General features: G+C 50.7%; 47 protein-coding genes, 6 long non-coding RNA genes, 5 other non-coding genes and 3 pseudogenes across 129 annotated transcripts; 32 read left to right on the top strand and 29 right to left on the bottom strand.

Annotated features, from left to right (window-relative positions):
* Positions 1–3474: 3474 nt before the first annotated feature.
* Positions 3475–6374, bottom strand: LOC144379102 (uncharacterized). The gene is made up of 2 exons (XR_013441335.1): positions 6241–6374; positions 3475–5758 (listed from the first exon to the last, which is right to left on the bottom strand). It is a non-coding gene; the product is annotated as an uncharacterized LOC144379102 (long non-coding RNA).
* LOC118543102 (DLA class I histocompatibility antigen, A9/A9 alpha chain) lies at positions 6289–9818 on the top strand. The gene is made up of 8 exons (XM_036103870.2): positions 6289–6467; positions 6752–7021; positions 7225–7500; positions 8105–8380; positions 8501–8608; positions 9041–9073; positions 9211–9258; positions 9392–9818. The coding sequence occupies exons 1-8, from the start codon at positions 6395–6397 to the stop codon at positions 9394–9396; spliced, it is 1089 nt and encodes a 362-aa protein (XP_035959763.2). The 5' UTR covers positions 6289–6394; the 3' UTR covers positions 9397–9818.
* Positions 9819–33058: 23240 nt separating this feature from the next.
* On the top strand, positions 33059–44331 carry LOC118543106 (MHC class I polypeptide-related sequence A-like). Its single transcript, XM_078054368.1, is given in 7 exon segments — positions 33059–33092; positions 35521–35716; positions 35718–35835; positions 37060–37238; positions 37292–37299; positions 37346–37488; positions 43693–44331. Coding segments are annotated over 7 exon segments (699 nt in total). The 3' UTR covers positions 43714–44331.
* Positions 44332–62304: 17973 nt separating this feature from the next.
* LOC144378933 (G/T mismatch-specific thymine DNA glycosylase pseudogene) lies at positions 62305–63343 on the bottom strand (annotated as a pseudogene).
* A 9465-nt stretch (positions 63344–72808) lies between these two features.
* On the top strand, positions 72809–76282 carry LOC144379099 (DLA class I histocompatibility antigen, A9/A9 alpha chain-like). Its single transcript, XM_078055584.1, has 8 exons — positions 72809–72962; positions 73246–73515; positions 73719–73994; positions 74599–74874; positions 74995–75102; positions 75535–75567; positions 75705–75752; positions 75856–76282. The coding sequence occupies exons 1-8, from the start codon at positions 72890–72892 to the stop codon at positions 75858–75860; spliced, it is 1089 nt and encodes a 362-aa protein (XP_077911710.1). The 5' UTR covers positions 72809–72889; the 3' UTR covers positions 75861–76282.
* A 7915-nt stretch (positions 76283–84197) lies between these two features.
* Positions 84198–85536, top strand: LOC144379103 (twinfilin-1-like; annotated as a pseudogene).
* A 13650-nt stretch (positions 85537–99186) lies between these two features.
* Positions 99187–105789, bottom strand: LOC118545738 (saoe class I histocompatibility antigen, A alpha chain pseudogene; annotated as a pseudogene).
* A 16880-nt stretch (positions 105790–122669) lies between these two features.
* Positions 122670–123549, top strand: MCCD1 (mitochondrial coiled-coil domain 1). The gene is made up of 2 exons (XM_036108169.2): positions 122670–122837; positions 123367–123549. Exons 1-2 carry the CDS (start codon positions 122670–122672, stop codon positions 123547–123549), a joined length of 351 nt encoding a protein of 116 aa, XP_035964062.2.
* A 281-nt stretch (positions 123550–123830) lies between these two features.
* On the bottom strand, positions 123831–136640 carry DDX39B (DExD-box helicase 39B). 3 transcript variants are annotated; one of them, XM_036108313.2, is made up of 11 exons: positions 136485–136640; positions 134909–135257; positions 133783–133910; positions 133394–133486; positions 129341–129524; positions 128135–128253; positions 125730–125861; positions 124896–125005; positions 124660–124804; positions 124373–124520; positions 123831–124047 (listed from the first exon to the last, which is right to left on the bottom strand). In XM_036108313.2, exons 2-11 carry the CDS (start codon positions 135117–135119, stop codon positions 124031–124033), a joined length of 1287 nt encoding a protein of 428 aa, XP_035964206.1. In that variant the 5' UTR covers positions 135120–135257; positions 136485–136640; the 3' UTR covers positions 123831–124030. The 3 variants fall into 3 exon arrangements, with proteins under 3 accessions (XP_035964206.1, XP_035964207.1, XP_077911708.1); XM_036108314.2 differs by having other exon boundaries at positions 134909–135153; positions 136485–136607; XM_078055582.1 differs by lacking the exon at positions 136485–136640 and adding an exon at positions 136197–136309.
* Positions 129213–129289, bottom strand: LOC118545812 (small nucleolar RNA SNORD83). Its single transcript, XR_004922230.2, has one exon. It is a non-coding gene; the product is annotated as a small nucleolar RNA SNORD83 (small nucleolar RNA).
* LOC118545811 (small nucleolar RNA SNORD83) lies at positions 135670–135747 on the bottom strand. Its single transcript, XR_004922229.1, has one exon. It is a non-coding gene; the product is annotated as a small nucleolar RNA SNORD83 (small nucleolar RNA).
* A 1543-nt stretch (positions 136641–138183) lies between the features above and the next one.
* Positions 138184–140498, bottom strand: ATP6V1G2 (ATPase H+ transporting V1 subunit G2). 2 transcript variants are annotated; one of them, XM_036108328.2, is made up of 3 exons: positions 140370–140498; positions 139821–139921; positions 138184–139310 (listed from the first exon to the last, which is right to left on the bottom strand). In XM_036108328.2, exons 2-3 carry the CDS (start codon positions 139878–139880, stop codon positions 139137–139139), a joined length of 234 nt encoding a protein of 77 aa, XP_035964221.1. In that variant the 5' UTR covers positions 139881–139921; positions 140370–140498; the 3' UTR covers positions 138184–139136. The 2 variants fall into 2 exon arrangements, with proteins under 2 accessions (XP_035964221.1, XP_035964220.2); XM_036108327.2 differs by lacking the exon at positions 140370–140498 and adding an exon at positions 140192–140326.
* NFKBIL1 (NFKB inhibitor like 1) lies at positions 140175–150281 on the top strand. Of its 7 annotated transcripts, none has more exons than XM_036108320.2 (4): positions 140175–140313; positions 141809–142085; positions 149068–149289; positions 149466–150281. In XM_036108320.2, exons 2-4 carry the CDS (start codon positions 141821–141823, stop codon positions 150056–150058), a joined length of 1080 nt encoding a protein of 359 aa, XP_035964213.2. In that variant the 5' UTR covers positions 140175–140313; positions 141809–141820; the 3' UTR covers positions 150059–150281. The 7 variants fall into 7 exon arrangements, with proteins under 7 accessions (XP_035964213.2, XP_077911706.1, XP_077911705.1 ...); XM_078055580.1 differs by lacking the exon at positions 140175–140313 and adding an exon at positions 140451–140586; XM_078055579.1 differs by lacking the exon at positions 140175–140313 and adding an exon at positions 140551–140681.
* Positions 150282–150424: 143 nt separating this feature from the next.
* LTA (lymphotoxin alpha) lies at positions 150425–164815 on the top strand. Of its 2 annotated transcripts, none has more exons than XM_036108324.2 (4): positions 150425–152773; positions 163233–163337; positions 163424–163529; positions 163773–164815. In XM_036108324.2, the coding sequence occupies exons 1-4, from the start codon at positions 152723–152725 to the stop codon at positions 164183–164185; spliced, it is 675 nt and encodes a 224-aa protein (XP_035964217.1). In that variant the 5' UTR covers positions 150425–152722; the 3' UTR covers positions 164186–164815. The 2 variants fall into 2 exon arrangements, with proteins under 2 accessions (XP_035964217.1, XP_035964218.1); XM_036108325.2 differs by lacking the exon at positions 150425–152773 and adding an exon at positions 162494–162832.
* A 1329-nt stretch (positions 164816–166144) lies between these two features.
* On the top strand, positions 166145–168806 carry TNF (tumor necrosis factor). The gene is made up of 4 exons (XM_036108323.2): positions 166145–166507; positions 167008–167053; positions 167241–167288; positions 167583–168806. The coding sequence occupies exons 1-4, from the start codon at positions 166322–166324 to the stop codon at positions 168002–168004; spliced, it is 702 nt and encodes a 233-aa protein (XP_035964216.1). The 5' UTR covers positions 166145–166321; the 3' UTR covers positions 168005–168806.
* A 2422-nt stretch (positions 168807–171228) lies between these two features.
* Positions 171229–174842, bottom strand: LTB (lymphotoxin beta). 4 transcript variants are annotated; one of them, XM_036108306.2, is made up of 5 exons: positions 174749–174842; positions 172971–173553; positions 172504–172555; positions 172267–172338; positions 171229–171843 (listed from the first exon to the last, which is right to left on the bottom strand). In XM_036108306.2, the coding sequence occupies exons 2-5, from the start codon at positions 173133–173135 to the stop codon at positions 171389–171391; spliced, it is 744 nt and encodes a 247-aa protein (XP_035964199.2). In that variant the 5' UTR covers positions 173136–173553; positions 174749–174842; the 3' UTR covers positions 171229–171388. The 4 variants fall into 4 exon arrangements, with proteins under 4 accessions (XP_035964199.2, XP_077911704.1, XP_035964200.1 ...); XM_078055578.1 differs by lacking the exon at positions 174749–174842 and having other exon boundaries at positions 172971–174019; XM_036108307.2 differs by lacking the exons at positions 172504–172555; positions 174749–174842 and having other exon boundaries at positions 171711–171843; positions 172971–174025.
* Positions 174843–176496: 1654 nt separating this feature from the next.
* On the top strand, positions 176497–178026 carry LST1 (leukocyte specific transcript 1). The gene is made up of 4 exons (XM_036108310.2): positions 176497–176581; positions 176959–177061; positions 177312–177334; positions 177814–178026. The coding sequence occupies exons 1-4, from the start codon at positions 176555–176557 to the stop codon at positions 177946–177948; spliced, it is 288 nt and encodes a 95-aa protein (XP_035964203.1). The 5' UTR covers positions 176497–176554; the 3' UTR covers positions 177949–178026.
* Positions 178027–178495: 469 nt separating this feature from the next.
* On the bottom strand, positions 178496–180099 carry NCR3 (natural cytotoxicity triggering receptor 3). The gene is made up of 2 exons (XM_036108168.2): positions 180093–180099; positions 178496–179351 (listed from the first exon to the last, which is right to left on the bottom strand). Exons 1-2 carry the CDS (start codon positions 180097–180099, stop codon positions 178708–178710), a joined length of 651 nt encoding a protein of 216 aa, XP_035964061.2. The 3' UTR covers positions 178496–178707.
* Positions 180100–198735: 18636 nt separating this feature from the next.
* Positions 198736–202334, top strand: AIF1 (allograft inflammatory factor 1). Of its 4 annotated transcripts, XR_004922222.2 has the most exons (7): positions 198736–198875; positions 199053–199114; positions 199204–199270; positions 199635–199676; positions 199862–200024; positions 200329–200497; positions 202025–202148. XR_004922222.2 is itself a non-coding variant. In XM_078055577.1 (6 exons), exons 1-6 carry the CDS (start codon positions 198851–198853, stop codon positions 202158–202160), a joined length of 492 nt encoding a protein of 163 aa, XP_077911703.1. In that variant the 5' UTR covers positions 198736–198850; the 3' UTR covers positions 202161–202334. The 4 variants fall into 4 exon arrangements, 3 of the variants coding, with proteins under 3 accessions (XP_077911703.1, XP_077911702.1, XP_035964197.1); XM_078055577.1 differs by lacking the exon at positions 200329–200497 and having other exon boundaries at positions 199207–199270; positions 202025–202334; XM_078055576.1 differs by lacking the exon at positions 200329–200497 and having other exon boundaries at positions 202025–202334.
* Positions 202335–205426: 3092 nt separating this feature from the next.
* PRRC2A (proline rich coiled-coil 2A) lies at positions 205427–220473 on the top strand. 2 transcript variants are annotated; one of them, XM_036108303.2, is made up of 31 exons: positions 205427–205605; positions 207419–207593; positions 208094–208271; positions 208641–208740; positions 208837–208909; positions 209256–209399; positions 209559–209710; positions 209893–209972; positions 210130–210272; positions 210592–210682; positions 210776–210992; positions 211412–211886; positions 212344–212534; positions 212767–213058; positions 213464–213674; positions 213881–215734; positions 216085–216359; positions 216561–216691; positions 216921–217050; positions 217153–217238; positions 217424–217657; positions 217792–217932; positions 218055–218123; positions 218232–218399; positions 218593–218675; positions 218871–219081; positions 219172–219270; positions 219405–219617; positions 219732–219826; positions 219930–220020; positions 220139–220473. In XM_036108303.2, exons 2-31 carry the CDS (start codon positions 207482–207484, stop codon positions 220277–220279), a joined length of 6480 nt encoding a protein of 2159 aa, XP_035964196.2. In that variant the 5' UTR covers positions 205427–205605; positions 207419–207481; the 3' UTR covers positions 220280–220473. The 2 variants fall into 2 exon arrangements, with proteins under 2 accessions (XP_035964196.2, XP_077911701.1); XM_078055575.1 differs by lacking the exons at positions 205427–205605; positions 207419–207593; positions 208094–208271; ... (2 more) ...; positions 209256–209399; positions 209893–209972 and having other exon boundaries at positions 209570–209710.
* On the top strand, positions 207777–207907 carry LOC118545810 (small nucleolar RNA SNORA38). Its single transcript, XR_004922228.2, has one exon. It is a non-coding gene; the product is annotated as a small nucleolar RNA SNORA38 (small nucleolar RNA).
* Positions 220474–221389: 916 nt separating the features above from the next.
* On the bottom strand, positions 221390–232506 carry BAG6 (BAG cochaperone 6). 18 transcript variants are annotated; one of them, XM_078055561.1, is made up of 26 exons: positions 232276–232506; positions 231467–231593; positions 230245–230362; positions 229949–230145; positions 229659–229712; positions 229415–229489; positions 228353–228591; positions 227705–227834; positions 227087–227284; positions 226634–226886; positions 226199–226276; positions 225980–226087; positions 225745–225857; positions 225548–225635; positions 225068–225351; positions 224418–224709; positions 224133–224302; positions 223894–223947; positions 223665–223767; positions 223449–223573; positions 223125–223271; positions 222964–223023; positions 222706–222852; positions 222519–222626; positions 221847–221993; positions 221390–221575 (listed from the first exon to the last, which is right to left on the bottom strand). In XM_078055561.1, exons 2-26 carry the CDS (start codon positions 231578–231580, stop codon positions 221480–221482), a joined length of 3498 nt encoding a protein of 1165 aa, XP_077911687.1. In that variant the 5' UTR covers positions 231581–231593; positions 232276–232506; the 3' UTR covers positions 221390–221479. The 18 variants fall into 18 exon arrangements, with proteins under 18 accessions (XP_077911687.1, XP_077911688.1, XP_077911689.1 ...); XM_078055562.1 differs by lacking the exon at positions 232276–232506 and adding an exon at positions 232074–232225; XM_078055563.1 differs by lacking the exon at positions 232276–232506 and adding an exon at positions 231687–231907.
* Positions 232507–232625: 119 nt separating this feature from the next.
* On the top strand, positions 232626–234150 carry LOC144379096 (uncharacterized). The gene is made up of 2 exons (XR_013441328.1): positions 232626–232929; positions 233042–234150. It is a non-coding gene; the product is annotated as an uncharacterized LOC144379096 (long non-coding RNA).
* Positions 234151–234636: 486 nt separating this feature from the next.
* Positions 234637–236849, top strand: APOM (apolipoprotein M). Its single transcript, XM_036108302.2, has 6 exons — positions 234637–234899; positions 235293–235447; positions 235733–235806; positions 235907–236005; positions 236188–236286; positions 236714–236849. Exons 1-6 carry the CDS (start codon positions 234786–234788, stop codon positions 236737–236739), a joined length of 567 nt encoding a protein of 188 aa, XP_035964195.1. The 5' UTR covers positions 234637–234785; the 3' UTR covers positions 236740–236849.
* Positions 236850–236965: 116 nt separating this feature from the next.
* C9H6orf47 (chromosome 9 C6orf47 homolog) lies at positions 236966–239041 on the bottom strand. Its single transcript, XM_036108298.2, has one exon. The coding sequence runs from the start codon at positions 238624–238626 to the stop codon at positions 237763–237765; it is 864 nt and encodes a 287-aa protein (XP_035964191.2). The 5' UTR covers positions 238627–239041; the 3' UTR covers positions 236966–237762.
* Positions 239042–240600: 1559 nt separating this feature from the next.
* On the bottom strand, positions 240601–243541 carry GPANK1 (G-patch domain and ankyrin repeats 1). 2 transcript variants are annotated; one of them, XM_036108289.2, is made up of 4 exons: positions 243233–243541; positions 243020–243083; positions 241776–242670; positions 240601–241217 (listed from the first exon to the last, which is right to left on the bottom strand). In XM_036108289.2, the coding sequence occupies exons 3-4, from the start codon at positions 242384–242386 to the stop codon at positions 240773–240775; spliced, it is 1056 nt and encodes a 351-aa protein (XP_035964182.1). In that variant the 5' UTR covers positions 242387–242670; positions 243020–243083; positions 243233–243541; the 3' UTR covers positions 240601–240772. The 2 variants fall into 2 exon arrangements, with proteins under 2 accessions (XP_035964182.1, XP_035964181.1); XM_036108288.2 differs by lacking the exon at positions 243020–243083.
* Positions 243542–243720: 179 nt separating this feature from the next.
* Positions 243721–248041, top strand: CSNK2B (casein kinase 2 beta). 3 transcript variants are annotated; one of them, XM_036108290.2, is made up of 7 exons: positions 243721–243869; positions 244477–244559; positions 245518–245620; positions 246197–246312; positions 246760–246835; positions 246984–247173; positions 247809–248041. In XM_036108290.2, the coding sequence occupies exons 2-7, from the start codon at positions 244488–244490 to the stop codon at positions 247897–247899; spliced, it is 648 nt and encodes a 215-aa protein (XP_035964183.1). In that variant the 5' UTR covers positions 243721–243869; positions 244477–244487; the 3' UTR covers positions 247900–248041. The 3 variants fall into 3 exon arrangements, with proteins under 3 accessions (XP_035964183.1, XP_035964186.1, XP_035964184.1); XM_036108291.2 differs by lacking the exon at positions 243721–243869 and adding an exon at positions 244016–244147; XM_036108293.2 differs by lacking the exon at positions 246984–247173.
* Positions 248042–248111: 70 nt separating this feature from the next.
* On the top strand, positions 248112–250789 carry LY6G5B (lymphocyte antigen 6 family member G5B). Of its 2 annotated transcripts, none has more exons than XM_036108295.2 (3): positions 248112–248172; positions 249304–249432; positions 249729–250789. In XM_036108295.2, exons 1-3 carry the CDS (start codon positions 248112–248114, stop codon positions 250127–250129), a joined length of 591 nt encoding a protein of 196 aa, XP_035964188.1. In that variant the 3' UTR covers positions 250130–250789. The 2 variants fall into 2 exon arrangements, with proteins under 2 accessions (XP_035964188.1, XP_035964187.1); XM_036108294.2 differs by lacking the exon at positions 248112–248172 and adding an exon at positions 248183–249158.
* Positions 250790–253265: 2476 nt separating this feature from the next.
* Positions 253266–256241, bottom strand: LY6G5C (lymphocyte antigen 6 family member G5C). The gene is made up of 3 exons (XM_036108296.2): positions 256121–256241; positions 254910–255068; positions 253266–253605 (listed from the first exon to the last, which is right to left on the bottom strand). The coding sequence occupies exons 1-3, from the start codon at positions 256239–256241 to the stop codon at positions 253442–253444; spliced, it is 444 nt and encodes a 147-aa protein (XP_035964189.1). The 3' UTR covers positions 253266–253441.
* A 4425-nt stretch (positions 256242–260666) lies between these two features.
* On the bottom strand, positions 260667–274399 carry ABHD16A (abhydrolase domain containing 16A, phospholipase). Of its 3 annotated transcripts, XM_036108284.2 has the most exons (20): positions 274195–274399; positions 273152–273208; positions 272401–272467; positions 272080–272166; positions 269517–269602; positions 267890–267963; positions 267582–267704; positions 265465–265579; positions 265272–265373; positions 264273–264336; positions 263795–263844; positions 263342–263465; positions 262563–262667; positions 262264–262327; positions 261954–262010; positions 261746–261808; positions 261520–261596; positions 261337–261435; positions 261191–261237; positions 260667–261001 (listed from the first exon to the last, which is right to left on the bottom strand). In XM_036108284.2, exons 1-20 carry the CDS (start codon positions 274324–274326, stop codon positions 260918–260920), a joined length of 1677 nt encoding a protein of 558 aa, XP_035964177.2. In that variant the 5' UTR covers positions 274327–274399; the 3' UTR covers positions 260667–260917. The 3 variants fall into 3 exon arrangements, with proteins under 3 accessions (XP_035964177.2, XP_035964179.2, XP_035964178.2); XM_036108286.2 differs by lacking the exon at positions 262563–262667; XM_036108285.2 differs by lacking the exon at positions 273152–273208.
* Positions 274400–276970: 2571 nt separating this feature from the next.
* Positions 276971–287279, top strand: LY6G6F (lymphocyte antigen 6 family member G6F). Of its 2 annotated transcripts, none has more exons than XM_036108280.2 (6): positions 276971–277495; positions 278328–278657; positions 278740–279003; positions 279994–280149; positions 285361–285513; positions 286958–287279. In XM_036108280.2, the coding sequence occupies exons 1-6, from the start codon at positions 277438–277440 to the stop codon at positions 287179–287181; spliced, it is 1185 nt and encodes a 394-aa protein (XP_035964173.2). In that variant the 5' UTR covers positions 276971–277437; the 3' UTR covers positions 287182–287279. The 2 variants fall into 2 exon arrangements, with proteins under 2 accessions (XP_035964173.2, XP_035964172.2); XM_036108279.2 differs by lacking the exons at positions 285361–285513; positions 286958–287279 and adding exons at positions 280325–280391; positions 280527–282320 and having other exon boundaries at positions 276984–277495.
* On the bottom strand, positions 282321–283767 carry LOC118545787 (lymphocyte antigen 6G6e-like). The gene is made up of 3 exons (XM_036108281.2): positions 283621–283767; positions 282888–283019; positions 282321–282762 (listed from the first exon to the last, which is right to left on the bottom strand). The coding sequence occupies exons 1-3, from the start codon at positions 283670–283672 to the stop codon at positions 282446–282448; spliced, it is 501 nt and encodes a 166-aa protein (XP_035964174.1). The 5' UTR covers positions 283673–283767; the 3' UTR covers positions 282321–282445.
* Positions 287280–288035: 756 nt separating the features above from the next.
* Positions 288036–290942, bottom strand: LY6G6C (lymphocyte antigen 6 family member G6C). Its single transcript, XM_036108283.2, has 3 exons — positions 290784–290942; positions 289135–289245; positions 288036–288732 (listed from the first exon to the last, which is right to left on the bottom strand). The coding sequence occupies exons 1-3, from the start codon at positions 290833–290835 to the stop codon at positions 288518–288520; spliced, it is 378 nt and encodes a 125-aa protein (XP_035964176.2). The 5' UTR covers positions 290836–290942; the 3' UTR covers positions 288036–288517.
* Positions 290943–292132: 1190 nt separating this feature from the next.
* MPIG6B (megakaryocyte and platelet inhibitory receptor G6b) lies at positions 292133–295374 on the top strand. 7 transcript variants are annotated; one of them, XM_078055555.1, is made up of 6 exons: positions 292133–292228; positions 292433–292720; positions 292936–293026; positions 293288–293412; positions 293553–293632; positions 293762–295374. In XM_078055555.1, exons 1-6 carry the CDS (start codon positions 292168–292170, stop codon positions 293864–293866), a joined length of 750 nt encoding a protein of 249 aa, XP_077911681.1. In that variant the 5' UTR covers positions 292133–292167; the 3' UTR covers positions 293867–295374. The 7 variants fall into 7 exon arrangements, with proteins under 7 accessions (XP_077911681.1, XP_035964164.1, XP_035964167.1 ...); XM_036108271.2 differs by having other exon boundaries at positions 292433–292780; positions 293372–293412; XM_036108274.2 differs by having other exon boundaries at positions 292433–292780; positions 293372–293412; positions 293534–293632.
* A 301-nt stretch (positions 295375–295675) lies between these two features.
* DDAH2 (DDAH family member 2, ADMA-independent) lies at positions 295676–298992 on the bottom strand. Of its 3 annotated transcripts, none has more exons than XM_036108277.2 (7): positions 298767–298992; positions 297566–297920; positions 297352–297451; positions 297151–297224; positions 296868–296987; positions 296187–296336; positions 295676–295997 (listed from the first exon to the last, which is right to left on the bottom strand). In XM_036108277.2, the coding sequence occupies exons 2-7, from the start codon at positions 297860–297862 to the stop codon at positions 295881–295883; spliced, it is 858 nt and encodes a 285-aa protein (XP_035964170.1). In that variant the 5' UTR covers positions 297863–297920; positions 298767–298992; the 3' UTR covers positions 295676–295880. The 3 variants fall into 3 exon arrangements, with proteins under 3 accessions (XP_035964170.1, XP_035964169.1, XP_077911680.1); XM_036108276.2 differs by having other exon boundaries at positions 297566–297924; positions 298767–298991; XM_078055554.1 differs by lacking the exon at positions 298767–298992 and adding an exon at positions 298169–298738 and having other exon boundaries at positions 297566–297924.
* Positions 298993–299306: 314 nt separating this feature from the next.
* On the bottom strand, positions 299307–304685 carry CLIC1 (chloride intracellular channel 1). Its single transcript, XM_036108278.2, has 6 exons — positions 304436–304685; positions 302308–302417; positions 301981–302106; positions 301715–301821; positions 300713–300894; positions 299307–299703 (listed from the first exon to the last, which is right to left on the bottom strand). The coding sequence occupies exons 1-6, from the start codon at positions 304472–304474 to the stop codon at positions 299542–299544; spliced, it is 726 nt and encodes a 241-aa protein (XP_035964171.1). The 5' UTR covers positions 304475–304685; the 3' UTR covers positions 299307–299541.
* A 3664-nt stretch (positions 304686–308349) lies between these two features.
* On the top strand, positions 308350–332147 carry MSH5 (mutS homolog 5). Of its 4 annotated transcripts, none has more exons than XM_078055550.1 (25): positions 308350–308405; positions 308825–308978; positions 309238–309361; positions 309862–309942; positions 310127–310189; positions 311224–311345; positions 311531–311640; positions 311883–311918; positions 312271–312353; positions 313313–313358; positions 318398–318536; positions 318662–318724; positions 323135–323263; positions 323555–323627; positions 323788–323897; positions 324139–324219; positions 329150–329237; positions 329389–329578; positions 329696–329822; positions 330234–330383; positions 330734–330808; positions 330992–331135; positions 331321–331458; positions 331624–331697; positions 331918–332147. In XM_078055550.1, exons 2-25 carry the CDS (start codon positions 308838–308840, stop codon positions 332027–332029), a joined length of 2499 nt encoding a protein of 832 aa, XP_077911676.1. In that variant the 5' UTR covers positions 308350–308405; positions 308825–308837; the 3' UTR covers positions 332030–332147. The 4 variants fall into 4 exon arrangements, with proteins under 4 accessions (XP_077911676.1, XP_077911675.1, XP_077911677.1 ...); XM_078055549.1 differs by having other exon boundaries at positions 308379–308466; XM_078055551.1 differs by lacking the exon at positions 318662–318724 and having other exon boundaries at positions 308379–308466.
* Positions 332148–332247: 100 nt separating this feature from the next.
* On the top strand, positions 332248–334369 carry SAPCD1 (suppressor APC domain containing 1). 2 transcript variants are annotated; one of them, XM_036108263.2, is made up of 5 exons: positions 332248–332769; positions 333013–333153; positions 333646–333738; positions 333842–333931; positions 334036–334369. In XM_036108263.2, exons 1-5 carry the CDS (start codon positions 332656–332658, stop codon positions 334129–334131), a joined length of 534 nt encoding a protein of 177 aa, XP_035964156.1. In that variant the 5' UTR covers positions 332248–332655; the 3' UTR covers positions 334132–334369. The 2 variants fall into 2 exon arrangements, with proteins under 2 accessions (XP_035964156.1, XP_077911679.1); XM_078055553.1 differs by having other exon boundaries at positions 332758–333153; positions 334036–334123; positions 334217–334369.
* A 437-nt stretch (positions 334370–334806) lies between these two features.
* Positions 334807–344421, bottom strand: VWA7 (von Willebrand factor A domain containing 7). The gene is given in 25 exon segments (XM_036108266.2): positions 334807–334882; positions 334884–334971; positions 335064–335251; positions 335480–335662; positions 335664–335922; positions 336475–336567; positions 338207–338359; positions 338464–338571; positions 338574–338595; positions 339094–339303; positions 339740–339774; positions 339777–339852; positions 340074–340120; positions 340123–340185; positions 341219–341388; positions 341507–341552; positions 341555–341701; positions 342137–342220; positions 342223–342246; positions 342845–342941; positions 343368–343607; positions 343827–343868; positions 344204–344230; positions 344232–344373; positions 344375–344421. Coding segments are annotated over 25 exon segments (2667 nt in total).
* A 754-nt stretch (positions 344422–345175) lies between these two features.
* Positions 345176–358689, bottom strand: VARS1 (valyl-tRNA synthetase 1). Of its 2 annotated transcripts, none has more exons than XM_078055548.1 (30): positions 358397–358689; positions 357697–358119; positions 356534–356668; positions 356300–356438; positions 355958–356082; positions 355789–355876; positions 355440–355540; positions 355176–355303; positions 352096–352260; positions 351791–351872; positions 351218–351337; positions 351022–351130; positions 350845–350939; positions 350302–350392; positions 349944–350068; positions 349755–349858; positions 349516–349674; positions 349318–349408; positions 349088–349193; positions 348928–348998; positions 348715–348840; positions 348283–348387; positions 348130–348198; positions 347964–348042; positions 347734–347861; positions 347211–347366; positions 346816–347022; positions 346633–346744; positions 346179–346504; positions 345176–345320 (listed from the first exon to the last, which is right to left on the bottom strand). In XM_078055548.1, exons 2-30 carry the CDS (start codon positions 358081–358083, stop codon positions 345252–345254), a joined length of 3798 nt encoding a protein of 1265 aa, XP_077911674.1. In that variant the 5' UTR covers positions 358084–358119; positions 358397–358689; the 3' UTR covers positions 345176–345251. The 2 variants fall into 2 exon arrangements, with proteins under 2 accessions (XP_077911674.1, XP_035964107.2); XM_036108214.2 differs by having other exon boundaries at positions 355789–355873; positions 358397–358688.
* Positions 358690–359436: 747 nt separating this feature from the next.
* On the bottom strand, positions 359437–366584 carry LSM2 (LSM2 homolog, U6 small nuclear RNA and mRNA degradation associated). Its single transcript, XM_036108167.2, has 5 exons — positions 366326–366584; positions 365591–365658; positions 360334–360364; positions 360158–360217; positions 359437–359915 (listed from the first exon to the last, which is right to left on the bottom strand). Exons 1-5 carry the CDS (start codon positions 366326–366328, stop codon positions 359790–359792), a joined length of 288 nt encoding a protein of 95 aa, XP_035964060.2. The 5' UTR covers positions 366329–366584; the 3' UTR covers positions 359437–359789.
* Positions 366585–368442: 1858 nt separating this feature from the next.
* On the bottom strand, positions 368443–382078 carry HSPA1L (heat shock protein family A (Hsp70) member 1 like). 4 transcript variants are annotated; one of them, XM_036108232.2, is made up of 2 exons: positions 381951–382078; positions 368443–370677 (listed from the first exon to the last, which is right to left on the bottom strand). In XM_036108232.2, the coding sequence occupies exon 2, from the start codon at positions 370662–370664 to the stop codon at positions 368739–368741; it is 1926 nt and encodes a 641-aa protein (XP_035964125.1). In that variant the 5' UTR covers positions 370665–370677; positions 381951–382078; the 3' UTR covers positions 368443–368738. The 4 variants fall into 4 exon arrangements, with proteins under 4 accessions (XP_035964125.1, XP_035964124.1, XP_035964123.1 ...); XM_036108231.2 differs by lacking the exon at positions 381951–382078 and adding an exon at positions 371962–372024; XM_036108230.2 differs by lacking the exon at positions 381951–382078 and adding an exon at positions 371790–371925.
* On the top strand, positions 372369–374740 carry LOC118545766 (heat shock 70 kDa protein 1). The gene has a single exon (XM_036108237.2). The coding sequence runs from the start codon at positions 372517–372519 to the stop codon at positions 374440–374442; it is 1926 nt and encodes a 641-aa protein (XP_035964130.1). The 5' UTR covers positions 372369–372516; the 3' UTR covers positions 374443–374740.
* Positions 382079–382357: 279 nt separating the features above from the next.
* LOC118545767 (heat shock 70 kDa protein 1) lies at positions 382358–384819 on the top strand. Its single transcript, XM_036108238.2, has one exon. It carries the CDS (start codon positions 382491–382493, stop codon positions 384414–384416), a length of 1926 nt encoding a protein of 641 aa, XP_035964131.2. The 5' UTR covers positions 382358–382490; the 3' UTR covers positions 384417–384819.
* Positions 384820–390683: 5864 nt separating this feature from the next.
* On the top strand, positions 390684–392536 carry LOC118545779 (uncharacterized). The gene is made up of 5 exons (XR_004922217.2): positions 390684–390838; positions 391024–391062; positions 391286–391325; positions 391920–392126; positions 392309–392536. It is a non-coding gene; the product is annotated as an uncharacterized LOC118545779 (long non-coding RNA).
* Positions 391118–391180, top strand: LOC118545814 (small nucleolar RNA SNORD48). Its single transcript, XR_004922232.1, has one exon. It is a non-coding gene; the product is annotated as a small nucleolar RNA SNORD48 (small nucleolar RNA).
* LOC118545813 (small nucleolar RNA SNORD52) lies at positions 391749–391816 on the top strand. The gene has a single exon (XR_004922231.1). It is a non-coding gene; the product is annotated as a small nucleolar RNA SNORD52 (small nucleolar RNA).
* A 12007-nt stretch (positions 392537–404543) lies between the features above and the next one.
* Positions 404544–415134, bottom strand: NEU1 (neuraminidase 1). 7 transcript variants are annotated; one of them, XM_078055546.1, is made up of 7 exons: positions 414864–415134; positions 414210–414402; positions 412810–413072; positions 412018–412200; positions 411636–411858; positions 405911–406043; positions 404544–404834 (listed from the first exon to the last, which is right to left on the bottom strand). In XM_078055546.1, exons 1-6 carry the CDS (start codon positions 415023–415025, stop codon positions 405919–405921), a joined length of 1149 nt encoding a protein of 382 aa, XP_077911672.1. In that variant the 5' UTR covers positions 415026–415134; the 3' UTR covers positions 404544–404834; positions 405911–405918. The 7 variants fall into 7 exon arrangements, with proteins under 7 accessions (XP_077911672.1, XP_035964142.2, XP_035964141.2 ...); XM_036108249.2 differs by having other exon boundaries at positions 404544–404831; XM_036108248.2 differs by lacking the exons at positions 404544–404834; positions 405911–406043 and adding an exon at positions 410784–411529 and having other exon boundaries at positions 412018–412197; positions 414864–415131.
* Positions 405984–410822, top strand: LOC118545782 (uncharacterized). The gene is made up of 3 exons (XR_004922221.2): positions 405984–406066; positions 407061–407213; positions 410452–410822. It is a non-coding gene; the product is annotated as an uncharacterized LOC118545782 (long non-coding RNA).
* Positions 415135–415449: 315 nt separating the features above from the next.
* On the bottom strand, positions 415450–426304 carry SLC44A4 (solute carrier family 44 member 4). Its single transcript, XM_078054365.1, has 19 exons — positions 426184–426304; positions 425978–426056; positions 424885–424984; positions 424680–424805; positions 424455–424515; positions 422844–422931; positions 422671–422754; positions 422176–422411; positions 421970–422069; positions 420779–420871; positions 420378–420480; positions 417978–418231; positions 417796–417890; positions 417620–417723; positions 417435–417508; positions 417146–417216; positions 416947–417041; positions 416790–416874; positions 415450–415700 (listed from the first exon to the last, which is right to left on the bottom strand). Exons 1-19 carry the CDS (start codon positions 426302–426304, stop codon positions 415576–415578), a joined length of 2094 nt encoding a protein of 697 aa, XP_077910491.1. The 3' UTR covers positions 415450–415575.
* A 3042-nt stretch (positions 426305–429346) lies between these two features.
* On the bottom strand, positions 429347–442486 carry EHMT2 (euchromatic histone lysine methyltransferase 2). Of its 4 annotated transcripts, XM_036108213.2 has the most exons (28): positions 442405–442486; positions 441692–441758; positions 441377–441595; positions 441023–441276; positions 440132–440216; positions 439992–440032; positions 439722–439877; positions 438084–438221; positions 437847–437961; positions 437575–437676; positions 437202–437350; positions 436964–437107; positions 436648–436883; positions 436387–436569; positions 436187–436269; positions 435701–435807; positions 435498–435620; positions 435311–435412; positions 434301–434405; positions 434038–434192; positions 433787–433954; positions 433208–433352; positions 432778–432855; positions 432478–432593; positions 432308–432394; positions 430502–430580; positions 430187–430362; positions 429347–429850 (listed from the first exon to the last, which is right to left on the bottom strand). In XM_036108213.2, exons 1-28 carry the CDS (start codon positions 442444–442446, stop codon positions 429670–429672), a joined length of 3636 nt encoding a protein of 1211 aa, XP_035964106.1. In that variant the 5' UTR covers positions 442447–442486; the 3' UTR covers positions 429347–429669. The 4 variants fall into 4 exon arrangements, with proteins under 4 accessions (XP_035964106.1, XP_077911665.1, XP_035964104.1 ...); XM_078055539.1 differs by lacking the exon at positions 437575–437676; XM_036108211.1 differs by lacking the exon at positions 442405–442486 and having other exon boundaries at positions 441692–441986.
* A 2148-nt stretch (positions 442487–444634) lies between these two features.
* Positions 444635–446077, bottom strand: ZBTB12 (zinc finger and BTB domain containing 12). The gene has a single exon (XM_036108246.2). The coding sequence runs from the start codon at positions 446075–446077 to the stop codon at positions 444698–444700; it is 1380 nt and encodes a 459-aa protein (XP_035964139.1). The 3' UTR covers positions 444635–444697.
* Positions 446078–446094: 17 nt separating this feature from the next.
* LOC118545780 (uncharacterized) lies at positions 446095–459396 on the top strand. The gene is made up of 4 exons (XR_013441325.1): positions 446095–446360; positions 451516–452823; positions 457498–457666; positions 458722–459396. It is a non-coding gene; the product is annotated as an uncharacterized LOC118545780 (long non-coding RNA).
* An 18461-nt stretch (positions 459397–477857) lies between these two features.
* Positions 477858–490137, top strand: C2 (complement C2). Its single transcript, XM_036108223.2, has 18 exons — positions 477858–477987; positions 478130–478336; positions 478909–479094; positions 481695–481868; positions 481952–482050; positions 482230–482363; positions 483630–483768; positions 484820–484960; positions 485768–485857; positions 487794–487934; positions 488059–488153; positions 488250–488361; positions 488479–488644; positions 488755–488831; positions 488973–489064; positions 489260–489386; positions 489530–489579; positions 489729–490137. The coding sequence occupies exons 1-18, from the start codon at positions 477888–477890 to the stop codon at positions 489897–489899; spliced, it is 2301 nt and encodes a 766-aa protein (XP_035964116.1). The 5' UTR covers positions 477858–477887; the 3' UTR covers positions 489900–490137.
* Positions 490138–490543: 406 nt separating this feature from the next.
* On the top strand, positions 490544–496583 carry CFB (complement factor B). 3 transcript variants are annotated; one of them, XM_036108222.2, is made up of 18 exons: positions 490544–490731; positions 490821–491054; positions 491462–491647; positions 491793–491966; positions 492216–492317; positions 492418–492554; positions 492847–492985; positions 493318–493449; positions 493744–493845; positions 493935–494072; positions 494570–494667; positions 494793–494910; positions 495068–495221; positions 495332–495408; positions 495608–495720; positions 495813–495945; positions 496026–496075; positions 496376–496583. In XM_036108222.2, the coding sequence occupies exons 1-18, from the start codon at positions 490668–490670 to the stop codon at positions 496529–496531; spliced, it is 2307 nt and encodes a 768-aa protein (XP_035964115.1). In that variant the 5' UTR covers positions 490544–490667; the 3' UTR covers positions 496532–496583. The 3 variants fall into 3 exon arrangements, with proteins under 3 accessions (XP_035964115.1, XP_077911666.1, XP_077911667.1); XM_078055540.1 differs by lacking the exon at positions 493744–493845; XM_078055541.1 differs by lacking the exons at positions 492418–492554; positions 492847–492985; positions 493318–493449 and having other exon boundaries at positions 490545–490731.
* A 4-nt stretch (positions 496584–496587) lies between these two features.
* On the bottom strand, positions 496588–502550 carry NELFE (negative elongation factor complex member E). The gene is made up of 11 exons (XM_036108257.2): positions 502396–502550; positions 501877–501959; positions 500422–500491; positions 500176–500321; positions 499622–499696; positions 499462–499499; positions 498929–499272; positions 498665–498809; positions 498455–498509; positions 498107–498209; positions 496588–496899 (listed from the first exon to the last, which is right to left on the bottom strand). Exons 2-11 carry the CDS (start codon positions 501949–501951, stop codon positions 496802–496804), a joined length of 1149 nt encoding a protein of 382 aa, XP_035964150.1. The 5' UTR covers positions 501952–501959; positions 502396–502550; the 3' UTR covers positions 496588–496801.
* A 25-nt stretch (positions 502551–502575) lies between these two features.
* SKIC2 (SKI2 subunit of superkiller complex) lies at positions 502576–514405 on the top strand. Its single transcript, XM_036108215.2, has 28 exons — positions 502576–502720; positions 502798–502901; positions 503808–503917; positions 504007–504124; positions 504205–504319; positions 504439–504513; positions 504801–504854; positions 504953–505143; positions 505323–505451; positions 505671–505816; positions 506193–506339; positions 506471–506555; positions 506733–506839; positions 507167–507313; positions 507389–507485; positions 507671–507883; positions 507967–508077; positions 510448–510678; positions 511423–511560; positions 511720–511857; positions 511992–512096; positions 512448–512595; positions 512690–512816; positions 512953–513163; positions 513336–513446; positions 513527–513745; positions 513930–514070; positions 514158–514405. Exons 1-28 carry the CDS (start codon positions 502699–502701, stop codon positions 514356–514358), a joined length of 3741 nt encoding a protein of 1246 aa, XP_035964108.1. The 5' UTR covers positions 502576–502698; the 3' UTR covers positions 514359–514405.
* Positions 514406–514460: 55 nt separating this feature from the next.
* On the bottom strand, positions 514461–516847 carry DXO (decapping exoribonuclease). Of its 4 annotated transcripts, none has more exons than XM_036108254.2 (7): positions 516526–516847; positions 515936–516304; positions 515544–515779; positions 515236–515455; positions 514983–515118; positions 514751–514845; positions 514461–514666 (listed from the first exon to the last, which is right to left on the bottom strand). In XM_036108254.2, exons 2-7 carry the CDS (start codon positions 516289–516291, stop codon positions 514516–514518), a joined length of 1194 nt encoding a protein of 397 aa, XP_035964147.1. In that variant the 5' UTR covers positions 516292–516304; positions 516526–516847; the 3' UTR covers positions 514461–514515. The 4 variants fall into 4 exon arrangements, with proteins under 4 accessions (XP_035964147.1, XP_035964145.1, XP_035964149.1 ...); XM_036108252.2 differs by having other exon boundaries at positions 515936–516340; positions 516526–516846; XM_036108256.2 differs by lacking the exon at positions 516526–516847 and having other exon boundaries at positions 515914–516127.
* A 28-nt stretch (positions 516848–516875) lies between these two features.
* Positions 516876–523010, top strand: WHR1 (winged helix repair factor 1). Its single transcript, XM_036108166.2, has 7 exons — positions 516876–517065; positions 517169–517305; positions 520709–520804; positions 521082–521221; positions 522070–522167; positions 522275–522422; positions 522569–523010. The coding sequence occupies exons 1-7, from the start codon at positions 516966–516968 to the stop codon at positions 522612–522614; spliced, it is 765 nt and encodes a 254-aa protein (XP_035964059.2). The 5' UTR covers positions 516876–516965; the 3' UTR covers positions 522615–523010.
* Positions 523011–523639: 629 nt separating this feature from the next.
* Positions 523640–537787, top strand: C4A (complement C4A (Chido/Rodgers blood group)). The gene is made up of 41 exons (XM_036108210.2): positions 523640–523781; positions 523919–524117; positions 524323–524524; positions 524734–524804; positions 524888–524973; positions 525148–525230; positions 525412–525508; positions 525665–525770; positions 525870–526002; positions 526478–526593; positions 526698–526874; positions 527017–527202; positions 527352–527537; positions 527707–527865; positions 528090–528216; positions 528393–528464; positions 528742–528939; positions 529040–529151; positions 529243–529313; positions 529583–529722; positions 529838–530047; positions 530307–530358; positions 530463–530552; positions 530683–530892; positions 531072–531147; positions 531313–531469; positions 531571–531687; positions 531794–531965; positions 532193–532425; positions 532500–532667; positions 533056–533115; positions 534068–534161; positions 534241–534427; positions 534551–534641; positions 534779–534853; positions 536231–536333; positions 536497–536586; positions 536695–536793; positions 536897–536980; positions 537261–537393; positions 537531–537787. Exons 1-41 carry the CDS (start codon positions 523717–523719, stop codon positions 537670–537672), a joined length of 5229 nt encoding a protein of 1742 aa, XP_035964103.2. The 5' UTR covers positions 523640–523716; the 3' UTR covers positions 537673–537787.
* Positions 535771–537007, bottom strand: LOC118545781 (uncharacterized). The gene is made up of 2 exons (XR_004922219.2): positions 536866–537007; positions 535771–535904 (listed from the first exon to the last, which is right to left on the bottom strand). It is a non-coding gene; the product is annotated as an uncharacterized LOC118545781 (long non-coding RNA).
* Positions 537788–539258: the final 1471 nt, after the last annotated feature.

Raw genomic sequence — 539258 nt, 5'->3', positions numbered from 1 at the left:
AACAGAAACTCTTACATCTGAGGAGCCCTTAGGCTGCCCTCGCCCCGAGTCACATAGTGACATGACAGAGACTCTGTGCTGGACAGAGTTGTCCTCGGGATTTGGGGGCCTTGCCTCACGTCTTCCAGTTGCCAGGCCTGTGTTGTTGCCTCTTGGAGTTTTCAGGGTGTCTGCCCTTCCACCGTCTTTCTGGGGCGACTGGGTGGCTCAGTCAGTTAAGCATCTGCCTTTGACTCGGGTCATGATCTCAGGGTCCCAGGATCAAGCCCTGGGTTGGGCTCCCTGCTCAACGGGGAGTCTGCTTCTCCCTCTCCCTCTGCTGCTCCCCCTGCTTGTGCTCTCTGTCTCAAATAAATAAATAAAATCTTAAAAAGAAAAGAAAAGAAACAAATAGATCTTCTCTCCTGCTGCCTCTACCCTCCCGACTGTACGACTTCAGGGAAGGACAACTGTAGTCCTCCAGTGTATCCACTCAATTATTCATTTCTATGGTCATATTGTTCATTTCCCAGAGCTCTTTCCTGTTCTGTGATTGCACAGCACTGTGTGTAGTTGTGTTTTTGTTTCATATCCATATGCCTGTTGCATCCTGTAGTTATGACTGATCCTAGTGGTAAGGGACCTGCTGGGTCTCCTGGTTTCTGCTTTCGTGATACCATGACCTTCCTCCACACAACACTCATCTCAGGAGCGACTTACATTTCCCTCTGTCATTTCTGCTCCATGCCCATCTCCCACATGACACTGCCAGTGTCTCATCACCAGGGTGTCACCCTTGCTCTGTGTTCTAGCTCTGGAGTCCAGCTGATCCTGAGCCCCTGGAGGCCTCCAGATGTCCACTGGATGAAGGACTTTAGTGTGATTTGAGCAGGTGACTCACATTGCTCCTTAATGTCCTCCTAGGCTCTGACCCTAGCAGCCTCCCATCACAGAGCATTCTGGAACATTGCAACAGCTCACTTACATAGAGTGCACAGTCCTACCCACCTCCTGATGGACAGGGAACAGTGAACGACAAGTCAACAAGGCCTCTGAAAGCAAACCTTCTGCGTTGAACCCTGTCTCCACCACCTGCTTCTCCTCTCCAAGTCTCCCTTTCCCTGTGTGTACAAAGGGATCCCCTATGGGGTGCCTCCTGGGTTTGCTTTCATGATGAATTTTGACCCTCTGTGTAAAGGACGTGGTGATAATCCCTGAGACATGCTAAGTGTTCCACTATTCACACTTACCCAAATCATATTGATTATAGTGCTTAGATAAGTTCCCTTCTTTGTTTTTGTAAACCACAAGTCAAGAAACATCCTTGAGAACTTGAAAAGAAAGAAAGAAATGAAAATGTCTGTGTCACAGTATAAGCACATTTCATTTGTGGAGACATTTTCAAAAACACTCATTAAAAATTGTATCTCAGTGTTCACTCCCATCAGCCTTTATGACAGTGTGTTTTCCCAACCCTCTGATGGACACTCTCATGCCTTACTCTCATCTTTGCCAAATTCATAGATTTATTTTATAGTTTTATTCCCTTTACTAATTCCACATTCTCATATTTGTTTATGTCTACTTATTACAAATACATTTGTTTGTCATTTCATTTCCTCCTTCCCAAATTGTTTTCTAATATTTTTAATTCTTTTTTCTTTCTTTTTCTTTTTTTATTATTTGAAATCATTTGACACACAATGTTACATTCCTTTCAGATATACAGCATAGTGAATCCCCATATAATCCAATAATTCCATTCTTGGGTATTTAACCAAAGAAAATGGAAACACCAATTCTATGATTGTGTTTTGAATGTGGTGCAGCTATTTTATTTTATTTTATTTTATTTTATTTATTTTTAAAGATTTTATTTATTTATTTGAGAGAGAGAGAGTGAGAGAGAGAGAACACATGAGAGGGCATAGGGTCAGAGGGCCAAGCAGACTCCCTGCCGAGCAGGGAGCCCAATGCGGGACTCGATCCAGGGACTCCACGATCATGACCTGAGCTGAAGGCAGTCGCTTAACCAACTGAGCCACCCAGGTGCCCAGTGCAGCTATTTTAAAATACGGAATTTAGGTCGCCTGAGTGGCTCAGTTGGTTAAGCGACTGCCTTCAGCTCAGGTCATGATCCTAGAGTCCTGGGATTGAGTCCCACATCGGGCTCCCAGCTCAGCGGGGAGTCTGCTTCTCCCTCTGACCCTCCCCCTTCTCATGCTCTCTCTATCTCATTCTCTCTCTCAAATAAATAAATAAAATCTTAAAAAAAAAATATGGAATTTAACAGAGAAGAGCCAGCAGCCCCCAACATCGGGAGCTGGTCTGACACTGACAGCTGGGCCCAGTGTGGTCAGAAGCTGGTTAATGTCCACCCCTTGGCCATATTCTTCTCCTGTGGGACATGAGCCAGTCACCTCACGGAACATCAGCATCAGACAAGGACACTCTGGAACCATGACATCACTTTGTGTCATTACAGACAAAAACAAGGCAGTGCACAACCCCCAGAATAACACACACCTCCCTGTGTCAGCCAATGTGAGCAATCGGGGCTCCTTTACCATGACTGCTCTATCCTCGCTCCGGTCTGGCCTGCCTAGAGAGGGGATTCACTGAGATGCTCAACCATGGAATCGCCCACACGTCCTGACAACACGCAGTCGGGAGTCGGCCCCAGCTTCCACAGATCCTCTCCAAAACACTCATCCATGTCCTTATAGGTTCCAACACCTTCATATTAGAATGCCCCATTGCCCCCAAAGGGGTGTTTTCTCTCTCACTGCAACAAGTAATAGATCCAACTTGAATGTCCACAAGTGCTCCTGATGGTCTTGGGCTGCAGTATAATGACTCATGTCACCCTTCTGTCTGTGAAAATTGTTTTTGTGTCTTTTAGTTTGATCATGGACATGAGTTTGTATCTTTGTGAGTGTGTGGTTGACATGCGGATATTTCATGTTTTTCTTGATGGGTTTTTATCATTGGGCCTTTGTGAGAGAATTCCTCATCCCACAATTGTAAACATTTCATGTATTTTTCCACCTCAGTAGAAATGAAGAGCAGAGAGTTTCAAGGGTGATGGGAAACAGAATTGTCGGAATTTGGGCAAAAGTATGTGGAGGAACAAGAGATGAAAGATTCTAAGGTGGTGGAATCTAAGATGTACATCTTCTCCTTTACGACGTTTACAAGTATGTACAGAGCCTACAAGGTACATGTTGTATTCAGTATATCCTCTCACCTGGGCTCGGTGAAGACTTATGAGCCTGCTTCTGTTTACCAGGTGAACAAAAATAAGACCCAAGACACCCAAGTAATAGAGACAACAATTGGTTCCAGGGATGGGCATTTTTGAACACTTATGAAGTAGATGTGATACTTCATGTTTTGGCTAATGTCTGTACACTTCCGCGGTTATAATGCATGTCAATTACACTTTCATGCTGTATTTTAAGGATATGTCTCAGACCCACATAGACAATCCATGACTTCCATTTGAAGATAAATTTAATATACTATACCTATGAGTCACACAGTATCTTCTTTGAGGAGGATCCAGAAAACTAAGAGCGTTCTGGATGTGTAATGTCTGAATAGTCTCTATGAACCACATATGGCTACTTAAATCCATATTCATTTAAAACAATTAAAAATGCCACTGCTCAGCACACCAGCCCCATTTCAAGTGCCACCTGCATCTCTAGAACCACATGCATCTCGTGGCCACCATACCGGACAGCGCAGATATAGAACAATTCCTTCCGCACAGAATGTCGTATCGGACGGTACTGCTCTGCGTGCTTTGTGGGCCGCGAGTCAGATGCATCAGACACATGGAAAGTGAAAAGACCAACATGATTTCTCTTACAGACAACATCAGATTCCGTCTGGGATGTGAATACATATGAAGCTGGTGGGTCACAAAATCCAAGTCGCATATGCCTGGGTCTGGTGTCTTCGGGTGCAAACTGTTCCCAATTACAAAAGGGAAACCCCTGTCCCCCCACCTCCCTTCCCAGACTGGGGACCCTCTCCGCCATCACATTTCCAGGAGGTGAGTTCTCTTCTAGCTGCACTCGGGGGCTAAAGCCAGAGCTGAGTTTTCAGAGGCAGGAAGTGTGGCTCAGGGAAAGGGATCCTGCTGAGTGAGGACAGGCCAGGGCAGGACCAGCCGGGAGACTCTCCCAGGGTTATCAGAACAGCCGTTCTCAAAGTGTGGTCTGGGGAACACCTGACGTCACTGAGACCCTTTCACAGAGTCCATGAGGTTAAATCTATTTTCCTAACATTACTTAGACATTATTGCCTTTTCACCATGTTGACGTTCACACTGAGGTAAAACTTAGCAAGAACGGAGGTGATGGGTGCAAACTGTAATAGTTGTCATTCTTCACCACTACTTACTCCCGTAAAAAACCAGAAACACTCTTTCCACCATCTTTCTGTGCCGCCATATGGTCACATGCTCTGGCAGATGGTCTCAAGAGCAGTAACAATGCCGAAAAGAGAGGCCAAAGACAGGTCTTTATTAGGCCATGCTCCAAAGTCATCGTCCCGTTTCTAACTGTGATGACAAATCTCAGTTACACTGGGGAATTTGAAATCATTGCTGATCACAGAGCTGGGAACATTGTTGTGAATCTAAGGTCAGGTTAAACACATGTGGAGTGAGCAGCCCCGGATTTGATGTACAACTCAAAGATCTAGAAAAATAGCAGAAGAATCTGCTCCCGTCCCTCCAGTTTGGTCTCATTGTCCTGACAACCTCACCTGGCATCATGGACCATGGAGAAGCAAGACGAAAACACACATGAGGGAAAATCCTGAGATTCTTTTTCTAGGGATGTAATATATACATGCAAATAAAATGCCTCAAAAACAAAACCAGAACAAAAGAAAACTAGTATCATTAAAATGTCCTGGTGAAAGCATTCAAAATTGTATCTTTATCAATCATTCCCAAACCCACATTGTAAACAAGTCATACATGATCACGTGGGATATCCAGCAGTTCCGTACAGCCGTAAGCCCCAAGGAAAATCATCTGTATGAAATTAACTGGTCTCTTGTTTCCTTTTTTTTTTTTTTTTTTTTACAAAATGTCATTTTGACCTGAAGACATGAATGACACAGAAACTTAGAATATTTAGACTAGGAGATTTGGCAGACAGTTTCTGGAAAATGAACAGAAACCTACCCTTTCATGAAAATCAACTCACATATGACAGCTGAGAGTACGTGTTGCTTTGATCACATGTAAGCTCTCGAGAGAAAATCAGAATTTTGGAAAAGTTGTGATCCACCAATAAACTTGACAGCTTCTCACTCTTAACAAGCTTTTCTGTTGGGATCTGTGGTAATATTAAAAAAAACTGACTTTTTGATAATTCAATTCCAGTCTCATCAACACTGGAACCCCTATATAACGTAGTGAAACACATTACTTTAAAAAAAATCATGCATTAGTACAAGATCCATTCAGTGTGCAAGCTGGGCCTGTGGATTTTAATGTAACAGAGAAGGATATAGTCAATGATACGGGTTCAGGTTCCACTTTGCAAATAACCTTAGAGAAAGTAAAACTTGTGTATTTTTAATACAGAACCTAAAATGAATACCCATAATTATCTGAGAAGATTATGAAACATTTTACTCTCCTATATTTGTGCAAGGTTGTAAATTTTTTCGTACACTTCAACCAAAACAACACAATAAATGCAGAAAAAACTCTGAACATCCAGGGGTCTTCTAAGGAGCCAAACAAGAAAGAGACCTGCAAAAATGTAAAATGCAACAACATCACTCTTCTCACTTACCTGTTTATTTGAAGAAATAGTTATTTTACATAAAAATAACATTTCTGTTTTCACGCTATGGGTTAATATGATTCTAAGTGAATTAATGAATTTTTAAATTTGCTTTATTCCTACTATGGTAAATACCGATAGATATAAGCCACAGACCCAAAATATCCTTGGGATCCTCAGTAATCTGTGAGACTGTATAGATATCCTGAGAACACGGTGCTTGAGAATCACTGACTCACACAGCTCCTGGGCCACGACTCAGGGAGACAGTGTGACAAAGAGCGCGCCGTGCAGGAGGTGAGGGGTCGGGGCAAAGTCCCGGGTCCCTGCGCCTGCCTCTCAGGGTCTCAGGCCCCAGGGCGGTGTCTGGGGTGGGGAAGCCCAGTGCCGGGGAGTCCCCATCTCCCCGGTTTCACTTCTCCCTCTCACAACCTGTGTCAGGTCCTACCGCCTGGATACTCGTGACGCGGCCCCACTTTGGACTCCCACTGGGTGTCGGGTTTCCGGAGAAGCCAAGCAGCGGCACCGCTCTTCCTAGGTCTAAAGTCTCCGCACCGGCCCGCGGGCCCCGCGACCACTGACAGTCTCCCCAGACCCCGGAGATGCAGGTCGTGCTGCCCCGACCCCTCGTCCTGCTGCTGTCGGCGGCCCTGGCCGTGACCGAGACCTGGGCGGGTGAGTGCGGCGGCGGGAGGAAAGGGCCTCTGCGGGGCGGGAGCGAGGGGACCGCGGGGCGGGGACGCGGGACCCCCGGGGAAGGCGCCTCTCCGCCGCCCCCGCCCCAGCCCCCCAGCCGCCCCCGGCCCCGCCACGGCCTGTGCTCCCCCTCCCCTCCCCCCCTCCGCCCTGCTCTCCCGCCCTCGGTGCCCCTCCCCTGCCCTCCCGGCCGCCTCCCCCTGGGCCCCGGCCCCGCGCCGGGACGAGGGTCGCGCGGGGTCTCAGCCCCTCCGCGCCCGCAGGCTCCCACTCCATGAGGTATTTCTACACCTCCGTGTCCCGGCCCGGCCGCGGGGAGCCCCGCTTCATCATCGTCGGCTACGTGGACGACACGCAGTTCGTGCGGTTCGACAGCGACGCGGCGAGTCCGAGGATGGAGCCGCGGGCGCCGTGGATGGAGCAGGAGGGGCCGGAGTACTGGGACCTGGAGACGCGGATCGCCAAGAACAACGCACAGAGTTTCCGAGGGAGCCTGAACGTCCTGCGCGGCTACTACAACCAGAGCGAGGCCGGTGAGCGACGCGGGCCCGGGTCCCGGTCACGACCCCCATCCCCACGGACGGGCCGGGGTCGCCCCGAGTGTCCGGGTCCGAGCGCCACCCCGAGTCTGAGGGAACCCCCGGCCCCGACCCCTGACCCGGACGAACCCGCGGGAAGTTTCGGGCGGTTTCAGTTTCTGTTTGGACTTAATCCCCTGCCTGTCGGGCGGGGCCAGGGTCTCACACCATCCAGAAAATGTACGGCTGTGACGTGGGGCCCGACGGGAACCTCCTCCGCGGGCACGAGCAGTGGGCCTACGACGGCGCGGATTACATCGCCCTGAACGAGGACCTGCGCTCCTGGGCCGCGGCGGACACGGCGGCGCAGATCACCCGGCGCAAGTGGGAGGCGGTCGGTGACGCAGAGCATGACAGGAACTACCTAAAGGACACGTGCGTGCAGTCCCTACGCAGGTACCTGGAGAACGGGAAGGAGACGCTGCAGCGCGCAGGTACCAGGGGCCGCGGGGCCTCCCCGATCTCCCCTCCGCTGGGGCTGGCTTCCCACCAGGAAGGGAAAATGGACTCGGTGTCAGAACACCGCCCCTCCCACGGGTGGGGAGACGGAGATCCGCCCGGGTGTTCCTGTTCCTACTAGAGAGGGCCTCACCCAGAGGGCCGCTTCTCGCTAAGGGGCAGTGGGGGAACCCAGTCTCTCCCGGGAGGCAGGTGGAGACCGTCCCTGAAATAAGCCATCAGCGGTTCCCTTTAACCCTGGCAGCCACCTTGGGAACCATGACTTTCCCTCTCAAGGCCTTGTTCTCCAATGATGACATCGCTGGAGTTCTGACTCCGGGTTTTCTGACTCATTCACCCTCCACCACAGTCAGGACCATTAGTGTGCTCTCTCACTTAGACCTGCAGCCTCCTTCCCTGGACTGTCTCCCTGAATCTAGAACTTTCCAGGATTAGGAGATCCCAAAGGCTAGGTTGGTAACTGGGCTTTGTGCTTCTTCCATCCAAACCAATGGCTGGGTCCACCTCAGGATGGTCACATGAATGCCGTTTCAGTGGCCCATAAAGGTCCCAAGTGTGGATTTTCTGATTCTTCCTCAGAACCCCCCAACGCACACGTGACGCACCACCCCATCTCTGACCAAAGGGTCACCCTGAGGTGCTGGGCCCTGGGCTTCTACCCTGCGGAGATCACCCTGACCTGGCACCACAATGGGGAGGACCTGACCCAGGACACAGAGCTTGTGGAGACCAGGCCTGCAGGGGATGGGACCTTCCAGAAGTGGGCGGCTGTGGTGGTGCCTTCTGGACAGGAGCAGAGATACACGTGCCATGTGCAGCATGAGGGGCTGCCCGAGCCCATCACCTTGAGATGGGGTAAGGAGGGTTTGGGGTGGAGCCTCTTCTCAGGGAAAGCAGAAGGCCTTCTGGAGAATTTCAGCAGGGTCAGGACTCTTGCCGGAGCTCTGAGCCCCTCACCTTCCCTTCCCTTCCCAGAGCCTCCTCAGCCCACCATCCCCATCACCTGGATCATTGCTGGTGTGGTTCTCCTTGCGGTCACTGTGGCCATGATTGGAGCTGTGATCTGGAGAAAGAAGCGCTCAGGTAGGGAATGGAGTGGGGAGATCTGAGTTTTCTTGTCCCTCTGGGGGGTTTCCTAGGTAGGAGACTGTCCTGCCTTGTCACTGGGAAGTACCATCCTCATGCATGGACTTGCCCACTCTGGAGCTGGTTACTAACGCTCACTGTGTAGCAAACACTTGTGAAAATGAAGGACACATTTTCGTCTTGGTAACTCTGGTGATAGGGACCTGATTCCCAGCAGTCATAGGACAGAGAAAGGGCCCTGCTGAGGACAGATCTCCAGCAAGTCAGGTGGTCCAGTGACCCCACACCTTGTCCTTCATGTTTCCTGATCCTGTCCTGTCCTCAGTCACAACTCTGCAAACTTCATTTAGGACCAGGACTGGGAGCTTCCTCTAGGATCTCATGGCCCAGCCCTGTTCTGGCCTCTGACATGATATTTTCTTCCCACAGGAGGAAAAGGACCAGGCTACTCTTATGCTGCACGTAAGTTTGGAGGGAGTGATCCCTGAGACCCTGAGATAGTGTAGACAGAACCCGACGGGGAGCTCACCTACCCCATAGCTCCTCCTCTAGTCTCCTCTCCTGTGGGCTCTGACCACGTCCTGTTTGTTCTCCCCTAGGTGATGACAGCGCCCAGGGCTCTGATGTGTCTCTCACGGCTCCTCAAGGTGAGACCCTAGAGACCCCGAGTGAGGAAGGGTTAGGGCACTAGGGACACTGTGAGCATGGGAGGGGTGTGGCTTTCGAGAATGTCCGCACTTAGGTGACTGACCTAAATTGGTGCATGATTTTTTTTCACAGTGTGAGACCAGCTGCCTGGTGGGGACCGAGTGATGGAAGATGTGTTCACACTCCCACTTGGTGACATCAACAACCCCTGACTTCTCTTTCTGCAAAACGTGCCAGATGTGTCTGTGTTCCTATGAGTACAATGTGAGGACATGAGGAGATTTGCCCACCCTGCCCACCACGACCCCTCCCTATGCTGATCTGCATTCTCCTCTCTGATGTGCTCTCCTGTTCCAGCAGAGGCAGGGCTGGACCATCTCCATCCCTGTCTTTATTTCATGTTGGGCTGAGTACCAATGACTTATTTCTCTATTGAAAATCGGAATCCAGATGTAAGTTTTGTTTCCTAATTCTTGGCATGTGGGGCTGATGAGGTAATAAAAGAGGAAATTTGTAAAGTTGAGACAGCAAATAAATGAAGCCTGAGAACCTTCCAGAATCCCTGTGTTTACTGTGCTGAATGTGTTGCAGGTCGGGGCAGGAGAAGGCTGTGAGGAGCCGAGTGGGGACAGGGCCCTTCCCCAGTGGTGCTCAGTGCATCATGGGTGTGACGTGCTCACCCCTCAGCTGGGTCATCTCTCTGCTCCGTGTCCTTGCCCCTTCTGTGGAACCTCGTCTCCCCAGGACCTGTGATCACAGGGACTTGAACGTCACCTGTCACCAGGACCTTGTGCAGCAAGAGCTTACTGTGACTGGGTCAGTCTACGCTCAGGCCTGGATCAGGTCACAGCCTCCATTTTGGGGTAGTTCTTTTTCAGTGTTCCTCCAGGGCATCAGGCCTGTTCTTGCTCTTGTGTCCGAGTTCTTATCCATTCTCCCTGGGTGACCCCGTCGGTTACAGCAGCGGGTGTCCTTTGGGCTGTGGTCCCCTCAGGCCTAGGTTGTCCCCTGCACACACGAGTTCTGGGGTATGGAGGGATGAACTTTCAGATTCATCCATGTCTTCCCCTCCCTCTAGAGCTGTTTTCTAGATAATTCTTTAGATTCTGGAGGTAGAGAGGAGGAATCAGTTTCTCATCCTTATTAAACTTCAGTTAGTTTCCGTCTTCCCTGCTGCTCTGTCCTCTCCCCCCGCCCTTATTTCATTGATCCTAGTGCTGGCTCCGATCCAAGTTCATGGATTTATAAAGCAGAGTCTAACGTAGATTTCTATGTGGTTGGAGAAAAGGCCCCCAAAAGCCTCAGTACAGTGTTTCTGAAGAGAAAACTCTGTGTGCTGTGTGTGCGGGAGACATGGTGTGGGGGAGGGGGTGCTGAGCAGAGAGAGGGAGGGGAGGGCAGCCCTGTGAGAAGAGAGAGGCAGCCCAGATGGCGAGGTGGGCGCACGGGGGGTTGGGGAGGGAGCTGCCACGGATCAGCTGAGCCTGAGGCGCATCTAGAAGAGGGAGGTCCTCTAGCTGCTCATTCATTCACCTGATAATTGTCGTGTGTCACATACAGGACACGCTATGTTTACATCTGGGACAGCTCAGTGAGACTAAGAAGAGGGAAAATGTGCTGCCCTTGTGGAGATTAGTTCTAGTGTAAGGGGCAGCCTGCACTTGACCCTCGGGCAATGCGGGGATTGGGGCAGTGACCCCCGCGTGCAGTCAGAAATCCAAGTACGGCTTTTGACTCCCTCAAAACATAAGAACTAACAGCCTCCTGGTGACTGGAAGCCTTACTGATAACATGAACTGTCGCTTCGCACATTGCATGTTACATGTACTATATACTGTGTTCTTACAATGCATGAAGGTAGAGAAAATAGTAGAAATCATAAGGAAGAGAAAGTGCGTGGACAGTACTTACTGTAGAAAAGTCCACATCCAGGTGCACACGCCCCGTGCAAACCAGCGTCATGCAGAGGTGAACTGGGTACTGTGTAAGTGCAGTAATAAGGGAAGTGTTTACATGGAAGTTGGCAGGAGCTTTGAGGAAGGTGACCCAGAGCACCGTGCTGGGATGGGGACCATGGCTCCGTTACTCCAGGGATCAGGGAGCCTCACTGAGAAGGTGACCTCTGAGAGGTTTGAAGGTCATGAAGGAATTGTGTCAGAGGAGGTCTGGGGGGGAGCTCTTTCCAGGCAGGGAACCCCCAGTGCACACGCACTAGGACAGGATCACGTCTTGTGTTCACGGAAGGGTGAGGAGGCCACTGGGGCTGGAGCAGAGAGCAGGTGACGTGAGGTCGGATGTCAGCCTCGTCACAGAGGCCTGAGGATATTAGAAGGGTTTTGAGTTTTCTCTGAGTGAGGCGTGGAGTTACAGGAATGAACAGATCGATGGGATTGAGTTTCTTGAGCAGCATCTGTTTGCTTCTGTGCAGAATCGGGAGGTGCAGGGAGAGCGACCAGTAAGGAACCTGTAGGAAACCCATGCCATGTCCCAGGAAGGGGATGTGGGCTGTACGTCTGGGATGTGAGGAGGGAAGCTACTAGGAAGTGATTGGGAGCTGGAGATATTCACAGATGGACTTTGCAACATTTCCTAATGGATTCATTCTGGGTGGTGAGAAGGAGGAATCAAGGAGGGCATCCAGTGTTTCAGACTGCAGGTAGAAATGTGGGGTGCTTTCTTGGAAACGGGGAAGACTCTGGAAGTAGGATATTTGGGGAAGCAGCATCACATGCATCCAGTTTAGGAATGTGGAATCTGGGATGTCTATTAGAAACCTAAGTGAAGTTGGCAGTTGGATACAGAGTGCAGGGTAGGAGAAATATCTAGGTTGGAGAAATAGATTTGCGAAGTGATGCCATTAAATGATGTTTGAAGCTTCAGCAGAGATGAGGTCACCAAGGAGGTGAGGGCCATAGAAGAGAAAGGAACAGGACCAAACCCTGCACTCCTCAGGGCTAAGCAAGCTGGTCAGAGTGCACACCCACAGTGGACTGCACAGTCTGGTTCTGCGTCTAGAAGGCACATAGACCAGGGAGGCCCACCCTTCAGTGTGCACAGGAATTTCCTGGACTATGAAGATCTAGACAGTGTGGAGTAGAGCATGAGATTCTGGGTTGATAACAAGGTTGGTGCTGATGCTGCTGGTCTTCAGATCTCACACTGAGTAGCAAGCACATGAAGCAGGATCCCCACATGGCCGTGCATCAGCCTCTCCTGTAGGGCTTATTAAGTAAGTGATTCCTGGGCCCACGCCCAACATTCTAAGATGTTAGTTCTGGGGAGAGAACTGAGTATTTTGTAATGAATCCACCAGCAATCCTGGGGCTCCCCCAGATATGGAAGCACTGAAGTCATTGATGAGAGTCCTCATCATGGGAAAGGGTCTTACAGACACATTTAAATGGTTTTTGGGGGGCACCTGAGTGACATCTGACACTTGGTTTCGGCTCAGGTCATGAGAACTAGCCCACGTCAGGCTCTGCACCCAGTGAACAGTCTTCTTGAAATGTTCTCCCTCTCCCTCTACCCCTCTCCTCTTTGTCATGCACACACACTCTTTCTCTCTCTTTCTCAAATAAATAAATAAATAAATAAAATCTTTAAATTTTTTTTTTGTAGGAAGAAAAATGTAAGACATGCTGTGAGAAACATGTTTTCTCTCTTGTGGGGCACAGCCAGGTGGCAGATTGAGTAAGTAGTTTTTAGCTCAACATAAAATCTCTGCGTTACTGAGAGTGTAGATCTTAAATGTCTGCACCACACAAAAGGAAATGGTAACCATGTGACATGATGCACATGTTAGCCATGCTATGGTTGTAATCGTTATCAGTACAGAAATGTATCAATCATCAGGTTGTACCCCTAAACTCACACAATGGTGAATGTCAATCATATTTCTATAAAGCTGGTAAAAATGTCTGAAATCTTGCTCTTGGAATCTCCTCCCTACGTGGGTTTCTGACTCCTTGGGATACGTACGTACAGTTACAGAGAGGCTTAGGGACGAGAGAGGGTGTCTTTGAGGCCTTGTTTTATTTCAAAGAAAGCCACTGAACGGGCTTGAGCCTACACAGCCGGGAGCAGAATCCACGCTGGACCCTCGATGGAGGCCCACATACAGCCAGCACCCTGCTACTGGGTATCGATGCCCCTGTCCACACCACCGACTCCCCTGAGGGAGGACACTGGGCCCTGAGGCTGGGACTGCTATCGCTGCTGCCCTGACCGCTGCATGACCCCCCTGTGACACTGCTCGGACCCCCTGCGCCCAATGCACGGACGCTGTCCCAGTGTGTCTGTCACGCGTCCTGAGTCAGAGTCTGGCAGGGGGTCACGTGACTGTTGACGCTTCATGTCATGTCCAACTGCAAGACTGGCAGAGTGGGTTCTCCTCTCTATGGATGGAGGTGGTCTCTGTCCCCAACAAGATTCCTTAAGTGTGGAATTCCTTCATGTGGGAAGAGAGATACGAGTTCTGGGAACGGACGTTGGGGACCAGGAATGGAAAAGAACGACAAATTTCAGCATTTGGAGCCGTGATCTGAGACTAGAACTTGATCTGGACACTGTAGGCTCTCAAGTCTGCTTGGATGAAGGAGTGACTCATAAATGGCCTCTTTCAACTTAGTCCCCTGATGGTTGTTGTGGGCCCAGCGTTGATCTACTCCAGTTCCTACTCACACGTAAGTGGACTAGCATTGTTGGGTGATGAAGTGATTGCTCAATATGTCTTCTCCCGGCCTTGGTCTCTTCCTGGGATTAAAAACCCAGATCTGTATCACTTCAGATGATCCGCACATATACACTGACATTTTATGTTTCTTCTTACATGCACATATTTCTGGGGAGAGTGTGCATAATTTTATTTGGTTTTATGTGGCCTCCACAAAAGTATGAAAACCCGTTCCAGTGTAGACACTATTCTACTTCATCTCTGGTCCACAAACAGCTAATTATCACAGTGTTTTAGCAGATCCAATGACATGATAGACATGCTCAACTTTGGGCAATGACCAGTCTCAGACAGAAGGTAGAGCTTTCTTGCTTACACTCACTTTCAATTTCTCTATGTATCTTTTTAAGGGCTGATTAACAGTTCACAGACCAGTGCTGGCTCACAGAAGACACAAATCACCATTGATTTATGTGACTTATACTCTAGCACCTATTCTGGTGCCTAATAAATAGCAGAAATGAAAAATAGTTAATGGGGTCTCCATTTCCAATAACATAGTAGACTAGGGTTTAAGGCTGCCTCTTCCCCTAAAAACAACTAAAAATGCTAGAAAAAAACATAAAATCATCCAAAAGTGCAGTAGAACAATCAAGAGAGTAATCATTTAAGTCAAAATTTAAATATGGGCAGTAAGCCAGAGAGAATAGTTGTTCTGATCCTTCGGGCATTTTTCAAATCTAGAAAATCTTAGCCTGGCTTCTCAGGCTCATAAGCTTCATAGAGAGGAAATAATGCCCAGAGCTTCTTCATGTGAGGAGCAGGAGAAACATCCCCTCCCTGAAAATCTGGAACCTAAGATTCATATCCTCAGAACAGGGTGACACAAAGCAAATCTGTTCTATTTTCAAGTACAAGAATATTCTAATGAAATTTGCCTTTGAGTCGGGAAAAGTGAGCAAACAACTATTTCAAAAAATTTGCAATCACAGACTAAGCCGTCTGTGATTTTTTTGTCCAAATTTGCTTTGTCATTGTCCATTAAATCAAAATAACTTCATGTCATTAGTTTAGTTAATAATTGTCCTGGATTGGTGAGGACCCAACAACTGTAAGAAAGAAACAAATTTCTCAAGGGAAATCTCTATTTAACCTACGTGTCAAAAAATTTACACAAATAATTGCACAAAGAACAAGAGCAACTAGTAGAAAGAAATGTAAATTTCAAATGAAAAAAGACTGATTGACTAACTTTAGAAAGAATCAGTAGTAAAATGCTCATGAAACTTCAATATTGAAATTGTAAGACATAAGATATAACATGACTAGGCTATGATATAAATATATGTTATTTGAATATATATTATGGATATGACATGAAGAAAAGAATCACAATATTGAAAATGTAGTAAAATGGCGAAAAAAGCACCTCTCAAAAATAACTATAAAATACAGTGATTGATTAATAAATAATGAAAATACTATATTCTCTGAATAAGAAGTTATCAGTAAAGAGGAATGAGTGGAGGCATGAAAAACAAAAAGCAGAAAGTAAAATGGCATCCTAAATCCAACAGTGTCAATATTAACATTAAATGTCAATGGCTTAATTAAGTCCATCAAAGTGCAAATTGTTAGACTGAACACAAAACAAGATCCAATTATGCTGTCTACAGTAGATTCACTTGAAACTCAATTACAAATAGATTAAAATCAAAGGGATGGGAAAAGTCATCTCAGGGAAACAATCATAAGAAAGCTGGAGGGGACACACTCTTTAGCCAAAACGGACTTTAAAAATGCTAGTGAAGATAGACAGGATCGGGTAGGCAGAGTTAAGATGGTGGAGTAGTAGGGAGACCCTGAACTTGACTTGTCCTTCGAATACAGCTAGATCAACATTCAACTATTTTGAACAACGAGGAAGATGATCTAGGATTAAGGAAACAATCTGCACAGGTGGGGTGAAAGAATTTGGCAGATCCGAGGTTCAGAGCTCTGAATTGGGGGAGAGGCAAGTGGTGTGGCCATGAACGGGAGGGAACCCAGTTTGCAGAGCAAAGTCAGGAAGAGGGAGAAAGTGGCCAGCAGGTAGGGACCTCACAGTAACCAGTGAAGAGATCCCCTGGGTCACTCAGGGAGACATTACTCCCCTTCCCAGAGGGCATTTGGAAGACGGTATTTAGCCTCTCCAAGGACAAAAGGCCAGCCGGGGGCCATTGGGGGGATCTCAGCAACAGGGTTAGAGGTGCCCAGGGAGGGCAGAAAACCTCTTCACTTTTTGCTGTGAGCTATAATGGATTCAAGCGTCTGTGTGGGAGCTGAGGGGCCACTTTTCTGGGGCTGAACTGAGCAGAGCGCAGAGACTGGAGCAGGTCACAGATAACCTGGCCAACACTTCTCGCTGTCTGCCACAATAGATTCAAGCCTCTGCAACTGCTTTTCTGGGAAAAAAAGGAGTAGGGGACTGAGTCCAGTGCCCAGGGCTGATAACCTGGTCCCAGCTTCTGGCTGAGCGTTACAATAAACTCTAGCCTCTGTGTGCGCACTGTGCGATGGCTTTTCGGGGACAGAACAGTGCTGGGCATGCCCTGAGCCTCTCCACAGGCGGACGGGAGTGGGTGTGTACCTTACCAGGCCCTTTAAAACTTGGAGTTTTGAGTCCCAGCCACCAACCAGAGAGAAAATACAAGAGATCTGTGACTCTGGGCATGCCCAAGACCCAGGCACAGACAGGTTAGGGCAGGGAACCAACGAGGGCCCAGGACACAGGAGATTGTTCGCTTTTCTAAGAGGACCTCCTGAACAGCTGTAGCGGAGGGTTCCACTCCCCAGGGACAAGAGGGTGGGAGACGCCACATTCTAGCCCCTACACCACCCGCCCCCCCCCCCCAGCACAGTCAGACTGCAGAGTGAAACAGCACCTCCAGTGGAGGCTGGAGTCCCGCACACTAAACCCCGCCCTCCTGTACCTGGCAGGGGCATTATTGCAAGGGCAAGAGAGCCTGTGAGCCAGCACAGCAGGTCTCTCCCTCAGAAAAGCAACACAAGTGCCCCGCACCGACTAAGTCTACTGATTAAAGAAAGCTCCAAAACATCAGTTTCTGATGGAAATGCGACCAGGCTTGTTGTTGTTGTTGTTGTTTTTTCTTTCCTCCCCTCTTCTTAATTTTTAAAATGTTTTGAAATTTCTTATTTTTTTATTCTTTATCCTTTATTTTATATATTTTTTTCTTTTTTTAATTTTCTCTTTATCTTATTTTTTGTATCAGGCTTATCATTTTTTATTCATTTGTTGGTTCGTTTGTTTCCTTCTCATATTTTTTTTTTTTAAAGATTTTATTTATTTATTTGACAGGGAGAGACACAGCGAGAGAGGAAACACAAGCAGGGGGAGCGGGAGAGAGAGAAGCAGGCTTCCTGCGGAGCAGGGAGCCTGATGCGGGGCTCGATCCCAGGACGCTGGGATCATGACCTGAGCCGAAGGCAGACGCTTAATGACTGAGCCACCCAGGTGCCCCTCCTTCTCATATTTTTCAGATCAGGCTTATTATTTTATTTCCTCTTTTCTTCTTTCCCTACTCTGTTTTTCCTTCTTTCTTTATTTTTTAGAATCAGACTTACAGCTTATTGTTTGTTCGTTTGCATTTTAATTCCTTTTCCTTTTGTCTTGGATCAGGCTTTTGTTGTTGTTGTTTTTTCTTTTTTCTTTTTCTTTTTCTTCTTTTCTTTTACGGGTTTATCTTGACAAACAAATCAAAGCAACCAACTTAATGGTGCAAACACTCCCCACTACAAGCACAGAGGAACTCTGTAGAGGGAGGACCAGTGGAAAAGAGCAGGCAAAACACAACAGTAGAGTCTACATAGCATATACCAGAATTACTTCCCGAGTTGTTGTTGCTGTTATTGCTGATTTTTACTGGGTTTTGTTTTTTCACCCTTTCTTTCCTCCTTTATTTTTATGGACAAAATGACTAGATGGAGAAACTCACTTCAAAAGACAGAAGAGGAGGTAATATCACTGTCAGGGATTTGATCAATATGGATATAAGTAAGACGTCTGAACTAGAATTTAAAACAGTGATTATAAAGATACTAGCTGGGCTTGAAAAAAGCATAGGAGGCACTAGACAATCCGTTGCTTCAGAAATAAAAGATCTAAAATCTAATCAGGCTGAAATTAAAAATGCTATTGCTGAGATGCAGTACAAATGGAGCTGCTAACAGTGAGGATAAACAAGGCAGAAGAGAGTGATATAGAAGACAAAATGATGGAAAATAAGGAAGATGAGAAGAAAAGAGAAAGACAACTACTAATTCACGAAGTGAGACTTGCAGGTCTCAGTGATTCCATAAAGCAAAATAATATCTGGATAAATGGGGTCCCAGAAAATGATGAGAGAAAGAGAGGGGCAGAAGGTTTATTTGAACAAATTATAGCTGAGAACTTCCCTAATCTGGGGAAGGAAAAGGGCATTCAAGTCCAGGAGGCACAGAGAACGGCCCCTCAAAATCAATAAAAATAGGTCAACACATTTAATAGTGAAGCTCACAAATTTCCGAGGTAAAGGGAAAATCCGGAAAGCATTTCAGGACAAGACGTCCTTAACCTATAAGGATAGACACATAAGGTTGGCAGCAGACCTGTCTACAGAGACCTGGAGGCCAGAAAGGACTGGCATGATATCTTTAAGGTGTTAAATGGGAAAAATAGGCAGCCATGAATACTTTATCCAGCAAGGCTGTCACTCAGAATAGAAGGAGAGATAAAGATTTTACAGCACAAACAAAAACTAAAGGAATTTGTGAACACTAAACCCGCCACCGCAAGAGATATTAAAGGGGATCCTTTGAGCAAAGCGAGGGCCCAAAACTAACAAAGACCAGAAATGAATGGAAATAATCTACAGATAAACAGCAACTTTACAGGTAATACAGTGGCACTAAATTCATATCTTTCACTAATTACTCTGAAAGTAAATGGACTAAATCCTCCATGAAAAGACATAGAGTATCAGATTGGATAACAAAACAAGAACCATTGATGTGCTGTCTACAAGAGACTCATTTTAGACCCAAAGACACCTCCAGATTGAAAGGGACAGGGTGGAGCACCATTTATCTTGTTAATGGACATCAAAAGAAAGCTGGAGTAGCAGTCCTTACATCAGACAAACTAGATTTTAAACCAAAGACTGTAACAGATGAAGAAAGACACTGTATCATATAATACGAGGGTCTATCCAACAAGAAGATCTAACAATTATAAATATTTATGCCCCTAACATGGGAGCAACAAATATATAAACCATTTAAAAACAAAATTAAAGAAACACATTGATAATAATACAATAACAGTAGGGGACTTCAACACCCCACTCACAGCAGTGGCCTGATCATCTAAACAGAAGATCAACAAAGAAACAAGGGCTTTGAATGACACCCTGGACCTGATGGACTTCACAGATATATTCAGAGCATTTCATCATAAAACAACAGAATACACATTTTTCTTGAGTGTGCATGTAACATTCTCCAGAATAGACTGGGTCACAAATCAGGTCTCAAGTGGTACCAAAAGATTGGGATCATTCCCTGCATATTTTCAGACCACAACACTTTAAAACTTGAACTCAATCACAAGAAAAAATTTAGAAGGAATACAAATACATGGAGGTTAAAGAGTATGCAACTATAGGATGAATGGGTCAACCAGGAAACTAAAGAAGAATTTAAGAAGTACATGAAAGCAAATGAAAATGAAAACACTACAGTTCAGAACCTTTGGGATGCAGCAAAGGCAGTCCTAAGAGGGAAAAATATAGCAATACAAACCTTTCTCAAGAAACCAGTAGAGTCCCAAATACACAACCTAACCTTACACCTAAAGGAGCTGGAAAAAGAGCAGCAAATAAGGCCTAAATCCCATAGGAGAAGAGAATTAATAAAGATTAGAGCAGAAATCAATGAAATAGACACCAAAAGAACAGTAGAACAGATCAACGAAACTAGGAGCTGGTTCTCTGAATGAATTAAAAAGATTGATAAACCCCTAGCCAGACTTATCAAAAAGAAAAGAGAAAGGACCCAAATAAATAAAATCATAAATGAGAGAGATCACAACCAACACCAAGGAAATACAAACAATTTTAAGAACATATTATGAGCAACTATATGCCAACAAATTAGGCAATCTGGAAGAAATGGATGCATTCCGAAAAACGTGTAAACTACCAAAACTGAAATAGAAAGAAATAGAAAACCTGAAAAGACCTATAACCAGCAAAACAACTGAATCAATAATTTAAAATCTCCCAACAAACAAGAGTCCAGGACCAGATGGCTTCCCAGTGGATTCTACCAAATGCCCATTCTTTTAATAGAAAAATTAATACCTATTTTTCTGAAACTATTGCAAAAAATAGAAGTGAGGGACACCTGGATAGCTCAATTGGTTAAGCATCTGCCTTCAGCTCAGGTCATGATCTCAGGGTCCTGGGATCGAGTTCCACATTGGGCTCTCTGCTCAGCGGGGAGTCTGTTTCTCTCTCACTCCACCTCTGTGTTCCCCCTCTCTCTCCTGCTCTCTCTTTTCAATAAATTAATAAAATCCTTTTAAAAATATTTGAAAAAATAGAACTGGAGGGAAAACTTCCAAACTCATTCTATGAAGCCACCATTATCCTGATCCCAAAATGAGCTAAAGACACCACCAAAAAGGAGAATTACAGACCAAGATCTGTAAGGAACATGGATGCAAAAATTCTCAACAAGATACTAGTTAATAGGATCCAACAGTACATCAAAACGATTATTCACCACGGGCTCCTGGGTGGCTGGCTCGCTTGGTTAAGCATCTGCCTTCAGCTCAAGTCATGATCTCAGAGTCCTGGGATCAAGCCCCACATCGGCGTCTCTGCTCAGCGGGGAGTCGGCTTCACCCCTCCCTCTACCTCTGTGCGCGCTCTCTCTCAAATAAATAGATAAAATCTTTTTTAAAAAAGGATTATAGGGGCGCCTGGGTGGCTCAGTCATTAAGCGTCTACCTTCGGCTCAGGTCGTGATCCCAGGGTCCTGGGATCGAGCCCCACATCGGGCTCCCTGCCCCTCGGGAAGCCTGCTTCTCCCTCTCCTACTCCCCCGCTTGTGTTCCCTCTCTCGCTATGTCTCTCTCTGTCAAATAAATAAATAAAATCTTTTTTAAAACTTAAAAATAAATAAAAATTTAAAAAGGATTAATCCTGGGATTTATTCCTGGGCTGCAAGGGGGGCTCAATATCCACAAATCAATCAATGTGATACACCACATTAATAAAAGAAAGGACAAGAACTATATAATCTCTCAATAGATGTAGAAAAAACATTTGACAAAATACAGCATCCTTTCTTGATAAAAACTCTCTGCAGGGTAGGGATAGAAAGAACATACCTCAATATCATAAAAGCCATATAAAAAAATCCACAGCAAATATCATCCTCAATGCGGAAAACTGACAGCTTTTCCCCGAAGGTTAGGAACACAACAGGGACATCCATTCTCACCACTGTTACTCAATATAGTACTGGAAGTCCTAACCTCAGCCATCAGACCTCAAAAAGAAATAAAATACATCCAAATCGGCAAAGAAGAAGTCAAATTCTCAGTCTTCACAGATGACACACTACTTTATGTAGAAAACCTAAAAGACTCCACCCAAAAATGGTTAGACTGTTCAGGAATTCAGCAAAGTTGCAGGATATAGAATCAAGGCACAGAAGTCCATTGCATTTCTATACACTAACAAAGAGGCAGAAGAAAGAGAAATGAAAGAATCGATCCCATTTACAATTGCACCAAAAACTAAATGATAACTAGGAATAAACCTAACCAAAGACGCAAAGGATCTGTACTCTGAAAAGTATAGAACACTTATGAAAGTAATTGAGGAAGACACAAAGAAATGGAAAGGCAATCCATACTCGTGGATTGGAAGAGCAAATATTGTTAAAATGTTTATGCTACCCTAAGCAATCTACACATTCAATGCAATCCCTATCAAAATGCCAGCAGCATTTTTCATAGAGCTGGAAGAAACAATTTTAAAATTTGTATGGAACCAGAAAAGACCCCAAATAGCTGAAGTAATGTTGAAAAAGAAAACCAAAGCTGGGGACACCACAATCCTGGACTTCAAGCTCTATGACAAAGCTGTAATCATCAAGACAGTATGGTACTGGCACAAAAACAGACACATAGATCACTGGAACAGAATAGAGAACCCAGAAGTGGACCCTCAACTATATGGTCAATTAATATTCAACGAAGCAGTAAAGAATATCCAATGGAAAAAGGACAGTCTCTTCAACAAATGCTGTTGGGAAAATTGGACAGCCACATGCAGAAGAAGGAAACTGGACCACTTTCTTACACCAGACACAAAGATAAACTCAAAATGGATGAAAGAACTACATGTGAGGGGCACCTGGGTGGCTCAGTCATTGAGCATCTATCTGCCTTCAGCTCGGGTCATGGTCCCGGGGTCCTGGGATTGAGCCCCGCGTCGGGCTCCCTGCTCCGCAGGAGGCCTGCTTCTCCCTCTCCCACTCCACCCGCCTGTGTCCCTGCTTTCGCTATCTCTCTCTGTCAAATAAATAAAAAAATAAAATCTTAAAAAAAAAAAAAAAGAACTAAGATGTGAGACAGGAATCCAAAAATCCCAGAAAAGGACACAGGCAGAAACCTCTTTGTCCTCAGCTACAGCAACTTCTTGTTAGACACGTCTCCAAAGGCAAGATAAACAAGGTAAAAAGCTTTTTCACAGAAAAGGAAACAGTCGACAAAACTAAAAGACAACCTACAGAATGGGAGAAGATATTTGCAAATGTCTTACCAGATAAAGGGCTAGCGGGATGCCTGGGTGGCTCAGTTAGTTAAACATCTGCCTTTGGCTCAGGTCATGATTCCAGGGTCCTGGGATCAAGTCCTGCATCGGGCTCCTTGCTCAGCGGGGAGCCTGCTTCTCCCTCTGTCTGCCACTCCCCCTGCTTGTGCGCTCTCTCTCTGTCTGACAAATAAATAAAATCTTCCAAAAAAAAGATAAAGGGCTAATATCCAAAATCTATAAAGAACTTATCAACCTCGACACCCAAAAAACAAAAACTTCAGACAAGAAATGGGCAGTAGACATAAAAAGACATTTCTCAAAGAAGACATACAAATGGCCAACAGACACATGAGAAAATGCTCAACATCACTCGGCATCAGGGAAATCCAAATCAAAACCACAATGAGATACCACACACTAGTCAGAATGGCTAAAATAAACAACTCAAGAAACAACAGATGTTGGCAAGGATGTGGAGAAAGAGGAACCCTCTTACACTATTGGTGGGAATACAAACTGGTGCAGCCGCTCTGGAAAACAGTATGGAGGTTCGTCAAAAAGTTAAAAATAGAACTCTACGACCCAGCAATTGCATTACTAGGTATTTATTCAAAGGATACCAAAATAGTGATTTGAAGTGGCACGTGCACCCCAATGTTTATAGCAGCACTCTCCACAATAGTCAAAACATGGAAAGGGCCCAGATGTCTATCAACAGATGAATGGATAAAGAAGATGTGTTGTATATATATACACTGGAATATTACTGAGCCATCAAATAGAATGAAGTCTTGCCATTTGCAACCAGTGGATGGACTAGAGATTATTATAATAAGTATAATAGGTCAATACAAATACCATATGATATCACTCATATGTGGAATTTAAGAACCAAAAAAGATTAACATAGGACAAGGGAAGGAAAAATAAAGTAAGATGAAAATTGACAGGGAGGAAAACCATAAGAGATGTTGAAGGAAACAACCTAAGGGTTGCTGGAGGAGAAGTGGGTGTGCGGAAGGGACAATTGGGTGATGGGCATTAAGGAGAGCACTTGATGTAATGAGTACTGAGTGATATATGCAACTGATAAATCTCCAAATTCTACCTCTGAAACTAATAAAAAAAAGATAAACAAGATCACTTTATAATGATAAAACCGTCAAATCATCAGAAAGATAAAATACTTCTAAACATATTTAACAATAACTCATCACCAAATATATGAAAGCAGAACTGACAGAAATTGAGACAGAAATAGACAATTCAACTATAATAGTCCAACTGCAATATATCACTTTCAATAATGGACAGGACAACTATGCAGAGAGCAATAAAGACAAAGAAGACTTGAACCATACTATAAGACAACAGTGTAAGTCTGACATGTCTAGAACATTCTAGCCATGAACAGAATACACATTCATTTCAAATGCACATGGAGCTTTCCTGAGAATAAACAATTTGCAAGGCCATAAAAAAAACTCAATGAATTTAAAGGGGTAAAAATAATACAAAATATGGTCTCTTATCACACTGCCAGATACTAGAAATCAATCAAGAACTGGAAGAAATCTGGGAAACTAAAAAATATGCAGAAGTAAACAACACACTTCTACATAATCAAAGCGTCAAAGAGACATAAAAACAGAAATCAGAAAATACTTTGAGATTAATAGAAAGAAGACAGAGCACACCAAATCTTAAAGGGTCCTACTAAAGCAGTGCTGAGAGGCAAATATGTAGCTGTAAATGACTACATGAAAAAGAAACATCTCAAATCAATTACCTAAACTTCCATGATAAGTCAAGAAAGAAGGATGAGCAAACTAAACCAAAAGCAAGCAAAAGGAAGGAAAAAGGAAAGAATAGAGTAGAAGTTAATGAAATAGAGAAAAGAGAATAAAATAACAATATAGAAAACTAACTAAATCAAATGTGATCCTTTGAAAGATCAACCAAACTGACAAATCTCCAACTAGAGTCACTAAAATAGTAAGAGAGAAAAGACCCAAATTACTGGGATCAGCAATGAAAGAGGGGATATCAGGACTGACCACACAGAAATAAAGAGAATTATATGAGATTATGATGAACAATTATATGCCAAAAAAAAACTTACTTGGATAAAATAGACAAAGTCATGCAAAAACACAAACAACTAAAGCTGACTCAAGAAGAGATAGACTATTTGAATATATACCTATAATGAAGTAGAAGATTCAGTCAACTGTCAAAAACTATTCTTGAAAAAAGTCCGGTTCCAAATGGCTTCACTTGTGAATTATACCAACTGTTGAAAGAATTAACAACAATTCTTTACAGACCCTTCCAAAAAGGAGAGGAGGGAACCCAACCCACTCTGCCAGGCTAGCTTATTCAGATACCAAAACCAGACAAAGATCACAAGACAATAAAACTACAGACCGATATCTCTTATGAATATAGATGCAAAAACATTCAACAAAGTGTTGCAAATCAAATCCAGCAACATATAAAGAGTTACATACATGCCTAATGAAATGTATTCCAGGAATGCAAGATTGGTTTAACATTTATATCAATTAATGTAAAACACCATATTACTATCTTAGAAAACAAAAGCCACATGCTTATCTCAACAGATGAACAAGAAGCATTTGACAAAATCAGACATCCCCTCATGATAAAAACTTAACAAGCTACTAACAGAGGGAATTTCCTCAATCTGATTAAAGGCACTTATGAAAATCCTTAAGCTAACACCTTACTCAATGGTGAAAGACTGGTTGTTTTCCTCCTAAGATCAACAACATGAAAATGATGTCCATTCTCACCACTTCTATTAAAATTTGTGCTGGAGCAATGTCCACAATAGCCAAACTGTGGAAAGAGCCAAGATGTCCATCAACAGATGAATGGATAAAGAAGATGTGGTATATATATACAATGGAATATTATGCAGCCATCAAAAGGAATGAGATCTTGCCATTTGCAACGACGTGGATGGAACTGGAGGGTATTATGCTGAGCGAAATAAGTCAAACAGAGAAAGACATGTATCATATGACCTCACTGATATGAGGAATTCTTAATCTCAGGAAGCAAACTGAGGGTTGCTGGAGTGGGGGGTGGGGTGGGAGGGATGGGGTGACTGGGTGATGGACACTGGGGAGGGTATGTGCTCTGGTAAGCGCTGTGAATTGTGCAAGACTGTTGAATCTCAGATCTGTACCTCTGAAACAAATAATGCAATATATGTTAAGAAAGAAAAAAAAGAAGAAGAATGTAGCAGGAGGGGAAGAATGAAGGGGGGGAAATCGGAGGGGGAGAAGAACCATGAGAGACGATGGACTCTGAAAAACAAACTGAGGGTTCTAGAGGGGAGGGGGGTGGGAGGATGGGTTAGCCTGGTGATGGGTATTAAAGAGGGCACGTTCTGCATGGAGCACTGGGTGTTATGCACAAACAATGAATCATGGAACACTATATCTAAAACTAATGATGTAATGTATGGGGATTAACATAACAATAAAAAAATTAAAAAACAAATCATAAATAAAATGTTAGCAAGTCAAAAAAAAAAATTTGTGCTGGAGATTCTAGAGCAAGAAAATAAGAATAAAGTGCATCCTGACTAGAAAGAAAAAGAAGTAAAATTATTTCTATTCACAGATGTCTTGTACATAGAAAATCCTAGGGAATTAACTAAAAAGCTATTAGAATGAGTAAGTAAGTTTGGCAAGGTTGCAGGATATGAGGTCAATATATAAAAATCAGTTATATTTCAATACCCTTTCAATAAGTAATCCAACAATGAAGTTAAGCAAACATCTCCATTTACAATAGCACCAAAATGAAAAAAATACTAAGAATACATTTCACAAAAGAAGTGCAAAACATATACTCCTGAAAACTACAAAACATTATTGAAAGAAATTTAAAAGCATCTAAATAAATGGAAAAATGTTCAAAGATCAGAAGATTTAAAGTTGTTAAGGTGGCGATGTTCCCCAAATTCATCTATAGGTTTAACACAATCCCTATCGGATACCTAACTAGCTCCTTTTTTAAAATCGACAAACATGGGCGCCTGGGTGGCTCAGTTGGTTAAGCAACTGCCTTGGGCTCAGGTCATGATCCTGGAGTCCCGGGATTGAGTCCCGCGTTGGGTTCCCTGCTCAGTGGGGAGTCTGCTTCTCCCTCTGACCCTCTTCCCTCTCGTGCTCTCTGTCTCTCATTCTCTCTTTCTCAAATAAATAAATAAATAAAATCTTTAAAATTGACAAACTGATTCTAAATTCACAAGAAAAATCAAGGGACTGAAAATAGCGGCTGTAGTAGGAGGACCCTCAATTCCCAATATCAAAACTTCTTGCAAAGTAACGGTAATCAAGATGGTGTCGGGGGATTGGTTCAAGAGGGCAGCTTATGTGCTCTCTCCTGAACCCATCTTCCTACGTGAACACAACAAATTTACATCTACGTATGGAATAATCGCCTCTGAAAAAGACCTGAGCCTCCACAACAAAGGATAAAAGGACAGCATCAAAACAGGTAAGAGAGGGAGAGACACTCTTGCCAAAAAGAATATCAAAACCAAAAAACCCACTCCAGGCACGAGACTCCAAAATATGGTGGGATCTCAAAAATACAAAATTTCGCTGAGAAGCAAGGCATCTGTGCTCCACATCAGGTATTAAACCCTAGGTCCTGCACAGGAGAGATGAGCTCCTAACATGCTTGGCTTTGAAAACCAAAGGGATTAAGGGGCGCCTGAGTGGCTCAGTCCTTAAGCGCCTGCCTTCGGCTCAGGTCATGATCTCAGGGTCCTGGGATCGAGCCCCGCATCGAGCCCCTCATCGAGCCCCGCATCGAGCCCCGCATCGGGCTCCCTGCTCTGCGGGAAGCCTGCTTCTCCCTCTCCCACTCCCCCTGCTTGTGTTCCCTCTCTCGCTGTGTCTCTCTCTGTCAAATAAATAAATAAAATCTTTAAAAAAAAAAAAAAAAGAAAGAAAACCAAAGGGATTATATTCAGGAAAACCAAAGAACTGTAGGGAATGAAGAACCCACTCTTAAAGTTTGTGTATGGTCTCACTCACCTCAGGACTCAGCCTAAACAGCAGCAGGAAAAGTGTCTAGGACATATGCGAAGGACACCCACTTACTAATCTTTGTTTTGTTTTGCTCTGTTTTTAACTCTAGGAGAGTTAACATACAGTGTTATATTAGTTTCAGGTGTACAATATAGTGATTCAACAATTCTGTACATTACTCTGTGCTGGTCAGGATAAGTATGCTCTTAATCCCCCTCACCAGCTTCACCCATCCCCCTACCCACCTGCCCTCTGGTAACCCCCAGTTTGCTCTCTGTAGTTCTGAGCCTGTTTTTTGGTTTATCTCTTTTTCTCCTGTCCATTTGTTTTGTTCCTTAAATTCCACATATAAGTGAAATCATATGCTATTTGTCTTTCCCTGACTGATATTTCACTTAACATTATACTCTCTTGATCCATCTGTGTTGTTGCAAATGGCAAGATTTCATTCTTTTATATGGCTGAGTAACATCCCGTTGTATAAATATACCACATCTGCTTAACCTATTCATCTATCGATGGACATGTGGTCTACTTTCATAATTTGACTACTGTAAATAACACTGCAATAAACACAGGGGTATATATATCTTTTTGAATTAGTGTTTTCATAATCTTTGGGTAAATACCAAGTAATGGAATCGCTGGATCATATGGTAGTTCTATTTTTAATTTTCTGAGGCAACTCCATACTGTTTTCCACAGTGGCTGCACTGGTTTGCATTCCCACTGCAGTGCTGGAGGGTTCCTTCTGCTCCACGTCCTCACCAACATCTGTTGTTTCTTGTGTTGTTGATGTTAGCCATTCTGACAGGTGGGAGGTGGTATCTCATTGTGGTTTTGATTTGCATTTCCCTGATGCCGAGCGATGTTGAGCACCTTTTCATGTGTCTGTTGGCCATCTGGATGTCTTCTTTGGAAACATATCTGTTCGTGTTTTCTGTCCATTTTTTAATGGGAATATTGGTTTTCAGGGCATTGAATTGTATAAGTTATTTGTATATTTTGGTTACCAACCCTTTATTGGATATATCATTTGCAAATATCTTCTCCCATTCCATAAGTTGCTTTTTAGTTTCGTTGTTTCCTTCCCTGTGCAGAAGCTTTTAAGTTTGAGGTAGCCCCAATAGTTTTTTTTTTACTTTTCTTTCCCTTGCCTCAAGAGACATACCTAGAAAAATGTTGCTGTGCCCAGTGTCAGAGAAATTACGGCCTGTGTTCTCTTCTAGGATTTTTATGGTTTCAGGCCTCACATTGAGGTCTTTAATTGATTTTGAATTCATTTTTGTGTATGGTGTTAGAAGATGGTCCAGTTTCATTCTTATTATACGTTGCCGTCCAGTTTTCCCAACACCATTTGTTGAAGAGAATGTCTCTTCCCCATTGCATTTTCTTTCCTGCTTTGTTAAAGATTAATTGACCATATAATTGTGGGTTTATTTCTGGATTTTCTACTCTGTTCTATTTAACTCTGTGCCAATTCCATACCATTTTGATGACTACAGCTTTGTAATATAACTTGAAGTCTGGAATGTGATGCCTCCAGCTTTGCTTTTGTTTTTCAAGATTGCTTTGGCTATTTAGGCTCTTGTGGTTCCATACAAATTATTAGGATTGATTGTTCTAGCTCTGTGAAAAATGCTGTTGGTACTTTGATAGGGATTGCATTAAATATGTAGATTGCTTTGGGTAGGTTAGACATTTTAGCAGTATTTATTTATTTTTATTATGTTATGTTAATCACTATACATTACATCATAAGTTTTTGATGTAGTGTTCCATGATTCATTGTGTGCATATAACACCCAGTGCGGCATGCAGAACGTGCCCTCTTTAATACCCATCACCGGGCTAACCCATCCTCCCACCCCCCTCCTCTCTAGAACCCTCAGTTTGTTTTTCAGAGTCCATCGTCTCTCATAGTTTGTCTCCCCCTCCGATTTCCTCCCCTTCATTTTTCCCCTCCTGCTATCTTCTTCTTCTTCTTTTTTTTTTTAAACATATAATGTATTATTTGCTTCAGGTTTAGCAGTGTTTTTGCTTCCAATCCATGAGCATAGATTGTCTTTCCATTTCTTTGTGCCATCTTCAATTTCTTTCATCAGTGTTTTATAGTTTTTGGAGTACAGGTCTTTCACCTCTTTGGTTAAGTACTTTATTATTTTGGGTGCAATTTTAAATGTGATTGTTTTTTAATTTCTTCTATTTGCTGCTTCAATATTGGAGTATAGAAATGCAAGAAATTTCTGCACATTGACTTTCTATCCTGTGACATTACTGAATTCATTCATCAGTTCTAGTGGTTTTTTGGTGGAGTCTTGTGTTTCCTCTATACAGTATCATGTCATCTGCAAATAGTGAAAGTTTTCGTTCTTCCTTACCTATTTGAATGCTTTTTATTCCTTTTTCTTATCTGACTGCTGTTGCTAGGAAGTCCAGTACTATCTGGAATAAAGGTGGTAAGAGTGAACATCCTTATCTTGTTCCTGATCTTAGGGGGAAAGCTCTCAGTTTTTCCCCATCAAGGATGATGTTAGCTGTGGGTTTTTCATATACAACCATAATAAATAATAATGTTGAGATATGATCCCTCTAAAACAACTTTGTTGAGGGTTTTTATCATGAATGTATGTTGTATTTTGTCAAATGCTTTTTCTGCATCCATTGTAATGATTATATGGTTCTTATCATTTTTCTGATTGATGTGATGTATCACATTGATTGATACGCAAATATTGAATCACCCTTGATACCCAGGAATAAATCCCAGTTATGGTAGTTAATCATTTTTTGGATGTACTGTTAAATTTCATTTCTACAGGAGTGCAAGAACGTCTGAGCTGCTCTGGGCCCTAGGGATCTGGAGCCTCTGAGGTTGGGGCCCTGACCCTCACCTGCCCAGAGCCTGTCCCTGCAGCATTTGGCCGCACTGCTCCCAGATCTAACCCTGCTGGGGATCTGGAATCTCTGGCTTCCAGCCTTCTGGCAGTTTTTGCTTCTGGTGCCGGGCCTGGTGGAGCAGGTTTTCTGGCGCTCCTGGTTTGTGTCCCTGGGCCCTGAACTTAGGGGACTTCAGTGGTCACCAGCTAAGCTCATGTCCTGCTCATGATGGGTTGTCTCTTCTCAGCATGAAGGGGCGTGGCCAACAGTTTCCTTCAGATTGTATTTTTGGCCTTGATTCTCAGCTGCGGTGCTGAGCCCTCCACTGTGAGGGCCACAGCGAGATGGGCAGAGTCACGGCCATGGGGACAGTGTGTCCAGCTGCTTCAGGCCAGGTTTGCCTTTCTGCTGGGGAGCTCTGCAGATGCATGGAGTTCAGTCTGGCTGACTGAAGCCCAGGGAAGGCCCAGAGGTCTGGGAGGGATTTGGTAAGTGTCGCAGGGCCCATGTCTTCTACCCAGTGGTACAGGGGCAGGGGGTGGGGGGACTGTTGGCACCACAGCTCAAGGCCCCTTCTCCCATCTCCTCATCTCCCCTCAGGAACTCCTATGCCCCCCCCCGCCATTCTCTTTCCTTTCTCTGATCCCCTTCTTGGTCCTCACCACCCCCCATCTCACCTCTTCCCCTCATGGACCGTTGCCCACAAGGAGCCCTCTGGCCAGGAGGACTCTTCGGGCCCCAACTTTTCCCAACTCTAACTTTCTGAGAGGGCCCTTTGCCCAGAGGGTCTCCCTCCCACTGCCCTCCTGCCCTCAGCAAGGGGAGCCCTGCAGCAGGGTGCTCAGCTCCTTGTGTATAGACTTGTCCTCTGTCTTGGCAGATCCTCCTCCTCCTTCCCCTCCAGTGCAGGCACCTGCCCTGGGCCCTCCTTCATCCTGGGCCATCACCCAGCACCGCCCTGCCCCACTCCTTCAGCCTACCTTCACCCTCTTGTGACCTCCACTCTCCCTGTGGGCTGGACTCCGGGTCTCCCTGGTCCCTCTGCACCCCTCCTCCAGGGCCCCTTGCCTGCCTGCACCCTTGCCCACCTGCCTGGCCCTCACCAAGCTCTCCTCTCTCAGGAGCTCCTCCCATGGGGCCCTTGCAGTCAGCACGCCTCCTCCAGGCTCTCAGCCCACACCCCCTCCTCTCCTGTCAGCCTGTAATTAAGTTTTTTCAGGGCACCCAGTCCCCCATTCCCAGGCCCTCAGCACTACTCTCCCCTGCTGCCTCTTGCCGTCCCCTCACCCCCACCAACCAGAAAACTGCTCCAGGTCCAACTGTCCAGATCCTTGGCCCTCATCCCTCCTTTGGTTCCTTGACCCCAGTGGGCCTCACTCCTGACATCTAGTCCCCACACTGGTTGCTCCTGCTACATGGTTAGCACCTGCCTTTCGCTCCAGCCAGCCTGCCCCCCAGCCTGCCCGACCTCTGCTGGATGACGCCCTTAACCCTTTGGGGGTCTGACCTGCCCCCACTCCCAGAACCACCCCCACCATGCAGGTCCTTCCCCAAGGTGTGCACCATGGCATTTTGGTTCTATTTTCTCTTCCATTCCCCCTCCTTTCTTTTTCTTCTTTTTTTAAAAGATTTTATTTATTTATTTGACAGAGATACAGCAAGAGAGGGAACACAAGCACGGGGAGTGGAAGAGGGAGAAGCAGACTTCCCGAGGAGCAGGGAGCCCGATGCAGGGCTCGATGATCCCAGGACCCCTCCCCCTCCTTTCTAATACAGACTACACTTGGGGTGCCTGGGTGGCTCAGATGGTTAAGCGTCTGCCTTCGGCTCAGGTCATGGTCCCAGGGTCCTGGGATTGAGCCCTGCATCGGGCTCCATGCTCAGCAGGGGGCCTGCTTCTCCCCCTCCCTCTGCTTCTCCCCCTGCTCATATTCTCTCTCTCTGTATCTCTGTGTCTCAAATGAATAAATTAAAAAAAAATTCTTAAAAAAAATACAGACTACACTTGGGCTCCTTGCCCTTCTGCTCTGAGACCCCTGCCTACTGCCTCTCCCCAGGGAACACTGGCAGGTCCAGCCCATCCCCACATGGGGCCTCACCCTGATCCTCTTCCACTTGGGGCTAGGCCCACACCTTCCCCTCCCCCAGGGGCACTGGCTTATCCTAAATCCCTTGTGGTCACAATCCCCCCCACAGCACTCTGCCTCACTGCCCCTCCCTCCCATGGCCCCACCATGTCCCTGATGAGCCTTCACTACAGGCAGCAGCCCCTGGCTCTCCACTCCACGCTAACCCCCTGTGCACCATGGCAGCTCTGGTCATGGATCCCTCACCCTTGGGTGCCCACTGTCCCTCCCTCCCTGCTGACAAGACCTCTGTTTCACCGTGGCCTTCTTGCCCCTCCCTTGCTCTCTGCAGGCCAGTCTCACCCCTTGACCTCCTCCCTTCACCTCTTTACAGGAGCCCGTGCCTCCCTCCCCTGGCTCCTGTCCTGCATGTCTGCCCATCTCCCCGACACCCCTCTGCCATTCCTTCTTCCCTCTCCTTCCTGCCCCCTCTCCTCTCTTCCTGCATTGGAAAGCCTCCGTCCTGTCCCTTGCACAGGGGCATTTTCTGCATGCTCAAGACTTCAAGCAGCTCAGGACAGCAGAGCTTTTCTTTTTTCTTTTTCTTTTTAATTTAAATTCCATTAGCCAACATATAGTACATCATTAGTTTCAGATGGAGTGTTCAATGATTCATTAATCCTGTATAACACCCAGTGCTCATCAGATCACATGTCCTCCGTAATGCCCATCACCCAGTTACCCCATCTCTGCACCCCCTTATTCCTTATATTCTTTCTCTGCTTGACTTATTTCATTTAGCATAATACTCTCCAGTTCCATCCATGTTGATGCAAATTGTGGGTATTCTGATGGCTGAATGATATTCCATTGTATATATGAACCACATCTTCTTTATCCATTCATCTGTTGAAGGACATCTTGGCTCCTTCCAGTTTGTCTATTGCGGACATTGCTGCTATGAACATTGGGGTTTCACTACATCTGTATCTTTGGGGTAAATACTCAGTAGTGCAAATGCTGGGTCGTAGGGTAGCTCCATTTTTAACTTCTTGAGGAACCTCCATACTGTTTTCCAGAGTGGTTATGCCAGCTTGCATTCCCACCAACAGTGTAGGAGGGTTCCCCTTTCTCTGCATCCTCACCAACATTTGTTGTTCCCTGTCTTGTTAATTTTAGCCATTCTAACTGGCGTAAGGTGGTATGCCATTGTGGTTTTGATTTGTATTTCCCTGATGACAAGTGATGTTGAGCATTTTTTCATGTGTCTGTTGGCCATCTGTAAATCTTCTTTGGAGAAATGTCTGTTCATGTCTTCTGCCATTTCTTGACTGGATTATTTGTTCTTTGGGTGTTGAGTTTGAGAAATTATTTATAGAACTTGGATACCAGCCCTTTTTCTGTTATATCATTTGCAAATATCTTCTCCCACTCCGTAGGTTGCTTTTTAGTTTTGTTGACTGTATCCTTTGTATCCTTTCTGTATCCAGAAGCTCTTTATCTTGATGAAGTCCCAATAGTTCATTTTTTTTTTAATTTTTTATTGTTATGTTAATCCCCATACATTACATCATTAGTTTTAGATATAGTGTTCCATGATTCATTGTTTGTGCACAACACCCAGTGCTCCATGCAGAACGTGCCCTCCTCAATACCCATCACCAGGCTAACCCATCCTCCCACCCCCCTCCCCTCTAGAACCCTCAGTTTGTTTTTCAGAGTCCATCGTCTCTCATGGTTCTTCCAATAGTTCATTTTTGCTTTTGTTTCCCTTACCTTTAGAGACATGTCTTGGAAGAAGTTGCTGTGGCTAAGGTCGAAGAGGTTACTGCCTGTGTTATCCTCTAGGATTTTGATGGATTCCTTTCTCACATTTAGGTCATTCGCCCCTTTTGAGTTTATCTTTGTGTATGGTGTAAGAGATGGTCCAGTTTCATTCTTCTGCATGTGGCTGTCCAATTTTCCCAACACCATTAACTGAAGAGACTCTTTTTTCCATTGGATGCTCTTTCCTGCTTTGTTGAAGATTAGTTGTCCATAGAGTTGAGGGTCCATTTCTGGGTTCTCTGTTCTGTTCCACTGATCTATGTGTCTGTTTTTGTGCCAGTACCATACTGTCTTGATGACTACAACTTTGTAATATAGCTTGAAGTCAGGCATTGTGATGCCCTCAGCTTTGGTTTTCTTTTTCAGCATTCCCCTGGCAATTCGGGGTCTTTTCTGGTTCCAAATTTTAAGATTATTTGTTCCGTTTCTGTGAAAAAAGTTGATGGTGTTTTGATAGGGATTGCATTGAATGTGTAGATTGTTTTGGGCAGCATAGACATTTTAACGATGTTTATTCTTCCAATCCATGAGCATGGAGTATTTTTCCATCTCTTTGTGTCTTCCTCAATTTCTTTCATAAGTGTTCTGTAGTTTCTAGAGTACTGATCCTTTACCTCTTTGGTTAGGTTTATTCCTTGGTATCTTATGGTTTTTGGTGCAATTGTGAATGGGATCTCTTCTTTAATTTCTATTTCTTCAGTCGCATTGTTAGTGTATAGAAATGCAGCTGATATCTGTGCACTGGTTTTGTATCCTGCCACTTTGCTGAATTGCTGTATGAGTTCTAGCAATTTGGGGGTGGAGTCTTTTAGGTTTACCACATAAAGTATCATGTCATCCAGCAGAGCTTTTCTGAGAAACATTTGACGTGCAGTTACTTCCAGAAAGCAGTTTCATCTGTGGTCTCCTCCCTGCCCCATAGGATCCCAAGGACTTTGTTATAACCTCACAGGGGTGTCCCCGCATGGATCTGTGCATCAGAGATTTTTCACTGAGGGATGCTTGGATGGTCAGGCCTTCCTGCACCATGACATTGAGAGAGATGTGGCAGAGCTTCAGGGACTGTGGGCAGGAGCAGTCCTGGGACACAGAGACCAGAGACTTGAGAGAGACCAGGAAGGGCCTCAGAATGACTCTGGCAAACATCCTGGCCCTGCAGGCACAGAAAGGAAGTGACAGTGGCATCAGAGCAAGAAGGATGGGAGACCGTTCCCAGTGAAGTTCAGGGCAGAGGGGAGGGACCTATCTCTTCTCACTGGAGTTGGCTGGGGGTGGGGGTGAGGACCGACGGTCTGTGCATTTCAGCTCAAGGTGGCCATTACTGAGCCAGCACAGGGAAGACCTGGAGGAGAGCAGGTTGGACCCCTTTGGCAGGAGTTTGTCACTGGGGCAGGGAAAGCAGAGGGACACAGGATGGGAGAAGTCACTGCTGACTGGAGGTAGACATGCATTCCCTCCAGGAGGTCTGGGGCTCGAGATCTGAGAAGACAAGAGCACCAGGGCTTTGAGCATTTCCACTAAGATGGGGAACTCTTTCTCTCCTATGACCTGAAGACCCATGGATGGACAGTTCCCTGGCCCTCCACTCATACCTTGGCTATGGAAATCAAGAAGTCCTGGGATGCAGATGGCTTTCAAAGCCAGGATTCCTCACCCATATGCACGGAGAGCTTTGGGGAAGCCTGCAGAAATATCTGGAACCCTGGATGGGCTTCTTGGGCAGACGAGGTATAACCCTGGAGCAGGGGCCTTCCTCTCCTCCAGATCCATTGAGCACCCCCCAACAACCCTGTCCAAGGAAGCCCTCCCTGTCCTAAAGGATGCACATAGATTCTGTTGGTGCACTGTATTATGATCTGCCTGTCCTGTTACAGCATCTGGATAAAGACACCAAGCAAGTGGGAATGGAAATGTGCTTTCCCAGTGTCAATAGTCCAGGAAGACAGTGGACTCTCCTACATAAAATTGAACCAGGGGAGGTGGGTGTCAGCCAGGAGAGGAACCCCAGCCTCCTTGTCACAAAGAGTTCCCTTATAGTCCCCTCAGCCCAAGAGCCCACTCTTCACACCCCCTCCTCAACATCAACACACAGATTCAAGAGAGTGAGCCCTGGATCCCAGACCCATCCTCCTGCCAGTCCAAAGGAATTTGGGTTCCAGGGCACAGAACAGACTTGGAGAAGGTCTGGGGTCAATGAGGGCTCCAGCCAGAGGTGGAAAGGTGGGAGAAGCAGCCCACTTCTGTCTTCTGTAGAGGGGAACAGGGCTCAGCCATGTGCCTCACTGGCTCTGTGCTTTCTCCTCAGTGTCCCCAACAGTGAATGTGACCTTTAGCCAGCCTTGGAGAGCATGGTCCCCCAACATGCTGGGCTTTCAGTTTCTCTCCCGGGAATATGGCCCTGACCTGGCTTCAGGATCAGGAACCCCTGAGCCAGGATGCCCAGCAGTTTAGGGGAGTCCTGCCTGGTGGGAATGGGACCTACTAGGCGTGGGGGGCCATAAGGATTCCCCAGGGAGAGGAGCAGAGGTTCACTGGCCACATGGAAGCCACAGGGAGCCACACTGCACACCCTGTACATTTGGGTAAACCTGGGTGATCATGGAGGGGTTCTGACTCTGGTCGGGTCAGGAGCCGGGGGGGGACAGGAGAGCAGGCCCGTGGTCCTGGGGAACCCAGGTTAATATAAGGCCTTTTTCCAGGAAAGGCCCTGGCGCACCAGCATGGACGGACAACCATCTGCCTGCTGTTGCTGCTTTTCTTACTTACTTTTCTTACTGTCATCATTGCGTGTGTCTTTTCTCCAAGAATAAGACGTCAGTCATCAGCAGCTGTGGGAGCCCAGGTGAGAAATCTGGCCAGTGGTGGGATCAGAGCCTGGGACATGGGGTCCCTCATGTCTTCCTCTGCACAGATTGGAGGGACGACAAGCTGCTGTAACAGGAGCTGAAAGTCATGGTGAGAGGGGCTGGGAGCCACGTCTGCATCTTCACCCTTAGCCCTGCTCCAAGCCAGGGTCCCCAGGGCCCGTGAGTGGTGAGCATGGTGTCTCCTTTCTCTGGGTGAGGATTGGGCAGTGTGGGCTGGGGCTCCCTGCTCTGAGCTTGTCCGTACTTCTCTCTAGTCTCAGGTTCAGCAGGACTCATCCCAGCGTGATGCATGGGGACCACGTGCTGACTGGAGAGGGCCCAGGTGATCATGGGATCAGAGGGACACAAGCAGGAAAGGGTCCAAGACTTAGTGGGGAAGGGTTCAACACTGGGGAGGAATCCAGACAAAAGATGATGACTCCATTTCATTCCAGTCTACACCTGCTCTAACTTCTCCAGCCATCATGAGGAATCCAAGAAAAAGACTCACAAGGCTCCACCTAGGGGTCAATGGAAGGTGCCAGAGCCCTGCTTGTGATGTCCCCTTGGGAGGTCCCACTTACAACACACAGATGTGTCCTGAGCACAGATGGTTACCTTTGGTCCACTTTGAAGCCCATCAAACTGCTCCTCCAGGACCTGTCTCCCAAGATGTTCCTCAGGGTCACTCCTACCTGTACTCTTTCCTGGGTCCCATCACATGTCCCATGCTTCCTGGAGTGTCCTTGTGGGTCATATGCAAGAGTACATGCATATGACCATTGGGGAGAGAGGGCCAGGCCATTCTCAGGATAGCTGTGGCCACTGATTGTATCCTGCCTCCCTGATTGGTCCTGTCCAGCCCATCAGGGCACAGACCAAGGGACCATTTAGGGCAGGGCATTCTGTCTGTGCCCTGTGGCCTCATGTTGCCCTCCTTGAGTCAACTCGCTTTCTTGTGGTTCTCACTGCCCTGTACATTTGGAGGAAGGGATGGTCAGAATGATTACCATGTAGGGCACTTGGGTGGCTCATTCGATTAAATTTCCGATTCTTGATCTCAGCGCAGGTCTTGATCTCAGGGTCGTGAGTTCAAGCCCTGTGTTGGTTTCCACTCTGGGCATGAAGCCTCCTTAAAAAAAAAAAAAAAAAAGATTCCTGTGTAATCAGCCTGCTTGAGGGGAGATGAAAAGGGAAAGACAGAGTTTTGTGTTTGGGCAAAGAACAAGGCAATGCATGAAACAGGGAAACAATGGGGTGTGTGGGGTGTGCAGGGCCTGGGGTCTTTCTGTTGATTTCACCACTTCTGTGTGACCATCATGGAGGGCAGCTGATTTCTCACTCTTGAACCTAATTTGTTTATAAGCCGGCCCTTGGTCTTGGGCAGACTGGGATGGTTAGTCACCCTACCCCACACTGAGGGCCTGAAACCAGGTCACAACTAGAGATAGGGTCCATGCAGTTCTGCCGATGTTCCTGATGTCCTCTGGGGTGGCCCTCCCAGAGTGAACATCAGTTATGATTCTATGGGGTAGAAATGGTTGCCTCATATGCCATTGGGACATTTACTGGAGAAAGAGTATGAACGTCGTGTGGCAATTTCTCAAATTCTGCTTTAAATTTTAATGTCCAAAAACAAATGATTTCCGCTCACTAGCCTTAATAGGATTTCCTCCACTACTGAGCTGGCCTAGCATATTAATGGAACAGGCATTCAAAGGGGAGGGGGCCGTCTGGGAGGGTTCCATGTGGGAGGTGGGGGAGAGATGGGGGCAGTGACAGTCTCAGGGTGCAGAGGGTGGACAGACAGTCTCAGGCTTGTGGTCCCAAGAACCCCCTGGACCTCATTTACAAGAAGATTGTTACAGGCTCTGCCTGTAGTGCCTGGTGGAATCCCTGCTAGGATCGGGGCAGGAAGGCCCTGGCAGCCATAGCCAAGCACACTTGGGGAAGACCTGTGATTCCAGGTCAAGTGGACCAAGAAGGAGCAGGGAAGGTCAAGTGTAGCCTGGGAGCCTGGGCTAGGGGTGAGGGTGGAGGGCAAGGTCAGGCCTCTGTGAGCCTGGGGCGCTCCTGAGTCAGGTCATGTACAGAGCCCGCTGCAGCCCTCTTTTTCTAGACTGTGCCTGCTGGTCCCCTGAGCTTTCTGATGTGCCTTCCGGTTAGGAGCTGCCGGCTCAGGGCTAGGGGAGGGAGGAGGCTGAGCTGCAGCTGGGCTCAGTGTCTGTAGTTGAGCGACACCGGCAAGCAGACAGCAGCCCTGGGGCGCAGGTGCTCATGCAGGTGGGGATCCAGACAGCTAGGGAGAGAAGGTGCTGTGTTTGTGACCACTGCCTGGCCTGGAGGAAGAGGTAATAGGACCTGTCTTTCAGGGGTGCCCTGTGCTCTGTGGGTGGATGGGTTGGGGCTTGAGGGGAGGGAAGGCTTTGAGTTTCTGCTCCAGGGTGTTGTTCTTGGTCCCAGGGTCCTTTCCTGCTCCTGTCTGGTGGTTGGTGGAAGCAGGTCCAGGTGACGATGCTGAGGGATCATGGGGGGAGACCAGCAAAGGCTGGGTAAAGGGGTGAGAGAGAGAAAACAGTGAGGGTGTTATCCTCTTTCAGAGAAAGGCAAAGCTGAGTTTGGACCACTGAAGGAGAAGTCCTGAGAGCATACAAAGCAATATTCAGCACCAGCTGGGCTTCTATTGGTTTCTCTTTTCTCCCTAAGCTTGTTAGTCTTCAAGACCTGGATTAACACCAGATGGCACCAACAGGCCATAATGGCAGCAAGCAGCATTTAACAGCCTCAGTGCACTCCCCACTGAGAGGCAACATATTCTGGAATATTCTCGGCCATTCAGATCTTCAGATGACTGTAACCCCAGGCCATGTCACACAGAGCAGAAGAGCTGCTGTTGGGCCCAGCTGACCCACACAATGAGAGGGAATAAAGGTGGTTGTATTATTTGGAGATTTTTTGTTATCTAGCAATAGGTAACAGCAATATATAATGTATTTCTATTATTATATTTTTATTTATCGTCTGTCTTTCCTGTCAGATGGTAAGCATTAGGACGATATAGGACATAGGACAATAGGACACAAGCATAGGACAATAGGACACAGCCATGTGCTGTGTCTCTGGCATTAAATGATTACCAGGCCTAACACAAAGATTGGCCCAGAGGCATTCATGGAATATAGTTAGAGGAATGAATGAATGAATGCATGCATGCATGCTATGACCAGAATTCCTTAAAGTTGGGCTTGGGGCTGGAAGGAAGAAAGAGTATGGGTGTTTGATATGGGGAGCTCTTTACGATGTGTGTGTACATGTGTGTATGCATCTGCATGAGTTCCTATGTGAGTTTAGTATGTACATATTGGTCTTCCTTGCCTGAACAAGGAACCAGGAATGTGCACAGTACCTCCTGCACTCAGATTTCAAACACGTGGGCACTATAGACAGGTAGCACCTAGCCCCCAGATGCCTCTGAGATGTCTTGGGCTCAGGAAGGGGCTTTAGTTATGTTCTAAGTCATTGACTCAGCTGCGGGACTTGAGGCCATTTGGAGCACATGGTGAGCCACCCTCAAATCCCTGTGTCAGCCATCAGGGTAGAAATGAGATTTGAGGTTGAGTAGCAGAGCTCCTGTCTAGGTGTTAAGGCTAGCAGACAGTGGGACCTGAGGTGGTGAGGACTGAAGATTCTGGCATTGACATCACTGAGGAAAGAGCCAGTATCCCAACCTCTAGCATCAGAGGTAGCAGTAGGAACAAGTGACAAGTGACAAGAACTCATGTCCAAAGTCATCTCCATGGAAAGTGGCAGTGTGTGTATTGGAGCTTCCAGCATCTGTGTGGGGCCAGCTGCAGATCTGGGGACCAACTGCTATGGCCTGGAGACCTTTCTCTTCCCGAAAGCCAGACTCACTGGGCACTCAATGGGGAGGAAACATCAATGTCAGTGTAGATTTTTGGGAAACACTTTACAAGCCAAACCTGACCAGACATGTGTATCCCCTTTATGTGGAGCCTTGTGCTAGTGTCATAGGTCAGAGACACACTGGGGAGGTAATGAGTGAGCAGGCAAAAGAAGAACTCAGGGCTTCTGTCCTCAGCTCTGTGACCACAAAGAGGCATTGCCACTCTGCTCTCAGGTTCTCCCTGAACAGCATTAAGGCGGGGGCTGGGGGGGAGGGGCGGGAAGGATTGGGGATGTAGGAAGCACACACATGTTCAGGGAATAGTGCAGGCTCAAAAGTGACGTGAGGAGAGCTGATGTATACATCTAAGGCTGATTTCTGGCACACAGCTTGGTCAGATGAGCTGTTTTTACATACGACTGGGATCACAGACTAATTGTAATATATTCTCGTACGAGTATTATGGGTATGGTGCCAGTTCTGGGAAACCAACAGAGAAGAACCTCTATGCAGATATAGGAGTTGCTTGGCTTGCTCTTAGGACAAGATATGGCATTCACCCTAAAAATGTGATCATACATGGCCAAAGTAGAGGTACAGCACCATTTGTAGATCTTCCTGCGCGGTTTGAGACTGCTGCTGTTTCTCTTTGTTCTCCTTTGACCTCCAGAATGCCCCTCACTTTTCCTGATTCCAGAAGACCTACTCTTTTGATGCATTCCTAAACACTGACAAAATCTCTAAGATAACTTCACCAGTATTAGTAACTCATGAGACTGAATAAAGGACAGGGAAGCCTAAGTAGGGAGACAGGTAGGGAGTGATGGGACTAGGCTTACACAGGGGGCTATATAACCAGGCTCACAGAAATCCCAGATGTGGAGAAATAGACATATATTTACAAGAACACCTTGTTTGTTCTCATGATAGTTACAATGCCATCATGTTTGTTCCAAATATAGACATGATATTCACAAATCCACCATGATATTAACAAGAAATTTACCAAGTTCCCTGGTTAGTTTCCCATAAATGGCAGACAATGAAAGCACTCAGTGGCGACCCATTTGGGACCCCTCTCACTCTGGAGAGCTCTTTTCTTTCCTTTCTGTTCTCACCTTCACTTAACAAACTTTCTTTTTAAAAATTTTTCATTTAAATTCAATTTATTAATATATAGTGTATTTTTAGTTTCAGAGGTAGAGTTCAGTGATTCATCAATCTTATATAATGCACAGTGCTTATTACATCACTGCCTCCTTAATGTCCATCACCCAGTTACCCCATCCCGCCACCCCTCTCCCCTCCAGCAACCCTCAGTTTGTTTCTTATGATTAAAAGTCTCTTATTTGGTTTCTCTCACTCTCTGATTTCCTCTTGTTTTATTTTTCCTCCCTTCCCCTATGATCCTCTGTTTTGTTTCTTAAATTCCACATATGAGTGAGATCATAGGATAATTGTCTTTCTCTGACTGAATTATTTCACTTAGCATAATACCGTCTAGTTCCATCCATGTCGTTGCAAATGGCAAGATTTCTTTTTTTTTTTTTGATGGCTAATAGTAGTCCATTGTGTGTGTGTATGTATATACATACATACATACCACATCTTCTTTATCCATTCATCTGCCGATGGACATCTGGGCTCTTTCCATAGTTTGGCTATTGTGGACATTGCTGCTATAAACATTGGGGTGCACGTGCCCTTTCAGATCACTACATTTATATCTTTAGGGTAAATACCTAGTAGTGCCATTGCCGCGTCATAGGGTAGCTCTGTTTTCAACGTTTTGAGGAACCTCTATACTGCTTTCCAGAGTGGCTGCACCAGCTTGCATTCCCACCAACAGTGTAAGAGGGTTCCTCTTTCTTCACATTCTCACCAACATCTGTGATTTCTAGACTTGTTCATTTTAGCCATTCTGACTGGTGTGGTATCTCATTGTGGTTTTGATTTGTATTTCCCTGATGCCAAGTGATGTTGAGCTTTTTTTCATGTGTTTGTTGGCTATTTGTATGTCTTCTTTGGAGAAATGTGTGCTCATGTTTTCTGCCCATTTTTGACTGGGCTTTTTGTTCTTTGGGTGTTGAGTTTGATAAGTTCTTTATAGTTGTTGGATACCAGCCCTTTATCTGTTATGTCATTTGCAAATATTTTCTCCCACTCTGTAGATTGTATTTTGGTTTTGTCAACTGTTTCTTTTGCTATGCAGAAGCTTTTTATCTTGATGAAGCCTCAATAGTTCATTTTCACACTTAATAAACTTTCAACTTCCCTTTACCCTTTTGTCCACAAGATTCATTCTTCAACTCCGTGAGACAAGAAAAGAAGCCTGAAACCCTGCAACAGGACTGAAGATGAAGTCAGTGACTTTTCACATGGCCTCACATTGCTTGAGCGTTGTTAAAGAACCTAGGAGCCTCCATGGGTCGAAGTGGCAGGGCACAATGATGTGGAACTTTATGGACAGTACCTTGAAAGGCTGAAACACTTTGGGTCACAGGAACTGGTCAACTTGTAAAACAGTCTATGCATTAGTAACTGGGTTTTCTTTTCTTGCTGCACTGCACTCTTTGGTAAATAACAAAACTTAAAGATTTTGTTTGCAAGTCATGTCCGTTGTTTTCATAAATGTAAAGTTAACGATTTATTAACATACTTAATGAAGGTTTTAATAACCAGAACTAGATACTGGAAATAACAGTATCATGCAGTTAGGCTGTGTAATTTATATTTTTTCCGTGATTTTTTTTAAACATTAAAATGACTAGTGTATGAAATTTTAATTCTATAAAATCAAATGCTATAAAAGTATTGCCAAATGTTTTGCATATCAGAAACAAATTTATAAATATTTTTAAACCATCTCGACTAAATCTTATCCATGTATACAAATGTAGTATTTTTGCAATTAAAAGCTTTACATCTAAAATAATTCAAGTACTCAGAATAAACTGTATGAAAACGTGCAAGTTCACTAGAGATGACCTAAACCCTGTTGTAGAGGGGTAGATGTTTAAATGAATATTTTATTGTAAATACATCAAATTTTCTGTATTCCCTGGTTACCACACATTCTCTCCTTTCAAAAAATGATGTAAGTCTTAATTTTTATGCCATCTATTAATTTAGCAACTAGTTACCTCGTAAATGAGAAGACCTGATACCAGTGAATTTTAACTAGTTCTTACTTATGAGGCTACTACTTAAAATACTCGTTTTTGTTGTTTAAATGGCATTTAGAGCTTCAGGAATGATTTTGTTTCCAACGTTTTTGCTGTTGTTGTTTTATTTAAATTCAATTAGCCAACATTCGTTTTGATATAATGTCCAATGACACATTAGTTGCATACAACATCCAGTGCTCATTACATCACCTACCCTCCTTAATGCTGATCACCCAGTTACCCCATCCCCCCCCACACCTCCCTATCTACAACCCTCAGTTTGTTTCCCAGAGTCAAGAGTCTCTCATGGTTTGTCCCCCTCCCTGATTTCTTCCCATTCTGTTTCCCCTCCCACCCCTATTGTCCTCTGCACTATCCCTTATATTCCACATATGAGTAAAGCCATATGATAGTTGTCCTTCTCTGATTGACTTATTTCACTTAACATAATACCCTCCAGTTCCATCCACGTTGATTCAAATGGTAAGTATTCATCCTTTCTGATGGCTGAGTAATATTCCATTGTGTATATGAACCACATCTTCTTTATTCATTCATTGTTGATGGATGTTTTGGCTCCTTCCACAGTTTAGTTATTGAGAACATTGCTGCTATGAACATTGGGGTGCATGTGCCCCTTCTTTTCACTCCATCTATGTCTTTGGGGTAAATGCCTAGTAGTGCAATTGTTAGCTCTATTTTTAACATCTTGAGAAACCTCCATGCTGTTTTCCAGAGTGACTGCCCTACCTTGCATTCCCACCAACAATGTAAGAGGGTTCCCCTTTCTCCACATCCTCGCCAACATTTGTTGTTCCCTGTCTTGTTAATTTTAGCCATTCTAACTGGCATAATGTGATATCTCATTGTGGTTTTGATTTGTATTTCCATGATGACAAGTGAAGTGGAGCATTTTTTCGTGGGTCTGTTGCCCATTTGTATGTCTTTTTTTTTTTTTTTTTTAAAGATTTTATTTATTTATTTATTTATTTGACACAGAGAGAGCAAGAGAGAGAGACAGAGAGCAAGCATAAGCAGGGGGCAGGGGGAACGGCAGGCAGGGGAGAAGCAGGCTCTCCGCTGAGCAAGGAGCCCGATGCGGGACTCGATCCCAGGACCCCGGGATCATGACCTGAGCCGAAGGCAGCCGTTTAACCGACTGAGCCACCCAGGTGCCCCCATTTGTATGTCTTCTTTGGAGAAATGTCTGTCATGTCTTCTGCCCATTTCTTGGCTGGATTATTTGTTTTTTGGGTGTTGAGTTTGAGAAGTTCTTTATAGATCTTGGATACCAGACCTTTATCTATAATGTCATTTGCAAATATCTTCTCCCATTCCGTGGGTTGCCTCTTTCTTTTGTTAACTCTTTCCTTTGCTGTGCAGAAGTTTTTTATCTTGATGAGGTCCCAATAGTTCATTTTTGCCCTTGCTTCCCTTGCCTTTGGCGACGTTTCTAGGAAGAAGTTGCTGCAGCTGAGGTCGAAGAGGTTGCTGCCTGTGTTCTCCTCTACGATTCTGATGGACTCCTGTCTCACATTTAGGTCTTTCAAACCAGTTTGAGTCTATTTTTGTGTGTGGTGTAAGGAAATGGTCGTTTCATTCTTCCGCATGTGGCTGTCCAATTTTCCCAACACCATTTGTTGAAGAGACTGTCTTTTTTCCATTGGACATTCTTTCCTGCTTTGTCAAAGATTAGTTGACCATAGAGTTGAGGGTCCATTTCTGGGCTCTCTATTCTGTTCCATTGATCTATGTATCTGTTTTTGTGCCAGTACCATGCTGTCTTCATGATGACAGCTTTGTAATAGAACTTGAAGTCCGCAATTGTGATGCCACCAGCTTTGCTTTTCTTTTTCAACATTCCTCTGGCTATTAGGGGTCTTTTCTGGTTCCATGCAAATTTTAGGATTATTTGTTCCATTTCTTTGAAAAAAGTGGATGGTATTTTCATAGGGATTGCATTAAATGTGTAGATTGCTCTAGGTAGCATGGACATCTTCACAATATTTGTTCTTCCAATCCATGAGCATGGAACGTTTTTCCATTTCTTTGTGTCTTCCTCAATTTCTTTCATGAGTATTTTATAGTTTTCTGAGTACAGATTCTTTGCCTCTTTGGTTAGATTTATTCCTAGGTATCTTATGGTTTTGGGTGCAATTGTAAATGGGATCGACTCCTTGATTTCTCTTTCTTCTGTCTTGTTGTTGGTGTATAGGAATGCCACTGATTTCTGTGCATTGACTTTATATCCTGACACTTTACTGAATTCCTGTGGAGTTCTAGCAGTTTTGGGGTGGAGTCTTTTGGGTTTTCCACATAAAGCGTCATATCATCTGCCAAGAGTGAGAGTTTGACTTCTTTGCTGATTCGGATGCCTTTTATTTCTTTTTGTTGTGTGATTGCTGTGGCTAGGACTTCTTCTTTTTTTAAATTTTTTATTGTTATGTTAATCACCATACATTACATCATTAGTTTTAGATGTAGTGTTTCCATGATTCATTGTTTGTGCATAACACCCAGTGCTCCATGCAGAACGTGCCCTCTTTAATACCCATCACCAGGCTAACCCATCCTCCCACCCCCCTCCCCTCTAGAACCCTCAGTTTGTTTTTCAGAGTCCATCGTCTCTCATGGTTCGTCTCCCCCTCCGATTTCCCCCCTTCATTCTTCCCCTCCTGCTATCTTCTTCTTTTTTTTTTCTTAACATATATTGCATTATTTGTTTCAGAGGTACAGATCTGAGATTCAACAGTCTTGCACAATTCACAGCGCTTACCCGAGCACATACCCTCCCCAGTGTCTATCACCCAGTCACTCCATCCCTCCCACCCCAACCCCCACTCCAGCAACCCTCAGTTTGTTTCCTGAGATTAAGAATTCCTCATATCAGTGAGGTCATATGATATGTCTTTCTCTTTTTGGCTTATTTCACTCAGCATAATACCCTCCAGTTCCATCCATGTTGTTGCAAATGGCAAGATCTCATTCCTTTTGATGGTTGCATAATATTCCATTGTGTATATATATGTGGCTAGGACTTCTAATACTATGTTGAATAGCAGTGGTGATAGTGGACATCCCTGCCGTGTTCCTGACCTTAGGGGGAAAGCTCTCAGTTTTTCCCCATTGAGAATGATATTCGCTGTGGGTTTTTCATAGATGGCTTTTATGATACTGAGGTATGTACCCTCTATCCCTGTACTCTGAAGAGTTTTCATCAAGAAAGGATGCTGTACTTTGTCAAATGCTTTTTCTGCATCTATTGAGAGGATCATATGGTTCTTGTTCTTTCTTTTGTTAATGTATTGTATCACGTTGATTGATTTGCAGATGTTGAACCAACCTTGCAGCCCAAGGATAAATCCCACTTGGTCGTGGTGAATAATCCTTTTAATGTACTGTTGGATCCTATTGGCTAGTATTTTGGTGAGAATTTTTGCATCCGTGTTCATCAAGGATATTGGTCTGTAATTCTCCTTTTTGATGGGGTCTTTGTCTGGTTTGGGGATCAAGGTAATGGTGGCCTCATAAAACGAGGTTGGAAGTTTTCCTTCCATTTCTATTTTTTGGAACAGTTTCAGAAGAATAGGTATTAATTCTTCTTGAAATGTTTGGTAGAATTCCCCTGGGAAGCCATCTGGCCCTGGGCTTTTGTTTGTTGGGAGATTTTTGATGATTGCTTCAATTTCCTTAGTGGTTATAGGCCTATTCAGGTTTTCTATTTCTTCCTGGTTCAGTTTTGGTAGTTGATACATCTCTAGGAATGCATCCATTTCTTCCAGATTATCTAATTTGCTGGCATATAGTTGCTCATAATATGTTCTTATAACTGTTCGTATTTCTTTGGTGTTGATTTTGATCTCTCCTCTTTCATTCATGATTTTATTTATTTGAGTCATTTCTCTCTTCTTTTTGTTAAGTCTGGCCAGGACTTTATCAATCTCGTTAATTCTTTCAAAGAACCAGCTCCTAGTTTTGTTGATCTGTTCTACTGTTCTTTTGGTGTCTATTTCATTGATTTCTGCTCTGATCTTTATAATTTCTCTTCTCCTGCTGGGTTTTGAACTGCTGTATTCTAAACATAAAAATAATACAAGAAGCTTCTCTTTCAATCGTGGGTTTTATTGTTAAAAATACTTGTGAATGCATACTAATTCACTTCTAGATGTCGGAGGCACCAAAAGGCATTACAATGTGTCTTCCTGTCGAATACAAAAACTTCAGTGTTGCACTAGGATTTTACACTCTCTCTAAAATCCCCTTGAGATTTCTGAGTGTGAAAGAAACCACATTGGACACAAAGTTGTATAACAAACAAGCTCTAGATAAATAGGGCTTTTATTTGAGTGGGCAATACTGTTTGGACAAATGAAAACATTATGGGATTTCTAGAGAAGAGACTCATTATACATTCCATAGATATGCTTTGGCTGAAAGTGGAAGAAACGCAACCCAGGCTGTGAGAATGGGGGGGGTTGTTGTCTTAGGGAACAAACAAAACTAGCAAGGATGCTACTGTCCTCGTGTGAGTGGAACCAGGGTGTGGAATGCAGCTAACACCTACCCATCTCTTACTTCTTCTTTTCTCTGTACTGGATCATTTTTCAGACCAATCACTGGTACAAGCTCTAGTTTTAGCCCTTTCTAGGTTCGTCCCTCTCAGCTTGCCAACAAAGAAACACAGAGGTCTTCTCTGGTCCACAAGAGGAGATTTCTAGGACAGGATTTTGAATCAATGACCTGAATCTTGGCTTTTCTTTGAGTGGGCTGTAGTATTTGGGCAAATAAAAGGACTATGTTGTTGCTAGAAAAAAGTGTAACCTTCATTACTCATCAGGTATTTCTTGGCTGAAAATAGCAAAATGTAACTCAAGCTTGTCAAAATGGAGGTTCTTTGTCTTAGTGAACAGTGGAGGGAAAGCAGGGAAACAGTGAGGCTCCCACACAGGCAGCTGGCCTCGGGCCCTCCCCGCTGGATGGGAAGCAGCAGTCTGTCCGGGAAGGGCTGTCCTGGGCCCGCGCTGCCACCATGGGGTGGGGGGTGACTGAGTCTGGGTTTCTGTGTGAAGAACCATGTGGCTTTCACACTAAGCTATGCCTTCAACTTCCAGGCTACCGGGGCTACAAAGGGTCACTGGACCTTCCGGCCACCTTATTCCGGTTTCTCCACTTGTCAGCAAGGAGAGAGGCCATTTATCCGAGGCCCCTCACAGACGACAACAGTGCCGCTGGTCTCTCTCCGAGAGAGGCCTGGGGCCCACGGGACCACTGTCCTGTCCTTCCCCCAGGTGGAAGTGGGTGCAGTTTCCAGCGCCCACAGCTGGGTCCCTAGCCCTTGAAAAGGGACTTCCTGAAATCACAGAGAAAGACAGATGTGCTGCCAAGAGTCTGAAGCAGGTCGGAGCTCAGAAGGGTATTTGATGTAGACGCTTGTTCTCCCTTCTACCTGATGAGAGTGCGGAGTTCATAATGAAGTGTGGGATGCTGGGTCGTTGCCATTTAGGGGAAGGAAAACAGCATGTTCTGTACTGGGAATCAAACTCACAGATATGTCATTTACGGTCAGGAAATCTGTGGGGAAATTATAAAGAAACTTATGGAGCACCTTTTCTACTCACATAGCTTATGATCCTTTCTTTTACTCATGATAAACTAAGCCTAGAGAAATTCTAGAATCCCTTCAAGGCGGTACAATTCAGAGGCAGAATCAGGATTCAACCCCAGTGGCCCTTCGCTTGAAAGGTCGTGCTCTCTGTGGCCGAGCACTCGACAGCTGTTCACAGTAACCCCACAGACACCACACGTCCGTCAACTCCATGAGCCTCTGAGGAAGGAGTGGCCTGAATGAGTTCACCTCCGGCGGGGTAGCTCAAGGCAAGGTTTTCTGCCCCTTCTCCCTCTTCTCACGGATCTCTGGCACCACAGTGAGCAGTCCTTCATTTCTTCTTCCAGAGCCCGTGTTGATTGACTTGGAGCAGCACCAGGGAAATCTGGGATCCATCAGAACAGCGGGAAGAAGCTTCCAGGGCAGCCCAAGATGAAGCCCGTTGAGGCACTAAAGAGACTGAGTTTGCACCTGGTATCGTGAATGAGGAGGTGATTTTCCTTCCCACTCTGTGTAGAGAGACTGGGCGGCGCTTCAGCACCTCCTCTTCCTCCCACTTTGTGGAAGTTTCTTGGCACTTGCGGCACAGGCCTGGGAGAGAGGAGCCTTCCTGAGGTCCTAAGGATTCCTGAGAATCAGGCTCAGGGTCCAGTGAGAGGGACTCATAGCTCTTGTACCAAAAGGCGTCTTCTTTACTTCTGTGGATTTGGATTCACTGGTTTTCTGAAAACCTTCGGAGAGATTAGAGAATTGAAAGGCTGTCAGATCACTGACACTCTGTCTGCACATAACACCTTCTCCAAGATTTTCCAACCACAAGATGAGGGAATCTAACCTGACATACTGACAACCACCTGGGACAATCAGATCCAGGGACATTTCAAAGTCTAATAGCGTGACCAAGGTCAAACTAGAAGGAGATTCAGTAAAAGAAGAACTGAAAGGAGAGAATGTAGAGCTTTGGGGGAGATCATCGCTCCTAAACCACAGTGGCCCCCTGAGGCCAACATAGGCATGTGAGCCCTCTGTGGCCGGAATTGTTTGTGTGCTGTGGCGCACGCAGGGTAAGGTCGGGAACGCCCAGGCCTGAGAGGGGGAAAAGTCTCCCTCGCCTTGTTGTGTGCCTATGCCTCAGGCATCCGGTCAGCTGAGAAATGGCTCATGATGTTTTGAGTAATCTTGGGCACATTGTTCCTTGTGACGCCCACCGAGGAGAGTGGCTTCGTGTGCGGGGATGTGATGATCAGATAACATCCTGCTTCAAATGTATATGCGGGGTGTTGTCTGATCTCAGCATTCCTGCATAGGGTTTGATTTTATGTAGTTTCGGGGAATGGGTCATAAGGTACCTTTGCATAAGAACTGATCAGAGAATGAGATTTACTTAAGATATGTAATTATTCCGGTGCAACCGAATTTGATTTTGTCCTCTCTTGCGTAAAGAAGTATCGGGATATCTTAATGCTTACATTGTTAATCAGTAACAATATATTTTGATTGTAAAGAGCATAAAAGATGTCAAGAAATAAACGGCAGTATGCAGTTGCAAGTGCTGCCTTTGCTCTGCATCCCCTGTGTCCCGGTGATTTCGCGACCCTTACCCAGGGACCCCAACGCACTAGACGTTGACAGCCCCCCTTCTTCCCCAGGAAATACGTTCCAAGACTCCCAGGGCCTGCTTGAAATGGCGGAGAGTACAGGACCCTAGATGTACTATGAGGTTTCCTCTACATACACACCTGAGATAAAGTTTAATTTATAAATCAGGCACAGCATTAATGACATTCACTACTAATAAAATAGAACAAATAGAACAAATACTGTAATAAAAGTTATGCATTCTCTCCCTCTCTCTTCTACTGTGTACTGTACTCATCCTCCTTCTTCTCGTGATGCTGTGAGATCATAAAAGGTCTATGTGAGGAGATGAGGGAGGGGAGTGAGGTCAGCCCCGGGATGTACCTTAGGCTACTATCGACCTTCGACCTCGCGCCGAAGAGCCCAGGAGACCACGGGGAACAGAAAGCACAGAGAGCCGCCGCAGGGACAGCGAAGGGCAGCTAGAGTGGCTCTTCCCTGGGGCCACGTGACAGTGACGGGAGTGGACCGGCCGCTTCTGGGCCCGGTCCCTCCGCGCACGATGCCACAGGCTCCTAACGATGACGCATTCAAGGCGGATTCTAGCACACAGACCTTGCGACAAGGAAACGGAAACTCAGGCAAAACAGGTCCCGCGCTGCGACCACCCCGCCCGGCGGCCGTTTAGCCAGAAGCCAGCGCGGCCCCCGCGGCCCTTCGCGAGGGGAGGCCGCTCTCCGCAGCCCGGCCCCCGCCCAGCGGCCTCTGGCAGCACCAGGCCCGGGGGGGGGGGGGGGGGGGGGGGACAGGCGCTGCTCTCCGTCCCCGAGGCCCGGCTGAGGGCACGTCCGAGAGAGCGGCTGCGGGGGACGCGAGGCTGAGGGGGAGGTGGGGAGAGCGACGGGCCCCACGGAATGGCCGCAAGGCGGTGCAGCCCAGACCGAGCGCACCGGAGGGCACCGGAGGCATATGCTGCCCAGCGGAGTCCCCGCACAGGGCTCGGCTGGCCCCCTCTGCGGGAGGCGGTGGGCACAGGTCATGTTATCGCAGCCCCACGACTACACGGTGGAAGTGGGGACCCCCCCGCTGAAGGGTGGGTGCCCCGCACCCCTGCCACCCTCCTGCCGTGCTCGGGGCTGAGAGATTCACGCTAAACAAGGCAGGTGACGCTACAGAAAGTCCAGACGGCCAGAAAATGGCAGCATCAGGAGCCCTAGAGACCGGAAAACTCATTCTAATCGTCCGCACGAGGGGAACGATTCTAAAGGCCACTGGGATGGTCAAGTGGCAGAATGTGGGTGCAAACCCAGGCCTCCCGGTTCCTAGTCCAGGGCAATTTCCATCAGGCCATGAGGGAGGCCCAAGGCTGAAGGTCCGGGAGAAGAGCTGCAGACTCATGAAAAGGTTCGAACAGAAACCTCTGGAAAAGTCCACCTGCCTCACGCAGGGAATGCAGGAAGCAGGAGAAATCAGGTCACCTCCAGTGGTCACGTTACACCCGCTCTTCTGTCTGAGATGGCGAAGCAACGGGACACAAACCACCTCATCTTTCTGAGACTCAGCTTCTCTCCCACGAGGGAGAAGTGACACTTTCTCTCATTGCCTCCCACAGTCGTCCTGAGCCTGAAATGGGTTCTTTCTGAATTGCCAGATACTGGTAAATTCAAGCTGCTTTTATAGTATCCGTTAACACTGATGATTTCCCCACCCTGCGGAGGAGGACAACGAGGAGCACATAGCTGAGGTGCTCCGCTCCGAGTAGAAACGGGGGTTGGGTGCGGGGCTCTGATGTGCATCCAGTGCAGCTCTGACCTTCAGTCTCTTTCTCTAGCAGTAGAAGTGGTCCTGCACCAGGAACGCTGCTCACCCCAAGCTCCTGGTCTCCGAGGATGGACACGTGGGACTCTGAGAGGCTCTCTGCTGGGCCATCTGCTCATCCCCAGAGACTCAACACCAGCCCCTGTGTGCTGGGTCAGGAGGGCTACTCCTCTGGGACCCACCGCTGGATGGTGGCACGGTTATACTGGGGACACTGCTTTCTGAGAGTGGCTTGAGAGTCGGTGAGGGACAGGGAAGGATTTCTCTGCCAGAAGGAGGGCATCTGGGCTGTGCGGGTCACCACGTGACAGTTTTGGGCGCTCACCATTGCAGACACCAAACTGTCCCACGTGAAAATCCCCAGATGGAAGGAGTGACCTTGAATAGCAACGAGGAGCAGGTGAGCTCTTTAAAAGATAAAGAGGCCAGGCGCCTGGGTGGCTCAGTCGTTAAGCGTCTGCCTTAGGCTCATGTCGTGGTCCCCGGGGATCAAACCCCACATCGGGCTCCCTGCTCCGCGGGAAGCTTGCTTCTCCCTCTCCCACTCCCCCTGCTTGTGTTATGTCTCTCTCTGTCAAATAAATAAAATCTTCAAAAAAAAAAAAGATAAAGAGGCCATCATTTACTTGTCAGGATTCTTTCACAGGGGAAAGAGTCTCGCTCGTTCTTTAGGTTCAGTGGAACATGGACCAGCTGAGCCTGCATCCTTGAACTGGACATGCTTCCCCAGGGCTCTCCTGACACCTGCTCAGACATGTGCTCATCCCACAGCCATGTTGGGCCCATACTGGGCATCCGTGAAGAGACCTGTGTGGCGGACCCCCTGCCGTCCCATCAGGGGATTCTCAAGGAGGGCAGAACATCTGTGGTCTCCGCATATCAAACGGCTCCGTCCCCTGGTTCCTGGTAGAAGACTTGGCACCTGTGTTCCAGGTGCTGTGTGTCATCATTCCATTCCCAGCCCACAGCCGCCCCCCTCCAACGCCCTGCCCTGCCCAGATCTCCCACCCCCTCCAGCAGCCATCCTAACACCGCAAAGGCACAAGAACCTATGTGCTTGTTGACAGTACGGATTCCTGGTCCGCCCACAGAGAACCCGCTGCATAGAACGCATTGCTGGAGATAAAGAGAGCCCCCTGGTGATCAATCAAATAGAATGAGGGATGTCCCAAGTACAGACAGAAAGGAGACCAGTGGTGGCCCAGGGCTGGGGCAGGGGGAGAGGACCAGATGCAAAGCGGCGTCAGGGAACTTTAGGATCAGGGACCTGTTCTGTATACTCGTTGTCGGACTAGTTCCATGAGTCTAAACAATGGTTGATATTCATCTAACTGCACCTCTGCAATTGGGGAATTTTATTTTTTTTAATTTAATTTAATTTAAATTCAATTAATTAACATATAGTGTATTATTAGTTTCAGAGTTACTTTATGGTTCATTAGTTGCAGATAACACCCAGTGCTCATTACATCATGTGCCCTCCTTTTTTTTTTTTATTTAAGATTTTTTATTTATTTGACAGAGAGAGTCACAGTGAGAGAGGGAACACAAGCAGGGGGAGTGGGAGAGGGAGAAGCAGGCTCTCTGCCGAGCAGGGAGCCCGATGCGGGGCTCGATCCCAGGACCCTGGGATCATGACCTGAGCTGAAGGCAGACGCTTAAGGACTGAGCCACCCAGGCGCCCCGTCATGTGCCCTCCTTAATGCCCATCACCCAGCCACCCCATCCTCCCACCCATCTCCCCTCCAGCCACACTCAGTTTGTTTCCTATAGTTAAGAGTCTCTTATGCTTTTACTCACTCTCTAATTTCATCTTATTTTCTTTTTCTCTCCCTTCCCCTATGATCCTGTTTTGTTTCTTAAATTCCACATATGAGTGAAATCATGTGGTATTTGTCTTTCTCTGGCTGACTTATTTCACTAAGTATAATACCCTCTAGTTCCATCCACATCATTGCAAAGGGTAAGATTTCATTTTTTGATGATTGAGTAATATTCCATTGTATAAAAATACACACTACATCTTCTTTATCCATTCATCTGTCAATGGATATCTGGGTGAATTTTATTTCATATGAGAATCTTAAGAAATAAGAGAAAAGTATAGAGTAAAATGGCAAAAGAAAGATAAATATAAACTAGGTAAATATAAACTAGGAGATAAACTTTAGATAAGTATAGCTAAATATAAACTGGGAGAATTCACTGCGAGCTCTCCTGCCCTGAACTAATTTTAGAGGAAGTCCTGCAGACAAAGGGAAGTGACACTGGATGGTATCATACAGAATGGAGTAATTAACAAGAGAAATGGTGCTATTCTCTTTATGTACATTTTCTTCATAATTCCTTTAAAAGACGTATGACTGTTCAAAGCACTAATTAGTTCATGATATTCTCTGGCTTATACTGTGTGTTGGTGATGTGTGTTCCAACAGCAGCACAGAGGGGCTTAACTGGAACTCTGTTGCTACAAGTTTCCTGTATTTACTGGATGGAGTTCAAAGTTACTTTAAGTAGACTGTGAAAAGCTGAAGATGCAGGTTTCAATTCCTACAACTTCAATTAAAAATTAATGGACATAAATATAGCCACGAGAAGAATCAAATCATAAACAAAAAATATTTGTTGGAAACCAAGGAAGGTACAAAAGGAGGCATGAGAATGGAAAAGAGAAGGGACAATTCAGAAACAAAAAGCAAAATCATAGACCCCAATCCCACCACATCAGGAATCATAGTAAATATAAGCCAACTAAAATTCTTTTTTGTTTTTTAAAGATTTTATTTATTTATTTGACAGAGAAGGAGAGAGTGAGAGCAGGAACACAAGCAGGGGGAGTGGGAGAGGGAGAAGCAGGCCTCCCGCCGAGCAGGGAGCCCGATGCATTTTTTTTTTTTTAACAGAAACAACAATGCAGTATTTATTTTATACAGTCGAACTGGGTACATAGTAAAGTAAGCTATAAAAATTCCAAATAGTTATCTCTAAAGGAAACCCTTTGTTTACATGGTTTTACATATTAATTGCTCTGGAAAGTTTCTGAACTCTGTTTAGTAGTAGATCTCCTTTCTTGATAGTTTCTTGGTACTGCCAGTTCTTGCTATCAGGCCGGTAAACCAACTAAAATTCTAAACAAAAGTTTGAGATTATCAGGCTGCATAAATATCAAGATAGACTATATGCTATGTAAAATAGAAAACCTTGGAATAAAGAACCAAAAATAGGTAAAAAGTTAAGGGATTAAGGAGTATCCTGAGGGAATAAAAAGCGTAAGAAATCTGGAATGTTGCTTTATTCTGAAGCAGAATAGACTTTCACACAAGGAGCATCACCAGCGACAAAGAGGACTTTCTAGGAGGATAACAGGTCAACATCACAGCAAGACAAAAGTAATGAATGGAGAAGAACCTAATTACAGAGCTCTAGAATAGGTGACACATAAAGGGGCAGAACTGTAAAGAAATAGACAAATTAACTATGATATTTAGCCATCAATACTCCTCTCTCATTAATAGAACAAGTAAGGATTACAGGACTTTAACCATACTGTCAGCCAAAACAGACCATGGACTGAAACTAAAATAAGTCTCAATAAATGGAAAGGCAGCCAAATTATAGACTATACTCTGTGACCACAGTGACATTAAATTAGAAATCCATCACATGAAGATCTCTGGAAAATCCCCAAATATTTGGAAATGAGAACACACATCAAACCCATGTGTCATCATGGCTTAGAGAGGCAATCACAAGGGATGTCAGAATTCCCTTCACCTGAATGACCATGTACAGATATGACAACGTGGGATCTGTAGATGCAACAAAAGCAGTTTGTCATTTCCCAGTCTGCAGGGGCAGGAAGCCAGGTCTGAAGGATGCAGATACCAGGTCCCTGGTCCTAAGGGGCACCAAGGGGTAGAAGAGGCAGCAGACCAGGGGCCTGGGCGCTCCAGGTAGGGGAGGGGGGCCACCCTCCAGGTTCCAAAAGGTGGGGTCTGACCCCTGCACAGGAGCTTCCCCCCTTGGTCATCTTGGGCATGGTGTTCAGATGCCCGGGTTCTGCAGGCCTGGGGATAGGGGAGAGGACTTATGTGGGTCCTGGAGGAAATGTGAGGCAGAAGCCTGGGCCCTGAGTCCTGGCTGATGTCCTTGTACCTCCGAGCTCCAGGATGGCATCTCCATGGCTCCAGCTGCTGGGCCCCTCGCTGTCAGAGGCCCTGGGGCTGCTCCTCATGGAGCAGGGGTTCCACCGACTTCACAAGTAGAGACGGTTTCCAGGTGGCAGAGGCTGTGAAACCGGGGTGGACGGCAGGGGGCTGAGAAACCCTAGCCCAGGGAGTGGGAATCTGGAAACTCCAGAATCAGAAACCAGGGCCGGCCCTTCAGGGTGCACGGGACTTGCTCCCCCTTCCTCTCAGTTCCTTGAGGCCCGGGCTTCCCCAGCATAAGGGGGTCTTGCTCTGGAGGAGGGGAAGCCCTTAACCACCTCCCCTCTCTCTGCTTTTCCCTTCTTTCCAGAATGTTTGAACTATTCATAGTGTCAGTGTGGAAAATGCCTGAACTTAATTACAGTTTCCTGACCAATGACAGAGCTCACCCCTGTGTGATGACCATCAGGTGACAGCCAGAGACGTCTACCAGGGCCCCAGCCAGGAGTCCCTGCGCCTCTTCCAGACAGAACCCATCCTCTCCCACAAGTGTCCCTAAGATGACCCCTTCCCCTGACTCTTGTCCCGGGTTCCTCCGCCTGCACTCTTGTTGTCCCCCACCCCCTAATGTCAGTACTTCCTCCCTCTGCTCACTCCTCCAGGAGCAGCCCCAGGTTCCAGGCCATCCCTCAGCGGAGCCCCTCCCCTCCTCCTCCCCTCCTTCTACCTGACCTTAGGAACTGAGAATCCAGAGCTGGTTCCCTGGAGGAGGACCCGTTCGCCCTGAAGCAGCAGCAAGAGCAAATGACAGGGATCCGGGGTCAAGGTCCCAGGAGGAACTGAGGGCACCCAGCATGTGTGTGGAGTCCACTGCGGACCTGGGAACCAGCCGTGATGGCCTGAAGATCGGTTCCTCCCTGAGGCCAGAGTCCATGGGCATTCAATGGGGAGAAACCACCTATGTCAGCATGTATTTTTGGAGACAATTCAGACTGAGGACTTGACACTGGATGGGGGCTTCCCCTGTGTGCACAGCCCCGTGCCCCTGCTGGGAACCCAGGGAGACCCTGGGGAGGTCCCTGGGGAGAAGCCCAAAGGACGCTCAGGTCTCCCGCCCTCAGCCCTGTGGCCACACGGGGGCGCTGCGGCTCCGGTCCTGCACCGCCAGGGGGGAGCACTGGGCTGAGCTGAGTCAGGCCCAGAGGGCTGACCTGCAGGCTGGGCATGGGGGAGCGGGGTCTTCTGAGCAGCCCTGGGGGCAGGTGCAGGGGTGAGGCTGGGATCCGAGGAGAGGAGCGCTCTGGAGCCCTGCCCCGTGTCTGAGTTTCCATCTGTCCTCCCCACAACCCCTCTCTCCAGCCCCTGGATGACAAGCCCAGGAAAACTGAAGAGTAGATCCTTGTTCCTTCTGGACTGATTCCCTCGCTGAGGGCTCTTTTACAAAAGACACTCCTTTATCTTAGAACAGTTGGAGATTTACAGAGAAGTGACAAAGGTAGTGCAGAGTCCCTGTGTGCCCCACACTCAGTTGTCCTGTCGTTAACACCAATCTCACCGTCATGCATTTGTCACAGCTAATGACCCAATACTCATACATTACTGCGGATCTCCACACGGGATTTGCTGTCATGGTTTTGTTTTCTCTCCCAAGACCCCACCCAAGTTACCACATTGAGTGCCATCATGTCTCCTTCAGGCTTCCCTGGCTGTGACCGTGTCTCAGAATGTCCTTATTTTTCATGGCCCTGACATGTTTGAGGAGATGGTTCGGGTACATTGTAGACTGTCTGTCATTGTGAATCAGGCTGACTGAGGCTGTGGGGTTTGGGAAGACCACACCTGGCTGGGCCCTTCTCCACGCAACATAGCAAGAACACGCAGTGATCCCTTGCTCGTCACGGATGAAGTTCACCTTCACCCCCTGGCTAAGGTCGTCTTACCCACATGCTCCCTGTGAAGTTCCTTCTCTTGCTTTGTCCCTTTCCATAAAGTAGTCTTTGGAAGGAAGTCAGGATGTGCAGCCCACAGGGGAGGGCTGTCCCGCGGTGACAGTTTGCATGCAGGTTGTTGTGCAAACGTGAGTTCTCAAATGAGGTGGGTAAATACCTTACAGGGGGATCAGCAGCTTGTGTGCTTAGTCCATGTGTGACTTTATAAGAAACTGCTGACCGTCTCCCACAGCGGCCGTGCTATTTTGTATTCCTGCCCTTAGTGACTGAGGCTTTCTGGGCTCCCTGTCCTGGGCAGCAGGTGACACTATCAGTGCTTGGATTCCCGCCATCTAACAGGTGTGTGATGGCAGATCACTGTTGTTGTCTTTTGCATTTCCCCGGTGACACTTTTTTTTTTTTAAAAGATTTTATTTATTTTTTTGACAGAGAGACACACAGAGAGAGGGAACACAAGCAGGGGGAGTGGGAGAGGGAGAAGCAGGCTTCTCGCTGAGCAGGGAGCCCGATGCGGGGCTCAATCCCAGGACCCTGGGATCATGACCTGAGCCGAAGGCAGACGCTTAACGACTGAGCCACCCAGGCGCCCCTCCCCAGTGACACTTTTTGTTGAACATCTTTTCATATGTTTGCTACCCATGAGTGTATCTTCTTCAGCTCTCCAGATTTTTGCACATTTTTCAATAATCATTCTTAATATTTTTATTGGGAAACCCATCAGTTTTTCAAATGAATTTAAAAACTTTTCCAATATTTTTAATGAAAAATTCTCGTATTGTCATATATCAACATTTACTACTCATCTTTCATATGTAATGAAAAACACCATTATTATATGCTTGGAAAATCCCCAAACCCATTCTCTAATGAGTGTCCATCATAATTTAAAGAGTATTTTCTCCACTCAAATAAAAAAAAAATCTATTGTTATAAGGCTACAATCATTATATAGCAAAGCAATTCCTACTTACATGCTTTACATAGTCCCATGAAAAAACAACATTGTTCCTAAACCCCGATGCAAGGTATGTCAAAGCACCCAAATCAAACATCAGTGTAAAGAGCAGTACAGTACATGAGTGAGATAACATGAGTTGAATAACTTTTACACAGCTTGACCTAGACTAAGGGAAGCATAAAATCCATCATAGCCACAGCTATAAAGTATGTTAAGATTCACAAGAATTTGTTTCTCTCATTATATAGAGAAGAACAGGCTGTATAATCTCTTAGAAAAAAAGAAAACCTCATAAATATTTTCATATTGAAAAACGGCATGCTCCCTGGGTATGTATGAAATCAGCATATTCAGAAGTGACCAGGAGTAATAGCAAATGGCATATCTGAACACCCAGCTTTACTATCCCCCAGGCCTACTAGTCTGGACTCTTTGTAGCACCATGGAAAAGGCATTAGAAAATCACAAAGGTACGTGACTGCAAACTCACCCCGACACGAGGCTCACTTAGCCCACAGTAACAGATAGCAATGATGCAGAGAAGATTTTGTCAATTATTGATTAGATATACCTAGCAAGAAAAAATCTGTTATGTTAATACATCTCAGGTACATCAAGCACCAGTTTCAAGAAGATTATCAAACACCTCCAGCATATTGTTGCTCAGCCCGAGAGTTCATTTCTCACCACTTTCCCCCTTATACCCTGAAAGCCAAGGAAGATAAAAATAGAATGGTGAGAGCTATTGTAAGAAAAATTCAGGGGCACCTGGGTGGCTCAGTCGTTAAGCGTCTGCCTTCGGCTCAGGTCATGATCCCGGGGTCCTGGGATCGAGCCCCGCATCAGGCTCTCTGCTCCACGGGAAGCCTGCTTCTCTCCCACTCCCCCTGCTTGTGTTCCCTCTCTTGCTATGTCTCTGTCTGTCAAATAAATAAATAAAATCTTTTAAAAAAAGAAAGAAAGAAAGAAAAAAATTCAATTCCTTCCCTATCAAATGTATGTCTCTCAAATAAAACACAGAGGAAGCAACAAACTTAAAAAGGTCTACTGCATTCTCTGGAGCTTCCCATCCCAGCAGAACAATTTTTGCCTCTACTAGAGGATTAATGCCTGGGGTGAGGAGGCCAAAGCCAGGCCTTGGTGCCCCATCAGAGAAGGCCAGGCTAGCCTTACTGCTGGAAGGTCACACTTTACATTTCTACTGCACCTCTCACAAATCTCCCCACTGGTGAGGCAAAGAGGTGTGAGTGTGAATATGACTCAGGGAGCCCATCAAACCCCGCTAAAAACTACCAAAATAGACTGCACTGTGGGTTAACTTCATATATAAAAACAAACACATTGGCCTCTTTTCCAGTGGTAATTATGATTAGCATGCCCTTCTTAGGCATAAAAGGAATAATGGTGTATCTGGGTTTATGCGCAGTTCATAATCAAGTATAAATATTCAGACCGTTTCATTTTAAAATTACAGATTAAAAGTGACTCCCAAAAGAAGATCAATTTCTTCATAAAGGAAATATAGTTTATAAAAAGCTGGAATGATGGTTAATTCAAATACAAAAATTCATACACAAAAAGTCCTCCTTTTCCCTTGCCAACTTGCTTAGGTTCATCCAGTTGATTCTACCACACAAATGTACTACCATTCTATCACAGAGTAAAATACTAACAAAATGCCTCAGTTAGCAAACTGAGGGCCACTTCTTGACAACTGCAGCATTTAGGTAGAGCTGAGAATCACCACTCTTAAGCATGGTTTCCTTCTTCCCGTTTTGTGTCCCACAATGATTATTAAAGGAAGGAATCTGGTCTGTAAAGGACTGGATCATCCACCGCCCATTTGGAATGTCCCCGAAAGTTGATTCTCCACTGTGAGTCAGCCCCGTGGAAGGGAAGCTGCAAGGGTCGCCGTTGCTCGGATTTTCTGCAAAAGCACCGCCAGACGCTGCTTCATAACCTGGGTCATATTTTTCTTCCTTAAGAGCCATCTTCTTTGCATCCTCTTGGGCTAGCTGTAGATCAAACATACATTCACTGCTTGAACATCTGTGTTTGGTTCAATGCCTTTCAACTGATCTCTCAAGTCTCTCAGCTTAACGTGCTTTGTGCTGGGCTCGAGGAAACTGAGCACATCTCGCACTGGATGATGGCATAGCAGGGCAGGGAGTTTCTGTGTCTGCGATCTAATGGGGCTGAAGTCCAAGTTCGAAGTTTTTAATCTTAACTCCAAAAACTTCTTTACTAAAAATTTCATAAACACATTTTCCATTAAACACTGCTATCCGTGGCTGATGTTGCTCTGGTTTCTGCACGAGAATACGTCCTCCTTCACAAAATTCTTTACTGGAAAGAGCTTTGCTGCCTGGTGTCCTTCCCACCACATTGGTAAATCCAATACCATACTTCCCTGGTAGAGCGTGATCATCCACCCCGTTCAGCTGCACCTCACTCAGGCCTGACATAAACAGACCCTTCCAAAAATGGCTTCCAGGTCCAGGGTAATGATGCCCTTTGGAAGCTGCCATTAGTCCTGGGTTTATGCCAAGAATCACAATGTTCAGATTGAAGGTCAAAATGTCCGGGAGGGTCTTAGAAGTTCAGCTTCTGAAACACCGTTAAGACGGCCTACCTTTCTTTTCACTTTAAATGTGTCTGTAATTTTTTTTCTTGCTTTTCTTTTGATTTTGTGGACTAGTCAGACTTTTTGGCCTCAGCAGGCTTTTGGGGTTCTACTGGGTGTTTTGGTTCTGTGGCCCTGGGTTTTCTTTTCCTTCCTTTTGGGGTCTCGTGTGCAGGTTCGCGAGCAGGAGCGGGGTCTGGAAATTGTGCCGTATTTGCTCTGCCCTCACCACTGCCCCATCAGGAGCTCCAGCCATCATTCGTGGGCATGGGGATGTAGGAAAAGCTCGAGCTCGCTGAAGGGAAGGGCTGCCCGCGGTCTCCGCTTCCATCCCCCGCTGCGGCTCCACGGCAAGCAAGCGCTGGTCTCCGGGCTGCGCCGGGAACCCCCCCGCTGTACCGCGATAACCAGAGCCCAGAGCCCCGACAGGAATGTTGGCAGAACCCGGCTAGGGGTTAGCGCTCAAGCTCCTCCCCCGAGTTTCTAGTCCCACCCCCCGCACACCTCCCAGCCCCGACCCCCATTTTTGCTCATTTTTTTAATGAGTTCTTTTATATGTAACTAATGAATCACTGAACACTACATCAAAAACTAATGACGTACTTACTATTACTATACAGCGGCTACCTGAACAAAATTTAAAAAAAGGAAAAATGAGTTCTTTTCTTATTGGTCCTTTTTTATGGGTTTTATGAGTATTCTACAGCAAGTCCTTTATTAGATATGGGATTTGCAAATATTTTCTCCCAGTCTGTGTCCTGAGCATGTTTCCTGATGTAACAGTAGACATTAGGGCACAGATGTATTTTTCTGATAAGACACATAACTGTGCTGGATTTGGGGTAGAGAACTTGGGGGGCTGGGGGATGAGGGGTTACCATGCGACTTCTTTATTTTTGTACATTTGTGAGTATCTATTGAATCTCTTGTATGTGCATGAATAGAGTTTTCAAAAAATACACTACTTTAAAATCCCTAACCCCTGACAGATCATCCTCAGACCATAAATGAAGACTCAGATTCTGAACTTCTACTTTAGGGCCAATTGTCTTTTCACTGAACTATTTGGCCTTTGAATTTCTATTTGTGAAACAGGTGGGCTGGATGGACAAATTCTCCCACTGAAATAGCTTGAAATGTAGAAAAACCATCAGCTTGAAAGCATTAAACCTGACATGATAGTACTAAATGAAACAATGAGCACCTCCCAAAAAAAAAAAACGAAGGAAAAGACCCTGCCTGGCCCCCCAGAAAGCAGGTTCCTGAGACATGGAGCAAAGGCTCTGAGTCCCCTGCCCAGAGTGCAACCGGGTGGCCCAGCCCTTCCAGCTCTGAGCCCTGAGCTGCTGACTTTCCCACCATCTCCTTCTTTTTTAAAGTGTAAATAAAGCATTTACATTCTGATTCTGATGTGTATGTATGATGTATAATATATGTGATGTACGTCTATTCACTGCAGAAAAATTATAAAATGGGAAAAGTGATAAATGACAAAGTAAAAAGGATGTAATTCTCACTCCTGAGCTGTTTTTTTGCATTTGCTTCTAGTCTCTTCTATATCCCCCTGCTGCTGGAAGTCTCTCTCTCTAAGGTGATGAGCACAGACTCAGGGGCCCCAGCCCTGCTCTCTCCAGATGCCATTTCCCCAGTCAGCTCCCTGTCACCCTCCTGAGGGCCTGCCTCTCACTTCCTCCTCCCTGCTCAGCCCCCTCACTCCCTCCCTGCTCCCCTCTCTGAGGCGACGAGCTCATTTGTTCCTCACTCAGAAAAGAAGGACTCAGGTGAGAACTGTGCACCCCCCATCCCCCACCCCAGGTCTGCACCTGTGTCCTCAGCTTCTAAGCAGTGTTGGCGGAGGGGCCCTCCTGTCTCAGGCTGCCCCTCCACATGGGCACACATGGCCCCTCACTCACCTGCATCATGCACTTGCCCCTGTCTCCTGGCTCAGCCATTCCTCCTACAAACATGCTGCCATGACTCCTGTTCAACAACATGAAGCAAAACTAAATAAACCAAAACAAAATCATCCTATAAAAACCCAGTGCTTGCTCCCAGGACTCCTCCAACTCCTGCCCCATCTCTGTGGCCTCCGTGCAGAACTCTTCCTGACCCATCTCACCCACCACGTTGTCCTTGTAGCCAATGGATAGAGGCACAGAGTTCTAGAAAGTCAAATATGTCTGTAGTTCTTGATATCAAGACAGATGTGCCCAAGCTTCCATGCCCCCATTTCCTGAATCTCTGAGACCACCTGCATTAGTTCTTCTAGTGATTCTCTGATTATTGCTTCTGTGCTTCTAAGTACCTGCTTCTCACACCCGTTCTCTGGTCTTCAGGTTTATGCATCAACTTTACTGAATTGGCTCTTCTTTCACACACTCCCATCTTCCCCATATAATTATTTGATAGTTTTGACAAGCTCAATGTGCAGTGTTTGCATTATTATGACCATGACATGCTAGTTGACGTGGGAAACAAAGGCAGAAGAAAAATTACGAAATGTCCTTACTACCTAGAGCCCACTGACAAGTCCTTGAGACAGGCAGAGGGACATTCCTCTAGGGACTCAGCTGCCTCGGTGTTAATACTTCGCTAAGGGCAGAACACAATCCTAGTCTGACCACCCCCCCAATCCTGTAGGTCTAAACTTCCTTTATCTCTAAACCCCCCACGATACATGTTGGTATGTATCATCCCCCAAGCATATGGCCCACCGATATACATCTGAAAGGTCTCCTGACTAAGGTTTTATTAGACTGTAATAAATGACCTTTTCCCAACAATAGCTAACCCCTTCAGGATCCTGGAAACCTCGCTTCCAAAATTCCTTAGAGACTTATGCTATCCCTAACTCCCTCCCAACTTGAAAGTATGTAACGAGCCACTCCTCCTGACCCCATTGCAGCTCCTTCTGCCCTCGGGTCCTGTCCCTGGGTTTAATAAAATCACCTTTTTGCACCAAAGATGTCTCAAGAATTCTTTCTTGATCGTCAGCTTCGAACCCTAATAACGTCTTTCCACAATCACTAGTCACAACTGAGCATTTCATAGGCTATGATTACATATCCTTTCCTGAATCAACTTTTTATTTTCCCTGGAGTAAATAACTATCTTATCCCTTCATTTGCTTAGTTTCTGTTGAGCTCCTATTAAATCCTTCACCCACTCCCCCTGGGTAAGTCTTCATGAACACATTCAAGCCCATCCACTCTTCTCCCATCTTCTTGTTTGTGCAGCCCCTGGCCTGCAGCCCTCAGTCCTGCCCCATGGGGACGGGATGCCTGCACCCCTGGGGCAGGGATGACACCCGGACCCCCTGCAGCTCCTCCTGGGGGCCCTTGGCCTCTCTCCTGCTGGCTCCCTGTGGCCGGGAACCCATGTGCTCCCCCTGTTTGGTTTTCTCCATCATTTGTCCCACTTTGCCTACTGGTGTCCTGGGGAAGGAAACATGGAAAATAGAACAGAAACTCTCACATCTGAGGAGCACTTAGGCTGCCCTCGCCCTCAGTCACACGATGACGTGGCAGAGACTCTGTGCTGGACAGAGTTGTCCTCAGGATTTGGGGGCCTTGTCTCATGTCTTCCGGCCCCCAGGCCTGTGTTGTTGCCTCTTGGAGTTTTCAGGGTGTCTGCCCTTCCACCCTCTTTCTGACATTTCATTGTGATGTGTCCTGGTGTGGGTCTCCTCTCATCTGCTCTAGGTAAGAATTTGGGTGGGTCTTTCAACATGTGTGTTTCTCCTTGTGAACTTGGAGAAATATTCTTGAAATTGTTTTCATCATTTCCTACTCGGCATTCTTTTTAAAACAATCATTATTAACTTGCTGGAATCACTTGACTGAGAAACAAACAGGTCTTCTCTCCTGCTGCCATCACCCTCCCGATTGTACGACTTCAGGAAGGACAACTGTAGTCATCCAGTGTATCCACTCAATTATTCATTTCTATGGTCATATTGTTCATTTCCCAGAGCTCTTTCCTGTTCTGTGATTGCACAGCACTGTGTGTAGTTGTGTTTTTGTTTCATATCCATATGCCTGTTGCATCCTGTGGATATGACTGATTAAGGGACCTGCTGGGTCTCCTGGTTTCTGCTTTCGTGATACCATGACCTTCCTCCACACAACACTCATCTCAGGAGCGAATTACGTTTCCCTCTGTCATTTTTGTTCCATGCCCATCTCCCACATGACACTGCCAGTGTCTTGTCACCAGGGTGTCACACTTGCTCTGTGTTGTAGCTCTGGAGTCCAGCTGATTCTGAGCTCCTGGAGACCTCAAGATGTCCACTGGATGATGGGCTTCAGTGTGATTTGAGCAGGTGAGTCACATTGCCCCTTAATGTCCTCCTAAGCTCTGAGCCCAGCAACCTCCTGTTACAGAAAATTCTGGAACATTGCAACAATTCACTTGCATGGAGTGCACATAATACCCACCCCCTAATGGACACGGAACAGTGAACGACAAGTCAACAAGGCCTCTGAGGGCAAACCCTCTGGTTTGAACCCTGGCTGCACCACCCCCTTCTCTCCAAGTCTCCCTTTCCTGTCCGTACAAAGGGATCCCCTATGGGGTGCCTCCTGGGTTTGCTTTCATGATTAACTGTGACTCTCTGTGTAAATCACATGGTGATAATCCCTGAGACATGTTAATGTTCCACTGTTGATACTATTATCATCTTAAGCCCTTCTTTGCCTTATAAACCCAAGTCAAGAAACATCCTTGACAATATACTTTTGAGAACATGTGTGATTATCTCCTTAGGATAAACTCCTAAAAAAATTGTCTGTGTCATAATATAAGCACATTTAAATTGTGGAGATAGTTTACAAAAACACCTGTTAAAAATTGTATCCCGGTGTTCACTCCCATCAACCTCTATGGTGTGTTTTCCTGACCCTCTGATGGACACTCTCATCCCTTACTTTCACCTTTGCCAAGGTCATTGATTCTAAGTTTTATTCCTGTTACTTATTCCACATTCTCATATTTGTTTATGCTTACTTATTACCATTACAATTTGTTTTTGTAAATTTGTTTATAAATTTGTACAAATTTGTTTGACATTTCATTTCCTCCTTTCCAAATTGTTTTCTAACATTTTTTAATTCTTTTTTTCTTCCTTTTCCTTTTTTAAATATTTGAGTGCATTTGATACACAATGTTCCATTCCTGGGGTGCCTGGTGGCTCAGTTGTTAAGCGTCTGCCTTCAGCTCATCATGATCCCACGGTCATGGGATCGAGACCCGTATCAGGCTCTCTGCTCTGCGGGAAGCCTGCTTCTGCCTCTCCCACTCCCCCTGCTTGTGTTCCCTCTCTCGCTGTGTGTCTCCTTCTGTCAAATAAATAAAATCTTTAAAAAAAAACAATGTTCCATTCCTTTCAGGTGTATAACATAGTGCTTCGCCATATAATCCAAACACTTCCACCCTTGGGTATTTACCCAAAGAAAATGGAAACACCAATTCTATAATTATGTTTTGAATGTGTTGCAGCTATTTTAAAATATGGAATTTAGCAGAGAAGAAACAGCAGCCCCCCAACATCGGGAGCTGGTCTGACACTGACAGCTGGGCCCAGTGTGGTCAGAAGCTGGTTAATGTCCACCTCTTGGCCACATTCTTCTCCTGTGGGACATAAGCCAGTCACCTCACAGAACATCAGCATCAGACAAGGACACTCTGGAACCATGACATCACTTTGTGTCATTACAGACAAAAACAAGGCACTGCACAACCCACAGAATAACACACACCTCCCTGTGTCAGCCAATGTGAGCAATCGGGGCTCCTTTACCATGACTGCTCTATCCTCGCTCCGGTCTGGCCTGCCTAGAGAGGGGATTCACTGAGATGCTCAACCATGGAATCGCCCACACGTCCTGACAACACGCAGTCGGGAGTGGGCCCCAGCTTCCACAGATCCTCTCCAAAAAACTCATCCAAAGGCCATGTCCTTATAGGTTCCAACACCTTCACATTAGGACGCCCCATTGCCCCCAAAGGGGTATCTTCTCTCTCACTGCAACAAGTAATAGATCCAACTTGAGTGCCCACAGGTGCTCCTGGTGGTCTTGGGCTGAAGAATAATGATGCATGTTACCTTTTTGTCTGTGAAAATTGTTTTTGTGTCTTTTAGTTTGATCATGACATGTGTTTGTGTCTTTGTGAGTGTGTGGTTGACATTCGAAAATTTCATGTCTTTCTTTATGGGCTTTCATCATTGGGCCATGCTTAGAGAATTCTTCATCCCACAATTGTAAGCATTTCATGTCTATTTTCTCCTGGGTAGAAACGAAGAGCAGAGGGTTTCAAGGGTGAAGGGATACACAGAGAATTGTCTGAATTTGGACAAAAGTATGGAGAGGAGCAAGAGGTAAAAGATAATAAGGTTGTAGGGAATCTAAGACGTACATCTTCTGCTTTATGATTTTTACAAGTATGTACAGAGCCTACAAGGTACATGTTGTATTCAGTATATCCTCTCACCTGGGCTCGGTGAAGACTTACGAGCCTCCTTATGTTTACCACGTGAACTCAACCAACACCAAGACACCCAAAGTAATAGAGACAATGCTCCAGGGATGGGCACTGTGAACACTTATGACCTAGATGTGATACATCATATTTTGGCTAATGTCTGTACACTTCAGCTGTTATAATGCATGATAATTAAACTTTCATGCTGTATTTTGAGGATATGTCTCAGACCCACATAGACAATCCATGACTTCCATTTGAAGATAAATTTAATGTACATATACCTATGAGTCACAGAGTATCTTTTCTGAGGAGGATCCAGAAAACTAAGAGCATTCTAGATTGGTAAGGTCTGAATAGTCTCTATAAACCACATATGGCTACTTAAATTCATATTCATTTAAAACAATTAAAAATGCCACTGCTCAGCACACCAGCCCCATCTCAAGTGCCACCTGCATCTCTAGAGCCACATGCATCTCGTGGCCACCATACCGGACAGCGCAGATATAGAACAATTCCTTCCGCACAGAATGTCGTATCGGACGGTACTGCTCTGCGTGCTTTGCGGGCCGCGAGTCAGATGCATCAGACACATGGAAAGTGAAAAGACCAACATGATTTCTCTTACAGACGACATCAGATTCTGTCTGGGATGTGAATACATATGAAGCGGGTGCGTCACAAAATCAAAGTCGCATATGCCTGGGTCTGGTGTGTTCGGGTGCAAACTGTTCCCAATTACAAAAGGGAAACCCCTGTCCCCCCACCTCCCTCCCCAGACTGGGGACCCTCTCCGCCATCACATTTCCAGGAGGTGAGTTCTCTTCTAGCTGCACTCGGGGGCTAAAGTCAGAATCGAGTTTTCAGAGGCAGGAAGCGCAGCTCAGGGAAAGGGATTCTGCTGAGTGAGGACAGGCCAGGGCAGGACCAGCCGGGAGACTCTCCCAGGGTTATCAGAACAGCCGTTCTCAAAGTGTGGTCTGGGGAACACCTGACGTCACTGAGGCCCTTTCACAGAGTCCATGAGGTTAAATCTATTTTCCTAACATTACTTAGACATTATTACTTTTTCACCACGTTGACGTTCACACTGAGGTAAAACTTAGCAAGAACGGAGGTGATGGGTGCAAACTGCAATAGTTGTTATTCTTCACCACTACTTACTTCCGTGAAAAAAAACAAAAACACTCTTGCCGCCATCTTTCCGTGCCGCCATAGTCGTTGCCTGAATATCTTGGCAGATGCTCTCGAGAGCAGTAACAATGCCTGAGAGAGAGGCCAAAGGCAGGTCATATTAGGCCATGCTCCAAAGTCATTGTCCCGTTTCTAACTGTGATGACGAAGCTCGGTTACATTGGGGAATTTGAAATCACTGCTGATCACAGAGCTGGGAACATTGTTGGGAACCTCAGGGGCAGGTTAAACACGTGTGAAGTGAGCAGCCCCGGATTTGATGTACAACTTTAAGATCTACAAAAATGGCGGAAGAATCCTTCCAGTTTGGTTTCATTGTCCTGACAACCTCACCTGGCATCATGGACCGTGAAGAAGCAAGACAAAAACACACAGGAAGGAAAATCCTGGCGTTCTTTGTCTAGGGATGTAATACATACCTGCAACTAGAATGCCTCAAAAACAAAAACAGAACAAAATAAGACTAGTGTCACTTTAAAATATCCTGATCGAAGCATTAAATATTACTCTCTTTATTAAGTATTCTCAAATCCACATTTAAACATGTCTTATATGATGATGTGGGATGTACAGCACTTCCACTACATGCATAAGCCCCCAAGGAAGATAATTTGTGTGAATTTAATTGGCTGCCTTTCTTTTTTTTTTTTTTTTTTTTTTACAGAATGCCATTTTTCCTGAAGGAATGAATGAAAGAGAAACTTGGAATATTTAGAGTAGGAGATTTGGCAGACAGTTTCTGGAAAATGAATAGGAATCTACCCTTTCATGAACATCAACTCACATATGACAGCTGAGAGTACTTGTTGCCTTGATCACATGTCAGCTCTCAAGAGAAAATCAGAACTTTGGGAAAACTGCGATCCACCAAGAAACGACAGCTTCTCACTCCTGACACACTTTTCTGTTGGGATCTGTGGTAATATTAAAACAAATCTGACTTTTTGATAATTCAATTCCAGTCTAATCAACACTGGAACACGTGTATAACTTCATGAAACAACACATTCCTTTAAAAAAAAAGTCATGCATTAGTACACGATCCATTCAGTGTGCAAGATGGGCCTGCGGATTTTAATGTAACAGAGGACATAGTCATGATACAATTTCACGTTCCACTTTGCAAATAAATTACAGAAAGTAGTTGTGTAGTTTCAATGTAGTATCTAAGATGAACATAGAGAAGTATCTGAAAAGGTTATGAAACATGCTATTCTGCCCTATTTGTGCAAGTGTGTAAATTTTTTCATACATTTCAACCAAAACAACACAATAAATGCAGAAGCAAATCTGAAGGTGCAGGGGTGTTCTAAGGAGACAGACAAGAAAGAGACCTGCAAGAATGTAAAACGCAACAAAACCACTCTTCTCACTATGCTGTTTATTTCGGAAATACTTATTTTTCATAAAAATAATATTTGTTTTCATGCCATGGGTTATTAATATGATTCTAAATGAATTAATGAATTTCTCAACCTGTTTTATTCCTACTACGGTAAATACCGATAGATATAACCCACAGACCCAAAATATCCTTGGGATCCTCAGTAATCTGTGAGACTGTATAGATATCCTGAGAACACGGCGTTTGAGAATCACTGACTCACACAGCTCCTGGGCCACGACTCAGGGACACAGTGTGACAAAGAGCGCGCCGTGCAGGAGGTGAGGGGTCGGGGCAAAGTCCCAGGTCCCTGCGCCTGCCTCTCAGGGTCTCAGGCCCCAGGGCGGTGCCTGGGGTGGGGAAGCCCAGTGCCGGGGAGTCCCCATCTCCCCGGTTTCACTTCCCCGTCTCACAACCTGTGTCGGGTCCTCCTGCCTGGAGACTCCTGACAAGCCGCCGGTTCGCACTCCCATTGGGTGTCGGGTTTCTGGAGAAGCCAATCAGCGGCACCGCGGTTCCCGGTTATAACGTCTCCGCACCCGCCCGGGAGCCCAGCGGCGACTCACAGTCTCCCCAGACCCCGAAGATGCAGGTCGTGCTGCCCCGACCCCTCGTCCTGCTGCTGTCGGCGGCCCTGGCCGTGACCGAGACCTGGGCGGGTGAGTGCGGCGGCGGGAGGAAAGGGCCTCTGCGGGGCGGGAGCGAGGGGACCGCGGGGCGGGGACGCGGGACCCCCGGGGAAGGCGCCTCTCCGCCGCCCCCGCCCAGCCCCCCAGCCGCCCCCGGCCCCGCCACGGCCTGTGCTCCCCCGCCCCTCCCCGCCTCCGCCCTGCTCTCCCGCCCTCGGTGCCCCTCCCCTGCCCTCCCGGCCGCCTCCCCCTGGGCTCCGGCCCCGCGCCGGGACGAGGGTCGCGCGGGGTCTCAGCTCCTCCGCGCCCGCAGGCTCCCACTCCATGAGGTATTTCTACACCTCCGTGTCCCGGCCCGGCCGCGGGGAGCCCCGCTTCATCGCCGTCGGCTACGTGGACGACACGCAGTTCGTGCGGTTCGACAGCGACTCTGTCAGTCAGAGGATGGAGCCGCGGGCGCCGTGGGTGGAGCAGGAGGGGCCGGAGTACTGGGACCGGGAGACGCGGATTCTCCGGGACACCGCACAGACTTTCCTAGTGGGCCTGCAGACCCTGCGCGGCTACTACAACCAGAGCGAGGCCGGTGAGCGACGCGGGCCCGGGTCCCGGTCACGACCCCCATCCCCACGGACGGGCCGGGGTCGCCCCGAGTGTCCGGGTCCGAGCGCCACCCCGAGTCTGAGGGAACCCCCGGCCCCGACCCCTGACCCGGACGAACCCGCGGGAAGTTCCAGGCGGTTTTACTTTCTGTTTGGACTTAATCCCCTGCCTGTTGGGCGGGGCCAGGGTCTCACACCTTCCAGTGGATGTACGGCTGTGACGTGAGGCCCGACGGGAAGCTCCTCCGCGGGTACGGGCAGTGGGCCTACGACGGCGCGGATTACATCGCCCTGAACGAGGACCTGCGCTCCTGGGCCGCGGCGGACACGGCGGCGCAGATCACCCGGCGCAAGTGGGAGGCGGCCGGTGCGGCAGAGCAGCTGAGGAACTACCTGGAGGGCACCTGCGTGGAGTGGCTCGGCAGGTACCTGGAGAACGGGAAGGAGACGCTGCAGCGCGCAGGTACCAGGGGCCGCGGGGCCTCCCCGATCTCCCCTCCGCTGGGGCTGGCTTCCCACCAGGAAGGGAAAAGGGACTCGGTGTCAGAACACCGCCCCTCCCACGGGTGGGGAGACGGAGATCCGCCCGGGGGTTCCTGTTCCTACTAGAGAGGGCCTCACCCAGAGGGCCGCTCCTCGCTAAGGGGCAGTGGGGGAACCCAGTCTCTCCCGGGAGGCAGGTGGAGACCGTCCCTGAAATAACCTATCAGCGGTTCCCTTTAACCCTGGCAGCCACCTTGGGAACCATGACTTTCCCTCTCAAGGCCTTGTTCTCCAATGACGACATCGCTGGAGTTCTGACTCCGGGTTTTCTGACTCATTCATCCTCCACCACAGTCAGGACCATTAGTGTGCTCTCTCACTTAGACCTGCAGCCTCCTTCCCTGGACTGTCTCCCTGAATCTAGAACTTTCCAGGATTAGGAGGTCCCAAAAGCTAGTTTGGTAACTGGGCTTTGTGCTTCTTCCATCCAAACCCATGGCTGGGTCCACCTTATGATGGTCACATGAATGCCGTTTCAGTGGCCCATAAAGGTCCCAAGTGTGGATTTTCTGATTCTTCCTCAGAACCCCCCAACGCACACGTGACACACCACCCCATCTCTGACCAAAGGGTCACCCTGAGGTGCTGGGCCCTGGGCTTCTACCCTGCGGAGATCACCCTGACCTGGCACCACAATGGGGAGGACCTGACCCAGGACACAGAGCTTGTGGAGACCAGGCCTGCAGGGGATGGGACCTTCCAGAAGTGGGCGGCTGTGGTGGTGCCTTCTGGACAGGAGCAGAGATACACGTGCCATGTGCAGCATGAAGGGCTGCCCGAGCCCATCACCTTGAGATGGGGTAAGGAGGGTTTGGGGTACAGCCTCTACTCAGGGAAAGCAGAAGGTCTTCTGGAGAATTTCAGCAGGGTCAGGACTCTTGTCGGAGCTCTGGGCCCCTCACCTTCCCTTCCCTTTCCAGAGCCGCCTCAGCCCACCATCCCCATCACCTGGATCATTGCTGGTGTGGTTCTCCTTGCGGTCACTGTGGCCATTTTTGGAGCTGTGATTTGGAGAAAGAAGCGCTCAGGTAGGGAATGGAGTCGGGAGATCTGAGTTTTCTTGTCCGTCTGGGGGGTTTCCTAGGTAGGAGACTGTCCTGCCTTGTTACTGGGAAGTACCATCCTCATGCATGGACTTGCCCACTCTGGAGCTGATTACTAACACTCACTGTGTAGCAAACACTTGTGAAAATGAAGGACACATTTTCATCTTGGTAATTCTGGTGATGGTCACCTGATTCCCAGCAGTCACAGGACAGAGAAAGGGCCCTGCTGAGGACAGATCTCCAGCAAGTCAGGTGGTCCAGTGACTCCACACCTTGTCCTTCATGTTTCCTGATCCTGTCCTGTCCTTAGTCACAACTCTGCAAACTTCATTTAGGACCAGGACTGGGAGCTTCCTCTAGGATCTCATGGCCCAGCCCTGTTCTGGCCTCTGACATGATATTTTCTTCCCACAGGAGGAAAAGGACCAGGCTACTCTCATGCTGCACGTAAGTTTGGAGGGAGTGATCCCTGAGACCCTGAGATAGTGGAGACAGAACCCGACGGGGAGCTCACCCACCCCATAGCTCCTCCTCTAGTCTCCTCTCCTGTGGGCTCTGACCACGTCCTGTTTGTTCTCCCCTAGGTGATGACAGCGCCCAGGGCTCTGATGTGTCTCTCACGGCTCCTCAAGGTGAGACCCTAGAGACCCCGAGTGGGGAAGGGTTAGGGCACTAGGGACAGTGTGTCTGCCCTTATGTGATGGACCTAAATTGGTGCATGATTTTTTTTCACAGTGTGAGACCAGCTGCCTGGTGGGGACCGAGTGATGCAAGATGTGTTCACACTCCCACTTGGTGACATCAACAACCCCTGACTTCTCTTTGTGCAAAAGGTGCCAGATGTGTCTGTGTTCCTATGAGTATAACGTGAGGACATAAGGAGATTTGCCCACCCTGCCCACCACGACCCCTCCCTATGCTGATCTGCATTCTCTTCTCTGATGTGCTCTCCTGTTCCAGCAGAGGCAGGGCTGGACCATCTCCATCCCTGTCTTTATTTCACGTTGGGCTGACTGCTAATGACGTATTTCTCTATTGAAAATTAGAATCCAGATGTAAGTTTTGTTTCCTAATTCTTGGCATGTGGGGCTGATGAGGTAATAAAAGAGGAAATTTGTAAAGTTGAGACAGCAAATAAATGAAGCCTGAGAACCTTCCAGAATCCCTGTGTTTACTGTGCTGAGTGTGTTGCAGGTCGGGGCAGGAGAAGGCTGTGAGGAGCCGAGTGGGGACAGGGCCTGTGCCCAGTGGTGCTCAGTGCATCATGGGTGTGACGTGCTCACCCCTCAGCTGGGTCGTCTCTCTGCTCCGTGTCCTTGCCCCTTCTGTGGAACCTCGTCTCCCCAGGACCTGTGATCACAGGGACTTGAACGTCACCTGTCCCCAGGACCTTGTGCAGCAAGAGCTTACTGTGACTGGGTCAGTCTACGCTCAGGCCTGGATCAGGTCACAGCCTCCATTTTGGGGTAGTTCTTTTTCAGTGTTCCTCCAGAGCATCAGGCCTGTTCTTGCTCTTGTGTACGAGTTCTTACCCATTCTCCCTGGGTGACCCCGTCGGTTACAGCAGCGGGTGTCCTTTGGGCTGTGGTCCCCTCAGGCCTAGGTTGTCCCCTGCACACACGAGATCTGTGGTATGGAGGGATGTACTTTCAGGTTCATCCATCTTCCCCTCCCTCTAAAGCTGTTTTCTAGATAATTCTTTAGATTCTGGAGGTAGAGAGGGGAGGAATCAAGAGTTTCTCATCCTTATTAAACTTAGATTAGTTTCGGTCTTCCCTGCTGCTCCGTCCTCTCCCCCCCGCCCTTACTTCATTGATCCTAGTGCTGGCTCCGATCCAAGTTCTTGGATTTATAAAGCAGAGTCTAACGTAGATTTCTATGTGGTTGGAGAAAAGGCCCCAAAAAGCCTCAGTACAGTGTTTCTGAAGAGAGAACTGTGTGTGCTGTGTGTGCGGGAGACATGGTGTGGGGGAGGGGGTGGCTGAGCAGAGAGAGGGAGGGGAGGGCAGCCCTGTGAGAAGAGAGAGGCAGCCCGGATGGCGAGGTGGGCGCACGCGGGGGAGGGGGGGGCGGGAGCTGCCACGGATCAGCTGAGCCTGAGGCGCATCTGGAAGAGGGAGGTCCTCTAGCTGCTCATTCATTCACCTGATAATTGTCGTGTGCCACATACAGGACACGCTATGTTTACATCTGGGACAGCTCAGTGAGACTAAGAAGAGGGAAAATGTGCTGCCCTTGTGGAGATTAGTTCTAGTGTAAGGGGCAGCCTGCACTTGACCCTCGGGCAATGCGGGGATTGGGGCAGTGACCCCCGTGTGCAGTCAGAAATCCAAGTACGGCTTTTGACTCCCTCAAAACATAAGAACTAACAGCCTCCTGGTGACTGGAAGCCTTACTGATAACATGAACTGTCGCTTCGTACATTTGCATGTTACATGTACTATATACTGTGTTCTTAAAATGAATGAAGGTAGAGAAAATAGTAGAAATCATAAGGAAGAGAAAGTGCGTGGACAGTACTTACTGTAGAAAAGTCCGCATCCAGGTGCACACGCCCCGTGCAAACCAGCGTCATGCAGAGGTGAACTGTGTACTGTGTAAGCGCAGTAGTAAGGGAAGTGTTTACATGGAAGTTGGCAGGAGCTTTGAGGAAGGTGACCCAGAGCACCGTGCTGGGACGGGGACCATGGCTCCGTTACTCCAGGGATCAGAGAGCCTCACTGAGAAGGTGACCTCTGAGAGGTTTGAAGGTCATGAAGGAATTGTGTCAGAGGAGGTTGGGGGGCGAGCTCTTTCCAGGCAGGGAACCCCCAGGGCTCACGCACTAGGACAGGATCGTGTCCTGTGTTCACGGAAGGGTGAGGAGGCCACTGGGGCTGGAGCAGAGAGCAGGTGACGTGAGGTCGGATGTCAGCCTCGTCACAGAGGCCTGAGGTTATTAGAAGGGTTTTGAGTTTTCTCTGAGTGAGGCGTGGAGTTACAGGAATGAACAGATCGATGGGATTGACTTTCTTGAGCAGCATCTGTTTGCTTCTGTGCAGAATCGGGAGGTGCAGGGCGAGCGACCAGTAGGGAACCTGTAGGAAACCAGTGCCGTGTCCCAGGAGGGGGATGTGGGCTGTACGTCTGGGATGTGAGGAGGGAAGCTACTAGGAAGTAATTGGGAGCTGGAGATATTCACAGATGGACTTTGCAGCATTTCGTAATGGATTCATCCTGGGTGGTGAGAAGGAGCAATCAAGGAGGGCATCCAGTGTTTCATACATAAAATCTCTGCGTTACTGAGAGTGTAGATCTTAAATGTCTGCACCACACAAAAGGAAATGGTAACCATGTGACATGATGCACATGTTAACCATGCTATGGTTGTAATCGTTATCAGTACAGAAATGTATCAATCATCAGGTTGTTCCCCTAAACTCACACAAGGGTGAATGTCAATCATATCTCTATAAAGCTGGTAAAAATGTCTGAAATCTTGCTCTTGGAATCTCCTCCCTACGTGGGCTTCTGACTCCTTGGGATACGTACGTACAGTTACAGAGAGACTTAGGGACGAGAGAGGGTGTCTGAGGCCTTGTTTTATTTCACAGAAAGCCACTGAACGGGCTTGAGGCTACACAGCTGGGAGCAGAATCCACGCTGGACCCTCGATGGAGGCCCACATACAGCCAGCACCCTGCTACTGGGTATCGATGCCCCTGTCCACACCACCGACTCCCCTGAGGGAGGACACTGGGCCCTGAGGCTGGGACTGCTATCGCTGCTGCCCTGACCGCTGCATGACCCCGCTGTGACACTGCTCGGACCCCCTGCGCCCAATGCATGGACGCTGTCCCAGTGTGTCTGTCACGTGTCCTGAGTCAGAGTCTGGCAGGGGGTCACGTGACTGTTGACGCTTCATGTCATGTCCAACTGCAAGACTGGCAAAGTGGGTTCTCCTCTCTATGGATGGAGGTGGTCTCTGTCCCCAACAAGATTCCTTAAGTGTGGAATTCCTTCATGTGGGAAGAGAGGTACGAGTTCTGGGAACGGACGTTGGGGACCAGGAATGGAAAAGAACGACAAATTTCAGCATTTGGAGCCATGATCGGAGACTAGAACTTGATCTGGACACTGTAGGCTCTCAAGTCTGCTTGGATGAAGGAGTGACTCATAAATGGCCTCTTTCAACTTAGTCCCCTGATGGTTGTTGTGGGCCCAGCGTTTATCTACTCCAGTTCCTACTCACACGTAAGTGGACTAGCATTGTTGGGTGATGAAGTGATTGCTCAACATGTCTTCTCCCGGCCTTGGTCTCTTCCTGGGATTAAAAACCCAGATCTGTATCACTTCAGATGATCCGCACATATACACTGACATTTTATGTTTCTTCTTACATGCACATATTTCTGGGGAGAGTGTGCATAATTTTATTTGGTTTTATGTGGCCTCCACAAAAGTATGAAAACCTGTTCCAGTGTAGACACTATTCTACTTCATCTCTTGTCCACAAACAGCTAATTATCACAGTGTTTTAGCAGATCCAATGACATGATAGACATGCTCAGGTTTCCTTGGCAATGACCAGTCTCAGACAGGAGAAGGTAGAGCTTTCTTGCTTACACTCACTTTCAATTTCTCTATGTATCTTTTCAAGGGCTGATTAACAGTTCACAGACCAGTGCTGGCTCACAGAAGACACAAATCATCATTGGTTTAGGTGACTTATACTCTAGCACCTACTCTGGTGCCTAATAAATAGCAGAAATGAAAAACAGTTAATGAGGATTCCATTTCCAGTAACACAGTAGACTAAGGTTTAAGGCTGCCTCCTGTCCACGTGAGGTGATGAGCACTGGGTGTTACATGCAACTGATGAATTACTGAAGTCTACATATGAAACTAATGATGTACTATATGTTGGATAATTGAATTTAAATTAAAAATTCTTTTAAAAAAACAAGTCTGCCTCTTCTCCTAAAACAACTAAAAATGATAGAAAAAAACCATAAAATCATCCAAAGTGCGGTAGAACAATGAAGAGAATAATCAATTAGCCAAAATATATACGGGCCATAAGCCAGAGAGAACAGTTCTGAGTCTTAGGGCATTTTTCAAATCCAGAAAATCTTAGCTTGGCTTCTCAGGCTCATGATTCATAAAGAGGAAATCATGCCAAGAGTTTCTTCATGTGAGGAGCAGGAGAAACATCCCCTCCCTAAAAATCAGGGAACCTAAGATTCATATCCTCAGAACGAGGTGACACAAATCAAATCTGTTCTATCTTCAAGTACAAGAACATTCTAAGGAAATTTGCCTTTGAGTCAGGAAAAAGTGAGCAAACAACTATTTCAAAGAATTTGCAGACACGGTCTAAGCCGTCTGTGATTTGTAGTCCAAATTTTCTTTACCATTGGCTATTGGGCCAAAATAACTTCATGCCAAGTAGTATAGTTTATAATTGTCCTGGATTGGTGATGACCCAAAAATTGTAAGAAAGAAATTTCTCTAGGGAAATGTCTATTTAACCTGTGTGTCAAAAAATTTACACAGAAAATTGCACAGAGAAAAGAAAACCCAGAGCAAGAAATGTAAAGTTCACATGGAAGAAAGACTGTGATTAAGTAACTTTAGGGAGAGTGAGTAGTAAAAAGCTCATGAAACTTCAATATTGGAATCATAAGACATAAAATATAACATGACCAGGATATGACATAAATATATAAAGTTATGTTATTTGAATATATATTATGGATATGATATAAAGGAAAAAAATCACAAAATTTAAAATATAGAAAAAATGCAAAAGCAAAAGCACCTCTTAAGAAAATAACTACAAAATAGGGGCACCTGGGTGGCTCAGTTGGTTAAGCGGCTGCTTTTGGCTCAGGTCATGATCCCAGCGTCCTGGGATCGAGCCCCGCGTCGGGCTCCCTGCTCGGTGGAGAGTCTGCTTCTCCCTCTCCCTCTGCCTGCCTCTCTGCCTACTTGTGCTCTCTATCTCTCTGTCAAATAAATAAATAAAATCTTTTTTTTAAAAAGAAAATAACTACAAAATAGAGTGATTAATGATTAAATAATGAAAATATTACAGTTTATTCACTGAATAAGAAGTTTTCGATAAAAGAGGAATGAGTTGAGGGGCACCTGGGTGGCTCAGCTGGTTAAGTGCCTGCCTTCTGCTCAGGTCATGATCCCAGAGTCCTGGGATCAAGCCCTGCATCTGGGTCCCTGTTCGGCGGGGAGCCTGCTTCTCTTTCCCCCATACCTCTGCTGCTCCCCCACTTCTGCGCGCTCTCTCTCTCTCCCTCTCTCTTAAATAAAATCTTAAAAAAGAGAGAGAAAGAAATGAGTGAGGCATGGAAAACAAAAAGCAAAAAGTAAAATGGCATCATAAATCCAACAATGTCAATATGAACATTACAAGTAAGTTGCTTAAATAAGTCAATCAAAGTGCAGAGTGTTAGACTGAACACAAAACAAGATCCACCTATGCTGTCTACAGTAGACGCACTTGATCTCAGTTACAAAATTAAAATCAAAGGGATGGAAAAAGGTATCTCAGGCAAATAACCATAAGAAAGCTGGAGTGGATACACTCATTAGCCAAAAGGGACTTTAAAAATGCTAGTAAGATAAACAGGATGACTTTATACTGATAAAATGGTCAAGTCATCAGAAGAATGAAACAATTCTAAATATATATTCACCTAATAATTCAACACCCAAATACATGTAAGCAAAACTGACAGAAACTGAGAGAGAAAGAGACAATATGGCAATAATCAATATATCACTTTCAATAATGGACAGAACAACTATGCAGAGATCAATAAGGATAAAGAAGACTTGAACCATACTATAAAACAACAGTGTAAGTCTGACATTTATAGAACATTCCAACCATGAACAGAATATACATTCATTTCAAATGCACATGGAGCTTTCTTGAGGATAAGCCATATCCTAGGCCATAAAAAAAAAAAAAAACAAACAACTCAGTGAATTTAAAGGGGTAAAAATAATACAAATATGTTCTCTTATCACAGTGGCATGACACCAGAAATCAATAACTGGAATAAATTTGGGAAACTCACAACTATGCAGAATTAAACAACACACTTCTACATAATCAAAGGGTCAAAGATATCAAAATGGAAATCAGAAAATACTTTGAGATTAATAGAAATGAAGACAGAGCCTACCAAAACCTAGAGGGTCCTACTAAAGCAGTGCTGAGAGGGAAATATATAGCTATAAATTATATGAAAAAGAAACATCTCCAATCAATTACATAAACTTCCACGATAAGTCAAAGAAGAAAGAGGAGCAAACTAAACCAAAAGCAAGCAAAAGGAAGGCAAAAATAAAGAGTAGAGTAGAAATTAATGAAATAGAGAAAAGAGGATAAAATAACAATGTAGGGAACTATCTAAATCAAATGTGATCCTTTGATAATCAACCAAACTGACAAATCTTTAACTAGACTCATTAAGAAAAAAAAGAAAAAGACAGAGAAATGACCCAAATTACTGGGATCAGCAATGAAAGAGGGGATATTAGGACTGACCACACAGAAATAGAGAGAATTATGAGATTATGATGAACAATTACATGCCAAAAAATTAACTTACTTGCATAAAATAGACAAAAATGCCAAAAGACACAAACAACTAAAGCTGACTCAAGAATCTGAAAATACCTATACCATATACCATCTGAATATGACTATAATAAGGTAGAAGATAGAGTCACTTGTCAAAAACTATTCCACATAAAAGCCCAGTTCCAAATGGCTTCACTTGTGAATTATACCAAATGCTGAAAGAATTAATAACAATTCTTTACAAACCCTTCCAAAAAGGAGACGAGGGACCCAACTCACTCTACCAGGCTAGGATTATTCAGATACCAAAACCAGACAAAGATATCATAAGACAAGAAAACTACAGACCGATATCTCTTATGAATGTAGATACACACACACACACACACACACAGATTTCAACAAAATGTAGCAAATCAAATCTAGCAACATATAAAGAGTTAAATACAAGTCTAATGAAATTTATTCCAGGAATGCAAGATAGGTTAAACATCCATATCAATCAATGTAAAACACCATATTACTATATTAGAAAACAAAAGCCACATCCTTATCTCAACAGATGAACAAGAAGCATTTGACAAAATCGGACACCCTCTCATGATAAAAACTCAACTAACTACTGACAGAGGGAATTTCCTCAATCTGAATAAAGGCACTTATGAAAACCCTTAAGCTAATATCTTACCTAATGGTGAAAGACGGGTTGTTTTCCTCCTGAGATCAGCACCACGAAAAGGATGTCCACTCTCACCACTTCTATTACACATTGTGCTGGAGGGGACCCCTGGGTGGCTCAATCATTAAGCGTCTGCTTTAGGCTCAGGTCATGATCCCAGGATCATGATCCCAGGTCCTGGGATGGAGCCTGCATCCAGCTCCCTGCTCCGCGGGGAGTCTGCTTCTCGTTCTCCCTCTGCCTGCCGCTCCCCCTGCTTGTGCTCTCTCTCTCAAATAAATAAAATATTAAGAGGAAAAAAAAAAAAGGAAACACCAAGTGAGGTTGTCAGGCTCGCCTCTTGGTGGGTTCAAGGCAAAAGACTCAATCAAGCTGAAGAAGAGGAAAAGGAAAGGTTTTACTGACAAGTAAAGGAGAACACCGCGGGCATTTCCCAAAGCAGTGTCTCCCTGAACAACAAACTGGGGAAGTTTTCAGCTGAGGGTGCAGATGTCACTGACCCCTCTGATGCAGGACACCTGACCCTTGGTCGGAACTGCTGTCTCTGCTGCTCCTGGCACCCGGATGACACTCAGGCCACTCGTGCCAAAATGTCTCTGCACAGACTTAGCGCCGGAGGCTGGAGCCCGGAGCCCGCGGCCGCTGCCACGTCCCATCACACCTGCCTCGAAGCAAGTGAAGATGTTAGAGGTACCTTTGCCAGAGCGAGAAATGGAAAATACCGACTTCTAAACATATCTATTGAAAATGAGAAACTCGTGATCGGATCATGTAGTCAGCCTTCAGATTCCCGGGGGAAGGACTATGACTTCTTTGTTTTACCCCTCCTGGGGGACAAACAACCGTGCTATATAGTATTCAGGTTAGACTCTCAGAATGCCAGGGATATGAATGGGATACTCAATGTCTGGTCTCCAGAACATCCTCGTGATCGTCAAAAACTGTTGTGTGTGGCAACGAGAGCAACTCTGAAAAAGGAGTTTGGAGGTGGCCACATTAAAGACGAAGTGTTTGGAACAGTAAAGGAAGATGCATCATTACATGGATATAAAAAACACGTGCAGGCACAATCTTCTCCTGCCCCATTGACTGCAGCTGAGGAAGAATTACGGCAGATTAAAATTAATGAGGTATAAACTGACATGGCTGTGGGCACAAAGATCAACACTACAAGGAGTAGCATTTCCTCTTTCTCGAGAAGCTTTTCAGGCTTTGGAAAAATTAAGTAACAGCTCAACCAGGTGCAGTTGGAAACAGACATAAAAACGAAATTATTATTTTGGCCAACACAACAAATACAGAACTAAAAGATTTGCCAAAGAGAATTCCCAAGGATTCAGCATGTTACCATTTCTTCCTGTGTGAACATTCCCATGACGGAGACTATTTGGAGTCCATAGTTTTTATTTATTCAATGCCTGGATAATGGATGCTATATTCTAGCTGCAAGAGCCCTCTGTTAGAAATTGTAGAAAGATAACTACAAATGGATGTCATTAGAAAGATCAAGATAGGGGTGTCTGGGTGGCTCAATTGGTTAAGCGTCTGCCTTCAGCTCCGGTCATGATCTCAGGGTCTTGGGATCGAGCCCCACTTCCGGCTACCTGCTTGGCAGGGAGCCTGCTTCTCCCTCTCTCCCTGCCCCTCCCCTCCGCTTGTGTGCTCTCTCTCTCAAATAAATAAAATCTTAAAAAAAAAAGAAGGAAAGATCGAGAGAGACAATGGGGATGAGTTGACAGCAGACTTCCTTTATGAAGAAGTACACGCAAAGCAGCATGCACATAAGCAAAGTTTTGCAAAACCAAAAGGTTCTGCAGGAAAAAGGAATTTGAAAATTTATTAGGGGTCCAGTTGAAAGTGAAGCCACTGCTGATTAAAATCATTATATTAAGCATTACAACACTAGTTTTTTAAAAGTCCAGCTTTTAGTACAGGAGAACTGTTATATCGCTGCATGTAGGTCAGCTCACCAAGCTTTTGACTTCTGTGTTTTTTAAAAATCAAGGTTACAGAAGATTATATACGATGTGCTATTATTAATTTTCTCATACTGTTTTTTAAGCAGTGTGTGAAAGTATTTTTGAATTGTTACCACTTTTTAATGGAATTCTTCTGGGCACTGTCCCCTCCATTAGAGTGTTTTTCCAACATTATCCAAGACTACAAGGCTATATCAGGCTCAGGATTATTTTGTCTTTCAGTCGTAGGGTAGTTTTAATGTTTATGTCGATACATAGTAGGGAAAAAATTGAACAATGAGAAAAGCTCCTGTGTTTTGAATTTACCACCTCATGGGCAGTGGCCAACAGCCAGGCCGCATGGTCGGGCAGCCGGGCAATGGAAACAAGGTCTATTAAAGGCATAACCACATGGGGGCCGGACCCTCGATCACTACCGGAATTTGAGGGGTGCATTAAAGGAGGACATGTTGATGCTCATCACAAGAACCACCTTCTGAGTTTGGAAGTTGATTGAAATGTGTGAGTGGGTATCCTGGTGTCGTCCTCTCTTGAGGTAGCCACGTAGGTCAGTGAAATAAGGGGACAGTGGGGGCTGTGGCAATGCAGAGAAGGGCTGAAACTCTATAGTCCACTTGCATCCTCTGTGGCCCAAAATACCAAAAAGAACTGTTCTGGCTGCCAACCAAACTGTAGGAAAGCCTTGACCGTAGCCGGCAAGTCAGAGCAATACCGGTAACCCCGAGGGGCTACAAATGGGCCTTGACAGGAACTCGTATTCTGGATTGGGCTTTGCTCACCCAGTGGTAGATGCAACTGGTCAGAGTGCTATTAAAAAAAAAAACCAAAAAAAAGAAAACACAACACAGCTAGACATCACTTAAAAATTAAAAAAAATAAAAAGCACAGAGAGGACTGGTCCTGTGGGGACAGCTCAGGGAAATTTTACACGTGCACACCTCCACGTGCCACCCCCCAGAGCAAGATGCCGAGCACGCTGAGCTTCGCACAGATTCCCAGTCAATACGTCACCACAAAAGGTAACCACTCTCTGACTTCTGACATTATAAATTAGTCCTGATCTTCAACTGCACATACAAAGAGTCATACTCTCACGTGTGTGGCTTCTTTCACTCGATGCCCTGTCCGTGAGATTCACCCACGCTGTAGGGCGTAGCCACAGGCCAGTCTTTTTCGGGGCTGCGTGGTATTCCGTTGTACGGACGTGCTACAATTTATGTATCGATTTTCCTGTCATATGCATTTATGTCGTTTTCCATTTGGGGCAATCATACATAGTGCTGCTGAGAACATTCTTATACATGCCTATTGGTGCACATGTGAAAAAAAAAGATACTGCACCAGTTTGGAATGCTCGGTGACATTTCCTCACACCAAGAAAACAGTGACAAACCATAATCTCCCACAAAGGGCATAGAGACATGCTGACAGAGTAACAGCTTCATGGAGAATGGGAACAGGCAACGGAGACATTGTGAAAACAGGGTGTTGGGGCCATGCAGGCATGAAGTGCTGGTTTCCACACCTTCCCAAGTGTGTGCTCCCACCCAGCGCGAGCGGGGCTACAGGATGGTCCCCACTACACACTTTTTCCCGGGGGATCGGAGGAGGAGGGTAGGGGACGGTTTCAGTGTGACTCTACAGTCCTTCCCAAGGGAGAGGACCTCGGTACGACTGTGCTTCACCTCCGCACTCGCTCATCCTGCCCGGTGCCGAGCCTCAGGGCAGGGATGCAAGTGCGTGTGCCAGAAACGGGACACGCTCCGAAGCAAGACACTGTAACTACTTCGTTAAACCTGATGTGGGAAATCCGAAGGGCCTGAGGGGAGGGCTGTGCCTTCACCCCATCCGGCAAAGTTGGGGCTGACGGCGAGCACAGCTACCTCACCTGGTGGCCCCTTACCTGCCAGTTCTGTCCGGGTGTGACCCTCCCCTCTACGACCGAGAGTGGACTGAGCAGCGGGGTGGGGGGGCTTGCCAGGCTAGTGTCGCTGGCCGCAGTGTAGACCAGCACAGCAGCCACACAAAGGCAGAGAGTTGGGTATAAATGCAGAGAAGTAGAAATAGTAGCTGAGGGTAAAGGAATGGATAAATTCGCTACGTAACGAGGGAAATCCCATATTACATTAACCCCTCCGAAGAAGTGTGAGCAGGAGATGACACTGTCTCTTAGCTCAATTATCCCAGATGCCTGAGAGAGAAAGCCGTACGCTGTGAGCACATTCCTGCTTCTGGAACCTGGCAACACTGAACGGACCCAGCAGACCGGAGCGACCCTGGGAGACCCTGTCCTCCAGCAGGATGGTGGGCAAACTGTCAGTGGGACGCGGGTACCGTGTCAGCATCTCTGCAGTTCCGGTCCTACTGCTACACGGGACCTGTGCTCAAAGACCAAGGCGTGGCCTGTGGGATAATACAAATATTTGGTCTCTGTGCCCGGTTCCTGGCCCCGAGCTCCCCAAGCCCTTGGGATCTCCTGAGAGATAAGAGCGTCTCTAGTATGCTAATGAGATGACTTGGCTGAGGGTCCTAGATAGCTTCAGGTTGGGGCTGGTGACCAGGAGGACCAAGCCATGGTTAGAGAGTTGGAGCCATCAGCCTCGCTCCCCGACCTCCGGGGAGACTGACCTCCATCCCCGACAGCCAGTGACTGAATCAAGCATGCCTACGTCATGAAGCTTCTATGACGTCTTCTCAACAATGGGGTTCACGGAGCTTCTGAAATGGCGAACACGTCCACGTGCTCTGAGGGTGGCACATTCCAAGTCCACAGTGACAGAGGCTCCTGCACGGGGACCTGCACGCTCCCACACTCCTGCGCCTCTTCATCCGGCTGCTCGTGTGGATCCTTATAATAAACCGTAACGGTAAGCATGGAATTCTCCTGAGATCTAGGAGTCGTGCTAGCAAATGACTGAACGTCCAGGGTACCCCCAACTTTGTAGCCAACTTGAACAACAGCGCAGGGGACATGGGAACCTGAGAGTGGAGACTTGCCCGTGAGCTGAGGGCAATCTTGCCGGATGAGTCCTTCCGCCTGTGCGTCGCATGCTCACTCCAGGTGGACCGCGTCAGACGTGAAATGAATGAATCGGAGGACACCCAGGTGGTGACAGGGAATCAGAGAGCTGGTCAGGTGGGGGAAGAAAGCCTCTCCGCTCCACAAAGAGAAACTCAGAGTAAAAGCAAGCAAGTTAACCCTGTACCTCATCTCGTCCAGGAGCAAAGGATAAGCAGAGCGGAAGCATGGCTATCACGTCCGTCCGTCTGCGACCAGCTGTTCACGGTCCCGTTACAAAAGGAGACAGCAGGCCCAGAATGGAGTCACTGATGCTACGCACCACGGAGAACGTCACACTTAACCTACTGCAGCTGCAGCTTCTCCCAGAAATGCGACCTGCAATGGGCCACCGGAACGTCCTGCTCAGCGCTGAATGGACGCCGCCGGGAGACCGCCTCCTTTCCCCTTAGCAGGGCCCCCTCGCTCACAACAAGGCCTCGTTTACTCATAGTTTCCTGTTTTCCCCTCCCCTCTGCCTTGACAATCCTTTCCTCTCTGCTACTGGAAGAGGCTCCTTGCTGTGTGCTAGCTGGGGGCTGCCCAAGCCATGAACTGCTGAAGAACCCGACCTTCCATGTGCCCAGTTGGCGTGAACAGTCCCGACTTTGCGGGACACTCTAGCTACCCTAGAAAGCCAGGTCGGTGCTCTGGGCTCCTTCACTGGTTGGTTTTTCGTGCTTGGCAGCGGTCACGTAAAAGCTGACAGATGCTGGAGACTCTCTCCCCAGAGTAGTGCCCTGCACAGCGAAACAGAAACATTCACGGACACGTGGGCGCACACAGACCCGCTCACGTCTTACAGGCGTTCTCGTCCTTGCCAGAGCAAAGGCAGGGCACATACGCCCTGAGTCATCGGGCCACCGGCCCACTTGGCCAAACTGCAGTGGACAACAGCTGGGTCTCACCACGTGCCATCCGGGGAACCACAGGAGAACTGTCATTTATTAGCCACGTGGTCCTTCGGCAGAGCCTGAGCGCCTACAAAGCAACTGATGGAGCTGCAGCCTCAGATCTGTGCTCCAGGACCGGCGATGAGTCGCTTTCTCCATCCCGCGCCCCCAGCCCCCCAGCGGCCTTCCCACAGGACAACTGCCCGGTCAGGGCCTCCCTCCTCCCTCCGCAGAAGAGGAGGACCTGTTCTCCCCACAGCCTTCCAGTGGGACCCGGCCCGAGGCTCCGCCAGACAGGGGGGCACACGCTGGACCCGACGCACGACCCGCTGACAGACAGAGGCTGCCACTGCGCACGAGGCGTGTGACAGGTGACGTGAGTGGCAGTGCGACCCCAGGCCCACGGGCGGCCGCGGCGGCCAGTGTCCCGCCTCAGCGGAGTCCGCCGTGCGCGCGGGGACATCTGTGCCCGCGGCAGAGGCCGGGCTTGCGGTGGCACACGCAGCCTGACGCGCCACGGCGGCTCGGGCCCCGGCCGCGCAGCTAAGCCTGTCCCTGCTGGTCCCCAGGCCACACGTCACATAGGCAGAAGACGCCCGGCCGACGCGTGTGTGTGCGCACTCCCTGTCGTCTCAGGTCGGGCGGCGCCGGACCGCAGCGTTTGCTCAGAGGAAGAGCTGCGGGGAGCAAGCGTCCGCAGATGCGCGCCGTCCCAATGCGACCCGCTCCCTGACGCTCCCCCGACGACACCCGCGATGAAGCAAGGGCGTGCATCTCCCACATCACACCGCACATGACAGCAAACGTCCTCCCTCCTCTTTACGGGGGGAGGGGGGGACAGACGTAAATGCGATTTTAATGCCCCGCGCACCCTGGCCTGCTCTCCCCCCGACCTCAGCGGCTCCCCATCCGGCTGAGCACCAGGCCCCAGACCCACAGGCTCCGAGGATTAGGCACAAGGTCAAGGAATCCCCTATTTAACAAGCCCCACGAGCAAGGCTGAGGCACAGCCACGGGGGAATCCTCATCTTCGTTCCCGCGGCTCAAAGTGTGCTGGGAAGACCAGCAGAAACTTCAAGGTCTTTCCCAGACGCGAGACGCGCGTGTCCCGTCTGTGGCGCACGACCTACGCCAGTCACGGAGTGACGAGGGTGGAGCACCTCCCCAGTCCACAGGCACTACCCTTACTCTGCGGCCGCTGCAGCCCGGACAGCCCTCCCGCTGCCCCTCCTCCCTCCGCAGCGCCCCGGACTCCCTCACCGCGCTGCCCCCCTCCCTCCCTCCCTGCTCTCACAGCACCTCCCCTGCACACCAAGGGCATTCCCGTTGCCAACAAACCGCCATCCCCGACTCCCAGGTGCTCCTTCCCAGCCGAACAGAAATCGAAGGAGACTCTGCTGCGTCCGTAGCTCCTTGACTGGGGACTGGAGCCCGCACGGCATCAGGAGGGCAGAGCGCGGGCAATCAGAGCTGGGGACAGAACAGCAACGAATTTAAAATGCCAGGTTCCCGCACGCCCCCCGTCTGCTAATCCAGAGTCTGTTCGTCTGAGAAGACTGGGGAAAAGATGGAAAGAACAACCGAGCCCCAGAAGGAGGGCAAGTCCTGACTGAGTGTGAAAATAACCTCTGGATACTACAGATTCCCGGCGCGGGGGCTGCCCTGGGCCTTGTGGAGACACGGCCGGGCCAACCACCTCCTGCCGCTGTCAGACAGGAGACACCCGAAGCTCAATGAGACCAGACTCCCACGAAACATGCAAAGAGGCCTAGTCCTCTACAGAAACAAAGGAACAACAAAGAAACACCCAAAGATGGGCCGAGGGCCCAACCCAGGCCTGAGCCGAGGCTGACCCGGCCACGCAACGTTGCTGCCCACGGTCAGTCCCGGAGGCAGGACAAGGTCTGGGTGATGTCCGAGTCTCTGTCATCCCAGGTCCTACTGGAGGGACAAGGACAAGAGAGCAGAGAGACTCCCCACCTGAGCAGTGACCATGTCACACCCCCGTTAAACTGAGCACCAAGTGGGCATGAGGCTCCTCCACACGAGGCTCCTCTCAGCCTTTTCCTGTCCCCACCTAGAGCAGACCCAGCACACCAAACTTGCAGATTCTGGAAGGTTCTCAGTGCTTCCATTTATTTCTTCTCTCAAACTTTAGGAAGCCTGTCCTTTCACTAACTCATCCACTCCTCATGACAAGAAATGGAAAAACCCAATTCACCTCCAGAGTCCTATTTTCAACAAGGAAGTAAGAAGCTGTAGCTCAGTGTAACATAAAGTAAAGACAGGGAAGGAGATGGCCCACTCGCCCTCGGCTGGAACACGAAAGCAGATGAGGAAAGAGGACACAGGTCGGTCGGGGCGGGGAGAGGGGGGCAGTCGTGTGCGGAGGGGGGCAGTCTCCCCATCTCCTCACATTACGTTAATAGGAACACGGACACATTCAGACGCCCTTTGCAGAAAGAGAAATCAGGGGTGTTGATGTCACAAGGTGGGAAAGTGAACACATCTTGTGTCGCTTGTCCCCCACAAGGCAGCTGGCTCACACAGTGAAAGAAAATCATCATGAACAGATTCAGGTCAGTCATATACATGTGGACTTTCTCAACAGCCCACCACATGCTCAAAGTATCCTCCTCAAAGAAATCCACTACCCAGTCATGGCCCCTTCCCCCCTCCCCTCCTCCCGTCAGGCCCTCCAGGGTCTCACCTTTAGGAGCAGAGAGAGCCCTGGGGACTGTCACTGCCTGGGGCAGGACAGACAGATTGTGGTCAGACTCACAGGAGATGAAACCAAAGGAGGAGCTGTGGCATGAGTGAGCTCCCCGAGGGGTCCCGTCTACACTGTCTCAGGGTTTCAGGGATCACCCCCTCCATACTCACGAGCAGCCTCAGCTTAACTCCTTCCTCTTCCACCTGGGAAAGAAAACATCCCATGGGATGCCATGGAGGAGGCAGGGCCGGAGATCGTAGATGATACGGATAGTCTGGACCACAGGGAAGTTTCCAGAACTGTCACTGCAGACCTAAGGCAGGATCAGGGACAGGAAAAAAAGAGATGGCAGGGCGAGACCAACCGTCCTCCTGGAGTCTGTCCTCAGCACGGACCTTGCTCTCTGACCTGTGACTGCTGGGAATCGGGTCTGTCACCACATTCATTGGGGTGATTAATCTGTCCTTCACTCTCACCTGTGCTTTACTACGGTGAATGGAGCCATGAGCCGCACGGTGCACGAGCACATGAGTGCGGGCGGCTCTGCCCACAAACAAGGCAGGACAGACTTCCACCTGGGCTTGAAACACTGCAGAAGGACAAGAAAACTCAGAGCACCCCCTTTCCCTACCTGAGCTCTCCCTCCTCCACATGACAGCTCCAACCACCAGAGCACCAGTGACCACAACGACAACCAGACCAGCCACGATGCCCACGACAGGAATGGGGGGCCGAGGAGGGGACGCTGGGAAGAGATAAGGAGAGGGCCTTGCCCCCCAGCTCTCAGCCCTGACCCTACTGAAGTTCTCCACAGGAGCTCCTCATGTCCCTGACAGGAGGCTCTGTGCCCAAGTTTCCCTCCTTACCCCTTCTCAGTGTGAGGGGCTCGGGCAGCCCCCCATGCTGCACATGGCACGTGCATCTCTGCTCCTGTCCAGGAGGCACCACCACAGCCGCCCACTTCTGGAAGCTCCCATCCCCTGCAGGCCTGGTCTCCACATGCTCTGTGTCCTGGGTCAGGTCCTCCCCATCGTGGTGCCAGGTCAGGGTGATCTTCCGCAGAGTAGAAGCCCAGGGCCCAGCACCTCGGGGTGACCTCATGGTCAGTGATGGGATGGCGGGAGACATGTGTCTTCAGGGGATCTGAAGAGAAGGGTCAGAACATTCAGGAACTTAGGGAGGAGTTAAGATGGCGGAGGAGTAGGAGACCCTAAGTTCATCTGGTTCCTGGAATCAGCTAGACGGTTATCAAATAATTCTGAACACCCAGTAAATCAACGGGAGATCTGACAAAAGAAAGCCTCCAAGTCTACAAGCAGAAAAGCGACCCCAGTCTGGGCGGTAGGAGGTGTGGAGACGTGAATCCGGGGTGAAATATCGGAGGCCAGGGCGGAGCGGAGACAGCTTGCTTAAGGAGGCCACCGCAGAGTGTTATAAGCAGCAGAGCGCAAAATCAGAACTTCTAGAAGTCGGCTCCAGTGAGGGACGTCCCTGGCTTAAAGGTGCTCCGGGGGCGGAGTGGGGGCGGAATCCAGGTGGGACAGTGTGGTCTCCGGATCCCGGGCTCGCAGGAGGAGCAGGGGTGCCTGAGTGCGGCGGAGCTCCCGGGCGGCGGAGCGGGGAGCCGGCTGCAATCAGCGGGTCTAGGCGCCGGCTTTCTGCTCGGTGTCGGTGTTGTCCTAACCCGGGAACCGCTGCGCAGCCGGCAAACCACTCTCCGAGCAGGGGCCCAGCAGGCGGGAGAAGCACAGGAGACCCCCCCCTTCCCCGCCCCCCAGGAGGAACTGCAGGGGGCCACGCTGCGGGAGTCCGTCCAGTTTGGAGTTTTGAAACTCGGTCACATGCCTGACATAAAATCGCGTGGTCACAGGCTGGGTGAACACAGAGTTCCGAGGGCAAGCAGGGAGACCACAGTGACTGACTGCTTCTCGGTGCGGGCTCACTGAAGGGGGGGCGGGGGGTGCATTTTCAGCTCCGGGCTAGAGAGCAGGGTGCAGCCATATTGATCTCGCGCATCGGAGCTGGAAACCTCCGGGGAGCAAAGCAGCGCCACCTGGTGGAGTCCAGAGCTGCTTACACTGCGCCCGGCCTCTGCCAGGGAGAAGCAATTCCACCAGGGCAAAGTCCCCCCGAGAATCCGCGCAACACACCCGCCCCCAGAAGACCGGCAGGGACAACTGATCACAGGGGCTGCGAAGCTTCAGCTCTTGGGGAAACCAGTATATAGCATCATGGGTTTTTTTATTCTCTAGTCCTTCAGTATTATTTTTTGTTATTTTCTTATTTTTTCATTTTTTTTTATTCTTTTTAAATTTTATATATACATTATATATTTTTTAAATTTTTGTTTCCTTCCATTGAATTTTATTTTATTTTTGTATATATATGTTTGTCTTTCTTATTTTGGGATGCAGTTTCTCTTAATAAGCTGACCAAAACACACCAAGGATCTAGTTTTTTGTTTTGTTTTGTTTTTTGTTTATTTCTTGTTTTGTTTTGTTTCTGGTTTTTTTTTCCTGTTGTCATTCTTATTGTTGTTTTTTCTCTCATTCTTCTATTCTTTTCTGGACAAAATGATGAGATGGAGAAACTCACCCCAAAAGAAGGAACAGGAGGCAGTACTTACTACCAGGCATTTAATCAATATGGATATAAGATGTTTGAACCAGAATTTAAAACGATTATAAAGATACTAGCTGGGCTTGAAAAAAGCATAGAAGACACTGAGAATCCCTTACTGTAGAAATAAAAGAACTAAAATCTAGTCAGGCATTAAAAATGCTATTACTGAGATGCAGTCCCAAATGGAAGCCCTAAAAATGAGAATGAACAAGACAGAAGAGTGAGTCAGTCATATAGAAGACAAAATGATAAGAGAGTAAGGAAGCTGAAAATAAGAGAGAAAAAAAAACAATTAGACCATGAAGGGAGACTTAGAGAACACAGCAATTCTATAAAGTGAAATAACATCCATAATATAATAGTCCCAGAAGGTGAGGAGGGGAAGAAAGGGGCAGAAGGCTTATTTGAACAAATTATAGTTGAGAACTTCCCTAATCTGGGGAAGTTCAAGTCCAGGAGGCACAGAGAACCCCCCTCAAAATCAATAAAAATAGGTCAACACCTTGACATACAATAGGGAAGCTTGCAAATTTCAAAGATAAAGAAAAAATCCTGAAAGCACCTCAGGACAAGAGGTCCTTAACCTATAAGGTTAGACACATAAGGCTGGCAGCGGACCTGTCCACAGAGACCTGGCAGGCCAGAAAGGACTTCGTGATATATTCAAGGTGCTAAATGGAGAAAAATACGCAGCCAAGAATACTTTATCCAGCAAGGCTGTCATGCAGAACAGAAGGAGAGATAAAGAGTGTCCAGGAAAAACAAAAACTAGAGGAATTTGTGAACACTAAACCAGCCATGCAAGAAATATTAAAGGGGATCCTTTGAGTGGAGGGAGAGCCCAAAAGTAACAAAGACCAGAGAGGAACAGAGACAATCTACAGGAACAGTGACTTTACAGGAAATACAATGGCACTAAATTCATATCTTTCACTAATTACTCTGAATGTAAATGGACTAAATGCTCCAATCAAAAGACATAGGGTATCAGAATGGATAAAATAACAAGACCTATGGATATACTGCTTACAAGAGACCCATTTTAGACCCAAAGACACCTCCAGATTGAAAGTGAGGGGCTGGAGAACCATTTATCATGCCAATGGACATCAAAAGAATGCTGGAGTAGCCATCCTTATATCAAACAAACCAGGTTTTAAACCAAAAATTAATGGAGAGATGAAGAAGGACACTATAGTATAATAGAAGTGTCTATCCAACAAGAAGATCTAACAATTGTAAATATTTATGCCCCTAACTTGGGAGCAGCCAAATGTATAAACCAATTAATAATAAAATTAAAGAAACTCATTGATAATAATACAATAATACTAGGGGACTTTAACACCCCACTCACAGCAATGGACAGCTCATCTAGGCAGAAAATCAACAAGGAAACAAGGGCTTTGGATGACACACTGCACCAGCTGGACGTCACAGATATATTCTATATATATCCTATATATATTCACAGATATATATAACCAGACAAAGACCCCATTTTAAAGGAGAATTATAGACCAATATCCCTGACGAACATGGATGCAATAATTCTCACCAAGATACTAGCTAACAGGATCCAACTGTACATTAAAAGGATTTATTCCTGGACTGCAGGGGTGGTTCAACATCCGCAAATCAATCAGTGTGAGACACATTAATAAAGGACAAGAACCATACGATCCTCTCAATAGATGCACAAAAAGCATTTGACAAAATACAGTGTCCTTTCTTGATAAAAACTCTCTGCCATGTAGGGATCAAAGGAACATACCTCAATATCATAAAAGTCATATATGAAAGACCCACAGTGAATATCATCCACAACAGGGAAAAACTGAGAAGGTTTCCCCAAGGTCAGGAACACGGCAGTTATGTCCACTTTCACCACTGTTGTTCGACATAGTACTGTAAGTCCTAGCCTCAGCAATCAGACAACAAAAAGAAATAAAAGGCATCCAAATCAGCAAAAAAGTCGAACTCTCACTCCTTGCAGATGATATGATACTCTATGTCGAAAACCCAAAAGACTCCACCAAAAAATTGCTAGATCTGATACAGGAATTCAGCAAAGTGGCAGGATATAAAATCAATGCACAGAAGTCCGTTACATTTCTTACACTAACAATGAGGCAGAAAAAAGAGAAATCAAGGAATTGATCCCATTTACAATTGCACCAAAACCCCTGCAATACCTAGGAATAAACCTAACCAAAGAGGTAAAGGATCTGTACTCTGAAAACTATGGAACGTTTATGAAAGAAATTGAGGAAGACACAAAGAAATGGAAAAACGTTCCATGCTCATGGATTGGAAAAACAAATGTTAAAATGTCTATGCTACCTAGAGCAATTTACATATTCAATGCAATCCCCATCAAAATACCATCCACTTTTTTCACAGAAATGGAACAAATACTCCTAAAATTTGTATGGAACCAGAAAAGACCCCAAATAGCCAGAGGAATGTTGAAAAAGAAAACCAAAACTGGTGGCATCACAATTCCAGACTTCAAGCTATATTACAAAGCTGTCATCATCAAGACAGTATGGTACTGGCACAAAAACAGACACATAGATCAATGGAACAGAACTGAGAACCCAGAAATGGACCCTCAACAATATGTTCAACTAATATTCAACAAAGCAGTAAAGAATATCCACCATGGAAAAAGGACAGTCTCTTCAACAAATGGTGTTGGGAAAACTGGACAGTCATATGCAGAAGAATGAAACTGAACTACTTTCTTACACCATACACAAAGATAAACTCAAAATGGATGAAAGACCTAAATGTGAGACAGGAATCCATCAAAATCCTAGAGGAGAACACAGGCAGCAACCTCTTCGACCTCAGCCGCAGCAACTTCTTGCACACGTCTCCAAAGGCAAGGGAAACAAAAGGAAGAATGAACTACTGGGACTTCATCAAGATAAAAAGCTTTTGCACAGCAAAGGAAACAATCGACAAATTAAAAGGCAACCTACAGAATGGGAGAAGATATTTGCAAATGTCTTATCAGATAAAGGGCTAGTATCCAAAATCTATAAAGAACTTATCAACCTCAACACCCAAAAAACAAAAACTCCAGTCAAGAAATGGGCAGAAGACATGAATAGACATTTTTCCAAAGATATCCAGATGGCTAAAAGACACATGAAAAAATGCTCAACATCACTTGGCATCAGGGAAAAACAAATCAAAACCGCAATGAGATACCACCTCACACCTGTCAGAATGGCCAAGATTAACTATTCAGGAAACAACAGATGTTGGCGAGGATGCGGAGAAAGGGGAACCCTCTTACACTGTTGGTGGGAATGCAAGCTGGTGCAGCCACTCTGGAAAACAGTACGGAGGTTCCTCAAAAAGGTAGAAATAGAGCTACCCTACAACCCAGCAATTGCACTATTAGGTATTTATCCAAAGGATACCAACATAGTGATTTGAAGGGGCACATGCACCCCAATATTTATAGCAGCAATGTCCACAACAGCCAAACTATCGAAACAGCCCAGATGTTCATCAACAGATGAAGAATGGATAAAGAAGAATATTCTACACAATGGAATATTACTCAGCCATCAAAAAGAATGAAATCTTTGCAACAACATGGATGGAACTAGAGGGTATTATGCTAAGTGAAATAAGTCAGCAAAAGACAAATACCATGTGATTTCACTCATATGTGGGATTTAAGAAACAAAACAGATAAACATAGGGGAAGGAAAGGAAAAATAAAATAAGATGAAATCAGAGAGGGAGACAAACCATAAGAGACTCTTAAGTCTAGGAAACAAACAGTGTTGCTGGAGGGGAAGTGGGTGGAGGGAAGGGATAATTGGGTGATGGCATTAAGGAGGGCAGGTGATGTAATGAGCACTGGGTGTTATATGCAATTGATGAATCATTAAATCTTATCTCTGAAACTAATAATACAGTATATGTTAAGTAAACTGAATTTAAATGTAAAAATTTAAAAAAAAGGAAAGAAAATTCAGGAACTTTACATCTGTCTTGGTCCACTGAAGCAGCTCTCATGTGGCCATCTTGAGAATGAACAGGACAACTGGGGTGGGAAAAGAGAGCAATAACCCAGACACCAGCCTGAACACATAATCTCTTCTTGTTTGGAAAGTTCTAGAATTAGAGTGAGATGGCCCAGTGTAGAAGGCACGTTTCTGTGAGGAAAAAAAAGGAATTTCTGGTCCTAGCCTGCCTGGAGGCCAAGTGACTCAGAATAGGTAAAGTCAGACCCCAAACACATGGGGTATGGGACAGAGAACAAAGCCTAAGAAAATCCCCCAAGGTTCCCAATGGCACTGTGAGTCAAAGGGAAACGCTCATCAGTTATTTCATAAATGGTCTCCTCCTCCATCCCTGGAGAGACTGTAACCCTCAATGGTCCCTAGGAGAAAGGCAGACTCTTGGGGCCACTCCGGTACCAGGTCTGAAAACCCAGGCGGAGTTAGTCTGCAGACCCGACCCACGGGAGGGCCATATACTGGTATGGATCCCATTTCTTCCTATCCTCTTAGGAGGTCTCAGCCTGAGGGGAAATTGTGGAAGCCTTGCGGCCCCTGGAACCTGCGCGCTGCAGCGTCTCCTTCCCGTTCTCCAGGTACCTGCCGAGCCACTCCACGCAGGTGCCCTCCAGGTAGTTCCTCAAGCGCTCTGCGTCACCGGCCGCCTCCCACTTGCGCCGGGTGATCTGCGCCGCCGTGTCCGCCGCGGTCCAGGAGCGCAGGTCCTTGTTCAGGGCGATGTAATCCGCGCCGTCGTAGGCGTCCTGCCTGTACCCGCGGAGGAGGTTCCCGTCGGACCCCACGTCGCAGGCAGACGTCCACTGGATGGTGTGAGACCCCGGCCCTGGCCCCGCCCCCGCGGTCAGCTCCGCCCCGAAGCCCGGGTCCCCGCCTCCGAACCCCAGGACTTAAAGCCAAAACTGAAAGGCGGGTAAAAGGCTCTTCCCGGGTGGGGAGACGGGGAGACGGGCGGGTCTCGCAGCCCCGTCCGTGAGGACCGGAGCCCGCGTCGCTCACCGGCCTCGCTCTGGTTGTAGTAGCCCCGCAGGGTGTGCAGGCTCACTCGGAAAGTCTGTGCGTGGTTCTTAGCCTTCCTGGTGTTTAGGTCCCAGTACTCCGGCCCCTCCTGCTCCATCCACGGCGCCCGCGGCTCCATCCTCGGACTCGCCGCGTCGCTGTCGAACCGCACGAACTGCGTGTCGTCCACGTAGCCGACGGCGATGAAGCGGGGCTCCCCGCGGCCGGGCCGGGACACGGCGGTGTGGAAATACTTCAGGGAGTGGGAGCCTGCGGGCGCGGAGGGGCTGAGACCCCGCGCGACTCTCCTCCCGGCGCGGGGCCGGGGCCCAGGGGGAGGTGGCCGGGAGGGCAGGGGGAGGGGCACCGAGGGCGGGAGAGCAGGGCGGAGGCGGGGCCGGGATCGGGGGCAGCGGAGAGGCTCCTCCCCGGGGGACCCGCTGGGCGGTCCCCTTGCTCCCGCCGTAGAAGCCCTTTCCTCTCGCCCCAGCACTCGCCCGGCCAGGTCTTGGTCACGGCCAGGGTCCCCGACAGCAGCAGGAGGGTTCGGGGCATCACGACTCGCATCCCTGGGGTCTGGAGGAGCTAAGTCCCGGCGGGTCTGCGGCACGGACAGGCCGGGAACCGCGGTGACGCTGGTTGGCTTTTCTAGAAACCGGACAATGGGAGTGCGAGCTGGGACTACGTCATGAGTATCCAGACGGGAGAACCTGACAGGTTGTGAGAGCGAGAAGAGAAACACGCAGAGTAAGGGACTGGGCTTCCCTGCCCCAGACGCTCCAGGCTCTCGGGCCCCGGGCTTTGCCCTGATTCCTCTCCACCTGCACAGAGCGCTCTTTGTCTCACTGTCTCCCTGAGGCCTGGCCCAGGGTCTTTCTGGAAGAGACACCAGGGAGAGACACCAGGCTGGGATCAGCCCGCTTTTGTCCCTTTCCGTTCCTGGAATCCCTCGACTTGAGCTGAACTCCTATTCCTTACTTCTCCTCCCGACTCTTCTAAAAGAAAACTCATCCCCAAGAAACTGGATGCCAGAGAGTGAGCTCACCCTGGGAATGGAGATGAAGGAACGGGAATTTTCTCTTTAAGCCTGGAGTTTCGATCGAAAACCCCAGCTAGAGATTCTCATAGAGATCAGTTTCCTTTTTGTTAATTCACTACAGTGGTAGCATAATCTTGATAATCCCTGAACATCAGAATCTGATCCCTAAAGTGGTTTTGCCCCTTCCTGTAGAAATGTCTAAACAACGTTGCAATGAAGACTCACAAAGCTACTAAGTTGTACTTTGTCAGACAGCATAACTGTGACCCTATTGTTTGGTTTGGTTTGGTTTGGTTTGGTGTTTGAAGTGAGAAGAAACTTCACATTTAATGACACAGGTAGGTTGAAAATAAATGGATGTTTTTATATAGTAACACAGGTTACGTGGAAACCAAAATTAAAAACACAATATTATTTACAGTTGTTATAAAGAAAATGAAATACAGTGTATATACTTAACAAAACACATAAAGGATCTGAATGCTGAAAATTACAAAATGCTAATAAAAGAAAGCCAATTAAATAGAGCCATAATATGTTCATGTATAAGAAGATTCAACCTAGTAAAGATGTCAGTTCCCTCCAAATTGATCTATAGATTTAATGCAATTCTTGCCAAAATCCCAGTAAGGTTTTTTGTAGACATAGACAAGCTTATTCTAAAATTTATATGGAAAGGCATAGTACCTAGAAGAACTAACACACTCGAAAAAGAGAGATAAAGTGAGAAGAATCACTCTATTTGATATTAAGGCTTATGATTTAGCTACAGTAATTAAAACATTGTAATGTTGGCAGAGAAATAGATATATAAATCAATGGAACAGAATAGAGAACCCAGGAATAGGCCCACACATATGCTCAGCTGATTTTTGACAAAGGCACAAAGGCAATTCAATGCAAAAGGATAGTCTTTTTAATAAATGGTGCTAGAGCAACTGGACATCCACAGACAAAAACACAAGCAAACAAAGAAACTTGAGGCTAAATCTCTCACTTTATAAAATTAATTTAAAATGTATAATAGAACTTATATTTATAACATTTAAAGTATAAAATTATTAGAAAAGGGGTGCCTGGGTGGCTCAGTTGGTTCAGCGTCTGCCTTCGGCTCAGGTCATGATCTCCGGATCCTGGGATCGAGCCCCACATCGGGCTCCCTACTCAGCAGGGAGCCTGCTTTTCTCTCTCTCTCCCTCTGCCCTCCCACCACTTGTTCTCTGTCTCTCTCAAATAAATAAATAAAATCTTTTTAAAAAATTATTAGAAAAAAGAAAATGTTTGGGCTATATCTTGACTGTGTTTATGGATATACAAACCTATATATATCATAAGATTCCATAGAATTAAACACATACCCAGATGAGTACAAGTAACACTGGGGAAACCTGAATAAGAGCAGTGGATTATATCAATGTTAATATCTTAGTTGTAATACTGACTACAGTTTTGCAAGGTATTACCATTGAGTAAAAGTTACTCAGGATCTTTATTATTTCTTATAATTGCATGTGAGTCAGGATGCCTGGGTGGCTCAGTTGGTTAAATGGCTGCCTTTGGCTCAGGTCATGATCCCGGGATCCTGGGATCGAGTCCCACGTCGGGCTCTCTGCTCAGTGGGGAGCCTGCTTCTCCCTCTTCCTCTCTCCCTGCCTGTATTCGCTCTCTCTCTCTGACAAATAAATAAAATCTTAAAAAAAAAAATAATTGCATGTGAGTCTTCAATTAGCTCAAAGTAAAAAACATTAATTTTAAAAAGCACTTACAACAAAAACAAAAACAACGCAACTCTCATGGCTCCAATTAAAGCTCAAACTTTTTAGTTTCATATTCCTAGCTCCCTACAAACAGACCCCAAATTCCCTTTCAAATCTTACCTTCCACCAGCTGTCTGCACACACTGGCTTAATAACTGGATATTCTTGGGAGTTCCGTATGTCTGCTTCTCCACTCAGCTCATCCTCCAACCCAGTCCCCTCATCCACACGCCCCAGTTCTACTCTTCTTCAAGGTTCACCTCCAAATGGTACTTCCAGCTGGAAGGAATCCCTCCGAGTTCTCAGGCACCTTCTTACCTTGTATTAAAGCTTTGTAGGTACTTGTTTTCTATTTTCCACAAAGCTCTGAGCTTTTGTCTCACAGAGTTGAGATAATTTAGCTCCGATTCCTCACAGGTGCTACTAAGCTCCAGCAGGTCGAGCTCTCGTGTTTTCTTTTCTTTTTTAATTATTGTTTTATTTAAATTCAATTAATTAACATATAGTATATTATTAGTTGCAGAGGTAGAGTTCAATGATTCCACAGTTGTATATAACACCCAGTGCTCATTACATCCTGTGCCCTCCTTAATGCCCATCACCCAGTTACCCCATCCCTCCACCCACCTCCCCTCCAGCAACCCTCAGTTTGTTTCCTATGAGAGTCTCTTATGGATTGTCTGCCTCTCTGATTCCATCTTATTTTATTTTTCCCTCCCCTCCCCTATGATCCTCTTCTTTGTTTCTAAAAACAATCTTCATTCCATAGCCCTAAGTTTGTCTGTGTGAGTTCCCCTCATATCCTCAATACATGGAAGCACATGGAAGCACAGTTTGATACTAAGTATTTCAACCAGGAGTATGTACAAACTTGAAGAACCTCAAAGTTGCAATGTTCCATGCAATCAAAATGCCCTTGACTGGTGCTCCTGCATCGCCTATTTGTATGCATTATTCACATCTAAGCAGTGTGTATATTTTATCTAAACACATATTTTACCCAGACACATTTTATATTTTATCTAGACACATGTTAAACTGATTAACATAAGGAGGCAATTGGTTTTCAGGCAGCGCCACAGAATATAGTAAATACTAGATGCAAAAAATATCTTGGTAAGACCTGTAGATATAGATTTAATGAAAAATCTATATAACAACATATTTAAATCTGGGAACTACACTGCTTTAGAATTCGTTCCCTCTGCTTCTCTTCCTCATCCTGCATCTCCAGTCCTTCTGTGTCTCTCTCATCCCTCGGGCCCACTCCCCTCCTTAGTCTCCACCACCTCTCACTCCTGAACTGGGGCCCCGGTGCCACCCGATCACCTGCCGCCCAGGGCCCTTCTCCTCACAGGCGGCAGCGATCCTGTTGATGTGAGTCAGGTCGGGTCATGTCTTCACTGAAAATGCTCCAACGGCTCCATCTCACTCTTGGGAAGCCTCTAGAATGTAAGGCACATGAGCACAGGGGCTTTGGGCTATTTTTGTCAGTTGTATTCCTAAAAATAAACCTGTTCCTGGTACATAGTAGGGCGTCCTCAAGCACAGTTAGCCATCGGAGCAGCCCCTTGTCTCGGAAGTCAGCCTGCCTTAGTGTCCCTCTGTGACCAGTCGTTGGCTGGGAATAGCCCATGAGACGCAAGGCCTCTGCACAAATGCTTTGGAGATTTTAGGGCACAGGAGTGGGTGTCCTTGTGGCTGACTTGGGGAATGTGACTTAAACTTACACCTAGGGAATCTGGGCCACTAGAAATCAAACCCTTCTTTCTTTGATTGCTCTGTGCATCCATTCACAGTTGCAGTGGAACAAGGGGGAACCAGGAGACACCCAAGTCTTTCAGGATTCCACACATATTCCTCCTGCCCCCATGGGCGCCTGGGGGGCTCAGTCATTAAGTGTCTGCCTTCGGCTCAGGTCATGATCCCAGTGTCCTGGGATCGAGCCCCGCATCGGGCTCCCTGCTCGGTGGGGAGCCTGCTTCTCCCTCTCCTGCTCCCTCTGTTTGTGCTCTCTCTCTCTATGTCAAATAAATAAATAAAATCTTAAAAAATACATATTCTTCCTGCCCCCATTATGGGACACCAGCCCCTCCAGTTCCATCCATGTCAATGCAAATGTTTGGTATTCATCCTTTCTGATGGCTGAGTAATATTCCATTGTATATATGGACCACATCTTCTTTATCCATTCATCGGTTGAAGGGCATCTCGGCTCCTTCCACAGTTTGGCTATTGTGGACATTGCTGCTATGAACACTGGGGTGCATATGGCCCTTCTTTTCACTACATCTGTGTCTTTGCGGTAAATACCCAGTAGTGCAATTGCTGGGTTGTAGGGTAGCTCTATTTTCAACTTTTTGGGGAACCTCTATACTGTTTTCCAGAGTGGCTGCACCAACTTCATTCCCACCAACAGTGTAAGAGGGTTCCCCTCTCTCCACATCCTTGCCAACATTTGTTGTTTCCCGCCTTGTTCAAATCAAAGCCACATTGAGAACATCAAATCTTGATGCAAGTCTGAATCTGAGGGAAGGAGACAGAGAGGGAAGGTTGGCTGGAAGCATCCTAGACCCAGTGCAGTCAGGCAAGTTCATCAGGGTTTCAGGGAGCCCTGGAGCCTCAGTGAGCCTGCAGAAGAGGAAGAGTCCTGCCTCAGTGTCCTTGCTGCTCTCAAGCACTCCCTGGAGGAATTCCACAGGAAGTGTCATCTCAGAGCAAACACGGCATCAGATTTGAGAGCACACAGTCAGGGCCGAGGATTAGTTACACTCCCTCAAGTTGAGGGTCGGGATGTGTCTTCTCACGGCCACCCTCATGATCTAGTTGAGAACAAAAATCAATGATGAAAAAGTGAACAGGGGAAGAATTGCCGGACCAGAACCTATAAGTAGACAAGAAGGGATGAGGTCTAGGGCAGCAGCAGAGACACCAGCTCTGGCTGGCACCAGCACGGGTGGGTCACCTGTGCTAAAGAACTGGGAGGCCCATCACTCGGAGACAGATGCTGGGACATGAGTAGATGGTGGGAGAAATCTGTACAGTTGTCCTCTAACGTGTTCAGTGTGCTCAGTGATGTAGGAAACAAGATCATTAGCAGAAAGAAGAATGGGGAAGGGGGGTTGGATGTCCTGAGGGCCCACCCACCTCCCAGCCCAGGAGTGCCAGGTCCGTGGGAGAGGAGACACCCTGTGGGAGAGGACTGAACAGGGAGCCGGGTCTTCAGGGGGACCTGGTTTCTGTCAGAGCTGCGAGGTGAAGGGACCATCCTGAGAGGACTCTGGACATTTACTGGTCATGGCGGAGCTTTCCACGGGGCGCAGTGGAAGGTTCAGGAGCTGGGGAGGGGGCGTGAGAGGAGGCAGGATAGGGGTGTGCAGAACCTCATGGAGTGAGAGTGCAGGATATCTGGGGGACCAGGGGTGACTGACACAAGCGAAGAAAGGACATAATGACATTAGTCCTGGTGGACTCCAGGCAGATGGTGGTGGTGAGTGTGTGAGAGATGATGGGAAGGAGCAGGAGTTTGGGGCTCTCACTTGGGCTCTGTTCAATGGAACGAGGAGGTTTGGGGTGGCTGGGTCTTAATTCTAGTGTGTGGACCTTTTCTTAACCCCTGGATTATGGGGGGCAATCCCTGGGGTCAAGAGGTGTTAAACAAAGTCCATGGGTTCACTCTTGACCCTTGTGGGGCAGGAGTGCTCTCACACCAGATTCAGCTCTGCCTGACACCTGCACTGGGAGAGAGACTTCTGGGGCACCAGGTGTGAGCCCAACACAGGGACCCCTTTTGTGCCTTCTCAGGGTGCAGGAGGTCTAGGGGAGCTAGGATCTTAGTCCTATAACCCCAGTCTGCATGTCCACGCTATGGAGTAGGACGTAGACAGTGAGGATCTGTTCCCAAAAAGAGATGATTTTGTTTTTTAAAAAACTGAGTTTCGGGGCGCCTGGGTGGCTCAGATGGTTAAGCGTCTGCCTTCGGCTCAGGTCATGATCCCAGGGTCCTGGGATCGAGTCCCGCATCGGGCTCCCTGCTAGGCGGGGAGCCTGCTTCTCCCTCTGCCTCTGCCTCTCTCTCTCTCTCTGACTTTCATGAATAAATAAATAAAACATTTAAAAAAAAAAAACTGAGTTTCAAAAAACTGAGAAGTAGGGAATAGAAGAAAATGCTTCTACTTTTCAGTTTTCCTGCTGTTACCATCAAGGGCCTAGAGGCAACGGAAACCTCAGGGTGGGACCGAGCGACCCTGAGCTCCCCTGTCTTCCAAATAGAAGACTTTTGGTGGATAATTAAGAGAATTTTATATTACTTTAACATTTTATATTAGGGAATTACACTTATTCCCTTCAGTATAACAATATTGTGTGAAGAAAAGTTTCTAAGAGATTAAAACTGAATTATTTAGGGATGAGGGTCATGATGTCAGCAAGTAATTTTCAAAAATTTCTGGAAAAATTATAGAAATATAATTTATTACGTATATAAGGAAAATATTAAATTGATTAAATCTAGGGTGCTAGGTACTATTCTTTCAAACTTTAGGTATCTTTGAAATTTTTCACAATAATTTGGAGAAACCTTTTAAAATAATGCATAATGACATGGGACATGTTCACAGCATAATGTTGAATGAAAATTAGGCTTCACGTGCATATGTGTAAGAATGTGCTGTCAGTATGTTTATGTGTGTGTGTGTTACCGAACCCAAGTTTAGCTGCTCTAGCCCGAAAGATCCTTACTCAAGAGATGAGTTCTGACTGGAAAGAAATTTGAGCTTTATTCAGGAGGCCAGCCACCTGGGGAGAAGGACTCTTGTCCAAAAGCCAACTCTGAGGTTTCTGCCTGGCCCAGGTGTTTTTAAAGGGGGTTAGGATGGTTAATCAGCAAAGGGAGTGCAGTGGCCTGCAGCATTTCTTGATCACGTGCAGACTCGACCATGCTGGCTTCAAAGGGTCTCAGTGCGGGGAGGTCAGTGAGGGGGGCTGGTTCTTGTCTCATGATGTACCGGGGACTCTGTTCTTTCTGTGAGGGAGGTCAATAAAATCATCTGTGTGACCTAAAGGAAAGAAAAACATTTTGCTAAAAGAATTGCTGAGCTAATCAGAAAGCCAACACACTTGCTGGCCTCTGAGGCCTGGGAAAGTTCTGGTCCTTCGCTCCTCAAGGCCAGTGGTCTGCAAATCTCAAAGAAACTAAATTAGTTCTGTTACAGATCAAGGGCCTTAGGTCAGGTTTACCTCCCGCCTAAAGGCAGGGCAGGGCAGGGCAAGAGGGAGGTGGGAGGTTCCACAAGCGGTGGGTGGTGCAGGGAGGGCCTCTCAAAGAGGACCATGGAAGAGAACGTCAGGGAAAGAAGCGCTGCCTGGGAGACACGTTTTCTGGCCTGGACCAGCACTGAAGGCTCTGAGGTGTGGACACGCTGGGCATGCTGGAGGAACCAGGCGGTGGGGGGCCTGGATCTGGGCCCATCCCACAGACACAGCTGTGTAAACTGGACGTTAACTGGCAAAGGTCATGCAGATGAAAGGGATTTTTTTAACGTAAAATACTTTAAAGAAATCATTCAAGACATTCCAAAGGGTTTGCAATAGGAAATTTTCCTCCCTCCCAAGACCCCAGGCACCCAGGTCCCCTGCCAGAGATGCACATTATCAACTCCTCATGTATCCTTCCTGAGAAAAATTTATACAAATGTTATTGTTGACATCAAGAAGGAGTACTGGAAGGGTGACTGGGGGTGGCTCAGTCAGTTAAGCGTCCAACTCTTGACCTTGGCTTAGGTCTTGATTTCAGGATCGTGAGTTCAAGCCCTGTGTTGGGCTCCACACTGGGCATGGAGCCTACTTAAAAAGAAGAAGAAGAAGAAGTACTGGAAAGAAATAGGAAAAAAAATGTTTCTTTTCGGTTTTCCTGGGTGCTGTCATCAAGGAGCTGGATAGAGAGGTCACAGTGGAGAGGCAGAAACCTCATAGGAAGTTTCCTAAGCTCTCCTCTCCTTCAATCCTTGCCCCATTCCTGACCTTAACACCTGTGGAGTCCAGGGCTGCTCAGAAGCTTCTTCATACCTCTATTGATGCCCAGCCTTCAGGTCAGCCTCCCCTGAGTGACTTACAGCCCAGGTCCTCCCAGGCTGCTCAGTCAGAATTCAGGCGCAGCGCAGCTGCGCCCCCGTGTGGTCACAGGGATGAGGTTGGAAGACCCAGCTCCCCTTTCTCTAGCTCAGTCAGGAGCTCCCAGGGTCTCCCTCTGCTCCCAGCCCCAGAGCAAGGCTTTAAACACAGAGGTTGCCCCTGTCCATGTCAGGTTGGGGTGCAAAATGTTTCCCAAAATCCAAAATAATATAAATGTTTCCACAGATATTTCCCTTGCGTGACCATTGATTCTGCTCTTAGGATATAGCAAGGTCTCCAGGCAATAACAGCTGGTTCCCAGGTCTGGGGTGGACCCCACAAAGAAACTGAGTGCCCTGTCTCCAAAGATAGGACCTAGGAATTCTAAATCCCTGTCACTTATTTCTGCTGTTGCCTCTGGGGTTTGACTCAGTTCAGTAAGTCTCAAGACATGGCATGAAGGACGAGGGGAAGAAGCCCGCAGTGCATTGAGTCTAGAAAGGGGAGGATGTTCCTGGGGAAGTGAGGCTGGGGTGTAAGTAAGAACATCGGAGGGGTAGAGAGTCCAGTGAGGGAAGAAGGAGTCAGGGAGAAGAGTGGCATGGGAAGGGCTAGCCTAAGAACACCTGTTTTTGTTTGGAGAGGGCTCTCTGGGTCCTGGACTAGGTACTAGAGAGTGAAGGGCTGATGCAGTGCCAGCCCTGGAGGGACCAACCCTGGGGTTTCAGGGTCCCACTCCCTGTGTTAGTACCTCATGACCATGGCTGAGCCCAGACCAGAGTCAGCCAGTTGTCATGGCCTTCAGTTGTCCCTTCCTCCTCTATGACAAGCTGAGGAGCCCCTGAGGACTGTGTGCTGAACATGCAGTGTGGGCTGGACACCAGTGTGCGCTACAAGGACCTCAGCAATAGGACCCGGGGTACTGACCACCCATTTCCCAGTAGCGGTCCCTACACCCTCCATAACTCACTGCCGAGGACTCTGGGGTCCTGCATCTTTCCTTGCCCCGAACACCCAGACCCTGAGACTGTACTCCTCAGGCCTTGCTCTCCGCTACTCCCAACCCCTGAACTTAGAAGCTCATGCTGCATTCCCAGTCCCAAATCTCATTTCTACCGACCACTGACCCAACACTATGGCGGTGCTACAGACGGAATGTGCACCCAACCCCCCAGATTCATATGTTGAAATCCAATCCCCAGTATGATGGTATTAGAAGTTGGGGCCTTTGGGAGATGATTAGATCGCAAGAGTAGAGCCCTCATAAATGGGATTAGAGTCCTTATAAAAGAGACTCCAAAGAGTATGTTGTTTAAGTCACCCAATCTGTGGTGTTTTGTGATGAACATCCAAACAGACTGAGACTACCTCCAAAACCAAACACTGCTAAGCTCTTCAGTCTCAGACCCACTTTAAGGAATCTGGTCACAGCATGTATTCACTTATTCACAAATATTTAATGAATGTCTCTGTGCCAAGCATGATTCTAGGCCTGGTAATCATTTAATCAAAACAGACAAAACACCTGCTCTCCTGATGCTTACAGTTTGAAAGGAAAGACAAACAACAAATAAAAACACAGTAATAGTATTACTATGGTATTATATAGTATGTGTTCCTGTTACCTATTGGTGGGTAACAAACAATCCCAAAATAAAACTACCTTTTTATTCGCTCTCACTGTATGCATTGACTGGGCTCAGCAGGCAGCTCTTCTGCTTCATGTGACACAGTCAGGGCTGTAGTCACCTGGAGTCCCAGCTGGTCCAGAACATTCAAGAGGTTTCTCTCATGGGGCACCTGGGTGGCTCAGTCAGTTAAGCATCTGCCTTTGGCTCAGGTCATGATCCTGGAGTCCTGGGATTGAGCCTCACATGGGCTCCCTGGTCAGTGGAGATCCTGCTTCTCCTGCTGCCCCTCACCCCCCTCATGCTCTCTTGCTCTCTCTCAAATAAATAAATGAAATCTTAAAAAAAAAAAATCACAAGGCATCTTATGTCAGGACCTCAGAAGTCAAGCAGTGTCACCTTCTCATGTTCTAGTCATCAAAACTAGTCACTGATTAAAGAAGAGGGGAATTAGCCCCCACCTCTAGGCAGACGGTGAGGTCACATTGCAAAAGAACATGAGGGGTGGAAAATATTGTTGAGGCCATCTTTGAAAAAGAACACTTCACAATGTGTTAGATAGTGACTGGAGATGTAGAGGAAAAAATAATGCAAAGTTGACAATCAATGCAAGATGATGGGAGAAGTGGCACTATTAAATAGGGTGGTAATACAGAAATCTGTCACATTTCTATACACTAGTAATGAAGCAACAGAAAGAGAAATAGAGGTGGCGCCTGGGTGGCTCAGTCGTTAAGCGTCTGCCTTCGGCTCAGGTCATGATCCCGGGGTCCTGGGATCGAGCCCCGCATCGGGCTCCCTGCTCTGCGGGAAGCCTGCTTCTCCCTCTCCCACTCCCCCTGCTTGTGTTCTCTCTCCCGCTGTGTCTCTCTCTCTGTCAAATAAATAAACAAAATCTTTAAAAAAAAAAAAAAAAAAAAAGAAAGAGAAATAGAGAAAACAATCCCATTTACAACTGCACCAAATATAATAAAATACGTAGGAATAAACTTAACCAAGGAGGTGAAAGACCTGTATTCTGAAAAATATAAAACACCGATAAAAGAAATTGAAGATGACACAAACAAATGGAAAGACACTCCCTGTTCATGGGTTGGAAGAAAAATATTGTTTAAAAATCCATTCTAGGGGCACCTGGGTCGCTCAGTTGTTAAGCATCTGCCTTCGGCTCAGGTCATGATCCCAGGGTCCTGGGATCGAGCCCCGCATCCAGTTCCCTGCTCAGTAGGAAGCCTGCTTCTCCCTCTCCCACTCCCCTTGCTTGTGTTCCCTCTCTCGCTGGGTCTCTCTCTGTCAAATAAATAAATTAAATCTTTAAAAAATAAAAAATAAAAAAATAAAAGTCCATTCTACCCAAAGCAATCTACAGATTTAATGCAATCCCTATCAAAATACCAACAGTATTTTTCACAGAACTAGAACAAACAATCTTAAAATTTGTATGGAACCACAAAAGACCCCAAATAGCCAAAGCAATCTTTAAAAAAGAAAAATAAAGCTGGAGGTATCACAATTCCAGATTTTAAGTTATATTACAAAGCTGTAATAATCAAAACAGTATAAAAAAAACAGTACGGTACTGGCACAAAAGTGGACACATAGGTCAACGGAACAAGATTGAGAGCCCAGAAAGAAACCCACAATTAATAGAGTCAATTAATCTTTGACAAAGAGGGTAAGAATATGCAGTGGGGAAAAAACAGTCTCTTCAACAACTGGCGTTGGGAAAACTGACCAGTTTTTTTTTTTTTCTTTTGCTACATGCAAAAGAATGAAACTGGACTTCTTCCATCATACACAAAAATAAACTCAAAATGGATTAAAGACCTAAATGTGAGACCTGAAACCATAAAACTCCTAGAAGAGAGCACACGCAATAAGTTCTCTGACATGGGCCATAACAAGTCCTTCTTGCTCCAACCTCCTTTACTTCTGCCATTTCTTCTGTCATAGCCTCAGCTCTGACCTCTCTCTCCTCTTCTGCCCTCCAGGGGTAGGAATGGCTCTTTCCCCAACAGGCTCTGGGCAAGGAGCTGGGCTCTAGCTGAGGCTGAAGGAAGGAAAGGCTCAGGGGCCAGGGGTCAGGGAGGGAGAATGGGAACAGCCAGAGCACAAGCTGGAAGGCTGGCGGAGGTCATGAAGGAAGGTGTTTCCATATCAGTTTTCTCTCATAGTCCAGGAAAGCCATCTTTCTCCCAGGCCCAGAGGCACGGAAAGAGCAGCAGGAACAGAGAACTATCCCACATGAAGGAAAAATATAAGTGATTCCCTCTCTGCTTTCTTTTTCCTCTTGCCTATTCTGGTCAACTTCGTAAATGAAACTTGTTCATGAAACTTGAAATTTTTTTCTTTTAGTAAAGTCTCCAAATATTAGGGAATTAAATTGTTAATGTCTAAGCCCTACAGCCTGAAAACATAGAAGCTTTGGCAAATGACACATATGGAGAACTGGCCATCGTACATTGGGTACTAAAGGCTGCACTGAACAAAGTCTAATGTGGTGCTGAAATGGGATCCACTGACTTGCCTGTGGGAGCTTGAGCAGCTCTTGGAACCTCTGTGTCCTCTTTACAAAAGTGAAATGAGCACCCAGTACCCAGATTTTTGTCTCTACATGTCATTCTCCAATAAAAGGAACCAGCGTTCCTTAGAAAAAAAAGCTAATTCTATGACCAAGACAGAAAAAAAACACAGGATGAGCCTGGAATATCTTGCAATGCCAGAAAGGAAGTATACCTCCCCAAAAGAGGGGCATGTCAAAGGGACACAGGAGCTAACGTGAAAGAGCTCCCTGTGAACAGGGCTGCAACAATATGAGCAACAAAATGACCATAGTATTGGATTATAACCCAAAATATTTTTTAATATATTGAGTTCATACAGAAATACATAAATGATCGATAAATTGGAAAATGGGGAGAGAAGGAACAAACAAATCTTCATTACAGAATAATTCCAAGTAATATGAAGATAATTCCCTTTCCAGAAGGTAGAGCTTGATTGCCCTCCCCTTGAATGTGGGCTGGACTTGGTGACTCACATCCAAAGAATAGAATATGGAAAAGAAAAAATTACTACTAATTGCAAAGTTACTACTTTACAGTAGAGAAACGTGGCAGAAATAACCTTAATTGAGTGTTAAAGTTTATGTTGATATCATGCACCCTCTGATACGATGTGATGAGAAGGGCACTCTACCTCTATGGTATTATTCCTTAAAATCTATTACCCCAGGGGCGCCTGGGTGGCTCAGTCGTTAAGCGGCTGCCTTCGGCTCAGGTCATGATCCCAGGGCCCTGGGATCGAGCCCCGCATCGGGCTCCCCACTCCGCGGGAAGCCTGCTTCTCCCTTTCCCACTCCCACTGCTTGTGTTCCCTCTCTCGTGTCTCTCTGTCAAATAAATAAATAAAATCTTAAAAAAAAAAAAAATCTATTACCCCAGTCTAGTCATGAGGAAACATTAGACAAATCCACACTGAGTGACATTCTACAAATTATCTGTCCAGTAGTCTTCAAAACTCTCAAGGTCATGAAAATAGGTAAAAACTAAGAAACTTGGGCACCTGGGTGGCTCCGTTGGTTAAGCGACTGCCTTCGGCTCAGGTCATGATCCTGGAGTCCTGGGATCGAGTCCCACATCGGGCTCCTTGCTCAGTTGGGGGGGTCTGCTTCTCCCTCTGACCCTCTTCCCTCTCATGCTCTCTGTCTCTCATTCTCTCTCAAATAAATAAATAAAATCTTTAAAAAAAAAAACTAAGAAACTCAACAGATTAGAGGAGACTAAGGAGACATAACTTAATGCACTAAGGTGCCCTGGGCTATTAGATAACTCCCACTATAATGTTCCATTGCAAAACAGAAAGCGCTAGGCCTAGGTAGGTTCATTGGTGCATTCTACCAAACATTTAGGTAAGAAGTTATAGCAATTCTCTACAATCTCTTCCAGAAGATAGGTGCAGAAGAATACTCTAACTCATTTTATGAGTCCAGTATTACCCTAACACCAAAACTAAACAATAATATTACAAGAAAGAAAACTACAGATCATTATCTATCATGAACATACATGTAAAAATCCTCAACAAAATATTAGCAAATCAAATCCACAATGTATAAAAAGAACAATATACCACCGCAACTAAGTGGGATTTATCCCAGGTACACAAGGCTAATCCAACATTTTAAAATCAATTAACATAACCCATCAATATCAACAGGCTAAAAAGGAAAAATCACATGATCATATCGATAGATGCAGAGAAAGTATTTGACAAAATCCACCACCCATTCATAATTTAAAAAAAAAAAACCCTCTTAGTAAACGAGGAATAGAGAACTTCAACTTGATAAAGAACACCTACAAAAAACCCCACATCTAACATCATACTTTATAGTGAGAAACTACAAGTTTTCTTGCTAAGATCAGGATCAAGGCAAGGATGTCCCCTCTCACCACTTTTCAACATCCTACTAGAAGTCTGAGCTAATGCACTAAGACAGAAAAAAAGGAAATAAATGGTATACAGATTAGGAAGGGAGAAATAAAACTGGGTTTGTTGACAGATGGCATGATCGTCTATGCAGAAAATCCAAAGAATCAACAACAAAAAAATTCCTGAAACTAACAACAGACGATTATAGCAAGGTTGTAGGATATAAGGTTAATATATAAGTCAATCACTTTCCTCTATAGATCTTCCTCAGCTTACAATAGGGTTATGTCTCAGTAAGCCCACCACAATTTGAAAATACTGTTAAGTCAAAAATGCATTTTTTTGCTCTTTTTTTTTAAGTCTTTTTTTTTTAAATGTCCATCCCCCAGTTACCCCATCCCCTCACTTCTCTCCCCTCCAGCAACCCTCAAGTTGTTTCCTATGATTAAGAGTCTCTTATGGTTTTTCTCCCTCTCTGATTTCATCATTTTACTTATTCCTCTCTTCCTCTATGAGCCTCTGTTTTGTTTCTTAAATTCCACATGTGAGTGAAATCATATGATAATTGTCTTTCTCTGATTGACTTATTTCACCTAGCACAATACCCTCTAGTTCCATCCACGTCGTTGCAAATGGCAAGATTTCTTTTTTTTTATGGCTGCATAATATTCCATTGTATGCAGGGCTCGATCCCAGGACTCTGGGATCATGACCTGAGCCGAAGGCAGACGCTTAACGACTGAGCCACCCAGGTGCCCCAAATAAAATCTTTTAAAAAAGTGAATTTTTGATCAAAATCACGAGAGGACATCTGAATGTCCAGAATGTCTCTGATGGCAGAGATGTCCATCTTCTTTATCCATTCATCTGTCGATGGACATCTCTGCCCTTTCCACGGTTTGGCTATTGTGGACATTGCTGCTATGAAATTTGGGGTGCACATCCCCTTCGGATCACTGTTTGTATCTCCAGGGCAGATACCTAGTAGTATCCAGTAGCATCCAGGGCAGACCCAGCAATTGCTGGGTCATAGGGTAGCTCTATTTGCAACTTTTTGAGGAACCTCCATACTGTTTTCCAGAGTAGTTGTACCAGCTTGCATTCCCACCAACAGTGTAGGAGGGTTCCCCTTTCTCCACATCTTCACCAACAGTGGTTGTTGTTTCCTGACTTACTAATTTTAGCCATTCTGACCAGTATGAGGTGGTATCTCATTGTGGTTTTTTTTTTTTAAGATTTTATTTGTTTATTTGTCAGAGAAAGAGAGTGCACAGGAAGGGGGAGAGGCAGGCAGAGCAGGCAGAGGGAGAAGCAGGCTCCCTGCTGAGCAAGGAGCCCAATGTGGGGACTCCATCCCAGGATCATGACCTGAGCCAAAGGCAGACGCTTAACCGATTGAGCCATTCAGATGTCCTCTCGTGATTTCGATCAAAAATTCACTTTTTTAAAAGATTTTATTTGGGGCACCTGGGTGGCTCAGTCGTTAAGCGTCTGCCTTCGGCTCAGGTCATGATCCCAGGGTCCTGGGATCGAGCCCTGCATCTGGCTCCCTGCTCCGCAGGAAGCCTGCTTCTCCTTCTCCCACTCCCCCTGCTTGTGTTCCCTCTCTCTCTGTGTCTGTCTCTGTCAAATAAATAAATAAAATATTTTTTAAAAAAAAGATTTTATTGGGGCGCCTGGGTGGCTCAGTCGTTAAGCGTCTGCCTTCAGCTCAGGTCATGATCCCAGGGTCCTGGGATCGAGCCCCACATCGGGCTCCCTGCTCCGTGGGGGGCCTGCTTCTCCCTCTCCCACTCCCCGTGCTTGTGTTCCCTCTCTCGCTGTGTCTCTCTCTCTCAAACAAATAAATAAAATCTTTAAAAAAAAAAAAAAGATTTTATTTATTTGACAGAGAGAGAGACAGCCAGAGAGGGAACACAAAGTGGGGGGGAGGGGGAGCAGGAGAATCAGGCTTCCCACAGAGCAGGGAGCCCTATGCGGGGCTCGATCCCAGGACCCTGGGATCATGACCTGAGCCGAAGGCAGACGCTTAACGACTGAGCCACCCAGGCATCCCGATCAAAAATTCATTTAACTCACCTAACCTACCAAACACAACAGCTAAGTCTAGCCTACCTTAAGCATACCCAGAACACTTACATTAGCCTACACTTGGGCAAAATTATCTCACACAGGGACAATTTTATAATAAAGTGTTGAGAGACTCTTGGCTGGTTCAGTCAGAAGAGCATGTGACTCTTGATCTCGGGGTCATGAGTTTCAGCCCAATGCTGGGTGTAGAGATTACTTAAATAAAAACTTTTTTTTTTTTTTTTTTTTTTTTAAAGATTTTATTTATTTATTTGAGAGAGAGAGAATGAGAGAGAGAGCACATGAGAGGGGGGAGGGTCAGAGGGAGGAGCAGACTCCCTGCAGAGCAGGGAGCCCGATGCGGGACTCGATCCCGGGACTCCAGGATCATGACCTGAGCCGAAGGCAGTCGCTTAACCAACTGAGCCACCCAGGCGCCCAAATAAAAACTTTTTAAAAAGTGTTAAATAAAATATGTAACTTCTTGAATACTATACTGAAAATGAAAAACAGGATAGTTGTATGGGTACAGAATGGTTGTAAGTGTATTGGTTGTTTACCCTCACAATTACACATCTGACTGAGAGCTGGGGCTCACTGTTGCTGCCCAGAATCATAAGAGAGTATTATACTACATCACTACTAGCCTGGGAAAAGATCAAAATTCAAAATTTGAATTATGCTTTCTACTGAATGTGCTAAAGTCAAAAAATTGGAAGTCAAACCATCATAAGTAGGGACCATCTGCATACTAGCAATGAACAAGTGGAAGTTGACAAAACTCTGATGAAAGAAATCGAAGAACCGAAACAAAGAGGCAAAGGATCTGTACTCAGAAAACTATAGAACACTCATGAAAGAAATTGAGGAAGACACAAAGAAATAGAAAAAATGTTCCATGCTCATGGATTGGAAGAACAAGTATTGTGAAAATGTCTATGTTACTTAGAGCAATCCATACATTCAATGCAATCCCTATCAAAATACCATCCATCTTTTTCACAGAAATGGAACAAATACTCCTAAAATTTGTATGGAACCAGAAAAGACCCTGGAATAGCTAAAGGAACGTTGAAAAAGAAAACCAAAGCTGTTGGCATCACAAGTCCAGACTTCAAGCTCTATGACAAAGCTGTCATCATCAAGACAGTATGGTACTGGCACAAAAACACATAGATCAATGGAACAGAATTGAGAACCCAGAAATGGACCCTCAACTCTATGGTCAACTAGTCTTCAACAAAGCAGGAAAGAATATCCAATGGAAAAGAGACAGTCTCTTCAATGAATGGTGTTGGGAAAACTGGACAGCCACATGCAAGAATGAAACTGGACCATTCTCTTACACCATACACAAAAATAGACAACTCAAAATGGATGAAAGACCTAAATGTGAGACAGGAATCCATCAAAATCCTAGAGGAGAACACAGGCAGCAACCTCTGTGATTTCAGCCACAGCAACTTCTTGCTAGACACATCTCCAAAGGCAAGGGAAACAAAGGCAAAAATGAACTATTGGGACTTCTTCAGGATAAAAAGCTTTTGCACAGTATAGGAAACAGTCAACAAAACCAAAAGACAACCGACAAAATAGAAGATATTTGCAAATGACATATCAGATAAAGAGCTAGTATCCAAAGATCTATAAAGAACTTATCAGGGCGCCTGGGTGGCTCAGTTGGTTAAGCGACTGCCTTCGGCTCAGGTCATGATCCTGGAGTCCCGGGATCGAGTCCCGCATCAGGCTCCCTGCTCAGCAGGGAGTCTGCTTCTCCCTCTCCCGCTCCCCACTCTTGTGCTCTCTCTCTCAGATAAATAAATAAAATCTTTAAAAAAAAAAAAAAAAGAACTTATCAAACTCAACACCCAAAGAACAAAAAAAATCCAATTAAGAAATGGGCAGAAGATATGAACAAACATTTCTCCAAAGAAAATATAGAAATGGCCAAAAAACACATAAAAAAAAATGTTCAATATCACTCAGCATCAGGGAAATACAAATCAAAACCACAATGAGATACCATCTCACACCAGTCAGAATGGCTAAAATTAACAAGTCAGGAAACAACAGATGTTGGCGAGGATGTGGAGAAAGGGGAACCCTCTTACACTGTTGATGGGAATGCAAGCTGGTATAGCCACTCTGGAAGACAGTATGGAGGTTCCTCAAAAAAATTGAAAATAGAGCTACCCTATGACCCAGCAATTGCACTATTGGGTATTTACCCCAAAGATACAAATGTAGTGATCCAAAGGGGCACATGCACCCCAATGTTTATAGTAGCAATGTCCACAACAGCCAAACTATGGAAAGAGCCCAGATGTCCATCGACAGATGAATGGATAAAGAAGATGTGGTATAGATATACAATGGAATATTATGCAGCCATAAAAAAAAAAATGAAATCTTGCCATTTGCAATGACGTGGATGGAACTAGAGGGTATTGTGCTAAGTGAAATAGTCAATCAGAGAAAGACAATTATCATATGATTTCACTCATATGTGGAATTTAAGAAACAAAACAGAGGAGCATAGGGGAAGAGAGAAAAAATAAAACAAGATGAAATCAGAGAGGGAGACAAACTATAAGAGACTCAATCATAGGGAACAAACTGAGGGTTGCTGCAGGGGAGGGGGGTAGAGGGATGGGGTCACTGGGTGATGGACATTAAGGAGGGCACGTGATGTTATGAGCACTGGATATTATGTAAGACTGATGAATCACTGACCTCTACCTCTGAAACTAATAATATGTTATATGTTAATTGAATTTAAATAAAAAATTAAAAATTAAAAAAATAAATCAAAGAACTAAATAAATGAAAAGAGATTTCATACTCATGGATAGGAAGACTTGATATTGTCAAGACGTCAGTTCTTCCCAACTTGATCTTTAAATTCAACTCAATCCCAGGGCGCCTGGGGGGCTCAGTTGTTAAGCGTTTGCTTTCGGCTCAGGTCATGATCCCAGGGTCCTGGGATCGAGCCCTGCGTTGGGCTCCTTGCACAGCAGAGAGCCTGCTTCTCCCTCTCCCACCAGCTTGTGCTCGCTCATGCTCTATGTCACTCTCTTTGTCTCTCTCTCAAATAAATAAATAAGATGTAAAAAAAGAAAAAAGAAAAAAACAAAGACAGTGTATACAGTACTGGTGAAAAAACAAGTAGATCAATAGAACAGAATAGAGAACCCAGAAATAGACCCCACATAAATACAGTCAACTGATTTTTGTCATGGAAGCAAAGGCCTTATCATGGAGAAAAGGTAGTCTTTCAACAAACAGTGCTGGAACAAGTAGACATCCACATGGAAAAAAAAAAAAAAGTGAAATGAGAAAGCTCTCTTGAAAGGTTACCGTGAAGGTCACCTATGACAAGAACAAAAATTGCCCAGCAGGTTCAGTGGACTTCAATATTCCTAGGTACCCATCTCCACAAGAATGTCATATGAAGGGTACAGTAATTTATGTCAGTCACCTCAGTCCTGCCAATCCACTGGGTAGGATGTAGTGTCAGCACATTGGCCTCAGGAAGCTCTGCAGCCCTTTGACCTTGTGGATGATGTTTCCCATAATCCTCTGCTTGTCTCTGGCTGAAAACTAGGCTTGTCCTGCAGAAGCCAGGCCCAACTCTCATTTGATTAAGTGTCTATTAGACATAAAGCCTTTTCTTAAAAGGGGGGGAAAAAAGACTCTATTAAGACACTGTGAGAGGAATGCCTGGATGGCTCAGTCAGTTAAGCATCTGTCTTCAGCTCAGGTCATGATCTCAGGGTCCTGGGATGAGCCCCGCATCTGAGAGTTGGCTTCTCCCTCTCCCTTTGCCCCTCCCCCCACCTCGTGCTCTCTCACAAATGAATAAAAAAATCTTAAAAAAAAAAAAGAGACAAAAGATACCCAGGAGTAACAAAAACATATGTAACATGAAATTAAGCAAACTGGTTTACACGTGTTTATCTTCATTCCTTCATTTCCATGATTATGAGATCCAAAACACATTCAATAGATTTGAACTGACTCAAAGGTCAGCCTTTCCTTTATATCAATTCTCACAGATGAACAAAACCCCAATCCATAGACTCTATTTTAACTTAGGTTTAAGACTACCCACTATAAATTATTGGGAGAGTAGTCCATTTTGGAGTTCATAACCTAAAATAGAAACTCAGATGGTAGAAATGCCTAGTTTTCAGGAAGGATACTTTGTTATTTGTGCATCATTTAGATTGTCTTACAGAAGTTTCATTTGCTGTATTTTCTTAATGGCTACAAATCTTGCTTTTAATTTATCAATGTGGTGGGTTTAGCTTCAATATTAGTTGCTTGTCATCTGTTTAACCTTATACTGGATAGTTTCCCACAACCATAACATTAGCTTGGGCCTCTTATGTTCCAGTAATTAAGACTTTAAGCCATGCATATACTGCAAGTCAAATATGAATTGTGCAAAGACTATCGCTGAGAAACATGAAGAAGCTTCTCTTCCAAAACGTTAACAAAGTTTAGGTTCTTTTTCCACTGAAAAGTGAGAACATGTCAGCTAATGAGGAATGTGGGGTGTTTGGCCTCATCTAAAGGTGCTTCAGCAACACCTCCCCCCCAAGTCTGAGAGCCACTGACCTCCAGGAAGATCACCCTCCCTGGTTCCTGGATCCCCATGCTATGGCAGAGGCCATCTTCCCTCCAAATTCAGCATGATGTCACAAAGATAGTGAGCTGGTTAGCAACTGTCCACTCTCCAGCCATCTTGTTTTCTGAGATACTTTTTCTGAGGGTCTACCTTTTTCCCAGATGATCAAAACTGGGACCATCCACTCCGAGCCACCTCTGCCCACTGGGATGTAGCGGTGCTCTCCAGCCACAGGACATTTCAGGACATACTGCAGGAAGGCCACCTGTACACGAGGCTCACACCACACATTTAAAGTGAGGGCTCACGAGTTCAACAAAGCTTGAAACCTGTTACCAGTGTCACGTTCTTTTCAGGAGCCAAGGGTACAATGACACAACAGTGCCCTGAACTAACAGAGAATGCAAACCCCTACAAACATGCAATGCAGACAAGAAGGAATGTCGTTATGGGCCAGCGAGAAGGGAAAAAAACGGAAATAAAGGGGTAATCAATACTTGAGCCAGGTCAATGGCTGAGCTTTCAAGTCAGGTGGACCTGGACATGAATCCTCCAGGCTTTTCCACCAACCAGTTATGGACCTTGAGTCCTGAGTGAAACCCTTCTGAGCCAGTTTCCTGCACACCAGCAATGTAACTTGTACCTTGCAGAATTGAGAAATGAGAAAAGACATAGTGCTAAGAAAAACAGACACTAAGACGTAGGCTGGGCACCAGTGTTTTTTTTTTTTTAAGATTTTATTTATATGACAGAGAAAGACACAGTGAGAGAGGGAACAGAAGCAGGAGGAGTGGGAAAGGGAGAAGCAGGCTTCCTGCTGAGCAGGGAGCCCGATGCGGGGCTCAATCCCAGGACTCTGGGATCACGACCTGAGCCGAAGGCAGACACTTAACGACTGAGCCACCCAGGCGCCCCTGGGCACCAGTCTTCTAAAGCAAGTTCTGCCTGGGCACCTGGGTGCCTCTGTTGGTTAAGCATCTGCCTTCAGCTCAGGTCATGATCCCAGGATCCTGGGAAGGAGGCCCATGTCTGGCTTCCTGCTCAGTGGGGAACCTGCTTCTCCCTCTCCCCCCTGCTCTTGCTCTAAAAATAAATAAAATCTTTAAAAATAAAGGAAGTTCTGCCTCAACTGGCAGAACTTTTTCACATCAGGAAGACTCTGTCTGGGGCCAGGTTGGGAGGGAGGTAAAGGTAGGGGCAGGGCCCTGGGCAGGGCCAGTCACTGAAGCGAGGCCAAGGCCTGGAGGGAAGGAGCCAGTTCCTGGTGGCTGTTGGGCAGTTCAGACAGCTCGCTGCTACACCAGCCATGGTACTCCCTCTGCCCTGGCTCTCATGTTGCTGCCGTCGCCTCCTCCTGCCTTCCTGGCCCCCGGGCCCCCAGGGCTCCTGGAGGTGCTGCTCCCAGAGCCCCAAGACAAGCACAGAAGAGCCGACCAGCTCCACATGCAGTGGGAAGATAAGGTCATCCCCAAGGGTAAGTGGCACCGAGAGCGGGGGCAGAGGGTAGGGGGGAGGAGGGGGTAGTAATCCCTTTAATCTTGTGTCACAGGCCTGCTCCAAGTAGATACCCCCCCCACCCCCAGAGCTCTTGGCCTAGTTCCAACTCCTAGATCCCCAGCACCTTCCCCACCCCCACCCCTCTCTAGACCTTAGGGCTCCCTCTCCCCACAGCCCTCCCTCCCTGCAGAGTCCATGAAGTCCTTGGACAGGAATTTCCCCTCACCTAACAGTTAATTATTTCTTAGTGGGGGGAGGGACAGCCAGTCCTCTCCTCTCCATATCCTCCCTTGTACAAGGAGTCCAGTTATAACCCCTGAGCAGCAAACTGCCCCCCCCAAGGGTCTTATGCCTAAAACCAGAAGCTACCTTGGCTTCACAGTACAGATGACCTTAATACAACAGGGTTTAAAGGTTTAAACTTGAGAGGCAGAACGCCTGACTTCCAGCAAGCCTCAGCCCCCTGCCTGGGCTGATGCTCCCTCCCCTCTGCCCCCCTCACTCAGGGTCCCAGGCCCCGCCCCACAGCTGAGCTGGCCCAAGCTGAGGAGTTGCTGGAGCAGCAGCTGGAGCTGTACCAGGCCCTACTGGAAGGGCAAGAAGGGGCTTGGGAAGCCCAGGCCCTGGTGCTCAAGATCCAGAAGCTGAAGGAACAGATGAGACACCGAGAGAGCCTAGGAGACGCCTAAGCTTTCCACCAGTTCCCACTTTACCTTCTAACACTGGAAACACTACATACCACCCACACTGGGCCTCTGGGTCAGAAACATCCCAGCCCCTCCCAGGCCACTAAGAAAAATATAAGTAGCAAGGAGCCATGGCCTCTGCATTCTTAGTCACATCGCCCTCCCCTCTAACCTGGGCCCCACAGAAGGGCACACAGTCTTTACAGGAATATACACTGAATCATGGCCTAACCTCACCCTAAATCCAATAAAGGGATGGAGCACTTACAGACACCACAGACGCATACGTTTTTTAGTTTTGTTAAAAAAAATTCAGACAATTCAGGAAATATGGGTTTAGGAGTGGTGGTGATGCAAAAGGGGGGAAGCCATGGGGTGGGGGTCGTCAGGGCTAGGTGGCAGTAGTGTCTCCTTCACCCCATGCCTGCTGTCATCTCCTGAAGAGGGACAGACCGTCACGTTCCAAAATGGGTGGGTGAGTCCTCTACCGCGTCTGTTCAACTGGAGGGAAAACATGGCACAATTAGGACAAGACATGGAAAAGGCAGGGCTGACAGAAACACCACCCACCCCCATACATGCAGAGGTCTGTAGTTTGTGGGTGCAGAGGATAAGCTGGGGGTGGGGAAAGATAGTTTGTCAAGAGAAAGAGATCTACAGGTCAACTAAACATCCCAACAGGGGCATCAAGATCAGGGGCACACAAACTTGCTAAGTGCCTCTTACGCACCAGAGACTTTATGTACATGAGATTCAAGACAAACACACTAGGGAACAAGGAGACTCTGAAGAGTTGAGAAGACAGTTTCCTGAGATCCATACTCACTGTAGGAGGAAATGTCTATCTCATCAGGCAGCTCACTAATATTGACTTCAAAGCGATCCTGCACGTCATTGAGGATCTTGGCATCATTTTCATCCGACACAAACGTGATGGCCAAGCCCTTGGTGCCAAACCGACCTGCTCGGGCCACCTGGAAGGAGACAGAGGGTAGCACTGGGAAGACCCCAAAATAGGAAGACACCCAAAGGAGGGATGAAAAAGGTATGAAGACACAGAAAATCAGGCAGCAGCAGGGGACAGTGGGATGCCCGTGTAGGTGTGGAGCTTACCCGATGCAGGTAGGTGTCGGAATCCTCAGGCATGTCATAGTTGAAGGCAATGTTCACCCGCTCAATATCCATGCCTCGGCCAAATAGGTTGGTAGCCACAAGAATTCGTCGTTGAAAATCTTTAAATTGCTGATACCGAGAAAGCCTTTGTGAAATTAGAAAAATGTTGAGTCCCTTTGCTCAATGGTCTCTTTTCCTTCCCAAGGACAAAAAACATCTTTCCACTTCTGACTCACCTCTCCTCCTGGGGCATCCCTCGGTGGATGGCAATGGCTGGGAAGTTCTGCTCCACCAGGAGCTGGGCCAAGGCAATGCAACGCTGCACAGACTTCACAAAGATCACCACCTGGGTGTGTGACAGGCGATGTGGGTACATGTGGGATATGTGAGAGATTATGTGCGAGAAGAGTGTTCAGTAACTACACTCTTCCAAAGAAATTCCTCCTAATCCCCATCACATATTCCTCTTCTGTTCTAAATACAACTTAGCCTTTCTTACTCAGCTCTGATTTTTCCTGAGCAGACATGCTACAGAGAAGGTACAGAGAATAGTAACCAAAACTACCAGGTATGTTAGGAGACAAGAGGCTAATGGTAAAAATGAGCAAGTGCTAAAAAGTCAAACTAAAGTCTGGAAAGATCTTGACCAGTATTTCCTGCTCATCAGAAACACGCATAAGCAACCTACCTTTAAGTTTTTGGTGCAAATAAACCACCCTACAGGTTAGGTTATGGAACACTTCTTCTCGGTAAATAGCATGAGAAGAAACAAATTTAAGAACCTAGCAAACCCAAGATATTTTGGAACTTTTACCAGCTTATGAAATCCCCTCTTCTTTATTGAGCTTTTTCTTTACTAAACACCTGGCTGTGACAGCCATGGAACAGAAAAGCAGCTCTCACCCTGTTTAAATTCTCATTTAAAAGAATTTCACTTAAAAGGCAATTTCTCCACCGTTCTCGAGAAGCTCACATCACATATGTCATGTCCTCAATAAAAGGGTACTTAACCAGGTTTCTGCTACAGTTGGAGACGTGCTCATCCCCCTACTGGACCTTGAACAACTGACCTGATTGAACTCAAGGACATCGAGAAGGTCAAAGAGCTTCCGGTTCTTCTCGTTGTCCTTCAGTTTCACGTAGTACTGCTGCAACCCATGCAGCGTCAGCTTCGTCTCATCATCCACGAAGATCTCCATTGGCTGGGGGGGGGAGGGGGAGTAGGGGGTGGGGAACGGGAGGAGGGCAGAGTGGGGGGGTTAAACCTGGGGGGGTGGAGGAACTTATCTCCAATACACCCCATGGGGGGATGGGGAGAAGAGAAGACTGAAAACCCCACCACACCCCCAAAAATACCCCCATTTTAATGTGGTCTCTTCCACATTAGCTCTAATTTCCTTCCTATCAGATGAGTTTTAAGACTGCCCAACCTCAAACTGTCATGGGAAGGGAACTTTGCAGGGAGGAAAAGGAGGAGTGAGATCACCCAATGGCAAGAAGCCATTACCTCAAAGTGAGGTGGCAGAGGAAAGAAAACAATGGGAGATGATCCCCAAAGGGAGAATGTGATCCAAACGCCTGGGAATTGATGGGACAGGGTGACTCAAGGTCAGAGTAACTCCACCACAGCTGGTTGTAAAAATATAGGGGGAAGACAGGGATTGTTCCATTTGAGTATTCTCTCAACTAAGAGAATCAGGGGGCACCTGGGTGGCTCAGTGGGTTAAGCGTCTGCCTTCAGCTCAGGTCATGATCTCAGGGTCCTTGGATCAAGCCCCACGTCAGGCTCCCTCCTCAGTGGGGAGTCTGCTTCTCCCTCCCCCTCTGCCCCACCACCTACTTGTGCACGCACTCTCTAATAAATCTTTAAAAAAATTTAAAAAAACCCACTAAGAGAATCAGATCCACATCAGGAGGGTGGGTATCTGTTAAGATCAGAATGCTACAATGGATGGTCTCAAAACTGGCATGAAAGAGAAGCAAAAGTTACTCAAGGTGAGTAACAACTTGCCCTCAGACCACAAGGGAATTGTTTAGATGGCACCCACTGGACTCTGAACTAAGAGTCAAACCAACTAGTGTTACAGGGACGGTACCAATAAATGGTGTTAAAAAACAAAATTCAGAGCAGCAGATACACATTCATCTTAAAAAACACACACACACATACACACACACAAAACCCTTGAAGGGGAGGAAGTAGCATAAAAAAATATAAATTGACACAAGACTCAACTCCTGAGTCCAAGTTTCCTAGCACTCTTCACTAACCTGGGGACGTAATTAATATCAACACCCAGGGTCCAAGATTTCAGGAAAGGATGTGTGGCACGGGAGAAAACCAGAAGCCCAATCCCAGAAAGCAGGGTAGCAAAGGCAGGCTTTTCAAAAAGAAGTTCCATGGCCTCCTTCAAATCTAATCTTAGCCCCAAGTATAGCTAAAAATAGTTAACACCCCATGGGAAAGAGCAGTACAGGATGGGGAAAGAATACACTGCACTGTTTATACAACAGGCCCCATCTAGCCCCAAACCCTAACACCCACCTGGTTACATCCAAGTGGAGCTCCTCACTTTACCTTTCCCATATCCCTCTCCTTTGAGTATTAAAAAATTGTTTTTAAAAAGAAAAAAAAAATCTACCCCCCCTTTCAGGACACCCCTCCCCCCAACACATATGGGGGGAAACGGGGAGCACGGCACGCCTTGGATTCAGGAAAAAAACCGGGAACGGAAAAAGAGGCTGGTTTGGTCCTCAGCTTCCTGGTCAGGTTTCCCCGCGGCCTCCGCTGCCGCCATCCACCGCTGGGTGCCGTCCGCATTTCCCCCGCCGCTCCACGGTGCTTCTCCGCTGCCGGCTCACATCAACCGAGATTCCAGATGGGTGCGAGGAGGTATGGACGGGAAGGAGTAAGGGATCGGGGACTGAGGTGCCAAAGGCCCCCACCCCTGGAGGTGGGGAGGGAGCGGATTCATTTGTGCTGTTTGCTCTTCTTTTGGACATGCCCTGCCATCTGTCTGTCCCTCTCTTGCTCTCCTGCCACCGGAAAAGTTATGAGTTTTGGGGAGCAGAAGGCTCCAACTGTCTGCTCAATGCCACCTTGAGGGTGCGTGGCTGTAAAGAGGTGTGTAGGAGACGATGGGTGGGTGGTAGGGCAGAAAATTCTGCCCTCCCCCAAAAAGGAAGAAGAGGTTCAAAAATGCTGTGATGATGGGGGAAAAAAAAAAAAAAGGTCGAACACTACCCGCTCTCAAGTTAACCCGACCAAGTCTTCCGGAGTTTCCCTGGCGCCCGCGCAGACCCTAACACTAGCTGTCTCTGCCTCTGTGTGTCTCTTCAAGGAGTCATCACTCCCAGATGGGCACGTGCCCCCTTCTTGGCACTTGAAGGACAAGGGAGTCTGGAGGAAGAGGGTGCGGAAGGGGAGGAGGCAGTGGGCGGGGAGTGGAGGGAGAGAAGGTAGAAGGGTATTTACGTCTTGCATGAACTTGCGGCAGACGGGACGGATCTCTTTGCTCAAGGTAGCACTGAACATCATGACCTGCTTCTCATGGGGGGTCATGCGAAAAATTTCCTGGACATCCCGACGCATGTCTACAAGAAAAAGGAAAAAAATCATAGGAGAAAAGCAGCATGTATCAGACAAAAACCAGAGACTGCCTCCCCAACGAGGTGAAGACTACTGGAAATGGGTAAGCAAGATTCATTTCACAGCAAGATTGGTCTCAGGTACTCTATTCACTTGAACCACCATAAAATCACATCCATTGCAGTAACACCATGGAAATAACATACAACGGAATTTGAAATAAAGACTTGAGATCAGGTTAACCCGATTCCACTTTTGTGTTTTAACCAAGGAAGAAGATAACGAAATCCCAAATATCACAATTATGATATGGAGATGAAACCCACTGCAGAGGCTCACAAGCCTAAAACCCTTGAGAAATGCTTTACAAGGCCCTTCTCCCTACTTTCTCCCCATGCCCCAGCTATCTACAAATACTGCACACCTAATTACATTCTAGCTGTCAGAGTCCATTCCACGCTTCCTCTGGATCACACTTTTTATCCAGCCAGGCAAGTGAGATCTCTCTACCTCAAGCCCACCTTATAGCTCGCCATCTGTAATAGCCAAAAATCAGCTGAAATGACTTATCCCTGGGGCTATGTCCATCCCCCCTCTCTCATTTATTAAACGTGAGTTCTTACAGTTTTTCTTTCTTGTGGCATACCGGACTACAGAAAATCCCATAAACTCTCCACATTAATCCTGACGTCTAAAGATCTATTCAGCTATAAATTCGGATATACGCTGTGCAGGGGATGCCAAAGAGTAAACAATCTTCCTTCTTCAGTTTATTATCTCCCCAAACACCCAGCATAAAAACCCATGAAGGAAAGAATAGTGGTGTGACTGATGTCTAAGATCAGCAAAGCCACTCCTCTCAAACAAAAAGAAACCTCCATCACAGAAAGGAAGGACAAAACACCGTTCCCCTTGATCACCAAGGTTGCTTAAAAAGCCTAACAAAAACCAAGAGGGGAGCCAGAGCCATCAGTCCTGGGTGACAGATGAAGAGTCGTCCTGGCACTGAAGTGCTCCTATATCAAATAAACATCATCTGGCTCTGAAGGGCAACGCCCAGATCGCTAGCCCCATCCCAGCGCTGCCACTCACCGAGCTGTTCAAGCATCTTATCACATTCATCCAAGATAAAGTGTTTAATGTGTTTGAGATTGAGGCTCTTATTTCGAGCCAGGGCGAGGATGCGGCCAGGGGTCCCCACAACAATATGCGGGCAGTTCTTCTTCAGCACCTCTTCATCCTTCTTGATAGACAGACCACCAAAAAACACCGCGACCTGTATTAACCGAGGAGAAAACAGTGTCTCACAAGGAAGGAAAGAGTCCAATCTCCCCACAGCTCCCTTCCTTTCAATTTAAACAAATTCTTAGCACATTTCAAAGCTAGAAGGAACATCAAAGGTCACCCAACCTAAAATTCTTATTATGTTCCCCAGACACTGAAGAAACAAAAGTGACTTGCCCAAAGTCATGTGACTAATCAGGGCAGTGAGGACTAGCGTTTTCTTCTGACTTAATCTAATAATCTTCCTTCCCCTGGTGCTATGGCCAGACTTCACTCTAAGAATGAGGACAGCAAGGGGCGCCTGGCTGGCTCAGTCAGTAGACCACATGACTCCTGATTTCAGGGTTTGAGTTTGAGCCCCACACTGGGTGTAAATTATAAATAAATAAACCCTAAAAACAAAAGGATAACAAGAAATAGTAATCACCAGACTGCAGAGTGCCACACAGCGCTCACGGAATATCAAGTTTTCCTAACTAAACTCAGATCTTTTTTTTCTTTCTTTCTTCCTGCTTTCTCTCTCTTTTTTTTCAAGTAGGCTCCAAGCCCAGTGTGGAGCCCAATGCAGGGTGTGAACTCACGACCCAGAAATCAAGACCTGAACCAAGATCAAGAGTCGGACACTCAACTCAATGAGCCACCCAGGTGCCTCTGAAGATTTTTAAACACCTTTTTGAACAAACCCTATGAAATTACTGATTCAAGGTAAACATATTACTCCACATTAAAAACATTAGGGAAAGATTTGTTGTGGATGTAAGCCTTAATACAATATCAAATGACACCAGAAACTGCTTTCTAGTTTCAGAAAGATCAATCACAGGATCACACTGTCAGAATAAACCTAAAATCACTAATTATGGGACAACCAAATTTGCAACAGAACAGGAAATACACAGGTATCAACTCAAGAATTCTTTAAATTTTTTTTTTTTTTTAAGATTTTTTATTTATTTGCGAGAGAGACAATGAGAGACAGAGAGCATGAGAGGGAGGAGGGTCAGAGGGAGAAGCAGACTCCCTGCTGAGCAGGGAGCCTGATGTGGGACTCGATCCCGGGACTCCAGGATCATGACCTGAGCCGAAGGCAGTCGCTTAACCAACTGAGCCACCCAGGCGCCCTCAACTCAAGAATTCTTGCCAAAAATGTTTAACTTCAATTAGCTGAGCTTTCAAATATTATTTCTGTTAAAGGAAATACGGAAAGAAAACAACTCAAACAACACTGTAAGGGAGTAAATCCAGACGTAGGATATTCTGTAGAACTAGCCCAACCTCAAACAAGTCACTATAGCACAATTTTAAACAAAATAAAACGTCATGACGATTTATATTTGATCTTAACACCAAGAATATTCTGTTTTGAGGCACAGTTGAAAGAGCATGCAACTCTTGATCTCCGGGTTGTGAGCTTGAGCCCCACCCTGGGTGTGGAGATTACTAAAAAAAAAAAAAAATAAACTTAAAAAAAAATTCTCTCTTGGGGCGCCTGGGTGGCTCAGTCGTTCAGCATCTGCCTTCGGCTCAGGTCGTGATCCCAGGGTCCTGGGATCGAGCCCATCGGGCTCCCTGCTCTGTGAGAAGCCTGCTTCTCCCTCTCCCACTCCCCCTGCTTGTGTTCTTTCTCTTGCTCTCTAATAAATAAATAAAATCTTTTAAAAAAAAAATCCTCTTTTAAACCGCATAAACTGGTAAGTTGGACCTACAGAGGAGGAAATGCAACCCTCGCTCACTAATGAGCCAGCAATAAATGTTTCAACAGTCAGAACAACGGAAACTGTTTTCTGGTTTTCAACTTTTATAATCAACCACCAGCAAGACTACCTGGTGGAAGGACGACGACACTGACAACGTAAGAAGATAGATACGCGTAATACACACACACACACACACACACACACACACACAGGGCATTTAAATTATTTTTAAAGAATTAAAATTAATTTTCATGTAACAAAAGAATAATGTAAACCGTCTGATCTTTCATGAAAAGAAGTAAAAAACACCCGGAATTTGATAAAATGAGAGAACAGTGCCTAATACTTGGTGTCACAGAACCATTAGGGAAAAAAGGAAAAAAAGGTTAACGATTAACTTCTGGGAGGTGCGATCAGAGATAGGAGAACAAAAATCTTTTCATTATGAGACCTTTTAAATTACTCCAACATGTTTACCCCACTCAGATACTGCTATTACTACTTTGGTTTTTAAGACTACTTTTCTTTCTCTAATTAACATATAACATATTATTTGTTTCAAGAGTAGAGGTCTGTGATTCATCAGTGAAGACTACTTTTAGGGGGCGCCTGGGTGGCTCAGTTGGTTAGGCGTCTGCCTTCGGCTCAGGTCATGATCCCGGAGTCCTGGGATCGAGCCCCACATCGGGCTCCTTGCTCGGTGGGGAGCCTGCTTCTCCCTCTTGCACTCCCCCTGCTTGTACTTTCTCGCTTGCTCTAATAAATAAATAAAATCGCTAAAAAAAAAAAGACTACTTTTAGTTTAAGACTACTTTAGTTTAAGGGGCGCCTGGGTGGCTCAGTCGTTAAGTGTCTGCCTTCGGCTCAGGTCCTGGGCTCCCTGCTCAGCGGGAAGCCTGCTTCTCCCTCTCCTACTCCCCCTGTGTTCCCTCTCTTGCTGTGTCTGTCAAATAAATAAAATCTTTTTTTAAAAAAAAAGGACTACTTTAGTTTAGCTCAGTTAAGCATCTGACCTCCACTCAGGTTGGGACTGAGCCCCACATGGGGGCTCCCTCTGCCCACCCCCCACCCCCCGGCTCATGTGTGTTCCCTCTCTCAAATAAATACCATCTCTTGAAAAAAAAAAAAAAAAGTGACTATTTTTAGATTAGGGCTAGGACTCAACACGTGAAGTAATGAGTAACAGGAGAAAATAGCAACAATCCAAACAAAAGTACTGTTCTTCACCACATCCTAGCCAGGAGTAAAAAGTTATACACATCAGTGCTTCTCAAACTCCAATTACCTGGAGATCTTGTTAGAATGCATATTCATACTCAGTAGGTCTGGGGTGGTACCCACATAATCTGCATTTCCATCAAGCTTCCAAATGATGCTGTAACTATGGGTTTGGGAACCACACTATGAAAATCAAGATTATATATGGAAACAACCCAAGCCTATTCCGTTGTGGCCCCCAAACATCTTCCGATTTTCTGCCATTTTAAAGAATCCTCAAAAATTACACACCACACTAGAGGTATTTTGGAGCTCTTAGCCTTCTCTTGCCACAGACCCTCAAATTCTCAAACTGTCAACCACAGCACAGTGAAATAAAAGTCAATATGAATAAGTAGTTAACAAAAGTGTGGTATCGTGGTAAGCATCCTCCATAGACCATTCATGCAGTCTCCTGCTGCACAGCTATATTAACATAAGGTAACCTAATGCTTCTCCAAAATTAGAATGTAAGCAAACATCTCAGAAATTACAATGTATTCGGGCGCCTGGGTGGCTCAGTTGGTTAAGCGACTGCCTTTGGCTCAGGTCATGATCCTGGAGTCCCTGGATCGAGTCCCGCATCGGGCTCCCTGCTCGGCAGGGAGTCTGCTTCTCCCTCTGACCCTCCTGACCCTCCCCCCTCTCATGTGCTCTCTCTCTCTCAGTCTCTCTCTCTCAAATAAATAAATAAAATCTTTAAAAAAAAAAAAAAAAGAAAAAAAAATTACAATGTATTCAAGTGATCCCTATAACATAAATCTCTTGCACACCAAAGTTTGCAGAAACTTACTAGCTATTACATGTAATTTAACAACTGTGGACATGAAGACTGCTGGTCTACAAGTCTTCAATGCCTTCAACGCCCCACACCCTCACCCTCCCAGGTCTCTTTACCCTGGCTTACCTTGACATTGGGCATGTATTTAGAGAAGCGCTCATACTCCTTGCTGATCTGAAAAGCCAACTCCCGAGTGTGACACATCACCAGCACAGACACCTGGGGGGGGGCGGGGGGAGTAGATGGAGACAAACAGTTTATCCCTTTACTATGCCCTATGGGGAAGCAAACTGTCACAAAAGCACATCTCGCAGATCATAAATGACTTCAACTCTGAAATCTAAACCATTAACCCCATGCTTACTATGTAATATCCCCCATAACCATCAAAGGTGACAGAGGCCATCTTAGCAACAAACACTCATGGCTCCGGATGCATCACATGGCTAAGACAAAACACCCTTCTCGAATATTTCTAACCAAAATGTCTTCCACAGCACTTTCCCCCAGTGTACCTGTCCAGTAACTGGCTCCAGCTGTTGCAGTGTGGCCAGCACAAACACTGCAGTCTTCCCCATGCCTGACTTGGCCTGGCATAGGACATCCATTCCCAGAATGGCCTGAGGGATGCACTCATGCTGGACTAGAAGGCGGGGAAAAAAGAAAAATTAGACTTCAGTCTCCAGATAACTCCACCTTTTTTCCACCCTGCCAAACCCATTTCTCACCGTTCAATTCTTAAATGCTTATCAATTCCCAGACCCTTTCTACCTCTCTTCTCCCCCAAACTCATCCCAAAAGCAGACCTTCCTAGTTCTTTCACTTTAGCCTCCGACTCCAGTGCTCCCTCCTCCATCCTGCTAAAAACCCTCTTGCACCTACCAACAGCTCACCTTTAATGTTTCTGACTGTCCCTATTTTTCCTTAATCTGTAACAATCCATGACATGTGAGTGCCTGCCTCAGGCCATTTCTCCAACTTAGCTTGCCACGCTTTAGGCCACATAACCCTGCAACTCTGAAGGGCTTGGTAGCTGACCCAGAAGCCACCCACTTTAGATCAGCCATTAAGGTTTCCAGAGACCAGAGTTGGCCAACAGAGAGGGACTTAAGGTCCAACCAGCTCCTCTCTGGAAATTCAAAATTAGAAACCTAAATGACAAAATTAAAAACAAGCAGACAAAAAGAAAAACCAGTCAGAAGAACAAATGGCAGACCTCTAATTCATTTTTTTTTTTTTTAAAGATTTTATTTATTTATATGACACAAAGAGAGAGAGAGCTCAAGCAGGCAGAGCGGCAGGCAGAGGGACAGGGAGAAGCAAGTTCCCTGCTGAGCAGGGAGCCCGATGTGGGGCTCGATCCCAGGACCCTGGGATCATGACCTGAGTCAAAGGCAGACGCTTAACCAACTGAGCCACCCAGGCGCCCCTTTAAGTCACTTTTCATGTCACTAGCTTCTCATGTTATCATGTATGAAAAACCCATCTATATAAATCTTTCCTACTGCTAAAACAGTTTTTGATCCTTTATCTCCTGATCTAGCCTAAATAAGTATGTACGACCTGAGAGACTGTTTAACACACCTGTTTCTTGTATCCTTAGAGAGCTTAATGAATACTCTATGCCGGGCAGAAATTTACCTTCTGATGGATGCTCAAAGCCACAGTCAACAATGGCCCGGAGCAACTCTGGCTTCAGCAGGAAGTCACGAAAGCCAGAGCTGTGGATGGAGACATAGGAGCCCTTGACATCCTTCTTGGCAGGGGCCTCAGCCCCATCTCCCCCAGCTGCTGTCTCCACCTCATCTTCTTCATAGTCCAAGAGCTCATTGTCCACATCGTTCTCTGCCATAACTGGGCCGGCAGGGGGAGAAGGGGAGGGGTCTCTGGATGGTTTCACGCAGAATAAGTGAAAACAAGGAAGGAGAGTGGGGGCTTGAACAACAGTTTAAAAAAAAACACACACACACCCTAGTTTGTGATAGAAGAGCTAGGAAAAAAACAGATGGAAGACTTATTAGTCACGAGCAGAGCCTTCACCACCTCTCTTCCATCCTCACACACTTCCCACTTTCCCTAAACTGTGACACCTTTACCTGGGAAAAAAAAAACTAATAGGAACACAAAACATAAAAGCAAGAACAAACATAACACAGTGGTCCCAGGTGAAGTGGTTAAGACAAATTCCCAACAAGATTAGGATCAGAGTAGCATAAACCAGGAAGTAGGAAGGGGAGAACCAGCATATGAATTCCTGATCTGTAAGTAACAGTAATGAAGAAAACAAAAATGAAAAGCAAAATATGACAAGGGAGTGCAGAATGGAGATGACAAGATAAAGATGAATCCTGTAAAATTCTCAAAGGAACTCTGCGCTTTCCCTATAATCTCCCTAACAAAGCAGCCATCAGTCAAGGGTGATAGATTAAGGTCATCATTGCGCAAAGCGCTCACTTCTCAAAATAAAAACATCATGTGGCTGCCATCCACCTCCCACTCCTCAGTAACCTCCTTCTGGTGCTTAATCCCTGTGTAATTGATGGGGGGGGGGGGGAGTGTAAGAGGAATGGCTCGGTCAAAAGTATTCATATCTTCCCCATACAATGAAAAAGAAAATAACTGATACACTCGCTACAGCTTTAACAGAAACTTTAGCAAGGGGTCTCACAACACCCTTGCGTTACTCCTCACGTGAGACTCCCTTCCGATAATCACACAATGACACCATGCATAAACATTTGGGAAATGTCCCAAATAAAGGTTGGTAAGTCCAGCTGAGAAAAGTCCAACTAGGCCCAGAAGCCGGCCGGCCCCTCCTCCTATTCCCACCTTGGGCCATGAAGAGGACCCAGAGAGGAGAAGGAAGGTGAAAAGAGCCCCGCCCTCCGCAAATGCCCAGGACCAAAGGACACCTAGAGCCGCCTCTCACCATCGCTAGGGCCTCCGATAAACGAGGAGCGCAGCGAAGGAGCAGGGAGCAAAAGGAACACAATGGCGCTGGGCCCACCATCTTGGATTGGGCCCCCTTGCATCCCTACCTCTACCCCCCCCGAAACTCTAAGAGCGCTGAAAACGAATGCAAGCAATAGAAATAATGACCCAACTAGGCCCCAGGGACCCGACCACAGCCTGTGCAAGCGGTATCAGGAGTCCATGGGACAGGATGACCGCAAAGAAATGCAGATGGAGGCGGATGATACCAAGCCCAAAAGCTTACCTGAGCAAGGCGAGCGCATATGGCGGCGGCAACAGCGACGAAGGAGGGACTCTGCCTTCACTTCCGGTTCTCGGCTTCCCTCTTACCCGGGACTCCCGCCTTCTCGCCTGCCAGCGCGCAGGCTCAAGAGACCGGAAGAAGATCCTTCCAGATTCAATAGTTCCGTGCGCGCTGGGGTTGCCTTTAAAAAATGCCTGTGTGAAAAAAAAATTTATTTTAAGCCACTTTTAACTCCTCCGCTACTGCAAGTAACAAAAGGCATAAAAGAAACTAGCATCATCTCCCACTGTTACCTTTTTTCTATTGTCCTCGTCTACTTCACGTCCCTCACCTCTTCCTTTAGTTTCTTGCCGGGCAGGTCTTCTCTCTGGGCACCCCTCCGTAGGCGCCCCGCTCGGTGGAACAGGATGGAGGGGGCTGGGAGTTCCCACGGGGTCCTTGGCCGGGTAGTCAAGGTGACCCGGGGGCGTCAGGAGCTAGTCTGACCCCAGCTGAGGGGAAGGAATGATCCTGACCCGTGCTCACGGGTCCTCCCCTTACCCTTTCCCCAGTGGTGGAGACGGTGGGCGGCATTTGCCTAAAATAATGTGGGCCGATGTAGTTGATGCCCCAAGGACCCCGAGGCTGATGGGCAGGTAATTCGAGGCAGGAATGTGTTCTGAATCCACTGAGTGGGGGACGGGGCGGTCTAGATTCCGCCTCAAGTGTTAAAGATAAATGGTGGGGCTTGAGAGTTACACAACATCCCATAAGTATTGTTAATTCGAGCAGACTGTCCTTAGCCCCGCTTCCAGCAGCCCCATTGTTCAGCTTGAATTTTTTCCTGAATGAATCCTTTGACACCCCAGTCTTTGATAGGCCTCAGAATCAGACGTGATGTCAACAAAAATGATAGCAAACGTTTGGCTCTTTACCTGTTATCACAGTTAACCGTTTGACACTAAGGAATAGATATCATTATTCCCATTCTGTAACAAGCAAACAAATAAAGCAACATGTCCAAAGTAACAAAGCTAGTGCGGTGACAGAGCCAGGATACAAATACATTTTATTCTCTATTGTATCCGCCTCCCTGCTTAAAGAGTCTGGTTAATAATTACACTGTGGATTACCTCATTGGTTCAAGTCTTTGGCTTGGTGAAGCAGGGATTGTTTTCTGTGGCCAAGAGAAATAACAGTGATCCAAGGATGGTGTCATAGAAGGGCAGTTTTTCCGACTCTAAGTATCCCAAGTTTTGGGGCACTGGGGTGGCTCATTCTGTTAAGCGTCTGCTTTCGGCTCACGTCATGATCTCCAGGTCCTGGGATCAAGCCCCGCATCAGGCTCCCTGCTCAGCGAGGAGCCTGCTTCTCCCTCTCCCTTTGCCCCTCCCCCCATGTTCTCTTTCACTCTGCTCTCTCTCGAAAATAAATAAATATCTTGAAAAGAACAAGAAAGCAAGATAAGGAACAAAAAGTGCTTGTTCCTACACTGCAGCTTTTCTCTATAGTTGCCATCTATAGTTCTCAGGTTCCCAACGAGTAACCCCACCGTTGTTTCTCACTTTAGAGAAATAATAACACACTAGTTCCTTTTGTTTTTCCAACAAGTTTCAAAGAACAGCCCTTTGGGGTGTTTGGGGAATACATAAATAAAAAACAAGAGAGTGACTGAAAATGAGAAATGATGAAGCAAAAGGAAGCTGCTTCGACACACCAGTTGATTTGCCCATAGTTTTTTTATTGACACTTTTTCATTGTTACAAGGGAAAGGTGTTCAAGATGTAGAAAGGAAAGCCATGCATACAACGGAACATAGCATCACTTTAGATCTCAGGAAGCAGTGAGCATCTGATGGGTCTTCGGGGAAATCGGAAAAGGGGGAATCCAATAAAGGGAAAGACCAACTTAGAAACAAAAAGAAAGACTAAGAAATTCAACATCTTCCTGGAATCACAGTAGAGAGGCTAAACGAGGTCTTCATTACTTTTCAGGGATCATAAAGCTCTGGGGAAAGAGAGGTGGGAAGAACTAATTCTTCAGAGAATTACTAGGTTCACAGAATGAATGAGTAGAGTTAGAGAACCGTTGACGAATGTGAGGAAACAGCTGTGTTTAGGTTTTGGCAGGTGGGCAGGGAGTGGTAATAATACCATAAAGCTACCATTTATTGAATCACAGCTACTAGATGCCAGGAACCACACTAGGCTCTTTACAGAGTGATTCCTAATCATTGCAGCAACCCTATAAGGTAGGTATTATTATCATCATCATTTTAGTCCCGTAGAGGAGGACATTGGACTAGGGGTTAAGTAGCTTGTCCTGTTCCAGCAAGTGGCAGGGTTGGGAAAGGGACTTCAGCCTGCCAGGCTCTGAAGCCAAAGTGTTTTTCACATCCCTACTTCTCCATGCTACAAATTTCAAAGAGGGGTCAGGTGAGGGTGACTTGGGAGTTTACAAGGTCCCAGTGAAGGTTAAAGAACAATAAGGAGATTCAGATCTGAGCAGGAGAACTTCTAAATTTCACAGAATTATTGGATCTTGCCCCTAGAATTTCCAGGGAATGGAGAGCAAGTGGGAAAGAAGCAGCGGAGATGGTGGGAGGTAATTTTGATTGGGGGATTTCTTTGAGGAAGGGAACTGGAAGGGAACAGTTAGGCCCTACGGTGGATCCTAGACAGCAATCCGGTAGTTGGGGTGGACCTGGGGCCTGACGTCGCAGACCATGCCAAGAAGTTGGGCCAGGACGCGTTCTCGGTTTCTCTGCTGGGAGCTCTGCATGCCCTGCACTTGGCGTCTTGTAGCCTGTTCCACCTCAGCCGACAAGTTCCCCTGGGAGCCCATGGCCTGGGGGGATTGGGAAAGGGATGGAAGAGAAAAAGGCAAAAGCAGAAACAGAGAAAGAAGGGTCCAGGCAGGTGGAGAGAAAGATCCTGGAGCAAGGCCAGGAAGAAAAGCCCTTGCCAAAACCACCCCCATCCCATGGAAATATCCAGACACCAAAGAAAGCAACACAATTTCCTTTCCTTTGGGACTTGACATGCAACTTCATCCTAAAACAGACTGTAAAATCCCCACTACCTCACTACACCTGATCATAAAACTCTGCCTTCCACCCCAAATGACATCATACTCCACGTAGACGGTGGCAATTCCCCCCACAAGCTGTATAAGTCTTTCAAAATTCTCAGATTCTCTTCCTTATCACACATCTTTATCAATAATGTGGTCCCTCCTAAGGGTCCCCTTCAGCCCTTTACCACCTTATTTTCTTGTAGAGTCACACTGTCCACACCTTATCAGATACACCCACCACATTGCACCCTGGGGTCCCATCTCAACTCTCCCACTACTCACCGCCTGCTGCTTGCTCTGGAATTCCTGCTCTCGCTCTCTACGGTACTGCTCCACCTCCATCTGTGCCTCCTCCTTTGCCTGCTTCAGATGCCGGGCCTTCCCTGGAAGCAGAAGAAAGGACAGGGGGTAGGGGTAGACCCCCTCACAAAATGTGATAGTAGTGGTTATTCCTTTCCAGAAAGTTTTTCTGCCTTCTCTCAGCCAACCAGGTGCTAGATTCTAACACCCACCCATTTCTTCCCTCCTAATCAGCCATCCCAGCCCCAGCTTTCTCCCCACCAGCCTTGGATTTTCCCAGGGACTCGAATGTTTGCTTTCCCCCCACCCCAATTTTCTTTCCAGACTCCTAAGGGAGAGAAGAGGAGACTCACTCTTTCTGGCATCTGCCACCTTCTCAGCCGCCCGCTTCTCAGCTTGCAGGAGCTGCTGGATACCCTGGGACTGACTGGCCATTTCTGTCGTTATTGCTGATGCTCTTTCGGACGCTACCAAGGTACCAGATGGCTCCCCCCACCCCACCCCCAACACACACACACATACACCGCCTACTTCTCCTCTTCCACCAGCTCCTTGCTGCAATCCTCCACCAACCCTGGGTCTTAGTGCTCCCCTTTTCCGCTCAGCCTCCTGCACCAGGTGTCTCCCCCAAACTGATCCTCCCATTGATGGCTGGTCTCTTCTCCCACGTCTACACTGGCAGTACCCAGAAGAACCACATGGGAGCAGCAGAGACCAGACCCAAAGCTGCCGGCTACCGTCACAGCAGGTGCAGGGTTTTCCCGGTCGGAACGTCCAGGAGTGGGGGCAGGGGCAAGGAGGCGTGAGAAGGAGGCATAGAGGGGTTGAAAATGGGGTGAAAAGGTAAGGAAGTCAACATGTGTCGTGTATTGGGAGAAGAGGATGCTGGGTTTCCCTAACTTCTTCCTACTTCTCTTCCCCTCTTTTTTTTCTCTCCCTCCCGTTTCCATCTCCCTCTTTTTCTTTATCTTTCCCAAGTCTAAATTTCTGCATCCATTTCATTTGCCTTCTCCTATAGTTGTTTCTTTATGTCTTTCACACATGTCTTTTTTGATCTGGCCCTGTTCTTGACCTCGTTGTGGTTTTAGTTTTGGTTTTCCATTTTCATCATGATTTTTAGTCCTCTTTATCTCCCCTGTTTTCTCTCTCTTCTCATCTTCTATCTCTGAACCATCTCCTCTCTCTTCCCGTTTGGGGGAGGAGAGGATAAATCTCTAAATCGCCGTTTTTACCCTCCCATGCTCGGCTCCTTTTCCTCGTTTACCGTCCAGTCTTCCGCTTTCAGGCGGACCCTTTATCCTAAGTTCCCAAGTTCCCCACCGAGGCCAGACTGAGGAAACACACACACCCCGTCCCCTCGGAGAGAGACGACATCCGGTAACGCGCTCATTTCCGCCCTTTACCTGCGTCTCGGCTTGCGCCATTTCCGCCAGCCTAGAGTGTCTCCGCCCTTCCCGCCTCCCTTCCTCGAGCGTCTTAAACACAGGCCTTGGGCCTACAGCTCTGGGGGTACTTAGGGGGGCGGGGGGCAGGGCTGATGAGTAACCCCTCCCCCCAGGTCCCAGAGGGAGAAGCCTCCACATCTGTCTGCCGGGTACATCATATTCCGTTTCTAGATCATTATTTGAAATTATCTGTGACTTAAATTCAGATTTCTGTTGATAAAAATTTTCCCCATCATTCTTTGTCTTTTTCAAAGTCTCTTATTAACAATTATCTGGGCTAATGAGCCTCAAAGCAATTATTTATACTTTTCTCAAATTTTACATTAAGAAATCTGTGACCCAAGCCCTCTTCAAAAATTTTCTCAAACCTACCTAAGGGATGAGAGTTAGGAGAGGCCTCATCTCTTGCTGAAGATGTAAGAAGGGGGACCGAAGGGAGGAACAAGAGGGAATGTCAGGGACGGTGGGGCAGGGACCAGGCAAGGCTGGGGCCCTGACGGCTGCCTTTTTTTCCTTCTTCCTCAGCCCAAGACTTCCATGGCCTCCACTTCCCGCCGCCAACGCCGAGAGCGTCGCTTCCGTCGTTACTTGTCTGCAGGACGGCTGGTCCGGGCCCAGGCCCTCCTCCAGCGACACCCAGGCCTTGATGTAGACGCTGGGCAACCCCCACCACTGCACCGGGCCTGTGCCCGCCACGATGCCCCCGCCCTGTGCCTGCTGCTTCGGCTTGGGGCTGACCCTGCCCACCAGGACCGCCACGGGGACACGGCGCTGCACGCTGCTGCCCGCCAGGGCCCTGATGGTGAGTTTGCCTGGTGGGGAACAAGGTCATGAGCCACTGACTGACCGGGAATGAGATGAAGGCCAACAATTGAAAGATAAGCTAGTTATGCCTGGGAAGGTAATTAGTTGACCATGTTGGCATGTGGCAATCATTTGTGACTTCACTGAGTTACCATTGTCTGAAGAACCCAACATTCTCAAAACAGCAACTTCAGATTTCACATCTTTCTAGATTAGTAGCTATTTTGTCTCTTGACTGGTTGTTCGCCTGCCATGCAAAAAGTAAGATAGAGGGTAGGTTCTGCAATTCCATTGCCTGGGTTCGAATCCCAGCACCACACTTAACAGCTGTGTATTCTAGGGCAACTTACTAAACTTCCCTAAGGCTTAGTTTGCCCTCATGCAAAATTAAATAACAACAACCTTTTGCTGTGTCCCGGCACTTCTCACAAATCAGCATTTAATCCTCACAATAAGTACTAATATTATCCCCTATTTCTCAGATGAGGAAACAGGACAGAGAAGTTAAGTAACTTGTCAAAGTCACCCAGCTACAAAGTGGTAGAGCAGGGATTAGAACCCAGGCAGTCTAGCTAGACCATCTGTACTCTTTTTTTTTTTAAGATTTTATTTATTTATTCGACAGAGAGAGAGACAGCGAGAGAGGGAACACAAGCAGGGGGAGTGGGAGAGGGAGAAGCAGGCTTCCCGCGGAGCAGGGAGCCCAATGCGGGGCTCGATCCCAGGACCCTGTGATCATGACCTGAGCCGAAGGCAGATGCTTAACGACTGTGCCACCCAGGCGCCTCTAGACCATCTGTACTCTTAACGACTGTGTTATCCTATGTGGTACGTTATAGAATTATACAATGATGCGCCCATGTTCAAAGCACCCATGCTGTCACGTATATTTTGAGAATCAACTGACACAATATGTAATTAGAGCACCTGGCATGTGATTAGCACACAGTAGATGTTGGCCAGTAGTGTTTCTGTTATCAACAGATCCATACTTCCTTACCCTCAGCTCTGCAACTCAAAAATACTAAGAGTCAAACATTTTTCACCAGACTTGTTTGGTGAGAAAACCTAACCTGAACTAAAGCGAGACTATCTGTGAGTTGTTTTTATCCTACTGATGTCAACGTTCATACATTTCTTTGCAGAAACATTCATGTGTTTGGTCACTGGAGCTGCCCACGCCCTCCCCAGGCCACTTAATATACAGTGTATGTACTTTCAGATCAGCCCTACCAAATCCCAAAAACATCTGAGTTCTGAAAAACCTTTGACACTGAAGGTTTCAGATGGGGACCTATGGACAGTGGAAGCAGCTCTGTAGAGATAATAGCCCTTAGGAAAATAAAACCCTCTAGCGATTCTCCCCTGCTAGAGATTTTCCTTCTAGAGTAAGAACATTAGAGGAAAATCCCTGGGTTGGGTTGAACAACCTTAGCTCAGTTTGACTGCTGCTATCACCATCTTCCAGCTCCCCAACAGAAACCCCTCTCATCCCAAAAACTTCCCCCATATAGGAGAAAAAAATCCCCTTTTCTTTAATTCCTCTTAATATAGTGAGATAGGCTGGCATATTCAGATTAAAAAAAAAAAAAAATCTTAAAAAGAGGTTGGCAGAATGTAGGCATCCAGTTTGACAGCTGACATTACACATGGCTTCTCTTGCCATGAACAGAGAACCCTGTGGCAGATCTCAGACCTCCTCCAAGTTCAAATTCTACCACCTACAGGCTGTGTACCAGGGACATGCAACTTACTTCCATGAGCGTAATTTGCCTCTCTTTTTTTAATTACTATTTTTTATTTTTTAACTCGCCTCTAAAATGACAAGTGACAAGTAAATGAGGCAAGCACTTGGTATAGGTTTGGCACCCACCAGATGAAAAGTATTGTTATTTTTATTCTTATATTACCCAATTACGGCTTTTTGAGTCATAAAAATCTCTCGCATAGGACCTTCCTTTATTATATTGACATCTAAGAAGCATATGAGATCAATACTGTTATCCTATTACAGACGAGGAAATTAGGGTCCAGAAGGTTCAGGAACTTCCTGAAATCTCCTAGCCAACAGGTTGTTGTCTTCCTAAGAGGGACCTGCCCTCGGGTCCCTCCCAAGCCCTGGTATACATCCTCTCAGGCCTTACTTCCTCCTGTTCCCCTGACAGCCCTGCCACCAGGTGGCCGTCTGGCTCTTCTGTAGAATGGCCCATCTCATTCAGCTTCTAGCTGCTTTAGAGACCATTAGGTCTTAAAATGCAAATATGTTCTTTGAACAGATGAAGTGACCCAGGATCCCCTAAGGAAGGGGAGGTGTTCCCCTATTCCCAAGTTAGGTGCGAGGGGTGAGGCAGTTCATGCTGGATTGACTGGGCTATGTGGTCACAACCAATGAGATGCCAATAAATGGCTTTTGGTAACTTCCTTTTGGGACCCATCCCCTCATGGGGAAGTGGTCTTAGCTGTCAAAGGTGTGTCATGAACATACCTTAGTCAGACGATAACCATTCTCTACACACTACAAGAATTAGTGAACACCAAGAAACAGCAGGTCATTTTCTCACAGTCTTTACGAAAAGAAGAAAGTCCAAAGCCAGCCCGGTATTTTTTTTGTTTTCTTATGTAACATTCACTGCACTTCTGCTTATTGCCAGCACAGTGTCAGACATCTGCCATCCACCGCTCACTTAGACTGCACGGCAGGAGTAAGCTGTGGCCCTGTTTGGCACATAGCTGCGCTGTCTGATTTACGTTCCATTTGCCTTTCCAGCCTTTCCTACCGTGGCACAACCACAGACCTGCAGCTCCAGCTACGTAGCTCTGTCTTCAGTGAGCCCAAACATGTTTTTCACAAGACTGCCTCTACCTGTTGCCTTCCCATCCACCTGATTTTCACTTTGCTAAGTTATCCTCCCTTCCCAACCCAACATAAGCCCACCTCCTCCTTGAAGCCCTCTCTGACCCCCCTCCCACTTTACCTTTTCTTCCTCCGTGCCTCAGTTAATCATCACTCAATATAAGCTTCCAATATTGGTGTTTTTAAAAAATGTGTTGTGCCAGTTAGTGTGAACATCCCTTTAAGGTAGAAATCACGTCTCATTATGGAGAAGGGAAGAACAGTACTTCTGTCACTAAGACAAAGTACATGTTTACTTCAAGTTTTTTTTTTAATACAGATTTTTCCTAATATTATAAAAGCACAACATACTAATTAAAGAACACTGGGAAGTTGATCTGCACTGCTAAATTGATGATAAAGGTGGCATTTCAAATCACCGGAGGGCAGTGAGCTATTTTAATAAACAACATTGAAGCATTTGGTTCATCTGGGGAAGAGTCCTACCTCACACCTGACTCAAAAATAAATTACAGGGGCGCCTGGGTGGCTCAGTCATTAAGCGTCTGCCTTCCGCTCAAGTCATGATCCCAGGGTCCTGGGATCAAGCCCTGCATCAGGCTCCCCGCTCCGCGGGAAGCCTGCTTCTCCCTTTCCCACTTCCCCTGCTTGTGTTCCTTCTCTCGCTGTGTCTCTCTCTGTCAAATAAATAAATTAAATCTTAAAAAAAAAAAAAGTAAATTACAGCTGCTTAAAACCTAAATATGACAGGAAGGGTGCATACCAAATTCATGGGAGGAGTTTTCTCTGAGGAGGGGAATAAAATTTGGAAGGCAACATCAGAAAAAGCTTTAGCTTTATCTGTGATAGTTCATTTCTTTAAGACAAAATAACGTTGCAGAAATTACAGAACAGTAACATACCTTGTGGGAGGAATAGGGGTGTTTATTGTACTATACTTTTTACATTTTTTTTTTTTTTTAAGATTTTTTTTATTTATTTGACAGAGACACAGCGAGAGAGGGAACACAAGCAGGGGCAGTAGGAGAGGGAGAAGCAGGCTTCCCGCTGAGCAGGGAGCCCGATGTGGGGCTCGATCCCAGGACCCTGGGATCATGACCCGAGCCAAAGGCAGACGCCTAACGACTGAGCCACCCAGGCACCCCTATACTTTTTACATTTTTTTTAAGATTTTATTTATTTATCTGAGAGAGAGCACAAGCAGGGGAAGCGGCAGGCAGAGAGAGAAGCAGGCTTCCCACTGAGCAGGGAGCCCGATGTGGGGCTCAATCCCCGGACCCTGGGATCATGACCTGAGCCAAAGGCAGACGCTTAACCGACTGAGCTACCCAGGCACCCCTACATTTTTTTAGATAAACTAAAAAAATAGTAGAAAAAAACACAAGAGGATATTTTTATAATCTTAGAGTGGAGAAAGCCTTTCTAAGGATGAAATAAAGCCAAAAGCTGTAAAAGAAAATATTGATATGGATTTAACTACATAAAAACTTTTCAAAGATGGGAGAAAATATTTACAAATACTTGACACAAGAGGTTGATATCTATAATATATAAAGAGTTATCATGTCTACATATATAATTTCTAGGAGAACAGTAGACAGAGAATATGAACAGGTCATTCACAAAAGAAATAAAGAGCCAGGGGCACCTGGCTGGCTCAGTCAGCAGAGCTTGTGACTCTTGATCTCAGGGTCGTGAGTAGATTACTTAAAAAAAGAAAAAGAAAAAAGAAAAAGCCAAAAAACATATAAAACAAAGAAAATTTCGTTAATAAAATCATTTTTTCCTCATTAGATGAGCAAAATTAAAAGGGTTGGTTGGTGATAACCTTGGTAAAGGACGACACAGGCGCTCTTATAGTCTCCGTAGGAGTATATGTTGGCACAAATTTGAGAGCGGTTTGGTAAAACCGCACATGTTGTTTGACTCAGAAATTCCACTTCTGAGAGTCTACCCCACAGAAATACTGTAAGGAGTCTACAAAGACATATGTAGGAGGCCGAACATTTTTGGAAACAAAGTCTGCTGACTGGGCGTGGGGAGATGTTTGTTTCATACACATGGTGGAACACTACACAGTCATAAAAAAGAATGAGGTGGACTGTGTACGCTCCTGTGGGAAAGTACAAATGAGACGTTAGGTGAAAAAAGCAAGTTGCCAAACAAAACATAGAGCGTGACTACATATCTCGGAAGAAAGTCATCCTGTGTATGCATTTATACACCCAGACAGGACTGCAAGGTACCACAGCAAACTTAACAGTGATTAAATCTATTCTTCGCTCTTTAAAAAGAAAAAAAATGTTTCACATTAGTTATATCCCTTTCACATTAAAATATTAACCAGGGGTGCCTGGGTGGCTCAGTCGTTAAGCATCTGCCTTTGGCTCAGGTCGTGATCCCAGGGTCCTGGGATTGAGCCCCGCATCGGGCTCCCTGCTCTGTGAGAAGCCTGCTTCTCCCTCTCCCACTCCCCCTGCTTGTGTTCCCTCTCGCTGTCTCTCTCTCTTTGTTAAATAAATAAATAAAATCTTAAAAAAATAAAATATTAACCAAATAAGATTGGAGGACAGCCACCCATAGTCCTACCACCCAGAGACTAGGATTTTTACATATTTCCTTCTAGTCTGTTTTTTTCCAACTAGGATTTGGCTTCTTCTTTTACACGGTTGTGATTGGATCCTATGTATAGTTTCGTAGCCAGCTTTTCCACACACAAACATCATTTTAGTGGCTATTGAATCTTCTGTACCATATTTTACTTACCATGTTTAAAGCCCATGAATTTAAAAACCTCCTGTGCAAGCCTGAACACCCACCTACCCTCGTACCTGCTGTGAACCATGGTGGGGAATAAGCAGTTGAAAGAGAGGACTGGGTATTTGCTGGGTGGGACAGGTGGGGAGGGTTGGTGACAGGTCACGTCAGTGGTAAAGAGAAGTGTCCTCTCCTCCTCTCATCCTGATGTGGTTTGAGCTGGGCAGCACTCAAGTGTACCAAGAGATGATGGGTGGGGGGCGATGGGCCTTGGCCAGCCAAGGTGGGCCCATTGTGTCTTCCTACCTTCCTGGCAGTGACAGGACAACCCTTCCCTGTCCCATCCTTTTGCCAGGTGGCCAGTACTTGGCAGCACCACAAAGTAAAGATTTAACGACTGGCGGCCCATTTCTTCCTGCCCTAGGAAGAGAAAGTAGGTGCACAGGAAGGGAGGGTGCCTCACTCACCTTCCTCTGTCCCGGGAGTGGAAGAGGTGCTTGGTGGCCGTAGTGGGTGGGCTTGGCCAGGAGTAGAGTGCTGTGTTGGCAGTAAAGTGGTCAGCATGGCCTTCAGCTGATGCTAGAGTGGATGCAGTGAGGTCAGGGCTCAGGAGCAGGGGGGGTTCGGGAACATCAGTCCCTCTTCTGTTTACCCCCAGCCTCCTGTTAGCCAGTCCCTGGGTGGGACCCTCTATCTCAGCCCCTTTCTCCTGCCCTAGGTCAGTAGTCAGTTTGGAAAGAGCTTGCTTCGCTGCTGGGAACATTTCCATGGCTTAAAACTCATTGCTGGTCTGGACCCTGTACCTCCCCACCCCCTCCCAGTATACCCTGTATGAGGTTGGCTGAGAGAAAGTCCCCTCCCTGAAAATATTTTACTCAGTTTATTGAAAAGCAATGTGAAAAGGTTTCTGTTACTTATTTGCATATTTATAATGGTGCAGAGTAAAACGTTCAGATATTTTACCAGTCTGAAGTATAGCTTTGGGTCAGAAACACAGTAAGAGTTATAAAGCGACAATATTTTCAAACCAAAAATGAAATTCATGGTTAGAGGTTTTTGACATTGCCCAGGGTGGCTGGAGGCAGGCTGGGAAATGTCATTTAACATAGTAGAACTCCTAGGATACTAAAATAGTTTGTGGGGACACAGATCAGAATATTTTAAACTACCACGCCTCTCACGCATGTGGTAAACTATCAGTAAATATTTGTCAGTGACCGTGATTTCCTAATACCCAGGAGGCTTCCGTGTGGGCAACCCTTTCCGTTGCTCTAAGACCAAGGGAGTGAGTGACCAGCAGGATTCAGGATGGCGGCTGTGCCAAGGAGTGGGGGTCCCAGCTAATTTCTGCTCCCTGCTCTCCCAACAGCCTACACGGACTTCTTCCTGCCACTGCTGAGTCGCTGCCCTTCCGCTATGGGGATAAAGAATAAGGATGGGGAGACCCCTGGGCAGATTCTGGGCTGGGGACCCCCCTGGGATTCTGCTGAAGAGGAGGAAGAGGACGAGGCCTCTAAGGAGCGGGAATGGAGGCAGAAGCTGCAGGGAGAGCTGGAGGATGAGTGGCAGGAGGTCATCGGGAGGTTTGAAGGTGAGGAATCCATTCCCATGCATAGCTGCCCTTCTTCCCCTTGACCGCTTTTCCTGTACCTGCCGCATGAAACCTCCCGCCGGCCTCCTGTACCCCCGTCCTCTATACCGCCCTCCCCTCTTGCCTGTCCCCTCCTCCCAGCATTTCCCCGGCCACCCCCATCCTGCCCTCCCAAGCAGATGACGCTTCCCATGAGGCCCAGGAGCCCGAGTCCTTCTCAGCCTGGTCAGACCGCCTGGCCCGGGAGGGCGCCCCGAGGCGGCGGCGGCAGCAGCGCGGGGCAGAGGGAGCCTGCCAACCGGCACGGGCTGCGGGCCCCAGTCACAGCTGGCCGCGGCAGGAGGAGGAGCAGCGGCGCTTCCGAGAGCGGGCCCGGGCCAAGGAGGAGGAGCTGCGAGAGGGCCGGGCCAGGCGGGCACAGGAGGCTCGTGGGGACCGAGGGCCAGAGCCAGCCAGGGCTGGGCCCAGGGCAGAGCCCCCAAGAGGAGCAGGGAGGGGCAGCCTCTGGCGCTTTGGTGATGTGCCCTGGCCCTGCCCTGGGGGGGGGGACCCGGAGGCCATGGCCGCAGCCCTGGTGGCCAGGGGCCCCCCGTTGGAGGAACAGGGGGCCCTGAGGAGGTACTTGAGGGTCCAGCAGGTCCGCTGGCACCCTGACCGCTTCCTGCAGCGATTCCGAAGCCAGATTGAGACCTGGGAGCTGGGCCGTGTGATGGGGGCCGTCACGGCCCTTTCTCAAGCCCTGAATCGCCACGCGGAGGCCCTCAAGTGACCCCAGGGAAAGAGTGAGAAACTGCAGGGAACGCAGCCTTAGAGGCAGGGCAGTAGTAAGGGGAAGGTCAGGGATGGGGATGACGAGGAAGAGGCTGATGCTGCACGGCGGAGGATATGGGGTGGGAGCGAGACTTGTAACGAGTGGGAGTGGGGAGGATATGGGCCACCACCACTGCTCCTTGACTCCTCCAGTTCCTAATAAGACCTGGTTCCACATCTCACTCCCGGTGTCTCCTCTGCCTTTTTCCATTGCTGTGGTTTTCATCATACATGACCTCTCCTTTCTCACCCCGCCCGCCAAAATCCGCAGCTCCTACACACCTGCAGCACGCACACACCAAGCTGGGCTCTCAGCTGGGGCCAAGAAGGCCCTGCTTGCCCACCCGCAAAGGCAGCCCTAAGACCCAGTTTGCCCACCAGTCTCCACTCCCTGCACTGGGCTCCTCACTGTGCTGTCAGCGACTGGAGAAATAGACGTGAACAGAGACGAAAAAGGGAACAAAACCAGTTTCCCTCCTCTCCCCAGTTCCCCAGCTAGAACCACATCCTCCTCCCCACTTAACACTCCCTCCCCCAACACAGGGCTTTCCCTTTGCTGAGTCACTGAATGATCTGAGTTGGGGGCAGCTGGAGCTGGGGGCCATGAGGAGGTTGTGGGAGGATGGGATAGAAGCAGAATGGACAAAGGAAGAGCCCTGTGGGGGAGTGGAATTTCGGTTGCTAAAATTAGGAGCAGGGGAAGGAGGTGGAAAGAGCCAAATTATGTAACCTGGGTTGTCTGTTCTTGGGCAACCAGGGATCCACACCCAAGGCTATCTCCCCGCTAGCTCCTCAGTCCAATGTTTTCGCCTCCAGGGCCCCAGTCCTTGCCAGCTTCTGCCCCCATCCCACACCTGGGCTTCCTCTCTCAGCAGTCTAGCCTTCCAGAGAGGCATCTTTTCCTGAAGTTGAGGAAGAGGTACTGAGGGGCGGAGGGAGAGGGTCTGACGCCATCCCTTTCACTGTTCCATACTCAGCTCCACTCGAGCTCCCCAGAACCGGGAGAGGAAGTTGTAGACGGTACCAAACCCCGCTGCCATCCCCCAGGACACAACAGGGAACTCTGCAAAAAGCAAAGAGTTACAGGCGTGTGCTGGCGTGTGCGGTCTGCACGCGTCTACATCAGAGAATATTAAGAATCAGAAACGAATTTTTTAGGGTTGGAGCCCTGGTCTACTCAGGAGAATCCTGAGGGCAGTAGAGGAGAGGGAGGGAAGCCTACGGGAGCAGGGGAACATGGGCGGGCACGAGACCCTGGGAGAAGACAGCCAAGAGACCCGAGGCCTCCCAGGGAGCAGGCAGCTGTCAGGGTCCGGAGGAGGAAGGGCTGGTGAGAAAGATCTGTGAGAGGAAGCTGCTGTGATTCAGAGAAGAGCCTGCGAGCTGTGAGCAGCCCAGGCGTCCGGTTCCTCTCACAGGCCGGAGATTTCGGAAGTGGCATGCAAAGAGCCCAGCTGTGGAGTTGGGGGGAGCTGGGGTTAGGATCCCTAAGCTGGGGGTTGAGAGGTAAGCAATAGAAACCTTTGGCGTCCAGATTTGCTCCTCCATCCAGCAGAGTTTTCTTTGGTTTTGAAGCACATCATTTCCCCTCTGCAAGAGTTACATAAAACCAAAGCAAAATAAACCCTGATCCCTGGCCCCCAAACCTCCCTCTTTTCAACGTCCTTCCCTGGTGTCTGGCCCCCAGGCCTGTTGGGGGTTCCCCTGAGTGAGGGCTGTTCACTTTCTCTGACCACAGGGTTTCCGCTTCTGTGTCTCTTGTTTCCTAGGCTGATAAAAATACTGAGCCCTAGAGGCCCTGGCTTCCTCTGACCCCCCGGGGCCAGGCAGCAGGCATCCTGTCCACCGTGGTGGGGGCAGGGAGGGGGGCCCAGGGATCCCCAAGGGATGACTCAGTGCCTACCATGAAACACTGGGGAGGTGTGAATGTGTGTATCTGCTCTCGAGAGCTGGAACGAGGAATCAATTCTCGGGGAAGGATGATGCATTGGGGTTCAGTTAGGAAAACAGGATTAGGGAACAAGACTAGTGAGATCAAAGAGGGTCAGTTGGGGGATTGAGCTTGGGGCCGGTTTGAGTTAAGTTGGGAAGAGGATCTGGGGGGGACTCTATTCAGTGTAGTTAAACTGAGCAACAAGTAGCCCAAAGATAAATCCAAACTGCTGCAAGTTTGCAGTCTAACAGGGGAGGTAAGGCCCACAGCTAATTGTCATTCAGGGCATGATGCTGAGTAAATATTAGAGAGTAAGACACAGTGGGTACGGAAGGGGGAGGGGGCGCTGAGCCGGGAGAGGGCATTTGACTGGTGCTGATGAGTGAGCAGAATTTCTATGGGTGGAGGTGGCGGGAAAGGCTCCATAGAAAATGAAATGGCTTCAGCAGAGACCAGGAGTCAGAAAACAGTATATTGAGGAAAAGACGAGTGTCCTGAGGAAGACGAAGCACAGGTGTGAGTGAGCAGGTGTTGAAGAGAGGCCCGCAGGAGGCCAAGGTACAGGGCCCGGGACCTCAGCCTGTGTGCCGCGGTACTGGTGGCAGCCGTGCAGAAGAGGGGGAGAGAGCAGGAGAGTGCTGCGGGGGTTACAGACGAGGAGTGAAGAAGAAAACAGCGATCATTCCTGCCATGTCAAGCCCTTTCCTAACAGGAGTAATCCTGCCAACAACTGTTCAGAAGGTGGGTGGTGGATCTCCTTTATAAAGAGGAAACGGGGGTGGGGGGGGGCTCATAAACCTACTGAACTTGCTTAAGGCCACACAGGTAAAAAGTAGCAGATTAGCACTAAGTGCATCTTACTCCAAAACTTGTGTGCTTTCACTTAGGTCCGAATAACTCCAAATAGCGTTAAAGGAGGGAACAGATCTTAAAAACTTTGAGAGGATAAGTCATTAGCACAACTGATGGGACGGTGGGAGGAATCTTAGAAGAAGAGGAATCTTGGATGACCCTGAATTTTGTTCCTAGGGGATTAGAAAGATGATGCCCTAAACCTAGGAGACACCTAGCTGAGAGGAAAGATAAGGAATTCAGTTTCAGACACTGAAGCAATAAATTTTGATTAAGCACCTGATAGGAGCAGGGCACTCTGCTAGACAAAAGGTTTAAAAGAAATATAAAGTCACTGCCCTCATAGAACTTGCAGTCTAATGAGATAAACAATATATAAATAACAACTACAGGTGGTAATGGGAGGTGCACCTGCCTAGAGTAATAGTGTTCAAACAAGGCCTGCTGAGTTTGAGGTGCTAGCATAACAGTCAGGTGGAGATTTCTGGCAAGCAGGTCCAGAGCTCAAGAGAAAAGTGTGAGCTGGAGGGGTAGATTCGGGCATCATTCCCTTCCTAAGGGAGATTGAGCCTCGAAGTGCACCGGATCCCCTAGAGAGGGTGATCAGAAGAGCCCCTGAAGACGGTCGAAGCAAGAGGAATCAATAAAGGAGGGAGGTGGGGAAGTGGTCAGAGAAGTAGGGCAAGGGAGGGGTGTGCCAAGCAGAGACAGGGCAGCCACATCTAATGCTTCAAAGAGGCCTAGTAGGGGAAGGTTGAAAGATCCTTTGGGTTCAGGAACTAGACAATTACAAATTTTGAGAAAACAGTTTCCACTTACCAGAGGGGCAGAAATCACTTTACATAGGTTGAGGAATGAGTGGGAGGTGAGGAAAGGGAGGTGGTAGGTACAAAGTCATAGAATAGTGAATATGGAAGATAACTAAGAGTCATCTCTAATGCAACCCACGAATTTTACAGATGAGGAAAATGTTACCAGTTCCCAAAAAAGTGGGTAGTTAAGGGGGCTAGTCTTTTGAGACATCACACAGAAAAGGAAGGTGAGAGATGAAATGGCAGAGAGAAAAACAGAGTCCAGGGAAGGATTTTTTTTATTTTCAAGAAATAAAATTGAACGGGGCGCCTGGGTGGCTCAGTCGTTAAGCGTCGGCCTTTGGCTCAGGTCATGACTTCAGGGTCCTGGGATCGAGCTCCGCATCCCTGCTCGGCGGGGAGCCTGCTTCTCCCTCTCCCACTCCCCCTGCTTGTGTTCCCTCTCTCGCTGTGTCTCTCTCTGTCAAATAAATAAAATCTTTAAAAAAAAAAGAAAATTGAACATGTTTACAATGAAAGCACAGTGCACGAAGAGAGAAAGATACTGAAGATTTGAGGTGGGAAAGAATATGGTAAAGACACAGGAAGTGGAATACAGAGCACAGAGGATCTGCATTGGACAGGAGAAAAGAGTCCTCGGAGTCAAAAGAAAAGAAAGATGGGGCGCCCGGGTGGCTCAGTCGGTTAAGCGTCTGCCTTTGGATCAGGTCATGATCCCAGGGTCCTGGGATCGTGCCCCGAATCAGGCTCCCTGCTCAGCCCCAAGTCTGCCTCTCCTTCTGCCCCTCCCCCCGCTCATGCTCTCTCACTCACTCTCTCAAATAAATGAAAAAAATCTTTTAAAATAAATTAAAATTTAAATTATAAAAAAAGAGGGCGCCTGGGTGGCTCAGTCGTTAAGCGTCTGCCTTCGGCTCAGGTCATGATCCCAGGGTCCTGGGATCGAGCCCCGCATTGGGCTCCCTGCTTGGCAAAGCCTGCTTCTCCCTCTCCCACTCCCCCTGCCTGTGTTCCCTCTCTCACTGTGTCTCTCTCTGTCAAATAAATAAAATCTTAAAAAAAAAAAAAAAGATGAAATGTAAATAAAGTGAAGAAAAAGAAGGAAGTGAAGAGATCAGCTCAGATGGCCTTAAGCTCAATGAAATACAGGACAGCTTCACCAACTGAGAGTAAAGAGGTAAAGTTGAGGTGTAAGAGGCACAGAGATTTAGAACATCCCCTGCAGGAGTACAACAGGGAATCAAGAAAGAAAGATTGAGAAATACTGAGGGCTCTCTCAGGTTAAATGGCCAGGAGGAGCAGAAGGCCTCTTCTAGTGACATGACTCTCCTGCCAAGTGTGGCGACCTAGGAGAAAGCCCCAAGAATGAGACCATTGAGTTTACCCAAATCCAAGTTTTTTAAGGTTGTCTTGGTAGAACACCAAGTGATTCTAAAGTGCTAGTGAAGAGCTGTCTGGGTGGCTCAGTCGGTTAAGCACCTGACTATCGATTTTGGTTCTGGTCATGATTTCAGGGTCCTGAGGTCAAGCCCCACATTGGGCTCTGCCGTGGGCGTGGAGCTTGCTTAAGACTCTCTCTCGCCTTCTGCCCCTCCCCCCCTGCTCACTCGCTCTCTCTCCCCCCCCCCCAAAAAAAAACCAAAGTGCTAGTGAATGTAGTTGAAATTTTTGACCATGCAGTGCAAGTTAAACCAGATGGACAAGGAAAACAAGGAAAGAAGAGGGGTTGGAAGTCTTGGTGAGAATGGAGAACTAATTTGATGGGAGGGAAGAGTGGGGGGTGTGAAAAGTGAGTGGTGGTTGTGAGAGGGAAAATTCAGAGTTCAAGATCTCAAAGATTCAGCCCTTCCAAGTGATGCTGAGGTCTGAGATACGACTTTGCACAAGGGTGCCTAAACGGGAGCAGGGAAAGAGACTGGAAAGCTATTGTAACTGAGAAAGTTGAAGCACTGAGAGGACAGTGTGAGACCATTCTGTGTGGTTTTGAAGTCTCTAAAGATGTTGGTGGGGATGAGATATGAAGAAAAACTGAGATAGATATAAAGTTGTTAAGAGTGTGATAAAGATGTTGGTGGAGAAGACTGCTGTGCAGATAGGAAGAGCATGGCAAATGCAAAAGGCATGGGCTTCAAGAAAAGAAAAGGAGGTTACCAATGGTGCTGAACAGTGGTCTCTCCTCTGCCCCCTCCCCCTTGAGATTGGAGAGAAGGAAGAGCAGCCTTCACCAAAGAGAAAAGGAGCAACATTAGGGTAAATCCAGGTTTCACAGTGCCAGAGGAAGACTCTTTCAAAAATGAGACAGAGAATTTGAATATATGAGGAGCTCCACAGCATACTGTGAAATGGATTGGTAGAAGTGTCGTGTGGGGTAAGGAGTCTAATCCATGGAGGTTAGATCCCAGTGAGAGTTCAGGAGAAGAAGAAAAAGGCTGGAGGGTTTTGCTTCTGGAAACAAGAGGTTGCTGCTTCTGGAATTTAGAATGGAAGGTACATAGCATTTATTATGATGGAAAAAAACCATAAATACCCCGAAGGAGGTGTTAGGGGGATGCACAAGACAAAGCATGTCTTCTAGTTCCACGGCTTCAAATGCCCATCTTCATGCTGATGACTCCCAATGTTGTCTCTCTAGCTCTGACCTTGCCTCTGAAAGCCAGACTCCTATCCAATTGCCAAGTGTCATCTCCACTTGGATGTCTGCCCAATGGATTTAGACTTAACATATTCAAAATTGAACTTTTGGTTCTCCCACCTCATTGGAATCCATGTCCCTCCCAGTTTCCCTATCATACAACCCCCCCCAAAACCCATCCAATCTATCATTGAGTCCTGTCAATTCTACCCCTGAAATATATCCCGTATTTGTCTACTTCTCTCCAATTTCATGGCTGCCACCATCTTCTCTCCTATTGCTGCCGTTGCCTCCTAATTGATGTCCCTGCTTTCATTCTTTCCTCCTACAATCCAGTCTAGACAAAATCTTTTTTTTTTTAAAGATTTTATTATTTATTTGAGAGAGAGAGTGAGCGAGAGAAAGAGAGCACAAGCAGGGTGAGTGGGAGAGGGAGAAGCAGGCTACTTGCTGAGTGGAGAGCCCGATGCGGGGCTTGATCCCAGGACCCTGGAATCATGACCTGAGCCTAAGGCAGATGCTTAACGACTGAGCCACCCAGGCGCCCTAGACACAGGATCTTTTAAAAACATAAATCCGGGGCGCCTCGGTGGCTCAGAGGGTTAAGCGTCTGCTTTCGGCTCAGGTCATGATTCCAGGGTCCTGGGATCGAGTCCTGCATCGGGCTCCCTGCTCAGCGAGGAGCCTGCTTCTCCCTCTTCCTCTGCCTGCCGCTCTGTCTACTTGTGCTCTCTCTCTGTCAAATAAATAAATAAAATCTTAAAAAAATAATAAAAATAAAAACATAAATCCAATCACCTCTGCCTCACTCCTCTCTGTCCTCCTCCTCCCCCCTTCCCTCCTTATACACTCACACACACACACACACACACACACACACACACACACTGACACCCTCCAAAGTCTTCCCCATGATTGAATAAAAGCCAGATGCTTTCTTTCTCCTTGAACGGTCCTGCGTGATCTGGCTCCTGCCTCCTCTCTCTGACCTCATCCCCCACCCGCTCCTGCTCTCTCTGTTCCAGCTGCACCAGCTTCCTTTCTGTTCCTCAACACCCCCAGCTCATTTCTACCTTCCAGCCTTTGCAGTAGCTGTTCCTTTTGCCTGGAATGCTTCTCCCCTACACCTTCACCTGGTCACTCTTACTTGTCATTTGGGTCTCAGCTTAAATGCCACTTAGAGGGGACTTCCTGACCACTGTGTCTAAGGTAGTTCTCTGCCACTCCTCACGTGCCCTGTATTGTTTCCTCCTAGCACTACTTACTGACTTCTGTGTATTTCCTTTCTGCCTTGCCTTACGAGGATGTCTGATTTGTTTGCCTCTATATCCCTATTGCCTAGAACAGTGCCCAGCACATAGTAGGCACTCAATAAAAACTTAAACGGGGGCAAAAAAAAAAAAAACCTTCTTAAACGAAGACATGGATGAATAATGGGATAAAACAGGAGAAAGCTCATCTTTAGATTTGTGGCTTAGATTGGATTTACCTTTAGAGTCAGGTTTAACTATAGAGTCGGGGGTGGGGATGAGTTGATTTCAAAATTAGCTGTAGGAAACAAGATTGGTTTAGTTTAGAGGATAAGTTTATTTTCAGGTTTATTTATTGGAATGTGTTTAGATTTGAGGTTAGGGTTGGGTAGTTTGAGTTACGATTTGGGTTGAGGTTAAATTTGAGTTAGGTTCAAAGTTAGTATTAAATCCCAATATACGTTCTGAGGCTAAGTTCAAGTTTGAAGCTAATGTCATTTCAATCTCATTTAGAGGCCTCAGAAATTTCACTAGTTTCTCCACAGAGCCCACTGTAGAGACTGTATTTCCCTGAGTTTGGGGCTCAGGACTCTAGTCATCACTCCTCCCACCCAGGGAAAGCCCCAAACCAACTGCTGGCCTCTCCAAGAAAGAAACTGAATTTCACACAACCTCCGAAACTGAGATTGAAACCAAGATTGGCCCATCTCAAGGAGCGTCCTTCAGCACATCACAAACGCCTGTGACACTGAGCCTCAGCCCAGTTCTTGCCCTTCCGTCCTCTCTGTCTCTCATGTCTCCCTGTCACTCTTTCTCACCTTCCCCTTTTTGTTCCTCAATGCCCTGTCTTCCTCTGACCTAAGTTTCTCCCTTTCTTGGTTTCTCATCGTTAATTGCAACACTGTTTTATATTTTAATATAACTGAGGTCGCTTAGTCCATCAGCTCCTACCATTAGAGAGGCAGAAAGAGACAACAGGAAGGAAAAGGAACCCCAGAGAAAGAGAGACACAGAGAAAGAAAAGGAGCAGGGCCCAAGAGGGAAACCAACAGTGACATAAGAGACCATAGGTTAAAAGAATAAGAAGAAGCCAAGCTATAGACCAAGATATTTTTTTAAAGATTTATTTATTTAGGGGCACCTGGGTGGCTCAGTCAGTTAAGTAACTGCCTTCTGCTCAGGTCATGATCCCAGGGTCCTGGGATCAAGCCCTGCATCAGGCTCCCTGCTTGGCGGGGAGTCTGCTTCTCCCTCTACCCCTCCCCTGCTCATGATCTCTCTCTCTCTCTCAAATAAATAAAATGAAATCAAAAAAAGATTTATTCATTTATTAGAGAGAGCACATGCAAGAGCTTGTGGGAGGGACAGAGAGAGAAGGAGAGAGAGAATCTCAAGCAGAATCCCCACTGAGCGTAGAGCCCAACACGGGGCTTGGGGCTCAATATCATAACCCTGAGATCATGACCTGAGCCGAAAGAGTTGGATGCTTAATTGACTGAGCCACCCAGGCGCCACTAGACCAAGATATTTAAAGGAGGCATCGGTGGCTACTCTTCCTCCATCACATCTGCTCAGCCCCACCCCTAGATTTTGCCTAGAAACTCTCGTCCTTTCCATCCTCCTGCTGCTGCCTCAATGTAAATGTAAGCTCTTGTCATCTCCTTGCTGGTTATTGCACAACTTTCCTAACTGGTCTCCACCTTCTGCTTTTCCCTCCAGCCCCTCAAGTCCCATACCCCAAACCATTCTTCATGCAGCTTCCAGACTCATTTTTCTGATGTACCAATCTGCATGAGTCCCTCTCTCGCTTAAAAATTTTGGTGATTCCCCATCATAATTAGAATGAAATCCAAACTTCTTTTCTTGGTTTTAAACCCTTCAGAATGGGGGCGCTCAGGTCATGATCCCGGGGTCCTGGGATTGAGCCCCGCATCAGGCTCCCTGCTCAGTGGAGAGCCTGCTTCTCCCTCTCCCTCTGCCTGCCGCTCCCCCTGCTTGTGCTCTCTCTCTCTCTCTGTCAAATAAATAAATAAAAATCTTTAAAAAATAAATAAATCCTTCAGAATGTGTTCTCAGCTTAACTCCCAAGCCTCATCTCTGCTCCTTCTATTTGTACCCAAACTGTAAATAAAGTGAAGGAAAAAGAAGGAAGTGAAGAGATCAGTTCGGATGGCCTTAAGCTCAATGAAATACAGGACAGCTTCACCAACTGAGAGTAAAGAGGTGTAAGAGGCACAGAGATTTAGAACATCCCCTGCAGGAGTATAACAGGGAATCAAGAAAGAAAGATTGAGAAATACTGAGGGCTCTCTCAGGTTAAATGGCCAGGAGGAGCAGAAGGCCTCTTCTAGTGACATGACTCTCCTGCCATGTGTGGCGACCTAGGAGAAAGCCCCAAGAATGAGACCATTGAGTTTACCCAAATCCAAGTTTTTCAAGGTTGTCTTTTTTTTTTTAATATTTTATTTATTTATTTGACAGAGAGAGACTCAGAGAGAGAGGGGACACAAGCGGGGGGAGGGAGGGAGGAGAGAGAGAAGCAGGCTTCCCGCAGAGCAGGGACCCCAATGTGGGGCTCGATCCCAGGACCCTGGGATCATGACCTGAGCTGAAGCAGACACTTAACTGACTGAGCCACCCAGGTGCCCCACACATGGCCAAGTGATTCTAAAGTGCTAGTGAAGGACTGCCTGGGTGGCTCAGTCGGTTAAGCACCTGACTATCTATTTTGGTTCTGGTCATGATTTCAGGGTCCTGAGGTCAAGCCCCACATAGGGCTCTGCCCTGGGCATGGAGCTTGTTTAAGACTCTCTCCCTCACTGTCCCGCCCTGCTCAGGCTCTCTCTCAACACTTAATGCCTGACACCCCTCTCCCAGGCCAAGTTCAATGACTTTTCTATGGACTGCCATAAGGCCACCGTCACACTTTATTCTAATTATCTGCTAACTTTCCTGTCTTCCATGCTGGTTTTTGAGTTCCCAGAGGGCATGGGAACTGTCTTTCACATCTGTATCCTCAATGCCTTGTACAAGGTCCTCAATAAACGTTTGTGAAATAGAGAGAAAGCTAAAGAGGTGGAAGGAGAATGAAAAGAAACAGTAGTCTTATCAGCCTAGGAAGGCATGAAAGGCAAAGGGCCTCAAGAAAGGGGAGGAAAGCAGGAGAAATGGCTCATACACACCCTGAATGTTACTTATGTGCCACAGGACCCCAAGACCACTCAGAAACGCTTTTCCAGAGAACAGCCATATGCCCAATGCCACGGTGGCGGGGGGGGGGGGGGAGGGAAGGGCTTTAGCCTTTCAAAACCCTCAAAATGAAAGCATACCAACATCAATAAAAATAATCATGAGATTTGAGATGGCCAATTTTCTCAATCTTCTGAAACATGGATAAAATCATCTTTAGAAACCTTTTTTTTTAACTTACAAATTAAGTAAAAACTGGCTCAGGCGCCTGGGTGGCTCAGTTGGTTAAGCGACTGCCTTCGGCTCAGGTCATGATCCCAGGGTCCTGGGATTGAGCCCCGCATCGGGCTCCCTGCTCCGCGGGGAGCCTGCTTCTTCCTCTCCCACTCCCCCTGCTTGTGTTCCCTCTCTCGCTGTGTCTCTCTCTGTCAAATAAATAAATAAAATCTTTAAAAAAAAAAAAAAACTGCCTCATTTTTAAGAATGTTCATATCAACATCTTTCATAGTATCCAAAAACTAGAAACAAACCAAACGTCTATCAACAGAAAAATGGGTAAATAAGAGAGTATATTCACACAATAAACTTACATCATGATAAAAAAAAAAAAAATACTGATAAATGCAACCACATGGATGAATCTCAGAAAGATCATGTCGAGTGAAAGAAGCCAAACCCAAACAGTACATTCTGTGTGACTTCATTTATAAGACATTCAAAAGCAGGAAAAACTAATCTATGGTGATAGAGGTCAGAAAGTGGTTGGTTATCTTTGGAGGGTATCAACTGGGAGAGGGGCATGAGAGAACCCTCTGGGGACCTGAAAATATGTTGAACTGAGTGGTGGCTACATGGCTATAAACAGATGGAAAAGCTCACCAGGCTGTAAACTTAAGAGACGTGCGCCTTACTGTACCTAAGTTAAAAGGGGGAAATCTTAAACAGTATTCTGGCTCTGCAATCGCAGCTTCCAGATAAGTCCTTTGCTTGTCCCCACCCTACCCTAGCTCACCACCCTCAAGCTCCTCCTGTGTGAAATTCCAAAGCCTTCCCTGTAGAGAGCTTTGGAAATTGCTACATTCCTCGATCCCAGAGTTTGTGTTTGTTTGGGGTTATATAAATCTGACCTGGGGCACCTGGGTGGCTCAGTCAGTTAAGCGTCTGCCTTCGGCTCAGGTCATGATCCCGGGGTCCTGGGATCGAGTCCCACATCGGGCTCCCTGCTCAGGGGGGAGTCTGCTTGGAATTCTCCCTCTCCCTCTCCTGCCCCTCCCCCCCCAAATAAACAAATAAATAAACAAAATCTTTAAAAAAATAATAAATCTGATCTGTGGAGGCCACCTGAGGACATCCTTCAGGAGTGAGATGAGACCTCAGCATACTTAAGTGCATGGCAACATCTCTCAGTAGGGGAACCATGATATTTATCTTCCCATCCAGGACACTTGTGATAACAAAAGGGAGATCCATGAACATTTTCACCAGGACGACAAGCATAAACCAGAATGTCCAGGGCAAAAGGGTATATAATGCAACTTCTTGATAGAAAACCTGCCAGACGACCAGGAAAGTACACATACTGGGACGAGGGTGACTTGAACCATTTGGGACAAGGATGGGGGTAGAAGAGGAGGAAATGGGCACAGAGAGTAGCCTGTAATCAACCAAGGGTGCAGAGGTGTTATATATAATCGCTCTTCAGGGAACCGGGCCTCCAGCCCACGCCCCAGCTGCTCCCCCACCCCCTCCTCCCCGAATTGACTGTCCCTTCTCTGGAACTCCTAAGCCTGACCCTGCTCCCTGGCCCTCCCAGCCCACGGTTCCCCTGACCCCGCTCCCTTTCCCAGAACTCAGTCGTCTGAGCCCCCAGCCTGTGGTTCACTCCTGGGCCTCAGCCTTTCCTGCCTTCGACTGAAACGGCAGCATCTTCTCAGCCCTGGGGGCTTCCCCGGGGCCCAGCCCGGGGCCTAGAACCCGCCCGCCGCCTGCCACGCCGCCACGCTGCCACCGCCGCTTCCTCTATAAAGGGACCCAGGCGTCCAGGCCCAGGGGCCCCGCACAGCAGGTGAGACTCTCCCGGCCCGTCTCCTCCTCGGGCTGCCCGGCGCTGGACTCCCCTGGGCACTCCGCCCCTCCGCCCGCGCCGCGGCCCCTCCCGTGCCGCCTGCCTGGGCCCGGGCCTCGGTGGGTTCCGAGCGGTTTGTTCCCCTCTCTCGGAGTCTTCATCAGCCAGTCTTTGTTCTCTCTGTCTCTGTCACACGTTCTCTGTTTCTGCCACGATCCCTCTCTGTTCCCTTCTCGTGTCTGTTTCTCTTTCTGTGCCCCCCTGCTCACATTGGGGTTTTCCGGCCTGCACCTTGTCCCCTTCTCTCCTCTGTGGCCCTGGCTCTCCCGTGGCTGTCTCCGCGGGCAGGAGGCCCGTCACCGCCCCGGCCCCGCCCCGCTCACTGTCTCTCTCCCCGCAGGTTCTCCCCATGACACCACCTGGACGGCTCTACCTCCTGAGGGTGTGCAGCGCCCCCCTCCTCCTCCTTCTGGGGCTGCTGCTGGCCCTGCCGCCTGAGGCCCAGGTGAGGCAGCAGGAGAATGGGGGCTGCAGGGGTGGCCCCGCCAAACTTTGGGCCCTAGAGCCATGCTCCACCCTCTTGTCCCCTAGGGGCTTCCTGGTGTGGGCAGCTCACCCTCAGCTGCCCGGACTGCCTACCAGCACCCTCAGAAGCACTTCGCACCAGGCACCCTCAAACCTGCTGCTCATCTTATTGGTAAACCTCACCTGGCTGCCCGGACATGTCACCCCCAGCTCTCCTCCTACACCCCCTTCAAGGGACCAAGCATCTATTGCACCTCTCCCCCAGCTCCCCCCACCCCCCAGAACAGAGGTATCCCACTCCCATCTGTCCTCCCAGCCATCCCCCAGGAACTCGACCCAGCACCTACATCCTCAGGGATTAAGAGTGCTGACCCCCAGGTTCTCAACCTCTCCCATCCCTTCTGGCTCTTCCTAGGAGACCCCAGCACCCAGAACTCACTACGCTGGAGAGCAAACACGGATCGTGCCTTCCTCCGCCATGGCTTCTCTTTGAGCAACAATTCCCTCCTGGTCCCCACCAGTGGCCTCTACTTTGTCTACTCCCAGGTGGTCTTCTCTGGGGAAGGCTGCTTCCCCAAGGCCACCCCCACCCCTCTCTACCTGGCCCATGAGGTCCAGCTCTTCTCCTCCCAGTACCCCTTCCACGTGCCTCTCCTCAGCGCTCAGAAGTCCGTGTGCCCAGGGCCACAGGGACCTTGGGTGCGCTCCGTGTACCAGGGAGCTGTGTTCCTGCTCACCCAGGGAGATCAGCTCTCCACTCACACAGATGGCGTCTCCCACCTACTCCTCAGCCCCAGTAGTGTCTTCTTTGGAGCCTTTGCTCTGTAGAAAAATCCAGAAAGAAAAATAATTGGTTTCAAGACCTTCTCCCCATTTTGCCTCCATTCTGACCACTTCAAGGGTCACCGCACCTCTCTTTTGATCCTTCAATAGCCTCAAGTCTCCCCTGCTCGTGTTACCTGGCGCTTCCAAAGAAGGAATTCTAGGCACCCCAGGGGACCATACCTCCTTTCAGCAAAACCCAATGCTAGGCTGAGGATTTCAAGTCTGCCTAGAAATTCCTGCCCAGAGCTCTTCATCTGTCCTGCCATCAAAGGAGGACCTAGCCCTGGATATGGAGGGGTCAGACACCGGGAGGAGCTTGGGAGGATGACAGAGAGGCAGGGGAGGGGGAATTATTTATGCAGGGAAAAACTTAAATTATTTATTTATGGAGGATGGAGGGAAGGGAATAACAGAGGGCCACCAGAAGAGAGAGAAATATGCCCAAGAGATGAAGAGCAAGAGAACATCGGCATAAGGATAACACAGTGAATGAGAAGACAAGTGGGGCTGAGACACCGGGGAGCTCTAGAAGGAAGCAAAAGACTCTTCAGATCCAGCCACTGCTTGACTAAACACCCCATGAGGAGACATCTGCACCTTCGATGAAGCCCAATAAACCTCTTTTCTCTGAAATACTGTCTATGTCTGTCTGTCTGTCTGGGAGGGGAGAATTTCCCAGGTCTCTAAGAAACGGAAGGAGGACAGGGGCCTCAGAAGAGACAGGAACTGTGGACTACAAGGAGATGAAGGGGCCTTAGGAGCTCTGGGGAAATGTGGCGGAATCACAGGGGTGAGGCAGCCAGACCACAGCAGGGAAACCAAAGGATAAGCTGGGAAGAAAAAGGTAAAATGGGGGTCCAAGATCTGGAGGAGTGGAAGTCAGGGGACCACTGGCAAATATGGCCACGTGTAGAGAGGCTCTGAGGAATGGGGGTTACAGGAGTCCTCTGGGGAGAAGTGACCACACCAAAGGGTGTTCGGGACTATGGGGGTGGACATGGGGACCCTCTGGAAGAATGGAGTGGGAGACCCCCAAGGCTGGGGGGCTGGGGAATACAGGAGACGTTTCAGGAGACACGGTCACACAGAGGGGCTCTGAGGGCTAGGGCTATCTCCAGAAATCTGGAGGGCACTAGAGTTCTTTGGGATACATGGCTACACACAGGGGCTCTGACAGATGGGGCCTTCATGCAAAACTCAGGGCCTCAGATTCCCTTGGAAGCCAAGACTGAAACCAACACTGCTGAGTCCCTGGTCAGAATGAAAGGAGAAGGCCTGCCCTCATGGGGTTCGTGAATTCCCAAGGTTGCTTTCGCTCCCACTGGGGCTGTCCCAAGCGTGTCCCTGCCATTTACCGCCCCCTCCCCAGCCCTTTCAGAGACCCCATCCACATCCCCCGCCTCAAGCTCCCTTCTCTCAAGCTCCTTTTTCCCCCAGGGACCCAAACACATGTCTCAGGACCCAGCATAGTTTCCCCCCCACCTTTTCTCCCCATCAAGGCGATGGCTTTCTGAAGCCCCTCCCACGTCTAGCTCTACACCTACCTAAGTCCAGTCTGGAAATCAGAGGAAAACAGGCCACAGACCTGAGCCTCAAAAAGAAAAAAAGAAAAAAAGAGGGAATGGGAATTGGGGGCAGAGGGAAACTGGGGTCCAGCCTCCAGGGTCCTACATACACCACAGTAACTGGCCCAGCAAGCCCCCCTCAGAATCCGAGCGGGGAGGGTAGGAAGTATCCCTGATGCCTGGGTGTCCCCAACTTTCCAAACCCCCGCCCCCGCGATGGAGAAGAAACCGAGACAGAAGGTGTAGGGCCCACTACCGCTTCCTCCAGATGAGCTCATGGGTTTCTCCACCAAGGAAGTTTTCCGCTGGTTGAATGAGAGCCTTTCCCCGCCCTCTTCTCACCCCATGGGTATATAAATGCAGCTGTTTGCACACCCAGCCAGCAGAAGCTCCCTCAGCGAGGACACCAGGGCACCAGCCAGGAGAGAGAGAAGCAACTGCAGACCCCCTGGAAATAACCTCTCAGACGACACACCCCCAGACAAGCAGCCAGGCGATTCTCTCCCTCTAATACACACTGCCCCAGGGCTCTACCATCTCCCAGCTGGACCCGAGCCCCTCTGGGAAAAACGCCATGAGCACTGAAAGCATGATCCGGGACGTGGAGCTGGCCGAGGAGGCACTCCCTAAGAAGGCAGGGGGCCCCCAGGGCTCCAGAAGGTTCTTGTGCCTCAGCCTCGTCTCCTTCCTCCTCGTTGCAGGAGCCACCACGCTCTTCTGCCTGCTGCACTTCGGAGTGATCGGCCCCCAGAGGGAAGAGGTGAGTGCCCCACCAGACTCGGCTCATTCTCGGGGGTTCGGGGAAAGAGGTGTGCTGATGGGGACCGGTGAGAGAGAAAACGTGGAGAAAGATGGGGAGGCAGAAAGAGACATGGAGAGAGATGGGGGAAGAGAGAGGGAGGGAGCCCACAGAAGGTGCTCACTGAATGCTTCTTGAATGAACGAATGAGCCCGCAGACATATGGAAAGAGAGATGTGTGGAGAGATGTGGGGAGAGAGATGGGAACAGAACAAGTGATATGAATAAAGATGGTGAGACAGAAAGATGTGGATGATATGAGAGAGAGATAAGGAGAGATGTGAGGAAAGAGATAAGGAAAGATGAAGATGGGGTGTCCGGCTCGTGGAGGACACTCAGTGAGAGTGCTGGGGGATGACTGAATGGTGAGAGAAAACTAGAGCACGAGCTACCGAAGCAGCCTGGCTGTTTCTCGTTCAGGGGCGACTTGCTCTGATGCTAAACCTCCTTCTCTCCAACAGCTCCCAGATGGCCTCCAACTAATCAACCCTCTGGCCCAGACAGTCAGTAAGTGTCTCCAAAGCCTTTCTCCTGATTCTGGGCTTGGGTGGGGGTGGGGGTTGGTCCTGGGATAGCAGCAGTGCGGGAAATTCAGGGTTTTGGTTTGAGGGGAGAAGGCATGGAGGTCAAAGTAGCAGGATCTTTCCCAGGAAGCTTAAGGGTCTCACCTTTGTCTTTCTTCTTTCCTCCTCAGAATCATCTTCTCGAACTCCAAGTGACAAGCCTGTGGCTCATGTTGTAGGTAAGAGCTCTGAGGATTCAGCGGGGGGCAGTGAAGCTGATAGGGTGTGGGGGGATAGGATGTGGGGGCTGAACTCAGGCTGAGGGGAGACAGACCTTGGATGGTATGAGAAGGACTCGCTGGCCTTGAGGGGGATACTCAGAACCTCGTGGCCAGATGGGATGTGGGAAGACCGACAGAGGGGACAGGAACCGGATGTGGGGGGGTGGGCAGAACTTGAGGGCCAGGATGTGGAGAGTGGAACTGACAGGGTCACACTGACTCACGCCTCCCTCCTTCTCTCCTTCCCTCCAGCAAACCCCGAAGCTGAGGGGCAGCTCCAGTGGCTGAGCCGGCGTGCCAATGCCCTCCTGGCCAATGGTGTGGAGCTGACAGATAACCAGCTAATAGTGCCATCAGACGGGCTGTACCTCATCTACTCCCAGGTCCTCTTCAAGGGCCAAGGATGCCCTTCCACCCATGTGCTCCTCACCCACACCATCAGCCGCTTCGCCGTCTCCTACCAGACCAAGGTCAACCTCCTCTCTGCCATCAAGAGCCCTTGCCAAAGGGAGACCCCAGAGGGGACTGAGGCCAAGCCCTGGTACGAGCCCATCTACCTGGGAGGGGTCTTCCAACTGGAGAAGGGTGATCGACTCAGCGCTGAGATCAACCTGCCTGACTATCTCGACTTTGCCGAGTCCGGGCAGGTCTACTTTGGAATCATTGCCCTGTGAGGGGGCGGGACGTCCATCCTTGCCCACCTCAACCCCTTTATTATCTACTCCCTCTGACCCCCCTCATCCCCTTCTGGCTTAGAAAGAGAATTAGGGGCTCAGGGCTGGGCCCCAAGCTTAGAACTTTAAACAACAACACTTAGAAACCTAAGATCCAGGGATGTGTGACCCGGACACTGGAGCATTGGCCCCTACCAAGAATGCAAACTGGGGCTTCCAGCGCTCACTGGAGATCTCAGGTTTGGATCCCTGAACGCAACCTGGAACACTTGGAATGTGGGGGTCAGGGAACCTTTAGTTCTGGCTAGAACACTTCAGAACATCCCTTGAGAAGATCTCACCTAGAACCTGACATGAGTGGACCTCAGGGGTCCCTTTCTTTAAATGTTTCCAGACTCTTCCTGAGAAGGAAAGCCCAGCCCCTCCCACATGGGGCCAGCTCTCTCTATTTATGTTTGCACTTGTGATTATTTATTATTTATTTATTATTTATTTATTTACTGATGAATGTGTATTTATTTGGGAGGTTGGGGTGTCCTGGGAGACCAAATGTAGGGGCTGCCTTGGCTCAGACATGTTTTCTGTGAAAACGGAGCTGAACTCTAAGGCTGTTCCCACCTGGCCTCCTGGCCTCTGTGCCTCCTTTTGCTTACGTTTTTCAAAAATATTTATCTGATCCAGTTATCTAAATAATGCTGATTTGGTGACTGACTGTCGCTACATCGCTGAACCTCTGCTCCCCAGGGGAGTTATGTCTGTAACCGCCCTACTGGTCAGTGGCGAGAAATAAAATGTGCTTAAAAAAGAAACAGGGTCTCTTTCTTGGAATTAATTCTGCATCTTCCTCTCCTTGGGGGTGGGAGGCCACTCCCTAAAGTCCTCTCTCTACAAACCTGAACCTAGGGCACCTGGGTGGCTCAGTGGGCATCTGACTCTTGATTTTGGCTCAGGTCATGATCTCAGGCTGGTGGGATGGAGCCCCCAAGTCTCAGCTGGGAGTCTGCTTCTCTCCCTCTCTCTCTGCCCCTCCCTCGGCTCACTCGCACGTGCACGCTCTCTCTCTCAAATAGATGAATATATCTTAAAAATAAAAAAATCCCTGAACCCATAAAATAAATACAAATAAAAGTTAAAAAAAAAAAAAGATCCCTGAACACAGTTCCCACTCGGGGGACTACTGGGGCTCAGGAGACCCTGCATATAACAAAGCCCGGGCAAATAGGCCCTTCCCCCAGGAAACTGGAGCCTGAACCTAATTACCTCTCCCTCAGGGCATGGGAATTTCCGACTCTGGGAATTCCAATGGGGAAGTCCTGCACCTCAAGTGCTCAGGTGAGATTTCCTGCTGTTCCTGCTGTTGCAGCCTGCAAGAGAGAGTCTGGGAAGGGCCACATTCTCAGGCACCTGAATCACAGCCAAAGGACTTCCAGACCTTCGGGCGTCAGGGCTCCAAATTGCCGGATCCCAGGCCCCCCCAGCAGCCCTAACTGTACAGCCTGAGTCAGTTACTGAGCCTCGTCTCCCCATGAAGACACGCCCACCCCCCCGCATACGGGGCCACGAGAGAATAGAAGGCCGAAGCTACATCAGAGCACCCAGCATAGCACTTGGCAGAGTAAGCACTCAGTGAACTCTGACTTTCTTCCTTTGTCCAGCCACCAGCCGTTCTATCTGCTTCCGTCTCTCAGTGAGTGGAATTGAAGAGACGAAAGAAAATTTAAAACCAGGAATAGGATGCGAGTGAAGGACTCACAAGCCAGCTCTCATATACGTTCTTGGTGAATGATGAGGGGAGGGTCATGAGCTAGATGGGCTGGAAAGAGAAAAGCACCCTCTCTCCTCAGGAAAGTTCTTCTGGACACAGAGTCACACACAAATATGGAGTCAGAAATGAAGACCCAGGGATGCCTGAGTGGCTCAGTTGGTTAAGGTCTGCCTTTGGCTCAGGTCATGATCCCAGGGTCCTGGGATCGAGCCCCGCAACAGGCTCTCCGCTCAGCGGGAAGCCTGCTTCTCCCTCTGCCCCTGCTTGTGTTCCCTCTCTCACTGTCTCTCTCTGTCAAATAAATAAATAAATAAATAAAATCTTTAAAAAAAAAAAAAAGGGGGTGCCTGGGTGGCTCAGTTGGTTAAGCAACTGCGTTCAGCTCAGGTCATGATCCTGGAGTCCCGGGATCGAGTCCCGCCTCGGGCTCCCTGCTCAGCAGGGAGTCTGCTTCTCCCTCTGACCCTCCTCCCTCTCATGCTCTCTGTCTCTCATTCTCTCTCTCGCAAATAAATAAAATCTTAAAAAAATAAAAAAATAATAAAATAAATAATAAAATAAAATAAAAAAAGAAAAGAAAAGAAATGAAGACCCAGAGAGTGGGAGTCCCCCCCGGGTTCAGAAGTTGGGCTTTCCTTCCTGCCAGGCTGCTGGGCAGGGAAAAATTGTGTGGTATGCCGCAGGGGTGGGATGACCCACTGGGGTGACCTAGATAGGGCCTTGGGTCCTCTCTGCCTCCCTCAGCCTGGAGCTGAAAGTCGGTCATGGGGTGCTTGGGGTGAGGGGGCTGCTGTTACTCACCCTTGGGCCCCCACACTTGCCAACGTGCGGAAAGCGGACCCGAGGGGTGAACAAGGGGTGAAGACTTTCCATCTCACCCTGCATAGGGCCAAGGGCCCCAGACTTTCTCCCTCTCCTCCCCAGCTTCGCCCTGGTGTCCCAGGCCCTATCTTTTGGCCTCCTCCCTCACACCCAATGAGCTGTGTGTTCTTCCTTGGAGGACAGTGGACTGTGGGATAGTGGCTAAAGGGGCTTTCAGGCAGCCAGGCAGGCAGCAGGGAAGAAGTGCTAGGCCCTCAGGGCCTTATTCCTTCTCCCCAGCCTGGTTCCTCAGAACAGGGCTGGCCTTCCCCGTCAGGATTCCTGTCACTGATGGGAGGGACCCAAGAGAAAAGAATGCAGGTAGAGTCTGGTGAGGACTCGGAGGATCTGCGAAGAAGGAGGCTTGGAGATGCTTTGGGGTTTGAGGGGATCCCCTTCTTCCACCTTCCCACTGGGCTAATGCTGGGGCAAGTTCATTCAGAGATAGGAGGTGGGTGGGAAACCAGCAGATCTTCTCAGAGGGCAGAGGCCATAGGAAGTGGTGTGAATTGTTTCGAGCAACCAGAATTAGAGACTATGTAACAGCCCCTTGCGTACCCACCCTGAATCAAGACATGTGAGCACCTGGACGCCCGTGTTCGGCAGCACTAAAGCTTTACATTCTTTATTTTCTTCAGCCTCGCAATCAGTTTGCAGTCTCCTGCATTTTCCCCACTGCCACGGGGTCCCTGGAGTCTGGGTCCCCACTATCTGGGCTGAGTCACACGTCCCTACCAGGCAGTCGTTGATCCCCGCCCTCACCCCACCATCACCGCCCCGAAGAAGGTCTTCCCTCTCCTGTAGTCCACCATATCGGGGTGACTGATGTTGACGTACACCCTCTCGCCCCTCCGGAGCTGCACCAGGCCGCCGAAGCCCACACTCGTGTACCAGAGGGGCCCGTACTCGCGCGTCCGGGCCGGGTCCAAGACCGGGGTGACGGTCTCCGCGCCCTCGAGCAGCAGCTCGGGCGTCCCCGGCCCGTAGGCGCCCCCCGCCCGGTACAGCCGGCTGCGCAGCGTGACCGAGCGGTCCGACAGGGCCCCGCCGGCAGGGGGCGCCCGGCCCCGGTAGCCGACGTGACAGTAGAGGTAGTAGAGGCCGTCCTGCGGGAGCGCCAGCCCCTCGGCGCCCGAGAACTGCGTCCCGCTCCTCAGAAACGCCTCTTCTTTCTTCGCCTCCCAGCCTAGCCCCTGCCCCTTCGTCCAAGCGCCTGCGGAGAAACGGGGGCCCGTCGGCGCTCGGGAAGCCGATCCTGGAGGAAGGATCCAGGCCCGGGACTTCCGAGAGGGTGAGTAGGAGGGAGAGTGGGGGCTCTTAACCCCCTGCAGGAGCCGAGCCGGGGGCGGGGCGAGGGCGCGCGGCGCCCCCTCTGCAGTGATTTGGGGGACGGGACCAAGGGCACCCGAGTGTTGGGTGCGGAGCGCGGCGGTGGGGCGGTGGGGAGATCCAGGCGGGGTTTTGACAGCTCCAGGAGGGAAGCAAGAAGATGGATTGCGGGAGGAGCGGAAGGTGGGCCCTTTAGGGACCAGAGGTGGTGAAGCAGGTCGGAAACCGAGCCCTGCAATGACAGAGCAAAGGGACTCTAACTGTGGGCAGCAGCGCCGGTCCCTTGGACTACCTATGAGATCCTTACCTATGAGGTGGGCGGCTGGGAGCCTGGAGCTGAAATCTGTTTCTGCCTCCTCCTCTGGCAGCTCCTGTGACCCTGGAAGGGGGGAAGAGTCCACTATTGAGGGCCAGGGCGGCCTTCCATGCATGGTCCCCCTGAGAAGACAGGGCGCCATGGCGGGATTCCCGGGGATGCAGATGGATGGGAGCTGGGCATTCCTGAAGGGCTGGAGCAGGGGAGGGGGAGATGGTCTGCTCTTACCCAATCGTTGCTGGGCCTGGGCCTGTGCCCCCGGGTCAGTCGTCCCTGTTACCTGGGTGGGTGGGGTCACAGTGCCCAGAGTTCAGTGTTGGCTGATGCCCACCCCACCCCTCCCAACGCAGACCCAAGCTCCAGGCCTGGGGTCTTTCCTACCAGTCCCACCCCCAACACACATCTCCCTGGGAGGGAGAGCAAGCGAGGCACATGTACTCAGAGACGGGGGCTGAGTATGTCTTGGGAAGAGGCAAAGAGACAGCCAGACAACCAGGAAGGAGCTTGGAGCTTTCAGGACACAACAGCATCACGGGAAGAGTGGAAAGAGGACCAGCAAAGAGGCAGACAAGGCATCCCCACCAGGGACAGCCAAGCCAACTGAGCAGGATGAGACAAGAGAGCCGCAGGCGTAGCTAGAGGTAAGTGAGCATCAGCAGCACGCAACCCCGGCAGGGCTGGCTGCAGCTACTCACCAGTCCTTGTCCCTGCTCCTGGGGCACCAAGGCCAGCACAGCCAGGACAGTGATAGGTACAGCCAGCAGCAGGGTCACCAGGGAAGTGGCTCCCGCCACAGCCAGCAGGAGGCAGCCCTTCCCCTGGGGCCTCCTACCCCGGCCCTCTAGCCCCAGTGCCCCCATTGAGACTGAGCCAGGACCAGGGCAGGGGGGCTTTCATACCTCAGGGGTGGGGCCACCCCCTCCCCATAGACCCACACACCTGGCTGGGACTTTCCGCACACCCCTGCTCCCCTCACCCAGCTTCCTGTTTACCCAGAGCTGGGGTGGGGCAGCTGGATGCCCGGGTTCTCTGAACTGGGGAAGAAGTTGGGGTGAAGTGACAGGCTTGTAGGGTAGAGCTGGAGGGAGCCTTAGAGATCTGGTTCAGCAGGGAGGGAAACTGAGGCCCAGGGAGGGAAGGTAGCTTACAGAGAGTCAGGCAGCAGAACGGCGCGAGGAGAACACCGCACACCAGATTTCCAGGGCGGTCTGCATTCTTCTACACCCCAGTGGTGGGTGCTGGGAAGGAGGGCTGTGTCCACGTCCCTGAGGTCAAGGGCTGGAATAGGACAAGAACTGAGGTCTTGAGAGATGGATATCCAGGTCCTTGAGAAGAACTTATGCCAGCACTAGACCAAATCTCCTCCTTCCATTCCCTCATTCACCCCTAACCCCCAGAGCTTGGTGAGAAGCAGAGTTAAGCCAGTCCACAGAAATAGCAGCTGAAAGGGGCCTCAGCCTCCCCACTGACTGTTGACTCACTGAGGAGGGATGGAAATGAGCATTACCTCCCTTGCTCCACAGAGGGTAGATGGGAGAGCAATAGGGCACTGCCCCACCCTCAAAGAGCTTGCTGTCTAGAGTGAGCCCCATCCATTTAGCAGGTGCTGACTACATGTTTAGGAATAAATGAAGGAAGGACAAATGAATGAATGAGGAAGCAAAACAGAGCAGCAACAAATGGTATGGTAGACAGTGCAGTGGGAGGAAAGACCAGGTCCAAGGAAGTTGGAGGTGGTCTCAGATCATGTCCCCTTCTTGATGACATCTCTGTGATTAGGTATTAATAATAATAATATAGCTATTATACAAATAGCACTTAGCGAGTGCTTGCCACTGATCAACACACTTTATATATAATAATTCTTTTAATCCTGACAAAAACCCTAAGAAGAAACTGAGGCACAGAGAGGTTAAGGAACTTATAGAAGGCCACACAGGAGTGGCAGAGTCAGGATTTGAACCCAGGCGGTCTGGCTCCAGAGCCTTGACCACAAGACAGTTTAAAAAAAAAAAAAAAAAAACCCTGAGTACTGACTTCAGATTTGTGCATTTTAATGTATGTAAATCTTGCCTTCCTCAAAAAAGAAATGGGGAAACAAAAGCTGGACTCGAGTCACCGATAAGCATGGTAAGAGGTTTAGGGGTAAAATGTGTACTGATGTTTGCAACTTTGAAAGGTATCCAAAAAATGAGATAGATTGATAGGTATGTGATAAAGCAAATATAGAAAACTGTCCATTTTAGAATGTAGGTGGTAGGGATATATTCAATGTAAAATTATTTCAATTTTGTTTTGTTTGAACATTTTAATAATAAAATGTGTGAAAAAAACCAAAACCGTGAATATCGTCCTGCTGTCCAACACGGGGAACATTGTAGCTGGGGGGAGAGAGAAGAAATGCCAGAAAGTTTCTGAATTTGAAGAAGGAAATGCAAATGCATATGGACCCAGGCACAGATACCCTCCTTACCTCCTGCCCCCACATGAGCTCCCCAGTCTTCACTCTCTGTAAGGACTGGGTGTGCAATCTTCCAGCACCCATCTCCCTCTCTATCTCAGTGCCACTAAGAGGCCTTCATCCAGGTCTCTGTCCAGAAGGTCTCGGATCACTGCCCTTATTTGTGTGCCCAACATCAGAATGCTGCCTCCTACAGGCAGTCCACCGAGATTGCCCCCATTCTTTCCCAACACCAACTTGTCACCAGCTTTCTGTCCTAGACTATCAACAGTACTCATATACTCCTGTACATCTATCTAGCCTAGCTGCCTCTGATTCTTTTCATTAATCACTCAAGTGCCCTGCTAGATACAGCCCCAGAACGCCAGGCAAGTTTCCCCAAATCTACCAGAGCTCCTACTCTGATGTGGGAGCCTGGGTGTGTGTCTACACGTACACATTGGGATCATGAGCTCTCAGCGGATGCACTGTGAGGGGTAATTGGGGAAAAATTAATCAGGGAAGGTACCTAGAGGAGGTATACCCTCACTGACTACTTGCAGAATCAATAGGATGGCTGGAGCTGTGGGGGATTATAGGCTTAGTTACAGTCCCAGGAGTCTGAAAGAAAAGATGTTGTAACCCTAACCTTCAAAGCCTAACTTCCTCTCCTGATGAAGCTAGGGAGGCATCCAGACTAGGGGAGACGTTAAAGCCAGAGGAGGGGCTAGAATGTTTGAAGTGGCAACACCTCTCCACCCAGGCAGCTCCGGCCAGTCTGGAGTCTGTCTACCCACAGGCCACAGGCTCTGGATAAGCTGGGAGAGAGCAGGAGCCCTGGTGGGGAAAAACAGGGCAGGGAGAGGCAGTCACGCCCTGCAGTGAAGTGAAGCTAAGATGACGAAAGAGAGTATGGCTTTGGGGTTCCCTGAGCCCTGGAAGCATCTGCTGTCCAGCCTCTGTCTCTGCTCCCAAAGAATTAAATACAATCCACTTCTGCCTCCACTTCCCCTCATGGCGATCACAGGTCCTCCTCTCCACCTGTTTCTGCTCCCCAACCCACCCCCACACACACCCCAGCATTCCTCTTGAGCCCAGGAGGGTCCCAGTTTCCGGACCCTGGTCAGTGCAGCTGGCTCTGGCAGCATGAAGTCGGCAACCCCCCTCTTTGCCCTCAAACAGGAACCAGTGGTTGCAGAGCAGGAAGTGCCTGAGGGGAAGTTATGGGGCCCAGACACTCCTCCATGCCCCACTTCAGCCCCAGCAGTATCTGTCCGTGGGAAGTGGCTCCCCACACCAGCCACATAGGGCCCTGCTCCCCAGAGTGGCTCTGGGCCGAGGGAGCGGCCCCAGCTGCCGGGTAGCTCCCTGTGTTTCACTGGTCCACACACACACCACCAGAAACCCTGGTTTCTCCTCCTCCGTCAGCCCCTCACCAGAACCTAGAACTACCCAGTGCTGGAGAGGTCCCCATGAACCACCTAGTCAGCCTAAGGCAGAGGAAAAGGGGTGTGCTCTGGAGCTCTGGGGTTCCAGGCCAGCTCTGCCACTTCTAGGCTGAACCTTCTTGTAAGAGTCTCGACTCGAGTCTCAGATTCCTCACCAGGGAAAAGGGCACCATAATACCCTATGTTGTGAGGATTAGCAATGACAAAGGGAAAGTGCCCAGGTCAGGGTTGGCACATCAGTGGGGCTCCTCAGCCCTGGAACAGTTGTAACAGAGGGCCCCGCACTTTACAGATGAGGAACTTGAGGCACGTGACTTGGCCCAGGCCATTTAGCCTAGCAGAGCAGGGCTAGGTTTCCTGACCTCCAGGTCAGTCTTCAGTGCTTGACCTAATGGCAGCTTGTAAGGAATGGACAGAGGTAAGGTAACCCACTGCACAAGGAGGGTGGAGGGTATGCAGGGAACAGAGGATAGAAAGCAGTATATGTGCATTCTTGAGTAGATGGCTAGGGGACAACTAGTGCGGGTGGGCAAGGGACCTCATGGGGAGACCCAGAGACAGCACGGATGGCAGTGGGAAGCCTCTGAGGGGTGAGTGAGGTAACCGGTGAGAGATGGGCACCTCTGGTAGGAGGTGAGGTAACCCGATCTGGGGTGAAGAATCTGAGTATGTTTTTCTGCCTCTAAAACTGTTGGAGAGCAGGGCTGAGATACCCACGGAGGCTGAGATAACCAGGAGGATGGGGTGAGCCGAAGGGAGAAATGGGTCCCTGATACCTACCCCTTTTCCCTGCAGGGTCTATGCCCTTACCTATATGGCGGGAGCTTGGGGCTGGGGGGGCTCCTGCTCCTGGCTGTGGTCATTGTGTCCGCCTGTCTGTGTCGGCTCCATCGGAAAGGTGAGCCCCATCGCCCACAGCAGTGCCCCGGGTCGCCCCCACCCACACCCTTTCCTACTGCTTTCCCAGAAGTGCCCGTCAGTTCCCACCCGCCCTGGGAGAGGAGGGGGGGAGAGAGGAGCCGAGAGTATCCAAAGAGGGAGGCTGGGGTTTTGGCCATGGGAACCACAAAGATGTCAGCAAGTGAGGAAACACCCTCTGGGGTGGGGGGAGTGGGGGGGGGGCTGCTGAGCTTCTTCTTTTCTTCCAGTGAGGAGGCTGGAGAGGAGCTGGGTGAGTCTGGGGGCCGGGAAGCAGGTGATGGGGGCAAGAGGAGGCTGAGGGCTGAGGCAGGTGGAGGCAAGAGAAGCGAGGGAAAGCGGGGGGGGGGGGGGGCGGGGAGGGCATGAGAGAGCTGGAGAGGCAGAGATAAAAGAGGCAGAGAGAGAGAAGTAAGAATGAGAAGAGCAGAGAGAAATGGTGTAGAGAAAGGAAAAGGGAATAAGACAGAAAGGAGAGAGAGGAAGAAACTAGAGAGACAGAGAGAACGAGAGAGACGCAGGGCAAGAGAAAGAGAGGGAGAATAAGAACAACAGAGGCCCAGGGAGAAGAGGCAACGAGAGAAGAGAGCAGGGGCTCGGGCGGGCAGAGACAGAGGGCGGGGGCGCTGAGGAGGCAGTGAGGTACAGGGGGGTGGGCAGCAGCCTGTGGGAAGGACCGGGGGCGGGGGCTCCTCTGGCGACCTCCCAGCAGCACCTTCTCCCTGGCCCCAGGCCCAGCTCTCGGAGCAAGAGCTCCACTATGCATCTCTGCTGCCCATGCCCTGGAGGGAGAGGCCCGACCTCAGCCACGGGGAAGGTGCCAAGGAGGACCCCAGCACCGAATATGCCTGCATTGCCAAGAACTAAGCCCCCGGAGCTCCCCCAGACGCCTCCCGGAACCCAGGTGGACCCTGTGGCCCACCCAGTAAAAACCATGTCCTGCCAGCTTCTGTATCTCAGGCTTCTCAGTCCAACTCAGCTCCGTCCCATTCAGCAAGGCCACCATCAAAACTTAAGCGACTTATCTTCCCACCCGTTCTGGGGTCGAGTAGTGATTTCTCAGGGGAAGAAGGGTGTTGAGGGACCCAAGTTCCCCTGAAGGCCAGAAAGAGTACACGCGTGGGCCTGGCTGGAATGAGGAGTTGACATGTAGGACTCATCAGATCTGATACTCCCCATTTCTCAGGAGAATCCACCTCAGCCTCCTGTACCCCAGAAAGGTGGAGGTGCTGAGCCCTGGGATGATGATGGGAGGGGGCTCCAGGCACGGTTACCGGGAAGCTCGCTCCTTGGACCTTTCCAGGCCAGGCTTGGTAGAAGAGAGAGTTAAGAGTCGGGGGACCCCAGAGAGGGGCATATTGGGGTACCTGGATAATGGAAAAGGAAACACATGAGACTCATAAGAAGGCATTAGTGGCGGGGCAGAGGAGGATTTATTGGGGTCTCCTGAAGACAGTTGGATGCCTGGGGTCTGGAATCACTCATCAGCGGCATCTAAGAAGTGGCAGCATGTTCCCAGGTGACGGTGGCCTGCAGGAGAGACCACGGGAGCTGCTCGGCGGGCGCCGCAGCCCTCCTCCGGCGGCTCTCTGTCTCCCCCTCCTCCAGCTCTCTTCCACCACTGCCCTAGCCCCCTTCCTTACATTTGCCTTGGTAATAGATGGTGCTGCCCATGGCCACACAGATAAAGCTGAAGGCATAGAATCCAGCCCGAAGGAGGAGGACTGTGCTGGCCCCTAGCCGAGGAGGTCCTGCATGGGGGTGGTAGAAGGAAGAGGCGAAGGGGGGACCTAAGGAAGAAGCAGGCACAGGCCCAGGGAGGGACAGAGAGCAGGGGGCCTCAGGGAAAGACTCCCAACTTCCAGGAAGAGTGGGGTCTCCCATCTCACCTTTCTCTACCACCAGCAGAGTCCCATTCCCCGTCCCAACACCTAGGCCCAGCACCTCCACCCTGCACACGTAGACTCCAGCGTCACAGTGTTGGGTGTCCCAGATGTGCAGCTCGGCCTGATGGTCATAGAGGAAACGGGAAGAGGGAAGAGGGGCCAGGCGGCCCCTGAACTCTGGGGTCCCATTCCTCACTTCCTTCTCTGGGGCCACCTTGTCCCGGTACCACGTGACAGAGCCAATGGCCAATTTCCCTCGGCTGGCATTGAAGGAGCAGGGCAAGAAGGCAGCGGTGCCCTCCTGGGTACGAATCTCCGGGGGCTGGAACACCCAGAGAGCACAGGATCCTGGCAGGCAAAGAGAAGACCCAGAAAAACACCTCTCTGGTTACAATATAGAGAAAGGACAAGAGAGTTTGCAGTAGAATATCCCAGCTGTGTCCCCACCCACAGAGGACCCAGAGGATCAAGCACTTTGCTACCCCATGAAACCCCTTGCTCTCCACCAGCCTCATTTCTTAACATTGTTTATTAAATAGTTTTTCAGGGCACCTGGGTGGCTCAGTTGTTAAGCGTCTGCCTTCAGCTCAGGTCATGATCCCAGGGTCCTAGGATCAAGCCCCGCATCGGGCTCCCTGCTCCGCGGGAAGCCTGCTTCTCCATCTCCCTCTCCCCCTGCTTATGTTCCCTCTCCCGCTGTCTCTCTCTGTCAAATAAAGAAATAAAATCTTTAAAAAAATAAAAAATAAATAGTTTTTCAAATCCTTTCCTATACCAACACTCATCCTCACCCCATCCCATCACTGTCCAGCCACATTCACTAGTAATGTCTTGCTGAAACTTAACCTGTCCCATTGAAATTGGAGCTCATTAATGAATGTGGCTGCCTAGCTAACTAATAATTAACTATACTATTCCAGGTATTATTTTCATACCAATGGCATACCGTATACAGTACACCACCCTTGCTACTTTGTTTTTTGTTAAAGAGCATTATTAACTAATAAAGTCTTCAGGTGAAGACATAGCAATAATTGATTGAAATCCCTCTTTAACTCAACCAAATGGATGAATTAAAGCAATTCGTAAAATCTCCAATTAGATTCTCTAGTTCGTGAAATTTACCTGCCATTCTTCTATTTCAGTGGTTCTCAAGCTTGAGAGCACATCGGAATCACCTGGAGTGTCTGCTAAGACAGATTCCTGGGCCCGACCCTACTCGGGTTTAGAGTTGGGCCTGAGAATTTGCCCCAGGTTCCCAGCTGATGCTAAAGCTGTGGGTCTGGAGTCCACACTGCATTTAGTTCATGGATATGGCTGATAGTTAACGTCCCTCAGTTAATTAAAATCAGTTTCACTGAGAAACTTCCCTCAGAGTTAATTAGGTCTCCCAAACTCCTAATTACATCTAGACCCTAGATAATAAGCCTTGTTTAATAGGCTTATTAAGCTCATCAAATTAAAATTGACCCCTTCAAAAAAAAATTTCACCTCTTCCTCCCTTCAAGCTCTTTATACTGGTTCTTCAACTCTATCTTACTAGGATGGTGGCTGAGAAGAAAGGACCGCTGGGACGGAAGCTGGGGCGTGACCCTCCCAGTGGGCAACAAAAGAGGAGAAATGGAGGGAATTGTGAACTGGGGGTGTCCACATTGCTTCAGCTTCCAGAGGACCCCACCCGCTCCCACTCTCCTTTCTGGGCCACTCCCCTCAGGCCTCAATGTCAGCCTCCCCCATCCTCACTCCTCCCGGCCCCACACCCTCAGGGTTCTGGGAGAAAGCCCTCTCACCTGGATGGACCATGATAAAGATGAGCAATAGCATCCGGGTCATGTCAGAGGGTGTTCCAGTTGACAAAGGGGATCTGAGAAGTAAGGTCTGGGTGGAGAAAGAACAACCTAGTGCTCGTGGCCAGGCCTTTGGTCAGCACCAGCTGGAGGTGGGCAGCGTCCTATGACACACAGGACTCACACATCACTTATCAAGGACCTTAATTGCCTGGGACCTCGGGCATCACATGCATGCCTCCTTGAGGAGAGAGGATGCTGCTGATGGCAGTATCTGGGTCGCTAGGAGGCGGGGACAACACATGGTCCAGTGGCCTAAGTGTTTGAGGGGGAAGGGAGGGCTGAGATGGCAGCTCACACTAGGGTGGGTGGGTGAGACCAGGATGTGGTTCCCCTACCTCCTGAGTTTCGAGAAGACCAACACTTTACCCAGAATAAGCCTCTAGGAGCCCTCCTGGGCCCAGAGCTAACCTATTCCCCCGTCGTCTTGGCTCAGCAGTGCCCAGTCCCACCCCATCTGTTCCCTTCCCTCTAGGCTGGCTCACCCCTAGGACTGCTCTAGAAATTCTATAATAGAGGGGATTAGGAGAAGCAAGCTGATTGGTGGTGGCGGCGGGCGGTTGCTAGGGACTTTGGAAGCTTCATTTGCATAGCAATCAACCTGTTTTACTTAGATCGTGTAGACTTGGGTGGTTTGGCTGAGTGAAAGCAACGGATGGAGAGGTCTGGACTCATTCATATTTCAGATCTCCATTAAAGGAATATACCTCTCGCTGAGGTCCGCTTTACTCATTGTGTTCTGCAAGTACTTGTCACCCACTGGTAAACCCACTCTGTTATTTTGTTCACTGTTTAGCTAGCATTTCTTGAGAAACTATCAAATGCCCTTACATGAAAAATATTCTTAAAGACACAAAGGAAAGACTTTGAGTTCATAACTCCAAGGTTATACAGGGATTGGTACAAGAATATACCACACATTCTTGTATATGCATTACACACCTACATGAGACCGCACAGCCCGTAGAAGAGGAGGATTACATGAACAATGCCAGGGAAGGCATGGGCCCAGCCCTCAGCGCACAGTTCTCTCTGGCTCCTTTGATGTTAATGCATCTTTTTCCCTGAGGGTCCCTGTCTCTAGCTCTGTTTCACAATACATTGTGAAATTCCCATTTTTCCCTGCAGTGATCTAGAGTTTTGTTTTGGAGAAGCAGCAACATCATGGTTAAGAATGCTGGCTTGAGGGCGCCTGGGTGGCTCAGAGGGTTAAGTGTCTGCCTTCGGCTCAGGTCATGATCCCAGGGTCCTGGGATCGAGTCCCTCATCGGGCTCCCTGCTCAGTGGGGAGCCCGCTTCTCCCTCTGCCTCTTTCTGTCTCTCATGAATAAATAAATAAAATCTTAAAAAAAGAATGCTGGCTTGGAGTCAGCCTGGGTTCAAAGGCCAGCCCCTCCACAAACCAGTTATACGATCCTGAACAAATTATTTAACCTCTCCGAACCACCTACACAAGCACCCACGCCACATAATCTGGGGAGGACTGACTCAACCGTTCTCCAGTAGTAGCCGGGGCTTCCTCCTCTGGGCCTCTAACCTGAGGGTGTGGGACGCAGGTGCCCTTGGCAAGGCAAGGGCTGCCCCCTGCTGGCCACAGAGCATGGGGAGGCCTGAGATGCCCCTAGGTGGTTTTTCCCTAATGGGCCTTAATTCCAGCTTCGGCCCAGTCCCCTTACCTTGCCTCGTCCGATCAACAGCCCATGTCCACCCAGAGAGTCAATGTGGAGGAAATTGTCTCTTCTACTCAACGACGAGAAGTCCAGAGTTTGAGGAGGGAGTAGAGATCACCACCGGTGGAGTGAGGGTGTGAGGGTGGAATGGGCAACCGGCCCGAAGGGAAAACTCCATACTTTCACGGTACCCACACAGGGCACTGCTCCCTGTCCCAGGACAATGTGGCTTGGAAGTCAAGTCAGCCTAAGGTGGCGTCCTGGTTCCATTGCTCACACATCCGTGAGATGAGAACAGTATCTGTCAATTTCCAGACTTCATGGTATGGGATGCTCAGTAGGTTTGCCCCAGGTCCTCCCCAGTCCGGGGCTAGGATGACCACTGTTACAGCTGTGCCCGAACTCAAGGATACCTTGCTCTGTCCATCTCTTGTCTCTACCCAAGATTTCCAATATCCAAAAATGTTGTGGATTCCCGAGATTGTACTTGGATTTCTTTTAAGTCCATCTAGAATAAATCCTGGCATACGTGTAGATTCAGGGACCCTTTCAATAGCTCTGAGACTCTCTAGGGAACTTTAACCTGCAGGATGGGAACTGCTGCACTAATCAGCCCAAGGATGGACTTTTTCAAAAGAAACTTTTAAGAGGAAAGGCAACGAATGAAGAAGTTGTGGAGTGGATGTGCACCCATCTTGGGTCTAACTTCTTTACTTATTTATTTTGAAACCAACTTTTTTTTTTAAGATTTTATCTTTAATTAATCTTTACACCAACCATGGGGCTTGAACTCACAACCCCGAGATCAAGAGTCACATGCTCCACCACTGAGCCAGCCGGGTGCCCCTCTGGTCTAACTTTTTTTTTTTTTTAGATTTTATTTATTTATTTGAGAGAGAGAGACAGAGATAGTGAGAGAGAGCACAAGTGGGGAGGAGAGGGAGAAGCAGGCTCCCTGCAGAGCAAGGAGCCTGATGCAGGACTCGATCCCAGGACCCTGGGATCATGACCTGAGCCGAAGGCAGACGCTTAACCGACTGAGCCACCCAGGCGCCCTCTGGTCTAACTTCTTTAACACCCCGCCATGGGCTGCCTTGAAGGTGGTCAGAGCTCAGAGCAGGAAAAGAGGTGAAGGCACAGAAGGAACTCTGGAATCGCAGCACCGTGATCCCATTTTACCAGGGATTTCCTCCTGTGCTGGGAGTGGTGAGATGCAGGTGACTCCTCCTCTGGCCAAGTCCTTATAAACATTTTCAACGAATTAGCAGCCCCCACGTTCCACTTTCAGTCTGACCACAGCTTCTCCTCTGAGGCTCATGCATCGGACCCCGCCACCTTCCGCCCCCTTGCCGTCAAGGTCTATTCTCCTTCACATTCACCAAGAGCAGGCACCTAACTCTCCAGCTTCCTCTCTATTTCACCCCCACTCCACCGGTGGTGATCTCTACTCCCCTCATGTCCACGTAAATGATATTTTTAAACACTGAGATATAATTATATACAGCAAAAAGCAGGTCTTTTTTAAAAAAAATTTTTAAGTGCACAGATCTTAAGTGTACAGTTCAGTGTTCTCTGGCAAACCTATACACCCCTGTAAACAACACTGCAAGTAAGATACAGATCATTTCCATCACTCTAGAAAATTCTCCCATGCCTCTTTTTGGTCAGTCCCTTTCCCTTCCCAGAAGCAACTACTGATTTATACCCCTATAAATGTATATCCCTATATTATACCTCTATTCTTGAACTTCGTATAAGTGTGATCACATAGTATACACTCTTGTATCCGGCTTCATTCTGTATAAAGTCTGTGAGACTCATCTATTGTTGTGTGTATCAGTACCTTGTTCCTTTTTTTTTTTTTTTCTGAGTGGTACTCCATAATATGGATGTACCACAGTTTATTTATCCACTCATCTGATGATGTACAAGTGGGTGGTATGAACATTCTTGTACACATCTTGTAAATGATTTTTCTTTTCTTTCTTTTTTTTTAGAGAGTGTGTGTGAGGTGGGGGGAGGGGCAGGGGGACAGAATCTTAAGCAGACTCCATGCTGAGCGCTGAGCCCAACTCGGGGCTCGATACCACAACCCTGAGAGCATGGCCTGAGCCGAAATCAAGAGCCTCCCAGGTGCCCAACAAATGATTTTTCAATATACGGATCTCACAGTTGCTTTCCCTGGTCTACTCCAACCATCACCTTGATTCTACATGTCACCATGGAAGTTGTTCCACTTTGGAATCTTACCTCCCCTTTCCCAGGGAAATAAAAGCAATTAGGCCTCAGTCCCTCCAGACTCCTGTACCCTATACATGTGCTTTCACATGATTCAGCTGTTGGCTGACTTTTGGGTTCTTTCTCTCTCACTTTCTTTTTTTTTTTTTTAAGATTTTATTTATCTATTCAGTAGAGACAGAGAGACAGAGAGAGAGGCAGAGGGAGAAGCAGGCTCCCAAGGAGCAGGGAGCCCGATGCGGGATTCGATCGCAGGACCCTGAGCCGAAGGCAGACGCTTAACCATCTGAACCACCCAGGCGCCCTCTCTCTCACTTTCATTCAGCGAACTGCGAGCACCTACCGTGGGGCTTACCTAGGCAATCCTGTCTTAGCCAGTTTTAACTACTGCATATTCTCTGTCGAGACTCCAGTCTGTATCTCCATCTCAGTCTACACCTTCACCTGAGGCCTCTTTCTTGAGGTCCAAGTCCAGAATATCTAGCTGTCCTCGGGACATCTCCTCCAGAGTGTTCCACAGGCAATTCAAAATCATCAGTGTCCACCCAAACTGCGTCAGCCTCCTAGAGTCCCAATCTCAGTGCATGGAAGCAGAATTCACCCCATCACTTAAGGCAAAAGCCTGGGATTTATATTTTTCTGCCTTCCCTCAATTACCCCATCCAAACAATCTCTAAGTCCTGTCCATTCTGCCTCTAAAATATCTCAAGTATCTTCCTACCTCTTAATTGTCACTGCTAGTTAAGGGCCTCGTCATCTCAGGATAAAACGAGTACAATAGCTTCTCTGATGGACAGTGTGGTTTCTTCTCAATATCCATTCTACACCTCCGTCTCCAAGTGTTGGGGCTCATCCATCCATTCAACAGCGGTTGTACTGAGTTCCTTCCACATGCCGGACATTCTGCCTTCCTTTTCCCTTGTATCTTTCCTCACCTCTCCCCTTCTCTCTCATATCTCCCACATCTCTGTCCACAACTCTTTCCTCTCACCATCTTTATTCATATCATTTGTTTCTTCCCTGTGTCTCTACCCACACCCCACATCTCTCCACACACCTTTACTCACTCCCCCCACACCCATCTGCTTGTTCACTAATTCATTCATTCAACAAATATTTGGTGAGCACCTTCCATGTGCTAGGCACCTCTCTCTCCATCCTTCTGTCTCTTCCCCCATTTCTCTCCACATTTCTTTCTGCCTCCCCATCTTTCCCTACATTTTCCCAGCACATCTCTTTCCCCCAACCCATCTTTCATTCTCTTTCTCCTCCATTTCTCTCTGTGTGGGAGAATGAGTCAAGGCTGCAAGGCACTTGCGTTTTTCCTCTGGGAGCGATCGGTCTTTTCCTGAGAAGCCTTCCCAGGCTCCACCAAGGCTGGCTGGGGCCACTCCCAGATACCCTCAGATTCTCTGTGCCAGGTTCTTTATTTAAAAAAAAAAAAAAATTAATCTAAAATATTAAAGGAAAATTTTAACTCACATCCATCAGAAACTGGTAAATCAAACAGGCAAATAATTATGAAAGACAAAGAAGAGTGAAACCGGATAGTTAACAAGCTTGATCTAAGGTAAATACGTAGAAACTTTGAAAAACTAGGAAATACGCATTCTTTTCAGGTACGACAAAGACATTTAGAAAAAGGAATCAAAAACATATAGAATACAATTGCTGACCAAAAGCCACGACAATTTAAGAGCAGTAACAAAGAATATTTATTATATGCTTGGAAAAAATTTTTAAGTGTTTTCTAATGTATTTTGAAACTTTAGAAACCTACCTCTAAATAATTCAAATGTTAAAGAAAATATAATAATAGAATTTAAAATATTTTGAACTGAACGACAGTGAAAATCCTGCCTATCTAAACTGTTGAGGGGTCCCTTCTCCAAGGGGAGCCTGTTTCTCCCTCTCCCTCTGCCCCTCCCCCCTTCGTGCTCTCTCTCTCTCTCTCTCTCTCTCTCTCTCAAATAAATAAATAAATCTAAAAAAAAAAAAAAAAAAAGGAGGGGGGCACCTGGGTGGCTCAGATGGCTAAGCATCTGCTCAGGTCATGATCTCCAGGTCCTGGGATCAAGCCCCATGTCTGGCTCCCAGCTCAGCGGGGAGTCTGCTTCTCCCTCTCCCTCTTCCTTTCCCCCTGCTTGTGCTTTCTCTGCCTCTCTCTGTCTCTCTCAAATGAATAAATAAAATATTTTTTAAAAATAAATAAAAGAAAAAAGAAAGTTTGAAAGTCATTGAGTTGGACAGGTATTTCAAGAATTTAGAAAAAGAGGGGCGCCTGGGTGGCTCAGTCGGTTGAGTGTCTGCCTTGGTTCAGGTTACGATCCCAGAGTCCTGAGATGGAGTCCTGCATCAGGCTCCTTGCTCAGCAGGGAGCCTGCTTATCCCTCTGCCTGCTGCTCCCCCTGCTTGTGCTTTCATGCACACACTCTCTCTCTCTCTCTCTCTCTGATAAATAAATAAATAAAATCTTAAAAAAAAGAAATTAGAAAAAGAGCACAGAGTAATTATAAAAAATTAAGGAGAAAAATAATAAAGATACTTTTAGAAATTAATGAAATAAAAAAGAAACAATAGAGCAGGAAACGTTTTTAAATATTTACAAAATATGTAATATTTTACATACTTACAGAGATTACTAATATTAAAAATCTCTGACCAGAATGATTATGCAAAAAAGGAAAAGAGGAGAAATGGCATACACACACAAAAATAAATAATTAAGGGAATATAATGTCAGATACATTGCAAATTTTGATAAGATGAATAGTTTTCTTTTTTTTAAGATTTTATTTATTTATTTGAGAGAGAGAGAGAATGAGTGGGGAGAGGGGCAGAGGGAGTGGGAGAAGCAGGCGGGGTTCCATCGTAGGACCCAGGATCATGACTTGAGCCAAAGGCGGATGCTTACCAGACTGAGCCACCTAGGCACCCAAGATGAAGAATTTTCTAGAAAAATATATGACCACACTGACTTAAGAAAAAATGAAAAGCCTGATATACTTATAACCACTAAAGAAATTGAATCAATTGTTTAAAATTTAGCCATCGGGCGCCTGGGTGGCTCAGTTGGTTAAGCGACTGCCTTCGGCTCAGGTCATGATACTGGAGTCCCGGGATCGAGTCCCGCCTCGGGCTCCCTGCTCAACAGGGAGTCTGCTTCTCCCTCTCCCGCTCCCCACTCTTGTGCTCTCTCTCTCACTCTCTCTCTCAAATAAATAAATAAAATCTTTAAAAAAATAAAAATAAAAATAAAATTTAGCCATCAATGGGGTGCCTGGCTGGCTAAGTCGGAAGAGCACGTGATTCTTGATCTCTGGGTCATGAGTTCGAGCCCCAAGTTGGGTGTAGAGATTACTTAAATAAATAAATAAACTTAGAAAAAAAATTTATCCATCAAAAAAAAAAATCACCAAGCCCAGATAGTTATGAAACCTTCAAGACAGATCATTCCAATCATTTAAAGATTGTTCTAGTGATTGGGAAACAGGAAAAGTTTCTCAACTTATTTCATGAGATTAATGTAACCTCGATACAAAAGCCAGGCAAGGGCAATCTGAGAAAGTAAACCATGAAACAATTTCACTCATGAACATAGATGCAAGAAAAAAAAAGAACTTAATAAAAATATTAACAGGGGTGCCTGGGTCGGGTGGCTTAGACGCTTAGTCTTCTTTTCGGTTCAGGTCATGATCTCAGGGTCCTGGGATGGCTCCCTACTCAGTGGGGAGCCTGCTTCTCCCTCTGCTGCTCCCTCTGCTTGTGCTCTCTCTCTGTCAAATAAATAAATAAAATCTTTTTTTTTTTTTAAGATTTTATCCATTTATTTGAGAGAGAGAGAGAGCATGAGAGGGGAGAGGTCAGAGGGAGAAGCAGATTCCCCGCTGAGCAGGGAGCCCAATGCGGGGCTCGACCCCAGGACCCTGGGACCATGACCCGAGCCAAAGGCAGATGCTTAACCAACTGAGCCACCCAGGCGCTCAAATAAATAAAATCTTAAAAAAAAAATATTAGCAAACCTAAACCAGAATTGAATAAGTAATAAAAAACAACGTAACCAAGCAGTCTTTATCCTAGGAAAGTAATTCACGATTCATGCACTTCCTAATTCTGTCCATACAATTAGTTACATTAAAAGATTAAGGAGGAAAATCCATGTGACTATCTCAGTCAATACAGTAAAAGCATTTCACAGCTTTTGTTCATGATAACAACTACTCAAATTTAAAAAATAGAAAAAAAACATTTTGGGGCGCATGGGTGGCTCAGTCGGTTAAGCATCTGCTTTCGGCTCAGGTCATGATCCCAGGGTCTTGGGATCAAGCCCTGCATCGCAATGGACTCTCTGCTCAGTGGGGAGCCTGCTTCTCCCTCTCCCTCTGCCCCTCCGTCTTGCTGTACTCACTCACTCTCTCTCTCTCAAATAAATAAATAAAATATTTAACAAAGAGAGAAAAAAACATTTCACAACAGTCATTTCTGATTTTAAAAATTACGAATATGTATATTGTGTCTTTATTCTCCCAAGAAATTCAGTGTTCTTTTTTTTCAGTGTTCATTTTTGAAATAGTTTTGTATTTTTCTTCTGTATCTTTCCTCCTGTTCCCATCCCTACCCTCTTGTTATCCACCATCTGTTCACTGAATACTTGCATTTCTGATACGTGTCCTTCCTTCACTGCTAAATGGCTTTACCAAGTTTTGTTGTTTTTCAATTCATGATGGAATTTTGGGCTACAATTTCCACCAGCTTTTGGCAATGTATTTCTGGTGTGTTGTTATCTGTCAGTAAATTGTGTTGCTCTTTTTTTTTTTAATTTAAATTTAATTTAGTTAACATATAGTGTATTATTAGCTTCAGGGGTAGAATTTAGTGATTCATCAGTTGCATGTAAGACCCAGTCACATTTCATCACGTGTCCTCCTTAAAGCCCATCACCCAATTATCCCATCCCCCCACCCACCTCCCCTCCAGCAACCCTCAGTTTGTTTCCTGTAGTTAAGAGTCTCATATGGTTTGCTTCCCTCTCTGTTTTTATCTTTTTTTATTTTTCCTTCCCTTCCCATATGTTCATCTGTTTTGTTTCTTAAATTCCACGTATTAGTGAAATCGTATGGTATTTGTCTTTATCTGACTGACTTACTTCGCTTAGCATAATTCCCTCTAGTTCCATCCACGTCGTTGCAAACGGCAAGATTCTATGTTGCTCTTTTTTACCTTTTTTCTCATAGTTAATCAAACAGAATCTCTGTTCATTTCTTTTTTTCTTTTTCCTTTTTTAAGTAAACTCTATGCTCAACATGGGGCTCAAACTCAGGACACCAGATCAAGAGTTGCATGCTCTACCAACTGAGCCAGCCAGGCATCTTTTTTTTTTTAATGTTCTTTTTTTTTTAAGATTTTATTTATTTATTTGAGAGAGAGAGTGAGCAAGAGAGAGAACATGAGCAGGGGGTGTGGCAGACAGAGGGAGAGGGAGACGGAGAAGCAGACTCCCCACTGAGCAGGAAGCCCAATGTGGGGCTCGATCCCAGGACCCCGGGATCATGACCTGAGCCAAAGGCAGATGCTTAACCGACTGAGCCACCCACGCGTCCCTTGCTGGTACTTTCTGAGATGCACCACCTGTGGGTCCCTTTGGACACTTCAAAACATTCTCTCTCCACCTTTACCAGTACTTGAGTGCATTTGGTCCATCCTGCGTTCAGCTTCTCCTTCTCAAGGTGAGGCCTTTCCTCCCAGGAAGGAATATTTGATTTTTTCAGAGCTGTCACTCGGGCCCTTCCTCTCTTCCTGATTTTCCCTGAGGCACTGCTGGGGACTGCCTGTTGGATATGGAATCTGGGCACACAAACACAGAACTTGGAGTCTGTAGGCATGCTGTGTCTCCTAGCTGCAGTGAAAACGTAGCACGCATGCCTGTGTGTGTGACCAATCTCATTATTGCTGGATATGGTTTCCAGGAGACAAAAGGTGAAATTTAGGAGTAAATTGCTGCTACGCTCCCCTCAAAGCCCCGCAAGGAGACGTTTTATTTTTTTTTTTAAGATTTTATTTATTGGGACGCCTGGGTGGCTCAGTTGGTTGGGCGGCTGCCTTCGGCTCAGGTTATGATCCCAGAGTCCTGGGATCAAGTCCCGCATCGGGCTCCTTGCTCAGCAGGGAGTCCGCTTCTCCCTCTGCCTGCCACTCCCCTTGCTTGTACACACTGGTGCTCTCTCTCTCTCTTTGACAAATAAATAAAAGAGAATCTTAAAAAAAAAAGATTTTATTTACTTATTTTTAAAAATTCTATTTGTCAGAAGAGAGAGGGACCACGTACCAGTGCACAAGCAGGGGAAGCTTAAGCAGGCACCCCACTGAGCAGAGAGCCCGCTGACCTGAGCCAAAGGCAGACGCTTAACCAACTGAGCCACCCAGGCGCCCAAGGAAACTTTTCAGAAAAGCAAAGTCTTTCAATAAGGCCGATGCTTCCCGGCTTTGCTTCAGGGAGAGCACCTTGTTAACCAAGCTCCCGAGTCTGGTGCATACACAAGAAGCCCTTTTGCCCATTTACAGTGAGAAATAAAGCTGCAGAAATCCACTTCTTCCCAGCCCCCCATACTCGCTTACATACGTGCGTGTGCACACTGTATCAGTCAGAGTCCCAACAGGAAACAGCACCCTCAAATAAGGCTAATTTGAGGGCTCCTGGGTGGCTCAATCAGTTGGGCATCTGCCTTTGGCTCAGGTCATGATCCTGGAGTCCCAGGATTGAGCCCACATGGGGCTCCCTGCTCAGCAGGGGGTCTGCTTCTCCCTCTGCCCCCTCCCCCCGCTCATGCACTCTCTCTCTCTCAAATGAATAAATAAAATCTTTTTAAAAATTTTTTAAAAATTAGGCTAATTTGAGGTGCTAGTTTATTTACAAAGGTGAGTGGAATATAGGGGAATCCCAAGGGATATTGCCACCCCAGGTCCAAAGGGATGAGGGGAGAAAGAGATTACAGCAGCGATTCTTACTCATTTTGTATCACAGATGTCTTTGGCATTCTAGTAAAGCATAAAATAAAAATATATAGGGTGCCTGGGTGGCTCAGTTGTTAAGCGTCTGCCTTCGGCTCAGGTCATGATCCCAGAGTCCTGGGATCAAGCCCTACATCGGGCTCCCTGCTCAGCGGGAAGCCTGCTTCTCCCTCTCCCAGTCACCCTGCTTGTGTTCCCGCTCTTGCTGTCTCTCTCTCTCTCTCTCTGTCAACAAGAGGGAGAGAGAGCATGAGACTTTCAAGCAGACTCCCCACTGAGCGTGGAACCCTATAAAATAAAATCTTAAAAAATAAAAATATATATAACAAAGTAAACCAACTTATTGAGTTCCAGTTACCAAAATAGTAATAAAAAGCTGCAATAGAGGGGCATCTGGCTGGCTCAGTTGGAAGAGCATGCGACTCTTGATCTCAGGGTTGTGAGTTTGAGCCCCACGTTGGGTTAGAGATTACTATAAATAAATAAATAAATAACTTCCAAAAAAAAGTTGCGATAGAATAAATCATGTACTTTACTACCACATTATATAAAAGACAAGACATTTAAAATACAGGCAAGGGAATAAAATCTTTGAAAAAAAATGGGGCGCCTGGGTGGCTCAGGTGTTAAGCATTTGCCTTCTCCTCAGGTCATGATCCCAAGGACCTGGGATTGAGCCCCACATCGGGCTCGCTGCTCGCAGGAAACCTGCTTCTCTCTCTCCCACTCCCCCTGCTTGTGTTCCCCTCTTGCTGTGTATCTCTCTGTCAAATAAATAAAATCTATAAAATAATTAATTAATTAATTAATTAATTAAAATACAGGCAAGGGGTGCTTGGGTGACTCAGTTGGTTAAGCGTCTGCCTTCGGCTCAGGTCATGATTCCAGGGTTCTAGGATGGAGCCCCGCATCGGGCTCCTGGCTCGGCGGGGAACCTGCTGCTCCCTCTCCCTCTGCAGCTCCCCCCTGCTTGTGCGTGCTCGCTCTCTCATAAATAAATAAAAAATGTTTTAAAACATTAATATACAGGCAAGTTGAGCCCCACATTGGGGCTAGAGTTTACTTAAAAAAAAATTGTAGAAGTGGATAAAGCTTTCTGTACTTAAATGAACAGTATTATTTACAATAATGGAAAGATAACTTCATTAGTGATGTAGTTAGGGCACCTGGCTGGCTCAGTCAGTAGAGCATGTGACTCTTGATCTCGGGGCCATGAATTTGCGCCCCAGCACGTTGGGGGTAGAGTTCACTTAAAATACAGGCACACCAGGGCGCCTGGGTGGCTCAGTCGTTAAGCGTCTGCCTTCGGCTCAGGTCATGATCCCAGGGTCCTGGGATCGAGCCCCACATCGGGCTCCCTGCTCTGCAGGGAGCCTGCTTCTCCCTCTCCCACTCCCCCTGCTTGTGTTTCCTCTCTCGCTGTGTCTCTCTCTGTCAAATAAATAAATGCAATCTTAAAAAAAATAATAAAATAGGGGCACCTGGGTGGCTCAGTTGGGTGAGCGTCTGCCTTCGGCTCGGGTCGTGATCCTGGGATCCTGGGATCAAGCCCCGCATTGGGCTCCTTGCTCGGTGGGGAGCCTGCTTCTCCCTCTCCCTCCTCCTGCCACTCCCCCTGCTTGTGCTCTCTCTCTCTCTCTGACAAATAAAATCTTAAAAATAAATAAATAAATAAAAATAAAATACAGGCACGTTGAAGTTAGATTTTAATAAATAAAGACACATCCGTGCAAACTATATTATTGCTTGGCTTGAACAAGAACTTTAAACTGTGGGGCCCCCCGGCTCTCTCATTTGGAAGAGCATGCAACTTTTGGTCTCAGGGCCGGGGGTTCGAGCCCCACATTGGGTGTAGAGATCACTTAAATAAATAAACTTTAAAAAATAATAATAAAATAAAAAGAACTTTAAACTGTGATGTGGTTTTTGACAAGCAGCACATGTAATGTTGAATATGAGAAAAGGATGTCCATTTTTCCCTTTCCGAGTTCACGGACCCACTGATATCTATCTCCTGGGCATACAGAAACCAGGAGGAAGATAGAGCTTTGCAGTGCAGTTCGCCTGGAGAGAAGCATTGCCTGTAAGTGGAGGTTTCCGCCAGCCTGAGGTGACCCCGTGGGAAGGGGGCCAGGGGAACCAACACCCGTGGCTTAATGTCCTCCCTCCTGCTGTTCTCCTGCCAGGCTCTCCAACAGCCAAGACCGGCTGGAAGCCAGAGGTGCCCTTGACGTGCTCTGTACCCGTTAGCCTGCTGCGGAGGAGAGCAGAGTGGGAAACGGAAAACGGAGGGGCAAGCAGGACACACACACCACCAAGTTTTCTGGCCCGTGTATGCTTTTCCTATAAGCACACTCCATGGGACCTGATTCTAAGCAGCAGGTCCCCCGGGAAAGCATGGAATCATAACAAGGGCCCCTAGCAACACGTGCCAGTTCCATAGGGATTCTAATCTCATGGGGTTCTCCTGGTGGGTCATTTCCCTGACTGCTTGGCTGGACACTAACACGTCTGGCCCCTGTGACTCCTCCTTTTCTTCTTCCTCCAAGACTGACCAGCCGCACCCCCCACTAACCCGTGGTTAAGCTACGCTGATACCTTCAGCCTGGGTTCAGCAGGCCTCACAGGCTCGAGCACCTCTCCATTGCTTTAGGGCAATGACTCTCACACTTGACCCTGTATCAGAAGCACCTGAGGCACTTGTTAAAAACCTATTGTCAGGCCCCACCCCCAGAGTTTCTGATTCAGTAGGTCTGGGCTGAGGCTCAACCAGGCACATTTCTTTTTTTTTTTTTATAATTTTTTTAATTTATTTTTTTATTATTATGTTATGTTAATCGCCATACATTACATCATTAGTTTTTGATGTAGTGTTCCATGATTCATTGTTTGCGTATAACACCCAGTGCTCCGTGCAGTACGTGCCCTCTTTAATACCCATCACCGGGCTAACCCATCCTCCTACCCCCCTCCCCTCTAGAACCCTCAGTTTGTTTCTCAGAGTCCATAGTCTCTCATGGTTCGTCTCCCCCTCCGATTTCCCCACCTTCATTCTTCCCCTCCTGCTATCTTCTTCTTTTTTTTTTTTAACATAGAATGTACTATTTGTTTCAGAGGTACAGGTCTGTGATTCAACAGTCTTACACAATTCACAGCACTCACCATAGCACATACCCTCCCCAATGTCTATCACCCAGCCACCCCATCCCTCCCACCCCCCACCGCTCCAGCAACGCTCAGTTTGTTTCCTGAGATTAAGAATTCCTCATATCAGTGAGGTCATATGATACATGTCTTTCTCTGTTTGACTTATTTCACTCAACATAATACCCTCCAGTTCCATCCACGTTGTTGCAAATGGCAAGATTTCATTCCTTTTGATGGCTGCATAATATTCCATTGTATATATATACCACATCTTCTTTATCCATTCATCTGTCGATGAACATCTTGGCTCTTTCCACAGTTTGGCTATTGTGGACACTGCTGCTATAAGCATCGGGGTGCACGTACCCCTTTGGATCCCTACATTTGTATCTTTGGGGTAAATGCCCAGTAGTCCAACCAGGCACATTTCTAACAGCCTTCGCGTAATGCTGCAGGAAGCGCCACTCAGAGGGAGCCACTGTTTTAAGGAGCTTCTGCATTATCTCTGCTCAGATCTAGATTTTGCAGCCAGTCAGAGAGCTATCTACTTCCCCTATCTCCGTGTTCTCATGGATTCCTCGAAGCTGCCCCCTAATGCACCCCTGCATTTCCCACCCTTGCCCAGAAACCCCCCCTTCACCCCTACTACTAGGAGTCAGCCTTCTCTGTGACCCTGGGGGCTGGGCCCCTGAGTCTGGGTGGGTGATGTCTTCCTGTATGTTGGGTCTTCACAGGCTTTCCCTCCATCTGTGTTTTGTTCTCCACCCTTTGCCCTTGTAGATACTCTTACTCTTCACTTTTGTCCCATGTCAGAGCAGCTATCACTTTCTCCCGGGGGTTTCTCTGAGCATCTAAGCTCTGTCCCACTATGGTAGTCTGCCAAACCATTCTTTTTTTTTTTTTTTAAGATTTTATTTATTTATTTGACAGAGAGAGACACAGCGAGAGAGGGAACACAAGCAGGGGGAGTGGGAGAGGGACAAGCAGGCTCCCCGCAGAGCAGGGATGTGGGACTCGATCCCAGGACCCTGAGGTCATGACCTGAGCCGAAGGCAGACGCTTAACGACTGAGCCACCCAGGCGCCCCATGCCAAACCATTCTTGATGGAAAGAACAGTCTGGGAGGCAGTCTCACCCCGAATACAGGCCAGAGCCTTCCCAATGGCCTATAAGGCCCTACCCAATCTGGCCTCATCTCCTGCCTGTTTCCCCTCATCCATCTGGCTCCAGCTACACTGGTCATCCTGCTGCTTCACAAATACTCCAGATATCCAGACATGTTCTCACCTCAGGACCTTTGCACTTGCCTGAAATGCTCCTCTCTCATATAGCCACATGGCTTATTTCCATTCCTTCTTGAAATCTTTTTTTTTTTTTATTTAAGATTTTATTTTTAAGTAATTTCTACACCCAGCCTGGGGCTCGAACTTACAACCCCGAGATCAAGAGTCACATGCTGCACTGACTGGGCTAGCCAGATACCCCCCTACCTGAAATCTTTGCTCAAATATTTTCTCAGAGAAGCCTCTCTGATCACCCTCTTTAAAACTGCAGTCCAGGGTGCCTGGGTGGCTCAGTCAGTTAAGCATCTGACTTCAGCTCAGATCACCGTCTTGGGGTCCTGGGATCAAGTCTCCCCACAGGCTCCGTGCTCAGCAGGGAGTCTGCTTGTCCCTCTCCTGCTCCCTCTGCCCTGCCCCAGCTCATGCTCTCTCTCTCTGTCTCTCAAATAAATAAATATTTAAAAAATAATAAAAATAAAATAAAAATAAAACTGCAGTCTCCCACAGCACTTCCTATCCCCCTTCCCTACTTTGTTTTTCTGCATAGGTACTTGCCACCTTTAATATGTTTATTATTTTTAGAATTTTTTATTTTTAAGTAATCTCTACATCCAACATGGGGCTTGAACCCCAAGATCAATCATCACATGCTCCGCTGACTGAGCTAGCCAGGCACCCCAATATGTTTATTTTTATGGTCTGTGTTCCTCAGTTAGACTGTCCTTCAGGACAAGAATTGACACTTGTTTGGATCACTGAGGTGGCATAGAGTATGCATTTGATAATTATGTGTTGAATGAATGTATGAATAAAGAAATGAATTCCCCCCATTAGGCACTGAGACCTGAGTGTAGGGTTGCAGCTTTCTCTGAAAGGAGAGAGGCTGCTACAGTAAAGGGAAGTCCAGAATTCAGAGTTCACCCCAGCATCTCCCCCCACCTGCACAGGTCAGGGAGAGGGCAGTGAGAAGTGAATACTCCCAGCTGCAGAAGGGGAAGTAAGGTGAAGGGGAGGGGAGGAGGAAAGGTGTCTCCACTGATGCTGGGGCAGGGTGGGTGGAGCTCTGGGTGGGGAGTCTGTTTTTTATTTATTTATTTATTTATTTATTTAAGATTTATTTATTTATTAGAGAGTGAGGGGGGAGGGGCAGAGGGAGAGGGAGAGAGAGAATCTCAAGCACACTCCCCACTGTGCAGGGAGCCCCCCGCGGGGCTAGATCTCACAATCCTGAGAAACCAAGAGTCGGACAATCTGAACCACCCAGAGTTTGGGAGGTTTGAACAAAAATGGTGGGGAGTTTGAACAAAAACGTCTCAGTGAGGGGAACCTACTAGCCTCACCTCCCCTGGAAGCAACTACTCATACGACAAAAAAAAGGAAAAAGGATATGCGTGGGGAAGACATTTATTAGAGGCTACTTACCCACTCTATCGAACCCACGGTGACTGGCCCCGATTACACATACACACCCCCCTAATGTTGGCTTCACCCTCTGGCTCTTGTGTCCACAGATGCTGTCTCTCTCAGCACCACTTTCAGTTCCTCCAAAGAATCTACTTAAATTCACGAATTCCTGGGGCGCCTCGGTGGCTCAGATGGTTAAGCGTCTGCCTTCGGCTCGGGTCGTGGTCCCAGAGCCCCACGTCGGGCTCCTGGCTCAGCGGGGAGCCTGCTTCTCCCTCTCCCTCTGCCTCTCCCCCTGCTCATGCTCTTTCTCTCTCTCTGTATCTCTGTGTCTCAAATGAATAAACAAAAATCTTTAAAAAAAAATTCTCGAGTTCCTGAGCTCTGTAGATTTCACTAAATATTTCAAAGGAGATAAGATGAATGGGTTACATTGCACATCCTAAAGCGAATAAGTACAATTCATGTGTTAGGCATCGCCAGGTTTCCAAGTGCCTCTGTGGAGCTGCCAGACTGGGAGTGAAGCTTCTCTCCCTTTCCGACCCTAAACCATCTTGCCGTCCTTTTAGATCTGCCGGTGGACTTGAGATTTTTCTCCCATTCACAGCGTAGAAAAATCCAGTCAGCCCTTCCTCGGCTATGTGTCCAAACCTGCGTGCCCAGACTCATGACACCCGACCAAATGCAAGTCTTAAAATTTACCTGACCCTCTGCACCTTTTCAAAGACCATTTATTTGTTCCTGAGAGTAAATAGCCTTCCCCCATACCTCCAGTGGCTTCTTTCTTTCCTGCACAGACTGGGCTCTCTTTTTTTAAAAAAGATTTTATTTATTTGTTTATTTGACAGAGAGAGACACAGCGAGAGAGGGAACACAAGCAGGGGGTAGTGGGAGAGGGAGAAGCAGGTTTCCTACTGAGCAGAAAGCCTGATGTGGGGCTCGATCCCAGGACGCTGGGATCATGACCTGATCCGAAGGCAGACACTTAACGACTGAGCCACCCAGGCGCCCCTAGACTGGGCTCTCCTTAAGAGGAATTTGGGAGAATGTTATTTTCTCATCTCAATCCTAGAGCCACTGGCCCCTTCCTCTTGGGGTGCTCATGTCAGCAGAAGCTGAGGGGAAGTGAGGCCTGGGACTGGAGGAGGAGGGAATGAGGGGAAAGAGGAAGTTTAGGAGGGAGGCCTCCGAGGAGGCTGATGGGAGAGGAGAGCCGGCAGACAGAGAGCACCAGCTCCGTCTCTATCCACCTATTTACCGGTTTCTCCATCAACATCTGCTGAGCTATGAGCCAAACCAGGGATTTACAGGGTAAGGAAGGTAGAAGAGGCAGAGCCTAAAATGGGAGCAAGGAGATGGACAGACCTGGGCAGGGCTAGGAGGTGGTGAGCAGGTCTAGCAGGGCAGAACTGTGATGACCGTGGGCCGGTGTGGGGGAAAGAAGAGGAATGGGGGGGTGAGGAAACATTAACCTCTGTGCCCCCTCAGGAGGAAAAGCCTTCGGGCTGTTGAAGGCCCAGCAGGAAGAGAGACTCGATGAAATCAACAAGGTAAAAGGAAGATCTGAGGGGGCAGGGCCTGGGGGGAAGGGGCCCCTGGACCAGGTGGACCTATCCTGGCTCTTGCTTTCTCCCCACAGCAGTTCCTGGACGATCCCAAATATAGCAGTGATGAGGATCTGCCCTCCAAACTGGAGACCTTCAAGAGTGAGGGGAAAACTGTAGGGGCAGATGGGGAGTGAGGAGATTTCTTGATTTCCTCAAGAACAGAGAAAGGACCTCAAAGACACAGAGTCTACATGTGTGGTGGAAAAAAGGGAGGCTGCCTCTATTGTTCCCCCTGGTTGCAGTCTCTTTCCTTGGGCTGGCCCTCTCAGCACCCTCTCTGGTTCCCTACACCTTAACAGGGTGCCCCAACCCAACCCACACTTCCTCTGCTTGCCCCACCTCCCCCTTCCACATCTTCCCCACCTAGCGCTTGGTCAGCGGCCCTTTTCTCAAGCCCCTGCCCTGCCTCGGCCTGGGACCCTCCAGCCAGTGCTTACCCTATCTGCTTTCTCCCCTCACCCAGAGAAATACATGGAGTTTGACCTGAATGGAAACGGAGATATCGGTGAGAAAAGGGTGATGGGGGGGTGTGCAGACCCAGGAAGAGGGAGGTCTCTCCTACCATGCTCCATTCCCAGTGGTTTGGGAGAGGGCCCAGCCACCAGAGTAGGAGGGACTAGAATGGGAATGGGAAGGTGAGGACAGAGAGAGAGAGGCTCCCCTTTTCTTACCCCCCTCCTCTGCCTCTAGATATCATGTCCTTGAAGCGGATGCTGGAGAAACTGGGGGTCCCCAAGACCCACCTGGAGCTCAAGAAATTAATCAGGGAGGTGTCCGGCGGCTCTGGGGAGACTTTCAGCTACTCTGACTTCCTCAAGATGATGCTGGGCAAGAGATCTGCCATCCTAAAAATGTGAGGGTCCAGTGCCAACCTTTCCTATGCTTACCTGTTTTCTCCTCAACCCTACCCCCATCCCCAGGCTCACCTGCACATTACTCAGCATCCATTTCTTCCCTTCTTTGAGGGACCCTTCCAAGTTCCTATCGCTATCCATTGTTCTGGTCCCTACAGCCCCCGACACGGCCATCCCTGCTCTTCTTCCTCTTCCTCCCACCATAATAACCCCTGTCCTTTTCCAGACTTTCACAGCAGCCTAAGATTTATTCTCTCGAGAAGACTGTCCCCTGATCCCTCTGTCTCTTCCCATCTCAACCAGGATCCTGATGTACGAGGAGAAAGCGAGAGAACAGGAGAAGCCAGCAGGTCCCCCAGCGAAGAAAAATATCTCTGAGTTGCCCTAATTTGTAGTAGGGGAGATGTTGTGGGATTGATGGGGCTTCTAATGACCCCAACACGGAAAAAGGACACAGAATTGTGAGCCAGAGGTACACTAAATCAAATAAACTATCCTTCTCCAGATCAAGTCAGCTTGGTCTCTGTTTGGGGGGAGTTTTTTTCCTGGGTTTGGGAAGAAGTGAACATCTTTGAGGGAAGGGCAGCAAGGATTTGCCCATATGAGCAATCCATCCACAATTTTGTAATGTGTCAACTACAGCAGATGGTTTTGGATTTCAAGGCAGATTCCAGATATATGATAGCCTGATCTCAAGGAATTTAGATGGGACAAAAAGACATGTACAGACAAAAAAATACCACCCAGGCCCATGGGGAAGAGCAAGGATTATCTTTTTTTTTTTTTTTTTAAGATTTTACTTTTTTTAAGTAATCTCTACACCCAACGTGAAGCTCCAACTCACAACCCTGAGATCAAGAGTCACATGCTCTATTGACTGAGCCAGCCAGGGGCCCCAAGCAAGGATTATCTTGAACCAATATTCTCCATCACTAGTCTTTGTTACCTAACAAATAATTAAGACTCTCTGAGTCTTTCCTCAGAAAGTGGGGATAATATGATCTACCTCACAGCGCCTGGCATATCATAAGCCCTCAATAATGTTTAAAACTTGAATGGATGGATGGATAGATGGATGGATAAAAGAACTGATGTTACTGAATAGAGTAAAGGATTCACAAAACTATAAGTCCTGATAAGTTAAGCATTAAATGAGTCATTGAGGTCCTTTTAGGGGACAAGCTGCAGAAACTGAGTCTAATGAAGGGAAAGGGGGCTTCTATTTGGAGGATATTGAGAACAGATACTGGGGATACAGAATACTCGGATGGCAGAAAGGATTAAAAAGTCAATCCCGGGGGAGCCTGGGTGGCTCAGTTGTTGGGCGTCTGCCTTCGGCTCAGGTCATGGTCCCGGGGTCCTGGGATCAAGCCCCGCATTGGGCTCCCTGCTCGGCGGGAAGCCTGCTTCTCCCTCTCCCACTCCCCCTGTGTTCCCTCTCTCACTGTGTCTCTCTTTCTGTCAAATAAATAAAATCTTAAAAAAAAAAAAAAGCCAATCCCAGGGAAGGAATGAACCACAGAGTTCCCAAGTCTTCAGTGAGGCTATTCATGGACCTTTCCTCCAACAGGTCCAGATGAGTGTTAACTCTAGCAATCCCCAGACTCTGGCCACTATTTCAGATTTCCTGACTTTCTGGGGAGAGATAATCCAATTAGCCCAGCTTGTTTCAGGTACTGAGAACAGGAGTGTTGGCTCTTCCCAGTGGTGAAGCCAGGTTGACCTCTTAAAGAGTGCTACAGTAAATGTATGGGGCTTCAGATGAGGAGGAGATCACAGCAAGCTGGATAAAATATCTGAACGTAATAAAATCAATAGCTAAACTTATTGAGCACCCACTGTATACCATCTTAAACGCTTTCTGTGTACTAATTCTCTTAATCTTTGCAACAACTCCGGTGACACCGAGGAGGATACAAAGGAGCTGGAGCTTAAATAATTCGTTTGTTCAGGATAAATAAATTGGGTTCTATTCATACATCTGACTATTATTTTACAGCAACAAGAACGAACAAACCACAACTACATGCAACAATGTGGATGAACTTCTTCAACATAATGTTAAGCAAAAGAAGACAGACACAGGAGAACACTTACTGTACAATTCCATCTGTATAAAGTACAAGAAAGGGTAAAACTAATATATGTTGTTATAAGTCAGGGTAGTAGTAAGTCTTGGGGGAGGGCAATGACTGGAAGAGGCCCTCTAGCAGGTTCTGTGGCGCTAAAGTTTTATTTTTGGCTACATGTTCTGCTCAGTTTGTGAAAATTCATCAAAAATAAATAAATATAGTATGCTTTGATAAAAAGACTTAAAAAATCATTTGGGGGGTGCGCCTGGGTGGCTCAGTCAGTTAAGCGTCTGCCTTCGGCTTAGGTCATGATCCCAGAATCTTGGGATCAAGCCCTGCATCGGGCTCTCTGCTCAGCGGGGAGCCTGCTTCTCCCTCTGTCTGCCCCTCCCCCTGCTCCTGTGTGCGCTCTCTCTCTCTCTCTGTCAAATAAATAAATAAAATCTTTAAAAAAAATAAAAATAATTTATTGGCCATCAACCTTGTGCCATTCCCTATTCTAGGTGGTTGGGATATAAGAGTCAACAAAACAATGATCCTTGCCATTGTGAAGTTTACATTCTGTTGTGGAAAATGGTGTAGGAGGAGGACAGACAACAAACAAATATAATTTAAAATGTATATGATGTTAGAAGAAAAAGTAGAGCAAGTTAAAGGGGAACGGGGTAACAGGATGGTCAGGGAAGATTAAAATTTTGAATGTGTCATCAGGGTAGGCCTCATTGAGAAGAGGACCAGCACTGAACAAAGACCTCATGGAGGTAAAGGAATGAGCGATGTGGGTTTCTGGGGGAAGAGTCAACTTGGCGAGGAAAAGAGAAGCAAAAGGGCTCCAAGGTGAGACATGCCTGGTAGAAGTAGGGAAAGTGATAAAATCACGGGGCCAAGTCATTGAGGGTCTTGTAGGCCACTCTAAGGACTTTGAGAGAAACTGAGAGGCATTGTAGAACTTTGAGCAAGGGAGTCCTTTGAGGCCTCCTTTGAGAAAAGGCCCACTCTGGCTGCAGTGCAGAGAACAGGCAGTAGGGGCAGGGGTAGACGAAAGACAAGTTAGGAGGCTGTAGCTGTAACCCAGGTGAGAGATCAAGGTGGAAGCAGTGTGAGTGAATTGGCTGGATTCTGGATATTTTCTCAAGACAGGAGTTCCTGTCTGCTTGAAAGTGGGGAGTGAAATAAAGAAGGGAGTCCATGAGGATTCCAGGGTTTTTAGCTTAACTATAATTTTTAAATTGCCACCAACTGAGATGATGAAGGCTGTGGAGAGAGCAAATTTTGAGGGTCTGGAGATCAAATGTTCGGTGTTGGACATACTGAATTTGAAATGATCTGTTAGATAACCAAGAGGAGATGTCAAGTACATAGCTCTGTATCCAAGTCTGGAGTTTGGGAGAGAGGTCTGCATTTGGGAGTCATCAGCACATGAATGCTATTTCAAGACATGAGACTGATGTCCTTGATACACGCACGCTGGGTAAAAGATTGGGGTGAAGGCTTGACTGGAGTTGATTTAAGAATGAATGACAGGAGGGGGGCGCCTGGGTGGCTCAGTTGGTTAGCGGCTGCCTTCAGCTCAGGTCATGGTCCCAGGGTCCTGGGATCGAGCCCCGCGTCGGGCTCCCTGCTCTGCGGGAAGCCTGCTTCTCCCTCTCCCACTCCCCCTGCTTGTGTTCCTTCTCTCGCTCTCGCTCTCTCTCTGTCAAATAAATAAATAAAATCTTTAGGAAAAAAAAAAAAAAGAATGAATGACAGGAGGGAAATTGGTGACAGTGAATATGGATAACTCTTCCAAGAAATTTTGCTGTGGTAGGTGACCAGGGAGAGGGGGACAAGAGAATCATTTTGAATGCTTAAGAACTGAAGTCATCTCAATTATCCTTTTTTTTTTTTAAAGATTTTATTTATTTATTTGAGAGAGAGAGACTGAGAGAGAGAGCACATGAGAGAGGGGAGGGTCAGGAGGGTCAGAGGGAGAAGCAGACTCCCTGCCAAGCAGGGAGCCCGATGCGGGACTCGATCCAGGGACTCCAGGATCATGACCTGAGCCGAAGGCAGTCGCTTAACCAACTGAGCCACCCAGGCGCCCTCATCTCAACTATCTTAATGTGCCTCAGGATAAAACTGTTATCGGATTCTTGCTAATTTTTCTGATCTCATTTTCCATAATGGACAGGCAGTCTCTTTAGTCACGACAGCTGAGAGGCACGGGTCCCTAAAACCATGCCTCTGCTCATCAGTTCACTGGGCCTGAGCTGTGCACCGTCTCCTCAAACTTGGCTAAATCCTAACTAGTTCTTCACATTTAAAAAGATCCACGTTTTTCTAGAAGCATTTCTGAACTTCCCCAGGCAGGATCTGATTTTATTCCTCTACTTTCACAATATATTGTGGATATCTCTCACGCCTTCGAAGCAGTTGTCGAATGATTTGCTGAACGGGTAGCCGGTCTGACAGGAGCACAGTAATTAGAGACAAAGGAGGGAACTAGTACCACATTTCGTAGAATGAAACCCATGTGAAGAGAATACAAACCGCCAATAGTATCAGATATACAAATATATTCATGAAAATTATAGGTTATAAAAATAAATGTCTTAGTCATTGGTTGCCGATATGTTGATCGAAGAGGTCATTCCTACCCTATCTTTGTTCAAATGATTTGCATGTATTATGCAAATAAATAGAACTAGCAAAAGAATGCCTACACCGCACGGGGCCGACGATACACTCCCCTGAACCCCAGGATTGGCCTCTCTATCCACTTCATTTGCATGACGTGATTTAATAACTAGAAGGCCCCGCCTCTTTGGTGCTTTCACCTCTCGCGAATGGACGCGTGAGTCGGGACTCTTCCCTGGTTACGTAAGCCCCGCCCTCCGGCAGCTAACCCCTTCCGCCCCGTGCTCTCGCTCCATCTCCGCTGAAAGCACTGCCAGTCTTGCATCGTTTCCTTCCACTCTCCGCGTCCCTACGTCTCTCCGCTCCCATCTTTCCACGAACGCACGACGCACGCTCCGCCCCTTCCCCCCGCCCCCATTAGTCGTGCAAATTCTGCGCCCTAACCGCCCGGCCGATAGGCACTGCATTCCCGCCCCCTCTACGCGTCTTAACGGCCGACGCCGGGGGCGCGTCTCTTTAGCCAACCGGCGTCCTAGCGCCTGAAAGTCCCTCCTCTTTATGCAAAGAACCTATGCCTGCTCCGCACGCCCTGCTTTTTTTTTTTAAATAAGGACAGCCCTCGAAGCAAAGAGGGATAGGGTAGAAGGTGCCCCGCCCTTTATGCAAATCAGGGGGCGTGTCATGCGCTGAGGGAGGCGGGAGGTGGGGGGGGTGCTCCCGGGGGCGGCGGTTGCCCGGATGGGCCGTTAGTCGGAGCCCAGCCGCGGAGTGAGCGAGGGAGACGGGAGGAGCCGATCCCGGCGCCATCCGCCGCCATCCGCCCCCGCCCCACCGCCATCCCACCTCGGGGAGCCTCTAGGCCCCGGTCCCGGACCCCCGCGCACCCGGCCAGGTGAGTCTGGGGAGCCGAGTGCTAACGCCCTTTTCCGGCGCGGGAGCGGTCGTGGCGGCGGCGGCGGCGGCGGTGGCGGGCCGGGGGGAGGAGAAGCTGCCATTAGCCGCCGCCATTTTGTCCTCCTGCTGCCGGGGCTTGACTGCCCCTCCCCCTCTGGTACCCCAGCTTGGTACCCGCACCTCCAACCCCTCACACAGAGTCAGTGGGCTGCCCCTAACCACCCACATTCCTGGCTTTATGGGGCGACCCCCTCTCCTGGGCCCCTAACTCCCCAACCTCAGCTGCGCTCTTGGCCTCTTCACCCCAATCTGTGGGTCCCCTTGCCCGCCGCCAGTCTGGGGTGGGCCGCGCCCGCCGATCTTCGGAGAGTCTCCTTTCTTCCATATTGGGCCACCCTGCCATCACCCAGTGCTTGGGTTTCCCATTCTTGACGCCCCTCTTCGCGTCGAGTCACTCCCACCCTGGAACCCTGCTTTTATCCTACATCTTTGCTTTCTACGTTCCTCAGTCTTCCTCTGCTTTTTCATTTTTCCTATTTTTCCTCTGTCTCAACCCCCCCTTTTTTTCTTGGGTCTCTTGACATTGCCCTCTTACTTCGCTCTGTATCTTTTCTTTACCATTTCTGGTTAAGTGTATTATTTCCCAGCTGCTTTCGTGTTGATCCTCTTTTATTAGTGTTACTCCACATTCGTCTATCCCCTTTTTCTTCATGTATTTATTTTTCAAAGATTGGAGTCTTTAAACACCTACAGGGAAACCCCCACTCCTTCATCTTACCTGTTTTAAAGTTTTCCCTGTTTTTCATCCTGATTTTACCCAGTTTTTATCGTGGGCCTGCCTGGATTTCCCACCACCTCCCATCTCTTTCCTGTACGCCATTCCTTCCTATAAATGAATGCCTGGTCACTCAGGAACCAACTGACGGTGCAGAGTTTGGCCTGCTTGGGGAGGAAGGGATATTGGGGAAAGAAATGACTGCTGATGACTGTTCTTACTGGGAGTAGGAAAATGAAGTTGGTTCTGGCTTTGGCCCCGTGGTTACAGAGTGTGCTTGAGGTGGCTCCATAATGTTTTGTTTTTCTCATATCTGCATAGGGTAAGCCAGAGCCCACCAGTGTTTTCATCTGGAGACCAGATTTTTTTTTTCCAGGAGCTGGGATGGGGGCAAGTGTAGGAAAAAATGGGGTGAATATTCCAAATACTTGGGGTCTGTAGCCTGGGAGTATGTAGAGCCCCAATTCCACGAGGAATTATCTGGCACTAGCCCCTAGTCTGGCTGAGCAAGCTCATAAAATCGTTAAACTCCCGGCATACCTTCGTGCTGACCTCCCCAGATGGGAGCGAGGCTGCTGGGAAAGGAACCTGGGGCACAGTTAGGGAGCTGGTGTCTAATAAGTCAGGGATTTAAAGCTCTGTTTCTTGCAGGATGGAGCTGTCTGCCTCTCTGGTTTTCTCTGGGGCTGGGACTTGCCATGTTTTATCGTACATCTCTGGAATGCTTTTTGTGGAGGGGGAAGAGATTATTACTTGGAATAATGAAGAAGCGGCTATCCTTTATAGACTGGCACAAAAGGAAGTGTGTGTCTACTACTAGGAGCATACCAGATTTTTTATTTGGATTTCCTTGGCAAGAGGTGTCTGGGGGAAAGAGGGACCATGGCATTTGGACTCTGGGAGTTGCTTAAAGGAACGGGGAGTTTGAATAGGCTGGAGGAAAAGACATCAGAGGGCCAAGTATCTGGGCCCCTAACGAAAATGCAAAGGAGCATCTAGGGAGCAGAGACTGAAACACTTGGTGTCTGGCCCACAGGCTCCGGCACGTTTTGGGGGAGGTGCCTGCAGGACCCAACGTACTCAATGAGCTTCCAGCGCAATGTCCGATCGCTCGGGGCCGACTGCCAAGGGGAAGGATGGAAAGAAGTATTCCTCGCTCAACCTGTTTGATACGTATAAGGGCAAGTCCTTAGAGATCCAGAAACCCGCTGGTGAGGGTCCTGCCAAGATGTTCCTAATTTCTAGAGGCTGGGCATGAATGGGGCATACATTTTAAAGCTCTTTGAAGGGAAATGGTTATAGTACAAGTATCAAAAGACTAGAGGAACACTAGAGACTCCCAGCTTTATCTTGGGTCCCATAGGGAACGTTGGGCTTTGGATGAACACCAGTGACCCTCCTACAAAGGCGTGTCTGTAGTTTCCTGTCTTTGGACACGTAAGAATTGGAGGCAAAGAAATGTGGATTTGGAGAAGTCTGGGGCCAGCTTGCTCCCTGTAGGCTCAAGATGAACCATCCAACAAAGAAGCATCAAGTGTAATACATCTTAGTGTTTGCAGTGGAATTTCAGAGATTGCTGAGGGCAAAGGAAGGAGGGGTTTCTAAAAGAAGTTTGGTAATAAGACATTGAGGAGGTACAAATGGGGCCTAGGGTAGGAAGCTGTCCGATCACCCATGTGGGGTGTTCTTCACCCTCCCATCTTTTCTCCAGTTGCCCCTCGCCATGGCCTGCAGAGTCTCGGGAAAGTTGCCATTGCCCGGCGTATGCCACCCCCAGCCAACCTTCCAAGCCTGAAAGCCGAGAACAAAGGCAATGACCCCAACGTCTCATTAGTGCCGAAAGACGGAACAGGATGGGCAAGCAAACAGGAGCAGTCCGACCCCAAGAGGTAGACAGAGGTCTGGGGGACCTAGAGTGATGACCATTTTAACTTCGAACTTCAGGATGGATTGGAGCTTGGTCTAGCCCAGCCACATAAGATCCAGAGACCGAGGGAAGCCTTGGTCTTTCTTGGTTATTCCAGGGCTCCTGTTAGGGGACTAAGGAATTACACTTTTAGCTTTCTGTAGAAGGTAGAAGGAAGGGATCAACAAACAGGTGACAGCCTACACGGGGTGACTAAGTTATGGTATTTTGTCACAAGTACTTGTGAATAGTAACAAATGGGCTTGGGTTCACTTCCTGTCCTCCACCAATTGGACAAGTAGAGGAGGCATCTCAGGTCCTGGATAACCTTCGTGTCCTGCCATCCCCTTAGTTCCGATGCCTCAACCGCTCAGCCGCCGGAATCGCAGCCACTGCCGGCTTCACAGACGCCTGCCTCCAACCAACAGAAACGACCCCCAGCAGCCCCCGAGGTCGGTGAAGAACCGGATGGTACTGAAGGCTGGGAGCAAGAGTGGTTTGTAGTTCTACCACCCACAGTACCATTTATTATTTCTCTGCTTTCCCAGAACACTCCTTCGGTTCCAAGCGGGGTAAAGTCCTGGGCACAAGCCAGCGTCACCCATGGAGCACATGGAGATGGTGAGTGCAGGGCTGCTTGGGGAGCTTGCTCTGTGCGCTGTGGTAGGCAGGAGCCCTGCACTATACCTTCAGCAGAGTGTTCTTGGTTCTCAGTGGCTAAATTTTGGGCCCCATATTCGGTGTCATGGGCTCCGTGAGCAAGTTCGTTTCTGTCTTACGTGAGGCTGACGGGGGTGTCCCAGGACTGACCTTTTTTATTGGGAAATGAGTACACAGTGCATAGGGGGTGAGTTTGAAAGCAGGAATTTGATGGTCTGGTATTATCAGAGCCTTCGATTTTTGTGGTAAATTCTCAGTAAATACGGTTTTTTGGTATTTTTTGGTCTGCTACTCTGCACCCCAACAGGTGGAAGGGCATCAAGCCTACTGTCACGATTCTCTCGAGAGGAATTTCCGACCCTGCAGGCGGCTGGCGACCAGGACAAGGCTGCCAAGGAAAGGGAGTCTGCCGAACAGTCGTCTGGGCCCGGACCAAGCCTCCGCCCCCAAAGTGAGTGGTTGTCATTTGTGAGTTGAGTGGGTGGGTGAGTGGTTGGTTATGTTTTGGCCAGAACAGTACCTTACTCCATCTCAGAGCTAAGTGCTGGCTTACTCACCTTTTCCCCATCATTTTTAGTTATGTTCTCTCTTTGCTTTTTCCAAAATACAGATTCTACAACTTGGAGGGACGGAGGTGGGCGTGGCCCTGATGAGCTGGAGGGCTCAGACTCCAAACTTCATCACAGCCATGATCCCCGGGGGGCGCTACAGCCTTCGGGCCCACCCCAGTTCCCTCCCTACCGCGGAATGATGCCGCCCTTCGTGAGTTTGCGTATCTTGTTTTGGAGTGGTTGCACTTGAAGCTAGAGAGTTAGCAACTAGGACTTAGCTTTTGGAGGAGACGGAAAGAAAGCAGGGGCCTATGATAAAGGGAAGGACGAAAGGTTTAGGGAGCTGGTTGCATATTTGACCCTCTAAGCATCTGCTGTTGGGCCATTTTGCAGATGTATCCCCCATATCTCCCGTTCCCTCCGCCCTATGGACCCCAGGGGCCTTACCGATACCCTACTCCTGATGGGCCCAGGTGAGTAATCCAGGTCTGGGATTGGATTCTGGTTGGGGACAGGGGAAGCCTCTTAGAAAGGGAGATGGTCTTCTGGCCCAGAGGCTTGAGTCTTGTATGTGGTTCGACAACATGCCATCTTTGACACTCTCTCTCCCATTTGTCTTTTCACACGCAGCCGTTTCCCCCGTGTGGCGGGCCCTCGGGGTTCAGGGCCGCCAATGCGCCTTGTAGAGCCTGTAGGTCGGCCTTCAATTCTTAAAGAGGATAACCTCAAAGAGTTTGACCAGTTGGACCAGGAGAATGATGATGGTTGGGCAGGTTAGTGCATATGAAGGATGAAGCGTTTTGGTCTCAGAAGTCAAAATCTGATGAATAAATAGGGGATTGTGTGGGAGAAATTGTGTGGGAGAAAGGGAGACACTGAAGGGTAGGGCATACACATGGCGGAAAGCCAAGTTCTGGTAAAGAACTGAGAGGTGTGGGAATGCCAAGACTCACAGCGCGGCTTCGTGCAGAGGCGGGTTGGTGTTGGGAGTGCATCGCACTACATAATACCAGATCCTTTCCTGTGTTCCAGAAGTGATCTGAGGTTGGAGAGCAGAATGTTTGGCTTATCGCTTTTCATTTTTCCCCATAGGGGCTCACGAAGAGGTCGACTACACTGAAAAGCTCAAGTTCAGTGATGAGGAAGACGGGCGAGACTCCGATGAGGAGGGAGCTGAGGGCCAGTGAGTTAGGGGGCTCAGTTTCTCTTGCAGTAATACCCTCTTAAAGGAGCTGGTTTCCAGCTGATTTTAATTCCACTGTTGGTCTGCTCACAGCAAGGAGTCCCAATCAGCTGCTGGTGAGGAACGGCCCCCTGAAGCAGATGGCAAAAAGGGCAACTCCCCCGGCAGCGAACCGCCCCCTCCCAAGACGGCCTGGGCAGAGACCTCTCGGCCTCCAGAGACAGAGCCGGGGCCTCCTGCCCCAAAGCCTCCCCCACCCCCACCTCACCGGGGCCCCGCTGGGAACTGGGGCCCCCCTGGGGACTACCCAGTGAGTGTCTACAATGAGGGCTTGAGAAGGGTCAGTTGTGGGAGATGAGTGTTGGCTGAGAAGTTGAAGCACTAATAATAGAGGAAGCTGGGGGGAGGGTCAGGAATGGGCTACAGGAAGTGTAAAGCAGTGGAGCATCTCTGAAAAGCATCCAGAGCATCTCTGGAACGTCTTTGGTTACGGGAGTCTGGGTTAAAAGAAATCGGGATGCTAGGAAGAACGAGGAGGCCTGGGTGTTCGGGTCTCTGAAAGGAGAGAGGAAACGGGTAAGATTAGGATGAGTTTTTCCCTACCCAAAGAGGCTACCAACCCAAGGCCGGTGCCTGCCCCCACAGCTAGAGAGAGTTGGTCAGTCTGTGAAAAAGACGAGAAACCTGACGACTAACACCTCTGGCCCCGCCGGGTCTGCCCATTGACAGGATCGGGGGGTCCCTCCCTGCAAGCCCCCAGCACCCGAAGACGAGGATGAGGCCTGGCGGCAGCGGCGAAAACAGTCTTCATCTGAGATCTCCCTGGCTGTGGAGCGGGCCCGGCGCCGGCGAGAAGAGGAGGAGCGTCGCATGCAGGAGGAGCGCCGGGCAGCCTGCGCTGAAAAGCTCAAGCGACTTGATGAGAAGTTTGGGGCGCCTGACAAGCGGCTCAAAGCAGAGCCTGCTGGCCCACCTGCTGCCCCTCCCACCCCAGCTCCACCACCTGTAGTCCCCAAAGAACTCTCTGCACCTGCAGCTCCTCCGCCAGCACCAACCCCGACACCAGAAAAAGAACCGGAAGAGCAGACCCAGCCCCCTCCTACCCAGCCCACGCCCGCTGCAGGTGTGGTTCCGGCTCCCACACCAGCCAGCGGTGGCGGCGGCCCTGGTAGTACGGGCGGCGGCGGCTTCGAAGCCAGTGCAGGTATGGAGACGGCGACAGGGCACGCCCGGGCATCCTAGTTCTCTCTCGGGGCTGAGGGCATGGGTGGTAAGCATGGGAGGAGATGAAGCAGAAGGCAGTGGTTTCGGTGTATCGGATTGTCAGTGGTGGAGGACCAAAGGGGTCCCTTTGCTCGTACGGGTATTTAAGGTGAGGGAGGTTTTCCTCTCGGAGCTCATGTAGCAGTAACCTGAGAGCACTTTCCGAAAGCTCAGCACGGAGCAAGGCTGAAGACAGGGTCTGTTGCTTTGGTGGTTTCGTGGGCAGTTCGCACCTCCATCATTGGCTGTTGGAGTAAGTGCTTAGCTTCAGAGAGGGTGCTGGAGGTGAGGGCGGAGCTCGGAGAGGGTGCCGGAGGTGAGGGCGGAGCTCGTGGGGCTGTTCGTGGCAGGTCTTGGGGGATTGGGTCACTCCGAGGATTATCTTTTTGTCGATGCAGTGGAACCCCAACTGCCCTCAAAAGAGGCTTCTGAACAACCAGAAGAGGTTCCCTCTCCTGCCACGACCCCGGCCCCAAAGGTGGAACCCAAGGGTGATGGGGTCGGCCCCCCCCGGCAGCCCCCCAGTCAGGGCTTGGGCTACCCTAAATACCAGAAGTCGTTGCCACCGCGGTTCCAGCGCCAGCAGCAGGTGAGAGGCTGCTTTCCCCGGTGAGAACGGTCCCCTCCCTGGCTCCCCCGTGCACCCCGTTCGGGGGGTGCCTTCCGGGTCCCTCTACCGCTTCTGTCTCTGGTGTGTCACACAGGTGTCCATCCAGTGCTAGTGTCTGTCGCGTGCGCGTGTTAGCTTTGCTTCTGGCCTTGTTGCCTGCAGGGCAGGCCCAGGGCCCTGATGCCCCCGGCCCCCCGCTGTCCTCCCTCAGGAGCAGCTCTTGAAGCAGCAGCAGCAGTGGCAGCAGCACCAACAGGGTTCCGCCCCAGCCGCTCCGGTACCACCGTCCCCACCGCAGCCCGTGACCATGGGGGCGGTGCCGGCTCCACAGGCTCCGCCCCCGCCCCCCAAGGCCCTGTACCCAGGTGCGCTGGGCCGGCCCCCACCCATGCCCCCGATGAACTTTGATCCCCGCTGGATGATGATACCTCCTTATGTGGACCCCCGGCTCCTCCAGGGCCGGCCCCCTCTGGACTTCTACCCTCCTGGTGTGCACCCCTCTGGTAAGGGCCCTTGAGGGGCGGGTAGGGGACACTGCAGTCCTGGGAAGTGGCTCCACGCATCTCACTGTGTGGATGAAGGGTCATGGGTGAAGGAGGGGGAGGGTACGTGCTTAGTGTTGCAGAGAGCGCTCTTCGTTTCAGGAATGGCCTTGGGAAAGAAAGAGTGGGCTTTCATTGGCCAGGATTTACTTGGGGGGTTCATCGACTGATTCATAGAGAAGCTGAGTGGATATGGATAAGATAACTTTTTAAGGAGAGCGTGTCAGGCTCAGGGTTGCCAGGAATAAGAGATGGAGGAGTTGACGTCGACATGACTGACAGAAGTAGAATGGGGAGATGCTTTTTGAGCTGGAGGGCCTGTCATATAGGAGAGGGTTAGCTTTCTCATTCCTCTTGTTTTCTTAGGCTTAGTTCCCCGAGAGCGCTCAGACAGTGGGGGTTCAAGCTCAGAACCGTTTGAGCGCCATGCTCCTCCCCTGTTACGGGACCGGGGCACCCCACCAGTGGATCCAAAGTTGGCCTGGGTAGGAGATGTCTTCACCACCACACCCACCGATCCCCGCCCTCTTACTTCCCCACTGCGCCAGGCTGCCGATGAGGATGACAAGGGGATGCGGTGAGTCTGTGTAGCGGATGTGGGTGCATTTGCCAGTGAAAGGACTTGGGTTAGGAGAAAAGGTTCTTTGGATTATTGGTGAGGTGACAGGAATAAATGTAAGAGAAGTGTCGGGGTGGTAATAGAGTGTTTTTTTTCTCCACGTAGTTTTGGTTTTCCTCATTCTAAGATACTTAATTTTCACTTTTTTCTGTGTTTCTTTTTAGGAGCGAGACCCCTCCAGGACCCCCCCCGCCACCCTATCTGGCCAGTTACCCAGGCTTTCCTGAGAATGGAGCCACTGGGCCCCCGATCCCTCGCTTCCCTCTGGATGAACCAGCTCCCCCAGGGCCCCGTCCACTCCCCTGGCCCCCAGGCAATGATGAAGCCACCAAGGTACAAGCTCCGCCACCCAAGAAGGAAAGCCCCAAGGAGGAGACCCCGCAGCTGACGGGGCCAGAAGCTGGCCGAAAGCCCAGCCGCGCAGTTGGAGGCCAAGGCCCCCCTCCACCTCGCAGAGAGAGCCGCACTGAGACCCGCTGGGGCCCTCGCCCAGGCAGCAGTCGTCGTGGGATCCCTCCAGAGGAACCAGGGGCCCCTCCCCGCCGGGCTGGGCCTATAAAGAAGCCCCTACCACCTGCGAAAGCCGAAGAGCTGCCTCCCAAGCCACTGGAGCAGGGCGATGAAAGCCCCAGGGCTCCAAAGCCAGAGCTCCTCAAGACGGCGAAGGGGAAGATGGGGGTCCCCAGGGAGATCCCACCCAGTGGGAATCTTTCCCCTGCCCCAAGGCTCCGGAGGGATTACTCCTATGAAAGAGTGGGTCCTGCCTCTTGCCGGGGCCGGGGCCGGGGCGAGTATTTTGCCAGAGGGAGGGGTTTTCGGGGGACCTATGGGGGCCGGGGGCGGGGAGCCCGGAGCCGAGAGTTCCGTAGTTACCGAGAGTTCCGGGGAGATGATGGGCGTGCAGGCGGGGCAGGGGGACCAAACCAGCCCCCGGCACCTCGAGGCCGCACTGCCAGCGAGACGCGAAGCGAGGGTTCGGAGTACGAAGAAATCCCCAAGCGGCGCCGGCAGCGGGGCTCAGAAACGGGCAGTGAGACTCATGAGAGCGATCTGGCCCCCTCAGACAAGGAGGCTCCCCCGCCCAAGGAAGGAGTGCTCACTCAAGTCCCTCTTGCTCCTCCACCATCGGGAGCCCCTCCTTCGCCAGCCCCAGCCCGCTTTTCCACCGCCCGAGGTGGGCGCGTCTTCACTCCCAGAGGAGTGCCATCCCGCCGGGGCCGGGGGGGCGGGCGGCCCCCTCCACCTGTTTGTCCAGGCTGGAGCCCTCCCACCAAGTCCCTGGTTCCCAAGAAGCCTCTGTCAGCTCCTTTGCCACCCAGTAAGGAGCCTTTGAAAGAGAAGCTGATCCCAGGGCCTCTGTCCCCCGTGGCCCGGGGAGGCGGCAGTGGGGGCGGCAGCGTGGCCATGGGTGTGGAAGATGGGGAGCGGCCCCGACGGAGGCGGCATGGGAGGGCTCAGCAGCAGGACAAACCGCCTCGGTTCCGGAGGCTGAAACAGGAACGGGAGAATGCTGCCAGGGGGGCAGAGGGCAAGCCCTCTTCCCTAGCCCTTCCAGCCACTGCCTCTGGAGCAGAGGAGACCGTGTCTGGGCCCCCGCCCCCTCGCCGCGCAGCTGCCAAGTCTCCGGATCTGTCAAACCAGAACTCCGACCAAGCCAATGAGGAATGGGAGACCGCGTCCGAGAGCAGCGACTTCGCCAGTGAGCGCCGGGGGGACAAGGAGGCTCCCCCACCCGCGCTGCTGGCCCCCAAAGCTGTGGGAACTCCTGGGGGCGGTGGGGGTGGAGCCGGCCCAGGCATTTCAACCATGTCCCGCGGAGAGCTGAGCCAGAGGGCCAAGGATTTGAGCAAGCGGAGCTTCTCAAGTCAGCGGCCAGGCATGGAACGGCAGAACCGGCGCCCGGGCCCCGGCAGCAAGGCCGGCGGTGGCAGCAGCGGCGGAGGTGGCGGGGGACCTGGAGGGAGGACCGGCCCGGGGCGAGGGGACAAGAGGAGCTGGCCCTCTCCGAAGAACCGGAGGTGGGTAGGGTCCGGCTGTTGAGTCTGTTCCTGAGAAACAGTGGGGGAGGGGAGAGCGCCTGAAGCAAAGAGTACGTGGGTGCTGAGGAGTGGGAGGTCAGAGGGCACAGGGGCTGCTGGGCCTCGCACAGTCCCGTCTAGGGAAGGTAACCGGAAAGCAGTTACCGATGGAGCCGGGAGCGTGCACGTATTCTCTGTTCTTCGCTGTCCGCCTCAAAGACCCAGAATTCCTTAGATGTACTTGGAAATACCTGGAGTTTCACAGGGAAGAGGGAGAAGTTGGCGGATTGGACTGGTAGGGAAAGTGTTAATGATTCTGGGAATATTGGAGCTGGTGCTCTTTCCTTCAGCCGACCTCCTGAGGAGCGGCCCCCGGGGCTTCCTCTGCCGCCCCCACCGCCCAGCAGTTCTGCTGTCTTCCGCCTGGACCAGGTTATCCACAGCAACCCCGCTGGCATCCAGCAGGCTCTGGCCCAGCTCAGCAGCCGCCAGGGGGGTGCAGCTGCACCAGGGGGGCACCCGAGGCCCAAGCCTGGGCCTCCCCAAGCCCCTCAAGGCCCCTCCCCTCGTCCCCCAACCCGCTACGATGCTCAGAGGGCCGCCGCCACCAGCAGTGTCAGTTCAGGTAAGCTGGAGGGGCTAACGGTGGGAATGTCTCCATCCACAGAGCAGGTTAGGAGGCAGAGGGGGAGGAGTCTAGCCTGGGGGCCCTGATGCTGGGTGTCTGGATTGAGCAAGGGTGGAAGGACTGGGAAGTGGGCTAATGGGAAAAGCTAGGGTCAGTGATAGAGCAAAGCAGATGCTGATCGATTTCCCTTTTCCCCAGACCCTCACTTTGAGGAGCCAGGGCTGATGGTGAGGGGGGTGAGCGGGACTCCCCGGGACTCTGCTGGGGTTAATTCCTTCCCCCCAAAACGGCGGGAGCGGCCTCCCAGAAAACCGGAGCTGCTGCAGGAGGTGAGGGCTGGAGCTTGAGGTTGTGCTTCACTGCTGTTACTCCTGAAGGTTCTCGCTTACGTTTTCTCCATTTTTGTGTTCTCATCACTGTGTCCTGTCCCCAAATTCTCAGTATTAGTCACTGCTTGTCTCCTCTCTGTCACCTTTTTTGCCGCACTCTGGCCCAATCTCTTCTAGTCCCCAGTTCACACCTCATTCATGTTTTGCCTCTGGCCTTTTTCATCTTTAGGAGTCTTTGCCACCTGCTCATAGCTCTGGATTCTTGGGCCCAAAGCCTGAGGGCCCAGGCCCTCAGGGAGAGTGCAGAGACGCAGGGAAGGAGGCCCTGACCCCTCACATCTGGAACCGTTTACATACTGGTGAGTAAGCCTGGGGGGATGGGGGAGAGCTACGTCAGAGGGCGGAGAGGGCAGGGTGGTCTCGGGACAGTCTCAATCTCTGCTGTCTGGTGCTCTTCCCAGCCACTAGCCGGAAGAGTTACCGGTCTGGCTCCGTGGAGCCCTGGATGGAACCCCTGAGCCCTTTTGAGGACGTGGCTGGAACAGAGGTAAGTGATGATGGGAGGGAGTGTCTGGGCTGGGATTCTTCCCCACCTGTTCTGGGTTGTCTCTGGGGCTACTCACTTCCGTAGTTAGTTCTCTCCTTTCTTCAGTTTGTGTATTTGTGAGCATCAGTTAGGTGTTGGGGTGCTTTCTACCTTGACTTTGCTAACTGCTTCTCCACTCCTCTCAGATGAGTCAGTCTGACAGTGGGGTGGACCTGAGTGGGGACTCTCAGGTGTCGTCAGGTCCCTGCAGCCAGCGAAGTTCCCCTGATGGAGGACTCAAGGGGGCAGCAGAGGGGCCTCCCAAGCGGCCTGGAGGCCCCTCACCCCTGAATGCTGTTCCTGGTGAGGGTCCACCTGGCTCTGAACCCTCTGAACCTCCTAGGAGACGGCCACCTGCTCCCCATGATGGGGACAGAAAGGTAAAAGACCAAGAAAAGAGAAGAGGAACGTTTCTGGGACTCTGACTTTGGCCCCACGTTTGTTTCCTCTTTATCTGTGCCTGTGTGTTCTGGGCATTCCTTCATTTGGGCTTCCTTTTACTTCCCCACCCCAGGAGCTGCCCCGGGAGCAGCCTCTGCCCCCCGGCCCCATTGGCACAGAACGATTGCCGCGGACAGACCGAGGCCCAGAGCCTGGCTCCCTCCGGCCATCCCATCGACCAGGCCCCCCTGTCCAGTTTGGCACCAGTGACAAGGTGTGCATGGGCAGGATCTGAGTATCTCGCAGTGGGTGGAGAGGAAGGGAAGGACCAGAGGTGGGATGTGGGGGATGCACATCTTGAGTCACAGGTCGATCTCCGCTGCGTCACTACCACAGGACTCGGACCTGCGCCTCGTGGTCGGAGACAGTCTAAAAGCGGAGAAGGAGCTAGCAGCAGTCACTGAGGTGAGTGGGCGCGTTCGGTGGAAAGGCCTTCAGTTTCTAGGGGAAACAGCTGGGGGTGACCTGGACGTCCAGGAAGCCGACACTGCTCCTGACCAGGCTTCTTCACAGGCCATCCCCATATCCCGAGACTGGGAGCTGCTCCCCAGTGCTTCTGCCTCAGCTGAGCCACAATCCAAGAACCTGGGTTCTGGGCACTATGGCCCAGAGCCCAGCTCCTCAGGCCAGCGCTTGTACCCTGAGGTCTTCTACGGCAGCCCCGGGCCTCCCAGTTCGCAGGTAGGTCCTGCTTCCTGTCCCGTGACCCCTTTCTTCCTGCTGTCCCTCACAGTCCGGCCTTTCCAATTTGTGTAGTTGTAAACCGTCATTATTTGTGATTTTGTTTTTTTCCTGGCTTTTACTGTAGTAGGTGGGGTGGGCGATCTTTCCTTGACCAGAAAAACTGGAGCTATTCAGCCATGCCCTCCCACAGGTCTCGGGGGGAGCCATAGACTCTCAGTTACATCCCAACAATGGAGGTTTCCGCCCTGGGACACCCTCCCTTCACCCTTACAGGTAAGACTAGATGCCCGTTGATCTCAGAAGGAAAGGGGGAACGGTGTTTCCATGGGAGGGAAGGGGGAAGACCTGTTTCAAAGGTACCAAAAGCTGGTAGACTTAGAACAAAGGAATAAATGATGCTGGTTTTCTGGGTCCTCTCCCTGCACCTGAATTATTATTTATTTATTTTTTTTGGTCTTCCTTCTCCAGATCACAGCCCCTGTACCTCCCCCCGGGCCCAGCGCCCCCCTCGGCACTGCTTTCCGGGGTAGCTGTCAAGGGCCAGTTCTTGGATTTCTCCGCACTGCAAGCAACAGAGCTGGGGAAGTTGCCAGCTGGAGGAATCCTGTACCCTCCACCTTCCTTCCTTTACTCTCCAGCTTTCTGCCCCAGCCCTTTGCCCGACCCACCCTTGCTTCAGGTGAGAGGTGGGCAGGTGCTATGCTTCAGGAGTTGGAAGGGAGGGAATGCTTTTGGGGGAGTTGACATTGGTCCCCGTGGTCCCCAACAGGTGCGCCAGGATCTGCCATCCCCCTCAGATTTTTATTCTACTCCTCTGCAACCTGGTGGCCAAAGTGGCTTCCTCCCCTCAGGGGCCCCTGCTCAGCAGGTACTTTTTGTCATGCATTTTGCCCTTCATTCTATTTTTCTATCCAGCCTCTGGCTTTTTTATGTCTTACTGTATTTCTGGTTTTCTGACCTTCTTCCCGTGCCCCCCCCCCGCCCCCCCATTTCTTCCTGTAGATGCTTCTACCCATGGTGGACTCCCAGCTGCCTGTGGTGAACTTTGGCTCCCTGCCACCAGCACCACCTCCTGCCCCACCACCCCTCTCTCTGTTACCTGTGGGCCCTGCTCTGCAGCCCCCCAGCCTGGCTGTGCGGCCCGCACCTGCTCCTGCTACTCGGGTGCTGCCTTCACCTGCCAGACCTTTCCCCCCTAGCTTGGGGCGAGCAGAGGTAAGGTACAGGAACTGAAGGGCTGGGGATCTCCCATGAGCTCGGGGTAGGGATTCAGGATCTCAGGAGGAGTTGGGGTGAGAGGCAGGAGGCTCATGAATTTGTTTCCTTCAGCTGCACCCAGTGGAACTGAAGCCGTTCCAGGATTATCGGAAACTGAGCAGCAACCTTGGGGGACCCGGGTCGTCACGTACTCCCCCAACTGGAAGGCAAGAAGAGGGAGCGGGGATGCAGATTTCCCAGCCTTAATGGCATTCTCAGGGGCCCAGGGAGCAGGTGTCAGGCTTGCCTTCAACAGCCTTCCTCCCGTAGGTCTTTCTCGGGCCTGAATTCCCGTCTCAAGGCCCCGCCTTCTACCTACAGCGGAGTCTTCCGCACCCAGCGCATCGACCTCTACCAGCAGGTGAAGGGAGGGAGCCCTGTGGCCCCAAGTCTGAATCCAAGAGTTACCACCTGAGTTACTGTCTTTCCATCCCTGGCCTCCCAGTGTGACTGATCCTTGCCCGTGTACTGTCCCCCAGGCCTCCCCACCGGATGCCCTGCGCTGGATGCCGAAGCCCTGGGAGCGGACGGGGCCCCCTTCTCGAGAGGGGCCTTCCCGACGGGCAGAGGAGCCTGGGTCCCGAGGGGACAAGGAGCCTGGGTTGCCCCCACCCCGCTGAGGGAGTTCCCCTTGCCCCCCACCCCCCGGGGCTTGTATATAGATTATAAATATATAAGGGGGAAAGGGGTGGGTGGGGAGGGGTTGCGGGGCTGGGGCCTTGCTTCCCCTCCACCCCCTTCCCCTGGTCCCCTATCCCTGGGGCCGTTTGTTAAAAAAGAATAATAAAAGGATTAAAAAATTTTTCTGAAATGATTTTGGGGATGGGTTGGTTGTTTGCAATCCCTTGTAGCGGTACGGTGCCCAGGGATCTGTAGTGGGTTTTAGGGAAGTTTGCTGACCCCAGTGATCCGTTCTAACAAGCTACCTCAAAGTTTGACCGTTCGGTTGTATATTGAAGTCTTAGGGACTGGGAGCCAGAGCTGGCTCCGGTGAGTGAGGTCTGTTGGCCACCAGGCTGGAGCGGACACGGGGCTGGCCCGACGTTCTGAGGCTTTGGTGGTACATCTAGAAGGTAGCACCCGACCGGGTTGTCAAGCAGGGTCTCTGGCCTGTCCAGCAAGATAGCAGAGTCATCAGGCCTCTTAAATCCCTGAGTTAGTGTCCCAAGAGGTCCTGGTGGAAGCTGAAGTATATGGCCTGGCCTTGGCAGGTCTTCGGCGCCCGGGGAGGGGACTGCAACCACATCTCTCCGAGGGAGTATACTGCAAGGGATTTGCAGCCTCCTCTCACTTTGGTCCCGGCTACAAACTCTAGAGGAGGGCCCTGAAAGCGGTTTCGTGGACTCCACATTCAAGCCCGTGAACGGGAGGAGGCCCGTCCATCCCGGTAGATGAGTGCCACCGTCAGGCTTGGCTAGTCAGGCTGGGACTGCATTTAGGTCTGCAGCTGCTTGGAATCAAATGGTTTTTTACCGGATAGTTTGAGAGCCCTATGCTGGCCTAGAAATAGGTTTGGTCCATCTCTAAACTCCCGTTCTTTCACGTACACGTAAAATGCTTGCGCGTGATCGCTGTCGCCAGGCTTCGTCTCAGCGCTGCCCCCCGTGAACAGCAGAACAAGGCAGTGCGCGGCTGCTCGCCGGGGAGGATGAACACAGCTGGGCTCCTAGGGACTACTCCGAGAAGACTGAAGTACTTCGACGACTTAAAGACAACTTAGACACAACAGAGCCAGGAAAATCTGACTTTTATTTCTTAAATACTGTGAAGGAAGATGAGGGAAATGGTCCCCTGATGAGGGAGGGCCACAGAGCAAAGAGCTAGGGATCATCAGCAAAGGCCCGATGGGCATTAGGGAAGCGCTGGGGGCTGTAATTGGGGTCTTCCTGCAGTCGCTTTTGTATATCAGCCCGGAGCTAGAGAGAGAGAGAGCAAGCGGGTTGGAGGGGCACTGGCCGAGGCCCTGGGATCCCAGCGAGCACGCAAGGCCGTCCCTTAGGAGCTAGCACTTCCCACCAGCCACACTGTCAGGAGCCTTCCCAGATGCCACTAGGGAAAAAACTCCTTAAAAAACATCAAGTAGTAGCCCCAGGCTGACCAGTTTGTCTCTGAAGGGATCAGAAAAGAGGGGCCCTAGCCCGATCCCTCCCACTAGACCATCCCTATTCTGCTTCAAGGTGGGGGCACCTGCTGCCTGTAGCTCTCCTGAACCTCTGGTGCCTCCAGGTCCCGGCTCAGGCTCTCGGGGCTCGTCAGGGGCCGAGCTCCGGCTGCCTTAGCTGCCCGGCTCACGGCCTCTGAGAGAAGCAGCTGGGGGCCCTCACCCTGCATCGTCTGGGGGACAGGGGGTCGGGAGGGAAAAGGGGATCAACGTCAGATCCAGTGCCACCACCCAGCTCACCCTTTCCAGGAGCCAACCACTGAGTTTCTAGGCTAGTGGAGAGAAGGGAACCAGCCCGCGGGTGGTTCTGAGCGCAGAAATGCCTTCCTAGTTGGCTCTGGCTCTGGCGAGAGGGCGTGTGCGCGCGCTGGACTTGCCCTTCAAAACAAGGGCGGCAGGAGGAGTCGCGCCACCCGGCACTCAGAGCTAGCTAGTCCACGAGAGGAGGCCGCCCTCGAGGAAACGGGCCCTGGCCACACGGGCACCCGGGGGTCAGGCGGCTGAGGGAGGACAGCGGCGCTGGCGCGCGCTAGCCTCACATCTGCTGCCGCCACCGTGGGCGAGTCCCAGGAAGGCTTCCTCGTCCACTCAGCCACAGGACGGAAGTAGGAAGAACTCCTTCCGGCTCTAACTAGTTTGATTCTAAACACGGCAGGGGAAGGGGGATAAAGAGCTCCTCGGGGAAGAGGCACACCAACCTTACGTCTCTTGGCAGGCATACCACTGAGGTAGGCGTCGCTCAGGGGGGGCTGGGGCTTCACCTTCCGCTGGCTCTGAATGTCCTGCTGGATAATCGGGACCCACTCCTGGGGACGGAAAAGATGATGAGGAACTGGCACAACTTCCAGCTGCCCTTGGCCCCCCAGCTCACCTCCTGACACTCACTGGGGGAACTGCGGCTGCCCAAGGCTCGGTCTCAGCTGAAGCTCCGTCTTGTTCGTCCCGGGAGCCGCCGCCCTCAGGAGCAGGAGGTGGCCCTCGGGACATGGCCTCTTCTGCCGTCGTGCCCGGGGCCGGGGAAGCATTCTCCCGCTGGGAGTGAGACAGCGGGGAAGATGCAGGCTTCAGCATCCCCAGCCTCGAGCCCTTCTGCCCGCAGCCCTCCGCTCCCCATTGTCTGGCCCCTCGACCTCTCCCTGGTACCTGAGGCTCAGGGGAAGTCCTCTCTGAACCCTGAACTTCCATTGGCTCCTCAGGAAGTGGCTATGAAATTGGACAGAGAAGGAGAACACAAAAGGCCCTCTCAGGCCTCCCTGTCCAGTTCCCTCAAGTCCCCGGACCCCACAGCCCATCGGGGCCCTTACCTGGGGGGGGTCACCGACCCTGCGAACGTATCTGAGGATGGCATCAGGGCCCACGGGCATGTGCTCCAGAACCACCTGAAGCCTCAGTCCCATCATAGTGGTCAGCCAGCTCACCAAGGATGGGTTCACCCCACGAGACATGCGACGCTAAGGGCAGAAAGCAGCCTTGGAACACAACATCTTCAACCAGCTTTTGAAATATATCAAAGAGTAAAGGATGGCAGTTCGGAGCAAAAAAACAAAACGAGAACTGCAGGATAGCAGAGAGAATGGAACCCTAAGAAAACAAAAGGCTGGAGATTGGGGAGGCTGGGTGGTGCTTACAATTCGGCCGTTGATGACTGCGGCAAGCTCCATCTGCTGTCCCCCCAAGCAGTGCAGGTTGAGGGCCAGGCATTCAAACAGGCCCTGGTTACACAACTCCAGTAAACGGGCCCCAAATCCACTGTCTGTGGGCAAGACGCGAGGAGGGGACGCTGGCACCCGGCAGCCCTGCGCCTCTAACCCGCCCACACGTGCGCCCGCGGGCCCGCCCCTCACCTGTGCAGTGCAGCACGTGAGCGGCAATGCTGTTGAACTGCTCCTGGAGAAACTCCAGGTTTGTCCGGATGATGTCCACGCCGGGCTGAACCTGCACCAAAGACTGAGAAACGAGACACACAAAGACCCCCAACTCAGGGACCCTGCGGGACTAGGATCGAGGAGGCAGGAGGAGCAGCAGTTACCCTGACCACAGCCGGGACATAAGGAAGGGGGAAGGGTTACTCACAAAACTCTCCCGCACGTATTCTTCCAGCCCCGTGATCAATGTGTGGGTTGCCGTCTAGGGGGAAGCAGCACAAGTTCAGGCCCAGGCCCCAGCCCTCAAGACACTGCCCTCCCCTCCACCTCCGGTAAGTCCAGGGCTCGGGCTGGAGCCATCGTCGCTTTAGGTGACAGGTGAACAGAGTCAGGAAGGAGGAACGGAAGCTGAGCAGGAGCGCTCTGAGGCCCAGGGTCCTCACTTACCCGTATGTTGCCAGGTGTGGGCTCTTGGCCACCCAGGTAGTGCTGGTGGAAAAAGGACCGCAGCTGGGGCTGCAGCCGCTGCAGGGGCTGGAAATGGCCGTGAAGGAGCATCACCACGTCCACCATGGAAAAGTTCTGGCACAGAAGAGAGAGCAGGGCCCCAAAGAATCCTAGAACAGGGGCCGAAGTCAGCAGCGGCCTTCACCACCTGGCCTGCCCGCCCACCACCAGCCCATCGGCCTCACTCCGGCCTTCGGCACCCCCCCCCGCCGCCGACTCGCTCACCGAGGGCCCCATCAGCCCCAGGCTCGAAGATGTTGCTGGACCCGCTGAGGCGCTGGATGAAAGCGGCGATACTCTCGCTGCTGCCGGCCCGGGCCCCCAGGGAGCCGAGCAGGGAGTTCAGCACACCCTGCACCACGGAGGTAAAAAACTCCGGCGACAGGCTCTCAAGACCCAGGCCTCCAGGGCTCCCTGCACCAGCAGAAGGGGACCCCGGCGGGGGCACGGTCTGCTGCTCGGGGGCCGGGGCCGGGGGTGGGGGCGGCGGAGGGGGCGGAGGCGCCGTCTGTGTCGCCTGGCAGACAGAGAAGGAACACAGCACAGAAGACAAGCTGAGCACGGGGACGAGACACCAGGAAGGCACAAACCGGAAGAAGCCCGAAGATGGAGAGCGCCGGCCCCTCTCCCTCTGAACGGGGGAGGTCAGAAAGCAGCACCGCGGGCTACTCTGCCTTCACAGCCTCGTCTTCCTCTTCTCCAAAACCGTGGGGGGGGGGGGGGTGCTAGGGCGTCAGTGAAGTCCCGGGGCCCCCTCCCACCGCCAGGCCCCCGGAGGCTGGAACCCAGCAGCGAGATTGTAGCGACAAGACACCAGCGCCCGGCTGGGCCCGAGGAAAGGGGGGCTGAAGCCCAAGAGCCAGCCGGCCACCCACCTGCAGGAAGTCGGTCATGCCCTGCAGGAAGGCGGGGACGCCAGGCATCGCCACGGTGATGGTAGGAGAAGCCCCGCCGGGCCCCCCGGCCCCGGGCCCTGCTGGCCCCAGCAGGCTCCCCAGGAGCTGGGAGAACTGCAGGTCAGCGGCGGAGGGCTGCGGGGGCGGGGGCTGGGCAGGCCCCCCGGGGGCAGGGCCGGCCGTGGTCGCGGTGTTGGTGGTGCCCGCGCTGGCTGAGGCGGTGGCGGGGGCCGCAGGCGGAGCCATTCCTGGGGTCCCCTGAGCTGGACAGACCGAAAGAGACAAGGTGAACTGTAAGCAGAAACGAGATGCCCCGGCATTTCCGTCCCGCTCTCCCTGGCAGGAGAGCAAGGACAAAGGACCCATGCGGAGAGCCGGGAAGCAGCCGTGAGGAGCGGAGCGTCGGCCTCCAGGCTGCGGCCCCCCTGCAGCTGGACACGGGCGGGAGCGAGGACTCACCCACAAGAACTGGCTGCATCAGAAGCTGCCCCACAAGGCCGCTCACCATCTGGGCCAAAGATGCATTGGTACCCAGCCCGGTGCCCTGCTGAACCGAGAGAGGGGAGGCTTTCAGTCCTGCCCTGTCCACTCCCCAGCACAGTACCCTCTCCGCAGACTCTTCCCCCCCACCCCAGAACTCTTCCACCCTTACTCACTAGAGTACCCGAGACGGGGGGCCCCCCAGGATGGGAAGGCCGAGCCTGTGGAGGGGTGGGCCGGGCAATCACCACCCGGGTGGGAGCTGTTGGGAAGCCTGGCACCTGCTGTCCTGTGGGTGGCAGAGGGGAGAGACCGAGGAGGGCTGAGGGCTGGGCCCCGGCCCGCCAGCCAACAGCACCCACCGCCATGGACCGTGCCCCACCTCCCAAGCTTCCCCTCCCGGATCATTACCTGCGGCCGCGGAGGCAACAGCTGCCACCATGGCCTGGTGAGTGATCTGGTGGGCGACGGCGTGCATGAACTCAGGGGGCAGGGAGGGCAGCTGGATGAGGGTGGAGCCTGGGGGGCGGGTCTGATGTAACCTTGAACCTGGACCCCCTTCAACCCACCCACTCGGCCCTACCCCTTGTCTACCCAGAGCTCAGCCTGCTCTGATGCCCGCACTCTTACCCAGGGTCTGGCCATGACCAGGGGGTCCTAGGGGGCCAGTGGGAGCACTCGGAACTCCACCGGGCTGTGTGCCAGAATCTGGGCAGGGAGACAGAGAGAGTGGCCCTGAGACAGGCGGGGCGCCAAGGCCTAACTGTATCCTCCTGAGACCAGCATCCTTCAGGCCTCTACTCCCCCCTCCACCAGAAAGCCGGCTTTTCCCTCCATCTGGACAGGGAGGATGCACTCCCTTCGCCACGCACACCAATCTGCAGGGACAAGCAGTCCCTCCTGTCCCTCCCCACACGGGCCGACTAAAGCTTCTGCCCTGGTTCCTCTGCTCTGGCAGCCGGCCCTGGCTTCTCCCCTCCCCACCCTCTCTCTCACACCTCCGCGCCTCAACCCCGCCTCCTGCATCGTGCAGCTCTGCTCTACCGACGACTGGCCCTAACTCACCTTGGATGTTCATGTGCATCATGACCACGGGTTCCACGCTCTGGTGGGAAATCCGGATGACCCTCGGGTGGCTGGTGGTCGGGGGGGGAGCCGGCCCTGGCGGGGGAACCCCCTCGGTTGAGGAGTCGACAACGGTGGAAGTGGGAGCCAGGGATGAGGCCTGCCCAGGACCAGGGGGAGCTGCCTCCGCATTGGCAGCCGGGGGGGGCCGAGTCCCATTCCCCGTCATGGTCACGGTGGTTCCCACATTGATCTGGAAGAGACGGATAAGGCAGCAGTGAAAACAAGAGCCTAACCCAGGGTACCCCGAGATAAACTCCTTCAGCCTCCCCATCCTCCATCCCTTTGTATTCCCAAAGTCCCCACCCCTTCTCACTTCAATCCCGATAGCTACTCTGGGCCGTTCCACCAACAGCCCCACACTGTCCGTCCCTCCAGGCTCCCCCGACCCACCTGGATGGGGATGGCTGCCTGCTGAAGCACCATGGGGGTGGTGTAGTGCGACATGGGCCGAACCACGTGCAGGTGTCGTGGGGGCGCACAGGCCAGGTTGCAGCGCAGGTCAGACAGGGCCACGAAGGTGTTGCCCAGCAGCCGCAGGCTCTCCCCCACCAAGTTGATCAAGCGCTGGTCCTCTTCACGGCCCTCTTGCTGTCCCCACCGGGGCCGAGCACAGAAAGGCAAAAACCTATCAGGCTGGAACGAACCTCGGTAACAAGAGCAGCAACACCCCTGAAGAACACCGTGCTCTCTACACCTTTGGGCATAGCCTGGGAAGCTTCCGGGTAGGCCCGGTCTGGGCAAATAACTTCCACTTCACATACGTACAAAGTTCCCTACTACGACAGGCCCCAGAAAATCAGCACATCATCTACTCCTCTCCCACACTCTATGTAAGCTTCCTGAGCAACTCGCTCGAGGGATCGAGAGAGAAAAACAATAGACAAATCTACAGAGAACTCATTCTGTTGCAGACAATGTCGTTCTTGGGGGGGGGAAAGGGTTAGCTAGCTGCACTCCAGCCCGCTCCCTGTGGGATGCGCCGGGGGTGAGGGGGCGGGTGGCACTCACGTTGTTGTTGTAGTCCGTGGTGGCAGCGGCACCCAGAACCTCGTAGTAGCGCTGCAGGAAGGGCTGAAGGCGGCTCTCCAGCCGCTGGAGCTCCTGGAGCACTTCAACGTACTCCGCAGGCGAAGGGTGGCTGTGGGTGACCCCGAGAGACAGTGAGCGGAGGCTTTCCTCAGATCCCCAGCCTCCCAGCTGACCTAGACTACAATGCCCTGTCTCTCCGCAGTCCCCCAGACACCTGGCCCAATCCCTCCTGGGACCAGCAGAACATCCATCCTTCACCTGCACCCACAGGAAGACAAGGAGAAGAAAACAACTGCTTCCGCCTTCCCCGCCACACAATCCCATCCCTATGATGGCAGGGAACGGACGCTGACGGAAGAAACGCCGCCCGCCTGAACTTGGGGAAGAGAGTCTGGATTGGGCTCAGGAACCACCACCTGGATTTCCTTGCCCCAGGGACAGCAGTGCTTCCGGCTCAACTGCCAGCCCTAACCTCGTTCGGCTGGTCCAGAGCCTCTCTCTGCCCCACCAGACTAACCTACAGGTAAGAATGCCCAGCGGTCCCCTTCTCCCACCATCCCCTTCCCGGCTCTCATACTTCACTGAGGATCCCTCACCCCCCTCCCAAAGCGTCCCTCGGGTTCTCACTTGGGCGCATTTGTCTCTGGGGCAGGTGTTGGGCCCACAGGGGCTGGGCCAGAAGGGGTGAGTTCTGGGCTCTGGGCTGGGACACGCTCCTCCACTTCTTCCGCCTCCATGGGCTCCCGAGGAGGCACTTCGCTTTCGACTGGTTCTGATGTTTGAGAGCTCAAGGCGACAGGCTCCGGGGCCACAGTCGGCGTCTGTGCGGGTGGCTGACTGTGCTGTGCTTGGGGTGCCCCTCGACACTGAAGGGGAGAGATTCAGGATACCAAAGGCAGGATGAGACTGCCGCAGATTACTCAGGTCAATGGAGAACGAGTGGAGAAGGAGCTCTAACTAGGCTCCTGAAGGCAGGGCCTTGCACCTGTCTGACTCCCCAGCAAAAACCACCATGCTTAAACAAGACGCATAATAAATAACCTGTGATACTTAAGAGTTACTAACAAAATTAAAAAATGATAGTTCCCTAAACCCGCGCTAGAAGGATAAAAAACATCACACGCTACAGTCACAACACAAACCAATAGAACCGGGACATCTCGGCATCAGACAGTAATTAAAAAACTAAAAAAGCACAGACTGCTTCTGTAATTGAAAAAAGATACCACAAGAGTTATCTGCTAAGGGGCACCTGGGTGGCTCAGTTTGTTAAGTGATTGCCTTCGGCTCAGGTCAAGATCCCAGGGACCTGGAATCGAGCCCCACATCAGACTCCCTGCTTGGCGGGAAGCCTGCTTCTCCCTCTCCCACTCCCCCTGCTTGTGTTCCCTCTCTCGCCGTCTCTCTTTCTGTCAATTAAATACATAAATGAAATCTTTAAAAAAAAACTTATCTGGTAAGTCTGCAACAAACTTCCCAGATACCAGGCACCCAGAGGATTGGCAGGGACAAGAGAGCCCAACAAAGATATATTTTCTGCCCCAAAGAATGAAGATTGCAAAGAAGAGACCAGATTAGGCAGGAAGAAACCGGCTGATATGGCCAGTCATGCCTTCGCTGCCAGGCGGACATAGAACGGTAAGGGAGAATGAAAAGACAGACAGACCCTAGCCAGCCTTGCCCACTGACCTCCATCCGGGATAGTAAGGTCTGTATATCCCTGATCATGTGCTGAGCCATCACCAGCCGTACTCGGGGCTCACTCTATACGACAAGAGACATAAAATGAGGGTACGTCTGAGATGAAGCCATGAACTCTACCACCCACTGACTCAGGTCCCAGCCGGCTCCTCAGCCAGGACCCCCCCCACCCCCCACCTCATGGCCTCCTTCTCCCAGATCCCCTTCCCTGACCCTCCCAGGCCCGTGATACCTGAATCGGGGCCTGTTCCATGTTGATGTGAACATCCACAGCAGAGCCGTCACTCTGGGAAAAGGGTAAGGGAAGTTGCTCTGGGAGAAGCCAAATACTAAGGCCCCCACACCTCCAACTCATTTTCTGGAGCCCCACCCTTTTGCTCAAAGACTGAGGCCGTATCAGACCTCAGGGACCTGGAAACCCAATCTAAAGACCGAGACACCTATCTTTATGAGCTCTCTGCTATTGCCACAACCAAACCACCCTTCCCCACAAAAACTGGCCTATGTGGAACACAAGCTTACAGGAAGGTTGAAGGTTCCAACCATGACATAGCTGTTGGCATTCCGGTCATGAACAGAGGCCCCAGGCCCCCGAGTACCAGGTGGGGGTCCTCCACCATGGGTGCCTGAGGCAGACCCTATCCCAGAAGATGCCCCAGAAGGGAGCTGAGTCTGAGGAGGAGCCCGTTCCACCAGGTGAATAACCTTTCCCCCAACATCTGCAGGAAAAAAAGATACACGCCAAAGCATTATACAATCAAGTAAGCCCAAGGCCTCAGCTCATCCCTCAACCTCTGAACTGCCTCCCCCAAACTTACTGTATTCCTGGAGCTTCTTATCATCCTGCAGAACTCGTCCCTGATAAATGAGCCGTTGTTTCTCAGAGGGAATGCTGACAGAAGCAGCAATGTGCTCTTTAAACTCCTTTACATTCATCTACAAGCAAAGAGAGACCAAGAACTATCAGCGAATGTAGGAAAAGGGGAAGGACGGAAAGGGGACAACTGACTTTTGGAAATGAGGGGTAAAAACCACCCAATCATAACATCACTACCGATTTGTCTTGATTGTGAGGTAATTATTGTACAAAGTCCCAAACTAAGACATGTTTACACCTGTCAAGACAGACAATAAGTGTTAACAAACTTCAAGTTATGTGCCCAGAAAAAAATCATGTGGCTGAAAAACAGAAAAGCTAATTGACATTCTCTTCTCTCCCTGGCTCCCAAAGGAATGTGTGTCTACAGATACCACTGACCCCTCCTCAAACACAAAATGATACAACTCTACAATCTCAAAGATAAATGCAATGACAAGGAAGGGGGAGTGGAAAGTCAAGTTAAGGAAGGCTCAACGGCGAAGAGAGAAAATAAACACTTTCCTAACTGGACAAGTGAGTCTTGGGAAGTACCAGATTGTTTATGTACATCTAATCAGAAAAGCCTATATGGTTTTTTGTGTACATGTTAAAAGCCATGGACCAACCCCTCATGATTCTGTCTCCACGTATCACAGGAACTAATGGTACAGACAGCCGTGTCTCTGGCATTAAAATCAAAAGATTCAAATTATGCCACAGATACTAGTAATTCCACTCAACAGTCTGCTACGGATCTACCTGTGCTACAGGCTCTGATTTCTAGCCTTTAAAAACATAATACAGACCTAATTAATTTTTGTTTTTAAGACTCAAGTTTTGGATCTCTGTTCTGTTTCCCTTCCCAAAGGCACGAGCCATGTCTGTCCCTTTGGGCTGGGGTTCGCTCATGATGATGGCATACAGATTCGTCCTTCCTCCACATTTCCCTCTGCACTGAGTTCTATCAAGGTGGAAAAAGGCAGAACAAAATCTGCCTCATTCAACAGAAGCCATACCTTCTCACTCAACAAGAAAGACCAAAAAACTTCCTGTCTAAAATATGAACAAAGGAACCAATTAAAAAAGATTCGAGGACCAAAAAAATCAGGCTCTTCTCTCAGAATAAGGGGCCTATAAGAGGAAGAGTTAATGAGTGTCTTCCAGAAGTGCCGGGGTCTCACCTGGGCCCCCACAATAAAGGTCCGAGTCTGAGAGTCCAAGGTCTTCACCAGCACCTCCAGGCTGTCAGGCTCCTCCATACTGGTAGTGGTACTGGTACTATCACTGGGCTCCATGGCTGACAGCTCTCTAAGGAAGAAGAGAGGGAGGGAGGCCTGCTGTCGCCCAAAGCAGATTTTATATACCCGGAAGCCTCCCCGGCCTGAGTCTCCGCCCTAATACCTAAAGAGTTTCTCCCACACAAGCGCACACACTCACACCCGCCCCCATCCCCCTTCTGATTCCGGGGCACGGGGAGAGAAACACAAAGGGCAGGAGATCGACGGCACAGGGAGCTGGAGGACGGGGAGATGGGAGGGGCTCCACAATGCCAATCACAATAAGGGAGGGCCAGTCAGGCTAGGAAGCTGGGAAGGTAGGAAACAGGAGACCGGTGCCATCACCAGTCGCGATACGACAAAGGCCCCAAAGGTCGGCAAACCCTGGGGAGCACACGAGAGCGGGGGGTCGCGCCAGACTCTGCGGAGACAGTGGTTTCGCGCACGCGCGCCACGCCACGCCCATCGAACCCGCCTAAGTCACGACAGACCCGAGATGACGGACACTCACGGGGGGCCAGACTGGCTAGCTGACTGCCCCCCTCTTCCGCCTTCCCTCGATGCTCCAGCAGAGCGGCGCAACCAACACACACCAGACACACACCAGACACTAACAGAGACACACACACACACACACACACACACACACCCACCCCACCCCACCACTACCAATACCACCACCCCGGGCTCCGCCCCCGAGTTCCCCACGGTACCGTCACTTCCGGTCTCCCCCAACTTGCCACCGATGGCCACTTCCGTTTCCCCGATAGTATTTGGGGATCGCTAGGCGGTACTTCCGGCTCCCCCAGGCCCCCAAGCTTTACTCTTGTGGGGCACGACGAGGAAGTTCGCGGCCCCAAACAGTGAGTTCCTTGGGGCGAGACGGGCCGGGGCCGGCCTGGATGGGAGGGAGCCGAGCACCCCGAGGAGCCGCCACCGCCGTCGCCCGGGGGACCGTACTGCGCCTGCGTGCGTTGCACTACGCATGCGTACACTCTTAGGCACCTCCCCACCCCCGCTAACGCTGTTCACTTCTGTGCACGCGCTTGAGCCGTGGGAGGTTGAGGTGGCTACTATAAATGCCTGAAAATAATTACCAGAAGAGACTCTATACCTTGAGAGGCTTTGGACAATTGTGTGCCTCTTGGGAGTTTGGGGACTGGGGATTGTTCCTCATGAATCTATGTTAAAGTCTTGGCCGGCAGAGAACTTGAGGCGGCACTGTGCTGGCCTCCTAAAATTGTCTTCTCACTCTGGCCCTCGCGGCGCTACTCCTTCCGCGCCTCCGGAAGTCATCCTTCTTTAGGCGGTTGGAGGTGGTTCGCGAGCAACCTGGGTGTGCCGTAGCGTCGTTGGGGCTGATCTCGGTGCTGCCCGGTGGGCGTTTGGCGGGGTGTGGGCGCCATGTTCCTCGCCGGCGGTGTGCGGCCGGGAGGACACGCCATGTTCTGGAGCAACTAAGGATTTACTGCTTTTCAGGACTTTCGTCAGAAAGGGCGCCTCCAAGTTTGGGAATTGGGAGCGAATGGAGTCAGACTGGACCGAAGCACAAGAGTCCGATCCTGGGCTATTGAAGGGGCCACCGCAGGGCTTCCGCTGGCCGGGGTCGACGGTCAGACTGGGCAGTCGCGCCCCGCCCCCGCCCTCGGGCAAGGGCCCTGGCCCCGCGGCGCTGCAACTTCTACCAGCCTCGTGGCCGCCGGCCTGCCTGTCCCCGGTGTCCACAGCCTTTCTGGGATTCGTGGTTTCTACCCAGGTCCCAGTACTGTTTCAGTTAAGAGTTCTAATAAACACCTGTTTAGTGAGCACTTGGTTTGTGCCAGCCAAATTGCTCAGGGTTTTGCGTACTGCCCCATTTAAAAGCCTTTCAACACCTGAGATAGTTATTACATCCATTTTATAGGGGAGTACACTTAGGCGAAAGTAAGCGGCAGAACTGGCAAGTCCAGGCCTACCAGACCCCAGGTCAAGCACTTCTACTTTACTGCTCCTATAAATTGTTGTATTTTATATATATTTGCTGCTTCTTATAAAAAAATGGCAAACATTACCCCCAAATGTTATAAGGGGCCTTCATATACCCATCACCCGAACTTGGTTCTTTTAACTAAATCGCAAACCCATAGCAAGCCTCACCTCTCAGAAATTTTTTGGCAGTCTGTGGTTTATACATAATCTATTAAGGAAGCCCCATCTCTCATTGCATTAATTGCTCCACCCACTTGGCACTATCCAATGAGTGCCTCTTGACAATTCTTTCCGTACTATATTATTTGAGAACCTATAGCCCACTAGAAACTAATAAGTGCCTTTACAAACATTAATTATAGTGAATATTTACTTTGGACTTAACCACGTGCAGGCCTTTGCTAAGGGCTTTACATGCATTATCTCTTTCAATGCTATGAGATTGATGATTTGATCATTTTACAAGTGAAAAAAAACAGGCATAGAGATTGATAAAATTGTCCAAGATCTAACAAATAGTGGAGTTAAGGTTTGCACCCACTCTGCCTAACACCAATATCTATCCTCTAACCTTTACTGATGTAGCCTCTTCCTTCTGGTAATAAATGTTGAGTGAATGAGCTCGTGTCAGTGAACTTTTCTCAGGGGTGTTCATATTGTTTCCCTAATTACAAACTTCAGCGAGAAGGCCTCCCATTCACCAGGCCGCAGCACCTGGTTCATACCTGTCCTAAAGAACTTACCAGGCTGTGTACTGCAAGGATTTGTTTTGTTTACACAACTAGTTTTTTTTACTGCTCTCAAGGCCAGCGACTGTCATTCATTTTTATGTCTCTAGGGCTTAGCTGGGCAAACAGCTGGGACTCAGAACAGTTTGCTAGGTGAATGAATGAAAGAATCAGTTCACCTCTCTTCAGTGCTGTACAACAGAGCAGATATCCAGCACAAATACGGGTTGAAAGACCACAGGCTTCTACCTAGAGGGTTCAGCTCTCATAATTCCTGAGACCCTGGACATGCCAGGGTATATTATGGAGTGATGGCATCTAGAAGAGGGGGAGGAAGGCCCAAACACTGTAGGTAATCCAGGCTTCGATTGGAAAACAAGGTTGAAGTTACTCATTAGCAGGTGAAAGGGTCAAGGGTCGAGGCAAGGGGGCTGGAAGCAGAGTGGACTGAATAACTAGCAGGGGGAGAGAGAGCAGTTAAGGCACCAGCCACTTCACGAAGAGCACCAGCTCCCTCCTGCCTGAAGATGGTCCACCAAATATGGGCAGCTCTGCTCTACCTCTGTGGTATTCTCCTTAACTCCATCTACCAGTGCCCTGAGTACAGTCAACTGACAACTCAAGGAGTGGATGGGAAAGAGGTACGGACTGAGAATGGGGGAAGCTGATGGTGGGGGCTCTGAGGGACTTGGGTGGGTAGCCTTGGATGACCAGAAGCCACGTTGGGAAAGGAAGGGAGAAAGGGTGTATTATGATAATGAATGCAAGAACAAGTAAAAAAAAAAAAAATTTAGTACTATGGCCATCAATGTGGAGACACGGTAGAATTGCGAGGTGGGTGGTTACTCAGGTTGATTGAGGGGGCTACAAAGGAAAAGTCGCTTAATGACTTCCTGTCATAACCCAACCCTTCGTTGGAAAAAAGCAGCTGCCACTCCACTGCTAAGTCCTGCCATCTTAAGAGTGGTGATGAAGAGGTTGAATTGGCCCTGTAGTGGGGACCCACCCTCTTCTGATCCTCTCGTTCTCTGCAGTTCCCAGAGCCACACCTGGGCAGGTGGTACTTTATCGCAGGGGCAGCTCCCACCAAGGAGGAGTTGGTGACTTTTGACCCTGTGGACAACATTGTCTTCAACATGGCTACAGGCTCTGCCCCCATGAAGCTCCAGCTTCGCGCTACCATCCGCATGTGAGTGGTGAGGAGGCAGAGACACCAGGAGGTGCAGTCTCTGCCCAAAATATGAGCACCCACCCACAAAGAGCTAGGCTCTTTGGGATATCCACTATTTTTGGCCCACTGAGTTCAACGGTTCTATTAGTTAACCTCTGAAGAGAGATGGGCCTAACCACCTGTCCCTTAGTAGCTTGAAACCCAAGGGGGCCCAGGCTTCAAAGAGAAATAAGATGGAATAGAGGCTGGTACTGTGTGGCTGGGGTGTCACTCAGTCTTTTGTCCTTGCCACCACTTCTGTAGGAAAAATGGGCTCTGTGTGCCCCGGAAATGGATCTACCACCTGACTGAGGGGAGCACAGATCTCAGAACTGAAGGTTGGTTCTCTCCAGCCCTCACCCTCCCCAAGTCCCCTGGGCTTGCTTGGTTTTGCATCTCTGTCCTCACAGTCTCCCCCCCAAATCTCTGCCCCAACAGGCCGCCCTGACATGAAGACCAAGCTCTTCTCCAGCTCATGCCCAGGTGGAATCATGCTAAAAGAGTCAGGCCAGGGTTACCAGCGCTTCCTCCTCTACAGTGAGTGGGGATGCCAGGCAGGAAGGGTTGGAGAGAAACAACAGAAGGGCAGGAGAGCCTCTCACTCTGGGCCCTATGATATCATCCCAGGAAGGGCTGGGTGCTGCTTCTATGAGGTCCTCACCAGGGAGGTATTGAGAAACTGGGACTTTGATGGGCCTGGCCCTGCCCTGCTCTTTCAGATCGCTCACCACACCCTCCTGAGAAGTGCGTGGAGGAATTCCAGTCCCTGACCTCCTGCCTGGATTTCAAGGCCTTTTTACGGACTCCCAGGAATCAAGGTGAGGGGGTAAAGTCCCACAAAAGAGGACTAGGACTCACCAAGTCTTCTGCAGCTGCCGGCTGAAAGGGACTCAAGTGATGTCACTGGAGGACATGGTCAAAGGCTGACATCATTAGAGTGGCTGTGCTGACACCTCCATTTGTGTCATAGGCTGTGATGGCACCAGAAGGATGTGGCCAAGAGCTGTGGTGTCACCTGAGGGAGCCAGAATGGGCTCTGGGCTACTCAAAAGAGAGGTTTCTTGAGTTTGCGGTGGATAAAAGGGGCAGGGGGTTAGACACATAAGGAAAAGGGCCTCAGGGACCCCTTCTTTGATGTGAGGAAAAGCGGGAATGCATTCTCCTCCACCCCATTACCACCAACCTTGCTTTTCTCCCTGGAGTTCCTTCCTTTCCATCCTCTTCTTTTCTCCCTCCTCCCACCAGAGGTCTGCGAGCTGTCCAGTAACTGACCTGTAGCTTCATCTGTGCCCCAGATGGATATGGTGGGAGCTGCAATTGTGCTGGGGGGAGGAGAAGCTGGAGACTCCCAACTCCAAGAGTAATAAAGATGATTTTTCAATCCTCATCTCATTTTGGGTTTGTCTCCAGACATCAATCCCCCCACCTCCATTTCAATATTCCCCCTGGACCTACCACCTAAACCCCCAGCTGGACGGCATCAGGAAGGACACTGAGTGGTGGTAACTCTCTTTGTAGTGGTATATTTAGGATTTGGTGTGACACAGTTGTTTATTGCTGAGTGTGCAAACCCCTAACCCCAGAGTGGGGGCTCCAAGCTCCAGTGCTTCCCCATACTTCCTGTCTGAGCTGCCAACCCCTCTGAATTGGCCCTCCTGCCAATACTGCCTGCACCATCCCCACTCCCCCTGGCTCCTGGGAATACCCAGATCCTTCCTGCAGGCTCCCTGTCACCATCGGCTCCTATCCACACCCCTTAATCCACCCACCTCACAGTCCCATTCTTCCCTAGGTGGCTCAGATCCTAGGATCCAAGGGATTCCTTGGGTCTCCAACCACCCTCTTACCCTAGTCAGAGGCCTGTCTGCCTCTGGTGTCCTCCACCCCAGGGTAGTTTTGAAAGGTAAAGAGGATTCTTTAGTCTTTATTTTTCACCACCACGCTTTTTTTTTTTTTCTTTTAAAAAGTAAAGGTGGAGAGAAAAAACTGGAAGTGGGAGAAATGTAAAAGCAGAAAGTAAGAACAGCTGGTGAATTCAAGGGCGATATCCCCATAGTCCATAAACAGATACCTTAAACAGCTCTACTCTCTCCTGTGTATGAAGGGGGGCCATGCCCTCATACTCTGGGGTTTCTTCCCCATCCCTGAGGTCCCTGTGCTTACAATCTGGGTCATGGCCCCCACTCTCCTCCTACAGGCCACACTATCTTCACTCTTGCTCCCACCCCACTCAGGATGGGGGCACTAGGTCACACTCTATCCTGCAGTCACAGCCCCTCTCCTGGGTCTCCTCTCTATTCCTCACCCTCCCTCTCCAACTTCTCGTCCTCCAAGTCAGTGGTTTCCTCCTCCCCACTGGGCTCCCGGAGGCTGACAGCCAGCACCAGGGCCTGTAGGAGACCAAAGAGGCAGGCAAAGTGCAGGGGGTGAGCGGTAAGTAGGCTCAACACAGCATGGAGCCCATGCAGGGCAGCCAGGAAGGACAGTAGCCCATGCAGCCAGAGGCCCAGCGGTCCGCGCAGGCCCAATGCATCCAAAGCTGCCCTCAGAGGCCGTGAGCACAGCCCCAGCAGGGCTGAGGCCAGCAGCTCCAGCAGGTGCAGAGTCAGGTTGGTTGAGATCTGCAGACACTCCTCTGGGCCCCCCAGGTACTGCAAGGGAGCCCCTGCTCCCCCACCTGGATCCCCCCGCAGCCAGCCCAGCAGCTTCTGATGCCGCCCTGGCTTCTCCACTGGGGCTTCTGGCCCAGGGGGGCTCAGTTCCCCTTCAGGGGACACTCCAGGTCTGGTGCCACTTGAGCCCACAGGATCCCGGCCCCGTTTGGGAACGGTCCCTCCAGTCTCCAGTCTCCCAGACTCTTGAGTGTTAGAGACAGTCTTGTCCCACTTGAAGGAATCCATTCTGTTGCTCCCCAGTTGCTCATCTCGGGACTCCCTACTTGGTTCTGGAGCAGCCTCAGAGCTCCTCCGTGCCCCTGGGTCCTTGGTCTTGGGAGGCCCCACATCTCCCATGGTTTCTGGGGCACTATCCCAGTCACTCCCTGAATTCTCAGAGGAGCTGTCCACTCGTCTGAGTTCTGGGGTAGGCAGGTCAGGCTTCATTGGTTTCCGGCGGCCCCAAGGGCGAGGTAGCCAGCCACCAAGCCGTCGCAGGAACATGGTTGGGATGTGTCGTGAGCCCCCCAATTCTGGGGCTGCTTCCTGGAACTGCTTAGATTCTCGGGTTTGGAGGCTGAGTGTCTCCTCAGAAGCCAGAGTCCGTTCAAGCTCAGAAGAACTGTTACCTGTTTCGTGAGTCCTACTCTGAATTCAGAAGTGGCTCCCCACTTCCCTGGATGTCCTGCAGCCTCAAGTGTGGCAAGTGGCTTGTTTCCTTTTCAGTTTTGAGGTAAAGAAGGGAGGCACATCCAAATTCATTCACCACCACCACCACCACCACCACTACCGCCACCACCACCCCAAACACAAGATTCAGGACAAGAATCCCCAAGACCTGACAAGGCCTGGGTCACCTCCACAGTGTCCTCCCTAGGTTTCTGGGGTCTCCTTTTCTGCAGGCAGCACCCCAAGTTTCACTCACCAAGGCCACGCCCCAAGGTGCCCCAGAAACTGGAGAGGCGGTGCTCCATCCAAGAAGGAAGGAAGGAAGGTGGCCCTGGGTCTCAGGTGCTCCCAATCTGGAGAGTCCTGAACTGCTGACCTAAGGGAGCTCAAGAACAGGCAGTCTCTTACTGGGGGTTAGGAGAGAGGTGTTCAGCAAACTCCAGCCAGCAGCGTTCTTCTCTCGATTTAGGGAGCTATGAATCCTACAAAGCGGCCCGACCGGTCCCCGAGCACGCAGCTGAGACGCGGTCTCCGCAAGGTCAGGCCAGAGATGTCCTGGGAGATCCTCGTCGCGAGGCCAAGCGCGGGCCTGCCTGGGGACCCAGGCATCCGGGCGCTGTGCGTTGCGACCCCTCCCGGGCCCGGCGTCGGGGCCGCGGCCTCAGCAGGCCGCCTGGAGCCGCAAAGCCCGGAAGCTGCTGCACCGGGCCGGGAGGGACAGACGGGGGCGGAGCCCGCAGTTCGCGGGGCGGACCCTGCGGATCCACCGCCCCCCGCGCCCCCGCGCCATTAGTACGCGCCACTCAGCAGGGCGCCAGCCGAGATCTGGCAGGGCCAGGGCAGGAGTATAAACCTAGCCATCCGTCTTCGTTGCCCACAGGTCCCTGGGCGCTGGTGCTCCCCTAAACTCCTCCGCTCCCTTTAGCCTCCCGTCCTTTGGTTCTTCCCTGCACCCCACCCCCACCCCCAACTCCTCCTTTTCATGTCCATGACTTCATGAAAGGCTTTTCCGGAAAACCAAGCTGCTTCTCTGGGACTTGTGCTGATCTTCCCTGCCCCTCCATGCAGATTTTACTTCCTGGGTTTGACAACAGTGAGCTCTACTTAGGCTCAGCACCTGGTATGAGCGGCAGAAGGGAAGGGGAGACAAGTGTAGACAAATAGAATGTGCTTCCTGCCCTCAGGCGTTTTCAGGTAGTAAAATGAAGAACCTTGACTTAAAGGTTACATTTGGGAGGCCAAAATGTACACTGGGAGGTTCTGGCTCTAGTTCAGCCAACATCATGGTAGAGGCTGGATATTCTTAGGCCCTCCCAGCCCATTGGCCTCTTCTTGCAAGACCCTACCTACTCTCATCACCCCCATGAGCTTTCCCAGGCTTCCCCGATCACCATGCACTGTATATTTGATCACGGTCGTAGCCTGCCTCCTCTAGCCGTAAGCAATTAGAAGGTTAGGAATATGTTTTACTTCTCCTCTTAGCATATAGTGTATGATCTTGTTTAAAATCAGTAATTGAAAAAAATAAAATAAAAACAGTGATTGAATTGGCTGCAGTGGTCAGGGGACACTTCCTGGGGTAGGTGAGACTGGCACAGAGCTTGGGCAATTCCTGGCTCAGGGGACTGAAAGAATAGGTGGGGCATTCCAGGCAGGGGCTAGGACCTGGAAATGAACCAGACTGTCAGGGAGGTGACCCTATCATGCCACCAGGAAGGGCTACCCCTTCTGGCTCAGGTGGGACTTGCATGTGGCCCCCCGACTTGTTTGGCTTTCCCACAATAGTTTCCAGAAAAGTGAATAAACACAAAAGAGGAAGTTTGATTTATTTTTCAGCTCTCAGCTCCTCTCTCCCAAAGACAGAGCCCACTGACTAAAATCTGAGGGTCTGGGACCTGGACAGACCCCAGGAAGTAAAAGCCAAAGGGCCTAGGTCCAAGTTCAGACTTCAGCAATAGACCAGGATCAGACCTTACCAAGGTCAGAACTCAAGGTTCATGTATGTCCTCAGATCCCGTTCCCAGGCCCTGTCCTTCTCCTCCTGCCTTCTCTCCTCCCTCCGGCTCAATGTGGTCACCCGAGGGGCTCTCTCCCTCCCAGCCACGGCCCGAGTATCTCCAGCCAGGAAGTGTGTGACTCGGGGTTGGGGCACTGATCTGTAGCCTAATCCTTCCTGGTCCCTCTTGAGGACAGTGGGGATGGGGTTGGTGCGGCCTTCACCCCGAGGTCCCAGCCCCATTCCAGGCTCCCAGCCTCCCCTCAGCAGCAACTTGAAGCCTGGGCTGGAGGTGGGAACCCCAAGGGGCAGGTTGGGGGACCTGAGATCACGGGGCAGTGACAGCAGGTGAGCAGTGGATGTGTAATGGTTAGAGTCTTGAAAGTGGGCATTGCAGGTCTCACAGTACCGGAGGGACGGGGATTGGGACCTGCAGAGGAAAAAAAGAGAACAGAGTTCAGGGCAGGGAAGAGTTGAGGCCTCACAGGTAGGTGGCAAGGTGGGAAGTCCTTCCAGTCTTTCTGCTAAAAAACAAATTGCCTTCCAAACCACTTAGCAATGAGGGACCCAGCGGGGAACAGTTGGGAGGAGAAATGGCAACCAGGCCTCACAAGTTCTTGGGCAAAGCTTAACAACGACTACAATTAATATGTATACAGTGCTTATTATATGGTAAGCATCATTCTAGCACTTTACGTATATTGACCCATTAAATCCTAACAACCCTTTAACAAAGGTGCTCTTATACCCCCATTTCTCAGATAAGGAAAATGAAGCACATAAAAATTAGGTTCTTGCCCAAGTAAGTAGAATTAGGATTTAAACCCAGGGAGCTCATGTTTATTATCACTCTATTACACTGCCTTATCAACCTATACTGGGGGATCAGGGAGAGAAGCTTTAGCTCTGTTCTGGAGCCTCTGGTGTGGAGTGGCTAGGAAGGGCAGAACACACTGAAAGATGGGCATGGGCTAAGGCTTCCCCTCACCGGTTCTCTGGACTCCTCATCTCTCCATGGCTCTCTCTGACCATGCGCGCCACCTCAGAGAAACCTGCTTCTTCAGCCAGCTGAGCAGCATCCTTGCCACCCAGCTCACAGACGCCCACCCAGGCAGCTCCACGGCCCAGGAGATAACGCACAGCAGCCCCCTGGCCTGCTCGAGCAGCACACATCAGGGGGGTCCACCAGAAGGCATCCCGAGCGTTGATATTGCCCCCGGCTCCCCCTGCCTCACGGGGATCCAACAGCCTTCTTAGTTCTGCCAGGTCACCCTCCTGAGCCGCCCTCAGTATCCACTGGGTCATCTTGTCCTCTGCCTCAAGGGATCTCCTTTGTCCATGTCCTCCCCAGGCTCCTGAAGCAGCTTCCCTCATCATTCTTCTCTTCTTCCTCTTTCTCTTACTGGCAGGTTCAGGCTGAGATCTCTGGGATTCAGGGACACTGCTCTCATCTGAAATCAGGGCCTCATAGAAAGCCCGGGCTGCAGCCCCATCCAAGGTGGGCTCCAGCTCTTCAGGCTGTGACTGCTGCTGCCCATCTTTCCAGAGGTCGCTGGGGTTGGTGGCTGGGGTGAAGGTGATGAGGGAGGGCCTGGACATGGCTTTTGGGAGAACTGAAAAGATGAGACTAGATAAAGGGAGTATGAGACAAGCAAGCCAATCCCTTGGTGGCTCTGCACTGCCCTTTAAATCTTCCTTGATCCTATGTCGGGGTCTGGTCTTCCCAAAGAAAAACAGACTTTAACACTTCTACAGAAGTAAGCCGATTTGGGGGAGAAGCTCCAGTCTCCGTGACTTTGTGGTCTCCGAACGGCGAAACGGGGCTACTCTAAGCAAAGGAGATGACGATCAAATAGCCACACGACCGGAACACGCACGCGTGACTGGAAAAAACAACAAAACAACAACAACAACACAAAACAAAACTTGAGGGCTCAGTCATGTGCGAAGCGCCAGGTTCAGCTTCCCCGCCCCGGGACTTTTCCAATAGCACCCGCTCAAAATGCCACGTGCCTAGGTAGCGCGAGGACAGAGGATCTGTCGGTTGGGGTCCTACTTTTACATAACGCCCCCACAATGCCCTTCGCCTCCCCGAACGTGGTCCCCGCTCCGAGCTCATTTTTTAGAGCTGCGAAACCACTCTGTGAGTTAAGAAAGGCTCTGAGGAGGCGGAAGGAAACCTGTGGAATGCCCCGAAGCTGTGAAATGAAATAACGTCACGCTGCCCCTCACCATTATTCTGACCAGGGTTCGATGGTCACACTTAGTGCCCGCAGCAGAAGGCCCCATTCAAGCCCTAAGAGGAAATGGAGAAGTGCAAGGGGACGAGCAGCAGAATGGCTGGTGCCACCTCAGGTTAGCGCACGGGGCCGTCCCGGTTCTCACACCGCTCACCTCAGCCCATCCCACCCTTCCCACGTCCCTCAGCAAGGAGCCCGGCCTCACCTCCCGCCTGAGGAGACCACACCCCGGGGTGAAACACGGGCCCCGACGGGGCTTCCAGTGGCCGGCCTGACTCGGGTAAGAGGCTCGACAGGCAATGAGGACCCGGTGGGTTAGACGCGGATGAGGTCAGTATTCTGGGCATCAGGCGAGCGCCTGAAGCCGAGCCTCGCTGCGCGAGGGGAGCTATAAGAAACCAGCGGCCAGCCTCGTTCCTTTCCCCGCCCCTCTCGGCCCCTCAGTCGCGGAATTCTACGACTCTATTTCCCATACTCCCGGGCCCAGAAAGGGGTACTGCGCTTCCGCTTCCGGTGGCACCCCGCTGCGCCCCGCCCCCGAGCGTCTTGCTCATGGGCCTCGCGACGCCAGGGTCGTTCGTGAGTCGTCCTGGGATTCGTAGTTCGCCTTTCCCTCGCTTCGCCAGTTTCTCTTTACCGGGGACTCCATTTCCCGGCGTTCACTGCGGCGCTCGACCCTTGGCGTTTGCGCGTTGCCCTCTCCCCACCCTCCCCAATTTCCACTCCCCCCCCACCCGACTTCGCCTGCCGCGGTCGGGTCCGCGGCCTGCGCTGTAGCCGTCGCGGTTCTTTGGAAGCAGCAACTCCCCTCCCCCACCCTGTTCCCGGTCCCCGTCCAGCCGGTGAGTCTGAGGTCGTCGCCGCGCCGAGTCCCCTGTCCTTAGGCGCGGCACATGGGGTCTCCGCGCGTTGATGTGGGGGTGGGAAGGAAGTGACCCGGTCCGGCACTGGGGGAGGGAGGGATGGCCTGAGGGGCGGAGGCGGGATGTGGGGACTCCTGTGAAAGGGCCCTGACGGCCACCCGCAGGCCGTGAGAGAAAAAGGGGCCCAGCTTTTGCTTGGAAAGGATAAACTTCGGAACCTTTGGGAAAGGCGCTGGGGACATGCAGAGACCTGCGGGGTAGGGATCTCGAGCCCGAGGGCCCTGACGGAGTTGACATGAAGAGGAAGGGGGCAGGTCTTCGGGAGCGTTAGGGGTGTGGGTAAGACTGGTGGGTCAAGACCTGTCGGTTTCTCGAAAGTGTGGGACTCCAGAGAATCTCTAATCTCAGAAAAGGGGCCAAGGTGTGAATAACAGGAACTGGAGAGGGGTGCTCCAGAGTCTAGGATCTTTTAAGGAAAGGTGGCCCCAAACTCTTTCATGGTTGGAGAGCAAAGTGTGGGAGGAGGGAGGATACCAGAGGCTGGGTGGGAGAGCTTGGGCTTTACTTACACTCTATTTTTCTCCAGCTGACGTGAAGATGAGCAGCTCAGAGGAGGTGTCCTGGATTTCCTGGTTCTGTGGGCTCCGTGGCAATGAATTCTTCTGTGAAGTGAGTTCTCCTCAATCTCCCAGCCATCTCCTCACAAAGTTTGGCTATATATTTTCCCACATATTAGCTTCCAGACACTTCTCTTACAGGCTGCCATAGACACTTTTTCCTGTCAAGGAAGAGTCCCTTCAGTAACCCCCCTCACTAACTTGTGAAGTGGCAAGACTGCCCAAGTCCCAAGCCTGTTATTCTCCAGCAATATGACATTGGACAAGTCAACTTTAATATTATTATTATATAATATTGGACAAGTCAACTTTATTATTATTATTATTATTATTATTATCAGACTGGGAGTGGTAGTCCATAGTTTGGGAGCCTGTTAGAATTAAAATGCTGTTTGTGAAAATGTCTTGTAATGGGCAAAGTTGTGTGCTGGTAATACAAAGGCTTGTAATTGCCCACAGGACCCAAGCTGTTCAGTCTCCACTTTTTTTTTTTTTTTCTTTTAAGATTTTATTTATTTATTTGACAGAGAGAGGGAACACAAGCAGGGGGGAGTGGGAGAAGGAGAAGCAGGCTTCCAGCTGAGCAGGGAGCCCGATGTGGGGCTCAATCCCAGAACCCTGGGTTCATGACCGAAGGCAGCCAGTTAACGACTGAGCCACGCAGGCACCCGCAGTCTCCACTTTCCTTAGAGATCCAGCTGCCCCTAAGGAGAGGACAGAACTGATTTGTAGAGATGGGGTGCAGGAGTAGGAACAGGGATTTTTGAAAGGAATGTTTCTTTAAGGAGGAGATTGTTGTAGCTGTTTAAAAGAAAAGCCAAAGCTTTTTTGGGAAGGCAGTATCTGTGAACTGGGGAGAGAGACTCAAGTAGTTCTGCTGAGTTGGAATTGGGGAATGAGGGGAAACAGAAGCAGTTGTGTTGAGAATAAGGCATCAATTAGAGCAGTGTGCCTAGGTCAAAGCTGAGGATTCTGCTATGGGTTTCTTCTTGACTTCCACATCTTGACAGGTGGATGAAGACTACATCCAGGACAAATTCAATCTCACTGGACTCAATGAGCAGGTTCCTCACTATCGACAAGCTCTAGACATGATCTTGGACCTGGAGCCTGGTGAGGCACCCTCAGGGTTGTTCTGTGTGTGAATGGGTTTTTTGTTTTGTTTTGCTTTTTCTTTTCATATTCTTGTTTATCTGCTTCTTGAATTTCTAAATTTTCTTTTGGTTCTCTGACTCTTTTTATCCAAAGTCCTGTCCTTCATTTTGGTCCCCCATCTGACTTTTGCCTGGGTTTGTGACTTACACCACCTGTACCCGCACTCTGATCCTGTAATTTGGTTCTATCCCCTAATGCTAGTTTCCCCATGGGTCTCATTTCCTGTTTCTTTGTTTTGCCTTGCACCTTTTAGTCTAGAGTTTCATCTTTTGTATTGATATCTTTCATTTATTTGTTGAGAGAGTTGAGAGGGAGAGAAGAAAGTAAAGGCTAAAGAGGTGTAGAGAGAAGGCAGAGCTGCCTTGGGTTGGTGGAAGGGCCAGAGGCCCAGGTTTCTGGGTCAAATGCCCAGGTGATGGGTGGTTCAAAGATGGGTGCCAGGCAAACTGTGTAGCCAGCAGCCCCTGGAGGTGGGTGGGACATCTAAGAAAGCTGTAAGACAAATGGTTGCAATTGGCTGGGGCCATGTTTCAGATGAAGAGCTGGAAGACAACCCCAACCAGAGCGACCTGATTGAGCAGGCAGCCGAGATGCTTTATGGATTGATCCACGCCCGCTATATCCTCACCAACCGTGGCATCGCCCAGATGGTGAGGCCTCTCTGCTCCCCCTTGACTCCTCTGAGGCAGTAAGGGAAACAGAGGTTCCTGCAGTGAGGAGTCACATGTTTTCAACCTTGTCAAGGAATGTGGTTGAGAAGAGGGGAAGAACCCCAGATACGGGGCCTGGGAATTAAATCCTAATTGGGGTTGTGCTGACTGAGGTGTTTACAGGGAGGGAGACGTGACCTTGGACAGGAAGTTGTTGCAGTCTGCCTCTTCCTCAGGGAACAAACAGCGAATGGCTCTGATGGTCTGTAACCTGCCTAACTGGAGGAAAGGAAGCAGGGGAGTATGAGGGCCCATCTGGGCCAGCTTGAAGGGGTCTCTGGACAGAAAGGCAGGAGTGGAGGACAGAGCAATATGGGTTGGGCTGACGAAGGGATTGCCTCTTCTCTTATACCTACCCACCAATCCCTTTCATTTTATTCACCTCAGTTGGAAAAGTACCAGCAGGGAGACTTTGGCTACTGTCCCCGTGTGTACTGTGAGAACCAGCCAATGCTTCCCATCGGTGAGTATTGGAGAAGGGAAAGGAGGCCACATCAAATGGCCGGTCCTCCTGGGAAAGAGTTGGGGCTCAGCAAGTCTGGGCCTGAGTCTGGGAGGGAGGTGGGGCAGGCTTGGGGGTGCCCGGCCTGCTGAGTCTGGCTGTCTCCCAGGCCTTTCGGACATCCCAGGTGAGGCCATGGTGAAGCTCTACTGCCCCAAGTGCATGGACGTGTACACACCCAAGTCATCGAGGCACCATCACACGGACGGCGCCTACTTCGGCACCGGTTTCCCTCACATGCTCTTCATGGTGCACCCCGAGTACCGGCCCAAGCGGCCCGCCAACCAGTTTGTGCCCAGGTGGGGAGCAGGGATAGAGTCACCCAGGGTCAAAGGAAAGGTTTGGGATTCCCCAGAGAGAAGGGAGGACAGGGCATGGTCCTTTCTTGAGGTTTGCTTCTCCCAGAGCAAGTAACCTTGGGGAAGGTATTTGCCTCCCTGTGCCTCAGTTCCCTTATCCATGAAATGGGGATAATAGTACCTGACCGATAAGGTATATTTAAATAGTGAGTTGCTTTGAAAAACATTTGGCACCTGAAGTACCATTTAAATGGTAGCTGTCATCATCTTGGTTGTTCAACCGTTTGCCAGGAAAAAGTGTGGTTTATCTTCCTGGAACATCATGTTTACCAGGAAGAACAGTTTGATATTATATTGAAACAAGTGCTGATCCGCACACACATACACAAACATACAATCACATACGTGTGTGTGTATGTGTGTGTGTATGTTTACGTGTAGTCTAGAATTTGAGTTTTAATGGCTATTTAATGTATATTTCCCAATGTTCTGGAGGGAAGCCGTTTGGGAGCCACTGTCCTTAAGCACTGAGCAGACTCATGGAGAAGCTGGGGTGGGGAGGTGGAAACTCAGGCCACTGGCAGGGCCAGGGTGGGGCTCACCCTGCTGCCTCTCTGACCTTTGCCCCCGCCCAGGCTCTACGGTTTCAAGATCCATCCAATGGCCTACCAGCTGCAGCTCCAAGCCGCCAGCAACTTCAAGAGCCCAGTCAAGACGATCCGCTGATTGCCCATCCCACCTGGCCCTCAGTCTTCGACACCTCCGATCCTTTGCTGCCACCCTTTCAGGAACCCTCTATGGTTTTTAGTTTAAATTAAAGGAGTCATTATTGTGGTGGGAATATGAAATAAAGTGGAAGAAAAGGCCATGAGCTGGTCTGCTGGTGCTTGGGGTTGGGGGATGGGAGGGTGCTGCTCTGCTTGATTCCAGGGACCCTCATGGCCCAGCCCACCCTCCTCAAGTTGAAAACCAGCACAGATGGGTGCCCAGTGGATTTGGGTGAGGTTTTTTTTTTTTTTTTAAGATTTTATTTATTTGCGAGAGAAGAGAATGAGAGACAGAGAGCATGAGAGGGAGGAGGGTCAGAGGGAGAAGCAGACTCCCTGCCGAGCAGGGAGCTCGATGTGGGACTCGATCCCGGGACTCCAGGATCATGACCTGAGCCGAAGGCAGTCGCTCAACCAACTGAGCCACCCAGGCGCCCCTTGGGTGAGGTTTTTAGCAGTACAGCAGAACTTCTAGTATGTGCAAGGCCACAAGGAAAAGACCCAGGGGAAAATCAGATTTCAAAGTCTAGAGACATAGTTGTTCTTTTTTGGCCACCTAAGGCTGTATATTTATACCATAAGGAGTATAATCAACAACAACATCTTCCAGTTTTGATTTTACAGGGCAAGTGGTCCTGGAATAAACAGAACTGTTAAGGGGTGGAGAGAGGGACAAGGTCCAGAATTGCTGCCGGGTGGTGTCTGTGCGCCCCCTGCTGGGGGGCTAAGACATGGTCGTCTCAGAAGGCTGGGGCCCCAGGGTCCCTGGCCAAAGTTTTTGCCAGCACAATAGGGACAGTTCTCTTGTGTGGGGAGGACAGCATGTGGTACCAGAGACAGAAGCTGATCCATGGACCCTTGAGGTGGGGGAATAGATCTTTTCAGGGCACGAGGGACAAAGATAGGCAACTGGATAAAGGCCCAGGTGTTGTCTGGGCCATTGCTCCCACGTACAGGAACCCGACCTTGTGGGTGAGGACACGCTGTCCTCCAGCCAAGTTAATAACTTCCTCCCCCAGCCAAGGAATATAGCTCTGCGTCTACAGCTCCTGCTCAAACTGTCAAAACCACCCTGCAGCTCAGGATCAAGGAGCAGGGTCACAGGAAGGTGGGGTTTCGGGATACCCCCCAGGGACTGCCCTTCTCCCCGGAATTCCATCATGAAGGCCCATATGCTTGTAGGTGTGCTGGTCATGGTGGGCTTCGCAGTGGCAAAAGGTAAGTGGGGCCCAGGGGCAAGGAGCGAGAAGTGACTGAGTCCTGGAAGGGTGTGGGGCTATAGCCCTGGTTCACGGGCTCCCTGCAAGGCAGAGAACTTGGAATGAGCCAACACTCCCATCCCTCCTGTCTTCTGCTTCCCCAGCCCCTGTTCCTGAAGTCCGGACCTGCCACCTCTGCCTCTTAGAAGACCCTTCTACAGGGTGCATTTCAGGCTCAGAGAAGTGCACCATCAGCACCCCATCGCCATGTATGGTGATCACCATCTATTACGGTGAGTCAAGCCCCAGGAAGGGGCTGCTGCTGGGATAGCCCATGGCTTGGTCTCCTTTCCTCTCAGACGAGGGCTGCTTAGGGCCTGGGGTGCAAGAGGAAGACAGCAGGATCCTGGAAGGAGGAGTCGAGGGTTCTGGGGGATCCACTGAGCCAGTTTTTCTGGCCCCTTCTGAAGGAGTCTGGGATGGAAGTCAGGTCTGGGTGAGGGATGGGGAGAGTCTGAGGTAAGGATAACAGGGTTGGGGACTATGGGAGGCAGCGGGGGTTATGAGTTAGCTGTTCCCTCTTCTCCAGATACCAAGATTCGTTTCTTCATCCGAGGCTGTGGACAGTATAATTCTTACCGCTGCCAAGAAAAACGCAATACCTACTTCTCGGAGTACTGGTACCAGGCGCAATGCTGCCAGTACGATTACTGCAACTCCTGGTCCAGCCCCCAGCTCCACAGCTCCCCGCCTGATCCCCCGGCTGGGGCCTGGGCCTTGCCCCTGTCCGAGTCCCAGATCCACTGGTTCTACCAGGCCCTGAATCTCTCACTGCCCCTCCGCAGCTTCCATGCTGGGAAGGAGCCCAAAGGGTTGGACGCCCCGGCCATCCTGCCCCTGAACCTGAACTTGTCCATTGCTGACCTGCGTCGCGTATATTTGTTCCTCAATAGCTCGGGACTTTTGGTTCTTCCCTGGGTTGGGCCCTGATGCCTTAGCCTTCCTGGATTTCACTGCATTCCAGCATCTCTCCCCTAAGACCACAGCCCCCTGCGCTGCCCTCTTAAAACACCCACGTTCTCTGCTCTGTGATTTCTCTGGCCTCCCTTCCTCTGTACTTCCAGCGTGACTATGGCTTTGGTGTCTTTTCTTTCCCAGAAACTGGTGGTGCTCGACCTCGTAGAAAATAATGAGTTTAGAGTCTGCCTAGGCCGGCCTGGGGAAGGCCAGTGGCTTCCTCGTGTCCTTTCCTGTGACCGGAGTCCGTCATCCCCCTCATCTTTCCAATCCTCTGGCAATCTGGTCACTGCTGCCTCCATTCAGATCTGGTTGTAGATCACATCCTGTGCCCATCTTAAGACCCAGACTGAACTTGCCGCAAGAAGAATGACGGGGAGACTTCCGTGCACATTTTCTGACTAGCACTGTGCTGTCCCTGCCTCACTCCCTCCACCCCCATCCCTGCCCTGGTCACCTGCTTCTCTCCTCTCATTGCAGTCCCTGGCCTCCTCAGCCTCACTTCGCATCACTGAGTCCTGACATCCACTTCAGTAGATGCCAGGGGAGGGGAGAGGAGAGACGAGGGTCTGGCCTGCTCTGCTCCACATCTGCTTGCTCTCCACAACCTCCACAATAAATGGACTGGGCTGAGTCTGTGTCACACTGTTTATGGGGTCAGGCTCAGGTGGGGGCAAGTATAGACCAGGGAACGAAGGTTGGTTGGGCATGGGGATCAAACCGTCTACAGCCTGGCCCATTCCACTTGGCCTTTGTGGCTTCCTCATGGCTTGTCCCCTAAGAGCCTTTATCCATCCCACCTTCTGCTTGGCTAGAGATCTGTTCAGCTATGAGGATTATGACTTCTCTCAGCTTTTGACTTACCCCACAGGGGTGCCTGGCTGGTTCAGTCAGTAGAGTATGCGACTCTTGAGCTTGGGGTTGTAAGTTCGAGTCCCACGTTAGGTGTAGAGATTACTTAAAAATAAAATCTTGAACTAAAAAAAAAACTTGCCCTAGAAACAAAACCTAGAAAGTTAAAACCCAGGTTACATCAGGGTTTTCCATCTAACAGAGGTGGAAAACTCTCCTTTGAACCAGGAAAACTCGGGAGCAAACCAAAGGGCCCAGGTCTGTATCTCAGAGTTACCTGGTGCTGAGGGATCTGGGTTCTTGCCTGTTGTTGGTTCTTTTTAGGATCCTGGCACGCAGGACCCCTCAGTAGGGAGCTAGGTTGGGGCGTGGGGGATGTTCAGAGATACATGGTTGGAGCTGCAGTGGTTAGATCTTTCATTTTAATACTTCATTTGAAAAACTACAAGCATACAGAAAGCAATAATGAATATTCATAACTTTCCATACATGCAATAAACACACTGCTTTGGGCTTGGTGTTAATGAGTACAGCTAGGTGCCTGCCCTTCTGAGTCTTGTAAACCAGTGCTGGGGTTGTGAAACCTTTTTCTGAAAAGTAGTGCAGCTTTGTGGTTGGGGGACCCAATCCCGGCTCCTCTGCCACTTGGCTAAGTTGGTCTCTCTACCTTACCTTGGTCACCTGTCAAAGAGGAATAGTACTTCATAGGATTGAAAGAACGCATGTGAGTGTGTGCACAGGTGCAAATTAGAGCCTCCAAAATAGACACATGCCTTAGGGACAAAGATACAGATTGTGGTGTTTGTGTATGCATGTATTTATTATTACTACTATTTTTTAAAAATTTTAAAGATTTTATTTATTTGAGGGAGGAAGGGGAGAGGGAGAAGCAGACCCCCAGCTGAGCAGGGAGCTTGGGGCGGGGCTCGATCCCAGAACCCCGGGATCATGACCTGAGCCGAAGGCAGACACTTAACCAACTGAGCCACCAAGTGCCTCTGTTACTACTACTTTATTTAAAGTAATCTCTATCCCCAACATGGGGCTCAAACTCATGCCCCCAAGATCAAGAGCAATACGCTGTACCAACTGAGCCAACCAGGTGCCCCTTTGGCCTATTTTTAAACCTCTTTAGCAAAACATACAGAAGCTTGCATACACCATAGCTTGAGTTTTTGTAAACCACACACCTGTGTCACCAGTCCTCAAGTCCATATAAAGGCCTTTGTCAGCACCCAAAGCCGCCTTTGTGCGCCCTCCCAGGCATGTCTCCCAACTCAGCAGTAGCCACTGTCCTGAGTTGTAGCTGCTTAGAGGAATTCTGTCTGTGCTTGATAACAAATGGCATCATACAGCATATATTTTCACTTACACATTTTGCACATATGTTAACTGAGTTCCATGGCCCCTTTAATGGCCTGTGCTCTGGCAGGAAGCACCGATATTAAATTGTAGGTCAGGGAGCAGTTGGAGGTACAAAAATAGGTCCAAACCTTCAGGGTGCCCCCCCTCTGTCTGGGCCCACTTTTCTCCATCACCTCTGACTTCAGTGTAAAAGTCTAGGTTTATACAGCTCTAGCAAGTCAAAGTGGAGGACGGTCTCAGAGGCTGAGGAACGCAAGGCCCAAAATTCTGCAGTAACTTTCCACACCATCCTTGAAAAGGGAAGCTGAGCCTGGGGTCAGGCCAGGGCTCCACGAGACCTAGCGGCTCTTCCACAGAGCGTCCCCCCCCCCCCCGCCCCGGGCCTGGGCCTGGGCCTCTCACAGCTCCGCTCCCACCAGCACCTCTCCCCCACTGTGGACCTCCCCTCCAGTTCTCACACAGTCCTGGATTTGACCCCACTGCCAAGGATGCCCCTTGTCCTTCCAGCCTTCCCTGCAGGAGCGCTTCGGTTCCTCTTCATTTTTTTTGTGCCTAGAGCTGAATCCAAGACATGGAGTTGGGGCAGAAGCAGAGCTCAGCAGAGCTGGGAGCCCCTTACCCGCCCCCACAGCAGGGCAGTCAGGCAGGATCTCGGCCTCCACCACCACCAGAAGACACAGACAAGCCATATAGTTTGCACACCAATGTATTCGGGAGTAACACCTGGGGACTTGAGGGGAGAGGTCCATGGTGGGAGAAGGGGCAAAGCTGGGCTAAGGAGCAGCCAAGAGGTGGGAGAAGAGAGGAGAAAAGCTGTCAGACTGTGAGGACTTGAAGGCAAAACTCAGAGACTTCTGGAGAGGGAGGCTGGGGAGGGATAGAGTGGGAAAAGGGGTGTCGAGGGGTGTCAAACAAAAGGCAGATAGGGTTGGGGTCCAGTAACTTGAGGGAGGCTGGGAGGGCTGGTAGGAAGAACTGGAAGTTGTCCTGGCTGTGCCAGCCAGCTGGAAATCAGGAAGATGAAAGGCGACTGGCAGGATTTTATTCTTAAAAGTCTCTGCAGAAATTCTAAGGAATATAGAAGACTCTGTTCTGGGGGTTATTGCAGAACTCCCGGAAGCAGCATCGAGAAAATATCCAGAAGCCAAACACTGGAGAAGAGCGGGTATATGAACAATCACTCATCTGTTCCTTGCGGCGGCAGTCACTCACCATGATGTCAGAACCACTGTCTGGGGAAGGATGGCAGCAACCAGTGATACAGAGATCCCAGGTCCCAGGCACAGCCCCAAGCCCCTCCATCTCGTCACTCCATATGGACTTAGCATCACTGCCCCCCCCACTCTTCCCTGGTCCCCCAAAAGGCAGATTTCTGGAACTGGGCAGGGGCAGGGAATGCCAGGGAGTCACCAGCTATGAATTCTGTGGAAGGTTAGTGGGAAAGAGCCACTCAAAATATAGTGATGGTTGGAGGGGGCTGAGTTTGGTCTTGCCTGGGAGGGGGGACCAACACTTCGGCCGGGACCATATAAGGAGAAGTTGGGAGAGGCTTCTCTTTGATATGCTTGAATACTCTGACATTGGACCATATCTATGTTTAAGAAGTGTAATAAAAAGACTTGAATTTGAATTCGAAGGTAATTTCATGTAGTAGTTAAGAGCACCATCTCTGTAGTGTTTTAAGAGTATTGTAGTTGTTTAAGAGCACACAAACTGTGACTCAGCTTCTAGGAGACTTGGGCAAGGTATTGACCTTTCTGTGCCTCTGTTTCCTCATCTGCAAAATGGGGGGGGGGTAGTAATAACAATACCTATCTCAGAGGGTTGTAAGTGCTTAGAATAGTGCTAGCACACAATACATGTTTTGTGTTTTAAAAAGGGTAAGGGAGGGGCACCCAGCTGAAAGAAAAAGAAAGAAAGAAGAAAGAGGAAGGAAGGGAGGGAGGGAGAGAGAGAAAGAAAGAGGAGAAGAAAAAGAAAAGTGTGAGGGATTGTGTGGAAGAGCAGGCATGAGGAACAGGGAAATGTAGTAAATTTTCAGCAAATTGAAAAATGAGGTGTTGCTCTCCAGAGCGCCATTTGACATGACAGTTTGGCCTAACGTTCAAATTCAGGAGGAAGCAGAGCAAATCCTCTGGGAAGAGTAAAGCAAGAAGACAGCTAACGCCCAAACTTTGGTGAACATGAACCCTTAAGGGTCAAGGAGAATAAGGCAAGACCCAGGGAAGGAGACCGGGAAGAAGCAGTGGACGAGCCAGAGATGTCTGCAGGAACTGTGGCTGACAGGCAGGGAGAAGGCAGCCTGAGGACAGGCTGGGGGAGCTGGTGATCACAAGGGTCCCCCACAAGGCTGGGTGCTGTAAGGAAGGCGGGAGCCGGTCAGCTGCAGGCTGAGGGAACAGAAGCGTGGAAGCGGAGACAGAGAATGGCTCTGAAGGTAAGGAAAGAGAGACCAGGATGGGAGCAGGAACCCGACATGGGGTACAGCCGAGACACACATTTCGGGGATGGGCTGAGCCAAAGATAAGCAGCTTACTGTTCTTTATGAGGAGAGTCATGCAGCTGCTGCCAGGTGGGGCGAGGCAGATGTCTGATCCCAGAAGGCATCCCAACTCCTTGGTCTCCAAGAGGCATCGATAGCAGCGTAGGTATTTGGGGAGCTGAACTGGATGAGGGGGTTCAGGATCAAAATTACCTAGAACACAGACAAACACTGACTCCAAACCCACCTAATTTCCTGGCTGGTCAACCCCCTCCCCACCTCCCCATCTCAGAAAACCGTAAGATCGCTAATTCTTGAAAACCATCTGGCTTAATCCTCTACCAGAGGCCTTGTTAAAATCTCCATTCTCTGCTCTTACACCTCCTGAAATAAGGAACTCATTAAGGAATTCATTCACTCATTCAACATGTATTTGAGGTGCTAACATGTGCCCAGCACTCTGTAAGCTTCTAAGTTCAAAGGTGAGGCAGGGGCAGCTCATTCCAGCTTTGGGCAGTTCAGTGAGGACAGTTCTTCCTCTGGGACTTGGTTTTACAGTCCCTCACCCTTATGGACTCGCTTTTGAATATGCTTTCTTAATCTGTAATGTTCAAGAAGTGAAAACAAGACTGCATCATGACAGGAAGAGTCTGCACTTTGTAGACAGACCTCAGGCAGCCCACCACCACATTCGTTGGTGGTCTTTTCACTGGAAAGACTCATATTAAACTCTGTCACCAAAGCCCTCCCCAACTACGAGTATATACACTTCCCTCTTCCTCTGGTCCCAGGCCCAGACCACATGTTAATGAGTCCCCAGACCCAGCGGCGCACTTAGTGTGAGGCAGATACTGAACAAACACTTTGAATCCTGCTTCTACACAGGTGGCGTTTTGCAGTCAAGTGAGGAGATTATCAGGCTGGATTGAGGCTTGTTCTACTCTGTAGGTGCTGGTTCTGTCATTTAGCACGTTCCCGGAACGCTCCCTATTCTGCACTGCCCCAGATTTGAATGGGGTCCCTTCAGTATCTTCATCTCACTGCTGTTGAGACGGCCCTGGGGTGATAACTAGAAATCTCCCTCAGAGTGAACATTAGTCCATTCCCAGTCCCTAGGCATTATCCCATCAAGCCCATCCATCCCATCTTTCCTCCTGCCTGGGTTTACCTGAGCATCCTGGGCAGATGTACCCAGACACCTGGTGTCTGTGGGTTTCTCTACCCAGCAGACCAGGAGACCCTTCCGACCGCTTAGAGCCACTTACCAAACACCAAGCTCATCATGACCAGCGCTATTAAAAGGACCATGTATAGGGCTTGGGGGTTGCTGTGGAGGCCCAGGGGCCCCATACTCCGGCTACCTGCAGGGCCTGCCATAAAATGCATGACTGCCCACCAGCCTCCAGTTGGAGCTTATATCGGTGGAAGAGAAATTGGCCAAGAGGAAGGTAACACCCATTCGGGGTGGAAATCAGTGCCAGGATAGCCAGAGAGACAGAGTGTCCTCAGCCATGACCACTCTAAGGCCTAATATCCTGCCTTGGGGACAGAACCCTGGCAAGAGGGGAATGAGAGGGAAACTTTATTTCATATTTAAGTTTATTCACGCTATCAGGTGTTGGGGATACAACATTGCACAAAATCCCTGCCCTCACAGAGCAGTCTAGTGGGGGAGACAACAAGGAATAATGGGGAGTGGTGGTGGGGGGAGAAGACAAGTGCTTCCCCGGAGCGCCTGAGAAGTCGAAGGCACTGACCAAAGGAGCAACAAGATCAGATTTCTGTTTGTAAAAGACTGGAGGCCGGGAAACCGGTTGGGAAGCTATTCCTGAGTCCAGTCACAAGATGGCGGCCTGGTCTAGCAGAAGAGAGGCAGGAGCCGACATGAAGGAATCGGACACTCAGAAGACACTTATTTAATTGGACAGATTTGGAGTTAGACTGAATATGGAAAGAGGGAAGGTGGGGGGATAGGCTTGCACAAGGAGATGATTGGTGGTACCACTCTCCAAGATGGGGAAAACGTGGAACGGTAAGAAATCCCAAATTGAGGACACCTGGGTCCCCAGTGACCTATTCAGTCCAGTGGACTCTGTGGGGTTTCCGGCTGGCCAGCGCCTTTCCTTACGCCCCCCCTTCCCCCGCCCCGCCTAAGCTCAGCTGCAGGTCAGTGGTTCTGATCTCCGGCGCCCACAGGCTCCGGCGCCGTGCGCTCGCTCTCCGAGCTTGACTGCACCTCAGGGCTCCCAGGAGGATGCGGGGGCGGCCCCCAGGCCGAGCTCAGTTCTCGGGGGGAAGCGTCTGGGAAGAAAACCTGGGAAAGCCATGCCCGCGTCGGACGCAGACATCCACCCCTAACGGACACCCAGAGTACTACGAGGCTCCCCCGGAAGGCGGCGCTGCGGCGCCACCAACCCTCCCAGGTAGGAGGCTACGCAGCAACCAATAAGCGGCCGTGGGCGTCCCGGGCGCCCCGCCCACCACCTCTGCCGGGGGCGGGGGGCGTGGCCTGCCCGGCTCCTACGCCTGGCGGACTCTCTGCATGCCCCTCTCCAGGTCATTCTCTGAGGGACTCCGGGTTTTCATTTTATTTTATTTTTTCTAAGGATTTTATTTATCCATTTGTCAGAGAGAGAGAGAGTACAAGCAGTGGGAGCAGCAGGCTCCCCAATGAGCAAGGATCCCCATGCGGGACTTGATCCCGGGACCCCGAGATCACGACCCAAGTCGAAGGCAGACGCTTAACCAACCGAGCTACCCAGGCGCCCCTCAGGGTTTTTCACTTTAAGTGTGGGTGGGCTGTGGGAAGAGCTGGGCGTAAAGGAGCGAATCACCTGCTCCAATTTCCGGTCTGGAGGTTTGGGGTGCGGCGCTGCAGGAGGGCTCCCTGCTTACAGTCCCGGACCATCCAAGAATCATCCGGCCTTGGGTGCTGATGGGGAAGATGGGAAGAAAGGGACGGAGACTCGCGCCAAGGAAGACGCACGGGAAAGAAGAAACACGAAAGGAATACACGCCACTGCGCTCCCAACAGCGTTGGGATGAATGAAATAAGAAAAATATGTTATTGAAAAGTCAGAGTAATGAAGTTGGTGGGAGGGCCGCCTGGCACCAGCCGAAATGTCTGTTGAATGAACGACAGAGAATCAGAGAGCGGGGGCTCCTCTTGAAGCGAAGGGGGCAAAAGGGAGTTAGAAGGGAATTTCACAGCGTCCTCGGAACCCCTCTCTCGAATATAACCGCAACTAAGTCCAAGCACTAGGGAGTTATGGGTAGCTGAGGCTGGGCTCCCTGAAGGAGTGACCCTGAGAGGTCCGGGAAGACTCGCTGTGGAGTTAGAGCCCATAGCCGCGCGCGCTGCGGGAGGGAAGACACGAGTGGTATTTCGGCGCTGGGCTGGGTGGGGCTGGGAGAGGTGTTCTTCGGCAGGGGCGTGGCCTCACGGCCATCAGTGCTGCCCCTGTTTCGTTTTGTTACTCCCCAGTCTGAGCGACCCGGCGCGGCCAGTGCGCGGGCAGAGCCTCGTGAGTTCGTTGCCACGGTGACGGGCTCCAAGGAGGCTTTCCCGGGGTGAAGAGGCGGGGCGCTGCTGTGGTCGCCATGGTGACACCTGCGGAGGGCGGTATCTGGGCTGAGTGCCGCTCCCCCGGGACAAGGGACGCCTGGGGGTAAGCAGCCGAGTGACGAAACAAAGGAGGTGGGGCCTGAGGGCCGAATGCCACCTTCAGGGGAACGGGGCGGGGCCGACAAGGGACGGGGCCATAGATGATTGGACTGGACGAGAGCCGAGTTCTGTTAGCCGACGGGCTAGACCAGGCGGTCTGGGAGAGGAACTCGAGAAGCGATCTTTAGCCCGAATATAAATGAATGAAAAAAATGAATGATTTGGTTCCTCAGGGTGTTGGGATGGCTTGTTGAGTGGCTGGATGAATGAGTGGCTAGGTACCTGGCCCTCACCCACTTGTGACAGCCCAGAAGGAGACACCTGCCCCTCCTGGGGAAGTGGAGCAAATCCTCAGCCCAAACGCGGAGCCCAGAGCCGACTCTGGCAGCCTCTAAGATAGGGAAGGATGAGGGACGGTCCAGCCCAGGGCCCACCTCTCCTTCCCAGGTTTCCTGCTCAGGTGCTAATTCTTCTTTGTCCCAGCCTCCATCCTCTCTCCCAGTGTGCCCAGCTCCTCGGGGACGCCTGGCCGTCCGGGCCTTACCTGGTGCCCATTAAAGCAAGGTCCAGAGCCCCAGCAGATGTGGGATCTGCATCTCAGATGTTCTCCTGAGACTGTTGGAACCCTGCTATATAGGGTGAGAAGGAGTGGACAGGGAGCTGGTCCCACCCCAGGTGGGGGTTGTTCAGCAAACAGCTGATGTGAGCTTTATCGGGTGGGGAGTGATCTAAGGATGTAGACTGAGGCCCCTGGGTGGGTGTGGGGGGTCCAGAATTCAAATGTTAAACCTCCCCCTCCCCATCCACTAAATATATCCAAGGGCTCCTCATGACATCCACTGTTCTTTATAGTATGTGCAGGAAGAAGGGGGTAGGGGGAAGTGGTGGCAGACGTAGGTCAACAGAGTCCCTAGTGGCCATGGCCAGGAAGGGGGAGTCCCTTGTCTCCAGGGTGTGGGAAGTGGGGCTAGGTGCCCCCTATTTGTATTCAAGGAGGTTAACTTAGCTGAACAGACTTGTTTTCCAGGAGCTTAACTAACTGTCTTGGTGGATCAGGGGGGGTGAAGTTCAGAACCGGGCAACTGGTCCTACAGCTTCATGCTCCACACTTCCCACCCTGTTTGCCCCCTGGGACGGGACAGAGGAGCAGAGTGCCAGCATCAACTCTCCAGTATTTGCTAAAAGTGGAACATTCTGGAGCTGTGGCCACCTCCTCTCTTTTAACCCCAAATACCAGGTGTCATATCAGAGATCACCCTTCCAGTGGAGACTCAGTATGCTCCTGCCCCAGAGAATGCAGAAGGAGCTTCATGCCGTGGGGTTCAGGAGACACTGAAATTAGCCAGAGGCCATCTAGGACATCAGAGCATTATTGCTTGCCCATGTTAAGCTTGTTCACAACAGTGGCCAAGGGGGGTAAATCTGGGCGAGTTTCATCTAGAAAAGAGGTTCTCAAAGAAGGAGGTGGCCAGGGAACATACTGATGGGTGGGAGAAGGACTGATTCTGTTCCATGAAATCCAAGGAGTGGAAATAGGACAGAAGTTAGAGGAAACCAATTTCCTCAGCTTCAACCTAAGGATTTTATTCTAACAGCTGTCCAGAACGGTGAAATGTGGCTCTGGGAGAATATAAGCCCTTGGCGCCCAGGCCTCAGGCCCTGGAAGGCCCTGTTTTTGAATTGCAACAAAAGACTTGATGACGTGGTGAGGAGGTGTGCAGGATTCGCTGCTTAAGACGTGGGGAGTGGGCTGTTCCTCACTCCCCATGGGAACAGCAAGAGCTGAGCAAGGACCACTGGGGGTACTGATGGTGAAGCCATGCAGGTTGAATCTGGAAATCCGTAGAAGATTCCTGAGTAGGGGAAATCAGGTACTAGAAAACACTTTGTAAGCGACAAAGCGTGGGCAGGGGAGGTTGTACGTGGTGATACTACTAGACAGACCAGTGAACGGGGAGGCTTAGGGACCCACTGCATGAGGACAGTCAAGTTGGGGTCTGAAGGCCTGGGGGAACAGCAGGGATGGGGAGGGTTAAATTGGCTGGCTGGGGTTGGGTTCCCCAAAACCCAGCCCCTTGAGGCTTCAGCTGTCCCCACTACCAGCCCCAGGCTCCTGGACATTTGGGAAGTCAAACAATTAGCCCGACTGTAGAAAAAATACCTTTTTATTAATTATTAGGAATAATCCATTCATCGAATGCAGGCTGTGTGTTGGGAAAGGTTAGGTACTGCCAGATGGATGAGGGGAATCGTGCAAGAGGGCAGTGAGAAGGGGGACAGTCCCCCCACTTTCCACAAACTATAAACAGCAACATGAACACAGAGAATCACAAATAAGAGGATCCTTCCTCCTGTCTCCTCCTGTCCCACTCTTTCAGAACGAGTCCCACTGTGGTCGCTAGAGGTGCCAGGGCATCTGGAAGTTCTGGGCTGGGAGCGGGGTGCAGTGTGTGGCCTCAAAGTTGTGCAGATACTTCTGAGCCTGAACAAAGAGGGCAGGACAGGTGGGGTGCAGAGCACTGCGGTGAGCAGCAACTACCAAACACCTCCATGGCCCCTGAAACCACCACCCACGCTCTACAAGCTGCCACTTCCGATGCTGTCCCCAAGCCCCACACGTGCCCCCTGGCCGTCCCGGCACCCCCTTCCTGCTTGCCACCCCTTAGCTCACCAGAAACAAGGCCAGCTGCTGCCTTCCATCTGCATCCATGTCCTCCCCTACAGAGAAGAGGCGCTCACACAGGGGCCATACATCCGGGTATTCATCCCCCTCCTGGACTCTTCCCGACACCCTCTCCTGCCCCAGGACCTCCTTACCCACACTCCAGGGAAAGTCAGGCCCGTGTTCTGCCTGGTAGGAGCGGAGGACGGATAGGCACCAGTCCTCCTCCACCTCCCAACGGCTGTAGATCGAGGCTGCTCAGGGAGAGAGAGGAGCACCCGTCAGTGACCTGGCCTTGCCACGCCCCCACCCAAAGGCCTCACGGCATCCCCTTGCACCTTCCTCCAGCTGTGAGGAGGCCTCCAGCCACTGCCTCACCACTCGAAGACCCTCCTCTGCCATCACACGGGGATACCTACAGAGGGAGCACCGGGATGGGAGGTCAGGACCCAATTCCCTTCGCTCCTCACCCCTAAACCCTCCTCCCTCCCTCCCTGCTGTGCCGGTGTCAGCACACACATGTACAACCCCCCCCACCCCCCCCACCCCCCCACCCCCCCTCACCGATACTGCAGGAGCTTCAGCAGGAGGTCATTGCCTCGGTTGGACATGATGTCCTCGGGAACCCTGGGGGTGGGAAGAATGGACACTGGAGGGGCTTAGGTTGGGGAGGAAGGGTGTGGATACCCAGGTTTCTGGCGGGCAGAGGCGGGAGGGGCAACTTCCTAGCTCCGTCTGGGATCCAGGGGGGCAGAGGCTCCCAGGCACTCACGTGGTAGTGATGATCTCATCCTTGGTTCTGCGGATCAGCAGCACAGGGCCCTGGTACCTTCAGAGGACAGCGTTGTGGAGAGGGAGCGCTCAGAGGGAGATGGTGACAATTGGCTACCCACCCCCCACGGCTGCCTTCTCACCCCCTGCTCCACAGGGCCCCATGGGCTAGCGCATCACCCAGAGGTGAGGAAATGTTCGGCACTGCCCGAAGTCTGGCCTTACTGGGAGACCCACCAGAATACCCAGCAGAGCCTGCCCGGGGGGAGGTGGGGGAGGGTGCTACCTGCTGCGTGCTGGCCTGCCCTCACCTGCACAGCTGTTCTGCGTTGTTCAGATTGAGATGCTGCCTCACGGTCCTGGTCACCAGGCCCCCTGGAGTGGGATAAAAGTGAAGCGATGACAAAGACAAGCCCTTGCCCAAAACAAAGGTCCCCACTGTTCACAGAAAGAGAAAACTGAGGCCCCAGACAGGGGAGTCCTCCTGCTTCTCAACAATGGGGTGACCCACTCCCCACCCACAGCAAAAGGATCCATCTCCAGTTAGAATTAAGCTCCCAGTTCCAGCCCACCCCTTCCCTGGAAGGGCAGGCCTGGGAGCTGCACTCACTCCAGCTATCTGGCATGACCTTCAAGGCCAAGGGCACCAGGTCATCAAAGGAGGCATCCAGGATCACGGCACTAATGTCTGGGTAGGACATGGCTGCCCACGTGGCTGGTACCAGGACAGGGAAGAAGGGTGAGGACCGAGGGGCTCCTGCCCACCACCCCACCCTTGTCCCATTGACCCTACAGGCTGGCGCCATCCTCCCTACTAGGTTAGCCCCAGGTGTCCCCTAACCCCTCACGTCACTTGGCCAGGGCACTATCAGGAAAGGATGGAGAGAGAACATCAAAGTGCATCGAAGACTATGTGCAGAGGAAAGATTCACTTCCTGATCCCCCCCTGCCCAGGACCCTGGTCTGCTTCTTTTAATAATGGGCAAAAGAGAGGCACCTGGGTGGCTCAGTCGGTTAGGCGTCCGACTCTTGGTTTTGGCTTGGATCATGATCTCGGGGTGGTGAGATTGAGCCCCGTGTCAGGCTCTGCACTCGGTGGGGAGTCTGCTTGGGATTCTCTCTCTCCCTCTGCCCCTCCCCCCGGCTCTCTCGCTCAAATAAGTACATAAAATCTTTTAAAGAAAATAATGGGCATAAGAGTGGAAGGAAATGGGAATGTATAGAAATAGGATACCATCTTCCAGACCCACGCAGATATCCCACTTCCATCCTCTCCTCCCTTAAGCCTCGACCCCACTGCCAGGCCCCCAGTGCACTTCCCTACCTCTCCTTGGGGTGGGGTAGGGGTGGCACAAATTGGGAGGAGGGGGGCAGGAGGTAGGCTGGTACCAGTGAAGCCGCCGATGGACCAGGCATAGATGATGATGTCCTGGGGCTGGAAGCCCAGGCGGTGGATGGCAAACTGGACCACCACATCCATGGCATTGGCCTCATTCTGAGGAAATGGCACCCCCTGCAGGAGGAAGGGCAAAGGCAGGAGTGAGTCAGCACCAAAGGCCACCTGGGTCACTTGCCCTCTCTGAGCATGGACTCTTCTTGCAGCAGACAGGGAGGGTGCAGAAGAAAAGCGTGGTGGGAGGGGCTGCACTCTCCAAAAACCAGCCTGCCTGCCCCTCCCCACTGCGAGAGGAGGGGACTGACTTCCTGCTCTGGCACCTAGGTGACAGGTGAGTGGGAGCCCCCCTCCAGAAAATATACACCCCTTTCCCTAACTCCAGTGGCTGATCAGGGGGAGACAGACCACAATTCAGGAAAAGAAAGGGATTTCAGAGAGGGTCTCACCGTGCTTCCAGCAAAGCCTGGATGGTTCCAGCCCAGAACTGAATATCCAGCTGCAACAGAGGAGGGGGAGGGGTTAGGACCTCATGGTGCACATCCCCCCCCCAACCGCGGGCCCCCTCCAGCCCTAGGGGAAAGAGCAACAGAACCCTGGAGCTCTAAACACTCCCAAACTCAGAGGCGAATAACGCCGAGCCTTCCCAGAATGGGGAGATGACATCAGAGGTTCTGAGGCAGCGGAAGGGAGAGATTAAGTGATCGTGTGGTGGCGACAGAATGAAGGCCATCCTGTTAGGGACACAGCCCAAGGGGAGGGATGTCCGGTTAGCAAAGCAAATGGGGAGTACACTTTCCCCCAGATGTGAGAGTTTTAAACCTCACTCAGACAAGGTGATCGGGCCAGGGAAGTTCTATCAGTGTGGGAAGGTGGGGCCGTTCCATTCCAAAGGGCAGGGACGAGAGAGCTGAGCGTCAGGCCTACCTTCCAGAGGTGTAGAAATGCAGCCCACCTCATAGAAGCCCGCGTTCCCCTCACAGCAGATCACCTAAGGAGGGAGGCAGGAAGGAGGGCTGGGAAGGAGCCAAGTTGGGACAGAAAATGCCCCATGTGGCAGGACGTGGGAGCTTTGTAGGGAAGAGGAAAGGACCTGTTCTCTTCAAGGGGAATGAAAATTTCTCAACCCACAAGGTGCATGAGAAGAGAAGCAGAGTGGATGCAAATGCTTAGCAAACTGAGCACACAGAGGAAGAGGAACTGCTCAACCACCCAGCACAGGGTCCACTTCTCCTCGGAAGACCAGCAGGGGGCTAGCTCTCAGAAATGGGGTTATGGATCCTTTTTTTCTTTTCTAGTTTTTGGGTCTTTTTTTTTCCCACAACTGTTTCTTTTGTGGGGTATGCCAATCGCTTTCCATCTCTGGGCTCCAGACTTAGAATCAGATGAACTCCGATTACATGGTGCCCCATGCCGAAGCCCAGAGACGGCGGGGCTTGCATGGACTCTCACAGCAGTTGGGTAGAGCCAGGACCAGAAGCCAGCTCCCTAGACTGCTGGCTCAGGGCTCCTTCCAGGGCTGCTTCACGGAGGCGGGCCGCTTGGGAGGCCAGGCTGCCCGGGTTCAAACCCCAGCTCTCTCACTGTGTGATCTGGGAGAATTATCCCGGGTCTTTAGTTTCATCCTCCGTAAAATGGGCTGACATAAAAAATTAGTTCCTATTCTACAGGGTTGTGGTGAGGATGAAATACATGCCTTCTATGTGACAAATGCTGCCTAAGTGGTGACTGTTACAAGATTACTTTCTGGTCCTTGAATGTCAACTCCTACTTCCTCCATTTTGCTATGGCAGGGTTTTCTGACACCAAGAGGTCTTGAGGGTGGGGCTGGGAGACGGCATTATCCTTGGGGCTGCTGGAGACCTTGAGATCCCCAGAGCCTCCACTGGCCCCCCAACTGCCTCTGGGCTCCCTGCCCCCTCTCACCAGCTTCTGTCCCTGGGGCTCTGCTGTCCCCCGCCGGTCTACAAACATGGTGTCAATCTCGTTGCCATCACAGGCCAGCAGCTTCGCCCGGCGCCCGTTACACTGAGTGAGGGAGATGTGAGGGGCGGGAGGTCACATCCCTGGCAGGGGGAGAAGGAGCATCGGGGCGGGGGGGGGTGCGGGGGCGCCTCACCTCTTCCACCAGCCGGGCCTGGCCCTGCAGCAGCACAGGCATGAGGGCCTTCTGGAGCAGGTACACTGAGCCAGGGTACAGCATCCGGCGCCCCAGGGTGTGCGCCACCAAGTAGCTGCGGGGAACACGGGGGTTAACCGACCCTTGACCTCAGGAGGGCCCAGGGACCACCCCAGCCCTAGCACCCAGAGACGCTGGGGCCTGCTTTACTCCTGAACTTCAGTTTTGTTTTCTTGACCTTTACAGGTTTGTTTTCCTTTTGAAGGACTTAATGAAATATTCTATGTACCAAGCTGGTGTTTTTCAAACTTTTTTTTTACTACAACCTTTATAAGGGGCACATTTTATATTGCGGCCCAGTACACACATCTGTACATATACTAGAAATTTTAGGAGATAATATTTTCTGTATATGACAAGTAAAAGCAAAGTTATTATTAACTATGATTCTGTTAATGTGTAAATACAACTTAGGGGCACCTGGGTGGCTCAGTCGGTTAAGCGTCCAACTCTTGGTTTTGGCTCAGGTCATGATCTCAGGGTCGTGACATCATGCCATGCGTGCGGCTCCAGGCTCAGCGCAGAGTCTGGTTAAGATTCTCTCTCCCTTTGCCCCTCCTCCACCCCACCCCACCCCACCCCTGCGTGTACCTGTGCGCGCATGCACGCTCTCTCTCTCTCAAATAAATAAATCTTAAAAAATGCAGCTTCTTAAAAGTCCCCAAGTAAATAATACTTTTTAAAAAATGACAGCTGTAATTCACTCAGTTGATTTTAAGATTCACAAATAGGTCAAGATCCATAGTTTGGTTTTTGTTTTAAGATTTATTTATTTATTTGAGAGAGAGAGAGAGAGAGAGTGTGTGTGTGCATGAGCAGGGGGAGGGACAGAGGGAGAGGGAAGTAGACTCCCCAGTGAGGACAGCGCTAGATGCAGGGCCAATCCCACAACCCTGAGATCATGACCTGAGCTAAAATCAAGAGTTGTTTGCCCAACCGACTGAGCCACTCAGGCACTCCAAAATCCATAGTTTGAAAGACACCAAACTGGACTGCAGACTCCACAGGGGCAGAGACCTGACTGTTCTATTCACTGCAATATGCCCTGTATCTGCCATGTAGCAGGTGGCCACGGCCTGACACAGAGTAGGGGCTTAAATATTTACTGAACCAATGTGCTAATCTCGACAGATAGGTAGGTGCTGTTCCTGAAAACGACAATTAACCATTTCCAGTTAATCCTGAAATAGGATTTGTCCCCAGAAAAACACTGTACCACTCCGTCCAGCATCCCCTCCAAACCGCAAATTTGGCTTGCCCCTTTGACCGATCAGCACACTGTCCACACTGATCACTAAGCCCTCCCCTTTCCTTGGTACCCCGGAACCTGCCTCCCACCCCCCAGCACCAGAGAATTTCCACAGCATCTGCGCCACGGTAAGATACGGATGCTTACTGCTGTTACTTTGGACATCATCAGTGTCCACAGCTATGATTTACTTGGGCTTTGCCATGTGCTCTCAGGCACCCAGGCAAGGCGGAAGCCCTTGTGAATACGTTACCCTACTTAATCTCACCAATCCTATGAGGTGGGTTATTCACAGATGCAGAAATTGTAGCTCGCTTAAGGTAGAATAGCCTAGGCACTGAGGGCCCAGGACAGGGACACAGCTGCTCTGGCTAAGGCCATGTGTCTCCACCACACCCCCAACCTCATTCTTCCCTCCAGCCTCATTAAAAGAGCTTTTTTGGGGCACCTGGCTGGCTCAGTTGGTAGAACATGTGACTCTTGCTCTCGGGGTCATGAGTTCAAGGCCCATGTTGGGTGTAGAGTTACTCAAATAAATAAACTTAAAAAATAACAAAATGAAAGAGCTTTTGTGTCAGATAGAATCGTGTTAATATCCCAATCCTTCATTCACCATCTGTGACTCTGGACCTCTCTGAGCCTCGTTTCTTCACATACAAATCTAGATTAAAAAGTATCACAAACAATATCAAGTCTACAGCATGAGGCCCAATAAAGGACAGCTATCTTACAATGGAGCACCCAGTCCTGGAGTCCTCGCTCCATATCCCCTCCACCCCAGCGGGCCTCTCTCCCTGTTGCTTCCCACCTGGTTATCTGACAAGGCAGCTTCTTGACCCGGTTGAGGAGGGTGTCTGCTGTCCCCCGGTGCAGGGGCTCTGAGCGAAGCAGGGCCACACCTTGGCGGGAAGGGCCCCCTCGAGACTCCTTCCTGAGGATGGAAAGATGCAGGGGAGGATGGAGTTAGGAGCAGCAAGCTGGACATCTGAGGCTCAGAGGACAGGGGGGTCTAGGAATGAGGAGATGGCACTGGAGAGCAGGCCCTGGGGCCCAAGATGGGGCTGGAGGTGGGGGACAGGACAGAGCAGGGAGGGAGTGAAAGAACTGGGACCTCACCGGCTGCTGGGCTCTTCCCAGTGGAAGTCGACTGGCCAGCTCTTAAAGTCAAAGTTGTAGTTGGCGAGCTGCCGCTGTGGTGGGCAGGGGGAGAAAGAGGAGGGGAGGCAAAGGGGGACTAAGAAGGCAGGCCTACCTACCCACCCTCGTCACCCTCATCATCCACAGGGCTGGCCCCCACACATCATGGGGAGACGAGTCAACACCCCTCCGCCCCCCTCAGTTCACAGAGGGTAAGCTCTGTCATGGCCTGAAAAATCAGGCAAGAGAGGATGCCCTATCCGCTCTCAAGACTGGCCTGGCTGCTTCCAGAAGAGAACTTAACAGTCTTTACTTTTCCAAAATGTAAGACTGACCCACTCCCAGAATGGGCGGCTGGAGGTGCTGGCCCTTCTACGGAAGTGGGGGGTCTGTTGGCTGGTCCCCCCCGCCCCCAGGTCCTTTCCCTGATGCTGTCCTGGAGGCTGGGTGAGAGGGAAGGAGGGAAGTCATGCCTACAGTGGTTCCTTTGCATTGGGACCACCTCTTGAATGAAGCCCTCTCTGACTCTTCCGTCCTCACAGCCACCTCCCTTCCCTCACCTTCTGCAGCCAGGGGCTGGTGATGCCACCAGATGCCAGACCATCTCCGCCGCCAGTCGCCCCACTGAGTCTGCCCACACGCTTTTTGGGGGTGGCGGGAGCTGCGTCTTCTATTCTGCTGTCCTCCCTCCCTCAGCCCCGGAGCGCCCAGCACTCTATTTTGAGAGCTGTTTTTTATTTTCCGTCACAGAAATTTTTTGACATTTTCAAAAATAACTTGACTAAGAGGGAACAATAGAAACACTCTACAAAAATGTAAATGGCAAAACAAAACAAAATGAAGAAAAGCAAATTTCAGACAGGCTTTGCTCAGACCTGGACGCAAACCCAGACCCAGCCACTTCCTTTGCTCTGTGACTCTGCTTGTCACTTAACCTCTTTGTATCTGTTTCCTCAGAGGTATAATAATACCACCTCATGTGGTTGTTGTGAGGACTGGGAAGAGTGTATGCAAAATGGCTCAGACAGCGGCGTGCTGGACCATCATTACATAGCTCGGTAAATGGAGGTGTGGAGCAGGATGATGGTGGTCACAGCTGTTTGATCCCAGGAGCCCCTTTGTAACAGGAAAGAGCTTTATAGGGCCCCAAAGCCCCTTCTGAAAGATAATCACACTCCAGCACCAGCGGGGCTGGCACAACTCCAAGGACACTGTGCCCTGGCTTTTCTCCCTCTTGGTGTCACGCTGTGCTTCTGGGCACAAGAGTGGACATACCTGTCCATCTTATCCCATCCCTGAACAAAACTAGCATGGTGTTTGATGCACATGGCCAAAATAAACACCATCTACACAACTGAGCTGCTCTGATAGAAGACCACCTTCGAAGAAACACCGTGGAACATCCCATTAGGAGTGGTAGGAAGGAAGATTCCTTGGGTGGACAGTTCACTTGCACAGTGGGGAAGGGATATAGCAATGGGCAAGCGAAAACCCAGTGTGGTCTGTGGCAAAACCCACCTCCTCCCCCGGGCAGAAGCTGGTGCCCGGTGCTCCGGGGAGGCAGCTGAGGAAGCTGCTGCCAGGGCACCCGTCTGGCACCTCTCACCTTGTTTTCGGCAGACTGGTTCCTGTGCGTTGCCTCCAAGATGGTGATGAACTGCCGGTACTGGGGGTTGGTCCAGCGGCCGATGCCTGGTAGAGAGAGGATAGGAAACAGTGTTAGGAAAAGTGGGACGAGCAAGCTGAGTAAGTTTCAGGAAGAGGGTTGGAGATGGGCAAGGAGAAGGCCCTGGAAAGAGAAGTGGGAGGAAAAGGAACAGATGGCCCAGGGTTTGGGGAAACAGGAGAGTCGAGTTGACCCCCTTCCTCCGTATCTAGCAACTGGCTTCAGTGTTCTCCTCCTACCCAGCTTCTTCAGTTTGTTTCTTGATAGGCTACCAACCCTCCACCCTCCAGAATGTTCACTTTCCCAGTCTTACCACAGCGTCATGCAACCTTCCTAGTCACCCCGGTGAGCACGGAGCTGCTTGCTTTCCCTCTTTTCTCTGTACAATTTAACTCCCTGCCATCTGGCTTCCTGGCTCCTGCTCTTGCCCCATAATCACTTCCTCACTGAATCCGCAGCCCCTTCCTCCATCCCCGCTCTCTTCCAACTGTGCCTCTCAGCACTCTTCCTGTCCCTCGAGACTCCTTCCTCCTCCGCTTCCTGGGTCCATCTTTTCCACCGTCCGACTCCCAGACTGCTCCTCCCAGCCTCCCTTCCACTTCCCTCTCTGAAACAAGAGCCATCCTCAACGCTAAGCTCTTTCCTCTCTTCACCTGGCCCTTTGGCGATCACATCTGCTCTCCCTTCACTGCCAAGGAGTCTCAAGCCCTGACTTCTCTGCTTCCACTGATCTGGCAGGTGTCACGGGCCAGGCACCACTGATATGGGAGGCATTGGAAATGAGACACACAGGTTCCAGCCCCGAGAGCTGGGGCTTTGGTTGGGGGCGGGGTGGGCTGGAGAAAGACGGTAAGCAAGTAAACAAGAACATTTCAGAGAGGGGAAAGTGCTATCAAGAAAATAAAACCAGAATGAACTAGAATGCTATTATCATCAGCGGTAGAGACCCCAGACAATACTGAGGAACGAAGCAAGGTGCAGAATGATTTGTACAGCGTGATGCCATTTGTGACAACAATGTAAAATGAACAAAAGGGCTATATATTGTTTTTAGTTACCATATTTCATAGATTCTAAAATGCCTATTTTTCTTTCACATTTGAAAACTGAAATTGGAATGCATTTTACAAGTCATAACAGCTTAGATTTGATAAAATGAGGCCTATCTTTCATAAAAGCATAAAAATGTGGACCAGGAAAGAAACCCCGCCAAATGGCAATGGTTACTTCTGGCGAAAGAGGAACACAGAACTGGGGAAAATTCCAATGGGAATGCCAACTCTGAATGCAAGGCTTCAGTATTTTATCGACAAAAGGTATTTGAAGCAGTATCACAAACATAGGCCTTTCAGTTCTTTATGATAATGGGGCGCCTGGGTGGCTCAGTCGGTTAAGCCTGCTTCTCCCTCTCCCTCTGCCCCTACCCCCTGCTTGTGCTTGCTTTCTCTCTCTCTCTCTGTGTCAAATAAACAAATAAAATCTTAAAAAATATAATTATTATGATATTTTGTTCTCTGGGCTTTTCTGTATTTAATTTTTGTGCCCAAATTAAAAATAAATAAAATTTAAAAGTAGGACAAAACCGAGGAGTGGGAGCTACTTTTAGATCAGGAGGTCAGGGAAGGCCTCTCTGAGGAGGGAGCCCAGCCCAGTGGAGATCAGAAGGCAGAGCACTGCAGGCAGAAGGTCCTCACCCCTGCCTGGGCCCAAGTGCAGCCATCCAGCTGCTGACCCGTCACTCCCTCTCCAAGCATCCCCTCGCCCAGTTTTTGTCATGTGCACCTGCCAAGGGGCAACGATTTGGATAGTCTCTTCACTTTTAAATTGTCAGATATGACATACATACATACAACACACATTCAGTTTCAAAAAATGCAAAGCAAACATTCATGTGACCATCACCTGAGTCAAGGAAGAGAACACAGTCACATCCCCCCAGGAGTCCTCCCCACCCTGTTCCCTCCCTCTCCCAGGTAATCACTCTCCTGACTTTCAAGATAACCATGCCTGTGTTTTGCTACTTATATATGCATCCCTTTTGAACTTTACATAAGTGGAAATATACTGCATACCTTATCCAACTGTCTGCTTCTTGCATTCAGCATTACAATATGAAGACTCACCTGCATTGCTGAGCGTAGCTTACATTTGTTCACTTGCATTGCTGTGTTGTGTTCTGTTGTAGAACTAGACAATCTAGTGTATTTAACCATCCTACAATTTGTGGCCATGGACTTGTTTCCAGTTTCGGATTATTACAAACATATATATGGACATGTGCGGAATTACTGTAGGGTATATGCATCTTTTCCAGATAACAGCAAAGTTTTCTGCCAATTAGTTTTTCATTCTTACAACCAAGCCCTTTAAGGAAAAGATCATATCTTCATCATTCCCAATTATTCCCCCTCAGGGCCCAGCAGAAAATTATATTTGCAAAAGCTACTTAATAAATATTTACCCAGTGAAGGATAGATCCAAACCAGGCTCCCTCTGGACCTACCTCGGAGACAGGCCACGCCTGCCAAGAGTAGTAGCAACGTCCCAGCATAGTGAGAAAACGGCACCACTTTGGACAAGCTCAAGTAACCTGGGAGGGGAGAGGCATTATGTGAGAAGTTTTCCCCGCTGCCCCTCGGCATCTCTTCCCAGGTCAGCCTCAACCTCCGCCCCATACCCTCTCTTTGGGACAGCCATGCCCTTGGAGGAAGAAGATGCCTGATGGAAGAGGGAAGCCAAGCCATCCTCACAGGTCCCCTTTCCTCTTTAGGGGGGTCGGCTCATCTGCCAACAACCTGCCCATCACCTTTGAAAACACACTGACCTTTCCTGTATAAGTAGAAGGCGGCGAAGGGAGAGGAGTAATAAGAGATGGACCAGAAGACTGAAGCCTGCAGCAGAGAGACAGGGACAAGCAATCAATACACACACATAGGTCTGCCATTTCCAGGCCTAGGCTCTGAGCAAAGTGGATAGGAGGTCATATCAAGTACCTATTCTGTGCATAACACAGTAGGTCCTTAATATTTGTTGAAAGGCAATGTATCAGAGCATAACAGAGGCTGGGGAAATTAGGTACAGGTTCTGTTTTCTTCCTCTTATCTCCGGACATAATTTCATCACGTTTAAAGGCCAGTTTCTTTTTCTGCTCAAGTTAATCAAGCCTTTTCCATCAGCCCTGCTCAGGACAGCACCTGGCCTGGTCCCCAAGAGATGCACAAACGTCACCATAGGAACCCTGCCAGAGAAAACAGCTGTCTTTGCAGCCAAAGAGGTTAGTTGCCAGGGAGGACAGGTCACTGGGGACCACAGGACTCAGCACCTGCAGATGGTCCCAAGAGTAAACACATTTTCGTTAGGGCTCAGGCTGCCCCAGAGAAAGCAAACACACCAAAGGGGAGTACCAAGTATGTGTGCTTGAGAGCATGTGCATGTGTGCCTTGGAGAGGGCTGTAGAGCCCAGAGCATCCCCCACCCCCAGGGGCACTGCCTTCTCCCAGGCTGGGAGGAGAAAGTTCAGGAGGGCAACTGGGTCGGAAAAGATGCAGTAGTCCCAGACGCCAGGGCAGACATACCAGTGCCAGAATGCTGTCAGCATGCTTCTCCAGGGCACGGGGTTGGTAGTACGTATCCTGCCAAAACAGATGGCCGCATCAAGGACCGTGTCCATTGACAAGTCCTTCCCCTTCCCTTTTGAGAGCCCTGATGTGTGTCCTCTGGTTCTAGCCTCCAAAGCAATCCCTCCTGGGACATCCCTGGCTCCCAAAGAAGCCCCTCTTCCCAACCCCCACTCCAAACCTGATTTCCTACCCCAGACCATGAGAACATAGGGGCCTGGACTTGCAAGCAAAAGTGAAAGCCTCACTGGACATTTTGTGCTCTTTTTCCACAGCCCAGTTTCAAACGGGTTGTGGGCATGTGCATATGGGGAGAGGAGTTACGGAAGAAAGGAGAGACACCATGACAACTTTAAGAGGGAAAGAAGATCAGAAATAACAGTAGGGTGATTAAGGAGAATGTGGCTGAGGGCGGGAAGTTCTGGAGGGCAATAAACACAATTTGAGACTACCAATGAAAGGGCAGAGAACATGTACGGGCACAGCCTACCACCACCCCCAGCTTTCACGGATGCGATGGCCCTGGGGTCTCCAACGTAGGGTGGGCGGTTGGGTGGGGGGCAGCGGATACATATGTCGAAGTCATCTTGAAATTCAAGGCCAGGGTAGAAGGAAGAGAAAACAGAACCGGGGAAGGCACCGAGTCAGAAGAAATCGAGAGTCAGACGGCAAAATCATCCAGCTCTCGAATCCGCGCAGGGTCTCTTCCAGGACTTAGAGTCAAATGGGACCAGCACGAACCACGAAAGACAGGGTGGGGGGCCGCAAGAGGAAAAAGCAAGGAGTGGTAGTCAGAATGAGAAAGCGATGGCAAACAGCGATAAAGGAGGCAGCCGGTCCGCAGGCGTGACTTTAACCCAGGAAGCACAAAGAGCACTTTGCAAACAACTGGCTTGACAAGCAGGGTCCCCCGATTTCCAATGATGGGCGCTTCTGGGGAGCAAAGGCCGCAGAGGGATTTGGGCCGTACCATGTTTTTGACCAGGGAGAACTCGACTCACCCAGGAGCTGGAAGAGGGGGTAGTGACTGAAGTTGGAGTCTCAGGGACGCCGGACGGGGCCCTTTCCGAGTCCCTTTCCCGGTAGATTTTGTAGAGCCGGGGGCCTAGGACGCAGCTCAGCAGCTTCGCCATGGCCCCCGCTCCGGCCGCTGCTCTCCCGGCAGCAGGTCCCCCTGCTGGCCCCGCCCTTTCCCGGCCTCTAAGGTATTGCGTGCCCTTGACGTCAGCACGTACCGGCTCCGCCTCGTGCCCTGTGGAGACATTTTCCGCGCTGCTTGAGACAGTTTTCGTGCAGTTGGACCTAGGGGTAGAGCAACGGTCAGAAATTATCGGAGGCGTTTGGAACGCGGAGAATTAGAACATTATCAGGCGTAGTTAAGGCCCCCCCCCTTTTTTTAATCCCTTAATATTGGCAGGCTCTCGAGCGACAGTGGGAACGAGAGGTAAGATTAGGAGCACTTGACAAGAGCAACAAAAAAGAAAAGGTGTCTAGGAATACATCTAACCAAAGAAATGCAAGATTTTATGAAGAAAATTACAAAAGTTTTTGAAAGAGGTAAACGAAGGCTTGAATAATTGGAGAGCTACATCGCAGTCATGGATAGGAGGACTCAGTATTGTTAAGGAGTGTGAAATACTGGTCAAAAAAACAAACAAAACAAAAACGGGGGGGGGATAAATTATCGCTTCGTAAGCGTGGACGAATCTCAAAACCTTAAAACCGTAACGTTGAGTGGAAAAAAGAAACCCACAGGTTACATACAACCTGACACCATTGTATAACGTCCAAAAAGAAAATTTAATGATCGAGAGTGAAAGATAAAAGAGCAAATTTAGAATAGTGTAACAGAGCATAGAGGATCTTTGAAATGGTAATACTGTTTTTTAATAGATATTCAGGTTTGTTTTATTTTTCTTTGTACCTTACACCTACATAATATATACATTCTTTAGCTTTTTATTGCAGTAAACACCTATACAGAAAAGTGAACCATTTGAATATATCCATGTAATCAGCATCGAGATCAAAATTACATTATACCACATCTACAAGATCTTCCTCAAATCACTACCTGCCCCACCAAGAGTAACCACTATCTTAATTTCTAAATTCATAGGTTAGTTTTGCCTGATTTTGTACCTCACGTAGATGGAATCATATGAAATCATGCCTTTTGTTTCCTGCTTCTTTTACTCGTTATGTTACATTTGATGTAGTCTTTGGTATGCATGGAATATTTCATCAGAAACAATTTTAAGGGGGCACCTGGGTGGCTCAGTTGGTTAAGCGTCTGCCTTCAGCTCAGGTCATGATCCCAGGGTCCTAGGATGAGCCCCATGTTGGGCTCTCTGCTCAGTGGGGAACCTGCTTCTCCCTCTCCCTCTGCCCCTACCCACCCCCCACCCGCTTGTACTCTCTCTCAAATAAATAAAATCTTAAAAAAAAGAAAAACAATTTTAGAATAAAAAAACACCAATTCAAAGAGATACAGACACCCCTATGTTTATAGCAGCATTATTTACAATAGCCAAGATATGGAAGCAGCCCATGTGTCCACTGATTGATGAATGGAGAAAGAAGATAAGAGATATGTGTATGTGTGTGTGTGTGTGTACACGCACATATATATGGAATATTATGCAGCCATAAAAAGGAATGAAATCTTGCCATTTGCAATGATACGGATGGAGCTAGAGAGTATAATGCTAAGCAAAATAAGTCAGCCAGAGAAAGACAAATACGTATGATTTCACTCATATGTGGAATTTTTTAAAAAAGATTTTCTTTCTTTATTTAACACAGAGCGTGCATGAGAGAGCACATGCAGGGGGAGCGGCAGAGGGAGAAGGAGAAGCAGGCGCCCCCATATGTGGAATTTAAGAAACAAAACAAGCAAAGGGAAAAAAGAGAGAGAAATCAAGAACCAGACTCTTGAGGCACCTGGGTGGCTCAGTCGGTTAAGCCTCTACCTTCGGCTCATGTCATGATCTCAGGGTCCTGGGATCGAGCCCCACGTCGGGCTCCCTGCTCAGCGGGAAGCCCGTTTCTCCCTCTTGCTCTGCCTCTCCCCTCCTCTTGTTCTCTATCTCAAATAAATAAATAAAATCTTAAAAAAAAAAAAAGAAACAGACTCTTAATTATAGAGAACAGACTGATGGTTGGGGGGTAGGGCATGGGTGAAATAGGTGATGGGGATTAAGGAGGGCACTTGTCCTCATGAGCACCAGGTGATGTATAGAAGTGTTGAAGCACTATATTGTACACTTGAAACTAATAAAACACTGTATTTTAACTGGAATTAAAATAAAAAATTAAGGGGCTCCTGGGTGGCTCAGTCCCTTAAGTGTCTGCCTTTCGACTCAGGTCATGATCCTGGTCATGATCCCCGAGGGTCCTGGGATTGGGCCCTGCATCCAGCTCCCTGCTCAGTGGGGAGTCTGCTGCTCCCTCTCCCTCTGCCTGCCCCCCCGCCCCCCGTGCTCTCTCGCGCTCATGCACTCTCTCTCCAATAAATAAAATCTTTTAAAAAATAAATAAAAAATTAAAAACATACCAACCATAAAAAAAATTTTTTTTAAATAACCTTTAAAAATAAATAACACATTAAAAACTATTAGAGCTATATGAAGATCTGCTTTGAGAATCCTGCCTGGGGTAAAGGGATTTGGTGAATTCTCTAGGCCCCTGTTATCTTTTTCCTTCAGGAGTAACTTAATACACTCATCAGGGGCTCAGAAGAGGTCTGTGGTGTGCCAGGCAGCCATAGGGAAAGTCATTCTAAATTATTCATGGAGTATTGACTAGGTATGCAGTCTTATGCTGGGTTCTGTGGAGACCGACATGAAGACTCAGCTTCTTCGCTCATGGTTGGTATCTCTCTTAGGGTGGAGAAGAGAGAACAGAATGTACTTCCAGAATGAATGAAGGTGGACAGCTGTGCCCCCTTCTGTGCAGGCTTTTTAGCATGAAGTCTTTGATCTGTGTCCTTCAGCTGATGTAGAGTCAGAACTGTGAGGAGATCATCTTCAGAACACCCTGGACGGGGTCTTTTCCCCCTCGGGACTGAAAGGTGGTGGTCACTTTTTCCCCAGTAGACATGAAGCTAGGCTTTATCTCCCCAGCATTCCCATCCCCTCAGAGGCCCATGTCACTACAGACCAGGGAGCGTGGGACTATATCTGGGTTTTGTTTCCTCCGTGAGGCACCAGGTCCTGGGCAAGAGAACTTGGCAGGCTCTCTCCATGGCCGTCTTATTCCTCCTCCTTCTGTTTCTACGTGGACCCCACCGGGCTGCTGCAGGTAAGGAACAGGAGGTGGGGGATTCTTTGGCTATTTGAAAGGTTGTAAGGAACTACTGTTGTTTCTCCTTAGAGGCCTGGGGAAGGTATATGACTCAGGAAGATAGTTTACTCCAACTGACTTCCCCCTGCCTCTAATTCAGGGGAAGACCCATAGACAATGAGGGTCCAGGTCATGTACAGTTTCTTTCTTTTTTTAATGTTTAATTTTTTTGAAGATTTTATTTATTTATTTATTTATTTATTTATTTATTTATTTATTTATTTATCAGAGAGCGAGCAAGAGAGCGAGAGCACACAAGCAGGGGGAGTGGGAGAGGGAGAAGCAGGCTTCCCGCTGAGCAGGGAGCCCGACGTGGGGCCCGATCCCAGGACCCTGAGATCATGACCTGAGCCGAAGGCAGACGCTTAACCAACTGAGCCACCCAGGAGTCCCTAATGTTTAATTTTTTAATTTTGGGGGCTTTGGTTTTGTTTTGTTTTGTAGAGTCTTTTTTTGCGGGGGGGTTATGTACAGTTTCCCTTAGAAAATAAGGATAGACGAGAAAATACGTCCAGAAAAGGAGAAGGGAGAGGAAGAGAAAGGGCCTTTGCCAACTATTCTAGCCTTTTTTCTCTTGCCTTCAGATTCCCTCACCCACTGGAGGAGAGGGGAGGAGAGGCCCTACCCTCTCCTCCCCTCCTCACTTTTTTGTAGCTGTCACTTGAGAAACGTACTCATAGGCAGACCCATGCGGGGAGACCCCAGAAGGGCAGAAGCTGGGGGTTGGAGGTCAAGTGGGAGCTGTCGATCTGATGCAGGTCTCTAGTCTCATACATCCTTCTCCCCACAGACAACATCCAGACCATCTATGTAGCCTTGGGGGAGGCGACGGAGCTGCCGTGCCCCTCACCACCCGCCCTGAGTGGAGACGAGCTCCTGTCCTGGTTCCGCAGCCCTGCAGCAGGCTCCTCCACTGCCCTGGTGGCCCAAGTGCAAGTAGCCAGGCCAGCCCCAGACCCCGGGAAGCCCACAAGGGTATCCAGGCTGAAACTGCTGGGGAACTACTCGTTGTGGCTGGAAGGGTCCAAGGAGGGAGACGCCGGTCGATACTGGTGTGCCGTGCTGGGTCAGCAACACAAGTACCAGAACTGGAGGGTATATGATGTCTCCGTGCTCAGAGGTGAGTGAAGGCACATAGATCAGGGGCCACTGGGGGGCCAGGAAGTCCAGCAGAGAACTAAGAGGTCCCTCTCTCCCCACAGGATCCCAGCTATCCGCGAGGGCTGCAGATGGACCCCCCTGCTCTGTCCTCTTATGCTCTGTGGCCCCTGCCAGACGCCTAGACTCTGTGACCTGGCTAGAGGGAAAGGGTCCTGTGAGGGGTCATGTACAGTCATTTTGGGGCAATGGGGCTGCCCTGCTCTTGGTGTGTCCTGGGGAGGGGCTCTCTGAGTCCGGGGAACATAGACCAAGAATCATCCGCTGCCTCATGCCTCACAACAAAGAGGTCAGCTTTAGCTTGGCAGGTAAACTGAGGGAGGATATGGGAGAGGATATTGCTTCTGGCACAGTTTGCACCTGCTGGTTAGGGGAGGAAGATGGGACTTTGCAATTGGCCAGATTCCGGTGGGGGATGATTTCTGGTGGAGCAGACCATCACCTGTAGGAAGAGGGCTTTTTTTCTTATTGACTAACTCCCTAACAGAGAAAGGGGTTGTTTAAGCCAGCTCTCTGGTGGGATAGACCACTGGCCTATTGACCACTGGAAGGCTTCTGGTGGAATACACCATTACTTAGAAATGGGGTAATCTATGACTTTTGTGGAATATCTCATAGCAGAGAGGAAGAAAAGAAGAATTTTTGATGGGGGAATTGTCTTTTGAAGAAAAGATATATGCGCTGATGTTCTAATGGCCTACTGAGAGTGGAACTAGAAGGGGAAAATATATATAATTGTTTTATAATTAGAAGTCCGTTATACACAGAAAGAATGCTATTGGATGTAGAATAACTCATTTACCAAGGCAGGAGGGAGGAGCAAATGTCCATTACTTTGGTAAGCAAAGGCCAATTAATGGGCAGTGACTGGGTCTTATTTCCCTCTACATCCTCAGCACCTAATATGGTGCCTGGCATTTGGTGGGCACTCGGGGAATGCTTATGGAGTGAATGAGTGAAAGAAAGAATGAATTGGAAGACACTACTTGTTCCTGAAAGTTTGGATTACTATTAAGGATATGAGGAAAGACTGCAGTTACGGCTGACGGTCTGCTCTGGAGTTAGCTGTCCATCTGTGGGTGGGGGGTGTCGCTATTCGATACCAACAGGGGCTGACGGGGTCAGCATGAGAGGCTTGAAAATGGGCAAAGTGGGTTGGTGGAAATTGGGGGCAAAGCTTATGAAGTCTTTTGGTGGGAAGAGCCCACTAGACTACAGGGGGAAGCCTCTCTTTGGGGCACAGGAACAAACCCCTCACCACCTCCCTCCTTACCCCTGTTGTCTTGCCCTTACTGTAGCCTCCATGGATGTCTCCCCTGCCCTCTGTGCCCCTTCCATGGGCTGGGATGTGTCCTGGATCCTGATGCTGTTGCTCACAGTGGGTCAGGGGTTCACCATCCTGGCCCTCAGCATCATGCTCTGCAGACAGAGGGTCCAGGGGGCTCAGTGCAGAGGTGAGTCCCTCCCTCCCAGAGGGAAAGAAGAGAACATGTGGGTGTGAGGCAGAGGGTTGGGCTCACGTCTTGCCTCTATACCCTATCTTCTCTAGGGGAGGAGGGTAGTAAGGAATATAGCTCTGAGTTATCTGGTGATTTCTCTGCTGCACCCCATGTGGCTCCTTCTTCCCAGATGCCTCGATTCCTCAGTTCAAACCTGAAATCCAGGTCTATGAGAACATCCATTTGGCCTGTCTCAGGTGAGGAACACTAGGGGGTGCAGGCTTAAATCCCAGAGGAGACTGGGGTTGGGGTGGGTATGGGGGTCCCCGTTCCTGAGGAGGTGGAGAATGGAAGTATCCTTAATCTGTCTTTCTGCTTCACAAAACCCACAGCCCACCTGCCCCCAAGATCAGATGATCTCCATGACATCTGCTGGAAGTGTGACCTGCTGTCTCTCTGGCCATCTGGCACCTGAAGGCTTCGCCTGAAAACCTTGGCAAGGGGGGAAGGGATGAGAGTGCTACTTTACAGTCCAGTTGGTCTCCAGCAGTCAAGCTCTGTGTGTGTGTGTGTGTGTGTGTGTGTGTGTGTGTGTGTGTGTGTGTTGGGGGGGCGCTGAAGGAAAGCAGAGCATTATTCTGTGATGTCACCTGTGAGAAGGTGTGGTGTCCTGTTTCATAGCAACCAGTGAAGGGGTGGCCCTGAGCCCCCAGTACCATGGGATTGAGGGGAGCCCAGGGTGGCTGGCGGGGGTGAGGAGGGGTGGGCATGGGCAGAGACGAGATAGAAGAATCCAGAGATTTGAGCAATTGTGGAGAGTCAGCCTTGGGGAAACCACAGGACAAATGGAGGGGACTAAAGAAGAGGGAAGGGAAAGGACTCACATTAGAGGAAAGAGATGGGCAGAGAGGGAAAACAACAGAAGCAACCAAGTGGGAGGACTGAATGACAGAGAATAGGAAGAAGACTCAGCTTGCCTCTAAATTAAACCAGGCCACGCCCCACCCCTGTCCCTCATCCCTGCTCAGTCTCATTCGCACAGAGGAGTGGAGGGAGAACACGCACCTTTAATCAGACCTCAGACTTCCTCACGTGGACGGGGAGAGCACTGAGTCAGGATGGGGTGGCTGTGCTCAGCCCCTGCCCCGAGCCACCCTCCTTATCCTAGCACTTCATGCGGCATCCGGCATCCGGAGTTGTGAGAGGCTTATCAACATCCTGACATCCTGGGAGCCCCAGGAGTCACATGCTATCTCCCTAGGTAGAGGGAGTGTCCACAGGGGCGGGTGGGTGGATTCCCGGTGGGGTGTGTGCTGGGCTGTCTGTGAACCATGGAGAAGCCTGGGCTGGTCAAGCGGGGGAGGCTACTGATGCTCTTAACTGGTCCATTCCCCGGTCTCAGGCAGAAAGGAGCTGGACTCCCCACTACACCCTCACAAGCAGCTCCACCAGACACCCTTTTGTGTGTCTGCTCAAGCTTGGAGAGTGACTTCTCAGAAGTGTCACCAAAAGCCTTCATGCTACAGTGGCTTAAGCTAAGCTATCAGCAAGAAGGAGGACTCGAATGACACAGACAGAGAATGAGGTGAAAGTTACAGTTCGGGTTCCAGCAGCCAGCCCAACCTACCAAGCAGCTCTAGTTTGCTTTTAGAGAGAGAGAGAGAGAGAGACAGGAGGAGAGAGAGAGAGAGAGTACACACACACACACACACACACACACACACACACAGCAGTGTCCTAGACTCCCAGATAGCACTTTTATTCAATTTACTGTTCACAGTTCCCCCAAGAACCTCCTTCCTGAGTTCCTGACCTGCCAAATTAATCTTTCCTAGAAAGACTGGCCTCCTCACCATACCTGGTGCCCCTTCAATCCCCTTGCCTGGGACCCCCAGCTCCATCAAACCACCTGCCTTGCCCCAAACCGGGAGCTGAGATAGGACATCAGCGGTGGGCATCTAGAAAAGACAGAAGAGGGGCGCCTGGGTGGCTCAGTTGGTTAAGCAACTGCCTTCGGCTCAGGTCATGATCCTGGAGTCCCGGGATCGAGTCCCGCATCGGACTCCCCGCTCAGCGGGGAGTCTGCTTCTCCCTCTGATCCTCCCCCTCTCATGCTCTCTGTCTCCCATTCTCTCTCTCAGATAAATAAATAAAAAATCTTTAAAAAAAAAATAGGAAAGACAAAAGACCTAGAACAGGTGTTCTTTATGAGGCGGGGCTCTGGGCAGGTGCCTATAGGGGCTAGAGCAGTGCCCGAAGGAACCAGGGGTCTGGGAAGGTGTGAGGCCGGGAATCCGAGGTCTCTACAGAATCAGGTTCTTGGGCATATCTCAGATGCGGGTGTCTGGAAGGCGGTGATGATGGGGGCAGAGCCCTGGGTGGAAGGCTGCAGACCAGCTTGAAGCCAGCGGAGGAGGGGGCCTCCCCAGGTGAAGCTGGCCCCGAGGAGGAGCAGGGCGGTGAGGAGGGGGCTGGGGAGCGGCCGCAGCGTGGTAGCTGTGTTGCACAGGTCCTGCTCACAGCAGTGGTGCCGCAGAGCGTAGGAGCGCGACCAGTAGGTGGCACGGCCCTGCAGAGGGCACTGGGCCCGTGGGAGGCAGCCTTTCCGCTCGATGATCTCATTCTGCTCTGTGGGACAAAGAGAGAATGCTGAGGCCGGGGCAGGAAGGAGGCAAGGGCTATGGGGCAGCAGGAAAAGCAGGATGGATGGATGGAGATTGGCCTGGAGAAGGGCCACTGGGCCCGAGTCCTACCTGAGGTGCCAGTGCTGATGCCACAAGCTTCGTCGTCCTGACACTCGGTGGGAACAGGGTAGCAGGGTTTGGCGAAGCCGCAGGTGTAACAGCGGAGCCGACCCCGGGCAGGGGGCGGGGGCGTGGTGAGACCTGCGGGGGGGCGGGGAGGGGTCAGCAGAGGTCGGGAGAGGCAGAGAGGCCCCTGAGAGGCTGGAGCCCAGATCCCGGACAGGGATTCATGCAGAGGTGGGGAGAGGGAGGTGGGGAAAGGGAAGGAGAAGGGCAGACAGAAGTAGAAAAGAGACACAGGGAATGGAGGGGAGACACCTCAGGAAAAGAAAAAGACACAGATGCAAGAGGGATCCAGAGGTTCTGAGAAAGGCATAGACATGACAGAAGCCAAGAGAGAGAGGAAGGCAGAGAGTGACACCCAAAGCCAGACCGGGAAGGCGGGGTGGCAGTGAAGAATTTAAGCAGATGGTGCCCCAGACAGAGAGCAAATAAGAATTGACACTGACCGCGGGGTCCCTGCAAAGAAGCAAGAGGTGAGATAAGGAACAGGGGAGACAGAGGACAGAGGCATGTCAAGATGCTGCAAGGAAGAGAGAGTTATTCTCAAATGCCTTGGAAAAGAAACTTCTGGTTCCCCCTTCTCCTGGCCTGAGGCCATTCCCGGGAGCTCTTCTTTCTAAAGCCCATGCAAGTCTCTGCTCAGCATCTTCCCGGTTTCTCCCCCCCGGCCCCCCCTTACCCAGTGCCCCACAGATGAACAGGATGCACAGGAAGATGCTGGAGGTGCCCATGGCTGGACCCAGGGCTCAGGAGTCTGGGAGAATGTGATCTGCACCCCAAGATCCTGAGAGCTGGAGCATCTGAGCGAGACAGGGAGGGACCAGTAAACAAACACACCTAGGGAGTGAATCTGGGAGGTGGAACCAGGACCAGATTCACCAGCCTGACGCAGTAAGGGCCCTGGGCCCGCAGCTCCTGTGCCCCACACCTCTCACATCCTCCCCGCCCCCTACTTGAGTCTGGCTTGAGCCTTCAGGGTCTTCTCTGTTCTGTGTGTGTTGCTCTCAGCTGCGTCTGCCGCTTCAGAGTTCTGTCTGTCACCTTCCCCCTCACTCCTCCCCACCTCCCCTTGTCTCAAGCTGTTCTCGGCTCTGTCAGCTCAGCTCCCTGGCTTTGTTTGCTCCATCTTTCCCCTCTCCGTGCATTTGAGTCTCTCAAGGTCACCCTCCTAGAAGGCCTGGCCCGGAATTGTTCCAACGTGGTGTTTGAATGTGGAATCAACAATACCCTCTCCCACCCGCCCCTCCACACAAAGCTCAGCTGCGTAAGTGGGACCCCACCCAGCTTCACATCCCTTTGATCCCCCCAAGCCTCAACATTTGTACCCCATAATTATCTCTCCCAGCATTACTACTGCGGAGGAAGGAATTAATCATGGGTGGGGCCGGAGGGACAGATGTGTTTCCATTAGGGGGGCAGTTCAGAAAGACTAGGAAGGAATGCTGGGAAAAGATTTAGGAGTTGGTGGTAGATTCTCGAAAACTGAGGTTTAAGACATTGAGGAGGAGAGTCTGATCTGAGGAATCAGAGCAGGGATGTATCGGGAGTAAGATAGAGGAGGGAGGAGGGCAGAGGAGACAGATATCCTTTTTTTTTTTTTTTTTTAAATCTCAGGACCTCTTTATACTCTTAAAAATTACTGAAGACCCAAAAGAGCTTTTCTTTGTGTGAGTTAATATTGGTATTTACTATAGTATTTACTATATTCAAAATGAAAACAGAGCATTTTAAATAGGTTTATTCAAAAATAAAAATAATAAACCTATCACCTGTTAACAAAATACAGTTTTGTGAAAAGTAACTTCTTTCCCAACAACACAGAAAAGGAGTGTCGCTCTACACTTTGGGGAATTAGATAAAAGGCCGAATAGAAGATGGCCGGGTTATCACACCTGCTTCTGCACTCAGACTGTTGGGATGTGTGGTTTTGGTTGAAGTGTGCTGAGAAAAGCCAACCTCATGTAGGTATGTAGTTGAAAAAGGAAGACCATTGAGGACCCTCTGAAAGGGTCTATAGGGCCAGGAGTTCTGGGCCCACAGCTTGAGAACCGCTGCTGAGGATGGAGGAATCCAGGGACTCTGGAGCATGCCAGGAGCTCTTTCTCCCACTGGGGGGGGGGGGGCCCTCCCTGTCCCCACTGGGGCCCCAGTGCCTGCTGGTGGAGATTCTTTCCTCCCTTTTTATTGCCCTATAAAGCCCAAGGCAAGGGGGATATAAGGCTGGCGGATCAGGGCCCGGGATGGGGGGCGGGAGAGAGGTGATACTGACACAGGCAGACACAATGAACTCCTTACTTGTTGGGGTCCTGCTCGGCACCCTGCTGGGGTCTGCCTTGGGTAAGGAGGCAGCCAAGGCCTGTCCCCCTCTGCCGACTGGCTCCTGGTCAGCCCAGGTCAAGTGCCTCTTCTCTCCTGCCAGGAAACCACATGCGATGCTTCTGCTTCGAGTGCAAAGGAGGCCCCAGCAGCTCCTGCAAAGAAACGGTGGCCACCTGCGGGGAGGGGGAGCGCTGCGGCTTCTTGGAGCGCAAACCCCAGCCGGGCCGAGGGCAGAACAAGCTGTCTGGAAACCGTGAGTTCTCAGTTTCTCCCTCTTCCCCCAGCCCTCCCCTGCCTCCAGGCTCAGTCTGGCTCTGGGCAGATGATGCCATGGCAGAGTAGAGCGGTCCGTAGCCCCTTCTGACTCTGGCACTGAGCCCCCCAGCAGCCCACTGTCCATGGACTCCCACCTCCTCCTCTTCACTCTCCAGAGTCTCAGAGGCCCATTCACTCATAAGTGGTTGAAAAAGTTCTGTCCCTTGAAGGTAGGGACCAAAATATTAAACCAAACTTGTAGACATTAGCTAAGGACCAGGGTGTGTGTTTGTGTGTGTGTGATTTTGAAATAATTTTTGATTGACAGAAAAGGTGCAAAAATAGTAGAATTCCTGTATATCCTTCACCTCCCTTCCTCTAATGTTAACATCTAATATAACCATAGTACAGGGGCGCCTGGGTGGCTCAGTCGGTTAAGCATCTGCCTTCGGCTCAGGTCATGATCCCGGGGTCCTGGGATCGAGCCCCACATCAGACTCCCTGCTCAGCGGGGAGCCTGCTTCTCCCTCTCCCACTCCCCCTGCTTGTGTTCCCGCTCTCACTGTCTCGCTCTCTCTGTCAAATAAACAAATAAAATCTTTTTTTTTTCCCACCCTGCCCCCACGCCCGCCCCCGCCCCCTGACATCTTGCAAGTGAGAGTTTTTGAGGGCAAAATTGGGCTAGGGGTCTTCTGAGACGGTGGACACTGTTGATTGGAGGCCCACGCAAGGTCATGCCCACACAGGCTCTCTGGTGCCACTTCGTCTGGTCCCCCAGAGGTCTTTTCCATCTCAAGAGACTTGGAATCTAAAAAATATCTTTATTCTTTATGTTAGACATTTCATTAGGCACATCCAATGATTATGTCTTTAGGAAAGTGCTGATTAACTACTTGTCCCGCAGGTTCCATTCCTATCCCTGGAGCCTAAGCTTGTGTGTTCCTCAGTCGGTCCGGCTGTGCCTGCGGGTGACACGACTTGTAGTGTTCATTTTCCACCTGAACTGACAAGAGGGACGTTGGCTTCAGTCCAGGACCCGAACGAGGACCCCGCATTGCATTTAGCGCTCGCGTCTTCTTAGTCTCCAGTCAGCGACAGTTCTGCGTCTTTGTCTTCCACGATCTTGACACTTTTCAAGAGTCCCTATAACTTATTTTAGAGACACCCCTCGATTTACATTTATCTACTATTTTCTCATAATTAGACTGTAGTCATGGATTTTTGGCCAGAACAGTACAGCGAAGGGAGGTCGGTCCTTTTCAGTGCCATTGAATCAGAGGGCTCACAATGTCAATGTTAATTTTGGTCACTTGGTTTCGTGGAGGTGTTTTTTGGAGGGGGCAGAGAATCCCTTTGGGCTCCTTGAAGTCACCTCCGCTCTGCCCTAGAAGGCAAGTCCTCAAGCCAAGAGTCCAACACCCCAGTCTTGTTCTCTCTCTCAGCCTCAGTGACCTTGATTCATCACTATCCAGCCTGCGTGGCGGCCCATCATTGCAATCAAGTGGAAACAGAGTTGGTGGGAGACGTGACTTACACAACCCGCAGGGACTGCTGCGTCGGAGACCTGTGTAACAGCGCTGTGGCAAGCACCGTGGCCCCGCCACGCATCTTGGCTGTAGCAGCCACCGCCCTGGCCTGGCTCTTGCCAGCACTGTGGAGAGGCTAGTAGGCTCGGGGGGAAGGAAGGGGAGCAAGGGAGCAAGGGAACAAAGGAGATCTGAGGTGAGAAGACAAACACCCCTCTGTGAGCCATTAAAATCTCTCCACCACTCTAGAGCTGACTGGAAAATGCCATCTATCCTTCGTTGATGGGAGAATTGCACGAGTATTATGGGGGCATCCGTGTTCTAGTTACCAAGCGTCAGCGGACTTAGTTACTCCTTAACCAATGAAACCCCAAAGGACAATGGAGAATGTGCCCTAAGTGACTCCTGGATCCTATTGCTAGGGAGAATCCTCCTTAGCCGTGAAGCCACTGAGGGGAGTGGGCTCTGGGCTGAGTGGGGGGTCACAGGAATCAAAGGACCCGGTTGGGTTTGTTCCCCTTTCTCCCATTTGCAGCTTGGTTCCCAATGTGACTCTATAGGATTGAGAAAGGAAATGGAAGCCCCATGATGGGAGGGTTGCTTGGTGCCTTGCTTAGTAACCTGGCTAAGTGAGGCCCTTGACTCTAACCTGAGGGACTGGGGCCTGCTAAGAGGGTCCTGGGTCCCATGCCCATGCAGCTCTCCTACCCTTTTGGGGGAGCCTTCAAGCCAGGCTGCACCTCCTTCTTGGCAGTACATCAGAGGTGTGGCCTAAATTTGGGATAAGGGTTGTTGCTCCAAACACTGGGACCTGTGTGCCAACCCCAGACACAGGAAGGAAGGATGGAGGCCTGAAAAACCCGTTTCTCCATTTGCCCCGGCCCAGCCTCCCAGGGAAACTCCCTGGAGGATTCTTGGGGAAGGGCAGGAGCTGAGAGTGTTATTTCCCAAGACCGGGCCTCTGACAACAGGTATTTTGACAGTAAACACACAGTTTATCAGACACAGACATTTATTACTCAAAATGCAAAGACGTGGGCATGGGGATGAGGTATGTATGGGGGCCAGGGTTTGGGGAATCAGCCCCATACAGTGAGGTCATCAGGTCCTTCCTGGGAGCCTTCACAGGGGACAGGACAGAAGCCCCATCTCAGGCCCAGATCCCCATCCCTCCCGAGTCAGGCACGGTAGAGTGCAGGACGCGAAGTGCAGGGCTCTTCTGGGGACCAGTGGAGGGTCTGGGATGGTCTAGAGGGGTATGGGAAGGGACTCGGGAAAAGCTGAGCGGAGGATGTAAGGTGGAAGGATGGGTGGGGAGACCACTGTCTAATTAAAAAAATGTGAAGAGCCTGGAGAAATGCTTTTCTGAGTGAAGGGAGTTAAGGAGAGACCAGTGTAAGGAGCTGAGGGACAAGGAGACACAGGGCCAAACGCAGCCTAAGGCAGGTGGGAGGAGGGGCAGCGACGGAGTGAGTCTCAGTGCAGCAGCCAGAGGCCAAGGCCAGCCACAGAGGTGAGGAGCACAGGGGCCAGCGCTGGGGTGGGCCGAGGGGCTGGGCTATTGCAGTTGTCCTTGCTGCAGCAGGTGGTGTTATAGGTCAGGCCCAGCTTGTGGTTGGTTTGGTTGAAGGCCTCCCGACAAGGCTCTCCCGGTGTGCCACATCGAAGGTTGGAGAAAACCCACATCTTACCTGAGGGTAGGAGTGGGCCGTGGGGTCAGCTCGGACGGGTGCCTTCGTGCCTGTGTCCACCTCCCCTCCCCACGCACTCGCCCAGGCTTCCTTCCCGACTCTGCCCCGGCCCTCCCCTCCTTATCTCTTCTCAGTAAGTCTGACCGTCCTCCTGCACTTCCGTCCCCCGCCCCCTCACCCCAGCCTTGGTCCTGGGACTTGTGGCTGGGAGGCCTTGGACTTGTTACTGTCTACAGTCCATGTAAAGTCATAGAATGGTGCCTGGCACATAAGACTCCTTGGCCAAATATCGTCATTGCTGGGGCTGTCTGTCCCATCTCAGTCTGAGCCACAGTCGGGCCTCAGCCCCCGCCATAGAGTCTCCCACTGGCCCCCTCTCCTCACTAAAGAGGGGGATATTACCGAGGTACACATTTGTTGTCAGGCACTGTTGTCCTGGTTCCAGGTGGCAGGACTGCCGGTCCACACAGCCCAGCACAGGGACTTTGTAGCAGGAGTGACAGCGAATGTCAGCTGGGAAGACACAAGTCAGGCTGAGGTGATGGGGTGTCTGACTCACCTGGGGACCAGCCGAGCTGTGGGTTAGGGTGGAGAAGAGCCCATCAACTAGGTGTTCTGACCTGTTTGGTTTAGTGGTGACAGAGCAGGTGAGTGAAGCAGAAGAGGGCAAGTGGGTGGGGGTGGAGTTGTTGCTCTGTGAATGCCTCACCCTAAATATCGTCCTGCACCCCACCCCATTCGGGGATGAGTCAAGAGGGGCAGAGCTACCAACAAAAACATGGGACTAGGGATAGCTGGAATGTGAGAATACTGTAGGCAAGGAATGGAGGAGGTGGGGGAAAATATGAAGGAATTCAGGAGACCTCACAGATGGAGACTTGAAATTGGAAGAAATACTACAAATAAAAATCATGGTTGTTGGGGCGCCTGGGTGGCTCAGTCGGTTAAGCGTCTGCCTTCGGCTCAGGTCATGATCTCAGGGTCCCGGGATCGAGCCCCACGGGGTGGGGCTCCCTGGGAGCCCGCTTCTCCCTTCCCCTCTACAGCTCCCCCTGCTTGTGCTTGGTTTGCTCTCTCTCAAATAAACAAATAACATCTTAAAAATCTTTATTTATTTATAAATAAAATAAAAATCATCGTTGAAGCACTTGCGTCAATGGCTTGGGACTTGAGGCTGACAACAAAGCCACCTGTGGCCAGCTTCAGCAATTTCCTCTCACCACCCGGGACCACCATGAGTGTGGGAAGAGGAACCAGACCTGAGTGGGATCCTCTCACTCAGGCAGCTCTTGGACAGGAGAGAATAATATCTGAGAAGCAGATCGTCAGGTGCTGTCTGAGCACCTTACCAGAACGGAGAGGGTGGATGCAGAGAGTGGCACCCTCCAAGCTCCCACCTCAGCTAATTCTAGGCTTGCAGGAGCAGAGTTTGGTGAAGGAGGGGTTCAGTCCAAGGGTAGAGGAGCCCGGTGACTGCACCTCTGTGATTTGTTTCACCCTGAGGGCGAGCCGCCCTGCATTCCCTCCATAGAAGGCTGGGATATCTCCCTGGCTCCCCAGGAGGTTCTAGGAGATTGCTGGGACCCTCAAGAGAGCTTGGTCCCTGCGGGTATCCTCCCCGGAGAAGAGCAGGGGTGAACTAGTAAAGGCCACTGCTTGAATGACTGAGAACAGAATCTGAAGGAGTAGGTGGAGAGGGTGGGGTGCACAAGAAGCCCCAGGCTGGATGCCTAGGTTTCTGGGAGGACTCCGCTGAGTGCAGGTGGTGAGAGGAGAAACCAGTAAGCTGGGTTTGGTCATGGAATGGGGGACAGGGGACCTGGAGCCCTGGCAGGTTAGAAGAGTGGGTCTTGGAGGTGGGGAGAAGTGTGAAGGAGACATGGGTCCTTGAGGAATGGAGCAAGGACCCTGTCACAGGGAGGCCGGGTTCTGGAGGCACAGGAGAGCTGCGCCAGCTGGAGCTAGGGGTGCTTGGGATCCCAAGCAGTGGGCAATGGAGGGCAGTGGGTGGGGTAAGGTGTAGAAGCCCCGGGGGCGCCCCCTGTGCTCACCTGAGACCCAGCAGAGCAGAGCCGACAGGGTGACCAGCAGAAGGCCTTTCATGATGAGGGTCCAGAGGATGGTAGCAAGTGCAGCAGCTGATAGAGTAGATTTTCAGGGATCCAGCTCTGGGAGTCGAGTGGCCTTTTTGGAATTTATAATCCCAACGGTCCCTCCCTTCCCTGCCTCTGGTGGCCCCTCCCTCTCCATTTACACCCAGATGACCAGGGGTGGGGAGGGACTAAGCAGAGCTGGGTGAGGGAGTAGGGATGGGAGAGAGAGGTAGTGGAAGGTAGGTACACTCGTGGCCAACTCCATTTTGGTTCTTGGTTTCAGGCCAAGACACCCCTCCTTGTTCCCAGCTGACAGCCCTGCTGCCCAGTCCTCTGAAAAGACATCGCCAAGGCCCCTGTGATGTTACAGGGGCTGTGGTTCCTGGGAAATGGACAAGGGGGTGTGGCCTACACTCGTTGCCCAATTTGGGTCCCTGGGGGGCACTGGTAGGGGAATGTGAGCAGAAACTGAGGACGGAAGGGGCCAGCTTCATCTGGATTCAGCCTTGACATGGTCTTCCCAACCCCCGCTCAGCCACAGGATGAAGGATGAAGGGTTTATGATGTCACCAAGGGCTTCTGTGATGTCACAACAGCAGAGGCATAGGCTGGGGCTGCCTGCTGAGGTGATGTCTCAGGCCCTTAGATGGTTCTCGGAACCTGCCCTGGCTAAACTAGGGCTTGGCCTAGCCTGGCTTGCTCTAGTTCAGCGGGCGCCAATGAAGTCCCGGGTATGGGGCATGTGGCCTGCTCCAAAGTGTCTCCCAAATCAAAACCTGCCAGTTTGGGTGGTGCGCCATTGGCCAGGAGGGACAGCCTGGGCACAGAGAGGTGAAGTAGAAGCTAGAATAAGAATAGAAGTTGCAATAATACTAATAATGGTGAGCACCAAGTGCTCCTATGTGTCAGCCATTGTTCTAAGCGTTTTAGGTGTATTACTTTTTTATTTCTCAATACTCTAGAAGGTAGGTGCTTTTGTCCCTGTTTTACAGATGAACGAACAGGCCCAGAGAAGTTAAACGACTGGCCCACATCACTCAGCTAGTAGAGGGCCAAGGCAGGATTTGAACTCAGCCAGGATGCTCGGGGGCCACTGCTACCGGGCAGGAGTTAAAAGTACGAAAGTGCTTCTGTAACCAGACCGAGCACCACTTTCAACTGAGTATTGTTTGAGGGCTGTGAGCGAGCCAGCGAGGACTCCCAGAGGGATCCCGGCGGCTGGTTGCCCCTCCCCGCTCTTATCGGAGCCCCCAACCCGCGGCCCCCCCAACTCCCTCCCCCCAGTTTCCCTCCGGTTTCCTCCGCTGATACACTCGCCTCCTACCCCCACCACATCCCAGCCATGGCTCTGGTTCTGCAGCTGCTGCCGTTGCTGCTGTCTAGGGCCCAGGGGGACCCCGGGGGTAAGCCATCTCCCCGGCCAGGAAAGTTGGGATGGGCGCTAGGAAAGACTGAGGGAGGGGGGAGCGATGGGGAGGGGAGGGTTAATGTGTGTGGGATGATCCAGGTTGGCGGGGGGCACAGAGGAGAGGTGAGGGAGAGGAGACGGGAGTGGGGTTCGTCTTGCCCTGTGGACTTGCCCTAACCCCTGTCCCCTCCAACCCCAGCTTCACTGGACGGCCGCCCTGGAGACTCGGTGAATTTCTCCTGCGTAGGGGTCTCGCATCCCATCCGCTGGGCCTGGGCGCCTAGCTTCCCGGCCTGCAAGGGCTTGTCCAAAGGACGCCGCCCCATCCTGTGGGCCTCATCGAGCGGGACCCCCACTGTGTCTCCAGTCCAGCCCTTTGCTGGTCGCCTACGTGCCCTGGACCCTAGTATCCGGCGGCTGGAGCTGCTCTTGAGCGCGGGGGACTCAGGAACCTTTTTCTGCAGGGGCCGCCACGAGGAAGAAAGCCGTACGGTGCTTCACGTGCTAGGGGACGGGGCTGATTGCAGGGCACCGGGGCCTACCCATGGTAGGTCCAGGCCTTTGTGCGCGGGACTTGGACACACACCCTCGGAAGGGAGAGAGGCCTTAGCTGGGGGGTTCCTGGGCGGGAGAGCTAGTTCTCTGTCCTCGCACCCCTAACCTCAGTATCCACCACCACCACCCCGTCCTCCGTTCCCCCAGGGTCCGTGAATCCCCAGCTCCTGATCCCCCTGCTGGGCGCTGGGCTGGTGCTGGGACTCGGGGCGTTGGGCGTGGTCTGGTGGTGGCACAGGTGAGCACAATGGGCGGGGCCTGGTTAAACGGGTCGTGACCAGAGGCGGGAGGGGCAGGACCAGAACTTGGCAGACAGAAGCTAGACCTAGAGCTCCGGCGTGTGGTTTAGAGAGGCAGGGGGGAGGTGACCACTTGGGCCGAGGCCGCAGGTTGGTAGGCAGAGCCCTGGCTAGGGAGGCGAAGCTAGAGCCCGAGCAGGATCAGAGTGTGGGCGGAACTATCTGTGGGGGTGGAGCCTAAATTGTTTTGCGGGTCTGAGCCTTCGAGTTGCTGGGTTGCTGTTGGCCCGGAGAAGACGAGAGACAAAATTGGTGGCTCTCAAAGACTTATACATCCGTTACAGACGATCACCCCCGCACCCGCCTCGACCACTCCCCAGATTTGGTGAGACTAACTCCACCCCGTTTTCCTTCTACTGCTCCCACACTTCCCACCTCTCAATTCCTGAGTCTGAGCCCTTCCTTGCTGGGAGCAGAGTGTTGGTCACTTTCTCTCAATCCTTCAGCTCTGTTCCCCCCATATAGATCCACTCGTGAAAGTCAAGCCCCAGAGGCCAGTAAAGGAGGAGGAGCCTAAGAATGCAGGGGAACTGGACCAGGAGGCGGTAAGGGCCTGGGGATTGGAAGGGGGTTGGACAGAATCCCCAAGAAAAGTGAACCAAGAAAGACAGAGGCCTGAATTCCCCAGCAAGTCCGACTTCTGAGACCCTCCTGCCTTCCTCCCCACCTTTCAGAGCCTTCTCTACGCAGACCTGGATCATCTGGCCCTCAGAAGGCCCCTCCGGTTGTCCCCAGTGGCCCCCGCTGATGCCTCCACCATCTATGCGGTTGTAGTTTGAAGGGAAGCCCTTATTCCAAACCTCACAAGCTGGAGGTTCCCAGCTCTCCACAACTCCCCACCCCTTCTTGGCCCCTCACCTGACAAAGGAATGCACCACGGGATAGAAATGAGCACTAGCCTGAGAGTCAGGAGCCCCGGGTTCTCTGCGACTGACTGTGCTCCTTCAGTTACCCTCCCTCCTGTAACTTTCATGTCTTCTTCACCACTGGTGCCCTCTCTAAACCTGATCAAGCCCTGCCTCCCTATCTTAAGACATCAACAAGTCCTAGATAGTTGTCCTGTCTCTTGGTTCCCTCCACAGTCCAGCTCTTTGAATCAGGGGCCTACACCTTGTCTTTTCCTTCACTCCACTCCTCCTGCTCGTCATCTCTCCATGAGGTTGCCGGTGAGATCCTAAAGGCCACACCCAGTAGAGTTTTTAGCTTGGTCTTTGATTACTTCCTTTCTTTATGCTGGTGTCTTCCTTTTGGACTCCTCTTCCTTGCTCCCTATCCCCATGGTATTCCCCACCATTCTAGGTTCGTCCCTTTATCTGACTTCCCTCTCTTCTGGGAATCTGTCATCCACAGCCAGTCCTCAGCCCTCACCTCTGCAAACAACATCTAGAGCTCTCTCCAGCTCAGATCTCGAGTAATGGGATTTCCCATCTATCCCTGGGACATCCCTGCCTGGTTGGCTGTAGGCATTCTGCACCCAGCATATCTAAAACCCAACTCATTGTCACTCACTCAATCCTCCTCTGCATTCTCTCTTGATCAACCAGTTGCCTAAGCCAGAAACTGGGAGTCATGCAGACCTCCTTCTGCTCACTCCCACACAATGAACCAAGTCCTGTCTTTCTATTTTAATGTCACTGTGAAATCCATACCCTTCTTCACGCCCAGGGCTGCCACCTGAATATACTCTCCTCATTTCCTCCCTGGGTGACTCATAGCCCCACCTCATCCTCTTGCTCCTGCCCTCCTCCCTGAAGCCAGAGAGGTTCTCCCCAAATGCAAACCTTCTCACAACCTGTATTCCAGAGTTGCAGGATTTCTTTCCATAACTTTCAGCTCTGGACCCATGGGCCTTGGCTTTGGGTACAAGGTGCTGGCAGCACTCTGCCTACCCTCCAGGCTTGTCTCTGTCACTCCACAAGCGCACAGCATGCCAACCTGGCAGAGGTTCTCCCCAGACTCCAAATATGGCTTCGCGCCACACAAGTCCTTCTTCCTGGACCTTTTTTCCTCCTCCCCACTACCTTCCTGGCTAATTCTTCTTTATCCCCAAGACTCAGTTGAAATGTTGCTGTTTCTGGGAAGCCATTCCTGACCCTCTCTGCCTACCCCTGCATACATTTTGATGCTGTAGGCAGTCTCCTTATTTATCTCTTAGCAACAACACCCTGTGAATTGTTCCATCACAACCTGTATTTCAATTTCAATGTACTGTGAGTTCCCTGCTATCAGAAGACTGACCCTTTTTATATTACTGCTAAGCCTCAGTAAATGAGTGAATGAAAATGAACGTCCCTGAAAGCGTCACTTCTTCCTCTCTATCAACTTGGGGTAGGTTGGTAATCTACCAGTCTCTGAATCATCTGACATTTAGATAAATTGAGTGATCCACCCTAGTCTTTCTTCTCTACCTCATATATGCTCCCCACAATAGAAATACTATCCTGTCCATCTTGTGCCCAAACACCTATGATAGGGCTGGGCACTGAGTCAGTAAGTGCCTAATGAGGGTTTGATGAATGAGAGACTAACCTCAACCTCAGATTTCAGCCCTGTCCCTATCCCAGTAAGACACCAGCCACAGCCCAGTCTAAAAGGTCAGTTCTGTTTTATTAGTTCTGAGGAAGAGGACTCACCCAGTGGACTCTATCCTTTTTCCCACACTAAGCCCCCACCCCCCATCTTGGGGCCCTCTCCCCACTACTACCTATTCACCGTCCTCTATCTAAGCCTCCTTCCCCTTCTACTCCCTATGCTGCCCTACCCCTGGCCAGCCAGAACCCTAAGGCCAGGCCCTCAGCTGTGGGGGCGCGTGCTGAGCACCAGGCAGAGGGAGCTGAGCCCGGCGCCTGCCTTCTCCAGTTCTGAGCAGGACACAGGTACCAGGGTGACATCAGAGAGCTTCTGCAGTGCCTGCAGGGAGGACACAAAGTGGGGAGAGGGGAGTAAGACCCCAAGGCCACAGCCAGGCCCTTCTTGAAGCCAGCTCAGAGTGGCACCACCCACGCTTCTAGAGAAGGTACCCCTTCTTCGTCCCGCTAGGAAGGCCTGAGACTCCTTCCTCTGGTTATTGTTGGTGGTGGAGCTCCTGCCTTCCCTCACCTCCTGGCTGTTGGGCAGGTCCCCGCCTCCACGGTGCAGGAGAAAAGGGAGCACACTAGGCAGCCCAGGTCGCAAAAAGAGACAGTCAGCAGCTGCATCATCTGGGAGGGTCAGGGACGCGTAGGGGTGGTCTGTCAACACTGCCATCGCCTGAGGGAGAGGAAAGAGGAAGTGGTCAAGTCTCAGAGCCTCTCCACAACCGAGTGTGATGGCCCTACCACCATTAAGGGCTGAGGACACAGTTACATTTGTTGTATAATAATGATAGCAAGCACTTGCTCTTAGTATGTGTCAGGCACTGATCTAAGCATTTTAGTGACCTTTGTTAAGTTCCACCTCGGACACACATGCAGTTCTTACTACCTGCAACCCTCTTCTTCCCTTCTCTAGCCCCCCACCAGTCAATGTCATCCATCCTTCGTCATAGCTTAGACGCCACCTTTGGGGAGGTTCCCGGAAACTCGGGAAGACGATGTTAATCGACTGTGTTCCCTGTCCCTGTCCTGCTATAGTAACTTCTTCCTTTCTGACGTGTTTTCATACTAGATGAACGGCTCTATGAGGGCAGGGGTTGGAATTAAGTCTCTGAACCTCCCAGCTTTCCGCCTCCCCGGCCAGGAGCCACGCCCACTTTTGCTGGCCGCGCCCCAACCTGCCCCACCCCACCCCGCCCCTCCTCACCCTGACAGCCTTTTGGGCAGCGTCGCTGCTACCGGCCACGACAGTGCGGGGTCCCCCCATGCCGCAGAGGCCGCGCAGGTGCGAGGGGCCCGAGACCGGCACTGTGGAGACCGCGAAGTCCTAGGGGCAACAAGGGAAATTATTCAGGGACGCGGGAGGGGTGAGGGGATTCCCTCAAACACAGGTGGCTCTGGGCTCCTCCCTACTCCGCGCCGCCTCCCTGCGCCCCTCCTACCCCATCCGCTCCCCGCTTCCCCAGCACAAAACTGGTCCCGCTCCTCACCCGGAACGTGTCCGCCACGATCTCAGCTCCTCGGTGATTGGTCCACTTGGAGAGGCCTACGAAAAACTCCCGGCCTGAGCCCAGGGAGGCCGCGGAGGTTTGAGAGCCAAAGTGAGTTGGAAACAAGGCCCGACATGGCCTAGTCTCCCCAACTCTGCTTCCCAATGCCAAGCCCCAGGGATGCAGGCACCTCAGCCTCACCGGTAAAGAGAACATCAGTGCCATCCAACGTCGCGTTCTCATCCCCCATCTCCACGATCCGGAGCCCAAGGTCCTGAAGGGCTCTGCGGACTCCATCGACCTTAGGGCAGGAAAGAGGGCACGGAGCACAGACATTCCCACCCACAATTCTTAAAGCTCCGCACGTCCAGCTCCTCCTTTCCCCTTACGCCCCAACCCGCGCCCCGGCACTCACCTCCGGCCTGCGGGAGGGGCTCCAGGGACGCGTAATTAGGGCCGTGTCCCCTTGGATCACGGCGGTGTCACCGAGCAGCGGTCCCAGCGGCAGCGACTCTTCAGGAGGCAGTTCTAGCAGCTGCAGCCCCAATCGCTGCCTCAGTTTACCCCCCAGTACCCCGTGCTCCCTCTGAGCTTTAGCCAGGTCCAGAGCCGGGAGGCCAGCCCCCGCACCCTCCCCCGAAGCCAGGCTCTCTGGGACCCCCCGGATCAGGGCGTGGGAGCAGCGGCCCAGCCCCTCCCCTGGCGTCCCCATCCCATCCACACAGTCTCCCCCTCCGGCCGCGCTGATTTCTTAGTTTTCTCTTTTTCACCTGTCTGGGAGAAGAGACAGAAAGGGGGGGGGGGGAGGCAGAGAAAGAGACACGCACAGAAGGGCGTAGGGGGGTGGTAAGGAGCGCCCGGGTCTTCCTTCTGCCATCTCCGGGCGCCCCTCCCACTTCGCCCCACCCCCTCCAGACCTTTCTCTCCTGCCCACCCCATTCCACCCCGCACCCTTCTGGGTCTGCTTCTTTGGAGGGAGTCCGAGGAACAAGACCGGGACCCCTAATCTTCAAAACACCTGTTGCCCCTGTTCGGGGGCTTCGCGAGGTCCCTGCTAGGCGCCCCTCTTGGCAGCCGCTAGGATGCGCTCACTCCCCAAAAATGCAACGGCCCCGCCCCCTTAACCCTCAGCTGCTCGCTGCCATAGGGACCCGAAGTGCGGCGAGGGACCCAAAGGGGTTATGGGACAGGAAGAGACAGCTGGGGAGAGGGTCAGGGCCTAGGAAGATGAAATCCTGAATGCCCAAACGAGAAAGAGGAAGAGGGGCAACGAGGGAGGAATTAGAATCTAAGGAGTTAAATATCCTCTCTCCACCCGGGCCGGTCGTGCTGCCCCTAGCGCGACCCAGTATAAACCAGACCGAGTCCCGGAGGACTGGGAGAGGTCTAAAACGAAATCCAAGGGGCGGGGAAACCGGGGGCGTGGTCCCAGGGAGCGGGCGCCACTCCCGGCTCCAGGACCCTGTCTCCCGGTCCATCTTCCCCAAAGTCTACCTCACTCAGCTCCGCACCCAAATTTCCGCCTCCTGCACTCTGTCCGTTGCAGGCACCGGCCCGGCACCCTCAAGCTCCGGCCCGCACACGGTCCAGGGGACATCTCCAACCCCTAGACTTACCTCCAGCGGCCACCCCGACTCCTGCGCTCTGTGATCTTGGCTGGGGCCCCACCCCCCTGAGGACAGAGTTGGTTGGAGAAGGGAGTCCTAGTCTTCAAGCCTCGGGGACTGAAGCTCTTGGCTTTTGAGGGGTCCCTGGGTAGGCGAGCTCAAGAACTACGGTGGGGCGGGGTCGCGATGGTCTGGCGGCTTCGGGGCATTGTCTAAGCGGGACGGGGCGGGGCTCCTCGAGACCACGCCCATTCCGCCCTGCTACGCCGCGCCCACTCCACGGGGACTGCGCTCCCCTCCTCAGAACTCGGCCCCGCCCCGTGAGTGCAGCCCAGGCCCACCCAGATCTGGCTGGCCCCGGCGGCTGGTCTGCAAATGCGACATGGACCACAAGACAGCGTTACGGTGGAGCGGCACGAAAAATGGAAGCCTGACCACAAATACCCCTCTTCTAAATTCCTGGCTTCTGCCCTGAGCTCAAGGTCACTGACCCACTTCTCATTCCGTGTTACCCACATTCAAGCCCTCTTTGTGTAAAACGACACTGTATTTTCATTCTGTATTTTATTACTGAAATACATTGTCCTACCCGCACCACCCCACAATAAAAATCTTACCTAGATTCCCCATTTTTCCCCTCAGCCCCCCAGCCAGCCCTGCACAAGTGCTCCAGGATTCTCTGCCCACTGGCCATTTTGGAGTGTGTCCCTTGGATAGCCACGTGGAAACCAGTTGGTGCCTTTGTGGAGAAAATGGAGAGGGGAGACGGAGTCTCAGGAGGCACTTATTTGAGGGCCTTGGCCACTTGCTCGTAAGCCAGCTCGATCTCCTCATCATCTGGACAGGTGGAGGCAAACTCTTCCCGAGCATAGGCATTGCGCAAGTACCGATGCACTCCGCGGAACCCCTCCGGGATGGAGAATCCCCTGTACTTCTTACAAACCACCTGGGGACGGGGAGAGGAGAGGGACCAACATGTTAGCCTACGGGGGAGCCGAGCTGGATGCCGGGCTCTTGTCTTTCCCTTCTCCCAAGACTCACAGGATGAAATCTAGCCTTCCTGTGCAGGCATTCAAGAACCCCCACTATCTGGCTTCTCTTCCTGTGATTCTTATCTCCCATATGAATCATCTTCTCCAATTGGCTTTCTTAACTCCTCACGATCTTCTCCTGTCTTTGCCCTTCCTCTCCACTCACTGAAATCCTGGCCATTTATAATCAGCTCCTTTTCAGACCACCCCGTGCCATGGTGCCATTTCTCTCTTCTTGATTTTACTGAGATGTAATTCACAAATCAGAAAATTCTCCACTGTGACTTTTGTCCCTATTTTTCATCTGGCTTTTAATCATGTTTTGTTACTTAACTTTCTTGTGACTGTTCTATCTTCCCAGGTAGATTTCAAATCCTTTGAGGGCAAGGACCAATCCTCATCCATCTTTGTGTCTTTCAGTGCCTAGTACACAGATGTTCAATACAGAGGTCTGTGGCAGACTGACATTAGGCCCATGTTTCACAAACTAAACCATACCTTTGAGGCTAAGACAAAAACATGGGAAGCAGCAGTTTTCATCTTTCATCACAAGACAAAGTGGAGACCGATGCTATAAAACGAATTAAAGCTCTGATTTTAGGAAAAGCCTGCTTTGTCTGATGTGGGGATTTGGCAGTGAGAGAGACAGGAAGAACACTCTTGACAGCAACACTGGGATAGGTTACTCCCAGCCAGTCTGTTTGCACCCACAGCCTGTATCACGGAATGTACTTCTCTCAAAGCACTGGGCTTGCAGCAATGACTGGCGAGAAGGAATGGGGTGTGTCTGCTCTTGGTAGCCATCCATAGAAACCACCCTAAGAAAGAAACCACCTTTGGAGTGGTTGTCATGGGAAACCTGTGTGGGAGCTTCTTAAAGAGCCATCTCAGTGGCCACCCTCTGCTCATACAATGACCACCCACCTGTACTATGTGGAGCTTTGGCAACAGGTTGCAGTCAGCCAGAGTGAGCTCATTGCCATCCAGAAACTTCCTCTGAGAGATGCCCTCGTCCTCAGCACTGGTCTCATCCACTTCTTCTGGGAGGGGGGATGTCAAGTAATTGTCTAAAACTTTCAGGGCTTTCAGGAGCCCCTTCTCCAGATCTGTGCAAGAAAGGGGAATTGGTAAGAACATCAGGAGGGTGACATAGTCCAGGAGGGCCTGGGGAGTGGGGGGTGAATGAATACTAATGGTGAGGCCAGTCCAAAATAATAATATCTGACATGAATGTAGTTGTTTTCCATGTGTTACTCTAAGCACTTTACATACAAAAACTCATTTAATTCTCACATCAACCCATGAAATAGGCATTGTTATCTTCATTTTATAGATCTGGAAATGGATTTACAGAGAGATTAAATGAACTGCCCAAAGTCACACGGCCAGTAGGGTTTGTACTCAGGCTGTCTGGATCTAGAGTTGTCGTCGTTGTTGTTGTTGTTAAGATTTTATTTATTTGACAGAGAGCACAAGCAGGGGGAGTGGGAGAGGGAGAAGCAGACTCCCTGCTGAGCAGGGAGCCGGATCGGATGCCAGGCTCCATCCCAGAACCCTGGGATCATGACCTGAGCCGAAGGCAGACGCTTAACCGACTGAGCCACCCAGGTGCCCCTAGAGTCACTGTTCTGAAGCACAACCCTCTTCTGCCAGAACACAGGTCAGCAGCCAACCCAACTAACATCCCCAGTGGTGCAGGAGAGGCTAGGTGACAAACAAGAGAAGCTTAAAGTCACAGCCAATGAAAATGCAAGGAAATATGGGGTTTAAACAAAAAGAAGGGGGCTGGGGCGGGAGGCAGTGAGGGTTTGCCAACATCTGCTCCGTCTCCCCAATATCGGAATTTCCAGGTGCCCCTAATGCCTCCCAATCCCTGGATCTTCTCCATTCCTCCTAGGACCCCGGCCTCCAACCCTTGAGACTCACTATCATTGAGTGCCGGGTTTGAATTCTTGATGTAAGCAGAAAATTTGGCAAATATGTCCAGCCCCGCCGTGTTGGATTCAGGGTTCAGAGCTGCCAGCTTGGGGTACCTGAAAGCCAGTAGGAGAAACAGGAGAAGATATCTTCTGGGGAGGAGCCTCAGCTCCCCTGCTCCAGCCCACCACCATTTCGGTTTTCCATTTCTTCCACCTCTCTCTTTCCTAGAGTCTCCCTGCTACCCACCCCTTCCTTTCCAAGTGCCCTCATACCTGGGAGGGCACAGCACCGCCTCCAAAAACTCCTCAATCTTGTTGGTGTCTGTGTGCACTTCAGTGCCGTACAGCAGGAATGGGAGCTGCCCCCCCGGGCACAGCTTCTGTACTGTCTCAGTCCGCCTGGGGGAGAGCCCAGGCATCAGGACAGGAAAAGGGGGTCAGGGAGAATCAGAAAGGGGAGATGGAGGGATGTGGGAAGAAAAAGGAGCTCTGGGTGGAGGGAGGGGGAAAAGGTGCAGGATGAAAGGACTAGGATGGGTGAGCGTGTGTGTGCATATGTGTGTGCACAAGGGGTGTTTAGAGAAACAGAAATTGGCCCACCTCTTGGTGTCAACAGTGGTGACGTTGAAGGTGACTCCCTTGAGCCAGAGTACCATGAACAGTCTCTGGGAGAAGGGGCAGTTCCCAATCTTGGCCCCATCACTGCCAGCCTGAAAAGTAACCCCCACCCCAAGGTTAGGCCTGGTACACCCGACCTACCCCAGGCCATTCTCTGCACCTCCTACTCCCAGATCACGCTGTTTTCTGCCTAGTCATGACATGCAGTCTCGCTACTAAAAGCTCTCCCCAGACGTAGGCTCTCCACTCTGGAGGTGGAGCAAACCTAGGGCAGATCAGTGGGAACGTTTTCTGCAAAGGTCAGCTTCTGATTCCCCAGACAGGTGGGAGGTAGGCAGAGGAATTGGGTTTGGGAGAACTCAGGAGATCGGGACCCTAGAGAGGGAAGACAAACAGCAATGCAGTTTTACCTTCTATTCTAAGCACTTTACATACAAGAACTTATTTAACTCTCACATCCCTAGAGAGGGACTTTGGTGAGGCCAGGGTTGTAGGCTAGAGGCCTAGATTCCTGAATGGAGTAGAGCCTGCGAATGGACATGGTAGGGCAGGGTTTGGAAGCCAGAGTTCTGGTTCTCTATACCTCTACCCTGTTTCTGGCAGCTGGGTGGGGAGTCAAGGGGCCCAGAGCCTCACCCTAAAGATGTAGAGGGCTTTGCAGAGGGGGGCTGCCCTCTAATTGGCAAGTGGTGACCTCATCCCCCAAGGGACCTCCCCCTAGGCTGAGGGTGATTCATCTAGGCTGTCTCCGGCCTCAGCAGCTTCCTTCCTGGCAAGGAGTGGGGGCAGGGACCTGTGAGGCTGAGGCCTGGGCAGTGGAGGGCCACCTTCCTCTTCCCCACACACTACTTGTGGGGTCTCCCAGCACATGGCCCCCGGCTCCAGATAACTCTCCTCACACTGGACCCAAGGCCAGAATCCGTAGCGCAGCCTCACCCAGGAATAAAAATAGCCCTTGAGGCAAGTGTGAGTGAGGTGGGGACCACACCTAAGGGGGGCGGACCCAGGCATGGCTGGGCACAGGGAGAGGGAATGGCTTCCCCAGAAGCCCCAAGCAGCGAGGAGGGAGAAAGCGGCAGGAACGCACAAAGAAGGACGAACAAAGGGGGTAGTGGAGAGAAAGGAGGCAGGAAAGCGAAGGGTGGGGAGAATGTGCAAACAAGGAGGCACAGACCGAGAGGGAGGTGCAGAGATGAGGTCCAGGATTGGGTAAGAATGCCCCTGCAGTGGGGAGGGGAGCAGAGCAGAAAGAGTGAAGTCCGCTAGTCCGCTGTCGCGCTTTCATCTCCAAAGGCCAAAGGACCACCGCTCCTCATCCACACCCACAGAGAGAGGACTGAGTTGGGGGACTCTCTTTTTCCTGTTTCTAAAACCCCCAAACCCTAAACACCCTAACCCAGGTCTCTTCCTCCTTCTGATCCCTCTCCCCACCTATCCTCCCGGTAGCCCCAGCTAAACTCCCATCTGGCCACCTTCTTTTCTCTCGCTTCTCCAAGTCCCGGGGAGCCTTCCGGCCGGGCTGCTAGAAGTCCACTCCCACTCTGCCATCTCCTTCCACCCCCCCCAGTCCTTCCCCGTGGATCTCCCCGCAGCCTCCCTCACCACACCCTCTTCCTTGAAACCTGCCCTGCCACACACGCGCCCGCACTTCTCCAAGTCTCCCCCAAGACACCCCTCACTTTGGTCTTCTCGTAGGACCACCTGTCCTGATGTTTCCCTCTGACCCTCCCAAACCCTGTTGGGTCCCACTGCCCCCTTCTCTCCCAGTCTTTCCATCAGCTTGTCCCTCCCACCCCCACCCCCACCCCCGTCAATATTCTCAACTCCTGGGACCTTCTCTCTACCTTCCGGCCCTTTAGGGGGCTGAAAACTTGCACTTCTACAAACTTTTCAGGGTCGAGCACAGAATTCTCATTACCCGCACCCACAACAATCGTCTTCCCCTCCCGAGGCCACCCCCCACAACGGCGCGCACACTGCAGACTGCACGTGGGGTTGGGTGGGGGTCAAGGAGGGAAGGGATTGGGGAGTTAAGGCTGGAGCTGGGTAAAGGTGAGAGTTGCCTTCCAGGAATTGGGAGGCTGGCCTAGGAGCGAGAAGGTGTTCCTACCTTCACGAACAATTCAACCTGAGGTTGTTCTTCAGCCATGGTTGCGACGGGGACCAGGAAGCGGCCGGCGCTGGGGGAACTGGGAGGGGCCCGGGCCAGGGAAGGCGGGTCCCACAGGCAGGGATTCTCTCCCCCAGACCTAGGGCTGGCCCTTCAGCGCAACACAAACCCGATGAGACCTGCTCACACGAGACACGGCTTCCCCACCAGCCCAGCACACACACACACACACACACACACACACACACACACACACACACTCATGGAATCATTCTACAACCCCACACCCCGCCCCTCCAGCTCTATCCCCTCCCCGGCTAGATCAGGGAGCCGCTGACTCACCGACCGGCCCCGCCCTGAACCTGGGGAGGGGACAGGAGGGGGGCGGGACTCGACGATCTCGGGAGTGGGGCAGAGGGGAGAGCCTCAGGTCTCCTAGAGGAAAAGGGATGGGGGTGTTAGGGAGGGGGAATCCTGGGAACCTCCTTGTTTCTCCACCCGTCTCCTTGAACACAGGATTTTTTTTTCCTGCCTCAGTTTCCCTGCTGCATTAATCAGAGGACACTCCCTCTCCACCCTCACACAAGACACCAACAGCTTGATCAAGCCCATGAGGGCCCAGGGAGGGAATTTTAGAATGTGAAGGTGGTCCTTTTTTCCTTTTCCCACGTTCCTTCCAGACTCCAGCAGGACAGGGACTTGGAAGTGGACGCTGAGGTTGGGGGAAGAGAGTGGTGAAAGATAGGGCAGGGGATGGGAGGGGAGACACCCAGGCCTCCTGCTAGGGAAGCAAGAAGCTGAGCCAAAGGGCCTCCTCACTGGGGGAGGTCTGCTCCTCCTCAGTAGCGTAGTCAGCTTTAATGCTTCCACTTCTGCGCCCATACTGGGACCCTTCCTGTGCCCCTAGCCCTTTTCTCACTGATCGGTTGAAGATGAGAGAATGGTGGGGAAGGGTGGGGTTGTTGTGGCCCTAGAATAGAGCTGCACTGATTCTGGAGGGGATGGTAGCTAGTCCTGTCATGGAAGAAAAAAAAGCAAAGATCAGATGGAATAATGTAAATGGAGTCCTTGGGGACACAAATAAATAAGTAGGAGGTAGAGGAAGAGTAGCTTGATTTTTGGAGGTTCTGTCAAACTCTTTATGATCTGCTGAAAAACGGCTTAATAGTATGTCCTCCAAACTGGACATATTCCAGCCTCCATGTCTTGAATCTCTCTCCTTCCCTACCATGACTTCTCCTTCTTCCTCACCACCTGCTGTCTAACAAGAGACCTACAGTTCCAGAAAAACACGGTGGAGTGCAAGGACATAGAGGAGCAAAACAGGCCTTGACACTTAAAGAAAGGGAGACTTCGGGGAGGACTGGGGTGGGCTGAGAGATGTGCTGCTGGAAACCAGCAGTTAGTGGTTTCCTCTCTCCTCTCCTCCTTCCTCTTCTGTGGGTTTTCTCCTCCCTGGGGGAAGGCCTATCTCTCTCCTCCCCAGTGAGGAGATATATTCAGTGTTTGTTCCTTTGAAGTGTAAGATCCTGTAAGGTTGTAGAATGATTCCATGAGTGTGTGTGTGTGTGTGGGGGGTCTCCTCCATGGGTGACCCTCAGATTCTGCACAAGGGCATCTGAGGAAAGGAGGTCAAAACAGCCCTATTCTTAGGGTCCTCTTCTGTTCCAGCTGATCAATGTCCATCAGAGAATCCGCCACACAAAGATCTCCCTTCTGGGAGACGCCTCAGGCAAATGGGGCCAGCCCTGAGCTCAAACAGGTTTTGGCAGCTTCATTCCTGCCTTTTTCTCTCCTATAGCTTTATGGGTAAAGCTGGCTTGATCATCAATATTGACTTTGGCTGGCTGGCATGGCTACGCACAAGGTATTTCGCCTTAATTTCCCAGATGACAGGTAATGCTGCCCTCTCCTGGTACTATCCAGCAGTGCCCCCTGGGCTGCACCCCCAAATCCTGCATCAGAGAAGTTTTCCTGTGGTCTCATCTCCTTACCCTTCTATCTCAGTATCTACCCTTTCCTTCAAAGGGTGGCTTCTTTTTCACTCCCTCCCCTTCCTTGGCTTGGTAAACCAGTCCCTAATCTGTTTTCACCCCAGATTGGAAGGTGTGTGCCTCCCTGACACGCCTTAGAGTTGTGACGGTCTCTTTCAGGTTTCCATAGCTCCATTGCTCAACAGTTTGCCAGGGGTAACCATTAACCTAGTCCTTAACTCCCTCCCCTACCTTTCTTGCTAGAGGGGATTTTCCAATCGTTTAGCGGAGCCAGGTTAACCCACCATTTTCTCTAACCTCTTGGATGGGATCGCCCCATCTCAGGGTACCTTAGGACAAAGCTGGAGAGGAAGATGCATTTTAAGCGATCTGTTTTTTTTAATTTTTTATTTAATTTATTTTTTAAAAAAGATCTTATTTATTTATTTGTCGGGGGCGGGGCACAAGCAGGGAGAGTGGCAGACTGAGGGAGAAGCAGGCTCCCCGCTGAGCAGGAAGCCCAATGTGGAACTCTGTCCCAGGACCCTGGGATCATGACCTGAGCTGAAGGCAGACGCTTAACTGACTGAGCCACCCAGGCGTCCCAAGGGATCTGTTTTTTTAAAGTATGTATTTATTTCTGGCCCCCTCACAATCTCCTTGCTTCTCTTCTCACACACACTAAAAAGTAAGCTTCACGAAGCCCATACTTAATTAATGTTCAGTACTTTGAGTCTTACCACCTGGCCCAGAGTAGGCACTAAATAGTTGCTGGGTGAATGAATGACACCCCTCTGTCTTTAGGGGTGTGGGTGTGTGTGCACCTGCAGAGGTGGATAGACATGTCTCAGCAGGGGTGTAGGTGTTATCAGGTCTACTTTTTTTTTTTTTAAGATTTTGTTTATTTATTTGACAGAGAGAGAGGGAACACAAGCAGGGGCAGAGGGAGAGGGAGAAGCAGGCCTCCCACTGAACAGGGAGCCCGATGCGGGAGCCCGATCCCAGGACCCTGGGATCATGACCCGAGCGGAAGGCAGATGCTTAACGACTGAGCCACCCAGGCGCCCCTATCAGGTCTTACTTCTACCAGAATTTTGTGTAATTTGAATGCTTCTACCTCCTCTGGGGAGACCAAAATTAAAATTAGACCCAGTAGTGCCCTCGTGGGGGTGGTCATACCCTGCACCAAGGAAATAGGCGAAGGAGGACTAAGATAGGAGTCTCACTTATTTCTGCTTACTTATTTGAAATACGTAGTAGCTCTTACTAGTTTACCAGGCACTGTCCTAAGCTTTCATAAATATGAACTTAGTGGGTACAAATATATTTTTTTAAGATTTTATTTATTTGTCAGAGAGAGAGAGCACACACAGCAGGCAGTAGCAGCAGGCAAAGGCAGGGGGAGAAGGCGGCTTCCTACTGTGCCATGCGGGACTCACTTCCAGGACCCTGGGATCATGGCCTGAGCCTAAGGCAGACGCTTAATGACCGAGCCAGCCAGGCGTCCGTCGTGGGTACAAATATTAATTTAGAGTTGTTGGTACAGGCTTAATTAACGTTGCTTATCTCCACTCTCCAGAAAAAAATGCAATTCGCCTCTGCCCCTTTAGCCAGCTCTCCCCCAACACCACTAGTCCAGTTCCCTGGGCTCTGACTCAAGCGCCTCTTCCGACTTTCTCACAGGCTCCACCTCCCGTCAATCAAAGCCCAGAAACCCGGAAGGCGAGATGCCCAAGTGCTAAACAACGGCACAGGCGGGAATTTTGAACGTTCTGGCACCGCCCCATATGCGGATGGGCCAATCAGTGTCCAGCCGTCCCAGCAACTGTTTATTCCCTCTCTCGCTCGGTTGGATCTCCAGGCAGGATCCGGATCTTTCCGACCAATAGCCGCTAAGAAGGGCGGGGCGTGTGCGCGCGCACCCCGTCCTCGGCCGTATGCCCCTCCTGCGGGCGCAAGGCTGTTAGTTACGCGGTTTCGCGCACGTAGCGACCCAGGTGACTGAAAACGCGGGAAGACGCCGCGAGCAGTCGGCGGCTGAGGGGGGAAAGTTTAGAGGTTAGGGCTGCGATCGTGGGGGTGTGGTTGGTAGTGGCGGAGAGAGGAGCGGTGCAGATTCCCCCCACAGGGCCGTCCAGCCAAAGCCCAACCTCTGCGTGACCAAAATGAGGGTGGGGCGAGTGGAGTTTTGCACAGTCTGGACTTTAGTGACGTACCTGAGAAGTCGCCCGTCAAAATGTTCCACAAATGTTAAAAAAAAAAAAATGTTACCGCAGCTCTCCCCGGCCCTCGCAGCCCTGCGCCTCAGCCGCCTCCCAGAAGTCCTGGGTGGGTTTGCGTTTCTGCGCAACCCCTACCCCAGCCTCCTCGCGGTGAAACCTCGCTCCTGAACCGCCTTCATTTTCTGCTCCCGCAGAGCCTCCAAGGCCATGGCTTCCGTCGGAGCGATCCCAGGCAGGACGCCGCAGGGCCCGGGGCCCGGGGCAGCCTCGGCCAGCTTTCCCAGCCCGGCCCCGGTGCCGGGCCGCGGGGAGGCCGAGGAGGAGGAGAACGAGCAGGAGCCGGCGGAGGTCTCTGGGGCGGTGGTGTCGGGAGCGGCAGGCGCATGGGTCCGGAGAGCGGGGCGTTGGTTGGACCGTCAGGGTGTTAGAATAAACGGGCTGGGAAGAGCTAGCTAGTCGCTTGCCCCTGCTCTATTACGCACTTACTGAATGGGGATGAGGATGACTGTCTCAGGGATTTGATAAAATGATTACAATTAAGCAAGACATGGCATAACCTTGCATAACCCAGCAGTTCAAATATGTTTCCTTTCTTCCTCTGGGACAGATCCATCTGTGTGTCCTGTGGACTTCAGGATACTTGGGCATTGCCTATTATGACACTAGTGACTCCACCATCCACTTCATGCCAGATGCCCCAGATCACGAGAGTCTCAAGCTTCTCCAGAGAGGTGGGGGCAGAACCATGGGTTCCTCTACTCTGGGACTGGAGGTGTATTTCACTCATATATCCTCACCTGACTCAATCTATTTTATTAGTTGACTCCTAGAGGCTCTCTCTGTTGTTTATAGGAATTCATTTCATTATTCAAGGAACATTTATTAGGTGCTTACAATGTATCAGGTGCTGGACATACAGTCCTGGGCAAATCAGTCATGTCTGTCCTTCAGAGGTTTTTAGTCTAGTGACAACCTCCAGGCCACTCCTCTTCTCTCCTACCACCCTGCCAGTCCTACTACTCTTTTCCAGAACTTCATGCCTGACTCGTACCTATGCTCCCAATGTGCAGAGCACTCCTTAGTTTTAGAGGGAGGAAATGAGGGTGTTTTTTGTTTGTTTTTTGGGGGGTTTCTTGGAGGGGGTAAAGGGAGATAGCAAGGGGAGGGCAATGGGTTCCCTCTTAGAGGATAAAGATCCTTTAACTCATTTGGTCTCCATTCTTCTTCTAAGTGTTGGATGAAATCAATCCCCGGTCTGTTGTTACGAGTGCCAAACAGGATGAGAATATGACTCGGTTTCTAGGGAAGCTTGGTAAGGACTGGGTAAGGGGAAAAGTGAAAATGGGGAAGGACTAAACTGTGGAATATTCCAGGAGACTAAAGGGTCTTGGAGGGAGCTGCAGCCAGGAGGCCAGAATTGGGTGAGAGGGAAGGTGGGACAGAAGCAGGGGACTGAGATGTCCAGACTGATGGCCCTTTCTTTGCTTCCCCCACAGCCTCCCAGGAGCACAGAGAGCCTAAGAGACCTGAAATCGTATTTTTGCCAAGTGTGGATTTTGGTACTTCCTTTGCTCTGCCCAGCCCCCCATCCCAGTTTCCCTACCCTTTCTCCTTACTCCAGCCCCATCATCAGAAGTCCCCCCTCAGCTTTATCTCATCCTAACCCTTGGTGTTCTCCAAGCCCCATAACCAGTGTCCTCAAGATCTCTCCTGCTCCCTACTTTTTAATAACCTGAAACCTTGTGAAACTTCCACATACACATGTCTAGGGATAAGGCCCTTCGCTGAGAAGGAGTGGTGACACTTGGTGGATAGCTTTGATTGTTGGAATTTTCACCTTTAAGACAAAGCCATTTGAAAGTTAAAATCACCAATTTAAAAAAAAAAAAAAAGACAAAGCCATTTGTCTCTAAAAAAAAAAAGAAAGCAAGAAAAAAAGGCTGACTCTGATGATCCATAAGGCACTTCCATAACCTTCCCAGGCTTGCAAAAAGGATAGGGAATGTTCTATCCTAATTAGATGTTAAAACATTAGTATTATTCATTCCCCTATTAATATGATCTTTTTTTTTTTTTTTTTTTTTTTTAAAGATTTTATTTATTTATTTGACAGAGAGAGACATAGCGAGAACAGGAACACAAGCAGGGGGAGTGGGAGAGGGAGAAGCAGGCTTCCTGCCGAGCAGGGAGCCCGATGTGGGACTCGATCCCAGGATCCTGGGATCATGACCTGAGCCGAAGGCAGACGCTTAACGACTGAGCCACCCAGGCGCCCTAATATGATCTTTTTGACCCCGAATCCCAAATAGATACCTCCCTGAGTCACTTATCTTTCTCAGGTTGTGCTCTCAGCCAAAGATCTTTATATTAAATGTAAAATAAAGCGAGAATTAGACTGAGTCTGAAGATTTGGTTCTTGTTTCAGCTTTTCACTAACTGCCTGTGGCAGCTTGGCAAGTCACATCATCTCTTGCTTCTATTGTCTCATTTTTTTTTTTTAAGATTTTATTTACTTATTTGTCAGAGAGTATTGTCTCATTCTTAAAATGGGGTGAGAAAGTGACCTTTCTTTCCCATGCCTCCCCCCAAATAGGTCTGGAGATAAGTAAACAGCGCCTCCTTTCTGGAAACTACGCCTTCCTTCCAGACTCCATGACTACCACTGAGAAAATCCTCTTCCTCTCCTCCATTATTCCCTTTGACTGCCTCCTCACGGTGAGAAGGGTCCTGGGATGCAGGGGCTGGGATGCAGCAGGCTGGAGAAAGGGACAAGCACCCCATTTCTAGGGTTGAGTCCTGGGAGGTGCTAGTCCAACCCTGGAAATAATAGTTTTCCCTGGTGTCGTCCAGCCTCAAGGACACTGGGACTGACCTCAACTCCATTCCTGATCCCCTCCCAGGTTCGGGCACTTGGAGGGTTGCTCAAGTTCCTGGGTCGAAGAAGAATTGGGGTTGAACTGGAAGACTATAACGTCAGCGTCCCCATCCTGGGCTTTAAGAAATTTGTGTTGTAGGTGATTTACCCTAACCTTAAGCAAAGTTAGGTGGGATTGGGAGGCCTGAATAGTAAGACAGGGGTAGGGGTGCGGGAAGTGGGCGGTGCCCCATCGGGTAAAGTGGTCTAGGACACATAGGAGCACCTGAAGGGGATGTGGAGCTCTGGGGAGAAGACTGAGAAGGGTGGAACCTAGCAATGGACTCACACCGCCCCTACCCCAGCCACCTTCCCTTTTGCTTGTTTTCTGTCCTCAGGACCCATCTGGTGAGCATAGATCAAGACACATACAGGTAAGGAGATGGAGGCAGGCTGTCGTCTTGGGGGAGGGAGAAGGATTAAGTTTAATGCTCTAATAATCCTAATGAGGCTCCAGTTTCTTTAATCCTGGGGTTATTAAGGTCTGTCTCCTTGAAGGAAAGGGAAGAGAGGGCGAGGAGAAAGGAAGAAAAGCACAAAGGTGTCAAATAGATATCCTACCTTCCTGAGTCACTTATCCTGAAGAGAAAAACTGAGGCAGAGAGGAGTGTGGGACAGACCTTACAACAACACTTGATCTCAGGAGCGTGTTCCCAACCTCCATTCCATTTTCTGAATTCCCTTTAAAAACCCGTTACCTCAAACGCCTCCATTTCTCCCTGACAGCGTTCTGCAGATATTTAAGACTGAGTCCCATCCCTCAGTGTACAAAGTGGCCAGCGGACTGAAGGAGGGGCTCAGCCTCTTTGGTGGGTATGCCCCTTCCCTCATCCCACACTATGAAAGCCTGCCAGAAAAGCAGCTGCCTCCAAACATGTGTCCCAGTCCCTCTCTTCCCACTTCACTCCCACTGCCAGATGTCTCTTCCACTCCCATCAGCTCGCTCGCTCTCTTTTTTTTTTAAGATTTTATTTATTTGACAGAGAGAGAGGCAGCGAGAGCAGGAACACAAGCAGGGGGAGTGGGAGAGGGAGAAGCAGGCTTCCTGGCGAGCAGGCAGCCCGATGTGGGGCTTGATCCCAGGACCCCAGGATCATGACCTGAGCCGAAGGCAGATGCTTAACGACTGAGCCACCCAGGCGCCCCTCCATCCAATTCTCTTACCCTCTTTGTACCCTCCCTGAGCTTGGCATCTCCCCTCGCCCACGGTTGTCCAGTGTCATTTGCCTATCGTCTCTGACCTTACCAATTCCATGTTCATTCCTTGGGCTTGCGTGGATGTTTCTGCTAGTCGTGCACCTGTCCAGGGACTTGGGGAGGCCCTATGTATAACTGCCTAACTGCCCGTGTTTTATTGGCATTGAGTCTTTATCAGTTGTCTCTGGCTTTAGGGTATAGTCGGGACATCGCCCCAAGTATCCACATGGTTTCACTGTGCATATCTCGGTGGATTGTGTCTAATGTTTACATATATGTGTTGGGCTCTTTGTGATTCCAACTACAACCACTCTGTGTATTTTTCTGGCCGACTGTTAGTGGGAGTGCCCATCCCTCCCCTAAGCCCATGTAAGGTAATCCTGGCTCAGACCTGTGGCCAGGCGCTGGCTTTAGCGGCCTTTGTGTCCTGTATCCAGGGAACGCCCCCAGGCCAGCCTGCCCAACACCCAAACCTCTGGCCCGGATGCCTCAGTTTAGACACATCCACACATTCCTTCCCCTGCCCCTGCCTTGTAACAAGCTTACTCCCTGCCCCTGCTCCTCCCCACAGGAATCCTCAACAGATGCCGTTGTAAGTGGGGAGAGAAGCTGCTCAGGTGAGTCTCACGGACATGCCACAGGCTCATGCATGCAGTCTACAGGCACATGCACACACCACTCCATCCGGTAGTAATAAAAACAACTGCCCTTTCCCAAATGCTGGCTAAATGCATTTAATCCTTACAACAACCCCATGTGGTAGCTAGTATTATCCTCATTTGATGTTGTCAGCACAGATACCCATATGCCCATTGATGATACAGACTGGCACACACACAAGCAGCAGAAACAGTCACAAAACACTAATGCACACATGGCAATATCTTTTTTTTAATTGAAGTGTAGTTGACATACAATATTATATTAGTTTCAGGTGTACAACATAGTGATTCAACGTTTATGTACATTATGAAGTGATCACCACAATAAATCTAGCTACCATCTGTCACCATGTAAAGTTGTTACAATATTACCAACTATATTCCTTATGCTGTACGTTGTCTTTTTTTTTTTTTTTTTAAGATTTTATTTATTTATTTGACAGAGACAGAGATAGCGAGAGCAGGAACACAAGCAGCAGGAGTGGGAGAGGGAGAAGCAGGCTTCCCCTCGAGGAGGGAGCCCGATGTGGGACTCGATCCCAGGACCCTGGGATCATGACCTGAGCTGAAGGCAGCCGCTTAACGACTGAGCCACCCAGGCGTACCGTTGTCTTTTTTTAATAACTGGAAGTTTCTACCTCATATGGTAGGGCTTTATTTTATTTATTTATTTTTAAAGATTTTATTTATTCATTTGACAGAGAGAGAGTGGGAACACAAGCAGGGGGAGTGGCAGACAGAGGGAGAGGGAGAAGCAGATTCCTCGCCATGCAGCGAACCCTGACGTGGGGCTCGGTCCCAGGACCCTGGGATTATGACCTGAGCTGAAGGTAGACACTTAACCGACTGAGCCCCCAGGCACCCTGGGCTTTATTTTTTTTTAATATATTTTTTTTAATTTTTATTTTTTAAATGTTTTTTTTTTAAGATTTTATTTATTTGACAGAGAGAGACACAGTGAGAGAGGGAACACAAGCAGGGGAGTGGGAGAGGGAGAAGCAGGCTTCCCGCGGAGCAGGGAGCCTGATGTGGGGCTCGATCCCAGGACCCTGGGATCATGACCTGAGCCGAAGGCAGACGCTTAATGACTGAGCCACCCAGGTGCCCCAAAGATTTTTTTTTTTTAAGATTTTATTTATTTAAGAGAAAGAGAGAGAGAAGGGGCAGAGGGAGAGGGACAAGCAAACTCCCCGCTGAGCAGGGAGACCAACGTGGGGCTCGATCCCAAGACCCTGAGATCATGACCTGAGCCGAAGTCAGATGCTCAACCAAATGAGACACCCAGGCGCCCCTAAAAGATTTTTTTTATTTTAAGTACAATATACCCCCCAACATGGGGCTCCAACTCACTATCCCAAGATCAAAAGTCACATGCTCTACCGACCAAGCCAGCCAGGCACCCCACACAGTACTATCTTTAATTATAAAAACCATACTTCAAATTTGAGCTATTTTTTTTTTTTTAGATTTTTATTTATTTATTTGAGAGAGACAGATAGAAGGAGAGCAGAGGGAGAGTGAGAAAGGGAGAAGCAGACTCCCTGCCGAGCTGGGAGCCCGATGTGGGACTCAATCCCGGGACCCTGAGATCATGACCCGAGCTGAAGGCAGACACTCAACCGGCTGAGCCATCCAGGCACCCCTAAATTTGAGCTATTCTCTGATGACTTTCAAAATTGTGTCTCTAGTTCCAAATTCCGTATGTGGAATGCACACCGCACATCCTCCCCACTTGCAATTTCCACATAGTTCAAACTCAGAGCATCGAAACTGATGCCCACTGGGCCCGTTCCTCTTCCTGCACCTTTTTTTTCTGGCTAATGGCATTGCTGGCAATACTGCTTCTCAAGTGCTGAACCTTGGATTGATGCTTCTCCTTCACCCTTCATATTCAGTTATTCACTAAAGCCTATTGATTCTACCCTGAGATGCCTTTCTCAGCCATCTCCCTCCCTCTTCCCACGGCTCTAATTCTGGCTATAATCATTTCCAACCTGGAGCATCACAGTCACCTTCAAAGTGGTCTCTCTGCCTCTAATCTCTTCTTTTTCTAATTGTCCTTCGTTCCAAAATACTTGTTATTCCAAAATAGATATCTGAGCGTGTCACTCCACTTTTTTAAACCTTAAGTAGAAACAAAATAACATAAACCTCAGGAGGTTTCCCCATTCCCTGCCGGGGTGAAGATCAGCATCTTTAGCAGTATGGTGTTCAGAGGCCCTCCCATTCACCTCAACTTAAATTTCCATGATTATCTTCTCGAGCCCTGCCTAAGTCCTTTCTCACTGGATCCACCCTATATTCCAGTTGTTTGGGCCACTTTCCGTCATGGGAATACACCAAGCCTGTGTTTATGCAGTTCCTTCTGGAAAGTCTTTCCCTTGTTCTTCACCTGTCAGAATCTTACATCCTCTTCAAGGTGCAAGCCCACTATCACCCCTTCCGTGAAACCTTCACAGGCACCTCTAGGGAGACTGACATGCACCTTCCCGTTTGCTTAGTGTCTGTTTATGTTTTCTGGCTGCACTGTCACATCAGCTTGGAGTTAGCGGTCAGTGAACCTGCTTGCTCTCATAACTGCAAGCTCCATACAGCGGTCATACCTGTGACCTCAGTGCCTGGCACATGGCCTTGGATGTGGTAGCACCCAGATGCAAGCACATGGGTCACATGGTCTCTACAAACTCAGAGCTGAAAGCTTTGATAGCCCACAGGTGCACAATTCTTTCCCCACCTCACCTGCCCTGCACTGTGTGTCTTTTGGAGGTTTTCAGGATAATCCCTGAGGTCATCTCCAGGTAATTGGGATCATTTAATCACCCCCACATTCTACAGGTGCAGATCTCTCATCTCAGCAAGGGATGAGAGGGAAGGAATTCTTAGTGGAGAAGAGAACAGAGTTAAAGTTGGGGAGGAGCGCAGATCCCCCAGGTAGGTTCCAGCAGGGCATGGAAACATAACCTGAATTATGAACTAAGGACCCAATTGGCCCAGCTGAATGGGGCACCAGGAAGGTGACTGAATGTCACATTGCTCTGAAGAGCACTGTCCTAGCCGTCTGCAGACCTGAGTTTGAGACCCAGCTATACTTCTTACTAGCCCCATGACTTTGGACAAGCTGCTTATTCTCTAAGCGCTTCATTTTCTCAGCTGTAAAATTAGGAGGTTTAGCTTGACTAAGATTTCTCCGGCACTAGCGTATGAGTCAGAAAAACCTCAGGATTTTACAAGATAGGCAGCTTGGCAAAGCTCTCCAAGGTGGGGACAGGTATTCACAGTCTGGCCTACACTTGCTGCAGGTGGCTGAGGAGCAGAGATGCCTAAAACCCACCCTCGAATCCCACTCAGCCCTCCGCTTCACTCTAGCCTGGGGTGCTCTAACCCAGGGTGATTGGCCCTCTACTGTGGTGTGAGATACACATCCCCGGGCCCCAGCGTCTCCACAGGTTGCTTCTTGTATAAAATAGCATATGCCTAATGGCCGCTCTAATGCAGAAAAGAACTCATGGGCTCACAGGTCCTTGCAGAGTCGCACACTCTCCATAGCCACAGAAAGATAGGGACACCCAGAATCAGACAAACCCAGATGAGACATTTATTATTGTATACTAATTTAATTTATTAGCAAATACCTCAGGCACACAAAAGGTGGAAGTAATAATGGTGGTGATGATGATGATGATATAAACTTCTATGTTTACACCAGCAAAATTAAGAATAAGATAATGTTATTAAAGGGGTGCCTGGCTGGCTCAGTGGGTAGAGCATGTGACTCTTCATCTTGGGGTCATGAGTTCAAGCCCCACGTTGGGCATAGAGCTTACTTGAAAAACAGCGGGGTGGGGGCGTGGTGGCCTGGGTGGCTTAGTAGGTTCAGTGTCTGATTTCGGCTCAGGTCATCATCTCAGTGTCCTGGGATGGAGGCCCTGAGTCAGGCTCGCCACTCAACAGGGAGTCTGCTTGTCCCTCTGGCCCTCCCCGTGTTCTTGCCCTCTCTCTCTCAAATAAATAAATAAATAAATATTTATTTTTTAAAGTCTAAAAAAAAGAGAGACAATGTTATGGAAGCCTCTTAAAGTGTCCCTTCCCAATCCTTTTTTCTCTGCAGAGATGACCATTATCATGAATTGAGGACTTACCGTTCCGCATGGAATGGCTATATACTTTCACAGAAGAACAGGAAAAGACAAACGTCTGTGCTATTACACCCAAGGGACTTTCACAGCCAAATGCATTTAAACTCATGCTGACTCACCCTCTCCTACTCAGCCGCAGAGAAAGCTAGAGTGTTGGCACACAAATACTTCAATACGCTGCTCTCCCTCTAAATATTGACAAGCTCCACCGCATATCCACATGGAATGACACATGGTCACATCCATCATAACCATGATAAACAGTCGTGCTCACATGCAGAGATTTTTAGTAGATATGTGTAAACACACCCGCATAGATAGGACACTGGGCTTGCCAGTACAGATCCATATCACCACAATCCCCAGGGCCCTCCAAACACACACTGTCACAAATTGAGATCAAGACAGTGATGAGGGGGCACCTGGGTGGATCAGTCAGTTAGGTGTCTGCCTTCAGCTCAGGTCATGATCCCAGAGTCCCAGGATCAAGCCCCGTGTTGGGCTCCCTGCTCCGTGAGGAATCTGATTCTCCCTCTGACCCTCCCTCCTTCTCGTGCTTGCTCTCTCTCTCTCCCTCTCAAATAAATATTTTTTTTTTATTTTTATTTTATTTTTTAATTAACATATAATGTATTATTTGTTTCAGGGGTACAGGTCTGTGATTCATCAGTCTTACACAATTCACAGCGCTCACCATAGCACATACCCTCCCCAATGTCCATCACCCAGGCACCCCATACCTCCCATCACCCTTCACTCCAACAACACTCAAATAAATAAAATCTTAAAAAAAAAAAAAAAAGACAATGATGAGCACAGATGTAATTTCTGGTCCCCTACTTCATCCCTCACTTTTAGGCTGTGGTTCACACGTCCAACTCAGGACCTGGGAGAGCTAAATGCTCGGCTGGATGTCATTCAGTTTTTCCTCCTACCTCAGAATCTGGACATGGCTCAAATGCTGCATCGGTTGCTGGGTCATATCAAGAATGTACCTGTGAGCCCAGGGTGGGGGCAGGGAGGTGGGGAAGGAGCTTGAGGGTCGGTAGTGGACATTGGGCTTCTTGGGGGGCACTAGAGTGGGAGAAGGGAAACAGTGGCCATCCCCTTGTCTGACTGTAGCTGATTCTGAAACGCATGAAGCTGTCCCACACCAAGGCCAGCGACTGGCAGGTTCTATACAAGGTAAGGCCTCCCTTCTAGAAGCCCAGAGGTCCAGGTTAAGCCTCTCAGCAGGCAATCCAGACCCTGTGTACTCTGCTAACCCGTCCAACTTTATCCCAACACTTCAACAACAACAACTTTGTATTGTGGAAACTGTCAAAAAAATTTAGAATAATATAATGAACCCCCATGTATCCAGCATGCAGCTTTAACACCTAGACTCATACCAATCTTGTTTCATGTATATCTTCTCCCCCTTTCCCCTTCCTGGATTAGTTTGAAGCAATTCCCAGCCATCATATCATTTCACCTATAACTATTTCAGTATGATTTCTAAAAGAAAATTGCTTTTAAAAAAGAATAACAATACCATAATCTTACTAACAATTAACATAATTCTTGAATATCATCAATTATCTGATGTTCACATTTCTAATCCTCTCTTAAATGTCATGATTTAAAAAAATACATTTTGTAGGGCGCCTGGGTGGCTCAGTCGTTGGGCGTCTGCCTTCGGTTCAGGTCATGATCCCGGGGTCCTGGGATCGAGCCCCACATCGGGCTCCCTGCTCAGTGGGGGGCCTGCTTCTCCCTCTCCCACTCCCCCTGCTTGTGTTCCCTCTCTCTCTGTGTCTCTCTCTGTCAAATAAATAAATAAAATCTTTGGGAAAAAAAAATACATTTTGTTTAATTAGGATGCAAATATGTTCAACATATGGCAATAGGATGATGTCTCTTGAAGTCCCCTTTGTGGGTTCCTTTTTCATTTCACTGTTCTCCCTCCATCTCTATCTCAATCTTTAGTTTTCTTTTTCCCCTTGCAAGTTATTTGGTGAAGAAATTGGATTGTTTGTCCAGTAGAGTTTTCCTTAACCTGGATTTTGCTGATTACATTCTGTACGTGTTTTTGACATGTTTTACTCTCTTCTAGAATTTTTGTAAATAGTTGGATCTAGAAGATTGACCAAATCCAGGTTTGATTTTTTTTCAATATTGTTTTATAAGTGGAGGAATATAATGCCTGATATGTCTGTCTCTCTTTTTGTGATGTTAGCAGCTTTTAATGTTTAATACCTAAGTCCATTAATCCTTAGGGATTGCAAAGTAGTGTTATTCTGTCATTCTTTCTCCATTTATTAGTCTGAATGTTTCTGTAAAGAGAAACTTCCTCTCATCTGCTTTTTGGTTACTCAGTAGTGCATTTCATATCGTAGAAATTGCTTGATTTTCTCCCCTGCCTTTATTTACCAGCTCTTCAGCATATAGGAAATTATTAGTTCCCTAACATGCCCCAAGGTAGCCAATGTATTTTTTGTTGTTTTAGTATCATCACAAACTCAGATTTACACGTGTTTCAGTCCATTGCATTTTTAATCTTTCTACATGTTCAGATTATTCCATCTGTGGCCAATGGGAGCCTCTTCATGTTGGCTTCTGAGTCCCTTAAACATGACCCCAAGTAGACGTCTGCACTTGATAGCTCCCCTCCTGCTCTCTCGTTTGGGAAGATGTACCAGATATATCATTTACATCTCCTGGTTCTTTCTTTTTTTAAATTATATTGATTTATTTTAAGTAATCTCTACACCCAAGGTGGGGCTTGAACTCACAACCCTGAGATCAAGAGTTGCGTGCTCTACTGACTGAGCCAGCCAGGTGCCCCTACATCTCTTGGTTCTGACCCAGAACCAGATCTTTCCCAAAGAGCGCTGGTTCCTTTTAGAGAAAAATGGCATTTCTGTATCACAGTCTGAATCCTAGAGGATACACACAGCATGTTTTGCTTATTGCTTTAAAGGCTTTTCTGCAGACATATCTAGAATTTTTAAAAAGTAAAATACATGACAAATTGGTACTGATACCAGCAATTTAAATTCAGAAGCACAGGGTTCTTACCTTGTATATTCCTATACTATTCTCTTCAACCTTCCTTCTTCTATAGTGGAAATTCTGGTTCTCAGTAACACTAGGAATGATAAGATTAGAATATCACTTATTTTCTTTTCTTACATTACATCCACAACAATCTTAGTATAGCAATACCAGCACTACTACCAATGATATTATTGCTGAAAATAAGATTTTTTCGGGGGAAGAAGGGAAGTTCTTTTTGTCCCTACTAAGGATACAGCCAAATGACTGTGTTTTAGTCACTTGGAATAGTTCCTCTCTGTGTGGTTATGTCACTAACTGAATATACATTTGTGTTCATTTGTTTCATTCTATTTTTGATTTTTAGGAATTGGTTTTTAATTTTTTGTTAAAGATTTTATTTATTTTATTTGTCAGAGAGAGGGAAAGCCCAAGCAGGGGGAGCGGCAGGCGGAGCAGTTAGAACAGGCAGAGGGAGAAGCCGGCTCCCCACTGAGCAGGGAGCCCGATGTGGGGCTCGATCCCAGAACCCTGGGATCATGACCTGAGCCGAAGGCAGTCACTTAACCAACTGAGCCACCTAGGCGCCCCTGGTTTTTTAAGATTTAATTTACTTTTATAATTATGTAAAATATTTACACAGTTCCAAAATGTAACCTCCCAAACAAGGTATAGGCAACTAATTCTGGTTTCTATCTTTTCCCCTTTCTACCTTTAACATTTTCTTTAAAAAATTTTTAAGATTTATCCTTCTGTTGTTTTTAATTTCTTTTTTAAAAAATAATTTAAGATGTAAAGAAAAGCCACAAAAATTGTACAGGGTGTTCTCATATACCTTTTCACTCAGCTTCCATTAATGTTAACATCTTATAAAAAAATGTTAGCATGTTACATAATCCTAGGCCAATTATCTCATAAATATTTTATTTTATGAGTTATAATTCAATGCTGTTGTTTATTTTTGCTCAAAATTTTCTAGTTTAGATCTTTGAGAGTTCTTTTCAGATTGGCTTTTAATATGCCCGTTTGGCCTTCAGATTGGCTTTTCAAATTCAGATAGGCTTTTGATAATGCCCTTCTGACATGGCCCCCAGTCCATTTTTGAACACTTCATAAGTTTCTACCGCTACAAGATGCTCCAGGCTCATCTTATATTTTCCTTGCCCCAGCCCTGGAATCAACCATTTCTCCAAGGAGTCCTGGTTACCTTCTTTGGAGAATAGTATTAGAAACCAGATCTGGACACTAGACGTGGTTATTGCTACTGGGGTATCTGTCACTTCTCACCATGGACAGAGCTAAGAAATAAATCCATGTATGCTAACCCATGCATTGACATCTGTATTCCTGAATCGATTTATCTATATACTAAAGAACCCAAGAGTTCATACTCATATTGACTCTGATTCCAGGTCAATACCACAGGGTATTCCTCCTTTCCTCATTTGTAACTTCCTTCTCTGACAGTGTGAAACCTGCTTCTCGTTATCTACAGCAGTTTTCTTTGAACATGAATAGTTATATGTAACTATTTGTATATTCCATTCCCACTATTCCGCATTCATCCTCTGCTTCAGCCCAGCCAGGCTATGCATTCGGGCACTCTGCTGAGGAGACCCACTGTGTTCTGCTCAGTATAGTGTGGTGTTTAAAGGCCAGACACCTGCGTTCAAATCCCAGCACACTTTTATTTACTCTCTGTGAGACCTTGAGCAAATTACGAGGCCACAAAGAACTAAAATGTGGCCCCTGTTCCAGATGAGCTCATGGTCTAGTGAGGACCTTGAGATCATCACCTGAGCTGAAATCAAGAGTATCAAAAGTCAGACGCCCAATCAACTGAGCCACCCAGGGGCCCCTTGTTTCCTTTTCTCTGTAAAGATATCCCCAATGATGTTAGCCCATATTAGTCTTATTCTCTGAACTTCCTTAATAATTTTAGTCAGTTCCATAACTTGATCAATCTGTCTTGTGAGTAGGCATTGTTTTTGCTGCTTGTTTGCTTGTTTCCATCATGGCTAGATTATAAACCCTTTAATTTATATACTTGTGTCCTCTTCCACCGAGTAAGGCTCAGTAGATGTTGGTGTGTCCATGCAGTCTAACCTTGGCAGCTACCTCAGGGCACTGACCTTCACCCTGGGGAATTAACTGTCAATGGCCCTAACCCTTCCTCTCTTCCTGCTCCCTTACCTCAGTGCTGTCTTACCCCTTCTGCTCATGTACTTCTCTGCCTTTCATAGGCCCCCTTCTCTTTCTCCTTCCTCAATATGAAATCCTTTCCTCTATTAAAGCACCTACCATTTTATTTTTAAATTTTCTGGGTCTATTTCTGTCTTTCCCACTAGACCATGAGCTCATCTGGGACAGGGGCCACATTTTAGTTCTTTGCGGCCTCACTGTTGAGTGGAGTGCCTGACACAGAGTTTTACAGATGCCATTTCCTCACTTACTGTTTCTTCTTTGCCTTTGAGATCCTCTGTCTTTCTTACTGTGTTTTCTCCCCTGTCCTTCCCTGTCCCCTCGCCTCAGCCCGCCTTCTGTCCATTTCTGCTACAGACTGTGTACAGTGCCCTGGGTCTGAGGGATGCCTGCCGCTCCCTGCCCCAGTCCATCCAGCTCTTTCAGGACATTGCCCAAGAGTTCTCTGACGACCTGCACCATATCGCCAGCCTCATTGGGAAGGTGGTGAGTGGAAGAAAGAGGCAGAGCCCCTGGGGACCTAGGGGAGAGAGGTGGGATTGGAAGATGGAGAAAGACCGGGCTCTGGGGAATGTGGTGTTGAAGATGGGAGACATCAAGGTCAGTTGGGTGACCAAAGAATGGGATGGTGAGAGGAGGTGGCAGAACATCAGAGACATGCTTGGAGGGTTAGAGTCAAAACAGGAAATGCAGGGAGAATAGGGGCCCAAGGAGAGGTGAGGAACAGGACTGGGGACGGTTCTGGGTGATGAGCAACTAGACTTTTTATCTCCTCAGGTGGACTTTGAGGGCAGTCTTGCTGAAAATCGCTTCACAGTCCTCCCCAACATAGATCCTGACATTGATGAGAGTGAGTGTTGGGTGTGCAGTTGGGCCTGTGAGCCCTGAAACACGAGCCCACCCAGTGACGGGGTACCATCATCAGTAGGTGGCCACTACAACCGGGGATAACTGGGGCCAACATGGCAGGAACCTTACTTTTGATACCCACATGTCTTCCACCCTCCTAGAAAAACGAAGGCTGATGGGACTTCCCAGTTTCCTCACTGAGGTCGCCCGGAAGGAGCTAGAGAATCTGGACTCCCGTATTCCTTCATGCAGTGTCATCTACATCCCTCTGGTGAGGGCAGGAGGGTGGGTGTAACCCCCAGGGATCTTTTATGGGAGATATTAAGCTCTTGAAGGACACACTGCTAGATAAGAAAACTCCTGGAGAAGCCTGAAGAATATGAACACCCTGTGGTAGCTTTAGGCCCCTGAGGGAAGCACTGCAGGAATGTAGAACTCTGGTGTCCTCCAGGGAGATAAGGTGCCCAGTACTTGGTACTTTACTCCCTGTTTTATCTCTTTACTCTCCTCAGATTGGCTTCCTTCTCTCTATTCCCCGCCTGCCTTCCATGGCAGAGGCCAGTGACTTTGAGATTGAAGGACTGGACTTCATGGTAAGACCCTTGACCTCTGTAGGGGGTGATAAGAGAAATAAGTCAATAGCTGAGGGAGGGCCTTACCCTATCAGTACTTCCCAATATGGGTTGTCTCTTCTATAGTTCTACTTTGATCCTTACCAGCTCTGAGATAAAAGGGAAAGAAGTCAGGGTGGGAAAGAGATGAAACACCTGTACTCTGAAAACTATAAAACCTTGATGAAAGAAATTGAAGATGACACAAAGAAATGGAAAGGCATTCCATGCTCTGGGGTTGGAAGAACAAATATTGTTCAAATGCCTATACTACCCAAAGCAATCTACAGATTTAATGCAATCCCCATCAGAATACCAACAGCATTTTTCACAAATTATCCTAAAATTGGTATAGAACATAAAAGACCCCAAATAGCCAAAGCAATCTTGGAAAAAAAAAAAAAACTGGAGGTATCACAATTCCAGAGTTAAAGTTGTATCACAAAGTTGTAGTAATCAAAACAGTATGATGTTAGCACAAAAACAGACACATAGATCAATGGAACAGAACAGAAAGCCCAGAAATAAACCCATGATTATATGGTCAATTAATCTTTTTTTTCAAGATTTTATTTATTGGGGCGCCTGGGTGGCTCAGCCAGTTAAGCATCTGCCTTTGGCTCAGGTCATGATCTCAGGGTCCTAGGATTGAGCCACATGTTGGGCTCCCTGCTCAGCAGGGAGTCTGCTTCTCCCTCGTCCTCTGCCCCTCTCCTCCCTCCCCCACCCTTCCCGGCTCTTGCTCTCTCTCTCTGTCTCTCTCAATCAGATAAATAAATAAAATAAGGCGCCTCTGGTCAATTAATCTTTGACAAAGCAGGAAAGAATATGCAATGGGGAAAAGGCAGTCTCTTCAACAAATGGTGTTGGGAAAACTGGACGGCAACATATAGTAAGAATGAAACTGGACCATCTTCTAACACCATACACAAAAATGAATTCAAAATCAATTAAAGTCCTCAATGTGAGGCCTGAAACCATAAAAATCCTAGAAGAGAACACAGGCCGTAATTTCTCTGACACTGGGCACAGCAACATTTTTCTAGGTATGTCTCTTGAGGCAAGGAAAACAAAAGCAAAAATAAACTATTGGGACTACATAGGGGCGCCTGGGTGGCTCAGTCTGTTAAGCGTCTGAGTCCTGGTTTTGGCTTAGGTCATGATCTCAGGGCCGTGAGATCAAGCCCTGCGCTGGGCTCCTCGCTCAGCACAGAGTTGGCTCGTCCCTCTCCCTTCCCCTCTGCTCCTCCCCCCACTCATGCTCTCTCTCTAAAATAAATAAATAAATATATATATATATATATATATATATATATATATATATATATATATAAATAAATAATCTTTAAACTACTGGGACTACATCAAAATAAAAAGCTTCTGCACTGCAAAGGAAACAACCGATAAAAGACAACCTACTGAATGGCAGAAGATATTTGCAAATGACATACCCAATAGAGGTATGCAATATATAAAGAACTTAAGGGCAGTTTGGCATGAGACTCTTGATCTCAGGGTTGTGACTTCGAGCTCCACGTTGGGTGTAGAAATTATTTAAATAAATTAAAAAAAAACTTATATAACTCAACACCAAAAAAACAAATAATCTAATTAAAAAATAGGCAGAAGACATGTTCAGACATTTGTCCAAAGAAGACACATCCAGATGGCCAAAAGACACATGAAAAGATGCTCAACATCACTGATCATCAGGGAAATGCATATCAAGACCACAATGAGGGGCGTCTGGGTGGCTCAGTCGGTTAGATGTGCCAACTCTTGATTTCGACTCTGATCATGATCTCAGGGTCATGAGATCGAGCCCTGCATTGGGCTCTGCACTCAGCACAGTCTGCTTCTCTCCCTCTCCTGCTGCCTCTCCCCTCTCTCCCTCTCAAATAAATAAATCTTAAAAAAAAACACACACACAATGAGATATCACCTCATACCTGTTAGAATGGCTAAAATTAAAAAATCAAAAACTCAAGACACAACAAGTGTTGGTGAGGATGTGGAGAAAAAGGAACCCTCATGCACTGTTGGTGGGGATGCAAACTGGTGCAGCCACTGTATGGAAGTTCTTCAAAAATTAAAAATAGAACCACCCAATGATCCAGGAATCGCACTACTGAGTATTTACCCAAATATACCCAGAGAATACAAAAACACTAATTCAAAGGGATACATGCACCTCTATTTTATAGCAGCATTGTCTACAATAGCCATGCTGTGGAAGCAGCCCAAGTGTCCACTGATAGATGAGTGGATAAAGAGGATGTGGTATTACATACAATGGGATATTACTCAACAATAAAAAAGGACAAAATCTTACCATTTGCAGTGGCATGGAGTATTATGCTAAGTATAATAAGCCAGTCAGAGGAAGACAAATTCCATATGATTTCACTCGTATGTGGAATTTAAGAAACAAAACAAATGGACAAAGAGAAAAAGAGACAAACCAAAAAACAGACCCATAACTATAGAGAACAAACTGATGGTTACCAGAGGGGAGGTGGGTGGGGGGATGGGTGAAACAGGTGGAGGGGATTAAGAGTCCACTCATTTTGACCAGCACAGAGTAATGTGCAGAATTGTTGAGTAATGTACACCTGAAACTAATATAACACTGTATGCTAACGATACTGGAATTAAAAAAAGAGTTGTAGAAATCATCAGCGGAAGGCATAACTAAACTAGTCTTTAAGAATGAATATTTGGCGGTTCTCCACCACCAACATGAAGACCTAGTTGCATTTCTGCAATTCAAGTACAGAATGCCGGCGCCCAGTTTCACATGTGCCGTATCCAGGGGTGGTTAATCGGGGCTCATTCGTCCTCACCCTGCTCCTTTGTTCAAAGGGCTTTGTTCCTTTCAATAAGCCTGTTCAGCTTCAGCACAAGCATCAAAGGAACAACGACTTCAGAGGAGGTAAGAAGGAATACTCCAAAGGATTCACTGAGGAAAATTCAGCCTGTTTCCTAGGAAAGAGCCCCACATTGGTAAGAATTTCATGAACAAATCAGACCTTGCCAAAAGGAACCATGGACTTAAAAAAACAAAGATGTTTGAGATTGTTTTTAATTGTTATTTTGTCACTAATTTAAGAATTAAATTGTAAACATTGGATACTCACCAAGGAACAGCATGTTCTAAAGGGAAGGCTTTAAGTTTTGAAGGCAGCTGAACCCCAAATACTCCAGTACTTGTGGTGTGGCCTTCGGCAAGGCCTCGTCTTAAACTCTTTTCAGCTCTCCATCCGCCAGTATCCAGTAAGGAGAAACAAATGCCGTTCCAGCTATTTCTAATGGAAGGAATTTAATACAGGGAATTGGTTGTACAGTTAATGGGAGAACTGAAAGAGAAACTCAAAAGCTGGGACAACGCAGATGTCCATGTCAACAGAAAGCTGCTTCCACCCCCGAGGCTGAAGAGACAACGGGAAGAAGTGGGCCAACAGAGCCTTAGACCTTGAAACAGTGGGAGCTAGAACCCTAGAGAGGATTCAGCCAAATAGGAGAAACCCCTAAGGCAGAGGGAGAAATGTCCTGGCTTCTCCTCTCATCTGCCCTGCCATGGTGGAAACTTCCTGGAAGCCAGTTGGCCATGTATTCATGCTTCCCTAGTGTCTTTCTATCTGTGTTCCTGTAAAAATAGAAAATAAATTTATTTTATTTGGAGGGGAGCAAAAAAAAAAAAGAATGAATATTTGGCGGGGGAGGGGAGGGGCGCCTGAGTGGCTCAGTCAGTTAAGCGTCCAACTCTTTTTTTTTGTTTTTAAGATTTTATTTATTTATTTGACAGAGAGAGACACAGCGAGAGCAGGAACACAAGCAGCCAGAGTGGGAGAGGGAGAGCAGGCCTCCCGCGGAGCAGGGAGCCCGATGTGGGGCTCAATCCCTGGACCCTGGGATCATGACCTGAGCCGAAGGCAGCCGCTTAACGACTGAGCCACCCAGGCGCCCCAAAGCGTCCAACTCTTAGTTTCAGCTCAGGTCATGATCTCAGGGTTGTGAGATTGAGCCCCGCCTCGGATTCCATGCTGAGTGTGGAACCTGCTTAAGATTCTCTCTCCCTCTCTCTCTCTGCCCCTTCCCCCCAATCCACACTCCCTCTCTCTCTCTTTAAAAAAAAAAAAAAAAAAATGAATATTTGAAAGATAAACTTATAAAGAAAATAAGGAATTGATTCCCAAAGAGGTCAGAATAGAGGTTACTTTTGAGGAGTTGGAGAGGATTGTGATTAGGATGGCTCTCTGGAGTAGCTGACAAAATTTTAGCTTGTTTTTTTTTTTTTAAGATTTTATTTATTTATTTAAAAGAGACAGAGAGCGAGAGCAGGAACACAAGCAGGGGGATTGGGAGAGGGAGAAGCAGGCTTCCCACGGAGCAGGGAGCCCGATGTGGGGCTCGATCCTAGGACCCTGGGATCACAATCTGAGCCAAAGGCAGATGCTTAATGACTGAGCCACCCAGGCGCCCGAAAATTTTAGTTTTTTAGCCTACTTTGCAACCTACGTGGTTGGTTACAAGGGTATTTGCCTCATAACAATTCCTTAAGCTATATATTTGTTTTCTGCATCTGTTCTTTTTTTTTAAGATTTTATTTATTTATTTAAAAGAGACAGAGGCGAGAGCAGGAACACAAGCAGGGGGAGAGGGAGAGGGAGAAGCAGACTCCCCACTGAGCAGGGAGCCCGATGCGGGGCTCCATCCCAGGACCCCGGGATCATGACCTGAGCCGAAGGCAGACACTTAACCAAATGAGCCACCCAGGCACCCTCTGCATCTGTTCTATTTTTAAATAAAAGTTTTTTAAAAGAAAAAAAAAGTCGGCGTGGGGCCAGACGTGGTGTTAGAGAAGATGGGGACCAAGAATGCAAAGCCCACAGCTTTGAGCCCTTGTTCCCAGTTTCTGTCAGAGGAGAAGCTGCACTACCGTAGTGCTCGAACCAAGGAGCTGGATGCATTGCTGGGGGACCTGCACTGTGACATCCGGGGTGAGGAGAAGCAAAAGGCTGGAGGGGCGAGCAGCTTGGGGTGTCTGGGACTCTATCTGCAAGCCTGTTTCCAGGTGTCCGCTGGCTTCTTTGTCTCTTCTTCCTTTTCCCATGGAGCTGATGCCCAGCTCCCTCCCTCCCCCGCCCCCAGACCAGGAGACCCTGTTGATGTACCAGCTGCAGAGTCAGGTGCTGGCACGGGCCGCTGTCTTGACCCGGGTGTTGGACCTTGCCTCCCGCCTGGACGTCCTGCTGGCTCTTGCCAGTGCTGCCCGGGACTATGGCTACTCAAGGCCCCGTTACGCCCCCCAGCTCATTGGGGTCCGAATCCAGAATGGCAGGTGAGAACAGAAGGGGGTGGAGGCATAGACACAAGGGGCCCAAAGGCCCCATCTTCTGGTGGCTTCATTCGTCTGCATTCAGAGGCCACGTGTGAGGTAGCTTTCTACCCACTGCAGACATCCTCTGATGGAACTCTGTGCCCGAACCTTCGTGCCCAACTCTGCAGAATGTGGTGGGGACAGAGGGAGGGTCAAAGTCATCACTGGACCCAATTCCTCAGGGAAGAGCATATACCTCAAACAGGTGAGGAGAGTCCCTGCACACTGGGCCTCTGGCATCTTCTTCATTGTCTCCATCTCCCACCTGCCTGCAAACACAGGTCCCTGCAGCTCCTCCCTGGTGTTCTGACCCGACCTGTCATGGAAAGGCCATCGTGCACACATGTTCTCTCTACTTGAGGGAGAGCCATGCTCTAACCGATCCCTCTGTGGCCTGAAAGCCTCTCCCCACCTCTGAACAGGGCCGTGCTGTTCCCAAGTGTGCCTCTGTCCACTTTCCCGCCCTCTTTCCTGATTCTAAAGAGAGCTGAGGGGGCTATCCTCTCCTATTAAACTGTGTCCGCCCACCTTGATCTATAATTCACCCCTCAGCCTTGCCTCACCCCCACCCCGGCCCACACCACCAGGCCCAAGACCTTGTCTCCTCCACGTTTAGGTAGGCTTGATCACATTCATGGCCCTGGTGGGCAGCTTTGTGCCAGCAGAGGAAGCCGAAATTGGGGCTGTAGACGCCATCTTTACCCGAATCCACAGCTGTGACTCCATCTCCCTGGGCCTCTCTACCTTCATGATCGACCTCAACCAGGTCAAAGGGAGCAAAGGGCGGTGGGGCTGGGGGAGGGTGTTAGTGCGGAAGGAACTCTATTCTCGAAAAATGATCAGAACAAGAAAACCATTCCGTCTGCTGCATGCCTTCTGTATTAGGGGCAGGGAGTGCTGAGTTCAGACACTGTGAGAATCCATACCATGAACCTTTACTGAACCTTTGCTTTGCATGAGGCACTGTTGGCAATGAAAGGATGAACAAAACACGAGTCTTGCCATTAATGAACTTGCAGTCCAGGAGGGTGGACACACACACAAGCAGCTGTGGTCAGTGCGTTGCAGGCCTTGAACACTACTGAAACTCTCCCTTGTCCACCTGGTGCCCAGCAGGTGGCGAAAGCAGTGAACAATGCCACCAAGCAGTCTCTGGTCCTCATTGACGAATTTGGAAAGGGAACCAACACGGTGAGGAGACAAGCTGATGAGAAACTGAGGAGGGGAAAATGGTGGGGAGGCTCAGGAGAGGAATAGGGGGTATGTGGGCAGAAAAGAAACAGAAAAGCACAAGATGGGGACAGCTAGGACAGGTGGAGAGGTGCACACGGGGGCACCCGTGGTTCAGTACCCTCACCCCTGCCCTGTGCGCAGGTGGACGGGCTCGCACTTCTGGCCGCTGTCCTGCGACACTGGCTGGCACTTGGACCCACGTGCCCTCACATCTTTGTGGCCACCAACTTTCTGAGCCTTGTTCAGCTCCAGCTGTTGCCACAAGGGCCCCTTGTACAATATTTGGTAAGGATACCAATCTAGCCCTCCGGGGCTCCCTAGGAGGAGCATTTACCAGAACCCAGAACAGCCTCCTCAGTTAGAACAGAGGCATCCTTCCCGTTTCTCACTCCCCACAGGGATTGGCCAAGGGTTTCAGGGCAGGACGCAGAGTGATTCATGACACACTGTCCCCTTCTATCTCTTTTAAGACCATGGAGACCTGTGAGGATGGGGACGATCTAGTCTTCTTCTATCAGGTGTGTGAAGGTATCGCCAAGGCCAGCCATGCCTCCCACACAGCTGCCCAGGCTGGGCTTCCTGACCAACTCCTTACTCGTGGCAGGGAGGTGAGATCCAAAGGTCAAACACCTCCATCAGGGCTCCCTACTGTTGTCCCTACTCCTCTCAGGGGCCTGGGTTTCTGGGTCCATGGGATTTCTGACCCTTATTTCCAGTTCTCTTACCCAACTCCCCCACCCCCACCCCACCCCACCCCCACTTCTTGTTGCTAGGTCTCAGACTTGATCCGCAGTGGGAAACCTATCAAGCCTGTCAAGGAGTTGCTAAAGGAGAAGCAAATGGAAAAGTGAGTGTGTGTGGCCCAGTGTCCTGGTTCTTTCCAGCATGTTCTGCAGCTCTTCTTCCCCTTTCAGGGACCCTGACAGCCTCTTTGCCCTTCAAAGACCCATGATTTGTTTCTGAAATCCCTATATTTTCCTGGGTTCCCTGTGCCACAGCCTCTTCCCTCTGCCTGGGGACTCAGTTTTCCATTCTGCCATAAACCCTGCTGTCCTCTCTCCCCTCAGTTGCCAGACATTAGTAGATAAATTTCTGAAACTGGATCTGGAAGATCCCAACTTGGACCTGGACCTTTTCATGAGTCAGGAAGTGCTGCCTGCTGCCACTGCCATCCTTTGAGAGCCCTTCCTTGGCCCTCCTCCACCTCAATCTGTCTCCTCACCTTCCTCAGACCCAGAACTCTCAGCTTTCCTGGAAATTTTGTTTCATATTAGGAATAAAGTTTACTTGAGAGAAAGTTATTGTTTCTTTAGACCAGCCCATACAAAACAAAAGACTAAGAACGAGATGAAACACCAAGCAGAAGTCCACAGAGGGGCCTGCCCTGCTTCATTAGACACACAGGGACGTGGGGTGCCTGGCTGGCGCAGTCGGGAGTGCGCGACTCGTGATCTCGGGGTCGTGGGTTCGAGCTTCACGTTGGGTGTAGAGATCACTAAAAATAAATCAACTTAAACACACACACAGTGACACTGCTGTAGGGAGACCCTTGGGTCCCACCCAGGGGGACCTCACGAGGACCAGCCCTTTCAACAGACCCTACAAAAGCAGATGAGAAGGAAGACAGAGAAACCCAACAGAGACGGTCTTTCCCCTAAGTAGGAACACCCCAGCCTCAGACAGACACAGCAGAAAGGGCCCCGGGAGGCTGGAAAAGAAGGTAGGACGCGCACAGGGCAGGAGGGGAGGGGAGGGGCCAGCCCGGGCGCCAGTGGGCGTGGCTCCGCCCTTCTCACCTCGGAGCCATGGGGAGCCAGGGGCCTGGCGGGCCGCCCCGCGGCGGGGCTCCCTACACGGTTCTGCTGCTGCCACTGGGGACAAGCCGCCGGCACCCAGGGGCCCGGAGCTTCTTCCTCTGGGTGAGTATTAGTCCAGCAAGAGGTCCCAGGGAAGCCCACCCCCTGGATCTGCCCTTACATTTCCCCTCAATTTTGAGGACCCATAAGTCTTCTCCCCTGCCTCCCCTGCCCTCCAGGTGCTCAGTGGTCAGGCTGGGCTCACACTCCGTGACCAGACAGTGAACCCAGCCAAGGTTGAGACGAGGGGCCACGGCCCAGAGCCCTGCTGTGGAGCAAGTCAGCCTCCGCTTCTTGCCTTCCCAGCTGCAGAGGATGCAGGCTCTGGAGAGGGAGCAGGACGCCCTGTGGCAGGGGCTGGAGCTGCTGGAGCGCGGCCAGGCCTGCTTTGAGGGCCGTCTGAGGGAGGCACTGCAACAACAGCAGCACCTAGGGGCTCTTGGTGAGGTACGGGGCTGCCGTGTGGTGTGCGGGAGCAGGGGCATGTGGACAGCCTGACACCACCCTGGGAAGGCCAGAGTTAACGGGCAGGGATCACGAACTGGAAGCAGCATTGTAATGACTGGATGCCACCAAGCAGTTAGGTTGGTGTTCATTGTTGGGACCGGAGGGGGCCGGTCTGCATTCCATTCAGAGGAACATGGTTTGGATCACCCCATTGAGATGGGGGAGTGGCCTGGATTATTCCAATGGGTCAGGACTAGACAGGGAGGATCCATAAAGAGTAAGGAAGGAAAGGGGTACTGTGCTATTTGAAGGGGATAGAGGAACTGGATTGGTAGAGATGGGAGTGGAGAGTATCGGATTTTTCCACCTGCCTTGAGGGCTACTGAGATGAGGGGACCCAGATGGAGAAGAGGTATGGCCTGTGGTGACAGAAAGAGTGGCAGATGGACTTCATGTTTTCACCATGTTGTCAGCCTCCAACTCCTCCTTTAGAATTTTCTAACAGATTTACACTCAGAGCCTCATGGCCCCCAGTTAGCCCAGATTCAAAAGGTGAACGTGTGTTTGCAGAATCTGATTCAGAAGGTGAGTTTATTGTTTTTTGTTTAGATTTTTGGGAAGTGAGGGGACTTGGGATCAACACTGGTTTAACAGAAAAAAGCAAATCCCCCCCTCCCCCCCCCCCCAGTTCTCCCCACATCCCTTAAATAAGGCTAGTTCCTGTCCTGCCCAGGACTGGAAGGGAAGGCCAAGGAAGCAGAACTTATGGCAGCAACAGGTAAACTGTAGGGGAGTTGGGGGGGAGGGCGGAAGCGCTGGGCCCGTGGGGGGGGGGAGCGGGGAGGAGCGCAGATGCCCACACTGTTTCTCTCCTTTCTCCAGGAGTTGTCAAGGCAGCAGAAGGGAGGCATTCAGCCAAAAGGCGAGACCACTCAGCCGGGCTGCCCCAAGATGCAGAGGGGCCCAACCCGTGTGTAAAGCCTCCTCTGGGTTTCCTCATTTGGTGAGGGGGGAGGCTGACTCAGAACCCCCAGTCTCCTCATTCTGCCTCTTGACTTAACAGATAAATGGCTCCAGGTGGTGGGTCAACTGAAGTCGAAACATCTTGGTGTAAAGTTTCTTCTCTGCAACTGAAAACTTCCATTTCATCTTCTCTGTGTCTTATGCCCTCACTCTCCCTTATATGATATGCATAAATGATCTTTCTTTGAAATCCCTCTCTAGAGAAGACATGTTTATTGAAACTGTCCTTCAACTTTAAATACAAAAATAAAATAGGCGCTTCTTCAGAATTTCAAATAAGAACAATTCTATAAATAAACCTCACTCCCAACCTTAGTCTCCTCCCCATACATCTTTCCTTCTACCTGAGCTTAGGAAAGCACGAATAAATAGTGGAATAAAGAGATGCTGTGGAGAGATAGGAACCAACTTTCTCCACAAAGAGGTATTTGGTTTGGTTCCCACCAGGGTTAGAGAAAGTGCACTGTGGGAAAATCCATTGCCCTCTATCCCAATCTCACTAAGAAAGAGAGGGACAAGTGCCTGAAAAAGAAAACCTCCAGCTGAGAGAGGTGCGGTCCCGAGGCCCATGTTACCTTCTCACCAAAGGAGCAGGATTGAAAAGAGCTCTGGAGACCCATCCCTCCTGTGTCACCAGTTGGCCAGGCCTAGCAGGAGCAGCACCCCTCCAGCTGTGCCCCACCAGGGGTTGCCCACCCGCCCTCCCCCCGGCCCTTCCCCGAGTCACCAAAGTGGAGGCAGGGCTGGTTGAGGCGAGGATGGGGCCAGATGAGTGGGCAGGGGCGGCCAGCGGTCCTGCGGAGAAGGGGGAGAGACTGTCAGGGTGTCTGTACCCAAATTAAGCCTACAGCGCCCCCCCGTTAGCCTGCATGGCCTGCGATGGGAACGGGGGTGCCTCACCTGCGGGGCCGGGCCCAGCACCAGGAGCCGGAGGAAGGCGTGGGTCGGGGGCACTGGGCTGGCCTCGCGACCTGTCGAGGTCACAGTCACCGTCACCACGGAGTCTGGCGCGGCTGAGTCCGGGACCTCCAACCATAGGCGTCCCCAGGCGGACTCATTCGGTTCCAGGCGAACCCTGCCAAGTGGACACACACGCCCGGCTGAAGGCCCGGGCTCCGAAGAGCTGCGAGCCGAGGGTCCGAGGGTCCGAGGGTCCGAGCCAAGCGCCGGCAGGGAGGCGAGGCCAGGCGAGACTCTGAGCGCCCAGCGGAGGCCGCTGTAGACGGGGCTTAAGGCACCAGACTCCCACGCCCGGGAACCGAAAGGTGGGCCAGAACTGAGCAGGAGGGTTCGGGGGCTGTACCCGGAGAGGTTGGAGGTGAGAGGGAAGCTGGGGCTGACAGATGGCCGAAGGTCGAGATCCTGAGGGTCCGAGAAGCTGGCGAGCCGCCGAGCTGCGGAGGAGGAGGGCGGGTCAGGGCAAGAGCCGCTGCAGCTCTCTCGGGGCCCCTTCCCCTGGCGTCTCACCTCCAGAAGCACCGGGACCACGGTGCAGGCCCCGCCCCTCTCCGTCCGCGCCGACCAGCTCCAGAGAGAAGCGTCCCGCGGTGGACAGAAGCGCGGGCGGGAGCGAGGCCGCGAGGACACCTCGCTGCCGCGGTCCCGTGGGCTCCAGAGGCACCCGGCCCTGCTCGGCACCCTCCGGGACCCCTGGAAGGACGACGTGGGAGAAATGCGGCCGAGGATCTCTGGGGTTGCCTCTGGAGCCCAGCCCTGTCACCTCTACCAGCAGCTGGCTCTGGAGGCCTGGGACAGAGGACCGGAGGGGAGAACGATGGTCCTCAGGAGATTCGGAGACAGGGAGAAAAAAACAAATGGCTTTTGGAATAGGGGTTACCCCTGGGGAGTATGGATGGAGAAAAGGGGCTACCTCTGAGGGATATTATTGGGCAGAGTCAGGAAAGATTCTGGGATGCTGGAAATGTTCTAAATCTTGAACGGAGGGATGGTTACATGGGTGCATTATATGCAATCCATCCAGTGCATACTTCAGTTTAGTGCACTTCATTATATATAAGTTATAACTCAATAAAAATTTAAATATATAATTATATATATAATATATAATGGGGGCACCTGGGTGGCTCAGTTAAGCATCTGCCTTTGGCTCAGGTCATGATCCCAGGGTCCTGGGATCAAGCCTCGCATTGGGCTCCTTGCTCAGCGGGGAGCCTGCTTCTCCCTCTCCCCCTGCCCCTCCCCGCCACTTGTGCTCTCGCTCGTGCTCTCTCTCGAATAAATAAATAAAATCTTTAAAAAAATAATAATGGACAAGTTGGGGAAGGGGGATAGATATACCTGCAACTGGCTAAGTTAGGGGGTAGAGGCCAGGGTGGGGGCCATCCTCCACGGGAATCCGAAAGTAGAAGAGGAAGTCCAGGGACGTCTGAGCTGAGGAGGGCCAAGGCAATCAGAGACCTTCCTGCGATGAATGTGACTGCTAGTGTTCTCCGAGCTCTGCAGCCTTCCCTTCCCTTCCCTTCCCTTCCCTTCCCTTCCCTTCCCTTCCCTTCCCTTCCCTTCCCTTCCCTTCCCTTCCCTTCCCTTCCCTTCCCTTCCCTTCCCTTCCCTTCCCTTCCCTTCCCTTCCCTTCCCTTCCCTTCCCTTCCCTTCCCTTCCCTTCCCTTCCCTTCCCTTCCCTTCCCTTCCCTTCCCTTCCCTTCCCTTCCCTTCCCTTCCCTTCCCTTCCCTTCCCTTCCCTTCCCTTCCCTTCCCTTCCCTTCCCTTCCCTTCCCTTCCCTTCCCTTCCCTTCCCTTCCCTTCCCTTCCCTTCCCTTCCCTTCCCTTCCCTTCCCTTCCCTTCCCTTCCCTTCCCTTCCCTTCCCTTCCCTTCCCTTCCCTTCCCTTCCCTTCCCTTCCCTTCCCTTCCCTTCCCTTCCCTTCCCTTCCCTTCCCTTCCCTTCCCTTCCCTTCCCTTCCCTTCCCTTCCCTTCCCTTCCCTTCCCTTCCCTTCCCTTCCCTTCCCTTCCCTTCCCTTCCCTTCCCTTCCCTTCCCTTCCCTTCCCTTCCCTTCCCTTCCCTTCCCTTCCCTTCCCTTCCCTTCCCTTCCCTTCCCTTCCCTTCCCTTCCCTTCCCTTCCCTTCCCTTCCCTTCCCTTCCCTTCCCTTCCCTTCCCTTCCCTTCCCTTCCCTTCCCTTCCCTTCCCTTCCCTTCCCTTCCCTTCCCTTCCCTTCCCTTCCCTTCCCTTCCCTTCCCTTCCCTTCCCTTCCCTTCCCTTCCCTTCCCTTCCCTTCCCTTCCCTTCCCTTCCCTTCCCTTCCCTTCCCTTCCCTTCCCTTCCCTTCCCTTCCCTTCCCTTCCCTTCCCTTCCCTTCCCTTCCCTTCCCTTCCCTTCCCTTCCCTTCCCTTCCCTTCCCTTCCCTTCCCTTCCCTTCCCTTCCCTTCCCTTCCCTTCCCTTCCCTTCCCTTCCCTTCCCTTCCCTTCCCTTCCCTTCCCTTCCCTTCCCTTCCCTTCCCTTCCCTTCCCTTCCCTTCCCTTCCCTTCCCTTCCCTTCCCTTCCCTTCCCTTCCCTTCCCTTCCCTTCCCTTCCCTTCCCTTCCCTTCCCTTCCCTTCCCTTCCCTTCCCTTCCCTTCCCTTCCCTTCCCTTCCCTTCCCTTCCCTTCCCTTCCCTTCCCTTCCCTTCCCTTCCCTTCCCTTCCCTTCCCTTCCCTTCCCTTCCCTTCCCTTCCCTTCCCTTCCCTTCCCTTCCCTTCCCTTCCCTTCCCTTCCCTTCCCTTCCCTTCCCTTCCCTTCCCTTCCCTTCCCTTCCCTTCCCTTCCCTTCCCTTCCCTTCCCTTCCCTTCCCTTCCCTTCCCTTCCCTTCCCTTCCCTTCCCTTCCCTTCCCTTCCCTTCCCTTCCCTTCCCTTCCCTTCCCTTCCCTTCCCTTCCCTTCCCTTCCCTTCCCTTCCCTTCCCTTCCCTTCCCTTCCCTTCCCTTCCCTTCCCTTCCCTTCCCTTCCCTTCCCTTCCCTTCCCTTCCCTTCCCTTCCCTTCCCTTCCCTTCCCTTCCCTTCCCTTCCCTTCCCTTCCCAGGAATATCTCCCTCCTTACCTTGCACTCTCACCCTGTGCGCGTCCTCAGCTGTGACCCAGATCTCCCAGGTCCCTGTCTGGGGGGGGTCATTCATGGTAACTATGCAGAACTGGCCAAAGCGGCGCGTGTGACCTAGAGGCCCCTTGCCTTCCTCCTGGCCCTGGGAGACCCCTGATGGGAGTGGGGGATTCATGGGACGATTCCCGTCCTTTAGGACGTCACCCTTCATTCTCCTCCCTTCTTCCCTCTGCCTCGAGACACCCACAGGGAAGTACCTGCAGGGTTCCTGATCTAGAAGCTGCTGACCTCCCTGTGGATCTGAACTGTGACCCTCTGGAGCAGCACATCCACACTGAACACAAGTGGCCTCCCAGACACCACACAGGAGGTTCCAGGGGAAGGGTAACCTGGAAGGATGGGCAGAAGCACAAAATGGGGGAGAAGATAAGGCAGTGAATGAGGTAGGAACAAAGGCAGGAGAAGGGTGGAGACAGAAGAAAACTAAGTCACATGTGGAGAAGGGAGGCCAGTGATAGAGGGGGGCAGAGGACCAGGGAGGGAGTTACGGTCAACGACAAAGTGGAGGCAAGGGATTGAGGGTGAGGCCATCGCTTCTTGTCCCTCCTTAAAAGATGGCAGGACTTCCTGTGGTAGCCCTGAGGACAGACTACTGGAGGCCGAGGCTGGGGGACAGGGGCAGTACCCACCGGGAAGGAGCAACGCGGAAGGTGGGTAGCCGTGGATCTCAGAGGGAGAGAAACTTCCTTTCCCACCCTTCTGACTGCGGTGGCAACACGGCAGTGTTAAACCATTAACCTATGAGAACGGGAAAGGCCGTGTCATCACCCACACCCTTAGTTCTCAGCTGAAAACATTAGTCCTTCTGGGCGCCCACACTTACTCACCACGTCAGCCATGCTGTCCCCAACAATGGCGGCCACATCCTGAATGTGCTGGTCTTTGGTGAAGATGACCTCTCCTCCTGAGGTCAGGGCCACTGCTTCGTATGGCTCAAAACGCAGAGGGGACAAGACCTCACGCCGAGCTCGGCCCTGAACCCTCGATGGGTCTTCAGTCACTAGGAATGTCACGTGTGCCCAGAAGAGAGGCCAGTTCTTGAGTACTCCCGGTGCTGTCTGCCACTGGGGACGGGGCTCTCCTGTGCCCAGGCGCTCTGCAGAGCTGATGACCAGTGGCAAGTTCCCTGTCTGCCCTCTGACTGCCACTGCACGGTCTCCCAGTGACACAACCCCTAGGCCTTCACTTAGTAGTTGCCACTCCCTTGTAACTGTCACCATATGTCACCCACATGGTGGATTGTTGGCAACTAGATCTCCAGTTCTTCAAGTGGTTTGTTGGCGACGGGTTCAAATATGAATTCCGCACAAATAAGGGATCCAGAAACGTTACACTCATTGTCTGCTTCTCCCACCCCACGCCCAGGCTGGTGCAGCCACCAGAGCGTGGGGTGAGGCTCATTAGGAGGCTGTCGCCATAGGGTCCCCCGCATCCCTGGGTGGCTACAGCGGGCCTCCCATCAGCTGTGCTCACTCTGCAGCGCCGCTCCTGAGTCAAGGATTCCACCGGCTGGCGAGCATGGCGTCCTTGGGGGAGGCGTCCGTGAAAAAGCTGTCTGAGAGTGGAGGGATGTGCAGCAGAACCGGCTGGCAGAGAGGGGGAGTGCTGGTATTAAAAATGGCAGCGGCGGGGGAATGGGTAGAACCAGGGAGGACAGAACTGAAGGGAATAGAACCCTGGAACCCTGGAGGGAAGCTAGGGGACTAAGCTCTGAGAGTGGGGTGGGAGGTGGAGGTCCCAGGAAGACTCTAGTTCCCCTTGGTGGTGGGACCTGGAAAGGGGAGGGAGAAGAAGGGGGAGGGCAGACCTCCAGGGCTGACAGGCACATCTCAGGCTCATCTCTACCCCCAAGGCATGGATCTCATTGAGTTGTTGCCAGAAGCTGTCAGGGTCACTGGTTGTAAAGACAGGGCCAAACCCTGGGGAGGCAGAAGGGAGGTTAAGGTGAGTGAGGAGAGGGATCCCCTATCCCTACCCAGGACCACCTCCCCAGTCAAGAGGCCTGCTGTGCTCCAGGGGCAAACAAGTATGGAAATAATATTCCCTTATATTTATATGTGCAGGGCAGGGCAAGGGCTAGTTACCTTGCGGGGAAGTGGACCTCATTTCCTTAACAGAATGGCAGCATCTCCTGTGGTCCTGAGCGGGCCTTTCCTGGGTATGTGTGTAAGTATGAAAAAGACCTGGGCCTCAGTTTCCTCACCAGAAAAGTCAGAAAAATAACAGTACTTACCTTGGAGTGTCATTAGGACTAAATGAGCTGATTTTGTAAACCTTAGAATAGTGCTTTGACCCATAATAAGTGCTAAATTCTTAATTATTCAAAACTTCATCAAATGTGTGTTAAGGCCCTATTAAATGCCAGCTACTGTGAGATTCATGCAGGTAAATCAGACTCAACTCCTGCCCATAGGGAGTTCTCAGTCCTATGGGTATTTGATGGTCATTTCAACCCTAGGAGATAGGCAGGATAAGACAAGTACTGACCCATTCTATGGATGATGAAATTGAGGCAAAAAAGGCTAAATGATCAGCCTAAGGATGCACAGTGACTGGTCGACCCAGGTCAGATGGTCTGACCTCCAGTTCAGTGGGGGAAGGAAGTACACTATAACCAGCTGTCTCAGAGGCTTCACGGGGGCCTGCACCCACCAACCCCCGTCCTCATCCCAACATCCATCTACAGGAAATGGAGAGAATTGAGAATGGCTGATTAGCCTGGAAGCCTAAGCACAGATCATGATTAACCTCATATGGAAAGTGCTACCATTTTGGAAATAGAAGTGGCCGACTGTTTCCTATATGCACACGGGTACACATAAAGACTCAACCACAGGAAGTGTTACCATTTTGTTAAGGAAGTGGAGCCACGAGGCCCACTTCCCCACCAGTGGCATTTACCCCTTGCCCTGGACTTTCCTTCCTTCCACTATCCTCCCAGACCACAGTTACCTGGATCTTGGAAAGGCACCAGGACGTAGTGGACAGGCTCCATGGGGCGGCCCCGTCGCTGTTCCACAATGTGGCGAGCCTGGATTTTGGCAGCATTGATCTCCTCACCCATACTGCCCGTGGTGTCCAGGACAAAGCTCAGGCTGGAGGCCGGGCTGATGTCCAGCAGCCTGGGGGGCAGGCCGAAGACATGGGGAAGAGTCTGCACATTTGTCCCCAGCCCCTGTTTACTCAGCTCCCCCAGGAGCACATGCCCATTAAGGAGCGCATCTTGCAGAGGCCACTCACCCAGAGAAACCCCTGTCTCCCAGGTGGTTTCTCAGGAGACTGAAGGCTGGGTGGAGGCCAGAAGGGCCAGTTTTGCTGCCTGGAGGTGCAGCATGTGGTGGGGAGAGAAGCCCGGGGCTGTGCTCTCTTTGTTGATGCCGCCCCGTGGTGGCTGGGAGCTGCTCCGGTCAAAACGGCCCCCATGGCTACATTTCCCTGGGTTGGGGGAAGAGACCTGGGCAAGCCACTGCCTCCTAAGAGAACTAGGCCCTCTTTGACCTGGCCTGACCTCTCAGTCTTCAGCAAAGGACCAGAGGAAAGATGATGGTTTGTGGAGGGCAAACTGGAGTGAATTCTGAGGGGTCAGTGATCACAGTACACGGTGCATCCCCTAATCCCCCCCCGTCAACCCCCAAAAGCTGCCGTTGGGTAATGGAGAAGTCTCAACAGCTGAGTAAGAAGCTCTCCACCCTCAGCAACAATCATGGCCTCCTCAGTGGGCCTCCATCCACCCACCCCATTCCCAACGTCCTCGCCTTCTTCCAGGAAGTGATGCCATAGGAAATGGGACAAGGGCCTACAGTTCTGAAATCCCTAAGGAGAGGGCCAGGGGAAAGGAAGGGCCTTTCTCCCCTTACTTCTGGCTGGTACCTGGAGGTTTGGAGGGATGAGTTCCAAAGTAGCCAGACGTGAGGAGTGTAAAGCCCAGCAAATTCCCGGGGCAGCTCAACTCTCACAATCAGAGCAGGCAGGATCGCCTACTGGGAGAGAGGACAGGGGTCTAGAGCCCAAGATTCTGCCACCACTGACCTTTATCCCTGTCCATCCAAACTTTGGCTTTCTCCCCAGCTGGCCAAAGCCCATATGTACTCTTCTAGGCTCTCTGAACAAAAACCTGGACATCGTCTGGTGATGAGACAGTATTTGAGACGGGGACTGTGCTAGGAAACCCAGAAGCGTGGGGAGCAGTACTGCAGGGATAGAGCCCTCTGTGAGCTGTGGACATGAAGCCAACTTGTAGTGGGCAGGAGGCAGCTTCCGGTCATAGTGCAGGTGGAAGGAAGAGGGGACTGTGAGGGAGAGCCCTGAATGCTTCATGCCATGTTGGGGGAGGAAGCCACATGAAAGAGAACTCAGTGGAGGTCTGCAGACCTTGGTCCTGGCTCTGTCCTCCCCCTGTGACCTTGGGGAAACTACCTAAGTGACCTGGCCTTTGGCTGGGCTGGGGGACCTCACAGATCATTCCAGAGAAGAAGCAACGTCACATCCTATGCGGCCTGAGGATGTGACACAGTGGCTGGGTAGGCTGACAGGATGCGGCTCTATGGGATTCCCCCAGCTCCAGGGTCATGGCCGTACCTCGTGCCAGGCTCCCGAGCTCCTGCCTCGGCCAGAGGAGCTGAGGGTGTGGCTGCTGCCGCCCCAGGTCCACCCAGTTGCTGTGACTGTCGAAATCCTGGCTGGGAGGGGGCAGAAGGGGACTGTCGCCACAATCTCCAGCCTTTACTCCCACTCCTTTGGGTTCCCCATCTGGAAAACCTCCTCTCACCCCAAGTGCGCTCCACGGGCTCTGCCCATTGCCCAGGAAGGGGCTTTCCCCAAGTGGGAGTCTCCCAGGGTTTCCTCCCATCTCACTCAGAGCCCAAAGGCCCACCTCAGACCTCCCGCCTCCCTCTTCTCTCCAGCCACAAGGCCTCCTGCTCTTCCCACCGGACCTAGGGACCTGGGGACCAGCCTCAGGGCTTTGGCAAGCAGCCCCCATCCCTTCTTGAGCAGGGGGAGGTGTGATCAAGGAGGCACCGTGAGGAAGCTTCTATCTGGGCGATGGGAAGACCCTGAGTGAAGCCCTCCCCCGCCCATGACCGTTTCAGGCTGTTCTCACCTGCAAAGCATGAAGCGCAGCGCCGAGGCGCTGGCGGGCCAGGGTGTGCTCCAGGGCTCTGGCCGCCCCCATGGCCGCCCGGAGAGCCCCCGCCGGGAGCATGCGCCCCTGGCCCAGCCGCTCGGCATCAAAGTGCAGGTCAGGGTCGTTTCCAGATGTTGGCAGGAAGTCCTGGGCTGCGTTGGCCCGAGACACCTCACCTAAGGCTGCTCGGAACTGCCGAGAAGGAAACCCAGGTCCCAAGTAGGCAGCAAAGGGGCGCCTGGGCGGCTCAGTTGTTAAGCGTCTGCCTTCAGCTCGGGTCATGATCCCAGGGTCCTGGGATCGAGCCCCGCATCGGGCTCCCTGCTCTGCGGGAAGCCTGCTTCTCCCTCTCCCACTCCCCCGGCTTGTGTTCCCTCTCTCGCTGTGTCTCTCTCTGTCAAATAAATAAATAAAATCTTTAAAAAAAAAAAAAAAGAAGTAGGCAGCAAAGAGGTCGTTGGTGAGGAGGGTGTGGCCCTGGAGAGAGTGGGTTCGGGGACAGGGCCCCTGGGATTGGACTACTGCCCACATTTCCTCAGCAGCTGTCACTCGGGTCAGGTGTGCAAGGAATTGAGAGTGCTGGGCCCTATGAGGGAGCTGGGCCCTACGAAGGCGGGGCAATTCTGGACCTTTCTAAGGAGTGGGGGCTCTTGATTTCAGGACCAGGACTCTTGGGTATTGTCAGGCGATAGACGTGGGGAGGTGCGGAAGAGAGGATGTCCCTTCTCTTGGCAAGCAGGGCCCTCAGGGAGTAGAAGTCCCAGGGAATTGGGGAATCCAGCTGGGATGTGACAGGGCCTGGGAACGCTCACCAGGAAGTCCTCAAGACGAAGTGGGGGGCTGCCCTGAGGGCGGCTGCTCCGGGAAAAGCTGCAGGGTGACATTGAGGGCCGCCTCCTCCATCAGGTGCTGGTGGGTGACGGAGCCCGGGGCGGCCAGGAGGCTCCAGATGTTGGGGAAGAAGGAAGCTGCGGGAGGCAGCGGCAGCCGAGGGACTCAGGTGGGAGAGGGGCATGTCTGTGGGGAGCATGGCTGGGACATGGACCTGGGGGACAGAAGGCACTCAAGAGCAGGAAGCAGCTGCGAGTCCTGGGCAGGCCCAACTGTTTGTCTCCCTGGGCACCTGCTTTTATCTCAGGCACCCGACGGGTCCCCAGCTGGTTTCCCCACCCTCTCTCCTCAGTCGCCCAGATTACCTGAGGGCCTTATCAGGCTAATAGGGCCCGGCACCTGCAGGAGAGGGGCTGAGGCTCCTCCCCTAGGACCCCCCTCCCCGCCACCAGGCTGTCACCCCTCCCACACCCCCACGCACACAAAGTCTTGAGTCCCCTCTCTAGGCCTGTCCCCTACCTGGTTGCTGGGTCTCCGGCAGGGCCGCTGGGGCATGGTGTCACAGGGCACTTAAGTCAGTTATACTTAACCTAAGCGGGACCCAGCGGAGGGGGAGGGAGGCCTGGGCGGGGGCGGCAGGCGGGGCAGCCCCCGGCCCCTCTACTCATGCCCGCCCAAGGCCACAGGCAGCAGCCGGCACCAGGGCGGGCCTCCCTCAGCTGCAGGGCACAGGTGAGTGGAGAAGAGCTGGCAGGAGGAAGGGAGTGAGCAATGTGACTCAGGCCTGGCTCAGTGCCAGGGACAGACCCAGACAGACGCACCTCTCTGCCCACCCAGTGCCTCTGGCCTGGCCGGCAGCCCTCGCACTGCTCGTGCCCGCTGTGTCCGAGGGCGCAGGCACCCAGGCCCTCAGTGCTCCCCTCCCGGCCCCAGCACGCACACACAACAGCTGGTTTTGTGGCAAAATATTTTATTGCTGCCACCCCCATGGTGGACACTGGGGGTTATGAGGACTGGAGTCGGGTGTTATCACAGCATCTTCTGGAACAGCGCGATGGCCTCATCCACCTTCCTGAGCTCTGCTTCTGTCTGTTGGAGCTGGGGGCGGAGCAAGGGAGAGGGGGCAGTGGGTGGTGAGGACCCAGGCCCAAGAGAGGAGACAAATGCCAGGAGCGGGGGCACAGCCCATGCCCACGATGGCAGAGGGGTCCGAGTTGGAAAGATGGCTGAGGACCACAGGCAGGGAGTACTCTGGGTACTGTGTGAGCCTGGCCGGCCTGCTCCCCCCTAATTCTCACCGGCCTCCCCAGCAGCACCTGCCTTCTCTTCCAGCATCCCTGAGCTCCCAGGTCTTGCCTTCTGCTGGAGTGGTCAGTCCCCAAAAAACAAAGGGGCCTCAGAGCCAGCAGCCCTGCCCCCGGGTGGACGGTGGGGCACAGGGGTTCGGGACAGAGGCTCCTAGGCAGGCACTGGGCCCTCATTTGTAAAATGGCAGTGGTAATACCCCGGGCCCTGCGCGGGCTTCCGGGAGAACTCTGCTCATTTCTGTCTGCGTCCATGCGGTTCACCCCACTGCTCCTCCCTGGAGAGATCCCAGGTGAGCCCGCTGGGCTTCCTGAATGTAAGTGGTCCCCAGACCAGCTCCAGGCATGTGGGATGCCAAGTTCCGGGCACCGGGGCAGGCACGAGGGCTCTGGCTGGGAGGCAGGATACCTGGTTCTAGGTCTGCCTCCGTCCTCACCTTGCTTGTGTGACCCTGGGCTATGCCCCTGCTCCCGGCTGTTCCTCGTGTAAGGGGACGGATTACACAGACCCCACCTGTTCATGGGGCCCAGGCTACCTGCTGCCCCGTGACTGCCCAGGGCGGGGCAGCACACAGCTGGGGGGACGGGGTCCGATGATGGAGGGAGCGCATGGGAGGGAAGCGGAGAAGGAGCGCCCGCCCACCCCACACACCTTGGCTCTGTCCGCCTCCTGGACGTCGAGGGGCACCTTGCTAGGGTAGCCCGCGGCGGCGCGGCGCTCCCGCAGACGCTGGGCCTGGCGCTGTGCCTCGCTGCGCTTGGCCTGCAGCTTGCCCAGCTCCCGCGCCGGGTCCACCAGCCCCTGCAGCTGCAGGTGGACGGAGCAGCGGTCAGAGGCCAGGGCCACGGCACAGCCCTGCGGCACAGGGGCCCCCAGGGCCAGGACGGCCACCACACCCGCACCGGCCAGCGCCTGCACGTAGCCCGACACCGCCGACCCCACAGCGCCTGTGGCCTCGTCGGCCACCTCCAGGAAACCTGCGGGGCAAGGAGGGAGGAGAGATGTGGCCCCGAGGAGACGCGACACGAGGCACCGCACCGGACGACGGTCCCAGAGTGGACGGAGGAGACAGAGGGACGGGTGGGGGTGGGGGCCTGAGGCTCACAGTCAGGCCGGATCCGGGTGAGGTTGTAGTCCGCCCGCAGGGAACGCACAGCTCGCGTGATGCTTAGGGCCAGGTCCATGGCAGCTTCGGCCTCAGGGTCCTTCCAGGAGCACTGCGGGGGCAGGAGGGGGTGAGGGCGGCTGGGGGGCAGGCCAGAGCCCCCCCTCCAGCCATACCCCGTACCTCTGAGGGCTCCGGATAGGGGGTAACACAGAGGCTAGGGGGAGCTTGCAGTGTCCGCCGGGGCAGCCTCTGGAACAGCTCCTCGGTCACGAAGGGCATGAAGGGTGACAGCAGCCGCAGGCCAACGTCCAGGCAGGTGTAGAGGGTCTGGCGAGCACACTCGGCCACCACTTGGTCCACCCCATTCAGCACGGGCTTCAGGCACTCCTAGGGGACCGGGAAGCACAGGGCTCGGGTGGAAAAGGTCTAGCCTCCAGGCCTCCCTGTGCCTGGAGGACCGGGAAGGTGACAGGTTGGCCCAGGTCCCATGGCCAGCCACCGGCAAAGTGAGGCCCAGGGCTCTGCCGCCCCCCCCCCCCCCCCCCCGCCCGCCACACACACACTCCGCTTCTCACCAGGTAGACATCACAGAGCTCATAGAGCCAGAAGCTGTACTGGGCAGTGGTGACAGCTGGGAAATCGTAGGCCTGGAAGCCTTGGTTGCTAAGCCTCACGGCCTCAGTCAGCCGGCTGCGGATCCAGCGGTCCACCAGGCTCTCGTGGCCTCCAGGCTTGGGAAGAAGGAGCGTATCAGCTAGGAGGTCCCATATGCCCAGGGGGAGGGAGGCAGAGGCCTCGGGGGGCAGGAACCACGGGCAGGCCTGCATTCCAGGAGCCTGATAGGTCCGAAGCCACCATCATGTGCTCAGTTTGCAGAGGAAAACGGAGAGGCCCTCCCCAATGCCCCCGGCTTTCACTGTAACCGTCTGTCCTGTGTCCATCCGTCCCCTCAGTTACATGAAGGCTCCTCCAGGGCAGGAGCTGGGCCACCTGACCCCGTGGCTGGGATCCTGACAGCACGGGCCACGCCTGATGCCTGGTGGCCGGCGTGCAGCCTCTGTGTGGTGCTACCCACCGCGCTGCCTAGCGGGTTCTCACCTCAGAGGTCGGTGAGGGCACAAAACCCTTCCCAAGGCCCCGGAGGGCAAACTTGGTGGCGTTCCAGAGCTTGTTGCAGAAGTGGCGGTAGCCCAATATCCGGTTCACGTCCAGGTTGATGTCACGACCTGGGCGGGAGCGAAGGGTGAATCCTTACCATTCTCCCTCCCGACTCGTGCCCACCGTGGGGAAGGGGAAGGGACTTGGCCGAGAGGTTTTAGAGGCCATACCCTGGGACGTGTAGGCACAGAGTCCGAACCGGAGGGCGTCGGTGCCACACTCGGGAATCCCCGCCGGGAAGTCTGCCTTCTGTGGGGAGGAGTCAATGGGGGGGGCACCTTGAGGCGGCCGCACCTCCCTGGCCCACACTCTAGCCCCAGAGCCCGCCCTCGGTACCTGCCCTTCTTTAGCCTTCTCCACCTCACTGGGATCCAGGTTGCTGCTCAGTAACTGGTCATGGAGGCCCTGAGGGTGAGGTGGGAGTGGTCAGGGGGGGCAGGAACCACGGGCAGGCCTGCAAGGATGTGGTGGCCCAGAGCACAGCCCCACCTGCAGGGAGACTCCGTGGATGACGTCCAGGGGGTCGATGACATTGCCTAGAGACTTGCTCATCTTTCGGCCATGGGCATCTCGCACGATGGCGTGGAGGTAGACCTGGCAGGGAAGGCCCACGACCATGTGTCTCCTCACCCAGACCCCAGTGCCTGCCCTGGGCCCTGCACCGAGTTGGCCCCATACTGAACCTCCGACCCCTCGGTGTCCCTGCCAGTCCACTCAGCACCTTCATGGGAATTAGAGGTACTGCCTCCTCCGGGAAGCCAGGGCACAGAATCACTGCGTGCAGCCCCGGCCGGCTTTCAGTCCCCACGAGCCCTCCCTGGCCGGGCTGTGCCCTGTGTCCCCATGCATGCTGAGCCCAAGCTGTGGCACGGGAAGGGGGTGAGATAGGGACTGTGGGACGGGTCTCGGCAGTCTTCACACCTCTCTGAAGGGCAGCTTGCCAGTGAGCTTCAGGCCAAGCATGACCATCCTAGCCACCCAGAAGAAGAGGATGTCATGGCCCGTCTCCAGCAGCGTCCCCGGGTAGAACACACTCAGATCTTCTGACTGGGGGCAGAGCAGGGCATGAGGGGGGGCCAAGCACCCACCTCCCAGATCCCCACCCCACCCTGAGCCGGTCCCTCAGGAACATACCTGGCTGGGCCAGCCGAAGATGGAGAAGGGGAAGAGGCCAGAAGAAAACCAGGTGTCCAGTACATCCTCATCTGAGGGAGGCCAAGGTCAGACATCAGAGGAGGGAGAGACGAGGATCAGAGCCCCGGCTCTGCCCTCCACCCCCCAGACCCTGCCTTGCCTTGCTGGAGACTGATCTTGTCAGGGGACACTCCAAATTCCTTGGCTGCCTTCTCCCGGGCCTCGGCCTCGCTGCGCCCACTCACCCAGTACCGCCCATCCGGGTCCTGCAGGCAGAGTGAGTGCCCAGGGGGCGCCTCGGCCTTGCTCCGCCCCCTCCCGCCAGCGAGGACCCAAGGAAACCACAGCTCCTGGAGATGGGCCAGCGTCCAGCTCCGGCCCAGGTCTCACCTGCCCCGGGGGCACCGCGGGGTCACTGACTGTGACGAAGTAGGCTGGGATGCGGTGGCCCCACCACAGCTGCCGGGAGATGCACCAGTCCCTGCGAGGGGGGCGGGGGGGAATCAGGCAGGGGAGGGAGGTGCCCTGGCCTGTGCCCTGCCTGGCCTCTCAGCCAATGCCCCTCCCCACACCGAGGGGCCGACGCACCGGATGTTGTCCATCCAGGCATGCCACGTCCGCTGATGGGCCTCAGGGAGGATGCGGAGGTCACCCCGTGTCACAGCGGCGCTGGCGGCCTGGGCCATCTCCCCACAGCGCACGTACCACTGCGGCCGCAGCAGAGGCTCCACCACATCCTTGGACCGGCTGTGGGGACACACGGGTGGGGTGATCAAGGGGTGGAGCGCCGCAAGGAGCCCCTTCCCCACCCCGGCCTCCAGCCTCACTTGCAAAGCGGAACCACCATGGGGTTGTCCTCGACGCCCCGGAACAGTCCCCGCTCCTTCAGTGCCTCCAGCACCGCCTTCCTGGCCTCGAACCTGGGTAGGCCCTGGGTGGGAGACGGGCCCCATCACGGCCGTGCTTAGGTAGCCCACCGTGTCTTGACCCGGCCCCCGCACCCCCAGCAGTCTCACCAGGAAAGGTGGGGGCACGTTGATGAGGGCCCCTCGGGAGTCCATGATGCTGATGGCCTCCAATCCGTGCCGCTGCCCAACCTCATAGTCGTTCTGGTCGTGTGCGGGGGTGATCTTCACCGCACCTGGGGTGTACGTGGGGGGGCCCGGGCACGAGGGACTCGGTGGAGTCTCTTTCTACCACCCCCTTTTGCTGAAAGATGTGGCTCCCAGACCACCCTTCTCTAGTACAGTCCCTGAAACCCAGCCCAGGTCCTGCTGCTTCAGGAAAAGCTTGTTTCTTTTTCTTGGAGAGGGAAGATGAATGACTGGAGTGCGCCTCATGGCCTCCTCTCTCCGGAGGACAGGCCCTGCTCACCTGTGCCAAACTCCATGTCCACAAAATCATCAAAGACAATGGGGAGGCTCTGAGACAAGAATGGATGGATCACGCTCTTCCCCTTCAGGTGCTGGGGACAGAGGGTGACGTCAAAAGTTCAAGAAGGCCTGGACCCAACTCCCTCCTATCCAGGACCCTGATTGTCCCAACACCCAAATTCCATCTTCAGGGCCAGAAAGGAGCTGAAGATGAGTTTTTTTTTTTAAAAGATTTTATTTATTTATTTGACAGAGAGAGACAGCGAGGGAGAGAACACAAGCAGGGGGAGTGGGAGAGGGAGGAGCAGGCTTCCCGCCGAGCAGGGAGCCCGACATGAGACTCGATCCCAGGACCCTGGGATCATGACCCGAGCCGAAGGCAGACGCTTAACGACTGAGCCACCCAGGCGCCCCTGAAGATGAGTCTCTAAGCCAATTTTCTCCTTAGCCAAGGGGCTCCATGCCCATCCCACCCTCATTCACAGTGTGGGAGCCCCTTCCAGCCAGCACTCCCCCCGAGCTGTGGGCAGCACCCCGGCCACACCTGGTATCTAGGATCTTTGGGGTGCACAGCTACGGCCACGTCTCCCAGCATTGTTTCGATCCGAGTTGTTGCCACCACCACCTCCTCGTCACTGTCTGGGGTGACATGCGGCCTTGTGGGTCTCAGCTCTGGCCCCTTCTCCACCCAGCCCAGGACCCTGGTGCCCCCGGCTCCTACCTGAGCCTTGGACCTTGTAGGCGAAGGAGACAAGGACCCCAAATTCCACCTTCTCCTTGTAGCCAGGCACGGAGAGCAGAGTGCGACCTGTCAGCTCCTTCTTATCCACCTGTGACATGGGTATTAAGAGAAGTGGCCTAGAAGCCAGGGCTGGGGGCGGAGATGGAGAGAGCCTGGGCTGGGGGTGGGGGCACACCTCGATGTCGGAGATGGCAGAGTTGAGGCTGCAGGACCAGTTGACGAGGCGGGTACTGCGGTAGATGACTCCTTCCTCGTGGAGCCGGACAAAGGCCTCTGTCACAGCTGCGGAGAGTTTCTGGGGAGCAGGGGGAGGCAGAGCTGGGCCCAGCTGCCCAGGGGCCCAGGCAGCAGGATCCCGTGAGACCTGGGCTGTCCGGAGTCCCACCATCCAGCTCACAGACCCCTTTGAGGGCTGGAGGGGAGAAGTACTTTTCTTGAAGAGGAGAGAGGGCTATGGGGACACAGGAAGCCACTCAGCTAGGGACAGGTGCTAGTGAAGAGAATCCTGGGAGTTCAGGCTCCACGGGGAGGCCCTATCATGTGCCACCTGGAAGAATGTGAGCTCCCCGGGAACCAAGGGCCATGAGAAGGGGCAAGAAGTGATATTTGTAGCTGAGCCCTTAGTGGTTTCCTATGGGTGGTGGGCTCCCCTCCTAGGGGAGGGCCACAGTGTGTGTGCTCTTCCGTGGATCACTCGCTCTGGGGAGCTTCCCACTCCTGCCCCAGGCCTGAGACCCCTCCTACTCACAGGGTCCATGGTGAAACAGGCTCGATTCCAGTCCAAGGAGCTGCCAAGCTTCTTCAGCTGGTGGTAAATCCGGTCACCTTTCCTGGAAGTGGACAGACAGGCCCGGAGGCACTCAGGCCTGGGCTGGAGGGAGGCATGAGGTGGCTGACGGGACGGGACGGGATGGAGAATCACTCGTCCCTCTGAAACTGACCTGGGCCCCAGAGCCAACTGAACCTCAGCCTCTGTGAGGGTCTGGCCCTGCAGCCAGGGCCGGAGGCTATAGAGGTCTTATCTGGACAGGGGACGGGGTGCTGCACACTCACTCCTCCTTCCACTTCCAGACCTCCTGCAGGAAGGCCTCTCGGCCCAGCTGGTGCCGGCTCAGGCCCTGCTCGCGCCAGAGCTTCTTCTCCACCACCACTTGGGTGGCAATGCCCGCGTGGTCACAGCCAGGGTTCCACAGGGTGGTCTCCCCGCGCATGCGGTGCCTGTGGGAAGAGCCAAGAGGACCCGAGGTGAGTGGGCCAGTGGACCTGGCACCAAAGGAAGAGGGGCTCCTGAGCAGGGAGTTAATGGACTCAGGAAAGAAAGGGGAGGTGGGGAGGGATCCTCCCAATTCTAAAATTAGTCAGGGAGAGACGTGCAAGGACAGCCAAGGCAATTTGACAAAAGAACAAAGAGGCCTGTGCCCAATCAGAAAGCCAGACGTAGGAGAGGGTTACGATTATTCGAACAGTGAGTTACTACGGAGAAACAGAGTTACAGATTAAGGGAACAAAACAGTGTCTGGAAACAGATCTGAGCAAATTTAGTATTCGTCGAAAGTAACATTTCCTATCAGTAGGGAAATGACGATCAACTGAATAAATCTGTTCGGGACGACTAGTGATTAGTGCCCTACTTCCCAATATTCATAAAGGTAAATCCTGGTCCTATTCGTGAACTCAACACTATCAGAAAAGCATTAGGAAAAAATGACATACTTTTCAAAACGAAAAAAAAAAAAAGAAAAAAACAACACAGATGAAAATGTTTCTAACTTTGAGGTAGGAGAGGCCTTCTTTAACAAGACACAAAGTTAAAGAACTACTGGCAAACCAGGGTGCCTGAGGGACGCCTGGGTGGCTCAGTCGTTAAGCGCCTGCCTTTGGCTCAGGTCATGATCCCAGGGTCCTGGGATCGAGCCCCGCATCGGGCTTCCTGCTCTGCGGGAAGCCTGCTTCTCCCTCTCCCACTCCCCCTGCTTGTGTTCCCTCCCTCGCTGTGTCTCTCTGTCAAATAAATAAAATCTTAAAAAAAAACCAAAAAAAAAACCATGGCGCCTGGGTGGCTCAGTCGGTTAAGCGTCTGCCTTTGGCTCAGGTCATGATCTCAGGGTCCTGGGATCAAGCCCCGCATCGGGCTCCCTGCTCAGCGGGGAGCCTGCTTCTCCCACTCTCCCTGCCCCTCTCCCACCTTGTGCCCCCCACCTTCTCTCAAATACATAGATAAATAAAAGGCTGCTACCTTGAGTTTTCTTTTTTTTTTTTAAGATTTTTTAATTTATTTATTTGAGAGAGAGAATGAGATAGAGAGAACGAGCATGAGGGGGGGAGGGTTAGAGGGAGAAGCAGACTCCCCGCTGAGCAGGGAGCCTGACGCAGGACTCGATCCCAGGACTCCAGGATCATGACCTGAGCAGAAGGCAGTCACCCAACCAACTGAGCCACCCAGGCGCCCTACCTTGACTTTTCTAAATGTTCATTCTTTTCTGTTAATAACTTGACCATTGTGTGTTACATGTATTTAACACAACTCTGTTTTTGCAGCTTTCAATTCCTTGCAAAATTCTCAATCTGATGTTGTATCCCCAGTGCCCAGAGCGGAGCTGGCATAGTGACGTCCAGTAAGTATTTTTCGACCAAGTTAATTTAGGAAGTAGGACTCTAGAAAAACTTCTCAAAACTTAAAATATAATAAACTCTTGCTTCCAAAAATAAAAAGTTGTTTTAAAATACATTTTTAGGGGCGCCTGTGTGGCTCAGTTGGTTAAGCGTCCGACTCTTGATTTCAGCTCAGGTCACAATCTCTGGGTCCTGGGATGGAGCCCCGCCTCGGGCTCTGCGCTCAGCGGGGAGTCTGCATGTCTCTCTCACTCTCTCCCCCTGCCCCTTTCCCTGCTCGTGCTCTCTCTCTAAAATAAATAAAAGTTCTTTTTTAAAGGGACTTGTCACGTGGAATACTAGGTTATATATTTGTGAACACTGTTCATGTGTCGGGGGCAGAAGCAAATGCTAGAACAGGTGAAAACATTCACAATACACGTAACAAACCAAAACATCAGTATCCAGAATATTAAAGAATCTTCCAACAAACCAACTAAAGAAAAAAAACAGAATCAACAGGAAAACGGATGAAAGATAGGTACAGATGATTTATATAGAAGGAAACCTGACTGGCCGAGAAACACGAACAGGCATGACCTCGGAATCAGGAGTAACAGAGGTACCATGTTTTTGCCCATCAGATTGACAGACACACACCGGTAACGTCCAGGGTCGGAAAGGGCGTGGGGAAATGAATGCCCTCACAGGCAGTTCACGGAGGTGTAAGGCCCTGACGCCGTTTTGGAGGCAACTTAATATAAGCATGCCCCTCCAATGGACCGGTTTCACTTCCCGGTAGTACACCAGAGAAATCCTTCCACTCACACTTGAGAAAGCATATACAGGAATGTGCGTTCCAGCCAGGTGTTCGAGAGAGAAAAATCAGGCAACAACCATTATTAAGGAAGTGACTCCATTATGGTATAGCCACATTATGCTACGGCACAATGAAAGAAAATGAAGTCAGTCTGTGTACAAGAACAAGGAAAGATCTCCCAAATAAACTGCTAAGTATAAGAAAAAAAGCTGTGGAGTAACATGTTTGGTGTGAGTCTCTTATGTTAAAGAATAGAAAAGAGAAAAACCCACCCAAAAAGAAAATTATAAATTTCTATGGATACACGCATTTGTAAGTAAACAGATAAAAAATCTGGAATGATACACATAAAAGTGGTAATAATGGCTAAACTTTGCGAGGGAATAGGTCTACAAAGACGTAGTCAAAGAGACTTAAAGCTTTAAATTTCTTACAAAAACATATTTACATATTTCTTGTTTAACTCAAAATAAAGTTATTTTTAGTAGAAAGACAGGGAGAGGAGAGTCTGCAAGCGAGGGGTGCTGGTTGCCTAAGGGAGGGCGCTCCTGATGGGATATGGGACTGATGGGGAGAGAAGCGGATCACCACCAGGGGGCACAGCTGAGGGCCCATATGGAAGAAGACAGGACAGAGGACTGTTCAGGAAGAGAAGGGAGGACTAGAGAGAGGAGGCAGAGAAGGCAGAGGGAACCGGTGGAAGGAGAGGACAGGAGCTTACCATCGGGTCAGCGAGTCCTGGATGGCATTGGTGAGTGCGTGGCCCAGGTGCAGGGAGCCTGTCACATTGGGGGGTGGGATGCACATCATGAAGATTCCCCGGGGATTTGGTGCGGACACACTGGAACGCTGATGGGGGAGGAAGGATGGGCACATGCTAAGGCCTCCCATCACCTCTCCCGGCCCCCTCCCAGGCAATGGGTCCCTCGGCCCTGCTGTCGCCCTCCCACATGTCCTCCAGGCCTGGGCAGCAGAGCCCACTCACTCCATACTCTGGCTTGAAGAAGCCCTGCTGCTCCCACCAAGGGTACCAGGCAGCTTCCACATACTGAGGGCTGTAGGAGTCGGGCATGGTGCCACTGACATCTGGGGGAGAGATGGGGAGGGTCAGTGCCTGAGGCTGGGAGCAGCTGGGACAATGGGCCAGCAGAGGCGCCGGGCCTCTGTGGCTCATATCATAGGACAGACAGGCATTGGGAAATCTGGGGGGCTGTGCAAATCCTCCAAAGCCAAGTGGTGGGAGCAAGGGCAGAGCAGGAAGGGGTAACACCAAGGAAAGCAGCAGCTGAGGAGGGTGGAAATGAAGGGTGGGGGTCCTTTCCCCCTTCTCGTACCTTTCTTTTCCCCAGCTGGGGTTGGGAGGTCGTAGGTAATGACCCCAGGATCCCGTTTCCCCCTCTTCTCTGGTTTTGGTTTCTTCTGCTTGGGAGGGAAAAGTTGTAGGCAGAGAGATCATCCACCCACCATGGTGCCAACCTTCCAGTTCGACCCTTAGCTTCTCACCTCTGCTGGGGGTGGTTGCTGCTGCTGGGTCTTTTGCTTCTGTTGGAATTTCTCTAGCTTCTCCCGTTTCTTTGCCTCTTTCTTGAGTTGAGTAGCTGTCTTTGGGGGTTCAGGGACCTCAGGGCCTAGAGAGAGGCACAGAAATGCCAACTTAGCCCACTGGGGACCCTCTCTGTTAACCATGCCATGATGCTTCAGATGGGCCATTCCAGCCGCCCCAGGGCTCCCCGTGCTGGTTTCCCACCTCACCCTCCCTCAGGCCCCTTCCCGAGTGACTCCGCCATTCCTAAGAGAAAAAAGGAAAGTGAGCTACAGAGAAGGCCCAGAGCAAGCCCTCCTCACCTGGCTGTTGAGAGAGGGGTCTGGCCCCCGAGTGCAGAACCACCTCTCCCAGCACCGCCCGGAATTCTGGCTGCTGGACACACGTGATGAACCAGCGCGTCACATTGCCCCAGACCCGGCGCGCAGAGGGCTCCAGGACCTGGGAGGGTGAAACGAAATGAAACACCCTTAGTCACCCTCTCGCGAGGTCTGAGGACAGCCGCCCTCGTTCTTCCCCAGGCCCCAGCGACTCACGTAACGGAAAGGCAGCAGCAAGGCTGTGACAGCCGCCAGGTCAGCCAGTGTGGGGGCCTCCCCGGCCAGGTAGGTGTGCAGCCGAAGCCACTCTTCCAAGGGGCTCAGGGCCCGACCCAGGGCCCCCAGGGCAGCCTAGCAGGACAGGGAAGGGCTATGAGACAAGGTTTGGCCCGCCTCAATCCCCGCCCCTATCCCCACCCAATCCATGTGGCCCCCTTCTGCTCCCACAAATCACCACCTGAGGCCAAAGAGTCGTCACAAAAGTATTCCCATTTGTTCAATAAATTCCTGCTGAACGCTTACTATGTGCCAGATGCAATATATTAAACATCAGAAGTTAAAGATTGCATAAGACAACCCAGTAATTGCTTCAAGAAGTATTTATTTATTAAGCACCTACTATAGGTCGGGCACTTCTCTATAAAGAATGTGGAGACAAGCACAGACCCTGACTGGTGGAGACAGTAAACGTGCAAATACAGAATGCATTACCCTATTTTTCTCCGTTAAGTGTTATGAAGAAAAATAAATCAGGCTGAGGGGGACAAGGCATTCCAGAAAGGGGACCTCTATGGTAGACAGAGTAAGCAGGAAATTGAAGGAGCAAGCCAGGGTCACATATTCATCTCATTCACTCATTCATTCATTGAAGAAATACTAAGGATTCACCATGTGCTCAAAACTCTGGAAGGAGGTGGTCTGCTTTGGACTCACAGCCTCAGTCTGGTCTAGTTCTCTCTCCTCTCCCTTCCTTCCCCTCCTCATTTGCCTTCTCCATCTCCCCGAGCACAGCTACCTCTCCCACCCCACTTGCCTCTCTTCTCTCCAGTCTTTTCCTATGTTTCTCAGTAACCACCTTCATCAGCTTCAGACTCCTCAAACTTCTACTCCCAGACTTTAAAACACCTGGCACCAGACTATACTCTGCACACCTCTTTTCATCTTCTCAAAAGTGTTCCTCAACATGGAAATTTCCATTCTCAAAGATGGGAAGACCAAGACTCAGTTTAAGAAACCTGCCCACGGTTATCATACCAGGTGGCAATCTGGGACGTGATCAGTGTTTCTCCACCTCTGACACGCTGTCTTCCAGTCTCATTACCCATTCTACTCTTTCTTCTAAATTCCCCCCTTTTCCTTCTTCCCTTCTTCCCACTCACCTGGGGGTCCTGGGCAGAGCTCCGGAGTCCCAAGGCCGGCAGCGTTGCTCCACAGGCAGCTGGTATTAGCTCCGTGTCGGCATAACTGACCCACTGTTGGACCAGGACGGCGGCCCGGCTACCGCCAGGGCCCCCCAGGCCTGCCGGCCACAGCAGCTGGGCCACAGCGGTGGCCCCCCACACCCAGAGCCCACCGGGCCCCTGCTCCAGGGCGGGCAGGCGGGGTGGGGGAAAGGGAGTCCTGCTGGTCGGAGGCGGCTGGAGACAGATTCGGGGGGGGGCTCCTCCCCAGCCCGGCCCCTCCCCAGCCTCCCCATAGCGCGCCGCTATAAGGGCACGCAGGCTGGGGAAAGCGTCGGGGTGAGGGGAGACATACAGGATGGACATGGTTACGCAAGGGGTCCGAACGAGGTGGAAGAAAACCTAAGGAGCAAGAGAGACAGGGGATGACTGAAGGGAGAGCAGAGGCGTCCTACTGGGAGAACAGAGGGGACCCCGTGGGGACTCCTGTACCGCAGGCGTCTGGGACCCCCAGGGCTGGAGGTCTGACCCGGCCTTAACAGCCAAGGGCCCGGCTCTCGGAGTGGCAGTGCCGATGGGAGACTCCCCATGATCGCGCGTGCTCGGGGACTGCGGGAGGCTCGGGGCAGCCAGCCCCTCGGCGTCCGGGAGGACGCGGGCTCGGGCCGCAGGTACGTACTGGCGGGAGGTGGTCACGCCGAGCCGGACAGCCACCTCGCGGCCGGAGGCCGGCCGAAGGTGGACCGGCCTAGCGGCCGGAGCCGAGGAGTCGGCCGGGCGGGGACGGTGGGCGATTCTCGAGGCGACCCCAGCTCCCTGCGACCGCCGCCGGGCCGTGGGCGCCCACGTGTTCCCCCCCCTTTGTGACAACGAGCGTTTCCGGGCCCGCGGGTCCTGGCGCGGGCGGCCGTGCTCCGCCTGCGCGGGCGGGGGCTGCCCTGCCCGACACCCGCCCGGGGCCGCGCCGCCCGCCGCCGGCCGCGCTCACGAGGGACGGCGCGGGGCGCGGGCACAGGAGCGGAGGACGCTCCCGGGACCGCGCTCCCGTCAGGCGCCACCGCGGGCACCCCGCGCGGGTCCTCGGGCGGGCCGGGCGGGAGGGCGGCACCCAGCGGGCAGCCCGGGAAGCCGCGGGCCGGGCGCTGCCGGCCGAGGACCCCGGGGGCGCCCAGCCTGCTCCCGGAGCGTCGGTGCCTCCCGCAGAAGCAGGCGTCCCGCTGGACGGCCCGGAAGGTCCTTTAGTACCGAGCACTCATGCGGAGAGGAAACTCCTGTCCGCTGAAGGAGCCAGTTTGGTTCGTTCCCAATTCTAACGCTCCACAATAAAAATGATGCCACTCGTATTAATCCGTTATATTCAGCAAGCGTGTAGCGATTTGGCTGGGTTGAGGAGGCAGGCAGTCCGGCAGCATCAAATGCATTTTGGTGTCTCATTAACTGTCAGGTTAACAGGACAGAGATGGACAGGCGGCAAGTACTCCTTGTGGGTACAGTACGAGCAGACCGTAGGCAAGCCATACAGGTGGGGGCATGTTCAAGAAACATGGTGTAGCCCAGGTGAGGGATTATATGGTTCATACCAGGGAGAAGAGTGGCAGACAATGCTGGGAAGTTGGGCTGGACTCTTGGCTGGGGTCATAGAGTAGCAGGGCTTGGATGAATTCAACATTCCTTTCCCACCCTCCAGGCTCCTTCCCAAAACACATGCAGAACCAGAACTCAAATGTGTATCATAAGTTTATTCCCGATGCGGGACAGATTCCTTCCACCCCCAAAATGAATCACATGCTGCCCTGGAGAGATCTAGGAGATTCTCCCACCATATCCTGGGAAGGAGTGAGAAAGGCAGGTGCTGAGGACAAGGCAGGCTTTGCAGTTCCCCAGCCTACTTATCCTCCCCTCCTCAACAGAGGAGAGCTGTTCCCCACTATTATTCTCATCCACTCTTCCCTTAAAGGGAAAAAAAAAAAAAAAGACAAAAACCCCTCAAATACGGGAGGGAGGGGTCCTGGGCTGCGACTTGAGGTGAAAGGTCACCAACAGAAGAGGGACAGGGAGGGGAGGAGGGACCATCACTGTTTCTGCTGCAGGGCCTCCTTCCTTGCTGCGTCCTGTAGCAACTGTGTGTCCACCTCATCTGCCGGCAGCTGCACATAGCGGACCACTGAGCCCCGGATGAAGCAGTTCTTCACTGATAACTAGACCAAGAAAGACAAATAAGAAAACACCCTGAAAATTGTCCACTGTCTGGGGCGCCTGGGTGGCCTAGTCAGTTGGGCACCTGACTCTTGATTTTGGCTCAGATAGTGATCTCAGGGTGCTTCACTCTCGCGCGTGCTCTCTCTCTCAAATAAATAAAATAAAATCTTTAAAAAAAGAATGTCAGGTATCCACCCAGGAGCGTCCTGCTTTTGTTTCCTCTTCACCATCACCAACTCACCATGTGAGGATATTTCTCAGGGTCTGTAACACTGATGTCAGTTAGTTTGATGTTGAGGTACTAAGAAAAGAAGATGAACACCGTCATTAGCGCTAGAGACCAGATGCAAGTACCCAGCCCTGAAACTCTCCCCTCTCCTTCCCCGAGACCCCATTCTAGGCTCCCTCATATCTTACCTGATCCACAGAATGGAGGGTTCCACAGATGCTGTTGGGGGAAAAGGAGGAAAGAACCAAATCAGTTTACACCAAAATCAACAGAGAGATGACTTCAGAGCATGGATAAGAACATGGCTGGGAGAAGTCAAGGTTTGAGGGAGCCAGAAAAGGGAGAACCAAATGGGGCATTCCTAAGCCCAGGAACAAGAAAGACAATGCATTTATTGCAGTGTGTTATTTTAGACCTCACATCTTCTAAAACCAAGGCACTCTTAGCAGTTAGTATTAAACAACTGTTATAAACTAGGCCTGTGTTCCACATAGTATTTGCAATCTTTACAGCTACTTCACAAGGTAGCTATTACCAAACAGGGGCTCAGAGATTGTGTAATGTGCCCAAGTGTAGAAGAAACAGGGACTTGAGTTCACATCGGTCTGATCCCCAAACCATCAGCTATTTTCAAACATTTACTGGAACCCCATATGTAAAGTAGACAAAGTAGCTTAACATCGTTCTTGATGATGCAGGCACAGGGATGTCCTCTCCCTTCCTCAGTCCCTGGGCCCTCTGAAATGTTTCAGAACACCAGGGCTCCAAGTCATGCTACCTCTCTCCCAACTTCTTTACTTTCTGTCAATGGCCTCAACAGTCTCACAACCTCAAATCCTGAGCTGTACTTCACCATCCTCCATGACCCATGTACCCATCATTTGGCAACATTTTCCTAAGATCTCTATAATTCTTTCTAGTTTGACTTCTACAAGCCAAGGTCTAATTACACCTCAATCCTGGCCACCTTTACCCTAACCACCTACATGTCATCACCAGATTCTATGTTCCTTAGAACTGTGGTTCTCAAACACTGATGTGTGCTCAAAAGTTTTACAAGTCTGAGATAAAGAAACACAGGTTAGGGGCGCCTGGGTGGCTCAGTCGTTAAGCGTCTGCCTTCAGCTCAGGTCATGATCCCAGGGTCCTGGGATTGAGCCCCACATCGGGCTCCCTGCTCTGCGGGAGGCCTGCTTCTCCCTCTCCCACTCTCCCTGCTTGTGTTCCCTCTCTCACTGTGTCTCTCTCTGTCAAATAAATAAAATCTTTAAAAAAAAAAAGAAACACAGGTTAGTATAGCATTGTGTTGAGTGTGTATGTAGTATGCTAAAGGTTGTCAGTATTTTCTTCCCTAAGAATAACTCTTTAATTGCCCTTGCGATTTGTTATTAAAAAAATTTTAATGAAATGATTATAATGTGCAGTTGCTTAAGCATCAGACTCTTGAGGGCACCTGGGTGGCTCAGTAGGTTAAGTGTCTGCCTTCCACTCAGGTCACGATCCCAGGGTCCTGGGATCAAGCCCCGCGTCAGGCTCCCTGCTCAGTGGGAAGTCTGCTTCTCCCTCTCCCTTTGCCTCCTCCCCCCGTTCATGCTCTGTCTCTCTCTCAAATAAATAAAATCTTAAAAAAAAGAATTGTAAAGAAAACAAAATATTGGGGAAAAAAAGCGTCAGACTCTTGGTTTCAGCCACTTTCAGGTCTTCAGGTCGTGATCTCAGGGCCATGAGATCGAGCTCCACATCAGGCTCTGCGCTCAGCTTTCAGGTCTTGATCTCAGGGTCATGAGATTGAGCCCTGCATCAGGCTCCACGCTCAGTCTGCTTAAGGCCCTGGGGTGCCTGGGTTGCTCAGTTGGTTAAGTGCTGGACTCTTAATTTCTTGATTTTGGCTCAGGTCATGATCTCAGGATTGAGATCGAGCCCAGCATGGGGCTCACACTGAGCATGGAATCTGCTTTTCTCCCTCCTCTTCCCTCTGCCCCTCTAAAAAAAAGAAGACTCTCTCTCTCCCTCACTCTCTAAAATAAATCTTAAGAAAAAAAAAAAAAAAGTCCTTATCTTGCCAAAAATAAAGCTGGTGGTTCTCTGTTGGACCCCAATTTTTGTTAAATTCTAAGTCTTTAAAATCCACTGCCTGAGAGACACACTTCCTCAGTGGTGGTTTCCCCACACCCCTTGGCTGCTGGGAAGACTCTGACAACACCCTATTACCATCTGCAGCGGTGAAGTGACTTTTGAAACTGCACAGGTGGTGTCATTTCATTCTGTCTCTTAATATCTGGCACAACAATGGTCTGACAAGAAGCATGAGAGAAAGCTCTTTTCCTATACCAGTGGACTACCTTTAAATCTTGTCCCTGTTTTAGGATATGGGGCTATAACATAAGTTATTCTTGCCATGTGGAAGACCCAGAAAGGAGAGAAGAGGAAAACCAAAAACAAATCATCTCATAGAATTGCCTAGGTGGTTCTGACTTCCATTCTTGTCTCGCTATATGGCCCCAATCTATATGCCATCAATACCATGTCAATGTTTCCCACGCTGAGAAATTATCTCACAAAGAAACGTGGGAGATACTATTGGGGGCAGGGGGGTACGGGGATACACTGATTCAAAGTTTCTAAAGAAGGGGCGCCTGGCTGGCTCAGTCTATTAAAACATGCAACTCTTGACCTCAGGGTTGTGGGTTTGAGCCCCACCTTGGGTATAGAGATTACTTAAAAATAAAATATTTTTTAAAAAGTTAGGTATTAAGAAGAACACTTGTGATGAGCACTGGGTGCTGACTGTAAGTGATGAGTCACTAAATTCTACACCTGAAACTAAATTACTCTTTATGTTAACTGGAATTTAAATTGAAAATTGAGAAAATTAAATAAATAAATAGAAGTTTCTAAAGGAGAGTCAGGTAATAAGTAACAATACTTTATTTTTTCTTTTTTTAAAGATTTTATTTATTTGACAGAGAGAGACACAGTGAGAGAGGAAACACAAGCAGGGGGAGTGGGAGAGGGAGAAGCAGGCTTCCCCGCGGAGCAGGAAGCCCGATGTGGGGCTCGATCCCAGCATCCTGGGATCATGACCTGAGCCGAAGGCAGACGCTTAACGACTGAGCCACCCAGGCGCCCCATGTAATAATACTTTAAATGTATACTTCATTTAAAGAATTTTTTTAAAGGACTTTTTTTCCTAAAGAAAGATGTGTACAAAGTTGCACACATAAGGATGTCCAGGGCAGCATCGTTTGTAAAAGCAAGAAACTGGAAACAACCTAAATGTCCAACAGCAAAGTCTTGATTAAATTAGTTCCCACCAGCTAATAAAAATGCCATACAGACATTAAGAATATTAAAGATCGGGCGCCTGGGTGGCTCAGTCGATTAAGCGTCTGCCTTCTGCTCAGGTCATGATCCCAGGATCCTGGGATCAAGCCCCACATCGGGCTCCCCGCTCAGCGGGAAGCCTGCTTCTCCCTCTCCCTCTGCCTGCCGCTCTGCCTACTTGTGCTATCTCGCTGTCAAATAAATAAATAAAATCTTAAAAAAAAAAAATGTTAAAGATCAACTTTATTGACATGGAAAATATCCACAACATACTGCCAAATGAAAAGCAGGTTTCACAGTTGCATAAAGAATATGACCCCAGGGGTGCCTGGGTGGCTCAGTCATTAAGCATCTGCCTTCTGCTCAGGTCATGATCCCAGGGTCCTGGGATCGAGCCCCACATCGGGCTCCCTGCTCTGTGGGAAGCCGGCTTCTCGCTCTCCCACTCCCCCTGCTTGTGTTCCCTCTCACTCTGTGTCTCTGTCAAATAAATAAAATCTTTAAAAAAAAAAAAAAGAATATGACCCCGTTTTTATCTTTTTTTCAAGTTTTTATTTAAATTCCAGTTAGTTAACATACAGTGAAATGTTCGCTTCAGGCGTAGAATTTAGTGATTCATCACTAACACAGAGTACCCAGGGTTCATCACAGCAAGTGTCGGTCCTTAATACCCATCAAATCCATGCCCCCACACCCACCTCCCCTCCAGCAATCCTGTTTGTTCTCATAGTTAAGAGTTTGTTTTCTGCGGGCGCCTGGGTGGCTCAGTTGGTTAAGTGTCTGCCTTTGGCTCAGGTCCTGATCCCGGGGTCCTGGGATTGAGCCCCACATCGGGCTCCCTGGTCAGGGGGAAGCCTGCTTCTCCCTCTCCCTCTGCTGCCGCTCCCCCTGCTTGTGCTCTCTCCCTCTCTCGTTCTGTCAAATAAATAAATAAATTCTTAAAAAAAAAAAGTTTGTTTTCTGGTTTGCCTCTATCTTTTCTTTCCCCATGTTCATCTGTTTTGTTTCTTAAATTCCACATACGAGTATGGTATTTGTCTTTCTCTGACCGATCGTTTTTAATTTATAAGGGAGAGTGCGCAAATGTGCGCACACCAGACAGAACTGGACTTCAGTTCTGGCTGTGTCATCTACTAGTTGTGTAGACTTGAGCAAGTTTCTTAACCTATCTATGCTTCAGTTTCCTCATGTTTAAGATAGCAGTAACAGTATGTGTCCTATAGAGTTCTTACGAGAATTAAATGAGTTAATAAATGTATTCAGAATAGTGCTTAATTGATAGGATGTTCCCAAATGTTAGCTATTTTTCTTTCATTCAGCACACACTTATTAAGCACCTACGATATACCAGGTCTATGGTAGACATTAGGTACACAAAGGTGAGCTTAAACATGGTCCTGGCCCTGTAGGAAGGACAGGCCGTAAACAATAAACATACTTTTATGAAATCACAATTTGAGAAGCACACACTAGGAAAAAAAGAGACTGTATGACAGATACTACTTGGCGAGAAGGACCAGGAAAAAAGTCTCTCCAAGGATACAGCATTTATCCATGTCCTGGACGCTAATTAGGAGCTAATGACAGAAGGGGGTAGAGGCTGTAAAAGCAGTACAGACATACGGGACTGCACTGGTCTTTGGTTTATCCTTTACATTTTCTTTAACAAAATGGAGATTGTGCCACATCGACTATTCTGCAACAGCTCTCCGTATCAATACATCTTATTCCTCTATGACAGCTGTATATTATGGAAGTGCCACAACTTAATTAACCCATTCCCTATAGATGACTATTTGCTTCCAATTTTTGGCTATTGCAAATAAAACCACAAACACCTCTGTGATACACCTTTACTTGTGAAACTGATTCATACATTTCTATAATTGGGTCAAAGGAGTAAATAATCAGAAAAAACAAAACTATGTTCATTTTGTTAAAAAAAATTTATTGATGCCTCTGCCCTCTGACGGCTCTCTAGTACTTTAAGCTTAAGGCACAGGTCATTTATTTCTTTTGTATCTCTCCCACTTTGTCCAGCCCTCAAATAATACTTGTCAAAGAGGTTCCAGAACCCCGCATTTACCCACCCCCTACGGACTTGCTCGAACAGGTGCCTACCTCAGGTCATTCTTGAGTTCCACGACCACATCCTTGCCCACCAGGGACTTGAAAAAGGAATAGAAGAGCTATTGGGCGAGAGAGGAAAAACCATCACCTGGGACGGTACACGGTAGGAAGGAGTGTCCCCCCCTCTGCTAGTATTCCCAAATACTGGTATTGGGATCTCCACCACATCTCTGGCAGTTCTCAAAACTTTACGGGAAACAACACTCTGACAGGGATGACCGGCTGGAGCCCAAATACACTTCACTGAGCATGACTTAAAGCTCCAGAAAGACGCTCTGCCCGGCACCCCTCGGGCTCTCCGGGTCGGTCTCTCAATCGACCACCTCTCCTGGGCTCTTGCCCACCCCCGCAACCCCCCACTCCCAGTGGGCAGAATTGTAGAAAGCATCCCGATGTTCTCACCCTCCCAAAGCCTGGCCTCCGTCACAGAAATACTCCCTGAGGTCTAGCTCTTCCCTCCCCTCCTGTCCCCAACTCTCTCGCGCGTTTCTTTTGTTTTTTTCCCCGCATAAGGGAAAAAAAAAATCCCATTTGCTCCCAAGTGTGTCCCCCCAGAATGCGTGGCGTAGGAACTAAGAACAGAGGGCAAACCCCAGGGCCCAACTCCGGCCCTGAGGGTCAGAGCCTAGACGACCCCCCGACCCCCCCCCTCCCGCGCGCCGTCTCCAACCGTCCGGCCCACCCGCGCTCCCCCAGGGCGCCCCCTTGTGACGTCACGGTACCTACCATGGTGCTCAAGCCGCGGGCTGCCGGCCGGACCGGGAAGGCGAAGGCAGGGAACCGCAGGCCTGAGGCCGGGCGGCAACCGGGAAGCGAGCCCGCGCGTGGGACGGGACGGAATCGCGCAGGCGCAGCGAGAAAAGCCGCGGAAGCTCTGAGTAATGACAGGCGCGCGCGGCGGACTCGCGGCTCCGGGAAAGCCGGCAGGGGAGAGCCGAGGGGGCGTTTAAGCCGGGAAAGGGGCGGGTCTTCCTGCCTTCCCACTTCCTCCCGGAGTGGCGGGCTTTCACCACGCAGGCGCGAGCCCGAGCTGTTACCGAGTTTTGAAGAGGCTCCTCGCCTCTTCGGGGTTTTTACTTCATAGTGCCGCCCACGGTGCTAACACCCTACAGACACTCTTTTGAAAACTGTCGAGGAACTTGGGAAAACTCCTGACTTGTGCACTTTTCTATATCCGTTACACTTCGATAAAAAATAAAATAAAATGTTGCAGAGTCGCCGAGATTAGGAGCCAGAGCACTAATCTTGATTTTATCAAAGGTTCCCAATAAACATTTTTCTCCCAAGGACCCAATCTCAGTCCATGTTTCTTACACCCTTTTGCCTAGGGCTGTCCTGTAAAGGACTGAGTAAAACCAAAGAGAAGCTTGCTCAGGGGTAGAAATTCCTATTCTAATATTTCACTTCCAAATATGCCCCCTCAAACACTAAAGGACACAAGTGCACAGTTACACAGACTTCTATACTCATGCCCCTAAGGGTTTTATAAAGATGTGATATTATGACACAATAGGTGAAAATACTTTTTTCAAGGAATAAGACTACTAAATCCATTTCTCATCTTGCAGAAAAGTATCCATACGTCAGCAGTTTGTTGTAAAAATGTTTTCTGCATGTAAAGGATGTAATAATAGATTCTCTGAGTACACAGATGTTGGGTGTCCTAGACCCCACCTATAAATGTCATAAGGACATCAAGCAGAAGTTTGTTCCCCCCAGTTAAACCCTAAGCACCTAAACCAGTCTATCACTGAGTACAAGCAGAAACTATAGAGAGCAACTGCTCTAGCTGGAGCTAAAGGTGCCTGATGATCAAAAGTTATTTTCCTGGGGCGCCTGGGTGGCTCAGTCGTTAAGCGTCTGCCTTCAGCTCAGGTCATGGTCCCAGGGTCCTGGGATCGAGCCCCGCATCGAGCCCCGCATCGAGCCCCGCATCGAGCCCCGCATCGAGCCCCGCATCCGGCTCCCTGCTCCGCGGGAAGCCTGCTTCTCCCTCCCCCACTCCCCCTGCTTGTGTTCCCTCTCTCGCTGTGTCTCTCTCTGTCAAATAAAAAATAAAATCTTTAAAAAAAAAAAAGTTATTTTCCTGCTTGAAACAATTAGTTCATGATAATTCAAGTACTTTCCCCTTACCAGTTTAATCATTCACAATGATTTCACAATCAGACCACACTCACACTCTTCATGAAATCTTCTTTACCTTACTTTTCAAGGTACGCTCACAGTCTATAAAGATACCAGAAGAGGGGTGCCTGGCTGGCTCAGAAGAGCACATGACTCTTCATCTCGGGGTCATGAGTTTGAGCCCCACAGTGGGTGTAGAGATGACTTAAATAAATTAATTTAAAAAAATAGGGGCTCCTGGGTGGCTCAGTCATTTGGGCATCCGACTCTTGGTTTCGGCTGAGGTCATGATCTCAGGGTGGTGGGATGGAGCCCACATCAGGCTCTGAGCTCAGTGTGGAGTCTGCTAGGGTTTCTCTCTCCTCTGTTCCTCCCCTCAGCGTTCTCACATATACTCACGCGTATGTGCATGCTCTCTCTAAAATAAATCTTTAAAAATAAAAAAATATGGGCGCCTGGGTGGCTCAGTTGGTTAAGCGACTGCCTTCGGCTCAGGTCATGATCCTGGAGTCCCGGGATCGAGTCCCGCATCGGGCTCCCTGCTCGGCGGGGAGTCTGCTTCTCCCTCTGACCCTCCTCCCTCTCATGCTCTCTGTCTCTCATTCTCTCTCTCAAATAAATAAATAAAATCTTTAAAAAAAAAAAAAAAAAAAAAAAAAAATAAAAATAAAAAAATAATAAACTTAAAAATAGTAAATCAATAAAGATACCAGAAGAAATTTGTTTTAGGAACAAATTTACTGAGTGACATTAAACCATCCACACAGGAAGAAAGTTGGGGAGATCGGAAATAAATGACATTCGAATTCATCAAATGGTTCAGAGGGGCCTAGTTTTCCTAAGAGTCAGAAACATGGATTGTGAAAAGATGGTATACAAGACTCTTTTGTCAGAATCCGAAGGGATGGTAACTTAGGTCCAGGACAGTCAATTCAGTAATCATAACAATGTTTGAAGATGAGGGCAACAAAATTCACCTTAGAGGCACCCTAGAACCCTCCAGCTCCAGATAAGATTAATCTACTTCTTCAATGGTGGGGCCTGTGGCAGCCCTTCCAGGAGTATACCCCGTCCCACAGGAAGGCCCGGTGCATCCTCCCTGGTAGAGTTTTGTGATGATTGGGTTACACACCTGCTCCAATTCCTTTCTCTTATGATCAAACTCCTCTTTCTCAGCCAGTTGATTGGCCTCCAGCCACGAAAGGACCTCATTACATTTATCCAGTATTTTCTTTTTATCAGACTCACTAATCTTGCCCTTCAAGCCTTCATCACTCACAGCACTCTTCATGTTAAAAGCATAAGATTCTAAAGCATTTTTTGCAGAGATTTTCTCTCTCTGGACCTCATCCTCCGCTTTATACTTCTCAGCATCCAGAACCATGCGCTCAATCTCCTCCTTGCTCAGGCGGCCCTTGTCATTGGTGATGGTGATCTTATTGGCCTTGCCTGTGCTCTTGTCCATGGCTGTTACATTGAGAATACCATTGGCATCGATGTCAAAGGTCACCTCGATCTGGGGCACTCCCCTGGGTGCAGGAGGGATTCCAGTCAGGTCAAAGCGCCCCAGGAGGTTGTTGTCTCGGGTCATGGCCCTCTCGCCCTCATACACCTGGATCAATACCCCAGGCTGATTATCTGAATAGGTGGTGAAGATCTGCGTCTGCTTGGTGGGGATGGTGGAGTTGCGCTTGATCAGGACCGTCATGACGCCCCCAGCCGTTTCCAACCCTAGGGACAAGGGAGCCACATCCAACAAAAGCAGATCCTGTACCTTTTCAGACTTGTCCCCCATCAGGATGGCTGCCTGCACCGCTGCCCCATAGGCCACGGCCTCGTCAGGGTTGATGCTCTTGTTGAGATCACGACCATTAAAGTAGTCCTGCAGCAGCCTCTGAACCTTAGGGATACGAGTGGAGCCCCCCACTAACACAATGTCATGGATCTTAGCCTTATCCATCTTGGCATCCCGAAGAGCCTTCTCCACAGGTTCCAGAGTGCCTCTAAACAGGTCTGCACACAACTCTTCAAACCGGGCTCTAGTGATGGACGTGTAGAAGTCAATACCTTCATAAAGTGAATCAATTTCCAAGTTGGCCTGGGTGCTGGACGACAGGGTCCTCTTGGCCCTCTCACAGGCGGTGCGCAGCCGCCTCACGGCCCGCTTGTTCTGGCTGATGTCCTTCTTGTGCTTCCTCTTGAACTCCTCCACGAAGTGGCTCACCAGCCTGTTGTCAAAGTCCTCCCCTCCCAGGTGGGTGTCCCCAGCTGTGGCCTTCACCTCAAAAATTCCATCATCTATGGTCAGGATGGACACATCAAATGTGCCTCCACCTAGATCAAAGATCAAGACATGTCGCTCTCCCTGACCTGCTTTATCTAAGCCATACGCAATGGCAGCAGCTGTGGGTTCATTGATAATTCTTAGCACATTGAGACCTGCAATCACGCCTGCATCCTTGGTGGCCTGGCGTTGAGAATCATTGAAATAGGCTGGTACAGTGATCACAGCATTGGTAATGGGGTGGCCCAAAAAAGCCTCAGCAGTCTCCTTCATCTTTGTCAGTACCATAGAAGAGATTTCCTCAGGATAGAAAGCTTTTTTCTCCCCTTTGTATGACACCAATACCTTGGGCTTGCCTCCTTCATTGATTACTTGAAAAGGCCAAAGTTTCATATCTGATTGCACCACAGGATCATTAAACTTCCTGCCAATCAGACGTTTGGCATCAAAGACAGTGTTCTGCGGATTCATGGCTACCTGGTTCTTGGCAGCATCCCCAATGAGCCGCTCGGTGTCCGTGAAGGCCACGTAGCTGGGGGTGGTGCGGTTGCCCTGGTCGTTGGCAATGATCTCCACCTTGCCGTGCTGGAACACCCCCACGCAGGAGTAGGTGGTGCCCAGGTCGATGCCGATGGCCATTCCCTTAGCAGCAGCCATGGTCTTCCGAGGCCTGAGAAGAAAAAATGAGGTAAAGTTTTGGCACAGTGCTTTTTTATTTTATTACTTTCAATTGTGGTAAAATACACATAATTTGAAATTTACCATCTTAACTGTTTTTTAAGTGTCCTGTTCAGCGGTAAGTTCATTCATATTGTTGACCAACCTCCAGAAAACTTTTTAACTTGCAAACCTGAAATTCTATACCCATTAAAGCCACTCTCCATTCCCCTCCTCTCTCCGGCAACTACTATTCTACTTTCTGTCTCTATCAGTTCGACTACTATTAATAGAATTACATAGCAATTTCTTCTTTGTGACTGGCTTATTTCACATAGAAAGATATCCTCAAAGTTCATCTATGTTACAGCATGTGTCAGTTTCTTTACTTCTTAAAGCTGAATAATATTCATTATAAGTATATAACACATTTTGCTTATTTATTCATTCCCTCCTTGGACACTTGGCTGCTTCTACCTTATGGCTATTGTGAATAATGCTGCCATAAATTCGGTGTACAAGTATCTTTTTCCAGTCCCTTCTTTCACAGAGAGTGCTTTTTGGACTAAAGTATTCTTAGCCAACTGGAAGCAAATGGGAGGCAGTTAGCATATACTGTGTTCAATTTTCACAGGGCCTAACTATCTGTGATGTTTATTCTGCGATTGTACCTGTCCTCCTGCTGAACTAAGATTATTTTATATTCTGGTCTCCTCAGGAGACATTAATCTCCACACTTCGATTTAGCTACCTTCCACAGCTCCCTTACCCTCAATTAGGGATTTGTCGGGAGTAATATTGGGCCAGTCTGAAAATGGCTGCTTGGAACCCAATCAAACCCTCACAAACTTTCTCAGACGAGACTGAGCGCCAACAAGCAATCTTTCTCCAGTCTCTCGAATAACTCCTATCTAAAGACACTAACAGATCAGCTCCCCCACCTCTTTCCAGCCCCACTGACAAATCCCACCCACCTTGGCTCTTACCAAAGGATTCCCCTTCCCTGATGGTCAATACCCCATTACCTTAGACTAAAACTATAGAACGTTCCAGCACTTTCTCAAACACGGATCTATTAATTTTGCCTACTGCCATTCCATTTCAGTGAGAGCCCTCCAGGCTCACCTATTGTCCCGCCGCCTTCGATCCAGTTTGATAATGTTCTGATTGCGGAGCCCCTGAGGGTGGGGGCTCCTTCAACATCCAAAATGCGCAGCCGGTGTTCCCCCACCCCCCACCCGCCCCGCCCTACAACTTTGAGCGGACTCCGGTCCTACCATCCCGATTGCTTACTAACCCATGAGGTCAGAGGCAGCACCCCCATTGTAACGCGTCTAGGGGAGCAGCGTCAACACTGCCGCCCCCACCCTGCCTCCCTCCCTCCCAGCCCCTCCCAGCCCCTCCCACCTCCTCGCACCGACCCCACCCTCCCCGAAGCCTTGCCAGCCTCAGCAAGCCCCAGAAGAGTCTGGAGAGTTCTGGGAGGGGCGGCACCCTGGACGCCGATTGGTCCCAGAAAGCCTGGAGGCAGGACGCGAGACGAAACCCCTGGAATATTCCGGACCTGGCAGGCCCGCAGGGCTCCGCGATTGGCCGAGGACGGGAAAGGCGGGGCCGGACGAAGCGTTATAAACACAGAGCCGCCGAGCCGCTGACAAACAGCAAACCTGCCGAAAAGACAGCGGGCGCTCCTGTGGCGTCCGCCAGCGCAACTTTCGCAGACCCACCGCGTCCGGATCCCGCACGTTCTCGAGTTCGCAGCTTCAGAAAAGACCGAACTCCTCGTCGCGGATCCCGACCGCCTTTCACAAAGCCTGAACCTGAGCGCGGGGCAAGGGAGCAGGACAGCGGCATGGCGAAAACCGCGGCCATCGGCATCGACCTGGGCACCACCTACTCCTGCGTGGGGGTGTTCCAGCACGGCAAGGTGGAGATCATCGCCAACGACCAGGGCAACCGCACCACCCCCAGCTACGTGGCCTTCACGGACACCGAGCGGCTCATCGGGGATGCGGCCAAGAACCAGGTGGCGCTGAACCCGCAGAACACCGTGTTCGACGCGAAGCGGCTGATCGGCCGCAAGTTCGGCGACCCGGTGGTGCAGTCGGACATGAAGCACTGGCCTTTCCAGGTGATCAACGACGGAGATAAGCCCAAGGTGCAGGTGAGCTACAAGGGGGAGACCAAGGCGTTCTACCCCGAGGAGATCTCGTCCATGGTGCTGACCAAGATGAAGGAGATCGCCGAGGCGTACCTGGGCTACCCGGTGACCAACGCGGTGATCACCGTGCCGGCCTACTTCAACGACTCGCAGCGCCAGGCCACCAAGGACGCGGGGGTGATCGCGGGCCTGAACGTGCTGAGGATCATCAACGAGCCCACGGCCGCCGCCATCGCCTACGGCCTGGACAGGACCGGCAAGGGAGAGCGCAACGTGCTCATCTTTGACCTGGGCGGCGGCACCTTCGACGTGTCCATCCTGACGATCGACGACGGCATCTTCGAAGTGAAGGCCACGGCCGGGGACACCCACCTGGGAGGGGAGGACTTTGACAACAGGCTGGTGAACCACTTCGTGGAGGAGTTCAAGAGGAAGCACAAGAAGGACATCAGCCAGAACAAGCGGGCCGTGAGGCGGCTGCGCACCGCCTGCGAGAGGGCCAAGAGGACCCTGTCGTCCAGCACCCAGGCCAGCCTGGAGATCGACTCCCTGTTCGAGGGCATCGACTTCTACACGTCCATCACCCGGGCGCGGTTCGAGGAGCTGTGCTCCGACCTGTTCCGGAGCACCCTGGAGCCCGTGGAGAAGGCGCTGCGCGACGCCAAGCTGGACAAGGCCCAGATCCACGACCTGGTCCTGGTGGGGGGCTCCACCCGCATCCCCAAGGTGCAGAAGCTGCTGCAAGACTTCTTCAATGGGCGCGACCTCAACAAGAGCATCAATCCCGACGAGGCCGTGGCCTACGGGGCGGCGGTGCAGGCAGCCATCCTGATGGGGGACAAGTCTGAGAACGTGCAGGACCTGCTGCTGCTGGACGTGGCTCCGCTGTCACTGGGGCTGGAGACGGCCGGGGGCGTGATGACCGCCCTGATCAAGCGCAACTCCACCATCCCCACCAAGCAGACGCAGATCTTCACCACCTACTCGGACAACCAGCCTGGCGTGCTGATCCAGGTGTACGAGGGCGAGAGGGCCATGACGCGGGACAACAACCTGCTGGGGCGCTTCGAGCTGAGCGGCATCCCCCCGGCCCCCCGGGGAGTGCCCCAGATCGAGGTGACCTTCGACATCGACGCCAACGGCATCCTGAACGTCACAGCCACGGACAAGAGCACGGGCAAGGCCAACAAGATCACCATCACCAACGACAAGGGCCGCCTGAGCAAGGAGGAGATCGAGCGCATGGTGCAGGAGGCTGAGAAGTACAAAGCCGAGGACGAGGTGCAGCGCGAGAGGGTGTCTGCCAAGAATGCCCTGGAGTCCTACGCCTTCAACATGAAGAGTGCCGTGGAGGATGAGGGACTCAAGGGGAAGATCAGCGAGGCCGACAAGAAGAAGGTGCTGGACAAGTGCCAGGAGGTGATTTCCTGGCTGGATGCCAACACCTTGGCCGAGAAGGATGAGTTTGAGCACAAGAGGAAGGAGCTGGAGCAGGTGTGTAACCCCATCATCACCGGACTGTACCAGGGGGCGGGTGGCTCCGGGGCCGGAGGCTTTGGGGCTCAGGCCCCCAAAGGGGGCTCTGGGTCTGGCCCCACCATTGAGGAGGTGGATTAAGACTTCTTCCTGAAATTGTTTGTGTTTGTGTCGGAGACTGTTGGGATTCAGGACTCTTGCATTGCCTTCCATGTCTGTGTTTCATCAGCTCTCAACATTGCCAGTTGTTTGCTTAATTTCAACTGTCTCTTTTGGTGAATTCATGAAGTTCCTTTTTTTCTAGAGTCTAAAGGTAGCAAAAATTTATACTGCCATCGTTTGTGCCTTTCTTTTTTGTAATATCCACACCAAACTCGGGCCTTTTTTTGTTATGTTGTTTTAACTGTTTTCTGCTGAGTAAATAAATTGAATAATTTGATTGCTTCTGTGTTTTATTTTGAGGTTAGAGTCTTTGTAGGTTGTCTTTTTGGTCTAAAACTGGTAATTTGTATCTTAGATAATGGTCCAGGATCTGGAGAAGTTAAGTTTATATATTGCACTGTGATCTTTCTTTTAGGCGAATGGCATTTTGGGGAGATTTTTTTAAAAAACTGCTTATTTTGAGTGGGTTGGGTCTGTGGGTGTAGAAAAATTTAAGGGCTACTGACCTAGTGGCCTCAAGTTTGGTGAAGGGGTTGACCCTGTGTAAGGGTGGCCTGGAAAAGGGGAATGGGGTGGTGTTCCTGGAGAAGCTGACAAAAGACAGAAGGGAGAGGCAGTTAGGTGGGAAGGTCCTGGCTGCCCATTCCCGTAAGTTCGCCTGATACGTCAGTCATGCTATGTAATCTGGTTTCAGCATGAAAGAACAGGTGAGTCCTAAATTGGCACTGGCTTGCCCAGTTAGGCATTAGTCACGCTGACCTCTCTTTCTCATTTGTTAAAATGAAAGTCTGGCCTGATGCCTGTCTATAGTTCTCATTTCTGAGAGGTTACTGAGATAGAAGTGTCACATTTCTGCCAATGGTTATTTACGTTTTAAATACCCAGTGAGTAGGGACGCCTGGGTGGCTCAGTTGTTAAGCGTATGCCTTTGGTTCAGGTCATGATCCCAGGGTCCTGGGATCGAGCCCCACATCGGGCTCCCTGCTCAGCGGGGAGCCTGCTTCTCCCTCTCCCACTCCCTCTGCTTGTGTTCCCTCTCTCCAAGGAGCCCACTTCTCCCTCTCCCACTCCCCCTGCTTATGTTCCCTCTCTCGCTGTCTCTCTGTCAAATAAATAAATAAAATCTTAAAAAAAAAAAAGTACCCAGTGAGTATCTGCAAGGAACTGTCATTGAGTTTGGTGCCCCAGCAGAAGGACCTAATATTTCAGCACTCTTATGTACCAGGCACTGTTTTAGGGCCCTTTATGTTTATGAATCCTCATTCCACGACACTGAGTTTACGTAGTGTCTAACTTGCACAAGTGAACACATGGGAGGACTTAAAAGTTACTGGCTTAACTAAAATCACTTAAGTGGTTAAAAAATTTTCCAGTTTGGCAAAGATGTTAAACCTGGATTCCAACTCTGGTTTCATCAGTTTTTGCCAGGCTGTCCCAGGTTCACGGTACTTTTTTTTTTTTTTTTTTTTTTACTATGCCTGGTTCTGGGTTGGTTCTAACTTGGGTTTCACAATCATTACCCCTTTGCCTTTACTTTATGGGATCCCAAACAATAACATCAGATAAACACTAGGATTGATAACAAAGGCTTAGTATTTGTTAACCTAGAAGATGGGGAAACTTAGAAGAGGGGAGGCCTACTACAGGTTTCCTTCCTGTGCACTACCTTCCCTAGAAATAATCCCCTTCACCACCTCGTTGGAAAAGGCCCTGCTGCAATCCTCAAGGCTTGGGGAGTGAACCCCTTTAAAAATCAGTTGCATCTGGAGGTTACAAAATTGTTTTGGAACAAGATATATCAAGATGGTGGTTGCAGATCATTGTGGGTATACTTGGTACCACTGAATTGTCCACTTCGTTAGTTTTTAATTTTTTATTTTTTGTAAAGTAATCTCTACACCCAACATGGGGCTCGAACTTGTGACCCTGAGACCAAGTGGCATGCTCTTCAGACTGAGCCAGCCAGGTGCCCCTGAATTGTGCACTTTAAGATGGTTTTTATGTTATGTGAATTTCACTTCAACAACAGAAACAATTTTTAAAAAATGGTCTCACTCAACATTCCATAAAAGCATTTTCTGAGTTTATGTGTTCTTCAGAGCCCACCAAACCTTTTAGTAAATAGTAGCCTCTGAAGAAAATCAGTATTCTGGGAATGGCACATACATGTGGACTTTGTCCTGGAATATGGAAATGGAAAACTAAGAGATGCTTATAAAGGCACTTTTAACCTTCAAGACAGTTGAACTGTAGGGCTGTGGACTCTAGCTACAATGTAAATCAGTCTTCATGAGGATACGCATTTGCTACAGGACCTCCTCTTCAGAGCTGCAGGAACATTTTGTGACTGTCATTTGCAAATAACAGTGACTTCAAGCCAGCAGCCACTACCACTACTTAGGAGAGAGGTGGCAGGGGACAGGGAGGGTGGATGGAAAAGGGTAGAGATTGGGAAGGACCTACCAAACACCTTTGATCAGAGAGTTTAGGGAAATCTCCAGAAATAACCCTGGTGAAAATAAGTTCCTATGGCCCGGTTAGTCGTTATTGAGTGGGTGCTTTATTAAGAAATCAATATAAGAACTTATAGCTGGCATACCCTTGCACTGAAGACTGAAATAATCACTTTGTAACATCAAAGGAGATCAGGCTGATGAAATTGTAGGTTTTTTTTTTTTTTTTTAAGATTTTGTCAGAGAGAGAGAGAGAGAGAGTGCACAAGCAGGGGGAGCAGCAGGCTCCCAGCTGAGCAAGGAGCCCAATGGGGTACTGGATCCCAGAGTACTGGGATCATGACCTAAGCCAAAGGCAGACACTTAACCGACTGAGCCAGCCTGGCATCCCAAAATTGTAGATTTAAAGCAAAGAGAATGCAGTGTCATCCCTGGAGAAAGGATGTCTTGGGTAACAGAAGAAACTTTGGGGGTAGGAAGGTACATCGAGGAAACATAACTGGGTGAGGAAAGAATGTTTTAAATCAAATACCTTCCCTAATTCCTTTCCAGTCCCACCTATCTCCCTATGCCAGCCCTCAGAAGGCAAGTGGCTATGGTAATGCAATTGATTTTAAATGCTTTTTGAATCCAAGATACTGCTTTATTAGCAACATATATACTTACTGTTATTTCTGGTGTTTAACAGGATTGTCATCAAAAATGAAAAAGGTAATCAAAACAACAACAAACTTTTTATAAATATGAAAGAAGTGGGCATGGACATGGGCTTTCGGATAAAAGAGGAGATGGGGTTATTTCAGGTGAGGGGGCGATCCTTATGGTAGGGATAAAAAATTGGGAACTGTCATCAACCTTCACTCTAATTGAAAACCCTAAATCCGTCTCCTTGGGTCACCTCTCGGGAATCCGCTGCACTGGGACAGGGCAACGCCACCAGTCCCGCCCCCTTTCCTAGCACCGCTCCCAGAAAGTCTAAGGGCTCGGGCCGCGGAGCAAATTCCGGAGGCCGGGGTGAACCCGCCCCGCCCCTCCGCGCCCCGCCGGTCCTTGTCGCGCCCCGTCAAGGATCGAAAGACAGGGTACAACCGGGGAGCACTGGGGCGGGGGGAAGACGGAGTCCAGAAGACGAGAATCACTTCCCAGGGCCTTTGACCTTTTTTACAGCTCCCAACGTCCGCACGGGGACGAGGAGCGACAGCCGGCGGTGAGGCGGCGGCAGAGCGAGGCCAGCAGGGACCCACCCGCCGCGCGTGCCCGCCGGGCCCGGTGCGCGCTCGCCTCGGGCTCTGGGGGCCTCCTCTTCTGGCGTCCGGCCACCCGATTCCTCCGGCTTAGTTATAGGAGCTACAAAACTTTCCCATGCTTTCGTCGCATAAATTACCTAGTGTGAGAGAAACTGTGAAAATCTCGCCTTTTTTCTTTTTTCATCCCGTCTTGAAAAAACAATCACAAAACCCCGGTACCGGCCAGGCAGTCCTGCGGCCAGCCCCGCCGCTAGGTCCCAGCGGCTGCCTCCGCGCTCTGCGGCCCGCCCCCGCCCCGCCCCGCCCCGCCCCCGCCCCCGCCCCCGCCCCCGCCCGTATCCCGCCCCGCCCGTACCCGCCGCCCGCCGCTCGGTGCCCCTTTTAACCGCTGTCAGGAACTTTCTGGAGGTTTCTGAGTTCGGGGGCGGGGACTGACTCGTAAGAACACTCTTCAACAAACTGCCCCGTCCGAGGTTCCCAACCCCCCCAAAACCCCAGCCCCGCCCTAAAACATCAAGCTTAGTCATGGCTCTATATTTAATTTCCAGAAGATTCTGTGAACTTTGTCCAACCTAGCCATAGTTACAGGGCTCCCCCCCACACACCCCGCTTTCCCCTTTCCGACCTAACAGTCTGTTATGAAGGGAAGGGGAGGCGGGGCTGGGAGACCTGGAAGGGTGGGAAAGGTAGGAGCGGGCGGGGGATGATCATGAGTCAGAAGTGGCAGCCAGGAGGGGAGGCCCGGCTGGTCACATAACCCCGTGATGCCCCTAATGCGCACAGAGCCCTGACATTCACTTCACTCCCTTCTGTGGCCATTTGTTTTCCTCTCTTTCGAGAATGAAAGGATAGGATGCATATGCCAGCATTGAGAGGAGTCCAAAATAGGGAGTATGAGGACACGTAGGCTCAATCACCAGTTCTGTAATTACCTCTCAGAGTGACCTGACTAAGCCACTGAGCCTCTGATCTTTTGTGTTCGTCTTTGAAAACGAAAAGGCTTGGCTGAATGGCCTCTGCCTAAAAATCTTAATAGTTTCTCCAGTAAATTGAAAGTAATGCCATTGTCCTGGCAGTAGTCCCCAACCTTGTAAGCACCTCAAGAAGAAAGATTGAGAGGTCAGACCCTAGAGTGTAGGCTCCCAACAAAGACAGGAGAAAGGGAGCAAACTTTTGAGCACTACTCTGTCCCAGTCACAGAACTAAGGCCTGAGCAGCATTATCCTATTAATTTCTGATGCTACCATCCTATAAGATGGATATTGTTAATTCTATTTTAGAGATACAGAGACTTGTGTTAGTTAACTTACAAGTACTGCATGGTGAAGAAGAAGGAGGACAAGGAGGAAGAAGAAAAACAGCCTTTACAAGGAAGTAGAGTCAGATGCAAACACAGGTTTTCCCTTCCCCAGGTTTTCCCAAGCTTCTGGAAATCTGCAGCGCTCCCCAGTCACTGCAGCCTTTGCCACTGACTTGTTAAAAATGCCTGGCTCTAGATTTCGTATCAGTTATCTCTTTAGCTTTTTTCTAACTAACCTTAGAATTGTACCATCTTTTAAAACTAAAAGAATTGAGGAGAAGACTACTGTTTGAGAAACTGCAGGGAAAAGGAGAGAAGAAGAAGAAAAAAAACAACAACAGCTTCAGGGTGATGAAGGCTCACTTCCTCCATACTTCCTGCACCGCAGAGTTCTTGGCTCTCTCTCTTTTGTTCCCCACCCTTTAAGTACCTGACAGCCCCACCAGTTTGGGGAACCTGAGACTTGATCCTTTAAAATGCCAAATCTGATAAAAACCTCATTGCAAAATTAGCCAAAATAAAATTCTGGAAAATCTCTTGGGGTTCTTACAGTCACCTTAGACACCAATTAAACCCGTGACTGGGTTTTTGCCTTGGGAGGCATCCAGTGTAAAAGGCAAAATTCAGGAGACCCTCTCCTTGTCAGGAAATGGGAAAGTAATATAGATGTTTGGGTTTCCAGACCAGTCCACACAGAGATTTAACTCAAAAGGTAGATCAGCTATAGGGTGTAGCTGATGATTCATGGAAAACTATTTCTAGTGGATCTTTTTCTGCTACACCAACAGGAGCAAGATTTGAGGTCCTGTCACCATGTCTACCTGCCAGGCAGTGGGTACAGTGATGCCCTTTGCGTCCAGCCAATAAAGTATTCTAAATTGCAGATCTGGAGAGAAGGAACGAGTAAATCCAGAACTGCCTCTAGTAGCAGCTAATGGCAAGGAAGCTTCCAGAGGGAGGAGGAGGTGAGGTTAAGGGTCCCTAGAAGTGTTGACACATTGGGCAGCTAAAACGGAAGCTTGGGGAGTCGCCAGAGATTGCATAAAGAAATGGAAAATTCCTTAAGTTTGACCAGTTTGACTAGATTAGGAGGTGACTCATTAGGGAGCCACATCTGAATGTTAAAAAAAAAAAAAAAAGTTATCGCTTGCCTGCACACACACACGATTGTAAAGGCAATTCCGACTGAGCAAAATGTTCAAAAGCTAGATTCCTTCCCTTCATCAAAAACTGCCTTCTCATATAAAAACATACAAAAAACTGCCTTCTCCCACTGTGTTTACTGTGCTCAACTATGTGTATACAGCAATGAGTCTATTTTTGGTGGGTTGTGAACCCGGCGCTGTTACTTTAATGTCCCTTAGATTTTCATATCAGGCAGCCAACAAATGGTTCTCCGTGCCTGCAAAGGATTTAAAAGGGGGGGGGGGCGGAATGAATGATCAAATGTGTTTGTCTTCAAAGCAGGAGGGAGGATAACGTGCAGGAAGTTGGAATCTAGGATAAAAAACTAAGTGGGTGAATTAAATGCATGACAAATAAGTTTTAAAAAAGAAGCTGGAAGTAGAACCTGCGTCCGACCAACTCCTCCCACCTTCCAGTATCAGGATTCCCGACCAGTTTGTTTAAAAGGGACCACCTGCAACCAGCTGTGGTTTATGATGCTGTTAAGGAGGACAGAACATCCCCACCCTTCCCTCGCCGGCTCCCCATCCTCTACATTTCATTTAAAAAGGATGGAAAGCCTAAGGGCGAAATCCTCTGCATTTCATTTAAAAAGGATGGAAAGCCTAAGGGCGAAAGAATTCGGCAGAAGACCGAATTCTGCGTTCTGAGTATGAACCAGTAATTAACAGGCGGAAAAGAGGGAAAGGGGTGGCCCAGACCCACAGGCTGGGAAGAACAGGGAAACAGAAAAGCCCCAAAGGCCTTAAAGACAGCTGAAGTCCTATGGAAAGTTTTTTTCTTCCTCTCGCCTGAGCCCAGCCGGAGGCAAATGGGTTCAGCAGATCCAGCCCTGCCCTTCCCCTCCCCCCGCCCTTGACCCAGCTTGTTCCTTCCGGGGCGATGGGGACGTTCTCCAGTTTAAGAACCACCTGTTTACTTGATTGATTTTCTTCTAAAAAATTCAAATTCCCCATCCCCAAAATGTCAAATCCCCCAAATGTCAAAACTATACTGCATTAGATAATCCTTCTCTTTTCCGCTTTTTAATCGAAGGTGGGAAAAACGCCGCGGATAGCCAAGGCAATAATCCTCAGGCAGCCCAGGCCTTTGTACCGATCCACTAGCGGGCCTAAACGCGGCCCCGTCCGTCAGCACCACAGTCCAATCAGAGTCTCTTTGACCCACAGATACCCCACCCATTTCGAGAAACTCGGGAACTTTCTGTATTTGGGGTATCCCCGGGAGTCGTGTAGCCCTTCATCCTATCTTAAACCATCAAACTAGTTTGAACCCCAAAGCCTCTCACCGCCCTACAATTACCAGCCTCTTGCTAGTCCTTCTGGTCAATTTCAACACCAGGGAACAGCATCGCCAGCGGGTAGGAGACTGGGTGGGCGGAATCAACAATCACCGATCCCAGCTGTTTTCCTCCCTCCCCTTAGGACTCGGGTCCCTTCCCAAGAATCCCAGAAGAGTCTGGAGAGTTCTGGGAGGGGCGGCACCCTGGACGCCGATTGGTCCCAGAAAGCCTGGAGGCAGGACGCGAGACGAAACCCCTGGAATATTCCGGACCTGGCAGGCCCGCAGGGCTCCGCGATTGGCCGAGGACGGGAAAGGCGGGGCCGGACGAAGCGTTATAAACACAGAGCCGCCCAGCCGCTGACAAACAGCAAACCTGCCGAAAAGACAGCGGGCGCTCCTGTGGCGTCCGCCAGCGCAACTTTCGCAGACCCACCGCGTCCGGATCCCGCACGTTCTCGAGTTCGCAGCTTCAGAAAAGACCGAGCTCCTCGTCGCGGATCCCGACCGCCTTTCACAAAGCCTGAACCTGAGCGCGGGGCAAGGGAGCAGGACAGCGGCATGGCGAAAACCGCGGCCATCGGCATCGACCTGGGCACCACCTACTCCTGCGTGGGGGTGTTCCAGCACGGCAAGGTGGAGATCATCGCCAACGACCAGGGCAACCGCACCACCCCCAGCTACGTGGCCTTCACGGACACCGAGCGGCTCATCGGGGATGCGGCCAAGAACCAGGTGGCGCTGAACCCGCAGAACACCGTGTTCGACGCGAAGCGGCTGATCGGCCGCAAGTTCGGCGACCCGGTGGTGCAGTCGGACATGAAGCACTGGCCTTTCCAGGTGATCAACGACGGAGATAAGCCCAAGGTGCAGGTGAGCTACAAGGGGGAGACCAAGGCGTTCTACCCCGAGGAGATCTCGTCCATGGTGCTGACCAAGATGAAGGAGATCGCCGAGGCGTACCTGGGCTACCCGGTGACCAACGCGGTGATCACCGTGCCGGCCTACTTCAACGACTCGCAGCGCCAGGCCACCAAGGACGCGGGGGTGATCGCGGGCCTGAACGTGCTGAGGATCATCAACGAGCCCACGGCCGCCGCCATCGCCTACGGCCTGGACAGGACCGGCAAGGGAGAGCGCAACGTGCTCATCTTTGACCTGGGCGGCGGCACCTTCGACGTGTCCATCCTGACGATCGACGACGGCATCTTCGAGGTGAAGGCCACGGCCGGGGACACCCACCTGGGAGGGGAGGACTTTGACAACAGGCTGGTGAACCACTTCGTGGAGGAGTTCAAGAGGAAGCACAAGAAGGACATCAGCCAGAACAAGCGGGCCGTGAGGCGGCTGCGCACCGCCTGCGAGAGGGCCAAAAGGACCCTGTCGTCCAGCACCCAGGCCAGCCTGGAGATCGACTCCCTGTTCGAGGGCATCGACTTCTACACGTCCATCACCCGGGCGCGGTTCGAGGAGCTGTGCTCCGACCTGTTCCGGAGCACCCTGGAGCCCGTGGAGAAGGCGCTGCGCGACGCCAAGCTGGACAAGGCCCAGATCCACGACCTGGTCCTGGTGGGGGGCTCCACCCGCATCCCCAAGGTGCAGAAGCTGCTGCAAGACTTCTTCAATGGGCGCGACCTCAACAAGAGCATCAATCCCGACGAGGCCGTGGCCTACGGGGCGGCGGTGCAGGCAGCCATCCTGATGGGGGACAAGTCTGAGAACGTGCAGGACCTGCTGCTGCTGGACGTGGCTCCGCTGTCACTGGGGCTGGAGACGGCCGGGGGCGTGATGACCGCCCTGATCAAGCGCAACTCCACCATCCCCACCAAGCAGACGCAGATCTTCACCACCTACTCGGACAACCAGCCTGGCGTGCTGATCCAGGTGTACGAGGGCGAGAGGGCCATGACGCGGGACAACAACCTGCTGGGGCGCTTCGAGCTGAGCGGCATCCCCCCGGCCCCCCGGGGAGTGCCCCAGATCGAGGTGACCTTCGACATCGACGCCAACGGCATCCTGAACGTCACGGCCACGGACAAGAGCACGGGCAAGGCCAACAAGATCACCATCACCAACGACAAGGGCCGCCTGAGCAAGGAGGAGATCGAGCGCATGGTGCAGGAGGCTGAGAAGTACAAAGCCGAGGACGAGGTGCAGCGCGAGAGGGTGTCTGCCAAGAACGCCCTGGAGTCCTACGCCTTCAACATGAAGAGTGCCGTGGAGGATGAGGGACTCAAGGGGAAGATCAGCGAGGCCGACAAGAAGAAGGTGCTGGACAAGTGCCAGGAGGTGATTTCCTGGCTGGACGCCAACACCTTGGCCGAGAAGGATGAGTTTGAGCACAAGAGGAAGGAGCTGGAGCAGGTGTGTAACCCCATCATCACCGGACTGTACCAGGGGGCGGGTGGCCCCGGGGCCGGAGGCTTTGGGGCTCAGGCCCCCAAAGGGGGCTCTGGGTCCGGCCCCACCATTGAGGAGGTGGATTAGGGTCCTTACCTTCGTTGCTCCATGTTTCTTTTCTTTTCTTTTTTTTTTTTTTTCCATGTTTCTTTTCAAGTCGAAGTGACCTGAGAACCTTGCTATTGCACTGGGTTTTTTTCCTACCTTCAGTTTTCTACTATTTCAGTTCATTCTAAAGTTAGGTTGTAACCTGATAGTATTTGTCTTAAATTTCTTTGTGGTATACCAGTTTGTTCATTAGAATTTTTGCATTTAAAGTAATTGGTACTGTCTTTCCGCCCCCCCCCCCTGTAAAATGAGTAAACACTGCCACCCTCTGTCCAATTTTGCTATGTAAACCCCGGAAGTAATGGAATGTCGTTTTTGGTTGGTTGGTTTGGTTTTTTATAATTTGTATACTTCATGATGAAAAATAAAATGTTAAAAATTAGTCTGTTTTTATTTGAGGGGGGTACTGGACTCTTGGAATGTCTGAATTCCATAGACCGGTGAAAGGGACCGTACTTCTGAAGAGACGTGCACTGTGAGGAGCCATGACCTGGCTGTTTATGTTGGGACTTAACTGTAGTTTATAAATGACATCTGTGCTAGAAAACAAAATTCCAGGTGCCCATTTTTGTTGATGCACCTTTTTTTTTCTTTAAAGATTTTACTGATTTATCTGACAGAGGGAGACACAGCAAGAGAGGAAACACAAGCAAGGGGAGTGGGAGGGGGAGAAGCAGGCTTCCCGCGGAGCAGGGAGCCTGATGCGGGTCTCGATCCCAGGACCCTGGGATCATGACCTGAGCTGAAGGCAGACGCTTAACGACTGAGCCACCCAGGCACCCCGGGTGCACCTTTTTTTTTTAGGGTAAAAGTAGGAAGGGGGGAGCTGCAAAAAATTGGGGGAGAAGTTATTGTGGGTTCAAAGGCAGCATTGAGAGAGGTTCATGGTTCCTTATTCTCTCGCTCTTAATGTGTGCAGAGCCATTAATTTGTCCCTTCTGAGCTTTGGGTCTTCTACTCTTTAAGTTATGAATGATATTGGGGGTGTGTAAAGCAGCAAAAAAGGAAATGCAGAGTCACAGTGTAGCTCTGTAAATCCCAGCTGGGTGACCAAGTGCAAATTACTTAGCCTTAGTTTTGGTTGTCTCACTTCAAAGCAATTTGTCTGAATGACCTCACTTTTAAAGTTCTATATCATTTTGAGCAGAAATGTGGCATAGACAAGCAACATCTTCAGCCATGGTCACCCTGGCTACAGTTATCCAAGCAGGGGCATGGAGGAGGGAGAGTCTGAGGTTTGGGGGGCATGACAATGAAGCAGGTTCTTTGCTTCACCCCAGTAATCTTTTTTTTTATTATTATATTATGTTAATCACCGTACATTACATCATTAGTTTTTGATGTAGTATTCCATGACTCATTATTTGCGTATAACACCCAGTGCTCCATGCAGAACATGCCCTCTTTAATACCCATCACCAGGCTAACCCATCCTCCCACCCCCCTCCACTCTAGAACCCTCAGTTTGTTTCTCAGAGTCCTTCGTCTCTCATGGTTCATCTCCCCCTCCGATTTACTCCCCTTCATTCTTCCCCGCCTGCTATCTTTTTTTTTTTTTTAACATATATTATTTATTTCAGAGGTACAGATCTGTGATTCAACAGTCTTGCACAATTCACAGCACCCACCATAGCACATACCCTCCCCAATGTCTATCACCCAGCCAACCCATCCCTCCCACCCCCCACCACTCCAGCAACCCTCAGTTTGTTTCCTGAGATTAAGAATTCCTCATATCAGGGGCGCCTGGGTGGCTCAGTCGTTAAGCGTCTGCCTTCGGCTCAGGTCATGATCCCAGGGTCCTGGGATTGAGCCCCACGTCGGGCTCCCTGCTCAGTGGGAAGCCTGCTTCTCCCTCTCCCGCTTCCCCTGCTTGTGTTCCCTCTCTCGCTGTGTCTCTCTCTGTCAAATAAATAAATAAAATCTTAAAAAAAAAAAAATTCCTCATATCAGTGAGGTCATATGATACATGTCTTTCTCTGATTGACTTATTTCGCTCAGCATAGCACTCTCCAGTTCTATCCACGTCGTTGCAAATGGCAAGATTTCATTCCTTTTGATGGCTGCATAATATTCCATTGTATATATATACCACATCTTCTTTATCCATTCATCTGTCGATGGACATCTTGGCTCTTTCCACAGTTTGGCTATTGTGGACATTGCTGCTATAAACATCAGGGTGCACGTACCCCTTCGGATCCCTACATTTGTATCTTTGCTTCACCCCAGTAATCTTAAGTAATTCTCATCTCCCCTCCTTCTAATTAGGTATTTTAAGTTTTTTTTTTTTTTTCATAGATTAACATGTGGAAGTGGTCACTTCAACTACATCCAGGGCAGAATCAGCAACAAATACTGTTTTTTTCCACACTGCCTGAACACTGTTGACATTGGGTTCCTGTCTGGTTCTGAGTGACGGTTTTACCCCAGTTTTTTTTTTTTTTTTTTAAAGATTTTATTTATTTATTTGACAGAGAGAGATAGCGAGAGCAGGAACACAAGCAGGGGGAATGGGAGAGGGAGAAGCAGGCCTCCCGCCGAGCAGGGAGCCCGATGTGGAACTCGATCCCAGGACCCTGGGATCATGACCTGAGCCGAAGGCAGATGCTTAACGACTGAGCCACCCAGGCGCCCGGTTTTACCCCAGTTCTAATGGGGTAACCTCAGTAACCTCCTTTACCTTTTAGGCACAGTCTCAAAACCATAGGAACTTAAAGTAACATCAAATTTAATTATGAAGGAAGAGCTGAAAGGAGTAGAGCATAGAGCTGGGAAGATCAAGGAAATGGGCTTTCCTCCATACAAGCCCTTCTGGGGGGGTTCTTCCTGCCCTAGCAGTTAGATTAAAGGTCCTTAACATTTTCCTTAGCCTGAGAGAATCCCAACCTCCTGCCTCCCCAGAACTGAGGCTGGAAAGAACTACTCCAAAATAAAAACTAAGTTCAAGTTCTGTGTTTCAATAAATCTTCACCCTCTAGGAAAAATCCAGTATTTTAGGAATGACAAAGTAGAGGAAGCCCTCCTTGAAAGCTTGTAAAGGAAAAGGAATATAGTAAGATCTTTTGGTTCCTGGACCAATTCAAGGCCTGTTTTACTCACAAAATAAGTGAACTATATAATACTACAGCCTCCTACCATAGGCTATAGTAAGTGCACTTTAAAAAAAAAAAAGGTATTTTTTATTTGTTTATTTGACAGAGAGAGAGCACAAGTAGGCAGAGTGGCAGGCAGAGGGAAAGGGAGAAGCAGGCTCTCTGCTGAGCAGGGAGCCCGATGCGGGGCTCGATCCCAGGACCCTGGGATCATGACCTGAGCCAAAGGCAGCTGCTTAACCAACTGAGCCACCCAGGCACCCCAGTAAGTGCACTTTAACTGCTGCAGCAACCGAATTGCTGGCTTTCTTACCTTCCCCCTCCCCCACCCTGCCAGGTAGTAGAGGGAATAAATAGCTGCACACTATTGGAGACATGTTTCTCCAACCTGGTGGTGTATTAAAATCATTGGGGGAGGCTAAAAAAGTACCCACTGCCAGGCCTCCACTAGGAGTCAGAATCTTTGGGAGTGGGCTAAGGCACTGTAGAGAATTCAAGCTGCCGGAGTGTTTCCAATGTGCAGGCAGCATTGAGAAAACTGATTGCATCAGAAGCTGCTCCTGATTACGTTTTTAGAGGACAGGGGGCATGGGAGAGGGAGAAAGCTGTCAGTGCCTGGAGGAGCAGCAGTTAGTGGGAAGGGGCTTTCTGCTGTGAATGGGAACCTGAAGGCTTGAAAGACCTAGGAGTGTTGATTAATGCAGCAGCAGTGATAGAGGTTAGCGAAATCTCCCCGGACAGCTTAGTGGGTCAAAAAAGAGAATCCCTGAGGCTGAGAAGTGGTTCTTTAGGGAGCAACATCAGAATATGAGAATTCAGGGGCACCTGAAGAGTATGCAACTCTTGATCTCAGGGTCCTGAGTTTGAGCCCCATGTTGGGTGTAGAGAGTTAAAAACAAACAAAAAGCACCACCAAATGTTTGGGGGGGTACCCTCTAAATGTTAAAAAAAAAAATTTAAAAAAGAATATGAGAATTCATAGGCTCCCTGCATATACACACATCTTGGAACTTAAAGCAAAGTTACTTTGCAACATCAACTATGGATGGGATTCAGCCCCTGGGAGCTGAGAAATGTATCAAATGAACAAGTGAATACTATAGGACTCTTGGAAGAGATTTTTTGTTTTTATTCTTTATTTTTATTTATTTTTGTTCTTAAACTCTACATACAACTTGGGGCTCAGACTCAGTACCCCAAGATCAAGAGTTGCATGCTGTACCAACTGAGCCAGCCAGGCACACCTTGGGAGAGATTTTTTTTTTTTTTTTTTAAGATTTTTATTTATTTGACAGAGAGAGACACAGCGAGAGAGGGAACACAAGCAGGGGGAGTGGGAGAGGGAGAAGCAGGCTTCCCGCGGAGCAGGGAGCCTGATGTGGGGCTCGATCCCAGGACCCTGGGATCATGACCCGAGCTGAAGGCAGGCGCTTAACGACTGAGCCACTCAGGCGCCCCGGGAGAGATTTTTTGTTGGAAGTCTGAAATCGTGGGGCAAGGGAGGTCAGATGAAAGATGATTGCAGAAGTAAAAGGATATATTTCCTACACCCACAATGGCCTTCTTCCAAATTTTAATCTGTGTTCACTGTGCCTAAATTATGTAACTTAAAACTGATTTTGGGGGCACCTGGCTGGTTCAGTTAATAGAGCATGCGACTCTTGATCTCGGGGTCGTGAGTTCGAGCCCCATGTTGGGTGTAGAGATTACTAAGGAAAAAAAAAAAGACTGATTTCCTATGATCTGGAACCCCCAACTCATCCCTTCACGTAAGTGGCTTTCTCACAAAAGATGAAGATGCCAGCATACATCACCAAACATTAAATGCATTTATAAATGAGCAGGTAGAGAAGGGTCCAGGAAGGTGGGATTTGGGATAATTTATGAGTTGATGGATTAAGTGGCCAAGAGCAAATGACCAGATTTCTGGGGGAGCAAAAACTAGCAAAGGGAGAGCAGGGCCTGGATGTTGCCACACCACCCTAATTTGTTTTGCTTCCAACCCCCCTGAGATATAGGGGTGCTATTCAGAGTGTACTGAACACAGGTCACTGTTTCTGGCCAACTCCCAGGCCATGCACGGCTCATAAAGAGGACATGAAACAGGAAAAAGGGTGTCGTTTAATGGGAGTAGTTTAGCTTAATGGAGTACTTTAATGGTTTCAGTAATGTAAGATAAGAAAGTTGTGCAGATCGGTTGCACAGCAATGTGAATACAGTCAACACTACTGAACTTTACGCTTAAAAGAGGTTAGAATGCTTTTTTTAAGTACCTGGGATCGAGCCCCGCGTTGGGCTCCCTGCTCACTGGAGAGCCTGCTTCTCCCTCTGCCCCTCCCCCGCTGCTCCCTGCGCGCGGCTTGCGCGCTCTCTCTCACAAAAATAAATAAAAATACTTGGAAAAAATAAATAAATAAAGTTATCAAATGGTGCATTTTTTCAAATGGTGTGTTTATGTTTTAATAAAGATTTTATTTATTTATTAATGAGGCACAGATTGAGAGAGAGCGAGAGAGGCAGGCGGAGGGAGAAGCAGGCTCCCCGCAGAGCAGGGAGTCAGATGCGGGACTCGACCCCAGGACCCTGGGATCACGACCTGAGCCGAAGGCAGACCCTTAACCGACTGAGCCACCCAGGCACCCTCAAATGGTGTTTTTTTTATTGTTTATTGTATGTCATTTATATCTTAAAGCTGTCAAAAAAAAAAAAAAAAAAACAGCATTAAGGTTGATGTGCCTGACAGGTCTGCAGGCTGGAATGGGTTGCGAATTCAAATTTCGCTGGCTAGACGAAGCGGGTGACAGCCTCCGGAGGGACCTGGACCCCAAGCGGGCACCGGTGGGGACGAGAGAGAGGTCCATAGATCTCCAGAGGGGGGACTGGCCTGCCCTGGGGAGGCCACTAAAGAAGACAGCTCAGCTGCGCATGCGCCCGGCCCGGCCAGTCGAGAGACCGTCATCTGTCTTTTGTTTTTCAAAATTAACAAAATATGCCCGAAAGTTGCCCGGAAGAGTTTGAAACATTCACCCCTGGCCTCTCTTTCACTTGGTTTATTCTTGTTTGGACGAACGAAGGGGAAGAGGCCGTGGGCCGAGCCCGGCATCGACGAAGACAGCCATGCCCGTCAGGCCCCCAAACCCACGCCGCTATAAATAGCCGGGGCCCCGCCGTTATAGCTCTCTTTGTGCGCTGGTCTGGTCTCCTGAGCCGGCGGGAATGCTGCAGTGCCCGTGGGGGCTCCTGCGGCTCCCCTACGCTAGGGGGAGGCCCCGGCGTCCTGCGCTGTCTTTGCACGGCTTCCTGCGTGTAGGTATCTCGGGGTCTTGCCGGGTGAGGGGGCCGCAATCTCGGGCTGAGCAGGATGAATTACCATTACAGACTAGAGTTTCTGATGCGTCCATGACGCCACTGTTTGGAACTGACTCAGCCCAGGGCAGGGGGAACTCGGCTGGAGTCGCCCCGGCATCTGCTGACTCCCTGTTTCTTCCCAGGCCCCTGGTCCTCGCAGGCTGGTCCGCAGCGCCCCGAGGGTGAGTGGATTGTGCGAGATGGAGTGGCTGGCGGTGGTCCTGGGGGGAAGACGGGGGTAATGATGAACCCAGGTGACTCTGAGTGTCTCGCTGACGCCATCACCGCAGCGCGCTGAACATCTCCCTCCCCCGGGCTGGGGTTTCCTGATATCTGGGCTGGGGAGAACTTGATGGCCGAGAACCTTTACTAGCCACGAATCCCTGTGTTTGATTTATCCCTTAGGTGTCTTAAGAGTCTGCAGGTGTGTTATTGTTGGATAAAGGTGAGTATTAGGTGTGAGATGGTTCTCAGTACTTCTCACCATCTTGTCCTTAAAGCTCGCTCTCTCAAGGGGCCAGTATGGAGTCTGTTTTCTAAGGAACACGCGAAGCAATGCAAGTATATTACCTGGTGATTGTCCAAGGACTGCTTTTTGGTTTACATTTCTTTTGTGACTATGAAAAAATCCTTTCTAACTCCCCATGTTTTTGTCCAAGCCTGGTTAAACCTACTTCTGTACACCCCTACATGCTGGGCTTCCCTGTGGAGGTATTTTTTTGCAGTTCTGAGGGGATTTTTTTCCCCCGACTTTACTCTCTTCCACTTCCATCTCTTCATTTGCGACATCCTTATACTGGGTCAGTTGCCTTTCAGTGTATTACATCCCTTCACAGAATGGCCTCCCCTGATCCAGGTCTCTTAAATTGGGAATGATGATTTCTCAGACTAGAGTCTCTGATGCTGGTCTTGATGTCAAAAATTAAATTCTGACTCATTTGGAGAACTGGATACTTGAGTCTCAGAAGGGGCCATTGTGGGGAGGGGGGCTTAACTTTGCTTGTCCTTCTCATTGGTTGTCCTGTTTTCATCTTTCTAGCATGATTATTCTGGAAGCCTAGCTAGGGTGGTGCCCTTTCAGATGAGGCACCGATCTGGTAGCTGAAGGGCTGAAGTTTGGAATTCGCCCTCTGGGAGAAATGCTGTGGAGAGATGTCTGTGATGCCTAGGTAATGGCTCGTGCCACTTGAACCTACAGGCTGTGATGAGAAGTGAAGAGCTGCGTCCTTTCTCCCTGGCTACTATGGTGAGTGCCCTTTTCTCTCGCAGCCCCCAAGTGGTAATGATCACCTTTTTGGACCGTGAGCATTTCTCTGAGGATCTTTGAAAATCACTGATTTACTCAAGTCTTCCCTACCCGCCCAGGTTCATGTTTTAATTCCAGTTGCGTGCATGGTTCTAATACATGTTCTTTTTATGAAATTTCAGGGTTTTGTTAACGCAGAGGATATCTCCTGTCTGGTGTTGGGCAGATCCCAGGAGCTTCCATCTAGCTTTCCTGCATTAACCTGTGTGAGCAGCTGTCAACTTACTGGAGGAAAGAAACTGCCCAGAAATTTTGAGATGCTTAAGTATTTTTAGACCAATTAGACTTATTTAACATAAATACTGTTTTTATCAAAAGATTCCAATAAAATACTTTAAAGCAAAAAAGAAGTTTGGTTTCCATAGAAACAAGATGGTACAAAAAGATGTAGGGAAGTGAAAGGTAACCATCTGAATGAACATCACAGCTGACAGCTATACCTCTTTGCCACTGTATACAAAAAGCTAAAACCGGGTTGACACTAGAATTAAGGATTTTAGGTGGTCTGCCATAGGATTTTAAGGGACTAGATGTTAACAAGTAGTAAAGGTTTTTAGGGTGTTAAAATACTAACACAGGTGCTTAGTTTGCCTTTTGAAGAATAAGTGGAAACAGGTGGTCTATATTTTAAAAGCATATACCCATGGTGGTTGCTAGGGGCTGGGGAAAGGGGTAAATGGGGAGTTTGGATACAGAATTTCAGTTTTACAAGAAGAAAAGAATTATGGAGATAAATGGTGGTGATGGTTGCTCAGTATTACAGAATGTATTTGGTACCATTGAAGTGTGTGCTTAAAAATGGTTCGGATGGGGTTGCCTGGGTGGCTCAGTTAAGCGGCTGACTTGTGCTCAGGTCATGATCCCAGGGTCCTGGGGTCCAGCCCCGCGTCAGGCTCCCTGCTCAGTGGAGAGCCTGCTTCTCCCTCCCTCGTGGTTCCCCCTGCTTGTGCTCTCTATTCTCTAGCTCTGTCAAGTAAATAAATCTTTTTAAGTTGGTAACTTTTATGTGTATTTCACCACAGTAAAAATTGGGGGAAAAAAGCATATTCATACTTTAACTATTTCAAGGGTGGTTTTCCAGCAACATGTACAAATTTCCGTTGCTGTAAGACTTCCAAATTATCCAGTTCCTGGGAGGGGGGTGTTCAGGTTTCTAGTCATGCTGTATACCAGTACTGACTCCCTGTTACTTGCACCCACCTGAAGTGTGGTAGAATACATTTCCAAAAGAATTTCAAAGGATTTAAGCATGTAAAACAATGCATCGTATATTCCATAAGGTTGTACCAGTTTATGCTCGGTGACATCAGTGTCAAAAGATTGCCTTTTTTTTTTTTCCTATACCTGTCATCACTACTCCCAGTGGTAACACTTTTGGCACCAGTTTGGTGCTATTAACTCATTACTTTTTAGTCTTTTTTAATCTTTGCCACTTTATTAAGTAATCTCTACCCCCAGTGTGGGGCTGGAACTCAAACCTTGAGATCAGGAGTCCCGTGCTCTATCAACTGAGTCAGCCAGTTGCCCCTACCTACTCAGTCATCTTTTAAAAATTACATTTTTTCCATATTTGCCTACTGAACTTTTTTTTTAAGATTTTGAAAGAGTGACAGCATGAGGGGGGGGGCAGGAGGGAAAGAGAAGCAGACTTCCTGCTGAGCAGGGTGCCTGCCTGCCAGGGCTTGATCCCACGGTGATCCCAGGACCCTGAGACCAAGACCTAAGCTGAAGGCAGACGCCCAACCGACTGAGCCACCCAGGTGCCCCTGCCTACTGAGCATTTCCAGCTTGGTCCCCACCACTTTAATTTTTTTTAAAGATTTTATTGAGGGGGCGCCTGGGTGGCTCAGTCGTTAAGAGTATGCCTTCGGCTCAGGTCATGATCCCAGTGTCCTGGGATCGAGCCCCGCATCAGGCTCCCTGCTCCGCAGGAAGCCTGCTTCTCCCTCTCCCACTCCCCCTGCTTGTGTTCCCTCTCGCTGTGCCTCTCTGTCAAATAAATAAAATCTTTAAAAAAAAAAAAAAAAGATTTTATTGAGAAAAGAGCACAAGCTGGGGGAGGGGCAGAGTGAGAGACAAGCAGACTCCTGGCTGAGCAGAGAGCCCTAAATAGGGCTCCATCCCAGGACCCCAAGATCATGACCTGAGCCAAAGTCAGACACTTAACCAACCAAACCATGCAGGCACTCCACCACCACTTTAAATTAGCAAAGATTGTGGCGTCTAGGTGGTGTAGTTGCTTGAACATCTGATTTCAGCTCAGGTCATGACCTTAGGGTTGTGGGATGGAGTAAGGAATCAGGTTCTCTCCCTCTGCCCCTCCCCTGTGCACATGCTAGCTCTCTCTCTAAAATAAATCTTAAATTAGGAAAGATATTTCCCAACTTTATTTTCCTTAATCACCTTTGCTAGTTTTATTTATTTATTTTTTTTTTAAGATTTTTTATTTATCTGAGAGAGAGAATGAGAGAGAGCAAGCACATGAGAGGGGGGAGGGTCAGAGGGAGAAGCAGACTCCCTGCCGAGCAGGGAGCCCAATGCGGGACTCGATCCAGGGACTCCAGGATCATGATCTGAGCCGAAGGCAGTCGCTTAACCAACTGAGCCACCCAGGCGCCTGCTAGTTTTATTTTTATTTCTTCCTGACATTGCTCTGGATGGTACTCGCTGGAAGACTGAGTCCAGTTTGCTGCTCACATTGCTATTCCCTAGTAAAGGGTTCCCTGGGCTTCAGTCCTTGGCCCAAACCTTAGGATTAACCCTGTTTCGAAGGGACTTATTCTCTAAAACTTCATGGATTAAAGTAGGTTATACTTTATTAAGATTCTTAAAATCCTTCCCTTGGGCTCTTGTTCCTAAGAACTGAACTAGTCTGTTACCAATCAAGGTTACTTTTGTGGAGGGGATTGAGACGATGGGGTGAGGGTAGGAGGAGACTTGGACTATTTCCTCCATGGATTTCTGAATTAGTACCACTAAGAATGTACTAGTTTATGATATAAGGTCGTAAGCACGTAATGGCTCTCAGGGATCATCCTGTTTTATCTTCCCAGCCAGCGGTGCTTAGATCTGCGCTAAGCTTTTCATGTGCTTCACTTCATGGAATTCTTAAAATCAGCCTTGCTACTTTGCTACCATCTACCTCACTTCAGGGGCAAGAAAAGGAAAGCTCAGGATGTGAGATAATTAGCTTAAGGTCAGAAAGTAGTCTGGATTCAAATTCCTTTCTGTCTGCTATACCTGTCACCCAGCTTTAGAACGTTACCAGTAACTGAAGCAAACCTGCCTTTGATTCACTTTCCCTTTTAATCCCTCCCACTCAGAGGAAACTACCCAGCTGAATTGTGGCTGTTACCATTCCCTGACCTTCCTTAGTTTTACTCTGAATATATCCCTAAACAATATATAGTGTTTTGTATCTCTTTGAACTTAATAAATATGGGATAATTGTTCATGTAGTTCTGCAACTTGATTTTTTAAAAAGATTTTTTTATTTTTATTTTTTTAAAAGATTTTATTTATTTATTTGAGAGAGAATGAGAGAGAGAGAGCATGAGAGGGAAGAGGGTCAGAGGGAGAAGCAGACTCCCTGCTGAGCAGGGAGCCCAATGTGGGACTCGATCCCAGGACTCCAGGATCATGACCTGAGCCCAAGGCAGCCGCCCAACCAACTGAGCCACCCAGGTGCCCTTTTTTATTTTTTTTAAAGATTTTATTTATTTATTTGACAGAGAGAGACACAGCAAGAGAGGGAACACAAGCAGAGGGAGAGGGAGAAGCAGTCTTCCCGCTGAGCAGGGATCCTGATGCAGGGCTTGATCCCAGGATCCTAAGATCATGACCTGAGCTTAAGGCGATGCTTAACCAACTGAGCCACCCAGGCGCCCCTGCAACTTGATTTTTTTGTTGTTTATATGTTTTCCTGTAATTTAGATTTCACCCTTCCATATACATTTCTGCCCATTTTTATTTTGGAAAAAACTTCAAAAACTTCGTTTGTTGATGGGTGTCTCCAGGTACTATATATGAGGACTTCTATTTGTAACTGCATTTTTCTAGGTTAACAGTATCACATAGGAAGTATAGGGGAGTGGTCAAGATTCTGGAGCAAGACTGATTGACTTTGGCTAGGTTACTTATCCATTCTATCACAGTTTCCTCATTTGTCAGGTGAGAGTACCTACCCTAACAAAGAGTTAGGTTTAAATATGTGCAAATGAACTTTTTATTTTTATTTTTTTTAATCTTATTTATTTGGCAGAGAGAGAGAGACAGCGAGAGAGGGAACACAAGCAGGGGGAGTGGGAGAGGGAGAAGCAGGCTTCCTGCCAAGCAGGGAGCCCAGCACAGGGCTTGATTCCAGGACCCTGGGATCATGACCTGAGCCGAAGGCAGACGCTTAACGACTGAGCCACCCAGGCGCCCCTGTGTGCAAATGAACTTAAACAGTGCCTCGCACATATTAAACCCTATTTAGGTATTAGCTACAGTTATATTATTTCAAATAGCTTGATCATTAACGTACATAGCCTAGTCAGTACCTCACTCATCCTTTGTCCCACTAGTAAATGGTCAGCTTCCTTTCTTGTCCCTAAGGTCTCTTCTGCATTCTCTTGCCCTTATTTGTATGGTCCAAGTCCTCCCCTGGGTGTTGGGACCCTCCTTCCTGAGCCAGCCCCAGGTTTGGGGTGTAAGATTGAGCTACAGCCATGGTGAGGGTCACATGAACTTTATTTCAGGCATGGAAATACATTCCAGCCTTCTGCATCCTTGAGCCCCACATCACTCCCCTCAGGAGTGATGGTGATTTGTTAAGACCTCTATCCTAAAACCTTCTTCACCTCCCCATGCTCTACAAGTGGAGTAACTTCAGAAGTAAACAGCCCTCCCTCCTAACTCATTGGCCAGATCTCACAGCTCTGTATACTTTGGGCAGAGGCTGGTCTCTCTCAGCCACCGCAAGACTGTGAGCCTCCCAGGGCCTGGCCTCCACCTGTCTCTCCAGACCTCTCATCCCTGGAATCCTCAGCCACTGGCCAGTCTGGTAACGGGACACCTCTACCTTGCTGGTTGCTCAGAACCCTTGGAGTTTGCTTCTTTATGTTCTCTGTAACTCTAAATGATACATTGTTTAGCTGTAAATGTTCTTAAACATTGCATACTATATATGTATTCTGTGACTTGCTTTTTCTCTTCATGTTAGCTTTGTGAGATTAATCCATCCTGGCATGTTAGTCATACCACCACTGCATGTAACACATCACTGCTCTATGGTATTATATTTTACGAATGTATCACAATTTATCCATTTCCCTGTTGGAGAATATGTGTGTTACTTCTTTTTCTCCCCATTACAAACAATACCACCAAAGACTTTATTTATTTATTAAAGATTTTATTTATTTATTTGACAGAGAGAGACACAGCGAGAGAGGGAACACAAGCAGGGGGAGTGGGAGAGGGAGAAGCAGGCTTCCCGCAGAGCAGGGAGCCCAACATGGGGCTTGATCCCAGGACCCTGGGATCATGACCTGAGCTGAAGGCTTACGCTTAACAACTGAGCCACCCAGGCGCCCTGACTTTTTTTTATTCTTTTTATTCTTTATAACTAAGCTCTACACCCAGCATGGGTCTTCAACTCACGACCCTGAGATCAAGACTCACATGCTCTACTGATTGAGCCAGCCAAACGCCCCACCACCAAGGACTTCTGTGTACATGAATCCTTATACATGCATGTCAGTTTGAATAGTCTCCTGTCCTTACATAACCAATTTGTCAGCAAATCATGCTGGTGTTACCTTAAAAATAACACCAAAATCGGATTGCATCTCACACCTCCACTCTGGTAGGCGCTCTCATCAGCTCACCTACATGACTGCAACAAAGCCTCCTAACTGGTCTCCTGGCTTCCACCCTTACCCTGTTACGGTCTTATATCCACACAGCACCCAGAAGTTTCCCTCCACGCCATGACTTGGGACTTGTCTCTCCGCTGCTCAGTATCCTGCAATGGTTCCCATTTCACTGAGAGTGAAAGCCAAAGTCTTCATAAGGTCCTCCCAGGTCTAGCTCTGTTGCCTTTGAACTCCTCTCCTACTCTCCACTCTGCCTCAGCCACATAGCATGAAGCCAGGAGCTGGTGCACACTCTCCTGTCAGTGTTCAGGGAGTAAAGGTTTTGCTTGCTGGCTGGGGTCACAACCACATGCCTTGGTCTGTAGGGTAGACTGAAACTTGTCAACAGAGCCCGTGGATGTCATTTAGGTGGTGAGGAAATCCTAGAGTGGAGAAATAAAAACTGTTTTGGACGTCGTTTGTGGAACTGTAACTTTATACAATCCATTTGGAAAACAGTTTGGCAATACCTATGAAGTCTGATGCACATTCTCTTCAATGCGGTGTTTATGCTTCTGGAATACACCCTAAATACACATGGATTAATCTCACAAACATAATGTGAAGGGAAAAAAAGGCAAGTTAAAAAAGAATACATATGTAGTATGTAATGTATTTTTTAAAAGATTTTTTTTAAAGATTTTTATTTATTTGAGAGAGAGCAGGAGAGGGGGGAGGATCAGAGGGAGAAGCAGACTCCCCGCTGAGCAGGGAGCCTGACACGGAACTCGATCCTGGGACTCTGAGATCATGACCTGAGCCGAAGGCAGTCGCTCAACCAACTGAGCCACCCAGGTGCCCAAATGTAGTATGTAATGTTTAATAATATTTACTTATAGCTTATACTTATATACTTATATAGCTCAACTATTGTTTAGAGTTAAATATAATATAGTAAAAGAAATGCATGGGATTGCTAAATGCTAAATTCAAGCTAGTAATTACCTGGGCTGTGACCAGGGCGTGAGTAGAGAGAGTGATGCAGTCAAGGTGGTATACATGGGGGCTCCATGGGAGCTCACTGTATAATTTTTCATATTTTTTTATGTCTGAACTATTTCTTAATAACTTAAAAACATGGTTTGGGACCTGTGAATTCTAAAGGGCTGAGCAAAGGCAAAAGCTAAGTCACTCTCACAGAGACACCTGCAGACTCTGAAGCTCAGACATAGAGCTCCCTTGGAAGACATCCAGAATGAGCCAGATTCCAAAACCCTGGGCATCCGCCCCAACAGGAGCAAGTCAGCAGACGCAGCAGCAGGTGACTTTATAGCTAAGAAACTCCGATAACAGCATGTATGAAGGCTGAAGATGTTCAAAGAGATAAAGAAAAAATTTATTGCACACAAACAGGGTATTACAAAGAAAGAGCAGGTGGATTTGAAAAGGAAGCAAATGAGGGGCGCCTGGCTGGCTCAGTCAGTAGAGCATGCAACTCTTGATTATGGAGTTGTAAGTTCAAGCCCCAAGCTGAGTGTAGAGATTACTTAAAAATCTTTAATTCGGGGGCGCCTGGGTGGCTCAGTCGTTAAGCATCTGCTTTCGGCTCAGGTCATGATCCCAGGGTCCTGGGATGGAGCCCCATACCGGGCCCCCTGCTCAGCGGGAAGCCTGCTTTTCCCTCTCCCACTCCCCCTGGGGGAGTGTGTTCCCTCTCTCTCTGTCTCTCTCACTGTCAAATAAATAAATAAAATCTTTTTTTTTTTTTAAGATTTTATTTATTTATTTGACAGCGAGAGCAGGAACACAAGCAGGGGGAGTGGGAGAGGGAGAAGCAGGCTTCCTGCCGAGCAGGGAGCCTGATGTGGGACTTGATCCCAGGACCCTGGGATCATGACCTGAGCCGAAGGCAGACGCTTAACGACTGAGCCACCCAGGCGCCCAATAAATAAAATCCTTAAAAAAAGTCTTTAATTCGGCTTGGGTCATGATCTCAGGGTTGTGAGATCGAGCCCTGCCTCGGGCTCTGTGGAGCCTGCTTGAGAGTCTCTATTTCCCTTGCCTTCAGCCCCTCACCCACCCTGCTCATTTGCTCACTTGTTCTCACTCTCAAAAAAATTTTTTAGTTAAATATATTTTTTAAAAGATTATTTTAGAGAAAGAGCACAATTTGCGGGAGGGGGAGAGGGAGGGAATCTTCAAGCAGACTCTGCTGAGCATGGAGCCCCACATGGGGATCGATCTCATGACCCATGAGATCATGACCCGAGCAGAAACCAAGAATCGGATGCTTAACCAACTGAGCCACTCAGGCACCCCCACCCCAAATTAAATCTTTTAAAAATATTTTTAATTAAAAAAAAAAACAAGCAGAAAAACTCAAATTGAAATAAGCGAGTACATAAGCACAATAAAGAAGTTAAATAACAGAACAACTGAATAGAAAACTAGTGAGTGGAAGAAGAAATCCATAATGTGGAGCAGAGAAAACAAGTGAATAACTTTTTTTTAAAACAAGTGAATAGGGGCGCTGGGTGGCTCAGTCGGTTACGCGTCTGCCTTCGGCTCAGGTCATGATCCCAGGGTCCTGGGATCGAGCCCCGCATCGGGCTCCCTGCTGCGCGGGAAGCCTGCTTCTCCCTCTCCCACCCCCCCTGCTTGTGTTCCCTCTCTCGCTGTATCTCTCTCTGTCAAATAAATAAAATCTTAAAAAAATAAAATAAAACAAGTGAATAATTTGAAAAGGAAGTTAATATGAAGGATGGTAGGAGATGCTCCAACCTTTGGTGTTGTGTGTTTAGAGCTGCCCTCACCTGGTTGGTTTGTTACAATGCCGCTGCCAGAACAGCTCTGCCCAGGGGCACACGGGCGCATCTGGCTTGGAGCAGCTCAGGGCCATCTGTTAATTTGTTTATTGTAGTACTTTCCCATCCATTAACATCCTACTTTCTCATGATTATCTTTTGATTGTTGTATTTCTCTTTTTTAAAATATTGTATTCATTTATGTGTGTGTGTGTGTGAGAGAGAGAGAGAGAGAGAGAGAGAGAGCGAGCGAGCGTACAAGCAGGGGAAACGGCAGGCGGAGGGGAGAAGCAGGCTACCCGCAGAGCAGGGAGCCCGATGCGGGGCTCGATCCCAGGACCCTGGGATCATGACCTGAGCCGAAGGCAGACGCTTAACGACTGAGCCACCCAGGCGCCCCTGTTGTGTTATTTCTCAAAGAGTAAGGAAACAGGCTATCCCTAAGGGTTAAAGTATCTGCTGACTCTTCAAATGTTAAATGTAATTGCAGGCAGTCAGGTGAGCCTCAGGTGGTAGTGGGTCAATTCTAGGCTGACTATTGCCTGGCAGTAAACCACTGAATTCTAAAGAATGTAACAAAGGTAGAGATGTCACCAATAATCCCCAGTTATCTGCTGACATCAGGTAATAAACCAAGGTGGAGGTGGGGGTGGGGGAGGGGTGAGAGCTGTCTCTCAAGAGCCTGCCACAGCAGGTGTCACCTGGATCAGGGCGCTTCCCATCTCCTAGTGGCATACGGAGAGTGGCTGTGCTCCACACGGGTTGTTGTCTTCTAAAGGAGGCCAAGCAACTGTTATAAAAAACTAGTTTTTTAAACTTTTTATTATGAAACTTTTTTTTTTTAAAGATTTTATTTATTTGACAGAGAGAGACACAGTGAGAGAGGGAACACAAGCAGGGGGAGTGGGAGAGGGAGAAGCAGGCCTCCCGCGGAGCAGGGAGCCCGATGTGGGGCTCCATCCCAGGACCCCGGGATCATGACCTGAGCCGAAGGCAGACGCTTAACGACTGAGCCACCCAGGCGCCCCTTATTATGAAACTTTTTAAAAAATAATGTCTACCCCCAATGTGGGCCAAGATCAAGAGTTGCGTGCTCTATTGACTGAGCTAGCCTGGTGCCCCTGAAGCTTTTAAAACAGTAGGAAGGGGGGGCGCCTGGGTGGCTCAGATGGTTAAGCGGCTGCCTTCGGCTTGGGTCATGATCCCAGGGTCCTGGGATCGAGCCCCATATCGGGCTCCTGGTTCAGCGGGGAGCCTGCTTCTCCCTCTCCCTCTGCCTCTCTCCCTGCTCATGCTCTCTCTCTCTCTCTCTCTCTGTATCTCTGTGTCTCAAATGAATAAATAAAATCTTAAAAAAAAAAAAGAAGTCACAGTCCCAAATAGAGCCATTTAAAAACAAAAAAACAAAAAAACAAAAAACAAACCAAAAACAGTAGGAAGGGGCGTCTGGATGGCTCAGTCAGTTAAGCGTCCGACTCTTGGTTTTGGCTCAGCTCATGATTCAGGGTTGTGAGATGGAGCCCCAAACTGGGCTCTGCACTGGGTGTGGAGCCTGTTTATGGATTCTCTCCCTCTCTCTAGCCCCTCCCCCCTAAAAAAACAATAGAAAGAATAGTACAAAGAACACCCATATACCCACATCTAAATCCAACAATTGTCAACATTTTTCTGAATTTAAAAATATGTCAATGGGGCACCTGGGTGGCTCAGTCGGTTAAGTGTCTGCCTTCGGCTCAGGGGCTCAGGTCATGGTCCCAGGGTCCTGGGATGCAAGCCTCACGTGGGTCTCATGGCTCAGCGGGGAGCCTGCTTCTCCCTCTCCCCTCTGCTCTTGCTATCTCTCTCTCTCTCAAATAAATAAAATCTTGAAAAAAATTAAAAAAAATAAAAATAAAAATATGTCAAATATATATATTAAATTAGGGCGCCTGGCTGCCTCTGTCAGTAGAGCATGTGACTCTTGATCTCAGGGTCACTGAGTTCAAGCCCCATGTTGGGCCTAAAGCTTGCTTTAAAAAAATAAAGAAAAGTAAAATACATAGGGCGCCTGGGTGGCTCAGTCATTAAGCGTCTGCCTTCGGCTCAGGTCATGATCCTGGGGTCCTGGGATCGAGGCCCGCATCGGGCTCCCTGCTCCGCGGGAAGCCTGCTTCTCCCTCTCCCACTCCCCCGGCTTGTGTTCCCTCTCTCACTATCTCTCTCTCTGTCAAATAAATAAATTAAAAAAAAAAAAAAAAAAGTAAAATACATATACATATATATATTAAATTATATACACATTTGGCAGGCTCATTTCAAAGTGAATCACCATGACATTTTATCTCTAAATAAATGGCAGGTTTTTGTTTTGTTTTGTTTTGTTTTGTTTTGTTTTGTTTTAATTTTAAGTAGGCTCCACACCTAGTGTGGAGCCCAACACAGGGCTTGAATTCTGAGATCAAGACCTGAGCTGAGATCAAGAGTCAGACACTTAACTGACTGGGCAACCCAAGCATCCTGGCAGTTACCATTTTTTAAAGAGCCAGTACCCAATCAAGGATCAAGCACATTATTTTTTGTTACATCTTGTTAGTCTTTTGATCCTAGAATGACCCCCTTCTTTTCTCCTTTCTGGGACATTGATCTTTTGAAGAGACTAGGCCAGTCATCTTGTAGAATGTTCCACATACTGGCTTTGTCTAATTGTGCCCTTTTGGTGTTTTGAACTTGTTCCTCAATCTTCTCTGCATTTTCTTTAAACTGGAAGTTGCCCCTAAAGGCTTATGTAGATTCTGGTTACATAGCCTGGGCAAGAATACTTCATGTCTGACACTATGTATGACTTTCTCGTGGCCTGTGTGACAAAGTACTACATAGCTGGGGGGTTACAGCAATAGGTACTTATTTCCTCACTGTTCTGGAGGCCTGACGTTTCAAACACTTTGCCTGGGCCAAAATCAAGGTGTCCACAGGGCCTTATCTCCTCCAGAGACCCTAGGCGAGAATCCATTCCTGTCTCTTCCAGCTTTTGGTAGCTGTTGGCATTCTTGTGACTTGTGGTTACATCACTCCAGGCTGTCTCTGTGGCACGCCGCCTTCTCTTCACTCTGTGTGTGAGTCTCCTCTGCTTCCTGATACAACCGTATAAATGATTGCATTCAGGGTCCACCAGATAAGCCAGGATAATCTCCCATCTCAAAATCCTTGACTCAATCACACCTGCAGATTCTCTTTTCCCCTGTGAAAGGTAGCATTCACAGGTTCCAGGGATTAGGATGTGGATATCTTTTAGGGGATCATTTTCAGTTTACCACATGCTATGTGCTTCACAGGGCCTTGGATCAGGGGTATCATCATATCTACTTGTCCCATTCTTTTTTTTTTTTTTTAAGTAGGCTCCATGCCCAATGTGGGGATTGAACTCACAACCCTGAGATCAAGAGTCGCATGCTCCACTGATTGAGCCAGCCAGGCACCCCCTACAAGTCCCATTCTTGATCTCAGCTTGATTACCCAGTTAAAGTGGTGACCCCTAGATCTCTTCATGGTCGAGGTACTTTCCCCGCTTGTGACTGACAAGATTTGGCACCATATGAATGAATATCCAGTTCCCCATCAACCTTTAACCTAATGGTTTTAGCGTCCATTGACGATCTTTGTCCGCATAGAGGAGGAAAGTGTTCCCTGACCCTCGCAGGGTCCCTGGCTGGGTCTGAACATTAAGACAAATACACAGAAAAGAGGCATACAGATTTATTTAATATAAGTTTCCCATGACACTGGAGCCTTTATATGGAAACGAAGACCCAAGGACACGGTGACTACTTGCTTTTCTGTTGGGTTGAACAAAGAGAGGCAGTTGTGACAAAGCGACTAAACTGTGGGGAGGTGACAGGAAATCGGAATTATTTTAACAGTCTGTTTGTGTAGCGTTCGCTCAGTCTCAGCCTCTCGTCCTTGATAATGAGAATGTCTTCCTTCCTCCGGCTACAAGGAGGGCACCTTTCACATGGGAGCTTTATTTCCTGCTTTCAGAAAGAGAAAGGAAGGACAGAGGGCCTTCTTTGCACCTGCTGTTTTTCCAGTGCCTTTAACTCAAAATAATCAATATGCCAACACCCCATGTTTTGGGGCGACACGCTCTGAACTCCTTCACCTAAGTTAGTTCATTCAGGTTTGCAAAATGATTTTCTAATTTGATTATCCTTCCTCCACTTATTAGATGATATTCTGCTGTAAAAGAAGCAATAAGTATGTCATTTCACCAACATTTATTTATTTGAGAGAGAGAGAAAGCATGAGCAGGGGGAGGGGCAGAGGGAGAGGGAGAAGCAGGCTCCCTGCTGAGCAGGGAGCCCTGATGCAGGACTCGATCCCAGGACCCTGAGATCATGACCTGAGCCGAAAGGAGATGAGATGAGGAGTATTTTGTCAAACCTGAATTACTTGTTTCCACTGCAAAGGCAGGATAAATGATTCCTTTTTTCCCTTTATTTACAGTATTGTATGTGTGCGGAGTTGGTATAAAAGTCTCCTCCAACAGTGGCAAATGAATTCCCTTTCTTCTTTTTATCCAGGAAATTTCCCTGTGGACCCTTTGACCTTATCAAATGCCTTGCTGAGACCCAAACACTCTGAGACACTGATCTTCCTCTGATCTCTGTTTTTAAAATTGTGGCCAAGGAAATGCCCATGGGGTTGGCCTGACATCCTCAGCAGACCCACGATAGTTCCTGGGTGTTGCTCCCACCTCCAATAGCAAGGGCATCTCCACATCTCCAGGGATTTAAAAATAACAGAACCAAGATCAGTAATTGTCAAACAATACATGTCCCTTAAATTGGTTAATTGATAGCAACATAGCAAAGTTAGATGGGCTTAAGATACTGAGGCAAGAAGTCAGCTATGTATATATCATATATATAGTGTGTATAATAATAATGTACAATTTATTATTACTACTTTTTAAAAGTAAGTTCTAGGCCCAACGTGGGGCTTGAATTCATGACCCAAAGATCAGGTGTCACATGCTCTACCACTGAACCAGCCAGGTGCCCCTAATTACATACACTTTAAAGAAGACTAATAAACAACATGTACTTACCGCTGAGCTTAAGATCTGGTACTGCTAAACTTGTGGCTTGCAGATTTGGAGGCGACAGAGGATGTGATTTCTGGTCCCAATCCCACAGGAGTGTGAACTTCTGTTAGGCGTTTTCCAGAGACACTTCCCTGACCTTGATCCAGAACAAAGTCAGAGGTCAGTTGATCCACTGAAGATGTGGCCTCTTGATACTTTGTTTACAAAAAGAGGCAGCCCGCTTGTGAGCTGTAGTTTGCCAATTAGATTTTTAGAAATATTGCATTCAAACTTTATTTATCTTGATTCCTAAGTTTTTTGGTGTTCTCTTAACAGGTTAAGTATCTCTTTTCGGCCCAGGTCATGATCCCAAGGTCCTGGGATCAAGTCCTGCACTGGGGCTCCCTGCTCAGCAGGGAGCCTGCTTCTCCCTCTCCCTCCGTCCCTACCCCTGCTCATGGTTTCTCTCTCTCTCAAATAAATAAATAAAATAAAATATTTTAAAAATTTTATTTATTTATTTATTAGAGAGCGAGCGAGCGAGAAACAGCATGAGAGGGGAGAGGGTCAGAGGGAGAAGCAGGCTCCCCCCTGAGCTGGGAGCCCAATGTGGGACTCAATCCCACGATTCTGGGATCATGACCTGAGCCGAAGGCAGTTGCTTAACCAACTAAGCCACCCAGGTGCCCATAAATAAAATATTTTTAAAAAAATTTAAAAAATTATGCACCCAAAGTGCAGTCGTGCTTTGTTGGGGATGGGTTGGGGGGACAGGAAGAACTTTCTTGTTTAATTTTCAGTCCTCAGGTGCCTGGCTTTATCTCCTGACTGCATATCTGAGATCCACTGAAACCCTGATTTCAGCACTGAGCATTGGCTGATGTCCCCAGGGCAAGCAGAGCCTCCAGGCCCACTTGATTTTCTGGATTCTTGCTTTCTATTATTTATGGTTTTTGAAGATTTCCCTTACTTTTCTGCCAGCTAAGCCTTACACTAAAAATGTGTTCTTAAAAATATTCTATCCAGAATATTAGGAAAGGGAAACCTACTCTTTCATTGTGGTAATTTGAGTCAGGTTTTTTGGTGGTCAAAAAGAAGTACATGCTTTTGCCTTAGATCTTCTCTCCTAATCTTTCTTTTTTTAATTTTTTAAAAGATTTTATTTATTTGACAGGGAGAGTGCACAAGCAGGGGGAGCAGCAGAGGGAGAGAGAGAGAGAGAAGCAGGCCTACGGTTGAGCAGGGAACCCAACACGGCGCTCAATCCCAGGACCCCAAGATCATGACCTGAGCGGAAGGCGGATGCTTAACCGACTGAGCCACCCAGGTGCCCCTCTCCTAATCTTTCTTTGGGCAAAATTGATTGACCTCCTCCTGCTCCTTCCTGGTAGCAACTTCTGGTTGTGAGGACTGACTAGTAAAAAGGTATACCTGGTGCCTGGTCCCTGGTATTTGCTGCTCAACCTAAGTTGTTAATGATCTTTTCTCACTGTTTAAGGGCAGCCTGAGGACAGGGAGAGAGAGCCCAGAGTTCAGTCCTGAGCCCAGGGGCTGGGGAGAGGGATGGGGGTGGGTGAAGGGGAGGGCCTGTGTTAGGGGCCCAGCTCCAGGCTAGAATGTGGCTGCTCGCCTAGGAGACACTGGCCAGGCTGCAGGCTATGTTTGCTCTGTCCCATTTGTACAGATAAGCACTACACCTTCCTCTTACAGCCTCCAGACATTCCTTCCAATCCCCCCTTTACATTAAAAGAGATCCTCTGTGCCCATCTGGGACCATACTTTGAGAACCACTGGCCTAGCTCCTTACCCACCCTGATCTGTCTTGCCTCCAGTAGAGGCACCCACCATGTGGCAGCTGTTGTGGGGGCATTCAAGGTGCTGGGGTAAATAAGCAGGTTTGGTCCCAGCCGGCTATTAGGGTTACTTGTTTTTTGGACATAAATTCTTCCTACTGAAACAGTTTCTCTTTTGAGATCTTTTTTTTTTTTTTTTTAAGATTTTATTTATTTATTTGAGAGAAAGAAAATGAGCAGGAGGGGAGGGGCAGAGAGAGAGAGGGAGAAGCAGGCTTCCCGCTGAGCAGGGAGCCCCATGTGGGATTTGATCCCAGGTCCCTGAGATCATGACCTGAGCGGAAGGCAGATGCCACCCAGGCTCCCCTTGAGATCTTTTCTACAGTGTTTTGAAGTCTATTCTTCCTAAGTCTAGGCTAAATGGGCTCCTCACTTGGAGGGGAGTCTGCTCCAGATTCTCTCTCCCTCTGTCCCTCACCCCACTAGGGTTTATCTCTCTCTCTCTCAAATAAATAAATAAATAAATAAATAAATAAATAATAAATATATTTAAAATACAAAGTCCCAGATTGATTCTAGAATACTGAACTTGCAGTTCTGGGATGGGGCCCAGGGATGGGGCCCAGGGCTCTGCCCCACACCCTCCTGGGGGAGGATCCTCTCTCAGCTGATGGTTCTTGGCTAAAAAGGAACAAGGTCACTCTTCACAAGCCTTCTGCCACATCTACTTAATGACACAGTAGCTCATGGGTCAGACATTCATGGTATCATTTCCTTTCTTTCCTCCAGTATTTTTTTATTTTTATTTTTTTTAAGTAGGCTCCATGCTGGGCTTGAACCCACGACCCTGAGATCAAGACCTGAGCTAAGATCAAGAGTCGGACTCTTATCCGACTGAGCCACCCAGGCGCCCCCTCCCCCAGTATTTCTAAAAGCACTGTTAGCAAGACCTTGTCAGAGGTGCAATTTTTAGTGCTGTTAGATAGCAGATGTCCCGATTGCTGCGGACGCCACCCTCTCCGGTCTTCTCGCATCATACCTGTCTCGTGATCGGTATGAGAAAAACAGACCCCTCACCCCGCCAGCCATGCTGCCTGGGGCCTGGGTGTCTCTCTCCTTTCTTCCCTCAGATGTCCCCCTGCCTCCTCCTGCCGGCCACAGACTCTTCCTCTATATGTCCCCTGTGTGGTTGGTAACAGTGTGGTTTACCGGCCAAGACAAAGTATTACATCAGTCAGTTTACTCTGAGAACTGGCAAGTAAAAGGGGGGAGTTAAGCATTTATCCTGCCTTTCCCTACAAACAATGCTTCAGGGTAACCCAACAGCTTTGATGAGGGAAAGCTCTTTTTTTTTTTTTTAAGATTTTTAATTTATTTATTCATGAGAGACACAGAGAGAGAGGCAGAGGGAGAAGCAGGCTCCCAAGGAGCAGGGAGCCCGATGCGGAACTCGATCCCAGGACCCTGGGACCATGACCTGAGCCAAAGGCAGACCCTTAACAATCTGAGCCACCGAGGCGCCCAGAGGGAAAGCTCTCTCTTTTTACTGAAGAATTTCAGGTAATGGGCAGAAATAATAGAATTAAAAAAATCAACATTTCACAACCCCTCAAAATGATTCAGGCAAAACCCATCTGTGGATGAAATTGTCAGTTGGAGGGTTGATGGGGGGAACTTACAAAGGAGGGGTCAGGCTGTGGCCACCTGAACCCACTGCTCAAGCTCAGCTTTACTCAGTACTTGCCCCCTGAGGGGGTACAGTAGGAAGCACACACCACCTGGGAAGGGATCTTATCCTGCTGCCCTCTCCCCCGCCCCCGCCCCGCAGCCAGGCCTTCAGGTTTGATAACTGGAAATGTGAAGGATGGAGGAAGAAGTTAAATGACAGTCTGAGGAGCAAACTGACAAATCAGAGTGGAACGTTCTATAGGATAAATGTCTCTATTTCTGCATAGATGGTATCAAGAAAAATTGAAAGAGGGGAGGTGGGATGGCAGATTAATCTAGGTTTAAGAGATATCAAAATGAAATACATAGGTTTTCTTTGGATCCTGATTTGAACAAAACTATAAATAAGACATTGAGACATTTGATGAAATTTGCACATTGACTGGATGGATATTAGATGATACCAGAATTATTGTTAATGTTTTGGGTGTGCAATGGTGTTATGGTTACATAATAAAATGTTCCATTTTTAAAGAATGAGATGCATACTTAAGAACGTAGGGGTGACTGTCACAAAGTCTGGGATTTGCTTCAAAGTATTTCAACCAAGGAAAGGAAAAGAAAAAATCGGAGGAAGCAAATGTTGGACATGTGGGGCGTACATGGCGTTCATTAAGCTATTTTCTCTACCTTTGTGTTTTTAAAAATGTCTGTAAGTGAAAAAATTGAAGTATTACCTTTTTGATCACAAATTCTGGATCAAATACAAAATTGAACCATATCCTCACATACAGTGGGATTATTCCACTTTTCCTATCTGGCGGAATGAATTAACCTAACATTTCTTAGATGTTAGGATAATTAGACAAGTAAGTTGAAAGTAAAAGGAATCTCTAACTGTAAGTGAATGTGACCCTTACTCCTCAGTCTTTAACATTCTTATCACCTCATCTAGGCATCATATTTTCTTTCTTCCTCCATATGGAGGAAAGTTACGTATGGCTCTCCCACTCATCCGTAGGCTGCCCATTCTCTTCACAGCATCTGCCTGAGGATGGTGCTATTTTCTCACATAATTTGTCACCGTGCTTATTTCTCTGCCAGGTTGGTCTGGGTGAGAGGCTTCCCATCTGCATTTCACACACCTGCCCCCTGCGTCCCAGAGGACTCCATCTTAGCAATATGAAACAGGGCAGATTTTTAAATATCTCACGGGACCTCCCCTGCTACTCCTCATTACCCGTATGAAGATGAATCTGTTTTCCTGTGAGAAAGAAGAATGTGAAAGGGAAAGGAGGATTTAATGTGCCGAAGTCCAATTTCCACAGGCAATAAGCACACCAGCTTCCTCCCCAAAGCTCATTCCCAGCCTCCTACAAGTGTACACGAAGAATGGACACGAAGATGCGCATTGATAGAACCACACAGACTCGACAAATGCTCATTCTCCTTCATTAAAAACGTTAAGTTACAAATATTTCGATTTATAAATAGTCAAGGTGGGTGGGGGGCACCTAGTTCTTTACCCTGAATCCAAATGTTGCCCTTCCAGAACTTTCACCAACCCCCACCATAGCCAGCATCTTACCCCAAAGAGGAAGCTCAGCCTTCCGCAATTCCCTGAGTTCACATTTATTCAATTCTACAGGCCTGCCTCGCCCTGCCTAAGAAAAGGACCAATCATCGCCCCAGGAAGGCAGAAGGGGCAGGGGGCCAAACCCAGCAATGATGTGGAAAGAAAGTGCTCTCGAGTGAGGGCAGGACTTCCTGTGTGGAAGAAGCCAGGCTTGCAGTCCTAACAGAGTGATTTCCCTGTCAAAGAGGACTTGGTTTTGCAAAGGCTAGAGTCTAAAGGAAGGTGGAACTGTCTTTTAGGCAACTCTAGCAGATCTCTATGGACCCATGGCCCCGAAGGCTAAGTCCAAGGCCTTCTACTCCTGTGGCAGGTGTACAGCTCAGAGTGTCCCGTAGACGCTGACTTTGGCCAGGGAGATGCTCTCTGTGTACTGGTTCCGGCCTTTCTCATACAGGACATAGAGCTGGGGGGCCTCGTCCTTCCCACCCATGCTGCCCTCCAGGGCTGCCAGTGAGGAGTAGCCGCTGGGGCCTGGCCACAGCTGGACCGTCTCTTTCCGCCACGAGGTACCATTGCTGAAGCTCCAGCGCAGGGTCAGGTTCACACCTGGGGAGGGCGGGAGGCTCAGGGGAGGGGCTCTGGGCTCACCTTCTCTAGATAAGGCAGGCTCCCCCGCTGGCTCCCCCTGCTCCGCCCCCCGACAGACACTCACGGAACTCGGGATGCGCTGGATTGGAGAAGAAGACGATGCCGGAGCTGGTGGCTATGGCTCCTGCAGCTACCACAGGGTCCACGAGCTCAGGGTCAAAGGTGACGTCCCGGGGCCGTATTGTGTCACAGGCGTCGTAGCTGCGGAGGACTATCCGGCAGTGGCAGTGGTAGTTGTTCTGGTTCCGGGCGTTGATGGCGACCGAGCCATCTGGGAGCTCGTAGGGCTAACGGGGGAGAACAGGGCTTCAGCCAGACCCGGGGACCCTGTCCCTGAGGAAGCAGGCGGGGGGGGGAAGGGGGGTGGCACAGAGCTGGGCGGCCAGATCCTGGGTCTGTGAGGCAGGGCAGGCGGGGCGGGTGGGGAAGCGCCAGGGCCTCCCGACCTGGCACTCGTCGGGGTTGAAGTCATTCTCCCGCTTGGGCTGGCCGTAGGGGATGCCGCTGACCCCGCTGCCATAGCGCCACGAGGCCCCGTGATCATCACTGAGGAGGCAGAAGACCCCGTCCCGCTCCAGCGTCCCATGGCCACACACGATGAGGCGGCCCTTCCGCGGCTCCCGCTGCTTCTGCAGGAAAGGAAGCTGCGGTCACTGAGGGAGACACTGAAGGGGCTCCCAGGCAGGGAAGGGGAACCCATCACCTCCCACGTGTGAGAACACATCTGGTCCCCTTCAGTTCTGTCCCGGCTCCTGAGGGTCCCAGGAGGATCCCATAAACACCACTGCCTGAATCAAGGAGCTCTTTCGCAGAATGAGCTCCTTCAGGACAGCCGGGGCGTACGCAGGAGGACAGGTTGTGCACAGGCCCCGGGGGTCTAGCCACAGGGGTGCGTGGGGGCTTAGAGCCAGGCTTGGTGTGCTCACTCACCAAGCTGTGCACCACGGACCACGGCACAGGCTTGCGTCTGCTCAAAGCAAGGGCTGCCTTTTCCCATTCTGCACAGGTACCACGTAGACTAATAAGGCCCTGTTGACAACCCCCAGATGGGAAGGCGATGGCAAAGTTCCACCTTCCCTTGGGAGGGAGTTCCTCCCAGGATGTCCTTTTCTTCCAAGGAATGCCATCTAAGCGGAAACCTGACTTCACAAGACCTTCTCCCTGGGGAAGAAGCCCAACTGGGGGCATCTCCCAGACTCCTCAAAAGGCAGCCCCTCCACCCATCTCAGGACAGAGACCTGGATGCCAGAGCCTGGTCCAGGGGCAAACATCTCGGTGCCAATATCCAACGAGAGATTCCGGGGAGGGCTCCAGGAAACCCCGTCATCTTTGCTCCACACCAACATGGTGGAGGCCACCTGGCAGCCAGCCTTGTGAGCGCAGAGGGAATAGAAAAGGAACACCACTCCTGTCTCCATATCGCTCACCACTGCCCCCAGGTTCAGCCCATCTGGGGTCTCCCCATCATCTACGATGAAAGCTGTCGGAGACCATGTGCTGCCTGAAGAGAAAAGAGAAGTAATCCAGGGTGAGCACTCTGAAGGTGCCCTTTCTACCACTCCCTGTTAATTTCCACCCCTTGGTAGGGACCCAAGGCCTCAGAGTGGCCCCAGGGCCCCACAAGACCTGCCCCACCTCACCTCTCTGACCTTATCTATTCTACCCTTGCTCACTCCATCATGTCCCCCAAGTTCCTTCCCATTCCTCATATACTTCTCTCCAGGAGGCCTCTGCACAGGCTGGTGACATCTGCCTGGTATACCTCTGCCACTCCCTCTGCTTTGTGCTCTCTCACTCTAGATCTCTCTCAAATAAATAAATAAATAAAATCTTTAAAAAAACTAAAAAAATAAAATTGCAACCAATCTCCAGCACCGTTTTATTTCTCTCCATTATATTTATCACTTTCCAACAAAAAATAAATTTACCTATTTCTTATGTTTATTGTCTGTCTCCCCACAGACAATATAAGCCCCAAAAGGGCAGAGATTTTTTTTTTTTTAAAGATTTTATTTATTTATTTGAGACAGAATGAGAGAGAGAGAGAGAGAGAGCACATGAGAGGGGGTCAGAGGGAGAAGCAGGCTCCCTGCCGAGCAGGGAGCCCGATGCGGGACTCGATCCAGGGACTCCAGGATCATGACCTTAACCAACTGAGCCACCCAGGCGCCCCAGGGGCAGAGATTTTTGGTCTGCTTTGTTCACAAGTGTATTCACAGAATCTAGAACGGGGCCTGGTATATAGCAGGTGCTCAATAAATGCTTGAATGCTCAACTCCTAGGTGATCACAATTTCTAGATCCCTGCTCTGGACAGCTATGCCTGAGATGGGTGGAGGGGGCTGCCTTTTGAGGAGTCTTGGAGATGCCTCCAGTTGGGCTTCTTCCCCAGGGAGAAGGTCTAGATCCCTGCTCTGAGCTTCCCTCCTCAATAAGTGTTTGAATGCTCAACTCCTAGGTGATCACAATTTCTAGATCCCTGCTCTGGACAGCTTCCCTCCTCAATTCCCTCTACCCCTCAGGGACCCAGGCCTCCAGCTCTCCCAGTGGTCCTATCCTATCCTCAGGGCCCTTGGGCAGGTCAGGCTCCCCACCCATGCAACCCAACACCAGCCCTTGCCACCCAGGCATCTTTATACCCTGGTCAGTGGATCTCCGAAGAGCAATGAACTTGGCCCCCTCATCCGATGTGGACATTTTTCTGGCCTCCGTGAAGGCAAGGAGAGTGCCCTGAGGAGTGGTTGTGATGAGCGGGATTCGGAAGGTGTGCACAGAACCGATCTGCCTCCCGCTCACCCACAGCAGCTGCTCCATGGTCACCAGCGGCTGAACCTGCGAAGGGAGGAGGAAGGAGGGGTCAACGGACAAACTTGACTTCGGGTTTTAGGACCGATGAATAGTGGCTCCGGGTCGAGTTTCCCTGGGAAAGCCAGGGTGTTGGGGATCAGAGTGTGGGTGGGGGGCAGAATGAGGAAGGGGAACCGGAGGAGAGTTTGGAGCAAAGCTGGGGGGGCTCGGAGCCGGGGAAGGGCTATGAGGGGAGAAGGCGCCTTCGGGCAGCGCGGGGGTGGGGGACCTCCAAAGGGAACGAACTCAAATGAAGAGGAGACTCGGAGGGCAGGAGGACAAAGGCCCGGGAAGGGAGAGGGGTTGGGAGCGGATGGAGGGAACGGGGTCTGAGAGCGGCGGGAGAGTCCCTCGGAGGAGGGGGTCTCAGCAGCCCGCGTCCCGGGGGGCGCTGGGCATAGACGACCCGCGTGAGTCCGGGATGGGTAATACGAGGAGAGACTCACCAGACTGAAGTCGTTCTTTATCCCAGCCCCAAATTCTGCCAGAGACAACAGCGGCAGGAAGATCGCGGCAAATACCTGAACTCTACATCCTCCCCAGAACCCCGGCATCCGCGGTCCCCCGCGCCTGCCCAGGAGCACTGTGCCGGGTCGGTTCGCCATCATCTCTTCCTGGGCAGCCGGGACCCAGGCCCCCAGGGCTAGACGCGGGCTGGAGTCTGTCAGCTGACCGGGTCCTTTAAATGCCAGCTACTACTCCCCCCCAGCAGCCCCCCGCCCACAACTCCCCCAACCCGCCCGGAGTCCAGCCACCTGCCGCACTTCCGCGACTCTAATTGGCCCTCACACGCCGAGACTCCTCACATGACCGGAGCCGGACCTTCCAATTGGCTCCTTTTGAAGCCTCGGAGCCTGTGACCCGGACTAGAAGCTTATTGGCTGGGATGAAGAAGGGCTGGCATCACTCCGCAGGAACCTTTTTGATTGGCCATGGCTCCTGGGGCGTGTTAGAGGGGCGGGCCTATTTTAAAGAGCCAGGCGGCGGAAAAAAAAGCTGCAAGTCGTCATGGAGGAAATAAAAGTCCCGGACTTTTTGAGAAAACAAAATATCAACCTTTAATAATTTTTTTTTAACTACAAAATCGAGATCTGGAAGGCGGGGTGAGGCTGGGAGGCTGTACAGGAGGGGTGCAGCCCTGGATCAGGGCCGTGTCTCTCACTTCTTTTTCTTCTTCTTGTCCCCTGGGAACGCCTCGTTCTTCCTGCCTAGGATCTTCAGAAGGGATTGGGGCATGTAGTAGGGCCGGTCCAGGGAGCCGTCGTTCCTCTCCAGGTCTTCCACTGAGCCGCAACAGAGACCGTTAGAGTGGACCCTCGGGGGCTACCCCACTCCCCGGGAAGATAGGGGAAGACGAGACTAGCCGCCTGGTTTCAAGGCTGCACCGCCACGGGCTGTTCTTTTGGGCAGTTTTGGTAACCTATATGTAATCTCGGCTTCTTGGTAAAGTGGGGTCAGTAATACTGTAGTTCATAGCGCGCTAGAGCTTAAGAACAGAAATGCATGTCAACCGCGTACTGCAGACTGCAGTGCATACTAAACCCTGAATGGATGTGGAGCTGACTCTTGAACGACACAGGGATTAGGGGCGCTGACCCCCCACGCAATCAACAATCCGCCTGTTACTTTTTTTCCACCCGAATTTTATAGCCTACTGTTGACCCAAAGCCTTACTGGTAACAGTCAGTTAACACGTATTTTGTATGTTATATGTACTGTATACTGTATTCTTACAATAAAATAAGCTAAGGAAGAGAAAATGTTAAGACAATCCTAAGGAAAAGAGAATACGTTTACAGTACTTACTGTATTTATCGGAAAAAAATGGGGTTGTTCAATGGTCATAGGAGGGTGAGATAATCCCCACTCACTACAGCCACCTGCTGGGAAGTCTCTTGTGGCCGTTCTTTTTTTCTTTTTTTTTAAAGATTTTATTTTATTTATTTGACAGAGAGAGAGACAGCTAGAGAGGGAGCACAAGCAGGCGGAGTGGGAGAGGGAGAAGCAGGCTCCCGGCCGAGCAGGGGCTCGATCCCAGGACCCCGGGATCATGACCTGAGCCGAAGGCAGACGCCTAACGACTGAGCCACCCAGGCGCCCCTCTTGTGGCCGTTCTACCTTCGATTTTCTACGGAGAGACACCAGAGGCCTCCGCCCTGGAATGCTCTTTCTTGGGAGACCCTGCCAGCCTGGCAGCTCACTTCCTCTTTTCTTCCGCAAGCCCCTGGCTTGAGGATGGCAGAAGAGGCTTCCTCTGACTTTGGCTCCTTTAGCTCACAAAGCTGCTGTTTCTAGAAGTCCCAAGTCTCCAAAAAACCCTAAACAATCTGGTACCTTGAAATTTGGAGGGAGTGGGAGGGGCTGTCACTCACAGAAACAGAGGAAGAGTGTGTCCACACACATGCCAAAAACGCTGAAGAAGCCGCTGGCAATGACGTAGGCCCCCAGGATGGAGATCTGGAAGATCCAGGGCATGTTAGAGTTCCTTCGGGGGGTTGGACAGTGAGGCAGAGCCGGGGAGTCACTCACCATGATGGGCAGCCAGTAATAGTTGAGGGAGGGGTTCTCAAAGTCTCTACCCAGCCCCTGGATGCCACCGGTGAAGAAAAAGAAGGACAGGATCCCTGGGGGAGAGGTCTGGAGGTCAATGTCATCACTCCTCTGAGGTCACCTCGGCTGCCCTCTGCCCCTGCCCTCCGTCCGCGTAACTCCCAGCCCTGGCCCTTACCGACACCTCCAACCACCAGCAGCTTCCCGAAGAACAGCAGCAAGTCTGTGACTTTATCCAGAACGACCACCCTGTATGGGAAGTTGGGGTGGGTCGGGCATGAGGGGGCCTGGCAGGGCTAGGAACTGGATTGGCTATATAAGTTGCTGTGACAGATGCAAAATGAAAATCGTTCACACTTCAAGATGAAGGCAGCAGAACATTCAACCAAGCTCGAGGCCCTGCTGAGCACCGCATGCCCACGAAGCTGGCCTCGGGTAGGAGATCCTGGGGTGGGGGAGAGCCTGACCTGACAATGTTCCGCATGAGCAGCATGAAAGCATTTTTGGCGGAGACACAGAAATTCTTCCCGTAGATGGCGATCTGAGTGGGGTTGAAAGGTCAGAGTCACCTGTGTGGAGCTTACCTGGACCAGGGCAGGGGCCTGAGCCAAGGGACCCCAGAACAAGGGGCTGCTCATGCAGCGGGGCTCACCATGATGTAGGCATTGCGGTTTAGGAACTTGATAAACTTCTCCAGACACCAGAGGCAGCACTTAAAGCAGCACATGATGCAGCGGGCAACAGGGTTCTGGGCTCCTGGGAGAAAGGGGGAGCTCATGTTTGGTCACTGTGCCCTGACAGCCCGTCCCCAAGGGGCCAGCTGCTCACCTCTCAGTTTGCTGTCAACGTACTCCAGAATGACTCGGGCTATCTGCACAAGGGTCAGAATGAGGGCTCCAAAGGCCAGCGACCCAGTGTGGTAACTGCAGAGGGGCCAGGCAGTCAGAGGCAGCTCCAGGGCCCCTGAGACTCCCAGGCTCACAATTCCCAGCCCCCAGCCCCAGGCTTACCGGAGCGTGCGGATGAAGGCAGAGCTCAGGGGGAAGGTGGGGATGTCCCGGGGCTTGTGGAAGGCCCAGTAGAAGGAGGCAAAGGCCCCAGCCAGGACACACTGGCCCAGGGCCAGTACCCAGTTGATGGTCCAGAACAGACCCAGGACCCCGTAGATTTGCAAGTTGAAGAGAGAACGCTGAACCAGGCCTGTGGATGAGTAGCTCTGGAAGACGCACCTCAGCCCTGGGCATGAGGAGTTCACGGGCTGGGCCTGGGGGTGACAGAGTGCGGTCATTCCCAGCCAACTCCTGCCACTCCCAGAGTAGAGGGAGGGAAGTAGCAGCCTCCCTGAGTTGGGGAAGCCATTTCGTTCCAGGAGATCCTTCTCCAGGTTCTAGTTGGGTTCAGATTGCCTAGTGTGTGAGAGTAATTAGCTTTCCTTCAGTCTCCATATGGGCACAAGAGGTCCCAGGCTGCGTGGGCCAAGCCTTAATGGTGTGAAGGCAGCGCGACCAGCACCTAGCTCTCTCCCTGGCGCTCAGTCGGCAATCCCCTCTAAGACAGCCTCTGCAGGGGCGCCTGGGTGGCTCAGTCGGTTAAGCGGCTGCCTTCGGCCGGGTCATGATCCCAGGGTCCTGGAATCGAGTCCCACATCAGGCTCCTTGCTCAGCAGGGAGTCTGCTTCTCCCTCTCTCTCCCTCTGCTTGTGCTCTGTCAAATAAAATCTTAAAAAAAAAAAAAAGACAGCCTCTGCAACTTCAACCAAAATGCTTGCTAGCAAAAATGAACACACTGGGAATATTAGATGGTATTAAGGAATTATTGTTAATCTTGTTGGGTGTGATAATGGTATAGTGCTTAGGCTTTTTATTTATTTTTAAATTTATTTTATTTTTTATTTTTTTGGTTGTGTGTTTTTTTCTTTTTAAGATTTCTTTCTAGAGAGAGAGAGTGAGAGCGGGGAGAGGAGCAGAGGGAGAGGGAGAGAATCTGAAGCAGACTCCCCGCTGAGCAGGGGGCCTGCCCCAGGCCTCAATCCCATGACCCTGAGGTCACCGCCCTGAGATCATGAGCTGAGCCGAAATCAAGAGTCAGACACTCAACCGACTGAGCCCCCCGGGCGCCCCTTTGGTTCTGCGTTTTAAAGTCCTTATCTGTCAGGGCGCAGTCTGTAGAGCGAGCGGCTCTTGATCTTAGAGTTGAGTCTGAGCCTCACGTTGCGGGTAGAGATTATTTAAAAAAAAAAAAGTAAAAAGTGCTTATCTGTCGAGATCCATCCTGATGTGTTTATGGGTGAACTGGCGCTTATGTCCAGAATTTACCTTAAAAAACTCCAGGAAAAAGGATTGTGGGGGGTGGGGGAGTGGAGATGGATGAAACAAGGACAGTGGGAAGGTGAGAGTTTGTGTGGGTTTGAAAATTTCCACAATAAAGAGTAAAAAACCCAGAAGTAAAACAAAAAACAAAAAAACCCAACAACCCTTTCCAGCAAATGTGACAAAAATCTTAAGAATTGCTGAAATTGCTGTGTGTCTTCGAAATTTTTTAATAGGAAAATAAACTACTTTCCACTTTGTAACTGTGGGTTTCTAGCAGTCCCCACTGCTAGATCCTGAACAAGCTGGAAGCGAGAACCAGGTCATTTGGAGCTTTGCATACCTAGTGCTTGGCACAGGGTGGGTCCTCCCTAAATGTAAACCTCCCTCCCTCTCCTGTTGTAGAGTGGGCTAATGCCTGGGAGCAAAGCCCCCGATCCCAGCGTCCAAGAGGCGGCCCCACGAAAGCTCTGAGGACAGCAAATCCCCTGCAGTCCCGTGCACTTTCTGGGAACCCCAGAGGGCAGAGTGTGGGGAAGCGGCTTCTCTTCCCCCACCCCCAGCCCCACCTGCCTATTGCCTAAGGCACTTTGTTCCCAGGAAAAAGGTTTTAAAATGAAACAAAACCCATCTACAGTTATCAGCTCTTATCAGGTGCCAGACATTGTACAAAGCACTTTACGTGCCTGATGTCATTCAATCTTCTCAGCCACCCCGAGGGACAGGTATTATGATCGTCTCCATTTTACAGATGAATGGACTGAGACTGGAGGCCCAAGTGGCTAACAGTCCTCCTGGCAGAGGCCAGTCCAGGGGAGGGTGGGAAGCGCCGACCCCGCTTTCCCAGAGCCGCACGCCTCCTCCAGCCTCAGTTTCCTTCTCTGAGTAGGGGTGGCTGAGGGGGAGGCATACTGGATCCGGAGTCCACTGCTGGCCCCCTTTCTGGCTCTGCCGGGGGCCTGTCATGTGACCTTGAGGGAACTCCTTTTTCTCTCTGGTCCTCAGTCTCTGCTGCACAATGAGGGATTTGGACCAGCTGGTCCCTAAGGTCACCTCAGCCCTGCTGGTGCCCACCACCATGTCCACCCCAAATCCCCTCACCATGGGGTCGCACGATGTATTCATTTGCACTTTCTCACAGCCGGGCAAGCTGGCATTGGGCACCCAGAGGACATATTGGGGTTGCCCGGATGTGGCCAGGTACCCAGAGGGGAGTCAAGGAAGAAGGCATAGTCACATGGGGGTCTCCACGGGTCCCTTCCTCAGGGACACCTTCCCAGGCACTTGCGCAGGTTGTTCACTGCAGAAAGGGTTGGAAATCAGCCTGGGCTCAGTCTTTCAACTCTGTCCAGGGGCAGGCCTGTGTCTGCCCGGAGGAAGGGGCACCTTCTTCCCATTGCACTAAGGCATTGTACAGGTAAATACTGCCCCTTCCCCGCCGCCCCCCGCCCCCGCCGCCGCCCCCGCCTCAGGAGGGCCTTGGCCATGTGGGCAAAGGATACAGGGCAGTCATGGCCCAATAGACAATGCAGATGAGCAGGAGGACAAAGGTGACGAGAGGGTAGAACAGGGTAGACATCATCTGCCCCACAGCCCTGCAGGGAGGTAAGAGTAGTCCATCAGTACGGCCCCGGGCCCCAGCGCCCGCCCACCATCCTGTCCTGGGGCTGACCCTGGTAAGGTCCCCACCGCTGTCCTTGCCAGGGCCTGCTCTGTCCCCCAGGCTGGGCACACAGTAGGTGCTCACTGAATGAATGGAATTGAATAAACCAGGCTCAAGGAACTCTTAGAGGAAATCAGAGTAGCAGAGGAGCCACCTGGGGCAGCTTCAGGGAGGATAAGGGAGCAGAGTCCTCAAAGTCCAGTCTTCTGACGGGCTCGGCAGGTAGGGCCGGGGTGGGAACAAGCCTGGGCTCCTGCCATCCCACCCCTCAGCCACCACCACGGCAGCCACCTTTCTGACCGCTCCTCATGGAGAGCCTGCTTCCTGTTCTGGGAACCTGACAAGACACTAACTCACTTAATCCTCATGACAACCCTACGAAGACGGAACTATTTTTTTTTTTAAGATTTATTTATTTATTTATTTATTCATTTGAGAGAGTGAGAACGAGAGAGAGAGAGAGCACATGAGAGGGGGGAGGGTCAGACGGAGAAGCAGACTCTCCGCCGAGCAGGGAGCCCGATGCGGGACTCGATCCCTGGACTCCAGGATCATGACCTGAGCCGAAGGCAGTCGCTTAACCAACTGAGCCACCCAGACACCCCTGAAGTAGGAACTATTATTGCCCCCCACCCCCGGGCACCTGGGCAGCTCAGTCAGTTAAGCGTCTGCCTTTGGCTCAGGTCATGATCTCAGGGTCCTGGGATCGAGTCCCGCATCGGGCTCCCTGCTAGGCGGGGAGCCTGCTTCTCCCTCTCCCTCTGCCTGCCACTCCCCCTGCTTATGCTCTCTCTCCCTCGCTCTCTCTCAAATAAATAAGTAAAATCTTAAAAACAAACAAACAAACTATTATTGTCCCCATTTCACAGGTGGGTAAACCAAGTCTCAGACAAACTGAGTCACATGGCAGTGTTAACCACTGCGTAACTCTGTCCTTCTCTTCCGGGGCTCTCCACCACCTTCCCAGCACTGCCATGCCATGCCTGCACCCCTGTCCTCTGCCCCATCTCCCTCCCAGACAGGTTCTGACTTGCTGGCCTCCTTCAGGAGGGCGATGGCGATGCGGATCCGCTGCCGCAGGAAGAGCAGCAGCAGCAGCAGGATGCCTTCAAGCACAGCCAGCACGATCACTGGGGGCGGACAGGGAGCAGAGGGGCCTGTGTCAGGGCCGGGGCTCGGCAAGGCCCGGGCCAGCCCCTGGGCGGCTGGTGGTCCGGCAGCGGGCAGGGCACTCACAGGCAGCCAGCCAGGTCTCCTGAACGTTGCGGTAGGCGCCAAGGTTGGTGGTGATGCCCAGCTGGTTGATGGAGGCACCCTTGTCCCGCAGCACTCGGTACTCCTCCCAGCAGTGGTAGATGCCGTATGCCAGCACACCCAGCACCTCGAGGATCAGCACCAGCACCAGCGGCCCGGCCACCAGGCGCAGAAGCAGGATAAACAGCAGGCTCAGGACCAGAGCCACACCTAGGGCGCTGTAGGCAGGGTGAAGTAGTTGAGAGTCATCCCTGGGCCCCTAAATCTTCTCCCTTTCCGAGGCTCCCGAATGCCTCACACTCCCCTTGTCCCCAGGTTAGATCCCCTTTCTCTTACAAATCTTGTTGGGTGTGGGGTCAGTTCTGAGCTCCAGGCTCCTCCTCCTCTGTCCAAAATTTCTGCTTCAGACATTGGGCTAGGGGCCAGAGGAGGGGGAGGGCAGCAGGGAAGGAGAGAGTAGGGGGACCGGGGACTCACACAAGAATCCAATGCCAGGACTGGGCAACATCTTCGAAGATCTTCACAGTGATGTCACGGGCACTGAGGCTGTCAAGAACACCGCTTCGGTGGGGTGGGGGGGCAGAGTCAGATGGGGCTCTTGTGGGGGGAAGGGGTACGGGACAGAGGTGTGGGGGCAGGAGGATGCCCACCTGATCCCGTGGGAGATGGAGGTGTTGCTGGGGATCCCTGGGAGTTCAGGTGGAGTGCTGTTCGCCAGTGGAAGACAACGCCCCAGAGCTGGGGGGAGAAAACCGGGGCTCCTGGGTGGGCAGGCCCAGAGCTTTGCCTTGAAAGCCTCTGGCCTCCACCCAGCACCCGAGTGGCCTTAGGGAAGGCAGGAGAGATGGGCTTTGCCCCCCCTCTCCACCCAGAGAGCTGCTCTTGACTCCACAGCCAAGTGGGAGTTCCTGCCCCGCGGGGCTCGGGCCAGCTTCCTTCCCGGTCTCTCAGGACCACTTCCTCCCGTCCTTGTCTCTGCCAGGTGGAGACCCGCATTTCCTCTGGCCTGACTCTTACACTCCACCCTCCACCCACCCTTATACTCCACCCTTCAACCCCCCTCTGCCCAAGAGTCAGGGAGACCATGCCTCCTCATTCCCGGGCTCTAGAGCATTCTGCTGCTCAGACACTTCCAGCAGCTCTGCCCTGGAGTGCCCACGCTCCCTGGCCAGGCTTCAAGACCCCACCATCGGAGCTCAGCCCACTTTCCCCTAACCTCTACCTCTGCTCTCCCTGAGCCTCTCTCTGAGTGTTCTCCCTCCAGAAATCCCACCCATTACTCCCTGTTCAGCTCCATCTCCATGTCACCTCCTCCAGGAAGCCTTCTCACCCCTTCCCCAACTCTTGCGGCACCTATTATGTGCCTACAGAATCCTTTATCTCCACCCTTCCAACGACTTTGCCAGGCAAGCTGGCTTTGGCATTTACATTCTAAAGATGAGGAAACAAAGCTCAGAGAGGTTGAGTAATTGGCCCAAGACCACACAGCTGGAAAGTGCTGGAATCTGGATCTGAGTTTGGAGCATTCACTTGAGATCTTTTTATTGTACTTATCTGAGAATTGGCTGTTCTCTCATGCTATAATTAAAAATTTTTCCTATTAAAAATACCACTGACTGGGCGCCTGGGTGGCTCAGATGGTTAAGCGTCTGCCTTCGGCTCAGGTCATGATCCCAGGGTCCTGGGATCGAGTCCCGCATCGGGCTCCCTGCTAGGCGGGGAGCCTGCTTCTCCCTCTGCCTCTGCCTCTCTCTCTCTCTCTCTCTCTCTCTGACTCTCAGGAATAAATAAATAAAAAAACATTTAAAAAAATACCATTGACTATTGGAAAGAAGAACATATAGAAAAAATTAGAAAGTCAACTGCGAGCCCAGTACCCAGCCACATTTGCTTGTGAGTCTGGCTGGACATCCAGTCTGCTCCCAGTGCACAGACATTAACGTGTGTGGGTACATTTGCCCAGCTGTGTTTCTGTGGGATGCTCATGCAGTGTCTTTGCCAACATCTCTGATCTCGGCACCTAAAAGGTAACTCGAACCGGGAGCAGTTTCATCTGCCCTGTGACTCGCCTGGGTGCCTGGTGCCCAGCAGGTGCACAAGACGGTAGGGTCAGGATGCAGAGAGCAAAATGAAGACCCGGTACTAATTCCAGTTCGGCCAGACAAGCTGCATGACTTTACTCTCTCTGGGCCTGGTTTCCTCATTTGAGCAGTAAGAATACAGGACTAGATGCTGCCCGAGGAAGGAATGCAGCTTCTCACCTGGAGTGGAAGGGAGGAGGAATCCGGGGCAGAGCTCCTGCTGCAGGCTTTGGGTCACTGGCTGGGGGTCGGGGGAGGACATACAGACACACAGACAGAGCAGGATGAAGGAGGGAGCCCCCCGCACCACCCCCACCACCACCATAGTCACCTACCCAACTCCCCGTCCCCCCACCCAGGTGACTCCTCCTTGGCCACAGGGATGACACTGGAGGCGGCTCTCACCATATCCCAGGGCACCCCTGGCAGGCAGAAGTTCCTGTCTGCCGTGTAGAAGACCTCCCCAACCTTCTGCAAGAGCTGCTTGGGTTCCACCGTCCATGCGTCCTTGGGGCAGGAGGACACACACACCTGGGAGCAGAGAGAGTGCTGAGGGGCTGGTACCTGGACCCTGGGGCGACTGGGGCAGAGGTGGGTCCCCGGCTCTGACCTGGGGTGTGGGACACTGCAGGCCGTTCTCAGCGACCACGATGACGTTGGTGGCCAGAATGCAGCTGAAGATGTTGAAGTACAGAAGATACGGTTTATCTCTGCGGGAGCGAAGGAAGTGTGGGCATCAGGGCCTGGTTAGGTGTGGGGAAAGGGGAGGACTGCCGGGGCCCTGGCTCAAGAATACAGTGGGCCCAGTGGAAGTGTGTGTGGGGCCCGTACCCTGATGCACACCACTCAGCTCCTGGCCTTAGGAAGCTCAGTTCAGCTGGGAAGAGACAGGAGGCACCCGGAAGACTTCCCCGAGTAACTGAGCATCGAAGCTGCTACCAAATGGCTAAGAGTTTTACGACCTTGAGCAAGTCACTTAACTGCCCACTGCCTCAATCCCATCAGGTGTAAGGTAAGAGGACCTGCTTCGTAGGGTTTAAATGAGTGTGTATGTGTGCAAAGTACACCCTCTGCCTGGAACGTAGTAAACGCCGTGTCATTGGGAAGGTTTTATTATTTACCGAAAGTTTCCTGCTGGCGGAACTGATGGCATGGTTTCAGGGATCCCCCCTGAGTTTCAGATTAAGAAATCAAAAGCTCAGAGAGGTTGACTACCTTGCCCAAGGCCATACGACCAGAACTGACTTAGCCCAGTTGGGGAGTCAAACACCAAATTCTGAACTTTAAAACCCATGCACTTAACCATGGCTCTGCCTCCCATTTTTGGAGGGCATCAGAAGCCGGCTGCTCAGTGCGGCCTCGCCTGGGGAGACTCAGGGAGGCTGTGGCCCCGGGGCGGGGGCGGGCGGGGGTGGGCAACAGAGGAAGGATCTGGAGCCTGAGTGTTGGAACCATGCTCGGGAGCCTGCCCCTCTTTTTTTTTTTTTTTTTTTTAAGATTTTATTTACTTATTTGTCAGAGAGCGAGCGCACAAGCAGGGGGAGCAACGGGCAGAGGGAGAAGCAGGCTTCCCGCGGAGCAGGGAGCCCAACGCGGGGCTCAATCCCAGGACCCTGAGATCATGACCTGAGCCGAAGGCAGACGCTTAACGACTGAGCCCCCTAGGCGTCCCGATCTGCCCCTCTTCCTGCCTTTGTACTCACTCGTTAGCCCCTACCCCGCAGTAGGCGCCCGTAGAGTTCCTGGGGTAGAGGACTTGCCGGGGGTCTCCGTACACCCAAGCTGGAAGCAGATGGAGAGTTGAATCACCAGAGGGTGGGACTTGGGGGGTGGGGAGCAGCCTCGGGGATGGTCCTTGCTCTCCCCCCCTCCCACCACTGCCCCAGCACTGCGCCCGCTGGAAGCTCACCCACGATCCCCACCACGATGTAACCCAGAACGAAGACAAGGAAGAGGACACAGCAGATGATGTCTGTGCAGCTCCTGGGAGAGAAGGAGGGGGAGGCTTTGGAGGGGGAGGCGGGGCGCATGGTTTGGAGGAGTCACGGGTTGGAGAGTGGGGGATGCTGGAGAAGGCGTGCCGGTAGGTTTTATTTTATTTTTCTAAGAAAACCTTTTTCTCACAATGCATCAGGGAATAAATAAGAAGCGCTTGTTTCCATTTGTCCTCAGGAAGGTGTGTGTGGGGGTGATGACAAAAAAACCCCCAAATAACCGTTTTTTGGGTGAGTAAACTTCTGAAGTATGACCCAGAAAAGTAAACAACTCCTAAGTGCCCCGCTGAATGAATTTTCCCAAACAGCACACACCCGTGTAGCCAGCTCCCAGGTCAAGAAACAGAACCTCACCAGCACCCCAGAAGGCCCCTTGTGCCTGCCCCAGACACAAGAGTTCACCCAAGGGCACCACTCTCCTGGGGCAGGAGTTTTCTTTTTTATAAACTTATTACCAATATTTCAGCAAATACAATGCAAAACCAAGACCCCCACCCCCTAGTTGGGCAGGTGCCCAGAACTTACCTGTTCCTGATGGGACCTCGGAAGGTGGGGTCATATTTGGCTGGTTTCCCTGAGGGCACGGGGAGGAGTAGGGAGAGTGAAGCCTGAGTGGATGTCTCTCCCCATGTCCTGTCCCTCCCACATCGTTCCTTGCAGTGTGATCCTACCCTGGCCCAGGATCCTACCCTGGCCCAGGATCCTCCCTGGCCCTCAGGAGTTCAGGGGGAGATGGACAGGGGCAGAGCTGGTGGGAGAAGTTGGAGAGCAGGAGAGATAGGATTAAGGCCTGGGCAGCAGCTTCACTGCTCACCGTGAACTCCACCAAGCTGGCTTTGGAGGGAGGGGAAAAGGGGGCCTTAACAGGTTGTTTCCAGCTCACACCTCAAGGCTGGCAGCCAGGGAAACAGCCTTCGCCTCCTGCCCGCATCCTGGCCCATTTCTCCTGTGTCTCCCCCTGGCTGGGATGTGGGACTCTGAGTCAAGCCACCCCAGTGGCTCTCCCGCCCCAGTCCTTATCCCTCTCCCCTCCCTGTGCCCAGGCCAGGGTGGGCACAAATCTAGAGCACCTCAGGGAGGTCACAGCCCCTCCCCACAGCTGCCCCAGGTCCTACCTCCACCCTCTGGCCCAAGGCCGCAGGGAAAGAGACTGGAGCCAAAGGCATTAACTCCTGCAGGACCTGGGCAGGGAGGGGCCCCTGTAAGGCCTCCCCACCCAAAGGGACCCCAGGCCACCGCCAGTCTCTGGGTGAGCAGTCAGGGTGACACCTGAGCCTGGTGGTTGAGACTGTGGTCGGTTTAGATTGTGGCCATGTCCTGTTCCTGGTCCTCCCTGAGTACACACAGGGAGGAGGTGGGGCCAGGCAGCTAGGGTCCTGTGTTGGCACAGAGCAGGGAGGGCAGAGGGTTGGGCAAGAGTGTGGGAAGGGGTGAGATTCCTTCTCCTTAGGTGTTCTGGACTCTGTCCCTCCATGGCTCTCACACATGAGATCAATGATTGACCCAAAGCTGTTCCAGGAAGTCTACCGGGGAGGCCTTACTGCTCCTTGTCCTAGCCTGCTTAGGAACCCAAGCTTTGCCTCTGGGAGGCCCCTCCCTTGGGGTTCCCTCCCCTTCAGACCAGGAGCTCAGACCTCTAAGCCCCAAGGGACCCTGCAGGCAGGCCCATGGCCCTTACTGCTTCACAGGGAGCCCAGAGGCTAGTGTCCCAGTTCCCTCTCGTCTCAGAACACCCCACCCTTAATCCTAGGGGGCTCTGGGACAGGCTCCTGGCCCTGCGTCCTCACGGAGATTCTGCAGATAGCCTCCCTGCTCCCTCTCCCCTTGCCTTACCCTTCACAGGACGCCCTTGTGAAGCCCCTGCCCCTATCTTTCATAGTACCCTGAGAAGTCTTCCCCTCCTGACAGAGACCCCAGAGGCAGGACCCGGCCCCCTCTCCACAGAGGCCCACAGCCCTAACGCCTCACAGGACCCCCAAACACACCCCACTCCTGCTGTCACTGCTCACAGAGACCCTGGGAAGCAGACTTCTAGCACCGTTTTTCCCTCAGAGACCCAGGGTCCAGACTGAAACTCCTCTTCCTCACAGGGACCCCAGCTGTTCCTCCTGACAGGGGCCCAGACCCCAGCCTCACCCTTCATGGGCTCTGCAGCACATAGACCCTCCTGGCCCCTGAGCCCCATCCTCCTGCTCAGGACGCTGACCCTGCCTTCTTCCATTCAGGCTTTGCTTCCCAGGGCCCTGCCCTGAGGGACCCAGATTCCAGCCCCAGCTCCCCAGCTTCACTCTCCAAAGTCTCCCTGGCAAAGGCCCCCAGACCCTAAACCCAATCCTCCTCCCAGGATCCTGACTCTACTTCCTTCCATCAGCTCTTTCCACACCCTCCCTTCAGGGACCCAGGACTCCCCTCAGCCCCTCTCCCTGGGGCCAGCCCCAGCCATCGCTCCCCGAGAGCAGGCCCAGCCTGGCCTCCCCTCCCTCTGAGGGTCCTGGGCCTCTGCCCCAGCCTTGCCCTCAGACTCACCATAGGCCTCATCCCTGTCCTGTTTTCCCCCCATGGTTCAGTCTCCAGAGTGATTGGAGCCAGGGAGACCTAGCGACTCACCTGCCGCCCGCCCCGCCCTCCCACACGTCACAGCCCCACCTCCGCCTGTGGTCCCGACACACTCTGGTTCCTCCTTCTCAACTCCGCCCGGGCAGTGCCCTGCTGGAGGCCTGGAAGGCCGAGCCTGGGACCGGCTCAGGGCTGCTTGCCTGCTTGCCCCGGGCTCCGTGGACCAGGGCACGCTTTAAGAAAATCCTTCCTGTTTTTGCAAATTACTTCAGCTGCGGTTCACTCACACCTACACTCTCCTGCCGAAGGTGAAGTGTTGAGATTTGCCTTTTAGCCCTTGACTGGACCCTGTCCACAGTGGTCTCCCCACAACCCTCCCCTCCCCTTGGGTGGCTGTCCACACCAGCCACACCTGTCCAGCCTGCTTCCCATCCTGCTCGGTCCCTTGGACCCACATTCCTTCTAGCTGTGTGTGTTTCCTCCCTGACCAAGCCCCCGGCCCCCCAACAATCATCAAGACAGTTTATTACCAAACCCAGTATTTATTGAGAACAAAGGATACCAGCTGGCATAGAGGCCCAATTTCAATTCATCGAACTTCAGCTGAGGATGGGGAACAGGGAGTGGCCAGCCCTGAAGTTAACCCTCCCAGGGAGGAACCAGCTCTGGGAGAGAGGGGCTGTCAGACCTCCAGGGCCTGGCTGGGGTCTCGGGCCAAGGAATGTGTGAAGGGGGAGGGGAGAGAAGATGGCAGCGCCCCAAGGTGTGGGCTGTGAGCAGCAAGTGGCCGAGGGGGCTGCTGAGCTGGCGGCCACCCGGGGGTGGGATTCGTGTGTGGTCCGCTCTCAGGGATTGACGGGGGGCAGGGAGCTGAGCTCGGGCAGCAGCTCGGGGTGGGGGTCTAGGCGCGCCAGGCGGCTCTGTTCCAGGGCAATGGCCTCAGCGGAGTGCTTGCATTTCTCAGAGCCACACTGACAAGTGAAGTATTTGCTTTTGATGTCCCAGAAGCGGTCACCGTAGTCAAACCTATCGGAGGAGGACAGGAGGCTACGGGATCCAGAGCCAGCGGCCCAGGCCTGCCCCAAAGCACCCACCCCCACGGTCTCCGACAGGCTCCCAGCCCTTCTCTGCGCACGGACCCGCCGCACTAGCCCTGCCTGCGCGCTTGTCAGACGTGCAGAATCCTGGGCTCCATCCCAAGTCTACTGAATCAAAATCTGCGAGGCCCAGGACTCCATTCATACTGTCTTGAGAGGCTCGGCTCTAATCCATGCCAGACCCCAGGCACTCTCCAGCCTCCGGCGTCTGGTCCCGGGCTCGCTGCATCTCCCACACCCCGGGCACACCCCGGAGACACCTCACCCCAGCTCCTCCCCAGTCCGGATGTCTCGGGAACTGAAGAAGGCAATGCGTGGAAAGCGCAGGTCTTGGTGCAGCATGAAGACCCGGACGGGGATGATGTTGGGGTCACACAGGTGGTTGATGAAGCGGCTGATGTTGCCATAGTAACGGGCATCGATGCAGTACACCTCTCCATCCTGCGGGCAGGGCAGCACTTCACATCCCCCACTACCCTGCTTGCCTGGCCAACCTCCCCACCCATGGACAGACCCCCAGTCCCTCCTCCCGTTTCCATCTGCTGCCTGGCTGCAAGGCACAGAGGGGTCTCCTGCCCACCTTGTTGTCTAAGTCGAAGAGGTAGGAATCATCCTCTCTCACATCAGCCTCGGCATCAGAGATCAGCTCCCCGACATACCTGTGGGGCAGGAAGTGGTGGTTCTGAAGGTGAGCGGGGGTTGTCGGGAGCCAGCTCCAGGCCCTGTCCCTCCTCACAACCCCGCGGAATCCTCCTTCACGATCTCTCAGCTGCCCCGCTCCGCGTCCACGGATCCCACAGATCTGCATGGCTGGGGTGGGCAGCCAGGGCAGAGCGGGCCCGGACAGCGGACGTCAGGCATCACGGGCTGGGGGAGGTGAGCAGCTCCCCGCCGGAGTGAGGGGCAGGAGGAAGAACAGGGGACACCAGCACAGGAGGGGACACACAGGACCTCCTGCAGCTGGGGTCTCTGCTGGACAGCTGGAACAACAGGCAGGACTGGCACATGCGGGGGACGCTGGGGCCAGTGGGCAGGGCCTGAGCTGAGCCGGAGGAACAATCAGTGAGCAGGGAGACGCCAAGCCCCTGTGGTGAAGGGGACCCATATCTGTGGGCAGCTGGTTTGGGTGGGGCAATCCGTGCGGGCTTAGTGCACTAGGAGCCCGTGCTGGCGAGGCCAGGCTGCAGGACAGGAGGGAGGGCAGGCCTGCAAGAATGGAGGGAGCCACAGGGGCCGAGAGGGATTCTGGGAAGGCGCTGGGGACAAGGACAGCCACCCTGAGAAAGCAGAGGAAGGAAAGGTGGTGAAGAGGAAGGAAGGGCGGGTCCAGGTGAGGACAGCGCTGAGGGAGCCAGAGCAAGGCGGGTAGCAGACACCGGAACAAGGACCAAGACCCTAGGGCGGGGGCAGGCTGTCAAGAGGCGGCATCAGCCGAAGGGTGAGGGCAGAGGCCGATTCCGGCCGGGACGAGCAGTGAGCCCATGGTGGGGAACTCGAGGTCCAGGAGGAAGGGGCCATTTGAACAAAGTCGAGAGATGACCCAATAATTATTCTTTTTTTTTTTAAGGTTTTTATTTATTTATTTGATAGAGAGAGACACAGCGAGAGCAGGAACACAAGCAGTAGTGGGAGAGGGAGAAGCAGGCTTCCCGCGGAGCAGGGAGTCCGACGCGGGGCTCGATCCCAGGACGCTGGGATCACGACCTGAGCCGGAGGCAGATGCTTAACGACTGAGCCACCCAGGCGCCCCAAGAGATGACCAATAAAGAGGAAATGGGGGTGCCAGGGTGGCTCAGTTAAGCATCTGCCTTCGGCTCAGGTCATGATCCCAGAGTCCTGGGATCGAGTTCCGCATCAAGCCCTGCATCGGGCTCCCTGCTCAGTGGGGAGCCTGCTTCTCCCTCTGCCCCCACCCCACTTGTTTTCTCTCTCTCAAATAAATAAATAAAGCCTTAAAAAAAAAAAAGAAAAAAGAAAAAATGGATGGTCCCTTAGGATGAAGTCTGCAAGCTGTGGGGGAGGAGCCGGGCAGGGGACGGGGGGGTGACAGATGCTGGGAAAAGAAAGTGGAGGTGGATGGAAAGGTTGCCTTATCACCTCCATTTTGCAGAGCAGAGAAATGAGGCTCAGAGAGGTTAAGAACTTGGCCGAGGACGCTCAGCGGCAGAGTGCGGCTCAGACCCAGGTCTGTCTCCCAGCTTGGAAAGGCAGGGAAGGGGCGATGTGGCGGTGGTGGCAGGAGGCTCTGCGGTCTGGGCAGGCTGGGGGCAGGTGCAGTCTGGCCAGGGAGGCGCGGTGAGAAGGGGCGGGGCCCGTCAGGGAGGAGAGCGGAGGGAGATCGGAGAGTCAGCGGCGGGTGGACACCCAGCACCCGACCCCTACTCACTCGCAGATGAAGGTCCCCTGGGGGATGGTCTGCAGGGCACGGACCCCCCAGCCCATCTTGGCTGTTCGGTAGAGCTGCAGTCGCACTCTGGGGGGCGGGAGAGAGGCTGCTGTTAGGTGGAGGGGCACAGGGGTGAGGCGGGCTGAGGGCGGGCTGCAGGGGGGCCTCACTTGATGCCACTCTGCACCACCCGGTTCTTGCAGTTTCTCCAGCAGGAGCACGCCTGGTTACACTCGAAGATCAGCGGGGGCTCGATCTTGTTAAATTCCTGGAGCAGCCGCCCATCCTGGGGTCGAGGGAGGGAAGGACGAGTGGTTTCCACGCGGTGCCCGCCGCGGCTCCCGGCTCCCAACCCCACAGCCGGGGAGGATGGGCTGGGGGAGGCCACGCGAGCCGAGCTCAGAGACCAGGAACCCCAGTGGGCCGCCGGTTCACATCCCGGCGGCGGCAAGCAGGGCGAGCGCACGCACCTTGTCGTACCAGCAGCGAATGCTGAGCTGGCCGCAGAGGCAGTTGGAACTGGAACAGTCGTCCACGCAAGTGCAGTGCTGGGGCAGGGGGCAGGGGTTAGCTCGGCCCTCAGAAGCGGCCTTGTCCCCTCAGCAACCAGCGCTCCCTGACCCACAGCCACTGGCCTTCCTCTGAGGTCATTATTTTAGGACAGTAGGTGCTGATGGTCCCAGTGTGAGGGGGAATGAAGATGTTGCTGACAGGGGTGTCCCGGGGCTACCGTGAGCCCATACACTTTCATGTGGCCTAAAAAAAGGACCTTTCCCAGATGGATGCAAGCCCACACTCAAGTTCCCTCTCGGCCCCACTCCCCTATTGGCCCACGACTTGCCCACTGTCCCTGGCAGCCCTGGATGTCCCTCTGAGCGGGCGCAGGGCCCCCCCACTCACTTGCAAGTGGGTGATGTTACGGTCGATGTTCATGGTGGATGTCTCACAGTTCTCTGAGATGTACTTGTAATCCTCAGGGCAGGGCTCCCCGTCCACGCCGTTGACACAGGGAATAGGCACGTTCTCATAGCCCCGAGCCACATCCCTGACAGAAGGGAGATGGGGCTGGGGGCGCTAGAGGAGGGGGTGCGGGGGTCCACTAGGTGCAAGGAGAGGCCTGAGAGGTTCCTGGGGCCGTGGGAGGGAAGGGAGTGGTTCTGGGTGGGGGGGCAGGGGGAGGAAGGTTGCCAAATAAACTGCAGGACACCCCATGAAAACTGGATTTCAGATAACTAAGAAATTTTTTACTATAGATATGTCCCCACTACTGCATGGGACCCTCTTAACACTAGAAAACGTGCGGCTCCTCTGAAATCCTCATTTAGCTCTATTCTCATTTACTGTATCTGGCATCCTGGTTGGGGGTTGGCTCTGGGGATTCAACGAGCCTGGGGAGGGTCCGAGGGATGTTCTGAGGGTTCAACAGGGCTTGGGGAGGGGGCAGAAGGCTGTTCCGGGTGCAGAGGGCCCTGGGCTCACCGGCAGATGATCTTCTCAGTGCGGACGGCCCGATTTCCCACTCCCAGCCGAAGCTTGCGGTTGAGCTGCAGCGCAAACCACACATCGGAGCGCTCGGGAGTCAGGTCCCACGCCGTGTCCCCTTCCTTGTTGCGTAGCTCCGGGTTCGCCCCGCGTGACAGGAACAACCTGGGAGGGGACAGGAAGCCTGTGGGGCCCGGGTCCGCGAGCCGGCGTTGGGGTGCCAGGCTGTGGGGCGGGCAGGGGCTCACAGCACGCAGTCGTGGTAGCTCTCCCGTGCTGCGATGTGCAGGGGCGTGTCCCCGTGGTAGTTGACCGCATGGAGGTCGCAGCGGGCATTGAGGAGGACCTCGGCGATGGCCGCACTGCCGGTGAAGGAAGCCCAGTGCAGGCAGATGTTTTCCTCCTATGCAGGTGGGAGGGGCGGGGGTGGGCCCAAGCCGTGAGCCCTTGAACCCAGCTCAGAGAGGGCCAGGGCAGCACCCACCTCCCCCAACCCCCGCCAAACTCTCACGTTGTCCGTGAGCGTGACGTCGGCGCCCCGGGTCAGCAGCATGCGGATCACCTCAATGTGCTTGTGCTCTGCGGCCCAGATGATGGGTGTCCACCCCCCACTGTCCTGTGGGTGGAGAGAGAGGGAGGAGGGTGAGGGGCCTGGGGTCCACCCGGGTCCGCCCAGCAGCTGGCCCTGCTTACCAAAGAAGCGTGTGGTCTAGAGCATAGGCTCCAGAGCTAGACTCCAAGCATGAGTCTCAGCTCCACCACTCACATGCTGTGGGACCCTGGGTTAAGTCTCTTCACCTCTCTGGGTCTCAGTTTCCCGACCTGTGAAACGGGACTAATAGCATCTACTACTCAAAGTTGTGGAGTAATTTTTCTCTTTCTAAAAAACACACCTTTCCTAGGTCTTTCCACTCAAAAGTCCTAGAGTACGATGACCCAACAGCAAAACCGCTCCTAAACACCCAGACTGCAGTCTCTAAAAAATATTTCCCATTTAAAGGAACCAGAGTCTCTTAGAGAAATGGCAGATTGAGCCTGGTGCAGGAAACATGCTAAAAAGGTAAAGATGCTCTCAGAAGTTGCTGGGTCGTATCAAAAGCCACAGGAGCCTAGTTGAAGGGCTCCTCCTGGACAAACAACGGAACAATTCAGATTGAAGAATGACTGTAATAGGCCGAAACACACCCAACATACAACAAACTAAGAGGTAATAAAGAGCATCACTGCACGTTTCTACGAGACCAGGGCTCTAAGCCCTGAGCTATGGAGACAACCACATCCCTGCACATTTCTAGAGATTAAGGCAACAACTCATCATTCTGGAAACTGATAAAAAGAAGCAAAAAAAGAGAAAAGTAAATAATACAAACGAGGAGGGAGAAAGAGATGGGGACAGACCGGAACAGGGCTGAGATTCAGGGAAAGGGTCAGAGGTCCGTGGAGGCCGAAAGGGGGCCCGGAGCCCGAAGCTGAGCCCAGGACCCGGAGGAAGGGGGCTGGGCGGGCAGCCAGGCCGCTGACCTGGGCGTTGACGTCCACCTGTCCCGTGCTGAGCAGCAGGCTGACCATCTCCAAGTTCCCAATTTTGGCTGCATGGTGGAGGCAGGTGGAGCCGTCCTCCTCCTGAGGGAGATGCGGGCAGATGAGTGCCCCGCTGGCATGTCAGACCCGGCCTGTGGCCCGCGCCCCGGCTGGCCCGCCGGCACACCTTGCTGTAGACGCAGCCGCCACGCTGCACCATGTAGCGGGCTACCTCCAGGTGGTTGTTCACCACGGCCTCCATCAGCGGCGTCCGCTGCTGCTTGTCTACCGCATTGATGTTGGCTCCCGCCTGCAAGGAGGGCGCACGTGGGCTGGCGCCGCCGAAGGGCTGGGTGCGGGAGGGGGTGCGAGGGCCGGGCCCGGGCTGACCTGCAGCAGCACGTGGCAGATCTCCACGGAGCCCTTCTGGGCGGCCGCGTGCAGGGGCGTGCGCTTGCTCTGCTGATCGCTCTGGAAGTTGGGGTCCAGGTTGTCCACTGCGGGGAGAGCCCGCCACACCGGAAGAGGGAGGGACAAGTGGTAAGTGAGCTGGGGGGGTGGGGCGGGGGGGGGGGAGGCAGGTGGGACCTCCTCCAGGAAGGCTATGTCAGGGCCCCCTCCTGGGCAATGTAGTTAACCTCTCCGGGCTTCCACTGGGAAGGCTGAAGTGAACAGCACCGTCCCCAGCACCTATGTGCTCGTTGTCACCACTGTCCCCATCACCACAGGTTATCTGTGTGTCTGTCTCCCCCTCCCCGCTAAGTGACTTAGAGAAGGACGATGACCTTCACTGCTCCCGGCCCTGAACCCAGCGTCTGGTGGGTGACTGCTGTTCCAGCAAGGTTCGTGGAACAAACGAGTGAGCGGAATACTCACACAGCATCAGGATCACCTTCTGCAGCTCCCCCTGCTTCACTGACAGGTACAACTGCCGGGGGTGGAAACGGAGTTTCTTCCGCCTGCCACGGTGAGGGAGAGGGGTGGGCTCCTCAGAAGGAGCATCCCCCTCAGCACCTGCGGACCCACCTTCCAGCCCCAGCCCCAGCCGCCCCGCCCGAGAGCAACCCCTCATTCACCTCTCGGACTCCTGGATGATCAGGGCTTTCTCCAGGGCCTCGCGGCCGGGCCCCGGGGGCAGCCCCACAGCTGACAGGCAGCCCCCGTTGGGAAGGGTCAGGGAGGGCCCCGAGCTGTCGATGGTGTCAGCCAGAGGGTCGCAGGGTGGGCGCCGGGGCTCCCCATGCCCTCGCATCCGGGCACTGAGGGAGAAGGTGCTGATGTCTACAAGCAATGGCGCTGGGCAGGGAACGGACAGTTGGGAAGGGGGAGGCCAGTACCTGGGCTGGGAAGTGTCAGCTCTCCCGGGGGCATCCTGAGCCAGGGGTGGGGGGGCAGGGGCTGCAGTGCCAGCTGGTGGGGTGACCCCATCCCCCCGGGGGATGGTCACCTCCTGGGCCTCAGATGCATCCTCCCCACAGTGGGGACAGAAGACCATGCCGTTCAGCTGGGACACACAGGCCTTGTGGAAGCGGTGGGCCACACGGAAGTCGGGGTGGCACTCCAGGAAGGTGCCCTGGGGAACAAGGCGGTCAGGCTCCGGGAGAGCCCTCCCCTGCGGGGCACAGCGGCCTGTCCGCCCCACCGGTCGCTCACCGCCGTACAGAAGTAGCCGCAGCCCGGGCAGCAGTGGTGCTTGACCATGCGGGCACGGTGGGTCTCACAGAGCACCATGAGTGCCACGCGGCTCGACGGCCTCATGGTCTCCCGCTTGAGGATGGCGGCATTGCAGCCTGACAGCTGTGGCGGTGGGAACGGGCGGGGAGCGGGTGAGGCTGCGGCCTGGAGCCGCGTCCCCACCGCCGGCACCTCTCCTATCGGCCCTCAGGCCCACCTCTCCATCCACACTCTCTGTGGCCATGCACTTGTGGCCAGCTCTCTCACTGATGCGGTCGATCTTGGGAGCCTCCATGCGGCAGCTGCAGAGCGGCAACTCCTCAAAGCCCCGCTCGGTCTCCAGGGAAGATGTGTCATTGGAGACCCCTTGGACGGAGGGAAAAGGGAGCTGAGGGAGGCCATCCCCATCACCCACAGGGACCCCTGGTGGGGCCTCTCACCCCCGCCATGCCTTCCCCTCTGTGCTCTAGAACTCCCAAAGCCTGGCCATGGACGGACACCTCGGCTCCAGCGGGGTCCCCCTCCTCCCCGTTCCCTCCAGCCCAGAGGGTGCCCCCTAGCGGCTCGCCGTCCCAGCAATTGGCAATTACCAGCGTGGTTGGGGGAGAGGGTCCCCTCGCTGGGCAGCTCCAGGGACCCCAGAGGGACTTCCATGTACTCACTGGGGCCTGAGGAGCCCACACCATTCACTCCTGACACAGAGACAGAGAGAGTGAGAGCGCGAGCTCACAGGTGCCCGGACGCGTGGGTACATGCAGGTGTACGTGTGTGAGTACATGTGTGGGCGTGTGTTAGTGCACGCTCTCTGGGGGCCGGGAGGGGAGCTGGAGGAGGGGACCCAAAAGCAGAGGAGCCTCCTCACCTCGTGGCTCCTTGGCCCGGGGAGGCTCGCGCTTCCGCCGTTTCCTGGACGGCTTCACCCATGGGCTGTCCTTCCGCCATTTCTTCTTGGCTTTGCGCCGGCCACTGGAGCCACTCTGGAATGGAGGAAGAACTAGAGAGCCTGGCCCCCAGCCCACGACCCCTCCTCCCCTCTGAGGACTCAGACCTCCGGCCCCACAGCCCCCCACTCCTTGGGATGCTAGCCTCCAGCCCTTACCCTGTCAGACTGATTGCCTGACTCCTCGTCTTCCTCTTCTTCTTCCTCTTCCTCCTCCTCTTCTTCTTCTTCCTCTTCCTCCTCCTCCTCTTCTTCTTCTTCCTCACTCAGTTGTTCAGCCAGAGCTTCAACCTCAGACTGGGAGAGAGGAAAGGCAGGCCTGAGGAAACAGCAACCTCCAGGCCACAGCCCTCTCTTGGGGGGAATTGGGAGACAGGCAGGGCAGGACATATCCAACCCCCAAGACTCAGACAATGAAGCAGGATAAAGAGCTATGACTACAATCCCAGGACGGCTCCCTGCAGGAGGTGAGCATGGACAGGAAAAGAGAGAAAGGGTGCTGAATGTTAGCTGTCAAAAACTCACTTACAACAATGTGTGTGAATCTTGGCAACAGAGTAAGGAAAAAAAAGTTCCAGAAAACAAGCATATAGTTTAATACTCTTTATGAAGTTCACACATACACAAGACTACCCACGGCTGCCCAAAACACTAGAAGAAAAGCTAATGAGGAACTTTACAATGAGGATAAAGTTGACATTCCGGAAATCCACGGACCAATCTTAAATAGGACTAATAAAAAGATGAGATGCTCTATGCCTCCTGATGTCATGCAACAGGAAGCATGCATACTAGCTATCAATCTTCTCACCATTAAAAACAAAACAAAACAAAACAAACCCCAAATCACCCGAAGCTGATCATTGCTTCTAGATCTAGTTTACAAGAAACATTGGGCAGGGAGGAACATGTCAGTCCCCACCCAATCAGCAAATACCTAAATTTGAGGAATTCTGTATTACAAGTGACCTGGTTCCTCCAACAAATAAATGACAAGAAAAACTTCTTTTTCAAAGCCACGGCACGGGCACCCATGCATCAAGAGAGACCTAAGGCAAACGTCAATCAAACCAGTGGATGGAGCGCTTTTGAATCTGGACAAACAAAACCCCATTTACGAAACCAGAGGCATCATGAACCCTGGTAGCAGGGTGATGGTTTTAAGGAGTCACCGGGACATTTCCGAGGTTGTGAACACAGTGAAACCATGATATTAAAACACAGGAAGAGGCCTCATGTTTAGAGATACATATGGAAACAGTTCCAGATAAAATGATGTGATGGCTACTTTATAACAGTCCGGGAGGTGGGCAGGCTGGGGGAGGAAGAGCTGAGTCAAGAGCCGCCGTGTACTGACAATTGCTGGAGCCGGCTGAGGCTTCGTGAGAGCTCACCGTTTGTTCTTTTTTACGTATTTGAAATTTCCCACAATATCATGTTAAATAAAAAGCATACAGGTAGAACAGCATTATACTGCATAAGCAAACATGTATGAGACAAAACCAAACCAAGAGCAAAACAATAAATAAGCAAACAAACAACAAATAAACAACAAAATGGGATGCTAAACCCAAAGTCCAGGAGGGCAGTTACCACCTTGGGGAGGGGCAAGGGGATGGGCTGGGGCGGAGCACACATGGGGAGGAAGTTGAGAGGATGGGGTGGTGAATTAGGGGGTGTCACAAGGTAAAAAGGAAAGAGAGCTGGGGGGTGGGGGTGGGCATGGGCAGGAAGGACTGGAGAGTGAGCCTTGGGCGAGGTGCGTGCTGGCAGGGAGGTAGGCTGGCTCCTCCTCACCTTGCTGTCGGAGTCCACACGCTCATCCACAGAATAGGAGTCGTAGTACAGGCTGAAGTCATCCCCCACCACTGTCTCCCACTCCTCCAGGGACCCTGGATCCCCTTTCTCCACGGTCACTTCTCCCGAACCCCGCGTAGAACCCAACTCCTCCGACTAGGAAAAGATCAGAAAAATGGAAGCTGCTGGTACTCCCCCCTCCCACTTCCCCTGGGGACCCCCCCCAACCCCAAGGTGGAGAGGCCTTGTTTTCTGCCTCTCCAGGCTTACCAGGCCACCTCCTGCGTTCAGCTTCCTCCTTTTGGCCACCTCTGGAAGAAGAGAGAGAGAGAGAAAAAGAAGTAAGGCCTGTCCTTAAACCCTTAGGACAGGTCTTATCAAGTGGCCGGTGGGTGGGGGGTGGGACTGACCTGAGGTCATCTTCCCCATCGAGTGCACGTCATCACTCATGCGGAAATGCTGTACTTCAGGGGGCCGCTTCTCAGGGACTGGGGGCTAGGGGCCAAGAGGGAGCACACTTAGGGTCAGGGAACATCTGTAGTTCTGCCTGGATTAGCCTGGAGCCCTGGATGAGGGTGGGGTGGGCGAGCCACACCCTCAAAAATGCCATCTGAAGCCCCAATAAACCAGAATGTGGCAATGACGAGAACTCCTGTCTCCCAAGAGGAAGTGTGTTAAGCACATCCCACACCTAACACTTACCTCTTCAAGCACTCAGAAGCAGGCCCTCTTTACCCATTTTATAGATGAGAAAACAAAGGTTCATGCCTTGCCCAAAGCTGCCTAAACCATATCCAGAACAAAATGATACCAGGAGCCCCAAAAACATTGTCATAAAGCTTCTGAAATTCTGGGGCTTTTGTCCTTTCCTTCACCTCCTTCCCTGTAGGGATTCACAGTAAAAACCCTTAGAAACCCTTTGAAAAAGGAAGTAGGGGCAGTTTCAAAGGGAGGAAAAAGCTCCCTTGGGGCCTACTTTGAGGTAGAGAATATGAAATTCCTTAGACAGTCATTATCATAAGAATAATTACGACGTTAACTACATCGTTAACTCTCGAACCTTTGTTTTTTCTATTTCCCTCTCCCCAAGAATGTAAACTCCAGGAAGACAGGAACTTGTCTGTTTGTTCAGATTAAGCCCAGCCCAGAATTTGACACACAGTAGTCCCTAGGTAAACACGTGGAGCCATGAATAGATGAGAAAAACTCTGAAGCTAAACTGTAAAAAAAAAGTCCACAAGGGGTTCACAGTGGATTACTCTGGTCTCCCCACCCCCATGCCTCCCTCCCGCCATCCTCACCTGCCCATTTCCTGGTTTGGACATGGTTTTTCTGGCTCGGTGGACCTTGGGCTGCCCCTCTGGGCTGGGTGTGGCCACAGGGGGTTCAGGCCCTGCTGTGGCCGCCCCCTGGGCCCCCGGCATACTCAGCAGCCGCATAGCCAAACTCTGGACTGATGGGGGTGATTTTCCAGCCCCTGTCATTGACATCTTGGCCCGGCTGGGACAGGCACCCCCCTTGCTGGGGGAAGAGGGGAATGACTTTGTGGCATGGCCTGGAAGACAGACAGGCAGGCAGGCAAACAGAGGCAAGATAAGATAGAAAGTGGTCAGAGGATACCCCACCTCACCCCTCCAGGCTCCCCAGCCTCTCACCCAGCAGGATGCGACCCCCATGGAGGTCCCCATCTCCCTCGAGATTCTCAGGTTCATCCCCAATGAGTGGTGTGGCTCCCACAGGGGTGTCAGCCCCCTCATCGCCCACGGTGACTGTGACAGAGGCTGGGGATGAGGGGCCAGCAGGCTCCAGGGAGTCAGGGCTGGCCTTGGGCAGGGTCTCTTCACTACGAGGGGTGTCCCCCAAAGAGCCATGAACTGTAAGGGAAAATAAAAAGTTCAGGGCTAAGGTCTCAGGGAATCCTGTGTTGGGGGAGGTGAAGGTCCAACTGGGCCCGTTTCTACTGCACTCACCTCTCTCAGTGGCTCCTCTAGGCTCCTTCTCCAGCACCAGCGCCCCCATCTCAGCAGGGGCCTCCCCCTGGCAGGGGACACAAGGTATAGGAGGGCTGGTCAGCCCAGTAGGAAGCTGGGGAGCCCAGGACGCCTGGGCTCTGGGAAGAGAGAGTAGGCTCCGGGGCCTACCTCTTCCTCTATGGGGGCCCCCCCTTCCGCGGCCTCGGCTGCCCGGGGGGGCCGCACGACCCCTCCCCCGGGCCCGCATTAGCCCCCTCCCTCTCGGCAGACCCCGCATCTCAGGGGCCGAGAAGAGAGGAGGGGGAGGGGGCGGGGCCTCTGCGCCCCGGCCCCGCCCCCTCCTCCCGGCTGCACGCGCCGCTCCCCCTTTGTCCCCCAGGCCGCGGGGACCCCGGGCACCAACCCCTCCAGCGCCCGCTGCCCCCCAGCCCGGTGGACGGCCCCTCGTGCCCCTCGCGCGTGCTCCTGGGGCCCCGGCGCCCGCCGCCCACTCGGGGGCAGCCGGCGGCTGCACGCGCGCCTCCGTGCCCACTCCCCCCACCTCCCACCCCCTGGTCCCCTCATCCGCCCCCGGTGCTGGCCCTCCGGATTGCTGCAGGTCCCGTCCGGGCCCCCCGGCCCCGTTGCACCCCCGGAGCATTGCACGGGCGCGCGCTTCCCCCGGGCACGCGCGCGGGCATGCACCCGCCTCTCCCCCTCCCCTTCCGCACCTCGGCGGCCGCCGCCGCTGCAGCTCCCGCCGCCGCCGCCATCGCCGCTTGCGCGGGGGGCCGAGCCGGCGCGCGGCCGCCCCGGGTCACGTGGGCGGGGGAGGGAGGGCTAGGAGGAGCCTTAAAGGAGCCACTACGCGCTTTCTGGCCATTTTCCCCCGAGAGCCGCTTCGGAAATGGCAGTGGCTGTCCTAAGCTGGGGGCTGCAGGGGAGAATTCCTGCCAATCCTGGCGTCAGCTCAGCGGGGAGCCGAAGGTGAGGCACGCCTGGGTCCAGGTGTGGCTTCTCCATCCCCCGCCTGTTTTTAGGTAACGAAAGAAGTGTCTGACCCTCACGGCTCTCGGCAGCGGCTGTCTTTCCAATCTGGCCCGCCTATGCTTCTCCCGCCTCTGGGTGCTTTCTGGTTTCTGGGTCGCCAGATAGAAGACTCGGGCTCAGTTTTGGCCTCGCTTCTCTAACGAGCAGGAAGGGGACAGTGGGAACGCGCGGAGGACACCTTTGCTCGACTGCTTTTACCTTGCTGCTTCATGTCTCCTGGAGCAGCGTCCCCTTTTGAAAACCTGGGGCTAAATGTCTCTTCTGTTTATGCCAGACCTGTTACGCCACCATATGCACTAGGGATCCAAGTAAGCCCCCAGAGGCCCAAGAGTTATTACTGGCTGGTGACACTACTAAGTAACCTTTTTTTTTTTTTTTTTTTTGCCAAACACCTCCCAAGCATAGTCAGGTACTACGCGAGCCCAGCTAACTGGAATTATGAATATTACACCAAGATATACAACCTTGATAGCATTATTTAGGGTACCATCCCTTTACGGATTACATTCTGGTCAAAGTTCAGAAAAAACCCTGTTACGATTTCACACGCAGTATTTGATAGAAGCCCGTGGTTGGGCTATGGGGCACCTGAGGCCAATTCAAGGCCTTCTGGGAACTGTAGTTCTCTTTGGTTAAGAACTATTCCAGAGCTTTGTGGGACTTGTAGTCTTCTCCATACCCTGATCCAAGCATAGTGGTTTTTTTTTAGTTTTCAGAGGACATGTACCCTTTCGTCAGAACATAAATGCCCAAACATAGGCTCCTGCTTACAATTTTGGTGGGCATAATGACCACCTTTATAGCTCATCCCTAGGGCTGATACTAAACTCTTGTAATAGAAGGGAAGTTGTGTGTTATCACCACGGCCAATCATAGAACATAAGTGTGAGATACCTGTTTGAGGTGCTGGGGTTGCAGAACTGGGAGGGTCTCCAGCCAGAGAAGCCCACTTGTCACAATCCCCTGCTCTTGTCAAGTCTCCTTCAGGCATGGGACCTGCATGAGCTTTGCGGAGTATTGAGCAAATGCAATAAGGAGGGAGACGCTGTCTAGGGTGGGATAGTCATATACATGCAGTTGCCAGACAGAGTATAAAGAAAAAAAGTGTTTGGCTTTTTTTTAAATTTATTTATTTTGTGGAAAACAAAAGCAGAAAAACTAAAACCCCAAACTCCAGAAAAAATCCTAAAAAATACGTTTTTTGTTAAAAAATACTGTATAAGTCTCTACTCCTCTCCCTCCCCCCCCAACAGCCCTCCTTGTATCCTTTCATCTAAGTGCCCTACCCCCCACCCCCACCACTATTCATTCTTCTTGCTATTGTCCCCCACTTTTCCATATCTACCCAGGATGCTCACCCCCAAGTTCTCTTACCTGGCACCTGACATGGTTCTCCCTAGAGTTTCGGTGAGCCTTTACCCACAGTCCCATTCCCCCAGCATGCAAGAACTGTCTCCCCACTTCCTTTTCTGGGATTCAATAATCCTTTCCCCCTACCACTCCCTCTCCCAAGGATCTATTCTATGCAGGAGCATGTAAGCTGCCTCCTGCCAAATTCCCTCCCAATTCCCACCCACCCACCCCCCATCTCAAGAAATATCAGAACCTCTCCCTGGGCAGCCTTAACCAGGAATAAAGCATTTTCCTCTTTTTTTCTTCTCAATCTATAAGACCCTTTCCCTCCCTCCACATATCCATGCACCTCTAAGAGAAGAAAATTTTTCTCTGGGACCCCATATCCCCTTGGCCTTCTCAAAGAACCCTCTCCCTCTCTCTTTTTTTTTCTTCTGAAAAGACAGGGGTCTTCTCTCCAAGGAATCTTCAGCCCCTCCCTCAGGATGTGTCTGCTCAGGTTCCCCCACCGTACCTGCCTGATCCCGACCCTCCCACCCCCCCCCCCATTCTCCTGGGCCAGGGAGCTCCCTTCCCACTCAGCCCAGGGACCCCTGCCTCCTGGCCTCCGAGCCTGCCCTGCTAGCGGATGAGGACGTTGATCTCGGCCACGCTGGCCTCCAGCACGTTCTCTGCCGTTGTCTTGCCATGCTGCTCCTTCAGGTGCCGCCTAATGGCGGGCTTGTGAGCGAAGCGCACGTCACAGTAGGAGCAGCGATAGGGCCTCGCTCCGGAGTGGAGGTTGAGGTGGTCGTGCAGTGTGGACTTCTGCGTGAAGCACTTGCCACAGATGCCACAGGAGTGCGACTTGACGCCGCGGTGCACGTTCATGTGGCGGTTGAGGTTGCTGCTGTGGTTGAACTGCTTGCCGCAGCGTGGGCACATGAAGATGAAGTGCTGTGCCCGCATGTGGAAGACCAGCTTCTCCACGCCCTGGAACACTTCCGGGCACTTGGTGCACTTGATGTTCTTTAGGGGGTTTCCACTGGAAAAGCCCCCAGGCAGGGGTCCCCTGCTGCCCCCCGCCCCCAGGCTGCCCCCCGCCCCCCGGGCAGCCATGGCCACCGCTGCTGCCTCCACCAGGCCCGAGGTGGCCCCCACGCTGGCCCGGCCTCCAGGGATCAACAGCAAGCCCTCCCCTTCTGCGTCCTCGGACAGACTATAGCAGGCTTTCACTACACCCTGCGGTGGGGCCACAGTGCTGGGGGGCACGCTGCTCTGAGCCAGCTCTCCCAGGTGGCCGCCCACGGAGCCTCCGATGCTCAGACCCCCTCCCAAACCTCCGGGAGGTTTGAGCCGGTGTGCCACCTCCAGGGCCGACTCCACCTTGACGATGCAGATGTCAGACACGTCCTCGTCCTCGTCCTCATCTTCTTCCTCGGCCTTCAGCTCCAGGTCCTCATCCAGTGGGAACTCTAGTTTCACAGGCCGTAGGAGTGGAGGGGGTAGAGGGGGTGGGGGTGGGGGCTTGGGGGCTGGCTTTGGGGTCCTGGCAGGAGGGAGGAGGGATTTGGTGGCACTGACACTGCTCACAAGGCTGGCATCGCTGACCCCGTCCTCTTTGAGGCCTATTTTGGGCTCAATGAACTGGCTGAGGGCGTTCCTGCATTTCTCCACCACGTGCTCCATCTGCAGGTAGGAGGCAGCCGTCAGGTAGTTGACGATGTCCCTGACAGCGAATTCCAGAGCGCCCGTGTAGCAGGAGAGGAGCAGGTCGGCCACGATGCGCGCACTGTGCATCAGGGAAACCTGCAGCTCAGAACTGGGGTTCAGCAGGAACTGGTCCCTCAGGAAAGGCGAGCAGGCGGCCAGGATGACCTTGTGGCCACGGAACTTGAGGCTGTCGGCCACAATGGTCACGTCACAAAACCGCTCCTCTGCGCGGAGCTGGTTCATGTTCCGCAGGGTAGCGGCCTCGTGGCCGGGCAGCTGGAAGCGCAGGACTTCCACCCCAGAGGCCATTGTGGCGGGGGTGGGCAACCCTGGTTGGGAAGGAAACCGGTCAGAGACAAAGGTCTCTGGCTCTCCTAAGCCAAGGCTCCAGGCCCCTCACCCCCATTTTTGCCCAGCCTCCCAGCTTCAGATCTCCCAGTCTTCAGGCCTCTTCCTCAGTTTCCCCAGTCCCTGGGGAAGCGTTGTCCCTCCGAGGACGGAGGCGTGGTTCCCGGGGGCGGGGCAGCGGCGTCCACACCCCCCAGCCCGACCGCCCGCGAGGACCGGGCGAGTCCGCGCGCCCACGGGGAAGGTAGGAGAAACCGGGAGCAGAGGCCTGGGGCTCTGGGCTCCCGGGTGGCCCGGGTTGCAGCCTCTTCTCACCCCGCCCCCTTTCCCCGCTGCTTCATCCCTCCGCCCCCCCTTTGCACGTTTGCACGCGCTTTTCACGTCCTCCCCCGGCCGCCTGCACGCTTCGTGCACGCCCCCCCCACGTTCAGAGCTCCGTGGCACGCCCCCCCAGCCCCACGACCCTGAGTGCACGCGCCTCTCACCTGGCCCGGTTCCGCGCGCTGTTTTTTCCCCCCCTATTTCCCCCACCCCCCCCGGGGTCGGCGGCGCCCCCAAACACGGGCAGGGCCTGGGCAGCGCGCAGGCGCGGGGGTGCACGAGGCGCGCGCGCGGGGCCAGCTCCGCGTGGGCGTAAGGAGGGAGGGGCGGGGGCGGCTCGTGCAGTGTGTTCCAGGCCCCGCGCGCCTCGGCGTCGGCGAGAACTCGGGTTGGAGGAAGAGGGGAGGGAATTAAAGGAGCAGGATTCCCCCTTTCCCGACCCCCCTTTCTTCAGCAGCCCCCCCGACACGGTTAAAGGGCCGGATGGCCTGGCCTCCCCTTTGGCCGGTATTATTTGTCCGCCAGAGCGGAAATACGTTCCACACCCCCCTTTCTCGCTCCCCCTCCTCTGTGCCTCCGGGCCCCGCGGCCCGTCTGCGCGTGCGTGCCAAGTGCCGCGCGGAGGCCCGCTTGCTCGGGCCCGCCCCCCGTTCCCGGCGGCCCGCGGCGCCCTCCGCTCCGCGCCCCCCGGCGCGCGCCCCCGCCTGCCGCGCTCCCCGCCTGGCCCGCTCCCGCCGACGGTGCTGCCACCTGCTCGCAGGGGTGGTGCCGCTGTGGCCCAGCTGTGCTGTGCGGGACAGGGCTGCAGTCGCAGCCCCTCCCAGGGACCCAGACCGCCCCACGGCTATCGGAGCTGTTGGTCGCTGTTGCCCACGCGGTGCATCCTCTGTTGCGTATGCTCACAGTCCCTCTGGCCACACTTCGAGACTCTTTCAACTCTTCTGAAGCTAGTGACCACCCCAGCCCTCCTGGCCTAAACGAAGTTTTAACTTCCTACAGAAACAATCCAGTGCCCTCCACTTTCCTCTGTCTCACGATAGTGTAACATCACACCCATCTGACCTTCTCCTCCATTCTTAGAATTGATCCTACTTCTTGGCAAGGCAAACGTCCTCCGCTTGTGTGTACTGTCGATGACCTTGCCCATTTCACCCCTACTGTATAATTAGCCCTAGTACTAATTCTTCTAATTGTGCGATTATTTGTATCAGTACGATTTTACCATCTTTAATCTTTCCTACTGCCGCTGTCCTTCCGATGGCGGGGCTGGCAAGGTCAGAGCTCCATCGCCCTAAACAAAACCTCTCAACTCTGCACCTCTGCCTTCTCTTTCTCTGTCACTCCCAACTAACCTGCGGTCTCCACAGCTTCGCCAACAGCATTTATTAGCACCTTGGAGATTGCCCTGCCCCCTTTCCTGCACAGTCCTTACACCTCACATCCCCCTTCCCTACCCATCCAAGTCCAGGTGAAAAAGCCCCTGCTTCCCATTAGTTGGATTGGTTGGTTACATACTCCAGGAGACTAGAGCATTTCTCTTACACATCAATTTTGAGGAAACTGCTTGTTATATAATGGGTTCAATATCTGGTTTCCCCCCTTAGATTGTAAACTTCTTGATTGCAGGAATTATGTTATGGGTTATATTTTGCAAATAAAAGGCATGCAATAAATGATTGGCTGCTGAAGTCATTCCTTTTCAGCTCAGCCAGCATCCACCCAGAAAAAGTTTGTTTCTGACTTAAGCTGAATTCCTGAACTCAAAGGGATGACCTTTGGTGGGAGAGTGGGGGCAGTATTTAGTAGTGCTTGACTCTTGCCTTTCCCTTTTAAATTCTTTGCCTTTTATGCCTCCACCCAGTTCTCTTTATTCTAAAATGCCCTCTTTGTAGAAATCTCCTTTGTAGTCAGGCCATATAAATCTGAGAAAGAACTTTGGCTTTTGTGTCAGACACACCTAGGCTCAAAGCCATATTCCACTACCTTTTTTTTTTTTTTTAAGATTTATTTATTTAGTGTAGAGGAGGGAGGGGCAGGGAGAGGGGGTGGAGAGAGAGAATCTCAAGCAGATTCCCTGCTGAGCATGAAGCCCTACCCCGGGCTCGATCCCAGGACCCTGAGATCATGACCTGAGCTGAAATCAAGGGTTGGACATTCAACCAACTGAGCCACCCAGGTGCCCCCATATTCCATTAGTTTTTAAAAGAGGACCCTTGGGCAAGTTACTTAATTTTCTGAATCACAGCATCTTTGTCTTTGAATTGGAGACCCTGATTTTTCACAGGGCTAATGTGAGGTGTAAGGGAGCCTGGCAAACAGTAGGTGCTAGAAGAGATAGCTCTCTTCCCCTTTGCCTAATTGGGAGACAGACTACAAAATCTTCAAAAGAACTTTAGCTGGATATTCTGTTTCCCTGTCTCATCTCTTCTCTCCCTCATTGCCAAACTTCTCAAAAGAAAGTTCACACTCCAGTGAAATCAGAAATACAAAGGCTGTCAAAGTAAGAACTGAAGTTTGTAAAGTTTTGTATCCTGTCACCTTCTTGCTACTTCTCCTTTCTAGGGGAGTGTGAATGGGACGAGGGGCCTCAGCTTGGAATTTAAGACAGGTTCTTGGTGGCAGGTAGAGCTGAGAGCTGATGAGTCCTTCAAGTGCCAGCCACCCCCCCCCCCCAGTTACAGTTTTCTATGGAAACAAACCGTAGTGCACAAGGCTGTCTTCTCCTGTGCAGCCTGGTGGGGAGATGCTATAGGGGCTATTTTCCCACATAGCCCGTGTAGGGGGATCTAGATCCTTGTCCCTTGGTCACAGACTTCTGCTAGTGTGAGATGAGGGACCCTCCTGTCCCTGGCTTGCAGTACTAAACTCCCTGGCTTAGTGTCAAGGATGGGTAAATTCAGGATTCTTAGTGGGCTTGAGAAATAAAGTCTGAGTAGGGAGCAAGAAACAAGTAGGAGACAGAAGGTCTAGGCTCTAGTTCAGGTTGGAGGCCATCAAGGTCCCAGAGGTTTCAGTATTCTCTTCAAGAAATGGAGGGGGGCGCCTGGGTGGCTCAGTTGGTTAAGCGTCTGCCTTTGGCTCAGGTCATGATCCCTGGAGCCTGCATCGGGCTCCTTGCTCAGCCTGGAGTCTGCTTCTCCCTCTCTCTCTGGCCCCTGCTCGTGCCCGCCCCCCAAATGAAAGAATAAAATCTTAAAAAAAAAAAAAAAAAAGGGAGGGGTTGTCCTATGAAGTCTCTTTCAGCGCTATGAGTCTTTAAAAGCTCAATCTGAAAAGAGGCGTGTGTATTTTTGTGTCTATGTCTGGGAGAAGTGGTGGAGGACTAGCCTGCTCATGGCTTAGAGAACCACTCCTGGTTACAGATGGAGGCTAGCGGTGGTCTAGATAATCCCAAACAGGAAGGGTTACACATTTCTCTGCGGCGTTCAAGGTAGTTTTGGCAGTGAGTGTACTTTTGCCATATGCTTAGCCTAGACTGGAATAGGTATATTCCTTGAGCTACCAATAGGAAATATTGGACTTAAATCCATAGGCTGATAAAACTTTTCCTGTATTACAATAAAACTTCCAACATCTCTTCCTCTCTTTGACCCACACTCAGCTCTACCCTCACTGTAAGAACCCTGAGTCCTGCTCTGCTGCTCCCTTGGTCTCCTTGTTGCCTGAGCAACTGACTTCCAGGCCTGTGGCACCTGGCTCAGGGCATCCTCTCAGACCCGCCAGTGTCCATGCAGATGACCTAATCCACACCCCAATTAAAAAATAAATTGTCCGGTTTATTTTATGTTTTCTTAGAGTCATTTGCATGGTTCAACGTTCAAAAAGTATATTTTATTTTATTTTTTTTAAAGATTTTATTTATTTGAGAGAAAGAATGAGAGAGAGAGAGCACATGAGGGGGGGGAGGGTCAGAGGGAGAAGCAGACTCCCCAGTGAGCAGGGCACCCGATGTGGGACTCGATCCCGGGACTCCAGGATCATGACCAGAGCCGAAGGCAACCACTTAACCAGCTGAGCCATGCAGGCGCCCTCAAAAAGCATATTTTACTGAACAGAAAGAGAATCAATACCAGATGGGGATTACTTGCTTGATTATCAAGAGAATATGTTTGATATTCATTTGGGAGAACATTTTTACCCTGGTGGGGAATAAGGACTCATAAGCACGTGATAAAAAAATCTATCACCTTGGGAATTCTGGCCAATGAAATTGCTCAAGCAAAATAGCTCAACAAAAATCATTAGACTCCTTGGCCTGGGTAGTTCTGGACAATAGAATGGCCTTAGATTATATTTTGGCAGGACAGGGAGGGATATGCAAGGTAATTAACTCTTCCTGCTGCATTTGCATTAATTCCTCAGCTGAAGTAGAAACCCACCTAGACAAGATTAGAGAACAAGCCACTTGGCTGCAACAAATTGCTGCTGAAATCCCAGGAACAGAATGGGATTGGTTTTCTGGTCTGTTTTCCTGGATTCCTCAAGGAATTTGATCAATACTCTGGGCATTAACCCAGGTGGGATTATCTATCTCGGCTGTGCTTTTTATGATTTATCGACTCATAAATGTGGCATGAGTTGCTGCTTAAAAGCGGCAAAAGCAGGAATTAACTTAGTGGTTGTCCAAAGCTTTGAAGTTAGGCCAGGCCAGAGGACTTACAGTCAGGAGCAAACCAGTTTCATTCCTCTAATCCTGATCTTCGCCCCTCTTCAGCAGGAACTAGCTGGAGTTCCTATCTCTCAAGACTGAGGACTGACTAAAGACAAGGATGGGGGGCACTGAGACTGGGGATGCAAGCTCCCACAGACCCCACAGTTTAGACATAGCTGCCTCTGACCAGCCATGTAGCCTGTAGTTACTGTTAAAGAAACCTGTAAGATTGCCTCAGGAAATCACATTCTGTGGCCTCTGAAAAGTCTGTGGGATGCTGTTCTGCCTGAGATGATAAACATCATGTGCCACGTTTGCAAGAAAAGAAATAATAGTTTGCAGCTTAGTAATAGTCACAGGATATAAAACTTCTGCCTTTGTGCTCGAGAGGTGACATCACTAAACATAATCTGAGAACGTTTTGCAGTTGCAGGCCCCTAAAGAGGAACAACCAGGCCCCCGCTGCAGAACGACCGCCTCACTACAGATCGCACCAGAACCAGACAAGGAGATGCCAAGCGGAAGAGGATGATCGAGAAAGGAAATATTATAGTCGACCTAATTGCCAATCAATCAGCATGATCCAAGACCCTTACCCTGAATTTTCACCCTTTATTTTATTATTTTATTTATTTTTTTGTTTTTAAGATTTTATTTATTTATTTGACACAGAGAGAGCGTGAGCTGGGGAGGAGCAAGGGGAGGGGGAGAAGCAGGCTCTCGCTGAACAGGGAGCCCGATGCGGGGCTCCATCCCAGGACCCTGGGATCATGACCTGAGCTGAAGGCAGACGCTTAACTGACTGAGCCACCCAGGCGCCCTTATTTTATTTTTTTGTTTTTATTTTTTTATTTTAAAGATTTTATTTATTTGACAGAGAGAGAGACAGCGAGAGCAGGAACACAAGCAGTGGGAGTGGGAGAGGGAGAAGCAGGCCCCCCGCGGAGCAGGGAGCCCAATGCGGGGCTCGATCCCAGGACCCCAGGATCATGACCCGAACCAAAGGCAGACGCTTAACGACTGAGCCACCCAGGCGCCCCTTTATTTTATTTTTTAAAAGATTTTATTTATTTGAGAGAGAGAGAGAGAGAGAGTACGAGCTGGGGTCAGAGGGGCAGAGGGAGAGGGAGAAGCAGGCTCCCCACTGAGCAGGAAGCCCAACTCAGGGTTGATCCCAGGACCCCCTATTCATGACCCAAGCCAAAGGCAGCCGCTTAACCAACTGAGACACCAAGGAAGGCACCCCTGAATTTTCACACTTTAAAAACCCCTGCTTGGAAGCCAATGGGGAACTTAGGCCTCTGAGCATTAGCTCTCCATTCCCCTGGGTGATGCCACACCAATAAATAGCCTATTTTTCTTCGCTCCCAAAACAAACAAAACCAAAACCCAAAAGTAACGAAAACAAAACCCCGAAAAACAACCAACTAAAAAAATAAAACAAAAATCAAAACCCCCAAACCCACAAAATTCAGAAAGTGTAAAAGGGTACATACTGAAAGGCCTCCTGCTACCTCCCCACCCAGTTCCCCTGCCCTCCCGCCACCAATATTACTGGTTTCTTCAAAGTTGTTTGACCTTCCGACAACTTTTATCTTCATTCCATTTCATCCACTTTCTTGCCAGGCTCGCCCTCTGGTGATTGACAGCATCTGGAACTTCCTCCTTTCTGAAATTTGGAATGCCAGCGCACCATTCTCTGAGTAGCCCTCGGATCTCTCCCTCCTGGGGGACAGTGAGTATACCTGCCCCACTCCCCAGGGAGACCTCCAGGCATCTCATCTTCCCCTTTCTCCCTGTCCAGCCAAGAGAGCACTCACATGCAGCACTCAGCTGCTATGACCTAGCAGCACCCTTCAGTTGGGTTCTTGGTGCCCCTTGGTGCACTTGGAAGAGCCCCTCTGCCCCCCACTCCTGAGCCCCCACCCCTCTCCCTATCCCCTTCTCCCAGCAGACTGAAGTGCCCTCCTTCACACTCCAAACATCTCTTTCTTTGCTCATCCTTATTTCCCTTTCCTTAATTTCAGAGCCTGTTGAAAGCCCATCCATCCTTCCTACATCCCATTCTTTTTTTTTTTTAAAGATTTTATTTATTTATTTGTCAGAGTGAGAGAGCACAAACGGGGGAGTGGCAGGCAGAGGTATAAGCAGGCTCTCTGCTGAGCAGGGAGCCCAATGCGGGGCTCGATCCCAGGACCACGGGATCAGGACCTGAGCTGAAGGCAGACACTTAACTGACTGAGCCACCCAGGCGCCCCTACATCCCATTCTTAACCTTGCTTTGTTTCTTGCTCTCCTGGGCTTTATACTCGCCCCTTTATTTTTAAACCCAGACAAGACTTTGCTGCCTTAAAAGAAAAAATCCTTCTTCAGCCTGGTCCCTCTCAGCTGCCACCACATCTTACCTTACCCTTCTCAGCACAGCCAGCATTCTGACTGTCCCCCACGCCTTTGTGCTCATCCTCTCTCCTAAGAATATATATTGTGAATACATTATACACATAGAAGAACGTATAAAATGAGCATGTATAGTTAAAGACAAATGAAAACAAGGGGCGCCTGGGTGGCTCAGTCGGTTAAGCATCTGCCTTCGGCTCAGGTCATGATATCAGGGTCTTGGGATCGAGCCCCACATCGGGCTCCCTGCTCAGCAGGAACCTGCTTCTTCCTTTCCCTCTGCTGCTCCCCCTGCTTGTGCTCTCTTGCTTGTGCGCTCTCTCTCTCAAGTAAATAAATAAAATCTTAAAAAAAAAAAAAAAAAGACAGATGAAACAGAATACCTGGGCACCTGACCACAGCTTAAGAAATAAATTCCCAGGACCTTAGATGTCCTGTGGGCTCCACACTGACTGCATCCCTCTCCCTTCCTGCAGGGTGACCTCTACTCTGAATTTCTTAAGTATATGTCCGTTTCTTGTCTTCATAATTTCACTATCTATGCATGTTGTAGGTATTCCTAAATAGCATGCTGTTCAGCTTTGTGTGTTCGATCTTCACATAGATGGAATCATATGTTACGTATTTTTTTCTGGAGCAGGCTTTTGAACTCATTCTGATTTTGTTGGGTTGTATAGTTGTAATTCATTCACTTCCTTTCTATTGCATGCTTACGCCACAATTAATTAATCCATTGTCCTGCTGATGGACATTTGCATTGTTTAAAGATTTATTTATTTGAGAGAGAGAGAGCAAGAGCAAGCAGCGGGAGGGGCAGAGGGAGAGGGAGAGAGAATCTCCAGCAGACTCCCTGTTGAGCGTGGAGTCTGATATGGGGCTCGATCTCACAATCCTGAGATGACCTGAGCCGAAACTGAGTCGGACACTCAACCGACTGAGCCACCCAGGCACCCCACATTTGCGTTGTTTAAACTGGTGGTTATCACAACAATGCTGCTGTGAGCCCTCTTTTACTCTTCTCTGAGTGGGACATGTAAGCTTCTCCAGGGCAGCAGGCTTCAAACTAGGGATCTATATCCCTGTGGTGCAAGAGGACTGTCCAAGGAGTAGGTGGACCTGGATAGATGTGAGGGAACCCTTTTCAGATCTGACTCTCCCAAAAGGCATAGGGTCCTGAGGAGACCCCCGTGAAGGAGAAACACATGCCCCATCCCCTTGCCCAGCCCTCCCTTACCACAGAAACTAGGCCCCAGGGGCATTCAAGACGGTCAAAATACCAGGGCACCAAAGGGACAGTTCCAGAATCTGTGTTGGTTCTGAGAAAGTGAGTGACCTAGTGACATCGTTCTGCAAGTCAGCTACTTTCTCTGTCCTTTCAACAAAGTTGAGTGTTAGCTGATTTATTTATTGTTTTATCCTTTTTATTATTGAGGTGAAATAGATATAAAATTAACCATTTTGAAGTGAACAATTTAGTGGCATTTAGTGCATTCACAACGTTGTGCAACCACCACCTCTATCCACCTCTATCTCGTTCGAAAACATTTTCATCACCCCAGAAGAAACCTGTACCCGCTAAACAGTTGCTCCCTTCCTCCCTCCAGCTCTCAGCAACCCCCAGTATGTGTCCTGTTTCTCTGGAACTATCTATTCTGCTGGATATCTTGTGTAAATGGAATCATGCACTATGTGGCCCCGGGTCTGGCTTCTTTCACATGGCGTAATGCATGTCCATGCATGCTGTAACGTGGATTGGTACTCCCTCCCTTTTTATGGCTGACTGATATTCCAGTGTATGGATATACCACAACTGGTTTGTTCATTCCTCCATTGATGGATGTTTGGGCCATTGCCACCTTTTGGCGACTGTGACTAGTGCTGCTATGCACATGTATTTGTTGAGTACCTGTTTTTAGTTTTTTGGGGATATGTACCTAGGAGTTGGATTTCTGAGTAATTCTATATTTAACTTTGGAGGAACCACCAAACAGGTTTCCAAGGCCACTGAGCCATTCTGTATTCCTACCAGCACATTGTATGAGGATCCCAATTTCTCCACATCCTAGCTATCACTTATTTTCCATATATATGTATTTTAAGCCATCCCAGTGCGTATGAAGTGGTAGCTCATTTTGGTTTTGATTTGCATTTCCCTAATGACTCACAATGTTGAGTACCTTTTCAGGTGGTTGTTGGTGTCACTTATATATCTTCTCTGAGAAATATCAATTCAAGTCCTTTGACCATTTTTAAATTTTTTTTTTTTTTTTTTAAAGATTTTATTTATTTGATAGAGAGAGACACAGTGAGAGAAGGAACACAAGCAGGGGGAGTGAGAGAGGGAGAAGCAGGCTTCCCGCTGAGCAGGGAGCCCGATGCGGGGCTCGATCCCAGGACTCCGGGATCATGACCTGAGCTGAAGGCAGACACTTAACAACTGAGCCACCCAGGCGCCCCTGACCATTTTTAAATTTAATTGTTTGCCTCTTTGTTGTTGAATTGTAAGTGTTCTTTATATATTGTAGATACTAGATTCTTATAAGATACACGATTTACAAATATTTTCTCCCATTCTGTAGGTTGTCTTTTTTACTTTCTTGATGAAATGTCTTTAGATTGGGGCACCTGGCTGGCTCAGTCAGCAGAGTGTGCAACTCTTAATGAGTTCAAGTTGCATGTTGGGTATAGCGCTTACTAAAAAAAAAAAAAAAAAAATAGTAATAAAGTGTTTAGAAGTACAAATATTTTATTTTTTTAAGATTTTATTTATTTATTTGACAGAGAGAGACACAGCGAGAGAGGGAACACAAGCAGAGGCAGAGGGAGAGGGAGAAGCAGACTCCCCACTGAGTAGGGAGCCCGATGCAGGGCTCGATCCCAGGACACTGGGATCATGACCTGAGCCGAAGGCAGACGCTTAATGACTGAGCCACCCAGGCGCCCCTAGAAGTACAAATATTTTAAATTTTGGTGATGTCCAACTATTTTTCCTTTTGTTGCTTGTGCTTTTGGTGTCCATATCTAAGAAACAATCACCTAGGGGTGCCTGGCAGTCTCAATCAGAAGAGTGTACAACTCTTGACCTCAGGGTCATGAGTTCAAGCTCCACATTGTGTGTAGATTACTAAAGAAAATAAATAAACTTTAAAAAAATCACCAAATCCAAGGTTGTGAACTTCTAACCGTTCTTAAACTCTTATATTTAGGTTGTTGAACCATTTTGAGTTAATTTTTGTATACAATGTGAGATAGGGGTTCGACATCATTCTTTTGCATGTGGATATCCAGTTTTCTAGCACCATTTGTTGAAGAGACCAGCTGATTGATTTTTGATGATAAGTCACTGTGTTTTGGTATATAACTTCGTATGATTTCAAAGAACTTAGTGACATTGCTATGACAAAACTCCTCCCATTTACATCTACATATTTATGGGAACAAAATTTTCAGTTCTTAAATCTATAAAAATGAAAACTAGGGGGACGCCTGGGTGGCTCAGTCGGTTGGGCATCTGTCTTTGGCTTGGGTCATGATCCCAGGGTCCTGGGATCAGGTCCCGTGTCAGGTTCCTTGCTTGGCGGGGAGCCTGCTTCTCCCTCTGCCTGCCACTCCCCTTGCTTGTGCTCTCTCTCTCTGACAATAAATAAATAAAATCTCAAAAAAAAGAAAACTAGGAATAGAATTCATGCTGAATCCTGTCTAATTCTAGCAATAAGTAATGTTCATTCGTGTAGTTCATAAATACGTGAACTAATTGAAAAGAAAGTGGCCCAACCATCTTATTTAGAATTGTACTTCTTTTTTAAAAAAAATATTATGTATTACTAACTTAATTTTTAAATTAATTAATTAATTAATTAGAGTAAGCTCTACACCCAATGTGGGGCAAATCATGACCCCAAGATCAAGAGTTGCATGCTTTACTGACTGAGCCAGCCAGGTGCCCCTAGAATTGCACTTCTAATCTAATTTTATTTATTTATTTATTTAAAGATTTATTTATTTACTTTAGAAAGAGAGAGTGTGTGTGAGTGGGGGGAGAGGCAGAAGGAGAAGGAGAGCAAGAGAATCTCAAGCAGAATCCCCGCTGAGTGCGGAGCCCTACCCAGGGCTCCATCCCAGGACCCTGAAATCAAGAGCTGAAATCAAGAGTTGGACGTTTAACCAACTGAGCCACCCAGGTACCCCTCTAATTTTATTTTTTTGCTTAATCATTAGTTAGCAAAGTTTATCAAATATTCATGTTGTTTTGACAAATTAATTTTTAATGATAATAATAATAATTACTTAATCCAGAAGGAAAAGTTTGAAACTCAGAGCTGTAAGACCACAGGAAATTTTAAATTTTCCTTTTTTTTTTTTAAAGATTTTATTTATTTATTTGAGAGAGAGAGAATGAGAGACAGAGAGCACGAGAGGGAGGAGGGTCAGAGGGAGAAGCAGACTCCCCGCCGAGCAGGGAGCCCGATGCGGGACTCGATCCTGGGACTCCAGGATCATGACCTGAGCCGAAGGCAGTCGCTCAACCAACTGAGCCACCCAGGCGCCCCCCCCTTTTTTTTTTTTTTTTAAAGTAGACTCCATGCCCAGCGTGGAGCCCAACATGGGGCTCAAACTCATGACCCTGAGATCAAGACCTAAGCTGAGATCAAGAATCTGATGCTTAACCGACTGAGCCACCTGGGTGCTCCTAAAAATTCAATTTTTTAAAGAAATTTTATTTATTTTAAGTAAGCTCTACACCCAATATGGGGCTCAAACCCAAGCCTCGAGATCAAGACTTGTATGCTTTTCCCACTGAGCCAGGCAGGCACCCCTAAAAATCCATTTTTATCTATATACATATTTTCATTGCAGAGAATAGAAGACTTTCAAACATAAGCCATATTTTATTAAGATAATGTTTTGGTAGGTCAAAAGAGAAATATGAATTCAGAAGAAATGGAACATGTGAAATTTCTGATTGTTACAGAAGAGAGTGGTCAAGGGCTTTTTAATGAATCAGAGAGGGTAAAGGGTCAGTATTTACAACACACTGGAAATTGCATCTTCTTACAATGACTTAAACATTTCAGGAAAATTTTAGATAGTAGCATAAAAATGTGCATGTACCTACATATGTATGTACCTACATAGTTTATAAACTTTTTTAAACACGAGCAACAAAGTTTAAAGATGAAGTGCTTCTCACACTTTGTTGTGCATGTGAATCATCTGGAGATTTGTTCAAATCCAGATTCTGAGTCTGAAGATCTGGATGGCGCCTGAGGTTCTGCATTTCTACAAGCTCCCGGTGACGCCCGCGCTGCTGGTCTGTGGACCACGCTTTGAGTAGCAAGCATCAGTACACAGTAGGCCCCCCTTATCCGTGGGGGATACATTCCGAGACCTTCAGTGGATGTCTGACACTACAGAGGTCCCGAGCCCCATAGATAACTATTTTTTCAACACATACATACCTATGATAAAGTTGAATTTATAAATTTGAATTTATAATTTATAAATTTATAAATTTGAATTTATAATTTATAAATTTATAAAGTTGAATTTATAAACAGTAAGATTAACAAGAGTAACATAATACAACAGAACAATTATAACAATATACTGTAATGAAAGTGATATGAATGCAGTCTCTCTCTCAAATGTCTTATTGAACTGTACTCACTCTTCTTGTGAGGACGTTAGATGATAAAGCACCTGCGTGAGAGATAAAGTGAGATGAATGACTGGCATTAGGCTCCTGTAGACTTGATCCACTTGATCTGTCAGAAGTAGGATCATCTACTTTCAGACCGAGGTTGACTGCGGGTAACAGCAGCTGTGGAAAGTGAAACTAGGTATAAGGGGGGTGGTGCTGCCTCGGATAAGGGGGTTAACTGCCGCGGATAAGGGGGGATGCTGCCGTGGATGGGGGGTTACTGCTGCAGATAAGGGGGGGCTGCTGCAGATAAGGGGAGATGCTGCCGCGGATGGGGGGGTTCTGCCGCGGATAAGGGGGGATGCTGCCGCGGAAAAGGGGGGTACTGCTGTATTCCTACCAGTGGAACTGCTGGGCGATGGGATCTTCACATGTTCCACTGCCCTGCCTGATGCTGAAGTATCTTCTGAAGTAGTTGTACCAATTTACACTCCCCAGCAGCGGCCCCGCCGCCGCTTGTGAGGTCACCCCAGGCTTCCTGACTCCCAGCGCTCGCCTTGCTTGAGCCTTCTGCAGCCGGGGGCGCATTTGACCATGCTTGTCTGGTACACCGCCTTCCCCTGGTTTCCGTGACACCTCTTTCTTCCGGCTTCCCTTTCTTCTACAACCTCAGGCTCCTCGGCAACCCCTCGCTCTCTTCCTTTGTCCACCTTTTAACTGTTGGTGTCCTTGGCTTTTATTCTCCTTGCTCTTCCTGGGCCATAGCTTGTGCACTTAAGAGGTGGATTACCACCTGGGAGACTCTGTGATGGTTAGTTTTATGTGTCAACTTGGGTTGGCTATAGTACCCAGTCCTTTAGTCAAACACTACTCTGGATGTTTCTGTGAAGGTGTTTTGTGGATATGATTAACATCTACACTCAGCTGACTCTAAGTAAAGGAGGTTTTCGTTGATAATGTGGGTGGGCCTCATCCAATCAGTTGAAGGCTCCAGGAGCAAAAATTGAAGTTTCCCAGAGAAACTCAAGGCTATCACGTAGAAATCTTGCTTCAGCTTCCAGCCTGCCAGCCTGCTCTACATACTCGAACTCAAGACCACAACATCAACTCTTCCCTGAGTTTCCAGCCTGCTGGCCTGCCCTATGGATTTCAGACTTGGCAGCCCCCATAATTGCATGAGCCAATTCCTTAAAATAAATCTCTTTGTATGTATTTATTTTTAAAGATTTTATTTTTATTTATTTGAGAGAGAGCAAGAGTGAGAGTGAGAGAGAGTGAGCATGGGGGGGGGGTGGAGTGGGGAAGGGGAGAGGGAGAAGCAGACTTCCCGCTGAGCAGGGAGCCCGATGCAGGGCTCGATCCCAGGACCCTGGGATCATGACCCGTGCTGAAGGCAGATGCTTAGCCAACTGAGCCACCGAGGCACCCCAATCTCTTTGTATTTATGTTTCTGCTTTTCTGGAGAACCATGACTGATATAGATTCCCATGTTTCTGTCTCCCACCAGGCCTGCCTCCCGTTTCGGGTCTAGAATATCCATCTTCTCCTGAATATTATAAAGGTACTTAAAACACAATATGTCCTGGATAGAATCTGTTCTCTTTCTCCCCAAACCTGTTTCTCCATATAGGTGCCACCATCCATCCCATCACCCAAGCTAAAAACTTGGGATTCGATACGGACTTCTCTTTGCGCTTCATCCCTCATATATACTTAGCCACCAAATCCCTTACCCATCCATTTAATAAATATAGGAGTTCCTACAGTGTGCCAATGCTGAAAGTGCAGGTAGTTCAAAGGAGAGTAAGACCCATTTGCTGAGGGTGTGAAGAAACTGAAACCCTTGTTGATGGGAATACCAAATGGTGCTGAAAACACCATGGTGGTTCCCCAAAAAATTAAAAATAGAATTACCATGTGATTCAGAAACTCCACTTCTGGGTATACATCCAAAAGAATTGAAAGCAGGGTCTCAAAGAGATATTTGTACACCCATATTCACAGCAACATTACTCACAGTAGCTAAAACATGAAAACAATCCAAATGCCCATCAACAGATGAATGGATGAGCAAAATGTGGATGCACATACAATAGAATATTACTCAGCCTTAAAAAGGATGGAAATTCTGACACATGCTACAACATGGATGAAACTTGAGGACCTTGTGCTAAGGGAAATAAGCCAGATGCAAAAGGACAAATACTGTATGATTCCATTTATATGAGATACTTAGAGCAGTCAAAATCATGGAGACAGAGAGCAGAATGGTGTTTACCAGGGCTGGGGGAGTGGGGAACAAGGAGTTAGTGTTTAATGGGTATAGAGTTTCAGGTTTTTTTTTTAAAGATTTATTTATTTGAGAGAGAGAGAGCGCAGGTGAGAGGGAGAGGGAGGGAGAACCTGAAGCAGACTCTGCCTTGAGCACAGAGCCTGACGTGGGGCTCAATCCGACAACCCTGAGATCATGACCTGAGCCGAAACCAAGAGTCAGACGCTTAACTGACTAAGCCACCCAGGCGCCCCGGAACAATCATTTTAATACAGAAAATTGTCCTGTCAGATATAACTCTTGAAAAAGAAACCTATCTCTTTAAAAGCTAAAAACCCATACCTATTTATTGGACACATTTTACTTTTCTTGTTGGTTTCCCAGGAAGCTAAAACCTCTCTAATATTTCACTGTCTTTTAAATTAAATAATAAAACGTTAATTTGTAAAAACAAAAACAAAAACAAAAAAATGAAAGAAAAAAACATTTCCTACCCTCAAGAAGACTACAGTTAATAACTACGTAGCCAGAGTATGCTGGGGTAAGCGCTGAGATGGGGGCAGCCTGGGTGTGGTGAGAGCCCAGCAGAGAGCACAGAGGGGCCTCCGAGGTCTACCCCTCAACACTTGTCCTGGCTCTCCTTCCCCACTGCTCTGCTTGCGTGTAGCCAGCCCCTGGTCTCTTACAGGGATTAGAAATGTCTCCTAACTGGTCTTCCAATTCACCTTCCATAGTTTCCAGAATAATATTTTTGAAATGCTGATGAAATCATATCACTTCCCTGCCTCAAATGCCATATAACTAATTGCCCTACAAGCCACCAGCCTGGCTCCTGAGTAGGGCAGACCCTCCTGCCCAGTCTGTTTAGCCATGTGGTAATGCCTAACTTCAAGAGTGCTGAGAAATTCAGTCCCACCACGTGCCCGGAAGAAGGCAGAAAATAGGAAAACTGGCGAACGGCCTCCATGACTACCACAGCTTGGTGCAGTGCCCACCTGCTTCCATCTCTCTCTTCCACTGGACCCCGCGGATCCCAAGCGCGGCACAGGGTTCCTGCCCTTGAGCGGTTTGCTCCAGGAATGGGCAGAGACCAGTAAATCAATGGACTGTAATTCTCCATGTTCCTGTGACAGTCCAGGTTTGGCTGGCGTGTTGGCTGGGGAAAACCCATGAAAGAAGAGCAATGGATTATGGGAGAGGAGAGTGGGAAAGGGACAGTCTTAATTTGCATGTCCCTGCAAGCAGAGGCTGAGATGTAGGTTTAGGCAGTTAATTTAGATGATTCAAGAATGCAGAAGTGAGGCAGTGTGATATCGTGTAGAAGGAAAAGCCAATTTAGGAGGAGGATAGCGAAGTTACTGTTGTGCGCGATGGGAATTTGATTCCACTGGAACTTTCTGAGGAGGGAAACAGAACGTCTCCAGAAACTGCCCGCCAGAAGGACAGGAGGCAGGTGCATTTAGCCACCAATGGGCACCGAGGCTCCAGAAAAGGCCCAGGTTGGGATGATTTAGCACAAGTTGAGTCTGAGCTCCAAAGAACTGTCCCCCTCAGCCATAGCTGAAATCAGAGGGGCAGAGAAGATACAGGGCACAGAAAGTGGCTGCTACAGGGGACCTAAGGTTTCTTAAATTACTGCTTTCTGTCAGTTGCTGTGCTAGGTGCTAATTTATGTACCTTACTCTTTTTAGTACAGCAACCTTATGAAGTAGGTTTTGTGATAACTTACAGAAAGATGGTAGCATGTCATCACAGCAAGCATAATGGGTGGCTCTGACGGGGTGGCTTTACCTTCATCTGGTCATTTTTCAAAAAGGTCTATCTCAGAAATGGGATTTTAAAAATGCAGATATGACTGGGCTCCAAAGGACTGACTCATGCCAATAACACTCATGAAAGTCTAGTGTATAAAGGGCTCATTTGTTAATTTCAATGGTAGGTGTAACTTGCAAGATGATTTGATACTTATGTTCCTTGAGCTTTATTATTCATTTGATATTTTTGACAGAGCCTGTCGTGTGGCAGGGTCTTTGTGTCTTGTCTAGTCTTTTTATTTGCTTGTTTGATCTTAGTCATTTAATGATCAAAGGGGGTTAAAGTTTTTTATATTTTAACTTTTTTTTTTTTTTTTTAAAGATTCTATCCATTTATTTGTCAGGGAGAGAGAGGGAGAAGCAGACTTCCTACTGAGCAGGGAGCCCAACTTGGGGCTCGACACGGGGCTCGATCCCAGGACCCTGAGATCACGACCTGAGCTGAAGGCAGATGCTTAACCGACTGAGCCACCCAGGCGCCCCAAAAATAAATTCTTTAAAAAAAGTCAATGAGTTGTACACTTAAGATTTATGCACTATATGTGTGTTATATCTCAATTAAAAAAAGATAATGCCAGTGGGTGTGTCAAAGGTGAAGTGTCACATGTTATTAAAAATAGATTTGACCAGGGCGCCTGGGTGGCTCAGTTGGTTAAGCGACTGCCTTCGGCTCAGGTCATGATCCTGGAGTCCCGGGATCGAGTCCCGCATCGGGCTCCCTGCTCGGCAGGGAGTCTGCTTCTCCCTCTGACCCTCCCCCCTCTCATGTACTCGCTCTCTCTCATTCTCTCTCTCTCAAATAAAAAAAAAAAAAATAGATTTGACCATTTCATCTAGGTTTTCCAATTTGCTGGCATACAATTGCTCACAATACTCACTTACAATCCTTTTTTTTTTTTTTTAAAGATTTTTATTTATTTGACAGAGAGAGAGAAGAGCAGGGGGAGAGGGAGAAAAAGACTCCCTGCCGAGCAGGGAGCCTGATGCGGGACTCAATCCCAGGACCCCGAGATCACAACCCGAGCCAAAGGCAGACGCTTAACCGACTGAGCCACCCAGGCGCCCCTCACTTACAATCCTTTTTATTTCAGGAATAATGTCCCCAGTTTCATTTCTGATTCTAGTAATTTGTGTCTTCTCTTTTTTCTTAGTCCAGCTAACTAAAAGGTTGTCAATTTTATTGATCACTTCAAAGAAACAACTTTTGGTTTCATTGATTTTCTTTACTGTTTTTCTAATTTCTATTTTGTTTATCTCTGCTCTGACCTTTATTACTTCCTTCCTTCTGCTAGTTTTAGGTTTAGTTTGTTCTTTTTCTAGTTACTTAAGTTGTAAAGGTAGGTTATTGATTCGAGAATTTTCTTGTTTTTTAATGTAAGTGTTTATAGTTATACATTTCCCTCTTAATACTGCTTTTGCTGCATCCCATAAGTTTTGGTATGTTGTGTCTTCATTTTCATCTGTCTTTAAGTATTTTCTAATTTTCCTTGTGATTTCTTCTTTGATCTATTGATTGTTTAAAAGTGTGTTGTTTAATTTCCACAAATTTATGAGTTTTCCAGTTTTACTTTTGTTGTTGGTTTCTAACTTCATCCTGTTGTGATTGGAGAAGATACTGTATATGATATCTATCTTTGAAATCTATTGAGACATAATTTATGGCCTAACACCTGGTATATCCTGGAAAATGTCCCATGTGCCCTGGAGAAGGATGTGTGTGCTCTTGCTGTCGGGTAGTGTTCTGTACACGTCTGTTAGATCTAGTTGGCTTACTGTGTTGTTTAAGTCCTCTGTGTCCTCACTTACTTTTTGTCTAGTTGCTCTGTTCATTGTTTTGTTTGTTTGTTTTTTTAAGTAGGCTCTATGCCCAGTGTGGAGCCCAATGCGGGGCTCAAACTCATGACCCTGAGATCAAGACCTGAGCTGAGATCAAGAGTTGGAACGCTCAACTGACTGAGCCACCCAGGTGCCCCTGGTTGTTCTGTTTATTGTTAAGAATGGGGTATTGACATCTCCAACTATGATTGTAAGACCTGTCTATTTCTCCCTTCAATTCTGACCCTTTTGGCTTCATATATTTTGATGGTCTGTAATTAGGTGTGAAAATGTTGTAATTGTTCTATGTCCTTGCTGCATTGAACCTTGTATTAATATATAATGTCCCTCTTTGTCTCTTGTAAACTTTTTAAATTTAAAGTCTATTTTGTCTGATACTGGTATACCTACCCCTGCTTTCTTTTAGCTCCGTTTGCATGGAGTATCCTTTTCCATCTTTTCACTTTCAATCTATTTGAGGTCTTTGGATCTCAAGTGAAACTCTTATAGACAGCATATAGTTAGATACTGTATTTTTTTAATCCAGTCTTGCCTATCTCTGTATTTTGATTGGAGAGTTTAATCCATTTACATTTAAAGTAATTACTGATTAAGGGGGACTTACTCCTATCATTTTGCTCTTTCTTTTCTATAATGCCTTATAACTTTATTTGTCCTTCATTTCTTGCATTACTGTGTTCTTTTGTGTTTAGTTGACTTTTTGGTAGTGAAACATTTTAAATTCCTTTCTCATTTCCTTTTGTGTAGATTCTATAACCATTTTCTTTGTGGTTACCATGGGGATTACTTTTATTTTATTTTATTTTTTAAGATTTTATTTATTTATTTGACAGAGAGAGAGAGAGAGAGAGACAGCGAGAGAGGGAACACAAGCAGGGAGAGTAGAAGAGGGAGAAGCAGGCTTCCTGCTAAGCAGGGAGCCCGATGTGGGGCTCGATCCCAGGACCCCGGGATCATGACCTGAGCCGAAGGCAGACGCTTAACGACTGAGCCACCCAGGCGCCCCGGGGATTATTTTTAATATCTTAAAGTTATAACACTAATTTGAATTTATACCAGCTTAACTTCAATATCATAAAAAGACTGCTCTCGGGGCACCTGAGTGGCTTAGTTGTTAAGCAGGGAGCCTGATGCGGGGCTCGAACCCAGGACCCCAGGATCATGACCCAAGCCGAAGGCAGAAGCTCAACCGACAGAGCCACCCAGGCGCCCCTAAAATAATTTTTAAAAAATAGATTTGATATTGCTGATTTTTTAAAAAGTGGGATAATTGTATTATCATTGTGTTCTCAAAAAGGAGTATTTATCTTGTAGAGATACATACTTATGTATATTAACAGGTGAAATGTAACATAATGTCTTGGATTTGTTTAAAAATAATCCCAGAAGGAGTGGTTGGGTCTGAGATAAAGCAGTATTGTCCATATATTGATGATTGTTGAAGCTGGGTGATGGGTGCATGGAGGTTTGTTATACTATTCTCTCTACTTTTGCGTATGTTTGAAGTTTTACAAAACAAAACTTAAATAGTCTGTGGAGAGACTGCATAAGGATCTCCTGTTAGTAGTATAGCAGGGTGACTCTTTTGGTGTATTGGAACATTTAGGCAGGTATTCAAGCCACTTTTTCCTGTAAAATGGCTTTTACAAGACTTCTACTGGGGATAAACACTGAGGATGCAGAAGAGGTGCTGAGTCCCCCAGAGATCCTCTGCAAGAGTCTTCCTGCCTGGTTCCAGAGCTTTCTCCTTTGACTCCTTATGTTTCCCTCCATCTGTTTGAATATGTACCACATGTACCCAACAAGAGTGCAAAGAGAAATAAAAGGGATTTTGAGAAGAGTACATCTCTCTCCTTGCCCCACACCCCATTTTCTAGCCCCTAGTTCTCCCCAAAGACAACTCTCTCATCCAGTTTTTTGTATACCTTTCCAGAGAAATTGTACACATACAAGGAGCAGATGTAACTACATCCTCTTTGCCCCCACTTTTCTGCATAAATGACAACAGACCACACACATGGTTTTGAATGTTTGCTTAGTTAAAAAGTATATATTATGAATACTATCTTGAGACATTGCACTTCATACATACACAAGGCTTAAGCTTTCAGAGGCTGCGTAGCATCCCACTGTCCAAACTACAAGGTGCTGAGCGTTATTCCTCTGCTAATGGACATGGGTTATTTCCAGATGTTTGCTCTTGGTAACAATGAATGCTGTAGTGAATATCTTTGTACACCACCCTTCTACACCCGTAAGGGAAAAGAACTTTTCATTTTGATAGTCTTAATTTAGTTCTCACAGGTAGCCTTAAGGGGAGTGGATTTTGTTGTTGGCTCCATGTGTGACAGATGACAAAACAGGATAAGTAAGGTTGTGAAACACCTAATAAATTTGTCAAGCCAAACCTGAGGTTCCAGGCTGTCTTCAGTCAAAGCCTGAATTCACTAGGGCTGGGGCCAGACATGGGGACATAAGGAGTTCTGCTGGAGTATGACTTTCATTTGAGTCTGGTAGAAAAGCAAGGCATGAATGTATGTCTCTTCTACACTGGAAAGTTCTCTCCCTGCCCCTTGGAACATTAGGGGGTGGGGGCAGGAGACTGCCCTTCTTTGAACCCCAGCACTGCCCTTTTGGTGGGAGGGAGCTAGGATCCAGAAGAGGAAAGGAGATTAATCATTCCCCCTTCTCCCCTGCTGCCCCCACAACACACACACTCCCCAGGATATGGAGGAAAACATTAGAGAGGCATTTTTTTTAATTAAGAAAAAAATTTTTTAAAGTAATCTCTACACCCAACGTGGCTCTCAAACTCACATCCCCGAGATCAAGAGTCACATGCTCTACCAAATGAGCCAGCCAGGCACCCCTGAGACGCATTTTGAGTGAAAGGGCAGACGAGGGACAGTTAGGTCCCCCTTCCCACCAAAAATCAGTCCAGATCTGGGGATGGAGGTGGTGAGAGAAGGATCCAGGGAGGTATGGACTGAAGCCATCCCTCCCCTTGCCCTTCTCCAGCTGACCCCTGAGTACATGAGTCAGAGTTATGGTCACTACCCTCTCACCTGGGCTACACAGGGCAGCCTCCCCATAGGTGGCAAGAAGTGGGGGAGGGGAGGATGACATGCATCGTGAGCCACCCAGGACTGGGAGACCTTGGAGGAATGGGATGGACAGAGGTGAGGTGGAGCTGTGTTGTGGAGAGACAGACACACTGGTGTATCCCAGGCTTGGCTATTTCCAGGGACTGAGTTTCCATATGAAGGATATATGGCTCCTTATAAGAGGTCAAGGATAGGCCTTCTATTTCCTGGGAGGTCACCACTCTGCCCTTGATGTCTTTCTTAATTCTCAGGAATTGTTTGTACAATGGATGGGTGAGAAGAGGAGGTTCAGTGTCCTGACCCAGAGTCTAGACCTGCAAGTTGGCCTCTGGGGTTCAGGGGCCTAGAGGAGCCTAGGGACTGCGCATAACCCTTTCCCAAGGCTCTAAGGGTGATTTATGTAAAGGTTTCTCAAGGTTACAGTTGGGAGCCACCCAGGTGCCCCTCATATGAAATTTTCAAGGAGCTGAGGTCCCCATGGGAGTAGTAAGACATTCTGAGAGGCCATTATGTCATCATTTCTTTTTTTTTAACCTGTGAATAGGGGACGAGTTGCAGACTATGGGGTGTTGCTTTCTTCTCTTTGGAATTGGTCCCCTGGGGGAGCCTGGGTGGCTCAGTCAGTTAAGCATCTGTCTTTGGCTCCGGTCATGAGCCCAAGGTCCTGGGATTGAGCCCCATGTCAGGCTTCCTGCTCAGCAGGGAGTCTGCTTCTCCCTCTGCCTGCCACTCCCCCTGCTTGTGCTCTCCCTCTCTGTCAAATAAATAAATAAAATCTTTTTTTTTAAAGATTTTATTTATTTATTTGACAGAGAGATAGACAGAAGAGCACAAGCAGAGGGAGGCAGAGGGAGAGGGAGAAGCAGGCTTTGCACCAAGCAGGGAACCCGATGCGGGACTCGATTCCAGGACCCTGAGATCATGACCTGAGCCGAAGGCAGAGGCTTAACCATCTGAGCCACCCAGGCGCCCGAATAAATAAAATATTAAAAAAAAGAAAAAGAATTGGTCCTCTGGAAGTATGTATTAGAAGCTTTGAATTGATGAGAAGAAATTTTGATGAGAGGGAAGACACTGGCAGGAGTAGAAGGGCTATCATTTTAAGCATTATTTACCTCCTTCCTTCCGTCTGGAGTGAAAACATAGGTTGCATTTGCCAGGCTTTATAATGATGCCAAAAATAGACTAGCCAAGGTCATCTTCACCAAATGGGGATCTACTGAAAATCTACTTGGGAGCCGAAAGAGGGCAATAAAGATCTGGTGTCTTCAGGCCCAGAGCCTCTGGGGTCATGGTCCTTCTACACTGGACTGGGCCTCATGGAGATCTAGAACAGGGACCCAACTCCAGTGACTTTGTTCACCTTGATTTGTCACTATGCAATGTAGCTTTTCCATGGGCAGTTTCCCACTGTCGTCTCCCAAAATCCATTCTCTTCTAATATAGTATTAGAGTTCTGGCTGTGCACATGGTAGGCAAACTTGAAACCACATTTCCCAGCCTCTCATATAACCAACTTTTTGCCAACAGAATATGAATGCAAGAGTTGGGTGAATTTCCATGTCATTACTTGTCCCCTATTTTTTCTTTCATTCCACTTCCTTGGGACTGGAATGCAGACTTGATGGAGAGTTCTTTTGACCATGCAGACAAGGACAATTCTCAATGGCATGGCAGAGCCACGAGATGGAAGGAGCCTGGGATCCTGAGTGATACTGATGAGCAGCTGTGCCCTGCCGGCCAGGGCCACCTTTGCCACATTAGCCCTGTCTGCTTACGCTGACGGTCTTATTTGAGAAAGATGCAAACTTCTACCTTATTTAAATCACTGCGTTTTGGGTTGTCTTTATTATAGCAGCTTAGATTAGACCCTGATAAGCACATGTCTGTGGGGGTTGCCTTTGGCTCCCATATTGATTTCTGGCTAAATGTCTTAGTTAGATACATGTTTGGCTGCTAAAACTTGGGCTAAAATAACCACAGTGAGGGGCGCCTGGGTGGCTCAGTCAGTTAAGCAGCTGCCTTCAGCTCAGATCATGATTCTGGAGTCCTGGGATTGAGTCCCGCATCGGGCTCCTTGCTCAGCAGGGAGCCTGCTTCTCCCCTGCCTGCCATTCCCCCTGCTTGTGCTTGCTCTCTGTCTCTCTCTCTCACTTTCTCTGTGTCAAATAAATAAATAAAATCTTAAATAAAAAAAAAATAAAATAACCACAGTGGCTTAAATGGCTGAGTATAAACGGTCCAGGGCAGTTACGATAGCCCTGCAAGACTGGGGAGCAGCGCTTCTTTGATTTTGTTGCTTTGTCATCATCAACATGTGACTTCCATCTTGTGGTCTAGGGCAACTGTTTTGGCTTCCACCAGTGTGTCTGCACTCCAGCCAGTGGGAAGGGGAGAAGAAAAATTGAGGAGCACACCCCTTTCTTTAAGAGCATACCCCACGGGCCCAGTGGAAAACTTGTAAGCTTTAATACTTAAGGAAGAGAGGAGAATGGATTCTGACACACTGCTAAGTTTTTTAACTCAACAAATGCTGGGAGAAACTCATGAAAGAAAGGCACCCCTTTTTTAAAGGCAGCTATGAGCTGAGCGGATATATTAGTCTGCTTGGGCTGCCATAACAAAATGCCCTACACTGGGCAGCTTAAACAACAGAAATGTCTTAGCTCCCAGCTCTGGAGGCTGAAGTCTGAGACCAGGGTGCCAGCATGGTTGGTGTCTGGTGAGGACTCTCTTCCTGGCTTACAGACAGTCATCCTCACCTGGCCTTTCCTCCATGATGCATGATGGGATGGGAGGGAGGTATGTCAGGGAGGTTGAGAGAGAGAGAGAGGGCGCTCTGCTGTCTCTTCTTATAAAGACACTTAGCCTATTGGATCAATGCCCCACCCGTATGACCTCGTTTAACCTTAATTACTTCTTTTTTTAAAAAAAGATTTATTTGTTTGACAGAGAGAGCACAAGCAGGTGGAATAGCAGGCAGAGGGAGAGGGAGAAGCAGGCTCCCTGCTGAGCAAGGAGCCTGATGTGGGGCTTGATCTCAGGACCCTGAGATCATAACCTGAGCCCAAGGCAGTTGCTTAACCAACTGAGCCACCCAGGCGCCCCTAACCTTAATTACTTCTTAATAGGCCTTATCATCTTCAGATATAGTCACATTGGGGGTTAGGACTTCAGCATATGAATTTCGGGGTGACACGATTCAGTTCCTAGCAGAGGCTTAAAGAAGGTACTCAAAATTCAATGGCTTAAGTATTCAGCCAGGTGAGGATTCATTATGTTCTGATGACAAACAACTCCCAAATCTTGGTTGTCATAGTGGTTTGCAAAATATGGCCCTAAATCTCTCCTATTCTAGTGTGTATGCCTCTTTGCAATATGACTTTGCGTTCCTCCCATCGTGAGGTAAGGTTTCCCCCACCCTTAAATCTGGGCAGGCCCTTTGATTTGCTGTCACCAATAGAACAGGGTGGAAGTGACGTTATGTGACTTCTGAAGACAGGCCTCAAGAGGCTGTGCAGCTTTGCTTTGAATCTCTTAGCATGCTTTCCCGAGACTGCTTATGCCATGCAAGGCTAGGGATGAAAGACCATGGGACAGAGAGCTCCCGGTGTCCGACTCTCCTGCTGAACTCAGCCCTTAGCTGACTGCAGCTGTGTGAGTGAGCCCAGACAAGAGCAGCAGAAGAACCACCTGCATGAGAAAGAATAAATCATTTTTTTAAGCCCCTAAATTTTGGGTGGTATTTGCTTTTTTCCTACAGTAGTGGTAATGTAATAGATTAAAACAAAGATTTGGTTTTTGCTCATATTACATACATATCCTGTGAGGGTCAGCAGAGGCTCTGCCTTTGGTGTCACTCAGGAATGTAAGCTGATGGAGCAGCCCCCACCTCAAATGTTGCCATACTGGCGGAAAAGAGCGTGGTGAGGACTGCATTGACCCATAAAGCTTCCATCTAGAAATGATACATGTCACTTAAACTCATATTTCATTGACCAATGCAAGTGGATAGGGAAGCTCAATCCTACTATGTGACCAAAGGGTGACAAGGCCAGAGTATTTGTGAACATCTCTAATATCCACCACCCTTAAGATCGTTTATTTCTCTCTGGTAACAATCTGAGTAGGTGGGCAGGGCTCGTATGACATCAACACAATGTCAGGGACCCAAGCTCCTCTCTGCTTGTTCTGTCATCCTCAGGGTGTTTCTCTTGAATCACCATCAGATTTCTAGTTTAGCCCATGGAAAAGGGAGGACATACTCTCCTTTTATTTTAGGGGCATAAGCTGGAAGTTACATGTTATCAGTTCTACTCAATTCCTATTGGCCAGAACCAACTCACCCATTACCTAGCTGCAAGGGTAGCTGGGAAATGTAGTCTTTAGCTGGGTGACTGTGTGTCCTGCTAAACGTCTTACTGTAGAAGGAGTGAGAGAGAACAGACACTGGGTGCCAGGCAGGCACCAGCAGCTCTGGGATCCCCAACACCAAGGGTCTCATGGTCTTCCTGCGTTCAGTCAGTTTTGTCCAAGGTGAGCCCCACTTTGCATATGTGTTTTTAAGAAGTTATTCATAAGTCAAAAGAGTTTTCACAGACTTAAATGATCATTTCAGAGATGTTTCATCTTCATTTTTTTTTAAGATTTTATTTATTTATTGGAGAGATACAGAGAGAGAGCTAGAGAGCACAAGTGAGGGAGAAGGAGAAGCAGGCTCCCCACAGAGCAGGGAGCCCGATGTGGGGCTCGATCCCAGGACCCTGGGATCATGACCTGAGCCGAAGGCAGACGCTCAATGACTGAGCCACCCAGGGGCCCCTCATCTTCATTTTTAATTGATCTTATTTATTCATATCCCACATTGTTTGACAAAGTATTAAAGAGACTTCTGTGGGATGGAAGGGTTAGCACATTAGCTTAGAGTTTCTTTGCTTCCTACTTTTCATACAATTGCAGGTTGTAATTTATTTTTATTATTATTATTTTTTAAAGATTTTATTTATTTATTTGACAGAGAGAGACACAGAGAGAGAGGGAACACAAGCAGGGGGAGTGGGAGAGGGAGAAGCAGGCTTCCCACGGAGAAGGGAGCCCGATGCGGGGCTCGATCCCAGGACCCTGAGATCATGACCTGAACCGAAGGCAGACGCTTAACCGACTGAGCCACCCAGGTGCCCTTTTATTATTGTTTTTAAAGATTTTATTTATTTATTTGACAGAGAGAGTGAGAGAACACAAGCAGGGGGAGCAGTAGAAGGAGAGGGAGAAGGATGCGGGCTCTGTCCCAGGACCCTGGGATCATGACCCGAGCCGAAGGCAGACTCTTAACCATCTGAGCCACCCAGGTGCCCCTGCAGGTTGTAATTTAAAGGTACATCCAATAGAGGTAACATACCTCAATATCATAAAAGCCATATATGAAAAGCCACAGTGAATATCATTCTTAATGTCGAAGAACAGAGCTTTTCCCCTAAGGTTAGGAACATGGCAGAGATGTCCATTCTCACCACTGTTGTTCAACATAGAACGGTAAGTCCTAGCCTCAGCAATCAGACAACAAAAAGAAATAAAAGGCATCTGAATTGGCAAAGAAGAAGTCAAACTCTCACTCTTTGCAGATGACATGATACTCTATGTGGAAAACCCAAAAGACTCCACCCCAAAATTGCTAGAACTTATACAGGAATTCAGCAACGTGGCAGAATATAATACCAATGCACAGAAATCAGTTGCATTTCTATACACTAACAATGAGAAAGAAGAAAGAGAAATTAAGGAATCGAGCCCATTTACAGTTGTACCAAAATCCATAAGATACCTAGGAATAAACCTAACCAAAGAGGCAAAAGATCTGTAAACTGAAAATTATAGAACACTCATGAAAGAAATTGAGGAAAACACAAAGAAATAGAAAAACGTTCCATGCTCATGGATTGGAAGAGCAAATATTGTTAAAATGTCTATGCTACCCAGAGCAATCTACACATTCAATACAATCTGTATCAAAATACCATCAATGTTTTTCCTTCCTTCCTTCCTTCCTTCCTTCCTTCCTTCCTTCCTTCCTTCCTTCCTTCCTTCCTTCCTTCCTTCCTTCCTTCCTCTAAGAGAGAGAGAAAGAGAAAGAGAGGGCACACACAAGCAGGGGGAGGGAGAAGCAGCCTCTCTGCTGAGCTGAAGCCAGGTGCTTAACCGACTGAGCCACCCAGGCATCCTCATCAACATTTTTTACAGAGCTGGAACAAATAATCCTAAAATTTCTGTGGAACCAGAGAAGACCCTGAATCACCAGGGGAATGTTGAAAAAAACCCAAAGCTGGGGGCATACAATGCCTGACTTCAAGCTCTATTACAAAGCTGTAATCATCAAGACAGTATGGTACTGGCACAAAAACAGACACATCGATCAATGGAACAGAATAGAGAGCCCAGGAATGGACCCTCAACTCTATGGTCAACTAATCTTCGACAAAGCAGGAAAGAATGTCCAATGGAAAAAAAGACAGTCTCTTCAATAAATGGTGTTGAGAAAACTGGACAGCCACATGTAGAAGAATGAAACTGGACCATTCTCCTACACCATACACAAAAATAGACTCAAAGTGGGTGAAAGTCCTAAATGTGAGACAGGAAACCATCAAAATCCTAGAGGAGAACACAAGCAGCAACCTCTTTGACCTCGTCCATAGCAACTTCTTACTAGACAAGTCTCCAGAGGCAAGGGGAACAGAAGCAAAAATGAACTATTGGGACTTCACCCAGATAAAAGTTTTTGGCACAGCAAAGGAAACAATCAACAAAACTAAAAAGCAGGGTAAAGAATGGGAGAAGCTATTTGCAGGTGACATATCTGCTAAAGGGTTTTATCCATAATCTATAAAGATCATATTAAACTCAACAACCAAAAAACAAAAAATCCAGTTAAGAAATGGGCAGAAGACATGAATAGACATTTCTCCAAAGACATCCAGATGGCTAACAGATACAGGAAAAGGTGTTTAACATCACTCGGCATCAGGGAAATACAAATCAAAACCACAAGAGATACCACCTCATACCATTCAGAATGGCTAAAACTAACAAGTCAGGGGGCGCCTGGGTGGCTCAGTCGTTAAGCGTCTGCCTTTGGCTCAGGTCATGATCCCAGGGTCCTGGGATCGAGCCCCGCATTGAGCTCCCTGCTCCATGGGGAGCCTGCTTCTCCCTCTCCCCCCCGCCCCGCTTGTGTTCCCTCTCTCACTGTGTCTCTCTCACAGTATCAAATAAATAAATAAAATCTTAAAAAAAAACCAAACAAACCAAGTCAGGAAATGACAGATGTTGGTGAGGATGTGGAGAAAGGGGAACTCTCCTACACTGTTGGTGGGAATGCAAGCTGGTTCAGCCACTCTGGAAAACAGTATGGAGGTTCCTCAAAAAGTTGAAAATAGGGGCACCTGGGTGGCTCAGTCGGTTGGGTGACTGCCTTCGGCTCAGGTCATGATCCCAGAGTCCTGGGATCAAGTCCCACATCGGGCTCTCTGCTCTGTGGGGAGCCTGCTTCTCCCTCTCCCCCTCCCCCTGCTTGTGTTCCGTCTCTCGCTGTGTCTCTCTCTGTCAAATAAATAAATAAAATCTTTAAAAAAAAAAAAGTTGAAAATAGAGCTACCCTACGACCCAGCAATTGCACTACTGGGTATTTACCCCAAAGATATAAATGTAGTGATCTGAAGGGGTACGTGCACCCCAATGTTTATAGCAGCAATGTCCACAATAGCCAAACTATGGAAAGAGCCAAGATGTCCATCAACAGATGAATGGATAAAGAAGATGTGGTATATATTTACAATGGAATATTATGCAGCCATAAAAAACCCTGAAATCTTGCCATTTGCAACAACATGGATGGAACTAGAGGGTATTATGCTGAGTGAAATAAGTCAATCAGAGAAAGACAAGTATCATATGATCTCACTGATATGAGGAATTTGAGAAAAAAGACAGAGGATCATAGGGGAAGGGAGGGAAAAATGAAACAAGGTGAAACCAGATTAAGAGACTCTTAATCTCAGGAAACAAATTGAGGGTTGCTGGAGTGGAGGGGGGTGGGAGGGATGGGGTGGCTGGGTGATGGACATTGGGGAGGGTATGTGTTGTGGTGAGCGCTGTGAATTGTGTAAGACTGATGAATCACAGATGTGTACCCCTGAAACAAATAATATATGTTAATAAAAAAAGATATATACACACACACATACATACACACAATGGAATATTACTCAGCCATCAAAAGAATGAAATCTTGGGGCGCCTGGGTGGCTCAGTCGTTAAGTGTCTGCCTTCGGCTCTGGTCGTGGTCTCAGGGTCCTGGGATCGAGCCCCGCATCGGGCTCCCTGCTCTGCAGGAAGCCTGCTTGTGTTCCCTCTCTCGGTGTGTCTCTATCTGTCAAATAAATAAATAAGATCTTAAAAAAAAAATGAATGAAATCTTGCCATTTGCAACGACGTGGATGGAACTAGAGGGTATTAAGCTAGGTAAAATAAGTCAATCAGAGAAAGACAATTCTATGATTTCACTCATATGTGGAATTTAAGAAACAAAACAGAGGAGCATAGGGAAAGGGCGGGAAAAATAAAACAAGACGAAATCAGAGAGGGAGATAAACCATAAGAAACTCTTAATCATAGGAAACAAACTGAGGGTTGCTGGAGGGCAGGTGAGGGGGGATGGGGTAACTGGGTGATGGGCATTAAGGAGGGCATGTGATGTAATGAGCACTGAACTCTATGTTTGAAATTAGTAATACACTCTATGTTAATTAATTTAATTTAAATTTTTAAAAAGAAGGAAAAAAATAAAAAAATAAAGGATGTCCAAAATTCCAAAATACTTTTGTTCTGGGTAACCAATCACAGATTTATTTATTTTATGGGTCGGGAATTTTTTCTACTGGACTTTCCGTAAAAGTGTTTTAAACATTTTCCAGTCTCCAAAAACTAAGTGTTGATTTCATTTTTATGTCTAGATTCTTTCTGGGGAAGGGTTGCAAGGAATAAAAAGATTGTGGTTCTTCCTATTTAGCAAGAATTTCTAAGAAAATTAGCCTCAGTCTCTTGGAGGTGTATGTTCAAGAAGACAGTAGTATTGCAGGCTCTCAGGAAATAAAGTCCACTTGGCAACACCTAAGAGAAACCTGAAACTACTTAAATAAATGATTTTGCAATATCTTGGATGGTTTGTGGGTTTGTGTGCTTTAGACTGTACATGTAAGAGCATGTGTGTGTGTAGGGGATGTGGAGGCGGAGAGCAGTATGTAAAGCCTATGGTGCAGATCAGCTGTGTAGGATATGTTGGGATTAGGGAGATGGGCAAGGGCTTTGCCCCCTCAGCTCAGTCCCCAGTCCCTGATTATTTTTTCCTGCCAAGAGCACATCCCCTGGTGCCCCTGGGTGGCTCAGTCTGTGAAGCGTCTGCCTTCGGCTCAGGTCAGGATCCCAGAGTCCTAGGATTGAGCCTCGTGTTGTCATGGGGCTCCCTGCTCAGTGGGGGGTGGGGGTCTGCTTCTTCCTTTCCCTGTGCCCCTCCCTCTGCTCATGCTCTCTCTCTCTCTAAAATAAATAAAATCTTAAAAAAAAAAAGATTTATTCATTAAAAAAAAAAAAGAGCACATCCCCCTTGCCACTCCCTAGTTTTCCTTCTCTGGCAGCAAATGAAGCAGCTGCTGAGTCAGCTCTGGGCTTCGGGGAAGTCAGATGACCTTTTCCCTCTGCCAGCTCTCTGCCTCTCTCTGCCTCAAGGTGGACAGCATGGACCCACTGATGGCTTTCCTTTGCCTGTTGCCCCTGTATCCAGGTAGGAGCAGGGGAGGGGGATGTTGAGGTCCGCGGAAGAGGCCTGTGCTGCCCACACTGAGTTCCCACTTGGCAATGACCGTTTCTCTCGCTTTTCTGTTCTCATCTTTTCTGCATTTCTGTGTTGGGTCCCATGCTCACAGGCGTGGCTGCAGAGGCTCCCTCCTGCCCTCGGAACGTGAACATCTCCGGTGGCACTTTCACCCTCAGCCGTGGCTGGGCCCCTGGGAGTGTCCTCACCTACTCCTGTCCCCTGGGCCGCTACCCGGTTCCAGCCTCACGGCTGTGCAAGCACAACGGGCAGTGGCAGACCCTGGGATCCCCGCGGCTGACAAAGGCGGTCTGCAAACGTGAGGCTCTCCGTGGGCCTTGCTCAGGGTGGGGCCGCCAGGGGCCACTGCGGAACCTCTCCTTAGGACTTGCTCCGGGCGGGGCTTCACCCGACTGCGTGGTGTACCAGGGATGGCTAAAGCTGCTTTCCCATAGGGCTTCTCAACAGAGTGGGAAAGTGTCCATTGTCCATAGCAAGGCATTGGAAGAAGCAGTCTTTGATGGAGATTTTAAAATACTTTTTTTTTTTTTAATACTTAACAATTGACTGCAGAATCCCGACCATTCAGAACGGGTGCCGGAGTCTCCTGTCGTGCCCGATGTCACCCCTTTAGTTGTCCACTCACGGGGCATCCAAGGACCCCAGGGGAGGGGCGGGGGTGACCATGGCCCTCAGGGGGCTGAGAGAAGTGCTTATCATCTATTAGGCTGAACTGTGTGCAATTGCCAATATCTAACCAGTTACCACAAGCAGGGATTTCGCACGCAACAGCCCAATATTTTGACAACCACCTGGCAACTCCATGCATCCCAGCCCCGCCCAGGTGTTTTCCAGCCATCCCTGTGTTCTCCTCCCCTTCTCTCCCTCCAGCTGTTCGCTGTCCAGCTCCTGTGTCCTTTGAGAACGGCATGTTCACCCCGCGGCTGGGGTCCCACCCTGTGGGCGGCAACCTGAGCTTCCAGTGTGAGGACGGCCTCACCCTGCGGGGCTCACCTGTACGGCGGTGTCGCCCCAATGGCGTGTGGGATGGGGAGACAGCCGTGTGTGACAACGGGGGTGAGTGCCCTGCCCCCCCAGCTGCATGGGGGCTGGGGTCTCCCAGGAACCTCGGAGTCAGATGTGTGCCCAGCGGGCCTCTGTGGGGACAGGGGCCTGGTGTCTCTGATGCCAAAATCATATTCCTGGATTTTGGTAAATTGAGGTCTACAGGTCACACATCACCCACCTGCAGGGAGCCGGGCTAAGCTTCAGATCCAACATAAAGGCTCCATGCACTCTGTCCAGCTTTTCCAAATGCCTTAAAGCAAGATTGGTTTTCGGGCCCAATGGGCTATTGTAGGACAAGGTGCTGAGTGAGAGCGGACCTAGCGCTGTGCTTCAGTCCCTCACCTCTGCAGCCAACATGGGTCCAACCTGGCTCAGACTTCGGCAACCTTTGGGCAGGTTATTTAATCTCTCTATGTCTCAATTTTTCTTTTTCTCTTTTTTAAAAATCTTATTTATTTACTTGAGAGAGAGAGCAAACAAGAGAGATAGCGAGCGAGAGAGAGAGCACGAGTGGATGGAGGAACAGAGGGAGAGGGAGAAGCAGGCTTCCCACTGAGCAGAGAGCCTGATGCAGGGCTCCATCCCAGGACCCTGAGATCATGATCTGAGCCAAAGGCAGATGCTTAACTGACTGAGCCACCCAGGCGCCCCCCTATGCCTCGATTTTCACATCTCAAATAGAAATAGTAAGACTGGCCACTGTGTGGGGTTGGCTGTGGGATTGAGTTGACATTAGTAAGCATCTAGAAGAGTCCCTGGAGTTTGTCATAGTTATTACTGCCCCTGTCAATGGTGAGGGGCTCTGGTTGATAGGAGTGGGGCTCCTAGGATTCCCTGGGTTTTAGGAGCTGCCTGGACGATAGTTCTGAGGGCATAATACAGAAGACATGGAGTCCACGAGATGGTAGGACCATCCCGTCCCCCAGCGGTCCAGACACTGGTTCCCTACTCATATTCACGACTCTGTCAAATAGCTGGCTTCCTTCCTTCTTAACGTTCTGCCTATGAGATTGGTCCGTGTGGTCCTGTGTAGCAGCAAGTTTGTTATTTCTTTTTAAGATGTATTGATTTATTTTAGAGAGAAAAGGATGGGGAGGGGCAGAGAGAGTCCTAAGCAGACCCAGCTCTCTGTGCTGAGCGCGGAGGCCGACACGGGGCTCGATCCCACAACCCCGAGATCACCACCTGAGCCGAAACCAGAGTCAGACACTCAACCACCGACTGCGCCACCTGGGTGCCCCTGTTATTTTTTATTGCTGTGTAGTTTTATTTTTATTTTTTTAAAGATTTTATTTATTTATTTGAGAGAGAGAATGAGAGAGAGAGAGAGAGAGAGAGAGCACATGAGGGGGGGAGGGTCAGAGGGAGAAGCAGACTCCCTGCTGAGCAGGGAGCCCGATGTGGGACTCGATCCCGGGACTCCAGGATCATGACCTGAGCCGAAGGCAGTTGCTCAACCAACTGAGCCACCCAGGTGCCCTGTGTAGTTTTATTATAGAAATAGATTGCAATTTATTTATGGGTTCTCTTCTTGGTGGGCATTTGGGTTCCTTCCAGTTTGGGGCTATTATGAGTAAAGCCCTATGAATGCCCTTGTATGTAACTGTTGTTGCACATATGAATTAGCTTCTCTTTTTAAATTTTATTTTATTTATTTATTTGACAGAGAGAGACACAGAGAGAGAGGGAACACAAGCAGGGGGAGTGGGAGAGGGAGAAGCAGGCTTCCCGCTGAGCAGGGAGCCCGATGTGGGGCTCGATCCCAGGACCCTGGGATCATGACCTGAGCCGAAGGCAGATGCTTAACGACTGAGCCACCCAGGCGCCCCATGAATTTGCTTCTCTTGAGCATGTTGTTTAGGAGTGCAATTATCGGGTCACATGTTGTCATACGTTTAGTTTTGTTTGTTTTGTTTTTAGAGAGAGCGTGGGGGGGTGCAGAGGGAGAGAATCTTTTTTTTTTTAAAGATTTTTATTCATTTGACAGAGAGAGAGAGAGAGAGAGTACAAGCATGGAGAGTGGCAGGAAGAGTGAGAGGGAGAAGCGGACTCACCGCTGAGCCGGGAGCAGGATGTGGGGCTTGATCCCTATTCTGCCTTCAAACAGATGCTTAACCGACTGAGCCACCCAGGCGCCCCGGCATACATTTAGTTTTAGTCGAGACTGGCAAACAGTTTCCCAATGGTCACTCCAGAAATATGGAATTAAGGAATTATCCGTATTTTCAGTTTTAGCCATTCTGGCGGGTGCGTAGCTGTGCTTCATTGTGGCTTATGAAGTGTAAATATTCTCTGTGGCAGTGTTGGGCTTCTCAGTCAGCATCTTCCCTGGGGCTCTGGGATGGATGCAGGCTGAGTCGGTGGGTTGGCACTGGGACGCTTTAACTGGCAACCGAGGGCACTGAGTTCTAAACATTTTGCCCTACTTAAGATTTTCCATCCACACCCTTGGGAAGCCCGGTTGTGGTGTCTCCCAACGGGGAGGCCAAACGACCTGCAGAGGTTCCACGGGTCTGGAGAGGAGGAAGAGGGAGAGGGTGGGTGAGCAGGACGGAAAGGCCGAGGACGGGCGTCCCTGCTCACTGCTGTCTTCCTTTGTTGACTCACAGCTGGCCACTGCCCCAACCCGGGCATCTCGGTGGGCGCTGTGCGGATGGGTTCCCGCTTTGGCCTTGGGGACAAAGTCAGCTACCGCTGCTCCTCCAATCTGGTGCTGACTGGGTCTGCAGAGCGGGAGTGCCAGAGCAACGGGGTCTGGAGCGGGACGGAGCCCATATGCCGCCGTGAGTAGCCAGCCACCTTGCCCCTCCTGAGAGTCCTGGGCACCCCACCCCTGACCCTGGCCGACCCCAGCGACTTTCCACAGAGCCCTACTCTTACGACTTTCCTGAGGATGTGGCCCCTGCCCTGGGCACCTCGTTCTCCCACCTACTTGGAGCCACCAATCCCACCCAGAAGAAAACGAGTAAGTGCTTGAGGTAGGGGCAGCAGGGTGCTGGGCCTGGCATGGGGAGGATGCTGAGAGCTTCGGGAAGTCTCGGTGGAGCTGAGCTGACTGGAGGGGAGGCAGGGAGTCCCCGCCCCTTGGCAGGAGAGCAGGTGGGAGGTCAAGATGTGAATCTACTCCTTCCACATTTCTCCCAGAAAGCATGGGCCGTAAAATCCAAATCCAGCGCTCTGGTCACCTGAACCTTTACCTGCTCCTGGATGCCTCTCAGAGTGTGGCAGAAGATGACTTTCAGATCTTCAAGGACAGCGCCATTCTCATGGTGGACAGGGTCAGGAAATAGGGGTCTGTGCACAGAGGAGGCTTCCTACGCCCACTGTCTCTCTCTGGTTCCTTCCCTTCCTCAGGATCCCACTCACAGCCTACCTCCTCCGAAAAGTCCTCCCAGATTATGTGCATGCCATGCAGGAATCATGGATTCAATTTATAGGATCCTATTTTTCATACCACAGACACTGCTGGGGCACCTTCTATGTGTTAGGCACCAAGCTGGGTGCTGGGTGCTGGGAGACACCAAAGATGAACAAGGCTGAGGTCCTGTTTCCCAGGCACCCATCATCTAGGATGGCGGTCTCCACAGAGGGATATACAAAATAATCCAGCAGGGTGTGGTAGATGAGTACTGGTGTACTTGTTGAATAATTTTAGTTTAAATTAAATCAACAACTTAATATTTAATACTTTCCCTCAAAAATTCCAATTTTTTGTGTTTAAAAGGTATATAATATATTTGAATAGTGATGCACTTTATAAATGAGTTGGTTTTTATAAATATATATACCTATGTTGAAGTATGTGCTCAGAATGTTTTTACTGACGAGCCCCTAGTTTAGATTCCTTGCCAGTACTTTGCTTGGCAATTATGCTTTTCACAATAGTTTATGTGGATATATGTTTTTCTTCCCAGCTACATTTTATTTATTTATTTACTTACTTACTTACTTGACAGAGAGAGAGGGAGAGAGAGCGGGAGCACAAGCAGGGGGAGGGGCAGAGGGAGAAGCAGGTTCCCAGCCGAGCAGGAAGCCCGATGCGGAGCTCAATCCCAGGACGCTGGGATCATGACCTGAGCTGAAGGCAGACTGAGCCACCCAGGCGCCCCCCAGCTACATTTTAAAGAAGGCAGTTTGTGCTCCTTAGTCTCTCTTGAGACTTAGAGTAACCAGTAAGCCTTGAGGCTGCAAAACACGCCAGTTGGAGAAGTGCCTCAGATTCGAGTGGACAGGTTCAAATTCGACCTGTGCCTCGTACCGGAGGTGTGGTCTGCGGCGCGGCAACAAGCCTCTACGTCCTCATCCATAAAATAGGGGCCATGTCGCGCCCTCACAGAACTGATGTGAGGATGCAGTGAGGAGTGAGCGGCCTATCAAAAAGAGGACCTGGTCAGCAAGCGTCAGCTTGCTGGCTCCCTGCAAGCAGCAGTGTCTTAGCAAGTGGCCCAGGCTCTCTGCCTCCTCTGGGGCCCTTGGCTGGCTCTCTTACTCTCTCCCCTTCGGTTTCAAGGCCTCTCACGCTGCCTCTCACTTGCCCTTCCCAGATCTTCAGCTTTGAGATCAATGTTAGTGTCGCCATCATCACCTTTGCATCCAAGCCCCAAGTCATCATGTCTGTTCTGTATGACAACTCCCGGGATGTGACCGAAGTGATCAACAGTCTGAACAATGTCAACTATAAAGGTATGGGTGTCATCAAATGAAGGCGATGAGGCGGGCGGGGGGAGGATGAGCTCTCTGTGCCTGTATGGAGGTTCTGGACAAGTTAGAGAGAGAGTGAGACCTTTGGTGGCATTCTAGTCCCAGGGCTCTGGGGCTCAGGTTCCTCAGGGGGAGGTGGCTTCCAAGTCAGGTTCCTGGCGGGGGAGTCGCAGCTCCCACCAAATCATGGCTTACTGTAACGCGCTACACGTCCGAATGCCTTGTGCGGGTCTTTGGCTCCTTCCTGATGCCAGATCTACATGGGCTGGCTTTCTTGGCTCAACACTGTAGTCTCCCCACGCCGTTGTCAAGCTGTCTGGGTGGTGGGTTGCAGTGGCTGCAAAAACCCAAGTTCTTTGGAACCGCATCTTTGAATCTTGAGGCTTTAGAGTGGCCCTCAGTGGGGTTATGCAATGAGCATTTTTTTTTTTTTAAAGATTTTATTTTTTGAGAGAGAGAGAGAGGAACACAAGCAGGGGGAGTGGGAGAGGGAGAAGCAGGCTTCCCGCCGAGCAGGGAGCCCGATGCGGGGCTCGATCCCAGGACCCTGGGATTACGACCCGAGCTGAAGGCAGACGCTTAACGACTGAGCCACCCAGGCGCCCTGAGCATTTCTTTTTTTAAAAAAAGATGTATTTATTAATTTGAGAGAGAGAGAGAGAGACAGAGGGAGGGGGAGGAGGGGCAAAAGGAGAGGGAAAGAGAGAATCCCAAGCAGACTCCCTGCTGAGCGTGGAGCCCTACGCGGGGCTCCATCCCAGGACCCTGAGATCACGACCTGAGCCAAAACCAAGAGTCAGACGCTTAACGGACTGCGCCACCCAGGAGCCCCTGCAATGAGCATTTCTAAGGGAAAAGGCTTTTAACGTTTGAACAGGCAGTGACGCCAAATCTCCATCTGGATAGTGAAGGTCTGGATGTATCAAGCCAGTTGATAAATGCATTTCCGATGGTTGGGAGAATAGAGTGATTCCTTCTGCCAGGTGGTAGGTGGGACGTTTCTAAGAGAGTCCTTCCTCTTCACATACTCCAGACCATGAAAATGGGACAGGGACAAACACCTATGCAGCTTTAAATAGTGTCCATATCATGATGAATAACCAGATGCAACGCCTTGGAATGAAGACAGCGGCCTGGCAGGAAATCCGACACGCCATCATCCTTCTGACAGACGGTGGGTATCGTCGCCTCCGCAAGGGAGTCCGGCACAGTGGAAGGAGCAGCAGCGTGGGGTCGGAAGGCCTGCCTGCTGGCTCTCCCTCTGCCACCCTGGGCCTCAGTTTCTCATTCGTAAAGTGGAAATAGTGTCGATGATGTCGACAGAACGACAGCAACAGTGATGATGATCAGAGCCGCCCCCCTTTCCTTACACAATCTCTGTGGAGAGTGACTGAAGCGGTTTGTGTAAAAGGGCTTTGTCGTTACAGCTATCAGTTATTGTTACTACCTGGGAGGTGGCCTCAAGTCGGCTGGACGGGGAGGGGTGGCTTTGGAGCAGGCGTGTCAAGGCGCTTGGATGGAAGGATGGGAGGACGGACCGCGGCGTGGAGCTGGGCTATGCCGTTTATCTCTCGACTGTGGCCAAACTGCATAGCCCCTTCGGAACTTGGTTTTTTTGCCTATAAAATGCGCATACCCACACTACCTGAGGTTTCATGAGAATTAAATGAGATAAAGTTTATGAAGCTCCTGACCTGGTGCCTGGGATGTAGAGAATTTCAGTAAATAACATATCTTTTTTTTTTTTTTTTCTTTTTTTGGGCAGCAAAGCAAGGTCTGTTGAGCAATAGTAAAGTTTATTGAATGATAGGGTACAAAGCTCCCGAAGAGGGAGGGGACCCAAGAGGGTTGCCTAGTAAATAACATATCTTGAAACTCACGCGGGAAGCGTTAAATGTTAAGGTTCCCATGCTGAATGGCTGCCCCACTCCTCCGGGACTGTGGGGAGTCTCTCCGGACTATTCTTTTCCCTCCATTCTAGGAAAGTCTAACATGGGTGGCTCTCCCAAGCTGGCTGTTGACAATATCAAAGAGATCTTGAACATCAAGCAGCAGAGGAGCGACTATCTGGGTGAGCCTCGGAGCGGCTCCCAGTTGTGGGGCCCCTGTAGGGGGCGTGGCGGGGGGTGCGGAGGAGGGGGGCGCGGGCGGGCATCTTGCCTTCATTTCCGGCGAGGACCCAGGCTGTGTCGTTCTGTGTGAAGGCAGCTGAGAGTCATGCTCAAGAGTCTGGAATCAAACCACCCTGTGGTTGCAGCCTTGGTTTCTTCGGTTGGCTGTGGCCGGGGGCGGTTTCTGCCTTTGCTAAGAGGGGACGGTGCTAGGACCCACCTCAAATGCTCAGATGTTTCCTGGTATGGAGGAACAGAGGAACAACGGTGTATGTGAGCGGCTGCTGCCGTCATCGTGCCCGTGAACTTCTCCAGGGAGAAAGGGCCTGGATTCCTTGTAGGGACTGTCCCGGGTGTTTCCTCCTTTAGCGGTACAGATAACCAGCTAAGGCTTTGGCAGTTGCAGCCTTTAAAGGAACAATTCCTCAGGTTCAGACTAAATACAAATTGCATTGACCTTTGACCAGAACAGAATTTTAGACAGAAGTGCTCCGGACAAGCGAGGATAGTTGCCTTTGAGCCTCACAAGTTTCACTTTCCCCTTGGGGCCTCTCTTCATGCCACCAACCCCACCTGCCCCTGGGGGGCAAGCAGTTTCCTCTTTAAAACTCTGGCCTAGGGAAGGCGAAGGCCAAACTCTCCTCCCTAACTCTTAGCATCACGGGGCTAGGGTTAAGTGCTCAAAAATACCTTACTAAAAAGAAGCAGCAACTGAAGTGACATAGTCACAGAAAACACTGGGGACCTAACTGTCCAGCTCCCAGTGACTGCTTCTGGCCGGCCTAGGGCTACACTGCTCCCTGAGGAAAGCCTTGTCTCCCAGTCTGTCTGAGCATCTCGCTCTTTACACACCACCCAGGGTCCCCCGGGAGCCAAAAAGGGCCGTGAGGGGTGCAAAGCGTGGGAGAAGACTGGACTCTGTGGCTGCCCTGGGGCGGTCCTGACTGGCACCCGTGCTTGCTTGGAGGCGGGGTACGGATGGTTGTGTGGGCCGCAGGTGTCCAGTGGGAAGACATGGCCTCAGGCTCCTCTCTCAGAGCCTACACCTTACAGGGGAACCAGATCTGAAGCCTCCGGGTACACTCATGAGCTCTTTATTCAGTCATATAAATGTACTTAGAAAGTCTCTCCAAAAAAAAAAAAGAAAGAAAGTCTCTCCTGGGCACCATTCTAAGGATAGAGCTGTGAACAAAACAGACAAAGATGTCTCGCTGGGGTTGTCATTCTGGAAGAGCAATGTATTAGGTTTCTAGGGATAGTGCCACAGATTCTACAAACTCGGGTGGCTGAAAACAACAGCAACTTTCGCTCGCACATTCAGGAGGCTAGAAGTCCAAGAGCAAAGACCCTATTTCCAAATAAGGTCACCTTCACAGGTACTGGGGCTTAGGACTTGAACATATCCTTTTGAGGGACAGACTTCTACCTACTCTGGGCATTAAACAAGATAAATAAGGACCCTGTAGGGGGTGGTGGGTAGAGCCTTGTGCCAAGGCATAAAATGGAGCAGAGAGGGAATGGAATTGGCTGAGGCATTGCAGTTTTAGACAAGGAGCCCGGGGAAGGCCTCGCTGAGATGGTGACATTTGAGTCAAGACTTAAAAAGGTAAGAAAGTGAGCCATGTGGGCACTCTGGGAAGGAGTGGACCAGGCAGAGGCTTATGCAAAAGGCCTGGGGTGAGAGCACGCCTGCAGATCTGAGGGACTTCAAGGAGGCTATATGGAACGGAGAGAAGGGTGAGGAGTGGCAGGAAATGAGGTCAGATAGGAGGTAGGGGGCAGGGGCCCTGCTCATTTAGGGCTTTGCAGGACCCAGTAAGTTCCAAATGATAGTTTCCTGTCTCACAGGGTAGCCCCACAGCCACAAGATTCTGGTGATTTCCTTCTCCCCATCAGACATCTATGCCATCGGGGTGGGCAAGCTGGATGTGGACTGGAGAGAGCTGAATGAGCTGGGGTCCAAGAAGGATGGTGAGAGACATGCCTTCATTCTGCAGGACACAGAGGCTCTGTACCAGGTCTTTGAGCACATGCTGGGTGAGTGAGCTTTTTCCTCTTCGGAGTGGCGTGGGTGGTGAGGGGCCAGCCAGGGGTCCAGGCTGGGAACCTGCTCACAGTGCTCCTCACACGCCTCCTTCCCCCTCTGTTCCCACACCCACAGATGTCTCCCAGCTCACAGACACCATCTGTGGGGTGGGGAACATGTCAGCCAATGCCTCTGTCCAGGAAAGGGCACCGTGGCATGTCACTATTAAGGTACCAGGAAGGAGGGATGGGGCTTGGATCCCAGAGATGGAAGAGGCTATGGGCCAGAGACATAGCAGTCCCTGAGAATCACCAATTTCCCTACAGCCTAGGAGCCAGGAGACCTGCCGGGGGGCCCTCATCTCAGACCAGTGGGTCCTGACGGCCGCTCACTGCTTCAGCAATGCTGAGAACAGCTCCTTGTGGAGGATCAATGTGGGTAAGGCAGGGCCCACACCAGGCTCCTGAGCCTGTGGCCAGGGCTCTCAGCACTGGTCCCTACCCTCTGGCCCCTTCAGGAGCCCTGGCCCAGCCTAATCCGCCTTATTGTTCCCAGGGGACCCTAACTCCCAGTGGGGCAAAGACTTCAGTGTTGATAAGGTGGTGATCTCCTCGGGGTTTGACGTCTTTGCCAAGAAGGATCAGGGGATCCGAGAGTTCTACGGTGATGACATTGCCCTGTTGAAGCTGGCCGAGAAAGTGAAGATGTCCACCCATGCCAGGTGCTACAGTCTGGGATGAGAGGGCGTCTTCTCGGGGAGACTGCTCTGGGGAGTCCCCACAGCAGGGGACACCGAGGATGGGCCTGTGTGACCCTCGTCCTTCTCCCCAGGCCCATTTGCCTTCCCTGCACGGTGGAGGCCAATCTGGCTCTGCGGAGACCCCCAGGCAGCACCTGCCGAGACCATGGTGAGTGCTGGGGCTCAGGGTGCGTGAGGAGCTGGGACCAGGGCTTAGGACTGATGACATGGACTGTGCAACAGCCTCCAGTCTGGAGTCTGGGTGCTGGGTAAAGGGACCGGCACCACATCCCTTTCTCCTTGAATGCAGAAAGTGAACTTCTGAACAAACTGAGCATTCCTGCTCATTTTGTGGCCTTGAATGGAAACAAAATGAACATTAACCTCAAGACAGGGACAGAGGTGAGGATCTGTGGGGGGTGGGGGTGGGGGGATGCCTGTGGCTGCTCCCTGAAGGTGTCTTTGTCCCTTCTTGCTCCAGCTCTGGCTACTTTCTCCATCTGACCCTGTGTCACCCCTCCTCCAGGCCTACCAACTGCCAGGTAGCCCCTGGGACTGCTCATTTCATCCTTCTCTCCTGTTCTGCCCCTGTTGCAGTGGACAAGCTGTATCAAGGCCGTCTCCCAAGACAAAACCACCTTCCCCGACTTGGAGGATGTCAGAGAGGTAGTGACAGACCAGTTCCTCTGCAGTGGGACCGAGAAGGATGACAATCCCTGCAGGGGTGAGTCCCTCCCACCCCCACTCCTGAGCCTGAATTCCTGAGGGAAAGACCACTGCTGTCCCTGTGGCCAGCATGCATACCCTGACGACACAGGGCCAGGGCGAGAGTCAGGATGACAGCTTCTTATCCCTCCTTTCTGGCAGGAGAATCTGGGGGAGCAGTTTTCCTTGAGCGGAGGCACAGGTTTTTTCAGGTGAGGAGAGAAGGGGGAAACTCACAGGACTGGGGTTACAGGGTCTTGGCCTTGCAGGAGGATGAGGGAGGCCTCTGAAGGAACTGGGGAGGTTGAGGCTTGGAGCTGGGGCTGTGACAGCCTCCCACCCCGTTCTCTCCCTCTTCCAGGTGGGCCTAGTGAGTTGGGGTCTCTACAACCCCTGTGGCAAGGGCAATAAAAACTCTCGCCAAAGGGCCCCCAAAGGCAAGATACCACGAGATTTTCACATCAATCTCTTTCGCCTGCAGCCCTGGCTGAGGCAGCACCTGGAGGGTATCCTGAACTTTTTGCCCCTCTAACTGTGGCCACCCCTCAGTTGTCCTGCCAGCACCTGCCATCTGTCTTGTCTCCTACCCTTGAACTCCCACCCTCAGACCCCATGACCCCCCCGTGCTCCCAGCTCCGAACCCCTGCCCTGCGCTGCACATCCAAGCTGGGGAATCCCCAGGGGCACACCCTCTGCCTCGCTTGACTCACTTTCCTTTCGCTCTCACGTGGAATTTCCCAGTTATGAAATTAATAAAAATTGATGATTTCCTCATGTGTCTGTGCCTCTACTTGTGGGCTGGCCAGGGGGGTGAGGAAGGCCGGGATGATTCCAGGAACCACCAGGAGGCAGGTCACAGACCCTGCTGGACAAACAGTGGCTGGACTCTGCTCCGTTAACAGAGTCAACAGGGAGTGAGCCAGCCTTTATTTCTGGCCCCTAAGGGGGTGGTCTGGGCTCGCCGGGGAGGACCTGGGGCTGAGAGGTGGTGTTGAGGGGGTCAGTCCTGGATCATGGGCAGCAAAGGGCAGGGCTTATGCAGTTTCTATTTCCTTGACTGGCAGCTCAGTGGGGCCCTCCCTCTTGGACATTCCGGAAAGTGGTGTGGGTCAGGTGGGCGGGGTGAGCCACAAGTGCCAGAACGCAGATTGCATAAAAGGCTGGAGGTTGTGGGGGGCAGGGGAAGAGAGTGCGACCAGGCCCAGGTCTGAAGTTTCAGCTTGGACACTGAGCCAAGCAGACAGGCAGCACAAGCTGGGATAGGCCCCCAACCCCAGTTTCTCTCCTGCCTTCCATTGCCATGGGGAGCAATCTCAGCCCCCAACTCTGCCTGATTTCCTTGGTGCTGGGCCTCTTGTCTGGAGGTAAGAGAGGGTCACCACCCCCCTTCCTGCTACCCCCAACACCCCTCCTTGGCCTTGTGAGGCTGGGCTTCAGCAGCCTTTCTTTTTAGGTGGGAGCACAACACCATTGCCTAGGGACAGGCCCCAAGGCACCTGCTCTCTGGAGGGAATAGAGATCAAAGGTGGCTCCTTCAGGCTTCTCAAGGAGGGCCAGGCACTGGAGTACGAGTGTCCCTCTGGCTTCTACCCGTACCCTGTGCAGGCACGCACCTGCAGATCCACGGGGTCCTGGAGCGCCCTGCAGACCCAAGACCAAAAGATTGTCAAGAAGGCAGAATGCAGAGGTTGGAGGGCAGTGAGGGTGGGCACGGGGTAATGGAGGGATGGAGCAGATGGTGGCCAGGGGCCAGACTAGGATGCTATTAGAGTGGTGTTGAGGCCAGGCAGGTAAACAGGGGAAGCTGAGCAAGTGCAGGGACTGTCCAGAACTGAAGCAGAGAAGGAGGGAGGAGGAAGGCAGTGAACCTTCACTGAGCATTTGCCCTGTGCCAGGCAGCCCCAGCAGTGAAAAGAACGCTCAGAAATGGGGAGCGAGGAGAAGCAGGACTCATCCTGGTTGAGGATAGCCACTGTTTCCGTGGGACCAAAAAGGCACTATTTCTCTGTGACAGGGTCCCTGAGTCCAGGAGGGATACTCTCAGGAGAAGCCCTTTCTTTTCAGTAACTTCTACTTGTCCCCCCTCCCCCAAAGCAATTCGCTGCCCAAGACCGCAGGAGTTTGAGAATGGGGAATACTGGCCCCGGGCCCCCTACTACAATTTGAGTGATGAGATCTCTTTTCACTGCTATGATGGCTACACTCTCCGGGGCTCTGCCAATCGCACCTGCCAAGCAACTGGTCGGTGGGATGGACAAACGGCCATCTGTGATGATGGAGGTGAGAAGCATCCCCTCCCCTGGTGATGGTATCCCCTCCCTGACCTTGTTCCAGCCTGAGGAACTGGCACCACAACTCCTGTGCTCTACTGTGCCGTCCAGGCCTCAGGTTCCGGCCCTCACCTCCATATCTCATGCTTCTGCAGCGGGGTACTGCCCCAACCCGGGCATCCCCATTGGCACAAGGAAGGTGGGCAGCCAGTACCGCCTTGAAGACAGTGTCACCTACTACTGCAACCGGGGACTCACCCTGCGTGGCTCCCAGCAGCGAACATGCCAGGAAGGTGGCTCTTGGAGCGGAACAGAGCCTTCTTGCCAAGGTGACCCTTGACCCATGCCCTCAGGTTCAGATCCTGCCCTTTCATCCTCATGTCCCTATACCAGCGCACTGTTTCCTCCCCCTAACGCAACTCAGCTCCTTCCTCACTTCTAACCCTGCCCGTAGAACTTCCTCACTACTGAGCCCTTCCCGCCCCAGAAGCCCATCATCCCCTGTCTCCAGTCAATGAGTCTTTGACTCTCCCTCTTCCACCCCCCCAACATTTGACCTGATTTCTGACCTCTCCCAGACTCCTTTATGTATGACACCCCTGAAGAGGTAGCCGAAGCCTTCCTGTCTTCCCTGACAGAGACCATAGAAGGAGTTGATGCTGAGGATGGACATAGCCCAGGTTTGGAGGCAGAGAAGGGAGGGAGGAAGGGAATTGGGGGAGGATGAAGAGGCAGGAGAACCATGCATGCTGGAGCCTGAGTTTCTCTGGTGGCACCCAGGGGAACAACAGAAGAGGAAGATTGTCTTGGACCCCTCGGGTTCCATGAACATCTATCTGGTGCTGGATGGATCAGACAGCATTGGGATCGGCAACTTCACAAGGGCCAAGAACTGTCTCAGAGACTTCATTGAGAAGGTGGAGCCCCCTACCCCCTGAATGTGAACTCTGCCCTGCCAGGACTAGTTCCCTGATGTTCCCAGGCCTCTGAGCCACAGGATTCCAGAAAACCTCTCGTCCTATTCTGTCCTCCTTCCCTTTTACTTGAAGCAGTTTCTTGACCTCTAACCCAATCATCCAGGTGAACCTCAGGGTGACCAGTCAGCCCTTAGTTTCTGATTATAATTTTCCCTGGCCCAGAAAAGCTGCTGACCTCTCCCAACCATAGTATTCTTTCAATGCCATGACCCTTTGCTCCCCTAACCCACAGGTGGCAAGTTATGGGGTGAAGCCAAAATATGGTCTAGTGACATATGCCACAATCCCCAAAGTTTGGGTCAGAGTGAGAGATGATAACAGCAGCGATGCAGACTGGGTCACAAGGACACTCAACCAAATCAGCTATGAAGGTCAGAGGTCAGGGAAGGACTGGTTGGGGGAGGTTACTCTGGAGTCAGAGAGGTCAAAAGATTCAGGGTTGTTGTGGGGAGGGGGTGGTGAGACCACGTGGGGAGGCAGGGCAGACCACTTTGCAGTCTGTGGTCGAACAGCAGGCTCATCACTGGGGAATACAGGTCACTGGGGACCTGTTGGGGGCTGAGAAGGTCACTTTGTGGCCAAACGGAAGTCAGTTTTGACAACTCAAAAAGCTGAAAGATGTGGGATTTCTGTTGTTGATAGGCCTCTAGGGTTCATAGATGACTTAGAAGACCAGGCAAGGTGATCTCTTCCCTTTCCACAGATCACAAATTGAAGGCAGGGACTAACACCAAGCGGGCCCTCCAGGAAGTATACAACATGATGAGCTGGCCAGGGAATGCCCTCCTTGAAGGCTGGAACCGCACCCGCCATGTTATCATCCTCATGACTGATGGTCAGAAGGGACCCTTCTTGTGCCCCGGACTCCCAAACCTTTCGTACCAGTGTGTGGTCCACATGTAAAGCTAGACTCATGGTTGGAGCCCTGAGTGCTGCTCGGGGCCCCAACCATGTTGATAATTTCTGTGACCCTTTCCAAGGAGGAATCCTTCTTAAGCCTCTTTGTGATCTGTCACTTCCATCCCCTCAAGCTGCTTACCCAGCCATGTGTCACTACTTCCAGCCAATTTATCTTCCTTGACCCTCTTCTTTACTTGCCTCTCACCTTCATGGTCCATCTCTTCTACAGGCTTGCACAACATGGGTGGGGACCCAGTTTCTGTTATTCATGAGATCCGGGACTTCCTGTACATTGGGGGGGGTCACAAAAACCCACGGGAGGATTATCTAGGTGAGTTTTATTGCCCAGGATCCAGTACCTTACTTTCTCAGCTCCTGTCCCCAGGGCGTGGACACTCACTCTCCCTTTTTCTCCCTCAGATATCTATGTGTTTGGGGTTGGGCCTCTGGTGAACCAAGAGAACATCAACGCTTTGGCTTCCAAGAAGGATCAAGAACAACATGTATTCAAAGTCAAGGACATGGAAAACCTGGAAGATGTTTTCATCCAAATGCTTGGTAAGAAGATATAGATATCAGGCGGTTGTAAAGAGGTCAGGAACCTGCCCAGGTACCCCAAGGTCACTCATACTGCCTCTCCTCCTGAAGCCTCGGCAGTCTGGAAGGTCTTTCTTGCTGCTCCTTCTCTGTCACATTCTTGTTTCCTGGCACTATCCGCTTCCTGATCTTAGAATCACAGAGCTCTGACTGACTGACATCAGAGAGCTTTCTCAAGTCCCTCGTTTAACACGTGGGGCAAGTGAGGCCGAGAGCAGCCTAGGGACAGCAAGCCGGCTAGAGTTGGGCCTGAAAGCAGCCAGGTCTCCCATCTCTTAGTTCCAAGTTCGCTTCACTCTAGCGCGCGGTTCCTTGCCCACAATGTTAAGGAAAACAAATGCCCCGTGGCTTTCCTCTCCTTCTGGGCCTCATTACCATGCAGACGCCCCTCCCCCAAAGGCTGCTGCCAGCTGGAAATGAAGTGTCCCACCTTTCAGCACATTTTCCTTTCTTACTAGATGAGACCCGGACGCTGGGGCTCTGTGGAATGGTTTGGGAGCACAAGAAAGGCACTGATTACCACAAGCAACCGTGGCAGGCCAAGATCTCGGTCACTGTAAGCACAGCATCCTGGTGGCAGGGACTCCCGGCGGGGGGAGTCAGGGTGGAACGGGGGCAGCGGAAGGGGTAGGTTGTGGGGTTTGGGGAAGTTGAGCTTTCCCCTCTGCCATTCTGTTCCAGCGCCCTTTGAAGGGACACGAGACCTGTATGGGGGCCGTGGTGTCTGAGTACTTTGTGCTGACGGCCGCACACTGTTTCACAGTGGATGATCAGGAACACTCAATCAAGGTCAGCGTGGGTAAGGACGCAACGCATCAATCCCCAGTTTCAGCTGCGCAGGGCCTCACAGCAGCTCCGTCCCTGGCACACTGGGCCACTTGGGGGTGGGGCAGAGGCAGGAGGCTGCCCGCAGAGAAGCGGGATGCCCTGACACACCCATTCTCCTCCTACCTTAGGAGGGACGAAGCAGGAATTGGAGATACAGGAAATCCTATTTCACCCCGACTACAACATCAATGGGAAAAAAGCAGAAGGCATTCATGAATTTTATGACTATGATGTGGCCCTTATCAGGCTCAAGAAGAGGCTGACGTATGACCAGACTGTCAGGTGAGCCCTCTGGAACCCTGAGGAGAAAAGTTCAGGCAAGGGGGTGCTGCAGGCCTGGGGCAAGTCCAATCAATGTGCTGTCCCTGAGTTTCCCCATCTCTCCTTAACAGGCCCATTTGTCTCCCCTGCACCCAGGGAACAAATCAAGCTTTGAGGCTTCCACTGTCAACCACTTGCCAGCAACAGAGTAAGATATTCAGGGAGAGTAGCACAAGGGAGCGGTACCAAGCGACAAGTGGGGCATGACGGGGTGCTGTGGGAGATGATGGCCAGCCTGGTCCCTAGCTCACAGGAAAGCACTGCGGGACATTTGCTGAGTGACAAAGGCAATGGGGAGATGGGGGGGGAGGGAGAGTTAAAATGACCCAGCCTGTCCATTTGTCCAGTGCAAGAGCTGCTCCCTGCAAAGGATATCAAAGCTATGTTTGTGTCAGAGTTATCCAAAGATGGGAAGAAGATGCTAATTCGGAAGGAGGTCTACATCAAGAATGGGGACAAGGTGAGGAATATGGGATTCTAAGCAGGTCTTCTAGGCCCCAATTCTTCCTGAGCATGCTCTATTCATCACCCCTTTCTCCTCCTCACCTATAGAAAGCCAGCTGTGAGAGAGATGCTCGATATGCCACAGGCTATGACAAAGTTAAAGACATCTCTGAAGTGGTCACCCCCAGGTTCCTTTGCACTGGAGGGGTGAATCCTTATGCTGACCCCAATACTTGCAGAGGTAAGAGAAGGCTCTTTGATCATGCTGCATGTTCCTGAGGCCCAAGAATCGTTCTCCCTACAGCTTTTCCTCCCCTGTAGGTGATTCTGGTGGTCCCCTGATTATTCACAAGAGGAGTCGTTTCATTCAAGTGAGTTTCCCCTCTCCTATCTGTGGGGAGATGCCAAGTGGTCAGCATGGGCCCTAAAGCAGGAAAGCTCCATGGGTGTGTCTGGAAAGAGGAGGGCAGAGCCTGCCTCCTTACAACTGTTCCTTGAAATGGTCGGCTAAGGCCCTGCGTCCGGCCTGTGTGCTAGAGAGACCAGGACTGAGCTGGGTCCCCAGTCTAATTCTTCTAGGTCAACTCAGATGCAACTAGGAATAGCTGAGTTTCGGGGGATCAGGAAGGAATTCTACCAAGTGATCCGTGGCACCCCGTTGCCCTGTCCAGGTCGGCGTGATCAGCTGGGGCGTCGTGGATGTCTGCAAAGACCAGAGGCGGTGGCAGCAGGTGCCTGCGCACGCCCGAGACTTTCACATCAACCTCTTCCAAGTGCGGCCCTGGCTCAAGGACAAACTCAAAGATGAGGGTTTGGATTTTCTGTAAGGGGCTTCCCGCTGGAAAGGGGTATGAGATCAAATTAAAACAGCTGCAACAATACCTGTGTTCAAGATCCTTTTGGGGGAAGGGAGAGGGGAACGTGCACTGGCCATGTGTTACAACTGAGAGAAAATCTAACAGCCGTTTTTAAAGGCTCAACCCCAATCCCAGGTGCTGAAAAACCAGAGGCTGAGGGAGATGTGTGAGCTTCCACCTCAGTGTTTTACTGAGACCAGTGTTGGCGCAGATGAGGCACACGGAATCCAGCTCCATTCCCTAGAAGCCATCCACAAGGTTTTCCTTGTAGACATCATCGCTGTAGACAATCTGGGTCCTCTTGTCCCGGTGGCAACCCTTAGGGCTGTTCTGGACAGCTGGGGAAGGAGGAAAGGATTGGTTGAGTTCTGAAGCACTGCATCTGAGCACTACTGAGGCCAGAGACTCTTCCAGCTCCCTCCTGGCCTCTGGCCCTTGGAAGCCCAATTTCAATGCTGCCCTCTGGTGGCCAGGATGGCCTGGCTCCCTTCAGCCCCCTCAGGGCTACCGACCCATCCCTGAAGCAAGGAGCCTATGCTGTTACTGCGGCCCATGCAGATACCGTAACGGATATTTGGTTCTTAGAATCATCCCAAATATTATTGTTGAGACAACTGAATGATGTTAACCCACTAGAAAATCTCCGTAGGCCTTTGTTGACATGCTAGTCATTCCTTGTTCCTTCCTTTCGTCTGGAGGGCCGCTCTTGCTCTGAACACACCTTTCTGCCTACTCCTTTGCCAGGAAAACCAACAGGTATAGTGGGCTATTTGCACTAAACTAAGAAATGCTACTGGCCCCAGTGGGAGAACCATTCTGGGTGCAGCTTTGACCCAAAGTATTCTTCCTCAAGCCTCAAGCTGTTCCCTCCCCTTCTTTTTTCCTCCCTATGCTGACGTGTCCCTCTCTTCACCCCTTCTCCAAGGATTTCATCCCTGCCATTCTGGGGCTAGAGTGACTCACCCCAAACCAGCCTCCATTCTCTTGGATTTCTGCACCCTGACACCGCTGATCACTGCCCTGCTTCCAAAGCTTGTGTCCTTTGGCTTTAATGGCTGCTCCCTGAATATTCCCCATGCCCAGGCCTGGGTAATTCTTTTCCCCAAATTCAGTCTCCCGTAAGGATACTACCATTTTGCAGCCACTCTGTGATACAGGGGACTCTGATCCGTGTTTTCATTCTTCACTTCACACCTAAGTAAGTTCTAGACCTCTAATTTCAAATGCTTATTTTATAAAACCAACTACACTCCATCTCAAAATGAACAAAGCCATGTGAGACGCTCATCTTCTTCACCAACCTCCCTTACTTCTACTTTCTTCCCTGTTCCAGTTACTGCTTTGGGAGTTGTTGTCTCAATATTTTTCTCTCCATCTTCTCCCACCTCTAACTGACAGAAAGCCTGACAATTCTCATTCCCATTCCACGGCCTCCACACAGATCTAGGCCTCTATCACCTCTATGGGATCCTGGGACATGCAGGGGAACAAACAGAAGGGGTGAGCTGTGGGGAACAGGATGACGGAGGAGGAATCCGTTCTTACCAAGGGAGCCCCAGACAGACTTGCCAGTGGCAGCATCCAGCATGGGCTGTTTGCGGGCAATGCTGACTTTGAGCTGTACGGACTCCACCTGGGTCCCGTTGAGCTGGGGCAGAAGAGGGGAGGAAGCAAAGGATGGGGGGACACACTGCAGACCAAGCAAAGGAGGAATTCCAACAGTTGCCACCCTAGAAATAGACTGAGTGAGGATCTGAGAATATGTTTCTCGTGTGACTAGGAATAGACTTTCTCTGTCAATAGGAAATGATTTTCTCCTGGCTCCCAGTATTTTAAAGAGAAAACATGAGGATAGCAGGAGGGATGGGAAGAACAGATCTGGGAAGTCCCAACCTCAGCGACGGCCTGATCTGCTGACTCCATCTTTTCATAGGTGACGAAGGCACAGCTGGGATGAGAGAAAACAGGGTCAGTAGGGGGCCTATGGGCTCTTGTGGACCCAACCAAACGCAGGCCTCACAGGCCGCTGGAGATAGGCCAGTGTTCTTCCCTCAAACCCAGGTCCTCCCAGGACTTATCATCTTGCCCCACAGTCATCCTTACTTTCTGGGTGGGTCCATGGAGAGGTCAATGATGTTTCCAAAGGGAGAGAAGGCCCCACGGAGGAGGGTGGGCGTCATGTCTTCTCCATATACATAGAGAGTATTCCCCTTCCGAGGGGCCCTGCGTTCAGGGAACGAATCCGACCCTGTGGGATCAGGAGTCACAGTCACAAGATGCAACCTGCCTCAGCCTCTGCTTTAAGAGGCCACTTTGGTAGGACTCGCCTAAACCCTTTCACTTCTCCCACCAGCCCAGATCACTTACTGCGGAAAGGGCCCTCTCGTTCTCGATCGCGGTCCCTGTCCCGATCGCGGTCCCTGTCCCGATCTCGGTCCCTTTCCCGATCGCGGTCCCTGTCCCGATCGCGGTCTCGATCCCGTTCCCGATCTCGGTCTCGATCCCGTTCCCGATCTCGGTCTCTGTCCCGGTTCCGCTCACGACTATGGTCCCGGCTGCGGCTTCGGGGAGGGGAGGCTGAGGAGTGGGCACCACCACGTTCTTCATAGCCCCAGTCAAAGCTTCGAGGGGGACCATCACCAGCCCCTGGGCCCTCTGCCTCTTCCCCATCTGGCCCCAGTTCCCGAAGCCGATCACTGGAAGACACAAAACTGGGGAGAGGCAGACAGTGAGGATCAAACGGGGTCTTTACCTTAACTTCCCAGACCCTGTGGAGACTTAACACCCGCTCTGAAGCCCCAGTTCCTTCCACTCCAGTCCTAAACCTCCCAAGGATCCAGGCAATCAACCCTCCCCCACTCCCTCCAATTGAGACCCAGTTCTCTCTCTAGTTCTCTAACCTCTCATATAGAGATTTCCTCTGGGGGCGTCTGGACGACTGCAAAAGAAACCACGGACAGTTAAGATGAGTCCTACTTGCTGGCATGTGGCCCCAAATATGTGGGTCTCTCATCTTCCTCATTCCCCAGGCCTCCAGGGACAGAGAACTGGGAACCATACCTCCTGTAGATCGTCATCGGCAGATATGCTCCTTTGGAACGGCTGGAAAGTGGGGACTGGCCCCTTCTCAGGGTCCTGGGAAGATTGTAGAGATCTACTTCAATGTGAGAGCAGGAGGCAACCTAACTGTGTGATAAGTGGTTCCTCTTCTTGGTTTCTTCTGGCCTCTTTCTTCTCCTCTAATTCCTTTGTGCATTTCTTATTTGATTATGTATCTTTCATAAATGACCTAACAGACACTTAAAAATATTTAGCTTATCTGTATGTTTCTTGAACCTGCTGACATCTTCGACCTGTTCAACTCCTCAGAATGACAAAACCCAGGAGCTCGAGTATGTGGTAGATTAAAGCCACAGAGCGTGTAAAATGGAGAACTGAGAAGTCAGCCAGTGTCTTCACTTTACACATAAGAAATCTGAAGTTCAGACCTGTATGACAATTTGCCCATGACTGAATAGATGTTATTTTTCCCCTAAATTTTACCTCCATTCCAACTTGGAAAGATGCCCTCTGAAGTCAAGGGTCCCCGGAACAATCTTTCTGTTTGTGCTCACCTTTAACTTCCCCTCTAGGGTTCGAGAACGTTTGAAGCCCGAGTTCTTGGTCTCGGCTTTGATGGCACTGATGGCTCCTGATTTCACCAGCTGCTTTGCCTGCTCTGTTGCGGTGGCTGTGTCCACCACAGGCTGCTCAGACAGGGCTGGAGTGGTGAGGGAAGGGGGCATCATGTGGCCAAGCTGTGGGAGATGTTGGCCCCACGGTGCCCACTCCAGCCTATCCCCATCTCCCCTGTCACTCACAGCGTTTCACACCGCCTTGGCTGGCTGTGCTGCTGCTACTTTGCTTCTTCAGAGCCAGCAATGCCTTTTTCTGGGAACGAGAGTGAGAAGAGAGGGATTGGTGAGGGCCGGTCCCTGGCCCGGTCTGCTCCCAAGGTCCCTGGGCACCTCACTCCAGGGGACACCTTTCTCAGAAAACAATTCAAATAGTGTCCCTGCAGTGGTACGCTGAGGCAGCCCTGCCTCTCACACATGGTCCACTGGATCATCTACAATGCCAGCAATACTTAATCTAGCCAAACTACAGTATCCAAAGGCTTTCCAGAGTCTCAGGTTTTTGAAGTTGAAGACAAGGAATTCAACCATGGACCAGAGCCCCAAGATTTAAGCTGCAAGTAAGTACAAGCCTACGTGCCTTTCTCAGGGGCTTCATCCATCCATCCCCTGTATGTTTAACAAGGACACGCCATTACTTTGTAACAGAAGGATGCAAAAGTATGAGACAAAGTTCCTTCCCTCGAGAAGCTTACAGCCTGAGAAACAAGATGATTAGAGATAATTATCAAGAATGATTATAAGAGATGCAGACTGCTTGTAGCTGAAACCAAGTTAAGATTATCTGATGCCAAAATGGCTATTAAACTGGTCCCTGGGTAGAATCTACACAAAACAGATTGAAAGAAAAGGGCATTTTAGACAAAGAAAACAGGATGGCAAAGATGCAGAAATAAGAAGGCTTTGGGAATGCATGTTTTGGGACTAGTGAATAGTTCCATTTGACTAGAAAGGGATGCCAAGGTAAGGCTTTGTTCTATAAACAATGGGAAACCACTTACGGGTTTTGAGAAAAAGAGACAGTTTTGTGTTTTCAGTAGTTCATTTTAATAAGAATGAAGAAAGTCTGTCCAAAAAACCACTGAGAAACTTCTTGAGAAACCATTACAACACTCTATGTGAGCGTCAGCAAAAACTTGATCTATGAGATACAGACGAAAAGATAAACTACTTCCAAGGAAGAATCAAGAAGACTTGGAAATGTTTGGCTATGCAAAAAGTGGAGAAGTCAGAGATGAGATTTTGATTCCAAACACCTGGGAGAACTGGCTGTGTTCACTCCTATTTGGAAGATTAAGAAAAGGAACTAATTTAGGATAGGAAGATGACAGCTGCAACACTGGGTACCTAAGGGCTATCAGTAATAGACTGGATAGAACTGAAAAAACAAACTTGGAGACTACCACCTCTTTGGTGGTACTAAAAGCCACGGAAAAGGAAGACAACTCCATGGCAGAATGCACAGAAGAGAAGGCACACACCAAGACTCGGGAAAAGCCCAGCTATAAGGCTACGCTGAGAGGAGATATGTCTCCAGGTATGAGCTGGAAGAACCCCCCCATCCCCTCACACTCACCCCAGGTGTTCTCAAGAGTGTAGAGTCTGTGAAAGGTTGGGCCACGCCCCCACACACTCCCTCACCTTTTTCTTGAGTTTGTTGAATTTCTTCTGCAGAGCCTCCTCCTCCTCGCTCAGTCCGGGGGGTATCACCAACATGGTGGCTCCTGGTTCAGGGGCAGGGCCCAAGACATCTTTCTCCACTGTCACCGCCCAGGGTTCACACGCCGTCCACACTGTACCCAACCGCACCCCTCCAGGCCTACCTACTCCTGTCTTTTGCCTCTCCCTATCCCTTGCTTAAACCAGGCTGCCGTCCAAGCCCCCGCTCGTCGGGATCAACCAGCATTCCCTCTTCTCTCCAGCAACCACGGCCACCAGCGCTTTGAGGAACCAAGTGGCCCGGGAAGGGGGAAGCACCCCTTCCGTCGCCAAGACGATGGCATCAGACACCCCCTACCCCCGCTAGGGGTATGGCAACCGCGGGGTCCAAACGGCACAGGAGGCAGTGGAACCCACGCAGCGCTCTCAGAGCAACGAAAAGGGGAAGAAGAGAAGGAGCTCGGAAAAAAGGGGCGAAGGGTGAGAAGGAGAAGACCTTACCTGAGGGGGCGGTAACCGGGGTCCCACGGTCTCGGGCGGCGCCCGCGCGGGCAGCGGAGAGCGGGCTCAGAGCGATGACGTAGCGAGTGGCGGAGAACGCGGTAACCAAGGCGGCCCAGGGCTAGACACTTCCGCCCGGCCGTCCCCTCCCGGCTCAGGTCGGCCTCTCCGTAGCGCTTGTCTTCTTCCCCGGCGGGGGTGTGTGACGGAAGTCGCCTCCACTTCCGCCCGCTCCGGGGCGGGGCTCACTCCACGGCTTCTCGCCGCACTTCCGGTCTGCCCGGCCGCCGCCGTGGCTCCAAGATGATGGAGACCGAGCGACTCGGTGAGGGGGAGGGGGTGGAACGAAGGAGTAGTCCGGGGGTGACCCTTAACCTCTGACCTCTGACCTTCCCCCTGTAGTGCTGCCTCCTCCAGATCCCCTGGATCTGCCCCTTCGGCCGGTGGAGCTGGGATGCACAGGGAGCTGGGAGCTGCTGAATGTGCCTGGGGCTCCAGACAGCACCGTGAGTGACTTTTGACCCTAACATTGAACTTCAAACCCCCTCCACCACCCTCCTTACTGTTGGACCCTAGCGTAACCTCATTCTTCTGTCTCTGGACTCCTGTCATCTGGGCCTGCCTTGTGCTGGACAGACCCCAGCCCAGTGGACCGGCTGTGGGTCAGAGCTCATGTGAAGACAGAGTAGGGAGTGCTGGGGATACCTGAGCGCTGAGAATTACTCTTTCTAATGTGTCTTTTCTCTTTGGAGTCACCTTGGGTCTCCAAGCACCAAGGCGCTTGTTGACGGCTAGCCTTTGAGGCCCTGACTCATCCTTAGTTTTGGGCCCCCTTTTCCTAAAACTAGTGATTCTCAAATTTAAGTGTACCTTGTAATTAGTGGCGGGGACTTTTTTTTTTTTTTACATTTATTTATTTATTTATTTTTAAAAAGATTCTATTTATTTATTTGAGAGAGAGAGAATGAGAGAGAGAACATGAGAGAGGGGAGGGTCAGAGGGAGAAGCAGACTCCCTGCTGAGCAGGGAGCCCGATGTGGGGCTCGATCCTGGGACTCCAGGATCATGACCTGAACTGAAGACAGTCGCTTAACCAACTGAGCCACCCAGGCGTCCCAGTGGCGGGGATTTTTTAAAATGCAAATCCTAAGCCCAATCCCAGAGATTGTGAAGTTATTGTATTTTATGTGCATTGTAACGTATTAGTAATCGCTGCTGCAGGTAAATCAGTAGCAGGTAGTTTGCACTGGAAAACAGGACAATCTTTGGAAAACATTGCTTCTGCCCTGGCTGTCCTAGTCGGTCTAGAATGTCTACTGTTTCTGATTGAACACAAATTCCATCACTTTTTTTTTTTTGTCTGTGTCTTATCTCTTTCCTTACCTAATGCCTCTCATCTTGTCCTTTACCAGCTTCCCCACGGCCTCCCTCCCTGTGCCCCAGATCTGCGGCAGGAAGCAGAGCAGTTGTTTTTGTCATCTCCAGCCTGGTTGCCTCTGCATGGTGTGGAGCACTCCACCCGGTAAGGGGTCTGGACTAGGGAGATAGGCCCCTGAAGGAAACTGGGACAGGAGAGAAAGAACACCTGAAAATTATTTTCCTTTTCTGCAGAAAATGGCAGAGGAAAATGGATCCGTGGTCTCTCCTGGCCGCACAGGGGGCCCCAGTGCCCTCCGACCTTCAGGCCCAAAGACATCCAACCACAGGCCAGATTCTGGGCTACAAAGAGGTCAGAGGCCACAAGGGGCAGAATTGGGAAAGGGTCAGAGGAAAGCTCAGCCTCACTGGGGCTGTGGTCTTTTGCCTCAGGTCCTGCTGGAGAATACAAATCTATCGGCTACCACCTCCTTGTCTCTTCGCCGGCCCCCAGGGCCCATCTCCCAGTCCCTGTGGGGGAATCCAACACAGTACCCTTTCTGGCCAGGTGACTTTTGTGGAAATGGAATGGTAGGAGAGGGTGCCCTCCGTTTTCAGGGAAGGGTTCCCCACCCATCCCATAACCTCCCTACCCCATGAGTCCCTATTTGTCCACCCTCTCCCCAGGTGGAATGGATGAGCCCACCATAATAGATCTGAGCACTCGGGAGGAGGCTGAGGAGGAGATAGACTTTGAGCAAGGTGAGGTGGTGTCAGGATGGACCCTTGGGAGTAGGGCTGTGAGTCTGGGTCCTGACACATAGGGGCCCAAGCCTATCGTTGGGCTGCTGCTAGCCCTTCTGTGCCTTTGAGGCAATTAGGAAAAGGCATCCTTGTCATAACAGTCTTTACTGTCACCTCTCGGAAAGTTGTCACAAGTACCCCATTTGCAACATCTGTGCTGTGAATGGCATCCTGTGGGTTTGAGTAACATGTGACTTGTGTGACATTGTGTAGTAGTGCTGATTCTATCCGTCCTTGTCCTTCAGATCTTCTTACTGTTCCACCTGGCTTCAAGAAAGGTGTGGACTTTGCACCAAAGGGTGAGTTTTAGCTTTGAGATGGGGCAGAGAAGTGGTGCCCTTCTCCTGTAGAACAAAGATGGACGTGACCAGGTTTCCCTTTTTCCCTTGCTCCTCAGATCACCCAGCTCCAGCTCCCAGCTTGCTGAGCCTCAGCCGTTTGTTGGAGCCTCTGGATTTGGGTGGGGGAGATGAGGATGAGAGTGAGGCAGTGGGACAGCCAGGAATTCCCAGAGGGGACACTGTTTCTACCTCCCCTTGCAGTGCTTCCCTGGCCCGAGCAAGCAGCTTGGAGGACCTAGTGTTGAAGGTTGGTGGTTCTGGGCAGTTGAGGCGGGAAAGAAGGGGCCTTATTGGAGGGCTGGGGGTGGGGTGGGGTGGCTTGCTCAGTTAGGTTTAAGACGAAGACTGTAGCATCTTTTGAGAGGGGGGTGGTAATGGAGAGCTCTCTGACTGTATCTTTAGCACCCCTACCCATGGCTTTTGCAGGAAGCATCCACAGCTGTATCCCCTCCAGAGCCCCCCAAACCCCTGCCTCAGGAGCAGTGGGCGATTCCTGTGGATGTCACCTCCCCTGTTGGTGATTTCTACCGCCTCATTCCCCAGCTGGCCTTCCAGGTAGGGTGGCCCAGTCCTCACATATTCCCCTACCTCCTGCACACTGTTCCCCTCATCTCCTCTCCCCCCCCAGGCCAGATGCCTTCCAGGTCATTCTTGGGCCTCAGTCCCGGCCTTACCTTGCTCTGGCATGCCACAGCCACCTTGCGTGCCCCAGGAGCTGGAGGCAGGAGGGCCCCTTTCCCTTCTCCAGCAGCCATCTATTTCGCTCTCCCGCAGTGGGCATTTGAGCCAGATGTGTTCCAGAAGCAGGCCATCCTGCACTTGGAGCGGCACGACTCTGTCTTCGTTGCGGCTCATACATCTGCGGGGAAGACGGTTGTGGCTGAATACGCCATTGCCCTTGCCCAGAAACACATGACGCGGTACAGGTCCCCTCCCCTGCCTCCCCTTCCACCAGCTGGTCCTGCGTTCTCCTGCACCTTTTCTGCTTGTCATCCCTTTCCACCTCTCCCTCATCCTTCAGATGAGAGGTTTGGGGAGAAACCGAGATGGGGCCTGGAGCGAAGCAGGAAGGTGCGGTGGGGAGAGCGGTTGGAAGACCTGCGTTAGCTTTGGAAGGGGTCGGACTACACAGTTTCTGTGGGGTTGTGTCATGCAGGAGACTGTGAGGGCAGTTTGGGGGAAGAAGGGGGGCTCCTGAGCTCTGGCATGCCTCTGGGAGGGCTCAGGGTGGAAGAGGCGGTGCCACCCAGGAGGCTGTGGGGGGACTGACCGGTTGATTCCACGCCCTCTTCCCAGCACCATTTACACGTCGCCCATCAAGGCCCTGAGCAACCAGAAGTTCCGAGACTTTCGAAACACATTCGGGGATGTGGGATTGCTCACTGGGGATGTACAGCTGCACCCAGAGGCCTCCTGTCTCATTATGACCACAGAGATCCTTCGGTGAGAGATAGGTACTCAACACGGGTGGATTTTTGGTCAGGAAGGTGAGGCTGCTCTGGACAGCATGTTGACTGAGAACAGGGTGGAGTCAGGAGCCACTGGGGAGTCAGCCTTTGGCCTCTCCTCCCCAGCTCCATGCTGTACAGCGGCTCAGATGTCATCCGGGACCTGGAGTGGGTCATCTTTGATGAGGTTCACTACATCAATGATGCTGAGGTAGGAGGCGTGGGGGGCCCCAAACTCCAGCAGTCCTCTCCTGTGGGCCTAGATCACACACTTTTGGGGACCTTACTGCCTTCTTTGCCCCCAAATGGAACCCTTTGCATTTCCCTAAGGGCAGAAGGGCAGCCCCCTCTGAGCTGCCTGTGACCGGTCTTCTCTCTCTGTGCCCAGCGTGGGGTTGTGTGGGAGGAGGTGCTCATCATGCTCCCTGACCACGTCTCCATCATCCTTCTGAGTGCTACCGTCCCCAACGCCCTCGAGTTCGCCGACTGGATCGGGTGAGATGCGTGCCCTGGGATGCTTGGGTGGACGGGGCTGCGACACTCCTTGGTTGGGGGAGGGGGTGAAGACTTCCGCAGCAAGGAGAGTGGTCAGGTCTTGAGGGTGGACAGGAGGAAGGGGTGGTCAGGGCATATGTCCGACTCGAGTGCCTGCATGACCCCACTTGGGTCCAGAGCATTTTGTGCATTGGGAGGTGGGATAATGGGACAGCCTTCCAGTCTGGTTCCCAGAAAAGACTGGGTGAAGCCAGAGGGGCAGTGTGGTGGGGATGTGCGTCCCTTCCTGCACTCTTGCCCCTGATCTGCTGTCTTCTCCCCCCTCAGGCGACTCAAACGTCGCCAGATCTATGTGATCAGCACTGTTGCGCGCCCTGTTCCCTTGGAGCATTATCTCTTCACGGGGAACAGCCCCAAGACCCAGGGGGAGCTCTTTCTGTTGCTGGACTCCCGAGGCGCCTTCCACACAAAGGGGTAAGCTGGAGATGGGGCAGAGTCAGCGCTGGGTTCACTGGGTGTGACTGATCACCGATCCTCCCTGTGCCCCAGGTACTATGCAGCTGTGGAGGCCAAGAAGGAGCGGATGAGCAAACATGCCCAGACCTTTGGGGCCAAACAGCCCACGCATCAGGGGGGGCCTGCACAGGTGAGAACAGGCAGGCTTTGTACCTGCTACCACCCGTTTCAACTCTGTCCATTCTTCCTGCATTCTCCAGAGGTTTGGACTTGAGCTTTGAACACTATCCGACTCGACATGGCTTCACCTCCCCTCACTTTGGCCCTGACTGGTTCAGGGACTCAACCTTTGCCCCTTTTTGCCCCCTTCCCCAGGATCGCGGTGTGTACCTATCCCTCCTGGCCTCCCTCCGCACCCGTGCACAGCTGCCCGTGGTGGTGTTCACCTTCTCCCGGGGTCGCTGTGATGAGCAAGCCTCGGGCCTCACCTCCCTTGACCTCACCACAAGTTCAGAGAAGAGTGAGATTCACCTCTTCCTACAGCGCTGCCTTGCTCGCCTCCGTGGCTCTGACCGCCAGCTGCCCCAGGTGTGGATGGGGGGTCTTGGAGACTGGTGGGGAGAGGATTCTCCACCACCTTATTCCTGACCATGGGCCTCGGCTCCCTGCAGGTCCTACACATGTCCGAGCTTCTGCACCGTGGCCTGGGTGTGCACCACAGTGGCATCCTGCCTATTCTTAAAGAGATCGTGGAGATGCTCTTCAGTCGAGGCCTGGTCAAGGTACACGCACTGGTAGAAGGGGGACTCCTCAGAGTACTCGCTGCTTCCTTCAGGGCTGCCCAGAGGGTGGAGGGGCAGAGCTTTAGACAAGACAGCGCGGTGGTTAAGAACTTGGGCTCTGGGTCCGGATTGCCTGCATGTGAATCCCAGCTCCACTACTTACTCGCTGTGTGACCTCAGGCAAATTCCTTAACCTTCCTGAACTTTAGCTTTCCTATCTTAAAATGGAGAGGCACAAGATAGGTATGGCAGTATTCAGAAGAGAAACCCAAAAAGCTAGCAAGTGTCTGAAAAGTTATTAGTCATCAGAAAAATGCAAATTAAAATACTCAACAAGAAATGACTTTACAGGGACGCCTGGGTGGCTCAGTCGTTAAGCATCTCCCTTCGGTTCAGGTCATGATCCCAGGGTCCTGGGATTGAGCCCTGCATTGGGCTCCCTGCTCGGCAGGAAGCCTGCTTCTCCCTCTCCCACTCCCCCTGCTTGTGTTCTCTCTCTCGCTGTGTCTCTTTCTGTCAAATAAATAAATAGTCTTTAAAAAAAAGAAATGACTTTACAGCTACGAGATTGGCAACGTTTAGGAAACTGGCTAACGCCAGGTGTTGTCAGACATTGGAGACTATAGGATTATAGGAACCCTCATATAGATGTAGCCAGTCTGGAGTGCATCTGGCATTCTTGAGGCAAAAATATATATAATATATTCTTTGACCCTAAATTCCATTTCTGGGTATATAGTGCAAAGAAGTTCCCACCCTGGTCTATGAGTGAAAATGTCCACTCTTCTTTGTTGGCTATAATCTTGTGGTTGGGTGCTGGTGGCACCAAGGTGCCGTCCCTGTTAGAGCGGGTACGTAACTGGGATGCGCCCCACAGTGCTCTGCAGCAGTGGGAAACAATGGATTAGTTATAACCACAGGAACAGTCAGGGGTGTTGAAAATACTGTGGCGGAAAGCGGAAAAGAAAATGTGAGATGCATGATTGCCTTTATTTTGTTACTACTTTTTATTTGAGTATAGTTGACACACAGTGTTTCATTAGTTTCAGGTGTACAGCGTGGTAATTCGTTTTCTGATTATATAGTGAGCGTAAGTTTACATGGTATGCCGTGCTCACCACAGGTGTGACTACTGTCCTTCACCATGCGTTGCTGTTATAATGTCATTGACTCTATTCCTTATGCTGTGCCTTCTGTGCCGGTGACTTCTTCATTCCATGACTGGAAGCCTCTATCTCCCACTCCCCTTCACCCATTTTGTCCATCTCCCCACCCCCTTCCCTCTGGCAACTGTCTGTTCTCTGTATTTATAGGTCTGATTCTGCTGGTTTGTTTCTTTATTCATTTGTTTTGTTTTTTAGATTCCACATGAGTGAAATCATATGGTATTTGTCCTCAGTCTGACTTACTTCACTTAGCATACATACTGTGCTGTGGGTCCACCCATATTGTCACAGATGGCAAGATCTCGTCCTTTTTAATAGTCCAATACACACTCCACATCTTCTTTATCTACTCATGTATTGATAGACACTTGGGTTGTGTCCATATCTTGGTTATTGTAAATAGTGCTACAATAAACATAGGGGTGCATATATCTTTTTTTTTTATTTTTTATTTTTTAGAGAGTTGTGGGGGAGGGACAGAGGGAGAGAGAATCTTAAGCAGGCTCCATGCCCAGCGCAGAGCCCAACACGGGGCCGACTCAGGGCTTGATCTCACAACCCTGAGATCATGACCTGAGCCAAAATCGAGTCAGACGCTTAACCAACTGAGCCACCTAGGCGCCCTATCATATATCTTCTTGAATTAGGGTACAACTGCCTTTAACATGGATTATAAATTCACGCACTCAAAACAAGATACAATCCGCAAGAATACATTCACACAAAAAGATACTCTACGCTGGGATGATTGATGGTGGGGGGGATGGGAGTGAGCTATGGGGGTTATAAGAAAAGAAGTAGAGGGGCGCCTGGGTGGCTCAGTCGGTTAAGTGTTTGCCTTCGGCTCAGGTCATGATCCCAGGGTCCTGGGATCGAGCCCCGCGTCGGGCTCCCTGCTCTGCGGGAAGTCTGCTTCTCCCTCTCCCCCTGTCTGCTGCACCCCCTGCTTGTGCGTGCGCTCTCTCTGTCAAATAAATAAATAAAATCTTAAAAAAAAAAAAGAAGTAGATAGTTAAATAGATAAAATGAGGAAAATACAGTGCTTGGGCTATAGATTTGCCCTGAAAGTTAAGTGAGATCCTGTGAGTTAACCATCTGGGACTATGCCTGGTGCTTACTTAGCCTCAGCTACAAAGTAAGGTGCACTTGACCAGGGCTGGGTGTCAGTGTTGAACCTCTTTGTTGAACTCTTTTCCCCCATCAGGTCTTGTTTGCCACAGAGACCTTTGCCATGGGTGTAAACATGCCTGCCCGAACGGTGGTGTTTGACTCCATGCGGAAGCACGATGGCTCCACCTTCCGGGACCTGCTCCCTGGAGAGTACGTGCAGATGGCAGGCCGGGCAGGCCGGAGGGGCCTGGACCCCACAGGCACTGTCATCTTGCTCTGCAAGGGCCGTGTGCCTGAGATGGCAGACCTGCACCGCATGATGATGGTGAGCCAGGGTGGTATGAGGCTGAGCTGGGAGGGCCCCAGCTCTGGGCACCTGCTGAATTCTCTCTTCCAACCCTCTTCCCTTCTCCTTTCTTTCCACAGTTGACCCTTGAACAGTGTAGGGCTAGGGGCACTGACCTCCCGCACAGTCAGATATCCATGTATAACTTTTGACTCCTGAAAAACTACTAATAGCCTGTGCTGTTGGCCCGAACCTTTACTGATAACAGACGATCAACACCTATATGTTGATCAACATACCTATATGTATGTTGTATGTGTTACATGTGTTTTTGCAATAAAGCTGGAGATGAGAAAATGTTATGAAGGAAATTATAGGAAAGAGAAAATACTTACGGGACTATACAATATTTATTGAATATAATCCATGTGTAAGTGAACCCACGAAGTTCAAACCCATGGTGTTCAAGGGTCAACTGTACGTTTTTCTTTTGCCTGGGAGAAACCAAGGTCAGAATGAGCATATCTGAGGATTAGACTGAATGTCATCTCTAGTCTTTTGTCACTGTGAAGACAGAGCTAGGTAGAACCTTTGAGGGTCTCTTTAGTTTTTTCCCCGTATTTTGCAGAGAAGGCGAGTAAGCAGTTTGTCTAGGGTCCCATGGTTGCAGAGTGGGGACGAGATCTGCTAGGAGTGGAACTGGTCCCCAGAGGGCTGGCTGGGGAGCAGCTGGTCCCCCCCCCGACCCCCCCAAGTCTCACTGGCTTCTCTGGTCCGGCCCAGGGGAAGCCGTCACAGCTGCAGTCCCAGTTCCGACTCACGTACACCATGATCCTGAACCTGCTGCGGGTGGATGCCCTTAGGGTGGAGGACATGATGAAGAGGAGCTTCTCCGAGTTTCCATCCCGCAAGGACAGTAAGGTGAGTAGTTTGGGATGACCAGTATACTGGGCAGGCTGTTGGGACAAGGGAAGCCAGGCTGGGAAGGGCGGACATCTAGAGATCAGGGGGTGCAGGTGGGGAGGGTGGCACACTGGGCTTGGAGACTGTCCTTTCACACCTCCCCCCACTTCCGCCCAGGCCCATGAACAGGCTTTAGCTGAACTGACCAAGAGACTGGGGGCCTTGGAGGAACCTGACACGACTGGCCAACTGGTTGACCTGCCTGAGTATTACAGCTGGGGGGAGGAACTGACAGAGACCCGGAGCCTGATCCAGGTGAGTGTTGGGGGGGGGTGATGGAGGAAGGGGGGAAGAGAATGCGACACTCTGGGTGCTCCTGAACCTAATCCCAGCCTAGTCTCTGTGATGCTTCCTTCATTCTCCCCTTTGTGCATGTCCCCACTCTTCAGCGACGCATCATGGAGTCTGTGAATGGGCTCAAGTCTCTCTCAGCGGGAAGGGTAGTGGTTGTGAAGAATCAGGAGTATCACAACACATTGGGTGTGATCCTGCAGGTGAGGGCAATGGAAACTTGGACCCCGGAGGGAGGGAGCGGGGGGGGGCAGGGGGAAGGAGGGGGGTAGGGAGGAGGCAGCCCTATCTCCATCTTCCCCACTTGGCTGGGGGCATTTGTAGTCACAACGGTGTACTCATATGCCCCCTTACTCTCCTTTCCTGTTGTCACTACTTTGTGCCTACCTCCTTGTCCCCTTCTGAAGACTGTTCTGACTTGGTTACCAGTCCATATTGGTGGGCTCCACAGTTGCTCCGTGATCCCTGCCTGAGGGTGGGGATCTGCTCTCTGCACTCTGTCTTTGATGTCTGCTCCTTACATTGCCCTGGCCTGGCCTCCCCCCCTTCCCTAGGTCTCCTCAAACTCCACCAACAGGGTATTTACCACCCTAGTCTTGTGTGATAAGCCTGTGTGTGAGGACCCACAGGAGAGGGCACCAGCCACCCCAGATGTGCCCTACCCCGATGATCTTGTCGGATTCAAGCTGTTCCTGCCTGAAGGTGAACATGGGGCAGATGTCCGGGTTCCTGACAGCAGTGCGGGCCAGATGCCTGGGTCCACGGTAATGTTTGACCCTGCTCTCCCCTTTCCCAGGGCCTTGTGACCACACAGTGGCCAAGCTCCAGCCAGGAGATGTGGCTGCCATCACCACCAAGGTGCTCCGGGTGAATGGGGAGAAGATCTTGGAGGACTTCAGCAAGAGGCTGCAACCAAAATTCAAGTCAGAGATGCTGGGGGGATCCTTTTTCTGGGGAGGGACCATGTAATGGGGTGTGGGGAGGTATGGCTGGGGTGTCGGGGGCTTCTGTGGAAGAAAAGACTCTGCCCTAGGTTTCAAGACTTTGCTCCTTCCTCAGGAAGGATCCTCCCATTGCAGCCGTGACCACTGCTGTGCAGGAACTGCTGCGTCTGGCTCAGGCCTACCCAGCGGGACCCCCTACCCTTGACCCTGTCAATGACCTGCAGCTCAAGGATGTGTCAGTGGTAGAGGGGGGGCTCCGGGCCCGCAAGCTGGAGGAGCTGATCTGGGGGGCTCAGTGTGTGCACAGCCCCCGCTTCTCTGCCCAGGTAGGGTCCTGGACGCCAGCTCCCAAGCTGAGAGGTGTGTGTGTGGGGGGGTGCGGGTTTCCCTTCTGGTCCCTTGTAGACCAGCCAGCCCCATCTCTGCCCTTGTCCTTGGTGCCCTCCTGCCTTGGGGCACGGGGAAGGCTAACGCACTTCCGCTGGTGGGTCTCTGCAGTACCTGAAACTGCAGGAGCGAATGCGGATACAAAAGGAGATGGAGCGCCTACGCTTCCTGCTGTCGGATCAGTCACTGCTGCTGCTCCCAGAGTACCACCAGCGAGCAGAGGTGGGAGGGGCAGCCGTGGGGGGCGGGGGGCTAGTGAGGGAGAAGATAGCAGGCTCCCAACACCTACCATCTTTCTTCAGGTGCTCCGAACCCTGGGTTATGTAGACGAGGCAGGCACTGTGAAGCTGGCGGGGCGGGTGGCTTGTGCCATGAGCAGCCATGAGCTCCTCCTCACTGAGCTCATGTTCGACAACGCTCTGAGTGCCCTGCGGCCAGAGGAGATTGCGGCCCTACTCTCCGGCCTGGTCTGCCAGAGCCCTGGGGACCCCGGGGAGCAGCTCCCAAGCACCCTCAAACAGGTATGGGACACCCACCCCACTCCCCCCCCCCCTTGGCTATGGCATTCCCAGTCCCCATCTCCAAGCGACCCCCTCCAGCCCTGTTAAGTGCCTCTAAGAGCTGGCATGCCTTCTTCCTTGACCTGGGCCTCCCTACTCCTGGAGAAGGCAGGCAGGGTCTGAGCCTCTCCTTCCCCATCTGCAGGGAGTGGAACGTGTCCGGGCTGTGGCCAAGCGGATTGGTGAGGTCCAGATGGCCTGTGGCCTGAACCAGACAGTGGAGGAATTTGTGGGGGAGCTGAATTTTGGGCTGGTCGAGGTTGTGTACGAGTGGGCCCGGGGCATGGTGAGTAACTGGGGTTTTGTGGACGGCTGGTTGGGGAGAGGCTGCCCAGGTCTACCACATTCAGTCCTCACCCTGCTTCCCCCACAGCCCTTCTCTGAACTGGCGGGGCTGTCAGGGACCCCTGAGGGCCTGGTGGTCCGCTGCATCCAGCGCCTGGCCGAGATGTGTCGCTCGCTGAGGGGGGCAGCCCGCCTCGTAGGCGAGCCTGTGCTAGGTGCCAAGATGGAGACGGCAGCTACCTTGCTACGGAGGGACATTGTCTTTGCGGCCAGCCTGTACACTCAGTGAATTCTGTGTAAAAATGTAGTAATAAAACAGCAAGCCACCTGCGTGTACTTGAGGTGTTGGGCAGGAATGACTCAGGCAAAAGACACAGCAAGAAGAACCACCTAGAAATATGCTTTTTATCTGTGCACACGGAGATAGGACCAGCCCCTTTGAAGTCTCAGTCTTTGGGGGAAGGTGTCTTGGGGGCTGATGGGAGGTCCTGGGTCATGGCTTCCACGTACCACGTGGGCAGGAAGGCATAGGGTGCGTCTCGATGTTTAGACACTGTGACTGGGCTGCCAGGCTCCCAGGAGAAGAGATGGACAAGCCTAGGGGGCACATGGAGTCACAACTTGAGGGCTGGAGGAGAGCTCCGGGGACCCAGAGGGCAGGGGCAGAGCTGAATGCCTCACCTGGGGTCATCCTGGACAACGGTATTCTGGGCAAAGCTAAGGAAGGCGGCACAGAAGTTCATGCACACGGAGGGATTCCAGCCATCACGGTCGTTCTGGAGGGAACCGAGGAGGAGGCAGAAGACAGGCAGTGAGGGTGGGGTGGGGGGGAAGGCGGACTGCAGCCTGGAACACTGGACCTGTGGTCCTGGTGTGGGGGATGCAGGTGGGAACTGCGACACCGCTGCCTTACCCTGACATATTCGAACATCTCCATGGTAGGAAAGGTCTTGAGGGAACAGACGAAACCCTCTGGGTTACGGAAGCCAGCAACGACGTTTGGGACCCCCAAAAGGAATGACTGAGCCCACCATTTTAGGAGCTTATGTCTGTCAGGAAAGGCAAGGGATCAGTAGGACCCTTCCTTCATCCTCCAGCTTCTTCCCCCAGGTCCCTTTTCCAGCTGTCCGTTCTAGGCTCTCACCCTACCCAACCCCATCCTGAACCTGTAGAAGCTCCTCCAGTGGCCAGGCCTGTGCATCTCCTTGGAGGTCTTGAGCTCCACATAGCAGGCAGGGGGCTGTGTGGATGGGGCCCGGGGGTCCGTGCAGTCTACTTCCCCCGAGAAGAGCAGACGATGGTTTCCCAGGCGGCTGCGTAGCACAGAGCAGAAGGCCACATTGGTGTTAACCTCCCCAGAGGGGTCCGGGGAGCTTCCAGGTTTGTCTGCACAAGGAGAGAAGCGGCAACAAGGGTGGGGGCTTTCAATCTCCGGGGAAGGGGGAGGGGGCTATAGACCAGGGGCAAGTCTCACCTGCACACATGTACTGCTCAAACTTGTACCCCATGTACATAAGCTCCCGGAGGAGGGGTGGCCGGGCAAGCCTCTGGGCCCGAGCTGCTGGTGTCTCTACCTCACTCAGGTACAGTGTGCCCTGGAAGCGGGAGGCTGCCAGCTGCCAGCCCTCCTGCTGCTCATACGGTGTCGTCAGCAATTTGGTCAGATGCCCCCGCCATGTCACTATGGCCCCTGCCAGCCAGCCTGGACCCCTAAGAGAGAGGAGTTAGAAGCATTAGCTCAGACGATTTCCCGAAAGAAGAACCTAGGTTCCTTCTCAAGACCAAACTCACTCCAGCTTTGGGTTTCCTAATTTTAGAGGGTAGGTGCAGATGTCTAGATCTACCTGTGTGCTATACTTTGCTCACCCCTCCAGCTTGCCTCGGTGATCCAGGAGCCAGCGCAGCAAGTGATCCAGCCTCTCTTGGACCTCCTCATCCCTGGGCTGGTATCGATCAGGGTAACCGTCTCTGAGGTCAAAGTGGAGGCCTTGGTCATTGGTAGGGGGTGGGCTGTAGTAGCGCAAGGCTTGAGCATCTCCGTGGTACTGGCGCTGTGCATCCAGGGAAAAGCAGCCCAGTTCGGAAGGGCGCCCATAGAAAGGGAAGGGCCCAGAGTAGAGAGCAAGGTCTGTGGGCAGCAAGGATGCTGGGCTGGGGAGTTTGTTCCGAGGCTCAGCCGCCTCTACCTTCTCCGCTCTTCTCTTGTTCTCTCTGCGATCCATGAGGTCCTGAGAACTGGGGGTTGGGAAGTTATCCTTTCACAGAGGAGGCCTGAAAAAGGGGGCCTCTGGGTCAGGACTAGGCGAGCCTACTGATGGCCAGGCTCTGGCCCTGAAACAGAACCAAGGCCAGGTGCACATCCCACCTTTTCCCTTGACCTATACCCCCGCCTCCAGATGCTCCAAACGCAGTGAGCTGACGAAGGCTGTCCGCGCTCTGAGCAAGGATCTGATTACCTCAAAGCCCGCCAACCTCCACCTCCACCTCCGCGGGGCTAAGGCGTCACGGCAGGTGCGTCCAGAAGTCGGGGTGGCACGCAAAGGTGGTTTTCCGCCCTCCGAGACGCAATCACTCAGCGACGGTGACGGGCAGACCCCTCAGCGGCGCGGGCTGGGGTGCGCTTCACCCCGGAAAGTCGAGCTCCAGCCCGCCGCCCACGCGTTCCCGGCCGCGAGCGCCGGCGGAGGAAGCCAATCCCGGCAGGCGTGCGGCGGCGCTCCTCTCGGGCCGGCTGAAAGGGCGAGTTGACGCCTCTTTGGTCCCACGTCATCTTTCTTCCACCCGGCGGGCCGGCCTCCTGGGAGCCCGACGTCACTGCTCTGCGCCGGAAGACGCCGTCTCCGTGTCCCCTTCCCTCAACACCGGCCTCTTCCCCGGCAGCCTGAGATCCCGGGATATGAGCCGGAAGAGGCAGCGCCTGGTCCCGGACGCCTTTGGGCTGAAGAGGCGGCGGGAACGAGGGCAGGCAGAGGCGGATCCTCTGAGGGGCGAGTCAGGTAAGCGCGGCGGCCCCGGGACGAGGCGGGGAGCGGCGTGCGGTGGGAGAACGGCGCCCCCCCGCCCTCCCTCCCGCCTCAGTGACCCGGTCTCTCCGCCCAGGGTCGGCGCGCGCGGCCGTCGCCGAGCTGGTGCAGCTGTTCCCGCGAAGCCTGTTCGAGGACGCGCTGCCGCCCATCGCGCTGAGGAGCCAGGTGTACAGCCTTGTGCCCGACAGGACGGCGGCCGACCGGCAGCTGGTGAGTGGCGTCGGAGCGACGGACGGAAGCCGCTTCCCGGCGTCGCGGGCGCTCCCGAGGGTCCCCATCACCCAGACGCTCAGTGGGTCCGCCGGCGCTCCGCCGCGCAGGGGGCGTTCGGTCTCTCTGTGCCGGGCCCTGCGGGGCCAAGGGAAATGCCCCAGACCCTGTTAAAAGACCCTCCGGAAGTAGGGACCATGCCACATCGTGGAAGTGGAAGAGCGACTCTTTTGGGGGAAACGGAGTCCTCGGGCATAGTTGGAGCTTGACAGCGCGGGGAATGCAGGCAGGCGTCAGAGCGGCAGGCCTTGGGCGGCAGTGCTGTTTCTGCCTTAACACCGAAGGCGATGAGCTGGAAGAGAATGTTAACCAGGAGCGGGAACGCTGCGTTGCGTGGATTGGAGGGAGTGAGTGAGATGAGACGGGGAGGTCAGTCAGGAAGACATTGCAGCGGAGAACTGATGAAGGCCTAAATGAGGGGAGTGCAGGAGGGAGGGCGAGGATGGGTGAAGGTGAGGGATGTGGGGAGTGGGGAAGAGGGAGGAGTCCCGGATGACTCAGATTTTCTGGATGATGAGACTGAGTGGGTTGGTGGAGTAGGAGGAGGAGAATAGAGTAGGAGGGCACTGAGTTGTTGGGGCGGTTGGTATATTTGATTCTGTAGAATTGGAGGTGCTTGGGGAGCATCCAAAGGCAAATGTGTAGTGGACAGTTGGATATGAGGGACTGGAGAGAATTTTGGGCCAGTGATACTAGATTTGAAGTCATTGAGGTATGAGCAGTGGTTCAGTCTGTGGATGTGGGTGAGATTGGGTAGGAAGAGTGAGTAGAGGAGTAATTTTTAACCTTTTTACAGACTTTAAAAGATAATGAAAGCTGTGGCTCTCTCTTTTCAGGAAAATGCATACATGCCACATACATACAAGGTGTTATGTGCATTTTTTTGTGGGGGGAGGAGAGGTTGTTTCATAGGTCCTCTGAGGTCCAGGGTTAAGGACCTCAAGTTTAGAGTGAAAGGGCCAAATCTACAAAGCTGAGAGATACCCACGTTTAAGGCAGTGTTTCTCAAAGTATGTCCTGAGTTCTACCTGTATCAGAACTACCTGGGCTACTTAATCAAAAATAAAGGTTCCTGGGACTCACCTAAGGCTGATAGATGCACATTTCTTGAGGTAGGATTTGGGAATCTACATTTTGAATTACTGTCTCAAGCGATTCTTAATGTTCCTTAAAATTTGGGATCCATTGATGTAAGGGAAAAGCAGAGGAAGAGGAGTCTCTGGTAGAGGCTGAGAAGGAATTGCCAGAGTTAGGAGGAACCCAGGAAGAGGCCTATTGGGAAAGCAAATAGATTTTCAAGGAGGTAAAGTAGTTGGCAGTGTTAGAACCTGCGATTTAAGGCAGTGGTCGGTAAAGGGATTAAGTAAAATAATATCCAAAATCTGTCCATTGGATTTAGCAGGTGGAAGATTAATGGCAACCTGTCAGGATGAAAAGAGGGAAGAAAAGGAAGATGGAGACTAGCTCCACTCTCATGAGGAAGTGAGTTAGATGGAACCACTCCTTATAGAGTATTTGTTGTTTTTTTAATTTACTGATGTTAGCCTAAATTTTAAAAAAGCTTTAAAAATTGCACAAGGGAAAATATAAACACACACAATTTAAAGAATGTTCATAAAGCAGATACTCATTTAACCACCACCCAAGGCCGACTATAGCTACATATATCACTCTCCGATCAAAAGGACTTCTGTCCCTTGGTGGCAGCTATGATCCTGACTGGTATGATAATTGTTCCTTTGGTTTTTTTATACCACCTATGTGTTTACCTGTAAACAGCATAGCTTAGTTTCATCCATTTTTGACCTTGTTATAAACAAAATCATACTGTATATATGTATTACTGTATTTATATCTGGTTTCATTAGATGAATACTTTTGAAATTCTCCGTTTCATGTAGCAATAGTTCATTTGCTTTCATAGATTTTTATTTTGTGAATATGTCTCATTTTGTTCTAGTGAAAAAAATTGTTTCTAGGCAATTGTTAATTTATCATCTAAATTTTCAAATTAGCATAAAGTGTGTAGTTTCATTTTATTGTCTATCGGATGTGTAGCTATGACCCTTTTTTCATTCTTTGTATTGATTATTTGTGCTTTTTCTAGTCTCTTCCTCCCCCCCCGCCCCGTTTTCTTGGTCAGTCTCACCAGTAGCTTATCAATTTTAATAGTCTTTCAGTGAATTAATGTTTAGCTGTGTTGCTCTCTTATACACATGTTTTCTATTTTATTGGTGTTTCCCTTCTACTGTTGGGTTTATTTTACTTTTTTTCCCATTAATTTCATCCTTTCATCATTTCTAATATATGCATGTCAAGTTGTAGTTTATTTTAAGCATGTGCAGATATATATATAGTTTTGGCACATATTTTAGTTATCATCCAGTTTAAAATGTGTTCTAACTTCTTTTGTGATCTTTTTTCTTTGACCAAGGGTTGATTAGAAATGTATGTCTTAATTTTATGCATTTCCATATTACCTGTCAACAATTAGTTGTTACTAATTTCTTTTTTTTTTTTTTAAGATTTTATTTATTTGACAGAGAGAGAGACACAGCGAGAGAGGGAACACAAGCAGGGGGAGTGGGAGAGGGAGAAGCAGGCTCCCCGCTGAGCAGGGAGCCCAATGCGGGGCTCGATCCCAGGACCCTGGGACCATGACCTGAGCTGAAGCCAGACGCTTAACGACTGAGCCACCCAGGCGCCCCTGGTTGTTAACTAATTTCTGACACAAATGATATTGTGTTCAGAGACCCCATACACAATATGATTTCAGTCAGTTGAAGTTTATTGAGACTTGCTTTGTGCTATGTGGTCAGTTTTGCTAAATATTCTATGTATATTTGAAGAGAATATGTATTTTTCAGTTATTAATTTCTTAGTAACTAAAGTTAATGGAAGTTATTTCCTCACTTATTCTTGTCTGTTCTGAGTTTATGAGAGGTGGAGTGATACACTTTTGTGATTATGGATTTGCTATTATCTCTTCAAATATTTTCTCTACCTTCCCACCTTCCTTCACCCAAAGTCTTGACTGTTAATTCCTTGAAGGCAGGGCCTATGTCTTGAAAACTATTTTATCTTAGTGTCTGGCATATGATTGGAAAATATATATTGATTGCTTGATAGGCAACTGATAAGGTGGGTGGATGGGAAGCTGGGTAACTAATTTGAAAAGACTATATTTAGTCATCCACCCTGATTCTCTCCCCACAGTTTTTCCTTTGCATAGAGAAAAACTCCCAATCTTGGCAATAAAATCTCCCTACCCAAAAGTGCCCAGAGTATACCAGAGTATCTTACCCTGATACCCCTCTTTTTACTCCCATCTCTCTGGAGGCAGAAGGCGCTTCAAGAGCAGGGGGAGATCAGAATCATCCAGCTAGGCTTTGACTTGGACGCCCATGGAATTATCTTCACTGAGGACTACAGGACCAGAGTGCGTGTAACTGTGTGTGTGCATGGGGGGGGAAGGGGGGCAAGCAGGGAAATTGGAGAATGGAAATAAAAAGAAAAAGAAACAATTCTCCCACTCTACGTGTCACAGAGAGGACACAGGGCTCTGGTGAGTAGTAATATAAAGGAGAAGAAAAGGAGGAAAAGTATGAGAGGTAGAAGGACATGAGCGAAAGGGAAAACAGGAAGAGAAATGTCATGGAGGTGGTCAGTGGAGGCTGAGGGTGGGGCCAGACCACATCTCTCATCTCTGGTTCCAGGTCCTCAAGGCCTGCGATGGTCGACCATATGCTGGGGTAGTGCAAAAGTTTCTGGCTTCGGTACTTCCAGCCTGTGGGGACCTTAGCTTCCAGCAAGACCAAATGACACAGACCTTCGGCTTCAGGGACCCAGAGATCACGTGAGACTTGGGGGAACAACAGAACTCAGGCATCTGATACTTCCCTGCCTCTTTCCAGTCCTATCCAGCTTTGTCCTTCTTCTGGTGCACCTGCCAAAAGGATGGACTCTTCTTTTTAGGAAAATGACCTAAATTTGTACTCCTCCCCTGAGAGAGGAGACCTGTTTTATTTGAGGCCTTGGAAAGAGCCCTAGGCTAGAATTCAAGAGATCTGGGTGGCTAATCCAATGAATTTAGAGGCCCGGCAGGCACCATAAATGCCTGATGTGAACCCTGCTGAGACTAAGAGAGTAAGAGAACGGTAGGAGATTGGATGCCCCTAAAGCCTTCACATTAAAAAGCAGTGACTGGACAAGGGCAAAGTAAAAATTCCATTTCAGGGGGCCTTACCTGGCTCAGGCTCCCTACTTTGTAACCCAAGGTACATGTGAAAGCATTTTGTAAACTTCTTAGTAAGACGTGGGAGGAGCCCTGGTGAGGCATGCGTAGGCAGTGGCAGGAGCACAGAAGAAAGGCCCTTGTTTCTCCCCTGGGGTTGAGCTGAGGCTGTGTCAGGGCATGTGGTCAAGGAGAGCTTCTGGGAGGAGAAGCTGCTTTAGTTGAACAAGTAATAGTAATAGGAAAAGGAAGAATGGGAGTGGGGGGCAATCCAGGTAGAGGAATGGAAGCAAGGGCCGGGGCACCGAACAACAGGGTGTGAGCAGAGAACCACTCCAGGGTGGGCTTCTGTTACTTAGTCCCCTTGCATGGTTGCCCAGTTTTGGGGAGACAGTGTCCAAGCATCATTGGGCAAGGAGAGTGTTCTTAGAGCCCAAGCCTCCTCTCTCCTGGCTTCCCACCCTCCTTAGGCAGCTAGTGAATGCTGGAGTCCTCACCGTCCGAGATGCTGGGAGTTGGTGGCTGGCCGTGCCTGGAGCTGGGAGATTCATTAAATATTTTGTTAAAGGTATTCTATCCGCAGCTCAAGCCCTCACTGGCTCAAGAATACCTTTGGGTAGCTCCTCGGGGTCCAGGCCTTATTCACCTTTCTCTTCTCCTGTGCCATTTCTCCAGGGCGCCAGGCTGTCCTTGGCATGGTCCGGAAGGCCAAGTACCGGGAGCTACTCCTATCAGAGCTTTTGGGCCGGCGGGCGCCTGCCACGGTGCGACTTGGCCTCACCTACCACGTGCATGACCTCATTGGGGCCCAGCTGGTGGACTGGTGAGTCTCACCCCCAGCCTATGGCATATGACCGAGCAGTGACCCAAGGTTGGATTCCCTCTGGAATATCCCAGGCCAACCTCTGAGTTTTCCCCAAACTTTTGGCCTAGGTATCTGGCTCCAGCCTCGTCTTTTCTTTTGCACAGTGTCTCCACCACTTCTGGAACTCTCCTCCGCCTGCCAGAGACGTGAGGATTCTGCTTGTCATTGCATACCTCCCCAGAGTGGGGTGAGAGGGGCTCAGGAGTACTGTCCAGTGGTGGCTGAGACAGGGTCACCTTGGGAAGGCGTGGGAGCCCGGATGAGTGTTGGCGTTGTATCTGCACAAAGGGTCAGACGTGATTGCTGCTGTTTACCTGGGCTCTGACCCAGTGGTGGGGTTTGGGCAATGCTTCTCTGCCCTTCCATGGAAGTGGAGCCCGAAAGCATGCCAAGGCCGTGGCTGTTGCCTTCCTTGCAGCAAAGTACTGCTGTCACACTCTTGGGATAGGAAGATGGGATTTCTGGGGAGGCTGGTGAGGGAGGGCAGAATCCTCTGTCCTACATGTCGAGGTAAAACTGCCAAATAAAGTACTTCTGCCTGTGCAATTTCCTGGATGTTTTTTGTTTGATGTGTATTTGGGCGCCCCTGTGGGAGTAGAGTCAAAGCCAAACTTGAGCCTGAGCTTTGCCTCATTGTTCAGAGAGCTGAAAGGACACTGAGGTCAGTTCTCCCTGCGGGATGGTAAAGGTATGCCTGATCTCCTCAACCACAGAATTTCTGTTAGGGCCTACACAAAGCAAAGGTCTGGTGTCGTTCAGGTTTTGTGGGGGATGTAGTTAGAGATAAGTGTCTTGTACCTTGTTTTGTTAAGATTTTTACAAAGGAGCCATGTGTCTCCAACCATGTACTGAGCCACATTGGACTCCTATGCCCACACATACTGGAGCGTGTGTGTGTGTGTGTGTGTGTGTGTGTGTGTGTGTGTGTGTATATATCCACCCAGATACACCCAGTAGGGGGGCTGCCCAGGGCACTGGGATGAGAGGGGTTAACACGGAAGGACAGGACATAACTCTGGGCCGTGATTTTCTCAGATTCCCTCAGAGACCCAAGTGTCCGAGGTGTTGTCCTCCCTGCCCCTGCTAAATACTGGGCCTGGGGCCAGTTGCATTTCTTGCCTGTCACATGGTTTCCCGGCTGAGCTGGGCCAGGGGAGGAGCAAGGTCCAGAGTCAAATCTGCTCTAAGCCCTGGGTTGACCAGACAGAAGCAGGCAGACAGACGGGTCTGATCCCTCTTGGGTCCTCCAGCCATGAGGCTCCTCTGGGGGCTGATCTGGGTGTCCAGCTTCTTCGCCTTATCCCTGCAGAAGCCCAGGTCCTGGAGGAAGGACACTAGTGCTTGAGTGGGACAGGGCTGGTGATGGGAGAGCAGACATGGGTGACCTGATGGAGGAGCGAGGGATGGAGGGGACCGGGTGGTGCTGAATGTGGACCCCTTCTTGTTCTCCCTAGGTTGCTCCTGTTTTCACCTTCCGTGGTTCACCTGGGGGTCCCCCTCTCAGTGGGGGTGCAGCTCAAGGATGTTCCCCCGGGACAGGTAGTGACAGGATCAGTGTTCCTGAGAAACCCATCCAACTTGAATGCCTTCTGCTCCCCAAAGGCGGACTTTTCCCTCAGCTCAGAAAAAGACTTCATACTCCTTAGCCTCCAGGTAACTAGCCTCCACTCCCTTCTCTCTGCCTCTCACCGTGCTCCCCTCTGTCTTCTAAGTGTTTTGTCATCTCATTGGCCTCCCTCCCCTTCTCTTCTCCCCCCACTCCCCACACTGTTGCCTTTCCTGTTTCTATCTCCATCTCTGTCTTTTTCCTTCTACTCTGTCTCTGACCTGCTCCCCCTCCCTCTCCCTCTCCTCACAGATCTCCCCGAAAGATGCAGAGACCTGTGGCCTTCACCGCCTCCTCAGTGGCCCCGAGGTCCAGCTGGTGGCCCAGTCACCATGGCTGAAGAACTCTCTGTCCAGAAAGACAGACATTCAGGGCGTCAACCTGCTCTTCTCCTCGCGCCGGGGGCACCTCTTCCTGCAGACCGACCAGCCCATTTATAACCCTGGCCAGCGGGGTGAGTCGGGCCCCAGGGCCTCTACCTTTGGCTCCCAGCCTGCTCAAGGCATGTTTGGCACCCCGTAAGTGAGACAGCCTGAACGTGCCACACAGGAAGGCTGCTTGGCAAATATTTGTTGTCCTCCCCCTCGCTCCCTGGAAGCAGTGGGGGCCGAGGTCCACCCTTTGCAAATGGATTCCTGCTTACCTCTTGCTCTCCTCTCCCAGTTCGGTACCGGATCTTTGCTCTGGATCAAAAGATGCGCCCATCCACTGACACCCTTACGGTCACAGTAGAGGTGAGTCCCTGACCTCTGTGACCTTGATCAGCAGGGCTGCTGATCTGACCTCCCACCCGTGACCATGTCTACTCCCGCTGCAGAACTCTCATGGCCTCCGTGTGTGGAAGAGGGAAGTGTACACTTCCTCCATCTTCCAGGGTGACTTCATGATTCCCGATATCTCAGAGTGAGCTCCCCTGACCTGGTGACGGCCCCTCCCATGCCCATCTCCCTTGGCTCTCTGCCTCTAGCACCCAGTCGACCTCCAGCCCTCCTCACAGCTCTGGTTTTCCCCCAGTCAGTCCTCTGGCTCTCTGTGGGCCTCTTGCACAAGCGGGCTGAGTCCCTCCCCTATTTGTAGGCCAGGGACATGGACGATCACAGCCCGGTTCTCAGATGGCCGAGACTCTAACAGCAGCACCCAGTTTGAGGTGAAGAAATATGGTGAGAGCTGGAGACAGTGCGGGACGAGCATCTCCTTTCCTAAAGGAGCTAGGGATAGAAGGGGGAGGCGGTGGGGGCAGGGCAGGGCCAGGGAGGTATAGGTGCCACAGCCCCGAGGGGAGGGAAGTCTTTGAAGCATCCTTTCACTAGTCTGACCTGCCACCCCTTCACCCTGGGTCAGTCCTTCCCAACTTCGAGGTGAAGATTGTTCCTGGAAAACCCTACATCCTGACAGCGCCTGGCATTCTCGATGATATCCAATTAGACGTCCAGGCCAGGTAACTCTCTGCCCCATGGGCACCCAGGGTTCCCCATTCGGTCTGAAGGAGCTGTGAAGCCCTGCCTCCCCTCGCCCCAGCGCCGCTCCCCCCCCCCCCCCAAGATACTGGCCTTATTTCCTAGACCCACCCTCTTCCCACTCTCTCCCGGGGCAGGTACATCTATGGGAAGCCGGTGCAGGGGGTGGCGTACGTGCGCTTCGGGCTCCTGGGAGAGGGTGGCCATAAGACTTTCCTCCGGGGACTGGAGAGTCAGGCTAAGGTAGGAAGGAGGGTGGGGGCGTGGGGGAGGAGAGGGGGGTGTGGGGGAGGGAGGGGGCGACAAATCTCACCCCAGGCCCTGTTTTCTTTTTTGCCCCAGCTGGTAGACGGCCAGTGCCATATTTCCCTCTCAAAGGCTGAGGTTCAGGGTGCCCTGGAGAAGCTTCAGGTTAGCATCGCCGACCTCCCCGGGCTGCACCTCTATGTTGCAGCTGCCATCATTGAGTCTCCAGGTGAGAGGCTTCCCTGATTGTAACCCCAGCCCCCAGCCTCTGACCTCGAGCTGACCTCTGTTCTCCAGCATCGACACCATTCCCTGCTCTTACCCTCGTCTTGCACCCAAGGGCAGGACAGACCCAGGACACTGTCTCTCCCCAGCTGTGTTTCTGGGTGGTTTCAGGAGAAGATACCCCTTTCCCCGTCTCAGTTTTTTTTTTCACCCACCTCTCCATCCATCCGGCAGACACGAGTTACATACCATTGGTGTACTGGGTCCCCTGCTGGCCTCAGCACACAGAGATGAATACAAGACGGCCCGTGCACTGACGAGTCTGAGGAGTTGAGTGTCTCGTGGGCAGGAAACACTCAAGCTCTCGTCTCCCCGGCTCTCCCGGGGCAGGAAACACTCAAGCTCTCATCTCCCCGGCTCTCCCGCTCCTCTCTCTGTGGCTCTCTGTCCTCCACCTCTCTCTGCCCCATCTCTTGCAGGGGGAGAGATGGAGGAAGCAGAGCTCACGTCTTGGCGTTTTGTGTCATCTCCCTTCTCCTTGGATCTTAGCAACACCAAGCGACACCTTGTGCCTGGGGCCCCCTTTCTGCTGCAGGTTTCCTCTGGAGGGGGTGGATGAGTGGGGGGTGGGGTGTTGTCAGGAGGGCATGGGGCCTCACTGAGCAGTCTCCTTTATCTGTCCCTCCCCCACTCACCTAGGCCCTGGTCCGAGACATATCTGGTTTCCCGGCCTCTGGCATTCCTGTCAAAGTTTCGGCCACGTTGTCTTCTGGATCTGCTTCTACAGTCCAGTACCTTGAACAGAACACAGATGGGAGCGGTCAAGTCACTGTTCCCATCGTTACGTCGAAGTCCATCTCAGAAGTGCAGCTCTCGGTAGGTCCCACTCATGGGACAGGGTAGGGGAAGGAAAGAAAGGCTGGCCAGCCTCCTGAGAATCCACGTCCCGGGCTGGGGGAAGAAGCTGGGCCCGGGGTCCTTGCCATTGACCATACCCCTGCCCTGCCCCTCTTTCTAGGTATCTGCAGGCTCCCCTCACCCAGCCGTAGCCAGGCTCACTGTGAGAGCCCCACCCTCAGGACACTCCAGGTTTCTGTCCATTGAGCGGCCGGATCCTCGACCCCCTCGCGTTGGGGACACTCTCATCCTGAACCTGCGAGCTGTGGGCGTCAGTGAGGACAGCTTCTCTCATTACTACTACATGGTGCGCAGAGGCCAGGCTGTCGAGGAGGGAGGGCAGGGTGCAGGGTGCAGGGTGCAGGGAGGATCTCAGGGAGGAGAGAGCCCTTGAGGTGGAGGGAACAGTTTCAGGATTGGGGGTGTACAGTGAAGAGGAAACCACTCTTGCCCCAGATCCTTTCCCGGGGCCGGATTGTGTCTATGACTCGAGAGCCCAGGACGGACCTGACCTCAGTCTCCGTGTTTGTGGACCATCACTTGGTACCCTCCTTCTACCTTGTGGCCTTCTACTATCATGGGGGCATCCCCGTGGCCAACTCCCTGCGAGTGGATGTCCAGGCAGGGGCCTGCGAGGGCAAGGTAACTGGCATTCAGAGAGGTGGTGTGTCTGTGCGTTAGGGGGTCAAGAGAGAAAGAAGACAGAGTGATTGTGAGCAGGGCATGGATTTGGTTTGGGGTACGCTGAGGACGCACAGGGCTGAAAGCAGCTCTCCCCACTCTGACTGCCCCCTCCTCCCGCCTCTGCCAGCTGGAGCTGAACGTGGACAGCGTCAAGGAGTATCATCCTGGGGAGTTTGTAAGGCTCCACCTGCAAACAGACTCTCCGGCCCTCGTGGCGTTGGGGGCCATGGACACGGCTCTGTATGCTGTGGGCGGGAGTTCCCACAAACCCCTCAACATGGGCAAGGTTTGTCTAGACCCTCCGTTCTCGCCAACCTTCCCTCCCTTCTGTGGCTCATTGTCCTGCTGTCCTGAGCCCAGGACCTAGCCCTGAGGTCTCAAGTTCCCCACAGACTGCCCCCTCCCCCCCCCAGGCTTTCCTCAAGCCCAGGCCCCTGTCTTCTCACCTGGAGCTGAGTGGCTGATCTGGTCCCTCAACTTGTCTGCAACATCCCGGCCTTTTCTTGCCAGGTCTTGGAAGTTATGAACAGCTATGACCTTGGCTGTGGTCCTGGAGGTGGGGACAATGCCCTTCAGGTGTTTGAGGCAGCTGGTCTGGCCTTTTCTGATGGAGACCTGTTAACCTCAGCCAGAAAGAGTGAGAACAGAGGTGGAAGGGGAGTTGGGAGGTGAGAAGATCAGGAAGGAGGAGGGGCCTCAGGGCCTAAGATGGAAAAAGGATTGGTGGGAAGGGCCAGGCCAGGGAAGGAGGGTAGGGAGGGGAGGTGAGAGGCCATACACCCTGCGCTTGGCTGCAGTCCTGCTTTCTACCAGGTCTGAGCTGTCCCAAGAAGAAAACCCGGAATAAGAGAAACGTGAACTTCCAAAAGGCGATTCACGAGAAGTGTGAGTTGTGGGTGCTCATGCAGCTCTCCACTTGGCCCAAGGGTCAGAGTGACAGGGTCTGCCTCTTGGCTGCGCTGCTCCTGAGTGAGCCCGTATATGGTATTTGGGGCCAGAGACCCAAGTTCTGGGGTTGAAGGTGGATGGAGGCTCTCTCCATTGGCCTCACCCGAGTTCCTGGTCTCTCAGGGTGAGTCCTTGTGTATCTAAGAGGTCCAGGTGGGAAATGAGATGTGTCTCCATGGGGTTCCCCTGTGCCTACCCTCGCCTGGCCCTGCAGTGGGCCAGTATGCTTCCCCAGAAGCCAGGCGCTGCTGCCAGGATGGGCTGACGAGGCTGCCCATGATACGCTCCTGCGAGCAGCGGGTGGCTCGGGTGCGGCAGCTGGCCTGCCGGGCGCCCTTCTTGTCCTGCTGCCAGTTTGCTGAGGACCTGCGCAAGAAGTCCCGCTCCAGGGGCCAGATGGGCCTTGCCCGAGGTGAGGCTCTCTGTGGGGCTGGGGGACAGGCAGGAGCCTCTGGAAGGGCAGAATGGTTCCCCTCCTCACTCCCCCTCCCCCCCCCACTATGGTCCCCTAGCTCTGGAGGTCCTGCAGGAGGAGGACCTGATGGATGAAGATGACATTCCTGTGCGCAGCTTCTTCCCGGAGAACTGGCTCTGGAGAGTGGAAAAAGTGGACCGTTTCCTCCAGTGAGGGGGTGTGGTGGGCCTGGCCTTGGCTCTGGGCTGTGTCTGGGGCCAGCCCAGGCTGTGACGGGGCTTCTCACCTTTCCCACTGCAGATTGTCCCAGATGCTCCCTGACTCTCTCACCACATGGGAGATCCATGGTGTGAGCTTGTCTGAAAGCACAGGTGAGAGGGCCCCTGCCTAGACCTCAGTCCACCCCGCCCCCTCCCATCTCCCCCCGACCTAGGCTTCCTACTCAGCCCCTTGCTCTTCGTACTGGACTGGGGGCAGACCCCTGGGGGAGGCACGTGCTGGGGCAGGGAGGCTAGGAAGTGGAGGGTGGGGGGCAGAACTGGGTCACCCCCCCCGTCCCTCCCTCCTGGGACCCTGTGGCTGTGACACCCCAGGCCCCTGATCTCTGCCCCCTGTGCCACACCACCCCCCCATCTGCCAGGCCTGTGCGTGGCCACACCGGCCCGGGTCCGAGTGTTCCGTGAATTCCACCTGCACCTCCGCTTGCCTCTCTCCGTCCGCCGCTTTGAGCAGCTGGAGCTGCGGCCTGTCCTCTACAACTACCTGAATACAAATCTGACTGTGAGGCCCTGCGGAAGCCTGAGCACACGGGAGTGGGTGGGAGCTGGAGCAGCTGGGCGCGGGGGGGTGCCCAACCGGCCTGGGGCTCTGGCCATCCCCGTCTCCCTGCACCCAGGTGAGCGTCCACGTGTCCCCAGTGGAGGGGCTGTGCCTGGCTGGAGGTGGAGGGCTGGCCCAGAGTGTCCTGGTGCCTGCAGGCTCTGCCCGGCCTGTTGGCTTCTCTGTGGTGCCCACGGCGGCGGCGGCTGTGTCCCTGAAGGTGGTGGCTCGAGGGTCCTCGGACTTCCCTGTGGGGGACGCAGTGTCTAAGGTTCTACAAATTCAGGTGACTGGAAAAGCCCTAACTCCAGGCCCCCAAGCTCCCAGATTTACAACCCCCCCCACCGCCCCTGCCCCATACCCTCTCTGGTAGCCAGGGCAGAGTCCCAACACCCAAAACCAATGCCTTGGTCTGTTTACATCTTCTACAATTCTGATCCCACTCTGTCCCTGACGCTTGAAGTCCATGCCCTGGGGAGTACGCACTGGGAGGGGCAGGCCGTAGTACCGTGTGACCCCTCACAGCCGTGCTTCCCCTGAGACAGAAAGAAGGGGCCATCCACACGGAGGAGATTGTCTATGAGCTCAATCCCCTGGGTGAGTGGCCCCCTCCTCCAGCCACCAGTGTCCTGATGGGGTCGTAGGTGGTGGGGGATGTGGGCAGCCAACCAGATGGCCAACTTCCCCCATCCCCGCCCCAGACCACCGAGCCCGGACCTTGGAGATTCCTGGCAACTCTGACCCCAATATCATCCCAGATGGAGATTTCAGCAGCTTTGTCAGGGTTACAGGTGGGCGTGTCCTCCGTCTCTTCCCAGGGGTGCCTCATTCATGTGGAACCCATGGACCCCTGTTTGATCCCATGGTCCCGTGGGTCCCCAGACCTGCTCTCTGATCCTCAGCCCTCCGTCTCCCCTATAGCCTCAGATCCATTGGACACTTTGGGCTCGAAGGGGGTCTTATCACCAGGAGGCCTGACCTCCCTCCTGAGGCTTCCCCAGGGCTGCGGGGAACAGACCATGATCTTACTGGCCCCCACACTGGCTGCTTCCCGCTACCTGGACAAGACCGAGCAGTGGAGCACACTGCCTCCCGAGACAAAGGACCACGCTGTGGATCTGATCCAGAAAGGTTCTGGGCACAGGGGCAAGCAGGCGCGGGGCTGGGAGAGGGCAGTTCAAGGCAGAGGGGCAGCCCAACTAGCTAGAAGGGAGAAGGAAGGGGGCACCTGTTGGGAATGGGGAGTGTGGCCTCGGGTACACATGGTGGGAGAGTGAGTGTTGCCTCAGCAGCTGCCTCTTGTCCCCAAGGCTACATGCGGATCCAGCAGTTTCGGAAAACAAATGGTTCCTACGGGGCTTGGTTACATCGGGACAGCAGCACCTGGTGAGGTTGGGAGAATGTTTCTGGGTCTCTGAGGGGGGCCAGGGCTGCGGGAGGGGGCAGAGCCAGGTACGGTGGGAGGGCGAATAACCAGGTGCCTGGGCAAGTGGGGATGTGTCCCCTATGGGGACTGGTCACTGTCCCCAGCCATCCCTCCCTCCCCACCAGGCTCACGGCCTTTGTGCTGAAGGTACTGAGTGTGGCCCAGGAGCAGGTGGGCGGCTCACCTGAAAAGCTGCAGGAGACGGCCAGGTGGCTGCTGACGCAGCAGCAGGCCGACGGGTCGTTCCAGGACCCCTGCCCAGTTTTACACAGGGCCATGCAGGTTCGGGGCTGGGAGGCCGGACAGAGGAGCCCAGGTGGGAGGGCGCTCCCTGCCCCTCCCTGCTCCTGGCTGACCTCTTCTTTTTTACCCCCTTCAACTAGGGGGGTCTGGTGGGAGATGACGAGAATGTGGCGCTCACAGCCTTCGTGGTCATCGCCCTTCAGCATGGTCTGGCCATCTTGCAGGATGACGTTACAGAGCAGTTGAAGCAGAAAGTGGTAAGGGTACCTGGGTGTCTGCCCTTTCCTGGCCCCCAGCTTCCTCCCTTTCTCCCCAGGAACCCAGGTGTCCAGCTCTCTGACCTTCCTCCCCACTTTCTCCTAGGAAATCTCCATCATCAGAGCAAACTCCTTCTTGGGGGAGAAAGCAAGTGCTGGGACCCTGGGTGCCCATGCAGCTGCCATCACGGCCTATGCCCTGACTCTCACCAAGGCTTCTGAGGACCTGCGGAACGTTGCCCACCGCAACCTCATGGCGATGGCCCAGAAGACGGGGGGTGAGAGCCAAAGGGGTCCTGGCAATGAGCCTGGGCCTTGGGGGACCTGGGACCCCTGAGTGTGCCCAAAGGGAGAAATCGAATGAAGACCTCAAGAAGGAATGAAAGCATAAGCAGGGATAATTGGGGTAGAATCGGGAGAGCCCAACACGGGGAGCGTCAGAGGGCCAGGCAACTAGGGCCCAACCCCCGCCCCCATTCACCTGTGGGTCTCCCTTCACTTCCAGATAACCTGTACTGGGCCTCAGTCCTTGGTTCTCAGAGCAATGCCGTCCCACCAACCCTGGCTCCTCGAGGCCCAACAGACCCCATGCCCCAGGCCCCGGCCGTGTGGATCGAAACCACAGCCTACGGCCTGCTTCACCTGCTGCTACGGGAGGGCAAGTCAGAGATGGCTGACCACGCTGCAGCCTGGCTTACCCACCAGGGCAGTTTCCAAGGGGGGTTCCGCAGCACCCAGGTAGGGGCTGCCCGGGGGCTCTGGGGGTGGGTGGTCCCAAGACTGAGGGCCTGAGTGCCAGCTCACCTCTCCAGGACACAGTGATGGCCTTGGATGCTCTGTCTGCATACTGGATTGCTTCTCACACCCCCGAAGAGAGGGGGCTCAACGTGACTCTCAGCTCCATGGGCCGCAGTGGGTTCAAGTCCCATGAGCTGCATCTGAACAACCACCAAATTCAGGGGCTGGAGGAGGAGCTGCAGGTGAGCCACGCCTTCACCTGGCTTGCCATACCCCTCGGGCCTATGGTGGCCAGGCCGGAAGCCGACCCCGGGCCCCCCCCACCCTTGTGGAATCCCCATGGCCATTTGGCCTGATGTCCTTGTGGGAAGACCAAGTATGCCACGTGACCTGGAGAAAGTCACCTAACCTCTGAGCTTCATTTTTCTCATCTCAAAATTAATACATGCAGAGTCTACCCAACAGGGATTTTAGGAGGCTGAAGGGAGGTGGCGCACATGGAGGTGTCAGCTTTGTGAGCGTGTGAGGTGGGAGAGGAGGAGAGGTTGTTTTCAGGGAGGAGGTGGATTGGAGCAACTGCGTGCCCTTGTGTGCCCTCTGACATCCCTTTCCGTTCTCTGTTCCTGCAAGTTTTCCTTGGGCAGCAAGATTAACGTGAAGGTGGGAGGCAACAGCAAAGGGACCTTGAAGGTGAGAGCCAGCGGCACTGGACACCTGGGACCCAGCATGGAGGGGCCGTGGTCTTGAGTGGGAGGCCTGAGGGCGGAGATCGTGGGGGAGGGGGGAGGGGGAGATGCCCCCGGGGTGGGCGGCCCCCTGCTGTTCTGGGGGTTCCCCCTCACTCTGATCTCTGCCCTCTCTGGGCACCTGTCCTCTCCTTTTCCCCTGTCAGTGCTGATGGCATACACACCCAGCACCTCAACCCAGGCCTCTCTCCTGAGCCACAGGCCCCACGTGTCACACAGCACCTCAAACCCCTTCTTCCTCCTGGGTCCCCTCATCTGACCGACAGGGCCCCTTCCCCACAGGATCCCAGCCGCTGCTCTGGAGGCCACCTTCGTGTGCCCATCCCAGCCCTTCCTTATGGCCCCGGCAGCTTCTCCTCCACTCCCCTGCTGCCTGGGGCCCTTGTCACTTGTTTCCTAGACTCTGCTAAGACAGTGTTAGAACTTCTCCCTCCCCCGTGTCTCACCCCTCTGATCCACTGTGCACACTGCCGTGAGGTCAGCCTGCTGGACACCGGTCAGACTAACCCTGGAGAAAAGTCAGACTCTTCCACCCACCTGCCTGGCCAGACAAATCCACGAATCTACACAGATCTCCTTGCCTAGAATGTCCTTCCCCTCCTTCTTCCCAAGTGACAAACTCATTCTTCTGCAAGCTTTGGCCAGAAGCCTTTCCTGAGCTTTCCATTCCAGCCTCTTCTGGGCCCCGTGTAGAGTGCTCGCCCCTGAGGGCAGGCCCCTGCCCCCGTCTCGCCGGCTAATGCAGCCCCATGGGCCGTCCACATTTATGGACTGGTCAGGAGGGATGAGAGGGGCTGAAGGCCTGGAATCCCTCAGCCCAGGCGATGGCCCAGGTGTGGCCCTGGAGAAAGGTCTGGGCCCCACATGTCCCCTGTTCTTGCCCCTTGTTGAGTTAGATCCTTCGTACCTATAACGTCCTGGACCTGAAGAACACGACCTGTGAGGATCTTCAGATTGAAGTTACCGTCACGGGCTACGTTGAATACACAAGTGAGTGTTGGGGCCGGAGGTCGTGGGGCCCCAAGGGGGCCGGTGCCAGCAGCCAAGCCACACCACCATCCCTGTGCAGGGGAGGCCAACGAGGACTACGAGGACTATGTGTATGAGGACCTTCCAGCCAAGGACGACCCAGGTGCCGGTTCCCAGACTGTGACGCCCCTGGAGCTGTTTGAGAGGCGGCGGAACCGCCGCAGGCGGGAGGCCCCCGGGGTGCCCGGCGACCAGGAGTCCAGAGTGCAGTACACCGTGTGCATCTGGTGAGTGTGGGGGGCTGTGCCCGACACGGGGTGCTGCCGGGCCCGGAGACGGAGGCAGGGCAGAGGCCGGGGCTGGGCGTCTGCGACTCAGAGCGGGTGGGCCCTGGACGTGTCTCTCTGCAGGCGGAGCGGCAAGGCGGGGCTGTCGGGCATGGCCATTGCTGATATCACCCTCCTGAGCGGATTCAGCGCCCTGCGTGCTGACCTGGAGAAGGTGCGGCCAGTGGCCCAGGGGGGGTCCCTTGTGCCCCCAGGAGCCCAGCTCCATCCCTGAAGCTCTCCCAGCCGCTGAGCCCGGTCTTGTGCGGGGCCCGGGGCCACCTCCCTGTCACCATCTGTCCTTCCCCACAGCTGGCCTCCCTCTCTGACCGCTACGTGAGTCATTTTGAGACCGAGGGGCCCCACGTCCTGCTGTATTTTGACTCGGTGAGCAGGGAGGGGAGACACGGGGAAGGACGACCCTGGGTTTACTGAGCACGGCTGACCTGAGAGAGAACTTGAGATGTGAGCAGGGAGACAGGACGAGAGTGTGCCAGAGCAGAGGGGGGCAGGCCCGGGAGGCCGCCCTGCCTGCGGGGTGATGGGGCCGAGCCCCAGATGCAGCTCGGGGCTTGTGCCGGTCCGCAGGGAAGGACTCGAGGGTGAGCCATTCATAAAGCTGAATTTACTGAACTTGAGGGCTGCTTTTGTTGTTCGTCGTTGACCTTCCTTCGTTTTTTTGGTTTTTGTTTTTGATACTGAAGTGTATTTTCTTTTATAAAGTGATGATGGTCATAGATGAGTGGCTTGCCATTATTTGGCTAAAACAAAGAATCATCAACCCTCAGATGACCTTCAAACATTTTTTAAGCATTAGCTGTAATCTCTTGGAGAAAATGTGAAAAAGATGTGTTAATACTATAACACCTTTAGCCAGGTGTGGGGGTGTCGAGGAAGGCCCCCCCCCGCCCCGCCCAGTGCTTGCAGAGGGGCCAGACCCCGTTAGCCTGAGAAGCCAGGCAGAGGAGTTTCGTTGAACACAATGGAAGATGAGAAGCCAGGAAGATTTTGGGCAAGGAGTTGACTTAAGCAGCGGGGCTCGGGAAGGAAACTGGCAGGGTACCGGGCTGGACCGGACCAGTGTGGGCGTGAGGAGGGGGGTCTGGGCCTAGGCCGTGAGCTGCAGGGTCAGGGAGGACGGGCGAGTGACAGCACCTGCCATTATGTTATGACACATAAAGGGGGGCCCGGGTGCATTGGTGACGAAGCAAGGCCTGGGGGGTTTGGGCTTCGAGGGGCAGGCAGAGTGAATTTGGAGAACTTACACGGCCGCAGTAATCCTACTGCAAGAATGAAGCTGAGTGTTTAATAATCTCAACGTCTAATTTAATAGTTTAATAATCATCAGCCTGGAAGGGTTTGGTGAAAGCCAAGGAGCGGTTGAGACCTCCTCAGGGGAGCGCAGAGGACCGGAGAGCCAGGGCCAGGGACTGCGCCTCTGGGAAGGAAGAAAAGGGGTGGTCAGGCATGACGAGGTCAGCACCAGGGATGGCCGGAAGCTAACACTGAGCTTAGAGAGTTTCGTGCAGAACGTGTCCATGATGTGAGACTCTGCCCAGGGCACTGGAGCCTGGGACGAGGTCACTGTCTGGCAGTGACATCAGCAGAGACCTCGGGGAGCAGTTTTTAGAGTTCCGGCGGCCGGAAGGTACTAGCATGTGAAAGACACTGAAGATAAGACCAGAGACAGGTCAAGGAGATGCAGCCCAGTGGCCTGCAGGGCCCAGGGGGTGCGCCCTGACGTCTCCTCCCCGCCCCTGCCAGGTCCCCACCTCCCGGGAGTGCGTGGGCTTCGGGGCCATGCAGGAGGTGGCCGTGGGGCTCGTCCAGCCGGCCAGCGCGGCCCTGTATGATTACTACAACCCCGGTGAGCCCTTGGGGGGCACTTGGCAGGTTTGGAGTAGGTGTCCCCATATGGGACATCAGGAAGTGGGGCAGTGCCGGGTGGCAGGGATGTCCTGTGGCTCCTTGGGACGGGGGAGGCACTGTTGGGGGGGGGGCGTGCGCTCTAACTGCCCTTTCTCCTCCAGAGCACAAATGTTCTGTGTTTTACGGGGCCCCCACTAAGAGCAAACTCTTGTCCACACTGTGCTCTGCTGACGTCTGCCAGTGTGCTGAGGGTGAGAGCCGGGGCTGGGGCGGGAAGCCGGTGAGGCTGGGGCGGGAGGCCGGTGAGGCCGGGGCCTACGCGGGCTCATCCGTGTTGCCCCCCCCCGCCCCCCCGGCAGGGAAGTGCCCTCGGCAGCGCCGTGCCCTGGAGCGGGGGCTGCAGGACGAGGCGGGCTACAGGATGAAGTTTGCCTGCTACTACCCCCGTGTGCACTACGGTCAGTGTGCGCCCCCCCCCCGCCCCGGGCTCTGCACTTGGGCCGCGCCCCGTGACCGCAGGTGGAACAAACCCGTGCTCCCTTCTCTTGAACGCCCTTGTAGGCTTCCAGGTGAAGGTCCTTCGAGAAGATGGCAGAGCTGCCTTCCGTCTCTTCGAGACCAGAATCACCCAAGTCCTCCACTTCAGTATGAAGGGAACGGATGGGCCGGTGGGGCTGGGGGACAGAGGGGGCCGAGGTCAGGGTTTGCAGCCCAGCTGCCCAGGATAGTGGACGTTCGGAGGCTGAGCTCAAAGCCCCTCAGCCTCTTGGAGGCTCTGGGCTTGGCCATCCATCGAAAAGCAGGCATACGTCTCCGTGAGGCGCAGTGAGGGCTCGATGAGAGGCTCCGGGCCCAGCCCCCAGCCCCCACTGGCCCTGTACCTTCCATTCGCCTCTGACAACTCCTGCGCCCCTCATCCTCTCAGCCAAGGACACCAAGGCCACTGTCCGTCAGACCCGCAACTTCCTGGTTCGAGCCTCTTGCCGCCTTCGCTTGGAACCTGGGAAAGAGTACTTGATCATGGGTCTGGATGGAGCTACCTTTGACCTCAAGGGGGAGTGAGTTCTCCGGGCCCCTGTCGCTTGCTCTCCTCCCACCTCGAGAGGGAAGGGATCCCCAGCATGCAGACCCTGGCCCGCCAGAAACCACGCGCCCATCCCCCCCAGCCGTGCTGACTGCCCTTTTGCCTCCGCAGCCCCCAGTACCTGCTGGACTCGAATACCTGGGTGGAGGAGATGCCCTCTGAACGCCTGTGCCAGAGCACCCGCCATCGGGCAGCCTGCGCGCAGCTCAGCGACTTCCTCCAGGAGTACGGCACTCAGGGGTGCCAGGTGTAAGGGCCGCCCCCCGCCCCCCCCCACCGCCCGGGGATGCCCGGATGGTCGCAGTGCCTGTGCCCCCGGACACGGCCCGGGCAGGCCCAGGGACTCAATAAAGGCCTTTGGCAGCAGAGCGTCAGTGTGTGTCTCCAGGATCGAGAGCAATGCCCCACACCCCCCGCCAGCTTCTGAGGCCAGGGTTTGCGTCATTTTGGGCTCCCAGAGCCTGGGTGACCCTTGGGGGTGTCACTCCCAGACGATTCCCTGGGAGCTCAGTCCATCCTAGAAGCGCCCTGAGCGGACCCGTGACCCCACAGCCTGCACCCCAAGGCTCCGGCGCCACAGCGAGGCCTCCCTCCACGGCCCCGCTGTTGCCGGTCCCTGCGGCCTCGGGCGTGGCTTGAGCTGAGCCTAACGCCGCCACCCTTTCGGCCACGCGTCTCCCGCTCTGCCCCTGTGCGGCTGGGTGTTCTGGGGTCTCCGGCCTGTAGCTGACGTCTGGTTTCTTGGAAGCAGACAGTTGCCTCTTGATCTCCTTACCAGTGGTTAGGGAACTTTCCCCGAGTTGCGCCATGACTTCAGGGTGGGGTTTGATACACCGAGGAAGCCGCTGTTCTACCGGGTCCACCCTCCCCACCTGCCTGCCTCGCTCTCCCCCGTTCGGTGGCCCCCGCTGGGTCTCCAGGGCTGACTAGAAATCCAGCTAGAGAAGTTGGCCGAGATCGGTGTTGACGGGAGCGGAGTCCGTGCACCAGCCTGCCAGCCGATCGGACGGCTTCAGTCTGTGGGGCTCTCCCTCCATGCCATGCCCTGTGCCAGGTCCCTGTCCCCGAAATGTGTGCTGTTCGGGAGCTGCCTGGTCCTGTGGGGCACCCGACCGAATCTGGGGGCAGGGAGAAGGGGAGGGCTTCCCGGAGAGGTGACCTCTGACTTGGGTTCTGAAAGCTGAGGCGTCACGCATAGAGAGTGGGGGTAGCTGAGGGCCTGTGAGGCAGACGGGCAGAGAATATGAAAGGCCCAGAGGTAAGGGGGCAGGACCGAGCCCATCTGGGGGCACTGCATGTGATTCCACCGTGTCCGAGATTCGGATTTGGAGGTGGGGTGGGAGAGCTGGGGCTGGCGGCGTAATCAGGTCAGTTGAGGAAGGTTGGTTCACAATCAGGCCAGCTTTCCGGGTCACTGTTCTTTCCAGTGGAGCCCCCTCCCATGCCGTGCAACTCAGAGAGGTTCTGTGTTCCCGAGGCTCCCCGGGACTATTGTCTCCATGGCCCTGCGGCGACCCGTCACATCTCTGTCCCCGAAGCTGGCCAGCATGGGGTGGCCGAGAGCCATCTGTGAGAGCCAGGCACTCAGCTGCAGTCGTGGCAGGACACGGCCTGGGTCTGGGAGGTCAACTGTGAGGCAGGGGGTTAGCGGTGGCTGCCTAACCCTCGAAGTGCCGCCCCTGCTCTCTCCCTCCCAGCCCCGGGCATGGGTCCAGGCCGAGCCCGACCTCTCCCACCAGGACCCCCAGCAGTTACTCCTCAAGCTGGTGGGTGGCACAGCCAGCACCTCGACTCAGGGCCTCCAGCCACATAGCCTGTGCACTCTGGGTAAAGCTCGGG

Source organism: Halichoerus grypus, chromosome 9, assembly GCF_964656455.1.
Source record: "Halichoerus grypus chromosome 9, mHalGry1.hap1.1, whole genome shotgun sequence".
In the NCBI taxonomy this organism is placed as follows: Eukaryota; Metazoa; Chordata; class Mammalia; order Carnivora; family Phocidae; genus Halichoerus; species Halichoerus grypus.
The sequence above is the reverse complement of the archived record's forward strand: the minus strand, read 5'-3'. Positions and strand labels throughout refer to the sequence as shown.

Excerpts from the sequence above, each read along its gene's own strand:
- LOC118543102 (XM_036103870.2), top strand. The coding sequence starts at position 6,395 with ATGCAGGTCGTGCTGCCCCGACCCCTCGTCCTGCTGCTGTCGGCGGCC. Across the intron at positions 7,501-8,104 it reads GGAGACGCTGCAGCGCGCAG|AACCCCCCAACGCACACGTG; the intron begins GTACCAGGGGCC and ends ATTCTTCCTCAG. Across the intron at positions 9,074-9,210 it reads AGGCTACTCTTATGCTGCAC|GTGATGACAGCGCCCAGGGC; the intron begins GTAAGTTTGGAG and ends GTTCTCCCCTAG.
- LOC144379099 (XM_078055584.1), top strand. The coding sequence starts at position 72,890 with ATGCAGGTCGTGCTGCCCCGACCCCTCGTCCTGCTGCTGTCGGCGGCC. Across the intron at positions 73,516-73,718 it reads CTACAACCAGAGCGAGGCCG|GGTCTCACACCTTCCAGTGG; the intron begins GTGAGCGACGCG and ends GGGCGGGGCCAG. Across the intron at positions 74,875-74,994 it reads GCCCATCACCTTGAGATGGG|AGCCGCCTCAGCCCACCATC; the intron begins GTAAGGAGGGTT and ends TTCCCTTTCCAG.
- MCCD1 (XM_036108169.2), top strand. The coding sequence starts at position 122,670 with ATGGTACTCCCTCTGCCCTGGCTCTCATGTTGCTGCCGTCGCCTCCTC. Across the intron at positions 122,838-123,366 it reads AGATAAGGTCATCCCCAAGG|GGTCCCAGGCCCCGCCCCAC; the intron begins GTAAGTGGCACC and ends CCCCTCACTCAG.
- DDX39B (XM_036108313.2), bottom strand. The coding sequence starts at position 135,119 with ATGGCAGAGAACGATGTGGACAATGAGCTCTTGGACTATGAAGAAGAT. Across the intron at positions 129,525-133,393 it reads AATACATGCCCAATGTCAAG|GTCGCGGTGTTTTTTGGTGG; the intron begins GTAAGCCAGGGT and ends CGGTTAATACAG. Across the intron at positions 125,862-128,134 it reads GCCGCAAGTTCATGCAAGAC|CCAATGGAGATCTTCGTGGA; the intron begins GTAAATACCCTT and ends TCCCCCCCCCAG.
- ATP6V1G2 (XM_036108327.2), bottom strand. The coding sequence starts at position 140,273 with ATGGCCAGTCAGTCCCAGGGTATCCAGCAGCTCCTGCAAGCTGAGAAG. Across the intron at positions 139,922-140,191 it reads GGTGGCAGATGCCAGAAAGA|GGAAGGCCCGGCATCTGAAG; the intron begins GTGAGTCTCCTC and ends TTCTGCTTCCAG. Across the intron at positions 139,311-139,820 it reads TCCAGAGCAAGCAGCAGGCG|GCCATGGGCTCCCAGGGGAA; the intron begins GTGAGTAGTGGG and ends CAATCCCCCCAG.
- NFKBIL1 (XM_036108315.2), top strand. The coding sequence starts at position 141,376 with ATGAGTAACCCCTCCCCCCAGGTCCCAGAGGGAGAAGCCTCCACATCT. Across the intron at positions 141,433-141,808 it reads CCTCCACATCTGTCTGCCGG|CCCAAGACTTCCATGGCCTC; the intron begins GTACATCATATT and ends CTTCTTCCTCAG. Across the intron at positions 149,290-149,465 it reads GGTCATCGGGAGGTTTGAAG|CAGATGACGCTTCCCATGAG; the intron begins GTGAGGAATCCA and ends TGCCCTCCCAAG.
- LTA (XM_036108324.2), top strand. The coding sequence starts at position 152,723 with ATGTCAAGCCCTTTCCTAACAGGAGTAATCCTGCCAACAACTGTTCAG. Across the intron at positions 163,338-163,423 it reads CCCTGCCGCCTGAGGCCCAG|GGGCTTCCTGGTGTGGGCAG; the intron begins GTGAGGCAGCAG and ends CTTGTCCCCTAG. Across the intron at positions 163,530-163,772 it reads ACCTGCTGCTCATCTTATTG|GAGACCCCAGCACCCAGAAC; the intron begins GTAAACCTCACC and ends GGCTCTTCCTAG.
- TNF (XM_036108323.2), top strand. The coding sequence starts at position 166,322 with ATGAGCACTGAAAGCATGATCCGGGACGTGGAGCTGGCCGAGGAGGCA. Across the intron at positions 166,508-167,007 it reads TCGGCCCCCAGAGGGAAGAG|CTCCCAGATGGCCTCCAACT; the intron begins GTGAGTGCCCCA and ends TCTCTCCAACAG. Across the intron at positions 167,054-167,240 it reads CCCTCTGGCCCAGACAGTCA|AATCATCTTCTCGAACTCCA; the intron begins GTAAGTGTCTCC and ends TTTCCTCCTCAG.
- LTB (XM_036108306.2), bottom strand. The coding sequence starts at position 173,135 with ATGGGGGCACTGGGGCTAGAGGGCCGGGGTAGGAGGCCCCAGGGGAAG. Across the intron at positions 172,556-172,970 it reads AGGAGCAGGGACAAGGACTG|GTAACAGGGACGACTGACCC; the intron begins GTGAGTAGCTGC and ends CCACCCACCCAG. Across the intron at positions 171,844-172,266 it reads CCCAGCCGCCCACCTCATAG|GCGCTTGGACGAAGGGGCAG; the intron begins GTAAGGATCTCA and ends GTTTCTCCGCAG.
- LST1 (XM_036108310.2), top strand. The coding sequence starts at position 176,555 with ATGGCAGCTTGTAAGGAATGGACAGAG. Across the intron at positions 176,582-176,958 it reads CTTGTAAGGAATGGACAGAG|GGTCTATGCCCTTACCTATA; the intron begins GTAAGGTAACCC and ends TTTTCCCTGCAG. Across the intron at positions 177,335-177,813 it reads GGAGGCTGGAGAGGAGCTGG|GCCCAGCTCTCGGAGCAAGA; the intron begins GTGAGTCTGGGG and ends CCCTGGCCCCAG.
- AIF1 (XM_078055576.1), top strand. The coding sequence starts at position 198,851 with ATGAGCCAAACCAGGGATTTACAGG. Across the intron at positions 199,677-199,861 it reads GAATGGAAACGGAGATATCG|ATATCATGTCCTTGAAGCGG; the intron begins GTGAGAAAAGGG and ends CTCTGCCTCTAG. Across the intron at positions 200,025-202,024 it reads AGATCTGCCATCCTAAAAAT|CAACAAGAACGAACAAACCA; the intron begins GTGAGGGTCCAG and ends ATTATTTTACAG.
- PRRC2A (XM_036108303.2), top strand. The coding sequence starts at position 207,482 with ATGTCCGATCGCTCGGGGCCGACTGCCAAGGGGAAGGATGGAAAGAAG. Across the intron at positions 215,735-216,084 it reads CCCTCTCCGAAGAACCGGAG|CCGACCTCCTGAGGAGCGGC; the intron begins GTGGGTAGGGTC and ends TCTTTCCTTCAG. Across the intron at positions 216,692-216,920 it reads AACCGGAGCTGCTGCAGGAG|GAGTCTTTGCCACCTGCTCA; the intron begins GTGAGGGCTGGA and ends TTTCATCTTTAG.
- BAG6 (XM_078055561.1), bottom strand. The coding sequence starts at position 231,580 with ATGGAGCCCAGTGATAGTACCAGTACCACTACCAGTATGGAGGAGCCT. Across the intron at positions 230,146-230,244 it reads TAAGAAGCTCCAGGAATACA|ATGTTGGGGGAAAGGTTATT; the intron begins GTAAGTTTGGGG and ends TTTTTCCTGCAG. Across the intron at positions 224,710-225,067 it reads GCATGACCGACTTCCTGCAG|GCGACACAGACGGCGCCTCC; the intron begins GTGGGTGGCCGG and ends TCTGTCTGCCAG.
- APOM (XM_036108302.2), top strand. The coding sequence starts at position 234,786 with ATGGTCCACCAAATATGGGCAGCTCTGCTCTACCTCTGTGGTATTCTC. Across the intron at positions 235,807-235,906 it reads CACAGATCTCAGAACTGAAG|GCCGCCCTGACATGAAGACC; the intron begins GTTGGTTCTCTC and ends CTGCCCCAACAG. Across the intron at positions 236,287-236,713 it reads ACGGACTCCCAGGAATCAAG|AGGTCTGCGAGCTGTCCAGT; the intron begins GTGAGGGGGTAA and ends TCCTCCCACCAG.
- C9H6orf47 (XM_036108298.2), bottom strand. The coding sequence starts at position 238,626 with ATGTTCCTGCGACGGCTTGGTGGCTGGCTACCTCGCCCTTGGGGCCGC.
- GPANK1 (XM_036108289.2), bottom strand. The coding sequence starts at position 242,386 with ATGTCCAGGCCCTCCCTCATCACCTTCACCCCAGCCACCAACCCCAGC. Across the intron at positions 241,218-241,775 it reads ATGAGGAGTCCAGAGAACCG|GTCCCAATCCCCGTCCCTCC; the intron begins GTGAGGGGAAGC and ends TTTCCTCTGCAG.
- CSNK2B (XM_036108290.2), top strand. The coding sequence starts at position 244,488 with ATGAGCAGCTCAGAGGAGGTGTCCTGGATTTCCTGGTTCTGTGGGCTC. Across the intron at positions 246,836-246,983 it reads CCAGCCAATGCTTCCCATCG|GCCTTTCGGACATCCCAGGT; the intron begins GTGAGTATTGGA and ends GCTGTCTCCCAG. Across the intron at positions 247,174-247,808 it reads GCCAACCAGTTTGTGCCCAG|GCTCTACGGTTTCAAGATCC; the intron begins GTGGGGAGCAGG and ends GCCCCCGCCCAG.
- LY6G5B (XM_036108295.2), top strand. The coding sequence starts at position 248,112 with ATGGCCCAGCCCACCCTCCTCAAGTTGAAAACCAGCACAGATGGGTGC. Across the intron at positions 248,173-249,303 it reads TGGGTGCCCAGTGGATTTGG|CCCCTGTTCCTGAAGTCCGG; the intron begins GTGAGGTTTTTT and ends CTGCTTCCCCAG. Across the intron at positions 249,433-249,728 it reads GGTGATCACCATCTATTACG|ATACCAAGATTCGTTTCTTC; the intron begins GTGAGTCAAGCC and ends CCTCTTCTCCAG.
- LY6G5C (XM_036108296.2), bottom strand. The coding sequence starts at position 256,241 with ATGCATTTTATGGCAGGCCCTGCAGGTAGCCGGAGTATGGGGCCCCTG. Across the intron at positions 255,069-256,120 it reads CATGATGAGCTTGGTGTTTG|GTAATTTTGATCCTGAACCC; the intron begins GTAAGTGGCTCT and ends TCTGTGTTCTAG. Across the intron at positions 253,606-254,909 it reads GACTCTCCTCATAAAGAACA|ACAGTGGTTCTGACATCATG; the intron begins GTAAGCTGCTTA and ends ATCCTTCCCCAG.
- ABHD16A (XM_036108284.2), bottom strand. The coding sequence starts at position 274,326 with ATGGCGAAGCTGCTGAGCTGCGTCCTAGGCCCCCGGCTCTACAAAATC. Across the intron at positions 269,603-272,079 it reads AGGCGTGGCCTGTCTCCGAG|GCATCGGCCGCTGGACCAAC; the intron begins GTAGGTCCAGAG and ends TCTCTCTACCAG. Across the intron at positions 267,705-267,889 it reads TGGGAAGAGCCCAGCAGCCG|GAAGGAGTCTCGAGGGGGCC; the intron begins GTGAGGTCCCAG and ends TTCCATCCTCAG.
- LY6G6F (XM_036108280.2), top strand. The coding sequence starts at position 277,438 with ATGGCCGTCTTATTCCTCCTCCTTCTGTTTCTACGTGGACCCCACCGG. Across the intron at positions 278,658-278,739 it reads TGATGTCTCCGTGCTCAGAG|GATCCCAGCTATCCGCGAGG; the intron begins GTGAGTGAAGGC and ends CTCTCCCCACAG. Across the intron at positions 280,150-285,360 it reads CCAGGGGGCTCAGTGCAGAG|GAAACCACATGCGATGCTTC; the intron begins GTGAGTCCCTCC and ends CTCTCCTGCCAG.
- LOC118545787 (XM_036108281.2), bottom strand. The coding sequence starts at position 283,672 with ATGGGCACCTCCAGCATCTTCCTGTGCATCCTGTTCATCTGTGGGGCA. Across the intron at positions 283,020-283,620 it reads GTTCATCTGTGGGGCACTGG|GTCTCACCACGCCCCCGCCC; the intron begins GTAAGGGGGGGC and ends GCCCCCCCGCAG. Across the intron at positions 282,763-282,887 it reads CATCAGCACTGGCACCTCAG|AGCAGAATGAGATCATCGAG; the intron begins GTAGGACTCGGG and ends TTTGTCCCACAG.
- LY6G6C (XM_036108283.2), bottom strand. The coding sequence starts at position 290,835 with ATGAAAGGCCTTCTGCTGGTCACCCTGTCGGCTCTGCTCTGCTGGGTC. Across the intron at positions 289,246-290,783 it reads TCTGCTCTGCTGGGTCTCAG|CTGACATTCGCTGTCACTCC; the intron begins GTGAGCACAGGG and ends GTGTCTTCCCAG. Across the intron at positions 288,733-289,134 it reads GACAACAAATGTGTACCTCG|GTAAGATGTGGGTTTTCTCC; the intron begins GTAATATCCCCC and ends TCCTACCCTCAG.
- MPIG6B (XM_036108270.2), top strand. The coding sequence starts at position 292,168 with ATGGCTCTGGTTCTGCAGCTGCTGCCGTTGCTGCTGTCTAGGGCCCAG. Across the intron at positions 292,781-292,935 it reads GGCACCGGGGCCTACCCATG|GGTCCGTGAATCCCCAGCTC; the intron begins GTAGGTCCAGGC and ends CCGTTCCCCCAG. Across the intron at positions 293,413-293,552 it reads TCGACCACTCCCCAGATTTG|ATCCACTCGTGAAAGTCAAG; the intron begins GTGAGACTAACT and ends CCCCCCATATAG.
- DDAH2 (XM_036108277.2), bottom strand. The coding sequence starts at position 297,862 with ATGGGGACGCCAGGGGAGGGGCTGGGCCGCTGCTCCCACGCCCTGATC. Across the intron at positions 296,337-296,867 it reads CTGCCCAAAAGGCTGTCAGG|GCGATGGCAGTGTTGACAGA; the intron begins GTGAGGAGGGGC and ends CCTCTCCCTCAG. Across the intron at positions 295,998-296,186 it reads ACCTGCCCAACAGCCAGGAG|GCACTGCAGAAGCTCTCTGA; the intron begins GTGAGGGAAGGC and ends TCCTCCCTGCAG.
- CLIC1 (XM_036108278.2), bottom strand. The coding sequence starts at position 304,474 with ATGGCTGAAGAACAACCTCAGGTTGAATTGTTCGTGAAG. Across the intron at positions 300,895-301,714 it reads AAACCCGGCACTCAATGATA|ATCTGGAGAAGGGGCTCCTG; the intron begins GTGAGTCTCAAG and ends TTTCTTGCACAG. Across the intron at positions 299,704-300,712 it reads CAAAGCTCCACATAGTACAG|GTGGTTTGTAAGAAGTACAG; the intron begins GTGGGTGGTCAT and ends CCCCGTCCCCAG.
- MSH5 (XM_078055550.1), top strand. The coding sequence starts at position 308,838 with ATGGCTTCCGTCGGAGCGATCCCAGGCAGGACGCCGCAGGGCCCGGGG. Across the intron at positions 323,264-323,554 it reads CCAGCCTCATTGGGAAGGTG|GTGGACTTTGAGGGCAGTCT; the intron begins GTGAGTGGAAGA and ends TTATCTCCTCAG. Across the intron at positions 324,220-329,149 it reads TTGAAGGACTGGACTTCATG|TTTCTGTCAGAGGAGAAGCT; the intron begins GTAAGACCCTTG and ends CCTTGTTCCCAG.
- SAPCD1 (XM_036108263.2), top strand. The coding sequence starts at position 332,656 with ATGGGGAGCCAGGGGCCTGGCGGGCCGCCCCGCGGCGGGGCTCCCTAC. Across the intron at positions 333,154-333,645 it reads ACCTAGGGGCTCTTGGTGAG|AATTTTCTAACAGATTTACA; the intron begins GTACGGGGCTGC and ends CTCCTCCTTTAG. Across the intron at positions 333,739-333,841 it reads TGCAGAATCTGATTCAGAAG|TTCTCCCCACATCCCTTAAA; the intron begins GTGAGTTTATTG and ends CCCCCCCCCCAG.
- VARS1 (XM_078055548.1), bottom strand. The coding sequence starts at position 358,083 with ATGTCCATCCTGTATGTCTCCCCTCACCCCGACGCTTTCCCCAGCCTG. Across the intron at positions 355,541-355,788 it reads CCCAGCTGGGGAAAAGAAAG|ATGTCAGTGGCACCATGCCC; the intron begins GTACGAGAAGGG and ends TCTCTCCCCCAG. Across the intron at positions 346,505-346,632 it reads CACCCGGATCCGGCCTGACT|GTTTCCTGGAGGTGGCCGAC; the intron begins GTGAGCCTCAGG and ends CTTGCCCCGCAG.
- LSM2 (XM_036108167.2), bottom strand. Across the intron at positions 360,365-365,590 it reads GAACTCAAGAATGACCTGAG|CATCTGTGGAACCCTCCATT; the intron begins GTAGGCACCTGT and ends TTCCCCCAACAG. Across the intron at positions 360,218-360,333 it reads CCCTCCATTCTGTGGATCAG|TACCTCAACATCAAACTAAC; the intron begins GTAAGATATGAG and ends TTCTTTTCTTAG.
- HSPA1L (XM_036108229.2), bottom strand. The coding sequence starts at position 370,813 with ATGAACTTACCGCTGAACAGGACACTTAAAAAACAGTTAAGATG. Across the intron at positions 370,678-370,769 it reads CTTAAAAAACAGTTAAGATG|GCCTCGGAAGACCATGGCTG; the intron begins GTAAATTTCAAA and ends TTTTCTTCTCAG.
- LOC118545766 (XM_036108237.2), top strand. The coding sequence starts at position 372,517 with ATGGCGAAAACCGCGGCCATCGGCATCGACCTGGGCACCACCTACTCC.
- LOC118545767 (XM_036108238.2), top strand. The coding sequence starts at position 382,491 with ATGGCGAAAACCGCGGCCATCGGCATCGACCTGGGCACCACCTACTCC.
- NEU1 (XM_036108247.2), bottom strand. The coding sequence starts at position 415,025 with ATGATGGCGAACCGACCCGGCACAGTGCTCCTGGGCAGGCGCGGGGGA. Across the intron at positions 414,403-414,863 it reads TAAAGAACGACTTCAGTCTG|GTTCAGCCGCTGGTGACCAT; the intron begins GTGAGTCTCTCC and ends CTCCCTTCGCAG. Across the intron at positions 411,859-412,017 it reads TCAACCCCGACGAGTGCCAG|CCCTACGAGCTCCCAGATGG; the intron begins GTCGGGAGGCCC and ends CTCCCCCGTTAG.
- SLC44A4 (XM_078054365.1), bottom strand. The coding sequence starts at position 426,304 with ATGCGCCCCGCCTCCCCCTCCAAAGCCTCCCCCTCCTTCTCTCCCAGG. Across the intron at positions 426,057-426,183 it reads CATCGTGGTGGGGATCGTGG|CTTGGGTGTACGGAGACCCC; the intron begins GTGAGCTTCCAG and ends ATCTGCTTCCAG. Across the intron at positions 417,724-417,795 it reads CGTTGACAGCAAACTGAGAG|GAGCCCAGAACCCTGTTGCC; the intron begins GTGAGCAGCTGG and ends CCTTTCTCCCAG.
- EHMT2 (XM_036108211.1), bottom strand. The coding sequence starts at position 441,971 with ATGCGGGGTCTGCCGAGAGGGAGGGGGCTAATGCGGGCCCGGGGGAGG. Across the intron at positions 437,962-438,083 it reads CAGGCAATCAGTCTGACAGG|AGTGGCTCCAGTGGCCGGCG; the intron begins GTAAGGGCTGGA and ends CCTCCATTCCAG. Across the intron at positions 436,570-436,647 it reads GCTGACACTTCCCAGCCCAG|TGCCCGGATGCGAGGGCATG; the intron begins GTACTGGCCTCC and ends CTTCTCCCTCAG.
- ZBTB12 (XM_036108246.2), bottom strand. The coding sequence starts at position 446,077 with ATGGCCTCTGGGGTGGAAGTCCTGCGCTTCCAGCTGCCCGGCCACGAG.
- C2 (XM_036108223.2), top strand. The coding sequence starts at position 477,888 with ATGACCTTTTCCCTCTGCCAGCTCTCTGCCTCTCTCTGCCTCAAGGTG. Across the intron at positions 488,362-488,478 it reads CTTGTGGAGGATCAATGTGG|GGGACCCTAACTCCCAGTGG; the intron begins GTAAGGCAGGGC and ends TATTGTTCCCAG. Across the intron at positions 488,832-488,972 it reads CAGCACCTGCCGAGACCATG|AAAGTGAACTTCTGAACAAA; the intron begins GTGAGTGCTGGG and ends CCTTGAATGCAG.
- CFB (XM_036108222.2), top strand. The coding sequence starts at position 490,668 with ATGGGGAGCAATCTCAGCCCCCAACTCTGCCTGATTTCCTTGGTGCTG. Across the intron at positions 491,648-491,792 it reads GGCCATCTGTGATGATGGAG|CGGGGTACTGCCCCAACCCG; the intron begins GTGAGAAGCATC and ends ATGCTTCTGCAG. Across the intron at positions 495,721-495,812 it reads ACATCAAGAATGGGGACAAG|AAAGCCAGCTGTGAGAGAGA; the intron begins GTGAGGAATATG and ends CCTCACCTATAG.
- NELFE (XM_036108257.2), bottom strand. The coding sequence starts at position 501,951 with ATGTTGGTGATACCCCCCGGACTGAGCGAGGAGGAGGAGGCTCTGCAG. Across the intron at positions 499,273-499,461 it reads AGGAAATCTCTATATGAGAG|TTTTGTGTCTTCCAGTGATC; the intron begins GTTAGAGAACTA and ends GCCTCTCCCCAG. Across the intron at positions 498,210-498,454 it reads CAGATCAGGCCGTCGCTGAG|CTCAACGGGACCCAGGTGGA; the intron begins GTTGGGACTTCC and ends CTTCTGCCCCAG.
- SKIC2 (XM_036108215.2), top strand. The coding sequence starts at position 502,699 with ATGATGGAGACCGAGCGACTCG. Across the intron at positions 511,858-511,991 it reads AGACCCGGAGCCTGATCCAG|CGACGCATCATGGAGTCTGT; the intron begins GTGAGTGTTGGG and ends CCCACTCTTCAG. Across the intron at positions 512,596-512,689 it reads CAAGCTGTTCCTGCCTGAAG|GGCCTTGTGACCACACAGTG; the intron begins GTGAACATGGGG and ends CCCCTTTCCCAG.
- DXO (XM_036108254.2), bottom strand. The coding sequence starts at position 516,291 with ATGGATCGCAGAGAGAACAAGAGAAGAGCGGAGAAGGTAGAGGCGGCT. Across the intron at positions 515,780-515,935 it reads CACCGAGGCAAGCTGGAGGG|GGGTCCAGGCTGGCTGGCAG; the intron begins GTGAGCAAAGTA and ends CCTCTCTCTTAG. Across the intron at positions 515,119-515,235 it reads CACTGGAGGAGCTTCTACAG|ACATAAGCTCCTAAAATGGT; the intron begins GTTCAGGATGGG and ends CTTTCCTGACAG.
- WHR1 (XM_036108166.2), top strand. The coding sequence starts at position 516,966 with ATGAGCCGGAAGAGGCAGCGCCTGGTCCCGGACGCCTTTGGGCTGAAG. Across the intron at positions 517,066-517,168 it reads TCCTCTGAGGGGCGAGTCAG|GGTCGGCGCGCGCGGCCGTC; the intron begins GTAAGCGCGGCG and ends CTCTCCGCCCAG. Across the intron at positions 521,222-522,069 it reads TTCAGGGACCCAGAGATCAC|GCAGCTAGTGAATGCTGGAG; the intron begins GTGAGACTTGGG and ends CACCCTCCTTAG.
- C4A (XM_036108210.2), top strand. The coding sequence starts at position 523,717 with ATGAGGCTCCTCTGGGGGCTGATCTGGGTGTCCAGCTTCTTCGCCTTA. Across the intron at positions 527,203-527,351 it reads TCTCTCATTACTACTACATG|ATCCTTTCCCGGGGCCGGAT; the intron begins GTGCGCAGAGGC and ends CTCTTGCCCCAG. Across the intron at positions 529,152-529,242 it reads AAAGTGGACCGTTTCCTCCA|ATTGTCCCAGATGCTCCCTG; the intron begins GTGAGGGGGTGT and ends TTCCCACTGCAG.